This window comes from Homo sapiens, chromosome 13 (genome assembly GCF_000001405.40).
Source record: "Homo sapiens chromosome 13, GRCh38.p14 Primary Assembly".
Classification (NCBI taxonomy): domain Eukaryota; kingdom Metazoa; phylum Chordata; class Mammalia; order Primates; family Hominidae; genus Homo; species Homo sapiens.
The window spans coordinates 30,315,877-30,841,890 of NC_000013.11; the positions used below are offsets into that span (position 1 = coordinate 30,315,877).

Sequence of the window (526,014 nt, forward strand, 5' to 3'; positions counted from 1 at the left end):
ACTGACAGTGGATTGAATGATGAAAGTGAGATTTAAAGAACCCATTTCTTTCATCTTTTTTCTTTTTTTTTTTTTTTTTTTTTTTTGAGACAGAGTCTCACTCTGTCGCCCAGGCTGGAGTGCAGTGGCGCGATCTCGGCTCACTGCAACCTCCGCCTCCCGGGTTCACGCCATTCTCCTGCCTCAGCCTCCTGAGTAGCTGGGACTACAGGCGCCTGCCACCATGCCCTGCTAATTTTTTTGTATTTTTAATAGAGATGGGGTTTCACCGTATTAGCCAGGATGGTCTCGATCTCCTGACCTTGTGATCCGCCCGCCTCAGACTCCCAAAGCGCTGGGATTACAGACGTGAGCCACCGCGCCCGGCCTTTTTTTCTTAACTGATTCCCTATTTTCATCTCTTACGAGAGAAACCTCAGGCATTGCTCTTCTAACCCAGGTCTGCTCTCAAACAGAGAGACCCAGTGTTGAGCAAAAGAAAAGGGCTGTTCAAGTGATTTTTAATCAAGTACCCCACATGACTAATTCAGGTCCTCCAAAATAGTCCCAGGGAGCCAAAATGAGGTAATATGACATGTTGTGGACTTGAAGGGTGGTTAAGGACACATACAGCCACTGCTTCAGATGCCGCTGTGAGGCAGAAAATTCAGGAATGCAGTAGAGGAGGGGAATGTGAACCCAGAATGCACTCAGTGTCTCTCCTTCAGACGCTTTTTTGACCCTCGGAAGCCTGGTCTGCTCAGGTCAATTCTGCAACCCTGGATGTTGAATTAGTGAATAAACAAACTAGGTCAAAAACAAATGCAGACTATATTAAAAAGAATAAGATATGTTCTCCTTGTTTTGGGCTTAATTTAAAATCCTAAGAGCAGGATAACAGCATCATAAATAACATGACCTCTCTCAAACTACTGCCTTCTCCTACTAGTTATAATAATAGCAACAGCTTATATTTGTATCTATTTTTATAGTCTGTGAGACGCTTTATCTTTTTTCAGCTTATTTGAGCTCAGAGCAGCCTTGTAAAATAGGTACAAGTATTATACCCATTTTGTAGGTGAGGAAACTGAGGTTCACAGAGGTTAAACAACTGTGGATCACACAGCAACTGACTAGGACTGTTTGGGATTCTAAGGTATAATAGTGCCAATTTGTTGAAAGGGAATAGCAACAAAAAAACTTGGACTCTAACCCCAAGTCTGCCAGCTATTAAGGTGTATGATCTTGGACATGTCGTTTACCTTTTTTTTTTAAAAAAAAAAAAAAGACAGGGTCTCACTCTGTCACCCAGTTTGGAGCGCAGTGGTACGATCATAGCTCACTGCATCCTTGAACTCCTGGGCTCAAGCGATCCTTCTGCCTCAGCCTCTTGAATAGCTGGGACTACATAGATGTGTGCCAACCACACCTGGCTAATTTTTTAAATTTATTGTAGAGACGGGTCTTGCTGTGTTGCCCAGACTGGTCTTGAACTCCTAGGCTCAAGGGATCCTCCCAAAGTGCTGGGATTACAGGCATGAGCCACCAGGTTTGGCCCCATTCAACCTTCTGACCTTCATTTACTCACTTATAAAAAATGTACATAATCGGCCGGGCGCGGTAGCTCACGCCTGTAATCCCAGCACTTTGGGAGGCCGAGGCGGGCGGATCACAAGGTCAGGAGATTAAGACCATCCTGGCTAATATGGTGAAACACTGTCTCTACTAAAAGTACAAAAAAATTAGCTGGGTGTGGTGGCACATGCCTGTAGTCCCAGCTACTCGGGAGGCTGAGGCAGGAGAATCACTTGAACCCAGGAGGTGGAGGTTGTAGTGAGCCGAGATCGGGCCACTGCATTCCAGCCTGGTGACAGGGCAAGACTCCATCTCAAAAAAAAAAAAAAATGTACATAATCATACCTTCCCTCTCTGCCTCACAGGGTGCCTATGAGGACAAAAAAGGTGGTATATGTGAAAGTGCTTCATAACTGAGCTGGTAATCCATAGATGTCTGGTATTAGCAATGTTTTCTAATAAAATAATAAGAGTAATACTCGTTATAACCTCTTTGCTTTGACAGTGCCTTTCATTGCAGCCATTCAGTAATTTTGCAGCTTATTATCACCTGTATAACACCCCTGTTGCTACCATGTCTAAAGGTGCACAAGCAGCCAGCCAGTGAGGGAAGGGGAAGGTCTTTCTTCTCAGCATGTCTTTAGAGCAGTGATTCTCTAAGTTGTAGCACACTGGAATCCCCTGGGGAGCTTCACACATGCAGGTGTCTAGGTCCCACCCTGGCCAATTAAAATTTAATCTGGTGGGGAGGAACTGGGCACCAGTATTTTTTTAAAGTTTCCCAAGTGATTCTAATATGCAGCCAAGGTTGGCAACCACTGCTCTTTGGACTATTTGTACATCTCAGTGGCTGCTGAAAGTGATCACAGTTTTAAAAGAACACAGCTTGTGGTTCTGGAAAAATCCATCTGCTTTTTCCAGAAATGTAGTACGTAAGTCAAATAGGTCTGAGGTCACTTGGGAGAGAAATCCAAGAGTTGGACTGAGAGCTCAAACCACAAAGATTCTAAATGCCACCATCACTTAGATAGCTGCCCTTTTTCCTGAACTGCCACTGTTGACAGATAAGATGGTGCACACAGCGAGAATCTGAGCAGCACAGAGCCCCCCATCCCCATCACTGTTCCTCCACTAAGCTCCCCTTGAAAACATTCCACAGGACTTCCTATTCACGGTGATTAGAAAAGTGAATACCTCCTATTTTAAAAGAAAAAAATCTCAGAGGATAAGCACGTAGCCGACGAGTGGCCAATTCTGTAATTTTCCCCATGGATAATAAGGAAATAATCATACATTATTTAATAATGTATTTTTCCATTGAATTCCAATGTGTCTACAAATTATACATGTTTTATATGATGTTTCACTTTAGGGTTAAGCCAAATAAGCATACATTTATTTTATAAATATAAATATATTATCTATTAAAATAGTTTCTAGTAAAAACATAGGTTTAGCTATTTGACTCAAATTTCTTAAAGAAGCCATAGTTAGAAGAAAATATCCACTAGAGTATACTAGACTTTATGTCTTCGCAGGAGAAGTAACACTTCCTCATCTGTTTACCTCTCAACTCCCTTCTCCAACTAGAAATGAAGACACAAGATAATAAAAGGATTTGACTTTTCAGTATCCCTTTCGAACTGGGCACCACCCAGAAGAAAGATTCTGTTAACTACTCCCTTTAGAAATTATCTCAAGGTGAGTTGCATGTCTCATTTGATCACTTCTTTTACAAGACTGGAAACAATTTGTATGGAGTAAACTCCTGTTACCAGACCTGGAGGCTTAAATAATGAAGAGGTTTATCTCTCATCTGAGAAGAGTTTATAGTCCGCAGCAATAGCCTGGAGACAAATACACCTCTGGGATCCCACAAAGGCGGTAATTAGGCAGCATTTTATTGTGATGCAGTGAGTGTGCAAAGGACAGAGCTGGACTACTCTTAGGAACAAAATTGGCTTCCTGGAGAGCCGACAGAAGAAATCTGGCAACCTAAAAATATTTAAAGAGCTTACGACCCCCAAGGGAGAATTTCCAGCTATTAAAGTAGAAAAGATTAAACATTTGCTGGGCTTGAAAAGGAGATTTTTAATGGAAACACTCAGGAAAATACAGTTTAGATAGAGAATCTTAAAAAAAAAAAAAAGATCAGACCTGTCATATACAGAGCAATCAAATGGGAGACTTTATATTTTCTTCGTAATGACATAAGAAAAAGGATCTAAAAATAGATCCTACCGATAATGAACTCTTCCTTCTCCTGCGTTTATTAGAATATAACACCTTCATTACAGAGAGGACATGTTCCTACTCACCATCTCACAGGCATAAATCTTGACATGGTCTTCACACCCTTTTCCTCTGGCCCCTAATTACAATTCTGCTATTTATTTCTCAACACAGCCTACATTTCGTGTGTTTCTCGTATGAATGAGTTGCAGTGTGTGCTGTGGTTAAGCTGGTGGGCACCAGGCCCAGCTCCCTCAAGTTTGGCTTTCTGACCTTGCCAATGACTTCACCCTTTGTGCCTTAGTTTCCGTGGCTATAGAATGGGGATAATAATAGCACCAGTCTCTGTGTGTTGTCAGGAGGATTAAGGCACAGCATAGCACTGAGGAAAGTGCACAACACTCAGTAAAAACACAATAAATGTTCATCATTATTGTCACTACTCTGCATTCCCTTAGTGCCTATAAAAATAGCATATTTTTAAAATAAAAAAAACAAGATACATGGTCTAACAAAAGATTGTTTTCAGATTCATGGATTTATGTGGAAAGTCTCAAGACATTTAGTTATACATTAAGGTATCTTTTTTATTACTGTAATTACTTAACAATCCTAAAATCCAAGAAGTATTCCACAGCATGGTCCCTGACCTTCAAGCAGTTTATATTCCACTTGAGAGACAGAACATATGCCCATGAACTATTAAACACAAATCCAAAGCAGTTCATGATTATGTATAAAACGAGTAGTTCAGAAGGTGAGAACTAGAAAAATGGGGAGAGGGAATTCTGAGGGAATCAAGTCTCCATTGTGTGCATGAAGTTGATAGAGAACTTCATTTGGACCATGAAATAAAGGTAAGGAAAATGAAGGGATTTTCCAGCAGGCAGGAAGACATGAAGGTAAGAGCAAGTCAACAGAGCCGTTCATCTGCCGCAGGTGATTTGCCTCTGAAATTAGGTGACATCGGTGGATGAGGCACAGGTTATGCAGTTGAGGGGTTCAAATGCCAGAGGGAAGATTCTGACTTCACCCTGAGAGTCTCTGAAGTTTTGTTAGTTGGAAAGTGGCATAAACACAGATGCAATATAGGTTTATATGGGGAGAGACAGGAGTCAAGGAGAAACGCTGATGGTTTTTAATAATAATCTAGGTATAACTCAGACGGGGCCTACCAGGGTGGGGACATTGGGAACATAAAGGAAGTGACAGACAGCCGTGAAAGCATGACAAAGACTCATCCCCTTCGCTCCATTCTCACAGCCCAAATCCTCCCAGAGCAGCCTTTGCTATCTGAGCACACCAAGCCAAGTTCAGGAGCACCAGATGCCAGATGCACCTCCAAGGTTTTCCAAGGTCCTTGTGGACAGTCTCATCCTGATTTCCATTTACTCCCACTTGCCTTTCTATCATGTGTACCCGATAGATTCCAAAAATAGAAAATCATATGTCTCCCTCCTTCTAAAAGCATGTAGTATTTTCCAGTTGTGTAGGCTTTCTAAAAATATTTTTACTCATATTGATGAATAATTTTAAATTAATAAGTCATTAGTAATTTAGTAGTTTTAAAAGTTAGACTGGTGTACACTTTAAATGGGTGCAACTTATTGTACCTAAATCAGTCCTCAGTAAAGTTCATGAGAAAAATAAATAGGTTTAATGGTTGAGGATACAGAGAGGTGGCAATTATTTGAAAGTCAAGTTAAAGAAGCTCAATTAGCCAGTTACCTTTGTCCCCAGGCATTAACTACTGTGGTTTGGAAGTTCATGTGTCATTTGTTATATGCGTGATAACATATACTGTGTCACGGGATTGTTTCTTATGCAAGATTAACAAAATGTGATACCCAGAACAACCAAGTTCTATCTCTATGAGGACGGGGACTTGAAACTACATTTAACTGCATTTACTTGGCACCTCATTGGAGTAGCCTTGGATAGTAGCTCAAAGTGATGATTAGTCTAGATAACCTCTTAAAATGCCTTTCAACTCAGCAAGTAACATATGGATTAGTGTTCTCTAATCCATATGTTTAGAGTTTAATAATGGAGATAGCAGCACGTAGAGAAATGTGATTCAAAGAGTGGTCTCCGGATTGGCAGCCTGGGCGTCACCTGGGAGCCTGTGTTAGACATTCTTGAGCTTCACCTGCCTCCTCCCAAATCAGTGGGGATGGGGCTAGGAATCTAGCAATTGTGTTTTATATCGGCAACGGGGAAGCTCTGTGTGTGTGCACGCCTGTGTGTGAGCCGTAGTCCACATCGGGTGGGAAGCAGAAACATAATGAAGAGTCACATGGCTAAAAATAAGATAGATTTAGTTGATTTTTATAGTAATAGGTATGGAATATTCCTCTAATTATTTTTAGATTTTAGACTTACTATTTCCAGTCAAAATTCAACATCAGTTAAATATATACCATAAGTACTATCTTACAGTAATTCCCAGGAAAGGAAGAAAGAAGATAAAGAGAAGGTAGTGAAAAAGAGTGGGAAGAATTAATTTAATTCACATATTGGTCTAAGCACTCAGAAACAAATATGTTGCTATATGATTAGTACTGCTGTCATTTGGGGGAGCGAGAGTACCCTTTAAATTAAAAATGGTTCCAACAGACTTATCTACTTTTTTTTTTTTTTCTTTTTGAGACGGAGTCTCTCCCTGATACCCAGGCTGGAATGCAGTGGGGCAATCTCAGCTCACTGCAACCTCCGCCTCCCAGGTTCAAGCAGTTCTCCCTGCCTCAGCCTCCCGAGTAGCTGGGATTATAGGCGCTTGCCACCATGCCCAGTTAATTTTTGTATTTTTAGTAGAGGTGGGGTTTCACCATGTTGGCCAGGCTGGTCTTGAACTCCTGACCTCAGGTGATCCTCCCACCTTGGCCTCTCAAAGTGCTTGGATAACAGGCGTGAGCCACCACGCCCAGCCCTTATCTACATTTTTTTTAAGCACACATATTTCTGAGATGCTTTTGTTCCTGGAATCTAATCCCAGCAGTTAGTCTAACCTCCCACACATTGCAGGAACCCCTCCCTGGTCATCGTCTCTGGATGGAGTCACACAGCCTCTGCTTCGGCATCTGTCTTGTATGCTGCCTTACAAACCTTACAGCTGCCCTCACGCTTTGCACCTGTGAATGTGGACTCTCCTTCTTCGGGTGCCTTGCTCTGCATGGTTCAGTGCCTTCGCTGTGCTCTTCTACCTGAAATCTCCTGCCTCTACTTGTCTACCAGGAAAACCCTAACCGACCACCAAGCCTCAGCTCAAATGCTGTGTCCTATGGAAGTTCCTCTAGGCAGATTTAGTGGCTGCTTCTGCTGGACCTCCCATAGACACACACACACCTTTGTCCACACATCCATTATAACCACTATCTTTTCTCATTGCATATGCTTATTATGTTCAAATTCATCTCCCCACTAGACTAAGTCCCTTGAGGCCAGGAATGATGTCTTACCTTTGCATTCTCAGCAGCTAGTCTATTGCCCAGTAATAAAGTATTACTTAATGAATACATCAAATGAATGTATGAATAAATGATACCTAAACAAAGTTCTACAGGAGCCTAGAAATGGGAGCTATAACCGGTGACTGGCCACACTGAAGAAGCAGCATTTGACCTTGTATTGAAGAACAAGTTTGATTTTGCTTGGCAGAAAAAAAAAAAGGAGAGGACTATAAGCAGAAGAATAACAAGAACAAAGGCATAGGAGTGGGCAAATCCGTGGTCTTCTCAGAGAGCACCTCATGTTACAGGTCCAGTGGAAGACAGACATGAAAGAGGAAGTTTGGACCAGAATAATGTATGTGCTAAGGAGCTGTGGGCCTTATTCTGGACATAATAAAGAACCATGAAAAAATTTTGAATAGGGAAAAGTCATGACCAGATACATGACTTGATTGGAGGTTGGTTAGAAGGAAATTGCTATGATCTGGGCAATTGAAGTAAGTGAAAGCCTGATAGAGTTGCAGCAGCAGTAGGAGGAGGGAAACCAAGTAAATTTGAGAAGCATTTTGGAAATAGGATCAAGATGACTTGGCAACCAATTGAATATGGGAAGTGAGGAACCAGTGAAGCTGAAGCTTGGCCAAGCTTTCTGACCTGGCAACTGAGTGAACACTCAGACAACACCACCTACAACTATATCGTCTTTACAGGCAGATTGGAAGCTCTGAGAGAGTAAGGCCCTTGCTCTTGGTGTATCCTCTACATCTCTTGTAGCTCCTAACACTGACCGTGCATTCAGAGGTTCCTAGTAAACATTTGTTGAAAGAATTGATGATGTTTCTTATACTCACCAAATATGTCAAAAAGGAAAATATAATACAATGTCTTTTCTTCAGAGACATTTTCAAATTCTCAGCATGTTTTTCCACCACAAATGAATTCACAACTATCTCATTCAACTTGTACATCCACAAAAGTGACCCATTGTTGCACAAACTGAAATCTCCTTTAAGATTGTGTGTGTGCTGGGGAGGACAGTCAAACGGTTGGTATTTTTACTTTTTTTTTTTTTTTTTTTGGAGAGAGGGCTATGATATTTTTGGTCCTCTGAAAATGAATCCAAAACAATAAAACAAGCTGAATGTTTTCCTCTAGTGGAAAGAAAGAAAGCAAACCTACTACAGGTAAATTGAAATCTTCAAACAGACCCATAACACACTGCTGAGACATTCTTGAGATGATGGCTTTAGTTAGACTGGGGCCACACATCTTTACATTTCTTCATTCACCTGGCAGGACTAATGAGATTTTATGGCGGGCAAGCTGTTTATCCCTTGGGTGACATTGGCAAGCACATCTATATCTTTATCAATCAAGGGTTTTCTGCACTGCAACTCCCACCCCCAACCTAAAGATTGCCCCAGCCTGGATCACAACATTTACAACACGTAAGAACCTCATTCCTTTTCATCAACACTCCACCCATCACTTTCTGTTACCTAGATCTAATCATGTGTGTCCTAACATCACATTGCTCCATAACAAGGGGCAGGAAGAAGAAATGAATAAAAGGAAAAGAAAAAAAGGTTTCGATGGTACCTGCAAGTTGATGCAGAGCTGACAGCTCCATGGCTAGAATATTATATTTGCCCAATAGAACAATAGGTCTGCTGGCAAGCTGTTACCTACAGTACTGTATCTGCTGAACAGGTGGAAAAAGCTCTCTTCCCCTCTGCAGTGGTTTAGGAACATGAGGAGGTGACCACCACTCCAGTTTGGAAACAAGGATTTGGTTCCCCTTTGTAGCTTTCATATTGCCTGAATTCACCTGCAATGTCTATTTTCAGTACTTAATAAATACTCATATACACATGAACATACAAACTCACATATTTAACAATTGCCATCATAAACTCTCAGGATGATGTATCCATTCTACCTTTGCAACCTGGAAAATGTCCCCAGATCTCAGACCAAGGAGATACTGGGGAAATGGCTCTGCAAAAATCCAGGAACAGGTTTTGGTTCTGGTTCTCCCATAGAATATATCTATAACACCTGGACAGAATGCTTGGTGCAGCTGCTTGAGAACTCTTGAAAAAGTAAACAGTAGCAGGTAGATTGTGGGAGAAAACCAGAATTCAAAAGTATCACCAATTGACTGTGGATTTACCATGTTTACCCTCTGTATTCCCTGGACAGGACTCAAGGCAGCCTTTGTGACAGGGAGGGTTCCAGCATAAACCTTCTAGTTCAGACTCAAGGTGAGAGAAGAGTCTTCTGGCAGTGGCAGCCACAGCATGGAAGGCCCACAGCACAGAATATGCTGTCGAAGCGGGACCTTCCTCTTCAGTCAAAGGAATCATGGTCCCAAGACCATGCTTTTTCTTTTCTCTGGGCTCCCACCACTTGGTCCTGGACAGGGCAGAGTCACAGTGAGTGCACAGAAGAGCAGGGTGATAAGGCTCCAGTTTTCTGGATGGATAGCCAAAAAGGTGAATCCTGGGAAACTGGAAAGTGCCAGGGAGATGGTAGAGAGAAAGGAGCTTGGGAAAACGAACCCAGACAGTTATTTGCTGGCTTGTGGGCACACCCTTGAGCTGTGCATTCTTGGATTTGATCACAAACATCATAACAGAGACTTTGAGAACTGAATTAACAGCTACATCGCTATCTAGGTCCCATCCTGACCATGAAATAATAGGCACCCAGGAGAAACGTGAACAGGACCACAGTGACTTTGAAAATAGAACTGACATTGCAACCACAACCACAGAAAGCTGATCAGAACTTGCAGTCTAAACCAATTGTGTCAATTGCCTGCTAAAAAAACATAAGTAAATGAACAAACCTGTACAGATTGAAACAAGACCTAGTGTCTCATAATATAATATTCAAAATGCTCATGATATGCTTCAAAACTAGTCGCCATGTGAACCAGGAAAATCTCAACTCATGAGAGAAAAGACAATCAATGGATGTCAATATGAAGAAAACACAAATGTGATAGTTATTTGACAAGAAATTAAAGCGACTTTTATAAAAGTGCTCTAAGAAGTAAGAACCAACACTCTAGAAAGCTTTAGCAAAGAGAATAAAGATTGAGAAAAGTAAAAATTAAAAAAAAAATTAAAAACCACCCAGAACTTCAGGGTCCTGTGAAACAATTCCCCAAAAGCCTAATATTTGTGTCATCAGAGCTCCAAAAGGACAGGAAAAAGTGTGGTACAGAAAAATACTCAAAAAATAAAGACTGGAAACTTCCCAAATTTGGCAAAAAGCACAAACCTATAGAAATTCAGTGAACTCCAAACAGGACAAACCCAGAGGAACCTATGCCCAAACATTCTAATGAAACTGCTAAGAACTAAAACCAGCCCCGAAAATATTAAAACAGTCAGAGAAAACCAACACACTATTTATAGAGGAACAATTAAATGACTGTGGAATTCTCATCTAAAACAATTGGAGGCAAGATGATAAAATGCTGAAAGAAAAAAAATTGTCACCCTAGAATTCTATATTCTAAGAAAATATCCTTCAGGAATGAAGGTGGAATAAGAACATTATCAGATACATGAAAAATAAGAGAATTTTTGGCAGCAGTCGTGCTGTAGAAGAATTACTAAAGAAAGATCTACAGACAGTTACCTCGTGTGAAAGAAACTAGACTCAAAAGGTTATGTACTGTAATGATTTCATTTATATAGCAATTTCAAAAATAAAAATTTGGCAACAGAGAATAGATCAGTGGTTGCTAGGGTTCGGGGTGGGATGAGGGTGTGATTAAAATGGGACAGCATGAAGACATTTTGGTGTGATGAAGCTGTTCTGCAACCTGATTCTCTACACTCATTAAAAGGCGTAGAATTCTACACACACCCAAGGTCAATCTTGCTGCATGTTAATTTTTTTTAGGCCAATAAACAAGAGATGTTCCTCTCTAAGAACCTTCTAGTCTAAATAATACTGAATAATACTTCACCACCTTCCTTGGACACCTGCTTGTGAAGGTCATTGACAAGGCCAATGCCCGGTTGTTTCTGCTGCCCTTGAGTGTGCAGCTCACAGCTGAATTTACCCTCCCCACCTGCCCCACTGCCAGTTCAAGCTCAGAAAATATCACACGTTTGAGCTGAACAATGAATAAGAAGTCAGGAGGCATTTTGTGGGACTGCCCTCTTCTACAAAATCTATAAAGCTCACCTCCCTTCGCCCCTCCTGAGAAACAAGATAAGAAAAAAAACCATTGAACTTATGAAGATCAGGACTTATATATCTAGGTGTCACCTCATCATTGGAGCACCCACTTCTGTGTTTCCTTCCTAGCTGCTGCACCCCAAAATGTGCAGCAAAGCCCCAGCAGGCCCTGGAGCCCCTACCTGCTGCACTACCCTACCACTCCACTGATGTCTAGAGTATTTCTCTTGCAGCAGATATCCTTTTGGTCAAAGTAATAATTGTCCTTTTGTATCAGGTGGTTGGTATTCTTATTTTCGCCTTTGGCAGACCCATAGGAGGAAAAGAGAATCGCATGTTTGCAGGAGAAGGGATAAAATAAAAATAAGACCTTAGGCATTGCTCTAATACTGCAGTTCTGCATTGTTTAAAAACCGTGTTTGTGGCTGGGCGCGGTGGCTCATGCCTGTAATCCCCGCACTTTGGGAGGCCAAGGCGGGAGGATCATGAGGTCAGGAGATCGAGACCATCCTGGCTAACATGATGAAACCCCATCTTTACTCAAAATACACAAAAAATTAGCCAGGCATGGTGGCAGGCACCTGTAGTCACAGCTACTCAGGAGGCTGAGGCAGGAGAATGGCATGAACCTGGGAGGCTGGAGCTTGCAGTGAGCCGAGATCACGCCTCTCCAGCCTGGGCAACAGAGAGAGACTCCATCTCAAAAAAAAAAGCAAAACTGTGTTTGTGTGACTCTTTCCCCCTTAAGGCAGGCATTATGCCTTACTCAGTTTTGTGTCTCCAGGGAACTGCACAGTGATAGACATGTGGAGGCACTCATAGAGATATAGGTTGTAAGTAAGTGAATGCATGCACCCATGGCTGAATAAATGAACCGTGTGACTGATACAATTCTGCAAATACAGCAGATGCCCAAGTGGGTCTCTTAGCTCTGACAGCAGGCAAAGGTGGTGGTGATCCAGTGGCCTAGAGAGGGCAGGGTGCCAATGGAGGGCTCCAGTCTGGTAACAGGAAGGCAGGAGAATTGGGCCACAGCAGGCACCTCATCCCCCTGCCCCCCTGCCCCATGGATTGGCACGAGCAGTCCATCTCTAGGCTGAGCAGAAGGAAGGAAATCACAGCAGAAAACATAGTCCTGGTGAGATGCTCTAAAGTCAATATTCGAACGAAAACATCACTCCTCTACAGTGTTTCCTGTTCCATGAGATGCTCCTTCAAATAATGTCCCCTCCTCAAACACGTTTAAAAAACACTCTAGGCTGTGTCTCCTTCTTAAAGATGCACAATACATATTTGCTTATTAAATCCTCTGGAAAGCCGCAGAGTAAAGAAATGTTTAATTTTTTAATATATAGTTGAGGTAGAATGAACATATGCACAGGTCTTGTATTCAACTCAATAATATTTGAGAGTTTAATGCTCAGTTTACTGCTACCCAAAACAAGATGTAGAATATTTCCATCACCCCAGAAAGTTTCTCCATGCCCGATTCCAGCCAACCCACTGTCCGCACTCAGAGACAACCACTGTCTTACCGCTCATCAGCATCATCTGCCTTTGCTTGTTCTTGGACTATGCCACATGTATTTTTGTGTGGCTTGCTTCTTTTGCTCAGTGTGAAGATATTTTAGTTGTGTCAATGCTGTTGTGTATATTAGTAGTTCTTTTTTTCATTGTTGAGTTGTATTGCATTGTGTATGTAAATAAGTGTGATAGATTATATACATCTATATTGTAATATATAGAGAGATTATATATATATATATATATACACACATATCTCATAATTTGTTTATCCATTATCCTGTTGATGGATATTTGGGTGGTTTCCAAGTTTTGACTATAATGAGTAAGGCTGGTATGAACATTCTTATGTAAGTCTTTTTGTAGACATATGTTTTCATTTTTCTTGGGTAAACATGTAGAAGTGAAATTGCTGGACCATAGGGTATATATGTTCAATGTTATAAAAACTGCCAAACAGCTCTCCAAAGTGGTTGCACCTGTTTAACTTTTTAAACTTAGTATTTCCTTTGTTCATTTGACCACAGAGCCCCACAGATCTGTAAAATGAGCAGGTTGGACCAGACAGCTTTTAAGATTCTTTCCAGCTTTATGCAGTGATAGAGGCCAAGGCATTCAGGAGTGGAGTTGATCAAGGTCAGGATTTGTCTTCTTTCATAAATCGTGTAGGCAAGAGCAAATGACACGAAACCCAGAATAACCAAATGTTGGGAGTAGGAAGATAGAAAACATTGCTGAGTCCAGGGAGTGGAGAAGAGGTAATAACTAGCAGGTAGTCACCTGGACAGAGGCATGAAAGAGGAAATATTTAAGCCAGAAGGAATCTGAGGTAGAAACAATTAAAGCAGAAACCACGGTATACAGAAGACTCCGGCAGTGTTTAAGAAGTTTCTTTGGCCCAGGGGCATCAATAATGATAAGACATTCAGAAAACTCTTCAAGACCACTGTTTTCAAAAAAGGGGGAGTTGCAGAGAGGATTTGGGGCACAACTGAAAATAAGGTACAGTAAAACTATTCATTTTCATTCAATTTATTAGGAATTTAAGTTTTAAATGACATATTACTGTTGGGATATAATTATCTGTGGATCTCTTGCATTTCTGTATTTTTTTTGTTTTTGTTTTTGTTTTTGTTTTTGTTTTTGTTTTTGTTTTGAGGGAGGGTCTTGCTCTATCACTCAGGCTGGAGTGTAGTGGCGAGATCTCGGCTCAGGGAAACTTCCACCTTCCCGGTTCAAGCGATCCTCCCACCTCAGCCTCCTGAGTAGCTGGGATTACAGGCACGCACCACCATGCCCTGCTAAATTTTGTATTGTTTGTTTGTTTGTTTTAGTAGAGACTGGGTTTCACCATGTTGCCCAGGCTGTTCTTGAACTCATGGGCTCAAGTGATCCACCTGCCTCAGCCTCCCAAAGTGCTGAGATTACAGGTGTGAGCCACCATGCCGGGCTGCATTTCTGTATATTTTGAGTAGAAACACTGCCTGTCCTTTGCTCTGGCCTATCTTTTGAAGGATGTTTCTGTAGTGAACAAACTTGAAAACAGAGATCATATGTACCTTGGGAGCAAAGGGTAGGTTTGCCTACATCCTTGGAAGATAGAGATAATAAGTAATCCTGAAATCAAGGGCGTGCATGCTTACTGCCCTTTGTTCAGGTCCCCTAAGCTCAGAATTCCTGTCCTAAAATGCAACCCACTGCATTTGCATGTATAATCTGACCCTCTTCAATCACTCTTTTGAGACGTGGGGAGCCAGTATAAATTCTTTTTTTTTTTTTTTTTTGAGACGGAGTCTCGCTCTGTCGCCCCGGCTGGAGTGCAGTGGCGGGATCTCGGCTCACTGCAAGCTCCGCCTCCCGGGTTCACGCCATTCTCCTGCCTCAGCCTCCCAAGTAGCTGGGACTACAGGCGTCCGCCACTACGCCCGGCTAATTTTTTGTATTTTTAGTAGAGACGGGGTTTCACCGTTTTAGCCGGGATGGTCTCGATCTCCTGACCTCGTGATCCGCCCGCCTCGGCCTCCCAAAGTGCTGGGATTACAGGCGTGAGCCACCGCGCCCGGCCGCCAGTATAAATTCTTTAAAGCACGCTGACAGTTTATCTACTGCTATGGCTGCAGATAATAAACCATCTCCCTGACTCAACAGTCTCACGTCTTTTCCCACTATCCATGAAACTAACTTGGAATAGCTAACTTGTTAGCTTGCAAGTGGGGTAAAATCTCAACCCCTTCAAAGTTCTTGACAATTACATATGAATTCTTGAATAAAAGCAAAAGTTCTTCCTTCACACAATTCCAAAGTCTAATTTGTCAACAAAAGGAATTCTAAAATCAGGAGGTTTCTTTTTTAAAACAGAGGTTCAAGAAATTAAAGATTTCTCAACATGTTGTTCATTTTTAAACCTAACAGCTCTGGAGCAAGTATTTTCCTGCACTTTTTCAAAAGTTATTGTGCTTGTCCCAAAAAGATACTCCCTTTATTCCAGGAACCGACACAATAAAACATCTCTCAGATGCTTGGAGGATCAAACTCAGTCTCAGTTGCTGAGATCACTAGTACGGCCCAAGGGCATGGGCCTTCTGTGCTTCTTCAATTTCAAAGGTTGGCTGGCTCACTGCCCCAGCCCGCCCCATGGAAACCCTGAGCAAGGCACATCTCCTGCGTGGTTTCTGAAAGGCAGAAGATAAATGTCTATCCACAGCGAAAACAGTAGAAGAGCCCTTCAGCACATCTCTGGCCAGAAAGCTGAGGGTTGGTGGCAGGGCGCCCACACATTCAACTTGCCAGTAACAGTCCAGGGTCTTGTTGTTCTGCATTTGCACAGAAATTTAGACAGTCATGGAAGTCAAAGAATGCAGATGACACTGTAGTTCCAACCCCACAGCCCATGTGTCACCTCCTTTGTTTCAGTCACTTCATGGATGTCATCTTTTGAAAATGATCTAAGTCACATGAAGGCTTCCCAGCCACTCCTAGCTTCACATAATTGTATCCTTTTCTAAAATCCTGACCTTCCCTTAACCCATTTCTCTGCAGTGCCAGCATCTCACCAGTCTCCGAAAAGCAATCCCCTTTCTATTCTGAATCAGTGATCCTCTTCTTCATCAGAACTGATTCTTACCTTCAACCATTAAATCAGATGATTTCTTGAGATTCCTTCCAGATACAGTATCAGTCAATGTCCCCCACTCACTTATTCACTCTCCTTAGAATACATATATATTCAGAAAAAAAAAATGACATTGATCCTATCTATCTTCCCTCCTCTTCAAATACAGGTTCCTAAAGTGTCCAGTTTACAAGTCAATTCACTGCTGGATAATTTAATATGTGGCTTACTCTCTATATGCCATAGAGGCAGTGTGCTTAATAAGGTCCCTAAAGACCTCATTTTCAATGCATTGAGCATCTCCCCTCTCTCCTCCTCATTCTCTCTTATCCTAAGGGTGTGTGTGTGTGTGTGCATTGCACACGGTATTGTCTCAATTGTGTCCCCCCAACAATTCATGTTGCATCCCTAATCCCCAAGGTGACTGTATTTGGAGATAGGGCCTTTAAGGTGGTAACTAAGTTTAAATGAGATCATAAGGGTGGGGCCCGAATCCCACAGGACTGGTGTCCTTAGGAGAAGGGACACCAGAGAGCTGTCTTTCTCTGCACATGTGAGCACACACACAGAGGAAAGGCCATGTGAGGACAAGGCGAGAAGGCACCGTCAGGCAAGCCAGGAAGAGAGGCCTCACCAGAAACAAAATTTACTGGCACCTTGATATTGGACTTCTAGTCTACAGAACAGTGAGAAAATAAATTTCTGTTGTTTTAAGCCACCTGGTCAGTGATATTTTTTATGACAGCGAGAGCTGACTAATGCAGCGTGCATGCCCTTTATTGGTTCTTAACCTTTTTATGCCTAGTAAACTATTAAAAGGTAGTAAGCCTAGCAGACTGCATACAATATGCATTCTATTCTGTGTAGTATAGTCTACATAGTATGCAAAGCACACATAACATATTAGATAATTATAGAATGACAGGGCTAGAAGGAAAGGTCACTGTTAACAGCAGAGTGCAGGCTATTTGCAGAAAAAAGGAACAGAGAGCAAATGCATGAGTTGTCTTATTTATATTTCAAATAAGCTCTTCTTTCAGCTAACATGCTTATACCTTGTTTACTCACCATTAGTAGCCATTGATAAATATAACCATTTTAAATTTACATGCACAATTACATTTTGCAAAAAGGTCAACCTTAGTATTTTCATACAGTACCACCTGGTGTGGAGGAGGAAAGTGTGACTTAAGCTAATGTTTAATGCAAAAAGAGGGATGATTCATTAATGGCTCTTATTTCATGTTTCGGACATTGATTGGAGATTTTTGCTTAAGAACCAACCATTTTGAGGCAATTGGGAAAGTTTGAACATGGGTTCAGTCTTAAATAATATTAAAGAATTATTAATTTTGTTAGGTATGATAATGATATTGAGGTTATGAAAGAAAATGGAGAAACAGAACTACTTAGTGGAAAAGAAGAAAGAGGAAGAGAGGAAGAAAAAGAAAAAGGAAGAGGAGAAAAAAGGTGTAACTATAGCAAAATGTTGAGAACTTAAATGGGGGAAGAGCCCATGAGGTTTATTATATGATGTGTGTCTACTTTTGTGTAAGTTTGAAAATCTTCAATATCAACTGCTTTTAGCCAGGTACAGTGGTGCAAACCTGTAGTCCCAGCTACTCGGGAGGCTGAGGTGGGTGGATCACTTGAGCCCGGGGGTTTGAGACCAGCCTGACAACATAATGAGATCCTAACTCTGTCAGAAAAAATAAACAAACAAAAACGGCAAATATTCACTGAATGTCTGAAGCAGGAGTCCATCAGCTGCCTGCCATCAAGGGTAGATGGAAGGTTTGTGAGGCCTCAAGCTTTTACCATTTGGGGAGCCCTCCTTCAGAAAAATGATGAATGCACAATTCCCTTGGGAGGGGCCTGCTCTGGTGACAGGCTCACACACTTGCATTTCATCAGTTCCATAGTAAATCCACCTCTGTCAGCCATGGGTATGGCTTGGTTAGCCCAGTGATTCTTCCTTTTTCAGCTTTTTCTTTTCTTTTTATTATGAACATTTCAAACATAACCAAAAGTTAGAGCGTTTAAGACAATGATCTTTTATGCGTCTGTCATCCAGCTTCCACAACCATGAGTCCTTGGCTAGCTAGTCTTAATTCATCTGTAATGAATTAACCAGCCATTCCCCTCCATCCATACTGTGTTATTTTAAAGCAAATCCCTAATATCATTTTATCTCTAAAATATTTCAGTATGCATCCTTAAAAGATAAGGACTCTTTCAAAAAACATATCACAATATCATTATGACACCTAAAAAAAAACATAATTTCTCAGTCAGGCCAGTGTTTAAAATATATATTAGATTGTCCAGGAGTGAATTGACTTGTAAACTGGACACTTTAGGAACTTATATTTGAAGAGGAGTGGAGATAGATAAGGTCAATGTCCGTTTTTAAATTTCTTTAATTGCCTCAAATATTTTTCTACAGTTTGTTCAGATCAGGAACCAAATAAAATATATATCACAACTGGTTGATATCTCTGTTAAACATCTTTTAATCTATGGGCTTGTCTTCCACATTTGTTAGATTCCTGGCAATGTATTTGTTGAGGAAACTGGGTCATTTTGTCCTGTAGGGTTTCCCACAGTCTGGTTCTTGCTAATTGCATTTCTGTGGTATCATTTAACATGTTCCTCTCCTTTATGTCCTGTAAATTGGTGGTTATATCTAGAAGCTTGATTGGATTCAGGGTTGATTTTTTGACAAATTCATCAAAGGTGTGTACTTCTATGAAGGCACAAGATAAATGGTTGCTTTTTTTTTTTTTTTCAGGTGAGTAGCCACTGCTGATCATTACTTTGACCCATTATTTCCCAATTTTTTTTTTTTTTAGATGTGAGTTCTGTCAGGCAGGGGCAGGGATTGCGTACATTGTAGGGTGCTCACCTGGCTGGCTCCCAAGGCACTGGACTGTCAGAGGATCAGGGGTAGGGACAGCATGGACAAAGGGGACAAGAAGCCAGACTTGTCCTAAATGAGTTCATAGCATGGTCGGAGACACAGGACGTAAACACGGGGAAATAACAAAGATATGTCATAAAGCCGTGCAAATAACTTAGGTAGCGATCCTTCTGGGAGCGCAGAGGACAAGAGAGCAATCCACTTGGGTAGTCGGGGAAGGACTTTAGCCCAGACACTGACTTTCTCCAACGAAACACAATATCGTGTCTGGATGCCCAGTTACCAGTTGGCGTCCACCCTGGGCTTCCTGTTGCAAAACATCCAATCGATTTCTCCTCCACTGTGCATGTTGGACCAAAGGCTGCACAGCCAAGATTCTGACTCCCTCCTGGTTACATGCCCCCTTGTGGTAAAACCACAAATTACAACAGATTTTCCAACCATGAAGATGGGGACAGCCATCAAACATTATCAGCAGGGTGGAGGTGTGGAAAGAAGAGCATCTGTAGCGGGTCCATTCTGTGTCCGGCACAGAGCTGGGCACATCTGTGTGTGTTAGCGCATTCTTACCTCCCAGAGCCCGGTAATCGACCAACATTTGTGGCCGATGCTACTAGGCACGGACCCAGTATCTGCATTCACCTTCTTCCTTTCTGACAAATCCCAATTTTGTTCACGGTGGCAAAGTGCCCCCTAATGCTTGTCTGATCAGACTGGTAGCTAAGATGCTGGCCAGGGGGTTCTAGCTGGAAGTTGGCTGGAGATTTCTGGGAATGGCTTTGCTTTCCTAGTATAGGAGCTTCCCCTTTTTCCCTTCCTGCCTGGAATGCAGAGTTAGGTGGGAGGTAGAGCAGCCATCGTGTGGCCACGAAGAGGCCAGTGTGAAGACAAAAGCTTCACTTCGAGAAAGCAGCAGGAAGAAAGAAGCAACCTGAGTCACAGATGTTCCCAGCACCCCCCAAAATGCCTACCTCTGGACTTCCTGAGAAGTGTGAGAAAAAGACCTTACTTGGGTCCACCACCGTAGTCAGCTTTCTATTATACACAGCATAAACAGAATCTGTCTGATCGTTATCATCATGGTAGTTCGACTGATGTACTAAGATATGGATGTTCAGGTCGCTTAAGAAACTCCCTCAACTGGCCGGGTGCGGGGCTCACGCCTGTAATCCCAGCATTTCAGGAGGTCGAGGCAGGTGGATCAACTGAGGTCAGGAGTTCGAGATCAGCCTGGCCAACATGGTGAACCGTCTCTACTAAAAATACAAAAAAGTAACCAGGCATGGTGGCATGCAACCGTAATCCCAGCTACTTGGCAGGCTGAGGCAGGAGAATCACTTGAGCCCAGGAGGCAGAGGCTGCAGTGAGTCAAGATCATGCCACTGCACTCCAGCCTGGGCAACAGAGTGAGACTCTGTCTCAAAAAAAAAAAAAAAAAAAAAATATATATATATATATATATAAAGAAATTTGTGTAAATATATATGTACGTGTGTGTGTGTGTGTGTGTGTGTGTATATATATATATATTTCCTCAAATTCACACCACCACAATAGGGCACAGCTGGGGCTCAACACCACTTCCCATCAGCTTCTTCACCACCACCCCTCCCCTGCCACCTGATGACAACATATATGCACCTTCTTCTGTTTCATGATACCTCTCACCTGGCAAGCCAGAAGGCTCTTTCTCGGGGGACTGGAGTCATCACACTCTTCTGCCCACCAGAGCCCAGGCTGCTGGCAATGAAGACATCATTCCTTCCTTCCCAGGCCAGTCCTCTTGAACACAGAGCAGTGGCAGCTGCTGGAAATCCCTTCTCCCCTCCAGTGCCTCCACTGCCTGCCCTTTCTACCACCTTGCCCATGTTTGGTCATATCCAGAACACCCCTGTTAAAATAGAGCCATCTTGCTCAGCAGTTCCCCGCAGGTGTTCCACAAAACCCTAGTCCCAAGGGAAGTGACTTTGTATGGCTGGATTTAACTAAGACTAAGATGCACAAGCTTTCACATTTTAATGTCTCTGAAATTAGGATGTTTGTTACAATTGACGTATATTATCAGCAGCCATTTTCCCATGCTTTAACCGATCAGAAATCATATCTCACAGACATTGGCCTCTTAGCTCTATTAGAATGGTGCTTGAAAATAAAGGAGTTCCATGGTGAAATACGTTTGGAAAATAATGGAACAAACTAAATCAATAAACCTTTGCAATGCAGATCTTCTCAAAGCCTTTAACATGCTAAAGTGCCACTCCAAGAGATTTGCTAGGATTATTTGGCCATGGAATTCTCCTTTTTGTAGAGTGCCTCATAGTACTAGTGTTATATGGAATGCAAATTAAGAAACTTAGCTATTATATTCTGGGATAATTGACCAGATTTGCCAACCAACTAGCTGTCTTCTGGAAGAAAGCTCCAAGAAAGCTGCAGAAGACCTAACATGAGAAGCTGACAAGTCTGAAGCGTAGCCCTTTAGTGGAAAGGTCAGAGGCCTCACGGAGGCACTACCACCTGCTGAGTCACTGGAAAACACAGCAGATACCTTCGGGGGAATAATGAAAAGTGAAACGTGCAATGTTGTTAAGTTTCTCCCACTTGACTCTTTATTGGCAGCCAAGCCTACATGCCTTCATCCAGCCCAAAGAAACAAGAGTATGACTAGGGCCGTGCCTTCTTAATGCTTAGATACTATGTCTGACCTCCAGAACCTACAACGACATCATTGGTCTCCCAGATACAAACACATCTTATATGACCCTGGTAATGCTGAAAGGGGAGAGCATTCATAGAGAATTTGTAGTGCTGCTTAAACTCTCCAGGTGATTCCAATATTCAGACAAAATTGAGGCCCATAGTTAAGGCTCTGACTTGATGAAGCAGCGTTTAAATTGTGACAGCTGGGGAAAGATATGTTTCATTGTTTTGGTCATCCCAGCCCTAGGTGACAAAGGCCAAAATGGTAGTGATAGTGAAAATGGAGATAGAGATGGAGATAAGAAATGTTTTAGGGATACAATCTCTGAGGAGAGATTCAGAATAACTCAGGTTTTGAGAAGTTTGGCAGAATGACATACCATGAAGAAACGGGACAGTGAGGAGCAGAGGCCAGGATTTTGAAGGGAAGATGGTTATTTGAGTTTCTACATTGTGCTCTAGCCTTTAGAAGGATGTCCTAGTAGAAATGTCCAGAAGGCAGTTGGAGATGTCGGCTGGATTTTAGAGGGCAGAGCTAAACATTTGGAAGTGATCTGTATCCTGGTTATGTTTGAAGCTTTGGGAGTTTAAAGATTGTCTTCCCTGCAATGCGATACTGTTTGGAATACCACACATTTATAACTGCTGGACTCAGCGTGAAGGATGTGAAGTTCCCGTTCTGCTTCTGCCACTTACCAGTGTGTGACCTCAAACATGACACTCTGCCTTCTCAGCCTCAGTTTCCTTAACTAGAAAGCAGATGTAATCATACCAACCTCGCTGGGCATTTGTGAATATTAGTTGAGAAAATCCTTGTCAAGTGCTTGGCATAATGCCTGGTGCTGAACATGGCCTCCAGCCTTGTCAAGTCTCTCTAACGTCCCTCGCCCCACCCCACGCAACTCCCAAGCAGGCCGTGATTGATAGAAGTCCACTTCTCTTCTGTGCCAAGAGTGACTCTAGCAAAAACAAGCAATCAATTTGCACTCATCTCAATGGTATGTGTAGATCAGATCTTGGCAGACCAATTTAATTTTCTTTGATGGTAGATAGGCCATGTAGATAAAGAATGAGCAAGAGATGTAATCTCTTTGTGCTGGAATCTGACCTTAGATTCCATCACAAATGACTTTTCATCAATTAGATAGAAGGAAATAAGAGAGACTCTCTTCTGTCTTAAGTGCAGGCACAAAGAGCTGAATAATATCACCCAAAAGGCAGCCTATCGATGACTCAGCCTCCACCTAGGGACATCCTCTGTGACCTTACTCATGTCAGAGAGGACCCCATACTGAACATCTCTCTCTTTACACCAACAATGTCTTAACCAAGAATGTCCTAATTAAGGTCAGATGACACCAAGTTGTCAAGCATCCGTCTAAGGTAGGAATAGAGCCAAAATAGCATTAACTGACAGTTCATAAAGAGTGAGGTGCAATAGGAACAAGTTTAACATTAAAAAAAACTATGTAGACAAAAAGAAGAATATATGTTGGCTCGTTCACTAAACTAGTAACCAGTGTCACCCAGAGTTGTAGCCAGATAAGGAATGCTCAAGAATAGCCGGGTACCTGGACACCCCTGATAAATTTAACTCATATCAGAGAAGGCAACAGGAAGGCAGAGGAAAAGGGAAGGAGAGACAGAATGAGAAAGAGATCAGGGAAGAGAAGATAGGGAATTGCAATGTTGCTGTTGTTTTTGTTTATGTTGAGAGTGGAAGATGCTAGTCCATTGGAATTCACGTTCACTTATATGGGCAACAAATAATTTATTGAGCATGCAGTGTGTGCCAAGCACTGTAACCAGTGCTAGGGATATAGCAGTGAGTGGAACATTCAGGATCCTGCCCTCATGCGGTCTTCTTCCTCTACCCAACTTCCAAGTGTTGAGGAGCCCATTACGAGTCCTTAGATGGCTTCTCGTTTCCATCTGCACCCACCGTTCGTATGATCTCATCCACTACCACAGCTTTCCATACCATTCATCTGTGACTCCTTGCAGATTCAGACTTCCATCCCATCTTCAAGTGGCCAGTTATCTAGTTGTCCTCTCAACAAACCACAACCTTCGTCCATTCAAAGCAGAATCTTGATTCTTCCCTCCCCCTGCCCAAACCTCTTCTTTCTCCCATCTCTCCCACCTCCACACATGGCACCAAACACAGCCAAAACAGGGGAGTTGTCCTGGACTCCCACATCCCACGTTCTGTTGATTCTAATTTTCCAGAATTCGAATTGCATCCCACAGCCAAAAAACAGCAGTTTCTTCTTAATTATTTTGCATTCTAAAGATTGCTGCAAACAGGACTAGAGAAGACACCCCCGTCGTCCTTCGCTGTACCCCCTTCCTGCCCTCCAACTGTGACCTTGGCTGAACCAGCCCTACCACTATCAAGCCAACAAGAAGACTGCAGAAAGAGAGGGGTTTTGGGGGGTTTATTGCCTTGGGAGCAAGGACTAAGCACTCACGAGGAACGTTACTGCCTCCCTCACTCTGGGGAAAGTAAAGAGATGAATCCCAAAGTGATGAGAGGCTCGAAAGCCAGGGTCAGCAAACTTTTTCTGTGAAGGGCCAGATGGCAAATACTTTAGGATTTGCTGTCATACAGTGCCCGTCACAACTACTCAGTACTGCCATTGTAGCGTGAAGGCAGCCGCAGACAGTAGCGAATGAGACAGAAATAAATGAGCAAGGCTGTCTTCCAGTAAGACTTTATTTATGGACACTTACATTTGAATTTCATGTGATTTTTCACATATCACGAAATAGTATTCTTCTCTTGATTTTTTTTTCAACTACTTAAAATAGGTAAAAACTATTCTTAGCTCACGGGTTAAACAAAAACAGGCAGCAGGCCAGTCCTGGCCACTGGCCATACTTTGCCAACTCTTAATCCAGGAGAGCCACTCACAGACAATGCAGGGCCAGAAAGGGACAGTGACATCTCACTTCCCAGTAGACCCCTGATAAGCTGCAGAACTGCAGGCCCCTTCTGGAATGGAGCTAAGGGCGATGAGAACATTGTGTGTTCTCTGGAGGCTGGGGACACAGGGAGCCTATGGCCGGGGCCTGCCACTTAGCTGGAAGCTTCTGAAGGCAGGATGACTCAGTGGAGCAGGCCCTGATGCAAGAGGAACAGGACTCATTTGCACTCAACTATCTCTCAAAAATATTATAAAGCTGTGTCTCCTAAACTTCAGCTCTCTCTGCAGTAAATTTAAACTGTTGCGACATTGTTGCGGGTGATTTACTGGGGTGGTAAGCTTTTGCATGTTTTTTGGGAGGTTCCTTTTAAATTTCTACTACCATTGCTATCATTTTTAAGGAGTTATTCAGATGACAGAATGTTAAGCGCTGATAGTGGCTAACAAGGGAGGCTGCAGAAAGTCTATGCTGGGATCTTTAAAACCGTGATCAACTGCCATCTGTTTTGGGAGTTTTAAAGTGAGCCCAGCATGCATCAGGAGGCTAGGTGGGTCACCACTTAAGTCTCCTCCATCTTCCTAATTCCAAGATACGAGAGGAAACAGATGTGCGTTGGGGAGAGTAATGAGAAAGAGCAACTCTGCTTTCCTTTTCTCCAACAACAGAAACAGTGAATATTAACTCCCCAAATCCCTGTGTAACACTCACTGAGTACCCAGCCAAAGAAGTTTCCTTTGAAATTGAATCTGTCTGTCTAAGAGGGTCTACAAAGCCTGCATTTTAACTCTGAAATAATTCCAGTTACTTGAGCTGCTGTTGCTGCTAAAAGATGTTTGAAGAGGAGGAGGAAAAGCCATCTCGATATGACAAGGATTTGTCACTTGCTGCAAAGAAGGCACGGGATTTTTTTTTTTTCCCTGTAAAAGGGGTAGTCAGAGTTGGGAGCTTGTCCCTGTCTTCTTGGCCGAGATTCCTAGAGGAAACACAAATAGACTTTTTCAGGTCACAGGTTTCTCTGCATCAGGTGGTCCGGAGTCTCGCTCAGTTTCTATAAATCAGGCCGTTTCTCTCCAACTTATGAGTCTCCTAGCACTGGACATTCTGGAAATCCAAATGAAATTGACAAATTCGGTTGATGTCATAGCAAATTCAATGCACCTTGCTCTCTTCAGGCTGATTTCAAATCACTGGATTGAGAAGAGCTAAAATCTAGCTTTTGTTTTTAAAAATTAGACTGTATAAACTGATTTTAAAAAAATAACACAGGAATAGATATTATGTAAGATTTTCTATTCCCCGCACCCCCCGCCCCCCACCCCGCCACCAGATTTTTGTGGCCATCACCTTTTCGTGACCAATTTTATTCCCACAGTGCAAGCAGAGGGTTTGCAGTTTTGTGATGCCTTTTCGTTTTTTAGTGCCACATCATTATCAATCAAGATGTCCAGATAAATTACTTAACAGAGAGGCAGTAGAGGCGCTGCTCACATAACCACCCAGCTGAGAAAGCCTTCCTTCACTCACTCTCTTCTGTCCTGGACAGACTCATGTGGTTTACAGTTGCTCTCATTTCCATTTATCAGAAACAGATTTGCAAATGTTTTCTTTTAAGCTGGTGTCCCTTCTCTCCATTGTAATCTCAATAAGTATGAAAAGAGAAATATAGAAAATGAGCAGCATTGCTTTTTATCTCATCACCACTCACTGAGCACCTACTGCATACTCGCCTCCAAGCAGGCGTCCCCTCCCTAACAACAGCACAAGCAGGCATTATTCATCCATTTTCACAGCTACGTAAACTAAGCTGTAGAAGTTCAATAACTTGCCCGGGCTCATACTTCTGGTATGAAGTGGAGCCTGGCTTCCAGCCCAGCTCTGTCTGCCTCCAGCGCCTTTCTCTGCACTGTTCAGCAATGCCTGGCTACAGAACACGGCCAGTGTGGCCAAGCATTTTCCATGACTGTCCCTGGAGCACATTAATTCACCTCCTGAAGTGAACCTCTTTGGGAAGATGAGCCTTTTCCAAAATCAATACTTTTCATTGTAGTTAAGCAATTATGACCTAAAAGAAAATTTTCACCATGATACTGAAAGCCACCAGCTTCACATAAACACCAAACGTGCTGTAACTGAGGAGGTAAGGGGCGAGTCCTTGTCACACATTTCTTGGAGGTCAGGTCAATCCACCTGTGAGCCCAAAATTATGCTGGCAGAAGGAAGAAGCGAGATGATTTTTAATTGTTATGAAGTGTGCTGGTAACTTAAGTTGTTCTGTATTTCCATCCTTGTTTTGAAACCAAGCTGAAGCTCTCTCTGTCTCTCTGTCTCTCTGCTTTCCCTACAAATTGGACAAGAGTTTCTTCTTGGCTTCCATATGACATCAGGTCTTTCCTAAATAAAAGCAATCAATGCAGGAAAAAAAAAAATTCAAAGATAGGATGCCACTCTCTTTCACAACGATTAGTAGTTTTATATTTCCTTCCAGTCTTGTTGATGTGGATTTAACTAGTACATATTTTTAAATGCTAAAAATTGTATGTATTTCTTTTTATACCTCACATTATATCATAAACATATATGTTTCTATATAACCTTTATATGACTAATTACATCATAAACATATTTGCATGTTTCTATATAACCTTTACGAATTTAACAACTGTATAATATTCCTTCAAGTTGATATACCCCAGTTTCTTAAACTATTTCTCTTCTGTTAAGTGTTTGTAGTGTTTCCCTAATATAAGTAATGTTTTGTTTTCACCTAGGTCTTAGAAAAAAAAATAAGTACTGTTAATAAACTTTTTTGGTGTATATACCCTTTTCCCTTTCACTGGAATTTTTATTTAAGCTAAACTGTCAGAAGTATAATTACAGGGCCAAGAGATTTGAATATTTTATGTTTGATCTTTCTTACATCCTGAACACATACATATTATTTTCAACATTCTTCCTGTCATCTTCTAAGCATAATCTGGGAGAAACAGTCAATTCATTTCTTCATTTCTCTCACCCTTGACTGGGCATTGGATTATAGTAGAGCTTGCTCACCCTCAAAGCTGCTGCCAATTTCTTCCTTCCTTTCCTCCTCTCCTCTCCTCTCGTCTCCTCTCCTTTCTTCCTACCTTTTCTCTTCTCTTCTTACCTTTTCTTTCTGACAGGGTCTTGCTCTGTTGCTCAGGCTGGAATACAGTTGTACAATCATAGCTCACTCCAGCCTCAACCTCCCAGGCTCAAGGGATCCTCCCAATTCAACCTCCTGAGTAGTTAGGACTACAGGTGCACAGCAACACACCCAGCTAATTTTTGTATTTTTTGTAGAGACAAGGACCCACTATGTTGACCGGGCTAGACTCAAACTTCTGGGCTCAAGTGATCCTCCAGCCTCAGCCTCCCAAAGTGCTGGGATTACAGATGTGAGCCATGGCGCCTGGCCAGCTGCTGCCAAATTTTGAATATAAGCTAGACTTCTTGAAAAGTCCCTATGTTTCCCATATAAATAGAAGGCCAGAAAGATTTTTTTAAAATTATTACTCAGTGCTGGCAAGGGTACAAGGAAATAGACACTAATAAATTTCAATGAGTATAGACTGGTACAAACTTTCTGGAAAGCAATTTGGTAATATATGGGAATGCATTTAAAATGTATATATGCTTTAGGCCGGGCACGGTGGCTCACGCCTGTAATCCCAGCACTTTGGGAGATCGAGGCAGGTGGATCACCTGAGGTCAAGAGTTAGAGGTCAGCCTGGCCAACATGGCGAAACCCCATCTCTACTAAAATTATAAAATTAGCCAGGCATGATGGTGGGCGCCGGTAATCCCAGCTACTCAGGAGGCTGAGGCAGGAGAATCGCTTGAATCTGGGAGGCAGAGGTTGCTGAGCGGAGCTGAGAGCACATGACTGCACTATAACCTGGGCAACAGAGAGAGACTCCGTCTCAAAAAATAAAATAAAATAAAATAAATAAAATAGAATGTATACATGCTTTAGTCCAACCATTCTATTTTAATAATTTATCATAAGAAGGAAAGTCAAGGTAGGTACAAATATTTGCTACAAGCATATTCTTTTTAGCAATCCTTATAATAGCAAAAATAAAAACAAATTTAATCCAACAAAAGGTGACTGGCTTAAGAAATTATGACACATCTGTATAATGGGTATCATGCAACCATTTAAAATTATAATTGCAGATGACAAGATATATTAGTCACATAAACACAGCCTCATAATATATGTAATGAAAAAAGTCATACAATAGCACTTATTATATTGTCTATTTGTGTAAAATATATATACCTAGATAGGAGTATGATATGCTCCAGTTGTTAACAGTATTTGTATCTGGATGGTGGAATCATTGGTGGTGAATAGTTTTGCCTTTTTATCTTTTACACCACAGGTATTTTGTGTTTATAATAAGAAAGAAAGCTTATTTTTTTCTCATTTATACCAGTTTCAGAAGCTTACAAGTGCACAAAAATGTTTCCTGCCGCCCCCACCAAGATGGAACAGGGACAAGAAGAACTGATCTGCATCATCCTCTAGATTCTGTGTGCGCTTCCTGATCCATGCCTCCAAATGACAAGGGTTACAGGCATGCAGCAATGAATGTAGGCAAAATCCTTTCTGTATCTAATTCAAAACACCAGTACCCCCAGTCTAGCAAAGGAAGTGAGAATGCCCCAACCACTCTAATCAGGGACATGGACAGTTCTCCCAGCAGAAGTAATGAGGGCCTCCTCTTGAGTCAAGAAGATACTATCTTCCCTCTGAATCCACAAAATGAATCCACAAAAGCTCTAGTAGCTAATTTTTCCTTTCATTAAAATAAAACAGGTGGTACAGTAAGTAAAGAGCTTATCAATTGCACATTAAACTAGAGGTAATGGGTACTGTACTCTCTGTATTACGTTTTCTATTGCTGTGTAACAAATTACCCCCAAACACAGTAGCTTGGCACAGCAAATGTGTGTGACCTCTCACAGCATCTGAGGGTCTGGAAACTAGTAAGGTGGGGCTGACTCAGGGGCTCTCACAAGGTTGCTGTCAAGTCAGGGCTGCAGTCACCTGAAGGCTTGACTGGGGCTGGAGGAGCCACTTCCAAGTGTGCTCACAGTGTTCATGGCTTCAGGCCCTCACTGGCTGTTGGCTAGAGTCCCCATGGCCTCTCCATAGACTGTCTGCATGTCCTTTTGACATGAGAGCTGGCTTGAGAATTAGTGATCTGATAGATGAGGGGAGAGAGAGAGAGAGGGAGAACATGAGAACTAATCTTAAAAATAAACTCCACTGGGTTCTGCTGTGTCCTATTGGTCACATAGATCAACTCTGCCACAGTGTGGGAGGGGACTACACCAAGGGTGAACACCAGGAGGTGGGGACCATCACAGGCCATCTTGAAGGTCACTGACCACATTCCCCAATCAAAGGCCTGCCTCCCCAACACAGCCCACCACCACTACCTCAGTCAGAGAACTGGGGACTCAGGAACTTAAAGCCATCTCAAAGAAATACAGTTGGGAGACCATGGTTGCAAATGAGTCCACGAAAGCTCTAATAGCTAATTTTTCCTTTCATTAAAATAAAACAGGTGGTACAGTAAGTAAAAGAGCTTATCAATTGCACATTAAACTAGAGGTAATGGGTACTCTATAACTCATTTCCATTTCATTGTGCTTTGCTTACTAGAAGCTTTCAGATTTCCCTGGCAGCAGTTTCAAGGAGATTCTGATAGACTTATTTTGCTTAGATGCAGACACTGTGCACACTGAGAAGGCTTTTTCTCTGTGTCTGGTCCTATGTGCAGTGTTAGCGTGGCTGTCATAGATTTGCTCTGCGTCTTGCTCTGGCTATTGTCCTAAAGGCACAATTTTGGCCAAATGTAGTTTACTACTTGGTTAAGGGGAAGTGATGTGGGGAGAAATCACAGTCCCTCAAGGCCTAACATCGAGGGATTTAAAGCCTTAACAACTGCCCATGCCTACTTCATTCCAGAGCTCGTCAGAGAACACCCAGCATAGGACCTGGGCTCTGCGGGCCCTCCCACCTCCCTTAGCTCCTGTGCTACCCAGCCCTTGCAGTACAAGCTGTACCTGTTGTCAACCTCCACTCACCACACCTACCCCAAGCCCAGACCACATTAACCTCCATGGCCACAGCTTCCTCTTCACCTCTTTCTGCCCTTTCTAGCTTCCAGCTAACTAAAAAAATTATTACCAACAAGGTCAACTGACAGTCTCCATATACTTGCCTCTAAATTTTGGAAGGTAATTGCTATAGTTTGATTATGGTTTATTTGACCCCAATAAATTTCATATTGAAATTTGATCCCCAATGTGGTGTTGTTAGGAGGTGGGGCTTAATAGGAAGTATTTTGAGTCATGAGGCAGATCCCTCATGAATGGCTTGGTGCTGACTTCTTGGTAACGAGTGAGATCTCATTTTCTTAGTTCCCGGAGGTGCTAGTTGTTAAATAAAAAGCCCAGTACCTCTCCTCTCTCTCTTGCTCTCTCTCTCACCCCGTGGTCTCTACATACCAGCTTCCCTTTGCCTCTTGCCATGAGTAGAAGCAGCCTGAGGCCCTCCCCAGAGGCAGATGCTGGTGCCATGCTTCTTGTACAGCCTGCAGAACTGTGAGCGAAATAAATCTCTTTTCTTCATAAATTACCCAGCCTCAGATATTTCTTTACAGCAACACAAATGGACTAAGACAGTAACCAAAGGTATCAGGTGAAGTGGAGTGGAAGAATTCATGTGACTTTTTATATTTTTCCAGTGACTTAGTAAGGTTGCTTAACCTCAGGGATGACAGAAGAGTGTTTTCTAGACCTGTTAAGTAAACGAATGAAGAGTTGGGGAAGGATAAATTTAAGTCTACTAGCCCTGTTTGACAAAATAAAAAGTTGGCAGCTCTATGATGTTCTCCCCACCCCTGTCCCATCCAAAAAAATCGTAATAATCTGGCCTGTGAAATCATACAGTTAGGAGACCCCCAGCTGAAGTCAGGAATGTCATCGTATTGTTCATATTGTTAGTTCCATGACTGCTGTCCTGCCTCTTGAGGTCAGAATATGAAGTAATGCCTGTCAACACTAAGATGTCCACATTGTCACTACATACTGTGCTGTATTTGCATTAGGAGGCTTGGCCAAGTAACAAGAGATGGAGAAGAATCTTATGGGTGTGATACAGAGTATATTCCAAAGTGGAAGAAGGGTTGGGGCATGGTGGTGTACACCTGTTGTCCCAGCTACTCAGGAGGCTGAAGAGGGAGGATCACGTGAGCCCAGGAGTTCAAGGCTGCAGTAGGCTATGATTGTGCCACTGCATTCCAGCCTGGGTGACAGAGCAAGACCCCCAACTCAAAAAAAAAAAAAAAAAAGTGGAAGAAGGGTTGTATTGTGGGGAAAGTTTACCTGCTTAAAGATTTGACACCAACTGGGGTAAGTCCAAGGGACCCAGTGGCGAACTCCCCTATCCTGGTCAACTTGATACAGGTGGCAGCTGGATAGTGTGGTATATAAACCCTGTGTAACTCAGGACACTCCCAGTGGGCTAGTGGCAAAAGCTGAACTCAGGCTAGTTTAGATAACAGGGTCAGGGATTGAAGTCAAGGATTTGAACGCCATCAGAATTCTTCTCCCTTTTTTTTTTTTTTTTGAGACACGGTCTCACTCTGTCCCCCAGGCTGGAGTGCAATGGCACGATCTCAGCTCACTGCAGCCTCTGCCTCCTGGATTCAAGTGATTCTCATGTCTCAGCCTCCTGAGTAGCTGGGATTACAGGCATGTGCCACCACACCTGGCTAATTTTTTTGAAGAGACAAGGTTTCACCATGTTGGCCAAGCTGTTCTCAAACTCCTGGCCTCAAGTGATCCACCCGCCTCGGCCTCTAAAAGTGCTGAGATTACAGGCGTGAACCACCACACCCAGCCTCCCCATCATAATCTCTGCTTTTCTCTTTGCATGTAGATTTCATTCTCTCCTCCTACAGAGGGCTTTCTTCACAGAGCAGTAGACATGGCAGCCCACCTTACCGGGGAAACAGCCGAATGACTCTGTGACCAAGGAAGAAAGGGTTCTTCTGCTAGGTCCAGCTAGGAGAACCCTGGTTTAGGACTCTGCTGGGTGCCAGGTCCATCCCTACACTAATTCCCATAGCCAAGAGGCCAGCTGTGTTATTAAAAGATGGAGCAGAAAGGCAGACAATAGCCCCTAAAAGCACATGGACCTAGAGCTGGACAGCCTTTGGTTCAAACCACTCACTAGCTGTGTCTTTGTGAAACTTACTCAGACCCTGTAGGCTTTACTTTATCTGAAAAACAGGGATAATGCTAATACCAACCACAAATTGTCATTGTGAAAATAATTTAAATGTGCCAATAAGTATAGAATACTAAATTTCATATCTTGCACATAATAAATGCTCAAAATGTCCATTGTCTATTTGGGCAATTATTAAAGCTTTGTTATCTGCTCAACACAGAGACCAAACCACAGTACCTGATCTTCTCCTTTGTACCCGAATGGTGCAGCCCTCTGGTTTCAACACTCCCCTATTTCTACAGCCAGACTGGAGTTATGTTGGATAATTAGGTTGGTGCAAAAGTAATCGTGGTTTGTGTAATTACATTTATTTATTTATTATTTATTGGGTTTTTTTTGAGATGGAGTCTCACTCTGTTGCCCAGGCTGCAGTGCAATGGTGTGATCTCGGCTCACTGTAACCTCCACCTCCTGAGTTCAAGTGATTCTCATGCCTCAGCCTCCCGAGTAGCTGGGATTACAGGTGCCTGCCACCACACCCGGCTAATTTTTGTATTTTTAGTAGAGATGGGGTTTCGCCATGTTGGCCAGGCTGGTTTCGAACTGCTGACCTCAGGTGATCCACCCACCTCAGCCACCCAAAGTGCTGGGATTACAGGCGTGAGCCACCGTGCCTGGCTGTGCAATTACTTTTAATCACTTTAATTGCAATTAAAAGTAACTAGGTAGGTCTTTGGTATTAACACCATAAGATGCTAGCAAATCACACAGGCGAGAAGGTGTGAGGGGGTCAACAAAGGTAAAAACCAGAATCATACAATTCAGGACTTCAAATAATTCATTGATATTTCAGATAAAACTGTACCCTCCACGTAGCTATATAGAGGCAGAAAATATAACTTGGTGTTCAAGATTGTGTTGTCATGAAAAGATAGAACATTGGATTTGCAGACAAACAAGTTGGCCTCAGCTACTGTTGGTTTGCTTTAAGGCCTCTGCTTTATCCATCAGTAAAACAGAAATAATGATGTTCCCCCTCAATTCCCACAGAGGTTTGGTAAGACTTAACGAGGTACTGTTGGTAAAATGCTTTGAGCTCATCTCATGAAGGGCTCTATGTAGGCACTTGGTCTTATTATACAGACACTTCATGGTCATATATGTTTAGAGTAAGATGTTGCTTGGAAGCACTTCAGAGAATTGCTAAGAAACACAGATGTATTAAATGGTATCTTCTTAAAAACTGAGATTAGCCAGGCACAGTGGGTCACACCTGTAATCCTATCACTTTGGGAAGCTGAGGTGGGTGGATTACCTGAAGTCAGGAGTTTGAGACCAGCCTGGCCAACATGGTGAAACCCTGTCTCTATGAAAGATACAAAAACTAGCCCGGTGTGGTGGCAGGCGCCTTTATTCCCAGCTACTTGGGAGGCTGAGACAGGACAATTGCTTGAACCCAGAAGGTGGAGGTTGCAGTGGGCCGAGATCGTGCCCAGCCTGTGCGACAGAGTGAAACTCCATCTCAAACAAAAATCCCAAAAAACAAAAAAAGCTGAGATTAAATGGGAACTGGAAGTTTGGTACTGTTACCACCTTGTCCTAGCAACTGTATTGCTAGCAATTGTGTTGCTGGGACAAGGCAGTAACTGTATCAGTCTCCTTCTGCCCAATCGTGTTGACACCACTTTTCTTTGACCACCTGTGGATACTGATGACCTCCCCTCACCTCATTTTATTTTAACCCTTTTATTTATCCCTCATGTCAAGCATCATCTCATTCTACTGAGGTGTCATCTTTTCTTCACCACAGTTTGAGAGCTACAATTAGACAATGTGAATTTTGGATGGATTACCAATGTGTTAACAATATGTGAGGAGAGGTAACTGTATGCTATAGAGAAATAAATTTAAAAACAATTGATTAATATACTGAAAAGATAAGAAAACCATTACAAAGGCATAAACTCAGTGGTGCATTAGGGCCAGCTGACACTGACTTTTGAGAACTGATTGTTAAATTGTCGGGAATTTTGCTAGCTGGTTGTTGCACATAGCTATTTAAAAAACTAAACTGTATAGGCTTACAATTTTTAAAATTATGTTAAAAATAAAGTTAATAAAGGCCAGGTGGGGTGGCTCACACCTATAATCCCAGCATTTTGGGAAGCCAAGACAGGCGGGTCACCTGAGGTCAGGAGTTTGAGACCAGCCTGGCCAACATAGTGAAATCCTGTCTCTACTACAAATACAAAAATTAGCCAGGCATGGTGGCAGGTGCCTGTAATCTCAGCTACTCAGGAGGCTGAGGCACGAGGATCGCTTGAACTGGGAGGCAGAGGTTGCAGTGAGCCGAGATCGCACCACTGCATTCCAGCCTGGACGACAGAGAGAAACTCCATCTCAGTAAATAAATAAATAAATAAAGCTAATAAAATCTCAATACTCGTCACTTCATAATATTTTTATAATTATATATTCTCTTAAGGTTACTTTTTTCTATTGTTCATGTCTACTGTATGTGTATAGTGGAAATATTACACAGATGCTTCTTGACTTATGATAAACTCATTTTAAGTTGAAAAGATCATAAACCAGGCCAGGCACGGTGGCTCACACCTGTAATCCTGGCACCTTGAGAGGCTGAGGCATGTGGATCACCTGAGGTCAGGAGTTCAAGACCAGCCTGACTACTATGGTGAAACCCTGTCTCTACTAAAAATACAAAAATTATCTGTGTATGGTGGCAGGTGCCTGTAGTCCCAGCTACTCAGGAGGCTGAGACAGAAGAATTGCTTGAACCCAGGAGGCAGAGGTTGCATTTGAGCTGAGATTGTGCCACTGTACTCCAGCCTGAGTGACAGAGCAAGACTCCATCTCAAAAAAAAAAAAAAAAAGAAAAAGAAAGAAAGAAAGTATCATAAACCAGAAAGTCATTTAATACACCTAACCTACTGAACATCAGAGCTTAGCCTAACCTACCTTAAACGAGCTCAGAGCACTTACATTAGCCTACAGTTGGGCAAAATCATGTAACGTATAGCTTATTTTATAATAAAGTGTTGAATATCTCATGTGATTTCCTGAATACTGTACTGAAGTACTGTTTCTACTGAATGTGTATCACTTTCACACCATCGTAAAGTCAAAAAATCGTTAAGTGGAACCATTTTAAGCCAGAAACCATCTGGATAATGGTGTGCTACTTTGCTTTTCTTTCCAACTGCATGTTCAGGGATGTCCTTTTGGTGCCTTGAAATTAGCCACATTAGGAATATTTACACCACAGAAATTGGACTGCTACCACTCAGGGTTCCTCCCTTCCCCGCAAGAGCTGTTTTATCAAGCACTTACCAGCACACCACTGCCTAGACCCATAAGTATAAAGAGAAAATAGGAACAGAGACAACAGTAGATAAAAATGTTAACAATGTTATGGAAATAAAAAAAAAAAGCAGATGAATGAGAAGCAACTAATTTAGCAGAGAAGATAAAGCTGCAACCTAAGCTCAAAGGGAGAGAAATCTGTAAGAAGCAAATCAGCTACACCACAGAATCTTAGAAAAAGCAGAAATTGGTTCCCTCTGTGCAGAACATGGGTGCAGGTGGGCTGAAAACAAATGTGTTGAGAATTTGTACATGGAGCTATAAGACTCCACATTTATTTCCATCCCTATGTAGGCCTATGCACAGCTGCACTGTCACACCACTGTCCCTGCCCAGCCTCGGGAGGAAAGGTTGAATCCGAGAGGGACTGGACTCAAGGACACCAGGCACAACCAAGACCCGGCGTGTGACACACCATAGAAACGGAATTAAAAGACACTCCGTGCTTTATCGTCATTGTTGTTTTGTCTTGCTGTCACCCAGGCTAAAGTACAATGGCATGATCGTGGCTCCCCGCAGCCTCAAATTCCTGAGTAGCTGGGACCATGGGAACATGCCAACATGCCCAGCTAATTTTCGTATTTTGTAGAGATGGGGTCTCACTATGTTGCCCAGGCTGGTCTTGAACTCCTGGTCTCAAGCAGACCTCCTGCCTCAGCCTCCCAAGTGGCTGGGACTCCTGAGTGAGCCACTGCACCCAACTGCACTCTGGATTATAGGACACCACAGCCTCCTTCCCCCTCTTAGATCCCAGAATGTTGGCAATGAGGGTTCTACCCCATGGGCAGAAGATTCGAGGATTCATCATTAGGGAAGCTGACCAGTTGGAGAAAAAAGACTTATAGAGAATGACCTAGTGGGTTCCTTAATGAAACATCCAGCTCTCCACTGAATCACCTGACAATGAGCCCATTGGTTGACAAGCTTCACTCATGCACACGTCACTTGAGTGTCAACAGTAAATCACCAGACATTTGAAGAAAGCCTCTAACATGAAGAAAAAATATTCCTGAAGTTGAGTTCTATGCCCAGACAAGTGCAAGGGACATTTACAAGGTCTCCAAATATTTAGCTGCCATGAACCCTTTCTCAGGAAGCTACTAGAGGATGTGCTCCAACAAAACAAAGAATTAACCAAGAAAAAGATACAAGCTCTAGGAAACAGGGAATCTAACACAGGAGAGAAGGAAAAATGATTTCCAGGAGGACGCTGAAATCTGGGCTGTAACTATAGTGGACCTGAGGAGAAACCAGCCTGAGTTTGAAGCAGAAGGATAGTTCCCGGAGGACGTCTGCACAGGAAGAGAAATGCAATGGCAAGATTACTAGTGTGTTCACCACACTGAGGAGAGCTTGGGAATGAATTACTCATAAATGCCAAAAAAAAAAAAAACCCTATGAATTAAAAAAGACAAGGCAATTATTAACTCCCGAGGAGAAAAGATATACATGAGCAGAAATGTAAACGCAGTACACTGCAGACAATATTTACATAGGCAAAATAATACAAATACTGACCAGGGATTTTATCAGAAGATGTGCTGTCCTGTAATTTGTAATATTCTAAAATGCACATATTTTTCCCATTTTAACATTTTGGAAATCAGAACACATTTTTTAGTCAATGTGATGAGAAAGTGTTGCATCATAGTTACTTTACTTGCACTTCTCTTCTTTTGTAGTGCCTCATAAAATAATGGCAAACCTTATAATCAAAGGCATGCATGTAAAATAGATAGAAATACAGGAACTCTGTTCCTTAGTGAGGAAGAAGCACGTCCTGGGGGGAGGAGGAAAAAGCTACCTCTTCATCTTCCAGTAAGTCAGGAGATCATTTCTAAGCTTTAGAAAGATACAACTCTATAAGCACATCATTTGGAATGATTGCTGCAAATACCAGGAGTCATAGACAGTGGCTGACTCTGGGCAGCAGTACCTGAAGGCAAGAATGGGGGGGCAGGAGGCTACAAGGCTATGAATTTTTACTAAAGCTTGTAAATATCTGAATTTTAAAACTATATATGTGGATTAGAAGTAAAAATAATATGTAGAAATAGGCCGGGCACAGTGGCTCACGCCTGTAATCCCAGCATTTTGGGAGGCTGAGGAGGGCAGATAACTTGAGGCCGGGAGTTCCAGACCAGCCTGGCAAACATGGTGAAACCTATCTCTACTAAAAATACCAAAAAAAAAAAAAAAAAAAAAATAGTGTAGTGGTGTGCGCCTGTAACCCCAGCTACTCAGGAGACTGAGACACAAGAATTGCTTGAACCTGGGAAGTGGAGGTTGCAGTGAGTGGAGATTGCGCCACTGCATTCCAACCTGGGAGAAAGAGGGAGACTCTGTCTCAAAAAGGAAAAATAAAGGGCAAAAAATAATATGTATAAACATAAAAATAATGAAATAAAGCTTTGCCATGTCAAGCGTCATCAGAGCAGAAGTTTTCAGACTAAGACAACCAGCAGGGATTTTCATGGGCTTCTCTGTCAAGACCCGCCTTGGCCAGCCCATGCTGTCATCCCCGATTGGGTTTGCAGAAGCAGGCGTCCTGGGCGACCAGGCCTCCTGGGCAACATGTACATGGCCTCCTATGGCACCTCTTGCCTCCCATCTTAGACAATTCGCTGCCTGATTTCTCACTCCCAGGAGATTAGATAGCTAGGCTTCAGGGAAAGTGGAAACCGCAGCTCGCACAACACATTTTTCTAATGTCTTGTTACTGGGAGCCCTCAAGAATGAGAAAGGAAGCTGGCGGTTGGGCAGGTGTGGAGTTTTTTTCACTTAGACATCTGTTAGTGGTTCTGGAAGCCCACCCCTCCTGTTTTACAGACGAAGAGCTCTGGATTCCTGATGCAATGAGGCATTCATTCTGACAGTGTGTTCCAGCTGCACGGCGATGGGGGCGGAAATGTACACGGTATCCTGGAACCAGAGGGTGATAAAGGGAGAGGAAGATTCCTCCTGATAAAGCAAGAACTGCTTGCTCCTCATGTCAGAATTGCACGAGTTACTGCAGGCAAAGAGGCCACCCCACCATACACTGGGACATTTGTGCATGGCCTGGCTCTGGATGGGAGAATTTTGCAATTCTGCAAACAAGTCTTTTGTTTGCAATTCTGCCCGGGATCTGCATGAGGCTGGCATGATTTGGAATAAGCATATAGGGAGTGCCAGGCAACCTGAGAGGCCAGCAGGACCACCGGCTGCTAACCCCACCAGGGCTGACATTCAGCTGCTGTGAAGGGCTGCAGCCACACCTTGTGCTCACATAGAAATGCTTCCACACTGGGTGGTAAGCAGCCCAGGCCCTGGCCCCTCCCCTGGAGCCCCCACACCTCCCCACCATCCTGCAACCAAACGGGGGCATATATGGCCCAGCAGGGGGCCTCCGGGAGCTGACTCTGGAGGCCCTGCGGTGACAGGTCTGATGGGTCAGGCCCGCCTGTTAAACATTTTAAATATCGCCCCCTGCAACCAGATCTATCAGCGAGTGGCCCGAAGGCCCAAATTCCAGCAGAAACCTCTCCACCTTCCTCTCCTGGCCTCCTTTCTCCCTGGCCCAGTGTTTGCCAGTTCAGAACACCAGAGAGTATCTCATCTAGTAAAATGTATTTTCCTATGAGCAAGAAGAGAAGCCCTTTTCTTATTCCCTGGGGGACCCTAGTACTCCAGCCTGCAAGGAAATGCTCCTATGTGCTCTTCCTTCTGCTTCCCTAACTTGTTTATCCTGATCCATTAGGTTAAAATGGCCAGGGAGAGCATCCTAAAAGAGGAAAATAAAGTTACTAGAGGCTGACAAGCAGCCTCCCGAACGTGTGCCGACTGCAGGAAGAGCCAGGCCTGGGCGACTTGCATATCCTAGGCTGGCTGGGGGCACCTGATACCCGAATTTTGTAACCAGGGCTGCCAGTGGCCCTCTTTACCTCTTCCTTCCTGCCTCTCAGCTGCCACTCTGAGCATCTAGACCCTGCAGAACAGAGATTCCTCAAGGTATAAAGCCCAGGCCACAGATGCCCCCGGCCCTAAGGATACACTGAACTCCTTCTATGCAGCCATAGGGAGGGGACTTGTCTTTCCCCAACATGAGAAGCTTAACTGGTCTCTTACCCTTTGGTAGAGGCAGGCCCAGGTGTGGCCAATGGAGACAAAGGGGTCCCCCAGTGTTCCTGCCTAACCTAGGGTCTTATGGGGTGGAGGTGGGGCCTTGGAACTCACCAATGTGCATGATGATCTGGCAAAATCATCCAGTCAGTTTCCTCTATCTCGATAGAAAACATTTTCCAATCTCCATATTGTAAGACTTGGGATAATTTAGCAAAGGATCTCTTTTGGTTTTGCCTTTACATGAAATCAGTGGCAGGCTGCATAGTGGAAAGTGTCCATGAAGTAAGGACCCAGAACACCATTAAACATTTTATTTAATTATTTTTTAGAGACAGGGTCTCACTTTGTCACAACTGGCATGCAGTGGCATGGTGGTAGCTCAGTCAGCTGGGCATGGGGACACACACCTGTAGTCCCAGCTACTTGAGAGGCTGAGGTGGGAGGATGGCTTGAGCCCAGTAGTTCAAGGCTGCAGTAAGGGTACTGCACTCCAGCCTGGGTAACAAAGCGAGACTCTGTCTCTTAAATTAAAAATGGCCAAGAGCAGCGGCTCACGCCTGTAGTTCCAGGCCTCTGGGAGGCTGAGGCAGGCAGATTGCTTGAGCCCAGGAGCTAGAGACCAGCCTGGGCAACATGGCGAAACCCTGTCTCTACAAAAAGTACAAAAATTTAGCCAGACATGGTGGTGTATGCCTGTAGTCCCAGCTACTCAGGAGGCTGAGGTGGGAGGATGGCTTGAACCCAGGAGGTCGAGGCTGCTGTGAGCTGTGAGCTGTGATTGCACACTCCACTCCAGCCTAAGTGATGAATCGAGACCCTGTCTCAAAAAAAATAAATAAATAAAAACTTTTTGTAGTGATAAAGTCTCACTATGTTGACCAGGCTGGGCTCAAACTCCTGGCCTCAAGTGATCCTCTTGATTCAGCTTCCCAAACTGCTGGGATTATAGGCATGAGCCACTGTGCCAGGCCTAACTTTTTTATTTTTAGAAATGAGAGTCTCACTATGTTGCTCAGGCTGGTCTCAAACTCTTGGCCTCAAGTGATCCTCCTGCCTTGGCCTCCCAAAGTGCTAGGATTACAGGCACGAGCCACTGTGCCCAGCCCCAAATCCTTAAACTCCGGCCAAGGCTTTCTCCTGAAATGAGAAAAATAATTCCTGAATACCTAACTTAAAGCACTGTGATAAGTAACAAATGTAATGCAGTTTGTAAAAAATGCCTTGAGAATTATAAAGTAGCCATGTAAATGTAGGAGATTCTGGTTTTTCTCTTTTATTCTAGCAAACTAGTCCCTTTAGGGGGACCCTTATGCACTGCGCAGCTTAGCAAAGCTGGTGTCTGCATGCTTAGCCTCCCTTCCATCCCAGCCCAGCCCAGCCCAGCCCACACTCCCTATTCACCCCTTCCAGATGCTCCCACTACTGCTTGGGACAGGGCCTCCCAGGGCAGCGCTGCCTCTGCAGATGTTCCTCTCCCTGATATCACTCACCATCTCTCATGGTACATGGGCCTCAGTGCACTGAGTACACCCTCATTTTGCTGCAGCCCAGCCCATGGTTTTGGGTCTGGAGGGGACAGGAGACCAGATGGCCAGGGACGGAAGCATTGATGTAAAGAACTGTGTTTGTTTAACCTGTAGAAGACGGGATATAAAGGGCCCATGGTAGAAGTTTGCAAATGCATGCTGTTACAGAAGAAAGATTAGAGGTGTTCTGCACAGCTTTATGAGGTAGAACCAGGTGGACCCTGTGCTAGGATTTAAGACGGCAGGTTTTTAAAGAAGTTTTTAAAATGATACATGCACAGAGTTAAAAAAAAAAAAATTGCAATATATACACGCAGCCAGGCATGGTGGCTCATGCCTGTAATCTCAGCACTTTGGGAGGCTGAACTGGGCAGATCACTTGAGCCCAGGAGTTTGAGACTAGCCTGGGCCACATGGCAAAACCTCATCTCTACAAAAACTACAAAAATTAGCAGCATGTGGTGGCACATACTTGTGATCGCGGCTACTCGGGAGGCTGAGGTGTGAGGATCACTTGAGCACGGGGAGGTCGAGGCTGCAGTGAGCTGTGATGGCACCACTGCACTCCAGCCTAGGTGACAGAGCAAGACTCTGTCTAAAAAAAGAAAAAAATATATATATATATACACACACACACATACATGCATATAAACACACATACGTATATACATACATGTATAAACCTAAAATTCTTCCTTCCACCCCTGAAACCAGTTACCACAGATGCCCTCAGCAGAGGCAAACAGTTACCAATATCTTTCCATATACAACCTAAGCGTATGTTCATGTATCTCCTTTTTTTCTATCACATAAATGGAATTATTCTCTACATATTATTTAGCTAGTCTCTCTTTCTCACAAATCGACATGAATTTTAGATTTTTCCCTGTCAGTGCATGAGAATGGTTTAATTTTTTTAACAGCCTCTTGGTTTCTCATAGTACAGATATTCCATAATTTATTTCATCAGTCCCCGGTCAAACGTTTAAATTATTTCCAGCCCTTTGCTGCAATGAATATCTTTGTACACATGTCTTTGAGCCCATGGGGACTATATCTGTAGGATAAATTGTCAGAGGTAGAATGCTGGTCAAAGGGTTTGTGCATTTTAAATTTTGATAGATATGGCCAAATTGTGAGTAGATTTTAGCCTACAGTAAGAAAGAATTTTAGCAACCAAAACCACTCAAGTGGTATGTGGACGACTTTAGGAGGTTGTGAGTTTCAGAAAGGAATCAAGACCAGGCTACAAATCAACTTGTCAGAAATGCCACTGGGTATATTCAAGCACTGTAAACACACTGATCACAAAAGGCCCTTCCAACTCTGATACCCTAGCTTCCTTTTTATTTATTTTTATGTTTTAAGTGACAAAAAAATATATATTTATCATGTACAACATGATGTTTTGAAATATGTATACTCTAGTTTCCTAATCATAGGTATCACTGTAGAGACTCAATATGTATTTATTGAATATTGTTCAGAGGTAAAGGAAGACGTCATGTCATTCCCATTGGAAGGTGTGTAGAAGGAAGTGGGTCAATGCAACACATCCCAAAAGAAGTCCTCTGGTGAAGCAGTGCTGTCATGTAAGGCACTCCGCATGGCAGGCTTGCACCACGTAGGGCCTGGGCAGGTGGTTAGGGGTACAGAGGAGTTCTTTCCTGTTCTCCCCATCATCACTCACATTGCCCATGTCTGGAACTCCACATTCAGAAATGTGCTCTTTGGCAGATGTGGCCAAATAGGGAGTGCAGTTTCTGGCCCTGAATTACCATGATTAGGTCAGCATCTTCAGCAGCAGGGCCATGGCGCCCAAGTGTGTTGTGATCCATTGTGAGGAATGCGCTTATTGCTAAAGGTAACTGAGCATCCGAGGTTTCCCAGAAATGGGAAGTTCCCTACCTTACAACCCAGTTCATTTCATTCCTTGGAAAGATCTTACATATAATGGGATAAAATCTGTTCCTCTTTAATCTGTTCCTGTTTCTTGATTTTAGGTCTTCCTTTCACAACCAGTGAATGCAAAATTGTCCTCCATCTACATTCTAAGCCTCACAGAGCCTGAAGGCTGCAATTAGATGCCAACTTGGTCTTCTCTCCTTTGGGTTTGATCACTTCAGTTCTCTCAACCTTGCTTATATGTCATGTTTTTCAGATATTTGCATCTTAATTGCTGCTTTTGAACCTATCCCTTCTCACTCCAAGCAGTCAAAAGTCTCTGAAAGTGTGTTGCCCAGAACTCGGCCAGGAAGGAGTAGGGTGGAATCATCTCCCTGTTTTTCTGTGCACCTTTCTAAAATCAGCATCCCGGAGATCCCTTGCTTTGGCCTGTCAAGCAAACCCTCCCACTTTTTTGGGTAAAAGCACTGTGATTTCTCATTAGAGAGCTGTTCTTCCTTATTCTGAGAAGTCTTGGTTCTCCCTGCCCCTCCTACTCAGAGGACAGTAGCACACAGAACCCAGTTTAAGCCTTAAGATTCTGGCTTCCAGAGTCTTGAGCATTTGGAAGAAAAATGTAACAGAAAACAGTGGAACAGAGAAGTTCTGATAACCCCATTTCAGGGGTGGGGTTGTGGGGGGTGTTCTCTTTTTCCTGCAGCTTGGTTCTTCAGCATCCAACAACTATTCCATACCTTTCCAGAAAGATCCCTTTTCTGATTTAGAGTCCGTTTCAGTTTGCTTGCAACTGAAGAACCCTGACCCAGATTACCCTGTCCTGTCCCAGTCCCCATTAGGAGGTCACTGTGGACCAGACACTTCTAAATCTATTTCACACGTGTTGCCATTGAACCACACGTCCCAGTCCTGCACTTGGAAAGCTGATCTGGGACAAGAACACAGCCTTTGTTTTGGGCTATCCCAGTCATGTCCCAAATTTATGACTGGGGATCATGGATCCCTCTTCTTAGTTCACATCCATTGGTTTCCTGTCACCTATTGGGCAACTTGCCATCGAGCTCTCCCATCAAGTCACTGCCAAAAGTGTTGAGCTAATTACAGCTCATGGGTATCGGCTACTTCTGTCAGTGTGCCACCCTCCAAGGCAGGGAAGTCAGCGTTCACAGAGCTTATCTAACTGGCCAATAAGGGATGGAGCCAAGTCAAACCCAAGTCTGTCAGCCCCAAAGCCAGGGCATTGGAAGGAGAAATCCTCTAAGGAGTCCCTGCCCACAAGAGACCTAGGGGGGAGGTTGCATCTTACATGGTTCCTGAAGACCTGGGAACAAAGGGGGTTGAGGAACCATATGAAGCCAGTGCCTGGATGCAAAAGGCCCAATCTCAGACTCCATGTGCTAATTAACAGAGCAGTAGAGCTCAAGTGTTGAGGTGGGAGACAGGATGGCAGAGGAGAAGAGGCACAAGATTTCCAGCAAGACAAAGACCTGGGTTTGGAAGGATCCTCCAACCTAGGCTTCATTCAGCATCCTGGGTATTGACATTGATATACTGATGCACCGTCAGCATCTCTCAGATTCAGAGGTCGCGGGAAAGATGCCCTGCCTTCTCACGGTGCCCCTCACCCCACCTGATCTCTCCTCAGTCCCCTGCTTTGCTCCAATAAGGATGTATTTTAGGGTAGGGAATTAACAACTTAAGAAATCCCATGTGTGGGCTGGGTGCGGTGGCTCACGCCTGTAATCCCCACACTTTGGGAGGCTGAGGCGGGCGGATAATGAGGTCAAGAGATTGAGATCATCCTGGCCAACACGGTGAACCCCGTCTCTACTAAAAATACAAAAATTAGCTGGGTATGGTGGCGCACACCTGTAGTCCCAGTTACTTGAGTGGCTGAGGCAGGTAAATCGCTTGAACCTGGGAGGTGGAGGTTGCAGTGAGCTGAGATCGCACCACGTCACTGCAACCCGGCAACAGAGTGAGACTCCGTCTCAAAAAAAAAAAAAAAGAAAGAAAGAAAGAAAAGAAAAAGAAAGAAATTTGATGTGTCCAGAGAAAATGCAAACATTGTGGGATAATGGAAATTATAATAAAATAAATTTAAATGTTGCTTTTGTTGAAAATTTTTTTCTCACCCTGATTTGGTAGTTTAAGATTCTAATTTTACAACCTTGGTCACTGGGAGAACCTTGACTGATTCCTATCATTTTAAACAGACTTTTATAGTCACAGCATCTAGAGAGAGTACATTTCCTCCTCTTTTTCAACATATCACATTTCTTGGCAGAAATAGCTAGCAGAAAGCACCAAAATGTTTATAATGAGGATAAAATCAAAATTTCGCACATCAGATTTCTCTTTTAGATTATTTCTTCCTGTTAAATCTTTCCCTATTTTAACTTTATTTTAGTGGCTAACAATTTAACATTTATTTTGACACTGTTCAATCATCTTATAGGATTTTAGTGTCAAAGGACATTGGCTCTGGGGTTAAAAGTTTCTAAACTGAAAGGACTTTGCCAGCATAATCACGAAGAAGCTTGGCTGGGTTTAGGCGGTTGTCCTCTCCCACTTGAATTCCGAGGGTGAACTACAGAATGGCCTTCCTGCTTTCTCAGCCTCCACTTAACTTGACTTCTCTCTATGATTTTCCTTTTTAAAACTGTACACTGTGCTCTTGATTCTGATGTAAAGGTAGTTTGTAGGCCAGACTCAGTGTCTCATGTCTGCAATCCCAGTTGTTTGGGAGGCTGAGGTGAGCCTCAAGACCAGCTTGAGCAATATAGTGAGACCCTCGTCTCTACAAAATAAATTTTAAAAATTAGCCAGGCATGGTGGTGCATGCCTGTAGTCCCAGCCGCTTGAGAGACTGAGGTTGGAGGATTGCTTGAGCCCAGGAAGTTGAGGTTGCAGTGAGCTTGGGCAACACCAGGGCAACAGAGCAAGACCCTGTCTCAAAAAAAAAAAAAAAAAAAAAGTAGCTTGTGGTGGCCATTAGGAGTAAAGATCAAGTTCAAGTTCAAATCAAAAGTATGATAAGACTCACAGCAGGAGCCACAGGAAGAGCCTTTATTTAACCCCCAGCCCAGGCCAGGATGCCCAAGTGACCTTTGCCACGTTCAGCTGAGTCACCAGGGTCCCCAAATCTTTTGCATTTTGCCCTAAAACTGCTTTCCCATCTGTGCTCTCAGTGACTAACTCCATCATGAATGTGACCCAATTTGTTCGGCAAGATGTGATTTTTTTTCTTTTTTTTTTTTAAACTCATGCTGCTTTTACTGGTCACGATTCTCTCTCAGGCATTTAGCGACTCCATTTCGGCACCCGCCCGGCCCTGCTGCTGAGCTGGATTGATAGTTTTCTCCCCAGCTGTTCCCTTCCAGCCCGCCCTCCTCTCCCTGGCAAATCCATATTCCATTTGCTTTTCTGCAGCATTTTGATATCTCCAGAGTCTCCTTAAAATAGATAAACACTAACCTCTGAGACAAGTGGTGAGGCAGAGCCCAGACTCGCATCAGCTTAACAATCTGCTCCAGGAGGCGGCTGGATGGAAAGAATAACGATAGGAGTGATCCGCTTATCGAGGCTTTTTGTCATTTACAAAGCGCTTTTGCTTGCATGATCGTATTGAGTATAAGCATGGGTATAAGCACTACTTCCATTTAATAGAAAAAGAAACTGAGTCTCAAAGAGGTGAGGAACTTCTCTAGATGGTAAATAAGAGGCAGGGCCAGGACTGGAATCTGTCCTTTTAAAAACTGCTGTATAATTTACATTCAATAAGACACAGACCTTCAGTATTCAGTCTGATCAATTTTGACAAAGGGATGCACTTTGTGTAACTACCACCCCAAAAGGGGAAAGATGTTTCCATCACTCAGAACGTCTCCTTGTGCCCTTTCTCAGTAAACCCCCGGCCCCTTCTGACTTTGACACAAAAGATTCATTTTGCCTTCAACATAAGTCTGACTCCAAACTTCTGTATTTGAAATTCCATCCTTTTTCTCCTACACCATGCTGTGTCTTTGGAATTAACAAAATGGGCACCATGGGTCCCACCTGGCTGGAATCTATAGATATACGACTTTAGGAGGCCAGGCCATGGTCTTTTAGCTGAAAAACTAGGTCAGCTGGTGGAGTGGACCTCGAAGCTTTCAGTTTTTGGAATGTTTGGAGAGCAATTCCAAAAATACACACAGGCCCAAGCCCTATCTCTAGAGTGCACCTTGAAGCTGAACTCACCACTCTCCAGCCTCAATAGCACCTCTATGTGCAGACGGTCACTTAAGGGAAATTGGTATAAGGCTGAAAGAGGAGTCAGAATTCAGCTTTGAGGCAAAGAACACAAGACTCCAGTCCCACACGTCTAGAGCCTTCCCACCTACCTTAAACTGCCACCGCAGGGATCTGGGGTAGTTGCAGGCAACACCCTCCATTCTCACATCAGAAAATTCTCTTTTGTGGACTTTTCATGCCCATCAGGCAGCGTAATCTGACAATGGAGAACTTTGCAACTGAAGGCCTCCATTTCAGTGGAAAAGAAGAAAGAAGCAAAATCATGAAAGCCCACTCCATTACTTCCAAGGCTACGCAGTAAAGGGAACTAACTGCTGAGTCACCGTGGGCCTCATTCCTATCAGGCTTCCATTAAGGAAGGGAGACATAACACAATCAGCCTTATCTGTTTATCTGGCCAGTTTTATGCCAAACTCCTTGTTCAGTCCAGCAGGTTAACTGATTCCTCTTGGATTTTGTTTATATGCAGTGACATGCCAGTAAATTACCAGCTGATTCTCAGGGAAGGGGAAAAAAAGCCCCCATGTGTAGTATTTGGATATTTCTGTGGTTTCACTGAAGGCGGATTTGAGAGTGTGCCTCTGCAACCTGGCTCTAGCACACTTCCAACTTACAATAATACCTTTAATTTATTCAGCACACCCCTACCTGAGAGGCGACACAGTGATCTATGGGGTGGAGATTTGAGTGCCCTATCCCCTCTGCATGCTCTCCCAAAGCCATTTTCTCCCCCCAAAAAATGGGGCGCTGCACACTCAAGAGTTTGCAAGGGCCTCCTCTCCCATATTGGAATCTCCAAATAAACCTTCAAAGTTATTTGGAAGTGTAGAATAAACATAAGAGAGCCCGAGATAAATTCCCACAAACCCCCAATCCAGAGGGGCTGAGTCGCCAGCCTCCACCGTTCTTTACTGGCCTCCATCAATGGCCAGCCTGTAAAAGTTTTTAGAATATCCCTAAACCTTCAGTTTTCTTTCTTGTTTGGTTTTGTTTTTCTCTTTAGAAGACTAATTGCAGAAAAGCCCAAGAATGCACTCATTTCCTGCTCCCGGATGAGCATCAGCAGCCATGCAGAGAGGAAAGGAATGGCAGGAAGAGGCTCCAGCTGAAAACACCATTGAAGCCAGGAGTGAGCGCTAGGGTCCGTAAATATCGAGAGGCTGCCACGCTGCCAATCATACTCCTCCTCTTTAAGGCCACAAGCGTAGGAGGAAAGATGAATGCCAATGTGCAGGCTCAGAAAATGATTTGTGTGGTGGAAAGATTGTTTTTCCTTTTTTAAAAAATTTAATTTTTAAATTTATGATTGACATGATTGCACATACTTATGGGGTACAATGTGATGTTTCAGTACAAGTGTACATTGTGTAATGATCGAATCAAGGTAATTAACACATCCAGCACCTTAAACATTTATTATTTCTTTGGGATGAGAACATTCAAAACCCTCTCTTCTAGCGATTTTGCAATCTGTAATACATTATCATTACCTCCAGCCATCCTTTTCCATTTTCATCAACGTGACTGTGTTGGGTCAGGCTGGCAGCAGGGCTCCTTGCTCTGCCGGCATTTACAGCACCACACTGTTCTCTTTGGCCACCTTAATTAGCACTCTCTCATCATGTGCCTTTGCTCCTTCTTCCCTCCAGAATGTGACCTGATTCTGCATGACCTCTCCCAATCTCGTCTTCATTTCCTGTCCCAACACATCCTTGCTCTTGACATTCTGCTCTGGGTTTTCTTTTCTGCTCCACACATTTCTTTGGCAGGAGCTTTGGCTTTACATTTATAAGCCTTCTGATGACTGTAGATATTCAAATAATTATCCAAGCTTCCTGTCTCTCTTGTTCAGTACGGTCTCTTTTGTGTGATGCATTCATTAAAACCCTCTGACAGACACTTTGCCCACTGTTATGGAGGGGTTCAAAGATATCCAAGAAGAGGTCCCTGCCCTCAGAGATTTTGTAGTCTAGCAGAGGAATAATAATAATATCTATGCTGTACTGAGAGCTTTCTACATGTCAAGCAGATTCCTCCCATTACCTTAGGCCTCCGAATAATCCTTGAAATAGACCCTAAGGTTATTCCCATCCCATATAGGCGATAACTGAGGCTCAGAGAGGTTAAGTAATTTGCCAAGGTCACATGGCTGGTAAATGGTGGAGATAAATACGGAGCTGGGATTCTAATGCAAGTGGTTCCAAAACCTAAGCCCTTACCACTGTGTGACAGTTAAGTATCCAAATAACAACAATACAAGGCAGAGAGTGCTGATAGCAAAAACAAAGCAGAAGTTAAGAACTGGGTGGTTTTAGAGGGTGGAGATAGGAGATGATGGTTCATAAGAACCTTTTTTGGGGGAAGTAGTGAGCTCCCAGTCCCTGAAGGTACTTAGGCAGAAACTGGAGCTATCTGTGAGGCTCTGAACTAGTGTCAGCATCTGAAAGATGCCTCTAGGAGTCCTTCTGGCCCTTGGAATGCTGATTTTAGCACATGGCCTATGTGCAGAGCCTAGAAGATTTTTTTTCTTTTTTTCTTTCTCTGAGACAGAGTCTCGTTCAGTTGGCCAGGCTGGAGTGCAGTGGTATGATCTCGGCTCACTGCAACCTCCTCTTACCAGGTTCAAGCAGTTCTTGTGCCTCAGCCTCCTGAGTAGCTGGGATTACAGGCATAGGCCATCACTCCCAGCTAATTTTGGTATTTTTAGTTAGAGATGAGGTTTCACCATGTTGGCCAGGCTGGTCTCAAACTCCTGACCTCAAGTGACCCACCCACTTCGGCCTCCCAAAGTGCTGGGATTACAGGTGTGAGGCACTGCACCTGGCCAAGAATGCTTCTTGATGGTGCAGATTGAAGGAAGAAGCCAGGGACCAAATCCTCAGAGCTAGAACACTCAGGGGGCACAGTTAGTTTTGACTGGAGTCCTCAACTGCTTTGAAGCTTGCCCATCACTTGGGCCAGGAATATATATATATATATATATATATATCTCACAGTCACTGTTTGACACTTAAAGAAGCAAGAAATGGGACCCTTTAAGCCAGTAGTTCTCAAACTATGATCCGGAATTTATTCCATAAGCTGGACTTGGGAGTTCCACAGTAAAATTAAATCATTGCACTTATCGCTAACACTCAGGGGTGATGCAGTTATACTAGTGTACTAAAGGCACCTCAACTTCAACAGATTCCATTGAAAATGTTCCCTCAAATGTTTCTTAAAATTTCAGCACCTGCTCTTACTTATCTGACAGTGGACACTGTCACAATAAAACAAATAAATGAGTGTAGCTAACGACTATTAGCAGAGAAACAGAAGTAACCAGTTAGATTTGGCATGACAGCTTGATTTTTGTATTTTCATAGATGGTGGGTGGTAGTTTTGGATTGCATACATTTATTACAGTCATACTTTCTGCCCGTAAAATTGTTCTTAGATCATTTAATAGAAAAAGTACATCAAGGCCGGGCGCGGTGGTGGCTCATCCCTGTAATCCCAGCACTTTGGGAGGCCAAGGAGGGCGGATCGCCTGAGGTCAGGAGTTTGAAACCGGCCTGGCCAGTATGGTGAAACCCCATCTCCACTAAAAATACAAAATTAGCCAGGCATGATGGTGCTCACCTGTAATCCCAGCTACTTGGGACGCTGAAGCAGAAGAATTGCTTGAACCCGGGAGGCGGAGGTTATAATGAGCCGAAATAGCGCCATTGCACTCTAGGCTGGGCGACGAGTGAAACGCTGTCTCAAAAAAAGAGAAAAAATTACGTCAATGTTTCATTGTGTTCTACAAAAAGTCCCATGGCTTCAGGTGTTGCCCCTCACCTCCCTCACACGCCGTGTGGCTGAGTGATGATTATGTGGTTGTTGACCTGCTGTTGACCTGCAGTGTGAATGAACTTGTGGAGATTCTAAATGGTGGGACTGTGCTGTTACTAGGCTGGAGCGAGACACTTTAAGTCCTGATGGAAAATGGTTCAACCTAGGGGTGCAAAATACAAAGGAGGGTCCCAAGCCTTCTCTCCCATTAGCACTGCTTCCCTCACCGCAAATGGTGCATTCTCCGTCGGGTAAGGATGTATCAGAATCATCCCAGGGAGACTCTGGTCCACAAAATGGACCCCCCACTGCCAGCTCCCGAAGGACAACTCCCACGCCTATCACACACCTGTGAGAATCTCAGGCCCGTGGGAGGAGGAGCGCATGTACAATTGCAAAAAGCCAGACAGGTGAGTTCTACCCCTTCATCTGCTTAAAAACCGCTACCTGGGGCCGGGCGCAGTAGCTCACGCCTGTAATCCCAGCACTTTGGGAGGCCGAGACGGGCGGATCACCTGAGGTCAGGAGTTTGAGACCAGCCTGACTAACATGGCAAAGCCCCATCTCTACTAAAAACACAAAAATTAGCCGGGTGTGGTGGCGGGCACCTGTAATCCCAGCTGCTTGGGAGGCTGAGGCAGGAGAATCGCTGGAACCTGAGAGGTGGAGGTTGCAGTGAGTGGAGATCGCACCCCTGCGCTCCAGCCTGGGCAGCAGAGTGAGATTCCATCTCAAAAAAAAAAAAAAAAAAAAAAAAAGAACCGCTACCTGGACCCTCAATGAACAGGACCTTTAATGATGTTTCACTAACGTTTGAATGCTCCCCTTTTAAAGAACCCCTGTAGCCAGCAGGGGGCTGTGACTTTTTTCTCTTCCTCAGTCCCACCCTTCTCTCCAGCCCTGCACCTGGAACTGAGACCAAATGCACCAATCCCTGAAAGAGGCCCTCTGTGCCCCATTCGCCTGCAAAGCCAGTGTAGGCCCCAGCATCTTTGCCCACCAGAGCCAGAGCCACACCAGTTGCCTTGAGCTGATGCACCATAGCCTCAGGCTGCCGGCACTGCCGAGTCCTCTCTTTGGAGCACTGGTCTGCCCCCTACTCACTCTCTCCCCAGCCGAGCCCATCTCTTCTCTGAGGCTTCAGCAATGCACTCGATGCAGATGCTGTTAGCCAAGACTTCTGGAACTGCCTCCTGGACCTTCCCCCTAAATACTCATCAGGCACCTCAAACTCAGCATGTTCCCTGCTAACCCCATCATTTCCTGCTCCAACCCAGCTACCACTCCCTGTGATTGTGAACTAGTGGGTGTTACCACAACCTACTTGGCCATTTGAGCTGGAAACCTGGAAGCCATCCTTGAATTCTCATTCTCTGTCTCCTGGCCCCTCATTCAATGACCAATCAAACTTCAAGTCCTACTTATTTTTTTTACCTGGCTTTCCCATGATCTCAGTCTTAGCTTAAGCCCTCATCATCTCATCTGGATTTACTGTAACAGATATCCCTGGCTTGGCTTTTTCCCTCATGAATTTCATCCTCCATGCTGCTGCCAGGGGGATCTGTTTACAAAGCAACTCGGAGCCAGGTGTGGTGTCTCACCCCTGTAATCCCAGTGCTTTGGGAGGCTGAGGCAGGAGGATGGTTTGAGCCCAGGAGTTCAAGGCTGCAGTGAGCCATAATTACACTACTGTACTCCAGCCTGGTGACAGAGTGAGACACTTCCCTAAAAAATAAAATAATGATAATAAATAAGCAACTCAGACATCTAATGACACCAACATTTCTGACCAGCCAATAAAGCACAAACTCCTTTATATATTACACCTAGGTCAGGTGCGGTGGCTCACGCCTGTAATCCCAGCACTTTGGGTGGCCAAGGCAGGTGGATCACCTGAGATCAGGAGTTCAAGACGAGCCTGGCCAACATGACAAAACCCCGTATCTACTAAAAATACAAAAAATTAGCCAGGCATTGTGTCGGGCGCCTGTAATCCCAGCTACTGATGATGCTGAGGCCGGAGAATTGCTTGAGCCCAGGTAGGGGAGGTTACAGTGAGCGAGATGGCACCAGTATACTCCAGCCTGGGTGACAGAGTGAGACTCCGTCTCAAAAAAAAAAAAAAAGTAAAAAAAAATTAATAAAATATATATTACACCTGGCCCTACCTCCCCACCTTTATCTTCTACCTCGCCTAGACTGACATTTTAAGCCCTATCAAGATGCAGCTGTTCATCCCTTGCCTTCCTCTCCTAAACCTGATCATGCTTCCACCTCCCATTGCCTCAAAGGCTGACCTTCAGCTGTTATCCCCCACCATCTCTGACCCTGCCTCTTCCCTCCCAAAGCTCCCATGACCCCAGTGCTTACTTCTGGATGACCCTATTGATTTCTATTATATGTTTATGTGTTGTATCTTGAGGAAAGGGATGTGCTTTCTACTGTCTTTGAATCACCATCCCCTAGAATAGTGCCCAGCCAGTCTTAGAGCAGAATGACAAACAGGGTGAAAATCTAAAGCCAGTTTCAGCACAAGACTGTCAGTATTTTTAGCCTTTTGAGAGGAAATACCGGAAGTCATCACCACCCCCAAACATCCTATGGGCATTTCTTTACTATTAAAACATCCCCATGTTCCTTAACACACAGGTGTGGGGATGGGATGGCTCACATCACCTTCTTGCATTCATCCCTGATTCTTCTTCTCAGTGTCTCCAGTTAGGTATAGACCTGAGTGAGAGACAAGGGTTGAGACCCAACTCTCCATCCCAAGCTATCTTTCCCAAGACCCGAAATCACCTGAGGCTCCCATCTACCTCCCTAAACACACACACACAGACCAAGTGTCTCCTCCCTGCCACACCCTGCTCTCATGCCTGGTTCCCCCCATGGCCTGAAGTGCCTGCCACCAACTTGGCCCAAGTCAGCAGCAATCTGGTGGCATCTCATCATCCCCAGGATGACTATTGGCTTGACACCCTACCAGACTTCTGGTTGCCCCAGTCTCCTGTGGCCACAGCTAAGAAGCTGAGCCTTTGATAAGTAGACAGCACTATTAGGCCCTTAAAGGTCACCCATGCCTTGCACCATAGCCAACAGAGGTGAGAAACATGGCTTCTGTTCCAGGTGATCCGCTGTATACCCTGTTCTGATAGTTACTGAGTACTTACCAAGTGTATGCCACCTACTGACTGTCTTACAAAAGGTGCAACTTGGCATCATAAGAACATGGGCTCCACAGTCAGGCATAGGTTCAAATCCCAGGTCTGCCACTTAGTAGTTGCGTGACCTTGAGCAAGTTACCAACCTTTCTGTGCCTCAGCTTTCCATCTGTAAAATGGGACTGACCACAATAGTACCTCCCTCATAGGATTGCTCTGAGGAATAAATGAGTTAACAGAAAAACAGTGCCTGGGATGTAGTTGGGGCCACACAAGTATTAGCTGTCATTATTCATGTGCATTAGTTCATCGACTTCTCACATCACCCCATTTTACAGATGAGAATACTGAGGCTAAAGAGACAAAGAAGCCCAGACCTAAGCATCTCCAGCATCCATGTCCTCAACCAGTGAGGCCATGCATGGCCCAAATCCCCTCAGCCATGCAGCTAGGCCTCCATTCCCAACGCTTAAACTGGGCAAATCTTCCACATCCTTATATTGATATCACCTATCATTTTAGTAGGAAATGAGCTCTGAGTTGATTCAAAGGTAGGAAATCCTCCTACTTAAAAACAGTTCGTTTCATAAAAACGAAAACCCTTGTTAATTAACACTCCATTAACAGGAAAATGATATGGTGGCAGACTGAGGGCTCAGGGTTCCAAGTTTTGACTCAGTGTTGTCAACAAGCACCTCTTTTTGCCCAGGGAATATCAGAGAATTGTTCATACAGAGACAGCGACCGCAGATGGGGCACTAGTGCCTTCAGCTGCAAAAGGTCGTCTGGCAGGAAGCATGTTGGTCTCCTGGCAGTTTCTTGGGCCATGTGACATAACCGCCAGGTTATACTTCTGCAATTACAGTCCCCAGGGACCTGCCGCATGAAACAGACATTGGTTGTGATCCTGTAAAAAGCCGCAAGCAGTGGCTCTTTCAGTACAAGGAAACCCTTGGGACAGAAAAGTTTACTTTTGCTCAGGCTTTATGGTGACAGCCAGCGTGATCAACAGGAATGCTGCAGTTGGGTGACGCATGAGGCTCAGGAGCCTTTGCGCTTGACTTTGAAAGATTATAAATACACCAGGCTCGCCAAGCATAGCCAGTCAGTTACAAATTACGAGTCATCTTTCGGTTGTTGCTGAACTTCCTTTACACCTCTTGTTTTGAACACAGTGAGCAAACAACGTCTAATCTTTTGGCTGTGGAGTTCCAAGTACACCACAAGGCATCGGGACACACCTTTACCCCAGCTGCTTTGTGTGGTTGCAGGTTAACCAGACATGCAGCTAGGAGTTCACCTAAAACCTTCCTTTCCCCGGTACATACCTTGGTGTTGATTTGACAGCTGGATGCTGAGTATTGATCCCAGTGTTCAGGGATAGTTACTTCATTAAGACTTCTGAGATCCCCCATTTGCTTGAAGATAAAAACAGGCAAAGGTATAAACAGATAAACAGTCACACAAATAAGTAGCTGTGTGGGCCATTACTTTTAAAGCATAGTAGATGTTATTTGTGTTTGGAGAAGCTTAATGATACACTCAAGAATCCAATAGTAGAAACTGTTTGCTTTCAGGAAGAAAACGTTATATCAGGAAGGTATGTTTGAAGAAAAGAACTATATAACAGCGATCCACAATACACCTGTTCATTTGTAGCATAATAGTTACACCTGCTCCCTGGGGCTTTTTTGAGATTTCAGTCTTTGGTGTAAGACACACATACACACATGTGCACACACAATGGTAAGCATGCATGCTCTTCAGCTTCAACCCTCAGTGCGCAGTAAAATAAAAAATATAGTTGAATCATCTGTCTCAGCCCCAGCTAGAGCCCACGTCTTCCAACATGAATTTTAAAATACCTTTTTGCCTTTTAAAATATGCTGTAGAGGCCGGGCGCGGTGGCTCACGCCTGTAATCCCAGCACTTTGGGAGGTCAAGGCAGGCAGATCACGAGGTCAGGAGATGGAGACCATCCTGGCTAACAAGGTGAAACCCCGTCTCTACTAAAAATACAAAAAAGATTAGCTGGGCGTGGTGGCAGGTGCCTGTTGTCCCAGCTACTCAGGAGGCTGAGGCAGGAGAATGGCGTGAACCCGGGAGGCGGAGCTTGCAGTGAGCCGAGATCGCGCCACTGCACTCCAGCCGGGGCAACAGAGCGAGATTCCATCTCAAAAAAAAAAAAAATGCTGTAGATGAGTTTTAGTTTATCCGGGTCCTTTGTAATTAATCTCTGCATTCATCATAATTGGAAGAAAAGCTCAAAGTAAGAAAATAGCTTTCCTCCAAGTTTATTGCAATCAGAGAAAAATACAATTTAAATGTTTTTGTTTCCCATTTCTGTTCCTTACATGCATTGTCTAGAGTGGTTCCTGGTCTATAAGCCAGTGGGTTGAGATACCTGACCAGACCACCTTTTCAACCCAGTTCTTTCTCCTCTTTGTATTTCTCCCATACAATACAGTATTGAATATTTCATAACCTATGGGTGTATGTTTTTGGCAATGTGGCTAAGTCAGGCAGCATTGAGGACTGTCCTGGTGACAGTCCGGTGCAGCCCTCACCCAGGCTCCCACATTCACACCCCTCCACTCTCCAGTGGGCTGTGTAAGTTAACGGCAAATAAATGGCCCAGAATGGCTTCCTGTTAGAGAAAAAAAGGGACAAAGACTTCTGCCCTTAAAACTCTGGTAACAAAAGTAATCTAGTGGAAATCAACATTACTAGGAATATCCTATGATTTTGGTGGTGTTGAGTTCAAAGACAGCATGGCCGAATTGTGACCATCCACCCAGTCACATGAGGCAAAAACCCAGGCCCTACCTGTGTCCTGACCTCCAGCTTCCTCCCCACGGCCAGTTGGTTAGAACGTGTAGGGAGTGTACCTCTCCCAGCCGTGGAATCCCCTCACCATCTTCACCCCTTCCCCACCTTCAAAGACTTTCATGGCCGAGTGTGGTCTGACCACACTTGATCCAAAGCCCTTCCTCTGAGCTCTCAGCTCCACGTCACAACCTCGTGACCACGTGCCTCTCACTGTCATGTGCTTAGATATGTGTGTGTGTGTCCACCTCACCACACACTGTGAGATCCTTGAGGGCACGTTGTCTCTTTCATTTCTGTGTCTCCAGTGCCTAAAATGGAAAGTGCTCACTTACTAAATAAATATACAATATAAAAAATAATTTTTATCCCTTGTCCCATTTGAGATGGAAAATGAGTAAAGTTTACAAGTATTAATATAGTCAGCATCCCACTAAGACCACACAGACACTGAGATGAGCAGAGGATGCTGAGGAGCAAATGCAAAATAAACTATGAGAACTGTGACAGCTTCCAGTGCTCTTCATTATAAATATCAGCAATTGCTAATATCCAATAACATGTCACACACTCTACATTAAATCATCACAAGTCTCTAAGGCAGGTGTTAGTTTTCTCTTTGTACAGCCCAAGAAGCTGAGACAAGAGTCACACAACCAGCCAATAGAGAGAAAAGATTCAAACCCGGAGACCTTCTGTCTCTAATCCCACCCTCCTCCCACTGTCTCCTGCTGCCTCTCTGTTTCAAAGCTTGGCTCTGAGACTATGAGCACTGCCAAAATTTTACAACAGTTTGCGTATGTCATGGTCTGCAAAAGCTGTGGATGGCACTGTGGTGGCAGCCTCAATAGAAGGCTGAGACTACTTACCAGAGGGAGGATTTCCTGAGCTCCGATCACACCTGCTCTTTGTTCTCTCTCTGTCTGTCTCTCTGTGTGTGTCTCTCTCTCTCTCTCTCTCTCTCTCTCTCTCTCTCTCTCTCTCTCTCAATACAGACAGGGTCTCACTCTATTGCTCATGCTGGAGTGCAGTGGCGTGATCATAGCTCACTGCAGCCTCAAAGTCCTGGGCTCAAGTGATCCTCCTGCTTCAGTCTCCTGAGTAGCTGGGACTACAGGCATGCACCACCAGGCCTGGCTAATTTATTTATTTTTATTTTAATTTTGTAGAGACAAGGTCTCGTCCCTTCCCCAGACTGATCTCGAACCCCTGGGCTCAGGAGATCCTCCCACCTCGGCCTCCCAAAGTGCTGGGATTACAGATGTGAGCCACCACTCCTGGCCCACACCTACTCTTTATCCTCAACCCACACCCCCAGGCTCAAACTCAAAAGGAAGGAGCAAACCCTAGAAGCTGCGTAAAACACACCTTGACCTAAAATGTGCTCATGACCAGGCAACTTGACTACATATTCTCCTCGACCTACGGTGGAGTGACATCCCTATAAAAGCCATTGTAAATTGAAAATATTGAAAGTCTAAAATGCTTTGAATACACCTAACCTATCGAATATCAGAGCTCAGCCTCGCCTCCCTTAAACGTGCTCAGAACACTTACATTAGCTTACAGTGGGCAACATAATGTAACACAGGCCTATCTATGTTATAATACAGTGTTGAGTATCTCATGTGATTTATTGAATACTGTACTGAATGTGAAACAGAATGGTTGTCCGGGTACTCACCATTAGCTGACACAGCTGAACGCACACTGCGCCTGAAGAGCGTTTGAAGCATTGAACTAAAATTAATTGCTGGGTGATGGGGATGCTACAACGACAGGGTCATCAATTTCTCTCTCTTCTGCTGAGGCTGGAGAACCACGGGTAGAAGGCGCTGGAGCATCAACGCTTGATGGTTTGGCAGGCGTAGTGCTCTTCCTTCAGGAAGGCATCAGGTGTCCGTGGTTTACCCTTCTGATGGCAGGGCTGCCTGGGTGCTTTGGCTCACAGCCATGCCCAGCATCAGGAGAGTGTCATACAGCATATCCCTTGCCTGTGGGATAAAGGCCAGTCTTCAGAATCCGAAGTGCACTTTTTGTTTTTTTTTTTTGAGACGGAGTCTCACTCTGTTGCCCAGGCTGGAGTGCAGTGGCATGATCTTGGCTCACTGCAACCTCCACCTCCCAGGTTCAAGCGATTCTCCTGCCTCAGCCTCCTGAGTAGCTGGGACTACATGCGTGTGCCACCATGCCTGGCTAATTTTTGTATTTGTAGTAGAGACGGGGTTTCACTGTGTTAGCCAGGATGGTCTCAATCTCCTGACCTCATGATCCACCCTTCTCGGCCTCCCAAAGTGCTGGGATTGCAGGCGTGAGCCACCGCGCCCAGCCCTGAAGTGCACTTTCTGCTAAATGCCTGTCACTGTCATACCATCCTAAAGTTTAAGCTGGAACTCTCTATGCTTGCACCTGTTGCCTGAAGGGTGTATTAGAAATAATAGTTTCCTCCAACCCCTCCCCACCTCATTTGTGGAAGAATCTCATGTCTCCCTCCTAGAAATGGATTCAGCCTGAGATTCTCAAGACCAAGGTGGCATCCCAGGGTTCCAGGCTCTGGAGACAAGGATGTGGAGGGAAGGGGGTTAGGGGGAGGTCACTCTGGGAAAACACATGTAACCTAGATCCCCAGTGAGCTAAGTGAGACTGACTCCTAGATGGAAATAGCCCCAGCGGACTTGTCACTGCAAGAATTCTGGTCTCCCTGGATACCTAGCATGCTCAAGAGCCCACTTGAAACACTGAAACACTTCAGCATACTGTATGTGCTCAGGGGAGTGGCTGAGACTAGCAGGTTGAGGAAGGAAAAGGAAGAGGGCCTTCTATGTGCCAAGTCCTAGAGCTCAGGCACCATACCAGGAGCCAACATGAAAAATAGTCTGCAGCAGACATTGCTCTCACCTCACACAAAACCACTCCAACCTCCTAGCAAGATTTCCTGTGCACCAAAGCCTGAAACACCAAAGACCTCTTCCTCCAAAGTCCCTTGCACTAGGGTTTCCCCAGAGTAATCTTCCAGGTCGATTATAATAATAATAGCAGCTTACCCAGGTAGATGCTCTAGTGCATGGTATAGCCTGAGCATTTTAAGTGGCCACCACAGTGCCCCTCTGGAAGCACAGAGGTGGAGGTGCTTCGGACCTTCTCCAGCAGGGATGACAGTGGCACTATGTCTAGTCAATCTCTAACCTCAGGGGCAGTCAGCAGCATCAGCACAGCTTCCTGGTTCAGCAGCTTTCCGGCCTGCAGCACAGGCAATGTGGTTTTTGAGTTCACAGTGGAAGCAGCAGATACAGCAGCTACCTGACTAAGCCAGTTTTGCAGTGTGGTTCTGAGACTGTACCTGGACCTAGACCCACTCTGTAGCCTCCCTCTCCAGCCCTTGACATCATTCTATAGCCCAGTGGTTCTCCAAGGGTGGGCTCTGGACCAGCAGCACCTGGGAACTTGTTAGAAATGCAAATTCTTGGGCCCCACCCCAGACCTGCTGAATCAGAAACTCTGGGGGCGGGACCTGGTAGGCTTGACTTTAGCAAGCCTTCTAGGTGATTCTGCTATGCCCTTAAGTTTAGGGACCTCTGCTGAAAGTCATCCACCTCTAATAAATCCATTTCTACTATAACTAGAGTGGATCCTGCTGTCTGCAGATTCATCCTGACTGAATCACAGTCGCTGTCCTCATGTTGTCCATAAGGAAGACAATAAATAATGACAAAGCAGCATGTCATTCTGGGGGAAGAAAAGAACAGGGTCACCTTACCCAGCCAAGAATGGTGACCTCCCAACTATTTTTATAATCTAGCCTTCGCAACAATTTTGAACATGCACCCTCAATAGTTATATTTATTTCTAAATTTTATATATACTCTATTAAACATTTAAAAATTATAAATAGAAACCTAAAAGATGAGATTTTTTTAAATGAATATAAATTAACGTTCTAATACTTTCTTCCTGAATCTCTAAGGATTGATTTGGCACTTTAGCAATCACTGCTCTAGAATGTCAGGATAACCTTTTGGCAAAAGTAACAGCAGAATCAAAGGAATTAAAAGGAGGGTGCAGGATATTTTTGTAGAACTTAGGCAAGGAAGCATCACGAGGTGACAATGACAATAATAATGATAATGACAATGATGATAATGATGATAATTTCTTATTTTTGAGCAACTAACATGATCACTTAGCCTTAAAAGCAACCATGTGAGGTAGGACTATTATTCCTACTTTTCAGATTGGGAAACTGAGGGCCAATAGTCTCCTATCTGGTAAGTGGCAGAGCAGGGTTTTGAAACCAAAATCTGGGTTTTTCCATTGCCGGTTTTGGGCTTGGACTACTGCATGGTTGGAAGAGCCATCTGCTGAGACAGAGAATTCAGAAAGAAGAGCGGGTTTGGAGAGAAGATGGTAGGTTTTGTTTTGATGTTTGAGGTGCCCCCGACGTATTCTGGTGAAGCTATCAAATACACAACTTAACATATGAAGCTGCAGAACCCAAGCCTGGCTGCAGAAAAGGGTTGGATATCTTTAACTTCTTAGCCCAAGTTGAAAATACTTATTTTGTTGTGAGCACCATGATGAAAAGGAGCAAGGGCCAGGTGCAGTGACTCATGCCTGTAATCTCAGAGCTTTGGGAGGATGAGGCAGGAGGATTGTCTGAGCCCAGGAGTTTGAGGCTGCAGTAGCTATGATTGTGCCACTACATTCTGCTACTTTGAACTTTTCTTCCAAAAAATTAGGATGAATGCAGAAATTACAAAGGACCCAGATAAATTTAGTAAGCCTGGGCAACAGAGCAAGTCCCTGTCTCAAAATAAATAAATAATTCTAAAATCTTTTAAAAAGAAAAAAGAAAGGAGCAAGTGGAGAGGGAAAGTAGAAGAGACAATGGGGGTGGGGGTGGGGTGGGACACTGGATAATGAATGGAGCGAGCTTCTCCATCAGCTACGTGGGGACAAAATTGTGAGCACTGCTGGGATTGTTAGCTTTGGCCAGGAGGAGGGACAGAAATCACACAGCCCTGGGCTTGAATGCCAGCTCCATCTCCTTCTAGCTACAAAACCATGGAAAAGATAATGAAGTAATGAACCTTGTTGCCTCTGTTTCCTCTTCTGTAAAATGAGAATAATAATATCTCTCCATCTGATAGAAATGTTATGCTGATTAAATGAGAAATGGTGTGAAGTGCATATCTGTGTTTGGCCCATAGAAATAACTCAATATTTGTTAACTATAATTAGCTAACTGTCATTATAACTGGTATTGTTCTCTGAGCTAGGAACCAAGCAGGTAAGGATTAGTGCAAATGGAGGTGACCTTATAGCAGAGGAGCATAAGAGCTCAAAAGAATCGTTAGCTGATGACTTTAACTTTTGGGCCAAGGCAGGGGCAAAGTCAAGAACTAAGAATGAGAGGAGCAAAGGCAGGGTAGGGGCTTGAGGAGAAGGCACAAATCCTTAAGAACCACACAGGGGATTAAGACAGGAAATGAGTTAGGTTTACCCAAAAGGACCTCCAAGTAGCAATAACAGCATTAATCAATATGCTGTCTACAAAGCACACTCAAAAGAGCAAAGTTAGAGAATTAACACTTCCTAATTTCAAGACTTACTATGAAGCTACAGTAATCAAGACTGTGTGGTACAGATTGACATAAAGACAGACACAAATATCAATGGAACAGAATTAAAAGTCCAGAAATATACTCATACACATAGGAGAAACTGATATGACAAAGAGATAAAAGCAATTCATCAGTGAAGGAACAGTCTTTTTCAACAAATGGTGCTGAAACTATTGAACATCCATATGCAAAAAAAAAAAAAAGAACTTTGATTCATACCTTGTACCATATACAAAAATTAACTCAAAATAGACCACAGACCTAAATGTAAAACTGAAAACTGTAACATTTTTATAGAAAACATAGGAGAAAATCTTGGTGTTATTGGGTTAGACCAGGATTTCTTAGAAACGACCCCAAAAGCACAAGCAATAAAAGAAAGATTGATAACTTGACTTCATCGAAATTAAAAACTTCTGCCCTTTGAATGACACTATCAAGAGAATGAAAACACAAGCCATAGGCTGGAGAAAATATTTGCAAAGTATGTATGTGATAAAGGTCTTGTATCCAGAATACATACTGACCTCTCAAAACTCTGTTAGACAATAAATAATCCAATGAAAACAATAAGTAAAAGCATTGAGCAGATACTTCATTAAAAAACATGCATGGATAGCAATGATGCTCAACATCATTAGGGAAATGCAAATTAGCATCGCAAGGATGTGCCACTACACATCTATTTGAATGACTAAAGTCAGAACGACCAGTTACCAAGTATTGGCAAGGATGAAGAAGAGCTGGAACTCTCATACACAGCTGGGGGTCATGCAAAATGATATAGCCATTTTGGAAAAGTTCGATTCTTAAAAAATTAAACATACACCCGGCCGGGCGTGGTGGCTCTTGCCTGTAATTCCTGCACTTTGAGAGGCTGAGGCAGGCGGATCACCTGAGGTCAGGAGTTTGAGACCAGCCTGGCCAACATGGCAAAACCCCACCTCTACCAAAAAAAAAAAAATACAAAAATTAGCCAGGTGTGGTGGTGCACACCTGTAGTACCAGCTACTCAGGAGGCTGAGGCAGGAGAATCACTTGAACCCAGGAGGCGGAGGTGGCAGTGAGCCAAGATCGAGCCACTGCACTCCAGCCTGGGTGAAAGAATGAGACTCTATCTAAAAAAAATAAGATAAAAAGTTAAACATACACCTACCACATGATCCAGCCATTTCACTTCTAGTTATTTTTTCAAAAGGAAAAAAAAACCATATGTTCATACAATGAAAGACTTGTACATGAATGCTTTTAATAACTTATTCACAATCTCACAAAACCATAAGAAGCCTTTAAGGGGTGCCTTCATAAGTATATGTGATGATGGACAGGCGAGCCCCAAAACTGGGGCTTAGCCCGGGCTTTGCCCAGGAAAGAATTCAAGGGTGAGCTGCCATGTTAGACAGCAATCTTGTACTGAACAGTACTGCTCCTTGCAGAGCAGGGCTAACTCATAGACAGTGCATCTAGAGTTGGCAAGAAATGAGCTGTTGGCAACTGTATTTCTACCCCCTTATACCAACTTTCAATTACAAGCAAATTAAGGGACAGTTAAAGCAAATTGAGAGGCGGGTTATTTAGAACTTTCTAGGAAAGGGACGGGAACTTCTAGGTCATTGTCATGGCATTTGTAAACTGTCATGACATTGGTGTGAGTGTCTTATGCTAATGAGCAATGATGACAGCTAGGGATGGCTTTTGTTGTCATTTGCTGGTTCCCGCTGGTTTCTTCACTTTTTCCTGCCTGAGACTGGGAAATAAATCCTGCTGGTCTCCTACCTCAGATGGATAAACTGGGTTTATCTATGCTGTGGAATACTACTCAGCACTGAAAAGGAATGAACTACTGATACACACAACCACCTGGATGAATCTCCAGAGAATTATGCAAGGTAAAGGAGTGCATACTGTACGGTTCCATTTACAAAAGACTCTAGAAATGGCAAATTAATCTACAGGGACCAAAAGCAGTTTCCATGGTGCACTGGGAAATAGGGGAAGGGAGAGAGGAATTACAAAAGTGCATAAGGAAACTTTTGGAGATGATGAACAGATATGTTCATTGTCATTGTGGTGATGGTTTCATGAGCATAGATATATGTCAAAATTGATCGAATTGTACCGCAGACTGGGTGGTTCACACAGCAGACACTTTGAGACGGAATCTCACTCTGTTGCCCAGGCTGGAGTGCAGTGGTGTGATCTTGGCTCACTGCAACCTCCGCCTCCCGGGTTCAAGTGATTCTCCTGCCTCAGCCTCCCAAGCAGCTGGGATTACAGGCACCTCCACCACACACAGCTAATTTTTGTATTTTTAGTAGAGACAGGATTTCACCATGTTGGCCAAGCTTTTCTCCTGACCTCAAGTGATCCACTCACCTCAGCCTCCCAAGGTGTTGCGATTACAGGTGTGAGCCACTGTGCCTAGCCTACAACAGAGGCTTATCACACCACAGTTCTGCAGGCTGAAGTCTGAGACCACGGTGTGGGGAGGGTTAGTTTCTCCTGTGACCTCTCTCCTGGAGTTATAGATGGCCCTGTGTCTTCACATGGTCTTGCCTCTGGAAATGTCTGTGTCCTAATTGCCTCTTCTTATGAGGACACAAGTCAGATTGGATTAAGGCCTGCCTTTATAATCTAATTTTAACTTAATCACCTTTTTAAAGATCCTGTCTCCAAATATATAGTAGTTACAAGCTGAGGTATTAGGGGTTCAGGCTTCAACATATGGATTTCGAAGGGAAACAATTTCGCCCATAACAAGCCGTGTTTTCTGTTTATGTCACAGCACTTACTTACCACACAGTTAATTGAGATGTAGCCGAATTTCCTTAGGATATTCTGGTTTATGTGAATTACGTGACTAATACAAGAGAGATTTTCTTTAACTAGCAATTCTATTAAACTACCAAAAGCTATAGCTGAACACCTTTAAAAACACACATATAAATAGGGCACAGTGGCTCACACCTGTAATGTCAGCACTTTGGGAGGCCGAGGTGGGCAGATCACCTGAGGTCGGGAGTTTGAGACCAGCCTGGCCAACATGGTGAAACCCTGTCTCTACTAAAAATACAAAAAAAAAAAAAATTAGCTGGGTGTGGTGGTGTACACCTATAATCCCAGCTACTTGGGAGCAGGAGAATTGCTTAAACCTGGAGGCAGAGGTTGCAATGAGCTGAGATCACATCACTGCACTCCAGCCTGGGTGACATAGTGAGATTCTGTCTCAAAATAAATAAATAAATAAATAAATAGTTTTAAAAAATAAAAACATAAAAAACACAGATAAATTAAACAGGCAGAAGGCAACATGATTTTGGGAGGGAAGTGGAGGAAAGAATGGGGCTGGAGACATAAAGAAAGGCCTGAAAGTTATTCTTTCATCATAGGCGATAGGAACGGAGAAGAGCTACATATCAAAAAGTAGCTTTCTCTTTATCCTCTGGTCTGGTTTTACCATCAGGCTACTTGGATGGACCCAAATGAGGACATTGTCCAGTCTGGTTGAGGGCCATCTGTTGGTCCCCACTGACCGAGACCTCCCACCCCCACAGGACAATCATTGCTTTGCAACTTAAACAGAAGGCAGGTTTTGGGCGGAGTGCCTTCCTTGCCACGGGACCATACCAGCAGCTGCTGTCTTTGTGAGTGCTTTCCGGTTAGTGCCAAGGGCAGGAAATTTAAGCCAGAGTCAGGCAGGCGGGGCACCAGGTGTGGTGGGAAGCAGGGCTTATCTGACAACCATCTGCATAAGGACCGATGGAGGCCTTTGCAAGCCCCAAGTTGCTACTTCAAACATTAACTTGTGTTTTTATTCAGATAGTCTACTAAAGCTCAATGTGGAATTGGTATGTGCTTTTAAATACCAGAACACTCCTACTGTGCCTGTCATGAAAGCTTCCTGTGTGGGGTGAGACCTTTGGACTTGTATGTGGAATTGGGGAATTTGGGGAAGGAGCAAGCCTCCTCACCTGGGCTGGAGCTGAGCAGTTTGTGAACTGATACTGCAGTAAGACAAACATTATCCTTTTGGCAGGACTTGAACTTACACAAGCAACCAGAGAATTATGACTTTAGGGATTCTTATTTTATTAATCTTTATTATGTTGGCCATTTATTAAATATCTACTATGTGCCAATCACTGTTCTAGGCAGTTAATATACATATGTATGATATATATGTACCATCTCAATCTTAAAGAGTAGATAGTAATATTCTTCATTTTACAATCAAGCAGATGAGGATCAGGGAAATGCCTTGCCCAGGGACACAGAAATCTTCAATAGCAAGGCTCAACTCAGACCTAGATTTGTCTGATTTCAAAGCCTATTCTCCTTTCTCCCACTTCTTGCTTTTCTGAAAGAATGCCCTAAAATATATTTTGGACCTGTACTTGGGTTTTGTTATTTGGCAAGTTATCTTTAGATGTTTATTTAGATGGTAAGTTTCTTAATAGGAAAAGACTGGGTTTTTTCTTGAGACAGAGTCTCACCCTGTCACCCAGGCTGGAATGCAGTGGTGTGATCTCGGCTCACTGCAACCTCTGCCTCCCAGGTTCAAGCGATTCTCCTGCCTCAGCCTCCAGAGTAGCTGGGACTTCAGGCGCCCGTCACCACGCCCAGCTAGTTTTTGTATTTTTAGTAGAGACAGGGTTTCACCACGTTAGCCAGGCTGGTCTCGAACTTCTGACCTCAGATGATCCACCCGCCTTGGCCTCCCAAAGTGCTGGGATTACAGGCGTGAGCCACCACGCCTGGCCAAGATTAGGTCTTTTTCTGGCTTTTTATTAACAGAATATACACATTTTTACATCAAAAGTGTTACTTGAAAGTGTGCACCTGACTTAAGACTATTATAACAGCATCAAGCTCCTGGTTTTGACATATATTGTTATATAAGATGACATCATGGGGAAAGCTGGAGAAAGGGCAAGTGAAGACTGTCTGCAACTTATTTTTGCAACTTCTTGTGCATTCTAAACTATTTATAGCTGGGCACGGTGGCTCATGCCTGTAATCCCAGCACTTTGGGAGGCCGAGGCGGGCGGATCACCTGAGGTCAGGAGTTTGAGACCAACCTGGCCAACATAGTGAAATCCTGTCTCTACTAAAAATACAAAAATTAGCTGGGGGTGGTGGCAAAATAAATAAATAAATAAACAAACAAACAAATAATAAAAGGTTTTTTGTTTGTTTGTTTTTTGAGACAGAGTCTTGCTCTGTCACTCAGGCTGGAGTGCAGTAGCATGATCTTGGTTCACTGCAACCCCTGTCTCCCAGGTTCATGCAATTCTCCTGCCTCAGCCTCCCGAGTAGCTGGGACTACAGGCGTGTGCCACCTCGCCTGGCTAATTTTTGTATTTTTAGTAGAGAAGGGGTTTCACCATGTTGGTCAAGCTGGTCTTGAACTCCTGACCTCAGGTGATCCACCCCTCCTTGGCCTCCCAAAGTGCTGGGATTACAGGCTCGAGCCACTGTGCCCAGCAGAAGTGTTTTTTTAAAGTGTATTTGATGATGATAATAAAGAGCATTGTGACGATATAGAACCAACAGAGTTAGGCAAGTTGAGTCCTGGGTTCTATGGCTGCTTTGCCAATAACTAGCTGTGTGGCTTTTACAGGTCACTTGTCCACCCGAGGCCTAGCAAAGTCAAGGTGGCATCCACATTCCATTGTAGAGTCAAGTTATGATTTCTGTAATTTCAAAAAAATGCATTTTAGACGTCCACTTTAGGATGCAAGAATGAATACACACACCTAATGTAGTTCCTCCCAAAACACACTAAATTTGCAGTATAGAAATTTTCTAAAAGACATATCCTACAAAAATAGGAGGGACAGGAGACAGTAGCAACAAAGGAATAGAAGCTAGGAAGCCTCTATAAGTGATAAATGAGGAAAACACAAATTAACAGGCCTGGAGTTGGTGGTTAATAAAGCTAAGGATAAACTTATTCACTATAGAATCTTCACAAAGCTCAGGTACCTGGTACCTAACAGCACCAGATACCTCTGGAAATGGAGGTTCAAAGAGGGTGGTGGAAACAAGGACTGGGTGGCGACCCCAGAGATACAACGAGATTCCTTCCCTGTCTCTTTGTCACCTGGAAGCTTCTTTGCCTCCACCCCTTCATAGTCTACACATCTCACTCTCTTACGAGTGCAAAACAGAAGTATTTGGACTTGGGAAGCTGAAAGTACCGTGTCAAAACCAAGAAGATTAAATGACTGTATACACAGTGGATGCTGAGTGATGAGACCCCCAGGCCCTCTTCCCCCAGCTTAGCTCCCAGAGCACTGATGGCCAGATCTTAAGCATCCAGGCAGGAGACTAAAATTCTGCTCCAGAGAATCTGACCAGCTCAAGAGAAATCATCAGAAGATACTGAAATTAGGTTTGTTCAACAAATGGTCCAGCCCGCCAGCTGACCCTGCAGTGAAGCTCACAGGCAACAAACCCTGCCTTGAGCTCCAAGCTTCCAGTTAGCTTTTTGGTTCTCAATTCTTTTTCTTGAAGATACAGACAAAACAAACAGAAGAAAAAGACAAACTGGAGTGTATGCAGGGAGAAGAAAACTTCCTCCAAAATAATTAATATCCTCAGAGAGATGACAAAAGATCCATAAAAAAGGAAAGAAAAAAACCCACACAGAGAACAGCAACAGCTAGAAGAGCTCTTGAGAATTAAAAACAGGAGCATACAGATGACAAATTAAATAGAGAGGCTGGAAAATCAAGTTGATGGGAAGTATCCCAGAAGCTAGAGGAAAAAGACAAAGAGCTATAAAATGAAAGAGAAAAGGAGAGGATGAGTCCAGGAGGGCTGACATTAAATAATAGAAGGAGTCTCAGGAAGAGAGAAAAGAGAAATCGAGGGAAACCCATCGACAAAATTCATCAAGAAGTTTGCCCAGAACAGAAGGACGTGAATTTCCAGAATGAAAAGCTCACCAAGTGCCCAAGACAGTAGATGAAAATAGAATCACACCAAGGAACATCAATGAGAAATGTCCAAAAAAAAAAATCCTACGGGTTTTCATAAAGAGAAAATAAGTCAATTAAAAGGATCAGGAAACACACTGACTTCAGACATTTAAAAGCTAATAGAGGCTGGGTGCAGTGGCTCAAGCCTTTACTCCTAACACTTTGGGAGGCCAAGGCGGAGGATCTCTTGAGCCCAGGAGTTCAAGACCAGCTTGGGTAACATAGTGAGACCCTATCTCTACAAAAAAAAAAAAAAAAAAAAAAAAAAAAAGGCTGAGTGTGGTGTTGCATGCCTGTACTTCTGGCTACTCAGGAGGCTGAGGTGGGAGGGTCACTTGAACCCAGGAGGTCAAGGCTGCAGTGGGCCATGATCACACTATTGCACTCCAGCCTGGGTGACAGAGGGAGACCCTGTCTCAAAAAACAAAACAAAACAAAACACATAACAAAACAAACAAAATAAAGAAAGAAAAAGAAAACCAAACAGACAATGGATAGAGGTTCCAATTCTGAGTAGGAGGGCAAACCCACACTCCACCTGGGCTCTCCCAACTGCACTTATAAAAACCTGGACAGAATGTAATCCCAGCATTTTGGGAGGCCAAGGCAAAGGATCACTTGAGATCAGCAGTTTGACACCAGCCTGGGCAACACAGCAAGACCGTGTCTCTATAAACATTTTTAAAATGTTTAAATTAAAAAAAATAAAGGAGGCCGGGCGCGGTGGCTCACGCCTGTAATCCCAGCACTTTGGGAGGCCGAGGCGGGTGGATCATGAGGTCAGGAGATCGAGACCATCCTGGCTAACAAGGTGAAACCCCGTCTCTACTAAAAATACAAAAAAAAATTAGGCGGGCGCGGTGGCGGGCGCCTGTAGTCCCAGCTACTCGGGAGGCTGAGGCAGGAGAATGGCGTGAACCCAGGAAGCGGAGATTGCAGTGAGCGGAGATTGCGCCACTGCAGTCCGCAGTCTGGCCTGGGTGACAGAGCGAGACTCCGTCTCAAAAAAATAAATAAATAAAAAAATAAAGGAAAGTAAACAGTCTTTTATTTATTTATTTATTTATTTTGAGACAGAATCTCACACTGTGAGCCACCGCGCCCGGCGAGTAAATAGTATTTCTGGGAGGTAAATAGTAGCAGGCAGATTGAGGAAAAGGAGAATCCAAAGTGCCACCAAAGCAGCAGTGTGTGTCTCACTTTTTCCTCTGAAATACTCTAGGCCGGCCGGGCACAGTGGCTCATGCCTGTAATCCCAGCACTTTGGGAGGTTGAGGCAGGCAGATCAACTGTGGTTGGGAGTTCAAGACCAGCCTGACCAACATGGTGAAGCCCCATCTCTACTAAAAATACAAAATTATCTGGGCATGGTGGTGCATGCCTGTAATCACAGCTACTCGGGAGGCTGAGGCAGGAGAATCGCTTGAACCTGGGACGCAGAGGTTACAGTGAGCCAAGATCGTGCCATTGCACTCCAGCCTGGGCAACAAGAGTGAAACTCTGTGTCAAAAAAAAATAATAATAATAATAATAACTCTAGGCCTAATTCAAGGCACTATGAAAGAATGGCAGCAATAACCTGAAGTGCCTAAAAAATGGAATATTATTTAGCAATAAAAAGGAACAAATTGGCCATGCACAGTGGCTCACGCCTGTAATCCCAGCACTTTGGGAGGCCAAGGCAGGCACATCACTTGAAGTCAGGAGTTCAAGACCAGCCTGGCCAGCATGGTGAAACCTCATCTCTACTAAAAATACAAAAATTAGCTGGGTGTGGTGCCTGGCGCCTGTAATCCCAGCCACTCAGGAGGCTGAGACAGGAGAATCGCTTGAACCCGGGAGGCAGAGGTTGCAGAGAGCTGAGATTGCATCACTGCATACCAGCCTGGGTGACAAAAGCAAGACTCTGTTGAAGAAGAAGAAGAAAGAAGAAGAAGAAGGAGGAAGAGGAGGAGGAGGAGGAGGAGAAGAAGAGGAGGAAGTCAACCGAGAAACTCAAACAGAGGGATATTCTACAACATAACAAACTGGTTTTCTTCAATAGTGACAAAATAATGAATGACAAGGAAAGACTGGGGAACTGTTGCAGATTGAAGAGACTAAATGCACTATGGGACCCTCACTTGGATCTTGAAACAGAAGAAAGACTTAGAGGGAAAACTGGTGAACTCCAAGTAAACCTGTAGTCTAGTTAGTCATACTCTACCACAGCTGCTTTCTTGGCTTTGACCATTGTGCTATAGTGCTGACATTCTGTAAGATGTAAACCTTAGGGGAAGCCGAGTGAGGGATATATAAACAGCCTGTCTAGTATTTTTACTTTTCCGTAAGTCTAAAGTTATTTCAAAATAAAAAATTTTCCAAAGACACATACTATATTAAAATAAGTCATCTTATATCCTTATTCTAAGGTTTATTCAGTAAACTTCTAAGGTTTATACAGGAATGACGTGGACTTGTAAACGGCCCCAGAGCTCAATCCTATTGGGCAACTGTGAGTTGGTGCCTGGGCCAGCGGCCTGGCTGACGCTTCTTGTTCATTCTTCTGCCTCAGCCAGTAGGTTTGGCTAGAATTCTAAGGCCTTAGACTTTGCCGGACTAGAAAAGGAAAGAGGAAAGGGAAGTAAATCGCCGCAGGGGTCAAACCTGCTTTCCTGTGCTCTTCTGAGCTGCTCTCGGCTCCTGCTCTGCAGAGCTAAAACCTCTAAGGAAGCCACTCTTTTATCATCTCCAAAAGATTACGGGATCATATAGTCTAGGCTGCAACTATACCATCTGCTTATGCCCTCGGAATTTTAAAAACGAGACCCATGTTTACAAATGTGAGCTGACATGTCACATTTGTGGAGAAATAACGAAGTAGCTGCCAGGCGGCAGCAAGATTCTTCATGTTCAGAAGCTCCTCCACGTAAAAGCAGGTTACGTCCTGAAAGATCATTCTTAAGTGCACTGTTTGTTAGTTCAGTTGCCTAGGAAGGGTTTAAGCTTTCAGCCCTCAGATTTCTTTCCACCAAACAGGCATGTTTTCAATTCACGCACATGCTCCTCCTCTGAACTGGTGAATGCACTCTCAGGCATGTTTTCCCCTAACAAATCCATTTTTTTCTACATTGAAAGTTCCGTTGGGACAGATAACATCTGCAAGTATTGTAAGAATCTCCTTAGCAGCTTCACAACCTCCACTCCGCTTTGAAGTCAGGCAAATTCAAAGGCGCCTTATATAGAGGAAATATCCGTGGCTTGAGGCAAACATTTCATCACTCCTAGGCTCGAAGTCTTCAAGCAAACAGCTGGCATTCTCCCGGACAGGGCTGGTAGACTCTGTGGATGTCTTGCCTTCAAGCCATGGCGCTTTAAATCCTTTGGGGTTTGTCTACTGTGTTTTCTATCCACTGCTGATGATTGTTGACTACAGAGGTAAGGCAGCTTTTATACATTACACAACTACCCTTTGTCCTTTAGAACCTTTCCTAATGTTGAATGACTCAGTCCATAACCAAGGGCAGCATTCGTTACTTTGTCACTGTTTTCTATTAAAACAACAACAACAACAACACTCTCTCATTTGTAATTGAATACATTAATAAACCCTTTCATGGGCATGATGGAGTTAAACGTGTTTGTAAAACACCTCAACACCCTGTACTAGCAAAGCAAACACACCTTAGACCAAGAGGCCTGCAGCCAAGAACCCTGATCCCAGTCCTTGGTGGTGACTGACCTTTCTCGGGAAAGCACAGCTTTGTTGACAATCATGGACGTTCTCAAGGAGATGGGCTCTGTACTTCCTATAAAAAGCAAGGAGTCCAGGTGTGGTGGCTCATGCCTGTAATCCCAGCACTTTGGGAGGCCGAGGCAGGAGGATCACTTGAGGCCAGGAGTTCCATACCAGCCTGGCCAACATGGCAAAACCCCATCTCTACTAAAAATACAAAAATTAGCTGGGTGTGGTGGTGCACACCTGTAATCCCAGCTACTTGGGAGGCTGAGAATTGCTTGAACCTGGGAGGCAGAGGTGGCAGTGAGCCAGGATCATGCCACTGCACTCCAGCCTGGGCAACAGAGCAAGACCCTGTCTCAAAAAAAAAAAAAAGCAAGGAGATTCTAAAGTTGATCTGCAGTGCACTGTCTCCAGATCAACAAACCTGGAGGCTGGCAAAGTTATCTGAAGAATTTGGGCAGAAATATATTTATCTGTATCATTAAAAAAAAAAAAACAGCCAAGTGCTGTGGCTCACGCCTGTAATCCCAGCACTTTGGGAGGCTAAGGCAGATGGATCGTTTGAACCCAGGAGTTCAAGACCAGACTGGGCAACATGGTGAAACCCCAGCTCTCCTAAAAATGCAAAAATTCAACCGGGCATGGTGATGTGCACCTGTAGTCCCAGCTACTCAGGAGTCTGAGGAGGGAAGATCACTTGAACCCGGGAAGCAGAGGTTGCAATGAGCCATGATCACGCCACTGCACTCCAGCCTGGGTGACAGAGGAAGACTGTTCCTCAAAGTAAAATAAAAATAAGAAAAATAATAAATCAAAGATTAGTTCAGAAATCTGCAAAGTAGGATACACTGGTTAAGCACTTACTATGTATCAAGTGCTTAACCAGTGTAACCTATTTTACATTGTGTAACCAATGCATGCATTGTCATTTAATTCTTTTCTTTCTTTCTTTCTTTCTTTCTTTCTTTTTTTTTTTTTTTTTGAGATGGAGTCTTGCTCTATTGCCTAGGCTTGAGTATAGCGGTGCAATCTCAGCTCACTGCAACCTCTGCCTTCCGGGATCAAGCAATTCCCCTGCCTCAGCCTCCCAAGTAGCTGAGAGTGTGTGCATGTGCCACCATGGCTGGCTAATTTTTTTGTGTTTTTAGTAGAGATAGGTTTTCGCCATGTTGGCCAGGCTGGTCTCAAACTCCTGACCTCAGGCAATCCTCCCACCTCAGCCTCCCAAAGTTCTGGGATTACAGGTGTGAGCCACTGCACCTGGCTGTAATTCTTAAAACACCTCTACTATATAGATATTAGTATTACATATTACAAATAGGGAAACTGAGGCATAGTTAAAGTAACTTGTGCAAAGTCACACGGCTAATTAGGGAGTAGGGATTCCAACCCAGTCTCTGACTACAGAACTCTCAACCACTACGTTGAAGTTTTCAGGCACCACCTGTCTCAGATTCACTCTGACCGTGGGGAAATGAGTATGCATCTACACTCAAAGGTATTGTTACCTTTTTTCCTCACAATACTGTCGTCCAAGAGAATTAGCTCTGTGTCCAGTTTACAACTCTCCCACTCTGCGTCACCTTCCTATCAGCATATCAAAAACCACGCTACCTCCCAACTCTGCTTTAAGAATCTAAAGAACTGGATGCTGATGATGGCAAAGTCTGTTGATAGATCTCAAGCAGTGGCTCTCAATCAGGAGTGATTTTGGCCCGCAGGGGACATTCGGCTATTTTTGATCATCACAACTTAGGTGGGAGTGGGGAGGGGAGCTACCTGGTAGCAGCCAGGGATGTTGCAAAACATCCTATAATGCACAGGTAGCTCTCCCACCCACCCATCAGTCTGGCCCAAAATGTCAATAGTGTTGAGGTTGAAAAACTCTGAGCTAAAAAAATCAGTAATGCTCGTTAGCCCTCGTCCACAGCCCGGCCCGGAATGAAGCATGGCTAGCATGGCGGACACCAGTCAAGAAATGGTATCAGATGGGTTAGCTCTTCTGCAAGGGGAGATGCTGATGCTTGCACTTGGGCTTCTTCCAGCCAGCTAATTAACACATCTACAGATTGCCTGAACTGACAGCCTCCTTTCCCCCAGACAAACAGCATGCTGATAAGCCTTTCCAAAATCAAAATACTGTCCTGACAAACTAAGGGAGTGATTCAGCAAGGTGAGTCTTTCTGCTGCGCGTGAGGCAAAGGCATAGGACCTAGTCTAGAGGCAGTCAATGGGGTGGCATGCCCAGAGTGAAGGGCATGCCCAGAGTGAAGTATGGCATTAGTAAGGGCAAGGGGGCATCGGCAGAGAAAGTCAGGAAAGATCATTACCATCCAATGGGGAGGAGTGGAACTTTAAAACTGGTCAGGGAATCCTGTTGGCTTCACTCGCTTATTATTTTAGCAGGCAATGAGATCATGGTCTGCAAGAACAGAGCTAAAGAGCTGGGAGCTATAACCACATACTGCTGCAAATAAAGTCAGCTCCAGTATGGAAAGGAACACAAGGCATGGGCTGCATTTGATTCACCCAAGGTTCAAGGTCAGAGTTGTGCCATGAAGGCACCAGTGGAGTTGGGGGGAGGCAGACACACCTGGTTTTGAACTCCAGCTTTGAAATACTTCCACCATGTGTAGGCAGAAAACAATTTCTCTGAGACTTCATTTCCCATCTGTAGAGCAGGAGAAATAATAAGAGTCACTATGCAGGGCTGTCCTGAGAAGCAAAGGGTGTGATACGTGTAATCCAGCGCTTGGATAGGGGGCTGTGCACAAAATTAGTCTGGAACAAGAGCCAAGTCGTCCCTCCTGCTCCCCTCCTCCCTTTCCTTGCACATGGTTTTCCCGGGTGCCTGGCTGACAGAGGAACTGTTCCTGGGGCTGAGTCCTGCGATCCCAATAGAGGCTTTTTATTAAGTAGAATTTACACTGACAACCTATTCCATACGATATGTCCAGAGAGCAAGCTCACCTTAAACAAGCATATTCAACTTTTCTAGAGCCCAGAAAATCACTTTTTGAAATACTTATTATGAACCTGGGGTCCCTAGAAGAAGATTTACCATGAAGTTAATGAAAATGAAACTTCAGGCTTCTCACTTCACCCGTCCCGCAGGGAGGCTCAAGCCAGGGCCCCAGCAGCCTATGCATATGGTCACTCACTGTTATAAACTCTGCAATGGTAAGATGTTTAGTTGCTTCAGATCACTGCCTCTTTCCACCTTGACTTCCATTTGGCCACATTTCCTCTCCTTTTGGGTGGCTTTGGAATGGCCATGGGCATTTTGGGGACCTAGCAAAAGAACCCAAGTTAGAGCTACCTTTAGTTTTGGGTTGATTATGATATACTGATACAGTCAATTTCTTTCTTTCTTTTGAGACAGGGTATCGCTCTATCACCGGACTGAAGTGCAGTGGTGTGATCAGGGCTCACTGCAGCCTAGACCTCCTGGGGGCAAGCAATCCTCCTGTCTCAGTCTCCCAAGTAGCTGGGACTATAGGCACATACCACCACACCCAATTAATTTTTGGATTTTTTTTGTAGAGACTGGGTTTGGCCATGTTGCCCAGGCTGGTCTCAAACTCCTGGGTTCAATCAATCTGCCCAACTCAGTCTCTCAAAGTGCTGGGATTACAGGTACGAGCCACTGCTCCTGGTTGATGCAGTCACTTTCGTATAGCCAAGCTACTGCTTAGAAAAGGTTTCTGGGGATATTCCTACGTTCCGACTTAGCTGGCATGGAGTCGTAAAGGCTCAGACTCAAGCATCATATCATGATATGTGCATGTCCCCAGAGCAAGGGGGGGAAACAAGATGTGAAATAGGGTCCTACAAGAGTCTGGGGCAAAGCTTTCCAATCATCAAACTTGTACAATTGTAGGTACACTTAAACGGATCACTGGTCAAGATGAAAGTTCTCACCTTTCAGGAACATAAGAGGCCATCAATGAATATCTGCCCCAAAATGTGGGATAGAAAGGATTTTAGAGATATGTTAGTCAGTTAATTATATGTTTTTCTAAATTTAGTGATACTTTAATACCTAATTTTGTATGTTTGAATTTATATTCTCTTCCTTCCAAATTACATAAGCTTCAGGACCTACGAAACCTAGATTCACCCCTTTGGCTCACATGCTCTTATTTTAGCTTTTTTTTTTTTTTTTTGAGACGGGGTCCCACTCTGTCACCCAGGCTAGAGTGCAGTGGCGCAATCTCAGCTCACTGCAACCTCTGCCACCCGGGTTTGAGCAATTATCTTGCCTCAGCCTCCCGAGTAGCTAGGATTACAGGCACACACCACCATGCCCAGATAATTTTTTTTGTATTTTTAGTAGAGATGGGGCTTCACCATGTTGGCCAGGCTGGTCTCGAACTCCTGATCTCAGCCTCCTAAAGTGCTGAGATTACAGGCGTATTTTAGCTTTTTGAAGAGGGTAGGATGGAGAAAAAGATGAAGAGGGAGAAAACCAAACTTCCTAACTAAATTTTGTGAAATAATTATATTTCAGTGACACAGTGAAATTCTTTGTATGGTTGTTCTTTCTGAAAAGAGCGAAATGAAATAGGATTGAGAATCCTGACTATACCAATAGATTTTCTTTTAAGGCTGCGTCTGTTCTGCAGTGTTTGGGTAAAGCACTTTCTGTGCATTGTGAAATAAAACACGCCTAGATTGTTAAAAAAAAAAAAAAAAGGCTGTCAATTTTCCGTTAAAGCCTTTTATCTGTACTTTACCCCTTCCCTCCAGCAGATTCTAAACTCTTCATTCACACCCACTATTGTCACTTCCACACTAAATTAAACAAACTCAGTTCGATCACTGCAGTTTTTGGAAGCACAAAGTAACACTATACAAGTTAGAGAAAGTGAAAGAACTTCTTTCTAAATTCAAACGGCTGAACAAGGAAACATTCAGGTAGGCAGAGTCCTTGCAGTTTCTGTTCTTACCACAGAAAAACTTAAAGAAGCCACATTCTGGATGTTGTTTTTCATGTTAACAAAAAGTCCAGACGGACCCCATAGCTCACAGTGCTTCTTCTCACCCCTCGCCCCTCCCCAAACTCCATCGACCCAGAAGCATTAATTTCATAAGGAAGAGAAAACTTGGCTTTCTACTAAATTCAGCTCTGAATTCAGCCCTCCATTTCCCAAGGGCTAGGACCCAGAGCCAAGTCAGCCCGCCCCTCCCTCTCGCTCCCAGACCTGAGCTGCGGATGCTGCAGCCCAGCACTCCTCCAGGTTTGGAAAAGGCGGCTACGCTGGGCAAGTTTGGAAAGTTCTGGGAGAAGAGCGAAAGGAGGGAGTGTGTGTTGGCTCTTTTCCTTTCCTTGGAAAGCACTTAACAAGAATGACACCCTACCCCCACATCAAATGCCTTCTCTTGCAGTCCTGGTTGTTTTATAAAAACTGAGTTCGTGTCTTTAATGCCAGGATTTTCTTCCTGGTAGTAAGCATTGGCTAATGATTGCCAGTCGGCTTCTGCGTCTGTGTGCCATGTGACCTGGACACGTGACTTGGAGCCGGCTGTGGTTGTTACTTGTATTTGAATAAGAAGATCAAGCTTATTATTGCAGTAAAAGCCTGTGGGACTTGTCTGTGCAACGTGATTCCCCAGGCGGGTTACACAACGCACCGTACAGCCTCGTCTTCCAGAGGCTCCAGTTGTTTCGTAAGGTAAAACAAACACGATTTTATATTTTCCAAAGTGAAAGTCCATTTTCCCCCTGGAAAGTGTCTGATGATCCTGGAAAAAGATGAAGCCTAGTTTCTCCAAACCCTGTTAGTCCCCTTGGTACAGTAAGGTAGAACTACTGCCCAGCACACAATTAGAGAAAAAAAAACAAATCCAGTCTCCTTTTCAAATAAAGATTTAGGATTGACGTTAGAGAAAAAAACATCCAGTCTCCTTTTCAAATAAAGATTTAGGATTGATGTTAGAGAAAAAAACAGATCCAGTCTCCTTTTCAAATAAAGATTTAGGATTGATGTTAGAGAAAAAAACAGATCCAGTCTCCTTTTCAAATAAAGATTTAGGATTGATGTTAGAGAAAAAAACAGATCCAGTCTCCTTTTCAAATAAAGATTTAGGATTGACGTTACCTTTTACTATTTCCCCTTCTCCCTTCCTAAAAAGTCTTCAAGATATGCTCTTATCTACCTATAAAGAATTTACACTAAAAATGACGTTTTTAAATTTAAAATTTAAATGGCACGTTCATTTTGCGATTTTTTTCCCTTAGATTTCTACAACATTAATAGTTAAATTTTTATTGTCCACATACCCTGTAAAAGAGACATCAGAAGGATTCATCTTTTTGTAGGTGAGAAGAGCTGGATGTTCCCTTCAGGTTAGGATGTATGCGTGCATATATATATGCAAATATATGCAGATTTACCCCAGGAGGGCTTTTCCACGACCAAGAAGGTGACATCTTTACCATGCATGTTTTAATACTTTCCCCACCCCAATGCTGAAGAAGCCCTGCTATAATTTGCTTTCTTCTGCCTCTAAGGGTGATGACTCAACTACAGAGGCAAGATCAGGGAGGAACAATAGCTTTGGTTATCTCTAATGAGCGATCCAATAACCATCAAACCAGTGAGTTCTCTCAGCCCAAGGCTGGCGCCTCTGTGTGGAACCGCAAAGGGCACTTTTCTTTCTTTCTTTTTTTTTTTTTTTTAACTTTTATTTTAGGTTCAGGGGTACATGTGCAGGTTTGTTACACCGGCAAACTCATGTCACAGGGGTTTGTTGTACAGATTATTTCGTCATGCAGGTACTAAGCCTAGGACCAATTAAACATTAACTCTCCATTTTCCATTCCCCTACCCGCTGGTAACCACCATTCTGCTGTTGTCTCTAGACACTCATATAACTAGAGTCACATAGTATTTGTCCTTATGTGACTGACTTATTTCACTTAACATAATGTCTTAAAGATTCATCCATGTTGAAGCATATGTCAGAATATCCTTCCTTTTTTAAGGCTGGATAATATTCCATTGTATGTATACCACATTTTATCTATTCATCCATCCATGGACACTCGGGTTGCTTCTATCTTTTGGCCATTGTGAAGGATGCTGCTGTGAACCTGGGTATACAATTATCTGCATGAGTTCCTTTCAATTATTTCCTTTCAATTCCTTTCAATAGAAGTCATGCTTTCAGTTACTTTGGATAAATATCCAAAAGTAGGATTGGTGGATATATGGTAATTCTGTTTAATTTTTTCGAGGACCCACCGTACCGCTTTCCATAGAGGCTGTGCCATTTGTTTTTTCTAGAGATGGGTCTCCCTTTGTAGCTCAGGCTGGAGTGCAGCGGTGAAATCAAAGCTCACTGTCACCTCGAACTCCTGGGCTCAAGGAATCCACCCACCTCAGCCTCTCCCCGAGTAGCTGGGGCTACAGGTGTATGCCATCATACTTGGCAAAAAAATAAAAAATAATTTGTAGAGATGGATCTCACCATCTTGCCTAGGCTGGTCTGAAACTCCTGGGCTCAAGCAATCCCACCTGAGACTCCCAAAGTGCTGGGATTATAGGCATGAGCCACCACGTCTGGCTGAGGCTGTGCCATTCTGACCCTGTTGGTGGTTCAGGTCTTTGTAAGAGGTGAGCTTGAAAAAGACATAAATTTTATTCTTTGATTTTCTAAAGACTCACTAATGCTGGACATGGTACCTTGTTTCTGCCTTAGGCTCTCCTTCTACAGAGGGAAGATGGCCGTTACTATCTCTCTCAGGAAAACAAGGAACTATGGCAAGTGTTGTTGAGATAGGCTGGGAGAAATTTAGTTCAAAATATGGTATATGGCCGGGCGTGGTGGCTCACGCCTATAATCCCAGCACTTTGGGAAGCCGAGGCAGACTGATCACCTGAGGTCAGGAGTTCGAGACCAGCCTGGCCAACATAGTGAAACACCATCTCTACTAAAAATAAAAAAATAAAAAAAAAAATAGCCGGGTGTGGTGGTGCACACCGTAGTCCCAGCTACTTGGGAGGCTGAGGCAGGAGAATCACTTGAACCCGGGAGGCGGAGGTTGCAGTGAGCTGAGATTGCACCACTGCACTCCAGCCTGGGTGACAAAGTGAGACTCCGTCTCAAAAAAAAAAAAAAATACAGTATACCCTCATCCTAAGTTTTGGGGTCAGAGACTGTGCTGTCCCTTCCTCCATCATGAACTGTGCCCCTCTTTCCAATGCATAGGTCAAGGTTAGGGATGGCCATAGGGCCACTTTTGGGGGCCTAAGTTCTGATATCTGCATTGCTCACCAGACATGTATGTCAAGGACCTTCTCTGAGACAATGCTGCTTTTATAAAATACCATCCTTAGCCAGCAGACATATCTTGCCTGCATTTCTGACTTCTGTTTCAGCTCACCATCTTCCTTTTCCTTTGGTGTGGGCTACACGTCTAGAGGGAAGAGAAGCCATTGAATGTCTGTCAAAATCCAGCCAAGATTTCACTAAGAATATGCTAGCTGTATCCTTTCTCTCAGTCTCCCCCTTCCTGACCTCCTGGCCAGCGCTGACTCAGGATAGCAGAGGCTCTGCCAATTTCAGGGCACGCTTTTGCTCTCTGTTCAGTCACAGACCCACGTTAGGCCCTGTCAAAGCAGGAGAGGCCCTACACCTCTCTCATGAGGCACATAAGCAGTATTGGCATGCTGTTCTTTGGAAGGTTCCCCACAACTGTCCCTCGGCCCTCTGGCACTTTGGACAGGCTGGCCTTTTGGGCATTACCTGCCAGAGTCTCCGGAGTGTCCTCTGAGACTGGCTATGGGGAAACAGGGAAGGGGAAGGTGCTGGCGCTCATGCTGGAATAGTGCAATGTTTTGATCAAAGTTCACAGAGTGATCACTCCAGAGTAGCTGTGCTGTGTTTTTAGTCATGCTGACAGCAGCGAAGTGGCCTCTACACAAAGCCTTCTCTTGGTGCAGGATCAGAAACAGGGCTGGAGGGGGAGAACTCCTCGGTGCCGACTTACAAGGTCCCTAAGAAACAAGATCCCACCCGTATCTCCCAACAAAGGTTCAACTCTTGTTTCTGAAGCATGTGCTGCTAAATTAATTAGTCCTTAGTGGCCAGGAGAGAAGGGCCCTTGGTCATTGTAGCCATGCGGGTAATGCCCCACTGTCCCCACTCTCCCAGCCCCATCAGAGTAATACCCTACTACCCCCACTCTCCCAGCCCCATCAGGCCCCAGGGCTTGGCCTCTTGGAGGTGACTTACCCCTCTGGAGTGAGGCTCCATGAGGGCAGGGCCCCCTCTCTCTTAATCACTCTTGCATCCCTGACACCTGCAATCGTGCCCTGCAGAGAAAACATTCAATCAATATTTGTGGAATGAGTGAATCCATCACTGCAATTTTCTGTCCTGGGCTGGAGAATGGGCTTGCCTTCTCTTTAGAAGACAGTAACTGATGGCCTCGATGGAAAAGAGACAGATTCTCTCTATGTTGCCCAGGCTGGTCTTGAACTCCTGGGCTCAAGTGATCCTCCCACATTGGTCTCCCAAAGTGTTGGGATTACAGGCATGAGCCACCACGCCTGGCCTCACCTATTAAGAAACAGATTTTGCAGTAGGTTATGGGAAATTCTAGATGGAGTATTAGCACAGGAGCTGGGCTTGATGGGATATGAAGGAAAAAGGTCCCAGGAAGCATGATAGGAGAAAATGAGACAGCAAGTTTCAGATGTTCTCTGCCTTGATTTTATGACAACATACAATAGAATAGGGCATGTTACAAGAAACCATAAAGAATATTCCAAACGTTTTTTTTCTTTTGAGACGGAGTTTTCACTCTTGTTGCCCAGGGTGGCTTACAGTGGTGTGATCTTGGCTCACTGCAACCTCCGCCTCCAGAGTTCAAGTGATTCTCCTGCCTCAGCCTCCTGAGTAGCTGGGATGACAGGTGCACACCACTACGCCCAGCTAATTTTTTTGTATTTTTAGTAGAGATGGGGTGTCACCATGTTGACCAGGCTGGTCTCAAACTCCTGATCTCAGGTGATCTGCCCACCTCAGCCTCCCAAAGTGCTGGGATTACAGGCGTGAGCCACCACGCCCGGTCAAGAATATTTCACACTTATATAAAGCATGTACTAAATAACTCTAAGTAAATAGGATCCATAACTTGTTAGCTTGAATGCAAGGTAAAAATAAAATACAAATAAATAAAACAAAATAAATAAACAGGGTATTTTGAGTTGCTAGAAAAGAAAGAAAACCCTCATTTGGAAAAACCACAGGCCTCCTTGGAAGAAGTTAAGCTGGTGGTTAGGATGGGATCAAATTGTTGTCTTTATTAACAGCTGACAGTTGCTGTGAGTAAAACTCTGATCAACCCATAAACCCAAAAGCAGATCAGATGTGGGAGAGTTCTCCTTCAGCTTTCCAGCAAACTTGTCTCCTGCTTCAACCAAGTCAGACCTGGGCTGAGCCTGCAATGAAGAGCCTCAGGTCAGAGTCCAAAAAGTCATTAGGAAAAACATATGAATGGTAAAGCCACAAATAAAGATACCACCTAACTTCTCTACCTAGTGCCTCATGTAATTGTCAGGCTACAGGAAAGAGCGCTTACTTAACTCTGCGCTTGGCACTTGACAAATGTTTATTGGCTACCATTATTATTGTCATTATTGTTATACTGATGTGCCACAGATATAGCCATTAACTTTCCAAGTCCCAAATTAGAAACCTCTGGTGTAAAATTTGTTGGGTGCAGTGGCTCATGCCTGTAATCCCAACACTTTGGGAGGCTGAGGTGGGTGGATCACAAGGTCAAGAGATGGAGACCATCCTGGTTAACATGGTGAAACCCTGTCTCTACTAAAAATACAAACATTAGCCAGGCATGGTGGCGGGCGCCTGTAGTCCTAGCTACTCAGGAGGCTGAGGCAGGAGAATCACTTGAATCCAGGAGGCGGAGGTTGCAGTGAGCCAAGATCGTGCCACAGAGCGAGACTCGGTCTCAAAAAAAAAAAAAGTGTACATATACTCAGAGAACAAGATAGGCTACTTTGATCCAAGACTATCTAGAAAATTTCAGGCTGTGTGTAGCCCTTTTCATGGGCTCACTGTTGACAACCACTCCAGCCTAGTTGTGAAACTTACCCAAGTTCGTGTATTTTTGAGGGTACACAGGGTAGTGGTTCATCCAGCAAATCTAAATCCCAGTTGTTGCATTCAATTCAATTCAAACCACACATTGAGTACCTAAATGTAAAATATTGAGCAGGGTGCTCCGAGGAATAGAAAAATGAAAAAGATGGCCCTGTCACTCAGACGCTCAAATCGTCAAGTCGTGGGGAGGCTACCAGGCACAGGTACACAAATAACTCTAATTCAAGGCAGACAGCCCCAAGTGACACACAGAAGTATAAAAAGAAAATGCACTGGGAATGTGATGGCCTGAGGGATTAATTCCTGCAGGGGACAGGGGAGGAAATGGGAAGGGCTGCCCTCATGCTGAGTGCTGGGACTGGGGGAGATCAGCTTCATGATTAGTTACTGACAGCACCTGACCTACCGGGCTTTGGGGGGCAGTTTAAAGTATTTACACTTCATTTGGGCCCAGAAAGAAAATGAGTGCTCTCCATCCAAAACTGGAGGATAAAACTCCACAGCTAGAGAGCTTGGCTGAGGTCTCAAAGAGACGGGCCGAAACCCAGGCAAGAGAAGGATCGTGGCCTGAGCTTAGGTCCGCACGCTGCCCACGTTTCTATTCATCTCCGCAATTACAGACCTTTCAGGCGCCTTTCTCCACACTGCAAATGGACCTGTCCTTGAACAAACTAATTAATGCTAATGTGTTAGGAGAGGTTAATAGATTGTAGGCCTGCAAGCCCCTCGAGGCAGATACTTGGATTTGATGGTAGAATTTCATTGCACGGAGTGGTGAGAGACTCGTTTTAAGCAGTTTCCGTTCTCATCTCATATGAAGGAGGCCATCTCCTTTGCTTGCATGCAGAGCTGTCTCCGAGTGGGAAATTCTCCCCAGCATGGCTGTGTCCTATGCAGCCACTAGCATAAAAGCATTCCTCCACCCCTTTAAAAGGCAGGCAAGCTGGGCACAGTGGCCTGTGCCTGCAGTCCCTGCTACTCGAGAGGCTGAGACAGAAGAATCATTTGACTGCCCGAGTTTGAGAACTGCCTGCGCAACATGGTAAGACCCTTGTCTCCACAAAAAAAAAAAAAAAAAACAGTCAGGCATACAATGTTGTTGGGGCACAGAGGTAGCCATGAGAAAATCTACAAATGAAAGACCCCACACAGTGGGCCTAGCCCTACTCATGATCCCACTTCTTCAACGTAAGAGACTAGCACCTTTCTCCACTACAGTCATGGCCAAGTTTAACTAATGAGTTGGGAGCTACTTGGGGGCCCTTTTGACACCACCAGAGCCGACAGAGATGCTCACAGCACTGAAATATGGAGAGTTTGAAGAATGTAGGACAAACCAGGAGAGCGATAATGGCCATGGGACAGGGTAGCTGGCTTCAGAAGTAGATTTGGAGCATTTTCAGCTCAGCTTGTTCCAGGCCTTCAATATTCACCAAGTAATCTGACTTGAGTTGTTTCCCAAATAGGCTCCTCTACCAGAAAGAATTATTCATTCATTGAACAAATATATTGATCCCCTACTATCAGCCAGAATGATTGAATATAGTTTAGTGGGAGGGGTAGATAAAACCATGCTGGGAGGCCTCCGTGTGGTCCGTACTGCATTTGAGGGAAGCCCAGGGTGTGAAGGGCCGTGGCACAGACATCCCATCCAGAAGGTGGGTGGGGAACACTGCTCCTGGGAGATGACTGAATATTGAAGGAAGAATATATTAATATTATAATTCAAGAGATGAAGTGAAAGAAGGCATCCCAGAATAATGGATCCATATGGATGAAAGATTTGGAGGGGTCTCCTGCCTTAAATGATGACATTGAATTTCCTCTGTGTCTTGAAGGTTTGGCTGCATGAGTTGGTTATCATCCCAGGACCACCTCATCCATCCTAGAACCACTAAATCTCAAACTTGCAGGCTAGAAGTAGGAAACCAATCCTTGGAAGTCCAAAATGTAGCCATGACTTGCCTTTGACCCCATCTGGAGTAAAGAGGTGCAGGCTGCCTGGTATAGCTGCAGAATAGGGAGTGGCCAGTGCTTGGGCCAGAAAGGAAGGCGAGGACCAATTACAAAAGGCCCCCTAGGCCATGCCGGCAAGTTGCCACAGGTCTCCTAAGCACAGATGTGTCTGTTTAGCAACTTGTTCATTATCAACTTGATGCAGGAGGGCCATGTTTAAGCCTAAATAGACATTGTTGAAAGTGGTGATTTGCCAACCATTCTTGACCCCCACACTTATAGAATAGTGAATCGGGAGGCAGTTGGGGGAGGATACTAGTACTAAAACCCCCTAGAAATGATAGATGGCTGCCCCTCACCTCATCAGCTTTCATCTAAATTAATGGAAAATGGCTTCTCACTCCCATTGTCTCTTAAAATGACGCGTTGGCTCCCTTATGTACCTAAGGTTGGAATCCCAGATGGGGAGGTGATATATCTCAGGTCGTGTTCAAGGGAGGAACTTGCTTCTCAAGTCTCAACTCCAAGATAAACATGCTGTTACTGCCATGCACTTAGCTTCCAAAAACACAGCCATGAGGAAAATGCTTCATGCAATGTGACGCCGGAGGTATAATTAAACTTCAAAAGGGTATCAATTGCATCATGTTCAGGAAAAATGTAGAAAAATAAAAGCGGTACTGAAAGAAACCCTAAAACACCCCACCACCTACATTTATCTTTGGGAGAAGGAAAATAAACTGAGGTGATCTCCTGGGGCACCAGATTTGCTCAAGTAGGGCTTCCGTTAACGTTGCACTGGAAAAGGGAGTTTCTTGTGTGTCTTTTCCAAATCTAATCTTTACGAAAAGACACATTCCAAGATTTTAGTTACCATCATGCCTCTGGAGCAAAAGAGGTAACAGTTGTGAAAATAGTTTGAACCATTTAAAAATCAAACTATGTAATAATCACATGCTAATATGATTAATGTTTTATTTTAGATCATGTTTGTTGGGAAAAGGTCAAGAGCAAGGGCTCTAGAGACAGATGGCTTGTTTCAGATTCCCGCAGTCTTTTCTGCTTCCTGACCTTAGATCAATAAAATACCTAAACTCTTGGAGCCTCAGTTTCACTGGCTGTAAAATAGAGGAGTTGTGGCAAGGCTGAAATGAGTCATTCCACAGAAAATTTGGGACTCATTGGCACACACTCAATAGCCAATAAATATTAACTCTGTTGCGATGATTCCCCTGGAGAGCCAGGGTTTCAGACTCTGTCTGGAACACACCAGTTTGCTTTGCAAAGACAAACTCTGTCCCTTGGCTAAACTTTCTGCCCCTCACTTTGGCTAACACCTTCGAAAGGCATGTTTTTAAGGGTCCTCGTGAGAGGGTACAGACGAATCAACTAGTAAAAAATCAAGAAAGTCAGTGGCACCTTGTCCATATATGAAAGGTAGCACTTGTACTATGAAATTATATGGATTTTAAAGGAAGAGTCATGCCAGAGGAGTCTCAATTTTAAAGCTATTTAAATAAAGCTGTGTCAAGCAGAGAAACGACAGATATTACCATTCAAAATTCCAGAAAGCACACTTTGCCAAAACTCCAGGTTACTAAAGATGAAATTGATATTATCTTTCTAAAGACAGAAATCCCAGGGAAAATGAACAAACACACCAAAAATAAAAAAATTTTTTTAAGCCTGCTTCTTTTATGCCTGTTGCCTGTCTGTAGCTGTCCAGGCTTGTTTAACATTTAAATGCTGTTTTAAAAAAAAAAAAAAAAAAGCCAAATCAGGTTTCATAAACTGATCTGTGTGGCTTCTAAAACAATAACCCTTCAGTTTAAGAGTTTGCAGCTTGGATCCTGATCTTAAATTCTGCCACTCTAAATTATTATAATCTAGGCCAGGCGCGGTGGCTCATGCCTGTAATCCCAGCACTTTGAGAGGCTGAGATGGGCGGATCACAAAGTTAGGAGTTCGAGACCAGCCTGACCAACATGGTGAAACCCCATTTCTACTAAAAATAGGAAAATTAACCGGGCATAGTGGTGCATACCTGTAATCCTAGCTACTCAGGAGGCTGAGGCAGGAGAATCGCTTGAACCTGGGAGGTGGAGGTTGCAGTGAGCCGAGATCACACCACTGTACTCTAGCCTGGGCAACAGAGCAAGACTCCATCTCAAAAAATAAATAAATAAATAAATAAATAAATAAATAAATAAATAAAATCTTTAAAATGTAAGGGAAGGGACAGAACCTTGTCCTTAGCTTTCTCTGGGCTCTCTTGTTTGGTTGAAGTAAGACTCTATTTAATACCTTCAGAATTTGCTCTTGCCTTGAAGCAATAGACAAGTGTGTGCTGCTCTGTTCTATATATGGGAACAGTGAGTACAAATAGAAGGTTGAAGGTTTGCTTTGAAGCTCAATGTTTCCAGTGCAAAGCCTCTCCCAAACACTGGAGCAGCAGGGACATGCAGCGTGACAGCTCCCGGCTTCTAACAGCTAACATATTAATTCTAAGTAGTGTTGGACTGAAGGTCAGGAATCTGATTTTGACCTTAGCACTAATGGGAATCCTGTGGGAATCCTGAGAGTGGCTGAATAAGTGCTGTAATATCACTAATAATTAATAATGATGATAATGTCCCAGGTTTCTTATTTTAGTGCTTTTTAGCCCCCGAAGGCTTCAAATCACTTTGCAGACCAATTGTTTCACCCACTGTTGACCTGTAACCGACTCAGCCATGGAATATTGCCCTGTTGTCAAGAACACAGCCACATTTAGCTTGTTTAAGCATGAACTGAAGAAAGATACCCACTGAAAATTAAAGTGTAAATTTTAGGTAGGCAGGTTATAATTATCCACTTGAAATCAAGCCAAGAAATGGAGCTTAAAACCCTTTCTTTTGTGAAAAGCACCCAGGCAACTTTCTGGACTGTATACAGACATCGGCTTTTCATCTCCTCTAACTCAGGGTTTCTCATTCTCAGGACTGTTGGCATCTTGGGCTGAATGATTTTCCACTGTGCTGGTGGAGGGGGCTGTCCTGTGCATGGTAGGATGTTTACAGCATCCCTGGCCCCTACCCACTAGATGCCAGTAACACACACACATACACTCTCTCCCAGTGTGACAACTGAAAATGTCTCCTGACATTGCCAAATGTCTCCTGGGCGGGGCGGGGGGCAAAGTCACCGCCAGTCAAGAACTGCTGTTCTAATTCCATATGTTTTCAAAGCTGGGGTATAGGTATTAGAAGCAGCTGCCTCACCAAACCTTTTATTTCTCCAAGTTGCTTGAAAGATTCCTGGTGAAAGAGGGACATTTATCTGCCTACAGCCTTGGGCAGTCAGAGAAACTATGGTTTAGGGCTGAAATTAGCTCCTCCTTCACAAAAAAAAAAAAAAGAAAAGAAAAGAAAAGAAAAAAGCGATAACACAATTCCAGACTATCAAACACCACCAATCCTCCAAAAGTCTCTCTTCCTGACATATAACTTCCCACAAGTGGCTGCTTGAGGTTGTAACAGAATAGCACTGTGACAGCTTCAGGATCCCTGATGCCCACCTCTCAGACTTCACGGGGTCAGAGTTCCTCGCCCTTCTGGAATCTACAGCCTCTGTCAAACAGCAGATAGGTGGCTTGGATTGAAATGCCTAGAGACACCGTGATCATTCCAGCTACCACCAAATCTGACCATGATCTGTCACCAGCAGCTTCTTACTCACCCCCATTACACCCACAAACCCTCCAGGAACCTCAGCTCCAGAAGCTACCCTCACCGCCTGGCCCAGGCTGGTGCCTCCGGACACCTTCCACACCCAAGGGAGGTGGCTTGTGAACATTTTCCACCACAGCCCATTATAAGAAACATATTCTACATCACGAGCCCCCTGTCGTTCACGCATACAAAAACACATTTTTATTTTGAACTAATTTTAGACTTGCAGAAAAGTTGCAACAATAGTCCAAGAAATTTTTATATATCCCTCATCCAGCTTCCCCTACTATTAACAACTTGTGTAACCATAGTACAATTGTCATATTCAGGAAATCAACATCGGCATGATACTATCAACCAAACTGAAGACACCAGCTTTCCACTGATACCCCTTTTCAGTTCCAGGGTCCTATTCAGGACCCTGCATTGCATTCAGCTGCCTGTCTCTTTAGTCTCCTGTAGTCTGTGACTTTTTCCTCAGTCTTTCCTTGACTTTCATGACCTTGACAGTTTTGAAGAGGTGTTTTGTCGAGTGTCCCCCAATTTTGGTTTGTATGATGTTTTTTCATGATTGGACTGAGGTTATGCATTTTTTTTATTAAGAACGTCACAGAGATGATATTGTGCACCCGCCCCCCGCAATATATATCTTAAACAGAAGTTTCTGGAAACTACCTTTGCTATGTGAGATACACTCTGGCATTTTCTTTTTTTGTTGTTTTTATTTTTTTTTTTTTAGATAGGGTCTCACTCTGTCACCCAGGATGGAGTGCAGTGGTGCACTCTTGGCTCACTGCAACCTCCACCTCCCGGGTTCAAGTGATTCTCCTACCTCAGCCTCCTGAGTAGCTGGGACTATAGGCAGAAGCCACCATATCCAGCTAATTTTTGTAATTTTAGTAGAGACAGGGTTTTGCCATGTTGCCCAGGCTGGTCTCGAACTCTTGACCTCAAGCAATCTGCCCACCTCAGCCTCCCAAAGTGCTGGGATTACAGGCGTGAGCCGCCACACCAGGCCATATATATTATATATTATATATATATATATATAATATATATATAAAATATATATATATATATTACAGAAGGCCAGGCGCGGTGGCTCACGCCTGTAATCCCAGCACTTTGGGAGTCCGAGGCGGGTGGATCACGAGGTGGATCACGGGTGGCCAGAGAACAAGCTGGCCAGCCTAAGGGAACATAAAAGAAATCGAATGAGGCTTTGCTCTCTCTATTTTAGTGACCGCTGACTGCGGAGCAACGCTCTTGTGTTCTGCGGGCCCAGCAGCTCCGGGAACGGTCAGCGTCGGGGGCCAGCCTGGCGGGACATTTGGGGTCCCCCATACGTGGACCTATGCCTGTTGTAAGATGTTTGGAAGAGCGTCGAAAGATGAGATCATGTTGTGTCCTTGGAAGCTGAATGAAGAACCGGCTTGCAAAGGAGAAGCGCGTGCAGTCCCGGCGCGGCCCGCTCTGCTCAGTTCTCCAGGGCGGGCCTTGGCCTGGACTGCGTGTCGGGAGGACTCGCGGGCCCCGCATTGCCGCATGCCACCGGCAGGTGTCTCTTTCCTGGCTTGGGAACCTATTGTGAGTTCACCAAATGGAGGCGCGAGGAGGAGGGGGCGGGCAGGGGAGGGGCGCCGAGAGCCGGAGCGGGCACCGCCCCCTGCCTGCCCGCTCCCCGAGCGCACCGCGGCCCAGCCACGAGGCTGCCGGTCCTCACCTTTGAAACGCCGGCAGCTGCGCGCGCTGCGGCAGGCGCGGAGAGGAGCCACCTCGTCACGTGGGGAGGAAATGCCTTGCCGGCCTCCAAACCTACTGGCTCTTGTTTCTGGGGTTTTATGGCCAGGAGAGTGGGCTCAGCTCTCAAACCCAAGATCAAAGGACAGTGCAGGACCCATCACCCTGGGAAGTTTTCTCCCTTTCCCGTCTTTCTCCTTCTCACCTTCTCAGAAAGCGTAGCGAAAGGGGCCTGCCACCCTACTGGCTTTTCCTTTTAGGGAAATTCCATTTCCTAACGTGTCCTGTTTTGAAAGAGGCCAATTTATTGGGTAATGACGGCAGCCTGCTAGGCAGAAGTCAGGCCAGGAGCAGTCGCTTTTATTATTTTATTCAACGAATGCCTACTGATCATCTCCCGGGTGCCAGGCGCTGTCGTGGGGGTTCAGTAGTGACCAAGGACTCAGACCCTGCCTTGGCTACCCACATCACCGAAGAAATGAGTTATCAGGCGACAAGGTGACTCCTGGGGCTCAGTACTTGAAAATCCAAGACACAAGAGCGGGAAATCCTCTCTCATACCAAGAGTGCACACTTTGCCTCTGGTTAGAACAGGGGTAATGCCAGGTTTGCATTTCTTTGGACCTTTTCACTTCATTTAATAGTAACACTTGAAAACTCTTTACTGAGCGCTTACTCTGGGACTGGGACTCTGCTAGATGCAGGGAATACCGTGGAGGACAAAATTCCTTCCTGTCCTTAAGGAGCTTGCAGCCCAGCAAGGGTAGTGAGCCTGTAAACACATAAACAAGCAGAACCTAGTGTTAGGTGTCTTGACTCCACCGATTGTAGGGCACAAAAAGAACCAGGATACAGGCCCTGCGGATAGCATTGGGGTATGGGATCAGACCCAAAGCCCCATGATGCAGAGTCACATAGGAAAGCCACTATCTGGTGCTCCTGCCCTGGGAAGAACATCAGTTGTCCTCTCTCTTGGGACGAATAGAGGCATCCCAAATCGTGATCTTGGATCTGCTGTGCCTTCACTGATCCTATTCCCCTACAAATTCATTTCCCGGGAAGTTCCTAGGAACTGGTGTCAAACATCCTCATACTTTCCTTCCTTTCTCATGAAACTGTTCTAGTATCTGGCTGATATCCCCGTGTCTACCTTTACGTAGCTCAGTTTTTGTTGGGTTTTTGTTGCTGTTGTTGTTGTTTGCTTGTTTTTAATGTGCCAACATTATGTTTGGGCTTTTTTGCTTGCTTTTTGAAATAAATTTTTACAATTCAGAATTCCAGGAAAGACTTTCTTTTCTCACTTACTAGGTTAACAGAACGCTAGCCATGTGGTTCTAACCTCTGGGGATTTTAGGCAGCGAAAATCTCATCACATAGCCAGAGAAATAATCACAAATTCCCACGACACACTTCCAGGCGGTATCACAGCTCCTGGCCTGCTTGAGATCTGTGGGAGTGAGTCAGTGCTGGAGATCTGAGCTGGAAGCTGCCTGGAGTCCTTCTGCACTGATATTTTGTCCCTTTTCCTCTAAGTCAAAAACACAAAGTCCTCTACAAACATTTTTTCATTAGTTTGTTTGTCTGTTTTGCTTTCTAAAAACACCAGACCCCTGTTCAGTTTCCTCTGAGATCTGTGTTAGTATTAAACATTTAGTGCTATTTAAAAAAAAAAAAAAAAGGGCTGGGCGTGGTGACTCACCCCTGTAATCCCAGCACTTTAGGAGGCCGAGGTGGGTGGATTGCCTGAGTTCAGGAGTTCTCGACCAGGCTGGGCAACACAGTGAAGCCCCATTTCTACTAAAACACAACAAATTAGCCAGGCATGGTGGCGCATGCCTATAGTCCCAGCTACTCGGGAGGCTGAGGCAGGAGAAGTGCTTGAACCCGGGAAGCAGAGGTTGCAGTGAGCTGAGATTGCGCCACTGGACTCCAGCCTGGGTGACAGCGAGACTCCGACTCAAAGAAAGAGAGAGGAAGGAAGGAAGGAAGGAAGGAAGGAAGGAAGGAAGGAAGGAAGGAAAGGGAGAAAGAAAACTTTGGCCTCATTGAAAAAGCATAGCAGAATCTTGTTTATTCTTTTGTCTGTCTGTCCATACCAAGGTGTGACTGACTACCTAAATTGCCCTAGTAGTTACAATGGGATAATTCATTTCCTTTCTCAGCTATTGAGTGCTAAAATCATTCTCCTTGGAACAGATGCAATGTCTTATCTAGAAAAATACCCAGAAAGCAACATTTATGACTATTTATAAGGGTGATGAGCACATTGGTTATGTAGATTTAAAAAAATGAGGTACATCCTAATCATTCTTAAGATGCCCTCACAGTGATACATACTTCTCATGAAACCAAAATCTTCCTCCTCCAAATCTCACATAGTCCAAACCGTGCTTCAGAAAATGGGCATGGTTTCTATAAATCGAATCCATGGTCACATTTAAAACACTGAAGGTGTGTTCACATAGGAAAATTACTTCAGCAGACCAAATTTTAAAAATACTTTTTAATAAGAAAGAGGTGGCCTAACCTGTGACAACCTCATAAAATTTTGGAATAGGAAACAGTCTTAAGTATCATCTCATTCAAAAACCAAACGGTATCCCTGACAAGTGGTTTTCTCAAATCCGTGGAAATACAACCAGTGGCAGGGACACCCCAAGTGACCCACCCTTTCCAACTCTTAGAAATGTTTTTTTTCCACAAAGCCTGAGATTCTCAAATCTTTTTTCCTTGAGCACTCACTCATCATTCTGTCCTGGCCATGTGGGAAAAACCTCTTCCACAAAGTAGCTCCTCCACGTGTTTGAATGCAGCTCTTAGAGGCTTTTCTTTTGTAGGTTTGCAGTACGGACTCATTTTATTCCTTAAGTCCATTAAAAATTGCTTATTGTGGCTGGGCACAGTGGCTCATGCCTGTAATCTCAGCACTTAGGGAGGCCGAGGCAGGTGGATCACTTGAGGTCAGGAGTTCAAGACCAGCCTAGCCAACATGATGAAACCCACCTCTATGAAAAATACAAAAATTAGCTGAACGTGTTGGTGCACGCCTGTAATCCCAGCTACTCGGGAGGCTGAGGCAGGAGAATCACTTGAACCCAAGAGGCAGAGGTTGCAGTGAGCCAGGGTCGCACCACTGCACTCCAGCCTGGGTGACAGAACAAGACACTGTCTCAAAAAAAAAAAAAAAAAAAAAATCCTTGTTGAGGGCTGGGTGCCATGGCTCATGCCTGTAATCTGTAATCCTAGCACTTTGGGAAGCCGAGGCAGGCAAATCGATTGAGCTCAGGAGTTCTAGACTAGCTTGGGCAACATAGTGAAACCCTGTCTCTACAAAAAATACAAAAAAATTGGCTGGGTGTGGTGGCACATGCCTGTAGTCCCAGCTACTTGCGGGGCTGAGGTGGGAGAATTGCTTGAGCCCAGGAGGTCGAGGCTGCAGTGAGGCGAGATCGCACCACTGCACTCCAACCTGGGTGACAAAGTGAGACCCTATTTCAAAAACAAAAAACAAACAAACAAACAAAAACTGCTTATTGTGTACCTAGGATGGCTGAATGATGGAAAAGGAAAACAAAGCCACAGCCCTCCTGGAACATATATTCTATTGAGGAAGACAGAAAATAAACAGTTAAATAGGTACATTTATAATATAATGTAGGTAGTGATACATATATAGAAAGAAAGGCAGGGTAAAGAAACTGGGAATGAGAGTGTTTCTTTAGGTTGGGAGGTAAGAGAGGTCCTATTAAGGACATAACATTTGGACAAGGACCTGACTTTCAGAAAAATCTCCTGAACTGAGGGGATGAGCCATGTCAATATCTGGGGAGAGAAAAAAAAAAGGCCTTGAAATGATAAATGCTTGATGTCTGGGGAATACCAATGAGGCCATCAGTGAAGAGGAAACAGTGAGGGGAAAGAGGTAGGAAGTGAGCTCTGAGAGGTAGCCAGCAGGGTCACACTTTGAAAGCAGGGACATGACATGATTTCAAGAGGCTTTCCATCTTAATTACTATGTTCTCTGTATATTTTAGCTGGTCAAAGTCTCTGTAAAAGGTGGTCACCCAGAATTGCCTCCAGTATTCCAGGTGGGGCCTAACTGGCACAGAGTAAAGCAGGACCACCCCCTCCTTTATTCTGGACATTATATTTCTATTAATACATTCTGAGGCCTCCCGTCACATTTTAGAAAGTCATTTATTGAGTTTGCTGTTTTCTTTTGCATACTGCACTTTGTTGTTTTTTTTTTTTTTTTTGAGACGGAGTCTTGCTCTGTCACCCAGGCTGCAGTGCGGTGGTGCAATCTCGGCTAATCGCAACCTCTGCCTCCTGGGTTCAAGTGATTCTCCTGCCTCAGCCTCCCGAGTAGCTGGGATTACAGGTGCATGCCACCATGCCCAGCTAATTTTTTTGTATTTTTAGTAGAGATTGGGCGGGGGGGTGTCACCATGTTGGCCAGGCTGGTCTCGAACTCCTGACCTCAGGTGATCCGCCCACCTCGGTCTCCCAAAGTGCTGGGATTACAGGCGTGAGCCACTGCATGGGCGCATATTGCATTCTTAAGCCATACTTTCCATGCAGGTTTCTTCCACAACCTCACCCTCTTGTCCCCTGGCCTAAGACCTACTGACATCAAGAAGCTTCAGGAAACCTCATCCTATAAATCAAGTGGTGGCCTACTCATAGGAAAGTCCTTACAGATACTTTTTTTTTTAAAGAGATGGGTCCTCACTATGTTGCCCAGGCTGGACTCAAACAATCCTCCCGCCTCAGCCTCCCAAGTAGCTTGGACTATATATATAAGCCACTGGACCTGGCTCAGATACGTTTATGTATTTGCCTCATTCTGATGTCATTTAAATATGCCATGTTCCAAACATCATGAACTTGTTTAGTGAGCTTTTAGGGGCCAGAATGTGGAATGCTATCCTATTAAACTCTATCTTATTAAACTTGACACATTGCTCCAGTCTTTTAAGATGTTTTTGGCCTCTGGTTCTAGCATCTTAATGTATAAGCTATTCCTCTTATCTGTGTGTCAACAACAGATTTCACCAGCATATGACTTATAACAATATTGTACTGAGTGAGGCTTAAGATAGGGCCCCGTGGTAAGCCTATAAAGAACCCCGTCGAAGTTGAAATGGATCCATTACCAAGACTTTTGGGAAATGATTGTTCAACCAGCTAGCTGCAAATCAATCTAATTGTACCATGATCTACCCTACATCTCTCCATTAGCTAATCAAGAAGAACACTGTAAAATATTTTTGTCTAATGTCTTACTGAAATTTATATGCACCGCCTTGACCTTCTGCTCAACCATGCTGTCAAAGAAATTAAGTTCCACTTAAACTTTGAAGTTCCTATTTTCTTTCGTGCTGCTCTTTTACCAACTCTAGACATTTCCTCCCATTCTGGGGCTTGCGTAACTGCAGACACTAGCCATACCTGGAAGCATGCTTCCTTCTTTTCTACTGCAACTGTGCAATACACTTTTGTTTTCCTAAATGTATTATACATATAACTGGTAAACTGAGTCAACTGGGATCATCTGAATCATGTTTATTTTTATTTATTTATTTTTTTTTTGAGATGGAGTCTCGCTCTGTCACCCAGGCTGGAGTGCAGTGGCGCAATCTCGGCTCACTGCAAGCTCTGCCTCCCGGGTTCACACCATTCTCCTGCTTCAGCCTCCCAAGTAGCTGGGACTACAGGTACCTGCCACCGCGCCTGGCTAATTTTTTGTATTTTTTAGTAGAGACGGGGTTTCACCATATTAGCCAGGATGGTCTCGATCTCCTGACCTCGTGATCCGCCCACCTCAGCCACCCAAAGTGCTGGGATTACAGGCGTGAGCCACCGCGCCTGGCCTTGAATCATGTTTTAAATATACAATGAACTGCTCAATCATTCAATCAATAAAGTTATTGATCACCCCCTCCATAAGTCTAATATTTCCAAAATGAAAAATCTTTTTGTAATACAAATGTAATACTTTCTAACATGAATTTTTGTTTACCTAGGCTGAATTTTCTCAAAACATGATATGGTTTGGCTCTGTGTCCCCATCCAAATCTCATCTCGAATTGCAGTCCCCATGTGTCAGGGGAGGGACCCAGTAGGAGGTGACTGGATCACGGGGCCAGTTTCCTTTATGGTGTTCTTGTGATAGTGAGTTCTCACAAGATCTGATGGTTTAAAAGTGTGGCACTTTCCCCCCAACCCCCTGCCTTGCTCTCTCTATCTCTCTCCTGCCACCATGTAAGACATGCCTTGCAAGCTTCCCGTTCCACCACAATTTTAAGTTTCCTGAGGCCTCCTCAGCCATGCAGAACTGTGAGTCAACTCTTTTCCTTAAAAATTACCCAGTCTCAGGTACTTTTATTAATATACAGCATTGTGAGAACGGACTAATACAGATGATTAAATAATAGTAATATTCTTTTTTTAAAAAATAATTTCAACTTTTATTTTAGATTCAGAGGGCACATATGCAGGCTTGTTACATGAGTATATTGTGTGACACTGAGGTTTGAGGTTCAATTAATCCCATCACTGAGGTTCTGAGCATAGTACCTAATAGGTAGTTTTTCAGCCCTTGACTCCCTCCCTTTTTCCTCCCTCCCTTTCTCCTCCCTCCCTTTCTTCTTCCTCTGGTAGTCTCCAGTGTCTGCTGTTTCCATCTTTACGTCCACGTGTACTCAATGTTTAGCTCACACTTATAAGTGAGAAAATGCAGGATTTGGTTTTCTGTTCCTGCATTAATTCACTTGGGCTAACAGCTTCCAGCTGCATCCATGTTGCTGCAAAGGACATGATTTCGTTCTTTTTTATGGCTGGGCAGTATTTCATGGTGTATGTGTACCACATGGTCTTTATCTAACCCACCACTGATGGACCCCTAGATTGATTCCATGTCTTTGCTATTGTGAATAGTGCTGCAGTGAACATATGAGCACACGCGTCTTTTTGGTGGAAACATTTGTTTTCTTTTGGGTATGTACCAAGTAATGGGACTGCTGGGTCAAATGGTAGTTCTAAGTTCTCTGAGGCATCTCCAAACTGCTTTCCACAGTGGCTGGACTAATTTATGTTCCCATCAACAATGTATAAGCATTACATTTTCTCTACAGCCTCAACAGCATCTGTTATTATTTTTTTGACTTTTTAATAATAGCCATTCTGACTAGAGTGAGATGGTATCTCCCTGTGGTTTAAATTTGCATTTCTCTGAGTAGTGATGTGGAACATTTTTTCATGTCTGTTGGCTGCTTGTATGTCTTCTTTTGAGAAGTGTCTGTTCATGTCCTTTGCCCACTTTTTAATGGGGTTAATTATTGTTTACTCATTGAAATGTTTAAGTTCCCTATAGAGTCTGGATGTTAGCCCCTGTCAGATGCACAGCTTGTGAAGATTTTCTCCCATTCTGTAGTTTGTTTGTTTACTCTGTTGATAGTTTTTCTGTGCAGAAGCTCTTTAAATAATACTAACATTCTTGAGCAGTTCTCTAATGACCCCTTTACACTCTTAAAAATAGTTGAGAACCCCAGAGAGTTTTTGCTTATACAGGATATATCCATCAATATTTACAGTAATAGAAATTAAATCAGAAAATTATTTATTAATTCATTTAAAATAATAACAACAAACCCGTAATATATCAACATAATCAATATTTTATGAAAGATATATTTTCCAAAACAAAAAAGTTAGTGAGAAGAGTGGCATTGTTTTACACTTTTAGATGTCCTGAATGTCTGGCTTAGTAGGACACAGCTAGATCCTCATGTCTGTTTCTGCATTTAAGCTGTGGTGATGCACATGGCATATGCCTTCTGGAAAACTCCACTGTACACTCCTAAGAGAATGACAATGAAAGATGCAAACAATGTCTTGGTGTTATTATGAAAATAGTTTTGATCTGTGGGCCCCCTGAAAGAGTTTTGAGGACCTCAGAGTAGACACTGTTTAAATAATAAAATATACCTATTTTTGGCTTTGAATGTCAGAAAGCTCAGAGCTACATTTAGCAACCACTTCAGGCCTGGTATTATAGTCCTTTGCAGCTTTGCTCAACTGCAGTCTGTTTGCGACTTGCCCTTTACTTCTTTTTTTGGTGTTTACAGCTCTTGGCCATACTTTTTCTGTGTTTTTATTAGACCTTGCTTCAAATCCTTTGGAAAGCAGGTTGGGTGTTTGACAATATAGGTAATTGTGCACATATGCTTATACACATATATTTCAACACAAGTTTAAAATTATACTTTGATTTCATGTTCAATATCCACCTAGCAAACACACCTCAACAGGATGAAAATATATATGATAGTCACACAAAAAATTAAGACACTCCTCAGATTGTCTGAATGCACTTTTTACACAAAGCCCAGAGGATAGGGGTTACATTGCAAGAAATCTACTATATAAAAAGATTGGCTGGGCGCGGTGGCTCATGCCTGTAATCCTAGCACTTTGGGAGGCTGCGATGGGTGGATCACTTGAGGTCAGGAGTTCGAGACCAGCCTGGCCAACATGGTGAAACCTTGTCTCTACTAAAAATACAAAAATTACCCGGGTGTGGTGGCACATGCCTGTAATCCCAGCTACTGGGGAGGCTGAGGCAGAAGAATTGCTTGGACCTGGGAGGCGGAGGTTGCAGTGAGCCAAGATCGTGCCATTGCACTCCAGCCTGGGCGAAAAAGCGAGACTCCATCCTCCCACCTCAAAAAAAAAAAAAAAAATTCAGCTCCACCTGGGCATGGTGGCTCACGCCTGTAATCCTGGCACTTTGGGAGGCCGAGAAGGGCGGATCACTTGAGGTCAGGAGTTCTAGACCAGCCTGGCCAACATGGTGAAACCCCGTTTCTACTAAAAATACAAAAATTAGCCAGGGCTGGTGGTGGGCACCTGTAATCCCAGCTACTCGGGAGGCTGAGGCAGGAGAATTGCTTGAACCTGGAGGTGGAGGTTGTGGTGAGCCGAGATCACGCCACTGCACTCCAGCCAAACAGCAAGACTCTGTCTCCAAAAAAAAAATACAGCTCCATAATAGACAATTTATCATCCTGGAAGTTAAGCAAATAATCAAAATCTATACAGTGTTTGAACTGTTTCTCAAGCCCCCTACTTAGACATTGCCATTTTTCTGTATCAGTAACTAATTTGATGCCTATAATATACATTTGAAATGTCTGACCTCCACTCTTCTCTCTTCTTTCCTGGAGAACTGTCCGGTCATTCATGAGGATGAGTGTCCCCAGATGTGCCTGTCTCAGGGCACCCTCTCCTGGGCACACCTGATTGGATCAAGCTGTGCACCTGACCCAGGCTGGGACAACCAAATTCCCTCTCCCAGGAATCTGGTATTGGACTGAGGACAGCCACTCACCTTTGGCTAATCTCTTTAGGAGAGAAGATGTAGATGTGATAGTTGTTGAGGGATTATCCTCTGCCCAGCTACTCACAGAGAAGAAAGTGGATTGCAGAGGGAGACACGAAGCAGAGAAGAAAGCTGGAGAAGGTGGACTGTCTAGGTTCCTAGCAGCTTCTCGGGCTACCTTGAGGCCATCTGCCCTTGGACTTCATGAGATACTGCTATACTCTTCTATGTCCCTTAATGCTTACGTCAGCTCAAGTTGATTACTTCCAACCAAAAGGACTTAACTCAGACAAGGACAAAGCCAAGACCATCAGTGAGGTTTTTTTCTTTATAACCAGGTCCCTTACAGCATCCTGGGGAGCACTGTAGGTCCTAAATACACATTATTCACATTATTCACTCTCCAAAGGCTTCCATTAGGCAAAAACATCTTCTCATCCAAGGCCAACTAGATTAGGAAATGGCATTTCTTATGGCTTTCCATCCCCAGAGGGCAAATGCACAGATGACTGCAGTTAGCAATTGACTCTGTGGGTTAGTATTTGCTGAGGGCACACACCCTGAGACTTGAATGACAGAAATCCCCAGGTGCCAAGGAGGAGACTGGCAATTATGCCTCCAATCACCTCCCTGTTCTGCCGCCCTCTAAATCAGCACTCCCCACCGCGGTGACCCTCAATGACTGGCAAGACGACCCATTTTTAAAGGGCCAATTTTTAACAGCTGGAAACAATAAACGTCGTGGGAGGTGAAGATGCTGGGAGGACTGATTTCTCCTTCGCTGTTTTCAAAAGTCAAAAGATGCTGGGTGTAATGGCAACAGCCACAGAAAGTTAGCACAACTCCTGCCACGGAGCAGCTGTGTGATGGTGGCTTCCCCAGTCCCCCTCCCTGGGCCTCGGTTCTTACAGCTGCAAAATGAGGAGGTAGAATGAGATGCTCTTTAATATCCCTTTCATCTTCAACTTTCTACAATTCTTGTAAGCTGGAAAGATGTACACAGAACTTCATCTTGATTTTATTACTTGTAGTCCATCTTCTTGTGACAGAGCCAGCGGCAGCTTGTGCATGTGAAAGTAAGTTGTTCACTCTCTCTCTGAGATGATTTAAGAGGTTGTGAAAACCCAAAGTACCTCCTTCAGTGTTCTGCCATAGCCAGGCCTGAAGCTCCCCTGCCCCAGAGCCAGACCTGGGATCCAGGTATCATTTATCTACGTCAAAAGGCAAACATGTACATTGTACATTGTTTTCCCAGAGCATATTAGCCTGGACTTGCCTCTGGAGTCCCTAGGAATGATACTAGGCCTGGGATCCAGCAGAGGCCAGGAAAGGTCTCAGGCACAGGGTACTGTGGTGGCAGACAGGCCTGGGCAGTAAGTAGTGTGTGCAGGGTAGCCCGTGAGTGGCAAGAAGCTCCAAAGTGGGGGACAGCCCTGAGCCAACTGCGTGCAGTAGGGAACAGGGCTGTCAGCTCCAGCACTGCACTTTTGCTTCATTTTGCTCACCAGATCCTCTTGCTCCTCTTCAGGGTGCCCAGCAGGAAGGGTCTCTAACTATCTTCCAGGGCCCACTCCACAATATAAGGAAAGCCTGACATTAGGCCCCAGTAGGAGTAGGAATTCCTTAGCAGCCGCCTTGGCCCTAGCTTCTGCCTTCTAGGCTGTCATGACAAAAAGACTAGGGATAGTTGGCCATGCTGGAGAAAATGGCCATTCTGTTGTGAATGAAGCAGCTGCCTGGAACCACTGAAGCCCCTCTCCTGTGGCCCTTCCTTTGTAGAAGCTGTTGAGTGGAGCTGGCTTCCTTCTTCAATTGGTTGGCACCCTGAGGAGCCATAGATCCACTGTCCCCATGCCCCAAAGGAAGGCTTGGGTGTTGTGTGGTATAGTAAGCCTTTTGGTGGCTTCAGTTCTTACCCTAAAAAAAAAGGAGAAGGGATAACACGAGGAGACCCTCCTAGAGCTCCTATGGGATATTTAATTATCAATATGGCAGCTACACTAGGTTTAGAAATAAATGAACTATCAGATAGCACCCTAAGGTATTATCCCACCACATGGGCTCTTAAACACCGATTTTCTCTGTACTCTATTGGAACATGTGTAGACATTTGATTTGAAAACCAGGCTTCCCACTGACTTCCTTAGCAGGCTGGGATGTCAAATCTTTCTCTCACTTTTGGGGGGGATTAGGGTGTCTTCTGGGTTCGTATGAGTGTGTGGATGTTAAGCGGTAGTAAAAATAGCAACTGAAGCAAAAAAAAACATCCTTAGTGGGATCTCAAAACCGTTTAAAAAGAAACTATCGGAGGGGCCTAACAGTATCAGGTGTTTCATAGTTGCTGGGGAGAAGCAGCAAAGGGACACACATTCACGCTAGACTAAGAATGTCCCATCATCATTACTCCTGCACACCCACATCCTTAGGCTCCAGGTTAGGCCCCTTATAAAATATTGTGTGGGCCAGGAATCCCACGAATTCCCAGAAGAATGGGAATTTGGGGAATTGTTTTTAATCCCGTTGGATAGTCCAGTAACTCTGCACATGGATACCAGTCTTGGGCACAGGGAATTTCCCTAAAGAGCCACAAGGAGACTTGGGTTAACCAGAGACAACAGCTCCTCAAGTACCCACTGTGGAGGAAGTAGAGGAATTCAGAAACTCGGGCTAATGAACCGCCTCAGTAACGTCCTGAGGGGTAAAGCTCTGCTGTGTCCATGGTGAAATGTGAGTGTGAGAGAACTGTGGGAACATACATATCCACCTGCTGCAAGCCTACCTGCCCATCTTCGAAACGCGGTGCCCCTTCACTCTGCCCCAAAGCTGAACCCTTTTGTATTACGCCTCCCAAATACGAAGTTGTCCCATAGCATGAGTTTTGGAGTCCAAGGTTTGAGTCCTCGGTCGGCTGCAAAGAGCTGTGTGGTCATGGCCAAGTCACTTAGCCCATCCAGGTCTCAGTCTCCCGTGTGTAAAATGGGAGTAAGGAGGGCTCAATTGTTCTAAGGATTAAATGCAACCAAGTTGGCAAAGTTTTAGCACAGTGCCCACGTGTTAGCTGTTTATGGTGTGCCTGTTGTATGCCAGGCCTGCGCTGGAGACGCAGGCATTATGCTCCCTGCACATGGCCCATACCCACATCTCCTCTACACGCGCCCTCGCTGAGGCGCGGGTCCTACTGAAGATCCGGATAGTGATCATCCTTTCTGGCAGCATAAGTCCCGCCCCCTTTCCTTCCCTGGGCTTCTGTTGTCCAGGCTACCTTGGCGTTATCAAAGCTACTTGATCTTTACAGCCACTTCCCTCTGCACAGGCATCCAAATAGGAAATTCCGCTCTCAAGGAACCTTCTACCCATCCACCTGCCACCAGCACGAACCTGCTGTCTTGTTCTCTGGCCTCTCTCCCTCAGTCCCCTTTTGCGCCCTCATTTTCCTGTCTAAAATGAAACGGACCGCTGCCCTTTTTATCTGTACTAAGTTTCAGGAGCAGAATCTTCGTTAAACTGAGCAGAGCAAGAGCGCGCTGCCCACAGGGCTGGGGCGGGCGCACGGGCCCTTATGTAAGGCCGGGCCTTCCCGGGGAAGAGCGAAGGCTCCGGGAAGGGAAGCACGGGCGGCGGGGCCCGGCCTCGAGGACCGCCCCCAGGGCGGGGAGTGGTGTGAGCCGCGGCGCCGCCAGCAAACTTTCCTCCTCCGAATTCTTGACCGAGAGCCTTGGAACCACATTCTGCCCAAATCTGTACACGCCGGAGCCAGGGAGCCGCCCGCCGCCCGGGGAGCGGAGTGGGGAAAGAGGGGGTGGAGAAGGGACCGGGGAGGAGGTGGGGGAGGGCGGAGGAGGTGGTAAGGAGAGGAGCGGGGGGGAGGAGGAGGAAGGGGAGGAGGGAGAGGTGGGGCGGGGAGGAGGGAGAGGTGGGGCGGGGAGGAGGGAGAGGTGGGTCGGGAAGGAGGGGGAAGTGGGAGACCGGGGATGTGGGAGGGGAGAGAAGGAGGAGGTGGGAGAGGGGAAAGCGGGGAAAGGGGAAGGTGGGGCGGGCGGAGGTGGGGGTAGAAAGTGGGGAAGAGCGGGGATGGCAAGTTCCGCGGGTGGCGAGCGGCCCCAGGGAGCGGCGGGGGGGCGAAGCAAGTTCCTTAGTTTCTCCCAAGCCAGCCCGGGAGCTGTTGGACGAGTGGGAGCGCCTGGCTACCTGCAAGTCTTCGGGTTTCGCGAGCGCCGCAGAGCTTTTCTGCAGCCGCTAAATAAATAAATAACTACGGACGCCCGCCCCGCCCCGCCCCGCCCCGCCCCTCCCAGCCCAGCCCAGCCCAGCCCAGCCCAGCCCAGCCCCGCCCAGCGCAGCTCCCTGGCCGCGGCGGCGGTGGTGGCAGCGGTGGTGGCGGCTGCGGCGCAGGCAGGGCTGGGCGCTTGGGGAGCTCCGCGCGCGGGGCACTTCCCCGTGACCGGCGGCCGCGCAGCTCAGGGAACTCCGCTCCGTGAGGCTTCCGGGAGAGGGAAAGCTGTTCTCCTTTGATGCTCTTTGGTTTTACAGTGGAAAACTACAATTAAAAAAACATAGCCGTGAAAATAAATGAGATTAGAACCTGCTGGCTTCACTTCCTGGAGGCTTTTTGTTGTGTCTTGAAACTAGGATCTTTGCGGGTCATCCCTGTAAGTGCCTTTTTAATCCATTCACAAGGATGCTTGTGAGTCTCTGCTGCGTTTAACATCGGTCAGCGGGTGACATTGCATTAATTTGCTCTGGTGATGATTTCTGCTTTGCTAGGTTAGCATTGCCTCGCTTGGTGACACGTAATAAATGCACACACGTTGCAAAAATTAGGACACAGAGGGAGAGGCACCTTTTTAACTCTGTCAAAAAATAGATAAGAAAATCTCTTCTAAAGCGGTGCCAATATCGGGAAAATGGTTTATTATTTAGACTGTGGAGATATTAAAAACCACAACAAAACCTAATTAATTATTCCATAGCCATTCTACATAAAGTAACATGATAAAATCATTAAATAATAGCAATGACAAAACTCAGTTTGTTGTTCTAAACTTACTGCTTTAGAATGTTGTTTATCATGTCATGTATAGTAAATCACATATCTAGTTTTTGTGCATGTGTGTCAGAGACAGACAGACATGGATAACTTCTGCTCTGAAACACAGCAGGTTTAAGGCTTCTATACAGAGAAGTTCCATCTGGAAAATCTCCAAATACAATTACAATAAAGCAGATACAATATGGAGTGTTATTAAACTGGAGGTTCTTCCCCCGGAGAGTTTACTCTATTTTCCTTTAAAATAAACTAGGGCCGGGTGTGGTGGCTCAACGCCTGTAATCCCAGCACTTTGGGAGGCTGAGGCAGGAGGATCATTTGAGTCCAGGAGTTCAAGAGCAGCCTGGGCAACATAGTGAAACTCCATCTCTAAAAAAATACAGTATTAGCTGGGTGTGGTGGTGCACACCTGTAGTTCCAGCTATTAGGGAGGCTGAGACAGGAGGATGGCATGAGCCTGGGAAGTGAAGGTTGTAGTGAGCCAAGATAGCACCACTGCACTACAGCCAGACCTTGTCTCAAAAAAATAAAATAAACTGAAAGGCCGGGGAATCATATATTTAAAATTGGCCAGTGCTCATTAAAGATCACTCAAAAACCAGAATGAGGCATCCTTACGGTGGGAAGGTAGGGTAATAGAAAGATGCAATTCCAGTTCACAAAAATTTGGCCTTCAGGCCACATCTGATACACTTGCATAAAATTGAAAGACGATGCAATGCATGTTTTCCTAAATTAAACCAGAAATAGTGGTAGGGATATACCTTCATGCCAGCAGATGCACAGACAGGTTCTGATGGAAACCGTTTTCACTAAACCATGTCCCAGTTACTTTATGTAGCTTAACGCCCTGGGATTTGTATGTTCCCAACCAGAGGGTGCATGCTGGAGCTCCATGGGCCTGAACTTGTCTTCCAGACCTGTTTGGCCTGCGGGGTGTAGTTTAAACTTTTGAATTAGTTATGGATATTTTGAAATTGTTAAGTTTCACATGGAAAGCTGGACTTTGGGCTTCTCTGAAACATGAGAAGCCCGGGCCACCCTGGGTGGGACTGTTGGCTGGAGCCAACAGCAGTGTTAGGTGTGAGGGTGACAGTCTGTACCTCTCCAGCTGTCTTCCCCCACCTCTGCCTTCACTCTGTTAAGGGACTTGTCCACTCTGCACATGTGAATTTTCTAAAAATTAGTCCTGGTTCAGACAAACCACTGCACCCAGTGCTTGGTCAACGTATTAGGATTATTAAAGTCACAGATGACTTTGACACTCTAGGATCTAGAATTATGTAATGTTAAAACCTCAAATCTCAATTTCTGGAGATTCCTTTAGGCAGATTCAACCAACCAGAGGCTGACTGTACATTTCCTGAAGGCAGGCACAACATGATGTCCTAGTTTCCTGGATTCTGCGTTCCCCTAAGGTGCCGTGAGATGTAGGAGAGTGTGTGGTCTCTGAAATTAAGCTCAGGAATTTGGATCCCCAATAGTTACTTGCCATTCAGTGTAAAGCAAGTTATATACTATCCCTGAGCTTGTTTCCTCAAACACAGATAGTTATAACCAAACTACCTCTGTGGATTATTGCATATTAAATTACTATATATATGTCTGCTCAGAGTTTACAGCAAATTTAAAACTAAATAAATAAAATTACTATATGTGAAAGCATCTTGAACAGTACCTGGCCCACAGTGACCACCCAAAATAGTTGTTTCTCTTGCTCTTGGGATTTCAGTTTCTGAGTGCAGTCAATCATAGCTCACTGCAGCCTCGACCTCCTGGGCTCAGTGATCTTCCCGGTCCAGCCTCCTGAGCAGCTAGGATTACAGGTGTGTACTACCATGCCCACCTAATTTTTAATGTTTTATTTGTAGACACCAGGTCTGTGTTGCCCAGGCTGGTCTTGAACTCCTGGCCTCAAGCAATCCCCCTACCTCAGCCTCCCAAAGTGCTAGGATTACAGGCATGAGCCACAGTGCCCAGTTCTTGGATACCTGCGTTACATTCCAGTTTCTGTTCTCTCCCTCAGGATTTTGATTCAAGAGGTCCCAATGGGGCCTGAGGGTTAACATTTTAACATTTAATCCTCAGGGAGGAGTTCTAGACCACACTCTGACAGTGCCCATCCTGGATTGGCCACAGTTGTTCAAGTAGATGAGACAGAGAACAAAGAAATAGGCCCTGGTTGATTCCCTGGCTGGTCCTGGCCAGCATGCTGATCCTGCAGCTCCATTGGATGCACTGCCTGGGTCCCAATTGTCTACTTATCACTTCATGGGCATTTATTGAGCACCTACTAGAAACACAGTGAGGCAGGCACTTGGCATTCAAAGGTAGGTGAAGTGGTTCCTGTTCGCAGGGAGATTGGGAATGGAATACAAAGCCCAGGGCCTGGCATTGGGCTCCAGTTCCTGCCTTTCCTACCACTCACCATTCAATACCATCTCTAATGCCTTCTTCCCAAAGACAGTCGCTCCTCCCCACCCAGCGCCATGCATTCTCATGCCATATTACTGAGTCTTGGATAATAGTTACTTTTGCATTACATGCAGACACTTACCATAGTACCGTTTAGGTGTTCATCACATACTTGTGGGACTTAATTTCCTTGGACAAATCTGTCTTCCGAAACTTCAGCTTATGTTTATTCACTCATCAAATATTTATAGGCCGGGCGTGGTGTTTCACGCCTGTAATCCCAGCACTTTGGGAGTCCAAGGCAGGCAGATCACCTGAGGTCAGGATTTTAAGACCAGCCTGGCCAACATGGTGAAACCCCGTCACTGCTAAAAATAACAAAAATTTGCCGGGCGTGCCTGTAATCCCAGCTACTCGGGAGGCCGAGGCAGGAGAATCGCTTGAACCTGGGAGGCGGATGTTGCAGTGAGCCAAGATTGGGCCATTGCACTCCAGCCTGGGTGATAAGAATGAAACTCCATCTCAAAAAAAGAAAAAAGGCCAGGCACAGTGGCTCACGCTTGTAATCCCAGCACTTTGGGAGGCCAAGGCAGGTGGATCAACTGAGGTCAGGAGTTTGAGACCAGCCTGGCCAACACGGCGAAACCCCATCTCTACTAAAAATACAAAAATTAGCCAGGCGTGGTGGTGGGTGCCTGTAATCCCAATTACTCGGGAGGCTAAGGCAGGAGAATCGCTTGAAACTGGGAGGCGGAGGTTGCAGTGAGCTGAGATCACACCACTGAACTCTAGCTTGGGAGACAAGAGTGAAACTCCTCCTCAAAAAAAACAAAAAAGAAAAAGTATGGATGCGAGTCGGGGCTTACACAAAAGTGAGGGGTCAGGAGGGGGAATGTATGGAGCACCTCCTATAAGTCAGACAGTGGCCCAGAAGCTGGGGATACAGCAACGGACAAAATTACAATCCCTGCCCACATGGAGGTTTTAGTTGGGGAAGACAGGTCATATAAACATACTATTTTGAATCGTACTTGTTCAATTGTATTTTGTACCCTGACATCTGCTGCAATCTTATTTGCTCTCTGAATCCTACCTTATTTTCCTGCCAGATGGACTTCTTTCCTAGTCCTGGTCTACACAGCCTATGCTCAGGTGGTGATTTTATTATCTATAGCTAGAGAGCTCTCTGTGTATACTGTTACATTTTGATTCAAAATGTCTGTGTTTCTTCCAGGCTTTGATCAAAATCAACCATTCCTTTCCAAAATTCAGAAGCTTCCACAACAAGGTAACTTTTAAAAATGCAACCTGTATATTCTTTTCTTACATAATATTGCAGAGAAGTCTTATTGAAGCCAAGTGACTGCTGTCCCATTTTTTTGTTGTTCTAATACTGCTTTTCTTTTTAAGCTCCTTAGCTCTTATGCCAAATACAAAAATAACTCTGACTACTTTGCATTCATATTCCATAACTTATTTTGAGTAGTGCCATTAATAATTTATTGTAAAAGATAATCTTACCTTTAAATATGTGATTTTAAAATAAGTTTTGCTGCCTTCTTACTGAGCTTTTCATGTCGTTCTGGGTATACTTGTTCTACAGAAATTCAAGTCCAATTATATAATTAAAATGACAGGTTTCAATATATTAAATATTCTACAAAGTGAGTTATATCTGAAAATTCAGGTAAGCAAGTATAATTTACATTTGTACTCTAAAGTGATAAGTTTTTGTGAAAATGCCCCAAAATATATTATTTCTATCCCTTTGCATGAGTGTATTTGTATATTTCACCTCTATTCATTATCTTCTTTGGCTCTCAGTTGATACATTTTATCATTTCCCATGTCTGAATTACTTCCTGTTAAGAACATGAACTGGATTAATAGAAATTTCTCAGAAAAAAATATTCAAACACCAAGGATCTCACTTTGTGCTGTGAAATGCAAGATGAGCAATCTGATCTGGACATACCAGCCTTCAGTCAGGCAACAGGTGAATATGCAGGTAGAATTATAATGTGTAAAGCCGGGTGCAGTGGCTCACGTCTATAATCTGAGCACTTTGGGAGACTAACGCGGGCGGATCACTTGAGGTCAGGAGTTCGAGACTAGCCAGGCCAACATGGTGAAACCTCGTCTCTACTAAAAATACAAAAAAAAGTTAGCTGTGCATGGTGGCACGTGCCTGTAATCACAGCCACTTGGGAGGCCGAGGCGAGAGGATGGCTTGAACCCGGGAGGCTGAGGTTGCAATGAGCAGAGATGGTGCCACTGCACTCCAGCCTGGGCAACAGAGAGAGACTCTGGCTAAAAAAAAAAAAAATTATAATGTATAGGATTGTGGATGATCACTCTAACCAACCAGTGGGCAAGTTGCTTTGCTCAGCGTAAGTTCAAACTGCCACATCAGAACGTTATTTGAGTGTATACATACACAACCATTAAAAGTGGCCGTTACCACGATGCATTCTGGGAAAGAAGCAGCACCAAATCCAAGATGGCGGCCAGCAGGAGGCTGATGAAGGAGCTTGAAGAAATCCGCAAATGTGGAATGGAAAACTTCCGTAACATCCAGGTTGATGAAGCTAATTTATTGACTTGGCAAGGGCTTATTGTTCCTGACAACCCTCCGTATAATAAGGGGGCCTTCAGAATCGAAATCAACTTTCCAGCAGAGTACCCATTCAAACCACCGAGGATCACATTTAAAACAAAGATCTATCACCCGAACATCGACGAAAAGGGGCAGGTCTGTCTGCCAGTAATTAGTGCTGAAAACTGGAAGCCAGCAACCAAAACCGACCAAGTAATCCAGTCCCTCATAGCACTGGTGAATGACCCGCAGCCCGAGCACCCGCTTCGGGCTGACCTAGCTGAAGAATACTCTAACGACCGTAAAAAATTCTGTAAGAATGCTGAAGAGTTTACAAAGAAATATGGGGAAAAGCGACCTGTGGACTAAAATGTGCCACGATTGGTTCCAGCAAGTGTGAGCAGAGACCCCGTGCAGTACATTCAGACACCCCGCAAAGCAGGACTCTGTGGAAATTGATACGTGCCACCGTCTGGCGTTCGCTTGCAGCAGTTACTAACTTTCTACAGTTTTCTTAATTAAAAGTGGTCTAGGTAACCTGTAAAGAAAGGATTAAAAATTTAAGATGTTCTTAAAAAAAAAAAAAGTGGCCATTAATAGACGGAACTATACACTGGACTAGTTGTTGTTTTAAAAACATAAAATCTGGCTACCCTAACGGGATAAGAGTTCAGACATCAGGATGTTGACACAGTGTCCTACCAGAACCCAGGGTTTACTTAGAGAACATAAAAGAAAAGAGATTGTATGCTATATTCCTTGCTTTTTTTTTTTTTTTTTTGGTGGATGTAGATAGGAGATGGGATGAGAGTGGCCACAGGAATTCGATGAGTCGTAGGAAATCCATTTTTGTTTTAATTGATGTTTCCCGTTGAACTGACATTTAGATTGAAATACCTGCGAGCCGGGTTTGGTGGCTCACACCTGTAATGCTATCACTTTGGGAAGCTGAGGTGGGTGGATCACCTGAGGTCAGGAGTTCGAGACCAGCCTGGCCAACGTGGTGAAACCCCATCTCTATTAAAAATAAAATAAATAAACAAATAAAAGTAGCCGGGCGTGGTGGCAGACTCCTGTAATCCCAGCTACTCAGGAGGCTGAGGCAGGATAATCGTTTGGACCCTGGAGGCAGAGGCTGCAGTGAGCCCAGATTGCGCCATTGCACTCCAGCCTGGGCAACAAGAGCAAAACTCTGTCCCCCCCCCACAAAAAAAAATTGATTGAAATACCTGGAATTCACACCATAATTGGGGTGTCTTTAGGCTGAAATGGAGACAACAGAAGGTGAGGTGGCTTGGACTCAGGTGGCATTGGTAAAGGAAATGAAACGCATGCAAATTTCACAGACAAAAGAGTAGCTTTGCCACCTCTCATTTTGGCTGGGCTGCTCTGAGGTGCTGCATCTTTTATAGTGTCTAGGCTCTCATCCTTAATGACATTTTCATATTCTCCATCCCCCATCCCCCACCGCCTCTCCAGTAAGGACTTTTTGACAAGCTGCACTTCCCTGCTTTAGTAATTGGTGATAAGATTTGTCCTGTAGAACATATACATAGAGGATTGTTCACTCTCCTCCTTTTATGAAATAATTTTTAGAAATTGAGCTGTTAAAGGTTGTGTTTGCACATGTTTTTTGGAACAAGAACTTTAATTAAAGGATCAAAAAGCCCAAGCTCTTGCTTTTGAATAACTGAAGCCAGTGTCTATAATTTCTTGTATCTAAAATCTGTAGAAACTAGTTGTGTGATTTCAGGGGTGCATGGGGCCCCTTGGGTGTCTGAACAGAAGGGGGTGGGAGGCAGAGCCGCACCTCTGCACTCTTGCTCTGCTGGTGTAGTGGGCAGCTGCCCACCCCCACCCCACCCTGCACTGCAGGCTCTGGAGTCAGCAGATTAAGCATTTTATAAATTATATTCTAAGTATATATTTTAAACTTGTCAAAAAGATAAATCTAGCTTATTTTACCTTTAACTTGTAAAGAAAGTTTGCCTTCTTGAGTTCTCTTTGTCATGGGCAGTAGGAGTAGCTCGCCTGAGTATCATCAGTGAAGGGAAACCCACACATCTTGGTGAGCAACGAGAAATCACCATGTTAAGATTCCAGGGATTTTCTTCTCTGGTCATTGTTGTAGCCAGTGTCTTCATGGAAGACCTATTTTCGTTTCATTACCATATTTGATGCCTAAGCATTTAATAATCAGTTTATGACTACTAAACTTTTGAGGATCTTAGAATTTAACTGGCTCTAGAAAGTGGCAGAGAAACCTACACATGATTCCATGTCCTAACCCATAAGACGTGAGTGATACATGCTGAGGAGGGAAGGTGAGTCACTCCCCCTGTTAGTCTGAGGGAATGTGTATGAGTCATTTTGTGCTTCTTTTTTTCTTTATTTTATTTTTAGCATAATAAAGTACCAAACCAAGAGTTGTCTGGTTTTTGTTTTGGAGAGTGAGGGCTGCTGGTGAGGGTAGATTTCTGAACTACCCCAGAGAACGTAGTCAGGAACCTCCCAGCAGGATGAGAGAGGAGCCATCAGCTGGAAGGAGAGGGGAAAGGATCAGGAGAGGTAAGGGAACTAGGATTGCTTAACATGCAAAGGGTAAAGTAGAACCAAAGAGAATTTTTGTGCCCCAACAGGAGCAGGAAAATCTGAGAGGATGCCAACCAACTTCTAAGATTATTTTATTGATTCAGAGAAAATGCAAATTTCAACCACAGCTAAACAATAAAAAGGGAAACTTTTCATTTAGAACCAATAGTTATCATGAGTTGATTAAAAACATGAGCTGGCCTAAAGGTGGTATCCTAAACTTCTGGAGTGTGGAAAGTGATTGTTAAATTGCCTTAATTCTCTACCTAACATTTTTCTACAATGCAAGCATCTAAGAAAAGACTGAAAAAGTGGTGAACCAGATATTTGAAAAGTCAGCTTTCACCCAAATATGAGAAAATTTTTAAATGTCAGGTGGGCAATGATGTTGGTCTTGCTCCTCCAGGGTGTTTGTCTTGCAGGGACACTGTTGGGGTGCAGGTGGTCATGAGGACACCGACCTGCTCTATGAAATCAATTTCCAAAGCTTGAGCTCACTTCCAAAAACACTTCTCAAGCATGATGATAACCAACTATTGATTTATCCTGAGGGAATAATCTTTCTACAAGCTTTTATGTTCACTGTGTTGGCTTGTGGTAGCTAGTGAAAACTGGGTGATTTCCTCCCTTAATCTAGAGGTTGACCATTTAGAAACACAACAGAAGAGACTTCCAAAATGAATAAATATCTCCTGCTGTTTGAAAAGTGAACCTTCTAACAGATGAAGAAACTGCCCAGGCAGGTATTCTGAGTCACTGTGTGATTCTGGACATGCCACTCAACCTTTCTCCAGGCTTAAGTGAAGTTAATGTTTTTCCTCCCACTGACTCACGATGGTGCCTTGGGGACAGAAGAAATGAATGTTAGAAAGTCCAGTGCAAATTTCTAAAATGCCACAGGAAAAATCAGGTAAAAAACACTTTTTTGTGAAATGTAGCTGCTGTGTAAAAGACACGTGGCACACAGCCTTCCTGGCTCAGGGACAAAAATATTCATCTTTCTATAATTCAAAACCAAAAGTGGAACAACACCATGGAAGGTTTTAAGAAGGGAAGCAGAGTGTCCTTTTTAGACCAATGAGGTGAGTCATGTTCTTTTCTGATGTCTCTGGGAAAGATGTGATCAACATAAAGATGTTTTATTGCCAATGCCTAGGTAAAGCAATCTCAGTATTCATGTCTCAGAAACATGTCTTCAGATGCAGTTTCACCTCTCTGAAAATGAGCTCTCCTATGGGAAGGTTTGGTTACTAGTATAATTACAGGCTTCTGAGGGTGCCCTGGCTGTGTCTTTTGTCCATTCCCAACTGTTGCTCCTTCTTTAAAATATACATATGTCATGCCTCTGCCTGAACTCTTGACAGTACTGACTAGAATGCCTTTTCCTACTAGTGGACCACATGCATAAAATAGTTTCACAACACATGGTTGTTGGAAGGGCCATCTCTGATGCAGCATATATACCAGCACTTAATGTTAGCATCTCTCACCACTTAGTGAACAAATTTAGTCATAAGTCAGGCTGGGATTCTAATTTTTTTTATTATTTATTTATTTATTTTACAGGCAGGGTCTCTGTTGCCCAGGCTGGAGTGCAGTGCAGTGGCATGATCATAGCTCACTGTAACCTTGAGCTCCTGGGTTCAAATGATCCTTCTGCCTCAGCCTCCAGAGTAGCTGGGACTACAGGCATGTGCCACCATGCTGGCTAATTTCTTTTAAACATTTTTTGTAGAGACAGGGTCTCACTATATTGTCCAGGCTGGTCTCGAACTTCGGCCTCAAGTGATCATCCCGCCTCAGCCTCCCAAAGCACTAGGATTACAGATGTGAGCCACCGTGCCTACCCCAGGCTGGGATTTTAAAGACAGGCAGGCAAGGGCCTTTGTTAGAAGGAAATTGTCCAAAATTTCAGCAAGCAAACATGTGTTTTTTCTTGATGAGGACACCATACAACACACATCTCCACTAGTGCAAGACACTTGGAAATGGGCTTTACCAGCGATATGTCCAGAAGAGGTGAGGCGCTAAGACAGCTAGTTTACTGGCCTCAGTATTTCTCTTGCTCACTAGCAAGAGAAATAGGTCAACATTTCAGAATCACATAGAATTCTGAGGAATCCATGAGGTACAGAGACTCATGCCCACGTCACCCTCTAAAGTTCAAAGGATATGCCTTTACACATGGGAAGATGCTATGCAGTGACTATTAGAAAAGGTTAGAAAAATTTAAAAGGGTTTTTTGTTTTCTGTTTTTTTGTTTGGTTGATTTTTCGGACTCACCAAAGTAGCCACTAGACCATCAAGTTTGAGAGACACAACTTCATAAAACACAAATGTCTGTAATCCCAGCACGTTGAGAAGCCAAGGTGGATGGATCACTTAAGCATAGGAGTTTAAGACCAGCCTGGGCAACATAGTGAGACCCTCATCTCTACAAAAAATACAAAAAAAAGTTTGCCAACTATGGTGGCACATGCCTGTGATCCCAGCTGCTTGAGAGGCTGAAGTGAGAAGATCACTTGAGCCTGGGAGGTTGAGACTGCAGCAAACTATGATTATGCCACTATATCCCAGCCTGGATGACAGAGCAAGACCTTATCTCAAAAAAGAAAAAAAAAGAAGAAAAAAGAAAACACAAATGCCTGTTTCTGTATTAAGATACTCTTCTATTACCATGAAAAGCTTGGAGGGGCCAGGTGCGGTGGCTCATGCCTGTAATCCCAGCACTTTGGAAGTCTGAGGCGGGTGGATCACGAGGTCAGTAGTTCAAGACCAGCCTGGCCAAGATGGTGAAACCCCGTCTCTACTAAAAATACAATAATTAGCTGGACTCGGTGGTAGGCACCTGTAGTCCCAGCTACTCAGGAGGCTGAGGCAGGAGAATTACTTGAACTGGGGAGGCAGAGGTTGCAGTGAACCGAGATCGCGCCACTGCACTCCAGCCTGGGCGACAGAGCAAGACTCTGTCTCAAAAAAAAAAAAAAAAAAAAAAAAAAACAAAAAAGAAAAGCTTGGAGAACCAGAAATTTAATTTGTTTACTCTTTCATTAAGTTGTCCAACAAACTTTATTGAACACGTCCAATGACCAAAAGCTGCACTTGGGTCTGGAGATACAACTGTAAAGGGGACCTACACCCTGCCTTTGAGGAGCCTCCAACCCTTACCCCATTTTAGGCTGTGCATATGTAGTTTCAGGCTAATTTGCACAACTGGACCACCTATTTAGAACATGAGAATCAGAGACAAGTGGTTTCTTGAACTCATCAATAACCAATTATCACTAAAAAGTCTATGTTTAGATATGAGAAAGTATTCCGTGACCTATTTCATAAACCTCATTTAAAAATATACTTGGTGGCCAGGTGCAGTGGCTTACACCTGTAATCCCAGCACTTTGGGAGGCTGAGGTGGGAGGACCACTTGAGGCCAGGAGTTCAAGACCAGCCTGGACAAGATAGCAAAACCCCATCTCTAAAAAAACTAAAAAAAAAGTTAGTGAGGCATAGTGGTGCATGCCTATAGTCCCAGCTACTCAGGAGGCTAAGGCAGGAGCATCACTGGAGCCCAGGAATTTGAGGCTGCATTGAACTATGATGGCACCACTGCACTCCAGCCTAGGCAAAAGAGAAAGACCTTGTCTCTGGAAAAAAACAAAACCAAAAACCACCACCACCACCACCAACACCACCACCACCACCACCACCAACAAAAAACTCAGAAAACAAAAGTAAAACAATGGACTTTTTAATCCTAAAGTGAGGTAATATACCTGAACACCCATATATTTTTGGATATCCACAACAGCAAAGCAGAAAAGGTGAGGTGAAGGAGAGATGCTTGTGGGGGCCCCTTCTTTTCCATCATTTTAGAATCAACTTGTTTTCTCTGTATTTGAGAAGTATTTGAGGCCATCACCCCCAAGAGGCCAATCCAACTGTAATGGAGTCACACAGACTCACATGATCAGATAGACTTGGCTTGGTTGTGTTTTTTGGGTTTTTTTTGGTTGTTGTTGTTGTTTGTTTGTTTGTTTTTCAAGACTGAGTCTCGCTCTGTCACCCAGGCTGGAGTGCACTGGCACGATCTTGGCTCACTGCAACCTCCTCCTCCCAAGTTCAAGTGATTCTCTTGCCTCAGCCTCCTGAGTAGCTGGGATTACAGGCGTGAGCCACCATGCCGGCTAATTTTTCTATTTTTAGTAGAGATGGGGTTTCGCCATGTTGGCCAGGCTGGTCTCAATCTCCTGACCTCAAGTGATCCACCTGCCTCGGCCTCCCAAAGTGCCGAGATTACAGACGTGAGTCACCGTACCTGGCCAGACTTAGTTTTTATAGAAGGGTAAAAAGCCTTACAGATAATGTGGCTGGCCAGAGCCTGGATATGGAGGCAAAAGTCCAGATTTGGAATGACCCATCTGACATGTCCCCTTACTTGTTCGGGCCCCAGGTTACTCACTTGTGAAATGAAGGCATTATGCTGGATGATGTCTGAAGTCCCTTCGCACATTCCACTATTACGTGGTAACAGTGGCATTCTTAGCATGTTTTGTGACTTTAATTCATTGATTAGATATTTCATCAATGACCAAAGTTGCTTCAATGCTAAGATTAGAACAATTTTGGTGAGGCTTCAAAGTTAATAATTAATGCAAATAAATGAGCCATTTCACACCTCTGCTAGTATGCTCTCCTTTCCAACTCTCTGTACAGAAGAACAAATAATAGCAAACAGCAATGAATTAATTCACAAGCAAAGATTACTTCTGGCAATTAGGAAAGACAGACTCTTTTCTGTTTATATATACCTATTCTGTACATAAATATGTGTTCACATTTATAAATATATATATGTACCATTTTTCATTAAATACAAATATTCCCAAATAATATGATGATGCTAACACCTATAATATTTGTTGAGCACATACTGTGTGCCAAGCACTGTTGAGGACTTCATAGACATTATCAATGATTTCTTATTTTCATTTATTTCTTCTATTTCCAGTCTTAATGCCACAAATGATTTCTCAAAATATGGAGATTTGCAAAGTTTATTGTAAACATTTTATCTAGCAGGCACAACTGTTAACAGAGTGTAAGGAAATGACAATTCTTAAAAAATACTCTCAATTTATCTGAACTTTTGATCTGAACTCTCAATTTATCTGAACTTTCTGGAAAGGTATTCATTTGAGCATGTTTATCTGGGGACAGGGATTTTGTCTCCACCAAAGCTTTCCTCTTTTGGACAGAGAGAAAAAATCTTGGAGATTATGGAGGACGGGAGACATTGCCATCCCTAGAGAGATCAGAAAATTTAAAAAATCTCAGTCTGCCTCAAGGAAAATTTCCTGGCAATGAGGTTTATATTTGATAAGTTGTGATATTTGAACCACATGCTCTGGAAACAGTTATAAAATAAATTTTCACATAACTGAGACAATTTAGGTGTGGTTCTTTCAATCTGGACCGTATCAGAATTCATACTGGAACTGAAATATCTCAGAACCACTAATTTCCATCTCCTTTGTTAATGCAGAACTCCCAGAGCAGTGATGAAACACTTAATCGCATAAGGGATGTGTTTCATATTATGATGATTATAAGGCTACATGTTTTCCCAAAATGTACAAATACAATGTGGCATGTTTTCTTTACTCATATGCCTGCATATGGAAAACAGAAATAAAAATTGTTTACTTTGGTAACAACAAATGCCATTCTCTTGCTTAGTAGCTTTTGATATCCTTCAGCCAAACATGCAGCCTCTCAAAATACCAGAATCTGGCCGGGCACGGTGGCTCACGCCTGTAGTACCAGCACTTTGGGAAGCCAAGGTGGGCCAATCACCTGAGGTCAGGAGTTCCAGACCAGCCTGGCCAACATGCTGAAACCCCGTCTCTTCTAAAAAAATACAAAAATTAGCCAGGCATGGTGGTGGGCACCTGTAATCCCAGCTGCTTGGGAGGCTGAGGCCGGAGAATGGCTTGAACCTGGGAAGCAGAGGTTGCAGTGAGTGGAGATTGCACCACTGCACTCCAGCCTGGGTAAGTGAATGAGACTTCATCTCAAAAAAAAAAAAAGATACCAGAATCTGTATTAAATACAATGAGTTTCTCACTCCCAGCCTCCTTTTCCTCTTTCTTTCCTTTTTTAATGACTCCATTGTTAAATAAGAAATGGATAATGTCAGCTTTCCCAATGGCACTAGTAGTATTTGTTGCTGTTTCATAAGTAATTTAGGAAAGCAACTGAAGCATAAAGGAGCTAATTATTTATTACTGTCTTCTCCTCTACTGGGTATCACTACAATCTTTAATATTAATGTCTTTCTTACAAGTGTAGGGTTGGAAAATTGAAGTCAGTGAGTTTCATTGATAAATTAAGCAGCTATGAAATGTTATCAGGTGACTAGCTGATCCTGATTTTATCATCAAACTAAAACAGTGCTTTGCTTAATGCATGCATTATCTAAATATTTAATCTAAGTGTGTGTTGATGTATTCTTAATTGTCATAGCACCTTCTTTAAGTGAATCTCTTTTAGGGTCATAAGCAGTTTGAGCTGGTTCTCATAAGTCAAGTGCAAGCTTACCAATCAACAGTTCGACAACCAGTGTGGTACGGACAAAACAGACTGAGCCGCGACAGAACAGCAGCCTGAGTGATGATAGCTGTGCTCAGAAGCCAGCCTAGCCAGAGCTGGCAATTCAGGCAATTCACAGGATAAATCAAAAGCCACAGTCTGGGAGCCTAGAATCAGCAGAGAGGTGTCTGATGTGGATATTGTCGGAAAGCGTGTGCATTGTACAGCCAGCGTATGTCAGAAGAAACATGGTTCTAGTACGTTGCTTTTCAAACTCTACAGGGTGTAGGCAGAGATCATTAAGCAAACAGATGTCAGAAAGGACAGAAAGCTCCTTACCTGGTTCAGCTACCACCTCTCTGTAAAGAAGAGTGCATAAAACCCACACAGATAACCCACCTCTACCCACCCATAGAACATCCTCACTCTAGGAGCATGAAAATACCTAGAGGTTTTCAAGTCTCTCGACGGCCGTGTGAAAATTAGCCTAAAATCACATGTGCACAGGCTAAAGATGCAAACCATTTTCTCAAATGAGCACCACATCTTTTCAATTGTTCTGGAATTGGTGACACTACCATCATCCTCTTGATTCCTGTGGAATCTTCTTGGACCCTGACCTTAATGTCCATTTTGCCTGCCCCATGGTGACCCAGCCCCAGTGAGTGTTTTACCTCCAATGGCCGGGAAACCACAGAACACGCTGCCTAAAGCACCATTTATTTTTTATTGTTTGAGACAGGGTGTCACTGTGTTGCCCAGGCTGGAGTGCAGTGGCACGATCTCAGTTCACTGCAGCCTTCACCTCAGGCTCAAAGGATTCTCCCACCTAAGCCTCCTGAGTAGCTGGGACTATAGGCACACCACCACGCCTGGCTAATGTTTTTTTTTTTTATGTTTTGTAGAGATGAGGTTTTGGCATGTTGCTCAGGATGGTCTTGAACTTGTGGGCTCAAGCGATCAATCTGCCTTGGCCTCCCAAAGTTCTGGGACTACAGACATGAGCCACAGCACCTGGCTTTTTTTTTTTTTTTTTTTTTTTTTTTTGAGACAGGGTCTTGCTCTGTTGCCCAGGCTAGAGTACAGTGGTATGAACTCAGCTCACTACAGCCTTGAGCTCCTGGTCTCAGGCAATCTTCCCACCTCTGCCTCCCGACTACAGGTGTGAGCCACCACACCTGGCTAACTTATCACAGATATGAGCCACTGCACCTGGCCAAGCACCATTTTTGTCACTGTCAGTTTCCTGCTTGAGAAATTACAGTGGCTTCTGCATTACTTTAATAATTGTGTCCTCCTTATGACCCTTTGTAGTCTCCAAAGGCTGGGCTCCTCTTCTGTTGCTGAGCTAATCTATTTATTCTCCCCGCCTGCGCTTGGCTCATTCCTGGGCCCAAGCCTTACCACTTGCTACTCTTCCTCTAAATTTGGATTTCTTCCCCTCTCTTGTCCTCAAACCCACTGTCACTTTTGAATTTGAAGACATGTTGCTTTGCACGCCGCTCCTCTTTGGGGTACATCTGTGAGCACCTGCATGGCTAAGAGGGAGTGCTCAGTGAGAACCCAGTGAATGATGAAGGTGTATGTGAATGACGATTGGATGGGAGAGGCTGCCCAAGTGGAAAAGCGGTATTTGCTTTTCAGTACAGGAAAATTTCCGTGATATTTTTCTGGCACACAATAAAGAAAATGCTATATTGAAGCAAATTAATATATTTTAACTTTGTGTAGATGCAGTGGGAATTACTTTTTAAATGGTGTATGGAAATAAAAGAACTGGTTGAAAAGAACAATTTTTCAAATGAATGTGTCTAATGTCTCCCAACAGATAAGGAAGGGAATAGAAATTTGTGAAGAGGATCACACACCATCACTTTTACACACTCACTATGTGATTTCGCAGTAGAATTAGAAAAGTCAAATTTCATAGTCCAAATGTAGAAAATAGTAGGAATTAGGGCTGGGTGTGGTGGCTCACACCTGTAATACCAGCAATTTGGAAGGCCAAGGTGGGCGGATTGCTTGAGTCTGGGAGTTAGAGACCAGGCTGGGCAACATGGTGAAACCCTGTCTCTACAAAAAATATATAAAGTAGCTAGGTGTGGTGGCTGGCACCTGTAGTCCCAGCTACTTGGGAGGCTGAGACAGGAGAATCGCTTGAGCCTGGGAGGTCAAGCCTGCAGTGGGTGGTAATGGTGCCACTGCACTCCAGCTTGGGTGATAAAGTGAGACCCTGTCTCAAAAAAAAAAGAAAAGAAAATAGTAGGAATGGCTAATTGATGAATAGGTTAGTTCAAAAGAGAGCTCCTAACTGCCCACTGGCCGTACCCCAATTAAAGTAACTTCCAGAAATAATTCTTCTTCAAAAATACATTATCTATGCAAAGGATTCTTTATTAATAACATACATCAGGGTTTGGCAAACTATCTGTGGGCCAAATCCAGCCCGCCTCCAGTTTGGGTAACTGTAAGTTGCTTAGAGTACAGCCAGGCTCGCTCTTTTTGGATTGCCGATGGCTGCTTCCAACTACTATGGTGGAGCTGAGCAGTTGTGATAGAGACCCTACAACTCACAACACTGAAGACCTAAGTTGCAGACTGAAAATGAACCTTACAGGAAAGGTTTGCTGACCCTTGACCTACATGATCTAAGGATATAGTGCGTAATTTGTCTGGAAGTGCCATTAACTTGCTTTCTCCAGTGGGAATGTAGCATGGTTGGGTACATTAATCCTGAAATAAGTGAGAGATCCAGACCTCCTGTGTGTCCTTCCCATCAGACACTGACCTAGGGCCTGGAATCTCCCTAGCTTGCTAAGGAAGCAGTGACCTCTGGTTACCAAGTAGAGGGATCAAGTCCTCCTGGCTTTCCAGGACTGTCATGGTTTAAAAACAAAGTCTCACCTTCCGGGAAATCCCTCAGTCCTAGGCAAACCAGGATGGTTGGTCACCCTGAGATATAATGGATAGATCATAGGGCCCAGGGCAGACTAACTTGAGCTCAAATCCCACTTTTGTGACTTCACACCATGCAACCTTGGGCAAATTACTTTACCTCCCTGAACCTCAGTTATCCTGTCTATGAATTGGGACTGAATCTATTTGAGGAGTTGTAAGGATTAAAGGAGATTATGGGCCAGGCACAGTCGCTCATGTCTCTAATCCCAACACTTTGGGAGGCCAAGGTGGGAGGATCAGATCACTTGAGGCCAGGAGTTCAAGACCAGCCTGAGCAATATGGCAAGACCTTGTCTCTACAAAGAAAGGAAGAAAGGAAGAAAGAAAGAAAAAGAAAGAAAGAAAGAAAGAAAGAAAGAAAGAAAGAAAGAAAGAAAGAAAGAAAGGAAGGAAGGAAGGAAGGAAGGAAGGAAGGAAGAAAATTATGCACTGAAAGAGCTTACTTGCACATAATAGACATTGACTAAATACTAGTTCCCTTTCTACCTTTTTGACCACCATTAGCTAAAGTTTTAAAAAACTCAATCTTTAGCCAAAACTCCTTTTTTCATAAAAGGAGAAAATTAGGCCAGGCATGGTGGCTCACGCCTGTAATCCCAGCACTTTGGGAGGCCGAGGTGGGCAAATCACTTGAGGTAAGGAGTTCGAGACCAGCCTAACCAACATGGTGAAACCCCATCTCTACTAAAAATACAAAAAAATTAGCCAGGCATGGTGGCGCACACCTGTAGTCCCAGCTGGAGGCTGAGACACAAGGATCTCTTGAACTGGGAGGCGGAGCTTGCAGTGAGCCGAGATCACACCACTGCACTGCAGTCTGGATGACAGAGAAAGACTGTCTCAAAAAAAAAAAAAGAGGAAATTAAAATAACTTTTGTATGCTCCCCATGTTCTAGTGATGTCATTTTTTTGCCCCTTATAAATACATACCTAATAAACAAATAACTTATTCTGCAGTGGAGAAAATAAACCATACACATATAATTGCCCGATTACTGTTTTATATTTTAGAGTCTGGAGACAAGTGGTTGCTTCTGTTTTGTCCAACTATGGATACATCGCAGAAAGGTTTGCTCTGCTCAACTAGTTAAAGTGGCACCTGATGCCCCAGGTCCGTGGCCAGATGCAGAACTCTGGGCAACAAGGGCCAGGGCCTTTTTCTAATCTAGCATTTCATGCCTCTAACGGAAAATGTTGGCAGGAAGTTGATAGAGCCTGAGAGTGCTACCTCACTTGTGATTCATCTGATGGATCAGTGTGACCTGAAGCACTAAGTTAACCAACAGGCTCATTAATTTTTAAAAGAGGTGGTTAGTAATAAACCAATAGTGCTGTACAAATCCAATAGCAGCCTACACACCTTCAAAAGTCCCCAGAATGAGATCAAAGGACAAGGCAGCATCAGTTTCATTCCAACAATAGCATTTTGATTTAACATCCACTTTGTTGGCAAATGTGCAGGAATAAAATAATGCGTATTCCTATAGTAATTTATATTCTAAATTACACTGAAAAGCCTAGGTGGTCCCCAACAAATTCAATTTCCTTTAGACTGTAGCTATATTAGTTTGAAGAATCAAGTTTGTACTGGATGAACTGATCAAATAAATCTAAAACTATCAGCATGTTAATGGAATATCCATTACCTAAGGCCAGGCGTGGTGGCTCACACCTGTAATCCCAGCACTTTGGGAGGCTGAGGTGGGCGGATCACGAGGTCAGGAGACCAGCCTGGCCAACATGGTGAAACCCCATCTCTACTAAAAATACAAAAATTAGCCAGGCGTGGTGGTGCGTGTCTGTAATCCCAGCTACTCAGGAAGCTAAGGCAGTGAGAATCACTTGAACCTGGGAGGCAGAGGTTGCAGTAAGCTGAGATCGCGCCATTGCACTCCAGCCTGGGCAATAGAGAGAGACTCCATCTCAAAAATGAAAATAAAAATAAAAATAAAATAAATAATGCATACCTAATGTATCATAATGGTTCAAAATACCTACAATCATAGCTGGTTCCCAATGAATTTAATTTACTTGAGCTTGTGGCCATATGATTTTAAGGAATCAAACTTTTTGCTTAATTTATTAGTCAAATCAGCCAAAACTTATAAATTCAGTGAAAAAAATAGTTGTTTGGCTAATTTGAGTGGTTAATGCAGTAAAGTGAGTCAAATTATTAGCTCAAAATACATACTGCCTTAATTTGATCTAAACTATAAACATCTGCTTTGCCTTTTTGGTTAGGGTGACACCAAAAAGCATTAGTTTCCAAACTTGGCTGAGCATTAAGAATCCCCAGGAATGCTTTTAAAACTTCCAAAGCCCAAGCCACACCCAGACCAAGTCAATCAGAATCCATTGGGTGAACCCAGGCATCAATCCCCTGGATGATTCCAATGTTCAGAATTCAAGAAATTCCTTGAGATCAGGAATTCAAGACCAGCCTGGGCAACATGGCGAGATCCCATCTCAAAAAAAAAAAAAAAAAAAAAAAGAAAAAGAAAAGAAAGCAATAGCTAACGATTTATTAAGCTGTCACCAAATGCCAAGCATAATGGCAGGCATTTTCCATGGATTATTTTATTAAATTCTCACACATACCAGTGAAACCTTATAAAGTCAGTAGGATTGTTGTGCCCATTTGACAAATGGAGAAATTGAGGCACAGGAGGCTGGGTACTTGCCCAAGGATACCCATACTAGCAAGTGGTCAAGTGAGAGTCGTCACAAATGCAGTGACTCCAAAGCTTTAACTTGAATTATTTTTTAAAACCAGTGACTTAAAACTCAGTGCTTCTTTAGGTCTTTGTACTTCCTTATCTTATGTCTTGAGGGCATTGGTTTGTATCACTTTTCTTTGTTTCTTGGTTTTCTTTGTTTCTGGACGCCAAGGCCTCTCCAAATAGCACGCGAAAGCAATTTCTCATGCCCCTGGGAGAGAGGTAGGCGTGGCTTTATGGATGTGATAGGCAGAGGACTTAATATTCTGCATTAACATCTCCTTCTCTCTCAAGGGAATTTCTAGCAGACTTAAAGCACTGTAGGCAACAGAAAGGAAACCTGAAATGCAACATCCACCTGGAAGACACATACATATTTGCTGAAGCGTGTTTCAAATTTAACTGAAAAAGAAGAAGAATATAATTGTGCTTCTCATTCACTGCAAATCTTGTGATTTCATAGTCTTCAGTGTTGACCTGTCAACCTGTATGGGTTGTTTGTTTAAAAAGGTTGTATTTTTATTTTATTTTATTTTTTTAGGCAGACCACTTAAGTATCATGTGTTACTGAATACCAGCTGAATTATTTTGTTGTTGTTGTTTTGACAGTCTTGCTCTGTTGCCCAGGCTGGAGTGCAGTGGCCTGATCATAGCTCACTGCAACCTCGAACTTCTGAGCTCAAACGATCCTCCAACCTCAGCCTCCTGAGTAGCTGGGACTACAGGCGTGCACCATCATGCCCAGCTATTTTTCAAAAAAATTTTTGTAGAGATGGAGATCTGACTTTGTTGCCCAGGCTGGTCTCAAACTCCTAGCCTCAAGCAATCCTCCCACCTCAGCCTCCCAAGGTTCTGGGATGATAGGTGTGAACCATTGCATCTGGCCCACCAGCTAAATTCTTAACATTTAAACTATAAACATTACAATTTTTTGTTGCAGAACAAAAATGAAAAGAAGAAAGATGAAAATACACTACAATGTCACGGTCATTTGCACCAGTTTCCTGTGTACAGCTCTGCTGCTCTACGCTCATTTCTCAATCAGGTTTTGTCTCTCTTTTTTGCATTAAAAGCTGAGAGAGGAGCTAAAACTGCCCTGAGAAGCTCCCCCGGGACCCTGCCTGATCATCAGGGGAATGGGGCCTACCTCAGCAGTCTACTTTCTTCATTCAGCCCTATAGCCTCAGGAGAGAAGTTTGTCTCGCTCAGAGGAAGCAGTGGCCGCTCTGTCCCATACCCTGTCAGGCCATTTCCCATAGGAGACTGGACCTAGGGTGTGTGCTCAGGGTCCCAGTTTCTGCGGCGTTGAGCGGGTCCGGTACTCCTTTCCACACCAGGCTGAACCCCAAGGAAGCGAATCCATGTCCTCGTGGAAGAATAGGCCCCAAAGTGCCAAGCATCAGCCCCGTCAGTGCTGCCTGGAGAGCCGCCTGTGTCCTGCAGAACTTACACCCATGCAAGAGTGCACCCACTCAGCAAATGCGGGACACCGTCAGGAAGAACAAGACATCCTTGCTTCAGCTTCCCTCCTGTCACCTTTCCACTTCCCTTTGGGGAAGGTGTGCCTGGGTTTGCACACGGACTGGGGCCCCATCCCTGTTCCCCGCTGTGTGTGGCAGGGCAAGGGAATGCATTTTTAAATACCTTTCAGGCTAGGATTCCTTTTTTTTTTTTGATGGCATACTCTAACTCCAACATTTCTTCTGTAAGTATCACCAGTTATTTTACTAAAATCTAGATTTCCCAATCCAAGTGTTAGGAAGGTACTATGCTGCTGCTGCTTTGGGGCTTTCTGTCTGGCAACATCTATAAACAGTGCAATAGTGACTGTAGTCAGTTTCACGGTCTCATGTCTGAATCTTTTTTTTTTTTTTTTTGACAGAGTCCCACTCTGTCTTAGCCTCCCAAGTAGCTGGGATTACAGGCGCCTGCCTCCACGCCCAGCTAATTTTTTATTTTTAGTAGAGAGGGGGTTTCACCATATTGGCCAGGCTGGTCTTGAACTCCTGAGCTCAAGTGATCTGCCCGCCTCGGCCTCCCAAAGTGCTGGGATTACAGGCGTGAGCCACCGCGCCCGGCCCTTTTTTTTTTTTTTTTTTGAGACAGTCTCCCTCTGTCCCCCAGGCTTGAGTGCAGTGGGGCGATATCTCGGCTCACTGCAACCTCCGCCCCACCAGTTCAAGTGATTCTCCTGTCTCAGCCTCCCGAGTAACTGGGATTACAGGTGTGCATCACCACACCCAGCTAATTTTTGTATTTTTAGTAGAGACAGAGTTTCACCTTGTTGGCCAGGCTGGTCTCGAATTCCTGACCTCAGGAGATCTGCCCACCTCGGCCTCCCAAAGTGCTGGGATTACAGGCGTGAGCCACGACACCCGGCCTAGGCTTCCTTCTTTAAAGACAAATTTCCAGTGGGGCTCTGTAAGTAATCCTCATATTTTCTCGTTGAGGAGTGTGGCCAGAGAAGGTGAGTCTTCTGCACGTAGCAGGGGGGAAATGGTCAGGAGATACTGTAAAAGCACTAAGAAAACCGGAAGGAAAAGGCCAGGCTCCAGGAGCACAGAGACTGGATGGATTCCTGCTTCCCTGTCACTCGGCTCTGTTCAGGCGGTGCAGTCACTTCCTTCACCTCAGTGTCCCTGTTTGTGCAAATGAGGTGACTATTGGTGCCGACCTACTTCCCAGGCAGTTTTGAAGAGAAGTGGCAAACGTTGAAGGGCGCACACTCTCCTTCCCCAAGCTCCCTCCCTCCCCACGTGTGCACCCAGAAGGAAATAAAAGCCGTAATTTGCACTGGCGAGTCGGCCCGCCTCGTCGAGGGTTCCGCTGAGCTGCTCACAAGGGCGTGCGGAGGCCCGCGGCCGGCCCTGGCCCCTGTGGTGGCAGCAGCTGGCTGGCTTCCCGGGCGGCTACCTCCAGCTGCAGCTGTCGGTGCTATTTGCAGCTCTCCACATCCTGAGAGCTGGACGCCGAGGACCGCTCCCTGGAGGGCGTGCGTAAAATGCAGCAGCGGAGCGGTGAGGAGATTACCGGAAAAACTGGGAGCGGAGTCAGGCTCGTTCTGGAGCAGGGAGAGGCTTGGGAAGTTGCGAAACGTTGACCTGCAGGGTCTTGAGGAACTGTCGGCCTGGGCTGTCCCCGTGGGTCATTGAACATTAATCAGCCACCAGTCCTCGACCAAGCCAACCGAAATAGAGTCAGCAGGCAGAATGACGAATACAGTTTGAAAGGGAACGAACTTACTCTTATTCTCTCCTTGGAAAGGCCTTTCCAGACTCTCGAACTCACCCCTGTCACATTACCCTGTTGTGTTATCTTTGTGGGCCTGCGCAGCACCTGAAATGATCTGTCTTAGGTATGTGTGTGCTTGTTCATTGTTTTGTCTTCTCCGTGAAAATCTAAGCTCCTAGAAACTTTGTGAGGGAGGCAATGGGTCTGTTTTGTTTACCTCTGCATCTGCAGGGCCGAGTACAATGCCCAGCTCATTTGTAAATGAGTGAAGGAGTCCCCTACTAGCAGGCTGCCTACTCATCAATCAAGTAGTTGTTGGGTTTCTCATTTTTACCTTTGGAGATGTTGTCTTCGACCTACGGGAAGGAATTGGATCTATTTGAGGGTAAAGAAATTCATCCTCCCTGGGTTTATGTATTTTCCAACCCACTGCATAGAGTCTGACAAAATATTAATGGTCTTCACTGTTTCTTTTGATGATGTCTGCCACTTGTCACTATTTAATGTAATTTCATGTCATTTAAAGAAAGTAAAATTAGGGGCTGGGCGCAGTGGCTCATGCCTGTAATCCCAGCACTTTGGGAGGCCGAGGCGGGCGGATCACCTGAGGTCAGGAGTTCGAGACCAGCCTGGCCAACATGGTGAAGCCCCGTCTCTACTAAAAATACAAAAATTAGCCAGGCATGGTGGCGGGCACCTGTAATCCCAGCTACTCGGGAGGCTGAGGCAGGAGAATCGCTTGAACCCAGGAGGCGGAGGTTGCAGTGAGCCGAGACTGCACCATTGCACTCAGCCTGGGCCACAAGAGTGAAACTCTGTCTCAAAAAGAAAAAAAGGAAAAAAAAAAAAGAAAGTAAAATTATAGGGTAACTAGAAAGTTACAATAGTGTAACAAGCATAATCATTTAGAAGATTTTCACCTGTAACGTGGTTAAGATAAGTTTGAGACTCAGTTCAATTCAACACATTTGACTTTCAGACAGATCCAATGTAGTCTGTTGTATTTAGAAAGAATTCAGACCTTTATAAGGACGATTTCATGACATTAATGAAATTTATGTGTTAATGGAACTGAAGGACTTCACTCTGAAAGCAAGTGTTCTCTAAACCTAAATATTTTAAGAAGAAAATTAGTTGAAAGTTTAAAAGCTTGTCAAAAGTGACAGTCATTTCATTTCTTTTCTTTTTTTAGAGATGGGGTCTCACTGTGTTGCCGAGGATGGAGTACAGTGGCTATTCACAGGCACAGTCATTGTGCACTACATCCTGGAACTCCTGGGCTTAAGCAATCCTTCTGCCTCAGCCTCCCAAGTAGCTGGGACTATAGACACACACCACCACACTCAGCAAAAGTGACAATTGTTTCTAATACAGACATCCACACCTGGACATACTGTGAAAATTATATTCATTGGGCATATTAGTGTCCGTTCTTTCCAAGATCTGAGTTCATAATGTTTTCTTCTGTAATTGTAATGAAATATCACCATTTCTTGCTAGCATTATACCAAATCCCTCTAGGCAACTGGGTAGCAGGCTATATGCCAACCTAGGTTTTTGGAGATGACTTGTATCTTGTTTGCTATTAGAGCCAACATGTTAGAATTTGTGATTTGTCACAGAGTAGAAGACGAGTTCACTCAAGAAGCACTTATTTATGAGCACCTACACAGGTGATAGAACAGTCAAAAGACAGGAGTTCTGGCCCTTCTGGAACTGACAATCTTACTAGAAAAATAAATGTTACCACATCACTTGAACAAAGGCACAATTATGCAATTTGAGTTGTGTTTTGACTTCCTTCCCACTACCTTGTTTTTTTGTTTTTGTTTTTTGTTTGTTTTGTTTTGTTTTTATGCTGGAGGTGTTGTGGGAGATGGAGTTTTGCTCTTGTCACCCAGGCTGGAGTGTGATGGCACGATCTCAGCTCACTGCAACCTCTGCCTCCCAGGTTCAAGTGATTCTCCTGCCCCAGCCTCCTGAGTAGCTGGGATTACAGGCATACGCCACCACGCCCGGCTAATTTTTTGTATTTTCAGTAGAGATGGGGTTTCACCATGTTAGTCAGGCTGGTCTCGAACTCCTGACCTCAGGTGATCTGCCTGCCTCAGCTTCCCAAAGTGCTGGGATTACAGGTGTGAGCCACTGCACCCGGCCCCTCCTTGCTGTCTTAATAGAAAGTGGAAAATAGAAATCTTCTGCACAAGGCCTTTGGTTTGAATGCAACATGCCTAGAGATAGGGAACTGGAATCCAACACCGTTGCCTACAGATCTTTGGAGACTAAAAGAGAAAAAATCCAGGAAAGAAAAAAAAAAAAACAAAAAACGGCTGCCATAGCTATTGGCCTCATTGGACAGGCCTGGGTGATGTGCACAGACCCTAAAGGTGGCCGGAGCTGACCAGCTTCCTATTGCACTCTTCTGGGTGGCCCAGGCACCCAGTTGCATTGGCTGTGGCCACTGAGAAAGGATTGAGTCAGGCTGAGCCATGGGCAATGACAGAGGAGAGGGGATCAGCAGAGCCTACCTGAAAGCAAAGGAGAAATGGGTCGGTCACCTCATCGCAGAATTTACAGATGAAGGGGACAAACTTGTTACCTGAGGGTTTCCTTCATGCCTTGGAGTTTCTCTGAAAGAAAAGACAGCTGAGCATTTGCCCTGTTTTTGTTTTACCATTTTTACACTTTCGAAGTCATGCCATCAAGTTTTAAGCTAGTAAGAGGACCATATACCGAATGGTACAATATCATAGTTCTTGTAGCAGCTACATTTTGATGAATAAAATTTCTTTTAAAATCTCTTTTTTAAAAATGAAGAGACTTCTTCTACCAGGCAGCAAATGTTTCTTTCCTATGTAAACTTAGCTTGCAAACATAATTTTAAACAGCTTTATCATGACTATATATCTTGCTAATTTATTATCTTTTTTTTTTCTTTCTTTCAGAGTCATGGTCTTGCTATATCACCCAAGCTGGAGTGCAGTGGCATGATCATAGCTCACTGCAACCTTGAACTCCTGGGCTGGAGCAAGCCTCCCAACTTGGCCTTCCAAAATGCTGAGATTGATTACAGGTGTGAGCCACCTCACTGGGCCTCTTGCTAGTTTATTGTTTAAAAATCTTCCTCAGGGCCGGGTGCAGTGGCTCATGCCTGTAATCCCAGGCCTTTGGGAGGCTGAGATGGGAGGATCACTTGATCCCAGGAGTTTGAGACCAGCCCGGGCAACATGGAGAGAGCCTGTCTCTACAAAAAATCAGCAATTAGCTGGGCGTGGTGGTGTGCACCTGTAGTCCCACTACTCAAGAGGCCGAGGAGGGAGGATCACTTGAACTCAGAGGGTTGAGGCTATAGTGAGCCATGATTGAGTCATTGCACTCCAGCCTGGGCGATAGAGTGAGACTTTGTCTCAAAAAAGAAGAATAAATAAATAAATAAATAAATAATAAAAGCCTTCCTTAGACTTTTTCCCTGGCACTTTCTGAAGTGATGGCAGATGGGTTTTATTCTGGTTCTTATAATAGCTAAAATTGGGTCACAGAAAGGAATCTAGATTAGATGACAAGATTATTATTTTCATCTGATAATTTCCATTACTCACCTAACTGCTGTCTTTCCTGGAATTAAAGAGAAAAGAAACTATGGAGGCCGGGAGCGGTGGCTCACGCCTGTAATCCCAGCACTTTGGGAGTCCGAGGTGGGTGGATTGCCTAATGTCAGGAGTTCAAGACCAGCCTGACCAACATGGTAAAATCCCGTCTCTACTAAGAATACAAAAAAAAAAAAGTAGCCGGGCGTGGTGGCGGGTGCCTGTAATCCTAGCTACTCAGGAGGCTGAGGCAGGAGAAATGCTTGAACCTGGGAGGCGGAGGTTGCAGTGAGCCAAGATCGCACCATTGCACTCCAGCCTGGGCAACAAGAGTGAAACTCCATCTCAAAAACAAACAAACAAACAAAAACTATGGAGACCCAGGTTCCAGGGCCCTTGGGTGGAGAATAAATTTTAGGAATTCCTTTGGATATCTGACAGTAGAAGCTATTCCTTGTAAGTCTGTTGCTGTGAAATCACAACATAGCTCATTTAGCAGCGGGACAGCCCATCTCTGGAAAAAAAATGGTGTGAGGGTGGAATTACGCCTTGGGAGGCCAAGGAGGGAGGATTGCTTGAGGCCAGGAATTCAAGACCAGCCTGGACAACATAGCAAGACTCTGTCTCTACAAAAAATAATTTTAAAAAAATTAGGCATGGTGGTGCATGCCTGTAGTCCTAACCTACTTGAGAGGCTGAGGTAGGAGGACTGCTTGAACCCAGGAAGTTTAGACTGTAGTGAGCCATGATTGTGCCACTGCACTCCAGCCTGGGTGACAGAGCAAGACTCTGTCTCATAAAAAAAAAAATGAATAAATAACATAGAAAAAAAGATATTCATAATAAAATAAAATGGAAATATTTTGATGATTTCTTAGTGAGATTTTAAGAATTGTTATTAATAGCCTACTAAGACCTAGAGGTAAGAACAAATTAGATTTGGCCTGAAAATGAAGATGTAGCAAAAAACAATAAAGAAAAAAATGGCATCTCTGTTTTTTGTTTTTTGTTTTTTTTTTCAGACGGAGTCTTGCTCTTTTGCCCAGGCTAGCGTACAGTGGCATGATATCAGCTCTCTGCAACCTCTGCCTCCTGGGTTCAAGCAATTCTCCTGCCTCAGCCTCCCAAGCAGCTGGGATCACACGCATGCACCACCATGCACTGCTAAATTTTAGTATTTTTAGTAGAGACAGGGTTTCATCACATTGGCCAGGCTGGTCTCAGACACCTGGCCTCAAGTGATCTGCCTGCCTCGGCCTCCCAAAGTGCTGGGATTACAGGCGTGAGCCACCGCGCCCTGCCAAAATCAATATTATTTTGATTTTTTAGTAGAGACTGGCCTGGGTCAGTTGATTCTTAAGTACAGTTATTTAAAAACCTTTAGGACCTTAACAATTTTTTTAAAAACTCCCAAGTTTTATATTTTTATTTATTTATTTATTTATTTTTGAGACAGAGTTTCACTCTTTCGCCCAGGCTGGAATGTAGTGGTGTGATCTTGGCTCACTGCAACCTCTGCCTCCCGGGTTCAAGCGATTCTCCTGCCTAAGCCTCCCGAGTAGCTGGGACTACAGGTGCATGCCACCATGCCGAGCTAATTTTTATATTTTTAGTAGAGACGGGGATTTCACCATGTTGGGCAGGATGGTCTCGATCTCCTGACCTCGTGATCCGCCTGCCTTGGCCTCCCCAAGTGCTGGGATTACAGGTGTGAGCCACTGCGCCTGGCCAAAATCAATATTATTTCTAAAGGTACACTGTAATTATCTATAGAAGCTCAATATATATAAATTCAGACGTGAAAGTTTGCAATGCTGCCTTCTAAAAGTTAAGTGCTTAAAAGAAACATGAGGCCAGGCATGGTGGCTCACGCCCATAATCCCAGCACTCCGGGAGGCCGAGGCGGGCGGATCACTTGAGGTCAGGAGGTTGAGACTAGCCTGGCAACATGGTGAAACCCCGTATCTACTAAAAAATACAAAAATTAGCCAGGAATGGTGCAGGCACCTGTAATCCCAGCTACTCAGGAGGCTGAGACAGGAGAATCGCTTGAACCTAGGAGGCGGAGGTTGCGGTGAGCTGAGATTGTGCCACTGCACTCCAGCCTGGGCGACAGAGCAAGACTCCATCTCAGAAAAAAAACAAACAAACACAAAAAAGCCATGAAATTTACACTGCTTTTCAGTGACCTATGTAGGGTAAAATCCATTACTCATCAATGTATGAAAAAGATTCCTATGGGATTGTCTAGAGGATAAATTATACATAATTAATTCAGTTTCATGTTGGCCTATTGGCCACTGTTAAATGCCTGAAAGAATGTTGATCTACGTCTTGGTTTTAAAACAGTATGTGAAAATGTTGTTATTTAACCTTATTTAAAGAAAAAAAATCTGATACAGTTACTAATTAGTAAATTTTGGAGATTATGTAGGTTTTTACAAAGTACAGTGACACAATGAAGTAAAAAGCAAAAAAGCTCTAATGCTCGTGCAAAATTTTCAGTTTTTCTACCAATTCCAATTGATCTAGGCATTCACTTTTTGCAGTTCTGCAATTACTTGAATATAAAAGCTCTTTCTGTTAATCTCCAACCTGAAAAGTAGTAAGGTAACAGAAGTATAAAGAGGAATGGACATTTCAATCCAATGGTTTTCCAAGTTTTTCAGGCTTTTTATCTGCTTGCTTTTGAAGGTTTACTCCTTTCACGATTCCCCCCACTGTTGTAGGCTTGAACCTTTATAAAATCTTAGAAACCATGACCCTATTTTGTATCCCTTCTATGTAAAATTGTCTGAATAGCCTTTTAAAAAGTTGTTACATTTGGGTGAAAACTTTCCAAAGGTAGCTTGGTAAAATTCACCAAATTTGGCTCATCTTTTGATTCAGTGATTTCCCTTTGAGGAATATATTTATATCCTAAGAAAATAATTATGGGCAAAGGTGTGAGCATAAAGAAAGGATAGTCATGTTAACCTTATATGTAACAGTAAAAAATCATAAACTAAATGTCTAATAATATGGAATTGATTGAATAATTTATGGTATTTTACATTCAGGCACTTAAAATAATGCCCAGCAGAATAAGAATATATGATGACATAGACTTTTTTAATATTTATATTTATTTATTTATTTATTTTGAGATGGAGTTTTACTCTTGTTGCCCAGACTAGAGTGCAATGGTGCGACCTCGGCTCACAGCAACCTCCGACTCCTGGGTTCAAGCAATTCTCCTGCCTCAGGCTCCCAAGTAGCTGGGATTACAAGCACCCACCACCATGCCCAGTTTATTTTTGTATTTTAGTAGAGACGGGGTTTCACCATGTTGGCCAGGCTGGTCTCGAACTCCTGACCTCAGGTGATCCACCCGCTTCAGCCTCCCAAAGTGCTGGGATTACAGGTGTGAGCCACCGCATCCGGCCGACTTTTTAAATTTTTTTAAAGACAGGATCTCACTCTGTTGCCCACGCTGAAGTGTAGTGGCACCATCTCAGTTCACTGCAACCTCCGCCTCCCAGGTTCAAGCGATTCTTGTGCTTCAGTCACCTGAGTAGCTGGCACTATAGGCGCATGCCACCATACCTGGCTAATTTTTGTATTTATAGTAAAGACAAGCTTTCACCATGTTGGCCAGGCTGGTCTCAAACTCCTGGCCTGAAGTGATGCGCCTGCCTTGGCCTCCCAAAGTACTGGGATTATAGGTGTGTGCCACTGTGCCCAGCTGACATAGACTTTTGTTCAAGATAGACTGTGAAGTAGAAAAAGCAGCTTACAAATGCAGTATTTTTAAATTATTAACATTTTTTAAAACATATATATGTATGTATATCTATATGCACACAACACTACAAAAAGACAACTCAATTTAAATATGGGTGAAGAACTTGAATTAGTTCTCCAAAGCATACAAATGGCCAATAAACACATGAAAAGACACTCAGTATCATCAGTCATTAGGGAGACACAAATCAAATCACAATGCGATTCCACTTCACACCTACTAGGATGGCTATAATTTTAAAAAATAGAAAATAGGAAGTGCTGGCAAGGTTGTAGAGAAATTGAAACCCTCATACATCATTGGTGGGAATGTGAAGTGGTGCAGCTGCTGTGGAGAACAGTTTGGCAGTTCCTTAAAAAGCTAGTCATAAAATTACCATATGACCCGACAATTCCACTCCTAGATATATACCCAAAGTATTGAAAACAAGAACTCAAACAAATACATGTACACGCACATTCATAGCAGCATTATTCACAATAGCCACAAGGTGGAAACAGCCTAAGACCTTATCACTGGATGAATGAATAAGGAATTATGGTATATACACACAATAGAATATTATTCAGCCTTAAAAACGAATGAATGGGCTGGGAGCGATGGCTCAGGCTTGTAATCCCAGCACTTTGGAAGGCCGAGGCAGGCGGATCACGAGGTCAGGAGATCGAGACCACAGTGAAACCCCGTCTCTACTAAAAATACAAGAAATTAGCTGGGCGCAGTGGCGGGCACCTGTAGTCCCAGCTACTCGGGAGACTGAGGCAGGAGAATGGCGTGAACCCGGATGGCGGAACTTGCAGTGAGCCGAGATCGCGCCACTGCACTCCAGCCTGGGTGACAGAGCGAGACTCCGTCTCAAAAAAAAAAAAAAAAAAAAGGTTAATTTTATGTTATATGAGTCTCACCTCAATTTTTAAAATCTATCTATATCTATATATCTATATATATTACATGTTATATATAGAAACTGGAAGGGCACATAATATGGTAATAGTCTTGCTGACTGGTAGAATTACAGGTTTTTGTTTTCTTATTTATTTTGTTTCAATAATGTAAGTTTCATTCATAATAAGGGCAACCGATTTTTCAAAAGTTATTGTCGTGTGTAGCATATTGCATCTTGCTTCTACTTCCAGAAGATCAGGCTACAGTCCTAAGCAGCATCTATTATATTAGTGATTACCAGCCCTTTAGAATCAGATAGCCTATAACTTTCTACATGACTGGGAGTATTTTTGTTTGGTTTGGTTTGGTTCAGTTCAGAAATGTTCTGTCCAAGTAAATCAAAGGAGAAAGCCAGAGAAGAACCTCAGTGATGGCAGAATGTACTGGCTATCCTAGCATAGCAAAAATTGTAGCCAAAGCAGAAGAACCCAGGCCTGGAAGTGAGGGGCAATGAGGAAGTTTTCCAGCCTTTTTGTTGCTGTCCTTAAGGGAAGGGGAAAGAGCTCACATCTTTTTTGCACCTACTGTGAGCCTGGTGCTGCTAGAGTGTTTTGATACTGCCATTTGTCCTTGAGCAAGCCTCTGAATCCCTATGGGCCTCTGTCCACTACTCTGTAAAAATGCACAGATTAGACTACGGTAGCCCTTAGACCCCCTTCGCCTGTAATGTGCTAGGACCTTACACTAGTGCTATGCCTTATTCTGTCCCTCCCTGAAAACAGGCTCTCTGGTCAGCCTCTCTGCTTCTGAGCCTAAGTGTGCCTAGCCCCATTCCCTGTGCCCAAGCCCCAGCCAGGCTGATTCCAGGTGGCAGAGCAAGGCCTGGGGAAATGGGGCTTGGGGTGTAGGGGTGGGGGAGCTGCAATATCTTTGCTTTGAGTAGCCTCCAAGTTCTTACTCTTCATCTCTTCCAGGGATTACAGTGGCACCTGAGGCTGTGGCAACTGAGCATCTTGTTTTTCTTTATCTTTAGGAGCACTCTCTCACACTCAACAGATCCTTATTTTATTTTAGGGTTTTTTATTCTCTTACTTGGTTATGTTCAGATCACTTTATAAAATAAGCTCTAATTGAAACCCAATAAACAAAACCAGGGTACAGTCAACACCTGTGAAAAGGAGAAAAAAACCCAAAAAGCAAAAGCTAACAAACAAAATACGGTAAAGCCTCTAATGAGAGATTCTATGTAACGCTAAGGAACTAAGCTTAATTTCACTTTTTTTTTTTTTTTTTTTGAGTTGGAGTCTCGCTGTCACCCAGGCTGGAGTGCAGTGGCGCGATCTCGGCTCACTGCAAGCTCCGCCTACCAGGTTCACACCATTCTCCTGCCTCAGCCTCCCAAGTAGCTGGGACTACAGGCGCCCGCCACCACGCCCGGAAAATTTGTTTGTATTTTTAGTAGAGAGGGGGTTTCACCGTATTAGCTAGGATGGTCTCAATCTCCTGACCTCATGATCCGCCCGCCTCAGCCTCCCAAAGTGCTGGGATTACAGGCGTGAGCCACTGCGCCCGGCCAGCTTAATTTCACTTTGAGCATATAAATACAATTTCATTTATAAGCACATTTGGAGTATGTCCTTTGCCATAAAGTATCATCTCCAGCAAGGAACTGGTGAACTTTATTCCATTTAAGGCAAATCCTCAGAATCCATTCTGCCTTTCCAAACACTTGTCTCCTAAAGGCTAGTATCTGGGCCACACATTTCTCCTTTTGCTACACCTTATTGAACAACTTGCATTTCCAAAACTGTTGGCTGCAGCTTCTGTAAGATTGACATAGAATCTCTGCTAGAAAAGACCCTCCCCAGAATAAAACAAACCAACCAAAAAACTACCACATACTTCCATTTAGGACAGAGTATATCAAAATGAGAAAGAACCTCCTCATTTTCACACAGTGGATTACTTATTTAGTTACTGCAGTAACTTTAGAGAAATAGTTTAGCAGTTTAGGCCAGGAACTGTGGTTCTCACGCCTGTAATCTCAGCAACAAGGCCGAGGAGGGAGGGAGGATAGTTTGAGGCCAGGAGTTTGAGAAATAGTTTAGCAGTTTAAATAAAGCAGTGGCTTGTCCTAAGAGTCTTTCAGTTGATTCTCTCTGTGTTTCTTATTCTGGTCAGGTAGCTCTGGACAAATGACAGTATTTCAGTATTTTAATTTCTCGTTTTTAAAAATAGAGTTATACAGCCAAAGAAAAACCAGTAAAAATCTTGATTAATTGCAAAATCATTGTTAAAATGTTTCACAGCATAAATAACAGCTTTTGTGGGCGGGGGGGGGGGGTGGTGGGGTGCAATTTATCAACATCTTCCAAAATGTTAAATGCAAATGTCTTTTGACTCAGCAGTTCTACTTTTGAGGTATCTGAAGACCCACACATGCCTGAGAGAAATGTACAGATGTTCAGCGCAGTACTGTTAAACAGCAAAAAATAGGAAACAATCTAAATGTCCATCAGTAAGGGAATGATGAAAAATATTATGGATCATATACAAGTGAGATCGAAAAAAGAAAAAATATGTATTATGGAGCACCATACTGTGGAATGTCACGTACATGACTGAATTATGTGACTAAAGAGAACAATGAATATGAGTACATAATTTACAAGGATCTCTCTAATCCCTTTTCCACTTATTTTTAAAATGGTATTTAGTATATCTGCAAAATTATTTATTTCTAGTAGACAAGGCCTCACTATGTTGCCCAGGCTAGTGTCAAACTCCTGGCCTCAAGTGATCCTCCCACCTCGGCCTCCCAAAGTGCTGGGATTATAAGTGTGAGCCACTGTGCCTGGCTTTCCACTGACTTTCTATTTCTGGATTCCAGAGTCTGCATACCCTTGCCCACCACTGCTCATGCTCACTTACAGGTTTAGTCATACTATTGCAGATTTTATTCCTACTTCCTTCTTTTCAGTGGATGCCCAATAAATTCAACTATTTAAGCTAAGCACAGTGGTGTGTCCCTGTAATCCCAGCTACTTGAGAAACTGAGGCGGGAGGATTGTTTGAGCAGATTTGGAGACCAACCTGGGCAACATAGAGATTCTATGTAATCTCTCATGTCAAAATAAGTAAAAATTCCACTAATTAGAAGGTCCAAACCAATGCACATGTCTAAAGTCATCTAGCATTTCTTCCTGGTAGAGATTACCTTAGACTGAACCCCCCTGGAAGACGAGCATTACATATTCTGGAGTGTGGCATATTATGTTTGTGTCATTCCATGTTGTATGGTTATCTGTCATGATGTATCGTGAAACAAGCAATTCTATAACAGAGCACTATTTTGCCTCATTACTCTGGGAGCAATGTGGCATAGACCCATGGAATTTCCCAAGTTGTGGCAAGTGTTATTAGCACTGCCTTGGTATTAAGAGGACAAGAAAATGAACCACCATCTTTTGCTGGATAGACAATCAAATCACTTTCTGGCTTTTATCTACTTTTAAAATACATTTCAAGGGTCATTTGAAAATGACACAAAGCACAAATATGAAAAGAAATTCAAATATTATCACACTCCCTAATAAAACAGCCTAATTACCAAAGGCTCACATTTTAGCAAGTTAATTCTAAGACTTAAGCTGTGTACGGTGTGTGCAAATTTGCAGATACCTTACCATCACATGCAAGTGTCTTACTGCTACTGAAAGCTATCAGACCCTTTCAGGAGGCGTGTTGTACCAAGCAGACCTAAATGTGAACTTTCATCAAGGACCTTTTTAGGAGGCGTATTGTACCAAGCAGACCTAAATGTGAACTTTCATCAAGGACTATGTGATGTCAAGCAAGGCAGTACCCATGTATTTCATTCAAAAACCAGTTGTCTCTCCTGTGTTTTTTTTTTTTTTTTGAGATGGAGTCTTGCTCTGTCACCCAGGCTGGAGTGCAGTGGCACAATCTCGGCTCACTGCAACCTCCGCCTCCCGGGTTCACGCCATTCTCCTGCCTCAGCCTCCTGAGTTACTGGGACTACAGGCGCCCAGCACCACGCTTGGCTAATTTTTTGTATTTTTAGTAGAGGCGGGGTTTCACCACGTTAGCCAGGATGGTCTCAATCTCCTGACCTCGTGATCTGCCCGCCTTGGCCTCCCAAAGTGCTGGGATTACAGGCGTGAGCCACTGCGCCCGGCCTCTCCTGTAGTTTTCAACATAGTTAAATCCTACAATGTCTGAGCAATGGTTACAATTCCTTAGGTAGTAAGGGAAATACCTGTTGAATGGCAGTTTGTGTTACATGGGCGCTTTTCTTATCTTTATCATTTAATCATTACCCCTCGGGTACACAGGACACACAAATTTCATTTTTCAGATTTCACTTTAAGAAAATTAATAAATACAGCAAACATTAACAACACTGTGATGGGACGATCATCAGAACTGTGGTAACTAATCAGCAATAGCTCTCAACCTTTGCACAGCAAAGTTAGGAAATTTGACTCGTTAATCAATATGCCATATGCCTATCTTTAAAATACAAAAAAACTAAGATTTATACATCTTAGTTCATTAGTTTTAAAAAGCATCTTCATTTTAAAAGTTGGCCCAATTAATTATAGATTTAGTCTTTTCTTGATGTCAACAAAGTCTTTAAACCCCACAGCACTGTAACTATCTTGGCATTAAAATAGTTTCTATACACTTTCTAAAAAAAATCATCTTCAGTTACAAGGCTTTACACTTATCTAAATTGCCTCCCACTTCCATTTACTTGAGTTTTAGACATCCAACTTCTAGGGGATACTGTTAGAACACCAAACCATACTAATCTTCAGATTGAAGAGGGGTTTTGTCCATTTTCTTAAGATCTGTGGTCAAGAATAAACCCTAAAAAAACTGTTCCCATTCTCAACATCTTAAAAAAATGGTAGTTGTCATGACGTACCTACTAAAGTTACAAATTCTCCTTGAGCCAGAATTCATTTTAAATGGATCAGAATTATTAATGTTGGTGATTAATGGTGATTTCTATACAGTAGAAACTTCCATCTAAATCAGATTGAGTCATTTGCTCCTCTTAACAAAAAATCTGATGTTCGACACAATTGCAGCCTATCACTAACCCTGCTGTTCGCTTGCATGTATCTTGTTTTTAAAAATCTTGTTTAAATCATTCTGAAAGTAAAACTAGTTTTTCCTCCTTTATATATAGCACCGAATACTTGCAATGTTTGACAAAACCTTTTATCAGCCCATTAACCTATTTATAAGCATAAAGTGAGTATTTTTAAAGGGAAAAACTTTGCCATCCCTTATACTTATTTAAAAGGTACTGCTAAGAGGTATTATTAGAAACAAGATTTAAAAATATGTAACAAAATCTTAAGTTCTTAAGTGAAAGCCATTTAACTAGTATTTAAAACCTCTGCAATTATTAGTTTATTAGTATCATCCAGGACTCAGATGTTCAGTATTCCTCCTGAAATTACATAAACAAATGCAAATGGAAAGAATCCAAGTCTAAATTATATAACAAAACAGCACTCCATCACAAAAGCGTGTAAAATTACAAGAACGCTATTTTAAAATACTGGCACTTTAAGAAAACGATAATCTCGAAAACCACAAAATTGCCAAATTGTTCCCTAAACTCCTAAGCAGATAAACATGACTAATGAATGAGTTTGTTTTGTAAAGAAAAATCATTCAAATAAATTGAATAATTCATACTGAGATGCAAAGTTTGTCTTCTTTCTTCCTATCTACTTGGATTTATAAAGGGGCAAACCGTAATATAGGAAAATATACCCTATTTTGAATGTGGCATCTTTGTTTGAAAAGCTGGCCCAATTAATTAAAAATACTTGTAATGGAAAGTCTCGTTTCCTGAGCAGTCCATATTTAGATAAATGGGAAAAGACATCTATAGCCAGCATTTTCATAGTCTTCACTGAGACTAATGTCAACAAAAAATTTAATATGGCAGTCTTGTATTTTAAGCTCACGCTTTTGGGGATACATTCTCAGGTCTTCTTTAATGTGGGAACTGCAAAATATAACTGCCATTACATGGTAATGGGAGTTAAAGAATAGAGTCCTCATGTAAAGGTTAGAACATACTTTTCTATTAGTCCTTCAAGGACAGACTTTCAAAATGTTTGATTCTAATAATCCCATGCTTTGAGTAGATTGATTACTCTTCAGTTTGTAAATGTAAGTGGGCTATGTGAAATTTCTTAACTGATCAAGATTTTGGATGTTCAGTTATGGATGAAAACTATCTCAACTTAACTTTACCCCCATTATGATATGCAGGGTGTGTAGACAAAAGCTTTTTATTAGCTAACTATATGAAAGGATAAACACTGTAATAATTCATGTGATTCAAAATGGGCAAAAGCAAAAGACTAGCTTCCCCTCAAGAAGAAAAATTTCAGACCTATGAAAAGGACAACAATACTAATAAAAAAAATTGTATTTACTTAGAAGCATTCAGAATGTCAACAAAACAGCTGCAACTTTTTTTTTTTTTTTGCAATTACAGAGTGGTATTCAGTTAACAGAACAACAATTATTTCGTATAAGCTGCATCAGAGACAACTGAAGATGAAAAAACTACCATCCCCATATATAACTAATTTGTGCTGTGCACCAACAAGAACCTGCTTTAAATTTCCATGCCAATTTACAACCCCCATACTGTACCAGGCAAGGTTAGTGGCTATTGAAAATACCACCAGGACAGGGCTATCTAAAGACACATTCGGTAGTGTGTTAACTATACAAAAAAAGACACTGTACAGTTTAAAAACAAATCTTACACAGCCTTACATTTCAATTTTTTTCTTTAAAAGGAGTGAGTTGTGTACAGGGGGGTTAAATGCTTTATAGACAAGAAAAAAAAAACTGCGCTAGAACCAACTTATTCATCATCATCATCTTCTTCTTCATCTTCATCTTCTTCATCTTCCTCCTCCTCCTCATCCTCTTCATCTTCCTCATCTTCCTCCTCTTCCTTCTTTTTCTTGCTTTTTTCAGCCTTGACAACTCCCTTTTTTGCTGCATCAGGCTTTCCTTTAGCTCGATATGCAGCAATATCCTTCCAAAGCAAAGGGAGGATAAAACAGTAGGGAAGAAAAAAACATTAAGGAAAGAAATAGAACATGGCAGAACTTTATGAAAGAAATCAAGATTCTAGTTATACCAAAATATCACGTATCTGTAGATCCACAGCAACTCCAGAAATAACTAGAACTTCAATAAATGAACATAAAAATACAAGATCATTATAACAATCTATAACTCATGAAATGGCATAGTCTAATATTTGCAAAGTTATGCCTCATTGAGGTGCAATTATGTACCACATCCTAACTCTATTAAAACCAGAATGTAGAGACTTTGATTAAAGGGTAGACACTGCCACCTTCTGAATGCAAAAAAGCACTCTACAGGTTTACACTGTCAGACCTTAATCCTTAGTAGGAAATGTGGTCTTAAAAAAAAAAGGTAATTTGTCAATAAACATGCAATTAGGTTAAGAAACATCTAGAAATAAACACTTTTCAGAATGACTAAAGCTGAAAATTAAGTATTTAATATTTCAATTTACTGAACTATAAGAGTTATAGATTTCCTTAATCTTATTAATTTACTGGACAGAGCAGCAGACTTGTAATTTAACTTAGTGATGCTGTGGTTTTTTGAGTATCTAAAGGAAAAGAACATAAATGTTTCAGGATATGACTAAGAAAAATATAGCCTATATTACTTTGTCTAGCCTGTTTTTGTACTGTATGCCAAGCCATTTGAAAATGCTCATTTTTGACTTGAAGTGACTACCAACATTTTCATGAACTTCAAGATACTGGGGAATAACAAAACCAACATAAATGTACACAGCCTTTGTCTGAGTCTGATTACATTTTAGTCAAAAAAACCCTAATTTATTTGGTCCTCTGCATTCTTTGAAGGATGAGGACTTATATCAACACCATACTTAATGTAGCTGTTACCCTAAAAACTTATTACACCTCAAACTAAGTACAATCATACATCTGGCGTACTTGTCATCATTTTACCAAGCAAACCCACACTTCTTACCTTTTCATATTTTTCCTTCAGCTTCGCAGCCTTCTTTTCATAAGGCTGCTTGTCATCTGCAGCAGTGTTATTCCACATCTCTCCCAGTTTCTTCGCAACATCACCAATGGACAGGCCAGGATGTTCTCCTTTGATTTTTGGGCGATACTCAGAGCAGAAGAGGAAGAAGGCCGAACTAAAAAAAAAATTAATTTTAGGATTTTAAGTTAACAGATCACAAAAACAAATACTATCAAGTGTACACTGCATTGCTATTTAAAGCTGCCTGTGAATTTCTGTGATGCATTGGACAGGGTGCAAATACTATAATATACTAAATATCCTTCACAACCAAAGCTTAATTTACAACTATTTAATTTATACTAGCTAGAACCCTAGATGAACATTCTACAATTACACTATTTCAAAGGGATAGTATTTTTCAAGAAATAAAAAGATCAAAAGGAGATACACTGGGCAAAGGAGACCAAATGTCTAATTCAAATGCTCTGGGAACACTCCCACCCAACAGGAATTTTATACTATTTAAATATAACCAATATGAACAAGTATTAGCTAAGAAACTTTGATTGTACATTTACACTCTAAACTGACAAAGTAGCTTGCTAAATTTCTCTCAGATTCTACTGTAAAACGTGTCTGGGAAGTAAAAACAGGCAAGATACTCACGGAGGCCTCTTGGGTGCATTGGGATCCTTGAACTTCTTTTTTGTCTCCCCTTTGGGAGGGATATAGGTTTTCATTTCTCTTTCATAACGGGCCTTGTCCGCTTTTGCCATATCTTCAAATTTTCCTTTCTCTTTAGCAGACATGGTCTACAAAATAATTATTTGTAAGTTTAAGTTGTAACATTTAAGTAAATTATCCTCAAAACCAATGTCTTTTGCTATGTAATAGCGTCCCACTACGAGAATGCCAACTAGGCTTTTTTTTGCATCCTCAATTGGAAACTGTCTTTTAATTACCTTGTTAGCATGTTTTAAGCCCTCTTACCTTCCACCTCTCTGAGCACTTCTTAGAAAACTCTGAGAAGTTGACTGAAGCATCTGGGTGCTTCTTCTTATGCTCCTCCCGACAAGTTTGCACAAAAAATGCATATGATGACATTTTGCCTCTCGGCTTCTTAGGATCTCCTTTGCCCATGTTTAGTTATTTTTCTAAAAAATAAAATAAATATTTGATGTTAGCAATAAAATTATGACATATAAGACCTTAAAGTACTTAGTAAGGGAATGAAAACCAAAGTACTGGTTATTTAACACAGTAGCGACATCAACCTCCGTAAAATCAGACAAGAATATGGCCGAGAGATTAAATTCCTTGAAGGGGCTATGCCAAGCAAACAAAACAAAACAAAAACAGTCCTTCAGGGCGATCTCAAAAAGTCTAGACACAAAGATATACCCATACAGTATTCCCTATCTATCCGCCCGAGTCTGCTCTGAATGAGTATCTAACTGGTCACTTAAACGATTTTAAAATCTAGAACACCATTTTAAACCAACCAAACCAAAGGTCAGAAAACATGCTGCCAATTCGTGGCTTTGCACTAGATAGGGAATAAACAAGGGCCTAAGCGAGTCGACTCTTCCTAATTATGGGACCTTAAAAAAAAAAAATCACCGTGCACCGAAAGTTTCAAAAAACACCCTCTTTGCATAAAACTTTGCTCCAAAGAGGGAGCAGCAGCCAGCTCCGGTGCTCGGAACCCGGTTGGGGGGTGGCGGTGCCACCGCGAGGCAGCCTCGTTTCCTATCGGTTTGGCCCTGAGATGTATTTCTGTTCTGACTAAACACGTCCGGTCTGAAGTTTCTCCGAGTAAACAAGGATGAGGGACAAAAGCCACTCCTGCTCGTGGCTCGGTGGCCCCCTCCCCCAACTCGGGAAGTATTTTTTGGAGCCGTGAAAGTTGGGGTGACTCCTGCGCGGGGCGAGCCCCCCGCCCCTAGAACTTCGCCGGTGGCCGCGCGGCCGAGGAGAGAGGACGCGGCCCGGCTCCCAGGCCCGAGGCCGCCACGTGCGCCCGGCAGGCCCTGCAGGCCCGCGCCGCCGCCGCCCCCATTTTGTCAGGCTCGGCGCAGGGAGAAGCCCCGCTCGAAATGGGGGCTGGCTCCGCCCGCGGCCGCCGGGGCCGGCGCGCACGGAATGGCCGCTGCGCGTCTTCTCCGCCTGCGCCGCCGCCGCCGCGAGGGCGAGCGCGAGCGAGAATATGGCTCCTTCCCTTTGTGTGTGTGTGTGTGTGTGTGTGTGTATGAGAGAGTGTGTGAGTGCGAGGGTGCGGGCGCGGCGGCGGCGGCGGGCGGGGTGCGAGCCGCGCTCTGGCGCACACACTCGGCCATTACGGCCGGGGGAGGGGCGGGGGGCGCGCGGCCGGGCCCTCCCCTCCGCGCCGCTCCCCTCCCCCCGCCGCGGTGGGGGCCGCCCGAGGGCCCACCCGCCCGCCACTCCCCGTCTCCCTCCGCGCGGGCCGCGCGCCCCGCCGCCCCCGCACGGAGAACGCGGGGCTGTGAAAAGAGAGAGGAAAAAAAAAGTTGCCTCGGAACTGCTGCGCCCAGCTCCCCCGCCCGCCCGCCTTGTTTTCTCTCCAGCCAGCAGCGCCGGGCCCGAGTCAGCCATGTTCCAGCGAGCGCAGCGGCGCCGCTCCCCCCGCCGCCCGGCCGCCGCCGCCGCCGCGACCGGGCCGAGGCCGGCCGGGCCCGCACTGCCGCCCCCAGGCCCCCGCGCCGCCCTCGCCCGCCGCGGCGCCCCGCCCGCCCCGCCGCCCGCCCGGCTGGCCGCGCTCCCCGCCAGCGCCCGGCTCGCTGCGGCGGCGGCCAATGCAGCCCGGGGAAGCGCCGCCGCTGCCCTCCCGCCGCCGCCGCCGAGCCGCGCCGGCCCCGCCGCCCCGGCCGCGCTCCGCGCACGCCGCCCGCCCGAACGCCCGGCCCGAGGGCCCAAAACACGTTCAAAATTTTTTTAATTAAAAAAAAAATTTTTTTTTTTGCGCCAGTCAGCGCGGACGCCGCCGGGGGTGGAAACTCGCGGGGCGCGGGGCTCCCGGCGCCTCAGGCTGCCTGAGGGCCGGGGCACCGGCGCGGGGCAGCGTTCCCGGCGCCCGGGCAGAGGCTCGCTCCGTGCGCAGTTCCCCCCACGGTCCCCCCTCATTTGCCTTTGTGTGGATCCTGACCCGCCGGCTCCCGGCCGCGGGGATCCGGCCGCCGCGCGGGCTGGGGAGCTGCCGGAGGCGCTCTCCCCGCCGCGGCGCTGCCCCAGACTCACCCTCAGCGAGGCACAGAGTCGCCCAGTGCCCGTCCGGCTCTCACTTGCCCCGGTGCTGTCTCTATGGAGCTCAATGTACTGCAATGGCTGTGAGAGCGGGAGCCAGACGCAGCCTCCTCACTCTCTCCGCTCTGTAACATTACTCTCCAGCCAGCGCGGCTCCTATTGGCTACCGCCAACTCACGGGGCTCGCTCATTGGCCCGATACCTCCCATTGTCCTGACCAGAGCCCGTTTGCTATTGGCTGTCTCCGGGGACACGTCATCAAGGATTGAAACAGCGCGCAAATCTGAATGTGTGTGTATGCCGGGCAAAGAGGCTGAGGCGGGAGAGGCAGAGGCAGAGGCAGCAGCTGCTACGGGAAAGCAGAGCTCTATGGTGTATGTGTGCATGTGTCTAACCCAAGCCAGCCCCACACCGGAGCGGCCGCCGGAGCGAAAAGGGCCTGACTTTTCCACAAGTGTCTCCAACTCCTCAGGCAAAAGAGACACCCACAGGTCTCCCCCCCCCTTCTTGCCCCACATTCACGCCCAAAGCCGTTGAGATAAGAGGCCCCAGGCTTTTAATGGCCCTTCAAAAGTGAGGGCGACACTATGGGATCATGTCCCCTGAAAACTGGGGTCTCTGCTGGTGCTGAGGGGCGGAAGCCGCCGAGCCTCGAGCCCCTCAAAGGTCTCTGATTGCGTTACACTTTAGGTCTCTGGAAAGGCAGGGCTTCTATAAGAAAGTGACATGATCCAGCCAGCCGGGTTTAAAATACCCCTTTTCTGGGCTCATAAGCCGTCACGTCAGGCTCGCTGAGCAGCTGAAATCTTGAGTCAGTGAGCAGGCATTCAGTTTCACCCTTTTTCTTGGTTTGATCGAGTTTCACAGCATGTCTAGAACTTTTTATTTAAATACAAAGCACTGTCTTAACTTCCTGGAAATCAAATAATTATTCCATGTAATTAAAGAACAGCCACTTGGTTTGATATGGGGTACTCTAGCAGGAAATGTTTGTGAGGCCCTGGTAGAATTAGCAAATTCATTAGAGACCACATTCTAAACTGTTTGGCTATTTTATTTGACTTGGTGTGGATTACTGTTACAATCAAACGAATCCTTGTGATGCTATCTTTCCCTCCCATCACACCACTTAGTGCATCCATGTAACTGCTCTAGGATTACAGGAGTTGTAGGTATATGGTTACCCGAAGGATTAGATGCAGGCAGAGAGTGCATGTGCCCAAATCCACAGGCTGTGGTTTCTCTAACTCACCAAGCTGGCTGGTATTAATAGACATACTTACGTCTGTAGAGAAAATGTGCTGGCTGTAGTGGCCAGTTCTGAAGACTCTACAGTTATATCAGTCCTTTATGAAACTACTATCTATTCCTTTTAGCCTGAGCAGACCACGCCCCTATTCAGTTATAACAGACTTCCCTTTTTTTTCACTCTCTAATGGTATTTTGTACACTTCTAAATCCAACAACCAATTCCTCCAAATGTAACAGATCAAATTTGGAATAAATCACCTACATCGTGTTAATTTGATTTTTTATATCGCTTATAAGCATCCATAACCTAATTTATTTCCTCAAATGTATTAAACTACTTGAGAGTAAGCTTAGATAATCTTTCCTGTTTTAATGTTGATTTCTTTTTAAAAGAAAATACACTATCGGACTCAGGGATTATAGTCTTGGTGAATGGACAATATATCACACATGCACATGAAAAAGACTATAATATTAAAGAGGATATAAATTGGTATACTGCACATGCAGTGTTTAAAGATAATATATCTAAAGTTAACTTTTATGTTATTATTTTCACACATATTTACTATCCTCTGCTTCCCTCTACTAATCATTCAAATTTTATATTTTTTAAATCTAGATATTTATTTCAATACTGTCTTATCTTCTCAATGTCTCATATTACAAAATATTCATGAGAATGATTAAGATACTTTCAGTGGCATCGATGATATTAAAATTTGACGATTAGTTGAATATGGCACTATCAATATTTTCCAGGAGCAGTGTTGGCTTTGTACTGGCACGGCCATACACTTTACTGGTTGTCTATACCAGCTTGCTCCTGCCAGGGTGCATTTATGGCCACAGGACATCTTGAGAGCAATGGGCCCACACAAGGTTTCTATTTTGACAGGATGATATGGTGAGTAATAGGCACTGGAATTGAATAGACTTGGGTGCAAATCCCAGCTCTGCTACTTACTAGCTGTATGATCTTGGGCATGTTTTTAAACCTCCATGCTTCAATTCTCTCAGCTATAAAATGGAGGGGACCACAGGGTTGTAAAGATTAAACTTTTTTTAATGTTTAAAATTATATAGACCCCTTCAATCCCATAATTTAGAAAACCTCAAGTGCAGTTAACCTTGAGTTTTTCTTCATATTTTAATCTTATATGAAGGCAGTGATTGCAAATCTAGTGAATTTTTTGTTGTTGTTGTTATTGTTGTTGTTTGAGACAGAGTTTTGCTCTTACTGCCCAGGCTGGAGTGCAGCGGTGCAATCTCGGCTCACTGCAACCTACACCTCCTGGTTCAATCGATTCTTCTGCCTCAGCCTCCCGAGTAGCTGGGAATACAGGCATGCGCCACCATGCCCGGCTAATTTTTTATTTTTAGTAGAGACGGGGTTTCACCATGTTGGTCAGGCTGGTCTTGAACTCTTGACCTCAGGTGATCCGCCCACCTTGGCCTCCCAAAGTGCTGGGATTACAGGCATGAGCCACTGCACCCGGCCTTGTTTTGTTTTTTTTAAATCCTAACCTCAAACAATGCTAATCTTCCCCTAGTCTGGTGATGGTACCTTTATTTATTCCCAAGTTTAACAGAGACTATATCAGAGAGAAGAGTTTAAAAACCACCACTTGCAGGCAATTCATTTCTTATATTTGATTTTCTGTGATATAGGCAGGGAAGAACATAAAAAAGACAGAAATTTTAAAATAAAACCAACATCTTCTAGCTCTAACCCCACAATCTTGATGTTCCTTTATGATATTAGACGCTTTTCTTCTTCCACATGAATCCTTAGTCACAAGTTGACATATTTTACTTTACAGTTATTGGGTTTTTGTTGTTGTTGTTTTTGTTTTTATGAGACAGGGTCTTGCTCTGTTGCCCAGGCTGGAGTGGAATGGCACGATCTCAGCTCACTGCAACCTCCACCTCCCGGGTTCAAGCAATTCTCGTGCCTCAGCCTCCCGAGTAGCTGGGACTACAGGCATGCACCACCATGCCTGGGTAATTTTGAATTTTTGATAGAGACGGTTTCACCATGTTGGTCAGGCTGGTCTTGAACTCCTGACCTCAAGTGATCTGCCCGCCTCAGCCTCCCAAAGTGCTAAGATTACAGGCATGAGCCCTGGTACCCGGCCAAGTTATTGGGTGTTTTATCCCAAATTACAAAGTCATCCAGTCGAAGAGGCCTGAACACCCTCTCCCATGCTCAATTTAAACAACTGAATTACAGATCGTCATTAATGTACTTTATGCCCTTCCTCCATCCCCTCTAGGATAGGGGACGTACCTCTTTTCTGTAATCCTGTAATATTGTGTATATTAATTACTGCAATCACAATTGTGGTTCTCCAGTTGTATCTGCTTGTCCCACTGCACTGTACACCTTAAAGGCAAGAACTCTGTATTTTTTGTTTTTTTTTTTCTAAGACAGGTTATGGCTGTATTGCCCAGGCTGGAGTGCAGTGCAGTGGCATGATCACGGCTCACTGCAGCCTTGACTTTCTGGGACTGAAGCCATCCTCCCACCTCAGCTTCCTGGGAAGCCAGGACTACAGGTGAGTGCCACCACGCCCGGCCTATTTATTTATTTATTTGAGACGGAGTCTCCCTCTGTCACCAGGCTGGAGTGCAGTGGCACAATCTTGGATCACTGCAACCTCTGCGTCCTTGGTTTAAGTGATTCCCCTGCCTCAGCCTCCCGAACAGCTGTGACTACAGGCGCGTGCCACCACGCCCAGCTTATTTTTGTATTTTTAGTGGAGACGGGGTTTCACCATGTTGGCCAGGATGGTCTCCATCTCTTGACCTTGTGATCCGCCCGCCTTGGCCTCCCAAAGTGCTGGGATTACAGGCATGAGCCACTGTGCCCAGCCCCAGCTAATTTATTTTTATTTTTATTTTTTGTAGAGACAAGGTCTCTCCATGTTGCCCAGGCTGGTCTCAAACTCATGGGCTCAAGTGATCCTCCTACCTTGGCCTCCCAAAGTGCTGGGATGACAGGCATGAACCACCGTGCCTGGTGCTGGCTATTTTTTTTTTTGTAGAGGCAGGGTCTCTCCATGTTGCTCAGGCTGGTCTCAAACTCCTTGGCCTCCCAAAATGTTGGGATTACAGGCATGAGAAACTGAGCCCAGCCCCTATCTTTGAATCCCAAGCACCTAGCAGAGTACTTGGCATACAGCAGGCATTAAATAAAGCCCGTTGCATAAATGAATTAATAGCTGAAGGAGTACGTATTGCAAATTATTGTTTTAACCTTCCTCTTCTATCTTTAGATCTAAAAGCATTTAGGTCTTTCTAAATCAAAAGGCAGGAAAATAGAATAAGAAGCGAATGTTAGGATACTAAGATTGAGGATAGGTGCCAATTACATCTCATTGACGTAACTTAAAAAGGGAGAGGCACAGTTGGAGGGTGAGAGGGGATCTCAAATGTAGAGAAACACATATAGTCTAAGCATTTACCAGTTTCCAATTAGGCCAAGATTATTCCTTGGTGGATACAGTGAACTATGGCAAGCCAAATTAGACTTTATCACAGAAAACTGCAAGATTGTCTGCCCAAAGATTGTTACCAATTGGCTTTTTATTGTTTTATTTTATTTTTTTTTTGAGACGGAGTCTCACTCAGTCGTCCAGGTTGGAGGGCGGTGGCGCGATCTTGGCTCACTGCAACCTCTGCCTCCTGGGTTCAAGTGATTCTCCTGCCTCAGCCTCCCAAGTAGCTAGGATCACAGGCGTGTGCCACCATGCCCAACTAATTTTTGTATTTTTAGTAGAGACGGGGTTTCACCATGTTGGCCAGGCTGGTCTTGAACCCCTGACCTTAGGTGATCCACCCGCCTCAGCCTTCCAAAGTGCTGGGATTACAGGTGTGAGCCACCATGCCCAGACTTATTTATTTATTTATTTATTTATATTTAATTAATTAATTAATTTTTTGAGACAGAGGCTTGCTCTATTGCCCAGGTTGGAGTGCAGTGGTGTGGTCTCAGCTCACTGCGACCTCCACCTCCCAGGTTCAAGCAGTTCTTCTGCCTCAGACTCCTGAGTAGCTGGGACTACAGGCACGCGCCATGGCTAATTTTTGTATTTTTAGTAGAGACAGGGTTTCATTATATTGGACAGGCCGGTCTTGAACTCCTGACCTCGTGATCCACCTGCCTTGGCCTCCCAAAGTGCTGGAATTACAGGTGTGAGCCAGCGCGCCTGGCCTATTTTATTTTATCTTTAATTTAATGTTTGTCTCCCATGTTCAACCAAACCAATGGTTGGTTTTTTTGTTTTTTTGTTTTTTGTTTTTTGTTTTTGAGACGGGGTTTCACTCTTGTTGCCTATGCTGGAGTGCAGTGGCGCGATCTCGGCTCACTGCAACCTCTGTCTCCCAGGTTCAAGTGATTCTCCTGCCTCAGCCTCCCAAGTAGCAGAGATTATAGGCATGGGCCACCACACCTGGCTAATTTTTTTTTTTTGTATTTTTAGTAGAGACGGGATTTCACCATGTTAGCCAGGCTGGTCTCGAACTCCTAACATCAGGTGATCCACCCGCCTCCGCCTCCCAAAGTGCTGGGATTACAGGCATGAGCCACCGTGCCCGGCCTTTTTTTTTTTTTTTTTTTTTTTTTTTTTTTGAGATGGAGTTTCACTCTTGTTGCCCAGGCTGGAGTGCAGTGGCACCATCTCGGCTCACTGCAACGTCCACCTCCCGGGTTCAAGCGATTCTCCTGCCTCAGCCTCCAGAGTAGCTGGGATTACAGGCACGCACCACCACGCCTGGCTAATTTTTTGTAATTTTAGTAGAGATGGGGTTTCACCATGGCCAGGCTGGTCTTGAACTCCTGACCTCAGGTGATCCGCCCGCCTAAGGCCTCCCAGAGTGCTGGGATTACAGGCGTGAGCCACCGCGGCTGGCCACCAATGGGCTTTTAAAACTTAAAAGGTGACCAGGTGTGGTGGCTTATGCCTGTAATCCCACTACTTTGGGAGGCAGAAGTGGGTGGATCACTTGAGGCCAGGAGTTCAAGACCAGCCTGGCCAACACGGCAAAACCCTGTCTCTACTAAAAAGACCAAAATGAGTCCGGGTGTGATGGCGCATGCCTGTAGTCCCAGCTACCTGGGAGGCTGAAGCACGAGAATCACTTGAACCCAGGGGGCGGAAGTTGCAGTGAATGGAGACTACACCAGAGTGCCACAGAGTGAGACTCTGTCTCAAAACAAAGATACAAATAAAAAACTCTGACGTAAAAAAAATACGACATGCAAGGCCAGGCACAGTGGCTCACACTGGTAATCCCAGCACTTTGGGAGGCCGAGGCAGGCGGATAACTTAAGGTCAGGGGTTTGAGACCAGCCTGGCCAACATGTTGAAACCGCATCTCTACTAAAAATACAAAACTTAGCCAGGCATGGTGGCGCACACCTGTACTCCCAGCTACTCCGGAGGCTGAGGCATGAGAATCGCTTGAACCTGGGAGACAGAGGTTGCAGTGAGCTGAGATGGTGCCACTGCACTCCAGCCTGGGCTACAGAGAAAGACTCCATTTCAAAACAAAACAAAACAATACAGAAAACAACAACAACAACAAAAATGCAGACTGGGAGCTGTAAGTTTTTCATTGGTTGAAAATATTGATCTCTCCCAATGCAATGAGTCCTAAAGTCAAGCTATATGAATTCTCTTGTCTGCTTTGCAAAACAGGCCAGTTTCGGAAAAGGAGAGGAAACGCTAACCCAAAATGTCTGATGAGGTCAACCATATAACCATACAACCATACTAAGGATCACACATACTGAAAACTTTTTTTTTTTTTTTTAGGGCAGTGAAAATAAAGGAATGAGGCATTTAGGAAAAGAAGAGAGCACAGGTTTGTGAACTCCAGACTAGAAGCAAGGATACTGACATCCAATCCCCTCAATTCACTATGCACGGACCTCTCATAGTCACCGAGGTCTATGCTCAGTTTCCTCAACATTTCCTTAGGGCTGTCACTACCTTAGTCTAACTTGAAAGGATGTTTCATGACTAAATGGAGAGGCAAGAAGAAAGACCAGAGGCGAAAGAGAGGGAGATGGTGCTATATGTGTTCATGTATGGAGAAGGAGAACCTCTTCCCCAGCTGCTTAAGTACCTCCTGCCTCAGCCCGAGTTTTCCGGGGGGAAATCAGCAGCTTCTCCGTGGGCAGCATTGATGATAGCCATCAATGCTATGGCACAGAAAATTGTACCAAAGCTAATTTATATCAATAAGTTCTCTAGAATTGGATGATTTTACTGGTTAGTAAGGGGAAAATATCAGACCTTTCCTTAAGAGGCCTGTCCTCTGGTTAGTCAAAGAATGGTACACATGACGAGTGGAAAACGCAATAGTAAAAGTTCTTACAGAAAGGTGATCTAAGTTCAGAAAAGATCCCTATATTAGGTCTTGATCTCAATAATCACATCAAACATCAAATTCAGCTGCTCTATTAAAACTGCCTTACACCTTCAGAATAAATGCTTATCACACACCCACGCAGATGGCTATAATCAAGGAGATAGACAGTAGCAAGCATGGGTGAGCATGTGGAGAAAGAAACTGGAACCCTTATGCACACTTGTGGAAATGTAAACGGGCAGGTGTTTTGGAAAACAAGCTGACAGTTCCTCAAAAGGTTAAACACAGATAGATAGCAGTTGACCCAGCAATTCCACTCCTAGGTATATACCCAAAAGAAACAAAAACATGTCCACACACACTTGTACATGAATCTTCATAGCAGCAGCATTTGTAACAGTCAAAAAGTGGAAAACACCCAAATGCCCATCAACTGATGAGTGGATAAATCGAATGTGGTATATCCATACACATACATATATATTTGACATTATGCTAAGTGAAAGAGCCCAGACATAAGAAGGCCACATATTGTATGATTCCATTTATATAAAATATCCAGAACAGGAAATATTATAGACAGGGAAGTAGATTAGTGGCTGCCAGGGTTTGGGGAAAAAGAGAGTGCCTGCTAATGGGTATGGAGTTTCTTTTAGGGGTACAAAAATGTTGCAGATTAGATTATAGTAATGGCAGCATGACCTGGTAAATATGCCCAAAACCATTGAATTGTACACTGTAAGTGGGTAAATTACATGGTGTATGAATCATATTTTGATAAAGCTATTTTTTAAAAAGCAATAAATGTCTTACGAGTGGTTTTGGTTAACTAAAGACAGGAACAATGGAACACTCCCTCGCCAACTTTGCCTATTTCTTTCCTGCTGTTCATGGTGTTTAACACCTTGTGAAAAAGATGGTCCTCTTCATTAGGTAGAATTTTCATCTATTATTGGAGTTACATATTCTGTGCTTAAAGTATATTTTTGCTGCAAAATATTATAGTAATTTTAAACAAGCGCTTTTATAGGGATACCGTGGGAGGCTTTTCTGGAGAGCCGGGGGTGACCGTAATGAGTATGCCCAGCCATGAAGGGTTAGGACTGACAGCGTAAACTGGCCCCTCTCTGGCCTTATCTGACCCACAGACGTTTCATTCGGTCAAAGCGGTGTTTTAAAAAGGTAGACATTGGGCAGGTATGGTGGCTCACACTTGTAATCTTAGCACTTTGGGAGGCCGAGGCAGAAGAGGAGTTCAAGGATGCAGTAAGCAGTGATTGAACCACTGCACTCCAGCCTGGGCGACAGAGCGAGATGGTCTCTCTCTCCTTTTTTTTTTTTTTTTTTTTTGAGATGGTTTCGCTCTATCGCCTAAGCTGGAGTGCAATGGTGCAACCTTGGCACTCTCTCTCTCTCTTTTTTTGTTTTTTTTTTTTTGAGACAGGGTCTTGCTCTTTCGCCTAGGCTGGAGTGCAATGGTGCAACCTTGGCTCACTCTCTTTCTCTTTTTTTTTTCTTTTCTTTTTTTGTTTTTTTTTTTTTTTTTTTTTTGAGACAGGGTCTCCCTTAGGCTGGAGTGCAGTGATGCGACCTCAGCTCTCTCTCTCTCTCTCTCTTTTTTTTTTTTTTTGAGACAGTCTCGCTCTGTCGCCTAGGCTGGAGTGCAGTGGTGCAACCTTGGCTCACTGTCTCTCTCTCTCTCTCTCTCTTTTTTTTTTTTTTTTTTTTTGAGACAGGGTCTCGCCTAGGCTGGAGTGCAGTGATGCGACTTCAGCTCACTGTCTCTCTCTCTCTCTTTTTTTTTTTTTTTGAGATAGGGTCTCACCTAGGCTGGAGTGCAGTGGCGTGACCTCGGCTCACTGCAGTCTCCTCCCACCTCTCCCCTCCCTTCACCCCACCCCAAGTAGCTGGGACTACAGGTGCACACCATCATGCCTGGTTAATTATGTTTTTGTATTTTTTGTAGAGATGGGGGTCTCTCCATGTTGCCTGGGCTGGTCTTGAACTCCTGGGCTCAAGTGATCTGCCTGTCTCAGCCTCCCAAAGTGCTGGGATTACAAGTGTGAGCCAATGTGCCCGGTTTGAGACCATCTCTAAAAAAAAAAAAAAAAAATTCCCTGGGTGTGGTGGTGGCGCTCACCTGTAGTTCCACCTACTCACTCAGAAGGCTGAGATAGGAGGATTGTTTGAGCCCGGGAGTTTGAGGCTGCAGTGAGCTATGATCCTGCCATCACACTCCATCCAGCCTGGGCAACAGAGAGAGACCCTGTCTCTAAACAAACAAACAAAACCCAGAAAACAGTAGAAATCTTCACAATAAAAAATCCAGATATTTGGCTTCTTTTGAAAAGTGAGAGATCTGATAAGGTTGGGTTCACATTTCCACATGGGGAGGATGGTTGGAATGAAGAGTAACTGCCTCCCTCAAAGAGGTCAGGGTTCTCAAGTTTACCACAGTCCCCGCCATTCCCTAAGTGGTTAGCCTGACTTTTCACCCAATCATATCACCTCCCTGGCCCCTGCAGACATTTGAGTTGGGGCCTAAGCATTTCATATGATTGTAAACTGTAATTCTGAAATTTTCTTGATCAGAGATTCTTTTTATAGGAAACACTTATTGTCATCATACAAACCATAGAGTGGGAAACTGAGAAACAGAACTGTTGTGATATCGCAGGTGGCATGTACTTTTTTTTTTTTTTTTTTTTTGAGACACAGGTAGCATGTACTCTCTCTCAGTTTTTTTATTTTGAGACAGAGTCTTACTCTTTTGCCCAGGCTGGAGTGCAGCCTCATTGCGACCTCAGCCTCTCAGGCTCAAGCTCAGCCTCCCGAGTAGTGGGATTACAGGCGCAAGCCACCACACTCAGCTAATTTTTTGTATTTTCAGTAGAGATGGGGTTTCACCATGTTGGCCAGACTGGTCTCGAACTCCTGACCTCAAGTGTTCTGCCCACCTCAGCCTCCCAAAGTGCTGGGATTACAGGCCTGAGCCATCGCGCCCAGCCAGCATGTACTCTTGAGATGAGGAAGAGAGTGGCTGTGCTGCCAAGAGAGGATGTCTTATGGCCCAGACAAAAGACTAGACAACAAGCTTTATTTAGCATGTGTCTCCCATGTGCTAAGCACTATACATAGAGTATTTTGTTTATGGCTGGTGTGATGGCTCACGCTTGTAATCCCAGCATTTTGGGAGGCAGAGGTGGGTGGATCACTTGAGCCCAGGAGTTCAAGACCAGCCTGGCCAACATGGCAAAACCCCAGCTCTACTAAAAGTACAAAAGTATTAGCTGAGTGTGGTGGCGTGTGCCTGTGATCCCAGATACTAGGGAGGTTGAGGCACGAGAATCACTTGAACCCAGGAGGCGAAGGTTAGAGAGAGCCAAGATCATACCACTGTGCTCCAGCCTGGGCAAAAGAGCGAGATTCTGTCTCAAAAAAAAAAAAAAAAGATTTTGTTTAATCCTAACAGTAATCCTATAAGGCCAGGATGCTTATCTGTCTTTTACAGGCAATACTAAGGGAGGCTCAGAGAGATTCGTTGAATTGTCCAAGGTCACACAGCTAGTTAGCAACAATATTGACCCAGTTCTGAGTCCAAAGCCTTGTGTTTTCTCCACTAAAGCCATATGATCTTGCGGTTATTAGCCTAGCTAATAAAATAAAAACGGTATCACATTTCCCCACCTAAATATGCATCACAGCCCCATAGGAATACTGACATACGTTTGAAATGCACAGTTCACATTCTTGGCTTTCAAGGTCTTTGAATAGGACCCTTACAGTTTGCATATATAAAATCTGAAAAAAGTTTAATGAAACAATACCTACCATTGTTGCGATGGACTCCGATTTTTTTTTCCTTCACATTTTAAATTTACTTCCCAATCCATCCATAGGCCCTGCGGTTTGTGAAACATGGAATTAGAGCAACAGTAAAGAAGTTCCATTTCCCATCCAGGGTAACATCAGGCCTAACTGACAAGTGCAGGTGCTGAGGCTGATTGAATAGGACAGAAAGGAGCAGCCAGGGGAGATGCCGAGCACCCAGAGCCTGCAGCCAAGCTCCCCAGCAGACCAAATGAAGCTTGTGCCAACACAGTGGGCCTGTCCCAAGCCCAGAGAAAGGCTCTGAAGACAGAAAAGGGGACTGCCTTGCTCTGCCAGGGAGGCCCAAGACAAAAAACAGCATTCCAGGCCAGAGAATGCCAGGAAATGCAAAGATGCTTGCAAATTTCTGAAGCCTGGGAGAGAAATCCTAGCAGACCTGACAAATATCTTCCTCACCTGAGTGAGGCTCCCCACCTTGGATTTGCCTCTAACTAAAATCACAGGCTGGAAATGCAGAAGTCCCTCTGCCAGTGAGGAGCTGGACCGGTTGGGACAGACAGCCTTACCATCCAAGTTACCAGGCCTCTTTGTTTAAAAAACACTGAGTGCCCAAAGCGGTTTGTAAGGGTAAACAGAGGGTGACTGCTAACCCATACCTGAAGGTGTTAAAGAAAAAAAAAATCAACAACAAAAAACGTGTATGCTTTTTCTGAAAGGTTGCTGTTGATCCTTGTTGTAAGGTTTCCTTTTGACTTACAAGAATGGAAATGAGGAAGTAGGAAAGAGATAGCATGGTTCACTACAGTCTAACATAAGTACTACCAGCAAATTGATAGTCATGTTCAGAAATGAACTCTGCATTGAACACACTCATGGCATTTGACCAGTGATTTTGCTTCTAGGAAATATTCAGAAATAAGTAAAAAGTGGCCAGGCATGGTGGCTCACTCCTGTATTCCCAGTACTTTGGGAGGCCAAGGCAGGAGGATCACTTGGGCCCGGGAGTTCAAGGCTGCAGTGAGCTGTCATTGTACCTGTGAATAGACACACTCCAGCCTGGGGACAGAGTGAGACCCTGTCTCTAAAAAGAATTATTTTTAATTAAAAAAATTATGAATTGCAGCATTATTTATAATGTGGAAACAACCTAGATGTCCAATGAGAGGTTTGGCTAAATGCATTTTAATCTGCCTTTATGATGCATTATTATCATTATAACACTATCAAATTCTTATGAATACTAAACTGAATGCCTTGCAAAAATATACACAATATCTTGTGAGAAAAACTATTTTCAGAAGGATCCCTGTTTGAAAAAGAGTATGTATGAATCCAGAAAAGACTGAAAGAATATACTAATAAATGTTAATCATATTTATTTCTGATGGAAGATAATCTTTGCTTTCTTTTTCTTTTCTTTTTTGAGACAGGTTCTTGCTCTGTTGCCCAGGCTGGAGTGCATTGGCACAATCATAGCTCACTGCAGCCTCAAACTCTTGGGCTCAAGTGATCTTCCCACCTCAGCCTCCCAAAGTGCTGGGATTATAGGCATGAGCCACACGGTGCCCAGCCCCCAAATCCCAATTTCTTTTTTCTTTTCTTTTCTTTTCTTTTTTTTTTTTTTTGAGACAGAGTCTCCCTCTGTCACCTAGGCTGGAGTGCAGTGGCGCGATCTCAGCTCACTGCAACCTCTGCCTCCCGGGTTCAAGCGATTCTCGTGCCTCAGCCTCCCAAATAGCTGGGCCAAATCCCAATTTCTAAGAGAAGAAATGTGCTACTAGAGGACTCAAAGATTCAGATAATTTTACAAATTCAGCATTACTCTAGAAACTGTTCCCTATGGGGAAATATTCCCTGTAAAGATAAATATGCACATTTATCATAGCTCTAAACTTTTACCTCTTGTCACTATTGATGTGTCTTCTCTAATAGCTATTCATTCTTTCCCTGTAATTTGGACCTTAGTCCGAATCTTTGCTTCTCTTCTGCTCTCTTTAAGACCTCAGTGACCAACTCTTCTTAGAGGCGTTTTAAACACTGTCATTATGTAAATGACCCTTGATTTCCATTCCAGCCCCAGGCTGTATCCTGGACTTCAGACTCCTATTCCCACCACTCACCAGTTTTGCAAGCTCTCCAGTTTGCCCTCTAAACCTTACCTCTTTCCGATTTCACTACCTGCAGAATTCCCACACTGGCTCAAATTCTAGCAGTTGTTTTTGACTCCCCTTTCTCCTCTCCCCTCACACCAACTTCAGTAACATTTAAGTCACAAGAGTTTTTGAATTCTTTTTTTCACTTCTTTTGTTCTGGCATTTATTATTTTGTGGTTAAGAATGGAGGCTTTGGAACCGGACACCTCTAAGTTTAAAATCCTGGTCCTGGTGCTTACTAGCTGTGTCACCTTGGGCAAAGTGAATGAACCTCTCTGAGCCTCAGCTGCTTCCATAAAATGATGATATCACCTTTGCAAGAGTGTTGTGAGTTTCAATGAGCTCATATACCTAAAGAGCTCAGCCTACAGTGTAAATCGCTTAGAACACTGTAAATGATCAACAGATGTTGGATGTTATTATAATTTTCCTAATGCATACAGCTCCACTGCTTTAAAAACTTTTTATTTAATTACAATGTTTTCTTCCAAATTAACTACAAAATCCTCTTCTGGCCCTCAGGGCCCTCCCTAATCTGGCAGTTTCTCTCTTGCTTTCCCTCCTGCTGCCCTCCTGATTTCTAATCAAACTGGACCTTGTACTTTCCCACCTTCAAGATTCTGGTCACACTGTTTCTCTGGCCTGTAATGTCCTTCCCCCTCCTCTGCTGCTAAAACCCAATCTCTCCTTTTAAATATTTACTGTGTGACAATAAAGATGCTTTCGGAAGTTAAAGCATGTGATTTTCTACATATAACCAGAAATCATAGAAGTTCATAAACTCCTTCAAAATGTATTGCCTTGTGTGGAATATTTACTTTGACACCAAAATATGTATTCGTTAAATTCAATGAATTCAGTCTACGTTTCATTTATTTATATATTTGTTCATTTATTTTAATTTTAGAGATGTGTAGAATATTCACTTTGACAACAAAATGTGTATTCACTAAATTCAATGAATTCAGTCTAGGTTTTCCTTACATATATATTTGTTTGTTTATTTTAATTTTAGAGATGGGGTCTCACTATGTTGCCCAGGCTCAAGGGATCCTCCTGCCTCAGGCTCCTGAATAGCTGGAACTACAGGAGACCACTGCACTCAGCTGTAGGTTTTACATTTGGATGAAACCTATTTAGATTTGCATGAAATTAGCCCAGTTTCACAGGAGCAGTGTGGGTGATGTAGATGCCCTGGGTGAAGCTGGTAGAACTCAGAGAAGGAGAGCCAGGCCTCAGTGAGGACCTGCTCCCTTCTATGTCGGTCGCTCTCACGCAGTGCTATGGTTCCTCTGGCACCTAGTACAGCCACTTTCCCTCCTTCCCTCGCTCCTTTTTCTGTCTCCTCCCCTCCCCGCCCTTCTCTCTCATGCTTGGCAAACACAGTGCCTAAAGTACCTAGTTCCTGGGATTTATACGTGCCAAATGGCTTTGGGGAACAAGTTTTTCTCAAGTCCAAGCATCAAAAGGCACTTATTTCAACACTTCAGGGAAAAGTAGTAACTAAGGAAATCAATAATCTCATCCCAAGCAGAAGAATGGATTTTTGTGAGACTCTCCCTATGGTTTCCTGCTCTGCCTTTTAAAGAGGTGTAATATTAGTCTCTTGAATCTTTTTCCTCTTGTGTGTGTTTTTTTTTCTTTAACCTTACCTTAAGAAATAAATGTAAACTTGCAGGTAGAAACTATGTCCTGACCTAAGTATTATATGATAACAAGTTGTTTTCAAGTACTGTATGTTTGTTAAAGACAATTAGAAGACTCAAAAAAACACTTTCATGTATCTATACATTCTTCAGTGGCTAGAACTGAACTTTCGATCTTTTTCAGAGGGATTTTTTGATGGAGAAAAAAAAAACACACAGATGAGATTAGAAGAAGATCTGCTACAGCAACAGAAAAAGAGAATGCCAAGAAGGGGAAGAGTGAAGGCTGGAGAGCGGAAGCCAATGCCAAAACATTCCGAAGCTACCCAACATCTAAGAAAGGTGGCCTGAGGGAGATTGCAAGCACTAACCGCTAAACGCTAAATGAAGGGTTAGATCTTATCTATGTCCAGAAGGAGTAATAAGAAAGAATGCGTATCTCCAAAAGCTGAAAGATTTGGACAGGACCCAAGGCGGAGGCCTGGCATTTTTCTAAATTGAGATGCCAATCCCATCATACCTTAGGACTATAAGATTCAAGGATGAAGACTGGCTCCCCCGGTGGGGCAAAATCAGTGGATGGGACACAACACATCTGCCATCATGATGAAAACAGTAAACCTCTACTGAGGCTCCACTCTTGAAGCGTGCCTCTGTCAGACCCTAGTTATCCAAGGCTGGTGCTCAAGGGAAAAAGGACGCAGTCTTGGAAGGCCAGGAAGCTTCTGTCTTACTCATTAGCCTGATATGCCAGCTCCATGTAGGTATTCTTAAGTCTTTCTTTTTTTTTTCTTTTGAAATGGAGTCTTGCTCTGTCACCAGTGCAGTGGTGCCTCTTGGCTCACCACAACCTCCGCCTCCCAGGTTCAAGCGATTCTCCTGCCTCAGCCTCCTGAGTATCTGGGACTACAGGTGTGTGCCACCACGCCCAGCTAATTTTTGTATTTTTAGTAGAAACGGGGTTTCACCATATTGGCCAGGCTGGTCTTGAACTCCTGATCTCAAGTGATCTGCCTGCCTCGAGGTATTCTTAGTCTTAAATGTGCTACTGTAGACACATATTATTGTCACATAGGTTAATATTTCTCTTGGAGAAAGAACTGAGGCAGGACACCTGAAGGTACTCTTTCAGGCAACATTTTCACTTAGGAAAGTTCTAAATTGAGTTTGTATCATTCCGTGTCCCTCCTCCTCTCCCTTTCTCTTTTCTCTTCCCTTCTCTCATTGTCCGAAAGATTAAATAAAACAAAAACCTACACACAAAAGCAACAGGGAGATCAAGATGGTAAAGACCAAGCTCATGTTTTATTAGTTAGCAGACAGTGGGGCTCAGGCCGCAAGCGTCTATGGTGGGGCCAGGAGGGGGCAGAAACTAATATTTACTGGGCATTCACCATCTGCTAGGATCATAAATACTTTACCTCATTATAATTATCACATCAAGCCTTTGGGGTGGGTGTTATTTTCCTTATTTTACAGGTGAGGAAATTAAGGTTGCCTAAGCTTACCCAGCTAGTGTTCCAAACCCATCTTTCTGGCTCTGAAGCCAAGTCTGACTCGACACCTTCCATGTCTGTCTCTTTCCCGTTCTGGCCTTTGTCATTAAAACCAACAGTATCAGAAAGATGCACTCCAAAGGTAGCAAATGACATTGGTAGCGACTTCAAGGGTCTTTGCGGGAAATAAAAAAAATAAAATAAAAAGTGAGGTCTTTACCAATTTTTTTTTTTGTTGTTGTTTAAATAGAGACAGAGTCTTATTCTGTTGCCCAGGCTGGAGTACAGTGGTGTGATCATAGCTCACTGTAGCCTTGACCTCCCGGGCTCAAGCCATCCTCATGCCTCAGCCTCCTGGGTATCTAGGACTACAAGTGCACACCACCAACACCAGCTATTTTTTTTTTTTTTCCGTAGAGACAGGGTATAGCTATATCCTGTTGCCCAGGCTGGTCCCGAACTTCTGGCCTTAAGCAATCCTCCTGCCTCGGCCTCCTAAAGTGCTGGAATTATAGTGTGAGCCACCATGGCTGGTCCTTTACCAATTATTGAGGAGCAATTGTCCTAATGTTAAGATGACAGGTCAGAGAATATAGCCAAGGGGTAGCAGCCCAGCACTCCTCACCCACAGGTGAGTGAGCAAAGCAAACACAAGACCCCACTCCATTCTGCATCCACCAGGGCTTGGAAGCCTGGCACGGCCATAAAGAATCACCTTTGTGCTCATCATTAAAACTTCCTCTGGGGGTCCTCTCACTCAGTTGCCCGGCCCAGAAACCTGAGTATCATCATTAACTCCTCCTTTCCCTCACTCCCCGCAACCAGCAAACCCTCCAGTCCTAGGGATCCTACCTCTTTAATGTGTGTCTCTGATCCCTGTCACTTCCCTTCATTTCCGAGGCCACCTTCTCCTGCTCACTCTACTCCAACCCTGGGCCTTAGTGTTAGGAAACTCCGAGTGACGTTTCTAAGGTAAATTATGACATTATGATCGTGATGTTCCTCTGCTTAAATAATTCCTGCATGACTCCCTGTTGCCCACAAGAGAACGTGCAAATTTCTTTTTTTTTTTTTTTGAGTCAGGGTCTCCCTTTGTCACCAGGCTGGAGTGCAGTGACATCATCTGGGCTCACTGCAGCCTCTGCCTCCTGGACTCAAGCGATCCTCCCTCCTCAGCCTCCTGAGTAGTTGGGGCCACAGACACGCACCACCACACCCAACTAATTTTTAAATTTTTTGTAGAGATGGTGTCTCACCATGTTGCCCAGGCTGGTCTCAAACTCTTGGGCTGAAGCAATCCTCCTGCCTCAGCCTCTCAAAGTGCTGGGATTATAGGTTTGAGCTACTGCACCCAGCCGAATGTTCAGCTCTTAGCAGAGCATCCTAGGCCACTCATGGTCAGGCCCTGCTTCTCTGTCCTGCCCATGCTGAAGCTCCCATCCTGAGCCACTGGGAGGTCCTGGGATGGTCATGCTCTCTCAGGCCTTGATGTCTTTCCAGCAGGATAACCTTACACCTGTCCAACTCATGCTTGTCTTTCAGCTCTGAGAAGCTGCCCCTGACCATCCCATTCAGAGCTTGGCTGTGGGGGAAGCAGTCCCTTGGTACCCCCCATCCCAGCCTGAGCTGCCCCTCCTTGGCAATGTCTCCAGGGCCAGGGTCTGTACTACCCAGGCGTCTGTGACCTTCACCTCTGTAAGCCCCTGCAGGGCAGGGTGTGCTTTCTTCCCCATTTTCCCCAGCATCTAACCTCCAGGAGCCACTCAATTCATAATTAAATGTCTAAAATGATAAAGTGGGGGAAAGTAATGAAGGAATAAGAGTCTATTACCAGCTTTGCTACCAACTACTCTATACCTGCTACTAAAACTGAGTGAAGCAGGATGCTATTTTGCCATTCCTGAAGTAGGATCTTCACCACGTTCCTCACCCTCCATCCCCCAACAACCGCTACTCTGTCTCAGGGACTGGGATGGGTATAAGAGCTTATTACATTGTTTTGTTTTTTGTTTTCACCATTAAGAAAAAATGGGCCAGGCGCAGTGGTTCACGCCTGTAATCCCAGCACTTTGGGAGGCCAAGGCAGGAGGACTGCTTGAGCCCAGGAGTTCAAAACTAGCCTAGGAAACATTGTGAGACCCTGTCTCAAAAAAAGAAAGAGAGAAAGAGAGAGAGAGAAAAGAAGGAGGAGGAGTAGGAGGAAGAGGAAAGAGGAGAGGAGAGGAGAGGAGAGAAGAAGAGAAGGGAAGAAAAGAGAAGGGAAGAGAAGAGAAGAGAAGGGAAGATGACATGGAAGTGGAAATACACAGTGCAATCTTTTATTCTATAGATTACTCTTCTTCCAGGAGACAAAGAGCCAAGGGGATAAACAGCCAAAGGACCTCTCACAGCTGGGTAAATGTGCAAAAAATGGGAGATAAGTATTAATATAGCAAAGAGTGAAGCATTTCATGGAAAACATTTCTTTTTTTCTTTTTCTTTTTTTTTTTTTTTGAGACAGAGTCTCACTCTGTTGCCCAGGCTGGAGTGCCATAGTGCAATCTCGGCTTACTGCAATCCCCACCTCCCGGGTTCAAGTGGTTCTCCTGCCTCAGCCTCCCAAGTAGCTGGGACTACAGGTATGAGCCACCACGCCCAGTTAATTTTTGTATTTTTAGTAGAGAAGGGTTTCACCATGTTGGTCAGGCTGGTCTCAAACTCCTGACCTCAAGGAATCCACCCATATTGGCCTCCCAAAGTGCTGGGATTACAGGTGTGAACCACTGTGCCCAGCAGGAAAACATTTCAAATGTACTTTTAAGATGAGAGACCCTAACTCCCACTTATAACATAGGAAGGCAACTTGGGAGACACTGGGGGCAGCCCCCAAAGGGCACCAGCTCAGCATGCCGCAGCCATCACAAAGCCACCAAACTGTGTGGTGTCACCGGAAAACACGGAAAACACCAGTGTCCTGCCTTGAGTACCTATGACTTTTTTTAGAGCGAGGGTCTCTCTAGAGATGGGCAACAAAAATAATCAAGTGCATGCTGAGACTTATAAATAAAAGTAGATAAAGAGAAGAAAAGACAGCAGATCTGCAATCACTAACATCAAAGGAAAAGCGGGAGCATGAGGAAGATAAGTCATGAAAAGCACAGGTAGGGTGAACCTACAAGACTAGAAATAGTGGAATTCCTTAAAGTTTGACCAAAGTAACTTAGGGACGCTTATGGGGAAAATATTACAGTATCTTACAATAGTATTTTAAATACTCTTTGCTGTTCATTAGACTAGTAAGTAGTAGTTTAAGGAAGATTTATGGAATTTTAGAACACAGTTATAATCAAATCCAGCATCCCTATGTCTTAGATGAAAGAAATTGGATCTAGAGAAAGTCAGTGCCTTGCCCGGGGCCATACACCACCTTACAGCAGAGCTGAAGCTCGAACCCTTGATTTCTATTCATGCTTTTTCTATTAGATTATTTAATATGAAAACACTATGACTGATGATAGAGGCCCAAGATAGGGATGTTGGAGACAAGGCCAGATAAATAAGGTATTGTTAAGGAAAACCAGGAATGTTGTGTGGCACTACCCTAAAAGTTTGAGGCTGACATGGTACAGCAACAATGTTCTCTCACAGAATGGCCCTTTGCTTCACGGTCAGAGGCTGGCATATAGTCTGGTCTGCTGATCTGAACCCATTTCGATTTCTTACTCCCTCAAGCTCGAATCACCCATATGGTCCCACATGGGCAGTGCACTGGCTGGTTCACTTTGCTGCATTCCCTTAAAGGTTGGATGTTCAAGTCAATTCTAGCCACTCTAGGAATGCTGAGGTCAATGGAATTCTACCAACATTTGCCGGCTCTGGGGGAGAGGAGACAGCTGCCAATGGCAGTGGTATGGATGACGGGAGGGCAGTCCATCCTGGAAAATCTACTGCTGCCACAGCCCACAATCTGGTAGTCTGAATGCTTAGTATCCAGGAAGGCTGGGAGTGGAAAATATCTTAAGTATTCCTCGCCTCTTGGCACCAGGGAAGCAAGAGAAAAATAAAGCAGGGGAACCTGTTGGACAGGACTGTCAAGGCCACTCTTGCTGGAGGCTGCCTGCTGCTAGAAGGAGCTGGATGGTTCTTCCTCCCCAGCAGAGAAGAGGGTAGGACCAGAGAGACTAGAGTGAACGGGATTCCTATTTGCCAAGACCTCCAGGGAAGTGCTGGGAAATGCTCTATCTCTGAGAAAGAGCAAGCTTGAGCCTTGTTGCTCTCGGTTGGGGTGACATTTACAAATGCCTAAACAACATGATCATGGGAAGAAAGGGAAGCTGCTCCAACAGATACAGTCTGCTGCAGAGGAGTGCTGCCCGAGGGACTGCACCGCATTCCAAATGTTGGGTGCGGGAGGGGAATAAAAACCTCATTTCACCTTTTTCTTCATGCCGGTCTTATTTCCTCTGGGTCATTTTATTTTTATGAAAGAATTGTAACAGGAGAAAAAAGGATACAAGGGACATGATAGGGAGAGACCTGAGCCAGGGAGCTGAACAGCAGAGATCAATGCAGGTGAGTGTGAGAATGCAGTGAATGTGGTCTTGTGTTTTGGGGAGAGATCCTGGTGTCTTTTTCTCCAACACTTTGTGGATGGAAGTGGCTTTTTCCAACTACCTACAACATCTACACAGTAACCACCTATACTCTTCAGAGGCCAGTGCCCCTAGCTTGCCAGGCCTGAGCACTGCACCTAGTGAGTTCTGCTTTCAACACTTGGTGCCTTCATCTGCAAGGAGCGCCATGAAATACTTGGCAAAGAGCAGACTAGGAAGGATGGCTTTGTTGAACAGGCTTCTTTATGTGGTGATCGAATGGGATGCTGTTTCACGTATCCTTTCCTCAGGAAGGTTCTGGGACTCTTTTGCATTTATGCAGAGGGTTGCAGAAAAAATAAGCACCTGAACTGAATTCTGACTTGATGATTTCTACCAACCTATATATAAACTTTGTGTAATTCAATATCCAAGACATACAGTATGTCTTTTCCTTGTAAGAGGGAAGCAAGCTAAATGACTTTTTTCCCCCTTACCATTTCCTCCCCTTTTTCTTTCAAAAAGCTGCCGTATCTATTTTATTTTACGGGCTAAAAAAGGTTGCACCACATTTGGTATTCCACAAAGAGGAAATGGAAAAATTATTAAATAGTGAAGGAAAACAGTATTGCTTGCTTAGAAAATAAGACATATGAACCCTTAAGAATGGGAAAACACCAGCTACTATGGCAGGGAGAAGACATTTTGCCAAATTTAGAACCCACTTGAAAATCACGGGTTCTAAGTTTAGAACTGAACTAAAAACTTGAGCTCACATTGCATTTGGCATTGGTTTAAAAAAAATTCTAAGCTACTAATTAAAGGGAAAAAAATTATACTCTTAGTAGTTCTAGAGGCTGGGAATTATTTTCAAACAAATTCTTTATTGGCTCAATGGAGAAGCCTGCACTTAGAAAAGAAACAATTTTTTTCTAATTAAAATTTCGTTACAAAACAATGATTTAAAATTGAGGGGAGAAAACATTTGCCAAAGTCTTTAAAGAATTACAGAATTGTTGTGTAATCTTTGAACCCATCCAAATACACCAGGTGGTCATACAAACTTCATATACTAAATAGCGTGTAAAACAGACACCATTAATTATAGCCGACCAGTAAACTTCAAATAATAAAAATTCAATAAAAATTTAAACTATCACTAAACAAAACAAAAACAAACTCTTACCAGCATTTTTATTTTCTAATTTGGATATTATGATAGTTGTTGTAACATCACTAAGAAATGGATCTGAATTGCTGCTATGGCAATAATTACAAAAATTTTAGACCCAAAAGATTCAAAGTAGTAAACAGACATCCACTGGCTTAATGTGATTCCAGGGAGCTATCAACTTTCTCTTTTCTTTTCTGTTTGAGACAGGGTCTCTCTCTGTTGCCCAGGCTGGAGTGCAGTGGCCCAAACCCAGCTCACTGTAGTCTTGCCCTCCCAGGCTCAAGCGATCCTCCCATCTGAGCCTCCTGAGTGACTGGGGCTACAAGCCTGGCTAATTTTTAATTTTATTATTATTATTATTATTATTATTATTATTATTATTATTATTATTATTACTTTTAGATACAGGGTCTCACTATGTTGCCCAGGCTGGTTTTGAACTCCTGGGCTCAAGAGATCCTCCTGCCTCAGCCTCCCAAAGTGCTGGGATTACAGGTATGAGCCACTGTGCCCATACAACTTTTCAATTATGGGAAACTTAAAGATAGCTTATGCTGTCCTCCACACACCTAACATACATACACACATACAGAAATGCATACACATACATATATACATATAATAATAATGACCTAAAAGGAGGACCTGAAATGAAATAATTAGACAAAAGGTTAAACATGAACATTCAGTGCCAATATTCAGCACAGCAAGCATTCAGAAACACAAATGTTGGGAAAAATAATTTTTCCTTTATGTTGATTGCCTTGGAGTCTAAATACATTTTTGAGTGACTTTAAGGGAGCAGGCTTAGCAACTGATGGATTTGACACTCTTTCTTCAGAAACACCATTAACTCAACAGTACAAAACCCTAGAACTTTAATTTCTAGGCACTTCTAAAAACTCTTGTTGAAGCCTGGTGCAGTAGTACGTGCCTGTAGTCCCAGCTACTCAGTAGGTTGAGGCAGGACAGTCACTTGAGCCCAGGAATTTGAGACCAGCCTGGGCAATATAGTGAGACCCCCATCTCAAACACATGAACAAACAAAAAAACTCTTATTGAAGGATATAAAATTAATTCCTAAGTTAACTATTTTCTTAACAAGAAGATGCAGTTGTACTGGTGGGAAGAGGATAGAAATTTAAAGTTGTAAAAACAAAAAATACAGCATGTGTAAGTGGAAAAGGATTTGTTCGGTACATATTTTTAACTTACTCATTTTAAATAAGCATAGTTAAACAGTAGCTATGTATTTGACCTAATAGCACGTGTAGCTCTCACTAGGAGGAGGAACAGAGGTTAACACTGTTAATATGTGTGCCAAAGTCAGGATACGAATAGATTCCTTGGCCCACTGGGTCACTCACTTCTGAATGCATGTTCTTCAGCACAGTCTTCTATCCTTTTAAATGACCAATTCAAATGGAATTTCTTTTTTTTTTTTTTTTCCTGAGACGGAGTCTCGCTCTGTCGCCCAGGCTGGAGTGCAGTAGCAAGATCTCAGCTCACTGCAATCTCTGCCTTCTGAGTTCCAGCAATTCTCCTGCCTCAGCCTCCTGAGTAGCTGGGATTACAGGCATGCACCACCATGCCCGGCTAATTTTTGTAATTTTAGTAGAGACGGGGTTTCACCGTGTTGGCCTCGAACTCCTGACCCCAAGTGATCCGCCTGCCCCGGCCTCCCAGAATGTTGGGATTACAGGCATCAGCCACTGCGCTGGTCTCAAAAAAAAAAAAAAAAAAAAAAGCTGGAGAGTTTGCTGATGTCCAGATCCTGACTGTCTGCCCCAAAAGCCTCCAGATCCTTTAGCTATCTTCCAGGCATTTTCAATTCTTTGACCTGTAAATTTTTTTCACAGAAATAATAAATATGTTTAGTGTTGTCAAGAATCAGGTATCCCAAATACTTTTTGCCATTATGCCTTCACCAAGTCTGAACCGAGGTTTTAATATTTTCCCTTGCCTTATCACTGTAGGTCTTGGCTCTACAAAGAGTCATATGAGATAAGTATTTCAATTAAGAATTTAGGAATTTGGGCTGGGCGTGGTGGTTCATGCCTGTAATCCCAGCACTTTGGGAGGCCGAGGTGGGCAGATCACTTGGGGCTAGGAGTTTGAGACCAGCCTGGCCAACACGGCAAAACCCTGTCTCTAATAGAAATGCAAAAGTTAGTTGGCGTGGTAGTGCTTGCCTATAATCCCAGCTACTTGGGAGGCTGAGGCGCAAGAATCACTTGAGCCTGGGAGGCAGAGGTTGCAGTGAGCTGACATTTTGCCACTGCACTCCAGCCTGGGCAACAGAGTGAGACTGTCTGAACAGAAAAAAAAAAAAAAAAATTAGGAATTCGGCGAATAAAAAAGAATTTAGGAATTTGGGAGGCTGTGGTGGGAGGATCGCTTAAGCCCAAGAATTTGAGGCTGCAATGAGCTATGATCACACCACTACATTCCAGCTTGGGCGACAGAATAAGACCCTGTCTCTTAAAAAAAAAATCAGGAAATGATATGCAAACTTGATGTTGGTAGGTAGGCTTTCCTGAAGACGTGCTTTTCTCTGTGTGTAGGCAAAGGTACACTGCTGGTATTCAGCAAAAAAGTAGCTCTAATTCCCTCTGTCACGCATTCCACTAGATATCTTCACCTGCAAGTGAATAGACACCAGAAATAGTCCCAGACATATATGTTCAATTCATTTTCAACAAAGTTGGTAAGACATTCAGCACAAAAATACTTTTTTTTTTTTTGAGACGGAGTTTCGCTCTTGTTGCCCAAGCCAGAATGCAAAGGCGCAGTCTTGGCTCACTGCAACCTCTGCCTCCCAGATTCAAGCGATTCTCCTGCCTCAGCCTCCCGAGTAGCTGGGATTACAGGCGTGTGGCACCACGCCTGGCTAATTTTTTGTATTTTTAGTAGAAACGGGGTTTCACCATGTTAGCCAGGCTGGTCTTGAACTCCTGACCTTAGATGATCTGCCTGCCTTGGCCTCCCAAAGTGCTGAGATTACAGGCGTGAGCCACCGCGCCTGGCCCATAGGAAAGACTTTTCAACAAATTTTACTAAAACAACTGGGTAGTCATATGGAAAAAGAAACAAACCTTGAGGCTGGGCACGGTGGCTCATGCCTGTAATTCCAACACTTCAGGAGGCTGAGGCAGGCGGATAGCCAGCCTGGGCAACATGGCAAAACCCCATTTCTACAAAAAATATAAAAATTAGCTGTGTGTGGTGGTGCACGCCTGTAATTCCAGCTATTCAGGAGGCTGAGGTGGGAGGATCACCTAAGCCTGGGAGGCAGAGGTTGCAGCGAGCCATGATGATGCCACTGGTCTAGCTTGGGTGACAAAGCAAGACCCTATCTCAAAAAAAAAAAAAGAAAAAAAAAGAAATAAACTTTGACTTTTACATCATGCTACATACAGAAATCAACTCAAAATGAATGCGAGACCTAAGGGTACAATCTAGAAAACTCCAAGAGTTAAACAGAGGAGAAGTCTTAGGACAAAAAAAGCAAACTTTCACAAAAGAGAAAACTGATAAACTAAACCTTGTCAACACTTAAAAATTTGCTCTTAGAAAGATATCATTGGCCAGGTGCGGTGGCTTACGCCTGTAATCCCAGCACTTTGGGAGGCCGAGGCGGGCAGATCAGGAGGTCAGGAGATCAAGACCATCCTGGCTAACAAGGTGAAACCCCATTTCTACTAAACATACAAAAAATTAGCCAGGCGTGGTAGTATGCACCTGTAGTCCCAGCTACTCGGGAGGCTGAGGCAGGAGAATCGCTTGAAGCCAGGAGGCGGAGGTTGCAGTGAGCCAAGATTGCACCACTGCACTCCAGCCTGGGCGATGAGCAAGACTCCCTCTAAAAAAAAAAAAAGAAAGAAAGATATGTTAAGTAAATGAAAAGGCTAGGCACAGTGGTTCATGCCTGTAATTCCAGCAGTTTGGGAGGCCGAGGTGGGAGGGTTGCTTGAGCTCAGGAGTTTGAGAACAGCCTGGGCAACACAGTCAGCCTCATCTCAAAAAAAAATTATTCATACATTAAAAAAAAATGAAAAAAGATAAAGCATAGAATGAAAAAATATTTGCAATACATATAATGGACTGGTATCTAGAATGTATAAAGGGCTATTAGAACTCAGTAAGAAAGCAATGCAATTTTTTCAGTAGGCAAAAGACAAACAAATGCTTTATAAAAAGAAGTTACATGAAAAGATGCTCAATATTGTTAGTTATCTGGAAAACACAAATTAAAACCACAGTGAGATGCCACTACACACCAATGAGAATGGCTCAAGATAAAATGATGACAATACCAAGTATTGGTGAAGATGTACAACTGCTGATAGGAATGTAAAATGGTACAAGCACTTTGGAAAACTGATAGCTTCTTTAAAAGTTAAACATGGCCGGGCACGCTGGCTCATGCCTATAATCCTAGCACTTTGGGAGGCTGAGGCAGGCGGATCACCTGAGGTCAGGAGTTCGACACCAGCCAGGCCAACATGGTGAATCCCTGTCTCTACTAAAAATACAAAAATTAGCTGGGCGTGGTAGCGTGGGCCTGTAGTCCCAGCTACTCAGGAGCCTGAGGCAGGAGAATTGCTTGAACCTGGGAGGGGGAGGTTGCAGTGAGCCGAGGTCTTGCCACTGCACTCCAGCCTGGCCAGGTGACGAAGTGAGACTACATCTCAAAAAAAAAAAAAAAAAAAAAAAAGTTAAACATACACCTGCCATTCAACCTCGTCGTTCTGCCTCTGGGTACTCAGCCAGGAAAAATAAAAATATATGTTCACACAAAGACTTGTACAGCAATGTTCATTGTAGGTTTATTTGTAATAGTTAAAAACTAGAAGCAAACCAAATGTTGAACAACTGGCATAAACCAATTTGTTTATGCCATAAACAAATTGGAGCATAGTCAAAAGGTGCAACATGAGTCAGTAATAAACAGGAATGAACTACTAATGCTCACAACATGGATGGCTCTCAAAATCTTTATGCTTAGTGAAATAAGTCAGACCTCCTCACAAAACTACATATTATATGTTTTCATTTATAGAAAATGCAAACTAATCGGTAAGTGGCAGAAAGCTCAGTTGTTTTCCGGGGCAGACATGGAGAAGGATAAGGGAAACGAGAAAATCTGGGGGATGACAGGAATGTTCTGAACCTTGGTTGTGGTGGGTTCACAGATGTGTGCATTGAACTGGCTGTGTGCAGTGGCTCACGCCTGTAATCCTAGCACTTTGGAGGCCAAAGCGGGAGGATCACTTGAGGCCAGGAGTTTGAGACCAGCCTGGGCAAGATAGCAAGACCTCATCTCTACAAAAATAAAAATGAAAAAATTAGCCAGGCGAGGCGCACACGCCTGTGGTCCCAGCTACTTGTGAGGCTGAATGGGAGGATCTCTTGAGCCCAGGAGTTTGAGGCTGCATTGAGCTATGATCACACCACAGCACTCCAGCCTGGGCATCAAAGCAAGACACTCATCTCTTACATAGAACAAAACAAAAACTCTTTGAATTGAGCCAGGTGTGGTTGTGTGCACCTGTAATCCCAGCTGCTCAGGAGGCTGAGGTGGGGGAGGGTTGCTGAGCCCAGGATTTCAAGACCAGATTGGGCAACGTAGTGAAATGTCATTAAAAAAAAAAATTGGGAAAATGGCTGTAATAAGCATCTAATAAATGCTAGCCTTTATTAAAAAAAAAAACTCTTTCAATGGCACACTTTAAATAGGTGCAATTTATTGTATACAACTCAGTAAAGTTGTTATTTTAAAAATCTCCCATTGAGTGTTTGGCAGGCCACTCAAACTTCACATTTCTCCAACTGAGCTCCTAATCATCTGTTTGTCCTCTTGGTTAATGTTCTCTTTCTTGGCTAATGGCCTCATCATCTACCTAATCAGCTAAGCTAGATAGCTTGGCAATCACCTTTACTCTACTTTCATTTGTATCTTTAAACTCTTTCTCAAATTTATCTCTAACCTTGTTTGTTTTAAATTTAGAAGTGTTTTTTACTGTGGTAAAATATACATAACATAAAAGTTACCATTTTAACCACTTTTTTTTTTTGAGATGGAGTTTCGCTCTTGTTGCCCAGGCTGGAGTGCAATGGTGTGATCTCGGCTCACTGCAACCTCCGCCTCCTAGGTTCAAGCGATTCTCCTGCCTCAGCCTCCGGTGTAGCTGGGATTACAGGCGTGCGCCACCAAGCCTGGCTAATTTTGTATTTTTAGTAGAGACAGGGTTTCTTCATGTTGGTCAGGCTGGTCTCGAACTCCCAACCTCAGGTGATCCGCCCGCCTTGGCCTTCCAAAGTGCTGGAATTACAGGCGTGAGCTACTGCTCCCGGCCTTAACCACTTTTAAGTGTACAGTTCAATTGCATTAAGTAAATTCACATGATTGTGCAACCAATAGTACCATCCATCTCCAGAACTTTTTCATCTTCCCCAATTAAAACTCTGTATCCATTAAATACTAACTCCCACTCCCCTTTCCCTCCCCCAACCCCTGTGCCAACTAACATTCTACTTTCTGTCTCTATGAATTTGACTACTCTAGGTGGTAGAGTATGTAAGAGTATATATTCCACCGCATATAAGAGAAATCATGCAGTATTTGTACTTCTGTGATTGGTTTATTTTACTTAACACAATGTCCTCAATGTTCATCCATGTTGTAGTCTGTGTGAGCATTTCCTTCACCTTTAAGATGGAATCATATTCCATGGTATGCAGAGACTACATTTTGTTTCTCCATTTATCCATCGACGGACAATTGGGTCATCCCTAATTCATGATGCCCACTGCTACTACCCCAGTTTAAGGCCTCATCATCTTTTGGCTGGACTATTTCAATGGGCTATTCACTGCCATCCTTACCTCCTTTTCTCACGCACCTTCTAGCTTGCCACCAGTATCGTTTTTCTAAAGCAATGATCCTGTCTCTCCACTGTTCAAGGACTTCTGTGTGCAATTTCAAAGTCAAATAGGATTGTACTTCTAATGCTGTTCTGCAGTTTGCTTTTTTCCACTCTCCTTTTGAACAACTCTAATTCGTAGAAATTTCTTTCTTATTTTAATCCAATATATATTTCCTGGTCACTCCCTCCCATTGGTCCTAGCTCTGTCCTCCAGAGCGACACTGAATATTTCCCTTTTCTTTTTCTTTTCTTTTTTTTTTTTTTTGGAGACGGAGTCTCGCTCTGTCGCCCAGGCTGGAGTGCAGTGGCACCATCTCGGCTCACTGCAAGCTCTGCCTCCCGGGTTCACACCATTCTCCCGCCTCAGCCTCCCGAATAGTTGGGACTACAGGCGCGTGCCGCCACGCCTGGCTAATTTTTTATATTTTTAATAGAGACGGGGTTTCACCGTGTTAGCCAGGATGGTCTCGATCTCCTGACCCTGTGATCCGCCCGCGTTGGCCTCCCAAAGTGCTGGGATTACAGGTGTGAGCCACTGCACCCGGCCAATATTTCCCTTTACTATGTGGCAGACAACCCTTTAATATATAAAGATAACTATCGGTCTTCTTTTTCCAGGCCTTGAGTCATTTCTCAGGTAATGTGGTTCCCAGACCCTAGCTGCTTTTCTCTGATTGTGGTTCAGTTGGTCAGTGTCCTTATCAAAACAGGATGCCTAAAACAGAATATAATCATCTAGACTCTACAACCATCTAGAGTGGGACCATTGTATCCTTTGCTCTGCTGTTTTACTACTATAACTCAGCCTAATATGCCTTTAACTTTTTTAGTTTTAATGTTGATATATATTAACTTGGAGTCAACTCAAACACTTAGGGTTTTTTAAGAAATACATTTTTATGACACTATTGGGCACCTGAAGATGGGGGTGCCCAAAGGAAGGAAAAGGAAAAGAATTGAAGTTAGGAGAGCATTTTTTTCCTTAGCAATTTTGCCTATTTATTCAATGTTTCTTGCTCCTGATAGCAGATGCAGATCATCTGCACACCAGTCCTCCCTCCAGGCTTCATATCAGTAATGTACCAAACACCAAGGCCTAGTAAACAACTGCGTTTCCAACAACCTGCCTAGACTCACAGCCTGGCACATGGGCCTCCCCGCTGCACCCTCAGTTCTACCCCTGATAGCTATGGGACACCTGTGGCAAGTGATTAGAAGAAATGGTAGCAATTGCCATAAAACACACACACCCAGGAAATGCACTTTTGCAAAAGTACATGGCAGTTCAGACACTGTGCATCAAACAAAAACCTTACCTAAAAGCGTATAGGGGAATGGACCAAGAAAGCAGCGTCCTAGCTTGCCTTTCTCTAGGCAGCTAAAAATCTAAGCCATCAAAGGGGGAGATTCTTTATTAAAAAGGTGTTGCATCTTTGTTGTTGGCTTTTCAAAAGTAAAATGCAGTATCTTTAATGGGTGAGGAAGAGGATTGCTTGTCCAGGCAAATTTTCTTGAAACTTGGAGTCATTTAAGAGGATAAGACTCAGTTGAATGTGTTTTGGGATTTTTTACTGGTCAACTTCAGGCTGGTGGCTATTTACTCTTCCACACAGACATTCCTTCCATCAGATCAATGCCTGCTCCCTGCAACACACACACCACACACACCGCCCACCAATATTCCCGTCATGCCCGGAGCCTCACAAGTAGTGTCTCTTTTATTCTTCTCTTCTTAGAAATTCAGTGCTCATATTCCTCTACACACGAAAGCCATCCCCTCCCCAGCCTTCAGTCTTTCTCCCCTTCAATTATAAACTGAGACCTTGATCCTCAGTCATCTCATTTTCCAAAATGATCCCCTATCTCTTTTCGCTGGCTCCTTCCTCTTCACGTTTCACTGTAACCAGGACCCTTCAATGCAGATGTACTTGTCAATACTACTGCACCAACCCTGCCCTCTCTTCACTCACACTGAACACTTCGAATGATTATGCCGCACTCATTCCATTTTTGGATCTACCACTGATTCTCTGTCACCCGGGCTTGAGTACAGTGGTGCGATCTCGGCTCACTGCAACCTCCGCCTTCCGGGTTCAAGCGATTCTCCTGCCTCAGCCTCCCGAGTAGCTGGGATTACAGGTGCCTGCCACTACACCCAGCTAATTTCTTTTTGTATTTTTAGTAGAGATGGGATTTCACCATGTTGGCCAGGCTGTTTTTTTTTTTTAACTTTCATTTTAGGTTCGGGGATACACATGCAGGTTTGTTATATAGGTAAATTTTGTGTCATGGGGGCTTGGTGTACAGATTATTTTGTTACCCAGTTAATAAGCATGGTGCCTGACGGGTAGTTTTTTGATCCTCACCCTCCTCTCAGCCTCCACCCTCAAGTAGGCCCCAGTGTCTCTTGTTCCCCTCTTTGTATCCGTGTGTACTCACTGTTTAGCTCCCACTTATAGATGGAAACATGCACTATCTGACTTTCTGTTCCTGCATTAGTTCCCTCAGGGTAATGACCTCCAGCTCTATCCATCTTGCTGCAAAGGATATGATCTTATTCTTTTTTATGGCTGGGTAGTATTCCATGGTGTAAATGTACCACATTTTCCTTATCCAGTCTACCACTGATGGGCATTTAGGTTCATTCCATGTCTTATGCTATTGGGAAGAGTGCTGCAATGAACATACGCATGTGTGTGTGTCTTTATGGTAGAATGATTTCTAGTCCTTTGGGTATATACCCAGTAATGGAATTGCTGGGTGGAATGGTAGTTCTGTTTTAAGTTCTTTGAGGAATCGCCAAACTGCTTTCCACAGTGGCTGGACTAATTTACATTCCTACCAGCAGTGTGTAAGCATCCCCTTCTCTCCACAACCTCGCAAGCATCTGTTATTTTTTGACTTTCTAGTGATGGCCATTCTGACTAGTGTGGGATAGTATCTCATTGGGGTTTTGATTTGCATTTCTCTTGCCAGCTACTTGGGAGGCTGAAGCAGGACAATCACTTAAACTCAGGAGGTGGAGGTTGTAGTGAGCCGAGATTGCACCACTGCACTCCAGCCTGGGGAACAGAGTGAGACTCCATCTCAAAATATATCCTCCCAAGGTCAATTAAGACTTTTTGTTGGACAAGTTTGATGGTATTCTCTTGGAATTTATATTCTCACTGACTTTTCCTTGTCCCACTGGGATGCAGCAGGAGCGGGAGGGGCTGGAGAGGGATAAGAGCTGTGGTGGGTATCAGGAGAGATGGCTAGGCTTGCTTCCTTTGCAAGGTCTACATCACTCACTCTATCCCTTTATGCCCCCCACCACCCCACGTCTAGCTATAGAGTAGGACACAATTTCAATGATTCTTGCCCCAAATACACAAATCTAGGCAAAGGAATCAGCAAATTATTATTATTATTATTATTATTATTATTATTATTATTAAGACGAAGTCTTGCTTTGTGGCCCACGCTGGAGTGCAGTGGCATGACCTGGGCTCACTGAAACCTCCACCTCCTGTGTTCAAGAGATTCTCCTGCCTTAGCCTCCCGAGTAGCTGGGACTACAGGCATGAGCCACTATACCCGGCTAATTTCTGTATTTTTAGTAGAGACAGGGTTTCACCATGTTGGCCAGACTGGTCTTGAACTTCTGACCTCAAGTGATCCACCTGTCTCAGCCTCCTAAAGTGCTGGGATTACAAGTGTGAGCCACTGCGCCCAGCCTCTTTTTTGTTTTTTTTTTTTTTGAGAAGGAGTCTTGCTCTGTTGCCCAGGCTGGAGTGCACTGGTGCAATCTCGGCTCACTCCAACCTCCGCCTCCTGGGTTCAAGTGATTTTCCTGCCTTAGTCTCCTAAGTAGCTGGGATTACAGGTGTGCACTACCATGCCCAGCTAATTTTTATATTTTTAGTAGAGACAAGGTTTTGCCATGTTGGCTAGGCTGGTCTCAAACTCCTGACCTCAGGTGATCCACCCGCCTCAGCCTCCCAACCTGCTGGGATTGGCTCACACTTACAGGTGTGAGCCAATGTGCCCAGCCTGGAATCAGCAAATTCTTCGCCCCGAAGATGGGTTCAGAAATCATCCCAAACCCTTTGGGTTTTCCTACTAACTACAACTGAATGATAGGTGTGCTTTGGCCTGAAATGGGTCTGTTGAATCTCTGATCTCCAGATTGGGTGGCTCTTCACCAGAAAGTCTCTCGATCATTACTTCTCAAAAATTGCAACTCTCACCCTTCCTTCATTTTGTCCTTCCCGTTTCTCTTTTTTCTTGTTTCAAACTGAGTTTCTCTTTGTATCAGGCAGCCTCACAGTCTGACCCAACACTGATCTTTCCATTGTCATGAACATTTCCCAAACCACATTTAAAAACCACAATACCCTTTTCTTGTTCTCGCAGAAGCACAAAGTATGAGAAATAAACCTTCATTAATTGTAGATTCCCTCTTCTTTAAAAACCATATTTGCTAGTCTTGGACTTCTTAGGATCTTAAGACCAAAAAGGAACCTTGAAAAGTCAATCCATTAGTTATATCACATTTAAATAATTATGTGACTTTGTTTGAAGAATTAAGAAAACTGCTGAATTCAATTAAACAAAACTAAACCCTGCCCCAAGCCACTGGGATTTGGTTAAAGTGAATCTGAAGCCTGTCTGTCAATCATCCTAGAGCCATCTGAGTTCCTCGGGCCTGGGGAAATGTGTCTCCCCAAAGTTCCTGTCTTGGAAGCTTAATTGCCAATGTAACAGTATTAAGAGATGGGGCCTTTAAGAGATGATTGGGTCATGAGGGTAGAGCCCTCAGGTATAAATTAATGCCATCAGGTGAAGTGAGTTCTCGAGGGAGTGAATTGGCTCTCACAGGAGTGAGCCCTCTCCAGAGCAGGTTGTTATAAAAGCTAGCTTGGCTCACTCTTGCAGTCTCTTTTGCATGTCCTGCTTGTCCTTCTGCTTTTCCACCATGTTAAGATGCAGCACGAAAGCTTGCACCAGAAGCTGCTGCCATGTTCTTGGACTACCTGGCCTCCTGAACCATAAGTCAAATAAACTTCTTTAATTTGTAAATTACCGAGTCTCAGGTATTCTGTCTTAGCAACAGAAAATGAACTAAGACACCAGGAGATGCAAGTTGAGTATGATATTCTTGTGTGTGTGTTTTGAGAGACAGGGTCCCATTCTGTTGCTCAGGCTGGAGTGCAGTGGTGCAATCATGGCTCACCTCAGCCCTGAATTCCTGGGCTCAAGCAATCCTCCCCACTCAGCCTCCCAAATAGCTGGGACTACATGTGTGTGCTCCCTCACCTGGCTAATTTTTTTTTTTTTTTTTTTTTTTGAGACAGAGTCTCATTCTGTTGCCCAGGCTGGAGTGCAGTGGCATGATCTCAGCTCAATTCAACCTCTGCCTCCTGGGTTCAAGCGATTCTCCTGCCTCAGCCTCCTGAGTAGCTGGGATCACAGGTGTGCAGCATCACACCCAGCTAACTTCTGTTTTTTAATTTCTTTTTTTTTTTTTTTGAGATGGATTCTTGCTCTGTCGCCCAGGCTGGAGTGCAATGGCATGATCTTGGCTCACTGCAAGCTCCACCTCCCGGGTTCAAGGGATTCTCCTGCCTCAGCCTCCTGAGAAGGTGGGATGGGGTTTCGCCATGTTAGCCAGGCTGGTCTAGAACTCCTGGCCTCAAGTGATTTTCTTGCCTTGGCCTCCCAAAGTGCTGGGATTACAGGTGTGAGCCACTGCACTCAGCCCACACCTGGCTAATTTTTTAAAAAATTTTTTTGCAGACATGGGGTATTGCAGTGTTGCCCAGACTAGTCTTGAACTCCTCCTGAAGTGATCCTCCCACCTTGGCCTCCCAAAATGTGAGATTACAGATGTGACCCACTGTGTCTGAGTATAATATTCTAATAAATGAATTGGATACCCTGAAGAGCCACAGGTTAAATGTGAAAGTCACCATCAATATAAAAAGCTAGGAACCTTGGTCAAATTACATACTTTTAAGCTATATATATATGTAAAATTGGATGTGGAAGTATCTATGGATAGCTCCATGCATTTGAATGATTTAGAACAAGAGTTATTAACCTTAGGTTTGGAACCATCCTCAACTGTGTACATCTAGTTTAGTTTAGTTTAGTTTAGAGACAAAGTCTTGCTCTGTTGCCTGGGCTGGAGTGCAGTGGCTGGCCTTCACTGTAACCTAAATGTGTACGTTTTTACAGTGCAAGGCCTCACTGCTTTTATCAGATCCTTAAGGATCTCCAAAAGGCTTAAGAACCCCTGTTTTAGAAGAAGGGTAAGATTAAAATCAATATATTATTTTATATATTTATAAATGCATTAAATAGAAATTAAAAACTTCCATTTTAGCAATAGCAAGATAAAAGGTTGATTGTTGTAAATAATCATCACATAATTAGTAACCACATTTAAACACTAATAGACAATATTATTTCAGCATTTTAGATATGTGTCAACAAGTATTTACCTTAATATACGTGCAAGTACATCAGGGAAGGAGGTGTTCAGATACAGATTTTAACCTGGATTGCAAACTACTGGTAAATTTACTTTCACTATTGTTTAAAAAAATCATCAATCAGATAATGTAAAGGCAATACCAAATACAAATCAAGTCACTATTGAACATAGTTACAGCTATGTTCAGTTACAACACCTCATTTTCTCATATTAGATAAGAAAAATAAATGATTGTACATGCTTTATAGCAGATTGATTAAAAGATATACTGGGGAAACTCCTTTCATAGCCAAATTTTACAGCCAAAAATCAAATTCAGTGCTTGGATTTTTTAAGCCAGGACCCATTCAGAGTATTCCAAGAATAGTTCTCAAATTGCTAAAAAGCATTGGTTCCATAAATCTATTTTAGAAATGAATTTTAAAAATTAGAAAGTTTGAGTCAGCCATACACAAACCAATCAAGTTATTATGTACTCCACTTGGGTTTTTTTACATTTAAAGTATAATTCATTTATTTATTCACTTAACAAATATTTATTGAGCCTCTGCTACGTGTAGGCACTGATCTGGGTGCTAGGATTACAGCAGTGAATAAAACAGACCAAAAATATACAAGTTAACACATATGCTCACTGGAAAACATTCAGATACAGAAGTGCACAGATAAAAAAAATCAAACTTGTTCTCCTTAAGGCCCATCCCCCATCTCAGTTCCTTCCTTGCAATTAACAGTTATTCTAGACATTTTTAGTTTATTTACATAGAAAACCTTACATAGGATTTTAAAACCAGTTTTATTGAGATATAATGTACATACTGCATGGATGTATAGGCACATCATAAAATTCACTTGCGTAACATGTACAGTCACATTTTTTACTGTATTTGCAGTGTTGCATTATTATCTAGGTATGCAGATTTTACTTTACTTTATTTTATTTATTTTATTTTATTTTATTTTATTTTGAGACAGGGTCTCACTCTGTCACCCAGGCTGGGATACAGTGGCACAATCCCGGCTCACTGCAACCTCCACCTCACTGCAACCTCTGCCTCCTGGATTCAAGTGATTCACCTGCCTCAGCTTCCCAAGTAGCTGGGATTACAGGTGCCTGCCACCATACCCGGCTAATTTTTGTATTTTTAATAGAGATGGGGTTTCACCATGCTGGCCAGGCTGGTCTCAAACTCCTGGTGTCAAGCAATCCACCCATCTCCCAAAGTGCTGGGATTGCAGGCGTGAGCCATGGCGTCCGGCCTTAGTCTCCACACTCTTAACAGAGTTGATGAGATATAAAGGAGGTGAAGGAGAGGGATACAAACAAACAGATAAAAGTTTAGGATAGGCCAGGAGCGGTGGCTCACACCTGTAATCCCAGCACTTTGGGAGGCCGAGGCGAGGGATCATGAGGTCAGGAGATCGAGACCATCCTGGCTGACATAGTGAAACCCCGTCTCTACTAAAAATACAAAAAAAAAGAAAATTAGCTAGGCGTGGTGCCACATGCCTGTAGTGCCAGCTACTCAGGAGGCTGAGGCAGGAGAATGGCGTGAACCCGGGAGGTGGAGCTTGCAGTGAGCCGAGATCGCGCCACTGCACTCCAGCCTGGGTGACAGAGCAAGACTCTGTCTCAAAAAATAAAAAAAAAAAGTTTAGGATAAATGCAAATAAGGTAATGTAGATAAAGTGTTTAGCATAGAGGCTGACTCCTTAGTAAGCACACAATAAAAATATATGAATAAATAATAAAATAAATCATTTTATTAAATAATAAATCGTTATTATAGTCTGTATACTGTATCTTTTATGGATAAGGTTCCTCTTCTGTTAGGAAAGTAACATTTCTGTTGCCAGCCTACAGATTTGTTTAATTAGCCATCTTCATTTGCGGCTGCTATAATACAATTCTGTAGGGTCACCGATCCTACTCAGCTTCTTTTTTTTTTTTTTTTTTTTTTTGAGAAACTCCTAGGTGCTAAGCTTAGGTGCTGCACAGGTCAACAAGACTGTCCGAGCTCAAAGAACTTGCAGCAGGGAAAACAATAATAAAGGTATTGCAGGGCTGGGTGATACCGTAGTGTCTGTAATTCCAGCTACTGGAGAGGGAGGCCATGGAGTGAGGACTGCTTGAGCCCAGGAGTTTAAGGCTGCAGTGTGCTATGATCACACCTGTGAATAGCCACTGCACTGCAGCCTGGGCAACATAGCAAGACCCTGCCTCCAAAATAAAGACATACATACATACCTACATACATACAGAAATGTATTGTGTATTTTGGTGTTTTGGGAGCACCCATGGAAAAAATCACCATTTTTTTTTTTAAGGGGAGTCAAGAAAGGCTTCCAAGAAGGAAACTTTGAGATACAAGGTGGGAGATAGGTAGAGTCATCTTATATTCCCTTTAAGAAATTCAGGTTTTATCTTGAAGCTAATGAGGAGCCCTGAAGAAGGTGGAATGAGATGGGTTGGGCCTGGAGGGAAGGACAGTTAGAAGGCTGGATGTGAATTACCCCACCCCAGCCTGTGACAAAAGCTCCACCCAAAACATCTGCTGTTCTTGCTAGTTGGTTTCTTATCTTTTGACTCATGAAGTTACTTTGTCTTCAAGTTTCTCAATCACAATGTGGTTTCAATCCAAGATAATCTTTCATATCTGAAATTTGTTTTTCACGCTTAATATTGCTAAGCATATTTTCAGTGCTCTGATACTTCTTTTGGTTTTGTTTTGCTTTTTTTCCCCCCAACAGTTCTCTGGTTGGTTATCTAGATACTTCTTTTCAAAACATCAGAGACCTTTATGATAAAGCTAGACAAAAAAAATTATTTATCCAAGAGGGGTAATTTGAAAACAAGTATGACAACCAGCAACTCCCCATCACATCAAAGTCATAGCTGCAGTGGAAAGAAAAGCTTAGATCAGGGGAAGGTTTAGGTTAGGTTGAAATCGAAGTTCCTTACACTAGGATTATCCTTACAGATGAAAAACAGATAAAGGCAAGCATGCTCAGACAGGAGGAATGAAGTTGAAGGGTAACTCTGATTAAAACCAAGGAGGGGTAATACCAGATAATACTGGCCAAAGACTGGAGTTGGAGGTGAGAGAACGAAGGAGAGCTACAAACCAGCAGTGTTCCTACAAAACAGTTCTTTGCTTTTTTCCCCCTACACTGGTAAATAATTACGTTTATCACATGACTGGCAAAAATGAAGTATTAGTGTCAATTCACAGCATTTTCAAAATACCAACGATTTATTTTTCAATTTTTTTTTCTTTTTGAGAGAGAGTCTCACTCTGTCACCCAGGCTGGAGTGCAGTGGTGTGATCTCGGCTCACTGCAACCTCTGCCTCCCGGGTTTAAGCAATTCTCTTATCTCAGCTTCCCAAGTAGCTGGGACTACAGGCGCCGCCACCATGCCCAGCTAATTTATATATATATATTTATATATTTGTTGTTGTCGTTGTTGTTGTTGTTGTTATTGTTTGAGACGGAGTCTTGCCCTTGTCACCCAGGCTGGAGTACAGTGGCGCCATCTCAGCTCACTGCAACCTCCGCCTCCTGGGTTCAAACGATTCTCCTGCCTCAGCCTCCCTAGTAGCTGGGATTACAGGTGCGTGCCACCAGGCCTGGCTAATTTTTTGTATTTTTAGTAGAGACAGGGTTTCACCGTGTTAGCCAGGATGGTCTCCATCTCCTGACCTCGTGATCAGCCCACCTTGACCTCCCAAAGTGCTGGGATTACAGGTGTAAGCCACCGCGCCCAACCATTTTTATATTTTTAATAGAGATGGGTTTCACCATATTGGTTAGGCTGGTCTCGAACTCCTGGCCTCAGGTGATCCACCCACCTTGGCCTCCCAAAGTTCTGGGATTACAGGTGTGAGCCACCATGCCCGACCTATTTTTCAACTTCTTATTATGGAAAATTGCAAAAGTAGAGTATAACGAAACCCCCTGTACCCGTTATTCAACCTCAACTGTTCTCAACACAGGGCCCATCCCGTTTCCATCTTACTCCTATCTAGTGGATTAGTGTGAAGCAATGATTTCATCTGCACTTACCTCAGTGCACACAATCACCTTAGAGCCAAGCATGCTTTTTGGATCCCCCCTTTGTCTTCACTCACTCCCATCCTCTCAGGGGGCAGTCTGAGGACATCAAGTAGACAGTTTTTTTGTTTTTTTGTATTTTTAGTAGAGACAGGGTTTTGTCATGTTCGCCAGGCTGGTCTTGAACCCCTGGCGTCTGGTGATCAGCCTGCCTCTCGGCCTCCCAAAGTGCTGAGATTACAGGTGTGAGCCACTGCACCTGGCCTGGAGACAGATTTGAGAAGAGAAGAAAACAGTCCCCACAGAAAGACTAAACTGGCTGACCAAGGCAGAGAGCTAGACCTTTTGAATCAGGATCGGATCGGGGGAGGTGCAGCCAGGCCTCAAGCCCTTTCCAGCCCCTTCCCAGGTGGCAGCATCAGGGGACCTGAACAGGTATTAGTGGGGCCTTGCAGGGAGGAATGAGCTGAGTGGGCAGGGGTGGCGTCTTGGGTGGAAGCATTTGAGATCTGCTGACATTCTTTCTAGCTTCTGGACTGAAGGGCATATTCTCCTCAGTTGTGGAGAGGGCTACAGCCAGAGGAAACAGGAATCTGGCTGAGGAAAGGTCAGCTGCGTTCCCAGACCCACCCAAGTGTAGCACGGAGGCTACCCTCTTAACCGATGACTGAGCCAACATTTATTGAACCCTTCTCTATCACTGACCCCTCTGTACCCCAGCCTGTAGTCCCATCTGCCCTCACACTTCTCCTTCCATCTCACACGAAGACCGGTCCTTGTTGTTTCTGGCCAACGTGTCCACCTCCACCTTCTGTCAGTCATTCTGCCTCTCCGCGGGCACTTTCTCTGCAGCACACCTAGCTAGGTGCCATTGATCCATCCACACTCGAGCTGCCCCTCTCAGCCTTCCCTTCTCTCCAGCTCTCTTGGCCTGGCTGGTTTGGCATTCTCAAAGCCTCACCTGCTTTAGGAAAGTGCCAGTGACACACATCTTCCTGCTGAGTGGGGTGCGCTCCTGCAGGCTCTGGGGTTACCTGGCACTTCTGTCCCCAGGTTGCACAGCTGTGTGGGTATCACCCTCTCCCAGTGGCAGAGGCTGTCTTATTTCTCCCACACCCCTAGTTCTCATGGTGCTCACTCCGAAGGTGCTCAGGAAATGTGTGTCAGAAAATAATGGGGCTACAAAGATGAATAAGACCATCCTCACTCTGAAGGCGACTCAGTCTATAGGGAGGCGATCCCTCCAAAGCAAAGCGATCAGGGTGCTTGCCTCCTTGTTGTTCATATTCAGGGCAAAATTCCAAATTCATCAGAATGGCATTCAAGGCCCTCCTGAGCCTGACTACCACTCCAGCTCCATCTTCTGTCACTCACTCATAAAAGTGCAGTCTTCCACTATAGCTCAAATGCCTTAACCCTCCACTAAGCTCTCTCCCTGTTGCCTGGAATTCCAACTCCCAATCTAATTTGGCCACTTCCTGCTCATCCCATAAGACTCAGCTTCAGCGTCACAACCTGTGTGAAGGGCAACCTGGCCCTAACCCTGGGTGGGCATTTCACCTCACACACGTATTCAGAGGTGGCACCTGGAACCCAGTATTATCTTCTCCACTGGACTGGAAGATTCCTAGGAGCAAGAACTATTACTCCATCCACCCCTCTCCAGCAATCACCACACTCTCTGGCACAAATGTTTGATGAATGACTGAATGAGGGAACAAAGTATCTGGTTTCTTTAGCTTCTGTCACCGCAGAAAGACAGACTGACTCTTCACAGTCATTCCTGGGGTCTAAGGAAGACTAGCACAGCAGAATTACTATTTCAAGAAACTACCCCACCTTGTTTTCCTGATAGCAGAGTAGGCAAATCTCCAGTTCCGGGATACCATTCTTCTTCCTCTAGTTAACTTCTGAGATTTGGTTACCTACACAGAAGACATCCCTACGCACCCATCAATTACAAGAGCCAGAGTTGGAATCCCAGCTGCTTGGGAGGCTGAAGTGGGAAGAACATTTGAGCCTAGGAGTTCATGACCAGCCTAGAAAACATAGTGAGACTCCATCTCTACATAAAATTTTAAAAAATTAGCCAGGTGTGGTGGTGTGCACCTGTAGTCCCAGCTATTAAGGAAGGCTGAATCGGGAGGATCGCTTGAGCCCCGGGATTCAAGGCTGCAGCGAGCTATGACGGCACTACTACATTCCAGCCTGGGCCACAGAGTGAGACTCTCTCTCTAAAAAAGAAAAAATAATTAATGAGAGCCAGAAAATTAAATGGAGTGGCTGGCCATGGCCTTGAACTGTTACTCCCATATCATACTGGATGAAAAATTAAAAACTGAGTATAAATATGTTCCTTATTTCCCCAGGCAGGTTCTAATTCATGGAGTTAGAGTAACATCATTCAAAAAATAGATTAATCTAAGAAAGTCGTGTTTATACCATGTCTTATGGAATTGAAAATGACATGCCAGGCGGAGTGGCTCATGCCTGTAATCTCAGCGCTTTGGGAGGCTGAGGCAGGCAGATCCGCTGAGGCCAGGAGTTCAAGACCAGCCTGGCCAACATGGTGAAACCCCATCTCTAATAAAAATACAAAAATTAGCTGGGCGTGGGGGTGTATGCCTGTAGTCCTAGCTACTCGGGAGGCTGAGGCAGGAGAATTGCTTGAACCTGGGAGGCAGAGGTTGCAGTGAGCCAAGATCACACCACCGCACTCCAGTCTGATGACAGAGCAAGACTCCCTCTCAAGAAAAAAAGAAAAGAAAAGAAAAGAAAATGACAAAAAAGTAGGCCTTTGAAAACATTCCTTGGTCACCTGTTTGATCCTTGTACTCAGTTAAAACAGTGCTCCTAAACCTAGTCTCCACCAATTTGCTTTGAATATTTTCCTAAAGGTACCTGGTTTTCTCACCGCCTTTCATTTTGACAATCAGGGAGTCTAATCATAACCTGAATTTTTCTCTCAAATTTCTCTAAATTTCCCCTCCCCTTCATTTTTCAAGGGTCAGACTATGTGCAAACACTTTTTCACATTAATCATTCATTAGCTGTGCTTTTGGAAATCAAACTCAACAACAGCACCACCGTTCTGCCTTGCATAATTATCTTTCTGCCCCAGTTCCTGATCAGATACACCTTTCATATCTAAAATATATTCATGAATTAATCCAATATTTTTGTTTTGTTTTGAGACAGGGTCTTGCTATGTCATCCAGGCTGGAGTGCAGTGGTGCTATCACAGCACACTGTAGCCTCGACTTCCTGGGTTCAAGCCATCCTTCTGCCTCAGCTGCTGGAGCAGCTGGAACCACAGGTGCGCCACCATGCCCTGCTAATTAAAAACATGCTTTTTTGTAGAGATGGGGGTCTCACCATTTTGCCCAGGCTGGTCTCTAGCTCTTGGGTTTTAGGCATCCTTCCTCCTCGGCCTCTCAAAATGCTGGAATTATAGGCATGAGTCACTGCGCCCAGCACCAATATTCTTTTTTTTTTGAGATGGAATCTCACTCTGTCACCCAGGCTGGAGTGTGGTGGTGTGATCTTGGCTCACTGCAACCTCTGCCTCCTGGGTTCATATGATTATCGTGTCTCAGCCTCCTGAGTAGCTGGGACTACAGGTGTGTACCACCACACTCAGCTAATTTTTGTATTTTTAGTTGAGACGGGGTTTCGCAATGTTGGCCAGCTGGTCTTAAACTCCTGACCTCAAATTATTCACCTGCCTCAGCCTCCCAAAGTGTTGGGATTACAGATGTGAGCCACCACGCCTGGCCGTGCCCCAATATTCTTAATTTCTATTCCAAAGCCCAGATGTCAAGACCTATTCATGTTTAACTCTTAACCTTTGCCTGGGGATATGAAGATAATGAGATAATGCAGGAATATGAGTGCAAAACTTTGGTTTTTGAGGAATTTACTAAACTGATGGGCGAGACAAGATGCAGATACTATAGTGGTAAAATATTGGCAATAATATTTTCAACATATATAATGCACTGCTGTATTCAAGGTCCATGCATATTCACTGGATCTAAAATAAACCCGCGGTGTAGATACTATCTTCTTCATTTCCCGTAGCAAGAAACTGAAGCTCTGAATTGTTAAGTATCTTAACCAAGATCTCTGGAGGTTACCTAATCCACTCTCAGTTTTAACTCTTACCTATAGGCTAATTAATAGTCTATTTCATATCCCAGACCTCTGTCCAGAGAAAGCTAACCTTTCTGTAAAATTGCCTACTTGTCAATTTCACCTGTGTGTCCCATAGCCCTCCCAAATCCACAGGGTGGAAACCCAAATCCCCTGGAACCTGAACAACCACCTGCATCCCGTACTCTTCCTCCACCACCTCCTGCTCAGGCCGGGCACCGTAACTGACCTCATAGCCTCAGCCAGGTATCTGCAAGCCCAGTACCAGTGGATAGACAGGACACATAATATATCCTCAACAAGTATTTGTTGTATGAGTGATTTTATGAGTGAATGAGTGAGTGGGGGTAGGCATCTTTGCCTCTCCCTCACCCTTAACCAGAAGATTAATTGGTCATAAAATCCTGCTGTTTCTACATCATAAATCTCTCTCAAATCCTTTCCCCATTTTTAATCCCCACCTTGCCTCCCTTGCTGGATTGTGTCAAAGCTAAAATGAGATTAATACACATAAAAGTGTTTTGCAAAGAATAAACCTCTGGGAAAAAAAAGAAAGGATAAATCCCTCTGGAATCCGTTACTAAACTTACCAGCCCCAGTTTGCCTATTCCTTTCAAGCTATGATTTTTTTTTTCCATCCTTCTGACCTTGTTGTTGTCTCTGCCATGGCTTCCAGAGGCTCATCACTCAGTTTGTATGAAAATACCACTGGTCTCTATGCTCTGGCTTAGCGGCACGGTTCCATTTCCTTTTATGTTGCTTGCTTCTGGTTATTTCTCAGAGTAAGATCTAACTCGCGAGGAGGCTATGAAGTTCCTCATGAAAAGAAGCTGTTACATGGCTTTTGTAGCTTCCACAGCATCTCGCACAATCTTGGGCATATAGTAAGTGCTTAATAAACGCTTACTAATTGAGAGATCAATTCTCCTCCAGCCCTCCTCAATCAGTCCAGTATCCTCAGTTTCTCTCCAAATTCTATTCCTTATTCTTCAAAATGTATTGTGTATATCAGGAACATCTCTTCCTAAGATGTTTGAGAAGAGAGTCTAGCCAATAGATAGTTTTTTACAAGTTGCTCATTCTTTTAAATGTACTAAGTGAACCAGAGTGGAGGAGCCAGACCCTATTACTCATCACACTGAGGTAATACGGCTTTACACATATACAGTGCTTATAAACACACACCTAAAACCAAGTATAATGGTAATTAAAGATACCTGAAATGCTGCCAGTAATAATCATAGAACTAAAGAAAAACAGGGCATCAATGTTTTCCTTTTCATTATCCACTACAGCCCAGCAGTCACCAAATGATACGGTTTGGATATTGCTTCTCTCCAAATTTCATGTTGAAATGTCATCCCCAACGCTGGAGGCAGGGCCTGGTGGGAGGTGTTTGGGCCATGGGGGTGGATCCCTCATGAATGGTTTGGTGCCCTCCCTGAGGTAATGAGTGAGAGCTGGTTGTTTAAAGGAGCCTGGCACCTCCTCATCTCTCTCTTGCTCTATCTTGCCATGTGACGTGCCTGCTCCCCCTTCATCTTCTTCCATGAGTGAAAGCTTCCTGAGACTGAGCAGATGCTGGTGCCATGCTTTTTATATAGCCTGCAGAATCGTGAGCCAAATAAACCTCTTTTCTTTATAAATTACCAGCCTCAGGCATTCCTTTATGGCAATGGAAAACAGACTAATACACCAAGTCTTCTTGCTTCTCTCTGTGAAATGTCTATTGAACGCAGTTTTTCCTTTTGGGATTTTGGCACCATCTTAGGCTGGGCCTTGCATGTCCCATCTATCTCCCTTGCCCTGGCTTCTTACCTGGGCTCTCGGCCTTTGGTTTCTCCTTACTCTAGTGCAGTTTACCTGCAGGCCCCAAACATTGATTTCATCAAGCTGTCCCACTGCCCCAAACACACACCTCTAGAGGTTCCCTACTATTCAGAGGACAAGTCATAATCTCCTTAGCTACATCTTCAAGGCCTTTTCAACCTTAGCCTACCCTCCTGGTCTAACCTCTCTGATTCTTCTTTGTGGGGGCGACTGTGGCCTACCCTTTAAGAGCTAAAGTTGTTACCTGAGATGCACCTGATTAAATCCACACACCATAGACATAATTGGGGCCAGGCATGGTGACTCATGCCTATAATCCTAGCACTTGGGGAGGCTGAGGCAGGAGGATCACTTGAGCTCAGGAGTTCGAGACCAGACTAGGCAACATAGTGAGAGCTTGTCTCTTAAAAAAAAAAAAGATTGATTGGCAAGAGTAAATCAAAAGGATGCCTGCTCTGTAAATGAGTGACTGAGGAGGTCAAGGTAACCCAAAACTCCAATCAAAATCTGGGAGTAATATCAGGGAAGTAGGATTTGAAGGTGATTGTAATTTAGGGAGCAGAGGCAAACACTGAACATGCTTAGGGGAGGAGTGTGACTAGAAGGGTCAGAAAAGGGAACCCAAGGAGTGAAAAGTAGGCAACACCCATCTGTTAAGTCAATGAGGATGTCTACCCACATCCCTGAAGAATGAACGTGACAGTTCAGGCTCTGATGCGTGAACACTGAAATCACCTAACAATGCCCTTCAGTAGTTTGATTCCACAGCAATCCTGGAGCAGCTTGTTTTTCATGGCATGGGCCCTGATCAGACAGACAGGCTGCCAGTTGCAGATCCCCCTGCAGACCAAATGCATTGGCCTTCAGCTGCATACATATGCGTGGATAATCAGTTTTGATGAGCTTGGCTAAAGTAAGGCCACTGCTGAGAAATGGAGCCGCTTCCACTCAGTAATAATAATGATAATTAACAAGTAAATCACATGTCTGAGCCTGAGGAACAGCTCCAGGACCACGGTAAACTGACCGAGGTAAATGTGCTCTAAGGGGCCTCTGTGTGGACAGTCCATGCACCTTTTGAGCCAGTCTCCTGCATCCTTCAATACTGAGTGCACGATTGTAAAACCACATGACTAGGGCCGCACACAGTGGCTCACACCTGTAATCCCAGCACTTTGGGAGGCCAAGGTAGGCGAATCATTTGAGGTCAGGAGTTCAAGACCAGCCTGGCCAACGTGGTGAAACCCCATCTCTAATACAAATACAAAAATTAGCAAGGCGTGATGGTGGACACCTGTAGTCCCAGTTACTCAGGAGGCTGAGGCAGGAGAATTGCTTGAACCTGGGAGGCAGAGGTTGTAGTGAGCTGAGATCACACCACTGCACTGCACTCCAGCCTGGGCATCAGAGTGAGACTGCATCTCAAAAAAAACAAAAACAAAAAACAAAAACCCAAAAAACCCCACATGACTAAACAACAGGATTTTAACCTGGATTCCATTTTCTCTCTGGCCACCCCAGCTTTTGGCTCTTTAGTCACTTTTCATGTGGTCTGTAGAAGGTCTCTTCAATTTTTCCCTCCTGGTTTTACTCTCATCTGCCTGGAGTCCTCTGCTTCAGGAAGTCACCCCATGTGAATGCTCTCATTGTATGCTATGCATGTGCTCACTGTAACACCAAAACATCTGCACAGGTGTGTGTGAGTTCACATCTTCTCTATGGCACGATCTGTATCTTCATATTTGTATTTCTAGGGCCTAGCATAAGGTAGTGGGAACTTAAATACAACAGTGCTGAAATCATTCCAGAGCACTGAGATTCCAAAAATCTGCCTCTCAGGGAAGACTTCTCTGCTGAGCCTCAGGCCTGTATGTCCAAGTTTCTACTGGTCATCTCTACTTGGATGTAATACAGATAACTCAACTTTAATTTGGCCAATGCCAAGTTTTCTTGACCCACTCTCTTGATAACTAATCCACTCTCATGATAACCCATTAATCCATGTATGGATTAACCCATTCACAAGGCTTCTCATGATCCAATCACCTCCCAAAGGCCCCACTTCTCAATACTGTTGCAGTGGGGATCAAGTTTCAACATGAGTTTTGGAGGTGACAAACATTCAAACCATAGCAATACTATGCATCTAGCGAGTCACCAGATTTCTTTTTGTCTTTGTAGAAATGGGGTCTATGGGGTGTCTCTATGTTGCCTAGGCTGGTCTCAAACTCTTGGCCTCAAGTGATCCTCTCGCCTCAGCTCCCAAAGTGCTGGGACTACAGGTGTGAACCACTGCATCTGGCCTTCCCAAATTTCATCCATCCACTCTCTCTTCATATGGTCCACCTCTCATCTAAGGCCCTTGATAGCTCTCATCTGGACTGTTATGGAAGTCATCTAACTGGTTCTTATCTATAAAATGGGAGTAACCGTAGGATTTTTGTAATGATTGAATGAGGATGCACATTACCTCATGATAATAATAGCAATGGCTAGCATTGATTGAGTTATAAACCCCTAGTACTGAGCTGTACTGAGCTGCAGTAGGGGTTTAGAGCTCAATCAATGCTAGCCATTGCTATTATTATCCCTCAGGGTCTAGTTCAATCTTTTTTTTTTTTTTTTTTAAGAGATAGGGTCTCACTATGTTACCGAGTTTGGACTCAAACTCCTGGGCTCAAGTGATCCTCCCACCTCAGCCTCCCATGTAGTTAGGACTACAGGCATGTGCCACCGTACCTGGCAATTTTTAAAAACTCTAGGTGACCTTTCTAATCAATCTTTTTCCATTGACAATCACCTTTTTATAAACGACTGCAGCACTGATTGTAGTATTCATTTTAAACTGTACATTCTGGTCATATGTGTGTATCTATTTCTCACTTTTTGTTTAGTTTTTTTGAGAGAGGGTCTGGCTGTGTTCCTCAGGCTGCAGTACAGTGGCTATTCATCAGCACCATCATAGCTCACTGCAGCCTCAAACTCCTGGGCTCAAGCCATCCTCCCGCCTCAGACTCCCAAGTAGCTGGGAGTACAGGTGTGTGTCACAATGCCTAACTATCATCTTTTAACTGTTCAACTTGGGAGTACTGGGATGTGTATTACACTTTGTGGTAGGCGGAACTCTAAGATGATCCTCGATGACCTCCCCTAAGCCTCATCTTTAGAGAATCCTTTCTCCTTTGAACACAGGCAGAGTAAGTGAGTATGACGAGAGTTGACTCCCATGATTAGGTTGTGTTAGATGGCACAGCTGAAGTTAATGCTACAGGAGATTACCCAGGTGGGCCTGACCCTCATCATACTAAATCATTAAAAGCAGAGCGCTGGAGGCAGATGGAGGATCAGAGATTCAAAGCACAAGAAGACTAGGACTCGCCCTTGCTGGCTTGAAGGTGTTGGGGGTCACAGGAAAAGGACCTGAAAGCAGCTTTTAGAACCAGACAGCAGTGCCCTACTATGGATCAGCAAGAAAGTGGGACCTCAGTTACAGAGCCACAAGGAAGTGGATTCTGCCAACAGAACCTGAATGAGCTTGGAAGTGGATGTGAGCTCAATTTGGCCAACACCTTCATTTGGGCTTGTGTTCCCTTGAGCAGAGAACCTGACTATGCCAAACTGAACTTCTGACCTACACAACTGTGTGCTAATACGTGGGTGCTGCTTGAAGCCTCTGTTTGTGATCATTTTTGTCATGCAACAATAGAAGACTAATAGTACTTCTCTTCAGTGCTTTCACTATTGAACAAAACGTAATTTAACATTACATTCAATAAATACTCACTGAGAAAACATTAATAATTGAAATAACTTTATCTTATCGCCAGTAAGGTCATAATGCCAGCTGGCCTTTTCTGCCTATTATCAACATTAAAAACTATTTTAACAAAGATTTTAATTTGAACAATATCTGTCATGCTCATTTTATATTTATTGAATTGCTAAAAAAAAAAAAAAAAGCCCACATTATTCTAGAAGGGATGTTTTTAGAAAACATGAAAGGAATTATTTAAAGCAGAGATGCACCTTGAAACATTTAATACACCCAGGGGCTACATTGTAGTTTCAGGACACCAAAAATGAGCTAGTAGAATATTTTACAAACTAAGGTAATCATCAAAAGAGTTTACAGGTAAAATTTCTTTGCATGAATTACCATTACAAAGAAAGATTCTATATAACAAACCTACTTCCGAGGTCCTTAGAAACAATGGTTTGTTGGTTTCTAAAAATTTTTATTTAAAAAGTCTGGCAAATGCTACATACAACACTCCACCTTCCCCCCTCACCCCCGGAGATTTACAGTCCATATTACCGTATTAAAAACTCTATGAAGTCATGAAGTGAATCTACCCATTTAATTTTTTTAATACAGCATCTCCCAAATATACTTACGACAGAATCTTTCTTTGAGAAATAATTTTTGACCTCTTGCAGAAATGCAATTTGGGAAATGCTGGCCTGAACAAATTCCTCCCTCCTGACCAAGTATTAAATCAAAATAGTAGGACTACAAGGAATATTTCAGAAGTTAAATTGATTCAAGATATTCAAGAGCTGGTAAAGTGTCTTCCTCCTTTCCTTATGGACTATAGTAACTTTTCACTAATTTTTTTTTACTTGAGTCAACAAATTTGAAAAGTGATTTTTAACAACTGTATTAATTTTAACAAAATACCCATACAGCAAAGTAAATGTTCCAAGGAATTTTCTAGAATAGTTTCAGCCATACCATATATGTATTTGTGCATTATCACAGTGAATTTTTTTTATATAAGAGGTTGTTTTGTCATCTAATACTTTATAATTTAATGCAGAAAACACTTAAAACTGACAAACTTTTAAATATATTTTTAGTCGATGTTAAGGAGGAGGTAGAAAAATAGAATCAGGGCTGGGCATAGTGCCTCCTGCCTGTAATCCCAGCACTTTGGGAGGCTGAGGCAGGAGGATTGCCTGAGTCTATGAGTTTGAGACCAGCCTGAGCACCATAGTGAGACCCTGTCTATACAAAAAATAAAAAATTAGCCAGGAGTGGTGGTATACTCCTGTAGTCCCAGCTACTTGGAAGGCTAAGGTGAGAGGATCACTTGAGACTGGGAGATCGAGGCTGCAATGAGCTGTGATCACACCATTGCCCTCCAGCCTGGGTGACAGAACGAGACCCAGTCTCAAAATAATAATAATAAGGTTCAGAATTTTAGGCTAGGGTTCTTGTGCTTTTAAATACATAAATGCTAAAAAAAAGTTCCAAGTATATAAAACATGAAAATAAGTATTTCGAATGTGAAGAAATTGAATTTGAAATAGAGCTGTGATGTACTTCCAAAAAGAAGGAATGACCTTAGAATCCTATCCAAATTCTTGGTCTAGTTCAGTGGTTCTCAAACTTTAGCAGGTTTTAGAACCTCCTGGAAGGCTTGGTAAAGTACAGGTTGCTGGCCCCTGCCACCAGAATTTCTGATCCAATGGTCTGGGGTGAGACCCCCAAAATATGCGTTTCTAACAAGTTCCCAGGTGATGTGAAGCTGCTGTCCAGGAAGCCTATTTTGAGAACCACTGAGAATGCAGTTCTTATACCAACCTGCTCTGAGATTCTCATTCAACAGCTGTCTGGGAAAAGCTGCATAGGTGGTTTTAATGTGTACCAATTTCTCAGAGCCTTTTTGTTTGTGTTTTGAGACGGAGTCTCGCTCTGTCACCCAGACTGGAGTGCAGTGGCACAGTCTCAGCTCACTGCAACCTCCACCTCCAGGGTTCAAGCGATTCTCCTGCCTCAGCCTCCAGAGTAGCTGGGACTACACCATGCCTGGCTAATTTTTGTATTTTTAGTAGAGATGGGGTTTCACCATGTTGGCCAGGCTCGAACTCCTGACCTCAAATGATCCGCCCGCCTTGGCCTCTCAAAGTATTGGGATTACAGGCATGAGCCACTGCGCCTGGCCTCTGAGAGCCTTCTGCTCTGAAGTTCTGTGATTTGGGATTTTGCTGTAGGTTATGCTTGTTCTGGTTCTGCATCTCAAATCCTCTGTAGTTCTCTCCACGGGTATTTCAGCATACAAAAACCAAAAATCAGAAAACAAAAAAACCCAGAATGCTGGGACAATCAATGTGAAAGAAACTTTATTTTATATCTCACCAGCAGAATTTACAGGAGAACACTGGAAACTATAACTGTAGATTCTCACTTGTGTTTGCTTTGACTTCCATCGAGTAACATGGAAAACCCAGAGCTGGCCAAGTTGACTGTTAGTGTAGTCAGAGAAAGACCAGAAGTCTGCAACTGCCTTCTAACTCTTATATCTGGCTGGGTGTGGTGGCTCACGCCTGTAATCCGAACACTTATGGGAGGCTGAGGTGGGAGGATCGCTTGAGCCTAGGAATTTAAGACCAGCCTGGGCAAGATAGCGAGACTTCATCTCTACTAAAAATAAAAATAAAAAAATAGCTGGGTGTGGTGGCACATGTCCATAGTCCCATCTACTTGAGATGCCAAGGTAGGAAGGTTACTTGAGCCCAGGAATTCAAGGCTGCCGTGAGCTGTGTTCACGCTACTGTACTCCAGCCTGGACAACAGAGACCTTGTCTGAAACAAGCAAAACAAAACACTTCTATATCCAGCTGTCTTTTCCTATTTCCCTTTGTGTTGAATTGTCTGTGATTTTCAAGACCCAATTTAGATCAGCCATAAAGGTGTCCTGGCAGAACATCGAGGGCATGATCTTTTGGAGTCAGACAGATCCAGGTCCTAGCTCTGTCATTTAGTTGCTGAAGGACTCTGGGAAAGTTATTTAATATTCCTTAACCTCAGTTTCCTCTTCTGTAAAATAGGAGAAATTGTATTATACCTTCTACATATTATTATTGTTAGGTGCCAATGAGAAATGCTTGAAGAGCATTTAGCACAGTGCCTGACACAGAGTAAGGGAGCAATAGATAGCACACAGCTCTTAACATTCATAGAAACCTTTTTTTTTTTGATTCAGGGTCTCACTCTCTTGCCTAGGATGGAGCACAGTGTCCACAAGCATGGCTCACTGCAGCCTCAACTTCCCAGGCTCAAGCGAGCCTCCCACCTCAGCCTCCCAAGTAGCTGGGACCACAAAAAAAAAAAAAAAAAGCTACATGCCACCACACCCAGCTAATTTTTTATTTTATTTTATTTTTATTTTTATTTTTGTAGAGATGGGGGCTGGTCTTGAATTCCTGGGCTCAAATGATCCTCCTGCCTTGGCCTCCCAAGGGGTTGGGATTATGGGTGTGAGCCACTGTGCCCAGCCCAAATAAACATTCTCTAGACAGTCCTGGAATAAGTGTCAACAAATTTCAATGCTTGAGTAGTGAGAATTATGCTATAATAATTTTCAGGCTGGATGCGGTGGCTCATGCCTGTAATCCCTGCACTTTGGGAGGCCGAGGCGGGTGGATCATTTGAGGCTAGCAGTTCAAGACCAGCCTGGCCAACATGGTGAAACCCCGTCTCTATTAAAAATACAAAAATTAGGGAGACGTGGTGGCACACATCTGTAGTCCCAGCTACTCGGGAGGCTGAGGCAGAAGAATCGCTTGAACCCAGGAGATGGAGGTTGCAGTGAGCCAAGATCACACCACTGCACTCTAGCCTGAGTGACAGAGTGACACTCTGTCTCAAAAAAAAAAAAAAGTAAAAAGGCCGGGCGCGGTGGTTCACGCCTGTAATCCCAGCACTTTGGGAGGCCAAGGTGGGCGGATCACGAGGTCAGGAGATCGAGACCATCCCGGCTAACACAGTGAAACCCTGTCTCTACTAAAAATACAAAAAAAAAAATTAGCCAGGCGTGGTGGCGGGCGCCTGTAGTCCCAGCTACTTGGGAGGCTGAGGCAGGAGAATGGCGTGAACCCAGGAGACGGAGCTTGCAGTGAGCTGAGATCGCACCACTGCACTCCAGCCTGGGCGACAAAGCAAGACTCCATCAATTAAAAAAAAAAAAATCAACATAGCAGCTAAAGATGTCACATTGAACTTAGAAAACAGTTCCTGCCACCCTCAAGAACTATCTTTCATAATAAATACTAAATATGATCAAATGTAAGCCCATTGATGCAGCATTATATTATGCAGTCCTTAGAAAGGAAAAATGTTCCTTTAATTAAACTAAACTATGAGATGATGCTTCCTTATCACTTACCATTTTATACTTTTTGAAATTGCTCTTTTAGACTTAGATTTTTAAAATATTTAACACTCTTTTGCATACATAAAAAGGAAAATATAGGCAAAATAAATGGATTTAAAATATCCCTAAATTGTCTTCTTGGCCAGGCACAGTGGCTCATGCCCATAATCCCAGCACTTTGGGAGGCCAAGGCAGGAGGATCACTGGAGCTCAGGAGTTCGAGACCAGCCTGGCCAACACGGTGAAACCCCATCTCTACTAAAAATACAAAAACTAGCTGGGCATCGTGGCACATGCCTGTAATCCCAGCTACTCTGGAGGCTGAGGCACGAGAATCACTTGAACCTGGGAGGTGGAGGTTGCAGTGAGCCAAGATCGGGCCACTACACTCCAGCCTGGGCAACAGGGTGAGACTCCGTCTCAAAAAAAATAAAAATAGGCTGGGCGCAGTGGCTCACACCTGTAATCCCAGCACATTGGGAGGCCGAGGCGGGCGGCTCACTTGAGGCCAGGAGTTTGGGACCAGCCTGGCCAACATGGTGAAACCCTGTTTCCACTAAAAATACAAAAATTAGTCAGGTGTGGTGGCGTATGCCTGTAATCCCAGCTACTTGGGTGGCTGAGGCACGAGAATCACTTGAACCTGGGAGGCGGAGGTTGCAGTGAGCTGTGATCAGGCCACTGCACTTCAGCCTGGGCCACAGAGTGAGACTCCGTCTCAATAAATAAATAAATAAAATAAAATAAAATAAAATTCCCAAATTGTCTTCTCATTCAGAATCTCAGCCTTGTGAATCACTTGTTTGACTCAGAGTCTGCTTCACTGCTTATTCACTCAGTATCGTCCTCTGTGCCACCAAGGGCACTGGTGATGCAGCATTTCTTAAGAGAATCCAACAGTACTAAAAGCTCTTGGGGCTGGGCTCTTTGCTTGCCTATTTTTGATTCCTGCTTGAAGATTATTGGCAAGCACGTGATGATTTATCATTCTCCCCACCTCTTTTCCCATAAACATTTGGTTCCCAGGAAGGAAAGGAGCGCTTCACTCTTCCTTCTGGGATTTTATTCCAGGCAACTGATACCCATTTTCTAAGTTTGGACACTAGTGCTTTTGATGTTCATGGACATGACGACTGTGGCCTGGCAAGCAGATTGTGAGACCTCTTCCATTATGTGTCCTGAATTTCAGACATGTTGGTAAGAGGTTAATCAAGCCCAGAACTGATCTTTGCTGGAGTTCAGTTCCATTTGGTCATTTGCTGAAAACCCAGTATTATTATCAATGGCCTTTGTGTTGCCCTTATTTTTTCCCAGAACGGTTTTATTGAAATGAAATTCACATACCATACAATCTACCCACTTAAAATGAAAAATTCAATGGAGTTTAGTATGTTGAGAATGTACTGATAATCAATTTTAGTACAATTTCATTACCCCAGAAAGAAATCCTGGACCAATTAGTAGTTAGTATCCATTCCTCCCCTGACTCCAAGCCCCTGGCCACCATTAATCTACTTTTTATCTCTATAGATTTGCCTATTCTGGATATTTTGTATAAGTGGAATTGCAATATGTGGTCTTTTGTGACTGGCTTCCTTTCCTTAGCATAATGTTTTCAAGGTTCATCCATGTTGTAGTATATGAGCCCTTCATATCCTTTTATTGTTGAATAATATCAGTTGCATGGATATATCACATTTTATTTATTCACTCATCAGTTGATGGACACATGAGTGGTTTCTGCTTTTGGCTATTATGAATAATGCTGCTATAAGCATTCATGTACAAGATTTTGTGTAGATACGTGTTTTCACGTCTCTTGGGTATATCCCTAGAAGTAGAACTGCTGGATCACAGGATAAGTCAATATTTACCTGTTTGAAGAACAGCCACCTTGTATTCCAAAGCAGAGGAACCATTTTACAATCCTACCAGCAGTATATGAGGGTTTCAATTTCTCTACATACTTGTCCAACACTTGTTATTATCTGTTTTTGTGATTAGAACCATCTTAGTGGGTGTGAACTTATAACTCATTATGGCATTGCACTTATTTTTAAAGCACTTTCACCTGCATTTTCTCATTTGATCCTTGCAACATTTATCAACATTCCTTATACACAGTCAATGAAACAAACATTAAGAGTAATTCACTGACTTGCTCAAGATAGCTTAGTGACAGAATGTGAGTTAAAACATAATTATGATACTTTTTTTTTTTTTTTTTGGGCAAGACAAGGTCTTGCTCTGTCACCCAGGTTGAAGTGCAGTGGTATGATCATAGCTCACTGCAATCTTGAACTCCTGGACTCAAGTGATCCTCTCACCTCAGCCTCTTGAGTAGCTGGGACCGCAGGTAGATGCCATCATGCCCAGCTAACTTCTTTATTTTTTGTAGAGACTGGGTCTTGACATGTTGGTCTCAAACTTTTGGGCTCAAGTGATCCTCCCATCTCAGCCTCTTAAAGTGTTGGGATTATAGGTGTGAGCCACTGTGCCTGGACATAATCTCGCTTCTAGTTTCTGAGACCATTGCCTTTTTACCCCTCCGGGCTGTTCCAACCCCAGGATAGCTACCTAACTGTGATAGAGTCAGGTCAAGAGTGATGACGAATTAGAGGTAAACTGGGGAGGGGGAGGACTGGGTGCAGAAATGCTGTCAGGACATAGTATGACAACACCACTTTAGGTGATATGGCATGGCTACTGGCATCTGCAAGACAGCAATAGCTAGTGAAACCATATTTTTGGTTTGCAGCAGCTCAGTAAGATGGATGTGATATTGGGAAAAGGCTCAGTTATAGCTTGGGTTATGAAGGCAAACAAGTCTAAAAGTCTTTTTTTTTTTTTGAGACAAGGTCTTGCTCTATTGCCCTGGCTTTAGTGCAGTGGTGCAACCTCCACTTCCCAGGCACAAGCATTCTTCCCACCTCTGCCTCCTGAGTAGCTGGGACTACAAGCATGCACTGCCGTGCCTGGCTCATTTTTGTATTTTTAGTAGACAGGGTTTCGCCATACTGCCCAGGGTGGTCTAGAATTCCTGGGTTCAAGTGATCCACCCACCTCGGCCTCCCAAAGTGTTGGGATTACAGGCGTGAGCCACTGTGCCTGGCCCAACTTGCAACAAATTCTATAGCCTTGCCTTCACAGCCTACAGGAAATGGCTGTACCATCCAGGTTGGTCTACTTTTGGTACAACAGTTCTTGTAGTTATAACATTGGGGAAGAATGACTTTCTAGCTCTGCCTATCTCCCAGCAGGTACAGTAGACATCAGCCTTGGTTACAGGATTCATTACTTTTTGTGTTTATGAACTGAGAGAACTGAAAAAATTTTGCTTACGCTTACATTTTCTATTCATGAACTATCTCCTTTTTGTGCATAAAAATCAATATTTTATGAAATAATCTCCTTGGAGGTTAAGTGCTACAGCACCACTCCTTCCTAGTCAAAGAAACTCTGCACATTGCTCAACCCTGGCTGAGCAAGGGAAAAGGCCTCTAAATAAAGCTTTCCTACTTTGCTAGGAAAAGTCAACTTCGAATCACTGGACCATAAAATCTTATTGGAGTTACAGAGTGAGATAGGTTAATCAGCATGTGGTATATCTATCTACTGAAGCCAAGTTTTTTTTTTCAGGATTTGTCCAAAAGATGTTACCACTCTTTGTACAACAAAATGATATTAGGATAGGGCCCACTCTCTGCATATGCTGGTGTGGTTGAAAGAACCAGTGTCCTTTTCACACGTAAGCCATGCTCAGCCTATCCCCTCATCTTGCTTACAGCAGCTGCTACTTGTACCATCTGGTGCTTCATTTGGCATTTGTTTTTGTTGGGCCCTTTTTTTTTGTTTGTTTGAGATGGGGCCTCACTCTATTGCCCAGGCTGGAGTGCAGTGGTGCCATCTTGGCTCACTGCAACCCCAATCTCCCAGACTCAAGCAATCTTCCTGCTTCAGCTTCCTATGTAGTTGGGACTACAGGAGAGTGCCACCATTCCCCCACTGTTTTTTTTGTATCTTTTGTAGAGAGGGGGTGTATTAGTCCATTTTCACACTGCTATAAAGAACTGCTGGACACATATACACCATGGAATACTATGCAGCCATAAAAAAGGATTAGTTCATGTCCTTTGCAGGGACATGGATGAAGCTGGAAACCATCATTCTCAGCAAACTAACACAGGAACAGAAAACCAAACACCACATGCTCTCACTCGTAAGGGGGAGTTGAACAATGAGAACACATGGACACAGGGAGGGGAACATCACACACCAGGGCCTGTCAAGGGGTGGGGAGCAAGGGGAGGGAGAGCATTAGGACAAATACCTAATGTAGATGATGGGTTGATGGGTGCAGCAAACCACCATAGCACATGTATACCTATTAATAAAACCTGCACGTTCTGCACATGTATCCCAGAGCTTAAAGTATATTAAAAAAAAAAAAAAAAAAAAGAAAAAAAAGAAGAACTGCCTGAGACTGGGTGGAAAGAGGTTTAATCGACTCACAGTTGAGCACGGCTAGGAAGACTTCAGGAAACTTACAATCGTGGTGGACGGTGAAGGGGAAGCAAGGCACCTTCTTTACAAGGCGGCAGGAGAGGGAATGAATGCAGGAGGAACTACCAAACACTTATAAAACCACCATCAGGTGCCTGTAATCCCAGCTACTTGGGAGGCTGAGGCAGGAGAATCATTTGAACCCAGGAGGCAGAGGTTGCAGTGAACCAAGATCGTGCCATTGCACTCCAGCCTGGGTGACAAGAGCAAGACTCTGTCTCAAAAATAAAATAAAATAAATAATAATAATAATAATAATAATAATTTGGTGAAATTCTTCAACAGACTTGGCTAACTGAAACTGGTATATGAAGTTACCAATATTTATGTCTGTAACCATCTGCAGTTTATACACTTGAAAAGATATATAAAGATTTGGTCACATTGTATTTCACCACAGGCCCCTCCTAAGATTTATTTCTTAATTGGAACCTTGCCTGTGGTTATATATGCGTTGTTTTTTTATCACATAGTAGATATCCAACAAATAAGTATTAAACAAACAAATACATTCTTATTTGTAGGCCAGACAGAACAAATCGGCATAGTAAAATGGTTACAAATATGGCTTTGAAGTCTAACAGGATTGAGTTTAAATCCGAACTCTGCTAACTATTAAAATAATAGAAGTTTCTTAATCTCTCTAAGCTCAGACTCCATGTATAAAATGGCAAAAATAAGAATAGAAACCTCAGAGAGTAGGTGGAAGAACTGGATGATCATTGAAAGCATCTGATCATTTAAAGATAAATGATCATTCAGCACAGTGCTTTGACATTGTATGTTCCTGATAAATGACAGGTGTAATTTTGTTGTCATCACCATTGTTGTTATTTAGAAATGGCCTTTAGGGATGCACAAAATATTGCAGCAAAATGTCTCAGTATTCTTGTTCTTTGGCGTACTCCCAACCCCCACTGGTTTTTGTGACATCAGATGTGAACCACAGCAAAGGAAGAGATGAAAGAATAAAGTATCTCTCAAGACAGACTCAAAGATCCTTGACAGTAGGGCTCTGTCCTATGACTCTTTAGCCCAGTTGTTTTGCACATGGAGGTACTCACTAAATGTTTTTGATAACAAGAATATTGAGGTTCTTAATTATGTAAAAAAATTCAACATACTTAAAAGCTACTAAATGGCAAACTAATAACTTTTTGCAAAAGGAAACTAATACTTTGTTGAAAATTCTTATAAAACAAGTTGTATTTCATAAGATTGCACAGAAACAAAATATTAAACTCCATTATTAACATAAAAAAAAAAACCATCAGGTCTCACGGGAACTCACTCGCTACCATAAGAACAGCATGGGGAAATGGCCCCTGTGATTCAATTACCTCCATCTGGTCTCTCCCTTGACAGGTGGGGATTACAATTCAAGATGAGATTGTGGGGGGACACAAAGCCTAACCATATAATGGGGGTTTCGTCATGTTGCCCAGGCTGGTCTGGAGCTTCTGAGCTCAAGCGATCTGTCCGCTTTGGCCTCCCAAAGTGTTGGGATTATAGGCATGAGCCACTGTGCTCAGCCTGGCAATTTTTTTTAAAATTGGAAGGCAATATGCAACATTAAATAACCCACATCTAACAACTTTTATTTCTTTTTTTTGAGACAGGGTCTTGCTCTGATGCCCAGGCTGGAAGGCAGTAGCATGATATTGGCTCAATGCAACCACCACCTTCCAGGTTCAAGTGATTCTCACGCCTCAGTCTCCTGAGTAGCTGGGATTACAGGCATGCACCACCATGTCTGGCTCATTTTTCTATTTTTAGTAGAGATGGGGTTTCACCATGTTGGCCAGGCTGGTCTCAAACTCCTGACCTCAAGTGATGCGCCTGCCTCGGCCTCCCAAAGTGCTGGGTTTATAGGCGCAAGCCACTACGCCTGGCCCAAACACATATTATATACCACAGACTTGTGAATTATTCATTATTTCTCTAACTCTATGAGATTGTATTTTTTATTCCCATTTTGCAGATGATAAATGAAGGCTGAGAGACATTAAGACAGAGAACAGTGAGACTGGTTCTGCCTGCATATCATTTCACCTCTGAGTCTGAGATTCTTCATCCAGAGAGATCTGCAACCTCACCAGATAACCTAAAAAAAATTAAAATCAAATTGCTATAATCACAGTGCCTGCCTCATAGGGCTATTGGGACATGACGTCTACGAGGAACCTGACAGTGCTTGGCACACAGCAAGACCTTGATATGGGGAGACAGCAAGCCTGCCACCACGAGCCCTAGCTCCACCATCACTAAATGACTTGTCCCAAGACAACCAGAAAGGGGCCTCTGCCCTCTGTCGCCAAAGCTCCTCTCCATACCACAGAGCCTTCCTGTGAGAGAGTCTGTGTGTCTTTATTTCTCTTGCTGTTATCCACAAGTGTTCTAATGATTTAGCAGCACTTGGCACTGTTTTGTCTCAGATCACAATCAGCCTGAGGTCCGTGCTCCATTAGGAATGTCTGCTCATTCCTAACCGCAGTGTTTTCCACACATCCTTCTGATGGCCTTTGGCTTTACATCCTGCAGCTACGCAGGCTCCTTGGCCAGGAGGAGCCCGGAGGGGCCGAGCCCGCCTTTTAACAAGTAGCATGGGTCATTCCCCGCTAGAGGCTCAAGAGTCCTCACAGAGCAGGGGCCGCAGCGGCTGTGCATCCGGTGCTGAACCTTCTCTCTCCAGGGAGGCGGGCGAGAAAGCTGAGAAGGAGCAGTGATCTCAAAAATGGAATGGGACCTGCCTGGGAAGGCAGTTGCTGGGCCTAGGACTTAGGTCCGTAGTCTGTTTGCCAGAACTGAAACTTCAGTTGTAAGAAACTTCAGGGAGAAGCTGGCCTGTCAGCTCACCAAGGAAGGAACCTCTCGGGATGGTGGGCCCCCTGACCTTTGTCCCCACCCTGAGACTGCCATGTAGCTCGGTGAGTAACGCCTGAGTTGGGGTGGTAGCTCCTACCTCTGAGCCTCTTCCCACCTTCCTCAGATGTCGGTGGTCCACAGTGGCTGGGGACTTGCTTCTATGAATGACATATGATTGCCTGTGTCTATGCCACCACTTCCCCTGAGAAAGTGGGCTGTCACTTCCTCAGGGTCAGCATCACCACGACATCCAGCACTGCCCTTAACTGCAGAAACAGAAGGCGCCGATACAGTGTGACACAAAAAGAGATGGAGAGGAGATGGGCAAGCTCACCTTTACTCAGCCCTGACCCCACACCCAGCCCTATGCTGTGCTGAAGTTATTATTCATAAATGTCCACAAGACTCCAAAGGAGTCTTATTCCTGCTCCCAGAGAAGGGAATCAAAGCTTAAAAATAACCTTCCCAAGGTCATATAGCCAAATGTTTAGTGAAGTCAAGGTTCAAAGTCAAACTCTGAAAGATGTGTGCTCTTCCCCCCATAGTAGAATGCCTTCCATAGCCCCCTAATCTATACCCTCCTGCTGCCCTGTCTCTTTTAAAATTGAAATTTTAAAAAGGCAAACCAGGTGTTATTTCAAAATTTTATTTAAAGTTGAGAACAACTGTTTGAAGAGAGCTGTCAGTGGATTTATGCACTCTGGTGAACCTAAATTGGAAAAAGCAGGCACTTTTACAGCAGCGCATCCTCATGCGGTCTTAACAACCTGACCCAGAGCAGGGAACTCGGTGTGCTGCAGCGCCAGTGACCAGGCAACCCGTCTCCTGGGCTGTTTTCTACGTACAGGTTTTGACTCAGGGCTCCCATCGCCAGCAAAATGTAAATATGAAATGTCTTTTTTCAGGTGGGGAATGAGGTGCAGTGATCTTGAGCCATTTACCTTCTTTCATGGCCAACCACAACCAACTGGGACCATCAGAGGGATGGGATGAAGGAGATTTGTACCATTCAGAAGGGATAACTGAAGGGGTTCCCAGCCCAGGGCCCTTCCCTTTTGAGGAACAGAAAGATCACTACTGTGGTGGGGGGAGGGTGAGATCATATTAACCCATAAAAGGACTACCGTATTGCGCTCCCTTGCTTTTGACTGAGTTTACACAAACTTGTGAGGTCACGTTTGTTGCCTCTGGTTGACCAGACGCCCGCATATGCAGTTATATACATATTTGCTTAATTTTCTAAAAAGAGAAACAATGAGTTAGTTGTGTATGCTGTGTGTTTGGAAGATAACATCTCAAGGCATGACATCCATAGAGAACAGCTGATAAGTTAAAAACGGAGAACTACTGGGATGTGGAAGCTGCGAAAGAATCAGGGGAAACATCCTCAACTGAAGTTTGCATAAGATTGAATTTTGGGGCCGGGCGCGGTGGCTCACTCCTGTAATCCCAGCACTTTGGGAGACCGAGGTGGGCTGATCACGAGGTCAGGAGATCGAGACCATCCTGGCTAACACGGTGAAACCCCGTCTCTACTAAAAACACAAAAAAATTAGCCAGGCGTGGTGGCGGGCGCCTCTAGTCCCAGCTCCTTGGTAGGCTGAGGCAGGAGAATGGTGTGAACCCGGGAGGCGGAGCTTGCAGTGAGCCGAGATCGCGCCACTGCACTCCAGCCTGGGCGACAGGGCGAGACTGCGTCTCAAAAAAAAAAAAAAAAAAAAAAAAAAAAAGATTGAATTTTGGATGTCTTGGGTAGTCAGAAAGAATCACATCCTTTATAATTCGGTATTTCTGGATGGTGAAATGAAGAAAGCAGTAAAGACATCCTAAATGATGGAAAAGGCAATGGTGTCTGTGAGTTTCTTTACCCACATCTCCATCACAATGTGACCCTGCACAGTCTCTCTGCGTGCCCCCTTTAGGGACATTACCTGCTCAGAGAGGTTTCACATCTGCCAAGGCCACTCATTCTGAAAGGGAGAAATAATGTGTATTGGAACAAACTTTATCATTGACTTATGCTGGGTCACGGATGTCCTATGAACCAAGGACAACTAATGAGGCAAGAAGTAACTGAGCTATCACCAAAAAGCTGTTTGCAAAGTTATCTGAACATTCTTCCTACATTTAAGGCCCTGTCCACATTTTGCCACATTTTAAAGTTTCTTTATAGTTGTTTGAAACATGACCATTTCAAACTATGATTTTGAAATGAAGTTCCATGAAATCCCTTAGGCATACGAGGCACTGCTGGGTGATGAACGCAAACTTGATTCACTTGTATTGGCTCCTCCAGATGCTGAGTCATTATGATGCCAGATTTCAGTGAGAAAAAGCACATAGAGAATATTGGACACGATTTCTATCGTTGTGAACAAAGGTGAATAGATAGATGGCCCATTTCAGCCAGGCGGATTCAGGGATGCTGAAACAGCAGCCATACAGCTAACAGATTTCTATGCAAAAAAATATGCCACTATCCAATCTGTCTCCCACACACATCTTCTCTCTCTGCTTTTCCTCAACATTCTATCCAGGACCACGTTTCTAAGCATATTATTTCCCTGCCACCATCTAACCAAACTCTAGGCCAGACTTCCAATTGGATTTGCAGAATGTGCATAACATTTCCAAATGGATGGTGGCAATAAAGAAATGATGTCTTCAGTCTGATGAAAAAAATTCAAATTCAACAATGACACCCATTATTTCACATACTGAATTACCAAAGATTTAAAAATAATAACAAATAAAAGCAATAATAAGACAATAATATATAATACACAATACAGTTGAGCATCCCTCATCTGAAAACCCAAAATCCAAAATTTTCTAAAATTTCTAAAACACCTGACTTCTTGTGATGGGTCACAAAAATTACTAAGAATGTTGCATAAAATTACCTTCAGGCTACCTGTATAGAGTGTATATGAAACATCAATGAATTTCATGTTTAGATTTGGGTCCCATGCCCACGATATCTCATTATGTATATGCAAATATTCCAAAATCCTAAAATATCTGAAGTCTGAAACATGTCTGGTCCTGAGCATTTTGTGTAAAGAATACTCAACTTGTGCAGGTAAAAGTGTGTAGGGGAAAAGGAACTCATACATGTACTGCTGGGAATGTAAGTCAGTGCAACATGATAACAATTATCCACATGGATACCCTTTGACCAATACTAGTTCCCCTGTAGGAATTTATCTTACAGATCTGCTCACTGAAGTGTGCAAATATATAGGTAAAAGTATTTTTGTAGCTCTGCTAACAATAGTGAAAATTCTGTCAATAAGGGAATGGTGAAATAAATTACATCTACAAAGTAGAATATTATGCAGTTCTTAAAAAAGACATAGTATATATAAATCTCTGTTGTGGAAAGACTTTTTTTATATGCTTCATGATCTTATTGGTGCAACAAGAACACAAATGCAAGCTGGGCATGGTGGCTCATGCCTGTAATCCTAGCACTTTGGGAGGTGGAGGCAGGCAGATTGCTTGAGCCCAGGAGTTCAAGACCAGCCTGGCCAACATAACGAAATCCTGTCTCTACAAAAAATACAAAAATTAGCTGGGTGTGGTGGCACATGTTTGTAGTCCCAGCTACTCAGAAGGCTGAGGTGAGAAGGTCACCTGAGGCCAGAAGGTCGAGGCTGCAGTGAGCTGATATTGTGCCACTGCACTCCAGACCGGGCAAGAGTGAGACCCTGTCTCAAAAGACAAATAAAAAACAAGTGCACACACACATTTGCATATGCACAGAAGCTGTGAAGACCATACACTGAACCACTGCCATCTTTGGGTAGTGGGACTGAAAGGCATGGTGAAATTGATGACTTTAAGGTTTTACTTTACTAACTGCAGATTTGTTTTTCATGTTTAGGATGAGCTTAAATTGCTACTATAATTTTAAAAATTAAAATGAATGATGGCATCCCCTGTGACAGGTGCCCCGAGCCTGCTGATTAAAGCTAATGAAAGAAAAGAGAACAAGGCCTCAACTGAAATAATGAATCTATCAAGAATAAAAAAAGAGGGTATGTATTCACACAGAAACCCTAGGCACAGTGGCTATTCATTGCTACAGGAATATTTAAAGATGTAGCGCACCCACGCTGGAAGTGGAACTCTCATAACAACCACTAACTACTCGGAACTGCTATGCTAGGTAACATATACGTGTGTGTGTGTGTGTGTGTGTGTGTGTGTGTGTGTGTGTGTGTGTGTTTTCAGCGAAATTTTTTTCCTGAATATGAAAGTCACACATGCTCATTGTAAAATATTTTACAGCTGGTGCGGTGGCTCACGCCTGTAATCCCAGCACTTTGGGAGGCCGAGGTGGGCGGATCACCTGAGGTCAGGAGTTCAAGACCAGCTTGACCAACATGGTGAAACTCTACTACTAAAAATACAAAAATTAGCTGGGCGTGGTGGTGGGCACCTGTAATCCCAACTACTCGGGAGGCTGAAGCAGGAGAATGGCTTGAACCCAGGAGGTGTAGGTTGCAGTGAGCCGAGATCTCACCATTGCACTCCAGCCTGGGCAATAGGGCAAGACTGTCTCAAAATAAATAAATAAATAATAAATAAAATAAATAATAAATAAAACATTTTACAAAACAGAAATCTAAAGTCCTTCATAATTCTACTTCCCAAAGATAGCCACGTTTATGGTATTATAGATTTCTTTATGCATGTCCATAATCTATGTATTTTTAAAAAATCAGGCCAGGCGCAGTGGCTCACACCTGTAATCCCAGCACTTTGGGAGGCCGAGGCGAGCAGATCACAAGGTAAGGAGTTCGACACCAGCCTGATCAACATGGTGAAACCCGTCTCTACTAAAAGTACAAAAATTAGCCGGCATGGTGGTGTGCACCTGTAATCCCAGCTACTCAGGAGGCTGAGGCAGGAGAATCGCTTGAACCCGGGAGGCGGAGGTTGCCGTGAGCTGAGATCTCACCACTGTACTCCAGCCTGGGCGACAGAGCAAGACTCTGTCTCAAAAAAAAAAAAAAAAAATGGGGTCAGGATTTTGCAACTTGTTTTTTTTCCACTAAGCAGTGACGCAGATATCTTTCCATATAAGTAGACCTAGGTATACTTCATTCTTTTAAATAGCTCCATAGTATTCCATTATATTGCTATGTCATAATTAAAAATAAATCAATCCTTTATTTTTTATATATGTTTTTTGAGACGGAGTCTCACTCTGTCGCCCAGGGTGGAGTGCAGTGGCGCAATCTCAGCTCACTGCAACCTCTGCCTGCCAGATTCAAGTGATTCTCCTGCCTCAACCTCCTGAGTAGCTGGGACTACAGGCATGCACCATCATGCCCAGCTAATTTTTATGTTTTTAGTAGAGATGGGGTTTCGCCATGTTAGCTAGGCTGGTCTCAAACTCCTGACCTCAAGTGATCCACCTGCCTCGGCTGGGATTACAGGGGTGAGCCACCATGCCTGCCCCTTATTAGCTTTTTAATCTCCTTCCAGATGTTTGGTTTTATAAGACTGCAATCAACCATCCATGCATGTGAATCTGTGCACATGAGTACTTCCACAGATGAGCTCCTAGAAGTAGAATACAGCTTGATTGGAGGTGACATATATTCTTTAAATCCTCATTACAACCCTATGAAATAGGTGTTATTTCCCCCACTTTTACAAAAGAGGCAATAGAGTATCACAATAGCTTCATAACTTCACCTGTAAAGTAAGGGGCTGAACTAAGCTTCACACCCAGGTCCAGCTGAGCCCAAAACACGTATTTTTTCCACCATGAGACCCAGATTCACATGCAGCAGGGGAGACAGAAGGATTCAGCAGCAGTGGGCAGTGGGGCCAAGCAAAGGGCCCTGGAGCCAATGTACCATGCAGGGAGGCACTGGGATTGGAGCCTGGGGACATTTGTGAAACCACAGCCCAGAGACTTCACAGTCTGGTGCTGTTCTCCAATGTGGCTCAGTTAGGGCTTCTGGAGTTCTCATCTATAACAGAACCATAACGCTTCCTCTATATCAGTGTCTTTCAAACTTTGTTTTTTGTTGTTTTTGAGACAGAGTCTCACTCTGTCACCCAGGCCAGAGTGCAGAGGTGTGATCTTGGGTCATTGCAACCTTCACCTCCTGGGTTCAAGTGATTCTCCTGCCTTAGCCTCCCAAGTAGCTGGGATTACAGGTGTGTGCCACCAGGCCTGGCTAACTTTTGTATTTTTAGTGGAGACGGGATTTCACCATGTTAGCCAGGCTGATCTCAAACTCCTGACCTCGAGTGATCCACCGGCCTCGGCCTCCTGAAGTTCTAGGATTACAGGTGTGAGCCACTGTGCCCGGCCCAAATTTTGGATTACATGACTCTCAGTAAGACCAATATTTGCCTTGTGACACAGGTATACACATGTATAAAACTAAAACAGAAGTGTCATAAAATAATAATTCTATTAGCTAATTGCAATGTATTGTAAATTTTTCCCTTACATAATTTAAAAAAAAATCCCCAATTTGAAAATTCTGTAGTAAATCCTGGTAAAGACTATCTTTTTTTTTTTTTTTAAGATGGAGTTTCGCTCTTGTTGCCCGGGCTGGAGTGCAATGGTGTGATCTCGGCTCACCGCAACCTCCGCCTCCCAGGTTCAAGCAATTCTCCTGCCTTAGCCTCCCAAGTAGCTGGGATTACAGGCATGCACCACCACACCCGGCTAATTTTGTATTTTTAGTGGAGACAGGGTTTCTCCATGTTGGTAAGGCTGGTCTTGAACTCCCAACCTCAGGTGATCTGCCTGCCTCCCAAAGTGCTGGGATTATATGCGTGAGCCACCGCGCCTGGCCCTAAGACTATCTTTATCTCCCTAGGTTGGTGAACATGTGAAAAAGATGACCGTCCAAATTCCTCATTCTGATTCAAGTTCCTTCCTGAGCTGGTCCCATTTCCCCTGCTCACTCAGCCAGTTCAGTCACACTCCACGGCCCAGGCCAAACTCAGTCTCGTCTCTCACTTTAGCCTCCCATGGCTCCCTTCTTTGGGCGAAAGCTCTGCTCTACAAAAATGGATGCGAGCACAATATAATACCCTTCACGTTGGACTTGTATAGCTTGATCATTAAAATGGTCATTTTTTTTTCCCCACACATATTTAAGGAGAGCCTTGTCAACTTTCCAAGGACTGCCCTTAAATTTTTAAATATTCTTGTCATTCTTTTTGGAAGCACCTATTATGTTATCATCCTTATCTTACTCTTTTTTTCTATGTTGTTAATTAGTTTAACTCTAGCCTATGGTTCAAGCTGCTTTTTTTTTTTTTTTTTTTTGACACCATCTTTGCTCATTGCAACCTCCGCCTCCAGGTTCAAACTATTCTCCTGCCTCAGCCTCCCGAGCAGCTGGGATTATGGGCATGTGCCACCACATCAGTTAACTTTTGTACTTTTAGTAGAGATGGGGTTTCACCATGTTGGCTAGGCTGGTCTTGAACTCCTGGCCTCAGGTGATCTGCCCGCCCTGGCCTCCCAAAGTGCTAGGATTACAGGTTTGAGCCACCATGCCCAGCCAGTTCAAGCTGTTTTCTAACATCACTTTCAGAGGCTCCGTGACATTTTCCACCTTCTAGATTAGCATTTTCACTGTGCTATCCATTTGCTGTGCTTTAATGTATACAGCACTGGAGAGACTGTTCAATGACTTACAGATGCTAAGAGGCAAGAGATGCTTGAATGAGGACTAATTTCACAAGTCGGTATTAGATTATTTGTTAATCTTTTCTGCAGGGACTCTCATAATGAATCTTTGGATAAGGAGGGTCCTCTGTACAACCTTCCCCACTCAGCCTTTCTCTTTCTGCCCTATCACAGAATTGTAGCCTCTGTCTTGACAAGCCAGCCAGCAGCACTTGATGGAGTTCATCCGAAGCTGTGCTTTGCCAGTACTTTGAAAAGGAGGGAACTTCAGTGTTTGCTTAGTTCATTCTCAAGTTTCTTGCCAAGATTTGGAAACAACAAAAATAGTTTTCATGAGAATGATTGAGAACTTCTGAAATTCAATATTTTGGGGAAAAAACTGTGTTTGCATATGTATGTATTGCTACTTTCTCTAAGCTGGAAAGATGATTGATACTAGTAACTCACAAAAAAGGTGAACATCTTTTCCTCCATGCTTCTCTTTACCATTTGAAATTCTGGAAGTTTCTAGGATTAATTGCTTCAGCAGGAAAACTGCAAAGATACCATGCTTATTGTATCTTACCATTCCACTTATTTGAATTAATGTGCACTTTTAAAAAACCTGCAGGGCACAGGGACTCACGCCTGTAATCCCAGCACTTTGGGAAGCTGAGGAGGGCAGATCACCTAAGGTCAGGAGTTCGAAACCAGCCTGGCCAACATGGCGAAACCACATCTCTACTAAAAATACAAAAATTAGCCAGGCGTGGTGCCACATGCCTGTTATCCCAGCTACTTGGGAGGCTGAGGCAGGAGAATCACTTGAACCCAGGAGGCAGAGGTTGCAGGGAGTTGAGATTGTGCCACTGCACTCCAGCCTGGTGACAAGAGCAAAACTCTGTCTCAAAACAAAAACTGAAACAAAAATAAACCTATTTTCTGCTCACGATTAAGACAGGAATATAGGCAAAAGCTAAGCAACACACTCAAGTAATCTAAGTCCATTTTTGTAATTATTACCAATAACGTAATTCAGAAAATGGAAGCATATTTTAAATTTGATTTTCTTACCGTGTACACTACAGAACTAGATAAAAAATTAAAGTGTACTTAAAGGTTTCCTTCAGAAGGGATAGAAAAATGTTTTATTTTCTCAAATTAAATAGAAGTTACTGCAATAAACAATTCTGTGTTGCAGATTAACCAATTATTTTTCTCCTCATAGTGTTTTTAAAATTATCAAAACAACATATATGCATAGTATATAAAACATAATATTGACTTCCTATCATAGGGTATTAGGATTCAGACTTTTTTTTTAACTTTTGCTTCACAATGCAATGTACTTTCCCCCTTCTCCTCTCCTAATTTCCCAATATGTATATTTTTAAAAACTAATTTTGTTTTTGAACTGGAGTGCAGTGGTGCGATCTCGGCTCACTGCAAGCTCTGTCTCCTGGGTTCAAGTGATTCTCCTGCTTCAGCCTTGAGAGTAGCTGGGACTATAGGCACATGCCACCACACCCGGCTAATTTTTGTATTTTTAGTGGAGACAGGCTTTCACCATGTTGGCCAGGCTGGTCTCGAACTCCTGACCTCAGGTGATCTGCCCACCTCAGCCTCCCAAAGTGCTGGGATTACAGGCGTGAGCCACCATGCCCGGCCTAAAAATTAAATTAACATTCATATTATTCAACAACTGTGTAAATATTGTTCACTGTAGTGGACCCTCATTGCATTTCCTTTCTTGACATCTTTTTGTTTTCCGGTAGCTAGTAATTATCTTTTTTGTTTCCATTTGCTTAGCTTTCTAGGTTCCTATCGCTATTTGTCACCATACTCTCCAACAGAACTTTAAAACTCCTCTCGTACCACTTGGGCTACTGACTTCTTGGCAGCATCCTCGATCCTGCTCCACAGGGCCTGGATTCATCTCCAAGCCCGCAGCTCTACAGCTGCTTCCAACCATCATTTTGGAAATTCTCTTCCCTTCTTCTCCGTTCCATGGGTCCTCTGTCTTCCCTGTTCGTATATTTGTGATGTCTTCTAGAAACTTCCTGAGAAAGGATGCACAGGCAGAAAATTTTTTGAGACTATGTTTTATGAAATGTCTTTATTTTACCTTCTCAGTTGATTGACAGTTTGGACATAATTTCCCCTTAGAATGTTACAGGCATTTCTCCTTTTTTGTTTAGTTCCCAGTAATACTTTTAAGAAGTCTTAAGTTATTCTGTCTTGATCCTTTTATCTCCCCACCGTCACCCAGCCACAACCAAAGCTTTTTGCATCTCCTCTCTATCCCCATAAATTTCACTATGGTGTGTTTTGATATGGAACTTAGAAAAACGTTGTTTTTACTGAAGTATAACATACAGAAGAGCACAAATCATTTTACAAAATGAACAAACATTTTGTGTAACTAATACCTAGATTAAGAAACAGTGCTACCAAGAGCCACTACCTGCTCCTCGTGAGAACTGCTATTGTAATTTCCAGTACCATAGATCAGATTGCCTGTTTTTGAATTTTTATAGAAATGAAATCATTGTAAAATGTGTATTTTTTAAAAAAAATGTACTCTTTTGCTCCTGGTCTCTTTCATTCACCATTAATTTTGTCTGATTCACCCACGTCGCTGCATGTGGTGGCAATTCATTCATTCTTGTTCATATATATATATATATATATATATATATATATATATATATATATAAAATTGATGTATCCAATGTTAATGAGGATGGACTTGTGACTATTTCCATTCTGGGGATACTAGAGATAGGGCTGTCATAAATGTTTCTGTACACGCCCTCTGTTGAACAGATGTAGTTCTGTTGGACGGCATAAGACATTTTTCATTTTCAATCTGAATTCTTCCTTCAGTTTGGTGAAAATTGCTGGAATTAATTCTTTCGTGATTTCTCCCTTCTTCTCTTTTTTAAAATTTATTTTTTAACACAACATCAAGTTTCCTTTATCATCTATAATACAGTTATACCCAAACTTTCTAAGACCAAACAGACAGTCCCCTGCCCAGAGCAGGAAATTCCAATGAGCCCCTAAAGACACACAAAGGTGAATGTGGAAGATCATAGTTCCAGCTGCAGGTCACAAGTCTTCCATTCAAACACTCCATGCTTTTCATTTCTGTTTGTTAAAGAAAGCGTCTTACAGGACGTTGTTGAAAATAATTTCATCCCAGACACCGGGTTTCTTCAATAATACACAGCTCCATGAAATCTGTGTTTCCATCCGACTGACAGGAATACAAAGTAATTTTTATTGTTTTATTTTAATTTTTTGGTGGTATAGAGAAGTAAAACTATCAGTCAGATTCCTTTAGTAATAAAGAAAAGGAGGGGAAAGAAAGCATTTGGGCTTTGCTGGATGCTGGTTTCTACTTGTCTGAGGGTATGACTTCAATAGTTAAATCACCCTGACACCACTGCAGTAACTAGTACTAGCAATTCTTTCTTTCTTTCTTTCTTTCTTTCTTTCTTTCTTTCTTTCTTTCTTTCTTTCTTTCCTTTCTTTCTTTCCTTTCTTTCTTTCCTTTCTTTCTTTCTTTCTTTTTCTTTCTTCTTTTTCTTTCTTTCTTTCTTTTTCTTTCTTCTTTTTCTTTCTTTCTCTTTCTCTCTCTCTTTCTTTTTCTTTCTTCCTTTCTTTCTTTCTTTCTTTCCTTTCTTTCTTTCTTTCTTTCCTTTCTTTCTTTCTTTCTTTTTCTTTCTTTCTTCTTTTTCTTTCTTTTTCTTTCTTTCTTCTTTTTCTTTCTTTCTCTTTCTCTCTCTCTTTCCTTCTTTCTTTTTCTTTCTTCCTTTCTCTCTCTCTCCCCCTTTCTTTCTTTTTTCTTTTTTTCGAAGATGATACAAAGAAAAACACCCCCATGGACATAAAAATGGCCCAAAGGTGTTTTGTTTTGTTTTGTTTTTTGAGATGGAGTCTCGCTCTGTCACCCAGGCTGGAGTGCAACGGCACGATCTCGGCTCACTGCAACCTCCACCTCCCGGGTTCAAGAGATTCTCCTGCCTCAGCCTCCCTAGTAGCTGGGATTACAGGTGCCTGCCACCATGCCCAGCTAATTTTTGTATTTTTAGTAGAGATGCGGTTTCACCATGTTGGCCTGGATGGTCTCCAATTCCTGACCTTAAGTGATCCGCCCGCCTCAGCCTCCCAAAGTGCTGGGATTACAGGCGTAAGCCACTGCGCCCAGCCAGCCCAGAAGTTTTTTACTGAAGATCAATTCTCCCCCTGCCCGCCTCCGCTGAAAAGGTACAAAATGAACATTTTGTTTTGAGATGGCAGCTCCATCAGGCATTCCAATTCACCCAGCCACTTATTCTCACAGAGGTGAGGGGAACAGGCATTAGGTTTTATTAGTCATGTTGTATTTGTAACCAGATGTGGCCTCGGCAGCTTATTTGAAGGCCATTGATCCTTTGAACACGTGTAGAGAAGCATGGCTGTCCTTCACTGACTGTCCATATCTGAGCATATTCAGCTACCATGGAAACTACGAAGGAAGGAAAAATATATTTACTCCAAAATTCATTTACTGGGAGTTTTAAGTGCCCTTTCTTCCACAGAGCCCCAGAGTAGTGCTAATGTGCTGGGGGCAGCTGTATTTTCCAGCATGAGCTCCCATCCTCTGAGGGTCCTGAAAAGGATTGGTCCTGGAGTCTTCATGAAAGGAATGAGGTGGAACATGTGTAGCCCCAAACCTGATAGTACGGGGAGTGGTGGGGGTGGCAGGGCAATGTTCACCACAGTGGTGGAGGATCACTTAGGGGTAGGCTGAAGTAGCTGCTGCAACAGGAGGAAGAGCTCATGGCAGTCCTGGAAAAGGCTCTAACTTGATCCCAGAGTATGTGGTTCCGTCCTTCTTTTTCTTTTCCTCTGGCTGCTTGAGATCTTCTTGATTTCACGTTGAGTCTGTGGCGATTGCAATCAACTTATTAAAGGACTTCTCAGCAGCCATGTCTGTAGCCTGCCTTGTGGAAAACTGGGTGAAAGCACCCTGCTGCTTCTGCATTAGAGTGATGGTCAATCTCTCCTAACTGGTAGAAATGATTTCTCTGATCTGTTTCACCCAGACCATCCACGTCTAATGTGGTGAGAGTCTTGTCCTCTGGTGGGTCCAGATGAGGCATGGTTGAAGTCTGCTTTAGAAGCTTATCAGCTATAGGGTCATTGATTCCATAATATGAGTCTTCAACATTTTGATCAGCAAGGGGATCATCCAGATCTGTAGGCTTCTTCTGTCTGTAGGGACGCTCCTCTTTTCTCTGACACTCTCCTTTCACCTAGCAGGAGCAAATGTGAGGCTGATTCCTTTGATAGTAGGGTATGGTCCAGGCCAGTTTGAGCAGCACGACACTGGGGGATGTGTCTTTCCCCAGCATGCTAATTAGACGTGTTCCATCAGAGTTACAGATCTCTCTCCATATTCTGTGTGTAGAACCCTCGGTTGACATCTGACTTTGGCACATTACTTTCAAAAGACAATGCTGTGTCATGAACCTGGATGTGCTGGCCACACTCTACGTCTAAGAGGCAGGTCTGACATTCTCCAATTTACTGCAAATTTGGCACACTTTAGTCTTTTTTTTTTTTTTTTTTGAGATGGAGTTTTCGCTCTTGTTGCCCAAGCTGGAGTGCAATGGCGCGATCTTGGCTCATCACAACCTCTGCCTCCCGGGTTCAAGCAGTTCTCCTGCCTCAGCCTCCTGAGTAGCTGGGATTACAGGCACCTGCCACCACGCCCGGCTAATTTTGTATTTTTAGTAGAGACAGGGTTTCTCCATGTTGGTCAGGCTGGTCTCGAACTCCCGACCTCAGGTGATCCGCCTGCCTCAGCCTCCCAAAGTGCTGGGATTACAGGCGTGAGCCACTGTGCCTGGCCTAGTCTTCTTTAAAAAAGCATGTGGACCCCAGGGCACCAGTGAAACACTGGGAATGGCCTGGCACAGAGACTGCATTCCTTCTTGTATGTTTTTTTCTCTTTTGGGTGTGTGTGTGTGTGTGTTTCTTTTATTTCTTGATACAAACACATAAATGGATCAAAAAATATGTTCATCTAGAAAACTGGACGTCATCCAAAAATGAAAAACAAGTTTCAATGAATTTAGATTTCCTAGCATTTTACTCCTAACCCTAAGGGTTAAATTTATTGTCCACTTACATGCCCATGTTTCTGACCCAAGCTAAGGGGCTGGAAAACGAAACTCAGAGCTAGTGTGTGGTGGCACATGCCTGTAATCCCAGTTACTTGGGAGGCTGAGGCAGGAGGATCACTTGAGCCCAGGAGTTCAAATCCAACATGGGCAACGTAGCGAGACTCCATCTCTAAAATTAAAAATCAGAACAATCTCATGTAAATATGGGAAGTCTTAGCATTGATAAAACCTAAGATTTCCTGGAAGTAAGTGGGAAGCCTCTAATCCTACCTGGATAGTGCTTTTCTGGGGGATTTTTCAGCACAAGTCTAAATCTCACAAAGCACCTTCAAAAACTGGGCTACGCAGTATCACAGGCATGGCAGTAGGTCCAAAGGCTGGATTCAGGGGCCATGTAAATAACAGGAAAAGCAAATCAAGGACCAGATGCTGAGATTTCCCCTTGAGTTCCACATTTGGGAGAACAAGGAGTTGACCCCTAAGTAGTCTTCTGCTTCTTGGTAAATGGTTGCTCAGCTACATCTTGTGCTTCAGCTACCTTTTGTTTGAAGAACTTTGTGTTCTGGGTACTCTCTTGGCCCCGTGTTGGGTAGAAGGAAGTGGTATCTCAATGCCCACCATGGGTGTATTTGGTATAACCAGAGTGCCCAAAGTTCTTGCATGACTTTAGGAAGCATGGCTTTGTTGAAATGATCCTCCAGGGTGGGGGCACTGAAATCTCTTTTGTATATTTCTCATATTTGCCCTGAATGGCTTTGCTGGTAATGACCTTGCCATATGCCTGAAGCTCAGCTTGCTGCTCTTCCTCAGCCAGCTTCCGCAGGTGCTCAATTTCTGCTTCCTCCTTCTCAAGCTCTTCTTCCTCGTCTCTGCTCCCTTGTTTGTTTTAGCTTCTGAACTTTCCATGCCTCCTGCTCCTCCTGACTCTCCTCTTGGTGTTGAGCGCATCCAGAGTAGTGCGGCCCCGCCTGCTCTCCGCAGGCTCTTCCATGGTCTCCTACAGTCTGGAGGGGGCACCATGCCTCCTCAGGGTGCCTTTTGCCTCCTGCTCCAGCTCCTTCTGGTTCAATGCTTCAGCCTCAGGTTCTCGAACTGTCACTCAGCCCTTCTTCCTTCCCAGTGAGGGCCTGCATCAGGCGAGGCTCCGTCTCATCCTCACTGTCTGTGGACTCTCCATACTCAGATCTGCTCTGAGCTCCCCAGGGCGCCCCTCCTCACCGCCTCCCCTGCCACCCCTGTGCCTCCCACACTCCTGTCTCCTCTCCTGTACTCCCTGACACAGGGTGCTGCACTGCCACCCCATCTCCTCATCCTCGGTTTCTTCCTCTTCTTCTTCACTGACATCCGCTCATTCCGGGCGCTAGGCACCTGCTTCTCTTCTGAAGCTGCCTGCTTCTATCACTCCAGGCTCCACTGTTTTCCAATGCCGGCCAATCTCTCTTCCTCTCGTCACTCACCTGGTCCTGAAAATGCCACAGCCTGGCTGGCTGGCTGAGCCCTCCTCCTGTTCCTCAGGCTCTGCTTCCTGTTCCTTGGATTTCCCAATGAATGAAAATTCCTCATCCGCCTCATCAGAGGACTCCACAGGGGCACAGTCTGGCCTTCTTCTGGACACACAACGTTGGACCTTGGACCTTCACTTTCTCTGTGGAAGTCTCCCATTTCTCACTGTGATGCAGGACGGCCCCAGTGCAGAGTCAATGAGCGACTGCTTCATGAGTGCCCTTGGGACTGACAAGTTGATGGGTGGCGACTCCCAAAACTGAAAGATTCCAAACTGAACACCTACAATGTCAATGGACAGAAAAATTCCTTTCCGCCAAGGTGCACAGGGCACTGCTACATAGCTGATCCCTTCCCGTGCTTGACTTTAATCATTCAGCTATGTGGGTTTTCTCCAAAGCACATTTGGCACAGATGGGAAGTCCACACACATCCTCCAGGCTCTGCCTGTTCCAGGTTTTTTTTTTTTTTTTTTTTTTTTTTTAAGACAGAGGCTCACTCTGTTGCCCAGGCTAGAGTGCAGTGGCGCGATCTCAGCTCACTGCAACCTCCGCCTCCCAGGTTCAAGCGATTTTCATGCCTCAGCCTCCAGAGTAGCTGGGATTACAGGTGTGCACCACCACGCCTGGCTAATTTTTGTATTTTTAGTAGAGATAGGGTTTCACCATGTTGGCCAGGCTGGTCTCAAACTCCCAACCTCAGTTGATCTGCCCATCTCAGCCTCCCAAAGTGCTGGGATGGACAGGTGTGAGCCACTGCACCCGGCCTGTTCCAGGTGTTAAAACCCAGAGAGGTCACCATCTTGAGAGCGTCTGAGGTGGGAAGTGGGACTCTCCGAGTCCTGGTGTCTTCCCCTGTAAAGGAGGAGAACTTACATGTCACCCACCTGATCAAATCAGGCCCATCCAGGAGAGTACTCCTGTTGATTAATTTAAGGACTTGGAACTTCACATCAACCAAATCCCTTCAGGGCAGCACCTGAACTAGCTTTGTTTGGATACCAGGGAGAGGGTGTGTCTGATTTCAACTAGGGCAGGGATGCTAAAAGATTCTGGGCCCTGAAGCCCCAACTGCAAAATAAGTCTGTCAAGGTCTCTAAAAATGTACACCCATGATTTCTGATTTATTTCCCTACCTTATTGAGAGTTTACAGTCAAACAGGAATGCCCAAAACTCCAGCCTCTATAAAACGAACTGAAATTAGCAGTTTTTCCTTCAATCTGGAATCAAAATAATTCAGGCATAAAGGGTCTTTCCCATGGACAACAGCAATAGCATCCTTAAAGCAACTCTGCTTATATTGTCCTTGGTATTGAGATCAAACCTCCATTCAGAGCTTTACTGGTCTGAGATTTTCTTTCTGGGGATGGGCATCTGGAATGGTTGCACTCAACTCTCAGCTAGATGTGTCTGCACCCACACCTGCAGGTGACTGCCATGTGGGCAGGTTACCCACCCTGGCAGGTCCTAGCGATGTCTCTCTGCCTGGGATTGAACATGCAAGTCAGAGGTTCTGAACCAACCACTCCTCACCTCAGAATGTCCACTTCTGCCCCAAAAGTGAGATAGTGGGAGCCTTCCAGTGATCCACTGGCCTTCATCTCTGTTTCCTAGCCACAGTTCCTCAAGCCCTAGGAACGGCCAGACCAATAAGGGTATCTTGCTTTGCTAATGAGATGACTAATGGCTGGGGACCCCTAAGTAGCTTCAGGATGGAGGCTGGCACCAGAAAGAACAAGGCAAGATTGGAGAGTTAGAATTTCAGTCTCACTCCCCCAACCTCCGGGGAGGGAAGAGGGGCGGAAGGTTGAGTTGATCAGCAATAGGCAATGATGTAGTCCATCATGCCTATGTAATGACGCTTCCATAAAACCCTCAAAGGACTGGGTTCGCAGAGCTTCCAGACAGCTGAAAACGTGGAGGTTCCTGGAACGTGGTGCCCCTGAAAAGGGCATGGAAGCTCTGCACCCTTCCCCCACACCTGGCCCTATGCATCTTTCCCATCTGTTCCTCTGTATCCACTATAATAAATAGGTCAACATAAGTAAAATGTTTTCCTGAGCTCTGTAAGCTGCTCTGTCAAATCAATCGAACCTGAGGAGAAGGAGGTGGGAACGCCTGATTTGTAGCTGGTGGGTCAGAAGAATAGGTAATCACTTAAAGATTTACCTCCATTTTTATTCCTGAGCTTTCTCTGCAACTGCAGGGCCCAATCCAGGACAGGCAGAGAACTGGCGCTTACTGTGCTCTGTTGGAATTCAGGTAAGTCAGGAGGCGCCTCGATGTAGAAACGTGTTCCTCTGCACTCCTGGCCTCCAATCTTTTATATAGCCTCTGATCTTGTTTTAGGTTGCAATATCTTCTCTCTTAAAAAAACTATTTTTTTTCTTATGTTCCCTGTCATGTCTTGTTTCAGTTCTTTTTCTTCTGTTTGCATTGATTTCCATTTCAGCTGGGCAGCTTTCCCCACATGCATGGTGATCCTTGGCTACCTAGTCGGATTTGAGAGCGAGGCATTTAAAATGCTGATGGATGTGAGGCTGAGGATGGAGGATTGCTTGAGCCAGGAGTTCAAGGTCAGCCTGGGCAATACAGTGAGACCCTATCTCAAAACAAAACGACAATAACAAATGCTAACTCTGTGTGAGGGTGTTGTCACTGGGTGATGAATTAGAGTGCCGGCTGCTCTATTGAGAATAACTGAATATTATTATTATTAATATATTAATAATATTAATATTATTCTGTTATTCATATAAATCTGGCAGCATAGTTTTGTCAGAAAGGAATCCTCCAACCTGGGCCCCATGTAATAGAAGAGGTTGACAGATCTCAGCAGTCACTTGAAGAATTCTACTCACTTCCTGTTTTTCTGCAAAAGAATCCATCCCATTCTCAGCAGTGCCCAGTATTCCTGAGTCTAGAGCTTCGCTGTCCAATATGTCAGCCACTAGCCATATGTGGCTATTTAAATCAAAATTAAAACTAAACTTCATTTCCTCAGTCACACTGGCCATATTTCATGTATTTTTGTTTGTTTGTGGGTTTTTCTTGAGACAAGGTCTTACTCTGTATCCCAGGCTGGAGTGCAGTGGTGCAATCATGGATCACTGTAGCCTCAACCTCCTGGGCTCAAGAGATCCTCCTGCCTCAGCTTCAACTTCCTGAGTAGCTAGGACTGCAAGTGTGTGCCACCATGCCCAGCAAATTTTTGTGTTTTTTATAGAAACGGGTTTTCAACATGTTGCCCAAGCTGGTCTTGAACTCCTGGGCTCAAGCGAACCACCCACCTCGGCCTCCCAAAGTGTTGGGATGACAGGTATGAGCCACCACGTGCAGCCACACTGGCTACATTTCAGGTGGCTATTGAGCCACTAGTTGTTGGACAATGCAGATATAAAGCACTTCCATCATCACGGAAAGTTCTATGGCACACTGCTGGAGACTAAACCTCACGTTTTGTTTGTTTGTTTTGAGACGGAGTCTTGCTCTGTTGCCAGGCTGGAGTTCAGTAGCGTGATCTCAGCCCACTGTAATCTCTGCCTCCCGGGTTCAAGCAATTCCCCTGCCTCAGCCTCCCGAGTAGCTGGGACTACAGGTGTGCATCGCCACGCCTGGCTAATTTTTTGTATTTTAGTAGAGACGGGGTTTCACCATGTTGGCCAGGATGGTGTTGGTCTCCTGACCTCGTGATCTGCCTGCCTTGGCCTCCCAAAATGCTGGGATTACAGGCGTGAGCCACTGAGCCCGGCCAACCTCACGTTTTATACTTGGGGAGAAGTGGTTTCCTAACTACACTGTTGAGGAGGGAATCTGGAAGTGTGATTTTCCTCTTTTTTTAGAGACTGGGTCTTGCTCTGTTGTCCAAGCTATAGTTCAGTGGAACAATTAAAGCTCACTGCTGCCTTAACCTACTGGGCTCAAGTGGTGCTCCCAGTTCAGCCTTCTGAGTAACTGGAACTACAGGCGGGTGCCACCATGCCCAGCTAATTTTTGTATTTCTTCTTAGAGATGGGGTCTTGCTATGTTGTCCAGACTTGTCTTGAACTCCTGGCCTCAACTGATCCTCCTACCTCAGCCTTTCAAAGTGCTGGGATTACAGGCATAAGCCACCATGCCCAGTCCAGTTTAATTATTCTTTATACAATATTTCATTAATTATTGAATTTTCAATCCTACCGTGAATCCACCTTTAGGGGTACCTGAAGGCTCCCCTTTCTTGAAACTTGACTCTTAACTAACCCCCTACAACACACACATTTGTAGGTGTAGGTTTCATGCTGTTAATTACCACTGGTCCATGTGTCTCCCATCTTTCAAAACATTCTTTATCCCTATCCTACTCCTTCAGCATTACTGATGGGTTTTCAGCAAGGAGCAGAGATAATGTGTGTGGCCCATGCCAAGCCTGAAGTCCTCCTGAGATGTTATTCACATAACTCATGACAAAGGCAATGGGGAAAAAGTGTTCTGCTGCTTAGCTTTGTCAGGTTTTGTCCAAGGTTTGCTTAGTTACAGTTTTAAGAAAATTTTATCATCTCTGATTTCTTTATATTCCATTGTTTTATTCTTTTCCCAAATATTATTTGAGAACTTACTACAGGTAAGGCACTGCTCCAGTTTTAAGTTTTCTCACTTTACCCTCCCATTTCATAAAAAATATTGTTGCTAAACATTTTCAGTGAAAGTTTAATAATTATGTATGTTGGCAAAACCTCATGAACAAAACACAGGGCAAGCTTATTTTCAACTGACTCAAGATTGGTTTCCTCTACCCACAGCCTTAAGCCGAGTCAAGAGCTGAGCCCATTCCATAGATGCTAAACCTCAGCCAACCTTAACCTGTGAATATGAGAACAGATACGTGTTGATACAAACCACTGAGTTTGGGGTGGTTTGCTATAGAGCATTATGTTGTCTGTCTAACACCATGGGAAAAGAGTCCTTACAAACAGGACTTTAGATTTTTTTTTTTTTTAATACAAAGATATGGCTAGGCACAGTGGCTCACTTTGGGAGGCCAAGGCTGGTGGATCACTTGAAGTCAGGAGTTTGAGACCAGCCTGGCCAATGTGGTGAAACCCCGTCTCTACTAAAAATACAAAAATCAGCCAGGCGTGGTGGCACACACTTGTGATCCCAGCTGCTTGGGAGGCTGAAGCAGGGAGGATTGCTTGAACCCGGGAGGCAGAGGCTGCAGTGAGCCAAGATTGTGCCACTGGAGTCCAGCCTGAGCAACAGAGTGAGTGAGACTCTGTCTCAAAAAAAGATATGGGTTAGTCAATATGTTTAGGAGAAAATAAAAGTTATCATTCTACAACATAAAATGCTATTTTATTGCTTGTTGCATTTTATCTAATGGTGTTTTTCTAAGAAAATTTGCAATAGGAATACCACTGTTTCAGGTTTTAAAATGATCATAAGCACCTGATAGAGTTTGGCTGTGTCCTCACCCAAATCTCATCTTGAATTGTAGTTCCCATAATCCCCACGTGTTGTGGGAGGGACCAGTGGGAGGTAATTGAATCATGGGGGTGGTTACCCTCATGCTGTTCTTGTGATACTGAGTGAATTCTCATGAGATCTGACGGTTTTATAAGGGGCTTTCCTGCTTTTGCTCGGCACTTCTCCTTCCTGTCGCCATGTAAAGAAAGACCTTTTTGGTTCCCCTTCCACCACGATTGTAAGTTTCCTGAGGCCTCCCCAGCCATGCTGAACTGTGAGTCAATTAAACTTCTTTCCTTTATAAATTACCCAGTCTTGGGTATATCTTTATTAACAGCACGAGAATGGACTAATACAGCACCTGACTAGGAAACTAATATTTTCCTTTCATTTGAAAAGGATATTTCATTAGCGAACAGTGTCTATTACACAAGTTACATCAAGATCTGTGTGCCTCTTTCCAAAAGATAAATTACAAGCATTGTTACAAAATAAAAGAGTATGCGGTTTGCAAAATTCTTATGATGGGAGCCCTTCTCTGCCCAGAATTATGCTTGCTTGCCTCTTAATGCTTCCACTAATTATGATGAGATGTCACTCAGAACCTACAGTTTCTGCCTTGGGGGACGTATAAGAATGTCAGAACACCTCTCCATGGTATCAGGTGCCTGCAGAGCTTTGCTGTGGGTTATGGACCAACTCCTCAGTATCTGTTCCTAAGACCAAATGAACCACGCTATCTTGGAAGTGCTGGTCTTGGACAGTAAAGGACATTGTGCAGACAGCTGGAAGCGGTCCCTATTAACATTGTCCCTGATAGTGAATAAAGGGACGGTGTGAGTTCCTTTGGGCTGCTTTCTTTCTTGATGTACTGAAACTTTAGTTTCAATGGAATCAAAAGAATCAGAGACGCTGGGTGCAATGGCTCACACCTGTAATCTCAACACTTTGGGAGGCCAAGTAGGAGGAACTCTTGTGCCCAGGAGTTCAACACCAGCCTGGGCAACAGAGTGAGACCCCATCTCTACAAAAAATAAGAAAAATAGCTGGTCATGCTGGTATACACCTGTGGTCCCAGCTACTCAGGTGCTCGCTTGGGTCCAGGAGGTCAAGGGTGCAGTGAGCCGTAATTGAGCCACTGAACTCCAGCCTAGGTGACAGAGTGAGATGCTGTCTGAATAAATAAATAAATACGAATGTCTGACCAGATTGGGGCAGCATCTCTGTATTTGACAGATTCTAAAACAACAACTTAGTAATAAACTCTATCACTCTTACAGTAATAGTGATAGTGTTCAGAGTAATAAACAGATTCTCACGCTGTTGCCCAGGCTGAGAGCAGTACACAATCACAGCTCACTGCAGCTCTTGGGCTCAAGTGGTCCTCCTGCATCAGCCTCCTGAGTAGCTGGGACTACAGGTGCAGGCCACCATGTCTGAGTAATTTTTGTACTTTTTGTGTGTGTGTGTGTAGGGACAGGGCTTCACTATGTTGCCCGGGCTAGTCTTGAACTCCTGGCCTCAACAGACCCTCCTGCTTCGGCCTCCCAAAGTACTGGGATTACGGGCATGAGCCACTGTGCCTGGCACAAACACTAATTGTTTGTTTTTTTTTTTTTGAGATGGAGTCTTGCTCCATCTCAGCCTGCACGCCAGGCTGGAATGCAGTGGCATGATCTCGACTCACTGCAACCTCCGCCTCTCGGGTTCAAGCAATTCTCCTGCCTCAGCTTCCCGAGTACCTGGGATTGCAGGCGCCCGCCATCACGCCTGGCTAATTTTTGTATTTTTAGTAGAGACGGGGTTTTGCCATGTTGGCCAGGCTGGTCTGGAACTCCTGACCCCAAGTAATCCGCCTGCCTCAGCCTCCCAAAGTGCTGGGGTTACAGGCATGAGCCACCACACCTGGCCACAAACACTATTTTTTAAAGCATGTGATGTTAGATTCTTTTATAAATTAATATTCAAACTCACTAGAAAGACTCTGGAATATGTGTATGTGTGTGTACTAGTTTTTAAAATCCTATATTTTCCTTAACATTAAATTGAAACTCATTACAAAACAAAGGTTAATACTAGTGCTGTCATGACTATCAGGAGCTATGACATCCTTTTAGGAAGTCATGTATGTTCATTTGTCCATTTGTTCATTCATGTATGTAAAAGTTACAGAACACTGACATTGTGCTAGGGACCAATCTAAACACTGGGAACACAAAGGTGGGTGGCTTTCAAGGGGCTATCTAAAGTCCAAAGAGGAAAGCAGACAACGAGAAGCTATTACCAGTGTGAGCAGTGCTAACGACTGAATGGAATGAGAGTACATATCCTCCCTGACATGGTGGGGAGGGATGTCAAAGGAAGGCTCTTAGACATAGAATCTAAATCGAGTCCTCGTGTTTGTCGTACTTCCTTAATGTAGGGATTCTCTCTGTGTAACTACCTATCATTCATTTGCCTCTTTGCTCAGTTCACTACCCACCAGAGGAACTGCTCCCATGCCGAGGGACCCTCGGATGACACACTCGGGCCACCTCCTCTTTTGCCTGTGTGTCTGCAATATCTAGGTGAGCTTGGCTTTGGTACCATATCTGTTCTGTCATTCCTGCTCCAAAACATAAGACTCACTCCCAAGAGGAAATTTTTGCATTTGAAAATTCAAGTTGTATGAAATATAAATGTTTCCTACTTTGTACGTTCTTTAAATTCATGTGTCATATATTACATTTACTAAGAAGTAGAAATACATGTACTTTCTAAACTGAGAAAACTAGCTGGTGGAAGACAAAACTGATTCTAAACACATCTGATAGATTCTAAAAAGTGAAGGTACTTTAAGTGGCACTACCCTGGCACATGTTCACTTTAGATTGCCAGGTAAACCAGCCCAACAGGTGTTAGGAGACAGATGTTCACCAAATGCTTAGCCCTCAGGGAGAAAACATTAAAATATACAACATATTTCCCCCGAGTATCAGCAACTGAAGAAAGCATTTTACCATCTACTATCATGATTTCTAAACACAGTTTAAAAAATTTTATCGAATACCTACTATAATGCAAGCAGTACTAGTTATGGTGATAAAAGATAAATAAACCCCTGATGTATAAACTAAGCACCTTAATTCATTATTTCATGGTTAAATACATTCTAAAACTAATTTTTTTCCTCCGCAAGTCTTCCTTCTCTTTGGGGTTTAAAAGGCTCATCACTGAACTGAACCAAGTCCATCTTAGGAACTCACTGAGTATAGGGGATTGCCAAGTCCTGTTGACTCTTCTGCCCTCTGCAGTTTCAAAGCTGTCTTCACTTTATCTTGGCACCATTTTCCGGTAGGCCTATAGAACCTGTAACCTTAAATACCATAACATAAAAACTAAACTTCTTGCCACAGTTTTGGCCTTTTCTAATCCATTCTCATTAAACTGCTGCTAAAGTGACCATTTAAACACAAAAGATGCATGAAATTATTCAATGTCACCCAGGCCTCTAGGATGCAGCCCAACACTCTAGCACAGATCACTCCCTTTTCTTGTCTCATTTTTGTTGCTTCTCTATCATGAGCATTTATGTCCCATGGTGTCCCACTAACCACTGCAATTTATTTACTTTTCTTAGAGACAGGGTCTTGCTCTGTTGCCCAGGCTGGAGTGCAGTGGTGCGATCATAGTTCATTGCAGCCTCAAACTCCTGGGCTTAAGCAATCCTCCCACGTCAGCCTCCTGAGTAGCTGGGACCACAGCCATGTGCCACCATGCCTGGCTATTTAATATTGTATTTTCTGTAGAGACGGGGTCTTGCTCTGTTGCCCAGACTGGTCTCAAACGATCCTCCTGCCTTGGCCTCCAAAGTGCTGGGATTCCAGGTGTGAGCCACTGCACCTGGCCAATCGCTGCAATTTTAAAAATGCCCCAAGCGTCCTCAGGTATTGGTGTCCCTCTCACAAGCCCATCCCAGACTGCTCCTCCCCAACCCCTGCCCATGGCCCTCAATTAATTTTCTCCTCTCCTTTTTTTATTTCAGAAAATTTAAAAAAGTTGTAAGATTAGTGCAATAAACACACACATATCCTTTAGTTATATTCACCAGTTATTAACATTTTGCTACATTTGTGTTCACTTGCTTTTCCCCATCCCCAAATATTTACTTTGCTGAATCATTTGAGAGTAAGTTGCAGACATTATGACACTTTACTCTTAAATTTTTCAGCAAGTATCTCCTAAAAATAGGACACTCTCTTACATAACCACAAGGATCATACTTAGGAAATTTAATATTGAAATACTAAAATTTAATTTGAATATAGAGTTGATGCTCATATTTCTCCTCAGTTGGCTGACTTCTATTTATCTTTCAAGACTAAGCTCTAGGAAAATGACCTCCCTTCTCCCCACACCCCCTCTCTGTCCACACACAGAATACACTGGGTATCTCTCTTCGATACTTTTACTACCTTTTTGTATACTTCTATTGAAGCACTTAGCACACACTATCATATTGTCTATTTTCTTTTCTGTCGTATCTGAGACTCAGCTAGACCCATTTTAATTCTTCTATCACTTCATATACTACCCAGCATTCGTTGGTGACTGAATGGATAAATGAATGAATGAATGCATGATGAGACATTGAAGATTCTCATTCCACTCTCTCATTGTAACTGGTCATGTGTCTCTAAACATTCTGAGCAATATATCACGTGTTCTCAATTTCACCTCTTATTTCAAACACTGCTATGGTACCCAGGTCTCTGTGGGCTTCTTCTACCTTGTGCGGATGCAACCTCACAGCACCTGCTTTTGGCCTCTGCCCCTAGTTTCTGGCCCCAGGGCTACATTGGAGCTGTGACACAGGAGTCCCATGGGAACCACTTGGCACTCAGATATGGACAATCTGGAAATGCAGGACAGTTAAGGCCTGTAAGCTTGCCCTGACCACTGAGGGACAGGAGCTCATAGAAAAAATGCTTGTCTCATTTTTAGCCCAGGGTGGCCAATTCTGAGATGCATGTTAAAAGGTTCCTCAGAAGCTCCCACAGGATCAAGTAGCAGATATTCATAATGGTTGCCAATTTGAAAGGGACCCTTGGGTTGGCTTTCTCTCCTTCCGGGGGGTCATTCTTCTGTCTTATCACAGTCTATTCCTTGGTGTCACATTCCCAAATAAACTCCCTACCTACCTCCAAGTTGTTTGTACAGGCTTTGCTTTCGGGAGAGCCCAGACTAAGACAATGTGGTAACGTAAAAGACTGGTGGCTTGGGAGCCAGACAGACCTGACTTTGAAACCAAGTTTGCTCATTCACTAGCCATGACCTTGGGCACATAATTTAACTTCTCTCAGCCTCACTCTCTTCACTTTATAATGAAGATAATACTTTATAGGAGTATGGTAATGACTTCATAGGGGTATGGTAATTAGAAATTTACCAAATATATATATGAATAGAATATATACAACTTCCTTGAGTAATGATTGACTATAATAAACCACATTGAGTGTCTGTCCAGCTTAGGAGCCAACCTCACTCTTCCATTTCTCTTAAGATTCACTATTTGTCCCAGCCATGCCCACCATCATTGAGCGGGAGTTCAAGGAGTTGGATGCTCAGCATCGCTGGCAGCTGCCGTACTTGGAAATTCGAAATGAGTCCCATGACTATCTTCATAGAGTGGCCAAGTTTCCAGAAAACAGAAATCGAAATAGATACAGAGATGTAAGCCCATATGATCACAGTCGTGTTAAACTGCAGAATACTGAGAATGATTATATTAATGCCAGCTTAGTTGACATAGAAGAGGCACGAAGGAGTTACATCTTAACACCGGGTCCACTTCCTAACATGTGCTGCCATTTCTGGCTTACGGTTTGGCAGCAGAAGACCAAAGCAGTTGTTGTGCTGAACCGCATTGTGGAGAAAGAATCGGTTAAATGTGCGCAGTACTGGCCAACAGATGACCAAAAGATGCTGTTTAAAGAAACGGGATTCAATGTGAAGCTCTTTCAGAAGATGTGAAGTCATATTACACAGTACATCTACTACGATTAGAAAATATCAATAGTGGTGAAACCAGAACAATATCTCACTTGCATTATACGACCTGGCCAGATTTTGGAGTCCCTGAATCACCAGCTTCATTTCTCAATTTCTTGTTGAAAGTGAGAGAATCTGGCTCCTTGAACCCTGACCATGGGCCTGCAGTGATCCATTGTAGCGAAGGCACTGGGTGCACGGGCACCTTCTCTCTGGTAGACGCTTGTCTTGTTTTGATGGGAAAAGGAGATTATATTAACATTAAACAAGTGTTATTGAACATGAGAAAATACTGAATGGGTCTTATTCAGACCCCAGATCAACTGAGATTCTCATACATGGCTATAATAGAAGGAGCAAAATGTATAAAGGTAGATTCTAGTATACAGAAACGGTGGAAAGAATTTTCTAAGGAAAACTTAGCTCCTGCTTTTGATCATTCACCGAACAAAATAATGACTGAAAAATACAATGGGAACAGAATTGGTCTAGAAGAAGAAAAACTGACAGGTGACCGATGTACAGTAAATGCAAGATACAATGGAAGAGAACAGTGAGAATGCTCTACGGAAACATATTCTAGAGGACAGAAAGGCCACCACAGCTCAGAAGGTGCAGCAGATGAAACAGAGGCTAAATGAGAACGAACAAAAAAGAAAAAGGCCAAGATAGACACCTAATATTCATGACTTGAGAATATTCTGGAGCTATAAATTTTGAACCACTGATGTGCAAAACAAGACCTGAAGCCCACTCCAGAAACTAAAGTGAGGCTTGCTAACCTTCTAGATTGCCTCACAGTTGTTTGTTTACAAAGTAAACTTTACATACAGGGTATGAGGAGCACCCACCAGCAGAAGACTTTGCAGAACCTTACATTGGATGTGTCGTTGTGTTTTTTTTTTTTTTTTTTTTTTTTTGAGACGGAGTCTCTGCTCTGTTGCCCAGGCTGGAGTACAGTGGCGCGATCTCGGCTCACTGCAAGCTCCGCCTCCTGGGTTCACGCCATTCTCCTGCCTCAGCCTCCGGAGTAGCTGGGAATACAGGCGCCCGCCACCAAGCCTGGCTAATTTTTTGTATTTTTAGTAGAGATGGGGTTTCACCGTGTTCGCCAGGATGGTCTCGATCTCCTGACCTCGTGATCCGCCCGCCTCGGCCTCCCAAAATGCTGGGATTACAGGCGTGAGCCACCGCATTGGCCTGTTAAGTGTTTTTAATGGGTGTATGAAACGTAGAAATATGTAAAAGAAATAAATTAGGAGAGATTAATTTGTGTTGTACTGCCATTCCTACTGTATTTTTATACTTTTTGGCAGCATTAAATATTTTTGTTAAAGAGTCAAAAAAATTTACTACTTGTCCCATCAGTTTCCTGGGATGGGTTCATGTACTCACAATTTTACTAGATTTTGTGACTATTAGCAACCACAATTCTAGCTACTGCATTGACTATTACACTAATATACAGAATAAACAATGCCTATAATTATTTTTAAAAAGAATCATCCTAAATTTACAAAAAGACAAACCGCATTTCCATAATATATTGTCTAAATTTCAGGAAGAAATTCTCAACCTTTGAATGACAGATTTAAGAAAACTAGTTTAGATATCAATATCTCATTGGAATATGTTGTTTTGTTTATACCTCAGGTTTTCAAAGCTTTGGGACCTCAAAAGTAGTCCTTATTTAAAAACTGCTACTCGTAACCATAGTCTCCATCGTCAAAAAGGAATGTATAAGGATTATTATGCTTGAAATATTAATCTGTATGGGTCTTACAAGATACTCCAGGTTGCTTATATGCTTAGTGGGAAATGAGAATTATTCAAAAGAAAAATTCTATTTTCCCAATGGGAGAAGTGTCCAAAAGTTTCAAAGATGTCAGAAAAATCAGCTTTTGGAAGCTGCTGCCACAATTGTCAATAAGCAGGAGATACCAGTATGTCTTCAAAGAGAGAATTCATTGAAACAAGTCATTGAGGCTGGGCGTGGTGGCTCACGCCTGTAATCCCAACACTTTGGGAGGCCAAGATGGGCAGATCACCTGAGACTGGGAGTTTGAGACCAGCCTGACCAACACAGTGAAACCTTGTCTCTACTAAAAACACAAAAATTAGCCAGGTGTGGTGGTGAGCAACTGTAATCCCAGCTACTCGAGAGCTGAGGCAGGAGAATTGCTTGAGCCCGAGAGGTGGAGGTTGCAGTGAGCCGAGATCCTGCCACTGCACTCTAGCCTGGGCAACAAGAGAGAAACTCTGTTTCAAAAAAGAAAACAAAACAAGTCATTGATAGTATAACGAAGAGATATCTGCATCCCATGTCTACTGCAGCACTATTCTCAATAGCCAAGATATGGAGTCAACCTAGGTGTCCAACAACAGATGAATGAATGAAGAAAATGTGATATATACACACTATGGAGTATTATTCAGCCATAAAAAAGAGTGAAATCCCATCGTTGATGGAATATAGATGAAACTGGAGGACATTATTTTAAGTGAAAAAAGCCAGGAACAGAAAGTTAAACAGTGCATGTTCTCACTCATATGCGAAAGCTAAAAAAAGTTGATCTCATAGAAGTAAAAAGTAGGACAGAGGATACTAGAGGCTGGGACGAGAGTGACAGAGAGATTTGTTAAAAGATACAAAATTATAGCGAGATAAGAGAAATAAGTTCTAGTGTTCGACAGCACTGTAGAATGACTATAGTTAATAATAATACAATATATAGTTTCAAATAGCTGGAAGGATATTGCACATTCTCAACATAAAGAAATGATAAACATATGAGATGGTGGATGTGCGAATTACCCTGATCTGATAACTATAAATTATATGTATGGAAATATAATTATGTGCTCTCAAGAATATGTACAATTGGTATTTGTCAATTTAAAAAATAAATCTAAAAACTGTATCATTGAATCCTTAAGATGCTAAAGTTCATTTACTTATATAACAAATTAAAAAATTATTTCTTATGCTGTTTTTCAAAAATCATAGCTTTTATGACTTTACATAAATATATCTAAAATAATAATTGTATGATATGTTTTTGTAGTCTAATAAAATTTGCACTGAATTCCAATTTTTTAAGGGTATCTTTTTCCATGTTTTCATCTTTATTTTTATATGGGAAGTTCTAACTGAAATAAGGTGCTCCTCAGTTCTAGGAGTTAACCCTAAAAGTAATCAATGTGATCCTCCTCAACGCGAGTTCCAGAGCTAAAAAGAATGCCTAGTCTATGTTCCTTTGCGTTTTTGTTTTATTTTATTTAAATGTCTGTCTACCTGGTCCCCTTGATTAGGGAGCAAGCCTCCAAGGGTCAAAACCATGTTTCATGTCTCTGCGGCCCAGTGCCTAGCACAGAGCTCTGTCCATATCTGCACTCCAATAAATGTTGACCTAAGACTCTTACACTTACAGATTCACCTTGTAGATAAAAGGGCTTTGGAAGTCATCTAACCCATTCCCTTAACTCTCTATCCTACTTCACCAACAACCAGCTTTTGCAAGACACTTCCAGGGGAAGAGTCTATGCCGAGACAAATGATTTCATTAACCATCACAAAGCTAATTGTTACCTGATTCTTAAACTTGGTCCAACCTTGCCTCTTTTTAGTCTTTGACTGAATAGCTCTAGTTCTCACCTAAAGAGTTATATGAAATACAGTTCCAGAAAGAGAAGCGGATGTTAAGAAGAGAGCGAGACAGGGCACAGAATAGACTTGAACCTCATGTCTATCAATTCGGTATGTGTTCATGTGGTTTCTGACTCTAGAACAGTTATGCCAGTGTCCCTGAGGTTCCTGTGCTTGGCTCCCTCCTTTTTTCACATGTCTGGCATCTCTTGTGTATGCCTGAGAAGGATCCATGCTAAAATTGTAATGACATATATACCTAAATTAGCAGCATACAACTTCCAAAAACCGAGCCTATGCAAGAGCTATTAAAAAAAAAAGGATAATGAAGAGAACAGGATTTGAGTTGCTGCTTCTTGTGTTTCCCTTGGAGCCTTCCCAGGCAAATATGGATCAGAAAGCTTTTCTTGTCAATTCTAATTTGTGGTAGTCTAGAAACTTAACCCTTGCTACTTTGATCGCCTGATTTCATCTTTCAATGGAAAGGTAAAAATGATAAAATAAAACAATATTCTAGATACACTGTTCTCTGTAATTTGATGCAATTCAGTTTATATTCACTTGGCAAAAGTGAACAGTGCTGAATTTTAAGAACTAGTGTCTATATCTTACATCTCATTCTTAGCCAAAAGTGTGGAGTTTAAAACCATTTGCTCACCAAGACCTCAGCAGAAAATTTTTTAAAAAAATAACTGAAATGAAAACATAAGTCATGTAAAAAAAGATTTTTTTTTTAAGATGAAAAAATGTTCAACCTTGCTGGCTTTAGAGAAATAGGCATTAAAATGTCCGGGCTTTTAGCAATAATCCTAGTTGTTAGTGAAACACCAAGTCTGTCTCTAACAGCCATGGGCTATGAAACCTTCCTTTTTCCAAAAAGACATTCTGACAGATAGAATCAAGCCATTCAAGTGTCCCCCAGATACTGCAAATGTTGATCCTCAAAACCCCAGGAGCTTTCTTTCCTTATTCCCCTAGAGCAATAGTTTTCAAGTGTGATCCTGAACTTGTTAGAAATGCAAATTCTTGGGCCCCACCCCAGACCCACTGAATCAGAAACTCTGGGAGTAGGGCCGAGAAATGAGTTTTTCACAAGCCTCCAAGGGATTCTGATGCACGGTAAAATTTGAGGACCACCAATGCAGATGGATTATAATCTTCTTGAGGGCAAGGACCAAACTTGTTGAAGGTTAACCCTGGCTCGTGACTCACAGTAGGTGTTCAGAATGTGTTGAATGAATAAATGATCTGTACACTTTTCCAGAAAGCTCTGAATCTATAGTTACTTTTAATTTTTAAAAATATCTTTTGAGGACTTCTCTAGAAATAGGTGAGTCTGTTTCTTACATTGCCAAATGTACCTGGGGTGGGGGGTGCGGGTGGAGGAAAAATTGCCCCTGTTGAGAAGCACTGCCTTAGATCATTCCTTACCAAGGTACGTTAGGCACTGGCCTCACTCCAAGGCCAGTGCTTCCTGTGCTTCTAGAGTGGCTAGGGAAGCACACTATGGGACAACCTTTCCTCACCATTGACAATGGTCATTTACAAGACCATGGCTTATTTTACAGGGTGAACTCCCAATCCCGGTAAGATGGCCCGAGTTTCATTGCTGGTTTACTAGTTTTGCTTCCTTGGGCAGTGAATTTAAATAACCTGTCAAAAGAATGAAGTGATGGAAGCCAGACTCAAACCAACTGTGTACTCTGTCCACACCTCTTCAGCAATATGGCATATTGCAAAGTAGTGTTCAGAGATGTGCGTGTAGTAGGCTGCCTGCTCTAACACATGAGATTAAATTTAGATAGCCACATAGGGAAATCAGTTTTTAAGAAAGCGGATGGAATTCAGCTGCAAATAGATGGACACCTGGAATTCTGGGAAGTTCTAGCTGCTGCTGCTCAACTAAGGCATAACTGAACTCAAGATTTACAAAAATGTATTTCAGCCCAAGTCTCTCCATAACTACTAACAAGGGACTGAGGAGAAGAATTTATATTAAAAGGATAAAAATATCTACACTTGGAAACAGCAGATTGTGAAAGGGTATGTGACTGACAATTATTAAACAATTAAGAGTATGACTAAGATGAATATGCATTCATTCACCAAAATCTCATATTCCCAAAAAGCAGGAAAGGTAGTACAGTGAGATGGATGATGCCTTCACATGACTCAGATGTCACGTGTTTCTCACCATTGAGACCCCCAAGGCACCCCCTCCCAGCATTTACCAGAATGTGTGTGTAACTATTTACAGTGATTTGTGTAATTATTTGATTGTTTCTCTTGTATCCTGTAGCAATGAGGGTAGAGATTATATCCCACCTACCACTGCAGCTCCAGGATCCAGCTTCACAAACATTTGTTGAATGAATGAATAAGAAAAGAGGACACCCCCAAAGAGGCTGCAAGGGAAAAAGCTACAAAGACAGAAGCACCAGGAAAAAGTAGGGTCATGTAAGTCAAAGCAGGAAAAAAGTTCCATGGTGGGGTGGTCAGCAGTGTCTAATGCCACGAAGGCACAAAGTAGGATAAAGGTTAAAAATCAGCCTTTGGTTTTGGCAAATATGAAGCTTATCGGTAGCCTTAGCGAGAACAATTCCATCAGGGAGCAGAAGCTAACTGCAGTGGGTTGAGTCATCAAGCAGGCATAAGGAAGTAGGGATACCCCATTATAAGCTACTCTTTCAAGAAGCTCAAATCTGAAGGTTAGGAGAATTAGGTCAGTAGCTAGAAGGAAATGTGGAGTCGAGGGGCTGTTTTTCCTCCCAAGGAGTATAAAGGTGTAACGTTGCATGAAACCACTTCAGACAAAGGCCGATATCAATAGAGAAGTTAAAACGCACGCCTCAAGATTTGGGAAGGCTTGGGGTTGGGCTTAAAGAGGTAGGAGCATATTTCCTATCCTAGGACAGAGAATAAAGAAGAAAGGATAGGTTCCCATGGAGATAAATTTCTAAGTGTTAAAGAAGAGGCTCAGAAAATTCTAGCATGATAGGCTCACTTTTTTCTTTTTCCATGAAGGAGATGGCAAAGTCAACTGACATGAGAAAGGTGACAATACTGATGGGTTGAAGAGCGATGGACATTTGAAATAACTTCTTAGACCAGTAGAGGCTGGAGTTCATAAATCAGAACTGGCTACAGGTTATATATGTTTTTTTTTTTTTCTCCAACAGCATAAGATAACAGAGCGAAGTCTGTAGAAATGAAAGAAGAGTCAGATGAGGATAGCTGGAGCTAGTGCAAGGAGGGAAGCACCACGGTGGGAGCCAGGTACCCCCTGGATTTATAATTCATACTGAATTCCAACAACAGAAGGGCTCTAAGCAGGAGAGTGACAGATTTCAGAAGACTGAGACACATTTGGTAAAAAAAAGTAGGAGGAAAACCTGATTCTGGAATTAGGGCAGCCAATAGACGGCAGTATTTTCAGAAAGGAGGGAATGGTCAACAGTGACTTTCTAGTCTGGAGCTCAGGAGGAAGAGGCAACTCTACCTGATGGTATTAAGATCATGGAGGTAGCTGAGATCACCTAGCTTGTGTGTGTCAAATGAGAAAAGAAGAAAGAATAGGAGAAGTTCCCCAGGAACACAGACATTAAGTGGGGCTGTGGTGACAACACAAGAAGAGAGGCTTGCAAAGGAGCCTGAGCAGCTGTCATGAGAGAGGTAGGATGGTGGACTCGGAGAAGAGGCAGAAGATGTTCTTAAAGGAAGGACACTGCTGCCAAGTAGTCAGCCAATTGGTGACAAAGAAAGACCCTGTTGCGAGAAAAAAAGTCAGTGAAGTAGTAGGAACGATGACAGATGACACTGGGTTGAAGACTGAGGAGAGAGAAGTGTAAGAGTGGAAGCAGAGGGCAGACCACTCTTCTGAGACACTGAAGAGGCATAGTTAGAAATAAAGGGGAGTCGCCAGAAAGGAATTTGTGGCTAAGCAAGAGGTTTTCTTTAAGACTGAAATACATAAGCATGATTTAAATGCTGCTGGGATGGAGTTCACAGACCTGGAAGACAGAAGACAAAGCGGATCATCAAGATAGTGGAATTTACTGAAATGAGAGAGGAAAATCCCATCCACAGGAAATGCAGACATGAGGGAGGGGCCAGAAGGACAGTGAAAACATCAGCAACTGGTCCCCCAACTTCTGAGTGAATGTGGAGATATAATCAGGTAAAGGACTGCATCATCTCCCTGGTTAATGATGGAGTCAGAGAAAAGAGTGTCTTATACAGAAGTTGTGATATACTTGGCCGGGCGCAGTGGCTCACGCCTGTAATCTAAGCACTTTGGGAGGCCAAGGCAGGCGGATCACCTGAGGTCAGGAGTTCATGACTGGCCTGGTCAACATGGCAAAATCCCACCTCTACTAAAAACAAAAGCCTGTAATCCCAGCTACTAGGGAGGCTGAGGCAGGAGAATCGCTTGAACCCAGGAGGCAGAGGTTGCAGTGAGCCAAGGTCGCACCACTGTACTCCAGCCTGGGCAACAGAGCTAGACTCAGTCTCAAAAAAAAAAAAAAAAGATGTATTTATTCTCACTGTATAAATTTCTGTGTAAGAAATACTCTCTCATATAGAAGTAAATTTATATATAAAATTATATAGAACCACTATAAAATACTCAGGTTTATAAAATTTATATATAAACTTGTTGACATATAAAATTCCATGTAAATGACTATAAAGTACTCTTATATGAAAAGTATATGAATTAAATTATATATCAACTTACTTTTATATTACAGTATTTTTGTTATACAGAAGTTTATATAGTGACAATAAATATTTCTCAAGAACGATTTCACATAATAGAAGTATAAATTATCCATTTCCAATAGTGAAAAAGAAAAGCAGTTCCACACCAGTGACAGGGCTACGAATCTAAGAGGTACAAAGACTTCATTCTTAGAGACACTGAGGTCAGGGCATGGCCAACACATCTGAAGCTGATAGAATTGGCGCTGGGTTGGTTGGAGACGGTACGGTATTACTATTACAATGGCAGACGCTTGGCCTTGATAACTAGCCAATCAGGGGGAAAGATTCTGGTTTCCTCTGTTATTATCTGAACTAGTGTGTTCCCAAAGGGTTAAGATGGTTTATGGAAGGCACAAGATCAGCAAACCATAAAGGATTAGCACTAAGAAGGAAGGAAGTAGACCAAGTGTTAATGGCGATGCCATGTAAGAGCCAGGTCTGCGATGTATGTTCTACATGGTTTGGGGGGTAAAAAAAATGTCAGCCTCCAGAGCACAGGGCTTTAAGCCTCAAGTACTGTTAACAGTAGAGTTTACTAGTCTACAGCAGGAATTACAACCAGTAATTCTAAGGCCAATTACTCAGGCAAGTTTTACTAGAACAAGGAAGCTCTGCTTCGAGGTCAAATCGATTTCTGCATTTATAGAAGCATCTAGATGTTCTCTGTTCAAACAATGGGGTAAAATCCCCACACATTTTATTTCTGACAGAGTGTTCCCTATATTGCCTGGCCAGGAGTGATAACATTGCTTGGCTATTATTAATAAAACATTGCTGTGGCTGGGCGCAGTGGCTCACACCTGTAATCCTGGCACTTTGGGAGGCTGAGGCAGGAGGATCACTTAACTCCAGGAGTTTGACAGCAGCCTGGGCAACATAGCAAGATCCCATCTCTCTAAAAAATTTTAAAATTAGCTGGGTGTGGTGGCAGACACCTGTAGTCCCAGCTCCTCAGGAAGCTGAGGTGGGAGGATCACTTGAGCCCAAGCAGGTTGAGGCTGCAGCGTGCTGTGACTGTGCCACTGCACTCCAGCCTGCGCAACACACTGAGAGAGACTCTGTCTCAAAAAAATACATCAAATAAAAATTAAAAGCCCATTTCTTTCTTTTGGTACATTACAGCCATGCACTTCAAAGGCTAGCACAATTATTTTTCTGCAGTTCTATATTTAGATTCTAGTTAGAAGTAACCTAGGACCTTCATGTTAGAGGTGTCTTTGGCAAAACTGTTATGTGAGTGAAACGTTTAATCAATTGAGGATAAAGATGCCTCATTGCTAATGAAGATGTGGTTTAAGGATTTTATGCACCCAGTTCATTTATTAACAACTTGTTTAAGCTTTATTAGCTGGGTCTCTACTTTATAACTGTGTTCTTTAATTTACAAGACAATAAAAATTAAAATGGTAAATGGGAAACCTATCTTGCTTTTCAATAAATAATTTATTTTAATAACTTCGTGGGCATGGTGGCCAAAACATTTTAGCTGTGAAAATAATTTCAATTCATATTTTTTTGGAATCAATATTAAAAGGTGATATATTCTCAAATGAAAAGTGGACAAATGATCAGTTATAGGACATGATTAAGAAACTAACCATGAGCCACGTGCAGTGGCTCATGCCTGTAATCCCAGCACTCTGGGAGGCCGCGGTGAGCGGATTGCTTGAGCCCAGGAGTTCAAGACCAGGCTGGGCAACATGGCAAAAACCCGGCTCTACTAAAAATGCAAAAAAAAAAAAAAAAAAAAAAATTTAGCTGGGTTTTGGTGGCTTATGCCTGCAGTCCCAGCTACTCGGGAGGCTGACTCGGGAGGCTGAGGCACAAGAATCATTTGAACCCAGGAGGCAGAGGTTGCAATGAGCTGAGAATACACCACTGCACTCCAGCCTGGGCAACAGAGAGAGAGAGACTCAGTCTCAAAAAACAAACAAACAAACAAACAAACCGCTGCCCTGTGCTTGGAGAGATCTGTTTACCTTTACCACTAAAGACTGTTGGAAGTAAATTTTAGAAGGTTTATAATACCTAAAAGTAATCACTTCTGTCTTATGAAAGGTTCTGCTGAGATTTTTCTATTGTGGCCACTAGTGGCAATATTCCAGAAGTCATATTTAAAGAATATCTTTAGTGGATTCAGCAGTTTTTCAAATATGTACTTTTATCTCTCCAACATTCATGATTGCAATTTTTCAAATTAACCTCATGATATAAACAACTGTACTCTATGATGCCTCATAGTACAGAAACTGGAGGCAGAAAGAGAAGTTGAATGTCTAAGAATCGGTAATTCTAAAACTCAACATAGACCATTCAGCATTAGTGGTTCTAACAATCCCACTGCAAAATGAGTTGATAATGTGTAACACTTTAGTGAACTAAAGCATAAAGAACCATGGTCTCCTAATGCAGCAAATTAAAACACATGATAGCTACAATTAATGAAGTACATAGTCCTGGCTGGGCACTATGGTACGTCCTTTACATAGATTATCTCTTAAATTATTAACCCCGTTTTAGAGATGAGAACATTCGGGCTCAGGAAGGTTATGTAAGTTATATAAAAATCACAAAATAAGAGACAGAGCTAAGATTTGAATCCAAGTGTGACCAGGTTCATATCAAGCTTCCATTTTTGAATTTATATTAGAGGTCAATAACTCACCTTTGTCCTTTTAAAATAATTTTTGGCTCTGTGACCTACACAGGCAAGCTGTTATTTACAAACAACCCACACATCTAGATGGTCACTGTCTCACCGCCCACTTTTACCATCAGGACTCCTAGTGAGCTGTCAAGGGGAATGCTATAATTTTGGAGGTTCTAAATCTGAGGGCTTAAGAAAGAAAGAAATTGTAAAAAGCAGGCATTACTCAGGGGCATAGATTGTCAGGCAGATCTGTCATGCTTATAGGTAACCTCCCAGGGCCAAAAATATATGTGCCCAAACTGCCTAAATATTTCCTGTCACTTCATAATACTGCCTGAAATCCTGCCAAATTAGAACTTCATTTGTGTTGCTTGTCAATTTTTAACGCATAAGCAAATCACCTGGAGATCTTGTTAAAATGCAAATTCTGATTAGGTTAGGTCTGGGTCTGCATGTCTGATATGCTTCCAGAGGGCACTGATGCTGCTGGTCCATGGACCACACTTAAAGAAGCAAAAAAGATGTCTGATATTTACTCTCTGGCTGCCTAGGAGTGCTTCTCATTTAAGTGAGATCTCTTTGTGCATCATAATGGGAGGGATGAGCTGAAAAGCAGCAAATTAAGAGTGAGTTAAGTGTCTACCTCACTTCCCTACTATCTGTAACAAGCAGGTTTGGGCACTGTGGTCAACCAGAAAATTCTTTCCAGGACCACAACCCTTGAGATTATGTTGCAAAGATGCAAGGACAACTTAGAAATAATTTCCAGCACTGGTGGCACTGGATGTCTGTCAGTGGTGCTGGTGGCAGGGTCCTATTCAGACTGTGGTTTACCTGCCTGGCCCGTTTGGTTATGGGCCATTTTCTGAGTACCATGGAGCATCGCCCAGCTGACAAGGGCTTGTACTCCACCCTTGGTGCGCAGAAGGGAAGCTTGGCTGCTACTAAGTTTGGTGCAAAGTAATTGTGGTTTTGCCATTAATATTTGATACAGTGAGTCCCTACTTTCCTCAGGTGAAACTAGAACTTAAGGGGACACGCTCAAGTTCTCATTATACAGTACTAAGTTTCAAAAATCAGCAATTTTATCAAACACATGCTCTACAGCAGTGGTCGGCAAACTTTTTCTGTAAGGGGCCAGAGAGTAAATGTTTTAGAGTTTCTGGGCCACATATGGTTTCTGTTCCAGCTATAAACTCTGCCACTGTAGGGCAAAAGCAACCCTCCACAATACATACATGAATAGGTGTGTTCCAAAAAAACTTTATTTGTGGACCCTGAAATTTGAATTTCATAAACTTTTCATGTGTCATGAAATATTCTTTTGATTTTTTCCCAACCTTTTAAAGATGTAACAACCATTTTTAGCCTGTAGGCCATATAGAAACAGGCAGTGGGCTGGGTTTGCTGACCCTTGCTCTGAAGCAATGATATCTCGATCCAATTTATACCCACAAATTTTTCTCCTTGAAACCATGCATTTAATTCTCATCTCTTCTTACCATGACAATAAGAAGTTATTCTATATAACAAAGAGATTGTACCCACCCAAGCCAGCATTTAGATCATGTCATTTGCTTCCTCAAAATTTTGGTCTTTATAAAAATCAATTAAAGCACCTTAAAAGGTAAGCAGTGATGAAATATTTGAAATAATTGGCTAATTAAACATCACCTAAATAGAAACTGTGATAAGAACCACAAATGCGAAAAGGAATCATGTAGTAACTAATGTGGAGGATATCTTGGTTTAGAGATTTGATGAACACGAGTTTTGATTTAAAAAAATTTGTGCAATACTCACTGCTTTGGTGGGGAGCTTGCTATGCAAGTTGGTAGAAAAATTTATCCTAAAGTCACAGTTCTCTACCACTCTGGATTTTCTCGAGCTAACTACCATTCCAAACTATTTTAGGCACAGTTACTAGTTTCAAGAATCAGGCAAATTGCCCTGGTATTAGCACTGTTCTTTCTGTGGTCACAAGTCAAACTACTGTGGTGAATAAAATTAGATGATTTCTTTAGTCTTTCCTTTTTCAGCCCCTGTAGTCAATTTCCAGTGCTCCATTCAAAGAAAAACCAAAAATGTCCAGAATATAACCTTATTTTAAAACTTGTTAACCACTGATTTCACTTGTTAACCAAATTTTTTTTTTTTTTTTTTTGAGAATGAATCTCACTCTGTCACCAGGCTGGAGTGCAGTGGCATGATCTTGGTTCACTGCAACCTCCGCCTCCTGGGTACTGGTTCAAGCAATTCTCCTGCCTCAGTCTCCCGAGTAGCTGGGATTACAGGTGTGCACCCCCACACCCAGCTAATTTTTTTGTACTTTTAGTAGAGATGGGGTTTCACCATGTTGGCCGGGCTAGTCTTAAACTCCTGACCTCGTGATCCGCCCGCCTCGGCCTCCCAAAGTGCTGGGATTGCAGGCATGAACCACTGCGCCCAGCCTGTTAACCAAATTTCTAATCACACACACTTGAGGCCCAGTAAATGCCTGCTGAAAAGAGGGTGCTGGTGGTGAGGCAACTGAGGGGCTAACATACTGATAGCTGCTGAAATCTTCTACAGCTCTTTCTTGTTAGAACACTCCATCACGGCTCCCAGGCCCACACCACATGAAGGAACTTCTAGCTCTCTTGCTTGCTCTTTACCCAAATGTAGTTAGCAAGTCCTGGGAACTAAACAGCATTGACACACTTGAAGAAGACAATTAGGCAAATCCCAACTGCTGTGCTCCTGCAGCTAAAGATGAAGACTCGTCCATTGGGCAGTTGATTAATTGTACCTAGAAAATTAATTTCAATGGTCCCATGACAACATACGGGCAGTGAAGCTCTAGTGTTCCCCCTGGGTGGAATCTTCCAGGATGTATAGTCTCCCATACCAGCTCATCCTCCCATTTTTCCAGATTCTGGTTCTTCTCTCTTACCTAGTGTGTAGTGGGCCAAATGGTGGTCCCCCAAAAAGATATGTCCATGTGTTAACCCTGGAAACTGTGGATGTAACCTTATTTGGAAAAATGGGGCCAGGTGCAGTGGTGTGCATGTGTAGTCCCAGAACTTTGAGAAGCCAAGGTGGGAGAATCGTTGGAGCCCAGGAGTTCAAGAACAGCCCAGGCAACATATTGAGACCCCCGTCTCTATAAGCAATAAAAAATTAGCTAGGTGTGGTGGCATGCACCTGAAGTTCCAGCTACTTGAGAGGCTGAGGCAGAAGGACTGCTCAAGCCCAAGGAGTTCAAGGCTGCAGTGAGCTATGATCATGTCACCCCACTCCAGCCTGGGTGACAGAGTCAGACTCCCTGTCTCAGGAGAAAAGAAAAAAAGGTCTTTGTAAATGTAATAAAGAATCTTGAGATAAGATCATCCTGATTTAGGATGGACCCTAAATCCAATGACATTTGTCCTTACAAAAGAAAGGTAGAGGGAACTGTGAGACAGACACAGAGGGGAGGGCCTTGTGAAGCAGGAAGCATAGATGCAGTTACAAGTCAAGGAATGCCAAGGACTGTCTACAACCAGAAGCCAGGAGAGATGCATGGGATGATTTCTCCCTCACAGCCTCCAGAACTTCTGGCCTCCAGGACTGTGAAGAATCAATTTCTGTTGTTTTAAGCCACCAAGTTTGTGTGTCATTTGTTATGGCAATGGCAGTATTAGGACTCTAATACACAGTATAAAAAAATAAAAATAGGGCCAGGCGTGGTGGCTCAGACCTATAACCCCAGCACTTTGGGAGGCTAAGGCGGGGAGATCACTTGAGGTCAGGAGTTTGAGACCAACCAGGCCAACATGGTGAAACCCCATCTCTATTAAAAATAAAAATTAGTTGGGCATGGTGGTGTGCATCTGTAATCCCAGTTACTCAGGAGGCTGAGGCAGAAGAATCGCTTGAACCCAGGAAGTGGAGGTTGTAGTGAATGCCACTGCACTCCAGCCTGGGTGACAGAGCTAGACTCCTTCATCCTAGGACACAGCCAAGTCTTACGTAGCAAAAAGAAGTTGTTAAAGGTCTGTAGTTCTGCATTAAGCAACACAGGCATGTACCTATGAATTATATGATTATAAAAGTGCTCGGACAGGCCCATTTCAAACTTGGCCTCTTTCCACCAACTGTGTACTGTTTCTCATTCCATAACTAGAGATTATGTCTTTATATCCTGTCAAAAAAGTGAATTTTTGTGGGCTAAGACATTATCCCTGTGTTAAATGCACCAGTCTTAGTGTAAACAAGCCTAGTTCCTTTTTCATTTTGGCTGTCTAGTATGCATTTGTATATGCTAGGCAGTGTACTAGGCACCTTAAATACATTACCTTGTTTAACCTCTACAGGATTCTGGGAGGTAGGCATTATCCCCATTTTATAGATGAGAACACTGAGAAGACAATGTTCATAAGTGCGTCACTTGTCTGAGATGACATATTTACTAAGTAGCAGAACCAGGCCTCGAGCTACTCAGTCTGATTTCCAAAGCCCCTGCTCTTAATCACATCAACTTCTTTCCTATATCACCTTTCCCAGAGTGCGCTCTCATGGATAAAGAGCAGAAGTATAAGTTACTAGGCAGCAGAAAACTGTAGAGGTGGGAAGATTAGATAAAAAATGTAAATAAGAAGGCTTTAAGACACCAAAATCAAATGTAAATACTTTATAACCTGAATCAGTGCTTGTGTTCATGAGGCTAGAGGTCGTGCATTTTATCTCTAGGTCTGGTGATGCCAATCCTGATCTACAGCCAGCAGCAACAGTTCCCTAGCCTGCCTAGAAGTTTGTAAATGCATGGGCTTTGGTAGGAGGAAGACGAGAGAAAGCAGAACAGATTATTACAAACCCAGTGCATTCCCCCTTGATGGGTCAACAGCGATTTCTTTGTAAGTGAAGGACAGCACACTGGTTTTGATGACTCACGAGAGAGTAGGAGGGAAAAAGAAGTCTGAGGCATTGCCTGGAAGCCTCGCTCTGCTTAAACAAGTACACTAATGGCTCATGCCTGTTACTCCCAGCACTTTGGAAGGCCAAGATGGGTGGATCACTTGAGGCCAGGAGTTTAAGCCCAGCCTGGTCAACATAGCGAGACCTTTTCTCTATTAAAAATAAAGAAGAAAGAAAGTAATAATGATTCAAGTTCTCATTCTCTACAAAATTCACTTATGACTTTCCAAATGCTAGTGAAAACTTTTAGGTATTGCAAAACTGCCTTAATGCATAACGGGATTCTCATTTTACTTAGTCTAAGATGACTTTTTCACTTTGAACTTCTGCATCTTTATGATCGCTTAGCTTTCTGACAAGCAATTTCAGTAAGTGTTTATCAATTTGCATCCACACGCTGACACATAGGGGTCTACTTACATATCCTTCATGTAATTGAGCTTTTGTAAATCATCTTTCTACATGGTACACTTCTGATTTTGTGTGCAGCTTTCTTGTTTAAGCACTGTATTAAATGCTCTGCTTCCTACACCCTTAGGAACAATGAGAATAAAAGCGTAATGTTGGTTACTTCTTCATATCAAAGGAAGTTCATCTCCTGGTTATTAAAAGCTATTATTAAATGGCCATCTTTTTGTGCCCCTGTGTTAAGCACTCTACCAAGATACCATTAAATAGATAAGGGCCACACTCCATAGAGATGATGGTTCTATATTCTGTATTTTCTGGGGGAGTTCTAATTTCATGCAATTCCTTCTTCTTAAATAAAGGCAATTCTCTAAATATATTACCTAATGTGCTTTCACTTTCATATTCTTGTAAGATTTTTCACATAAATCAATTCTCAAAAAATAGTATCATAGGCCTTTTAAAAATAGTCATGTTCAAAAGTCAGGCTCATGAATAAATGTGTGCATTCATTACATATATTTTCATAAATTCAAATTTAAAAGAATAAGAGTAGCTAGAAGGTGGAAGAAAAATCTTATTCTGATTAGGAATGCACAATCACAAGAAAATTTGTGATATATATAGTCATTTTATTCTGTATTGTTTTATTTTGATTTTGGTAAGACAAGAAACAATGTAGAAAGTTTGACAACTTAAAAAAGTAATATGAGTGTGAGAAAGTCCTCTTCCAGGATTAGCAAAAAAATGGTTTTTTTTTTTTTTTTTTCCGAGATGGAGTCTCGCTCTCTCGCCCAGGCTGGAGTGCAGTGGCGCAATCTTGGCTCACTGCAACCTCCGCCTCCCGGGTTCAGGTGATTCTCTTGCCTCAGCCTCCCAAGTAGCTGGGACTACAGGCATGTGCCACCATGCCCGGCTAATTTTTTTTATTTTTAGTAGAGACGGGGTTTCACCATGCTGGCCAGGCTGGTCTTGAACTCCTGACCTTGTGATCTGCCCGCCTTAGCCTCCCAAAGTGCTGGGATTACAGGCGTGAGCCACCGTACCCAGCCTAAATGGCCAAGTTTTATTATGGACAATTAAGCTGTAGAATAAAAATCTACTTTTAATAGCTGGCATAGTGCCTAGTGGTTTTGAAGCCACAAGCAGGTTTACAAAAAACATTTAAATCCATCTGAATCTACAGAAAACTAAGATTACCTAAGCAGAAAATGAAAATAGTTCAGGATTAAGGAAGATTAACAAATGAAGAGTATATGTATTTTAGAAGTATTACTTTATATTTTTATAGTATAATAATAATATTTACGTTCCTACACTTATAATGAGTTTCGTATATATATTAAAATAATTTAATGGATTAGTATGTTTATATTTGCTTTTAGTAAATTTGGTGTATGATAAACTCAGTTGTCTACATTGTGAGACTACACCTGAGGCAATTTCTGTGTTGATATATACCTGAATAGCAGATATTACTTGGGAGCAAATAAAATAGCTTCAGGCCTAATTTTGCAAGTTCATGATGGGAGAGTAAGCATGACTTCAAAGAACTGACTTTGAGTTAAAACTTGAAGAATGAATGTGACAACAGCAAGTATAAAACAATGCCAGGCAGAGGTGGGACTGTTCATGGGTATCAGGGTAAGTGTGTTGATAAATGCTCAAAGTAGGAAATACCTTTCTTCCCCCACACATGTCAGAAAATAACTGCAATAGAATGCAACGACATCTCAGAGATAAAGTGTTCAACTTAGCTCTCAGAGACCGTTCAGTTACATTTTGTAATGACATTGGAATTGATTGCATTTTGAAGGCAATTCTAAATGCAAAGTCTTCATTTTGTTGATAGAAGCTGGGTTATTTATTATGAAATTTCAAAAATTAAGTAAAATATCTAATTAGGATTATACCAGCAAAGGCAAATTTAGAATTCAAGACTTCATGATCCATGGTAAGATTATTTTAATGCAACTCTGCTAATTAACTGAAATTTCCTTTAACTCTCACATCTGCCTTTTACTTCTTAAGACATTTTTCTAGTATTTCACCAGAGCAAGATATCAGAAGGGTAAATCTCTTACCAATGAACTTTGCTAATTCTTAGTGACTCCGTTGACCCTGGTGTAAGGATCAGGAACAAAGTGAATGAAATACATTTTAATACATTTCTGCTTTCTCTAATTCCAAAGACCACTCTAAAGAATAAGTTATTTGTGGGTATTATCTGAAACTTGGGATTAAAAGAGACCGTGATTACCCTTCAGGGATTTTGGCAAAACTTAAGCCATTTCATCTGAAGAGCAAAGCAAGCCTCCCACACTCTTGGCTTATTCTCACAATTATCTAGATATCTAGCAACAAAACTCTTGAGTAGTTTGTTAACTACAGATGCCAAGGGCTGACAGTTTCACTTTCAGTTTTCAGAATATCTTTTGTTTCAGTGGTGTAAGCACACCATCAGAATCTCTACTATTTAAAATAATTAAGTTATAATTGTAACTTCCATTAGATGTAGTACTTAAAGGAATCTAGAAGACACAACTCATTAATTATAGGAATTTGACTGCAAATTCTTCTGGGGGGTCTGAATTGCAAAGGAGGCATCTTTGTAAGTCAGACTCAACTCATTACTCTGTGATGCAGGCTCCTCCAAATGGCAGCAGAAACGTATTACTCTCTAGAAACACTACAGTAGTGCTACAATTTCAGGGTTCTGTAGAGATAAGGACAAATTGACAGAAACACATTCTTAGAAGGACAGTATCATTTAAAATAAAAATACTGTCATAATTGTACACCAGGATAGCTTCTCCATAATAAATTCTTTATGATTTTCTGATTTTTAGAAATCAGAATTGAACTTTTTAATGTGAAAAAAATGAGAGAATTGTTTCAAAATAGGACCACATTTCTGTGTATAATTTTAAAAGTTTAAAAATATTTGATTAGTAGACTGATAAACTGAAACATTTTTGATAAGCTTTTCATTACATACAAACCATATAATTTGTAAAAAATTGGAAATTATTCAAAACTTCACATAACTAAAGTGACCAAATAAATACTGGAGAGGAAAGAAAAGGAGTCAAATGAATCTAGCATTTTCTTTTTTTTTTTTTTTTTGGAGAAAGGGTCTCACTGTGCCACCCAGGTGGGAGTGCAATGGCACGATCATGGCTCACTGCAGCCTCAACTTTATGGGCTTAGGTGATCCTCCCACCTCGGCCTCCCAAGTAGCAGGGACTACAGGCATGCGCCAACACGTCCAGCTAATTTTTTTGGTATTTTTTGCAGAGACGAGGTTTCACCAGGTTGCCGTGGCTGATCTGGAACTCCTGGTCTCAAGTGATCTACCCAACTCAGCCTCCCAAAGTGCTGGGATTACAGGCGTGAGCCACCGCACCCGGCCTAATCTAGCATTTTCTAAAAGGAAGGACCCAGCAGTGAACGGCAATATCAATAATCATGTTCAAGACTATCAGACATGCAAGCTGGGGATGAATGGGTGGAAGGGGAAAATGATGAATAAATGATGAACACAAGTATAGACCCAGTGGATTTGAGATGCCCAAGATGCCAGTGAGATATTCAAAGTTTAACTCAAAAGCCACTTCCCATATGAAATCCTGACAAACACTCCTACGTCCAACTGGAATTAATTTCTCTTCTGGGCTCCCACAGCACTCTGTATTTTTCTAATAGCATAACACTATTTTGTTTGTAGATATTTCTCTGATAGCATTACTATCTTTCCTCTTTATCACAACTGTTTGAAGTTCTTTTGCCTCTTGCATCCACTGTTGCCCAATCCCACTGCTGGAAGGCTCATCTTATTAAGTTCTGTATTCCTAGTGCTAACACACTGTCTACCATAGATGATGTTCAATAAATGGTTGCTAAATGAATTCTCTTGTGATAATAGCACTATGGCAACATAATCGACGGTAAAAATTTCTTCTCAATGTTTACTTTTAGCAGAATGCATTCATTTATCAACTTTCATTGAGAATATGCTAATTTCCATGACCCTGCTAGGAAATAGGAAAATAAAGATGAATGTAATAAGGTGCTCATTCTACTGAAAGTCTTGACTAGTGGAGAATTATGGATCCAACTTTTCATGAAATGCCTTCAGTGGTAAGAATTCTCATATTTGGAATAAAAAATGTTATGGGTTGTGCCAAGATACCTACATACTTCATAATTTTGTAGAGGGCTGTCCTTACTGCAGAAATGTATACTACTATAGTCATATGTGGAAATTCTTTTTATGATGCTAACTGCATGCTAACCAGACTTTTTAATTTAATACTTGCATTAAATAAACCATGCTAGGAATCCAGGAATCTAGCTTGGTTTATTTTCCATACAATGTACTCTTTGTAATATGCATATACTACATAAAAATTCTATTAATGGCCTCGTACTAAAGATGTGTCTGTTGGGGAATCAGTTATTCTGTATAATTTTATCTTAATTGATATATTAAAATCTACCAAAAATATAAACTCCGAGTAAAAGTATCTGCATGGTGTGCATATGTTTATTATTTTAAGTGTCAGCGTATACATTTTCATGCCATAAAGTTATAAAATGAAAAAATAGTAGCCTTTTATATTAAGTTCATGCTTATGTAGTTAGTAAAAACAAGAAAGCAATTAACATACAAACCATGATGGTGGTTAAACTTGCTTCAGTTTGTGTTTTTTAAAATTTGAAAGTGAGAAATACAGCTCGAAGTCAGCTCATATTTTCAGTAAGTACTGATGAGGATGTACTGGCCCTATTGACTACGCTGACCCCATTAAAATATTTGTGAGTCTAAAGGTTCATATGACGCTGTTCCTTCACTCTAGCAACAGGCCATACATGTCTTACATAGGGACTCTGTTCAATTCATTAATACCTCCTGAAGTGCTCAACATCGTGGTTCATTTATAGTAGATACTCAATACATACTCCATTAACTGAATTCTAAGATAAACTGTCTGTTACTGACAGAAATTTTCACTTAAGGGAGTCTCCGTGGCTGAAGGCAATTTTGAAATCCTGTAAAAGAACCCACTCCTCTCCCCAAGTAATGAAGTTTGTCAGTTTCAAGCCTGTAATAAGGTACTGACTTAAAATTAATTTTCTAATAATACAGTACTGCTATGTATCTAATGTGGGGTTAGTCAATGATAGGAAAAAAACATAAGACAGAGTCACATTTAAAAATGTGTGCTTAGGTGCATGGTGACACCTGCCTGTAGTCCAGCTATTCCAGGGGCTGAGGCAGGAAGATCCCTTGAGCTCACGAGTTTGAGGCTGCAGTAAGCCACTGCACTCAGCCTGGGCAACAGAGTGAGACCCTGTCTCTAAAAAAAATTCGTTTTAAGTGTGCTCAGGACATAACAGGAGCCGCTGGTAACATGCCATTTCCACTGTGAATATGGTAAGGACAGAATCCCTGTCTCTAGGCCCTCTTCCACTAGTCAATCTCATCATCACCATCAAGGCCAACATTGGTATTCTCTCCTCTGAGACAAAGTCTTTGACATTTTCTATACTATACTATGTCTTCCTCTCCCCAAATGCATATACAAATAAAATTTGAATGCTTCTTTCTCCATTTAGTGTAATTTTTTTTATAACATAGACCCAATTTTCAAACCCCACAATGGTGGATTTTATTTGATGTATTGTAAAAAGCGCTGGATTGAAGTCAAATGGCTTGGGAGACCTAAATTCTACTCCTGCCTGTACCATGAAAGAGACAAATCCCAAGGCTTTGCAGGGCTTCAGCTTCCTTGTTTGTAGAATAAAGAATTATAAAATCATCTCTTTTGGTCCTACTGGGCAATAAAAAGCTATGATTCTAAGCCTGTTCCCTTTTCTCACCTAAGAATACAAATTTGATACAAAGAGGCCGCAGAATGTGTCAAACACTCCCTGTTGCCTGGAATTCTCTCTTCCTTTGGGTTCAGGGATAAAGGTATGTTATTTCTTAAGTCTCCCTTTGCTTTCTTCTGCTTGCCTCGTAAATATTTTTCCATCTTGGCAGTCCTACATGTCTTCTCACTCTACATGTTTTCCCTAGGTGATGTGACCCAGCCTGTGGCTTCCACTGCCATCCACACACGTCGCTGCCTCTCTCCACATCAGCATCGCAACTATCTCCTGGAAGCTTTCCAAGTGCTGAACTACAGTAACCTCAACCGAACTGCTGTTCATTCACCCCACAGGCTTGCCCCTCCTCTGCATCTTTGTGAGAACCTGAGAGTCATCCTAAACTCCTCCTTCCACCTCACTCCCCACATCAAATCGATTACCAACTTGTGCTGATTTTATCTTCAAATACTCTCCAGAATTGTCGCTGTCATGGACTGAATATTTGTGTTCCCCCAAATTCATATGTCCTAATCCCTGATGTGACTGTATTTAGAGACGTGACCTCTAAGGAGTAATTAAGGTTCAGTGAGGTCAAAGGTGGAGCCCTGATCTGATAGGATCAGTGTCCTTATAAGAAGAGACTAGAGCTGGGCACAGGGGCTCACACCTGTAATCCCAGTATTTTGGGAGGCTGAGGTGGGAAGATCACTCAAGGAGAGGAGTCTGAGACCAGCCTGGGCAACAGAGTGAGACTCCATCTCTACAAGAAAATAAAATAGTCAGACACAGTGGTACACACCTGTGGTCCCAGCTCCTCAGGAGGCTGAGGCAGGAGGATGGCTTGAGCCCAGGAATTTGAGGCTGCAGCAAGCTATGATCACACCTCTGCACTCCAGCCTGGGTGACAGCATGAGACCCAGTCTCTTTAAAAAAAAAAAAAAAAAAGGCCATATATAGCCCAGAAGAGCGTCCTCACCAAAACCCAATCCTGATAGCACCTGGAGGACTTCCAGCCTCCAGAGCTGTGAGAAAATTTCTGTTGCTTGCACCGCCCAGTCTGTGGTATTTTGCTGTGGCAGCCCAAGCTGACTCATCAGTGACCTTCTCTCTGTTACCGCAGAGTAGCTCATCATCCTCTCTTCCCTAGAGTCCAGCCACTCTCTCACATCTACCTACCTAGCAGTATCACTGTGGGTTAGAGTCAGATCACTGCGGATTAAGTCCTCATTCTGCCACTGCCTGTGTAAATCTGAGCAAGTTACTTAATCTCTCTGTGTGTCAGTAACCTCCCTGTGAAATGAGGCTAATAATAGCAGGGTTGTTTCAACAAGGCGATACATGCATAATGCTTACAACACAGCTTGGCACATTATAAGCATTCAACGAAAAGTGAGCTACTATTATCTCATCCGTTATCAGAATAAACCACCTAAGCCACAAGGCTGCCCACATCATCCTCATGTTTTAAAACACTTCAGTGGGCTCCCCACCATCAACAGGATAAAGTCCAAGCTTCCTTAGCATTTCTTAGAGGCTCCATATGAATCCCCAAGTTCCACTACAGGAACACAGGTGAACTTTCCACTCCAACCTCAGGCTCCTTCGTGTCACTCCTCATCCACATGGAGGTAAGCAGCAAGAGACTCCGTGCAGTTCCTGGTGGTTCCCTGACCCTCAGGCAGACTCTCCCCAGCCCTCTGCCTGCAACGTCCTTGCCCTTTGCTTCCCTTGGCCAGCTCCCATTCATTCTCCTTGATTCTGCTTGGAAGTTTCCCTCTCAGGAAGGCTTTATGAACCTTAGTGTAGGTTATGAACCCATCTTTGCTCCTTTCATACCTTTTGCAAGCCTTTATTTATTATGACACTTAACCATTATCATACTGAAGTGACCTGTTGGTGTGTCTTTGTTCCCCACTAGACAGAAAACTCAAGATCAGAGACCAGTTCTTGTTCTTTTTTTTTTTTTTTTTTTTTTTTTTTGTATCACAGTGTTTAGCAGCCTGCTATATGGTAAATGTCAGTAAATGTTCCACAAACTGAATGGAATTGAGCTCTGGAATCTAGACCATCTTTTCCATACCCATCACTCCTGTCTTAGTTGAAGTCCTTATTTCCCATTTGAAGCAATGCAAAGGATTTCCTAACTCTAATCTCTCTTTTCTTCACACCATCCTTTAAACAGCCGACAGAATGGTCATCCTAAAGCACATATATCCTATCTTACATATCCTAGATTCGGAACCTCTCTGGGCTTCTCACCATATAAGAAGAAAGTCTAACCTCCTTAGCAAGGTGCATAGGTCTTCAATGGGCTCCACCTCACTTCTCTATATATACCTATACTCTTGCTACACTAAACTTCTTTCTTACTGTTGCTGGAACAAGTTCAACGCTTTCAAACCTCCCTGACTTTGCATATGCAGTTCATTCTGTCAGGAATGCCCTTCTCTCTTATGCCTGGGATATTCTCATTCATTCCATATGACCTATTTCATAAGTCACTCCTTAATGAAGCCTTTCTTAGATATCCACTGGGGCAATCAGCTGCTTGCTCCTGTTTCCACAGCACATTGTTCACACAGATAGCACAGGACTTACCACAAGTTATTATAATTTTGTCTGTCTTGCCCATTTGAATCCAAGGGCAAGGACGGAATCATTCTCATCTTTGTATGTCCTGGGAACTAGAACTGTACCTGAGACATAATAAACACTTGATATGTTTGTAATTTTTAAATAAGTTAATGAACGGAATGGCTAGAAAAAGTGAGAAGAAACTCTGGCTTACTGTATATCATACTGTCATACTAAAAATATATACTGAAGACAGAATCACATTATATCATCACTTTTCACGCTATAGGCCATGATCCATTATGAAAAAGAGGATAGTAAAAAAATCACAGGGCACAATTTTTGTTTCTGTCACACACATGTGTACCTGTATATTGGACTGGAATGTAAAACGCATGTTCCATTGTAGAACGTGGTTTTAAAAGAGGCTTGGAAAACACTGCATATGGTCATTTCTTAGTTTAGTACAATTTATTATTTTCGTAATAACCTCAGCTATAATATAAGTCTACCATGAAGCATTTTGGGGAGATTAAATGAGATGTGAAAAGTAAATGTGTTAGATAGACTGAATTCATATCATAGCTTGCTCTGATACTTTACAAAACATTTAACCTTACCCACAAGTTTTAGTTTCCTCACTAAAGTCACCCTGAGGACAGTAATGGGATCTTCCTCACAGAGTATTGTGAGGAATACATAAGAGAACGTACGTAAATGCCTGGCACTTAGTATTTATTCAATAAATCTTAGCAATGATGATGATAACAACATGGTACCTGGCACATAAGAGAGTTAAAAATTAGTTTCTTCAGTCAAATGTGCTTACATTGATAGTTGATACTAACTGGGGTTAAAAGGTCATTGCTGGCATCTCAGAAAGATAGATTACAGTGAAATAAAAAATGACTACTGCTTAAAATGAATGAAGACTTATTTACAAAGTCATGTTCATCTGGTACAATAATGAAGTCGCTCAATTGGGAGAAAATGACAAATAATACAAGTGAATATACAATCTTACTTAAGACGAAAGAAATAGGACACCAGGCTAACTATCAGTCTCCTAAACCACAACTTTATTTCTGATACAAAGAGACAGTGAGACAATCAGGGCTTCCCTCAAATAAATTACTTAATCTCTCTTCAATTCAGTTTTGCATCTGTAAATATAAATAACTACAATTTCACAGTATTTCCATTTAAAAAGTTCTAGTGCAACATCAGAAACAAGAACTTAGTAGGTGTTCAAAAAGAAATATAAGTTCTGCTTTGTTAGCCAGCAAATAGTTGCCTGTTTCTAGCCCTCACTTCTTTTCTCCTAAATCCCTATATTGCATTTATTTAACTTAAAGTGCTGGATGTGGCACTACGAGAAAGAAAAAGATATTTGGTAATCTTGTTAAAATCATTAGACATCCCAGGCTATCTGGAATCACCTTGGGCTCACAGTTAGACATCAGCTATGGCTTGTTTTATTTAAAAATTCATCCACTGATGCATGATAATGGAATTCACAGGAGAGCAATTTACCAAAAAAAAGAAATTTATTGATTTATAATGTGAGATATTAATTTAGCCACAAATATTTATTGAGCATCTCCTACATGCCAGGGAATGGACTATATATGGCAGGAAAACAGATACCAATCATTTATATCAGGCATTTTTTTCTAATAGAAGGATATTCGCAGGAGACAATGCATAGCACCATGCCTTGCACGTAACAGACATTTAATAACTATTAGTTGAATAAAATTGGAGACTAGAATGATACATAAAGAGGCAAGAAAGAGCAAAGATAAGCCTTTCTGAGAATTTCTATCATGTTTTGCTCAATAGCTTGTCTTTATCCACTGCTTGTATTTTTCCATGTAGCTAATCCTCATTGGTCGTTAGAATTGAGACACCCTTTCCTTGAAATCAGGAGCTATAGGAGGCCATTCTTCCTACTGGGCATTTTCTTTCTGGGACAGGGTCTCACTCTGTCACCTAGGCTGGAGTGCATCATAGCTCACTATAACCTTGAAGTCCTGGGCTCAAGGAATCCTCTTGCCAAAGAGGTGGGATTACAGGCATGAGTCACCATGCCAGCCTATTTGGCATTTCTACTGTAGACAAAGCAGACTTACAGCAGTAGGTCTACCTGCCTAATACAAAAAGAAAAAAAAGAATTTTAACAAACAAATGAGGGAATCAGATCCAGAAAGTGATTCTTATAACTTAGATTACTTAGAGTAGATCTATAATCTGCTCTAGATCCACTGCATACAGTGGGCCCTTCTTATCATATTCCATAAATAGCACTTTTCTCAGCCCAGCTTTTGATGATAGCTGAACAGACTAACAGTTTGTCTAACAAAGGCTAGAGAAGGGGATAGCAAATAATGGCCCACAGGCTGAATCCTGCCTGCTGCTCATTTTTGCAAAGTTTTATTAGAATACGGTCATTTCCACTCATTTTCACACTGTCAATGGCTGCTTTTGCGCTACAGCAGCAGAGCTGGGTGGTTGGGGCAGGGGTCACATGGCTAACAAAGACTAAAATACTTATCATCTGACCTTTTACAGAAAGTTTGCTGATCCTTGGAGTGTACAAGTATTCTATATTGTTGATTAAGAACAGAACCACAAGTATTAGAAGTTAGACCAGCAGGTGGTAAAGCTGATCATCTACTAATATAATGGAAATTGGGGTTCCCAATCAGGACTCTTGCTTTGATAGAAGGCCATCTTAACGAGGAGGGAGACACCTGCAGGCAAAGTCAGAATTTTCTGCAGGAAAAGTTTTGAGTCCATTTCCCCTTGTGAACAAGTGCTCAGCTATGCATTTCATCTTTAGTAACCATGCTTCTATACCTGGTTCTCCTTGGCAAAGATTTCTTTCTTCAGTAAGTCTCAAGACTTTCTGGGAAGGTAGGGAGATATGGGGGTAAAAGTGTCCCAGGACTTACTGAAGGAAGTGTTTTATGATTATCTGATAGAATCACTGTATCATGGTAGAGAAGGCAAACAGAATATAATCTGAAAATAGAGGTGAGGGTGAACAAATGGGCACTAAAAGTGAACTCAGCATCAGGAAGGTAGCAAAACAAGACATCAGTCAAAGATATGGGGTGATTCAGACCTAAGGAAGATTTAATGTGGGATGTTTCCGTGTGCCAGGAGCTGGACACTTAAGCAAGAGGAGATCCAGGAATGTTGCTAAAACCATGGCCTCCATACTTTATTGGAATTAGCACAACTTATCCTTGTTTCTTTCATTTTGCAATCAAAATCTTTAAAAACACATTATTTAAAAATACATTATTTTAAAAGCTAGAATGAAAATTATGATATCATTTAGGTGGTTTAAAAAACATCCACCAGCCGGGCGTGGTGGCTCATGCCTGTAATCCCAGCACTTTGGGAGTCCGAGGCGGGCAGATCACGAGGTCAGGAGATTGAGACCATCCTGGCTGACACGGTGAAACCCCGTCTCCACTAAAAATACAAAAAATTAACCGGGCGTGGTGGCGGGTGCCTGTGGTCCCAGCTACTCGGGAGGCTGAGGCCGGAGAATGGCATGAACCCGGGAGGTGGAGGTTGCAGTGAGCTGAGATCGTGCCACTGCACTCCAGCCTGGGTGACAGAGCAAGACTCCATCTAAAAAAAAAAAACAAAAACCATCCACCAAAATGGGAAGAAGTGATGAAAAATTACAGTCCAAGAAGAAGGGCCATAGCTGTTTAAATCAATTGGTATATTTGTTATCTAATATAACCCCACGTAACGACAGGTATTTAACAAATGTTTCTGCTGAATTTGACGATTCCATTTCCCTTACATCCCATATGCAATCCATCAGCACCCCACATCCAACCCATCAGTACATCCTGTCAGCATTGGCTCCCAAATATAACCTAAATCTAACACATATCCTACTATCTCTGCTGCTACAACTTTAGTCTGAAATCTCATAATCTCCCACTTGTACTACTGTAGATGACTCTGAATGAGTCTTCTTGCTTCCATTCCACACAGCATCCATACTGATCTATTTTTTTTTTCAATTTTTTGTAGAGACGGGGTCTTGCCATGTTGCCCAGGCTGGTCTTGAACTCCTGGCTTCAAGGGATCCTCCCACCTCAACCTCCCAAAGTGATAGGATTTCAAGTATGAGCCACTGTGCCTAACCCTGACTGATCTTTCTAAGCATAAATCTAATAATGCCCCTTCCTTGATTAAACCCTTCAATGAATTCACATTAAGCAAACAACCTGGCCAGGTGTGATGGTTCATGCCTGTAATCTCAGCACTTTGGGAGACCAAGATGGGAGGATCACTTGAGGCCAGGAGCTCAACATCAGCTTAGACAACATGGTGAAACTACATCTCTACAAAAAATACAAGAATTAGCTGGGCATGGTGGTGCACCTATAGTCCCAGCTACTCGGGCGGCTGAGCTGGGAGGATCACTTGAGCCCTGGAGGTCAAGGCAGCAGTGAGCTGTGATTATGCCACTACACTTCAGCCTGGATGAAGTGAGACCTGGTCTCCAAAAAAAAAAAAAAAAAAAAAAAGAAGCAGGGCAAGGTGGCTCACACCTGTAATCCCATCACTTTGGGAGGCCAAGGCAGGCCTCCTGGATCATGAGGTCAAGAGATCGAGACCATCCTGGCCAACATGGTGAAACCCCATCTCTACTAAAAATACAAAAATTAGCTGGGCATGGTGGCATGCACCTGTAGTCTCAGGTACTTGGGAGGCTGAGGCAGGAGAATTGCTTGAACCCGGGAGGCGAAGGTTGCAGTGAGCCAAGATTGCCTGGTGACAGAGCGAGCGAGACTCTGTCTCAAAAAAAAAAAAAAAAAGAAAGAAAGAAAGAAAGAAAGAAAGAAGAAATCCTTAGTCCTGTCTTAACTACTTGAGAGGCTGAGGGAGGAGGATCACTTGAACCTAGGAATTTGAGGCTCCAGTGAGCTATGACAGCACCACGGTGCTCTGGTCTGGAGAGAGTGAGACCTTGTCTCTAAAGAAGAGAAAAGAAAAGAATGAATGAATGAACAAAAAGAAAGAAGGAAAGGAAAAGAAGAGAGAGAGAGAGAGAGGAAGAAAGGAAGGAAGGAAACAAAATAAAATAAAATAATAAATAAATAAACCCAAATCCAACTTCTTTACCCTAATCAACAAGGCTCAAATAATCTCATGCCAACTAAGTCTCTGAACAGCTCCTTCCATTCTATTGCCAGATTACTCCATCTTTCAGCCACAAGACCTTTTTATCTTCCTTTTACCAGCCAAACACAATCCTACCTCAGAACATGTGCACTTTTTCTTTTCTCTGACTTGAATCTCCTCCACCCATTATATAATCTTAGCTCAAAGAGGCTTTTCTTGACAACTTAGCGAAAGTATTTATCCCAGTCATTCTCTGCTACATTATTCCAATTTATTTTCTCCATAGTACATTTCAGCACATAAAGATTTCCTTAGTATGTGCTTGTTGCCTTTCCCCAACCTCCTAAAATGTCAGCATTCCTTGAGGGCAGAGACTGTTTCATTCCTGTATCATCAGCACCTAAGACAGTTCCTGGAACATACCAAGTACTTAATAAAAATTTGTTTATTGACTAGCTATGACACATTTTACTTATATAATTTCATTTTCTCAGCAAAATGAACACTTTGAAATGTAATTAATTACTGATTTTTGCAGTATTTTCTAATTATTTAAATAAAATATTTACTATTTTGGTCAACCAGAATTCTTACATTGTTTTAGCACCCAGATAGCTTCTAAAAATGCTTACAATTAACACAATTTTATCTAGCAATATGTATTTATCACTAGACAGAATGCACTGAACTCTTCTTCATTAATAAAAAGCAATCCAGGCTGGGTGCAGTGGTTCACGCCTGTAATCCTAGCATAGTGGAAGGCCGAGGAGGGAGGATCACTTGATACCAGGAATTCGAGACCAGCCTGGCCAACATGGCAAAACCCCATCTCTATAAAAAACACAAAAATTAGCTGGGTATAATAGCAGACATCTATAGTCCCAGCTACTCAGGAGGCTGAGAGGTGGGAGGACTGCTTGACCCCAGGAGATTGAGGTTGCAGTGAGCCGTGATTGTGTCACTGCACTCCAGCCTGGGCTACAGAATGATACCTCATCTAAAAAAAAAAAAAAATTAGCCAGGCATGGTGGCATGCACCTGTAGTCCCAGCTACTCAGGAGGCTAAGGTGGGAGGGTCACCTGAGCCTGGAAGGTAGAGACTGCAGTGAGCCCTGGGTAGCCCGCGCCACTGCACTCCAGCCCTGAGTGACAGAGACCCAGTTTCAAAAAAACACAAAAAACAGAAAACAAAACAAACAAACAAAAAAACCCAATGCATTGCTGAAATGTTAAATCCATTATAAAGAAAAGTACAGGGGTGGGCATGGTGGTTCATGCTTGTAATCCCAGCACTTTGGGAGGCCAAGGTGGGCAGATCACTTAAGGTCAGGAATTCAAGAACAGCCTGGCTAACACAGTGAAAAATGCAAAATACAAAATAAGCCGGGAGTGGTGGCGCATGCCTGTAATCCCAGCTACTCGGGAGGCTGAGGGGGGAGAATCGCTTGAACCTGGGAGGTGGAGGTTGCAGTCAGCCAAGATCGAACTCCAGCCTGGGTAACAGAGACTCCATCTCAAAAAAAAAAAGTAAAAAGTATATAGTTGATTCTGCAGGGACTTAAAAAAGTATAAATATCTTTTTTAACATCACAAAGCTCTGATATCTGCAGGTTTATGACTAACTACTAGCTCACTCCCATGAATACACGTATGTAAACAGGCTCTATACAATCTACAATCCCAGACTAAGGGGAAAAAACTGTCCTGTCACTGTGGTCTCCAACCCTTGGCCCATTTCTTTCCTCTTGACCACAAAACTTCTCAGGAGTTGCTTGTTTCCTCTTGATCCACTTATCTTTAGCCCACTCCAATCTGGCATCGGTTCTCAGTACTCTCCACTAAAACTGCTTTTATGAAGGCCATCAATGACGTTCATGCTGCCAAATCCAGCAGACACCTCCTGTTTTCTAATTTTTTTTATTGTTATTTTTTAAGAGACTGGGTCTTGCTCTGTCACCCAGGCTGGAATGCAGTGATGCCATCATAGCTCACTGCAGCCTTAACCTCCCTGAGTTCAAGAGATCCTTCTACCTCAGCTGGGACTACAGGCATGCACAGCTATGCCTGGCTAATTACTCAATCTTTAACATAGCTGATAATTCCCTCCTTGAAACACTCTCAACTTTTAAGAAACCCTGTTATTTTCCTCCTACATTTTTAGCCAGTTCTTCTATCAGCTTCTCCTTATCTGACCTCTAAATGTTAAGAACATTAACAAAGACTGAACCTAGTTTTTTTCTCCCCTTACTGTACTGCTCCTGGGCGATGTCAATCAGTCCCATTGCTTTAGATACTATCTGTTGAAACACTGAAATCACTGGTTTTTTTTGTTTTTTTTTTTTTTTTTTTTTTTTTTGAGATGGAGTTTCGCTCTGTTGCCCAGGCTGGAGTGCAGTGGTGCAATCTCGGCTCACTGCAAGTTCCACCTCCTGGGCTCAAGCAATTTTCCTGCCTCAGTCTCCCGAGTACTGGGATTACAGGTGTGTGCCACCATACCCAGCTAATTTTTCTATTTTAGTAGAGATGGGGTTTCACCATGTGTCCAGGCTGGTCTTAAACTCCTGACCTCAGGTGATCTGCCCACCTTGGCCTCCCAAAGGTTGGGAAAAGATATCCCAATCTTTTTCCTATGATTTCTTAATTGATCTACTTGACATATCCACTTGGACTTTTAATAGGCATCTCAAACTTAATGTGTTCAAAATAAACCTCGTGACTTTCCCTCCCAAACCTGTCCCTACCTCCCTCAATAACTAATATTATCATTCTTATATTCATATATTGAATAAATGTTTGTTCCCCCAAGTATTTGTTGCTATAAATTTATGAAGAATTCTTTTCTCACTAGTTATTATAATTAAAATGTAATATTTATTTTCTTTAAAAACTTTACTTTGTAGGATTATTATTTTTTAAACAGGGACCAACAATAAATAACTTCTCTACTTGATTAAAACTAGGGCTTCCTCTTGTGCTCCCTCAGGACTATTTCTTTGTAAAAACAATAGGCTAAATCAGTACTGGTGTCAAAGAAATCATAATCTCACAACTTTATAAATACAGCATGTGGCAAGGGATTTTCCCATCTTATATAGTAATAAAATTTTCAGCTGTGCCATGGCTAAAAGTTTACCATCAAAGTTGGAATTTTAAATTAGAGGTAGTCATCTTTCTTTCTTTTTAAAGAAATGGAGTCTCACTATGTTGCCCAGGCTGGAGTGCAGTGGCTATTTGCAGGCATGACCACAGCACGCTACAGCATCCTGGCCTCAAGCAATTCTCCTGCCTCAGCTTGCCAAGTAGCTGGGACTACAGGTCCCTGCCACCACACCCAGCAGAAATATTTAGCTTTCTGAATTTCTCAAGTGTGTGTATGAATGAGACTAGTGGGGTCCTTAACCAAGATTCACAGGATTTTTAGTGATTTATTAAATAACTTGGATTTGTATCTACCAGCATGTTCTTTGAGGTACAGGTATGTCTTTTATATCTCCTAATATAGTTCATTACAATGCTAAATACTAAGATGTGATGCTCACACACTACAGAATAGCCAAGCAAATGAACTACTTATTCTCATAGGGCTATTATAATTAACAAATTCTTGTATCACCCCATCATTATCAACAACAACATGATAGGATTTCCTTTTATCTTGAAGAGTCTGGAAAAAGGGTAACAGAGAGATATTTCTGAGGAACAAACTGGTAATGAGGGAGCTACTGTGTCCATTACAATACTCCTTCTAGAAGCTCAATACATAATGACTAATCTCTGGAAAAAAGCAAGTGTGAGAATGGAAGGCTCTTCTTCAAACTATGCAAAATGAATCAATCAGCAGTGAACAAATTTATGAGCCAAACAAATTCCTACAAAAATTACCATCATATGCTGTCATGCATGTCTGCCAGTCTATTTATCATATTATTTAAGAAACAAACATTTATTGAAGATTTATCATGTGCTCAGCACTGCCAAAGAGGAAATAAAGAGCATAATATCTATTCTTAGAAAATAACATTAACACAAATAGAAAACAAGAAACCATAATGTTAAAAATATTACATAGTAACACAGAAAGACAATGTATAATTATACATACGCACTAAAGCAAAGATAACATAATTTATAAATTATGAGGTACAGAATAGTTAGATTCTGAAAATTAAAATAATCAGGAAAAACTTCATGAAGATGAGATCTGGGCTGGATCCCAAAGGATAGGCAGGTGGATCATGTAGAACAGGGGAAAGGAGTTCCTGATCGGGGATACAATATATGTAAAAACTCGGAGACAGGACTGAGCGTGAAATGTTAATGGGACAGTAAAGAAATCTTCCTCTGCAGCGGGGGAAAAAACAGAATAATGGGAAACTGCATGGTTAAAAGGTTTGATGTTAAGATAGTGCTTGGACACAAAAGATCTTAAAGTTGAGTCAAAAGAGTACAATGAAAGCATTAGAAATAGAAGATAAAACACAATTAGGCCGGGTGCAGCGGCTCATGCCTGTAATCCCAGCACTTTGGGAGGCCAAGGTGGGTAGATCACTTGAGGTCAAGAGTTTGAGACCAGCCTGGCCAACATGGTGAAACCCCGTCTCTACTAAAAATACAGAAATTAGCCGTGAATGATGGCTCGTGCCTGTAGTCCCAGCTATTTGGGAGGCTGAGGCAGGAGACTCGCTTGAATCTGGGAGGCGGAGGTTGCAGTGAGCCGACATCGCGCCACTGCACTCCAGCCTGGGTGACAGAGCAAGCCTCTGTTTAAAAAAAAACGGTAAAAATAAATAACATTTACTATTGTTTTCTGATGATATATATGGCCTCTAATTGTAAAGCTGAATGCCTAGTTTACCACTTTTTTTTTTTTTTTGAGACGGAGTCTTGCTCTTGTTGCCCAGGCTGGAGGGCAATGGCACGATCTTGGCTCACCACAACCTCTGTCTCCCAGGTTTAAGCGATTCTCCAGCCTCAGCCTCCCGAGTAGCTGGGATTACAGGCATGTGCCATCATGCTCAGCTAATTTTGTATTTTTAGTAGAGATGGGGTTTCTCCATGTTGGTCAGGCTGGTCTCAAACTCCCAACCTCAGGTGATCCACCCGCCTCAGCCTCCCAAAGGGCTGGGATTACAGGCGTGAACCACCGCGCCCGGCCTATCATTCTTATTTTATGCATTAGGAAACTAAGGCTCAACAAGATTAAAGCTGTCTAGGGTCACAAAGATTGTAAGTGGAGGGGCTAGAATTCAAAATGAGACCTGCTTGACTCCTAAGCCTGTACCATTTCTACTATATTTAGAGTGAAGTAGATGGGTTGAAGAAATATTTAGGAGGTGAAATTTCAAAAGTGTACAGTCAGAAGAGAAGACATATATGGAAACCTAAATTTTCACACAGTAAAGTGTCAATAATAAAGGCATAATGCCAAAATGACAGAGGCTGTGCATGGTGGCTCATGCCTGTAATCCCAGCACTCTGGGAGGCTGAGGCAGGAAGATCACTTGAGCCCAGGAGTTTGACACCAACCTGGCCAACACAGCGAAACCCCATCTCTACTAAAAATACAAAAAATTAGCTGGTAATGGTGGTACACACCTGTAATCCCAGCTACTCAGGAGGCTGAGGCATTAGAGTCACTTGAACCTGGGAGGCAGAGGTTGCCATGAGCCAAGATTGTGCCACTGCACTCTAGCCTGGGCAACAGAGTGAGACTCTGTCTCAAAAAAAAAAAAAGGAAGACTCGAGGGCTAGAACCCTGAAATTGGGAATGAACAGGACTGGCTGAAAATGTTTCTTGCACCTGATAAAAATCTTGAAGAAGAATGCTTTAAATAGATAAGAAAGGAGAGAGAGAGGTGGGCAGTGAGAGGAGACCACCCTAAGTAATCAGAGATTACTTACGTTGGTTACTCAGGCTGGTCTCTGAATCTGATTATAAATGAAATAGAGATTACTTAAAACAAAGGGCTGTAAGGTAGCACTGTCCAGCAGCACTTTCTATGATGGAAATCTTCTATATCTGCACTGTCCAATAAGGTGTAGCTGCTAGCACATGTGGCCACTGAGTACTTAGAATATAGCTACGACAACCGAGAGGCTGAATTTTAAATTTAATTTAATGAATTCAAACAAATTTATTTTTAATACAGCACTTTAAATTTTATTTTTAAATTTTAATCTATTATTTATTTAGAGACTGGGTTATGAGACTGGCTAATTTTTGTATTTTTGGTAGAGACGGCGTTTCACCATGTTGCCCAAGTTAGTCTCAAACTCCCGGGCTCAAGTGATCCACCTGCCTTGGCCTCCCCGCAAAGTGCTGAGAATACAGGTGTGAGTCACCACGCCCGGCCTAAACTTAAATTTAAATAGCCACGTGCGGGTAGTGGCTACCATACTGCACATGCAACTGTAAGATGTAGAAGTCAGATGTGAGCAAAGAAATGACAAGCCGTTCAATGCTGTTAGAGAATGAAATTCAAGGTTCCAATGATCTGAACTTGTGTCCCCTCAAATTCGTATGTTGAAATCTTAATCCTCAATGCAACAGTATTAAGAATTTGGGGCTTTAGGAGGTAATTTGGTTTTGAGGGTGGAGCCCTCATGAATAGGATGAGCACCTGAGGTAGCCTCTTTGACCCTTCCACCATGTGAGGACACACCACGAAGGCACCATGTTGGAAGCAGAGAGTGAGCACTCCCAAGACACTGAATCTGCCACATCTTGATTTTGGGCTTCTCAGCCTACAGAACTGTGAGCAATAAATATCTGCTGTTTATAAATTATCCAGTGTAAAGTATTTTGTTATAGCAGCCTGAATAGACTAAGACAAAGGTGGACTAAGGCAGGATAACAGGTTAGAAAAGGAGGCAGGGCCTTTTTTTTTTTTTTTTTTTTTTTGAGACAAAGCCTCACTCTCACCCAGGCTGGAGTGCAATGGCATGATCTTGGCTCACTGCAACCTCCACCTCCAGGGTTCAAGCAATTCTCCTGTCTCAGCCTCCCAAGTAGCTGGGATTACAGGTGTGCACCATCACACCCAGCTAATCTTTTGTATTTTTAGTAGAGACGGGGTTTCACTATGTTGGCCAGGCTAGTCTTGAACTCTTGACCTTAAATGATCCACCCGCCTCGGCCTCCCAAAGTGCTGGGATTACAGGTGTGAACCATCGCGCCTGGCCGAGGCACAGTGTTTTTACAGAGAAGCCTGTTTAAGGTTTAATCATATAAAATGTATGATATCCAGTAAGTTTTGATATAAAAAAGAAACACCTGGCGATTTTATATAATATATTGTGCTAAGGAATTTTAAGCACTCTACATTCTGCTCTCTAAGCTCTGTAAAGAGCACCAGGGATTTTTTTTTTTTTTTTCTTTTTGAACAGGGTCTTGCTCTGTCAGCCAGGCTGGAGTGCAGTGGCACAATCTTGGCTCACTGCAACCTCTGCCTCTCGGGCTCAGCGATTCTCCCACCTCAGCCTCCTGAGTGGTTGGGACCACAGGCGCATGCCACTACATCTGGCTAATTTTTTGTAGAGATGGGGTTTTGCCATGTTGCCCAGGCTGGTCTTTAACTCCTGGGCTCAAGCGATCCTCCCACCTTGGCCTACCACGCATGCCTGGCCACAACAGGGATTTTTAAATGTAAGACTACCTAGTCAACTCTTATTCTATATTAACAATATAGACAAGAAATAACCTCTAAGTAATCTCTATTTCATTTATAATCAGATTCAGAGGTTCTCTTATGCTTTACAATATTGTCCTACTGTGGGTAGCGCAATAACTAAGGTAATCTGAAAGACCAGTTATATTATATACTATAGTTAAATGCATTTCAACTGCATGGGAGAAAGCAACTGTGTTCTTTCCTCTCAATTTTAACAGAAGGAAAATTGTCAAAATTAGCTTATTTAGAATGTCCTATCAGAGAATTATTTTGATTAAAATATATTTTTAATCAATAAAATATTTCTCTTTGGTCAATACTTGTCAATATAGAATAATATCTAGCCACAAAATTAAAAAAAAAACATTTTCCCCTATATTACATTCATGGATCTTCTTGAATTTCTGTTATCTAGGTGCTTTTAAAAGTCATATTTCTGATAATATGAAATCACAGCTCCTTTTCTTTGGCATATTTAGTTACTGTATTAAGAAAATGTACAACACATAATTTAGAATGGGTAATTATTATATTCTCTTTATTCTTATATTGAAAATGACATGAAAATTACCAGTCTTCCCAGGTAATATAATTTAAGTTAAAGAACATCTACATACTACAACCAATACCCATTCCCCTATGTTATGTTTGGAAAAACATAGAAGTATCTTTAGTAGTACTCTTAGAAATTATCCCAGGTTCAGCATATTGGTATTTTATTTCCAGGTTTAAGTTACAGTATTTTGGGCACCCCAAGTTTAATAAACTATTCCCTGCAGAAACCTGACAAGTGAAGTTGTGGCTGGGAATATGTTAGTCTTCAGATAAAATGAATTGTTTAAGAATTTGCTAAAGATCTCAAAGCATCTTTCTTAAATCTAAAGAAAGTCAGGAACAAAGCCACAACCAGGACCATAGCATCAGAAGATGGAAAGTTGCTTTGTCTTCAAACTTAAAAAACATTTTCCATTTTAAAATAATTTTACTATTTACCTGTGATACTGTTGAAAATTATGAAAAAACAGATAATTTAAAATTTAGTGCTTTTTTTTAAAAAAAAAAAAAAAGCGAATCCCTGGGACACTTCATATAGTGCAAAACAACAATTCAAGAATTCAAGCATTGAAAGAAATAATCTCTTATCCCCCAGTCTCTGAAAGGGATTGCCTTTACTACTGTTCCCATCTTTATGTCCATATGTACCTAAGGCTTATCTCCCACTTACAAGTGAGAAACTATTCAGTATGGCTTAGTCATTTTTAATGCAAGAGAATAGGTAAAAATGCCAAGCACCAGCCAGAGTTTTTTCTTTGCAGATAGATGTGACTCTTACAGGAGCAGCAGGGATTTCCCACTTTGGGCGGAAAGCAGCATTTAGGTATTCCCCCTCCAGTGCAGTTACAGACCACCCCCCCGTAGAAGCTGCTCCTGTCCTCTGTGGCATGTCAGCCTCTGATTATCTTTTAATAAACAATATGGCATATTAAGTCTCTTTTATGCCCTTCTTTGTATTCCCAGGTACCACCTCCATGTCAGGATAACAAGAATTTGGTAATGTTTGTTGAATAAATTTAGCAGAAGTTGAAAGAAAAATCCTGTTTCTACAGAAAGATACCACTGGCTTTTGGGGAGCCCGAGTTCATGATGAAACTAAAGAAAGCCACAAAAGTTCACCTCAATGCCAAGACATTTCTTGATTTTTGAAAACCCAGTTGTCGAACCACCCATCTATAGAAACTTGAAAGACTAAAAACTATCTTACTCTAAACATTTTCTAGGAAGTTGATTCTACAACACATTTTGGTTTTCCAATTTGGCTTCTAATAATTATTTCAAAGTTTCTGTGGCCTAAATTTTGTTTTACATTGATCCTTTGAATGGACTACTGTTTCCACATTTTAGAACATTTAAAAAGATATCTACAACCCGAGTCTAATCATAAAAAAAATCAGACAGATCCAAAATGTGGAACATTCCACTAAAAAAGGAGTGGGGAGAGGTCTTTATTCTTCCAAAAATATCAATGCCATAAAAGACAAAGACGGCTATGGAAATGTTACAGATTGAAGGAGACTAAAGTTAAATGCAAGAAAGGAAAAAATGGCATATAGGACAGTATTGAATTGACTGACAAAACTGGATTACAATAGTAGAGTATCAATGTTAAACTTGCTGAAGTTGCTAACTGTATTTCTTAGGAATTATTCACCTAAGAATTTAGGCACACAGATATGATGTATGTAAGTTACCCTTAAATGGCTTAGAAAAAAATGTGTGTATATTCATTTACATACGTATCTACACACACGTGTATTAGCGGAAGAGAGCAAGGCACACATGTGCATAAGTGATAAAGCAAATGAGATGAAATCTTTATTTTTAAATTTAATTTTGTAAGTTTCAGCTTTTTAAAATTTTAGATTCCGGGGATACACGTGCAGTTATTACTTGGGTATATTGTGTGAAGCTGAGGTTTGGACCTCTAATGTTCCTGTTGCCACAACAGTGAACACAGTACCCAGCACGCAGTTTTTCAGCCCTTGCCCCCTCCCTCCCGCTCTCCCTCCTTGCTTTTGGAGTTCCCAGTGTCTACTGTTCCCATCTTTATGTCCATGTGTACCCAAGACTTATCTCCCACTTACAAGTGAGAGCATGCAGTATTTAGTTTTCTTGTTCTGCGTTAGTTCCGTTAGGATAATTGCCTCCAGTTACATTCATGTCACTGCAAAGGATTTGATTTCATTCTTTTTAATGGCTGTGTAGTATTCCATGTTGTATAGGTAACACATTTTCTTTATCCACTCATCAATTAATGGGCACTTACATTGATTTCATGTGTTTGCTATTGTGAACGGTGCTGCAATGAACATCTGAGCGCAGGTGTCTTTCTGGCAGAATGATTTATTTTCCTGTGGGTATATACCCAGTAATGGGATTGCTAGCTCAGATAAGTATTTCTATTTTTAGTTGCTCTCCACAGGGGTAGAACTAATTTGCATTCCCACCAACGGCGTGTAAGTGTTCCCTTTTCTCCACGGCCTCGCCAACATACGTTCTTTTCTGATTTTTAATAGTAGCCATTTTGAACTGGTAAGAGATGGTGTCTCATTGTAGTTTGGCTTTGCATCCAAATGAGACAAAATCTTAATGACAGGTGAATCTAGGTAAAAGGCATACAGACGTTCTTTGTGTTGTTTTTTTAACTTACATTTGAAGTTATTTTCAAATGAAAAATAAAAGCAAGCAAAAAAAGGTCATTCTTCATCTAGTAAACTCTTCAAAGATTACCACCCCCTTCAACAGTTTTTCCTGGTTCTAGTGAGTCTTCTCCCATTTGTTTAGATCTTTGTTGAAATGTAGTCTCAGATAAAAAATTGTATTTTTATTTCTTTTACATATTTCAAACAATCTAAATTCTTTTTAAATGAAACTCATTAAAAATACTGCATTTGTTTCTAAATAAAATGGTAGAGGTAATTTGCACCTTTCCAAACAGAAGCAATAGGAGCAACCCAGATGTTCTAGCCACGATCCAAGTCAACCACATTCAATCTAAGAAGTAATTGAAGGCTGTAACGACTTCTGTAAGGCCTACAAAAATGAGTTCAGACACAAGCTCTGCTCAGTAAAAATCTAGTGGCAGATGATATATACAATGATCTGAGAAAAAGGCAGAATCAACAAAGGTTGTATTTTTATCTATTGCTGCGTAGCATATTTCCTTAACTTTAGTAGCTTGAAACAATAAACATTTATTATTTCATAAAGTTTCTGTGGTCAGAAATCCAGGAGCAGCTTAACTGGGTGGATCTGGCTCAGCTGTAGACAAGATGTCGGCTGGGACGGCCATCCTTTGAGGGCTCTGAGGGCTTTGAGGGCTGCACGATCCAATTGCAAGGTGGCTCACTCACATACTAGGCAAGTTACTGCTGGGTGCTGGGAGGAGACCTTAGTTTCTTATCACATGGACCTCTCCACAGGGCTGCTGGAATGTCCTCATGACCTTCCCCATAGTGAGTATTCCAAGACAGGAAAGTGGAAGCCACAATGTCTTTCATGACCTAGCCTCAAAAGTGACATACTGTCATTTACACAATATTCTACTGGCTGTACAAGTTAATCCTATTTAGTCTGGGAGGGGACTGCATAAGGGCATGAGTAACAAGAGGCAAGAATCCTTGGGGGCCATCTTGGAAGCTGGCTACACAGAAGAGAAAACACCAGGGGAGTGCGAAGAAGGTGCAATTAAACTCAATTCCTTGGTATGCCAATGGTAAGAAATATTAGGTGATCTCTGGGGTGTAACCTTTTTAATTTAGTTCTTCACTGAATAATCTGGCCAGTAATTGTAATACAAAATACGGCACTCTGACAATATTCTCTCCCTTTATAATCAATTACACACCAGAATATATATAAAGAAAGACTTACAAAGTCACAAGTAATTGTTTGGTATTATTTTTATAATCACATACTAGGGCCCTACAATTAGCATTCACAAACATCACTCCATGTTGGCCAGATAAGTCTGTCTTTATAGTGGTTTACCATACGCGCCTTAGCATGAAGTTACATGTGGTTTCCTTAGCCATCAGATGCTCCAAATGCAAAAAATGTCTCACCACAGTCACAGAATCATGGAATCCTAAAGTTACCTGGGGTTTCTGAAAATCTCATGGGAACAACTCACGAGAATTAAGGCTTAAGAAAGTGATTTATCAAAGAACAAAACCAGCAAGACTTGAGTTTAGAACTCGCAGCAGAGTTGTGACTAGAACCTGTTGAAATAGGCAATGTAGAAACCCAGACTAAGGCACATTCTCTACAACTTTACTATGCAAGTATGCTTAGATACTCCTTAGCAAACAGCAGGCCTTGAGTAAATTCTTTCAGAACTGAATACACAAAGGATACAGAACGGAATACACTAACAATAGTGCATGATGTGCTCATTTCTGTAATAGAAATGAATTAATTCTGATCCATCTATAATTTATTATTGCTCCATGATTAACGGAAGGCATAGGAAAGATGACTGGAATAGTGTAACTAGTACAAACAAGTATTACACTTGACTGAACCTCATTACACTGCAATTGCATATTATATAGTATGTAGGTGAACAAATACTGGGTTAGTCAGTGGACCTACATTTGAATACTGGTTCTGCTCCTAGACAGCTGTATGATTTGAATGACTTCTTTATACTTTCATAGTTTCTCTGTTCTTCTCTGTAAAACAAAGGCTTAGAAGATATTATGGGTTAGATTATGCCCCTTACAAAAGATGCTGAAGTCCTAAACTACAATACCTGTGAATGTGACTTTATTTGGAAATAGGGTCTTTGCAAGTGATAAAGAAGAGGTCATGGAGTGACCTAATCCAATACGACCAGTGTCCTTATAAAAAAAAGGAAATTTGGATACAGATACACACAAACAAGGAGAATATCAAATGAACATGAAGGCAGAGACCGGGGCGGTACATCTACAAGCCAAGGGACACCAAAGATTTTCAGCAAATCACCAGAAGTTAGGAAGAGTCATGGGACAGGTTCTCACAGTCCTCAGAAGAAACCCACCATGTCAATACATCATTTTGGACTTCTAGTCTTCAGAACCGTAAGAAAATAAATTTTTGTTGTTCAAGCTACCCAATTTGTGGTACTTTGTTACAGCAGTCCTAGCAAACTAATACAAATGAGCTCTTAACACTGGTCTAAAATAGGATAATCCTATGAAATGCTACAAATGTTTGGGAAGATTTCTCATACTCAACTGTTTACAGTATACCACAAGCCTGTCAGTTGAAGATACAAACAGACCCTCTATAATCCTCTATACTTATATGCAAGGAACAGCACACTTTTTCTGCAAAAGGTCAGATAGTAAACATTTTAGGCTTTGTGGGCCAAACAAGGTTTCTGTTACATTTTTTTTTTATAACTCCTTAAAAATGTAAAAATCACCCTCATCCCAACGGACTACAGGAACAGACCTCAGGTCACATTTGACTCATAGCCTGACCCCTGGTGTGTAGGGTTAACAAGCCTCCTTTCCCTGGGCTCCTTTTTCTTTCAGCATTCCAAGCCAAAGGAAACTATCTTTTTCAAATCATTTTCTCTCCTAGGTGGGACATCTTACACCAGCCCAGGCATGCTTCCGATAGCCTTAGAGTAGCTGTCCCTTCCTCAGAATTACTGTCTAATTGGCTAGAAGTTAGCAACTTTTTACATTTTTCCTTCAATTCCTTTCCATTAAGAAGAAGGCATGCACCGGCAAATTACTTGTGACTATCAATGACATACTCTCAGAAGCACCAGTACCCCTGTGTTGTTTCTAAACCCATTCTAATAGACACATACCCCAAGGTTATGCTGTTTGTCATCTCACAAAATGACTTACATCTAGAGATTTAAATAATTAATGTACTTTTCATAACTACCAGGTACAGTAGATCTGATAATGGCAGAGCTAAGCACATATACAGAAAGTAGGGCAAGGGCCAGAGACTCATTTTAAAGCAATGTTACAAGATCGTCACTGTTGCTTTTCATTTTTCTAAATGTGGCCACTGCTGTTTTCTCACTAAAGGAAATGTTTTATGTAAAGTGAATAACAGTACCTGGCATAAAATAAGTGCTCAATAAATGTTAAGGCCTTCTCTCCCTCTTCAACTGGCCTCCTCATTTTTCACAAAGTGAAATAGAAAAACAACATGGAAGATAATCCTGTTGCTTAGGAAAAATAACTAAAGCTTGCTAGACAAAATACACCTGAAAATATAGGAAGTGAGCTATAGCTGGCCTATATGCATGTATGTTGGAACAGGACAAGATAGTGTAGGGTGGGGTGAAGAGGACAGAGAAATGGAAGGAAAGGGGCTACAGCCTTGGTGGCAAAATAAAGGATAAGACGACTCTTTTAAAATGGTCTATTTCAAATGCTGGGTTGTGAAACTTAATTTGATTACTTCATGAGAAACAGCATCTATAATCCATCCCTGATTTTTCTACAACAAAAATTTATTATTTATTTTATGTTTGTGTGTAGATCTTTTATATATATACATGTACACACGTATATGTATATATTATATATGCATATGCATATATATGTGTATATACATATATAATATATTGTGTGTGTATGTGTGTGTATATATAATTTTTTTAAAGGAATGGGGTCTCACTATGTTGCCCAGGCTGGACTTGAACTCCTGGGCTCAAGCAATCCTCCACCTCAGCCTCCCAAGTAGCAACCAACAGTTTTAGTTTTGAAAAAATAACAAATATTAAACACCCATGTGTAAGGGTTGGTACTGGGCCCTGTGTTAGTTTGCATGGGCTGTCGTAACGTAACACTACAGGCCGGGCACAACGGCTCACGCCTGTAATCCCAGTACTTTATGAGGCCAAGGTGGGCGGATCACCTGAGGTCAGGAGTTTGAGACCAGTCTGACCAACATGGAGAAACCCCGTCTCTACTAAAAATACAAAATTAGCCATGTGTGGTGGCTCATGCCTGTAATCCCAGCTACTTGGGAGACTGAGGCAGGAGAATCGCTTGAACCTGGGAGGCGGAGGTTGTGATGAGCTGAGATCAGGCCATTGTACTCCAGCCTGGGCAACAAGAGCAAAACTCTGTCTCAAAAACAAAAAAACAAAAACAAAAAAACCCTGATAACACTACAGACTGGGTAGCTGGACCAACAGAAATTTATTTTCTCACAGTTCTGGAGGCTGGAAATCTAAGATAAAGTTGTTGGCTGGTTTGGTTTCTGAGGCCTCTCTCCTTAACTTGCAGATGGCTGCTTTCTTGAAATGTCCTCACATAGCTGTCCCTCTGTCTGTTTCTGGTGTCTCCCCACGTATCCAAATTTCCTCTTCTTATAAAGATACTAGTCATATTGGATTAGGGTCCACCATAAAGACCTCATTTAAACTTAATCACCTTTTTACGGCCCTGTGTCCAAATACAGTCACATTCCGAGTTCCAGGGGATTAGGGCTTCAACCTATGAATTGGGGGTGGGGCACAATTCAGCCCGTAACAGGCCTAGACCTTAATTTGTCAACACTACAGTTAGATTTATAGTATAGTAACTGCATCTGTGCTCATCTAAATGTCATACCCAAATGAAATAATATAGCATGATGATCTGAATTTATTAAAGGCAATTTTTCCTATAGAAACCCAAATCTATAAATTATATACAAACTGTGGTAAGTTACTCGATACCTTGCCAGGACTCATCTATGGTGGTAGATAGACCACAAAGAGTACCACTGAAAGATCCCTTTCCTAATCACAGTTTCCTCACTGGCTTGCCACAAAACCTAAAATTCTTCTATTCTTTCATTGGCAATTTATTTCCCCTGAAAATGTAAATAATCTCTGGCAGAGCAATCTATTAAGTGATCATCAGCCACTAACACCTTAGGGTAGAACAGCTCAGATCACAGTCTTAAAATAAATTCCATCAGTATGAAATTTTCTTTATTACTGCTCCGCTACTGGAATGTTAGATCACTGTCTGCTTTAATAATAATTCTGGTGTAGGTCATTCAAATTTTGTTTAAGATAATAAGACAAATAGCAGGTATAAAAACATTCCGTCATCTAATAAAGCAACCCGAGAACAGTAAGAAGAACGTGATGAAATTAACATTTTTGAGTACCTGCTAGGAATCAAGTATTCTGCTAGATATTTTAGAAATCATCTCAATTCAATCCTAAAAATTATTCTGTATAATAGTATAGGTTGAGTATTCCTAATCCAAAAATCTGAAGCTTTTTTTTTCCTGAGACGGAGTTTTGCTCTTGTTGACCAGGCTGGAGTGCAATGGCGCAATCCTGACTCACTGCAACCTCCGCCTCCTGGGTTCAAGTGATTAGGGATACTCAACTGGCTAAATATAATGCAAATATTTCAAAATCTGAAAAAACCCAAATCTGAAACACTTCTGGTCCCAAACATTTCAGGCAAGGGACACTCAAGTTGTATTAATCCCATTTTACAGAAGAAGAAACAGGCTCAGATAAATGAACATCTCAGAGCTTGTTGATAGCAAAGGAGAGATTGAAACTGTCAGGCCTCTGATCCCAAGCCAAGCCATCACTTCCCCTGTGACTTGCATGTATACATCCAGATGGCCTGAAGTAACTGAAGATCCACAAAAGAAGTAAAAATAACCTTAACTAATGACATTCTACCACTGTGATTTGTTTCTGCCCCACCCTCACTGATCAATGTACTTTGTAATCTCCGCCACCCTTAAGAAGGTTCTTTATAATTTCCCCCACCCTTAAGAAGGTTCTTTGTAATTCTCCCCACCCTTGAGAATGTAATTTGTGAGATCCACCGCTGCCCGCAAAACATTGCTCTTAACTTCACCACCTATCCCAAAACCTATAAGAAGTAATGATAATCCACCACCCTTTGCTGACTCTCTTTTCTGACTCAGCCCGCCTGCACCCAGGTGAAATAAATAGCCATGTTGCTCACACAAAGCCTGTTTGGTGTCTCTTCACATGGACACGCATGAAAGAAACCCTACCTGGTTCTGTGTCTTACCTGTTGGGGGCCTGTGGTCAAACTACTAGTACGGAGTTTTAGTGTCCTCACTTTAAAAATGAGGGTTGTGGCCGGGCGCGGTGGCTCACGCCTGTAATCCCAGCACTTTGGGAGGCCGAGGCGGGCGGATCACGAGGTCAAGAGATCGAGACCATCCCGGCTAAAACGGTGAAACCCCGTCTCTACTAAAAATACAAAAAAATTAGCCGGGCGTAGTGGCGGGCGCCTGTAGTCCCAGCTACTTGGGAGGCTGAGGCAGGAGAATGGCGTGAACCCGGGAGGCGGAGCTTGCAGTGAGCCGAGATCCCGCCACTGCACTCCAGCCTGGGCGACAGAGCGAGACTCCGTCTCAAAAAAAAAAAAAAAAAAAAAAAAAAAAAAAAAAAAAAAAAAATGAGGGTTGTAAGGTAACTACCTACTTTTTATAGCATTGTAGTGAAGTTGAAATGAATTAATCCACATATATTATAGTGTGGTAGAATGCAGCAGAACTGATGATGTATGACTTCTAAGACTAGTCCTTAAGAGACCTGCAGTTTTTGCTTTTGCCCTCTTGGAACACTCCTGTTGCCATGTTAAGAAAAACTCTGGGGAGACTATGAAGGAAGAGAGCATACTCGGGGCAGGGGGGTGAACAGGACGTGCACATGTACGAGCGTACAAGCCAGGTGACACCAGTACCACAGCCTCAGACATGTCACCGGGGATACCAGCACCACAGCCTCAGACATGTCACCGGGGACACCAGCACCACAGCCTCAGACATGTCACCGGGGACACCAGCACCACGGCCTCAGACATGTCACCCAGGGACACCAGCACCAGCACCACAGCCTCAGACATGTCATCGGGGACACCAGCCCCATGGTCTCAGACATGTCCCTGAGGCCCACTTAGACCCTTCAACCCCAGCCCAGCTGCTAACTGACTACAGCCACATGAACAGAACCAGGTGAGACCAGAGGAAACTTCCAGTCACCTACCAGATCATGACAAATAATAAACGATGTTTTTTAAACCACAAAGATTTGGAGCAGCATTTGTTACACAAAATTAGACAACTATTACAGTTCGACTAAAAACATGTTCATTTACAATACTAAATTAGAAGTGTAAGAATGGGAGAAAAACTTCATACTTTAAAAGTCATTTTTTCCTCCAAAAACTTCCAACTTTGAAAAACTGATTTTTATAATGCATAAAAATTAAAATAACCTTAGAATTTATATGAGTAGCATAGCCAGCTGGCTTTATTATCTGTTGTACTCAACACTTCAATAATCACTGATGTTTTAGAACTCTTCAGATTTAGAACTCTTGCCCTTGCTTTAGTCTGGTTTAAGCTAAATAATTGTTCTTCCTCAAGAACAAATGACCTTACCTCGTTTTGTTTTCCTTGTCTGAGAGAAACACATTAGCAGTCTCCCATCTTGTTTTTCCTTTTCCTGTCACCCAGGACAGAGGGCAGTGGTGTGATCACAGCTCTGCAGCACGACTTCCCCAGGTTCAGGTGATCCTCCCACCTCAGCCTCCCAAGGAGCTGGGACCACAGGCACATGCCACCACGTCCAGCTTAATTTTGTATTTTTTTGGTAGAGATCAGGTTTTGCCTTATTGCCCCAAGCTGATCTTGAATTCCTGGGCTGAAGCAATCTGCCTGCCCTGGCCTCTCCAAGTGTTAGGATTACAGGTATAAGCCACCGTGCAGCCTTATATTTTGTTTTAAATTTTCCTCTGTATTTTTCTCTCTGGCAAATTGTTTAGGGAGTTTCTTTAGTTTATCAGACTAAATTTCAAGGCTTTCCTTCCAATTTTGACATGTAAACAGTCCCTCATTTCTGCTTATCTAGTGATTATTCCCAAATCTGTGTTTACAGTCTAGCTGTCTCTCCTGAGATTAAGACTTGTTTCTCTAACTACCTGACGGCAGAATCTCCTCTTGGAAGTATCAAGGAGGCAGTTCAAAACTGAACTGGGCATTGGCTCCACTCCTTCTCCTTCTCTTTACTATTAATACCCTTTCTCTCCTTCTATATGACCACACTAAGTCTTATTTAGGCATCGTTTCTTCTGGGAGACCTTTGTAGAATCTCTGAGGTTATGTTAACATGCTAAGGTTTTCTTGACATTCTCAGATTGGGTTAGGTGAACTTTTAGCAACTTATCTTTTTACTAAAAAGTCATCCCTCAGTATCTGTGGGGAATTGGTTCTAGGACTCCCTAAGGATATCAAAATCTGCATGAGCAGCCCAGGTGAGACCAGCAGAAGCACTTTACAGTCACCTACAGGATCATGACAAATAATAAATCATGTTTAAGCCACAAAGTCCTTTACATAAAATGGTATAGTATTTGCATATAACCTACACATCTTCCTGTATCCTTTAAATCATCTCTAGTTTATAATACCTCATACGATGAAAATACTACGTAAATAGTTGTTATACTGTATTGTTTAGGGAATAATGACAAGGAAAAAAGTCCACGCGTGTTCAGAATAGATGCTTTTTTTTCTCGTCTAATATTATGGATCCACAGTTGGTTGAATCCACAGATGTGGAATCCATGGATACCAAGGAACGACTGTATGCATTTTGACAATTATACTTCTCATCTTACCATGCATTCAACAAACAGAACATGTAAAGCGGTGATAATGCTGTGATGAAAAATAAAGCAGGGGAAGAGGCTGCATCCATCTAGTGGAAACGATGCCCTTTTCAATCTGCACAAAGAGAAAAAGCTGCTCTCCAAGTTGGGGGGTGGGTGGGTCAGGTATGTAAATTGGTCAGGAAGGGATCTGTAGGCACTTACAGATTTGACGCTAATGAGATGGGAAGCCACAGGAAGGTTGTGAAGAAAAGACAAGACATGATCTGATTCATGTTTTGATCTGATACACTGGTTGCTAGATGGAGAATAAGCTGCATGGCGGTGAGAGGAAGCAGAAACAATAGGAGGGTAATGCTATAATCCAGTGGTCCATAATCCAATATCCCCCCAAGGAACAGTTCGGCAATGTCTGGTGACATTTCTGGCTGTCACAACTGTTGGGGCGGAGTGCTACTTGCATCTAGCAGGTAGAAGCTAGGGATGCTACTAAACATCCTACAATGCACAAGACAGCCCTTCCCCCAACATTGCTGGCCCAAAACGTTGATAGTACCAAGGCTGAGAAACTCTGTTATAATCTGTCCTAGAATGTAGCTTGGATTGAGATGGCAGTGGTAAGAGCTGGAGAAGTGCTTAGCTTCCCAATGTTTTTTTGTTTGTTTGTTTTTGAGACGGAGTCTCGCTCTGTCGCCCGGGCTGGAGTGCAGTGGCGTGATCTCGGCTCACTGCAAGCTCTGCCTCCTGGGTTCACGCCATTCTCCCACCTCAGCCTCCCGAGTAGCTGGGACTACGGGCGCGTGCCACCACACCCAGCTAATTTTTTTGTATTTTTAGTACAGACAGGGTTTCACCATGTTAGCCAGGATGGTCTCCATCTCCTGATCCCGTGATCCACCCACCTCGGCCTCCCAAAGTGCTGGGATTGCAGGCGTGAGCCACCGCGCCCGGCCTGAATGTTTTTAAAGTACTGGTGACCATATTCGCTGAGGGATTAAATGTAAGGTATGAGGGGAAAATAGGAATCAGACACCAGGGTTTACTGCCTGAGCAATGAGAAGAACGACGTTCCTCATACGGAGATGAGGAAGAATGTGGAATAGCAGGTAAATAGCATGTGCTTGCTTTGTTTGGGGCTGTGCAGAAGAGACTGATGGGACCAACGTGCTCAGTTCTGGATATATTAAACTTGGAATGCCTATTTGGCACCAAGTGAATGTATCAGGTAGGCAGATGGATAAATGAGTCTGAAGTTCAGGGGAGAGGCTGGGGTGGCAATATGAACTTGGGAGTCTCCACATCTGAATAGTATTTAAAGCTATACAACAGGATAAGGTGATTTAGGAACTAAACACAAATTGAGACGAGATCCGAGCCCAGAGGCACTCCGATGTTTAAAAAAGAGGAGGAACCATCAAAAGATACTAAGGAGAAGCCAAGAAGTAGGAGAACTGAGAGTCTGAGAGAATCATTATACTCATTTGATCGACTGCAACAAATGCTGCTTAGAGGTCAAGCAAAATGAGGACTAAGCAAGGACCACCAGGTCTGGCAACATGGAGGCCAATGCCGACGTGGAAATGAGAGTTTTGGTGGGAAGACAGGAATAAAAGTCTCACAGGTCTGAATTCAAGAGAGAGAACAGCAGAAGAAGGGTAGAGGTGGTAGCCATAAACAATGATACATTCTCTTGAGGCCTTTTCTTGCAAAGCTCAGTGAAGAAACATGGTTCCAGAGAGGGATTTTTTTTTCTCTCATTTTACATATGCAAACATATAAAAAAGCTGAAAGAATTGTTTGACAACCACCCTTATTCTTACCACAGATTCAACATTTAATGCCATATGTTTTCCCTGTATGTACTGTGTATTGTTTGAGGATAACTTCCCCTCTAAATATACCTCGGATGTATCTCCTAAAATAAGTCCATTCTCCTACATAGCCATAGTAACCATGAACACACCTAGGAAAATTAAAAATATATTCTCAAATATATTATATAGCTGGGTATATTACAATTTCCCCAATATGTGATTTGCAAACCAGGATCAAGTCAAAGTCCATGCACAGCATTTGGTTGTCATGTGTCTTTGGTCTCTATTAATAATGATGACTGTTTGAAAAGACCTGTCCTATAGAATAAATTTGACTGATTATGTCATGCCATTGAACTTGTTTTTCTATTCTAGAAGGATAGTTTTTTAGGGTAGTGAATACATTTATTACTCTTGGCACAATAGTCTAACATTTCCCAATTTCCTTATATCTCTGCCCTTTCATTTTCAGAAAATCAATTATTCCAAGATTTGTTTTTCATTTATCATCACTTATTAGCTCTGAAGACTCAACTGAGCAACTTTCAGGGTTTATATACCCTATATTCAGAAAAAAACTACTACCATCTCTCATTTACCCTAAGAATTCATAGGAGAGCATGTCTTAAAGCTGATCAATAACCAAACCAAACATTTTATTGATCATATTACATTTGGAAAGCAAAATGAATTTCCTAAAATTTCTTCCCTGATTAGCAAAATAGTGCCTCCGAACACTTGAGGGTGAAAGTTGTTGTCAAATATGCCTACATGACTGGAAATTATGACATCCAAATGAGTTCACTGGGTCTGATAATAATATGCTCTACATGCTTATGTCTATGTAATAAACAGCTTACATCTGGATGAGAAAATTGATTATACAAATATTTGGGCTTCTACAACTGGTCACTCATCTGTAAGTACTTAAAGCAACTTAAAATGCAAACTGACCTAACAATGCTTATGGTTAGAATTCCAAAGAATGTTTAGGCATTGTCAGGTTATGTTAAAACATCTTCTGCCACAATCTTCAAGTGATTTATCTTTTCTGTTGTGTTGAATAGCTATAGAAGACAAATGAATTCTGCACTCCTGAATTCAATGAACATTTCAAGTTTCCTCACTTACACTGTAAGATTACGTAGCATATTTTAAGAAATAAATTATAATCATTTTATTTCACTTATTGAACTTCTTTTAAGCTTTGGCATTAGAATTTTAATCAAAGCACTGCCACTTGCTTACAGTGATGGTTTTTAGGCTCTTTGGGCCTATGGACTATTTCAATGACCTTCACTAGCCATCTAGTCCACCTTATCCTAATTATTACCACTGCAAAAGAAACCCTCACTTGAATAAATCAGTAGATGGGCATGAGGCACCTCCCAGGAGACTATAATTATTAACTCATACTAAAATCAAAATTGTAGCTATTATCACTCATATGGTTTGGCTCTGTGTCTCCACCCAAATCTCATCTTGAATTGTAATCCCCACGTGTCAAAGGAGAAGCCTGGTGCGAAAGGACTGGATCATGGGGGCGGCCTTCCCCCTTGCTGTTCTTGTGAAAGAGTTCTCCGATGGTTTAAACGCATGGGACTTCCTCCTACTTGCTCGCTCTCTTCTGCCACCATGTAAGATGTGCCTTGCTTCCCCTTTGCCTTCTGCCATGATTTTAAGTTTCCTGAGGCCTCCCCAGCCATGCAGAAATGTGAGTCAATTAAACCTCTTTTCTTTGTAAATTACCCAGTCTCAGGTAGTTCTTTACAGCAGTGTGAAAATAGACTAATACAATCACCTTATGGTAAGTCTGTCTATAAATCACCTGAACTTTCACAGACTATCTAGAAGAACATGTAACCAGAGTAGTTCTTGATCATGCTATATAAATTACTGATACAGAAATAGAGCTAGACAGGAAGGGGCTGGTAGTAGAGAATCATCCTCTGGACATATTCTCACAGCCTAATCTCTAGCTAGCAAATTTTATAATATATATAAAAATACAATTATTTCACAAAATTACCATGAAACGATTTTATTGGGATATTAGACATTACTGAATTACTTGTTCTGTGAGGTATACAGTGAAATTAACATGTTATAAAATTGTGGTAGCCGGCCCCCAAGATGGCCTCCAATGAATCCTTCACCTCTTGGTATTCATACCTTTGTGTAGGTAGGTCTGTGTAACCCATAGAATACAGCACAGTGACAGTAGGTCACTTCCGAGGTTAGGTTGTGAAAGACACTGTGGTTTCTGCCTCTCTCTCAGATCACGTGCTCTGGGGGAAAAGCCAGGTGTCATTTTGTGAAGACACTCAAGCAGCCTTTAGATGACTGCAACCACATAAGAGGCTCCGAACTGGAGCCACTCAGCTAAACCACTCCCAGATTCCTGACCATGTATCATTTCATACACAATGTATGAAATGACAAATGTCTGTTGTTTTAAGCTGTTTGGGGAATAATTTGTTACATAACAAAATATAACTAATACAATAATACATACTGATTTAACTGAAGTTGTAACTTCATAACTTATTTAGGTACTAAAAATCACAGCAACCCGATGCAAAGTACTAAAAAAAAAATCCATTAATACCTATTGAGTACTGTTGAGGGCATGAGGAAAGCTCTTTCATACTCCACATAAAACTTCCTTACCGTAATATTCATGGCTGACCTCTACTCTTAACTCCTTTCTAGGATAGGAGGGGCTAACTGATCTGACAGCAAGTTTGGGAGAAAAAATTCTGAGGCTCGGCCAACTTCCTCTCTTCTTTCCATTTGGGATTTGGCTGACTGAAGAGGGTCATTTGTTTTGGCCTGCTCTCTTACACAGTAAATGTAGTGGGACAAGCTCTATTCTTGTTGATAGAAAAACTCGAATTTTAAATCTGCCTAGTTCTTTGCAGCTCGTTGTTGCTCCAAATCTCAGCTACCTTTTGAAACAACTTTTTTCAGTAAACTTAATTTCAATCTTCATGTGATTTAACTGGATCCAAACACAGGCAGATAAAAAAGGTGGGGCATTACTTATCAACCTCTAAACTAAGTTTAATTTTGTGCCCTCATGGAGTTTATAGTATATTTGAGGTTTAAACTAAAACACCTGGTTTTAAACAGAAACTATAAAAAACACGATTAATAGGTGAGGCCGGGCGCGGCGGCTCACGCCTGTAATCCCAGCACTTGGGGAGGCCAAGGCGGGTGGATCACGAGGTCAGGAGATCAAGACCATCCTGGCTAACACGGTGTGAAACCCCGTCTCTACTAAAAATACAAAAAATTAGCCCGGCGTAGTGGTGGGAGCCTGTAGTCCCAGCTACTCAGGACGCTGAGGCAGGAGAATGGCGTGAACCCGGAAGGCGGAGCTTGCAGTGAGCCATTGCGCCACTGCACTCCAGCCTGGGTGACAGAGCCAGACTCCGTCTCAAAAAAACAAACAAACAAAAAACAAATAGGTGAAAGGCCGTGATCATTGGTAAGCGTAAGAAAATCTGAGGGAGAAAAAAATATAGATGCCCAGGCCCCATGCCAAACTCATGGAATCATGCATGAAACCCAAGCAGCTGCAGTTTTAACAAGTTCCCAATATATAGTTGACCCCTGAACAATGCAGGTTTGAACTGCCTGGGTCCACTTATAAAATGGATTTGATTTTTTTCAATAAAAGTTACACCGAGTGTGCCTGCCTCTCCTCCCTCCCTCCCTACATGCTCCTGCTCTTAAGCCTCTGCCATGAGGCTTAAGACAGCAAGAACAACCCGTCCTGTTTATTTCAATAGTTTTGGGGGGTGCAGGTGGTTTTTGGTTACATGGATAAGTTCTTTAGTGGTGATTTCTGAGATTTTAGTGCAACTGTCACCTGAGCAGTGTACACTGTATCCAACATGTAGTCTTTTAACCCCCATCCAACCTTCTTCCCCAACCCGAATCCCCAAAGTCCACTGTATGATTCTTATGCCTCTGTGTTTTTATAGCTTAGCTCCCACTTTTAAGTGAGAACATACCATTTTTGGTTTCCCATTCCTGAGCTACTTCACTTAGAATACTGGCCTCCAGCTCCATCCAAATTGCTGCAAAAGATATTATTTCGTTCCTTTGTATGGATGAATAGTATTCCACGATGTACATAAACATTTTCTTTATCCACTCAGCTCCTCTTCAGTCTACTCAATGTGAAGGTGACAAGGACGAAGATCTTTATGATGATCCATTTCCACTTAATGATTAGTAAATATACTTACTTTTCCTTATGATTTTCTTAGTAACTTTTTTTCTCTAACTTACTTTATTGTAAGAATACAGTATATAACACATATGACATACAAAATACGTTAGTCAACAATATATGCTATCAGTAAACTTCCAGTCATCAGTGGGCTATTAGCAGCTACGTTTTTTGGGCAGTCAAAAGCATGGGGAAGGAGAGGGTGGTCCCTAACCCCTGTGTTGCTCAAGGGTCAATTGTAATAATACCCATTTAAGAATCCATGGTATATATGGTAAGTGCAACAACTCTAGAAGAGAGTGCTAGGAGTTGGAAAAGGAAAGAGAAAACAGAATTTAAAGCAATCTGTAAAGGACATGCAGGGTTTAGATGAGGTGGAAGGGTGAGGGAAAACCAACATCTGCTGTGAGGGCATATTAACTGCCAGACATTGTTCTATGTCTTACCTCATTTAAGAGAATTTCATTTCACACATGGAAAAACTGAAGCCCAGAGAGGTTAAATAATTTGCCTGAGGCCAAAATTAGTTAAATAACAGAAGTGGGATTAGTAGATGTTTTCATTTTATCAGTGAAACTGAGCCTCAGGGAGGTTAAATATTTTGTATGAAGTAACAAAACTGAGATTAATATATGGCCAAGTTTAAATGAGATCTGTAAATCTAATGCCTACACTAAAACAAAAAAAAAAAAGTGGGAAGAAAAGGTCTATATTGCTTAGCAAAACAGAGGTAGGGAAGCAAAAATAAACTTACAAAATCAGATTAGACCACCAAAAAACAGTCCCCATTTTAACTTATGTGGTGAGAACCATATATTAAAGACCACCAGTGGCTTAAAAATCTTTTTAAAAAATGAATCTGTTTTCATTATTCATTAGTTTTTATCTAATGAATAATGTATCTTAACTGATACATTTACTAAACAATTACCAGCTCCAATTAGCACTCAGTTACAATTCAATCATTAAACTGACCCTCAATTTAGCTGTCAACCTAGTCAAAACAGTTAAGTGATTTTACGGTCATCCTCAGTTGCAGAAGTATAATGTTTATGGCTGGAGTCATTTTATTTTTAACTAACATTTTTTAAAAAGATTGCTTTGTAACAATGTGTTATGAGTCCTTTGTGGTAAATACTGCTTTTTTTTTGAGACGCAGTCTCGCTTTATTGCCCAGGCTGGAGTGCAGTGGTGCGATCTTGGATCTGAGGCTCCTGCCTCAGCCTCCTGAGTAGCTGGGACTACAGGCATGCGCCAACGTGCCCAGCTAATTTTTTGTTTTTTTAGTAGAGATGGGGTTTCACCATGCTGGCCAGGCTGGTCTCGAACTCCTGACCTCGTGATCTGCCCACCTCGGCCTTCCAAAGTGCTGGGATTACAGCTATTTTAAGGACTTTTTAAAAAGTGAAGCTAAACATTTATTCATCCCTATTCCTCATCTATAGGGACTTGTGCTCTATTTTTCTTTGAAGACTGAAGTAAAAATTCACCTTTGTGAGGGTCTTCCTATAATTAAAATTAATCATTTTTTCCTCCATAGCTTCTACAAAACATTGCCTGTACAACTCTATTTAGCACTTATTTCATCCCGCCTTGTATGAAAACTATTTGTTTACAAACGTTTCTACTTCTCTTTAGGAATAAGGACTATGCATTATTCACTGTTGTATTCTCCCTGCATTTATGGCAGTCCTTTGCACATTAAATACAAGCTTTTTGGCTCTGTGCATCTCTTCATCTGGCTGTTCATCTGTACCCTTTAAAACATCCTTTATTAAAAAAACAGTAAATGTAAAAAAAAAAAAAAGCCATTGATGAAAAAGTTAATAGCTTTCTCAATAAGAAAAGAGTATCAATTATGCATACGTCTGAACTAACAAACATGAATGAAATAGGCTATTTAATACATTCTGTTTTAAAAGTAGGTTTGGTCAGCCATGTAAATTGAAAATTGGGAGCCACCAAGATAACTCATCAACAAATATGCACTATGTACTAGGCACTATATAGATGATGGTGAACCAAACAGATGTAATCCTTGCTCTTACAGATCTCACAACCTACTATGGGGCCAAAAATATATGTGTATGTGTGTGTGTTATACATATATACACACACATACATGTATATATACATATACACATACACATATATACATACGCACACATACACATATATACACACACATACATATGCTATGAGGAAAACAAACAGGTGGTGAGAAAGAATTAGAGTAGGGGTAGAGGACAGAGGGCTCCTCAAATAGGGTGGACAGCTTGACACAAGACACTCGAGCTAAGACTCCAAGGATGAGAAGACAGTTATGTAAAGAAAAGGGGACTAGCATTGTCAGCAGGTAGCTAAGGCCTTAAAGCAGACAGTCATGTGCTGCAATGCCAGCTTCAAGCGAATACAGTTACTAAAGCATATCTAACCTTCTATGTGAATGTAGTTACTAAAGCATATCCTCCAACTTTCCATTTTTCTTTTGCTATTGTTTCTACCACTTCTCCTTTTCTGTTGACAATTATTTTAAATTTCCTGGCTAAATTAAATGATGGCATGAACTCTGGGGAAAGTAAGACTACCTATGTCCAAATAATCCTAAATTCCTTCTAGTCCTTATGACTGATCAATTCACCCTGAAGTGACAACTATGTCCCAATTAGGAAAGAGTGTTTCTTTATCTGCACTTAATTTTTTGATTTGGAGGCTTCCTGATTGCTAATCAACATGTTGTGTGATTACTTCAACAAGTACTTATAGAACGTTATTTTGTCACTGGAAAAACGTTCTGCTGCTTTCTGAACTTTAGGTTGCTCTAGAGTCTAGGAAGAGTGACTGTACCTAAAGCAGTTCCTAATTACTGGACATTCTCAGATCTGCTAGAGCTACATGTCCAATTACGAGAATATACTGGAAAAAGCCCTGGATTAGAAATGAGAGGATGTAGGTTTTAGTACCAGGTCAGCCACCTTGTTAATGCAAATTTGAGTAAATTGTTACTTCTTTTAGGCCTTGTTTTTGCTGTTTTGTTTTTCTGACAGTATGGTCTCTGTGGTCCAGGCTGGAGTGCAGAGGCACAATATCAGGTCCCTGCAGTCTCTACCTCCCAGGATCAAGCCATTTTCATGCCTCATCCTCCTGAGTAGCTGGGATTACAGGCATGTGCCACCACACCCTCGAACTCCTGACCTCAAGTGATCTGCTTGCCTCAGCCTCCCAAAGTGCTGGGATTAGAGGTGTGAGCCACTGTGCCTAGCCTTACACATTGTTTTCTTACTGGTAAAGTGGGAATATCTAGAAGTTGCATGCTACATAAATTCAACCATATATTATTGGCAAAAAATTTTAAAGAAAAACATCAGCTTAAGAGTACTAATTGAGTACATGCCTTGGAATGAGCATGAGCTGGAAAGAACAAACCTGTTGTTACATCACTCATTGCTGTTTTCATATGCTGCTCATTGTAAATCTTGCTCAGTGGCATGATTTTAGTGTTTAAAGATTTATTTGTTTGTTTGTTTAGGACAAAGTCTCTACACATAATCTACTTGCTTCATATATACATACTTATGCATATTATGTATGTACATACATGCTCTCAGGGCTCACATGAAAAAACAGCCATTCAGGTGATGTGATTTATCTCATATGCTTACTTTAGAGTCAACAGGGTGTTGACTCCACTATACAATACTGGCATGGAGAACACATAAGTCAAAGTAGACAGGACCCAGCCGTACCATTGGCTAGGGCACAAATATATTCACATATGTGGAGAATGATGTACGTAGAAAGGTCTTCATTGCACAATGCTCTTTAATAAAGATCTGGAAAAAAAAAACACCTAAATGTTCAAAAGGATAGGGTAGATGAAATAATGGTACATTATAAAATGGAAGATTATGCAGCCATAAAAATAAGGAAATACCTTAAATAATAACAGAACAACTTTTAAGGTAAGTGAACAAATAAGGTACATAATCACTATGCATAGTATGTACCATTTACATAGAAAAAGGGAAGAAAAATAAAATATATATAGTAATTTATTTGTTCTTACATGTGTAAAATTTTTCTGAAAAATATACCAGAAACTGGTAGCACTGGTTGCTTCCTAGGCAGAAAATGACTGAGTATCCTTTTGTACCTTTTGAATTTTGAACCACGTGAATGAATGTGTTACCTATGAACAAAATGACAAGTTTAGATCAGCAAGACAGCAGTTTGAGATGAAATGGGATTACACCCTTAGTAGGAAAAACTTTTTAAAGCAGGTGGTACTTCTAAGAGCAAATACCTGCACATGGAATGTTGAAACTATAAGGAACTCTCCTTAAGAGATCCATCTATTCCAAACTTCTCATTTTATAGATCTGTAAACTGAGACCTTAAAAATTCAGTGACTTGCATAAGGTCACACAGCAGAAGAGATGGGATTAGATGCTAGATATTCCAATATCAAGTTTAGACTATTAAAAATTCAGTGACTTGTGTAAGGTCACACAGCAGAAGAGATGGGATTAGATGTCAGATATTCCAGTATCAACTTTAGACTATTATCACACCATCTTCTCATTTTCTGGGGGCAAAACAGAACCAAGTAAGTTTGGGCTACATTACGAGTTGTCATGTTTTTGTTTTTGTTTTTTTGAGATGGAGTCTTGCTCTGTCGCTCAGGCTGGAGTGCAGTGGTGTAATCTCAGCTCATTGCAATCTCTGACCCCCGGGGTTCAAGCAATTCTCCCTGCCTTAGCCTCCCGAGTAGCTGGGTTTACAGGCGCCTCCCACCGCGCCCGGTTAATTTTTGTATTTTTTTTTTTTTTTTTTAGTAGAGACGGGGTTTCACCATCTTGGCCAGGCTGGTCTTGAACTCCTGACCTCGTGATCCACCCACCTCAGCCTCCCAAAGTGCTGGGATTACAGGTGTGAGCCACCACGCCCGGCCGAGTTGTCATGTTTTATCTAAATTTTAGAGTCTAATGTATAAATTAACCTTAAGCCCTGAAACTACTAATTTCTTGTTTGGATCACTATACGGCTACACTTAAAAATATGCTGTGCATACCTCTATCATTGCATGTATACAATATGATAGATGCATGATATGACAGACACACAATATGATACACGTATTTTTTTCTATCCTAACACATCTGAATTTACTGAAATAACTAAAATGTCTTAAGTTACTTTTTTAAATATACACATGCATAGCACAAGCGTGTTGCCAAAAATATGAATACAGGTTTACAATTCCTTAACTAAAACCCAAGGGTTGGATGTGTTTTAGAAATAAGAATTTCATACAATTTTTAAGTGTTACAGGGTATATAAACCATTATATAACACATACCAGGGGCCAAGGGCAGCACCCCATAATCAAACATATTAATATAGTTTCAGCAAAACACATGGGATAAAGACTATATACAGCTTCTCAATAGTTCAGGTCATATTTTGCTACCAAATGAATTTTGTTGCCAAGCTTAAGAAGTTTTTGGTTTTCACCGCTTTCTGAATGTTAGATTGAGATGTGGGATTACAGACTGTACTCATAGAGTGCTTCTAGAAAGCAGTCAGTCACTTCAACTCTCATTTTTTTTTTATGAGACTAAAAAAGAAATCATAGCAAGTAGCTTTTATATCCCAGGTTTGGGCCAAAGACTTGTATTGTGGTTAAGGAATCTAACTTAGTAGAAGGTGCACGAGCTGACATCGTGAGTGGCTAAAATGAGAGAAAAAAAGAGAAAATCCTAATCATACAGAAGCACTGAACTACTGCAGCTGTTCGTTAGTTATTAATTTAATAAAAGCTTCCTCCCTTTAAATCATGTGAGTTTATAACTGGAAATAGGTCAATAAAATTTCTGTCCCACACTGCTGACAAGCGATGGACGCAATTAGCTTTAATCCCACTGGAAGGTACTGCACTCTCTCTGGGACCAGGATATGTAGAAAAAAGCATTTCAAATATATAGGAATAACCAGAAATGTATACAGTATTCTCAACTTGGGACCGTTACTCTATAATATAAACGAAAGGGGTTTTCTAGTCAATCTCTGCTGATCTCCTGTACCAAAGTTCTTCCCTTTATAAGTCTTGTACTACCTTTTACAAGAGGAAAAAGCTCTAGAGCGAAAACACAGAACACACTAAAATCCCTTCCTTTCTCTTTACAACTCAAGCCCCGCCTCCATTTTGTTTCTGTTACTAATTTTTCTTCTGAAAAAATACCAAATTTACACTGAAAGACTAAAATTCAACTTTGCAGACAACGTTTTAAAAAATACAATTCAGTTTGGTGATGTTGTTTTGCAGTCTTACAATTTTAGCTACATTTTAACTGAACCAATTGTTTTGTTCAATTTATGAGTTAATACTCAGCAAGTTTGTTTTTTACAAATAGTGTATTCCATTCTAAAAATGGAAGTAGCAGTGGTGAACAAGAAAACAACCCTCTGAGTTTTGTCTATTTCAGGAGGAAGTACTACTTTCTCCAATTTTAATCACAATTCATAAAAAAGAAAAACCTAACTAGCTAGATCTTAAATATACAAATACATTAACAATCTAGTAAAGCAACAGAAAAAGGTAAACAAACTAACCAGCCTATTTTTGTCTGGAGAAACCCCAACAAACTGCTGGATTCCTTGGCCATTTGCATTCAGAAGTACCAAAAACTAAAATCCTTTTTACTAAATAATTTCTTCTACACGAGACTTGTTTCCTCCACACCACCCTATCCAAATTGTCAGCATTATTCCAGAATATAATCATTTAGTTTGAGACCACTAAAAAACCCCGCAGTCCAAAATACCAATTGTGGTTTTTCTGTAAAGAAATGGTCAGAAACTACAAATTGTTATCCTAGGACACAGAACCAATCGACCAAAAGGACTTCTGGAATATGCTGCCCCCAAGATTTAGAATGCACAGGCAGAAATAGCATACGCGGTCACGATGTCCCTTAAGCCACATGACCTTCCTACGAAAGCAAAGGCTTAAACTTATCAAATGAGAACTCCCCCTTTCTCTGAAGTTAAAACAAGGCAGGGCAGCTGGAATTAGAGCAGCAGGGACAGATCGGCTGTTGACTAGTCAGAACGGGTCGTGGAATGCAAAGTCCCTGCGCTTTCGCTGCTCCCCTTACCGTGAGAAGATCTGGGAGGGAGGAAAGGAGGAGAAACACCCCAGAATCCTGGTAGAAAAGCCCCTGGCCTCGAAGATGGGCTCTAGGGAGACAGGGAGGGGCAGCTCCGTGTGTGATGACCCTTTGTGAACATGCACTCTGTGGCAGCTTCAGCTCCACCGAGGCTTTGGGAGAGCGGACTACGGATGCCCGGCGCGGCCCAGCTGTGAAGGCCGCGCCGGCGGAGAGGGTCCATGGCACCCCCGCCGGCTTCGGAAGCCCTTCCCTCTCCCACCTCCGCGGGTCACCCCAGGAACCAGCGGCTCCCGACCACGCTCGCGCGGACCACGGAACAGCGACGCGCAAGCAGGTCTCTTTCGTCAGCGTAATCCCTCCGCAGAAAGCCGCGCACTAGTTTTAATCACGCCCCACCCCCTGGCCGCTGGCGCCACCTCCGCCACTCGGGCGCTTTCCAGCAGCTTCCAGAAACGTCGCCTCCCCAAACCCAGCCACTCACACATGGCGGGCTCAGCAGCCACCGGCCCCGCCCCTCCTCGTCGCCGCAGTCGCAACTGCGTCTGCGGCCACAGGGCGGACAGCCACGCCTCTGCGGAGGGCGACCGGAAGTGCTCACGTCTTCACCTTCCCCGCCACGCCACCGTCCTTTCAGGCCCAGCGTGCAGCAGGAAGGAGGACTCTTTTGCCGCGGACTCAAGCCGGAAGCCGCCTTCCTAGTGGAGACGCGAGTGGGGGAGGAGCAGTCCGAGGGGAACGTGGGTTGAACGTTGCAACTAGGGTGGAGATCAAGCTGGAACAGGAGTTCCGATCGACCCGGTACCAAGAAGGGGAGTGCCCGCGGCAGGTAAGGGAGAAGAGGGAGGGGTTTCTTTCCGCTCTCGAAATTGGGAAAAGAGACAGAGCTGGGATGACCTATGGGGTAGTCGGCGCGCTGAAAGGATGGGCTGGGCTGGGACGGGGTTCAAGTGGGAAAGGTTGATGATTAAGGTATAGAGTTGGACTTACAGATCCGTTTGGGCGCAGAGAGGTGAACGCTGAAGAGAAACCAGAGTTTGTTTTCGTTTTCCAAGGAGCGTGGAGATGGGCAGGGTTAACGGACCCTGCGCCTCCTTCGGCTTCTTAGTTTGGGTGTTGAAACTCACCTCCTTTGGTCCTGTTCGTCTCTGATTCAAGACAGTTGGGTTTGGTACCTGACAGGGCTGGGTGCAGAAAGCTGACCCTGTTCCTCGGCTTCCAGGTCGGTTGTGGCCTCGCTTTTGACAGTTCACGTGCCGAGCCTACTCGCTCTCGGAGGGCGAGCTCAAATGGGTGGGTTTAAGGCCCCCTCTTCGAACAGCTGTTTCCCTGGGTTTCTCCATTTTGCACACAGGAGTGTGAATTAAGTTTAATTGAATACTTTTTGCGATTCCCAGGGCCACCTTGACACGTTCATTGTGCTATCTAACTGGGTTCATGCTGGGCTAATAATTCACATTAAGGCTTCTGGAGTATAAGTGGTTCACAGAAGTATGAAAAGGGGATGTTAGAAGAAAGATGCTGGGGGTGAAGTAGAGTTGAGGAAGACAGAACTGGAAAGCTAGGTTGGTTTCACAGTACAATGAGCTTTAGGTCATAATACTACCTTTAGGTTATATTGGGCTGTTTGGACGGAGTTTGCTGTAATCAGGCTAGAGTAAATAGAGAATTTTAAACTAAGCATTGACAGGCTCAGACTTGTAGAGGCATCATTTTGACAGTGATATGGAAGGGAAAGAGGTAGAGATTTGAGACCTTTCCAAAGAACTGTCCACAGAATTTGGTGACTTACTGTGCGAAGAGGGAAATAAAGAATAGGGAACAACTCAAGACTTTCTAGTCTGTGTGTTTGGAAGGATGGAGACGCCCACATTTAAGTGAGATATGGGAAGGAGGAGCAGATTGTTTTTGAAGGGAGGAAGAGCAGTTACTTAGGGTCAAATTAAGTTGTAAAATCCCCCCCGGGATTTTGTATGTAAGTCAAAGTGAATTGTATTTGGAAGAAGAACTGGGGAGCCCACCTCTGGTATTTTTTTTATGTCCCTCATATGGACAAATAAACCTCTGGTATTAAATGAATTTTCTTTTGGGGGATTCTATATATTCGGGATTTCAACCACCAACCTATCTGGTTTTTCCCGCTGAAATGTTGGGTGATGGAATCAGGAGAGCAGATTTGGAGACTCTTTATATTTTATAATTGAGAGAGACAAAGAGAAAACCGTTTGATTTGAAAAAGTTTTCTAGGTTCCCTCAGGTAGATGGAAATTTTCATCAAAAACAGTTTATTCAAGGTACATAGCCTACTAGTTTCCCATTTGAGAGTACCGCAGAATGATACGACGTGTACTGCTTCTCTACGCAGAATGAAGTATAAAATTAGCACCAAATAGTAACTTTAATTTGTCAGGTGCTAAACTTTTTACATGCTTTATCTCATTTAATTCTTAGAAGAAACTAATTTTACAAGTAAGTGTCTGGACCAACATCTGCAGGTACAAAGCCTGAAAAGCGTAAGTTTGACTCCTACATAGTTCTCTTTTGTAAGTAGATTATAAATAGAACCAGCCAAAGGTAATAAGTTGTCTGTGCCTAAAAAGAAAGAAAAAAGTTAGCATCAGTAGTTCTCACCAGAAGGGGTGATTTTGCTTACCAGGGGACATTTGGCAAGTCAGGAAACTTTTGGCTGTTGGATCTAGAGGGTAAAGGTCAGTGACGCTGCTAAACATCGTCAGTGCATAGAACAGCCTTCACAAACAATTATTTGGTCAAAGATATTTGTAGTGCTGCAGTTGAGAAATTTCTGTCTTATGGTTATTTCTTCAGGAATAGGAAATTAAGATTCGCCGATACTTTCTTTAAAAAGCAGTTTTATTTTTGAAATTATTCCTTGGCTTGAAAGGTTTGTGAAGTTTATATAGCCGAACCAGAATAGCGTAATTAGATTTTAAAGTGAATTGTGAGCCATCGATTCCCAGGAGATGGGTGTCATAGAATCATGGATTCTTGGATTTGGGAAAGACTTATGCCTAGAATTATTTTACAACATTTCTGCTAAGTGGTAATTCTCCTCTGCCCTAAAGGTCTCCTGTATTTGATTTTCCTATCATTGTGAACCCACAATTAAAATGCTCTTAATTATTTTTTGCTTACACTGAGCTCCGGTCTCTTGTAATTTTTACTCTGTTAAATGTGGTTCTGCACCATAGGACTGCACTCAAAACAAGCTTGCCACATATGTAATTTGTACTAGGACAGTGTTTATATTTTTGTTCAGATAACAAAATAAGTTAAATGTGGTGTAAATTAGATCATTTACAAATAATAATTTGTTAGCAGCTTTTAATAAGTAGTATTTTTCCCAACTGGTGAAGTATTAATGTTGGTAGTTGAAAACAATAGGAATGTATGGAATATATGGTTCACTGGTTCTTTTGTTCCTGTCAAATAGTGGCACAATGGATCTGGGGTTTTTCTCAGTATAATGCTGGCATATTTGTTTCAAATTGTACATAGACTCTAAAAAGTTAGGCTTTCAAATTCTGGTCAATATAGTTTGCTTTAAATAGTAGCTGCCTCTACTACAAGTTTTATTTAATTTGTTGACAAATGAGTCTGCTATGAAAACCGGTCCTGTTGCCAGTCACTACCCTCTGTTCACAAATTTGCTGGGTTTATAAATATAGGTATCATTTTCACTTCAAGATTATAATTTTAGAATATGTTTATTCTAGGACATATAGCCCTCAAAATCTGCTTACTATATACGTCTTATAAAATAGCATGGTTCTTTTTTATAGTAAATAGAATTTTTATTTAATTGTCTATTGACTTTTTTTTTCCAGGGTTCATTGAAAAAATCCTTAGTGATATTGACATGTCTCAAGTGACATAAATTAGCCAATGACTCGGAATGATGGATTCTCCGAAGATTGGAAATGGTTTGCCAGTGATTGGACCAGGGACTGATATAGGGATATCTTCACTCCACATGGTGGGGTATTTGGGAAAAGTTAGTGAACTTATTTTTTGCCTGAGTGCAAAGTTTTTTTTTTTTCTCTATTTTTGAGACTTAAATTCAATTTTGATGTTACCAGTTAACTTCTAAAAAATTGTGTCTTCCACGGAAATCTTACAGTAATGGCGAAAGATTGTTTTAATGTGTTTACCTTTCTGTGTTTTATTGATACATGAAAGTGGAAATAAAACATAGACCTTATGATTTACTGTTCTTTGAAAATATGGTACATAAATTCTCCCGGGTAATTGATGTTACTTTTTTCCTTGCAAATAAAATTGATACTATTCTTAACACATAAAATTTAATATTTAAAACTATAACATAATTCTTTTTGGAATAATAGCTGTATTTAAAGGCTTATATGCATTTCTTTTGTTTGCCATGTTTAAAATACCTTGTCAGGATACTTGTAATTGAAAATTATAATTTTTTCTGGTTACCTTTCCATTTAACTTTTAATATTTTGATATATTCTAGGAATGTCTATATTTTAATTTGCTTTATTTCTCTTTTAGAATTTTGATTCAGCTAAAGTTCCATCAGATGAGTATTGCCCTGCTTGTAGAGAGAAGGGAAAGTTAAAAGCCTTAAAGACTTACCGAATTAGTTTTCAAGAATCTATCTTTTTGTGTGAGGATCTGCAGGTAAAGTATTAATCTTATATAGTATATATAAGATTTTTCTTTTTTCTTTTGCTTTTTTATTAATTGTTTTAAAAGTTTACTCATTTTTTGTTTTTTAGACTAGATTTTTAATATGTAATCTCAGTTTGTAAGTCTGTCTGGTATACAATGTTATTTTTCCACCTACCTTTACTTGGTTGCGTAAAGATGTTCGTTTTTATTGCCATTTGATTTGCGAGAGGAGAAAATACATTTCAAGGTTTTTTTCTTTTTTTTTAACCTTTTGGAGGTCCTTGTTAGCTATTAGCATATAGTAGTTACTCTCTCATCTCTTTGGTTTATCTTTGCAACTGATGGGAAAAGTTATGAATTTCTAATGTACCTGGAAGAGTATTTTGGAAATTGGTTAGTCCAAAACCAGTATATATACTCTGAACTAAAGAGAGTATAGAATCTTGTAAATTCTAAAAGATCCTTTTAGAAGCTCTAAATCGCTTTTAGAATTATAGTAATTTGTACCGACTGGTACGGCTTTTATATAGCAGCTCATTAAATTCTGTAATACTCCACATTTTATTGTATTTGACAGTTTATGAGACTGTCTCATACACTTTTAATTCTCAGAACTTTGCAAGATTTGTATTCCTATTTCATGAATAAGAAAATAAATTGATTTCAGAGGGTTTGGGAACATAAGATCCTGATACAGTGGCAGAGCTGTGGTTGGAATACAGACTTCTAATTTCAGATCTGTTTATTCCAGCAAAAAATTAGCAGTTCATCAGAATTACCTGGAGTGCTTTTAATAAATTTCTGAGTATCACCCCCAGATGCTGATTCAATAGAGTTGGCCCAGAATTCTGTGGTTTTGTAACATTTGAGGATGAGTCTGATCATCATCAGCCAGGTTTGGAAAATACTAGACTAAATCACATGGTTGTTAATAGATACTTATGCTGGGTATAATTTGAAGTAAAGTAATCCCAGGCGTGTCTACAAATATAAATTTCTTTATGTTTATATTCAGTAATTTTTTTTATGAGTGTCACTGTTTGGCACTGTTGCAGATACAATGTTAGGATACAATAATAAAACAAAAATTTCTTGCCCTTAAGGAAGTTATGTCATAGAGTGGGAAAGACAGTGAACAAGTATGTGTTTTTCTGTCAGGTGATAAAAAGTGCTGTGGAGAAAAATAAGGCAGTAGGGACTGGAATGCCAAAGTAGGGGGAGTTTGCAATTTTAAATAGGATGGTGAGGGGAACGCTTCAATGAAAAGTGCAATTCGAGCAAAAGCCTGAAAGAGGTGAAGAGCAGTGAGCTTTCTAGGCAGGGGAAGCAAGTTCCAGGAAGGCCCTGAGAGAATGGAGGCTGCCTGTCATGTTTGTGCTACTGCAATGAAAGCAGCAGAGCGATAGAAGGTGGATCAGAAAAATAATGGGGGAGCTGGACCAAGTAGGGTCTTATAAGCCATTGTAAGCTTTCTGGCTTTTACTATGGGTGAAACCAGGAACCATGGCAGAGATGTTGGCAGAGGAGTGACATAAGTTGACTTCAGTGTTAAAAGCATTACTGTGGCTGCACTGTTGAAAATATATGTAATGGGCAAGACCTGAAGCAGGGAGATTAGTTATAGTATAATATGAATTATATTTGGTCCTTGTCTATGGTTTCCGTTACAGAGCTAAAAGTCTTGGAATTTCCTGAATGATAAGAGTGTCCTGTTATTCAGAATGAGCCTGTTTGCTAACACCGGGGTTCATACTATTGTGGTGACTTAGGATGGAGCCGTAGATAGCCTCAGATGGGGCAAGTAGCTGGAAAGACCACATGATTAGAGAATTAACGGGTTAGAACTTTTAGCCCCACGTACAGGCCTCCAGGAAAGGAGTGGAGGGGCTGGAGATCAAGCTGTATAAAAATATCAAGATTTGGATTTAATGAGTGGGTTGCTGGGGGCTGGTGCCGTGTAGGAGGTGGTATGCTTAGAGGAAGTGGAAGCTTCATACCTCTTCTGTCCCATACCTTGCCCTACTCATTTCTTCATCTATACCCTTTATAATATCCTTTAGGATAAACCAATAAACATAAGTAAGTGTTTGTTTGAGTTCTGCGAGCTGTCCTTGCAAACTAGTTATGCCCAAGAAGGGGGAGTGGGAACCTTTGTAGCCAGTCAGTCAGATGTACTGGTGGCCTGGATGTGGGATTGGCATCTGAAGTGGAGGGAGTCATGGGACTGAGCCCTCAACCTGTAGGATCTGACATGGTCTCTAGGTAGATAACATCCAAATGGAATTGGATTATAGGATACCCATTTGGTGTCCTCTGGAGAATTGCTTGGTGTGGGGAAAAAGCCCCCACACATCTGGTCACAAAAGTGTGCTGGGAGGATAGAATATGTGAAAATTGTCATAATCAAAATGGAGTCACTTGTGTTAAAAAAGAAAAAAAAATCCTGACTGGCCAGGCACAGTGGCTGACAACTGTAATCCCAACACTTTGGGAGGCTGAGGCAGGAGGATTGCTTGATCCCAGGAATTGGAGACCAGCCCATGCAACATAGTGTGGCCTTGTCTCTACAAAAAAAAAAATTTAAATTAGCTGGGCATGGTGGTGTGAGTCTGTAGCCCCAGCTACCCGGGAGGGGGACTACGGGTGCACGGCACCATGCCCAGGAGGTCCAGGCTGCAGTGAGCTGTGATTGTGCCACTGCATTCCAGTCAGGATGACAGAGTGTGAGACCCTGTCTCTATTAAAAGAAAAAAAAAAGACAAATAGATCCAGGAAAGGCTATGAAGAGAGAGCTTTCATGCATAAATACCAAAATATCTCAAAAGACTCTGCAAAAACCACACCCTTGCACAAAGGCCATCATGAAATACTTCTGAAATACACAGAAAATACATCATGAAATAAATACACAGAAAATACTTCTGCAAGGACATCTGCCCAGCAACTGCCTGGTCCATCTGTGGACGGGTGTCATCCTTGTTATTGATCCTTGTAGCCAAGGGTAATTATCTCAAAACAAGTATGTGATCCTCCTTATTTTCCTTTAAAAACCTTTTGTCTTCCCTTACCTCCCTGAACACACACAGTTTACTATGGCATGTGTATTCCCATTGGAATACTTTATTCCTGAATAAATGTCACTTTCTTTTTAGAAGCTTCTCTTTTCTTTTTATTTAGATTGATAAGTAGAAAGGAAAAAAAGCTTTTTTCCCTTTGGACTAGTTGAAGGCAGTTGCAGTATTCTGGGGGAGAGGGTGGTGGCAGAGGTGTTGAGGCATGGTTGGAGTTTATTTATACTTTGAAGGTAAAGCCAACAGGATTTGCTGAAAGATTGGGATATGGGGTTGGAAAGAGGAATCAAGGATAGTTCCAAGATTTTTGGCTTGAAAAATTAGAAGAATGGAATCGTGAATTACTGAGCTGGGAAGACTTGGAAGAGCAAGGTTTTGGGGAGAAGATCAGGACTGTAAGAATAGAGAAGTCCTTGTCCCCAGGAGTTAGGTTTTTGGCTATTAAAGTTAGATGTACTACATAGATTTTTAGTTGGTTTTTTGTTTTTTGTTTTTTTTTTTTTTTTTTTTGAGACGGAGTCTCGCTCTGTCACGAGGCTGGAGTGCAGTGGTGCGATCTCGGCTCACCGCAACCTCCGACTCCCTGGTTCAAGGGATTCTCCTGCCTCAGCCTCCTCAGTAGGTGAGATTACAGGCATGTGCCACCCAGCCCAGCTAATTTTTGTATTTTTAGTAGAGACGGGGTTTCACTATGGCCAGGATGGGCTTGATTTCCTGACCTCAGGTGATCCACCCACCTCGGCCTCCCAAAATGCTGGGGTTACAGGTGTGAGCCACCACGCCCAGCCCGGAGTTTTGGTTTTTGAAGCATTCTTTTTCAAGTGATAAAGCAAAAAATATATAATCAAGAATTTTAAGTATATACTTTGGAAATGTTAAAAAGGAACATGAGTAATTTATTATTATTTTTTTAATTTCTAGTCAGCAATGAGAGCCCAGTGTACTTTATGAAGTAGATTGGTTTACACCAGGAGTGAGCAGACATTTTGTATGATGCACAAACAAGGAATGATTTTTTTGTTTTTTAAATGGTTAGGAAAATATCAAAATAAAAAATGCCAGAAAAAATCAAAAGAAGGGCCAGGTGCAGTGTTTCACACCTGTAATCCCAGCACTTTGGGAGGCCAAGGTGGGTGGATTCTCTTGAGGTCAGGAGTTCGAGACCAGCCTGGCCAACATGGTGAAAACCTGTCTCTACTAAAAATACAAAATAGCCGGGTGTGGTGGCATATGCCTGTAATCCCAGCTACTTGGGAGGCTGAGGCAGGAGAGTCGCTTGAAGCCAGTGGCAGAAGTTGCAGTGAGCCAAGATTTGAGCCACTGCACTCCAGCCTGGGCGACAGAGGAGACTCTATCTCAAAATAAATAAATAAATAAATAAATAAATAAATAAATCAAAAGAAGAATACCCTTTCATAATATGTGAAAATTAAATGAAATTCAAATTTCAGTGTTCATAAATAAAGTTTTACCGGAACATAGCCATGCTCAATCATTTATGTATTGTTCATGGCTTCTTTTGCATACAACAACAGAGTTGGGTAGTTGTGACAGACTATGTAGCTCATAAAATCTAAATATTTATTATCTAGCCCTTTATCAGTAAACTTTGCTGATCCCTGTATAAGTCCTCTGAATCAAATTATTTCCAAAGAGTTCCGTTATAAAATTTGGAGTTTACTCTGCTGTAAATTGCAAAGAACCATTTGGAAAACCTCTTTTAGTCAGGTATTTACATTAAAATGTTCCTTGATTTGTAAACACTAATATTCAAGACTGGTCCAAAATTATACCAAATTGAAACTCTCAAGTGTTTTTAAACAGTAGGAAGTTTTAACTTTTTTTTTTTCGTGGAGTAGTCTATCATTCAGCGTTTACTTTGGAACATTTAATTAGTCTTTTTTAAAAACCCATGAAATTTATAATAAAAATTTTAAATCATTAATGTTGAGTAATCAAAGAAAACTTTTTTTGTTTTCTCCATTTGTAAAATGAGTACATTATTATTATAATTTGTCTTTGGCCATACCTTGTTGATAATTACTTATACAAGTATAAGAAGACATGGTATGTTTTCCTTTTTCCTATTTCACAAGAATAAGTACAGGAATTTACTTAAGCTGCTCCAAAACTCAGTGAAAGAGACAGGATTAGGTTTTTTTCAGCATTGGATTTTAAATGATACTAGATGGTTGCGCTGGGCTAAAATACTAATGCTTTGTGTATATTTTTATGACTTTTTTGAAGACAGCTTAAAAGCTTTATTCTAGTTATAAAAATGATACATGTTCACTGTAAATAGAAACAAGTCAGGTATACAGAGATACAAATATTTAGAACATGTGGAAAGAGGCAACAAAATTTTATAAAAAGAAAAAAGATAAAAATCTGAAATCATTAATTTATAAGGGAAAAATCAGGGCAAGGACAAATTATATTACAGATTGGCCTATGGTGGGAGCACAGATTATATAGAGAAAAGTCAGTGAAGACACTTGCGAAGAGTGTGGGTGGAAATCACTAAGTTTTGCAGTCCCGGGGCCTCTTATGGTTTATTACTGTTTTGTTCTTTTTTTTTTTTTAATATGCATTCCTTTGGAACCAAGGGTTTATTATGTTTTGAATAAAGTAGAGGTGTAAGTAGGATGCATATACCATGATCTTGACTACTTGAGATTCACAAAGGGTTTTCGTCTCAGGATTTTTTTTTCTCTTAAAAAAATTTGTATTAATTTTTAAATTGTAAAAAAATTCATCAACTTAACCATTTTTATGTATAGAGTTCAGGAGTATTAGGTATATTCACTTGTGCAGCAGATCTCTAGAACTTTTTTCATCTTGCAAAACTGAAACTCTGTACCCATTAAACAACCACTTCCCATTTTCCTCTCCCCCAGCTTCTGGCAACCATTCTAGTTTCTGTTTCTTTTCTTTTTTTTTCTTTTGAGATGGAGTCTCTGTCGCCCAGGCTGGAGTGTAGTGGCATGATCTCGGCTCGCTGCAACTTCTGCCTGCGGGTTCAAGCAGTTCTCCTCCCTCAGCCTCCTGAGTAGCTGGGACTACAGGGGTGCACCACCATGCCTGGCTAATTTTTTTTTTTTTTTTTTTTTTTGTATTTTTAGTAGAGACGGGGGTTTCACCATGTTGGCCAGGCTGGTCTCGAACTCCTGACCTCAGGTGTTCTGCCTGCCTCAGCCTCCCAAAGTGCTGGGATTACAGGCTTGAGCCACTGTACCCGGCCTCTAGTTTATGTTTCTATGAATCAGACTCAGTACCTCATATAAACGGAATCATACAGTATTTGCCTTTTTTGTGACTGGCTTATTTCACTTGGCATAATGGCCTCAAGATTCATCCATGTTGTAGCATGGATGAATATACAGTTAGGAGTTCCTTTTCTTTTTTAAGTCTTAATCTCCAGTTTATTTCTGTTTATTTATTTATTTTATTATACTTTAAGTTCTGGGATACATGTGCAGAACGTGCAGGCTTGTTACATAGGTATACACGTGCCATGGTGGTTTGTTGCACCTGTCAGCCTGTCATCTACGTTAGGTATTTCTCCTAATGCTATCCCTCCCCTAGCCCCCTACCCGCCGACAGGCCCCGGTGTGTGATGTTCCCCTCTCTGTGTCCGTGTGTTCTCATTGTTCAGCTCCCACTTACGAGTGAGAACATGCGGTGTTTGGTTTTCTGTTCCTGTGTTAGTTTGCTGAGAATGATGGTTTCCAGCTTCATCCATGTCTCTGCAAAGGACATGAGGAGTTTCTTACTTTTAAGGTTGAGTAATATTCCACATTATGTGTATGCCACATTTTCTTTATCCATTCACCTATCTGCAGATGTTTGAGTTGCTTTCACTTTTTGGGAATTGTGAATAATGCTGCAGTGAATGTGGGTGTGCAGGTACCTTTTCAAGATTCTGCTTTTGAGTTTTTTTTGGATACGTACCTTTTTATGATGCTTTAAATACATATATGCTATTTTTAAAGGATTCTCAGTTTTCTGACATATGATAGGACTTAGGAAGTAATCTCAAAGCATCATGTTGACAGGTTGTTAGTTGATGGTGACTGCAGCTAGTTGGAAAGTCAGAAGAATCTAGAACTTGTCCATTTATACTAAAGAATTTCATAGTAAGTGCAGTATTATGAGTGTAATGTTCAATTGGTAGAAGAGGCTATCTGAGGGGATTTAGTGCATTTCAGTTATCTGTTGGTGTGAAACGAATCACCTTGAAACTTAGTCGCTCAAAAATTTTAATGGTGGCTGGGCATGGTGGCTCACATCTGGAACTCCAGCACTTTGGGAGGCCGAGGCAGGCAGATTGCTTGAACCCAGGAGTTTGAGAGCAGCCTGGGCAACGTGGTGAAACCTTGTCTCTACAGAAAATACCGTGGCAGGCGCCTTTAGCACCAGCTACTTGGGAGGCTAAGGTTGTAGGATCTCTTGATCCCAGGAGGCAGAGGTTGCAGTGAGCTGGGATCGTGCCACTATACTCCAGCCTGGATAACAGAGCCAGACCCTGTCTCAAAAAAAAATTTTAATGGCTCCATTTATTATTTCACATGATTATGTGAGTTGACTAGGGAATTCTTACACATCACACCATGTCAGCTGGGACAGCTGAAATGTCCACATGGCTGGCAGTTGGTACTAGCTGCTAGCTGGAAGTTGAGTTCAAATAGTCAGCCAGGGGTCTCAGTTATTTTCCATGAGGTTCTCTCCATGAGGCCAGCTGGGCTCTTCACAGTGTGATAGCTGGGACTAAGAAGGAGTGTTCCAGAAGAAGGGCTTGTCCTCTTGAGCCAGTGCTTATCAGGCCTCTATGTATATCATGTGTGCTAATGTTCCATCAAAGCTAGTCACAGGGCCAAGCCAACTCTGTACAGTGTAGGGACTGGCTGCAGGAGGGCATGAATTACCAGGAGGTGTAGTTCTCTAGTTCATAGGGAGGGCCATCAAGATAGTAGTCTACCATACTTGTGTAAAAGAAGGCATTAATTAACTATTATTATTATTATTATTATTATTTTAGAGACAGGGTCTTGCTCTGTTGCCCAGGCTGGAGCAGTAGAGTGGGGCAATCATAGCTCATTGCAGCCTCCAACTCCTGGGCTTAAGCAATCCTCCCATCTCAGCCTCCCAAGTAGCTGGGAATACGGGAGTGTACTGCCATGCCCACCTGAAAAAGAAGGCATATTTTAAAAGCAGACCTTTAGTGTAGAGGGTTCTTGAATTTGTTATTTAAAATATTCTGGTAGTTTTTAAACTTAGGAAAGACCCACTGATTCTTTTAGTGATATGTTTACATTGTTGTTATTTGGCATAAATTGTGTTAATGCACAGTAAGATTTCATGAAGTCATTAAAATTCAGCCACTTGGACTCTAAACCCAATAAAGATGTAAAACAGCAGTGCTATGAGATGCATATTCAGTTTCAAAATATAGGAAACACAGAAATTACTCTGTGCACTTTTAATTTGAAAATACTTTTAAAATGTGTAGTATAATGTAGTGTCTGTCCCAAAAGAGTAACATTCATTATAGTGTTTCTTTACGTTGTTGAAAATTTTAAATTCACTTAACATTAGATTTTTATTAAAGCAAAAATATGTTTTCCTTATTAGCTTACCCTTTTGTAACTCAGATTAAACCCTTGATTGTTCAAATTAACCTGAAAAAAATTATTCTTTTGGAGGCCAAACTTTTGATTAAGTAGTTGTTTGTCTCTAATTTTTTCAAATTTATGTGTATAAATATAACCTGTCATCAAATCAATGCTAACATTCTATACATGTTTTTCATGATATGAAAACTATAAAACATGAAGTTATTTGAATTTGTGTAGTTTTTATCATTTTATTTTTACTTTCCAGTGCATCTATCCTTTGGGCTCTAAATCACTTAATAACCTAATTTCTCCTGATTTGGAAGAATGTCACACTCCACATAAGCCTCAGAAAAGGAAGAGCTTAGAAAGCAGCTATAAGGATTCACTTCTTTTAGCAAATTCCAAAAAGACTAGAAATTATATTGCTATTGACGGTGGAAAAGTTTTGAACAGCAAACATAATGGAGAAGTATATGACGAAACCTCGTCAAACTTACCTGATAGTAGTGGTCAACAGAATCCAATTAGGACAGCTGATTCCTTGGAGCGGAATGAGATTTTGGAAGCTGATACTGTTGACATGGCTACTACAAAAGATCCTGCTACAGTTGATGTCTCTGGAACTGGCAGACCTTCCCCTCAAAATGAAGGATGTACATCTAAACTGGAAATGCCACTGGAGAGCAAATGTACATCATTTCCCCAGGCTTTATGTGTCCAGTGGAAAAATGCTTATGCTCTCTGTTGGTTAGACTGTATCCTGTCAGCTTTGGTGCACTCGGAAGAGTTAAAGAACACCGTGACTGGACTGTGCTCGAAGGAGGAATCTATATTCTGGCGGTTGCTTACAAAATATAATCAAGCAAATACACTTCTATATACCAGTCAATTGAGTGGTGTTAAAGGTTGGTACTAATATTTTATTTTTATTTACTTATTTATTCATCTGGAGTCAGGGTCTCATTCTGTCACCCAGGCTGGAGTGCAGTGGCATGATCATGTCTCCTTGCAGCCTTGACTTCCCTGGCTCAGGTGGGCCTCCCACCTCAGTCTCCCAAGTAGCTGGAACTACAGTCGTGCACCACCATAGCCAGCTAAGATAGTGAGATGGTGGCCCCACTGTCTTGCCCAGGCTGGACTCGATTTCCTGGGTGCAAGCACCCTTCCCGCCTCAGCCTCCCAAAGTGCTGGGATTACAGGCATGAGTCACCATTCCAGCCTACTTGTCTTTAATTCTTAAAAATATTAATGTTGAGTTTTGTCTCCCAGCATGTGGGAAAGATGTCATCCATTGCTTCTGTTTCCTGGAGGCCTGGGAGCAAGGAGCCCAGGAACAGTATCACGAAGCTTGAGATAATACCAGTTACATTATCCTGACTGCCCAAAAGGCAGTTTTTTTGTTTTTTTTTTTTATACTTTAAGTTCTGGGGTACATGTGCAGAACGTGCAGTTTTGTTACATAGGTATACGTGTGCCATGGTGGTTTGTTGCACCCATCAACCCGTCACCTATATTAGGTATTTCTCCTAATGCTGTCCTTCCCCAACCCCTCCATTCCCCATCAGGCCCCAGTGTGTGATGTTCCCCTCCCTGTGTCCATGTGTTCTCATTGTTCAACTGTCACTTATGAGTGAGAATATATGGTGTTTGGTTTTTTGTTCTTGTGTTAGTTTGCTGAGAATGATGGTTTCCAGCTTTATCCATGTCCCTGCAAAGGACATGAACTCATCCTTTTTTATGGCTGCATAGTATTCTATGGTGTATATGTGCCACATTTTCTTTATCCAGTCTATCATTGATGGGCATTTGGGTTGGTTCCAAGTCTTTGCTATTGTGATTTTTTTTTTTTTTTTTTTTTTTTTAAGACAGAGCCTCACTCTGTTGCCCAGGCTGGAGTGCGATGGCATGATCTCAGCTCACTGCAACCTCCGCCTCTCAGGTTCAAGCAATTCTTCTGCCTCAGCCTCCCAAGTAGCTGGGACTACAGGCGCCCACCACCAGGCCCAGCTAATTTTTGTATTTTTAGTAGAGACAGGGTTTCACCATGTTGGTCAGGCTGGTCTTGAACTCCAGACCTCATGATCTGCCTGCCTTGGCCTCCCAAAGTGCTGAAATTACAGGTGTGAGCCACCATACCTGGCCTAGGCAGTCTTTTTCAAAACTCTAAGACTGTGCTTGTGTCTCAGGGTGTCAGGATAATAGTGGTTAGTTTTAAGTGTTTAAACTACTGAAAAGCAGAATGAAGAAGTGAGTAAAAATCACCCATAATCACACAACCTCCTAAGATCTCTTGGCACAATAAGGGATATGTTTTTCATTTTATTCTCTGTAAAATAGGATACTTATGAACCCACCTCCCAACACAGGAAGAATTAAAACATTCCCAATAACTTACATTTACCTATGCGTTTCCTCCCATCCCATTCTCTACCTCCCCCCCATAAGTAATCATTATCTGAAATGTGTTTCATCATTCCATCTTTTCTTAGTTTTTCTTACATGTGTTTATCTAAACAGTATACAGTAGTCTCCCCTTATTGTAGTTGTACTTTTCTTGGTTTCATTTAACCCGAGGTCTGAAAGTAGATGAGTATAGTACAGTAATATATTTTGAGAGAGAGGGAGACCACATTCACATAACTTTCATTACAGCATATTGTTATAATTGTTGTATTTTATTATTAGTTTTAATCTTACTATGCCTAATTATAAAACTTGATCATAGGTATGTAGTTATAGGAAAAAGCATAATATATAAAATGTTTAGTTACTATCCAAGGTTTTAGGCATCCACTGGGGTCTTGGAAGGTATCCCTCTCAGATAATGGGGGATGGATGGTACTGAACCCTGTATATACAATGTTTTTCCCTATACATACATAATTATGATCAAGTTTAATTAAGAGTAAATTAAATGTGGGCCAGGTGCAGTGGCTCACATCTGTAATCCCAGCACTTTAGGAAGCTGAAGCGGGCAGATCTCATGAGGTCAAGAGTTCGAGACCAGCCTGGCCAACATGGTGAAACCCCATCTCTACTAAAAAATACAAAAATTGGCTGGCTATGGTGGCACACGCCTGTAGTCACAGCTACTCTGGGAGGTTGAGGCAGGAGAATTGCTTGAACCCAGGAGGTGGAAGTTGAACAATCACTTGAACCTGGGATCACGCCACTGCACTCCAACCTGCCTGGGTGATAGAATGAGACTCTGTCTCAAAAAAAAAAAAAAAAAAAAAAAAGTAAAGTAAATGTGGCTCAACATGTTGCTGTCAGTTGGAACATTTGTTTCTGATCGTGTCTTCCACCCACAAATTGAATGCTTTTTCCATCTTAACACTTATCAGGCACTGTGGCCATAACTTGAGCAGTTGAGATGCAACAGCAAAATTAGCACAAATTTCTTTTTCTTTCTTCGCAGTTTCATGGATAAGAGATTTGTTCTTAGATCTCAGCAACCTCAGCATATGATTTTTTTCTTTAAGTTGAGAACTTTGACCTTTTTACTTAGAGAAGCATTTTACAGCTTCTCTTTGGCATATCTGAATTGCCAGCATTACTATGCTCGTGCTTTGGGGCCATTATTAAGTCAAATAAGGGTTGCTTGAACACAAGCACTGCAATACCATGGCAATAGATCGCATCACCAAGATGGCTGCTAAGTGAACCACAGGCAGGAGTGTAGACAGCATGGACACATTAGACGAAGGGAAGATTCACGTTGCCAGTGGAACACAGCAGGACAGCAAGAGAGTTCATGATGCTACTCAGAATGGCATGAAATTTAAAGCTTATAAATTGTTTCTGGAATTTTCCGCTTAATATTTTCAGACCACGGTTGAGTTCAGGTAACTGAAACCATAGGAAGCAAAACACGGATGAAGAGGGACCACTTCGTATTGCCTAATTTAGTTTGTTTTGATCTTCTGGGACCTTTTTTTCTTGTTGTAAAAATTTATGGGGCTGTTTATAGTTGTGGCTCATTGATTTTTCATTGCTACATAATACTTCCATTTTGTAAATATAACAGAATATTCATCTACCTGTCAGTGGACAGTGGGGTTTTTTTGCCATTATAAATGCTGCTGCTGTGACCATTTGGGGGGCAAGTCTCCTGGGGCACAGTATGAGTTTCCCTTCTGTATAACAAAGGAATGGAAAATTATAGACTTTCGTGTCCAAATTTACAAGATAATGACAATTGTTTTCCAAAGTGGTTGTACCAAGCAATTCTCCCATTAATAGTGTATATAAGAGGTCTTCCTGATCCATATATTCTTCTTGGTTTATTTTCACACTTTTGAGATTTTTGCTATTTGAGTGGTATAAAATGGTCTGTGATCTTGATTTGCCGTTTCCACATTTTGAAGAGGTTGTCGGCTCTATGTGTATATATTGCTCATATTTGTTCCCTCTTCTGTGAAATGCCTTTTGTATCTTATCCCTATTTGTTCTGTTCTGTTGATTGTCACGTTTTAATTGATTTGTATGAGTTTGTTCCTTGTATCATTGTTGCTAGAGTTACATCAGATGTGTTGCTGAATCTGCTCCCAGTTTGCAGCTTGTGTTTTTACTTTTTAAAAACTGTCTTGATTTATAGGGAAGTCTTTATCTTTTCATTTGGAGCTAGTAATGTTTGTGGCTTTTTAAAGAAATTATTACTATTCCCAAGGTCAGAAAATCATTCACCTATATTTTAACTGAAAAGTTATAAAGTTTTGCTTTTGACATTGAAATTTCTCATTCAGTTGGAATTCATATTGATGTGTGGTATGAGGTAAGGATCCATTTTTTTCCCATTTGCATAGCCAGTTTTTGTAGCTCCACTTTATTTTCTCACTTGATCTGCCATGCCACCTCTAGCATGTATCAACATATCATGTATGTGTGCAGCTGTTCCTTAACTCTCAATTTTATTCTCTTGGTTACTTTGTCTAACCCAGCACTCATACTTTTTAAATTATTATGGCTACCTTGTAGGGCAAGAATCCTCACTTTTATTCAACTTCTTTTGAAGTGTCTTGATGCATATTTTTTCTGATCTTACTTGGCCATATATATTTTGGGGACAGATGTGACATCATACCAAGCTTTCTTTGCTTGACATTGTAGATATTTTCTTATTCATTAATGTGCTAAAAATTTTGAGTTTGGTCATACAGTCTTTTATATGGATCTTATACATCGTTTCCCTCTTGTTAACCATTCAGGCTGTTACTAGTTTTTGCTGTTGTGAATTAACACCAGGACAAATATCCATATATCTTTTGAATTAATTACTGACTAGTTTCCTAGGAAAGATATTAGAATATGAATATTAAAGGTCTTGCTGAATACAGTTTTCAGAATGGTTGTACCAATATATAATTCCATTTTCATTATGTAGAAAAAATACCTCAGTGTTTTCTAACCACCTTTGGTTAGAACATTCAAGACGTTATGGTTTTGTTAGGTAAGAAATATTTTGTTTCAGTGTAGGTTTTCTTTGAGACTGAACTTTTTTGTGTGTGTCAGTCATTTACAGTTTTTTGCAATTTTTAAAATTCAGTTTCTCACAAGCATTTTGCCTTTGACTTTTCTTCTATTTCTGCTTTCTCTAATTACAGAAACCCCAGTGTTAAGTAGGTGACAGTTCAGTTGTTTGCTGCAGAAGAGCAGCAGTTCAATATTGGAATTAACTTTAATTTTATGTTTTTAATCTGTTACTAATTTTTTACAGAATAATTGTAGTTTTTATAATCTGGTTAATTATATGTTTGAGCTGCATTACTTTGCAATGTAAGTTTTTTTTTTTGGCATGGTCAAATAACAAAAATTCTGGTTAATGCTTATTTCATATTACAGGAGAATCCAGATATTTCATTAGGGAAACATATAAGCAGAGTGTGATCAGGCTGTATGAATTATTTATAAGAGATGTGAGTGAAAAGATCTATTTGTAGCTTAAGAGTAAGTAGAGTCAGATGCATGTAGAGTCTTTTATTCAAAATAATTTTCTTATTAATCTTGGATAGTTTCTTGTCACAGTAATTCCATTTTGAAGATAATAAATATTACCATAAAGAAGTGATCAAAAACATAGATATGTGTGCCCAAAGGTATTTATCACAATAGTATTTATAATAGTGAAAAAAGAAACAACTAAAATGTCTGGCAATAGGAGAATGATTAATAAAGCGATGTTTCAGCTGAATATAGTGGCATGCGCCTGTAAGCCCAGCTACTCAGGAGGTTGAGGCTGCAAGATGGCTTGAGCCCAGGAGTTAATGACCAGCCCAGGCAACATAGCAAGACCCTGTCTCCAAACACACAAACACACACACAAGTGCTATGTTTCAGTCACTGTATAATAACTAGCCAGATTTTTTGTTGTTGTTGTTTTGTTTTTGTTTTTGTTTTTTGAGAGAGCATCTCACTTGCCCAGGCTGGAGTGCAGTAGTACAATCACAGCTCACTGCAGCTTGTAGAACCCTAACCCTCCTGGGCTCAAATGATCCTCCCACCTCAGCCTCCTGAGTAGCTGGGACTACGGGTGGGTACCACCATACCCAGCTTTTTTTCTAAGAGATAGGGGTTTCACTATGTTGCCCAGGCTGGTCAGTTTTTAATGAAGCACATTTGTGTAGACAAAGCAGGATGTGGAACCGGATAAACACTATGTTGCCACTGAAGACCCCTTCAAACCCCTCAAAAATGACATAGAAGGGAAATATGAGATATTAGTTTGGGAAATAATTGTAACTTTATTAAGACTCCTTATAAATTTATCTGTTCCTATGACCTGGCTAAGTTCAATAAAAGTTACACAGAGTGGAATAAATGGTTAGACATCATTTGTAGTATAAGTAATTGCACATAAGGAGGTAACTTTAGCTGTTTTAGAGATAGACATAGTATCTGAAAGGTTAGTTATTTTACTAGACCTGTGATTATTTGGGTGAGAAAGGCTTTCACTGAGATTTTACCCATTCAGTAAGTACTAATGATATTGTGCTGATAGCATATATTAAGGGAATATATGGTATACCACAGAGAAAGAATTAAGGAAATTTTGTGTTTTGCTTTTTGTCTGTTTGCAAAACTTACTGACTCAGCTTTCATTCTTGGGAATGTGTCAGTTTTCTGTGGGAAGATATACATTGATGAGGAATTGATAATGTTCTCTGTATTTTCTTAGATGGAGATTGTAAAAAACTTACCTCAGAAATATTTGCAGAGATAGAGACCTGTCTGAATGAAGTTAGAGATGAAATTTTTATTAGCCTTCAGCCCCAGCTTAGATGCACATTAGGTAAGTAATTGGTAAAACTTACTTGTATTATACTCATCTACCATATAGAAATATGTACCTCATAAGGAAATATAATACTGTTTGATTACCTTGGATGATCATATTCTTGGGAGAGAGAATCTGAGTAGTTTGACTTAGGAATCTACCACTGGGTAAGTTATTGTAGGGCAGAGCTGTTCCATATAAATATGTAGGCTGGTGTTCCACCTCTTGAGAGTGGGTGCAGTTCTCAGAACCAGGAGAATTTTAGGGGGCATATCATTAGTTGCTTCTCTAGTACGTTTCCTAGTAGACAGATCTAGCATTTTTAACCTCAATTGTGCATTAAAAAGCACCGAGGGAATTTAAAAGTAAATGCCAATGCTGGGGCATTTGAATTAGGATCTCAGGGATGGGGCTCAGGAAATCAGTAATTTTTAGAAACCCCACATGATTGTTATATGTACCCAGGGTTTAGAATCTCATCTAAACCAACCATAGTAATTCTACTTCCCTACCAGTGATTGGTTTAGGAATGTCCTTGTGGTAGAGTTTTGGCCAGTGGATATTAAGAGAAATATGCTGATGGCCTTTTGGGAAAGCTTCCTCGCCTTTAGAAAGGGCACAAGGATGGGACCTCTTTGTTCTCTGTGACTTGGTTTTTGGCCTGTGGGAGTGGCGTGCAGCAAGTGAGCTAGAGAGTCTGTCCAAACCTTTCTAAATTTTTTTAGTATTGCGAAAAGGAGCTGCGGGGTTTTTTTGTTTGTTTTTGTTTTGAAAGGGCTTTTTGTTTTATTTTTCTTGTATCCTTGTATTAACTCTTCTATTAATGTTATAGTAGCAGAATATGATACTCCCTATTAGTAATAACCCATATTATGTAAAATATCAGTGCCTTCTAGTTTTTCTCTCAATGAGTGACATTTAACTTATATTAAAAAATGATATTTATATTTTATAATAAAATCAGTTGTTGCTACTGATTTGTCTAGCATGTACAAAAGACACCATGCTTCCAGATCATTATAAAATATGATATTTTATAATATATTTACAATATATTTATAACATATTTATATACTTAGAATATATTTTATAAGGCTGGGCTTGGTGGCTCATGCTTGTAATCCCAGCACTTTGGGAGGCCAAGGCAGGCGTATCACAAGGTCAAGAGATTGAGACCATCCTGGCCAACATGGTGAAACCCTGTCTCTACTAAAAATACAAAAATTAGCCGGGCGTGGTAGTGTGTGCCTGTAGTTCCAGCTACTCGGGAGGCTGAGGCAGGAGAATCGCTTGAACTTGGGAGACAGAGGTTGCAGTGAGCTGAGATCACGCCATTGCATTCCAGCCTGGGGACAGAGCGAGACTCCGTCTCAAAAAATGTATATATATATATATATATATATGTGTGTATGTGTGTGTATGTGCGTGTGTATATATATATATCGGGAAGCATGGCATCTTTTGTACATGCTGGACAGCTTTTGACGTACTTCTTTGACTCATGCTTCTGCCCCCTAATTTTCACTTTTTTTCCTACATTTTATTAAAATTAATATATAATAGTTGTATATCTGCTTTATTTTTCATGGACTTATACATACATATTTATTCTGTTCTTATAAAAGTCTGATTTTTCGTATGCCAAATTTCTGACATTTCCTCCTCTAGGCCTGAAGAACTGTTGTAATTTATGCATCAGATAGGCCCTCAGATGGAATGAATATTCTTTTTTCTTTATATCAAGGTGTAATTTACATATAGTAAGACCGTTTTTAAGTGTGTACAGCTCTGTAACCCTCACTACAATCAAGATATAGGACTCTGTCACTCTAAAACTTCTCACCAGGTTCATCACCCCCAGCCACTGATCTGTTGAGCGAATACTCATTTCAAAGGAGCTTTTTCCGTAAGATCCCTAGAGTTTAGATGGAAGGGCTTTCGTGGTGCATTTAGCAGATACCATTTCCCTTCTAGACTCCCTACTTCAGTTCCCAGTTGAATTAAAGAATGGTTTCTCCCCCAGCCTGAGTCACTACCCTTCTTATCCCTGATAATTATTTTTGGAACAAAGTTACATCTTTTGCTCCACCTCCGCCATGGGCCTGGTTTTCTATGTAACAGAAGGAATTTTTAAATTATTGTTTTGTGTAATCATAATAATTGGGCAAGCATACAGCTCTTTTCAGTGCAGGAGGATTCCTCTCTTGTTTTACTGCCCATTCAAGGATAGGTGCTATATTTTAGCTGAAGATCTTACTAATGAAATGCTCTGTAATCATATAACTTATTTAAAGATGTGTTTTGAGCTCTTTCATAATATTTTAATTCATGGAGAACTTTATGTATTTTAGACCTGAAGATTTTATATTGTCATTATGAAATGTAAATTGTTTGCTTTTTCAGTTAATATATAGTTACAATAGAATACGGATTTAAAGGCTGATAATGAATTACAAAATTGTGCTATATGACATACTGTTTATGCATACAGTGTTGCATATTTTCATTTCTAGGATATTGATTTGTATTTCTACTTACAAAAAAACTTTTTAAAACTTATTTTATGGCTGGGCCCGGTGGCTCACACCTGTAATCCCAGCACTTTGGGAGGCCGAGGCGGGTGGATCACCTGAGGTCAGGAGTTCAAGATCAGCCTGGCCAACATGGTGAAACCCTGTCTCTACTAAAAATACAAAAAATTAGCCGGACGTGGTGTAGGTGCCTGTAATCCCAGCTACTCGGGAGGCTGAGGCAGGAAAATTGCTTGAAACCAGGAGGCAGTGGTTGCAGCGAGCAGAGATTGCGCCATTGCACTCCAACCTGAGCAACAAGTGCGAAACTCCTTCTCAAAAAGAAACAAAAAAACTTTTTTTAATGTTTTTGTTCAAAAGTAGCAGTGAGACTATCCCGCAAAGGTGACTACTAAAATAGCCTTTGTAACTACTGATATTTATAGAATATGCTTAGGGTTAGGGTATAACTCGCTTGTATTATACTCATCTACCATGTAGAAATATGTACATCATAAGGAAATATAATACTGTTTGATTACCTTGGATGATCATATTCTTGGGAGAGAGAATCTGAGTAGTTTGACTTAGGAATCTACCACTGGGTAAGTTATTGTAGGGCAGAGCTGTTCCATATAAATATGTAGGCTGGTGTTCCACCTCTTGAGAGTGGGTGCAGTTCTCAGAACCGGGAGAATATTTAGGGGACATATTGTTAGTTGCTTCTCTAGTACTTTTCCCAGTAGACAGATCTAGCATTTTTAACCTCAATTGTGCATTAAAAAGCACCGAGGGAATTTAAAAGTAAATACCAATCATAGGGACATTTGAATTAGGATCTCAGGGAAGGGGCTCAGGAAATCAGTAATTTTTAGAAACCCCACATGATTGTTATTGCTTAGGTAATAACACCTACTGTCTACCTTGTGGTCCTGCCAAGGTGACTGTTCCTGGCCATGTTCCAGGCAACTGTAGTTCCAGGCTAGGGGGAGAACTGGACCATGGAAGTGAGGCTCTGTCCAGGGTAGGGGAAGGGATGGAAGGTGACTGTTCCTGGCCATGTTCCAGGCAACTGTAGTTCCAGGCTAGGGGGAGAACTGGACCATGGAAGTGAGGCTCTGTGCAGGGTAGGGGAAGGGATGGAAGGACTCAGTCTCTTGGGCCAAATCGGTAAGGCAGCATCTAAGCTCCTCTGAGAATAGGAAGGAGAGCAACCAATTGGAAAAAGAATGGGAAACATGTAGATTCTCCTGCTTACCTTACTTTCCAGTCTCAAAGCTGGAAGCCAGCATTCACTGTTCAGTTATTTTCAATGACAACAAGATTCAAATCTTCAGTTGTAAAGTTGTTAAAGGAAAGGATTAGACTGAAAAGTTAAGAAGAACGGTAGATGAAGAGTCCAAAGAGTTGAGGCTGGTCATTTAACCATTGTGTGGCCACGCCCTCTCCACAGGTGGAACAAGATGATCAGAATAGAAATGGCCAATTCTGATGTGTTTCTACAGTGTTTCACTGATTACATTTTTTAACATCTGTAGCAAACCATTTCCATAATTTTTTTTTTTTTTTTTAGAGACGAGGTCTCGCTCTGTCACCCAGGCTGGTATGCAGCGGCATGATCATAGCTCACTGCAGCCTCAAATTCCTGGGCTCAAATGAGCCTCCTGCCTTAGCCTCCTAAGTAGCTTGGACTACAGGTGTGTAGCACCACTCTCAGCTAATTTATTTCATTTTATTTTTTGTAGAGATAATGCCTCGCTATATTGGCCAGGATGGTCTCAAACGTTCATAGAAACTGGTTTTAGGTTCCTAGAGGCTGGCAGCAATTCTCAGAGGTAACGCAAGCAGTCTTCCTGCCTTGGCCTCCCAGTGTGCTGGGATTACAAGGTGTGAGCCACCACACCTCATCAATTTTTGTTTTAATATACTCTAAGGCTTATCATAGTTCCGAGATCTTTTTTTTTTTCCTGAGAAATCTAGAAAGATGGAAGACAGTATGGGTCTTTTGTGGATTTTTTGTCCTAAGAAATTTTCATAAATGTCTGCCAAGGAAAAGGAAAGAGATCAAAGTGGTAATTAAATCTTTAGGATGGACATTTTTAGAAAAATGCTTTATAAACTTCCCCTCTCCCAACTCTGAGTGACTTATTGTGTCATACTGTATTAACACATATTCATGCTGTAAATATAGTAAGAAAAGACAATAGTTCACAATTTTGGTTTAGTTTTTGCCATTATTGATTATGAGCAGTAATTCTTCCTTTTCTTTTTGAAGGTGATATGGAAAGCCCTGTGTTTGCATTTCCCCTGCTCTTAAAACTAGAAACCCACATTGAAAAGCTCTTCCTATATTCTTTTTCTTGGGACTTTGAATGTTCGCAGTGTGGACACCAATATCAAAACAGGTTAGTTTCTTTTGTTTTTTAAAATGGGTTCTTCTAGTTTCTCCACCACTAAGGTTAAGAGAACAATTTGAGCACCAGACACTACAGTTTGCTTGCTTCTTTAAACTGGAAGGGTCAAAACCTCATCGTTTGATAGACTGCTAGTAGGATATTTCCTAAGGAGTTCTTCAGTGGGAAATAGGGACGATGAGAGGAATAATACACCTCCCTTCTCCAGAGTCCTTGCTGAGTAGAATACCTCTCAGAATGCCATGAAACTGTAGGCATTTTTGTTTATTCCTCTATTAGAAATGAGGGGTTTTGCTTGTTTACTTTAGGTTTCTAACATTATAGACACTAGTTTTAGGCTCTTGGAGGCTAGCAGCAATTCTCAGAGGTAATGCAAGCTTCCCCATTTCTTCCCGTAGTCCTGTGAAAGACCAGCCACCTCCAGAAGCCTACACATGAGTCTTCTCAGCCATACTTTCTGCTTTTCCTAATGCCTCTCAGCAGCGTATTAGAAAGGCCATGATCGATGTACCTGTTACCTTCAGGCTTTGCATAAGGTGTATATGAAACATAATGAATTTCGTGTTTAGGCTCAGGTCCCATCCCCAGGTTACCTCTTTATCTTGGAGACACTTCTGGTCCCATACATTTCAGATAAGAGATATTCAACCTGTACCCACCACGTAAGGAGAGGAATAGGTTTTAGAAGAGGAGTCAGGGAGGCAAGGTATTCCCAGAGGGATATTCTCACTTGGTCCATACCTGAGAAAGTTGCTGGCTGGCAGTTAGGAAGATGACCAGACTGGCTCAATTGTTCGTGTATTCAAATTATTACAATAGAAATAACTCTTTCCACCCCCCCCCGCCCTTTTTTTTTTTTTGAGTTGGAGTCTCGCTCCCGTCACACAGGCTGGAGTGCAGCAGCGTGATCCCGGCTCACTGCAGCCTCCACCTCCTGGGTTAAAGCGATTCTCCTTCCTCAGCTTCCTGAGTAGCTGGGATTACAGGTGTGTGCCACCACGCCCGGCTGATTTTTGTATTTTTAGTAGAGACAGGGTTTTGCCATGTTGGCCAGGCTGGTCTTGAACTCCTGACCTCAGGTGATCCAGCCACCTGAGCCTCCCACAGTGCTGGGATTACAGGTGTGAGCCACCATGCCTAGCCACACTTTTCTTTAGCTTAAGTGCTTAAGTTAGAAAACTTGAAGTCTCTCTAAGTTACTCAAGTAAAATGTGAGATAAAAATATTACTTTTGAAGGCCGGGCACAGTGGCTCACATCTGTAATCCCAGCACTTTGGTAGGCCGAGGCGGGTGGATCACGAGGTCAGGAGTTTGAGACCAGCCTGGCCAACATGGTGAAACGCTGTCTCTACTGAAAATACAAAAATTAGCCGGGCATGATGGCGGACACCTGTAGTCCCAGCTACTCGGGAGGCTGAGGCAGGAGAATAACTTGAAACCCGAAGGTGGAGGTTGCAGTGAGCTGAGATTGCACCACTGCACTCCAGCCTGGTCAACAAGAATGACACTCCGTCTCAAAAAAAATTAAAAAAAATTACTTAGATATTCATTATCTAAATATGAAATCCTTTTTAGGTATTTAAGGAGTAGTCAAGGAGAGTTCAGTCTGGGAGGATGCTCCAGGGAATGCAGGCAACAAAGGTTTTGTTTTTTTTTTAACTGGTTAACTCAGATCTACTAGAACAGGGTAAGGGAGGCCACAGAGTAGACACCATGAGCAAAGCTAACCCTCCTGAGTTGAAAAAATTATGGACGAGAAGTTATCATTGAAATTAACTGTTGGCAGACATATCCAAAGAATATCGCAAGGATTTGGTCCCTTTATGCATCCTGAGACAGATGAATGTGTGGAATGGCAGCTGGTGGGCAACAGAGCGATATTGGCATGGTGGTGATACAGGGAAATAGTTTCATCGTGTTAAAAGCCATGGAACAAAGATACATAATGGCTGCTCTGCAGAAAAATCCACGTCCCCTCTCCAAAGGGCCTGTTTTACTCTGATGTAAAAATTGGGTCAGATAAATTTTCATATTAAGCTTTTTGTTGAGTAAACTTTTGTAATAGTCCCCAAAACTCCCACTAGAACAGGGTGAGAATTAACGTTTTATTCATACCTAGGACTTAAATAATTTAGTGTAAGCAAGTGAGTATGAGAACACATCTGTTTCCAGTCTTCTATCATTGCTTTATATAAATTCTCTGGTTTTCTCCTCACAGTAACTCAGTGAGGAAGATCCTAGTGTCCTCATTTGGCACGTATGGATATGACAGCTTGAAAGGGGTTAGATTGATTCCCAAGATGACACACTGTAAGTGGCAGAGTCAGGAGACACACTTAGGCTCTTCTGGCCTCTAAGACTTTCTTGCTCACTGTGGTATACTCCTTAATCACTACCTGGGTTTTAAATAATATAAATAACCTTGCTGATTAAAATCAGCTTAATTGTAGCTTCTCTGGAATCCATATCTTAGTTGTTTGACAGTTTTCGGTTGAGTGTCTTCTGTGTGTTAGGAACTCAGGCACTGGAAATAGTGTATCTTTGCCAAATTTACTAATTAGGTAGAGAGATAATACACGAACACATAATAGAGGTCCAGTGACTTCGTAATTAATCTGATCTTTGGGCTGCTTAACGTTAGCTTTGAATGCAAGATGTTAAATGCGTTTTAGAGATATATAGCACAAACTGTGAGAGCTCAAGGGAGGGAAGCCACTAGCCGCTTTTGTTTGCTTTTTTGTTTTTTAAAAATAATCTTACTTTGTTCTAAAAATAAAAGTAGTTATAGAGGGAAAGCTAAAATGAAGTGACGTTTTCTTAAATATGTTTTAATATGTCATAACTTAAAACTTATTTCCACTTAATCTGAAGGAGAACTGTCCAGCAAATTCCTTTGTTTTTGTGAAGCTGTTTTTAGTGCCAGCATAAGGGCTTTTTACTCAACTTGGAAAGTGTAACCCAGAGTCAGTTAAAAACATAGTCTTCAGAGGCAGATCTCAGGTCTGTTATTTATCACTGTACTCTATGTGTCACTTTCCCCATCTGTAAAATGGGGATAAGAATAGCACCTGCCTCTGAGAGTTGTTTGGAAGATGAGTGTCCAGTGCCATGCCCTTTGCACATAGTTTAAGTGTTCAGAAATGTCAGATGTCATGTGGAGAATTAACACTTACTTGCTGAGACAGTCTCCTTTTTATAAACTAAACAGTAGGAGCCTTTACATAACAATTATCTTTGAAAATTTAAGAATTTAGCAGAAATCAGTGCATTTGTTGATATCTTTATGTTGCTTTGCTTTTAAAATGTTAACCTCCCTGACTACTGATGTTTTTAACAGACAGTGCTTCCTCACAAGATTTATAAGTATTTGCTATTGTTTAGAAAGGAAGCTTGTATCTCTTAAGTAGCTGCTCTTTAAATTACAAATATTTTTATTAAAGTGGATGCAGTTGAGGTTTAGTGTACATCTTTAAAGGTCATCTTTTTAGATGGCGTTGCTCTCAAGTATTCAGACTAAAGTGCAAATTTAGAACTTGTGTAACCTGTGAAAACAAAATTTGTTCACAATTAATGCTGTGTGTGTGTGTGTTTTTTTTTTAAGGATTAAAAAAAGTTAAGTTGTATGTATTCCTGATTTTATGTTTGGAAACATCCCCTTTTCATTTTTGGTTGTCTGTAATGGCTAGCCAGTTTGAGTTATTTGAGTAAGGGGTGAGCTCTTAATAAATTTGACAACCTTAGAACAGTGGTTCTTCACTAAGGGCTATTTTTTCCCCCTTGGGACATTTGGCAACATCTACAGACAACTGGATGCCGTTACTGGCATCTGGTGAGGAGAGGCCAGGGATGATGCTTAACATCCTACAGTGCACAGGACAGTGCTTCACAGCAAAGACTCTCTGGTGAAAAATGCAGTGATACCATTGAGGAACCCTGTCTTTTTTTCTTGCTTCATCTCATAGTTGAAAGATATGGGAAATTAACATGGAGCATCTTCACAGAGCTTCTTTACTAGAGGTAGGGAGGAACATTGCCATATTAACATGATTTGGGGAAATAAGAAAGTATGAATCACGAAAAAGGGGAGGAATACTTTTAGACATTGGTTTAAATTAATGTAAATGCATTTAACGTTAATGAATTTGTTATGTCATTTTTTTATAGGCATATGAAGAGTCTGGTCACCTTTACAAATGTCATCCCTGAGTGGCACCCACTTAATGCTGCCCATTTTGGTCCATGTAACAATTGCAACAGTAAATCACAAATAAGAAAAATGGTATTAGAAAAGTGAGTTAAAATTGTCTTATAATTTTTAGTACAAAATGAAGGTGGATTTACATTTTTCTTAATGTGTAGGATTGAAAATGGTGACAACAACTTACCTTTCTGAAATTTGAGTTAACATATATTTCTGGGTTGCCAGCTGCCTCGCTCTATCTGGCCAGTGAGCCCACTGTCACGGTGAAGCCACTGAAAAGCCAACTTAGGCTGACTCTCTGGCCCCACTCTCCTAGTGTCTTTCCTTCTTTTTGCCTTTTTTCTCCCTTTAAGGATATCAAGCTTCAGTTTTTCTCTCCTCTGCCAAGTGTATGGAGTTTCTAGAATTCTGGGATTTCCTTAATCAGATTTCAAGAACTAAGATGATTCAAAGATAAGCCACAGGCTCATCTCTCTGAATTTCCATCTTCTCCTAGATCTCAGCATGCTAATTCCTCATCATCTTGAAAGCTATCTAGTGGCCTTGAGCAGATATATTTTCATTGTATTTTGCCAGCTTTTCTGTTTGTCCTCAGTTGGGGAGGTTGGTCAGCATTACCTTTTCCAGTATTACCAGAGAACCATCTGTTTAAACTCACAGGTCAGTTCCATCTCAGGCCGTTTCCCTCTGTCTCATTAATGCACTCACACATGTACACAACCTCTCTACTCTTCATTTTCAGTCTAATCGTACATTAAGGAAATGTTTTGAGGTCTAATTTGATGTAATAAAGAACCGGGAACATTAACCTTTATGCCCTTGAATGTGCCAGAAACCCTTCAGAATCTTTCCTAAAGGTTTATTCTCATTGAAGTAATAAATCCTCAGTTTATCAGTGCTTACAGGCTCAAAAGGGAAAAAGGGCAGTAGTCCCCTGTTCCCTCCTCCAGGTATCTACTTTAAACCTTCAAATTAAGGTAGTATTTACTTTTACTTTTCAAATTGATGTGCCTATTCTACCGTAATGCAGTCTGTTCTCCTTTTATAGTAATTGAGACTAGGGTTCTCACACCAACACCTGGGCCCCATCTCTGTTTAGCCTTTCCCTGTCCTTTCAATGCAATTGCGTATTTGGCTAACTCAGTACTCGGTGTTTGCATTGTTATTAATATACATGTGTTATTCCCTCTTCAGCCAAGCAGTATATATAGTTAGGTTTCACTTTTACAATTCTTATTTTTCCGGGAATTGTTATTTGCCTTGTTTTCATTTGTTTTATTATGTACTGTGAGTTTTTGCCAAATACTTTAAAGACTTATTAATAAATTTTCAATACTCAGATGCTTCACAGTTTTTTACTCTGTTCCTCTCCCCTTTTTTTCCTGGAACTCTTTCCTGCCACCTTTCACTCTTTGCTGCAGTCTGCGCTGGTTCCTCTCTGGGCCTGCAGCATAGGGTGCTCTTTATTATGTACACACTTCCAGTCACTATCGTAGTTTTTAGCCCAAGGCCTCATCCCCACATTCTATCACATCTGTTGCCCATAAATATCCAGTCCTTTAGGGGTTCTCTGGGAAAAATAAGCTCTTCTTTGTCATCAACATATGCACTCCGTAGTACTCATGTCTTCACTTTGCCCGTTCTGCTGGGTAAGGTGCCACTTCTCTGTTTGCTTTCTGTCCTCTAAATATTTGACTTCTTATTTGCTTATTTTCCTTTCTTTGTCCTTTTGGACTCATATCTTTTTTGCCCCTCACTATTATTTGATAGCATTTGTGTAGGAGGGCGAAGTGGGAAGGAAGAGGAGGTGTCTGTATCTGTCTGAAGATTACAGAAGTCTGTAATCTGTCTTGGCTGCCAGGTGTCAGTTTTGAGATGTAAATGTTGATGATGAGGTGAGGAGAAGAGCAGCAGAGCATGGGGTCTGCCATCCTGCCTTGGACCATGGCCTGCTTTAGGCTGCTTGGTGTATATGATTTCATCTAGCTGTTCATACCTGCTTTTTCCTGTGCCCCAGCACTGAACATAGACTCGTACCATTGTTTTGTGTAATCTGTTAATTGGTTGCACTGCAGCATATATATTTTTTAACTATACAAATAAGTTGCTTCCCTTAAAGATTCATGCTCTGATCTGGAAATGGATTCATTAGGTAAAAGTCTTTTAATGGAAAATGTGTTTTGAGTTCCAGTGGGCCAATTTATGAGCAGAATTTATAATGTGGGCATTTCCTGTTTTCTTCAAAAGTAAATTGAACTAGTGTATGAAGTTTCACTTAAATTTTAAATGCCAAGGTCTTTATATAAGTCCTTTGTGTTTTTTTAATTTTGAAATTTGTATAACTTGATTTGTTTGTGTCTAATGGAATTTAGAAATAAATTTAATATAGTTTTTAGGGCTAACCTAAAAGTAATTGGGTTCATCATGGTGTCATATGTAATTAAAACATATAGAATCCTAAAAACTAATTAAGTTCCTTGGACACCTTATCTCACATAACCCACATCTCTAATGTCTCCCCATTGGGAAAAGAGTCCATTGATAAATCAGGTGAATTATGCCTAGCGGGCCCAAATCTGCTACTTTTCTTTAAGTTGTTTAGGAGTTACATTCAGACCATGGTGACATGGAGCACCAAGAACTTAGAATCAGATTTCATTTTACTTGACAAACTCTTGAAAGGTCACTGCCACAGTCTCTCTTGAGTGCAAGGCTATGGCTATGCTTTGTAGCACAGGGACGCGATATTTCTCTGCTATCTTTGGGTAGCAGAGGTTAACACAGCTCCCTTGTGCTTTCTTTCTCTCTTTTCTATTTTCTTTTCTTTTCCTAAGGATAGATCTTTAAATAGGAGGAGTTTAACCCCATGTTAGGTGAATTCAAATGGATCTTAGCCTGATGTCTCTTGTTCTCTTTTGGTTCCAGTTTGGTTAATTCCTTTCATCCAATTTTCCAGTGGTTGAGGGAGAACCTAACTTGCTCTCCTCGACTCTGAGCATCATCCTTCACTGACAGTTCAGGCATTGTGGGTAGGAAGAAGTCTGAGAACAAAACCTAGGGATAAAGTTTAGTAGAGATGGGGTTTCACCATGTTGGCCAGGTTGGTCTCGAACTCCCGACCTCAGGTAATCCACCTGCCTTGGCCTCCCAAAGTGAGGCTGGAAATAAGACATGCTGGAATTGTAAGTAGGACACTAGAGTCTAGGGGAATCAAAGAGGAAAATGAACAGAAAAGGGAAGGGGAAGGATATTATTTGATTGACTCCAAGATGCTACTGTTTGTAAGTTTTACCATTTTAAAAATATGCCATTAAGAAAGAAATGCTGGCCGGGCATGGTGGCTTATGCCTGTAGTCCCAGCACTTTGGGAGGCTGAAGCGGACAGATCACCTGAGACTAGGAATTTGAGACCATCCTGGCCAACGTGGTGAAACCGCATCTCTACTAAAAATACAAAAATCAGCTGGATATGGTGGCACATGCCTATTGTCCCAGCTACTCAGGAGGCTGAGACATTAGTACTGCTTGAACTGGGGAGGCAAAGGTTTCAGTGAGCAGAGATTGTGCCACTGCACTCCAGCCTGGGCAACAGAGTGAGACTGTCTCAAAAAAAAAAAAAAAAAGAAAGAAATGCTGCTTATTTAACTGTGTTCTGTCAATGTTAAGGTGTATCCCGACTTCAGAGATGTTAACAAATGGGAAAAAATTTGGAATTCATTAGGCATTTGGAACTTACAAAGTTTCGGCCGGGCATAGTGGCTCATGCCTGTAATCACTTTGGGAGGCCAAGGCGGGTGGATTACCTAAGGTCAGGAGTTCGAGACCAATCTGGCCAACATGGTGAAACCCCATCTCTACTAAAAATACAAAAATTAGCTGGGTGTGGTGGCATGCGCCTGTAGTCCCAGCTACTCAGGAGGCTAAGGCAGGAGAATCGCTTGAACCCAGGGGGCGGAGGTTGCAGAGAGCTGAGATCGTGCCCTGCACTCCAACTTGGACAACAGAGTGAGACGCCATCTCAAAAACAAACAAACCAAAAAAAAAAAAAAAATTTCATAGTTACAGAAAGTAGTATGGAGGCCATACCGAGATTTTCGACATGGTAGTAAAACTCTGCATTATGGCTCTGTTCTGCATCATCTCTGTTCTGCATCGTTTCACTCCACATCAGACCCTGGATAGCTTTGGTGTACTGGTCGATCTTGTGGCAGTAAGGCTAGTGTAATTAAGAGGATATTTTAAAACTTAACATATAATTGCTCTAGTTGTTGTCTCTTTTTTGCTGGTTAAGAAAATCAAATTTCTATCCTATCTGAATCTCATAGCAGACTTTGGAGATTTCTGACAAGTCATTTCTTACTACCTAGGGGAATGTACTTGTACTCAGCTAGAGTCTGAGTATCTTCTACATCCAGGGAATTGGGCTGAGTGTGGATTTTGGTCTTGGCAGTTTTTACTTTTATTAATTTGCAAAAGAATAGAAGACTTGGAATGTACAAGAAGCATAAAAATGTGTCAGGTGGTTTTACATGCGTTATTTATCACGTTAATATGTCTTAAGATATTTTCCACGTGTAAACTTATGTAAAGGCAGGAAACTAGTGAGATTTCATATTCTAGGGATCAAGAGATTGTTTTAGTAACTAGCCTCAGAAAGTATCTTGAAAGGTATTATATAAGGTCAAGGAACTAAATATTAGTAAAGAGTCAGGCCAGGCGTGGTGGCTTATGCCTGTAATCCCAGCACTTTGGGAGGCCAAGGCAGGCAGATCACTTGAAGTCAGCAGTTCGAGACCAGCCTGGCCAACATGGTGAAACCCTGTCTTTACTAAAAATAGTAGTGTGTGGTATGGTGGCGCATGCCTGTAATCCAGCTCCTCAGGAGGCTGTGGTGGGAGAATCACTTGAGCCCAGGAGGCGGAGATTGCAGTAAGCTGAGATTGCACCACTGCACTCCAACCTGGGTGACAGAGCTAGTGTCTGTCTCAAAAAAAGAAAAAAAAAAAGGTCAGATAGGTGCCTAAAGCCTGTGTGTCTCGCTATGAGAATACATCTCAAGTTTTACTGTGGTTCATTGATTCAGACATGTAGTTCACATTTTAACCTGTCTGAAATGGTAATATGTGAAATTGATGTCATGATATAGTTTAATTGGCAGCATGTTTTCATAGTGGTACATTTTATAATTAGTGAAATCTTAGATTTGATGAAATAGATATGATTTTTTAAAGTGGGAAAGTTTAGTGTTATAGACAGTTTGCAGGACTTTTTATTTTGTAGGTACTTAAATTTTGAGGACTTAATTATTCTCTAATAAAGTGATTGACAAGGATTAATGTATAAATTATACCTTGTCAGTCTGAACAATCTGCAGTTTGGACATTGATTCAAATTCATTTAGGCTGAATAAATTTTGATAAACTAAGTAAGTTTTGACAGCTATTTAAATATTGGGAAAGGGGATATTCAACATTTTTCTTACATCCTGAGAGCTTTGTTAAATTTAGTTATTTGAGACCCATTGGGTTCTATTTTCTGGTTCAGCATGTTGCTGTAATGGTAAAATACAATTTTGAAATTATAGTTGTCTTGAAGTTAATAATAAATTGACCAATATGTTGTATTTTTTTCTCTACTTAGTTACAAATTGAACTTTTCCTAAGTAGAACTTTTAATTTGACAGGCCCCCTTTGCTTCCTGAGGTAACTGAAATAGGCCAAATTAATGCTTTTTTGAATATCTTAGGTTTGTTGCTTTCTTTCACATGTTACCTACCCCACTTAACAAAAGCAATTAATCTCAGCACTTGATGCCAAAGAAAATTCTAAAAGGTCTGGATTTTTTCCTTGGATTTTACAAAGTAGCTACAATGGGACTTTTAAGACAAAGCTGCATTGCTGCTTACAGAGCAATTTTTGTTTAATGGTCTGTGTTAGAGTCATACTGCATGATGACTTCCAACTGTCTGGGATACCATTCTGAAAAGGGTTTAGTGTTACATACTTCTTAGAGAGAGTTCTCCATTTCTAATTAAGGCACACATCTGGAGGTGCTCAAGAAAAATTAGTGCAGTTAGCCTTGGAAGTGTTATGTGTGACTAGTTCACTTCAGACATCTTTTGTATAATCAGACACATGGCATTAAATTTATTTAACTTCTCTTGCTTTTCTCTCCCACAGAGTATCTCCCATATTCATGTTGCACTTTGTAGAAGGCTTACCACAGAATGACTTGCAGCACTATGCATTTCATTTTGAAGGCTGTCTTTATCAGATAACTTCTGTAATTCAGTATCGAGCAAATAATCATTTTATAACATGGATTTTAGATGCTGATGGTAAGTGTTTAGAGGTTTTCTTTTAAGATAATTGGCATAGAAACTAAATTCTAGCATGTGGGGACTTTTTGGTTTTTGTTTTATAAAAAAAGACAAACTTTGTCCTGACTCTTTCTCTCTCCATTCTCGCCTTTGCCTTCTGCCCCTCCTCGCATCTATTAAAAGTGATGGTTTTAGTATCCTGTCTCATTTTTTCCTTTCCTTACATCATGTATTATAGGTAAACACATGCGCATGTGTGTATTTCTCTTTTAGACAAAGGATGAGATTACTACTGTTAGCTCAGTTTTTTTTTCCCTACTTAACATCTTTGCTTTTATTTTTTAGACATATTTCTAAGACTATTAAACATTAGACTTACGTAGCCCTTCTGTCATTGTGAAATACATAGTTTACTAACAGCTACCATCAAGATAAAGCCTTTATTTAAATAATTAAACTTCTTAGTGGAAAGCTAAGTAAGCACAGTTTATGGATTTTGGGAATTTTTGCCTTGCATTTGTCTGATATGGTAAAATATTGAGTTTGTTTTTCTCATAATGTTCACTTTGTCTTAGACAAGATAACTCAATCCCCTTAAAGGGTTGTATCAAGCCATTGATAAGGGCTCACTTTGATATAACCATTTTCTGTTATTTAGACACTCTTTCACACTTCCTATTTTCCTCCTGGGGATGGTTTGAATGGATGACACAATACCATATTATAAAAGCACTTTACAAACTGTAACTTATGTTATAAATGTAATTATTACCTTAAGGTTTTACCCTGTTTCAGATTTGAGTGGAAGTAGTTCTTTACAATACAAAACAACTTATTTTAACTTTTTTTGCATTTCAAAGAATGATCAATCCACTTCAGGTGCAGCATGGTTTCCAACCCTGACAGCATGGAAGAATCATTTATTTAGCTTCTAAAAATGTGCAGGCTGTACCCTAGACCAGCCTTGGGGATTAGGCCCAAATATCAATGTTGGGTGTTTTTGGTATTGGTTTTTGGCCCGCCTACCCGCCCTTCCTTCCTTCGTTCCTCTCTCTCATTCTCTCTCTCTCTCTCTTTCTCTCTCTCCTTCTTTGCTCCTTCATTCCTTCTCTCTCTCTCTTTTTTTTTTGAGACAGCATCTCACTATATTGCCCAGGCTGTTCTCAAACTCCTGGGCTCAAGTGATCCTCCTGCCTCAGCTTCCTGAGTAGCTAGGACTACAGGCACATGCTATGGCAATACTGTTTTAAACATTGTTTTCAAGGCTCCCCAGGTGATTCCAGTGTGGGTCATGTGGTAGAGAACCACTGACACAGGCAAACAAAGGATACATAAAGTTGTCTATTTAATGGGTAGGTGCAGGTAGTAGATAAGAGTGTAGCCACATAAACCACATGCTTAGTGAACGGTTTTGTTTTGTGTGTATGTGAGGGATTAGCATCTCTGAGTATATTTTGTTTTCCCTTTTGAAACTTATCAGAGAATTCATATGTCTGTTATGTGACTAATGCTCACATTAAAAAAAGTTATGTGACTTTTTTTAATTCATATGTCTTTTTAATTCATTTATTCATTCATATGTCTGTTATGTGACTAATGCTCTCATAAAAAAAGTAATGCTCAGTTTACTTTTTTTATATCAGATCATATATATATGTTTTTTTTTTTGAGATGGAGTTTTGCTCTTGTTGCCCAGGCTGGAGTGTATTGGCGCAGTCTTGTCTCACCACCACGTCTGCCTCCCGGGTTCAAGTGATTCTCCTGCCTCATCCTCCTGAGTAGCCGGAATACACGCAGGCGCTACCATGCCCGGCTAATTTTGTATTTTTAGTAGAGACAGGGTTTCTCCATGTTGGTCAGGTTGGTCTTGAACTCCCAACCTCAGGTGACCCACCCGCCTCGGCCTCCCGAAGTGCTGGGATTACAGGCATGAGCCACCGCACCCGGCCATATCTTATATTTTAATAAATATTTTAATTTGGTCTGTAAATTTTTCTTTTTGGGGAATGTGTTTTAAGTCTGTGTTGAGTCCTAGACATTTGTTGTTCTCAGATAGTCACTAGTGATACCTTAACATTAACCAGCCTGTTGGCAACTAAATTGGCCTGAAGTGACAACTAAGGAAAGGTCTCTTTCTCCTTTCTTAATCTTTGCATTCCTTAAGATTAGTTCTTTGTAGGAAGGCTTTGAAGTCTGGTGGCAAGTACCCTTTATCCCTCACAATCTTAAGATAAGGTCTTTCTGAGCATTAAAAAGTGACTGTGGGAGATATGTCAAATGAGTTTTCTGTGTGTGCTCTGAGAAATCTTTTTTTCAAAAAAGGATAGATGTACTTGTATAAGGAAAAGAGAAACTGAGCGCACTTTCAATATTTAAGTAAGTGTCTCTAACATGTTTTGCAACATAAAATGATGACCACTGTGTTGGTCATTACTTCTCTACTGCTAAAACAATGTTTTCTAAAATAATATACTCCTTAGAAAAAAATATAGTGCTTTGGGTGTGCACTGTTGTAATCCAAGGAATAGGAAATGTTTTGTAGTAAGTGCGATGGTGTTTGACATCGTGATTTATTAATTTATCACATTTGGTTTCATAGAAATAGAGTAAGCTACGTATTTGCTGTGCCGCAATTACCATGACATTACACTTGTATCTATTTCTGTTTCATAGATGTGTAGATATTGATATATACAGTGGAAGTATGGATTGTTTTGATAAGTTTCTAATGAAAGTACAGATATTTGTTGATTATTTATTAAGAAAGGTTGTTACTCATCCAAGCCCGTGGTTAGCTTTTCCCAAATTATCATGTGGTAGTAAGTAAAATGTAAAGAAATATACCCTCCCTTAACCCCACACCACCTGTTAGCACCTAGCCACCTTCCTTTACTTCTCAGCCGTACTTTTTGTATTTTTTTGTTGTAGTGGTAAAATATAAATAACATAAAATTTACCATTTTAACATTTGTAAGTGTACAATTCATTGGCATTGAATACATTGTGTGCAACCACCATCACCATCAGGACTTTTTCATCAACCCAAACAGAAACTACTCATTAAACAATAACTCCGCATCCTTCCACCCCAAAGCCCTGGTAACCACTATTCTACTTTCTGTCTCTGTGAATCTGTCTATTCTAGATACCTCATAGAAGTGGAATCGTACATTATTTGTCCTTTTGTGTCTGGCTTATTTTACTCAGCATATTTTCAAGATTCATTTGTGTTGTGGGATGTAGCAGAATGTCATTCCTTTCTAAGGCTGAGTAGCATTGTATGTATTATCCATTTATCTGTTACGGACATTTGACTATTGTGAATAATGCTGTTGTGAACATTGGTGGACAAGGAACTGAAAGTCCCTGCTTTTCATTCTTTTTGGCATAAACCTACAAGAGGAATTGCTGGGTCTTAACGGTAATTCTGTGTTTAATTTTTGGACGAACTGCCAGACTGTTTCCACAGCAGTTGTACTATTTTACATCCCCACCAGCGTTACACAAGGATTCCAATTTCTCTACATCCTTGCCAACATTTGCTATTTTCTATTTTTTTTTAATAATATCCATCCTAATGGGTGTCTTTTTTTTTTTTTAAAGGAATGGTTTAAACAGGTTACCTTCTTACTCCTCATTCATGCTTTAGTTGACTACATAAGGACCCCTCTCCCTATTGGCACCATTGAAATTGTTCAGGCAAAAATAACTGCCAGCGACACACTGCTTTAAGTAATGGACTTTTCCCAAGTTTTGTATTAATATTTCAGTATTTGGTAGTGCATCCTACTGCTAGTTTTTAAACTCTTCCCTTGTCATCTATCATCTCATTCTCTCTTGACAAATGTGAAAATGGAAGCTCAGAAATAAAACAAGAATTAAAACGAATAGTGATCCTTCAGGTAACAAGCTTCATTTATCATGAAAACATATATGTATGAAACATTCTGTTTTCTGATGTTATTGGATAAATTAGGTGATAACCAAATTCTAAGTTCCAAAAATTAAATATACTCTATCTAAGGACTTTAACATGGCAGACAATGGTGACAAGGTCAAGAACATGTTTTAGAGTCTTCTCCTTTGGTCGGTATTCAATGATACAACAGTTGAAAAGGCCAGAAGAAAGTTAACCTAGGATGGTGGTTTTTGAATATCTAACTTTCACTTCTTTCCCATCTTCCAGGAAGTTGGCTGGAATGTGATGACTTAAAAGGCCCATGTTCTGAAAGGCACAAGAAATTTGAAGTTCCTGCTTCAGAGATACATATTGTTATTTGGGAAAGAAAAATATCCCAAGTGACAGATAAAGAAGCTGCCTGCCTTCCACTTAAAAAGACTAATGACCAACACGCTCTCAGTAATGAGAAACCAGTATCTTTAACATCGTGTTCTGTGGGTGATGCTGCCTCAGCTGAAACAGCCTCAGTAACTCACCCTAAAGATATATCAGTTGCCCCTCGTACTCTTTCACAGGACACAGCTGTAACTCATGGAGATCATTTACTTTCAGGTCCAAAAGGTTTGGTTGACAATATTTTACCTCTGACACTTGAAGAAACTATCCAGAAAACAGCCTCAGTTTCACAGTTAAATTCTGAAGCTTTCCTGTTAGAAAATAAACCTGTAGCAGAAAATACAGGAATTCTCAAAACCAATACTTTGCTATCACAAGAATCACTAATGGCTTCTTCAGTATCAGCTCCATGTAATGAAAAGCTTATTCAAGACCAATTTGTGGACATAAGTTTTCCATCCCAAGTTGTAAATACAAACATGCAGTCAGTACAGCTGAATACAGAAGATACTGTAAATACTAAATCTGTGAATAATACTGATGCTACTGGTCTTATACAGGGAGTGAAGTCAGTAGAAATTGAGAAGGACGCTCAGTTAAAACAATTCCTTACACCAAAAACTGAACAATTAAAACCAGAACGTGTCACATCTCAGGTATCTAATTTGAAGAAAAAAGAAACTACAGCAGATTCTCAAACCACAACATCTAAGTCATTACAGAATCAGTCTCTGAAAGAAAATCAGAAGAAGCCATTTGTGGGAAGTTGGGTTAAAGGCTTAATAAGCAGGGGTGCTTCTTTTATGCCACTCTGTGTTTCAGCTCATAATAGAAACACTATAACTGATTTACAACCTTCAGTTAAAGGGGTAAATAATTTTGGTGGCTTTAAAACTAAAGGTATAAACCAGAAGGCCAGCCACGTATCCAAGAAAGCTCGTAAGAGTGCAAGTAAGCCTCCTCCCATCAGTAAGCCACCAGCAGGCCCTCCATCGTCTAATGGCACAGCTGCCCACCCACATGCTCATGCTGCTTCAGAAGTTTTGGAAAAGTCTGGAAGCACCTCATGTGGAGCTCAACTCAACCACAGTTCTTATGGGAATGGTATTTCTTCAGCAAACCATGAAGACTTGGTGGAAGGTCAGATTCATAAACTTCGTCTAAAACTTCGTAAAAAGCTAAAGGCAGAAAAGAAGAAATTAGCTGCTCTTATGTCTTCCCCGCAAAGCAGAACAGTTCGAAGTGAAAATCTAGAACAGGTGCCCCAGGATGGGTCTCCAAATGATTGTGAATCAATAGAGGACTTGTTAAATGAGCTACCATATCCAATTGATATTGCCAGTGAGTCTGCATGCACCACTGTTCCTGGTGTTTCCCTGTACAGTAGTCAAACTCATGAAGAAATTTTAGCGGAATTATTGTCTCCTACACCTGTTTCAACAGAGCTGTCAGAAAATGGGGAAGGTGACTTTAGGTATTTGGGAATGGGAGATAGTCATATCCCACCACCAGTACCAAGTGAATTCAATGATGTTTCCCAGAACACACATCTGAGACAGGACCATAATTATTGTAGCCCCACCAAGAAAAATCCATGTGAAGTTCAGCCAGACTCTCTGACAAATAATGCCTGCGTTAGAACATTAAACTTGGAGAGTCCGATGAAGACTGATATTTTCGATGAGTTTTTTTCCTCCTCAGCATTAAATGCTTTAGCAAATGACACATTAGACCTACCTCATTTCGATGAATATCTGTTTGAGAATTATTGAATTAATGCTTGTTAACTTTTTTCATATAATATTTATTATTATTAGAAGAACTTACAATGTGTTCAGGTAGTGTTTATACACTGGACTTGTGTAATTACTTGTGTAATAACCATGAACAAAATGCAAGGTTTAACCTTTGGTTCTGCCCATGAAGCATGTAATCTTTCTTACACATTAAAATCACTGAATGTGTTCTCCTTTTTGGTTTCATTTTGTTCTTGTGAGAGTATGAGGATTTCAAAATGTTAAAGATGAAAAGTGGCGTCTAGTTTCTGACAGTTTGTACAGTTGGATGCATTACATTTTTAGATTTGAAGTTTTGGTTATGTTAGTGTTATGAGTGATCTTTGTGGTGGTTTTCTTCCCCTGGAAACCTGTTGCTCGTGGCGCTTTGCCCACGGTGCCCGAGTTCTTGTCCTGTGTCCAGATATGCAGACAAATGAAGGGTGAAGAAGAAGAAGAGGAGCTTTATTTAGTGTTAGAACAGCTCAGAAGGAGACCCACAGTGAGCAGCTCCCCTGTGTCGGCGGGCAGGTCGTCCCTCAAGTGTTCAGCTCTCAGCAGAGAAAAGGCCCTGGAGAGGGTGACTCCTCTCAGCTCTCAGCAGAGAAGCAGCCCTGGAGAAGGTAGCTTCTGTTCGCAGGCAGATTGTCCAGAGGTCCTGCTGCTCTCAGACGGGGCCCTGGAGAGGATAGCTTCTATCCATAGGCAGGTTGTTCTGCCGTCTCTACAGGTCTCTGAAGCTCTTAGCAGAGAGGGTAGCTCCTCCCTGTTGCTGGTCGTCCCACCCTCTGCTCAGTTCTGGCTGAGCCTGGGGCATTTTACGGGCCTCGGGGGAGGAAGTGCATACTTACTGGCCTGGAAAAGGCACCAGTTCCCACTCCTACAGGTGGGACTGGCAGCCTGGCCCTCAGCCTTCAGGCCCTCCCTGTTCATGGCTTCCAGGCTTACCCCCCTGCTTTGATCTGAGAGCTGGTGCCAATAGCAGGGAGAAGCCAAGCTGCAGAGGCAAGCACTTCCGAGCCTGCAAAAGCAGGCCCCCAAAAGTGCAGGGATGCCTGAGTCTGCACCCGCACCCAGGAGGGTGGAGATCTTGCCTGCTCCAAGGCTGCAGCCGGAATGATAGCAGGCTGACTGGAGCACCTGCCACCATCATTAGTTCAAGAGTTTATGCAGATTTAAGTTGTATACGGTATATGAATGTGTGACAGTTTTCCTTATGGTTGTGTGGCCTTCTGTAAGAGCCTACGCCTGTTTGTTACACCGGTAGAGTGCTGTGGAATGTAAACTTTCCCTATGTCACTTATCTCCTTTATCTCTCCATACAGAGGAGGGCAAGAAACCTTGTTACTTGAACTTTAGTAATGTTAAGTGATCAATAAATCTATAAATAAATGATAGCAGAAAAAAGTTACCTGTTTTTGTGATGATGTACAAACTTTACATGTTATCACAAATACCATCTTTCTTCCCAAGACATTTACTTCTGTAACCAAAGTGGGACACCATCTAACAGTTCTGTTTTGGGAGAGAGTAATAACCAGTGCTTGTGAGGCTTGTTAGATGTTGGTTGTGATATATGAGATAGATGTTATTTCATTTAGACCTCAACATTCCTGTGCGTGAGATACTTTTATCACATCTTACAGATAAGGAGACTGTACTCATTCAGTTGTGGAGCTGAGATTGAGTAGAGTGGCTATTACAGCAGTTGAGTGCTGAGCTTATCAATATATGTTCCACTCCTCAGGCTTCATTTAAAGTAGGATGCCCAAACAGCACCACTGCCGTAGAGATTTGAGTTAACAGCAGTACTTACTGAGGTTTAAGGCTGGCAGCCAGTGTCCTTGCAGTAAAATTATTTGCTAGGGACTCAGTACTTCATAATCTATTTGTCAGATTTACTCCTAAGCTTCTGTGTTGTTTTATTTTTTTTCTGACAAAAGTAGTGCATATTGTCAAGGAAAAACTAGGAAAATACCAAAAAAAAAGATTTTTGACCATGCATTTTAATACTTAGTGACTACAAACATTTTCCTATTTTATGCATATAGATTTTAAATAAACGTGAGATCCTATTGTATCTGTTTTAATGGATAAACATTGTTTCACTGTTTTAAGATTCTGAGGTGATTTATACTGTCTTGCCATTGTTAATTGCAGCAGTTAGCCTTGTTGATAAATTTTTGCATGGATCCAAGTTTTGTTTTCCAGGAGTGGAGTTGCTTGGTCAAAGGAAATGCACATTTAAGGTTTTTTGGTGATTGCATGACTGACTTCCCTGGGCCCTCGCCAACACTAGGTAGTAGTATTGGGAGGAAGGGGGGAACCAATCCTGGGTGCTCCAAGATTACTAGTGAGCCTGAACATTTTCTATAACTATTGTCCACTTGAGTTGTTGTTTTGTTTTTTTTTTGGTGGAGGCGGGGGTGGGTTTAAGAATTGCTTATCCTTTGCTTGTACTAATTATCTTTTCAACAAATATTTCTAGATTACTGCTAAGGACCAAGCACTGTTATCAGCCTGAGATAAGGCAGCACACTAGAAGGAAATCCTTGCTCCTTTTGAGTTTGCCTTCCAAACATGGAGATCAATATATAATGTTAGGTAGTAATAGGAGATACATGCAGTTGATTCATGTCATTTGTAGTAGTTATGGTCAATAAAGTTGCCTTGAACACTGAATTAGTATAAACTGAAATACTGTTCCTAGGGGAAATAGGTTCCTGCTAGCCTGTGGTCATGAGATTTTTGTCAAACAATCACTATATAACCTTTTCTGTTTCTGTTTAAAGACATGTTATTTGATCTATATGGTTGATTCTTTACATTAACATGGCCAACAGCACTGTAACTCAGCCTGAACGAAGCTTATCTGACACATGGTGTTCTCCATAAGGCACATCATAGCTTTCTGTGCTTAGGAACACTAGACGGCACTTCAGCACTGCACTTGAGGACGTTTTAAACAGTGAAATCAACAAAAAGCACAAAAAAATGCAACAATAGGCTGGGCAAGGTGGCTCACGCCTGTAATCCCATCACTTAGGGAGGCCGAGGCGGGCGGATCACGAGGTCAGGAGATCAAGACCATCCTGGCTAACACGGTGAAACCCCGTCTCTACTAAAAATACAAAGAATTAGCCGGGCGAGGTGGCAGGCGCCTGTAGTCCCAGCTACTCGGGAGGCTGAGGCAAGAGAATGGTGTGAACCTGGGAGGCGGAGCTTGAAGTGAGCCGAGATTGCGCCACTGCACTCCAGCCTGGGCGACAGAGCGAGACTGCGTCTCAAAAAAAAAAAAAAAGGAACAATAACAAAGACACTAGTCCCCCAAAAATACACTTGTTTACAGTGTGAACTGAAAGAGGAAGGTGGAGTATTGACTTGTTTGACCTCAGCTGGAAATGTGCACGTCCTGTGACTCAAATTTTTCTCTGTTCTGTGCATGCATGTCCACGAATAACCACAAGAAGCACTGAAAGCATTGATTTTTAGGGTTACAAATTAATTTTAGCAAGTAAATGAATTCACAAATACGGAATCTGTGAGTAATGAGGACTGATTCTTTTTTTTTTTGGAGATGGAGTTTCACTCTTGTAGCCTAGGCTGGAGTGCAATGGCATGATCTCGGCTCACTGCAACCTCCGCCTCCCGGGTTCAGCCTCCACCTCCCGGGTTCAAGCGATTCTCCTGCCTCAGCCTCCCGAATAGCTGGGATTACAGGCTTGCACCACCATGCCCGGCTAATTTTTGTATTTTTAGTACAGACGGGGTTTCACCATGTTGGCCAGGCTAGCCTCGAACTCCTGACCTCAGGCAATCCACCCACCTCAGCCTCTCAAAGTGCTGGGATTACAGGCGTGAGCCACCGCGCCCGGCCGAGGACTGATTCTTATGTCAGATGGCACTAAATGCTATGGAGAAGAGGAGTGGATGAGAGGGAGAAGTATTTTAGACCAGGTAGACTTGGAAGGTTTCTTGGAGGTGGGTGATGTTTGAGAAGAGGCTTCAATAAAGTTAGGGAGCTCGCCATGTGATTGCAGGAAGAGCGTTCCAGGAGAACAAAAGTCATGAAGAGTGAGTGCTAGGCATGTGTCTGGTCTGTTTGGGCTGCTATAACAAAATACCTTAGACTGGGTAAAATGTATAAATAATAGAAGTGTATTGCTTATAGTTCTAGAAGCTGGGAAGTCCAAGATCAAGGTATCAGCACATTCTGGTGAAAGCTGCTCTGCTTCATGGCTGGTTCTCTCACTGTCCTCACATGGCATAAGAGGGGCACAGAGCCCTCAACCGTCTCTCCAGTGGCCCCATCTCTTAGTACTGTTGGATTGGGGATTTAGACTTCACTAATTTTGGGGGGACACAAACATTGAGACCACAGCAGCATGACTGAGGATAAGCAAGAGGCCAGTGTGGTTGAGCAGAGTGATCAGTGAAGGAGAGTTAGGACATGAGTAAAGAGGCTAGCAGACACCAGATCTCATATGGCTTTGTAGGCCATAGTGAGGACTTTGTTTAAGCTGAGAATAATAGATAACCTCAGGAAAGTTTCAGGCAAGAGGGTAACATGATCTGATCTGGGTTTTAAAAGGATCACTGAAGTGGGGAGACTGTCTACAGATGGTCTGAATAGGAGTCCTAGTCTATTACAATCTCCTTGGAGTTTAGGGTGGTAACTGGAGGTGTTCAAGAGTAGTTGGATTACTGTTGGATTTCAAAAGTAGAGCCAACACGATATGTGCATTGGCTGTGAGGTAGAAGAGGAGTCAAAATGAACTCCAGGTTTTATTGACTGAGCAATTGTGCCATTTCCTGAGATGGGTCAGATTTGGGAAGGAAAGAATTTAAAGGGGATAAGATAATCCCATTAGGAGTGTGTTAAGTGTGAGATTCCTATTAGACTTTCGAGTGGAGATGATTTAATAGGAAGATAGATCTGCAACACTGGAGCTCAGCGGAGAGGGACACCCTGGAGATAGCCGTTTGGGAATTAGGAATGTGTGGATCATGTTATAGGATGGGGTCATTTAGGGACTTAAAACAGCTCTGAAGAACAAAAATGGTGCCTTGATCTTGGACTTCCTGGTTTATAGAACTGTGAGCAATATATATATATTTTTTTCAAGACAGAGTCTTGCTCCGTCATCCAGGCTGGAGTGCAGTCGCACCATCTCGGCTCACTGCAACCTCCACTTCCTGGTTCAAGCAATTCTGGTGCCTAAGCCTCCCAAGTGGTTGGGACTATAGGTGTATGACACCATGCCCGACTAATTTTTGTATTTTTTTGTAGAGACAGGGTTTTGCCATGTTGGCCAGGCTGGTCTCAAACTCCTGACCTCAAGTGATCTGCCTGCCTTGGCCTCCCAAAGTGCTTGGATTATAGGCGTGAGCCACCATGCCCAGACTAAATTTCTAACATTTATAAATTATCCAGTCTAAGATATTTTGTGATAGCAGCCCAAGCAGACCAAGGCAAAGGCCAAGCACACTTGCTCCTCCTGACTTTTGCTCTTCCTGGAATGTTCTTCCTTTAGTCACATGGTTGCCTGCCTAGCTTCATTCAATAGGAGTGTGGTGCCCTGAAAATACAAGGAAGAATGCTTTTCTTTTTTTTAAAAGGAAGGGATGATTATCTGTCAGATGCTGCTGAAAAAGAGTAATAGAGTAATTGGCCACTGGCTCTGGCAATAGGGAAGTTAGCTCTGCTAACTCCACATGAACAGTTTCACATGAACAAGTGTGAGTGGGCTCAAGAGAAGGGATGGTGAGAAAGTGGAGCTATGGACTCACTCTTGAAACATTTTCTGGTGCCTCGTAGGGCAATGTGAGGTCAAGGTTTTTGTTACTGTTCTGAAGATGGGAGAGGCTGACACATGGATGTTGTAGGTGAGAGAAGGGGCGCTTGCGGGGGCAAACTTCTCCAGGGATGGGATTCCAGTGTCTAAGAGGAGGCGGTGTGACCCTAAGAGCTAGAAAAATTATTTTATTAATAGGAAAGACAAAGTACTTAGGCTCAGATGCTAAGAGATTTGCTGATAAAAGAATGAGAACGGTCTCTTCTGATTATTTTCTTGGGGAAATAAATAGATCATCAGCTGAGGGTGTGAGGGGAGAAGGAGTTGAACATGGAGGAAGACAGGTGTGAAATATTGGTCTCAGAATGGAGAGCGAATTGAATAGGGACATGCAGTGGGCTTGCTAAGCTGTGCGGAGAGCCCGTGGGAAGTTTATGGTCATCAATTTAATGGCGACCAGCCAAGATGGTGGTTTATTTTTCTCCAGTTGTATTTAACTGCTCAGGTGCAGGACAGAGAGACTAAGTGTGAAGTTAATTTCAGCCAACGTAGAGGAATTGTCAGGCAGATGGGACAAGGAGATAGAGGAGAAAAGGAATAAGGCTTCCTGCAAGGGTAATGATTGTAGGGATGGATAAGTAAGGAACACAGGAAGTGGCTGTCTGCTGAGTGGTGGCAGAGCTCAGTGGGTCAGAGCAAGGTTCAAAGAATGGCAGAGAGGCACTTGTGGAGGAAGTAAGCTGGCTAGAAAGTAGTGTGCTTGAAATTAAGCTTCTGGAGATAGCAAGGTTACAGGTGATGACAAAGTCTGAGTATGACAAGGAAACTGCAGGGCCAGAGTTGGCAAGAATTCATGAAAAATGAGGAGAAAGAGGCACCAAGAGGCTGGGATAGCACATGGATTGTCTCTGTGTGAGGCAAAGTCATCTAAATGGCAGCAGTGGCCCTAGCAGAAAGAAATATACAGTGAGCCGGAGCAAAAATCCTCAAGGACAGGCAGAACGCCATGAAAACGGCAGATGACAGCCAAAGGAGCAGGGGCAGGGGCTCAGTCCAAAGTGTTTCAGAGTCACTGGAGGGTTGAGTGGGAAGGGGAGGGAGTGGCTGAAATGGCAACAAGGAAGAACCTCTCTCATCTCCAGGCCCAAAAGTATGTGGAATGCGGGAGATAAGACAGCCACCACTGGCCAGGGCTGTAAAGGGACATTCAGCGAATATTCAGGTTCCATTTAGCACGACAGCAGGGAAGGGACTGTTGGCAGAAAAAAACTGGGGCAGTGGGATTAAAGACAGACCACACATTCCAAAAGGCACCGTGGGAGGGTCAGGGGGCGAGGTTAGGTCTAGGCTTCAGTGTCCTGGGAGACTCAGTCTTCACAGGGTGACAGCGATCAAGAGTGCAGCTTAGGCTGGGTGCAGTGGCTCATGCCTGTAGTCCCAGCACTTTGGGAGGCCGAGACGGGAGGATTGCTTGAAGCCAGGAGTTTGAGACCAGTCTGACCAACATGGCAAAACCCCATCTCTACTAAAAATACAAAAATCAACTGGGCATGGTGGCGTGTGCCTGTAGTCCCAGCTACTTGAGAGGCTGAGGCAAGAGAATCACTTGAACCTGGGAAGCAGAGGTTGCAGTGAGCTGAGATCGTGCCACTGCACTCCAACCTGGGCAACAGAGTGAGACCCTGTCTCAAAAACAACAACAACAAAAAAGAAAAGAGTACAACTTATGAAGGGGTCTCCTGGGGAGAGGGTTTTTGGGATTCTCCTGCCTCTCAAAGTGCTGGGATTATGGGCGTGAGCCACCACACCCAGCCGAGGGAGGCTGAGTTCTAATTGTTGTATCTCTCTTGGGATTGGCCTCCTGGGCAGTTTAAAAGACAAGGCAAGGAATCTTTTGGAGAAAGAGACTGGGGGCAAGGTGTGTCTGAACAAGAAGTGTGAGAAGCTCTGTGGGCTCCCTTCAGACTTCCAGTCGTTGAATTGGGATCTCATTTATATCAGCTCTAGGTGTAACGATATTAAATCTTCTCTGTCATTTGGCAATTTTGGTTTATGCTTGATCATCATTTTTAATGTTTCGACATGTAGAAGTTTAACATTATTTTACATTCTTTTCCTTCTGGCATCATGTTTTAGCAAGATTGTTTCCACCAAAAGAATATATATATCTTCTAATGAAACTACGTTTCTTTTTTTTTTTTCCTTTGCTTTCTCTTTTGGTATATGAATCTTTGATTATTTGTAATGTATTTTGATGTGTAACACTGAAGTTTCTATTTTGTACTATTTTTTTCCCCAAACAGTAAACTTATTGTTCAAATACTTATTGAACAACCTTCACTATTCTTTAACCATTTAGAATACGCCATTCACATATCTTTCATACTACATTTAATAACATTTTTTAATTAAAAAATATTCTACTGATTTGTTTATTTTGAGACCAGGTTATGAAACTGGCTAATTTTTGTATTTTTGTTAAATACCGAAATTCACTGTGTTGCCAAGGCTGGTCTCGAACTCCTGGGCTCAAGCAATCTGCCCACCTTGGCGTCTCAAAGTGCTGGGATTACAGGTGTGAGCCGCTACACCCGGCCACACCCGGCCAACACATATTATTTGTTATTACATTTAATTCCCACAGTACATTGAAATTATCAGGGAAAAGTTTTCAGTGAAACATTATTGAACGCCACATTAAAAGTGTAAATTACAAAGATTTAATGCCAATTTTTCAGAAGAAAAAAGACCAGGAGGAAGGTCTATGAAGTTTTAGCCAGTCTCTCATCCACCTACCATTTCACGATCATGCACTGTGTAAGTCAGGAAAAGAGTAAGAAAAGTGAAAGATACAATTGATTAGAGAGTTTTGCTGGATACTATAGATGAAAAGAACACAAAATGGAACAGCCTCTTCAAGCTTAGAGTCAACGGCTGTAGTCCCAAAGACTGTAGTCAGAGGCGGTAGGGCCAAAAGACATGACTTATGGCATTGGAGGAAGAGGATGCTTTGGGAGTTCATGGTAGAAGAGGCGGAAAAAATCTGGTGGATTAAAGAAAGCATCCCAAAGTGACATTAAACTAATGACTAAATTCTGAGCTGTTTTCAGGGGCAAAGCCTGTTTGGGCACCCCTGCCACACTTAAAGAGTCACCTAGGTATGGTTCGTGGGCTCTGAACAGGCCTGCTCAGTGAACATATTTGTGACTGTTTCTCCGGCCCTTTTAGCTGTATTGAGTAAAATTTAAAGAGACCATTGTTTTGGCCTAAGCTCCTGCCCTAGGCCCAAAGAACAGACCAAACCTGAATGGCTTCACTTGTCCTAGGTGCTGTGTACTCAAACTGAACTTTGAAACAGGTCGGTTTTTCAAAAAAAGCAAAAGATTCACAGCAACCAATTAGAAGAGGCCCGGTCAACCTGAGCCAGCATGATGAGGCTCTTCTGCTTTAATCCTACAAGGAAAGAAACTTTGAAATGACCAATCTGCTTTCATTCTTGGTTTCTGCTTTCTTTGGTCTATTTCTGCCTGTAAAACCTATCTCCTCTGCTCAGCTCATTGAAGTACCCTTCTATTTATAGATGGGATGCTGCCCGACTCATGTATCGCTAGTAAAAGCCAATTAAATTATTACACTCGATTTGTTGGAATTTTGCTATTTTGACAGCTTTTCAAAAACACCAGTAGGTTCACATCCCTAATTCCCCAGCCAGTGTTCCCTCAAGGAACCATGGAAGAAGCAAAGGTGGCTGAAAGGCGCCTCAGGATGCTTCTAAGCACGGCACATCCATGAAAAGGCACTTACTAATATTTGCAGGATAGCAAAGCACTGCAGTGACGATAAATCTAGTATTGGAGAAGTTCAAAATAATCAGTAGATTAACACAGAAGCCAGAGCTTATAGGGAGAAAAGGAACCCTATGAAATACTTCAAATCCGAAAACGAACATGCATTTCCTGTTTAGTTAGTGCAGGTACGTAAAAGCTTGGTAAAGTACCCTTCTTGCCAGCTTTCTCTTTCTTACAAGCCTTTTCACTGGGCTGGGAGGCTGATATTATCTAAATATGCTGAGGAGGTTCAAGTATCTCCACAACTCACCTCAGAGTGAATGCTCCCCTCGGCCTTAAGGCAATATAAACCAGCCCTGTTTAGCAGGATAGCAAAATGTTTGCGGTTGTAAACTGGTGTCCCATTGGCTGTGGCGCTTGTGGTGTAAAGAATCCCTGTGCTTGGTAATTAATAGAGAAATTCTATATTTTAAACTTCAGTTGTATATTGGCTCTTATCCATGGCAGATTTTCACGTATGTGTTATTTTTTTATTTATTCAGAGCCGGAGTCTCGCTTTGTCGCCCAGGCTGGAGTGCAGTGGCGCGATCTTGGCTCATTGCAGCCTCTGCCTCTTGGGCTCAAGCAATTCTTCTGCCTCAGCCTCCCTAGTAGCTGGGACTACAGGTGCATGCCACCACGCCCGGCTAATTTTTTGTATTTTAGTAGAGATGGGGTTTCACCGTGTTGCTCAGGCTGGTCTTGAATTTCTGAGCTCAGGCAATCCGCCCGCCTCGGCCTCCCAAAGTGCTGGGATTATAGGTGTGAGCCATCATGCTCGGCCCTATGTGATATTTATTACAATGAATTCCAATGATCAGACCTATACTCAAGTATAAGTGAATATATCATTCAATGAAGTATAAATGATCATTATGTTCATATTCACACATACAATAATGTACTCAAGTTTATTGCTAAGGTAATTCAGAATCTCCTTATTTTGAAGTGTGCATTTGATATACCTGTTTGGGAATAACTAGTTTCTTATCTTTGACAGAAAATAATTTTGTTGTTTTGTTTTTACTAAAAAAGCATGGTGAAAAATGGCTCCATTTCTAAGAGAGGTAACTAAAATATCGCAATTTGCTGGGTGTCATTAAAGTAACTCACAAGGGAAAAAATGCAAATTGGTATCTGCTGATGGAGTAAATCTCCGCAGAAGTGATGACCCTGAAAGGATCAATATATTAAAGCCCCTCCCAGCTGGTCATTCCAGATTGCAACAATAAAGCATTAAGTGTTAAAACCTCAAGGCAGCTTTTTTTTTTTTTTTTTGTCTCAAGTCCTTTATTATTAATTTTATAGACCTACTTAATTACTAAGCCAAAAAAAATCAAACTTGTTTCTCTTTGTGACTTGTCAATAGTATTAAACTATTCTGGTTTTTTATTTTTGTGTTACCTTAAAGTCTCCAGTTTAGTAATTTTTCTGTACCTAAACACTTCGGATTTGACATGCTTTGTGGCCTTTATCAGTAGTTAGAATGTAAATCCAATAAATAAAGTAAAAGCCAGGTCTTCAAAACCTGGGGGCCAAGAACTCTGTTTTAGAGGGCCTGTGACTCTCTTGGACACTGGACAAAATCTCATCTCTAAATATGGATATTTTAGGGAGAGGGTCTTTAGGCTGTCATTTGGATTTTCACAGGGCTCCATGTATCCATAAGGTAGTCTCTTGGGAAGTTTGACTTCAATAAATGAAGTTTAACTTAAACCTAAAATGAAATTTAACTGAAAAACAAAATCCAATGAAAGATGCTTTCTTATGCAAAAACAAACAAACAAAAAAAAAACAAAAAAACCCCAAAAAACCCAAAGCCAAAGATTGTTTCTGAAATTAGGTTCTAGGTTCCAGAGCAACTCCATGGTGGGGAATCAGCCACATGTAAAGTAAGCTAAGAGTTTGGACAATTTGTAATATTTATTCCTAGGTTTCTTTAAGACCCTTTCAGATTTTGAATTCCTATTAGTAGCATCAGCCAGGTTCTAAATGTAGGCATCACCATAGACACTTCCCCACTGCTGCAGTCCCCAACACTTGCCCAATTTTCCCTTGAATTGCACCCATGCTGCCTTCTCCAGGCCTATTTGAACCCAGAACCTCGTTGTGCCTCGTTTGAAATATAATTTCCTCCTAACTAGTCTCTGATCTACTATTTCCCCTACATTGCTGCCACACTAATCACCTAAAATAGATTTCATTCTACCCTGAAACAGAAATCTCTAATAAGTTACTCCCTTCCCTTACGGGGTAAAGTTAGCCACATCCTAGGTATTCAAGGACCTTCCAGGAGCTAAGAACATTTCCCCTGCACCTTCTTGAAGTACACTTGTCCTATGTACTGGTTATGTTCATTTCTTACCCTCGCTCTCGTTTTGTCTGGAATTTTCCTTGGCCTTAAATGCCTCTCACCTGCCTGCCCACATCTCTCAGGGTTGTTTCAAATCCTCAATGAAGGCTCACAGCCCCAGTCTATGTTGGCCACTTACTTCGTGGCCTGGGAACATTTTTCTTTGGCTGACTTGCTGACACTCCATCAGATGCATTTTTATCTGGTTGTCCATCTGTGAACCATACCCTGAGAAGGCAGAGAGTGCCTCTGCACTGAACATGTGCTAGGGGACAGGTCTGTGCTAGAGGGGCAAGCACTGGGAATGAAGAACTGGTCCCTACTCCCAAGGAGTTCATATCTCAGTGGAGGTGACAAGCAACTCACTGTTTCCGGGGGTTGTGGTGACTGCTGGGAGAAGGGGTGTCTATATTAGATCGAAGCAGCATCAGGGGAGGTTCCCTGAGAAGGTGATGCCTCAGCGGATGTCTCCCAGCTAAGTGGGGTGGAGGTGGAGAAGGGCAGAGCAGGGAGAGGATCTAGGTGGGGCGTGTAAGTCTGCATGGGTAACTCAGGGAACCCTTGGTAACTGCATGTAACTGTGTGAAGCTTTCATGAAGGAACATGGTAGGAGACTAGGGTATGGACTATAGAAGCCCTTTTGCTAAGCTCAAGAATTTGAGGCCGGGAGCGGTGGCTCACGCCTGAAATCCCAGCACTTTGGGAGGCCAAGGCGGGCGGATCACGAGGTCAGGAGATCGAGACCATCCTGGCTAACATGGTGAAACCCCGTCTCTACTAAAAAAAAAGTACAAAAAATTAGCGGGGCGTGGTGGCGGGCGCCCGTAGTCCCAGCTACTCAGGGAGCTGAGGCAGGAGAATGGCATGAACCCGGGAGGCGGAGCTTGCAGTGGGCGGAGACTGTGCCACTGCACTCCAGCCTGGGCAACAGTGCAAGACTCCATCTGAAAACAACAACAACAACAAAAAATTTGAAGTGTATCTTGAAGGAAATCCCTTGGAGCCTAAAAATGATCATTGATAACAGAAAATGATCTCTGCTCTCGCCTAGGGTAATATATTCAGCTTCAAAGTGGAAGGGCATGTTTTCCAAGGGCATGTTTTCTAAGTCCCTGTAATTGTAGTGATAGCAAATATATGCCCTGCATCTTGAAATGTAAGACTAGGTTTGAACAGTATATAAATTATCTTATGATCTAATTTCCCCTCATTTTGTGGTTTCTACTATAAGCTACCCAGAAGTGTAGACAGGACGTTTGGAATTTGATGGGCATCGGAAAGATTCCTACCTAAGAACATTTTTTTTTTTTTTTTTTTTTCTGAGAAGGAGCCTTGCTCTGTCACCCAGGCTGGAGTGCAGTGGCACGATCTCAGCTTACTGCAACCTCCACCTCTCAGGTTCAAGTGATTCTCCTGCCTCAGCCTCCTGAGTAGCTGGGACTACAGGTGTGCACCATCATGCCTAGTTAATTTTTATATTTTTAATAAAGGCAGGATTTCACTATGTTAGCCAGGCTGGTCTTGAACTCCTGACCCCATGATCTGCCCACCTTGGCCTCCCAAAGTGCTGGGATTACAGGTGTGAGCCACTGCGCCCGGCCTCTAAGAAAATTTTTGAGAGCTACTTGTTCTGTTGCCTGGAATTCCACCGTAAGTACGACGTTGTGTCTCCTTCTCCAGGGCTACTAACTAAACAACAGAGGGTATTGTGTTATCGACAATTATTTGATTGATAACTATCAGCAAACATTTGCCAAGGCATTCCTTTAAAGATAGCCTAGTGACTCTATTAACTACTCCTTCTTCCAGGCTTCTAAGTTCTGTTGGAGGTAAGTAGATCCCAGAGATAAAGCACCTACCATAGGACCTGAATCTTGGTAGAAATAAATTATATCATCATGTTATCATATTATCATGTGTTTTTCTATCTTTAAAGTCTTATGTGAATATTCTGCTTGAAAAATATGTGTCCTCTGTTAGACCAGAGTTGAAAATATGTTATTCAAGAACTTGTAACAGGAACCCGCACAATTTCTGCTGGAGTTTAATTTCAGGGTTAATTCTGTCAGCAATCTAAGGTAAACATTAACATTTTTCCCTAGATTCAAGTCCGTTGTCCAAAAGCTGTAACAGAACTTAACTGAATAAATAGTTTCTTAAGATGGTAAGCTTCCATATGCTTATAATGACTCCTCTACACGTTTTCATCTGGAAGGCTGCTCATGCTTTTGGAAGCAAAGAAGACAATCTTAAATAACTACATTTGCTTTTTGGTGGTGCCAGATTTTTCTGAGAAACACCAATGGAATTTATAAATTCACCAGTCAATGGGCAATTGAGTTGCTGTTTTGCTATTACCACTGCCGTTTGTGAGCATTGTTGGGAAGGTGTCTTGAAGCACACGTGCAAGTTTCCCTTGGATAAGTAGTAGGAATAGAATTGCCAAACCATGGCTTCCAGTGCAGACACAGTCTCTCCCTTGGGCCCAGCCACTAGGCACCACACATTAAGAGGATATTGTCTGTCCATGTCCTAGAAACGTTGTAGCATCATGCTCCTATTCGATTAAAAATCTCATTATTAAAATGAACCATCGGGTAAATGTTGTCTCGGGAAAAGAAGCACTGACCGTCCCTGGGTGGGCTCGAACCACCAACCTTTCGGTTAACAGCCGAACGCGCTAACCGATTGCGCCACAGAGACCCAGTTACTCAGGCCGCGCTGCGGTGTGTACAGATTTCCGCGGCGCCGGCAGCCGCTCTAGCCACCCTGGGCGTCGCCACCCCAGGCGTTGCCACCCCAGGCACGGGCTGAGAAGTCGCGGGGCGCGCCGAGGAGGCAGCGGAAGCGGCCGAGGTGCCCAGCGGCCGCCGCGGGGGGAGAGGCTGTGCCCCGGCGCGCGGGAGGGGGCGGGCGAGGCCGCGTGACTCCGGGCTTCTCTGGGGACGAAGCGCGCCCCTCGTGGCGGCAGCGGCCAGTGGTCCGCAGTCGGCCCGGACTCGGGGTAGGAAAGATCCTCTCAGCAATGGCTGCGCGCCATGCGTGCTCTGCGGCGGGGACCGTGCCGGCCGGGCGCGCCACCAGTAACCAGGGACCCAGGGGAGAACCTGCCAAGGGGAATAGGTCGCACGGAGAGAATACGACACGCTTGGAGGGAAGAACCACGTGCTGTACAGGTTTAAAGGATGGAGAGTCACGTGCGCTTAGGTCCCAAACTTAAGGGACCTAACCCTTTTTCTGGGTTGCCGCTATTGCCCCTTCTCCTTAGACAGTTTTTCATCTCATCACCTCTCACCCCGTAAAATGCAACGAACATAGATAGGCTGTGTATCAATGTAGACTGTATGTATATCTGTGCTTCGTACATAAAAAGAATATGATTTTTGCCACCTTCTAAGAACCAATTTGCACCCCATTTTGAGGCATATGGCCTCTGTTGAGATTGCATAGTTTAGGGGACATCAAAAAAGCCTTATAGAGGGACTGGCAATTAAGATAGCCTTTCAGTTTGAAATGGCCATTGAAGGCTTCTCCCTTTCCCTGACTTCTGAATTTTTTTTTTTTTTTTTTTTTTTTTTTTTTGAGATGGAGTCTTGCCCTGTTGCTGGAGTGCAATGGCGCGATCTCGGCTCACTGCAACCTCCGCCTCCCGGGTTCAAGCGATTCCTGCCTCAGCCTCCCGAGTAGCTGGGAATACAGGCGCCTGCCACCACGCCCAGCTAACTTTTGTATTTTTAGTAGAGGCGGGGTTTCGCCATGCTGGCCAGGCTGGTCTGGTACTCCTGACCTCGTGATCCGCCCGCCTCCGCCTCCCAAAGTGCTGGGATGACATTACAGGCGTGAGCCACCGTGCCCGGCCAATTTTTTTAGGCGCACTGTTCAGTGGCACTAAGTACATTCACATTGTTATGCAACTATCACCGCCATCCATTTCCAGAACCTTTTCATCTTCCGAAACAGAAGCTCCCTACCCATTACACGGTAACTCACGATTCCCCTCCTCTAGTCGGAACAATCACCATTCTACTTTCTGTCCCTTTGAATTTGACTACTCTTAGAGACCTCATGTAAATGGAGTCATACGGTGTTTGCCTGTGGCTGGCTTATTTCACTTACCATATGTCTTCAAGGTCCATCCACGTTGTAGCCTGTGTCAGGATTTCCTTCCTGGATAAGGCTGAATAAGCTGCACTGTATGCAGGTATCGCATTTTGCTTTTCCATTCATCTCTCCGTGAACATTAGGGTTGCTTCCACCTGCAGCTATGAACATGGGTCTACAAATAACTGATTCCCTGCTTTCAATTCTTTTGGGAATATACCCAGAGATGGAGTAGCTGGATCACATGGTTTGCTATTGGCTGTACCATTTTACATTCGCACCAACAGTGTACAAGAGTCCCTATTTCTCCTCATCTATTTTTTTTTTAAATAATGGGCATCCTAATGGGTATGAAGTATCATCTCATTGTGGTTTTGCTCTGCATTTCTCTAACGATTAGTGGTGTTGGGCATCTTTTCCAGACACCACCAATCTGAATTCTATGGCCCTTCGTTTACTCACTTCCTCCCAGCAAGAGCCATTTCTGCTTCAGCAAGGAGGAAGCTGCGACTGATAGAGGGAAAGGGCCCAGGGGGCTTGCAGAGTGGGGCCTGTGCCATGCAAGGAGAGGAGAAGAAGGTGGATCTTTGAGTAGGACTATCTGGAGATCCTGCTTTCACAAGGTCCTTGCTTGTGTGCTGGGCAGCTTTTGGAGCTAGTTATCTTTATTTTAGCCCTTGAGGGATATTTAGGCATGTGGTGCTTGTGAGCAGCCAATCCATGAAGAAGGAACTGATGGTCTCCACCTTGGAAATATTGGAAGAGATAATGCCGTCCAAATTGCAGTTTTAGAAGTTAACTTAAAATTATGCTATTTTAATGGAATTTTGGGTGCATTTCCATTTTCTTCTTAAGAATTGCTGGAATTTCTTAAGTGTTTAGGTGATGATCTCTTTTTGTGATTCCTTTTTTAAAAAACAACAACAAAATCTTTCAAATACATAAGAAATAGGCCGGGCACGGTGGCGTAATCCCACCACTTTGGGAGGCCGAGGAGGGCGGATCATGAGGTCAGGAGATCAAGACCATCCCGGCTAACACGGTGAAACCCCGTCTCTACTAAAAAATACAAAAAATTAGCCGGGCGTGGTGGCGGGCGCCTGTAGTCCCAGCTACTCGGGAGGCTGAGGCAGGAGAATGGCATGAACCCGGGAGGCGAAGCTTGCAGTGAGCCTAGATCGCACCACTGTACTTTAGCCTGGGCGATGGAGCAAGACTGTCTCAAAAAAAAAAAAAAGAAAAAAAAAGAAAGAAATAGACCTTTATTTTTCTGTAACTCCACAAAATTTCTATTTTGATTCCCTATTATTTTGCTATTGTCAACACAGTCTCAGTCAATTCAAGATCCTGTTTGTGCCTTTCCCTGGAGTCATTTCCAAGTGCTAAGGCTTTGGTCCATGAGTCGCATGTGCACACTCATGGCTGTAGAGGGAGTTTTGCTCCCGGTGAAGGTCTTGGTGGCTCTTCTATACCTTGATTGAGGGAAAGGAATCTTATGTGAAGTTAGCTTTGTTGTATCAGATATTCCATAAAGCCATTTCTGGGACAGTCCCCTCTGTTTATCGGACCACAAGCTTCTCTGTCCTCATCAAGCCCACCTTTATACTTCATTTCTCCAGACTTCATGTCCAGACTGTGGGATGAACAAGTGGTTATAAGGTTTTAGAGGCTCCTGTAGGACTAGATGGAAGGCAAAAAAAGGAAATAACCTTTAAGCATGCTCTCGATTCCTTAAATCCCATCTGAAAGTCTTAAGGATGTCTTCTCAGTCATACTTATTTGACAATATTACCTAATTTTCTCCATTAGCCCAAGCTCAGGGGTCTTTCTTCTTCCATATTCACATGGGTGCAATGGTTTTCTGAAAGGAAAACAGCATTACTAGGGCAGTAACATTTAATTAATCACAGGTACTTATCAAACTACAAAACAGGCATTCCAGGAACTGGGTGTTTCTGTTTGTAAAATTACACTCTCGTGTACATGCTCCCACTAAAATGTAAGTTCGCTGAGGATGGAGGTTTTGGTCTCTTTGCTCTGTGCTGTAACCCCAACACTGCAGCAGGGCCTGGCACATAGCAGGCATGCAGGGACTATGCACTGAATCAATGAGGAAATGAAAACCAGGACCATGAAGTAAACTGGACAAAATAAAATGTGATAGAAAATCTAAATTCCTAATACATAAGGAGCACTTATCAATTGATATTTACAAAATCTTTTTACAATTCAATTAAAGACAACATAAAACAAATAAGAATGGGGACAGGAACAGAAAATTCCCCCAAAGAAAAAAATATATATACATGGTACAGCCATTGTGGAAAGCAGTATGGAGTTCTCAAAAATATTAAAATAGAACTATCATATAATCCAGCAATCCCATCCCTGGGTATATATCTAAAGGAAATGAAATCAGTACCCCAAAGAGGTGTCTGCACTCCCATGTTTATTGCAGCATTAGTTACAACAGCCAAGATATGGAATCAACCCATCAGCAGATGAAAGGATAAAGGACATGTGATACATATACACAATGGAGTAGTATTCAGCCTTAAAAAAGAAGAAAATCCTGTCATTTGCAACAACATGGATGAGCCTAGAGAACATACTAAATGAAATAAGCCAGGCATAGAAAGACAAATGCTGCATAGTCTCACTTAGGTGTGGAATCTAAAAAAGTCAAATTAAAAAAAAATGTCAAGCAGAGAATAGAATGGTAGTTGCCAGGGACTCTGGGAAGTAGCAGGGGTGGGGGTGGAGGGGAGGGGATGGGCAGAAGTTGGTCAAAAGGTACAAAGTTTCAGGTAGACAGGTGTAAGTTCTGGGGATCTATTGTACAGCGTGGTGACTGTAGTTAATACTGTATTGTGTACTTAAAAATTGCTCACCAAAAATGTTCTCACCAAAAAAATGATGTTTGGATATGTTAAACAGTTTGATTTAATCATTTTGACGTGTGTGTGTGTGTGTGTGTGTGTGTGTGTGTGTATACATCAAAACATCACATTATATACCATATACAATTAATATATACAATTTTTGTCAAAGAAAAAATGCACATGACCAATATGATAAAAGTTTAGTCTCACTAGTAATAAAAATCAAAATTAAATGAAATAAAAATTTCTTTCCCCAAATCGCAAAAGAGAAAGAAAGGTAATACTAAAACACAGTCACGGTGTAGTGAGAGGGCTGCTCTCACACAGGACTGATGAGAATAAAATTGGAGAGCAGTGTGGTAATATACATATTAAACAATGTATATACCCTCTCATTTTAGAAATTCTATATTAGAAATCCATCCTAAGAAAATAACCAGGGATGTGATCAAAATTTTGAATGCAGCAGCACAGTATTATTTATAATAGTTATAAATAAGAAACAACCTGAATGTCCAGCAACAGGCAAAAATGATAAATAAATTGTGGCATATTTAAGCTGGTGGCTCATGCCTGTAATCCCAGCACTTTGGGAGGCTGAGGCAGGAGGATCTCTTGAGGCCAGGAGTTTGAAACCTGTCTGGGCAACATAACGAGACCCAGTCTCTACAACATATTTTTTAAAATTAGGTGGGGCATGGTAACTCATGCCTGTAATCCCAGCACTTTGGGAGGCTGAGGTGAGCAGATCACCTGAGGTGAGGAGTTTGAAACTAGCCTGGCCAACATGGTGTAACACCATCTCTACAAAAAATACAAAAATTAGCCAGGGTGGGGTGCGTTCCTGTAGTCCCAGCTACTCGGCAGACTGAGGTAGGAGAATCACTTGAACCCGGGATTCGGAGGTTGCATTGAGCTGATATCATGCCACTGCACTCCAGCCTGGGTGAGACCCTGTCTCAAAAAAAAAAAAAAAAGAAAAAGAAAAAATTAGCTGGGCGTGGTGCTGTACGCCTGTAGTCCCAGCTATTCCGGAAGCTGAAGCGGGGGGATTGCTTGAGCCCAGGAATTTAAGGCTGCAGTGAGCTATGATTGTGCCACTCCGCTCCAGCCTGAGTGAGAAAGCAAGACTCTGTCTCTTAAAAAAAAAAAAGTGATATATTTTTAAAATAGAGTATATTACTTATATAGACATCAAAAACAATATTTTCAAGGGATATTTAAAAACATAGGATCATGACAAAATGTAAAGTTCAAAGGTAAGATGGAGAATGGAGAACTGTGGGGAACTGTATAATCTGACAATTCGTAGTTGCATACATCTTTCTGTGTGCTGGTGCTGTTAGAACACTTTGTACGCATCACCTCATTTAAGTTCAGCATCCCTAGGTGGCAGATACTATTATTATATTCCAGTTTTGTTTCACGTTGTATATGCGGTGTGAGCCCCAATATGGGATGTGTGTGTGCACATGTGCAGTATTTGGAAAGTTCTATGAAATATTATTAGTGGTTATCTCTGGGAGGTGATTTTTATTCCTTTTCCAGTATGTTCTCAAGCATTTGCTGCAAGCAGTCTTTTGCGGGGCCAGGGTTGAGAGGCAGCAGCAGTTTCCCTAAATTACAGATAGAGGGAGGTAGGTGGTTATGCTTGGCCAGATCTCTGTCTAGGGGTAGAGGAGTGCCTGTGTGTGGGTAGGGACACCGGCGGGGGGCTTTGCCAAACACAGTGGAACTGTCACGCTGGTCTCTCTTCTCAACTCTTTCACTCACCTGAGAAAAGGGTGTCTATGGACCATGCACACTTCTGTGGGGAATTTTACAAGATGTGAATCATCAGTGATGAAGATGCTTTCATTTAAAAAGAATTGGAGTACCTGAGATTAGAGATAACTTCTACCCTTTTAAAATATTTTTAAAAATTTCTTTGCACTGATTTTTTTTCTTCGTTTTTATGAGTTGTTTTCATTTGGGTGGGATAACTCAATCTACAGGAGAATATTAAGACTTTTTAAATTTTAAAAAATATACTTTCAAATACTTAATACATTTTGTGTTAAATGACAGCCAGCAGATATTGACTGAATTGGGCTAGATGCTTCAGGGATCTCCCTTCCATTTAAGACTCTCCGAGAGGCCATTCCTGACTGCAGGTCACTGTATTATTTTTAATTTTAAAATTTTTACTTACTTATTTTATTTAATTTTATTTTTTGAGACAGAGTCTCACTCTGTCGCCCAGGTTGGAGTGCAGTGGCACAATCTCAGCTCACTGCAACCTCCACCTCCCGGGCTCAAGCGATTCTCCTGCCTCAGCCTCCTGACTAGCTGGGGTTACAGGTGCAGGCCACCACACCCCGTTAATTTTTGTATATTTAGTGGAGTCAGGGATTCGCCATGTTGGCCAGGCTAGTCTCAAACTCCTGACCTCAAGCGATCCTTCCACCTCAGCCTCCCAAAATGCTGGGATTACAGGCCTGAGCCACCCCACTCGGCCTACTTTATTAATCCACTTGCAGAAACAGGATATACACAAAAACGTTTCAAGGCTGTAAGTGCCACTGCATGGCACCAATGGTAAACGTTTTACAAATTTGAGTCAGGAACAATCATTAGTGTCACTAGCAACAAAAATCAAAATTAAATGAAATAAAAAATTTCTTTCCCCAAATGGCAAAGGAGAAAGAAAGGTAATACTAACACGCAGTCAGGGTGTAGTGAGAGGGCCGCTCTCACACAGGACTGGTAAGTACAGAGCCATGGAGTAAGCAGGTCTTGAGCTGACACTGGAGAGGATCCTTTTTTTTTTTTATTTTTATTTTTTTAGAGTCAGGGTCTTGCTTTTTTACCCAGGCTGGAGTACAGTGGTGCCATCATAGCTCACTGCAGCTTCAAACTCCTGGGCTCAAGAGATCCTCCTGCCTCAGCATCCCCAGTAGCAGGGACCACAAGTGAGAGGATCCTTTAGTGTTGTCAAGGAGAAGGAACAGAGGTGTGGATGGGTGGGCACAGACACAGGAGCACAGCTGAAGCAGAGGATTACAAAGGGTGGAGCCTGATGTAAAGAAACCTAATAGGTGACAGAGCATGGAGGCTCTTGAATACCAGGCTGGAAACTGCATTAGGAACGGTGCTCATAATTGCAGAAAATTTTACATGGCCTAGATAGTCATCAAAGGATGATGTACAAACAACTATGGCATATTTATACAATGTGCCGACAGGATGCACTGAACATTTTGAACAACAAAGAGACTTGATAATGGCGAGGTTTTGAGGAGGTGAATCAGGATGCAAAAAAAGCAAACAACTAATAAAGTTGATTGATGACAAACACTATCAAAAGGCAGCCAGGAGAAAAGCTACTGGTTACCTCCAGGGAGCTGGTGAGGGAGGCTGGGTGGGAGGATCTACCCTTCTGAATTCTGAGGGCACCTCCAGTGTGGCCCTCAGAAAGCAGGAGCTTCCAGGCTAGAATCAGATCCCGACATCCCTGTTAATTCCACGGATTCCACACCGAGTCAGATTTATGATTTACTATAGGGTTTTAAAAACCAAATTGCAGGGATGCTAGCCTATCACAGCTTATCTCAGACATTGTCCACTAAGGTATACAGAGTGCTGCCTGTTCCTTTGGTACCCTAATCAGGAAACCCCATCAGATCTGCTCCTTCCTATGGGGTAGTGAGTAACACGAAGGCTTACCATCTCACACAGATAACTGGTCATAGGTCCAGCAGAAGTTTAAAACAGAAAATGAGGAAAGCCATGTGATTAACTGCTGCCAGACTGTTTGTGTTACAAACAGCAGTTCCTTAGGCATTGCCTGGGACATGCAATAATTTCTGTTACACAATCTGTGGTAGTTAAAATGCTGCACGATGAAAGCTATCTGATTTGGATTCATTATTAGGTGAGCCATCTCGTCTGCAATTTGGTTCCACCATTTTCATTTAACAAATGTAAAAAAGTTTATTAAGCTCTTACAAAGTTATGCTGGGCAAATATGCAAAAGTCCAGATCACCTACCGCAGGAACTAATCTAGCCTCCTCTCTGGGCACCCTGTTGTTTGGGGCTGGGCAGTTCTTTCCTGTGTAGAACCATCTAGGGCTGAATAGGTCATTCTGACACCTGGGCACCTCTGCCTGCTCGTAAATGGGACAATCAGAAAGGGCCCTTATGTTTCCAAACTTTCTTTAAAGTAGCTGTTCTGAAAACATGGTCCAGGGACCCCTGATTGTCCCTGAGACCTTTGAGGGGATCTTCAAGGTTAAAATTAATGTCATAATAATACTAATATGTTATCTGTCTTTTTTCACTCTCACTTTCTCACACGTGAACAGTGGCATTTTCCAGGTGACAGAGTGTGTGATAATGAACCTAACTGAATGCAGAAGCAAACATGAGAACCTAGTTTTTTCAATCAAACCAGACGTGAAAGAGATTTGCAAAAATGAAAAAACAATGCTATCCTCCTCACAATATTTTTGTTTTAGAAAATAAAGTTATTTTTCCTAGAAATGTTTTTGAGTTTATCAGTCATAGGTTTATTATTATAATTAAAAAATGAAATATACATACACAGACATATTTTTTAAAGTTCTCAGTTTTAATCTCTTTTTTTTTTTTTTTTTTTTTGAGACGGAGTCTCGCTCTGTCGCCCAGGTTGGAGTGCAGTGGTGCGATCTCAGCTCACTGCAAGCTCCGCCTCCCTGGTTCGCGCCATTCTCCTGCCTCAGCCTCCCGAGTAGCTGGGACTACAGGCACCCGCCACCGCGCCCGGCTAATTTTTTGTATTTTTAGTAGAGACGGTGTTTCACCATGTTAGCCAGGATGGTCTCGATCTCCTGACCTCGTGATCTGCCCACCTCGGCCTCCCAAAGTGCTGGGATTACAGGCGTGAACCACCACGCCCGGTCTCAGTTTTAATTTCTAATACAGTAAGTATTGATCAGTGTGCCCCACATTAGTAAAAGCTCTTGGGGTCCTCAGTACTTCTTTTTAAGAGTTGTCAAGGAGTCCTGTGACCAAAAATAGGAGAGCCACTGCCCTAGAAGGACAGCCCCAGCCCGGGTCAGGAACAACTGGGACAGAACCTACTGCTCCTAGTGGATTGTAATATGATAGGATTTAACCTTCAAGGTTTCAACTCTTGGCAAGAGTCCATGAGGGGCCATGGTTTGTCCTGAGCATTGCTTACTGTTAACAGGAGCAAGTTCCTTAGGCTGGTGAGCCAAGCCAGCCTGACGCTGGCCATGGACATCTTAGTGGGCTGCTTGTTCTAGTGTGGGTTTTCATTTTATGGGAAATGTCATCTGCTCTAAGGCTCTTCTCATTTGGGGAAATCACAAGTTCTCAGAATGTTTGTCTCTCTTGGTTGGGGCCTCTATAATTAAATTATAAAACAGAGGTAATGGTTAAGTAATGCAAGATTTGACAGAAACCACAGAGGATTTAGGGTTTAATTTGAGTGAGGCAAAGGGGGGATGAAGATGAGCGGTCCTGGAGACAAGAAAAAGATTGGATGAAGCTGGGCACGGTGGCTCACGCCTGTAATCCCAGTACTTTGGGAGGCCAAGGTGGGCAGATCACTTGAGGCCAGGAGTTTGAGACCAGCCTGGCTAACATAATGCAACCCCGTCTCTACTAAAAATACAAAAATTAGCCAGGCGTGTTGGTGTGTGCCTGTAGTCACAGCTACTTGGGAGGCTGAGGCATGAGAATCGCTTGAATCCGGGAGGCAGAGGTTGCAGTGAGCAGAGATCATGCCACTGCACTCCAGCCTAGGCAACAGGGTGAGACTCTGTCTTCTTTTTTTTTGAGACGGAGTCTGTCGCCCAGGCTGGAGTGCAGTGGCATGATCTCTGCTCACTGCAAGCTCCGCCTCCCAGCTTCAAGCGAGTCTCCTGCCTCAGCCTCCCGAGTAGCTGGGATTACAGGCATGTGCCACCACACCCAGCTAATTTTTATATTTTTAGTAGAGACGGGGTTTCACCATGTTGGTCAGGCTGGTCTCAAACTCCTGACCTCGTGATCTGCCCGCCGCGGCCTCCCAAAGTGCTGGGATTACAGGTGTGAGCCACCATACCTGGCTGAGACTCTGTCTTTAAAAAAAAAAGAGAGAGAGGGAGAGAAAGATTGGATGAAACAACAGAGTGGGGAGGACCTGTGAGCTTGGTAGCTTGGTGAAGGCAGGGCTTTATTGGGGGCCTTAGAGGGGATCCAATAAAGGTTCCCAGTCATGGTAGTGACCTAAAGAAAATAGCATTTTAACATCTTTCATTTCATAATAGACAGTCACAGTTTACAAGACCCTTTCCATACATTCCTTATGACATCCATACTACAGCCCAGAGGCAAGTTGTGCACTCTCTCCTCTCACAAATACAAAAACTCAGCCTCTAGAGGCCAGCGACCTGCTCAGGGTGATGTGCAATTCAGGGATGACAGAGTCGAGGCTCCCAGCCCAGTGGTTATCCCTCACAGGCACGTTGCCTGTCAGTGTGCAGTATAAAACTTTGTACAAGAAATCAAGTTGCATTAGTCAGTCGGATTCCCCAAATGATCACATTGTAGATGGTGTATGCTGTGGGCAGAGCAAGGGCTGCTGTTTCTTGGGCAAAACAATCAGTCCCCCTCCCCCCCAAAATAAATGAATGCCAATGGTGTGACTTTATTTTATTTATTTTATTTTTATTATTATTTGTGAGACAGAGTCTCACTCTTTCACCCAGGCTGGAGTGCAATGGCATGGTCTCGGCTCACTGCAACCTCTGCCTCCTGGGTTCAAGCGATTCTCCCGCCTCACCCTCCCGAGTAGCTGGGACTACAAGTGCATGCCACTGCACCCGGCTAATTTTTGTATTTTTTTTAAGTAGAGACAGGGTTTCACTATGTTGGTCAGGCTGGTCTTGAACTCCTGACCTCATGATCCACCTGCCTCAGCCTCCCAAAGTGCTGGGATTACAGGCATGAGCCACCGCGCCCAGCAATGTGACTTTATAATTACAGAATGTAGGACTCAGCTCCCACTATTGTTATGACTCAATATTCTCTTAGATAATGTTTGGGGCACTAGCTTACAGGCAGCATTGCCCGGTGGTTAATGTTGTAGCTTTGCAGGCAGACTGACCATATTAAAATTCGATCACACCATTTGCTAAGCCTGTGGACTCGGGCACGCTTCTTTCTCTGCGTTAGTTTCCTCCTCTGTAAAACACGGATGATGCTATAAACACACCCAAGTCCTAGAATTGTTATATGAGTTAGAAAAGATAGGCAAATACAACTCTCACAAGACAGCCTGGCCTCCAGTAAGTGCCACTGAGTGTTTGCTCTTATTGTACAGTGGCTCCAAGTGCTTCTGTCTTGGATTATTTCTGACCAGGTGGCTATGTCTCCTAGTAACTTACCAATCCTGTTGAGTCTTAATAAGCACGTCTTTGATGCCTACAGTGCGACTGAATTTCCAGGCCTCATTACTGGAGACACAATCATCCTATATGCTTTTTTCCATTTGTTTTTAATAAAGTGGTACATGTGTATGGCACCAGATCAAACAGTACAGAACAAGTTACAATGGAAGAGAATGGCCTCCCAGCTTTCCTGAAATCCTCAACTCAGAGACAACTTTTTTTTTTCTGACGGTTTCTTTATACAGCCCTTTTTGTGGTTACCTTCCTAACTCTAGAAAAACTATTCTTACCTCTGTTTATTTACTTAGAAACATTAGACGTTACCTTTCAACTCCTCAGTATGAAGCTTTAGTTTTCAGCACCCCAGGCCACCACCCTCTTTCCAGGACTTACTACTTATACTGGTGGTAGGTGGAATTTTAAAATTCATCAGCATTCTTTTGTGATTCTCTGTGTGTTCCAGTTTTACAGCAACCCGTACTTGTTGCATGAGTACAGTAGAACTGGGAGGCTCATAACTTAGCCTGCAGGACTTTTCACTTAAAGCCTGGCCCTCAGGGTGATGTCACCCACCTCATTGTGCCTGGCTCAGGAGTTTAGTCCCTCAGTTGCCTGGTTGTATAGTTTGGATGTTCAGCACCTCCAAATCTCACATTGAAATGTGATCTCCAATGTTGGATGTGGGGCCTGGTGGGAGGTGTCTGGGTCATCAGGTGGGTCCCTCTTGAATGGCTTGGTGCCTTCCCCATCGTAACGAGTGAGTTCTTGCTCTGGCAGTTCACACAAGAGCTGGCTTTTTAAAGGAGCCTGGCACCTTCCGCTCTTTCTCTTGCTCTTCCTCTTCCCTTCCTTTGTCACTAAAAGCTTCCTGAGCCCTCACCAGAAGCGGTGCAGATGCTGGTGCCATGCTTGGACCTCCTGTAGAACTGTGAGCCAAATAAACTCTTTCCTATAAATTACCCAGTTTCAGGTATTCCTTTATACAATGCAAAACAGACTCACACATCTGGTAAACCCCAGTTGTTTGCTTCTAGGTAAGACGGGAGGAGTGGGGAGCTGGTGAGGGTTTCCACTGCATTGTCTATTTTCAGGCAAGGTGTCTCCACTGAGTAGGCTTCACATTCAGAGCTCTGGGTAAGGTGGGCAGGAAGAGGGTTGCAGGCTGCCCAAAGGAGGGAGAGAAGAAGGCTGAATCCTTCAGTGACAACCTGTGAACCAGAGTCTTAGCTCTCTTTGAATATTTTGTTCAGTATCTTTGGGTTTTGTTTTATTTTGCCTAGGGGTAAATGCTGACTGCCTGTTCTCTGGACAGGAATGGAGAAGATGGTGCTAGCAGGGTTGCTGTTCATATGTAGACATTCATGCAGTCACTCTCTTTTCAGCACACTTCTTACTTCTGCCCTGGGTTCAGTTGCTGACTCTGAGCCCAGAAACCTTCTAGGGTTCTGTTAGGTAGATTGGCTTCCACCGTCTTTGCGACAACCACAGAAAATTCTAGACTGTTTTCTCTTCGGGCTTCATTAGTCAACTTGCTTCAGTCTGTCTTGCATCTTCTAAATATTTATAGATCTCTCTCTTTTGTTGGAGTGGCAGAAAATGCTAGTTGACCACCCAATATTCAAATTATCCTGCCTCCTTAATAACAGAATATCATTGGATGTGGTGGGTAAATAATATACCCTAACTTTCCTTGCAGAGAGGGGTGGCCAATGAGATGGAAATGAAAGTCATTGGGAAAGACTCCCAAGACATCTCTTTAAACAAGACAGACTGAAGCAAGTTGACTAATGAAGCCCAAAGCTAGCAGTTGTTTTTGTTTATCTTTGCCTCTTTCTTCTTCTTCCTGTGGGGACAAAGGGCAGTGATATCTGGAGCTGCAGCAGCCATTTTGGCATAATGTTGGAAAAGCCAAGAGACTCTCAGAGACCGCAGCTCCAGCAGTTTTTTATTTTTTCCAAATATTTGCTCCACTGCAGGAGGATGAGATATTCGTGTTTGTTGCCTTGTGACTGTAGGAGGACTGCACTTCCCTGCCTTGTTGTCAAGTTTCCCCATGTGGTCTGCTTTGGCCAGTAAAACATGAGTGGGAGAAGCTTGGTGAACCATTGCATGTCTACCAGCTTTTTTGCTCTCTTCCCTTTGGCATTAGAAAGGCATGTCCAGGATGGAGTTGTTCCTTCAGCCTAGATTGGGTTATGAGAAGCTAGCTGGGGGAGTCCAGTAACATATAAAGCGAGTTAGAAATAAAACTTTGTTGTTGTAAGCTATATATATATATATATATATATATATATATATATATATATATATAATATGTATGTAATATATAAATACATATTATACTTTAAGTTCTAGGGTACATTTGCACAATGTGCAGGTTTATTACATAGGTATACATGTGCCATGTTGGTTTGCTGCACCCATCAACTGCTCATTTACATTAGGTATTTCTCCTAATGCTATCCCTCCCCAGCCCCCCACCCCTCAACAAGCCCTAGTGTGTGATGTTCCCCTTCCTGTGTCCAAGTGTTCTCATTGTTCAATTCCCACCTATGAGTGAGAACATGTGGTGTTTGGTTTTCTGTCCTTGTGATAGTTTGCTGAGAATAATGGTTTCCAGCTTCATTCGTGTCCCTGCAAAGGACATGAACTCATCCTTTTTTATGGCTGCATGGTATTCCATGGTGTATATGTGCCACATTTTCTTAATCTAGTCTATCATTGATGGACATTTGGGTTGGTTCCAAGTATTTGCTATTGTGAATAGTGCCGCAATAAACATATGTGTGCATGTGTCTTTATAGTAGCATGATTTATAATTCTTTGGATATATACCCAGTAATGGGATCACTGGGTTAAGTGGTATTTCAAGTTCTAGATCCTTGAGGAGTCGCCACACTGTCTTCCACAGTGGTTGAACTAATTTACACTCCCACCATCAGTGTAAAAGCATTCCTATTCCTATGTCTCCACATCCTCTCCAGAATCTGTTGTTTCCTGACTTTTTAATGATTGCCATTCTAATTGGCCTGAGATGGTACCTCATTATGGTTTTGATTTGCATTTCTCTGATGACCAGTGATGATGAGCATTTTTTCATGTGTCTGTTGGCTGCATAAATGTCTTCTTTTGAGTAGTGTCTGTTCATATTGTTTGCCCATTTTTTGATGGGGTTGTTTGTTTTTTTTCTTGTAAATTTGTTTCAGTTCTTTGTAGATTCTGGATATTAGCCCTTTGTCAGATGGGTAGGTTGCAAAAATTATCTCCCATTCTGTAGGTTGCCTGTTCACTCTGATGATAGTTTCTTTTGCTGTGCAGAAGCTCTTTAGTTTAATTAGATCCCATTTATCTATTTTGGCTTTTGTTGCCATTGCTTTTGGTGTTTTAGACATGAAGTCCTTGCCCATACCTATGTCCTGAATGGTATCGCCTAGGTTTTCTTCTAGGGTTTTTATGGTTTTTAGGTCTAACATTTAAGTCTTTAATCCATCTTGAATTAATTTTTGTATAAGGTGTAAGGATGGTTTCCAGTTTCAGCTTTCTACATATGGCTGGCCAGTTTTCCCAGCACCATTTATTAAATAGGGAATCGTTTCCCCATTTCTTGAGCTACAGATATTTTGAGTTTGGTTACCACAGTATTATCTAGTGGAAGTTGACTTATACAGTATGTAATAGGATAAATATAGGTGTGTAACAGAATATTAAGTGTTCGTGTTTCAAAGCTGAGGGGAAAATGTTAAAAGTGTTCACACACTCTAAAAAGAGATTAGCTAAAACTGCTTCATTAACCACACTTTGGGGAAACCAGTTCTGAGATTCTTCTCCATTACTCTGACAGGTTGGACCCTCTGGGGAGCAGATCTCAAGATCAAGTTATGAGTGCAAGAGGTGTGTTGGGAAGCGATGGTTGTAAAAGAATCCTGCAGTAGCACCAGGCACAAGTCTGTCCAGGGAGAGGAGGACTTCTACTCTCTACCAGCATCTCTCCTAAGTCCCCTTAGGGGACGGGGGCAAGGAAGTGCTGGGAAGGGCAGGGCATGGTTCCTGGCTAGGACTCCACCCCCCTGGGGCCTGTACCCACGGACCTAGGTGAAGACAGGCACTCCTGCCTTCTCGCCCAACGGTTGCGTTTCCCAAGATCATCCTGGCCTGCCACGCCCCCATCTACCTATTAAACTCCCCCACCTTCCCCAAACCCTAGCAGGCAGACACACATCGGTGGAAGAAGACAGGAGCGGCTGGACATTGAAAGGACGTCGAGAGGAGCACACCTGCACACCATCGACCAGCGGAACGAGGCAGAGTGTGGCTGGAGCAGTCGGAGGGAAGCCTGGGCCGCTGACTCCAGGGGAAAACCATCTCCTTTCTGGCTCCCCCCTCTGCTGGGAGATACTTTCACTGAATAAAACCTTGCACTCATTCTCCAAGCCCACCTGTGATCCGATTCTTCCTGTACACCAAGGCAAGAACCTGGGATACAGAAAGCCCTCTGTCCTTGTGATAAGGTAGAGGGTCTAACTGAGCTGGTTAACACAAGCTGCCTATAGACAGCGAAACTGAAAGAGCACACAATAGCACACACTCATTGGGGCTTCAGGAGCTGTAAATATCCACCCCTAGACGCTGCCATGGGGCGGGAGCCCCACAGCCTGCCCGTCTAGAGGTTTGAGCAGCGGGACACTGAAGAAGAGAGCCACACCCTCATCGCACGTCCTGCGAGGGAGACAAGGGAACTTTTCCGGTTTCACTTCTGCTTGGCTTGAGCTGGCACTGAAGCACCCTTTTCCCTCCTCACTGAGGGAGCAGAGGGGAAAAGCGGTAGAACTAACAGGCTAACAATGCTCCTCCGAAAATATATCGTATTTTTGGATCCCTAGAGATAGGTGATCACGGCAGCCGCGGAGTGCATTTGGGTCTCCTTTCAAGAAAGAACTTGCTGCTCAGCGTTGAAGAATGCAGTTGGCCAACAGCCTCCAGCTGCTCTGTCTTCAGCATCTGCCATGGCATCTGAGCTGAGGTCATGTTCTTCCTGGGAGGTCCCCAGCAGAAGGATCACGTGGAAGCTCCACAAGCTCCACAGATGTTCCAGGAGAGGAATAGGCAGCATTTGGAAGACATATCCTGCCATAACAGAGGGCATTTGCTAGTAGAGACAACAAACAGCAACAGCCAAGTAAACAAACACACAAGCACAAAGCACTTTCTCCCATTTCCCCTCATTGATCCTGTCCGGGTAGAAGCTGGGGAGGAAGTAGAATAGGGTGAGGCGGGGTGGGGCTGGGGGGCCTACACCTTCTTCCTTCCCCCGCAGGTCCTGTCCCTGGGCCAGGCTTGAACTAGGGGAATGGGAAAAGCTGTGAAGTGAATGAGAATTAGGAGTTTTTATTTAGACTGGACTTGAATTTTTTTTTTTTTTTTTTTTTTTTTGAGACAGAGCCTCGCTCTGTCACCCAGGCTGGAGTCCCGTGGCGCCATCTTGGCTCACTACAGCCTCTGCCTCCCGGGTTCAAGCGATCCTCCCACCACAGTCTCCTGAGTAGCCGGGATTACAGGTGCCTGCCACCATGCCCAGCTATTTTTTTTTTTTTTTGTATTTTTAGTAGAGACAGGGCGTCACCGTGTTGGCCAGGCTGGTCTCGAACTCCTGGCCTCAAGTGATCTGTCCGCCTCGGCCTCCCCAAGTGCTAGGATTATAGGAGTGAGCCACCACGCCTGGCCTGGACTTGAATTTTTAATTCCTAAAAATGAACTACCAGTTAAAATTTAAAAATGACCAAAAAAGCTATGGGATATGCTGATGTTTTGCTTTGGGGATAAGGAAAAGATATCTGGTTGAGCGGCATTGAAAACAGTGTAGGGAGAGAAAAACTCATTCCTGGCTCACCCTTTTGAGTCCCACTATCTCAATAATCTGATGTTATATGACACACACACACACACACGGAGGAATCCTGGAAGACTCCATATCAAGGTGGTGATGAAGGTGACCAGTGGGTGATAGGATTATAGGTGTGTGTTTATTTATTTATTTTAATTACCTTTTTTTAGAGACAGGGTCTCTGTCATCCAGGCTGCAGTGCAGTGGTGTGATCATGGCTCACTGCAGTCTTGCACTCCAGGGCTCAATCCTCCTGCCTCAGTCTCCTGAGTAGCTGGAGCTGCAGTCATGCACCAACGTGCCCAACTAATTTACTTTATTTTATTTTTTATTTTTTGTTAAGATGGAATCTCACTTTATTGCCTAGGCTGGTCTTAAACTCCTGGTTTCAAGCATTCCTCCTACCTCAGCCTCTCAAAGTGCTGGAATTACTGCACTTGGCCCTATTATATTTTTAAAAAATTTCAATAGTTTTAGGGGTAAAAGTGGCTTTGGTTACATAGATGAATTGTATAGTGATGAAGTCTGGATTTTTAGTGTACCCATCACCCAAATAGTGTACATTGTACCCAATGAGTAGTTTTTCATTCCTCACCCCCACACTGTCCCCACTTCTGAGTCTCCTGATGTCCATTATAGCACCCTGCTTTTGCGCACTTAGAGCTTACCTCCCACTTAGAAGTGAGAACATGTGGTAGTTGGTTTTCCCTTCCTGAGTTACTTCACTTAGGTCAGTGGCCTCCAATTTCATCTGAGTTGCTGCACATAACATGATTTCATTCTTTTTTTGACTGAGTAGTAGTCCATCTCTCTCTCTCACACACACACATACACACACACACACACACACACACACACACACATTTATCCACTCATCCATTGATGGGCACTTAGGTTGCTTCTATATCTTTGCAATTGTGAATTGTGCTCCAATAAACATACATGTGCAAGTGCTGTTTTTTCTCCCTTTTATCCTTCTTTTCTTCCCTATGCTTCCATAGGTACTGAGAAAGAGTCTTTTTTATATAATTATTTCTTTTCCTTTGGGAAGATACCCAGTAGTGGGATGGCTTGATCCAATGGTAGATCTGTTTTTAGTTCTTTGAGAAATCTCCATATTATCTCCATATTGTTTTCCATAGAGATTGTACTAATTTACATTCCCACCAACAATGTATGTGTTCCATTTTCACTGCATCGGCACCAACAACGGTTGTTTTTTGACTTTTTAATAATGGCCATTCTGGCTGGGGTAAGGTGGTATCTCACTGTGGTTTTAACTTGTATTTCCCTGATAATTAGTGATGTTGAGCATTTAAGAAATATATTTGTTGGCCATTTGTATATCTTCTTTTAAGAAATATCTCTTGAAGTTGTTTGCCCACTTTTTAATGTGATTATTTGTTTTTTTTTCTTGCTGATTTGTTTGAGTTCCTTGTAGCTTCTGAATATTAGTCCTTTGTCAGAGGTATAGTTTGCAAATACTTTCTCCCATTCTGTAGGTTGTCTCTTTACTCTGTTGGTTATTTCTTTTGCTATGCAGAAGCTTTTTAGAATAATTAGGTCCCATTTACTTATTTCTGTTATTTTGTTGCATTTGTTTTTGGGGTGTTAGTCACAAATTCTTTGCCTAGACCAATGTCCAGAAGAGTTTTTCCTAGGTTTTCTTCTAGAATTTTTATGGTTTCAGGTCTTAGATTTATGTCTTTAATCCATCTTGAATTAATTTTTGTATATGGTGAGAGATAGGAACCCGGTTTCATTCTTTTACACTACATGTGGCTATCCAATTTTCCCAGCACTGTTTATTGAATAGGATTTCCTTTCCCCAGTGTATGTTTTTGTTTGTTTGGCTGAAGATCAGTTGGTTGTAGGTATTTGGTTTTATTTCTGGGTTCTCTATGCTATTCTACTTTTATACCGGTTCCATGCTGTTTTGATTACAATAGCCTCGTAGTATAATTTGAAGTTGGGTAATGTGATGCCTCCAGATTTGCTCTTTTTTTGCTTAGGATTGCTTTGGCTATTTGGACCCCTCTTTGGTCTCATATAAATTTTAGGATTGGTTTTTCTAATTCTGTGAAAAATGACATTGGTATTTTGATAAGGGTTGCACTGAATCTGTGGATTGCTTTGGGTAGTATAGTCATTTTTACAATATTGATTCTTCTAATCCATAAGCATGGTATGTTTCTCCATTTGCTTGTGTCATCTATTATTTCTTTCATTAGTGTTTTGTAATTCTCCTTGTAGGGGTCTTTCACCTCCTTGGTTAAGTATATTCCTATGTATTTTATTTTTATTTTTTGCAGCTATTGTAAATGGGATTGAGTTCTTGATTTGATTTTGAGCTTGGCCATCATTGGTGTATAGCAGTGCTAGTGATTTGTGTACATTGATTTTGTAACCTAACACTACTAAATTCACTTATCAAATCTGGGAGATTTTTGAGGATTCCTTAGGATTTTCTAGGTATGAGATCATATCATTGGTAGAGGTAGTTTGAGTTTCTCTTTTCCAGTTTGGATGCCCTTTATTTCTTTCTCTTGCCTGATTGCTCTGACTAGGGCTTCTAGTACTATGTTGAATAGAAATGGTGAAAAGTGGGCATCCTTGTCTCATTCTAATTTTTAGGGGGAAATGCTTTCAACTTTTCCCCATTCATTTTGATGTTGGCTGTGAGTTTGTCATAGATGATTCTTACTATTTTGAGATATATTCATTTGATGCCTAGTTTGTTGAGGGATTTTATCATAAAAGGAGGCTGGATTTTATTGAATGCTTTTTCTGCATCTATTAAAATGATTACGTTTTTCATTTTTAATTCTGTTTATGTCATGAATCACATTTATTGACTTATGTTTATTTGTTGCTTACATCTACTTTCTAATTTTACTATAATAAACATGTATAATTTTGTTATCAGAAAAGTAAATGTAAAAGTGAGTTTTAATTTTAAAACTTGGGCCTAAGTCTTCCTGCCTCCCAAGCCCATTCCCTTCCTGATATCTGGGGCTTCCCTCCTCAAGCCTGCTCTGCAGGATAAGGGGATACAGTCCACATGCCTGCTGCTGGTTTGGCCCATGATAACCTCCATGGGCAATGTCTGAGCCTCTGCTGTTGAGTTTTGCTTTACACACTCCTGGCAAGGAAAGGATGGCCAACATGGCTTGGACATGGGTTGCTGATAATTGGTGATGTCTCATGACTGGTTCTGCCTGGAGGGCTTGCTGTAAGTCCCTGATAGGAGGAACATGGACCTGCACAAGAGCAGAACTTATCTGACACTGAAGAGGACACTTCAAGAACAGATTATCAAAGTCTAGCTCAGGGAGAAATATACTTTAGAGCAGAATGAGGAATGGCGAGGCAGCTGAGCTTAGACACAAGCAGAAGGAAATCCATGGTGAGGGCACAGGCAAGGAAAGGGGCTGAGAGAGCATTAGTGGGGGCAGTCAGGGGCAGTGGTCAGGATGCTCGGATGCCAGCGTGAACAATCGCATCAAGATTAAACACCATGAGGATCGTTAGACTTCCTGTCATATGTCTCCAGGTGGTGCTCCAAATATCCTAAACCAGATGACAGCACCCCTCCACCCTCTGCTGTATAAGCACATCTGCTCTCCTATAATCATTCCCACATAGCAATTTATCATTTTTATTGATTTTTCTTCATTTAATACACGTATAAGTGTGTCTTTTATTTTTAAAAATTTGCATTCCTTTAATTGCTTTGGAGATTGTGCATTTTTCTCTCTGTTGATTTACTCTGCCAATAAACATGTAATCCTACCATAAGCATGTTTTACTTGTGTAATCAACCAAAATAAAAAATTTAAAAAGGAATCACTGACTATGAATTAGACATGTGGATAGGCACCAGGGTTGCAGACATGGCCCACGTTCTTGCATTAACTTGCACTGTGGCTGGGGCATTGGATGGGTACATTAAAAGGATTAAAGTAATATAAGGCAGTATTTATTAAGTGTTGAGTGAGCACTACAGAACCCAAGTGCTGAGGGAGTTTCATGCAGGAAGAGATCAAGAGTAACACAGAGAAGAAGAATAGATCAATTTAGCGCATTCATTTAAAAATTCACCTTTTGCATAAGGGGATGTGTCTTTTGTGGGGAGGAGGGGAGTTCCGATTGGCAGTTTGTTCTCAGGGAGCTTGAAGAAGAGATCTTGGAGAGGAGACGCAGAGAAAACAAATGAAGAAAATGTCAAAATGGAAGGGGTTGGCCCGGCTATGCATACCTTAGTTAGCTTAGGTAGAGTCTAAACTTTTACAAGTGGTTTCAATAGGTGTGTTTGGTCTGGGTTCTTTGGGAGGTATCATAGGAGAATGAAGGCAGGGAGGACGCTTCCAGCACCAAAATTCAAAGGGAAATGTATTTTACATGCATAGCATTGTTTTACTCTCTTTCCATTTGGAGCATATCTTAAAAATTCCATTTGGAGCATATCTTAAAAAACCCATTTCTCTGACAATGGTTCTAAAAGGGGGAAACATCCTTTGCAACAGAATCATTCATTCTCTCATTCATCAACCACTGATTGTGTACTAAGTGTCAGACCTGATCTCCATCCTGCCTGGTATGGCACTAGCTTCTGTCTTGAGACAAGCATTGTGATAAACCATGACCAAAAAAAGGGCAGTTTTATAAACACAAGTCTGCCAGGCTTTCAGCAATTCTAAATTTCCTTTTGCAAGTCAGGCTGGAGTTAATGGCTCTTTCCTGCAGCGGCGGAGATGACAGGGCTCTCCCACAGTGCTGAGCAGGCAGTTTGAAAGCCCCACTTCCTGTCTCTGCATGGGCGAGTGTCCACTGGAAGCCACTGAGAGGAAGGAGGGAAACCTCAGAAACCGGCCCCTGCCTGGCTGCTTCACCCTAGAAAGCCCAGGCAGAGGAGGGAAAGGTGAAGTGCTGAAAAAGAATAAAAAAGGGGGAACATGAAAAAGAGCAAGAGCAGGAAGGAGGCAGGGACGGGAAAGGAGGGGAAGCACGGAAACAGCCAATGTCAAGGAGAAGAAAAGATGGCTGGTGGAAAGGAGCTTCCAGGAATTGGGACACAGCCCTGTCTTATTGCAAAAGATGGAAACCCTGAAGGAGAACAGGAAGGAAAAAGAAAACAAGTCCGTCTGAGCTGGCAGGGTCCACTTTCTCATTCTACAGATGAGGAAACAGAGGCACAGAGAGGAAGTGGCTTGCCCAAGGGGGCAGATTCTTGAAAGGATCATCTGCACTCTCTCTCCCTTAATGCATTCTTACCTCTTCTTTACTCGTGAGTCAGTCCTGAAGGACAAGCTGCCTGAAGTCCCACACAGATGGGCCTGGGGCAAGCATCAAACATCCTGGGGGCCCTGGGTGAGGTTTGCTTTTAAATTCCAGGTCAGGGAAAGGAAGGTCTTTAAGTTGTCTGCTCTAAGCTTAGTAATCCCCCTCAGAGTTATGGGTGCGGTGTCTGGGGTAGCCGTTGCGTCTCTGGGCAAATACCCTGGAGAATGCAGTGTTGGTTGTCTGAGCTGGGGACAGAGTGACAGCATAGTTGCATGCAGAGCTGGAGGCTCCTGCAGCTGTACAGGTAAGGTGCTGAAATTCTCCACCAACCCTTCCTCTTTGCCCCCAGCACCACGAAGATAACCCTCTTTGAATATGTGGAAGTCTGTTCTCCAAACTTTCTAACATTCTCATGTCAGTCTTAATAGATTCAGCTCAGTTACTGCCTCCTCCAGGAAGTCCTCCTTGTCTGCAAATCGGCTGCCCACCATGCCGGCTCACTCATAGTTTTAACTCTGTATCTTTCTAATATGCCTTAGCCCACTCTGTCAGGATTCCAGTCAGCTTCCTTCTCCTAGACTAGGAGTTGCCTCAGGCCAGGAGGACCAGCCTTGTTCATATCTGTACCCTGCAAACCTGTCAATGCCCAAACCTGCTCAGTGCTTTGGAGTATGGAACCAGCCGTCAATGCAGGAATGTTACACTCTAAGAGTTCCCAAAGGTAGAGAGATGAGGGATTGGTGCTGGAAGTGGGAGGTTATTCTAAGGATGGGTATGGCAGGAAACACAATTATAGTTCAGGGAGTGGAGTGTCCAGGAGTGGGAGGAGAGGAACTGGGAGAAAGAGCAGAGAGTGAAAGTGAGAGCGGGCACAAAGAAAGGGAAAAAGAGTCAGGGATCAACCAAAGTGCATGCTTCCTTTTCAGCCCTGCCAGGATGTGCAGGGCGGCTGCTGTGGACGCGTCAAGGCTCAGCCTCAAACATGTCTTCTTCCTTGACTTTTGTCTATCATTCTAAAGCTAGGTCATTTAAAAAGTTCTTTTGTTTTCTTTCCACCGATACTCTGATTTCTGACATTCGCCAAAAAGAGGTCAAGACCCTGGCATACCGCCCTACTAAGATTAAAATAAATATTATCCATTGAAACTGTTATTTTTTCCTTAACTGTTATTTGTAGAGTTAAAGATTCCCATGATCGCGCTGGCTCTAACATCATTTTTGGCTCTTTTGAGATCAAATTTGCAATTTGATGCAAAAATAGCTGTGACGCATATGTGTCTGTATGTGTGTGGTTAGGAGATTTTTTATCATTACATCTTCTTTTGCCCTGCCTTTCTGCCTTTCTGTCCTTTTAATTTGCGGGCTTTTGGCAACCACAGCACGGGTCTGGTTTCCTAGGAGTTTCTTTTGTAGGATCAAACCGCTAGTTGGCTCTTGGCCCTGTGATAGGGCCCTGGGCTAACTTATTGGGAAAATGTTGCTGTAACCCCTGCCCAGAGGTGCCTGTGACATGGGCCGCCATCTTCTCCTCTTCCCTTGGCTTCAGCCCCACCTAGAAACCTGAACAAACATTTTCCTTGACATTTCATAAAGTGTCAGTGGCTCCTCATTTAGCAAAATACATCCCAGGGAAGTTCAAAAGTGAAAAAAGGCCGTAACTTCTTCTTCTTCTCAGGGACCTACAGAAAATATGTGGCACCTCGGCAGCCTGGCCTGCAGCACTCCCCTCCCCATCGGTGAGTCCTGCTACAGTGGGTCCAGGTGTCTGGACGCCCGGCACGCACGGCTCTCTGCAGACCTCTGGACAGTACCATGGGAGCCGCACAGTCCCTGCCTGTTCTGTCCGGCAGTTCTTGTTTCCCAGCACCCTGTCTCAGGTGAGAGGTTCCCTCTTCTGCTGGGCTTCTCCTCCCTGCTGTGAACCCCAAATATCTGAGGCAGGTCAATTTAGGAACCTTATTTTGCCAAAGTTGAGGATGTACCCATGACACGGCCTCAGGAGGTCCTGAAGACAAGTGCCCGAGGTGATCGCGGCACAGCTTGGTTTTATACATTTATACAGACATCAGTCAATATATGTAAGATAAACATTGGTTCGGTCCCGAAAGGCCGGACAACTCCAAGTGGAGAGGGGGCTTCCAGTTCACAGGTAGATAAGAGACAAAATGTTGCATTCTTTTGAGTTTCTGATTAGCTTTTCCAAAGGAGGCAATCAGATATGCATTTATCTCAGTGAGCAGAGGGGTGACTTGGAATGGAATGGAAGGCAGTTCTCAGTTTAAATTTTCCCTTTAGCTTAGTGATTTTGGGGTCCCAAGATTTATTTTCCATTCACTCTGCAGACAGGGGCTTCTGTGCATCCAGGGAGCCCCTCCTCACAGAAGGAAGCAGGCCATTAATGAGACCCAATCCAGCTTCAACCACCTGGTAACAATTAGGACATCACTTCTCTGAGCAAGAGCTCCTGCCTGTCCATGAGTTATCAAGACATTCCAATTGTTCCTCCACATCTTTGACATGAAGACTTGAGGGGGTCAGATTTTCCAGGGGGCTTGATGGCATGTTCTCTTCACTGTTCCCTGCCCTGGTCATCCAAGTGACCCTTGGCAGGGAAGAGGCCCCGAGTTGCAGAATCTCTGTTCTCACAAGCCATTGCCAACCCGGAGAGTGGCTTTGCCACTATTCCTAGCATGTTGTTGGCTATTTCAGGAATGGGAGTATTTGACTTTTCCCTTTGCAGTGATTGCTGCAAGGAGAGGAATTGAGAGACTCAAGTCCCTGAGATAAATATTTATCAACTATTACTGAAAGGGAGTATGTCAAAGAAAAAATGTGGAGAAACTTCAGCTTGAACACATAGTTTAAATCCAGCTTGGGTGTACTCCAGTGGGCATGGATGTATTACTGTTTTGCAGTGCATTCTTCTATGATCAATACACAGAAGCAAACAGGCCACGTGGGTAAACAGTAATTTTCATTTACCAGGGTGAATATGGAAGTCCTCTTGTTTCCATGTCATGATGAAGGAAAGCAAGGACCATCTTTTGCCAAGGAACAGTGGCTGTGGGGGAACTGAGGAGATGGAAGGACAAGGCAGTCAAAAGCTTTGGAACAACTCTTTTTTTGAGATGGAGTTTTGCTCTTGTTGTCCAGGCTGGAGTGCAATGGCACGACCTCGGCTCACCACAACCGCTGCCTCCCAGGTTCAAGTGATTCTCCTGCCTCAGCCTCCCGAGTAGCTGGGATTGCAGGTATGCTCCACCATGCCTGGCTAATTTTGTATTTTTAATAGAGACGGGATTTCTCCACGTTGGTCAGCTGGTCTTGAACTCCCGACCTCAGGTGATCCACCTGCCTCGGCCTCCCAAAGTGCTGGGATTACAGGCATGAGCCACCATACCCGGCCCTTTTTTGGAATAATTTTATAGGTTTTCAAACTATTACACTTACCTTTTTATATAAGAGACAGGACATAGTCACTGAACAATCACTCCAGATTTTAAGTAAGTCCAGGATGGGATGACAATGGAACAACCATGAAATGAAAGGAAGAATGTGTCACTGGTATGTCCACACGTCTCCAAATCTCTCACCTCTGTCAGCTGCAAACAGAGCCTGAAATAAATGTTTCCTCTGTGCACAGCCTCCACAACTTCCTCCCTCCACGTTTCTCACTCACTCCTCTCCAGCACTTCTCTCCGGGTTCTGCTTACAAACTTGAAACCGGCTATGCAAAAATTATAACTGTGGAAATTATGACAGTGAAAGAGATCAGACCTAACCGACTCCATCTTGCTTCTAACCTTTAAGCTGTCCTTGTTCATTTTTGGGCTGAACTAACTTTGGGAAGGAATTCAGTTCATGGTAGAACTCTGAAACAAAATTGATAATAGCCCTTTCCTGAAAAGACCCCCTTCTTGCCTGGGGACAAGTCTGCCATTGTAGGACTAACAAATTAACTACAAGATTAGAAATTAAGGTTTAGGGTTCATGCAGCCTCCAGTTCCAAGAGTCTAAACCTCCCCAAATTGCTCCTGGGGATAACATCACTGTTGTAAAAGCTAAGACCAGTGCTTGAGATATTTTGTAGACCCTGCTCTGGATGGATCAGCTGACACCATCCAGACTGGTAATTTGGCTCAACCAGCTCTGCCATCCCACCCAGGAACAGAAAAATACTCACTTCATCACCCCATGAGTCCATCTCTAACCTGACCAATCAGCACTCCCTACTTCCCAGGCCCCTACTCGCCAAATCTGCCTTTGGAGGCAGATAACAACTTATCTTTAAAAACTCTGATCCCTGAATGCTCAGGAGACTGATTTGAGTAATAATAAAACTCCGGCTCTGCATGAATTACTCCTTTTCCATTGCAATTCTCTTGTCTTGATAAATTGGTTCTGTCTAGGCAGCCAGCAAGGCGAACCCTTTGGGCGGTTACAAACTCATCCTCTGTGGAAGAGTAGGAGTTCATGGAGAAATTGGTTGCAAATTACAAAATTTTATTGTAAGGTCAACTTGTCCCAGTGTCCGTCTGTGCAGCGAAGGGCCCCTGCATGGTTTAGTGATTGCAAGTTGAGCCTCTAGGGTCAGGTTGTCTAGGTTTCCATCCCAGCTCATTCACTTATTATCTGTGTGTTCTTGAGCAAGCTCCTTAATCAATTGAGGCTTTGTCCTTCTGTTTGTATAATGATGAGAATAATAACCTCCACAATAACCTCATCATAAGGTTGTTGTGAAGATGGATCAGATAATATATATGTAGAGTGCTTATAACAGTGCCTGGCACATAAAAAATGCTCAAAAATCTTAAGTGTTATTAATAATAAACTGACATATATTTCTTGAGCAGGGTGGTGGTAAATGGGTGTTCTTTTTATTAAGCTTTAAAGTGTGCATAGATCATATTAATTCTTTTTATGCATATGATATATTGCACATGCATGAAAATACATGCATTAAAAATAAATGAGCATTTATGAGATTTAGTTTAGCAGTCACATGTCCCAGGATTACAAGCCAGCAATAATGGGTTGGAAAACATTCCAACCCATTCCAACCATTGGAAAACATTCCAACCCATCACTGGACCCATGTGCCAAACAATGGAACCGCCCACAGGTTCTCATTCTTGGTTAAAAAAATATGATTATTACGGGAATAATACTGATTCCCTAAGAATTAATATCTGAGCAAGTTTCTTTTTTTTCCTGTCTTCTTGGAAGATCAGCAGGTTCTAGATTCAATGGAGTCACTAGGATTGAGCCACCAGTATACGCCAGTCCTCTCCAGAACGGCCACCTGGTGGTGGGCACTAAGGCAGTCTCAGATGAGGACTGATTGACTTTTGTGTGAACTCAAACTGCCAAAGTCCCTCCCTCACCTTGCAAACTTCAAAGCACAACTTTCAAAGCACTACTTTCTTTCTTGGCTCTCAATTCTCTGCCTAGAAAAAGGGAGGTGTTGGCAAGGATGTTTGTTTAGTTCTGGGCATCAGTCAATGGTACCCAGATCTTGCTGAACAGAAAAGACACAGATTTGTTTCTCTGAGGCAGTTGGTAGTGCTTATTGCTTATTGCTCTCAGGGGCTTCTGCAGCAGTAGAAGGGCCCTCTTCCCCTGCCATGCCACACTGAGAGGAGCATCCTTGGAGTCATGGTTGGAATCTGTTTTTGTTATGCTAGTCCTCTTCCGCATGCTAGCTGTTGCATTGCAGGGATATGTGTACCTGTTTATCTTCTCCACTAGGCTCTAAGAAGCCAGGTTTCTTAAAGGAAGGAAGCTGATCTTGTTTATCTTGAAGTCCTCACAGTGACATTGCTCAGTCAATGTTGAGTGTATGAATGAATAAACGGGAACCATCACGAAAAAGCCGAAAATACAGTGGAAAGACTGGATCATAAAATCTTCTAAGCAAATTTTTTTTCCTCTTACACTCCATTTCCAAATAGATAAAGTATTTTTTAAAATCCTATCAGAATATTCTAACACACTGAGTTGACAGAATAGAGATTTTTAAATGCAGTGTCATTTGGCCAGCCATTTGTGAGAATTTATAAATGTTTCAGTAGGTTGAAAACACTATAAAAGCAAGGACTATGTTCATACCCAACAGCTGGCACTTAGTATGAATGCTAAATGAAACATTCTCTTCTCTTTCAAGAGTCAGTCCAACCAGTGACCCTGACAAGAAGGAAGGCACATTTAACTCAATTTAATGAACTCTTATAGAGCATCTCCTTCTCCAAGTGCTTTGCTAAGGATGGGGTAAAAACATGAATAAGTCTTGGATTCTGTCCTTCAGGAATTTTCAGTCTTTGGAGGCAGATACATTTGCACCCAACTATTATCCTAGGCAGAGTGTGATAAGTACGATAATAGCAGTAAAAGCTCTAAGTTAGGCAGGAGAGGAGGAGCTCGTTAAAGCTTATGGGGCCTGGGAGGCTTTCGGCGGAGTAAACTCCAGGGGGACAGCTAGGCATCTGGCTGCTGGAATTGGGAGGAGGATCATTTTAAGTGGCTACAACTCTGGGTGCACAGGACTAGAGGGTGAGGGCCAAGATGGGAAATTGTGGCAGCCATCTTCCACACTGGGCGCCCGCCGACCCTTGCTTCCTGGTATTCATATTATTGTGTAGTGTCCCCCAACATTGTATCAGGGTTGGCCTGTGTGACCAATTGCATATGGTGGGAATGATGGTGTGTGACTTCTAAGACCAGTTCATAGAAGATGTGGCCAATTCCCTTACTGTCTTTTTTTTTGGCAGGGGAGTGCCGAGTTTCACCCTTGTCGCCCAGGCTGGAGTGCAATGGTGCGATCTCTGCTCACTGCAACCTCTGCCTCCCAGGTTCAAGTGATTCTCCTGCCTCAGCCTCCCAACTAGCTGTGATTACAGGTATGCGCCACCATGCCTGGCTAATTTTGTATTTTTAGTAGAGACGGGGTGAGATCAATGAGGCAGTCAATTGGCCAGCCTGGTTTTGAACTCCTGACCTCAGGTGATCCACCCGCCTCGGCCTCCCAAAGTGCTGGGATTACAGGCATGCGCCAACCGCGCCTGGCCCTTACTGTCCTTTGGATCAGCTGCTCTGGGGCTAGGTCAATCCTTCATGTGACTGCAGCCCCAGCCAACATCTGGACTGAAACCCATGAGACACCCTGAGCCAAAAAAGCCCAGCTAAGACTTCCTGCATTTCTGACCCACAGAAACTGAGAAAAGAAATGTTTTGTTGTTGCTTTAAGCCACTGACTTCTGGGGTCATTTGTTTTGCAGAAATAGATAGCAGATACAGAAAAGCAGGCTGGTGGAACAGTGTGGGAAACACCTTGATTTTCAGGGAGTTGCACTTTGTTTATGTGCAATGGTGCACTGTTTTTAGAAAGACACAAAGATGATAATACTGGTGATGGGCATAATACGGGTTGTCAAGAGGAGTGACTGAGGCGGGGATAATTTAAGAGGCCACAGCAGTAGTGTGGCAAGAGGTAATGAGGGAATTGAACTTGGTGGGAATGGGTGAGATCAACGAGGCAGTCAATATGGGCAGTGAGTGTGAAGGAGCTGCGAAGGATGATTCTTTGGTTTTGAGCTTAGGAACATGAGAGAACCAAGATCTCATTTATCCAAAGAGGAAACACAGAAGTGAGCCCCTGTTTGGGGGCAGGGCTGGGTAGGAGGAAAAGAGTGGAGACGTCTATCTCCCCAGGAAGAGAGCCCCCTGCTTCCAGATCCCAGTGGATGGCAGGGCACTCGGCTCATTCACAGACTGGGCTCGTTGAGAAACCTTTCCCTGGAGGGCAGGGCTGCTCTGTTTCACAGCCCATATCCCTCATGGCCAAGTGTTCCTCGAGTGACAGTCTCTGCCATCAATATTTTTAGCATGTGGTCTTTCAGAGACTAAAGAGTGGCATCCATCTCCTGAAACTCCTTCCCCAGCTGACAGCTGGTGACCCGTGGAGGAGGGAGCTTCAGGGAGCCTGATGGGCGAGAGTCTGTTCCAATGCCAATCCATTGGAAGAGATGAAGTCAGACCCGAGTTTGATAGAAAGCCTACTTCCTCCCTTGTATCCAGCTGTGGAGACCTACCAACATCAATGCAAACCAGAAGCTAACACCCAGTTCATATATCCCAAGTGGAAGGAAGCTTCTCGTGGAATTGTCTTACATGACAGTAACATAAATCCTGAAGGTAATACTTGGCCAGGTAATGTTAGAAAAGAACCCGAACATAGGCATTGCTATTATAGATCCTAGGATAGGCCTGAGCAAAAACTGTCTGGGATTCATAACATGCTTCGTTGCAATCTGATAGAGGGAGTGAGATCCACTCCAAATGGAGTCTGATTTGGGGCAAAGCAAAGAGTATGGAAGGAAACTTGAGAAAGGGGGACAGCTTCTCAAATGGAGTCTGGCCACAGCTGGGGCTGGAAAAGAGACATGACTGCGCTTGCAGAGTGGTGAGAATTTGCTGCTAGAATTTTTAAGTTGTGTGTTTTCATTTTTATGATAATGTAAACTGAGATAAGCATATTCTCTGCTATCCCAATGAGCCCCTCCTCTAGGAGGACTACCTTGCCACCTTATCCATAAATGTGTTTATAAATTATTTTGATGCCAGCTGGTATTTTTTAAAAAGTGGTTTTGGACTCACAAAAAAAACCATGATGGATTTAATACATAACAAAGCATTTGTGTCAAGTGAAGGCCAAGTAACATCTTAGCGTCCTGTGTGAGCGAAGGTGTCGTGGCAGTTCAAACAAGAATGCCGATGAAGCTGCCCAGGATGGCCAAGGCCACCTTGGTGTGTTTGAGGGGAATTAGAGTTTAGAAAAAAAAAAAAAGGCACCTGACACTCTGAACTAATGTGGTTACCTGGAATTTTGGGGTTTTGAAGCTTTGCATTTAATTTGCAGCTTATGGCCTGAAGGAAAAGACAGGTGAAATGCATATCCTGGGATGAGTCACCTGGAGGAGAGGGCTGGGAAGGGGCTGAGCTGCACATGCTCAGATCTTCTCCCAGGCTTATCGACCCAGTGAGTCAAGTCTTCTTCCAACGGGATAGAGTGTGAGAGAGAGCAGGGAACAGAAGCCAGAGTCTCTGTTAAATTTCTCGGTACATTTCTGTTAGAGAATGGAAGTTTCTCTATCGTAGGAGACCTTGAGAGCCTGGGATAGAAATTACCCCTTTGTCATGTATTTTCCTCCCAGAAATAGCATGGCCACTGTCACTGCTAAGCTGGAGTATCATGAGCACAATTTCTCTCACTTTCTATACCCATGCCTTTCTAGGAGATTGGTGGCTCCATCAAAAAGGAGTTAAAAAGAAGCAGCACTATTTTGTGGAATACAATCATCACCATTATCACCATCAGCACCACCAACCAGCACCACCATTATCAAAAGCATTCACCTGGTGTCTGCCTTACAAACTGCAAACTGCAGTAGGTATTTGTAATAGAATGTTTCCTTTCCCCCTTGGGATCTGCAGAAAAGCTGGAGAATGTTTTGGTATCAACACACTAGGTTGCATTGCTAATCATGTGATGGCCCCATGACAGTCTCTGTTGGCTGGTGTAGTTCAGGTGGACGACTGCAGGATTTTGTTCTTGGAGCCTCAGTTCTGACTGGGCTTGGGGTGTAAAAGGTTTGGGAGCCAGATGACAAGAGTATTTGATGGGTAGAATAATGGGTTCATCCAAAAGATCACCAGAATGGTTATTAAATAGTACAAAGGAGGAATTTACTGGTAATACCAGTTTGCAAACAGAGAAGAGAGTCTCCAATGTGGACTGAAAGTGCTCTCTCTTTGAAGAGGGGAAGGACAGATTGGGTTTTATGCCTCACAGGACTGGTACCATACATATTCAGCAGGTTTTTGGGGAAAATCTATACATATTTATAAGGTGAGCTGATGCCTGCATAATAGATAAACATATATGTAACATACTTTTCATATTCATTTTGGGACTGGGTTTTGGCACTAAAATTTGTGGAATTTGGCTCTTTATGTTAAAAGGTGAACTAGAGGACACAAAGACGGTTTGTGTGCACCCTCTATAAACTGGCTGAAACTGGCTTAAGGTCTGCAACTGCTTATCCAAAAAGAATGTTTGTAAGGCCAGGCCTCTGTCCAGTCAGAGTTGTAGTGGTCCAGGTTGTAAATCAAAGTTTATAGCTCTTTTTGTTAGAGAGTTCAGCTGTAGGAATTTAGAAATTTGCCATGCCTGCCAGGCCCTGAACCTTTGACCCATAGGTAACTTTATTTCCTTAACCTTAGGGTCAGTCTTAGTTGATATGGGGCATCTATTCTGGTATCTCAGATCCTATGGTCAAGAGAAAAGATCCTCCACAAGAGGGTCCTATGTGGCTGCAAAAACTGCTCTGAGCTAAATCCACTCAAAATCACTGCAGGATGTCACTACTAGAAAATAGGGCAGGGATAGGGATCCCCTTCCCATGCTGCCAGAAAATGCCTGATAGCTTACCTCCCCCGGCCCTTGAGGCTCCCTTGGAATAGGCACATGCAATCCCATCTCCACCCAATAGAGCTTGTCCTAGAGCTCAGTTTTTTCCCATAGTTTTCCCACCCACTTGCACCAGAAAATCTAATAAAGTCATGTGATTAATACAATTCATTTTATCACGCTTCTGAAGATTTAAGAGAGAGCGGTCACATTGGATTCCACAGTACCGACCTTCTGACGATTCTTCATTTCACCTTTATCTATTTTTATTTTTATTTTATTTTTTTTTCGAGACGGGGTCTCACTCTGTCACCCAGGCTGGAGTGCAGTGGGGCAATTACGGCTCACTGCAACCTCTGCCTTCTGTGCTCAAGCAATCCTCCCACCTCAGCCTCCCAAGTAGCTGGGATCATAGGTGCACATCACCAAGCCTGGCTAATTTTTTGTATTTTTGGTAGAGATGGGGTTTCACCATGTTGCCCAGGCTGGTCTTGAACTTCTGAGCTCAAGTGATCTGCCCACCATAGCCTCCCAAAGTGCTGGGATTACTCACGTGAGCCACCTCGCCTGGTCCCTTTCACCTTTATTATCTTTGCCTTTAACTCTAGTGCTTCCTCCCTGAATCAGTTAAGGATTGCATTTGGCTGCATTAACAGAAACCTGACTGCAGAAGCTTAACCAAATAGGGTAGTTTTTAAAGAGAGATTGCTTACATCACGCAAATTGCACAAATTTTAAGTGCATAGTTCAATGAGTTTTGACAAATGTAGAATAACATAGCTATATAAAACCATTCCATCAAAAAAATTTTATCACCATAGGAAATTGTGTCCTGTCCCTTTCTTGTCAATCCCAACTCCTCCCCACAAGGCAACCTTCATTCTCATTTCTCTCACCATAGCTTAGTTTTACATGTTTCTATAATACAGCATCATATAAATGGAATAATACAGAATGCAATCTTTTGTATGAAGCTTCCTTTGGCTCAATGTAATGTTTATGAGATTCATCCATGTTATTGAATGTATCAGTAGTGTTTTCATTTATATTTCCTAGTGTTCTATTGAATAAATATACTACAATTTGTTTATCCACTTATTTGTTGATGAACATTTGGACCGTTGGCAATTTTTGCCTATTATGCATAAAGCTGTTAAAAAACATTCTTGTACAAGTCTTTCATTTCATATGTTTTTCTTTTTCTGAGGTAAATAACTACAAGTAGAATTGTTGGGTAATAAATAGGCATCCATCTAATATTATAAGCAACTGCACAACAGTTTTTCAACGTGGCTGTACTATTTCACTCTCCCAATAGCAACGTATGTGTTTTCCAGCTACTCCACATGCTCACTGGCATTTCCTGTTGCCAGTTTAAACATTTCAGCCATTCCAGTGGATATGAAATCTCTCTGGCTATAATAATTGTATTTCTCTGATGACTAATTATGTCAAGCCCCTTTTCAAATGCTTATCAGCCACTTCTATACTGTCCTCTGTGACATGTCCGTTCAATCTTTTTGCTCATTCTTTAAAAACATTGGGTTGTTTGTCTTTTTCTTAGTTTGTCTTTTGCTTTTCATTTATAGGAGTACATATCTTCGGAATACAAGTCCTTTGTCAGATAAATGTATTGTGAATAATTTTCTCCTAGTTTGTGGTTTGCCTTTTCACATTCTTAATATCTTTTGATGAGTGGAAACTAACTTTCAAATTATGTTCAGTAGATTAACTTGTTTTTGTTTTGTTTTGTTTTGTTTTTTGTTTTTAACACTGGGTCTCACTTGTTGCCCAGGCTGGAGTGTAGTGGTGCCATCATGGCTCACTGCAACCTCTGCCTCCTGGACTCAAGGGATCCTCCTGCCTCAGCCTCCCAAGTAGCTGGGACCACAAGCACGCACCACTACACTTGGCTACTTTTTTATATTTTTGGTAGACACAGGATTTCGCCATGTTGCTCAGGCTGGTCTGGAGCTCCTGAGCTCAAGCGATTCACCCACCTCAGCCTACCAAAGTGCTGGGATTACAGGCGTGAGCCACCACGCCCAGTCGAGTAGATCAAGTTTTAATTTTATGGCCAGTAGAGATCTATTTCAAGGCTCTCTATTTTGTTCTGTTGCTCTATTTATCTACCTTTATGCCAATTTTCTTCTCTTTTGATTCAGATAGGGTTATAATAATAATTATTTTTTCCAGGGATTAGATGGACCAGGGCTGGTGAAGTTGTTCAAGGGAGTGATCAAGAGCCTGGCTCCTTTCATCCTTCTGTTCCATCTCCTTTGGCTCATGGATTTTGTTTTCCAAGTGGCAAGATGGCGCCTCCACCTTTGGTATCCTATTTTAGTTCCTGGCAGAAAGAAAGGAACAGGCTAATGGCCCTGATGAGTCTACCCCCTTTTAACAGGAGAAAATTTAAAAAACAAAAACCATGAAACCCTTTCCCAGAGGCAACAACCAGAATTCCATTTATCTTTCATTGACCAGAACAGACCACATGGTCACTGGTGGTGGCAATGGAGACTGGGGAGATGAATATTTTTAAGGTGGCATATTCCAGAAGAACACTGTGCACTGATTGCATTAATGAACCCATTAATGTGCCAAGGGGAGGTTTACCTATGAGCATGGGCAAATTAGAACCCACTCTTGGAGCTGCAGGTGAGCCAATCCCACCTAAACAGTGTGGATGCTACAAGATGGGGAAGTAAATTGATTCTATTCCATACCCTAACCTCTCTCCAAGATGTATTCTTAAAATAGAAGAGGGAAGACAGAAGAAAACATCCAGAATATATTTTTATTGTCTTTTACTTCTTCAGTGCATTTTAGATCAGTGCTTCTCAATCTGGCAAGGGGCATGCAGGAGGATGTGAGTTTTATCAGGAAAACTACACAACCCCCCAACCACAATGCTACCCCCACTCCTGTGGACCTTCTTTAAGAGAGACTCACTATTATAGATGGAGTTGATACGATTTTAAGAGAGGCCATATATTATTTGCTTTCTGTCTTGAAAAACTTGTGATTTTTCTGTATTGTGCTACTGCCAAAGAGAATAGAAACCTGACTGAGGTGTCAATGTTTATGTAACTGATTTCATGTACTTTCTGTAGTTCTACCATTTCTGATGGTTAAAAATTTCTTGTGTGTGTGCAGTTGGGGAGTGTGTCCTCCTCCTTCTGCTCTTATACCACACATTAGCACATCAAAATGCTCTAATCTTTGTATGATTATGTGGCATGTGGTGATGCAGCCTCACAGTGGAAAAACTTCTCTTGGGCCATTGCAAATGTAACATTTCTTTCAATCAGATAGTGCCATTAAGGATTTCATTATGGCCGTCACATCCTGTGACATCTCTAAACATGCAGCATTAGGGCCTAAGTGCAGCCCTGCAGGTAGAGTTGCCAGGTTTAACAAATAAAAATTACACGCTGGCCAGGCGGGGTGGCTCATGCCTGTAATCCCAGCACTTTGGGAGGCTGAGGCAGGTGGATCATTTGAGGTCAGGAGTTCGAAACCAGCCTGGCCAACATGGTGAAACCCCATCTCTACTAAAAATACAAAAATTAGCTGGGCATGGTGGCAAATGCCTGTAATCCTAGCTACTTGCGAGGCTGAGGCAGGAGAATCACTTGAGCCCTGGAGGCGGGGGTTGCAGTGAGCAGAGATCACACCATTGCACTCCAGCCTGGGTGGCAGAGCGAGATTCTGTCTAAAAAACAACACCGTATTTGGGGCATGCTGATACTAAAAAATTATTCATTGTTTGTCTGAAATTAAAATTTAAATTGGGGGCCCTGTATTTTACTGGGCAACCCATTTGCAATATCAGCAACAATCTCTTATTCAGACCACTGATTAAGTGTGCAAAATTTGAATCTCTGAACAGTACCTATGTCCTTGATATCTTAAATTAATGAGTGTCTTAGACACTCAAAGCAGGAGGAAGCATTATGGCAGATGTTTGAGCCCCAGAGATGTCCATGAGCACAGCATAGAGCTCAGAGCCTTCTTTATTATTTGCTTCACGACAGAGCAAAGGACTGCAGCAGGTTGACTGATATAAAAGTTTTACCATGTCTCACAGCAGGCCTTTGCTCAAGTTTCCAGTAAGGATATTGTATCATTTCTTGCCTGCAGTACTTGTAAATCCACTTACACTGCCTGCTGTTGAGTCATTTGTTTCGTCTTGAGTAGCATGTCATCCTTGTTCCTAGAAGATAGTGAGTTTAGAGACAGTAGCCAAGCAACAGCAGAGCAGCCTCAACCAAAACGATTTTCCATTTTGGTGGGATGAATTGAAACACAAGCATCTTCTATCCAGGGGAGATTTGGGGATCATAAAGAATCAATCTGAGCTGGTACCACCATATTGGCTGCTGCATTTTCTAGAGTTGCCGTAACTAGTCTCACAAGCTGGGAGGCTTTACACAACAGACATGTATTGTCTCATAGTTCTGGATGCTAGAAATCTGGAATCAAGGCTCCAGGGGAGAAGCTGCTCCATGGTTTTCTCTTAGCTTCTGGTGTTGCCAGCAATCCCTGGTGTTCCTTGGCCCGCAGGCGGATCACTCCCATCTCTGCCTCCATTGTCACACGGCATTTTCCCAGTGTGCCTGACTCTGTGTTTCTTCTCATAAGAACATCGGTCATATTGGATTACAGGCCCGTGCTACTCCATTATGACCTCATCTTAACTTAAACAATTACATCTGCAGTGATCCTGTTTGCAAATAAGGTCACATTCTGAGGTTCCAGGAATTAGAACATAGACATATCTTTTGGGAACAAAATTCCAGTGATAACAGTTTCGGAGACAGACTAGTCCTGGAGTTTGTAAGGTGAGCCAGGACCAAGGTGCCAGGATTCTCATTTTGTAAGGTCCAGGAACAAAGTGATGTTAATAGAAAGAACATGTTTTTGTTTGTTTATTTGTTTTTGAGACAGTCTCACTCCATCACCCAGGCTGGAATGCAGTGGTACAATCTCGGCTCACTGCCGCTGCCATCTCCCAGGTTCAAGCGATTCTCCTGCCTCAGCCTCCTAAGTAGCTGGAATTACAGGTGTGTCCCACCATGCCCAGCTAATTTTTGTATATTTGTGTGTGTGTGTGTGTGTATATATATACACACACACATACATACATATATATACATACATATATATATACACACACACACATATATATATATATAAAATATATATTTCTTTTAGTAGAGACTGGGTTTCACCATGTTGCCCAGGCTGGTCTCGAACTCCTGCGCTCAAGTGATCCACCTGTCTTGGACTCCCTAAGTGGTGGGACTACAGGCACAAACCACCACGCCCAGACAGAAGGAATATGTTTCCTTCCAGTCTCACTTGACTGGCTGCTTCCCTAGATAACAACAGAGGATGTCTGTTGCAGTTCTCATTGCTGGGGAGTCTAAACTGGAATAAAACACCCACTATCTCCATCAGGCTTGCACTAGAGCCCAGCTCTAGCTGGAGAGAAAGAAGCTAACCCGCACAGACACAGGACTGTAGGCAGGGAGCATCCGGGGGTATTTGGGTCCTGGCTCTGATGTGCCTAAGGCCAACTTCTCTCTGGCCATGCTGGCGTGCATGAGCTCACTAATCTTCCTTTTTGCCTTCCATTTTCTCCAATCCTGACTTAGCAAAGGTTGGGCAAAAGAGACTCTGTGTGAGTTCGAGCAAAGCCTGAGATGCTGGATTTTCCAAGATACGAGAAGGGGCTGGGGGCTGGGTGAACTGGTGGTGGAGGAGGGAAGGATTAATTTCCCAAGGAGGGGAAGGGGCCAGGACATCAGGCCCCGGGGACTTTGAAGAGAGGGTCGTGGGTAGGAGGTAGATCAAGTGGAGTGACACAAAGGTCAGGAAAGAGGAAGTGTCCACACTGTCCTTCGACAGACTTGAGTCTATGGGACTTCCTCCCTGCACGGTACAAGGAAATGAGTAAGTGAGATAATGTTGTAACTTCTGGCCCTCTGACATTGCACTGCCCCGATGTCACAGTTGGAAACTGTACCTGCCCCCATCCTTGTCTGGGGTGTGTTTGGTCTGGGGAGGGCTGGTGAAGCAAGAGGTACTCAGAAAAAGGACAGAAATTGCTTCCTATTATCTGGGCATTTGGAGGTGAAGGGGTCACAGCTCTGGCAAAGATGGGGTTGAAAGGGCCCGGACTCCAGGGAGGGGCAGCTCTGCATGGCCTGATTCCTGCACCCCACCTTTGCCCCCTCACACCTCCTCTCATCTCCCGTTTTTGAAGAGGAGGACCCTGTCACATCTGGACAATTCTGCAAGAACTCTGTAGAACTGACTTCACTGTGAACCAGGCTCCAGAAGTCAACAGAAACAAAAATGCTCACATTTAATCACGATGCTCCCTGGCATACACAGAAGACTCTGAAAACTTCTGAATTTGGGAAATCCTTTGGCACCTTGGGGCACATTGGGAACATAAGCCATCAGTGCTGGTGTGTGTGTGTGTGCGCGCACACGCGCATGTGTGTGCATCTTCTACCATGCCTCCTACAAATTTGACCTGGGCCCAGGGCCATGTTCGGTGGTTTTTAAGAACCGAGGCTCCCAGAAGCAGTATTGGGCAGCTAGAGTGGCCCCAGGATCTATATCAAACTCTACCTGTTTCTGAACCAAATTTCTTCTAGAATTTTATTCCATAAATCTGAATTATGGTGTCAGACTCCTAGCATACACTAAAGGAACTCTCTGCCTTGCATTAAATAACAGGAGTTACCCCTGGAGGTAACTCCTAGCCCTGGCTCTTTAGAGAACAGATGCCGAATAGGCATTAGGGGATGTGATGGATGTGCTAACTTTCAAAAAAAAAAAAAAAAAAAGGCCTGAGCTGAGTGCTCAGAGATTCACAAAAAGCTGACAGCATCTCTCTGTTCCATTGGAAGCTGGGTGATCCTTTCTACTCTTTCCTGAGAAAGGCAGTTGGGCAGGAAAAAGCTGTATCTCTGTCCTCACTGAGAGGGTTTCCCAGTCTGAGGGTGAAGGATCAGGAGAGGGAGACCTGACGGGTCGATGTGGGGCATCATCCACTTGAGTGAGAACCAGAGGGATCCCGTCATTGCCCAGGGCAGATGCTCCATTTTGGGGGGCATCATTCATTCTTTCCTGTTCTCCCTGCATTCCTCTGGCTCCTGCCCAGGAGAGGTGGCCGCTGGCAAGAGAGCTTGGTGGAGGTGGGAGGTGGGAGGTGGGGGGTGGGGGGTGGGGAGTTCTTGAGCCAGGACCTAGCGCATAGTCTCCAGCCTGCTGATGGCTGTCTTGGATGCTTCAAAGGGGAGAAGATCCTAGATGTGGGAAACATTGGTGGGCGTTCTGCTGGGGCATCTGTAGCCTCTGAGAAGGCTACCAGTCTCTCCTAAGCTTACGCCGTCACACCCTGGGCACTTGTTGAATGACTTTACTTAGCTTACAGCCTCTGGTTCCTGTTGGGAAACTTAGGGCTTGCCACAGTGTTCATTTTCCTTTGCGGGCAACTCCGTTCCTGGCACTTATCATATTACCCACTGTACTCCCCGCTTAGAGCTGTGTCAAGGTTCTGAGAATCTATCCCTTGGCTTGGAAGGGGTCATCTCTCTGGCCAGATCATTTCCTGATAGGTCCTGAGGCACCACAACACATAGGAGGCTTGTCCTCTCTCTGGGGTTCACTGCCTTGCTCCTTCTCCAGGTCAATATGTGACCTTGGACCGGTTGCTTGAGTCCCCTGGTCATTCAGAAACAATTGGGTTTCCCTGGCTTTGGAGCCTGGCAGCCTGGCTTTGAGAACCGGGCTTTAACTTGTCACATGACTATGGCCAAGTTCCTGGGGCTCTCCAAGCTTCACTTCCTCTGTAAAAAGGGCAATAATATAATACCTGTCTTATTGGGTTTTGTCCATGTTAGATGAGACATTGGGTACAAAGCACTTGGTCCCGTGCCTGGCACATTTACTGCACTTAATGTATGATAGTTTTCTTATTATTCTAATAAACAATATGGCTTTGGGAGTATAGTTCTGCCACATTGCAGTGGCCAGAGTGAAGGTGGTGAGTGCCTTCTGGGGCCCTGGGAGTCAAGGTTATCCGCATGCCCTTTCTTGCTTGCTCCTCAGTGTGGCTGCCTCTATGTCCACACCATGCAGATGCAACAGGTAGTTTGAACCTCTGAGGCCCACAGTGGGATGGGGAGGCAGGGACATCACTTATGGGGTGGGAAGTCACCCATTCCCCAGGAAATGGCCCCAGCTGCCTTTTCCATGACTCCTCTTGAAACCCTGTGGAGGCCACATTCGTGTTGGGGCGGTCTTTCCCATGAGGATATGTTCAGATGCCGAGGCATTTTGAAAAGCCCTCCATAGAGTTTCCTTTCATAACACATGATCATCCCCTTGGGCTTCTGGTTTTTTTTCTTTCAGGACCTTATTTTCAGGCAAGTGGCCTTTGACCTCTAAGGCTGTCCTTTCCTAGCTACCGAATCCAGCATTCAAAGTGATGGAAATATGTATATATAGTAATAGTAAAATATCAGCACTTAATGGCCTGATAAGAATGTCACTGCAATGCTGAGTTTGGACCAACATTTGCCTGCTCCTGCCATTGAGCCCGGGCTCCCCTCCAGAGCTGAGCTGCTGCAAGGGATCTGAGTAACTAGGGCTGTGTCAGAGTGGCGATGACAGCCACCACATGCTAAGGAAGAGATCCCCAAGGACAAGGAGAATCCCACGTGGAGCTACTTGCTTCTTTGTCAGTCTTGTTTTTCTTATTTCACAACCTTCTAAAACACAATCTCTCAACCTCTATTGTTAGCTTGCATTTTTCAATCATGAGCACAGCTTTACCTGGCTCCATGCTTTGATTGACTCTACCTGCCAACACTGCAACAACAGGGAAAGGGACACCGGCCTCATACCATTAGATGGTGTGTAGCCTGGGCATGAGGATAATTAAAAACTCCCAAGGGGATTTTAACATGTAACACAGTTTGGAAACCATTGATGTAAGATCTTCTTACTCAACATGTGCTCCAAGGAGCTGTTGTATCAGCTTATCAGAAATGTAGATCAGGCCGCACTTGGACCTGTAGAATCAGAATCTGCATTTTATCAGATTCCGACATTATTTGTATGAACATTAGCTTTTGAGAAGTGTTGCTTTAAGAGACTAAGGGGGTCAATCTACCTCACTTTGCAGCTCTGTGTTCCTTAGTCATTGGCTAAAATATCAGCCCCCCTGCAATGAGCCATCCTCCCTTGTATAGTCAGTGATGGCCTGTGAACCTTTAGCCAACTGGAAGTGGGAGGGGACACAGTCCACAAAACACTATCCTGACTTTTGACACCAACTACAAGTCAAGGGGTTCCCCAAACCACCCTGAGTTGTGATAATTCGCTGGGAGATCTGACAGAACTCACTGAAGGTTGTTATACTCATGGTTGTGATCTCTTATAGGGAGGGAATACAGATTAAAATCAGCCAAAGGAAGAAGCACACAGCACAGAGTCCAGGACAGTGCCTGACATGGAGCCCCTACGGTCCTCTCCCGTGGAGTCACGGACAGCGCCACTCTCCTGGCATTGATGTGTGACAACACACAGGGAGTGTTCCCCACCAGGGAAGCCTTGGTGTCCAGGGTCTTTACTGTGGCTCTGTCACATGAGCACAGCTGACTGCCCATGCGGCCGATCTGTTCCCAGACTCTCCACCGCTACACATCACTCACAGTCCCTGCTCTAAATCACACACCATGACCCAATGTCCCCGGGCAAATGAAAACACCTCTAGCAGGCAGGACGTTCCAAAGCCTTAGAGATCACCTCTCAGAAGCTGAGGGCAGAAGCCAGACCTCTTTTTGGGCAGGGTTAAATTCTTTATTACTGTTTTTGAAAAAACTCCCAAATTGAGTTTTTCCTCTTCACTTACAGCAGCATAACAACAATCATCAATGCAGAAGACTTCTGCGAGCAAAGGTGTGGGGGAAAACCCCAAGCAGTGGACACTAGCTGGTGTCCTCCAATTTGATTCTGATGCTGTCTACTGGGAGATAGTGTCAGATCCTCAAGCCTAAACCCTCCTTCTCCCAGTCAGAGGGCTGGCCTTTGGAACTTCTGACCAATCCACTTCAAGTTGAGGTTCCAACCACTCCGCTCTTTGGGTTTGGTTGATTTGCTAGAGTGGCTCACAGAACTCAGGGAAACACAGCTACCAGTTTATTGCGAAGGACATTTTAAAGGATAAAAGTAGGCAGATAAAGAGATGCATAGGGCGAGGTGTGGAAAGGTCCCTAGTGCAGGAGCTTCTGTCCATGTGGAGCGGGGGTGCACCACCCTCTCAGTACATGAATGAGTTCTCCTTCACCTGCCTATCAGCCTCTACATGTTCAGCTCCCCAACCCAGTCCTCTTGGGTTTTTATGGAAGCTTCAAGACACCCACATTCTTTCCCCAGAGTATAGGGCAAGACCTTCTCTGGGGAGGGTTTTAAGACCCACAGTCAGAAAGGTGGGGTGGGGTCAAGATTAGAGTCCTGCCTTGACGGGCAGGTGAAAGGGGTAGGGGGAGTAGGTGAGAAAAATTCTGTTTATTTTTTCTTTTTTTTTTTGAGACGGAGTTTCACTCTTGTTGCCCAGGGTGGAGTGCAATGGCACAATCTCAGCTCACTGCAACCTCCGCCTCCCAGGTTTAAGCGATTCTCCTGCCTCAGCCTCCCGAGTAGCTGGGATTACAGGCGTGTGCCACCATGCCTGGCTAATTTTGTATTTTTAATAGAGACAGGGTTTCTCCATGTTGGTCAGGCTGGTCTCAAACTCCTGACCTCAGGTGATCCACTTGCCTCAGCCTCCCAAAGTGCTGGGATCACAGGTGTGAGCCACTGCATCTGGCCAAAAGATTCTGTTTTTGAGGCCTGCCTCTGAGGTCTAACACACTCAACATTATAACAAGACTGTAGTAAGGGCTATGGGAGTTATGAGCCAGGAACTGTGGATGAAAACCTATCACAGATATGCATATATATATATATATATATATATGCATATCTATAATAACTCCACAACTACACACTGCCTTATTGCTCAGTTCTTCTCTCCATGTCTCTGACCCACCCTTGCCCCCTTCCTCCATCCTTTTCTCCATTGCATACCCATCCACTGTGCCCTTTGGAATGCTCACACCATGAACTGCAAACTCTCGTGTGGCTTCAGCCTCTTCTCTGAAAGTTCCTCTCACCTATTACTTTCTCTGGAACCTGCCATCCCTGCCACCTTCTCAAAAAAGGCCTTTTATTCTCTTCATTCCACAAAGCTCAGTGTCAAAACATGGGGTTTACACTGGAAGCTGAGGTCACATCAGTAGCCGGGATCAGGGTCGCCCTAGCTGCCCAATGCAGCTCCCAGGCCTCCTGTAAAACCTTGACCTTTGAGGTCATGACAGCCCTCTCCTGCTATGCTCATAGCTGACCACTGAACTCCTGGACACTCCCTCCCCCAAGTTCACAGAGAATGTGGGCACATGCCTTACAGTCTTCCCTTGATCCAAACTACTGCCTTCATCTTGAGTGACAGCAGCATCTTTTGGATGTCTTGGCCTGTCTAGCTTTATTTTTTTGTGTTCTGCCATCAAGTTGCTACTTCTGTTGCCATCGTGCCTGTCAGCGCAGTGCAGGCTGTGGTGAAATCCCACGAACTCAGGCATCACACTGACCGGGTCTGAGTCCTGTCTCAGTTGTCAGCTAGTTGTGCAATGAAGGGAAAGGGACCTACACTTTCCAAGCCTCAATTCACTCATCTATGGCATGGTGACAATAATGGAGGTTGATTTAAAGTCCTTTGTAAGAATTAAGAGTTATAATAGACATAAAGTGCTGTATCTGGTATACCTAGAAAACATTCCATAAAAGTTAGTAATTGTTGGTCATGTAATGATGACTCTCTAGGCTAGGATTTCAGCTTCATTGCATGCACATGGTGCACTCACAGGGCGTGACCTCTCTCTGTCTCAGTAACCTCATCTGAGGACCGGGATAATCATACCGCTTCAAAGGGATGTCATAAAGATTAAATAATATGTGTAAGGCTGCTTGCATTTAGCTGCATTCAACAAATATTTCTGTATCTTTCTCCTCATTTCTCCTTACTTTCTTGCTTATTATCTGCTCTAGGTATAGATTTCAGAGAACTAAGCTTGTTACAATCCTTCATAAAATAACCAGGTTGGTTAGGGCATTTCCAAGAGTCAATACTGTTTAGTGACTATTCTCTGTTTAATCTATTTTGATTGTCCAGGGTCATCTTTTGCTATGTCATAGGTTGTTGGCTTCTTCTAGAGAAGTGAGACGATGGACAAGTTCCAAGTGAGTGAGGCGACTGGTCAGGATATTCCGCTGAAAAACTCATGTCAGTTCTAATTCGTGATTGTAATTCAATCACAGCCTGAGAACAGTAGGACTGTAGTTCAAATGCTCTGTTCCCTTTTTTTTTTCCCAGAGGATAATTTTTTTTTTTCTTTGAGATGGAGTCTTGCTCTGTCACTAGGCTGGAGTGCAGTGGCGTGATCTCGGCTCACTGCAACCTCCGCCTCCTGGGTTCAAGCAATTCTCCTGCCTCAGCCTCCCAAGTAGCTGGGACTACAGGCACATGCCACCACGCCCAGATAATTTTCGTATTTTTAGTAGAGACGGGGTTTCCCCTTGTTGGCCAGGGTGGTCTTGATCTCTTGACCTCATGATCCGCCCACCTCGGCCTCCCAAAGTGCTGGGATTACAGGCGTGAGCCACCGCGCCCGGCCTCTAGAGGATAATTTTTAAATGTGCTTTTGCATTTGGAAAATGTGATTGGCATTTTTTTCTAATTTTCTAATATGATACGCTGTCGGATGCTATGGATTACTTAAACCCTCTGGCTACCTAGAAAGATCTTTAAGTGGTTCTCAACAAGCTTCATACGCAATGTAAATTGTATTATCTCTCAGGATGTGTGAGAACATCTGTTTTTCTTCTAATGCAGTAAACATATAAGGGTCTCTTGGGATATCTTTTAAATAGACTTAATACAACATTCAGGAATGATAACAAAATATAATCACAGTTGTAAGGGAATGTGAGCATTTCATATTAATAACATTGGAACCTTATGTTTAATACAGTGTTAAAAGTTGACAAACATGTAGGAGTCAGAAAATTCAATTAAAATTATCACAGTAATATGAATTTAGCCACATCCTGTGTTAGTTATGAAATCCATTTAACACCACAAACAGTAATATTTTTAGCCAGTTTATTCAAAAGGAAAACAGGAACTAAACCACTTTCATGCAATATATACTCTGTTAATGTGGTCAGGCTAATTTTGCTGGGGGAAGGAACTTAACTTTTGAATATTTGAATGCCCAGTCATTTAATCTGAATATCCTATTTCCTTGCATGTTGCAAAATTTTTGTCAATAAAAGGCAGAAAAAGAAATCTCTTCTCCATGCTCATCCCTAAGAGAATGGGTTGTCTGTACCCTGAGAGCATTTTATGGAGGGGACAACCACTTTTCTAATTTTCCTTCCCACTTCTCTGTGGGCACAAATGCTCTTTGGTTGAAAGAGTTGTAATTCAGTCCCAAGATGAGGTGTGGTTACTGCATCCCTAACCTATATCTGGGGACCCCACAGCCACACACATGGGGGAAATGGAGCTTGTCATTCAGTTCTCCAGCCATTGCACAGGGTTCATGGACTCTTCGTTGATCCCACCCCACGCTTCTTCTCTCTGCTAGCCGAACACACTTCTCTCTTCTTTATCAGGAGGCCATAGGAGAAGGGCATTCATTTTTAATACACATACATCTGCATCAAGTCTAATTTTGCCATGTCTCAATCCAACTGTCAAATGGGTTGTTTGGGGGCTATGGTGCTTATCAAACATTTACTCAAGAATAGCCAAAATTAGCCAAGCAAGGAGAACTTCAGCAACGTTCCCAAATGGCCCCAACCAAGTACTGTAAGACTGAGGATAGCTAAAGGGTCTTGAGAGGGACTTCTCAGGCAGTGGCCCCGACATTTATCTGTTTTTTTAAGTGAGAAATCTGAGTACCATTCTTGACTCCTCTTCCTTACCCCCAACCCCTCACTAAGCCTTGTGCTACTATTTAGTAAACAGACCCTCAATGCACAAACTTCTGTCTAAGGCCATGGCCACCACCCTAGTCTAATCCACCATCTCTTCTCTGGAACAGACCCCAGCTGCTCTCCCTGTCTCTGTGCTGGTCTCTCAATCCATGCTCCACACTGCAGCCAGAGTGCTCTACAATGCAAATCCATTTGTGAGACTCCTCCTCTTAAAATCCTCAAGTGGCTTCTCTTTGCCCCCAGGATCATTTTGAAACTCCTTAATGGAAGAGGCATGGCCCTTTGGGATGTGGTTCCCCAACCCCTCCCACATCATCTTTTCAATCAGATTTCCCACTAAATGGAAATTTTTTCAGGTCCTCAACTTTATGGTGACTTTCTCTTGCTCAGGATCTTTGAACATACTGTTTCTTCTTTCCTTTTGTATTTGCCAAGACAACACTTCCTCTGGTAAGATTTTCCTGACATCCTCTATAAAAAAAGATTGAGATAGTTGACTACCCAAAATGTTTCCCATTCATTCCAAGCTCTATTCAAGGCAGTAAAGTGCCCGGCTGACAGATTGCATTCCTCATCTTTTCTGAAGCTAGCAATGGCCATGCAACAGCATTCTGGCCAATAAGATAGAAGTCGAAGTTGAAGGGTGGGATTTCCAAGAAAGCTCGTTGAAGACATAATTCCTCATTTCACTTCTTACTCTTTCTCTTTCCTGCTTCCTAAAATGCGGTGCAGATGGCAGACACTTCAAAGCTGTCTCAGGCAATCAGGTGATGTTAAGGCAGAAACCAGCTTTATGATGGGTAGAACAGGAAGAAAGAAGGCACCTATGTTCTTGTTCACCTTGAACCACACCAGCACTGCCTTGCCTACCCCTGGAATTCCTTTAATGAGAGGCAAATGAGAGCTTACGTGTTTAAGCCATTGCTATTTTATTTTTTTTTGTTTATATGCAAAAGAACTTAATCCTAACTGATATTAACACTAACTGGGTCTATTGCTTGGTACCAAGCCAATGCATGACACATGGTATATATGCTCAGTAAGTATTTGTTGAATGAGTGAGGCAATGAAAGAACATAGAGGATATATATAACAGTCCTCCTGCCCAGATGTCATCTGATCCTCTTTAGGATCTGGGCCCATAAAACTGTATCTGATATAGTTTGAATATTTGTTCCCTACAAATCTCATGTTGACATTTTATCCCTAATATTGGAGGCAGGGCCTAGTAGGAGGTGTTTTGGTCATAGTGATAAATGGCTTGGTGCCGTTCTCACAGTAACGAGTGAGTTTTTATTCTAGTGGTTCCTGCAAGAACTGATTGTTAAAAGAGCTTGGATCCTTCCACCCCTCTCTCACTCTTGCTTCCTCTCTCTCACCTTGTAATCTCTACAAGCTCTTCACCTCCCCTTCTCCTTTTGCCATAAGTGGAAGATTTCTGAGGCCTCACCAGAAGCAGATGTTGGTTCCATGCTTCTTGTACAGCCTGCAGAACCATGAGCCAAATCAACTTCTTTTCTTTATAATTATCCAGTCTCAGGTATTCCTTTATAGCAACACAAATGGACTAAGACAGTTTCTAATGCTATGGTTCCTTTAGTAGGTCAGTGTAAAACCCTGGATCACTCCTGTAACAAATTACTTGGAACTCTTCTCACCATACATATTTAAAAATAGTTGCCATGTTGAAAATCCTATAAGATCATATTTTATTTCAAATCCAACAACTCATTGCTAAGGAGATACAAGAAGCAGAAAATACAGAGAGACTAATGTGTTGATGATTTTTGTGAGGGACATAAGGTCTGTGTCTAGATTCATTTTTTTGCATGTGGATGTCCAGTTGTTCCAGCACCATTTGTTGAAAAGACTATCTTTGCTCCACTGTATTGCTTTTTCTCCTTTGTCATAGATATCTGGTCACCTTACCTTAGAGTCACAGATGAATGGTCCTATTACTTAACTACTGAAAATACAGGCCAAAGCAAACAGAGGAATAAGGGATATATAATAAAGTATTTGTGTACTTGACTTGGCTCTAAAGGAAGCATTGCGTGTCTGTGTAAAAAGAATGGGTGAGAGTTTTCCACCATTCAATATTTCTAATCTTTCTGAAATACAAAGCCAGGACATCCTCTAATCCATACATTCCATAGTTTGGTTAATATAAATTCCTTTATTAAATCCTTATTAAATAAAGTTATTTATGTTTCTATGAAACTCATTTTAACTCCTAAGTGAAAAATACTACTGAGCTAACTAAACATCAAACATTTTTAATTTTTTAAATTTTTTTAGAGACAGGGTCTTGCTATGTTGCCCAGGCTGGCTTTGAACTCCTGTGCTCAAGCGATCCTCCAAACTCAGCCTCCCGAGTAGCTGGGACTACAGGTGCATGCCACTGTGCTCAGCTAAACATTTTTTTGAAATGCTCTTTTAAAATCAATTTTATTGAAGTATAAGTTACATACCATAAAAGTACTCATTTTGAGTGTACAGATTGACAAGTTCTGACAAATGTGAACAACCATGTAACCATCACCAAAAATAAAGATATGAGACATTTCCATTACCCCAAAAAGTTCCCGTGTCCCTCTCCAGTCAATATCCAGCCCTAGCCCCAGCTCCAGGCAACCACCAATCTGCTTTCTGTTGCTATAAATTGTACTTATCTTTTCTAGTGTTTCATACAAATGGAATCATACAGCATTTACTCTTTTGTGTCTGTCTTCTTCTGCTCAGTGTAATGTTTTTGAGATTCATCTATGTTCTGTGCCTCAGTAGTTTGTTCTTTTTATTACTGGATAATTCCATTATAAGAATATACCACAATTTGTTTATCCATTTACTGCCTGATGGGCATTTGGTTGTTTCCAGCTTTGAACTATTTTGAATCCTAAAAGACTGCCAGTTTTGAATGAGACCCCAGAACAATGAATGTAGGCTCTGTATACAAGTTCAGGCTGCTGGGCAACTTAGGCCTTAAGACACAACTCTGCCACTTAGGCCTTAAGACACAACTGACATGATGGTGCTTAAAGTGGCTGTGATGGAAAAGGAGGCTGTTTGGAGCCTTTGGAGTGCCTTTATAGGTGAACCCCAGCATAGCACCTAATGATTTGGAGCAAAGCTGTGTCATTCCCCAAAGATAACTATTCGCCTTTTGAGAAACATCTTCTAGCTACTATCAATAATAAACACAGAATGCATCACCATGGGCCACCGTGTTGTCTTTTGACCTGAGTTTCCATTGTGAACAAGAGTCATTTGATCCAAGGCAGAAAGTTGGGTGCACACAGCAGTGTTCCATCATCAAATGGAATATGAGATTGGGCCCAAGTAGGTCCTGCAGACACAAATAAGTTGCAAGAGCAAGTAGTACAGGCGCTTGGCCTGGCCAGTACTGTTGCCAAGTTGACTGCTTCCCCTCAGTCTGCATCTGTGGCTTCATGGGGAGTTTCCTATGACCACTTGATGGAGGAAAAAACAAATTGGAGCATAGTTTATAGTGCTGGTACTACCCAAAGTGGCTAGCTGAGGCACTACATCTCCACTCTGGGGTGCCCGTGAAGGACAGTGCCAAAGGAAAACCCCCTCAGTGAGCAGAACTTGGAGCAATACAAGTGGGTGTTCATTTTACCTAGAAGAGAAGATGTCCGTGAGTTACAGATCTACACAAAATCACAGAGAGTGGTTAATCGTTTAGTCTGATGGTCAGGGACTTCCAAGAGACATGATTAGAAAACTGGTGACAAGGAGTCCTGGGGAAGAGGCATATGGATACCTCTGAACACACACAAAACATGAGAATATGTATCCCATATGAATGTTAACCAAAGAGCAGCCACAACAGAAGAGGATTTTAAAATCAGCTGAATAAGATGATTCATTCTGACAGCATCAGCTAGTCTCTTTCCCCAGCCACTGTTGCCCAGTGGGCTTACATATATCATGGCCATGGGGGCAGGGCTATGTATGGACACAGCAACATGAATTTCCACTCATCAAGGCCAATTTGGCTCCAGCCATTGCTGAGTGCTCAGCCTGCCAAGATAGAAATCTACGCCAATATGGCACCATTCCCTGGGCTAGAAAACCAACTGGTGGAAGGTTGATTACATTGGACCATTTCCATCATGGAAGGGGCAGTGCTTTGTCTTCCCTGGAATAGACATTTACTCTGGATATGGATGTGCCTTCCCTGACTACTACAATGCTCTGCCAAACCTACCATCCATGGGCTTAATTTTATTTGTTATAAAATTTCAACCACCATTGCTTCTGACCAAGGAAGTAATCTTACAGCAAAGGAAGTACAGATATGAGCTTCTGATCATGGGCTTCACTGGCCTCACAGTGAAGCAGGTGGCCAGATTAGAACAGTGGAATGGATTTTAAAGGCTCAGTTACAGCACCAGCTGGGTAGCAACACCCTGCTGGCCTGGGGTTATGTCCTGCAGGATGCTTTAAGTCAGTGACCAATATATGATGCTATTTCTCCCATTGTCAGGATTCATGGGTCCAAGAATCATGGGGTCAAAATGGGAGTGGCTTTTCTCACTATCACCCTGGTGTTCGGGTAGTAATTTTTCCTTCCCATTCCTGTAACTTTGGGCTCTGCTATTGCAGAAATCTTAGCTCCTGTGGGGGGAATGCTTCCATCAGGGAATACAATGGTGGTTCCACTAAACTGACAGCTGAGTTTGCCATCTCCTCGTGCCAGTGAATACACAAGCAAGGAAGGGGGTTCCTTTCTCACCTAGGGTGACTGATCCTAATTACCAAGGAGAAATTGGACTGCCACTTCACAATGAGGGTGAGGAGTATGTACTCTATGTGTCTGTGATTAATGTCAATAGAAAGTGACACCAACCTAGTACACAGAGGACTGATCATGGTCCAGGCCCTTCAGGAATGAAGATTTGAGTCACCAGGCAAGGAACTTGGACTCACTGAGGAGGGCATATTCCAAGGAGAATATTTTATCTATGTCCATCTATGTCCATCTATATTCCATCTGTGTTCCCCTTGGAATTCCTATTCATGAACATGGGGAATTCCAAGGGGAATATAGAATGAGTAGTGGAAGGTAGTTATAAATGTAAGTCAAAAACCACACAACCAATTTGAGAAATGAGGAAGGTAATAGTGTTGAATATGTCTTCTTTATCTTGATATAAATGTATTTGTGCATATATTAACCAGTTTATTTATTTATTATTATTTTTTGAGATGAGCTCTCGCCATGTTGCCCAGGCTGGTCTTGAACTCCTGGGCTCAACTGATTCTACCATTTAGTCCTCCGAGTAGCTGGGACTACAGGCATGCACCACCATACCCAGCTGACCAGTTTTTTCCTATTCCTCTACTTAATTTCTCTACTATACAACATAATATGTGTTAATGGTAGTTAACTTTATATCTCAGTATTAAGTCACAAGATATCAAAAAGGGAATGCGACTTAGTTACAAGCAGAATGAATATCACTCAAAGATGAATAAAGAGAAGAGGGTTAGTGCATTTTCTGTTGGATGAGAGAAAGTTTCATTGTTAGGCAGAAGCATGATTTTGCCTTTTTTTTTTTTTTCCAAGGTCTCACTCTGTGGCCCAGGCTGCAGTGCAGTGGTGCGATCTTGGCTCACTACAACCTCTGCCTCCCGGGTTCAAGTGATTCTCCAGCCTCAGCCTCCAGAGTAGCTGGGATTATAGGTGCGCCAGGTTAATTTTTGTATTTTTAGTAGAGAAGGTGTTTCTCCATGTTGGCCAGGCTGGTCTTGAACTCCTGGCCTCAAGTGACCCACCTGCTTTGACCTCCCAAAGTGCTAGGATTACAGGTGTGAGCCACTGTGCACAGTCACCACGGTCTTTTTGGGAGGCAACTTTAGCATGGTTAAGAGGTGCGAATGGATGTTAAGCTAACACCAGGTAAGCCCTGGTAGATGTGTATTGTGTCAGTGGGCCTACGCTGGAGCCATGTTTCCCCAAATTCACTTTTCCTATGTACCTCTGGATTAGTGTGGGCCACTGGAGACATTTCACATGAGATGAGGAAGGTGGGAGTGAAGGAGCAGCATCTTTTTACACTAAGCAGGTCGGGGAGGGCATGTGGCTCTGTCTCACATTGTTGGGAATCTGTCCATCATCTGGTTGGCTTAGGTCAGTGGGTGAGTTCACAGCTGTTCCAGCTTCTGCTGGAAACTCCTTCGGTTTCTCTGACTGCTCCGTGATGAGGGCATCAGATTCTCCTGCAGAAAGCCCCAGTGTTGAAGTTGGGGCTTCATGTTGGTGAGTGATAGTTACGGGTTCTAGCCCAACCTGTGGTTTCTTGCAAATTTCAGTGTCAGCTCAGTCTTGCGGGTTTTGGGTTGTCCTTGCTTCCCACACTTCATGCCTTTCTTTCCCTCCTGACAGTCTGCCCTTTAGATTTTAGGATTCAGCACCAGCCACAGAAACAGCAACCTCACTGTTAAGGGTTGAATTGTATCTCCCCAAAAGGTAGGTTGAGGCCCTACCTGCCAGGACTTCAGAATGTAACCTCATCTGGGAATAGCATCATTGCAAATATAATTAATTAAGATGAGGGCATACTGGCTCAGGATGGGCTCCTAATTCAATACAACTAATGTCCTTCTATGACAGCCACAGGAAGACAGAAACGCCAAGGGAGAACACCATATGCTGATGGAGGCAGTGGCAGCTGCCAGCCAAGGATTATAACCAGAAGTCAGGAAAAAGCAAGAAGGAATCCTCCCTTAGTGATTTTACAGGGAGCATAGCCCTGCTGACACCTTGATTTTGGACTTTTATTCCCCAAAACTGTAAAACAATACACTTCTGTTGTTTTAAGCCACTCAGTTTGTGCTACTTTGTTATGGCAACTCCAGAAAACAAAAATACACTCAGACTGTTTAATCAACCTCCATAATTGCATAAGGTCTAATCCCTATAATAAATCCCTTAAAAATGTCTGTGTATATATATTTAAAAATATAAAATATCTTCTAGTGGTTCTGCATCTCTGGTCAATCCCTGACTGATACAGAATATGTATTTTCATTTCTAATGATGAAATACCTGAATGAAATTTCTAGGACATATGGTAAGTGTATGTTTAGCTTTTAAGAAACTGCCAACTTGGGGGAATTGCTTGAGGCCAGGAGTTCAAACAGCCTGGGTAACAGTGATACCCTGTCTGTACAAAATAAAAAATATTAGCAGCGTGTGGTGGTGTGTGTCTGTAGTCCCAGCTACTCAGGAGGCTGAGGTGGGAGATTCACCTGAGCCCAGATCTTTGAAGTTATAGTGAGCTATGATCACGCCACTGCACTCTAGCCTGGGTGACAGAGTGAGAAAGCTGGTCTCTAAAAAACAAACAAACAAAAAAGAAACTGTCAAACTCTTCCCAACATGTTGCCATTTTTACATTTACCATTTTACATTCTTACCAGCAATGATTGATAGTTCCAGTTGCTCCATACCCTTGCTGACCATTCCAATAGATGTATTGTGTTATCTCATTGTAGTTCTAATTTGTATTTCCCTAGTGATTAATGATGTTTAACATCTTTTCATGCACCTATTGGCTATATGTATATCTTCTTTAGCAAAATATATGTTGTTATTTGAAGAGCGGAAGTTTTACATTTTGATGAAGTCTAATTTATTGATTTTTTTTTTCTTAGATGGCTCATGCTTTTTGTGTTATCTAAAAAAAATTTGCCTTCTTCATGGTCACAAAGACTTTCTCCTATGTTTTCTTTTGGAAGCTTTATATTTTTAGTTTTTATGTTTATGTTTAAGACCCATTTCTAGTTACAATTTGTGTGATTTTTTGGAAGGGTCAAGGTTCATTTTCTTTTCCATAAGAATGTACAGTTGTTCTAGCACCCTTGTTAAAAAGACTTTCCTTTCCCCATTGAACTACTTTGTCAAAAATCAACTGAGCATATATGGGCATCATGAATTTTAATCCTGTTAGAACTGAATGTTCCCAAGGCAGGCCATGCCCATGACTGACCTCCTTTCCTTGGATTGCCTACAAAACAGATAAAGCTAAGTCTGGAGCAAAGAAATCCATGTCTAACCTGTATTTTTTTTTTTTTTTTTTTAGATGGGGTCTCGCTCTGTCACCCAGGCTGGAGTGCAGTGGCGTGATCCCAGCTCACTGCAATCTCTGCCTCCTGGGTTCAAGTGATTCTCCTGCCTCAGCCTCCCGAGGGGCTGGGATTGTAGGCGTGCACCACTATGCCCATCTAATTTTTGTATTTTTAGTAGAGATAGGGTTTTGCCATTTTGGCCAGACTGTCTTGAACTCCTGACCTCAGGTGATCTGCCTGCCTCGGCCTCCCACAGTTTTGTGATTATAGGCATGAGCCACCGTGCCCGGCCTTAACCTTTGTTTTCTTACACAACACACTACGTGATGTTTTCCACATGCATGGGTCATTTGCTTCATTTACGTACAAATGCATAAGCAATATACTGTGTGGTGTGAGTTTGTGATGGGAAAAGGAAGAAGTTTTGCGGATACTACACTGGCTTCCTGCTATCTGTCTGTGTGAATGGCTATGGACTTTGTCTTCTATTTGTTCGCTTAGCGCAGATATGATCAGCTTACAACTTAAGATTCTAGAGAAAGAGGGTCATATCTGTAAAGCACTCTGAGCATGTGTGAAGTTTAATCAATAGCATATGAGGTTACAGCAAATTCACTATCTTTGTTTCTTCAGCTATAGAATGGCATGAGGATTCATCTCAATTTAGTTCAATTCTGTTCAGAACCATGAGCTAGCTGTTCATGGAAGGAAAGCCCACCTGATTGTGGCCAGGGAAGGAGAAACAACACTTTAACCAGGTTGATTTGGTTCTCACAGACACCATTGGCATGTGACATCTGGAACAGACCATGCCTGGTCTCTGTTCGTATCACTTACTATTCAGCTCAATATTGGTCTGAATATTCTTTAGACTGACTGAAATGAAAAGGAACTGTTGTGTAACCATCCATAATTCCAGCCTGTAGACCTGGGCTGTATCTCTATGCCCTGCCTGGCACAGACCCCACCTCCTGCTCCTTCTCCCTCACCACCAGTCAATCCTTGTCCTAATGAACAGGGAGGGCAACCCTGAATGGGGAGTGGAGGGAAGAGATGTCATGAGATGGCAACGTGCACCCTGAAGTGAGGATGAAGGCTATGTGAATGTTGTAGGCTGACAGCCGGGCATAGTGGCCCCGTTGCCATGGCGATGGAGGCATGTTGATGCGAAGTGTCTGCACAGCTCCTAGGATTTTTAACAGCAGCTGGGCAGAGCCTCGGCGTCCCTGAATTGTTGCCCCCCTGAGTCACTGCTTGGCCCCAGCTGTCCTGATCTCTGTTGACAAATGGTTGTCCTTCACAGTCAAACTACTAACAGTACTCTAATTAATGAATGTGCTAATTATTCTTGCCTACTCCCAGCATATTTGTCTAACTAACCTGTCACACACAGATCAGTGCAGCATATGCATAATTACGGAGAGCGCTGGGAGCAGGGGATGGGTGGGAGAGGGGTGGGCTCGCAGCCCTGTCGCTGTGGGATATTTCTTGTAAAGTTACCTTTGCTAACGGTCAGATGTCGTGGGGATATGTTATTTCCCGTGAAGTGTATATGTCTTCCTTTCTTTCCTTTCTAAGAATCTCTCTTCAGGGCTGAGGGGCCATTGCTCAGTGCTTTAGCCTGTGAGGGGATTGCCAGGTACAAATGCAGAAGGACCAGGGAGCCCAGGTTCTGAAGACGATTCCGGTAGCAGCACGTAGGGTGATTAAAACTCCAGACTTTAAAGCCAGACCGGCCTGGGCTTGAACCCTTGTTCTGCTCCTTGCTATGTGGGTCTTTGCCTTGACCACATTTTTTTTTTTTTTTTAAGACAGGATCTCCCTCTCTTGCCCAGGCTGTAATGCAGTGTTGCGATCACAGCTCACTGAAGCCTCCATCTCTACAGCCTCAAGCGATCCTCCTGCCTCAGCCCCGAGTAGCTGGGACTACAGGTCTGTGCCACCACGTCCAGCTAATTTACTTTTGTAGAGTTGGGGGTCTTGCTATGTTGCCCAGGCTGTTCTCCAACTCCTGGACTCAAGCCATCCTCTAGCCTCGGCCTTCCAAAGTGCTGGGACTATAGGCGTGAGCCACGGTGCCAGGCCCTTGACCACATTTTTAACCCCTCTGAACCTCAGTTTCACTTTCTGGGCAATGGGAGGGGGGTAATTTGTCCCTCAGAGGGTTGCACTGAGGGGCAAATGTGAGGCTCTGGGTACAATGCCCAGTACAGACTAGGTCCCCACGACACAGCCGCTCAGCGGCTCCGGATTCTGGGCTGCTCTGGACTGCGGCCAGGCGGTCTTCTGCGGGAATCCGGGCAGGCAGGGCGGGCTGCGCTCCCCTCCCCGGCTCTCCCGGTGCCCCTTGTCTTTTTGTTCTGTCTCAGCAGCTCTCTATTAAGATGAATGGCATTTCCAAAGGCTTCACCTCTGATAAGTGTTCCTCTGCAGCTGCAGCCAGAATCTTAATGTGCGCGCTGTAATTTAATGGCCGTCTCGGCTATTAACACGCTCTTCTCGGGTGAAGTGGACTCCCTCCATCCCCGGGCCTCTGCACGTGCTCTGCGCGCTGGCTGGGGGTGACTCCAAGGAGCTCAGAGCGGGGTGCCCGGCACCTCTCGCCAGGCGCCTTTCGACCTTCTAAAGCGCGAATGGCTGGACTTTTCTCCCATGTGTGGGGCCCCAGAAGGTGTGGGGCCCCAGAAGGTGTGGGGTCCCTGCGTTCCACGGAGCCCGGAAGGTTTCCAGTGATGGTGGGGGCTGACCACGTTGGTCCCCGTGGGTGCTGTTTTCATGTGCCGGCAGATTGGGATGAGTTTAAAAGACAGAAGCGTGTAGGATAGAGAAACTTCTTTAAAAACTGGAAATTTTAATCTGGGGATTATAACTATTGGACAGTCAAGTGCAAGAGTGAATACACTTCTCACTCCCTCCTCCCAATTTTTATTTGCGGGATTAGTCAGTCCCCCTCTGCCACATGATAATTGTGAGAACTACCAGGGTCTTCATTCTCCTGCCATCTGGTTGACCTCTCCAAGAATGGACACCCGGGCAGCCTGGGCCAATGAGGCTGTCCTAAGAGTTTAGATGAGAGAAGTCAGTCTTTGACAGGTGATGGAAGCTGTAAAATGTAAAACTCCACAGTTGGTGAAGATGTCTCCAGGAAACAGGTCTGCAGAGAGAATACGTTTGACATGCTAAGAGAAGCTGAGAGAGAGCGAGAGGAGAGATTGGAAGAAAGACAGAGACAGAGGTAGAGAGAAGGGAAAGAGAGAGAGAAAGGGACAGAAGAGAGAGAAAAAAGAGGGGGCCGGGCGCGGTGGCTCACGCCTGTAATCTCAGCACTTTGGGAGGCCGAGGCGGGCAGATCACGAGGTCAGGAGATCGAGACCATCCCGGCTAACACGGTGAAACCCCCGTCTCTACTAAAAAATATAAAAAAAATTAGCCAGGCGTGGTGGTGGGTGCCTGTAGTCCCAGCTACTGAGGAGGCTGAGACAGGAGAATGGCGTGAACCCGGGAGGCAGAGCTTGCAGTGAGCTGAGATCGCGCCACTGCACTCCAGCCTGGGCAACAGAGCAAGACTCCGTCTCAAAAAAAAAAAAAAAAAAGAGAGGAAGGGCGGGAGAGAGAGAGAGAGAAAGCTCTCTAGCTCCAAGGCCTAACCACATCTCTGTTCTTTTCAACTTCAGCTGTCAGATTTTTAGACTCTTTGAGTGAATAAATTCTCCTTTTTGCTTAAACTAGTTTGAGCTAAGTTTCTATTGCTTGCAACTGGAATACTTTGTAAGAGGACTGGCCTTCATTTCTGATGCATTGTCACTAAGATGTAAGTGTTAGAAGAGCTAACGCTTTATGGGGTTCAAACTCCTTGGCTACCAAAACCTAAACATCCCCTGAAACTTACCAAACTGCAGGTATGAATTGGATCTCACTAAGGTGAATATACAAATCTTGCAAGTGCTGAGCCCTAACCAATCTTGTAATAACTCTGTGGTAGTTAATTTTATGTCAAATTGATTGAGCTAAAAAATGCCCAGGTAGCTGGTAAAATGTTTTTTTCTGGGTGTGTTAGGGAGGGTGTTTCTGAAAGAGATCAGCACTGGAATCAGCGGACTAAGTAAAGAATTCCCACCCTCACCAATATGGTGGGTGTCATCAATCCACTGAGGGCCTGAATAGAACAAAAAGCGGGCAGAAGGGCAAATTCCCTCTTCTTCTTGAGCTGGGCCATCCATCTTCTCCTGCCCTTGGACACTGGAGCCCCTTGTTCTCCAGCTTTTGGATTCAGACTGGGTCTTGCACCATTGCCCTCCATCTTCTCCTGCCCTTGGACACTGGAGCCCCTTGTTCTCCAGCTTTTGGATTCAGACTGGGTCTTGCACCATTGCCCTCCTTGATGCTCAGGCCTTTGAATGCAGACTGGTCTCCACCAGCAGCTTTTCTGAGTCTCCAGCTTGCAGATGGCAAACCATGAAACTTCATGGTGTCCATGAGCATGTGAACCAATTTCTATTATAAATCTGCAATATATATATATGAGGAGACTTATTTATATATTGGTTCAGTTTCTCTGGAGAGCCTTGGCTAATATAAAGTCTATACTCTACAAAGTGCCCTAGGTACTCAGGGAGTACCCAAGTGTGTCATGACCAGCCCGACAGCCCTGGCTGCTGGCTTCCCCGCACACAACTCTGCACGCTGCCTTCATCAGCCTTTCTCTCTCAGCTGAACCGAGGGCATTGAAGCGGGCCTCTGGCACTGTACCTATGAGGGAGCAATATCTTCCCCTACACTGACCTCTTCCGTGCCGAGATGCAGCCCTCCCTGCTGCCACTAGTTACAGTGGTCCATGTTCCCTTTCAAAGTGAAGTTTTGATAAAAGCACCTCTTAACCAATGCCAAATAGCTAAGTCTGGGACAAAGATTGCAGGTATTTTGCATTTTCCATGTAACCTCAGAGGGATTGCCATTCACACTGATCTGAGCTGCAGAATACCAGGCAGCCACCTCACCCACCCAGCAGGTCCACTCTTATACTTTCTCAGAAAGCACAGCCACTCTACTCTTATTCAGTTGAAAAGAATTTCCAGGAAGGTGTTTCTGCGATTGCCTCAGAAAAGTCAGTTCCCTTTGGGAATTTCCCTTAGGGATCATCTGTAACTCCATTTCTGCCTTTTACCTGAATTCTTTGGTTTGGTTTGAATTCTTTGGTTTAATTTATGAATTCCCTTTATTACTTTTCTCTGAAGAAATGGAGATATCAGCTGTCCCTCCCCACTGCCATTTATTCCTTCCTTCATTCAAACCTTATGTGGCTGCTACTTACCGTGTGTTAAGTGTTCACTTTTTTTCTTGGAATTCAAAAAAAGAAGGACAGTATTTGGGGCACAGATCTTTTGGTGTTCTATACATTTTTTTAAAGTTTCATTTTACATTTGTGTGTGCGTGTGTGTGTGTGTGTGAGACAGTCTTGCTCTGTTGCCCAGGCTGGAGTGCAGTGGCATAATCATTGGCTCACTGTAGCCTCAAAGTCCTGGGCCCAAGCAATCTTCCCACCTCAGCCACCCAAAATGCTGGGGTTACAGGTTTATGCCACTCTGTCTGACCTGAAAGTTTTGGGTTTACTTTCCCTTCTTTCTCTTTGCTGAAGTCAGAGATGATGGCAGCTTCCAGATTCTCTGGTGCCTGTGCTGGGCTCGTGCTGGTCATGGTCTTGGGTCCAGGATTCATTCTGGAGACTCTCAGGGAAGTTTCCCATGACAAGGAAATGTAGGAGAGTGTGCTGGCTTTGCGTGCTCCTCTGCCAAGCCCTGCTTCTCCTGGTGGGACACACTGAACCACAGCCAGGGCATTTTGGTGGTTAGTTAAAAAAAAAAAAAAAAAAAAAAAAAGGAAGAAGAAGGCACTGTGTAATTGTGCCGGGGATCTTCAGAAATTGTAATGATGAAAGAGTGCAAGCTCTCACTTCCCCTTCCTGTACAGGGCAGGTTGTGCAGCTGGAGGCAGAGCAGTCCTCTCTGGGGAGCCTGAAGCAAACATGGATCAAGAAACTGTAGGCAATGTTGTCCTGTTGGCCATCGTCACCCTCATCAGCGTGGTCCAGAATGGTAAGGAAAGCCCTTCACTCAGGGAAGAACAGAAGGGGAGATTTTCTTTGATGGTTGTTTGGAAGTCAGGCTTAAACAATTGTGTCTGTGTGTGCGCATGCACAAACACTTTTACCTTATCTTTATTTTCTTCTTTTTATTTGAATGTATAGGGTTGTGTGTATTTCTGTGTAAATTTGGGGTTTTCCTCCTCTTAGTCTTTCACTTTTGTGGTGATTACCAGTCCCATTTTTAGAGCCAGGGCTGCAACTTGAAGGTTTTGCTAAAACCCTCACCGAAGTGTCTATGATCAGCATTTTAACTATTAATTAATGTGGCCAGGCAAGGGGTGGAAGGTGAGAAGACTAGAAAGGGAACATGATATACACATTTACTCAGATACTGGGCTTTTCTAACATCTGCAGTGCAATTGAAGTTACCAGTCATCTGCAGTCTAAAAAGAAAGTGATTTTGGGAGGTGCGTAGAAAAAATCATCTTATTATTTTTCCTCTATATTACTTTTTTCTTTTTTTCTCCTGAAGAAACTTTTTTTTTTGGTGATACCTTCTTTTTCTCTAGCACGTATAATTTTGGAAGCATTTTTCATATGCAGTGTATACTTCAGAAAGAGAGAGAGAGAGAGGAAAATTGTCCTGTTCAGCGTTTGCATTTCCATTATTCCTGCTATTAGTTAAAAACAACAACAACAACAAAAAACAAGCAGGATACCTAGATCTGGAAAAGGGAGAATTGTGTAGAGCTGTCTTCCTAAAGTTCTGAGTTAGGGCTGCCTCAGACCACTTTCATAACTATCTCCAGTGGCTTTGTGTTTTATATTTATTAAGATAGAGAAAAAAAGAGTAATTACTAAGGGCAGCTGCTGTAGCTTTATGGTGATTACTGAACATTGACATGCTGTCACGTTTTTGGAACTTTGAGTATTTAATCACTTTGGGATATTCTATTTTCCCCCATCTTGAGTGTGGACAGATGCTGGTGATGTAGCCTTCTGGGCACAGAGCAAGCCTCCCCCTCAGCCTCTGCACCAGAAAGGCTCAGCTTCACACACTCCAAGTATGTTTTCTACAAGAACTACACTTTGTGGCTTTCTGACCCAAACATTTTTATACTAAATTACACACAACAAAGTTGTAGCTCAGAGAGGGAACAAATGGCTTATTTAGGCCACCATTTTCTTGAGCCATTATGATTTCACACAGGGCTCCCTTGGCCCTGTAAATTGGCAAGGATTCCATTATTCAACCCGCATACATGTACAGAGACCCTGCTCTGGCCCAGATAGTATTCTGGGTACAGGCGGATAGAGCAGGAAACAAAACAGCTACAGTGATGGACAGGTCAGCCTGCAGCAATGCCTGCAGTCTCTGCAAAGGTAGCTGTATGGGTGGGCAGGTGGCTAGCACTTATTCAGCTCTGGAAGGATCTCCCCTCTGGCCTCTCCCCTGACACCCATCAATAAAACTGAGGAGCATCGGTGGACAGGGGACCTTGTGCCCCCTCCCTGCCTGTGCAGTTGGGGCTGAACCCAGCTACGAAGTTTGAGCTCACTCTCTCCAGCTCCCTCTCAATTCAGAGCTGAACTGTGGGAAGCTTCAGAGCTCTCTGTTTCAAGGACAGGTTCTCCTCACCTCTCCTAATGGAGGTGCACCAGGGAACTGGCCCTGCTCTGCCCAGGGCTTTCTCCTGGACTTTGCCATCATGGTCTAGCAAACCCTGTTCAGATTGAGGTGAGTGGTGAGATTTCGAATTCTTTTTGACAGATAGGATTAAGTCTTCTTCTGTGGGACAAGTGGGAGGTAGAGGTAAGATTAAAGATGGCCAAATGTCTGAGTCCTGACAGCCACAATATGGAGATCTAGACTTTTTACAGACCACAGGGCACAGGGGCCTCACTAACAGAGTTCCCGGAAGTGATGAGTGTGCTGGGGGCTTCCTGGTTGAAGAGACACTAGAATGGACCAGCTGGGAGCTAATTTTTTGGGCTGGAGTGTGATGGCCTGCACATCACTGCCTCTGTCCCTCCATTGTCACAGCTGCCCCTTAGGAGCCAGCTGAGGCAATTTGTGGTCAGAGTGACTTTGCACAGTTGTCCTGCCTGTGTTCAGGAAGGGAGTTTCTGTGGTCCCTTTGAAACCACAGAAGAGCCCCTCGTATAGCTCTCAATGGAGGGGGCAAAACATTCAAATAACTCAGGAGATAACACAACTATTTGTTTTTAACTGTGAGTTTTTAGGCAATCACAAAGATCCAGATGTATGTCCAAGCCTCTCTTTGCAATTCTAATTAACCTCAATGTTGCAACCATAGACCTACCTTACAGAGTTCAAAAAAATATGCAAAAACCCTGCCTTTCTTCTTCCTCATACCCCAAAATGCCATTCTGAACATTTCCTGTTAGTTAAAAAAAGATTTCCATGGTGTTACCAGGCACTGTACACAGTCTGTGTCCCAAGACAAGGAGGTACAGTTCCACATGCGCCCATGACTGGGTTGGGCTCTGCACTCTCTCTATACTTTGAGAGCCTGATTTTCTGTGATTGGGCAGAGCTGGCCCACCTGGTGCAATGTCCTCCTCTGCCTTTCAAACATGTTTTAGTCATCAAGATCTTCAAATTTGTAACCCTTTCCAGCTTGATCCAGCAGAATGCAGATTTGGAAAAACAGAACGAGTTTAAAATACATGATTCTAAGAAACCTGGACCAGAACTATCAAAACTTGGTTTCCCAGAGAATATAGCAAATGGGCTCATTGGCCAATACTATGACATTGGCTTTTGAGAAAAGAAAGGCTTTATTGCAAGGCTGGCCAGCAAGGAGACAGGAGTTGGGCTCAAATCTGTCTCCCCAGTTTGGGGCTTAGGGCAAGTTTTAATTACACAGACGCATTTCTTATGAGTAGCAGGCAGAGAGCCTCCAACTTCTTCTGCCTAGGTACCAGCAGCTTAGACATGATGCAAACCTGGGAAGCACATACTGTATTTGGAGAAAGTGATTGGGAAGAAATGTGAGCTGAGGGGAGGGGCTCAGTGCCCCTGAGCTACACTTAGTGATGGCAGAGGAAGGATGTCCTCCCGCAGGAGGCTGTTCCACATCTGCTCTGGTTGTAGGGGGAGCTGGCAGGCATTAGCAGCGGCCTCTTTCCCCCAAGAGAGGCAGCCTCCTCCAAGTTTTGGCGACATTATGGCCCTGCAATCATAAGGGTTTGTGAGCATAGTGCTAAGGAGGGAAATGGAGCTGCTGTTACTAGTTCCACCCCAACACACACACACACACTCACAAGAAACCTCACAAGCACCGTATTGGAAGACTTTGCCATCCAACCTGGGATTTGACAGGCTCTAGAAGCAGAATCATAGACTCATGAAGTTCCCCCAAAGCAGGAATCTTCCTTACAGTAACCCCCAACCACCCCCCTCCACCGCCTCCACCGGCTGCTTCTTCCTGAACACTGCAGTGTTTGGAAAACTCACAAACTTCCAAGCTTGCCTTTCCTATTGTTGCATGGATTGAAAGCTTGCGTTGTGTGAAGAATGGCGCTTCCTGCTGTGCTTAGTTTTATCTCATATAATCTTTGCACCATTTAATCCTTGCACTCACCCACTCATGCAACTGCCTTTGCAGAGACTGGAGGGGCCGCTGTAGGCTGACCTTTCCTTCACTGTACCTATTTTGTTCCCTGCTTTATTCCCCTGCACCCAGGACACTGCCTGGCACAAAGACAGGTCTTTATAAGTGTATGCAAGTGAATAAAGATATATATATTATTATTGTTATTTTTGAGACAGTTTCACTCTGTCACCCAGGCTGGAGTGCAGTAGCGCAATCTCAGCTGACTGCAACCTCTGCCTCCCAGGCTCAAGTGATTCTCATGTCTCAGCCTCCTGAGTAGCTAGGACTACAAGCATGTGCCACCACGCCCAGCTAATTTTTGTATTTTTAGTAAGGACAGGGTTTCACCATGTTGGCCAGGTTGGCCTCCAACTCCTGACCTCAAGTCATCCTCCTGCCTCGACCTCCCAAAGTGCTGGGATTACAGGCATGAAACCAGCCTAGAAATACATACTATTATTTATTCTTGTTTTACAGATAAGCAAAGTGAGTCATGGAGAATTTGGTTGAAAGTCCCAAGGTCAGGAGTCGTGAAGCTGGGATTAAAACCTAATCATCTGACTTTAGAGAGTAGACACTTGCTCCATGCATATTGCCTCCAATTCATTCATTCAAGCACTCCCTGCTCAAGAAGTTCTTTCTTATGTTGAGCTGAAATCTGCAGCCCTATGCGTTTTACCCAGCAGTCCTGGTGCTGTTCCCTAAAATCACTTAGACTGTGCCTGCTCTTTCTGTGTTTACAGTGTCAGCTGTAATATCCCCCTCTTCGGCCTAACGTTTCTGAAGTCCCTTGCCACTGGGTCTCCTCTCCTCTTCCTGTGTTCTTTCTAAGAACACCTATGCAGATAGGTGTCTTCTGTACAGGGAAGCTGTTCCTGAGATCCGGGCATCGACTCTGTTAGAATAATCTACGTATGAGTTATTTTTTTGAGAACTATGTGTCATTGCTGACTCATATTAACTCTGTGGTTAACTAAAATCTCAAGATCTCTTTATGTTTGTTGAGAAACTTATTTAACTTCTCTGGCCCTCCGTTTCCTTCACTGAGCAGTGGAGTGATTGATAACCTCCACCTGTGGTTGCTGAAGGTCTTGCACAAGATGATATAGTTAAAGTAGCTAGCAGTGCCCACGTACGGCGGATGCCTCACAACGGTTTGCAGCCATCTCTCTATCTGTGTCTTTGTCTCTCTCTCACACTGGTTTTGGCTTACTGTTAGCAGCTAGCCGAGATAAGTGTGTTTATGGTCTTTGCATGTATTGTTTCTGTAGCATACTGGAGGATTACAAGAGGTTGGGGAGTGAGGGGGCGGTGAGGAGTAGACAAAGGCAGCCAACTCTTCCAAGTTTAGCTTAGAAGGAAGGAGCGGTAAACCCTAGTTGAATGTTGGACTGAAGCAGGTTTGTTTTTGTTTTGTTTAAAGGATAGGGAAGATCTGTGCGTGTTTCCAGGATAAAGAAAAGGAGAGAATATGATATTAAAGATTCTGGAAGTGGGAGAAGGAGCAATGAAATACAGACTTGAAGTCAGTGGCATGGACAGGGTCAAGATCACAGTTAGAGGATGCAGCCTTAGAGAAAAGGAAGGGGCTCGGTTCTCTGAGCAAGGAGGGAAAGAAGAGAGGCAGATGCAGAGAAGTACGGCACATCGTGCTGCTGGTTGTAGAAATAACCTCTGACTTTTAATAAAGTCATCCCTCGGTATCCCTGGGGGATTAGTTCTATGACCTCCCTCGGATGCCAAAATTCGTGGATGCTCAAGTCCCTGATATAAAATGGCATAGTATTTGCATTTAACCTACACACATCCTCCATATCCTTTTTTTTTTTTTTTTTTTTTTTTTTTTTTTTTTTGTGAGATGGAGTCTTGCTCTGTCGCCCTGGCTGGAGTACAGTGGCTCGATCTTGGCTCACTGCAAGCTCCGCCTCCCGGGTTCATGCCATTCTCCTGCCTCAGCCTACAGGTGCCTGCCACCACGCCCAGCTAATTTTTTTTTTGTATTTTTTAGTAGAGACAGGGTTTCACCATGTTAGCCAGGATGGTCTCGACACATCCTCCATATACTTTAAGTAACCTCTAGATAATCTCTAGATTACTTGTTTTGTCTTTTTTTTTTTTTTTTCTTTTTGAGATGGAGTTTCACTCTTGTCACCCAGGCTGGAGTGCAATGGTGCAATCTCAGTTCACTGCAACCTCCGCCTCCTGGGTTCAAGCAATTCTCCTGTCTCAGCCTCCTGTGTAGCTAGGATTACAGGCCCCTCCCCACCCCCACCCCCCAACAACTGGCTAATTTTTGTATTTTTAGTAGAGATGGGGTGTCACCACGTTGGCCTGGCTGGTCTTGAACTCCTGACCTCAGGTGATCTACCCGCTTCAGCCTCCCAAAGTGATGGGATTATAGGCATGAGCCACTGTGTGTGGCCTAGATTACTTATAATACCTGATAGAATGTAAATGCTATGTAAACAGTTGTTATACTGTATTGTTAAAAGACAGTAACAAGAAAAAAAATCTGTACATGTTCAGTCCAGACAAATGGTTTTCTGTTTTTTTTTTTTTTTTTTAATATTTTTGGTCAGTGGTTGGTTGACTCCAGGAATGCAGAACCCGCAGATATAGAAGGTTGATTATGCGTTCAGAGGCAGGGAATACCATCTTGGGTTCCAGAAAGAAAATGATCAGCATTTTCTGTCATACTCTGGTAAAAACAGATCTTTTGAATGGACAGGTGTATTAAACCCTGTGGAGCTGGCTGGGCCTGGCGGCTCACGCCTGTAATCCCAGCACTTTGGGAGGCTGAGGCAGGTGGATCACGAGGTCAGGAGTTCGAGACCAGCCTGGCCAATATGGTGAAACCCCAACTCTACTAAAAATACAAAAATTAGCCGGGCGTGATGACGCATGCCTGTAGTCCCAGCTACTCGGGAGGCTGAGGCAGAAGAATCGCTTGAACCCTGGAGGTGGAGGTTGCAGTGAGCCGAGATCACGCCACTGCACTCCAGCCTGGGCAACAGAGTGAGACTCCGTATCTAAAAAAAAAAAACAAAAACCTGTGGAGCTGATGAAATCCTGCAGGGAGCTTCACGGTGACAGCAAGAGGAGAAACACATCCCCATATGCCCCGCAGAGTTTGAAGTCCCGGCTGCACCTCTCCCCAGCAGCAGGTTGACTCTGGAAAGTTGCAGCGTTCTTACCTACAGAGTGGGAACAGTACTACCCATTGCACAGAGTGGGTGCAAAGCTCTGTGACGGAATACATGGCAAGTGCCCACCACATTGCCTGGGATGAGGTGGGCCCTTCCTTTACGTAAGAGAGCCCTACAGATACACTCAAAGTGGGCACATTCCTACAGAAGGAGTGTTATTTGTGTAGAAAAGAAAAACATGAAAGGCTTTTATTCCTATACACAATAAAGCACCCCTTTAATGTCTTTTTGAGGAGGATAATATGAAATTGATGAAAAGGAACCCTGTGGTTGGATCCCTGACAATCACATGTATCCCTTTTTTCACTCTTGAAAAAGGAGTAAAGGAATAAAATAGAAGGGGAGAGGGGGCAGAGAGACCTTCACCGCCCCCCCCCCACCCCCCATCATCCAATCTATAGTCAAACCCTCCAGACTGTGTCTCCTTGGCATCTCTGACACCCCCACCGCCACCACCCCAGTCAATTCCTATCTTATCCCCCTATCCTGGATCTGATTCTGCTAAGTTCCTGCCACACTAAAGACAGGGTGGCTTTCTGATGACAACATTCCTCTGCTTAAACCTGTCAGTAATTCCTTGTTGCTCTCAGACGGAACTAAGTTCTGAATTTCTTCACACGGCTCTCAGCAAGGTCACAGTCACCCTGCTAGGCCCCAGGGGCAAATCTCAATGGTCATCTTCTTGAAGACCTGGCTCAGTTATTTCTTTCTCATTGAGGCTCACGACCCCACCTTCTTGCATGCCTCAAACGGCCCCTTACCATGCTCTTCTTTCGCCCATAGCTCAGCACACCATATCATTTTAATTTATGTATTTTGCTTAATGTGGATGATCTGTCTCCTCCTCTGCTGTCCTCACCAGAGCATCAGTTCCTCAAACCAAGGCTCTTTGTTTTGTTCTTGGATGCAAGCTAAATGTCTGGCATGTGGCAAATGGTCATAGATACATGTCATTGAAAGAATGATTCATCACCTCCCTCTTTGGCCTTGTCTGTGGTTCTACCAAATCCCATTCCCTCCCCAGTGCCCTCCATTCCCCCTCCTTGGCTGAACATTCTGAACCACAGACAGTTCTTTACCCTGAACCTTTGCATATTTTGTTCTCTTAGCTTAGAGCGGCCCCTCTCCCTCCGTCTGCTTGGCTAATTTCTACTTGTTCTTCAGATTTTATCTTAGATGTCATTCCCTCAAGGAATCCTTCTGTGACTCAACATGGAATTAAGTTGCCTCCTTTGACCCTGAAAGCACCATGTACTCAATCTCATCTTGGCATGACTCACTTTGCTGTGTGGAATGTCTGCTTTCCTTGTTTGTCTATTCCTTTAGACTGTAAGATCCTAGAAAGTGGGGGCCGTGCCTTGCTCATGACTGTGTTTCTAACACCAAACACAGTGTTCAGTAGAGAGCAGCTGCTGAGTACGTTTCTGCTAAATGACAGTTGATGGAGGACATTTAGGGTTGCTTGGAGGTCAAGTCAAGGAGGCATTTAACATTCTAGTAAAACAAGGAAGTAACAGGCTCCTGAACATGCCCACAATGAACCAGATGCAAACCTTTTCCCTTGGCAGGATTCTTTGCCCATAAAGTGGAGCACGAAAGCAGGACCCAGAATGGGAGGAGCTTCCAGAGGACCGGAACACTTGCCTTTGAGCGGGTCTACACTGCCAAGTGAGTCCTAACCCTGATGTTGCTAATAAGTGGGGGCATGGGCAGGGGGGCCTCCTTCTAGGAGTGATGACCACCCTTAATACCACATGTCTGTCTGAGCCAAGTTTCTGAGCGCCAGGGAGGTGAGGAAGGTTGGACTTCACCAGAGAGGCTTTGTGGACACCCTTTATCATCTTAGTGAGTGCTAGTGTCAAAACAAAGGGAGTGGGGATATGGGGCACATTGGTGGAGGGAGGTGTGATCTCTGCAGCTTCAGAAAGATCTGAAAGAGTCATTTGGTTAGAGAAGTTGACCTATTTCCTGTGGGGTTAGACCAGGGTTGCTACTGTGAACACCAGCCATGACTCACCAGTCACCTTCAGAAGCCACAGGCAGGACATGCTGACGACAGCCTTCAACTCACCCACCCCTTGCTCCCCTGCGGGTGGAAGTCTGGAGGTGACACCACTGCATTTTCTAACACGGGGGCTCCTTGAGCAACTAGAACAAGAACAGAAAGAATGGGGACATTAGCAGGTGCTTTCCCCCTCTCTCATTCTTTTCTTTGAATAAAAAGGTTGTTTGAAAACACCTGAGCGGCTCCTAAAGATGGGTGCAATCTATTCGGGATGCAAATCCGAATGAATGTTATTCAAATGCTCCTCTCTTCTTTATGCAGAGTGTATTTCAAGGCTCAGCCAGTGGCAGGCATGCTGGGGACTATGGACTACGGACTAGGGGCCTGTCACAGAGGAAGGCCTCATGCTAGAGAGCTAAGGGAGGAGCTGGCCTTCAGTTCCATCCCAGGAGCAACTTTGATGTTCCCAGAGATCCTTCCAAAGGGGGAGTCATGGTCACCCAAGAAAAATGTATTCAGAATGCCAAGAATGGTGCAAACTCAGGACAAAGATTCACACTGCAGGGTTGGAGTCCCTGGGCTTGCTGCTGGCACCATGGGAGGGAGGGTCCCCTTCAGGGGTACCGTTGGTTTCCTGTGAATTAAACTGGCTTCAAGGGATCTCGACTGAACAGGCCTATATCACACTCACTGATATACTCTCTCTTCAGTCCTTCTCCTCATCTAGGTATTTTTAATTGTTTCAGTGAGGTGTAGGCATGAGGGGATTGGAGGGGGCATCTCCTCCATTGCAGTTTTTCATTGGCTGCTTTGCTCCCTCAGCTCCGAAATCGCTGGGCCACTCTCGAACGCATTAGTACGGTAGTCACAGGTTGATTGCCTGGCCCCTTGCCCTCTGTGGGCATTTTCCCTTTCAGACAGCCCCTGAGTACTCACAGTGCTGCTACAGTGGGCCACCTAGATCTCCCTCTTTCTCCATGCTCCCACGTGCTCTGGGCTCCACTCCCTTCTCCCAAGCACTTCTGTCCAGGGCTATTCCAGCAGTCTGACCTCAAGGAAATCCTTTGCTAAACTGATTATAGAGAGGTTTCTATTTTAACATTTAGGTCTTCCATGTATTAATTCTCAGAATCAATTTAAGATGTTTAAAGGTGTGATTTAAGACATTTTAAAACCATTTGGAGGAGAGTACAGAAATTATGTCACTTGCTGTCAGCCTCTTTGCACCATCTGCAGAGAAAGATACTAGAGTCCCGCCTTGGACACATCCACATGCAAGAGGTGCAAAGAAGGTGTCTTTGATGAGGCAAGGTCAAAACTTCTCCCCAGACGAAATCCAAAGAAAGCATTCCTACTATGCTATATCAGTTTGGAAAGAAAAACTTCTGCCAGGTGACTGCATTCTCACTGGTCACATTGTGTTCCTATGGACTCCTCAGCTCAACCAATTTGGAGAAGTTATGGTGCAATTTCACCATATCTGGTTAGAAGTTAAGTTTCCAATTTGCTGGCAATGAAGAAGAAATGGAGCAGGCCAGGCTGTGTAGTTTCTGCCACGTGCCCCCGGGAGTGAACAGCTCTGTTTGTAAGAAGCCATGGTGCTTAGACCTGGGCTCGCTAGTTGCCAGCCTCCAAATTGCAGAAGTGCCCTTTGGTTGGTGGCTATGCTGTGTCACTTGGGAAGGTCGTTTGGAAGTTCCACAGTCGTTGTGGGGTGCCAGAGATTAAAAAGCGTAAGAGGAGAGTGGAAAGTGATTGTTGCTGCTTGGGCATCCCCACCGTGTGGGTGCTGCAGCCCAGCTCTCAAAACCCATGGGTCTGTACACTCAACCTCCATGAGAGGGAAGGAGAAGGATGAGGGAGGGGAGAGATAGCCATGGAAAGGTAGGAACTAAGCAGGCAGGGTGGAGAGTTTTCTGTAAGACAAAAACTGTCTGGACACTGCTGCGGTTCTGTTACAAAGACCACTTCCTCCCTGGGCCAGCAACATATCTGTGTGCCTGTCTGGGTTGTAAAAAGGGTCAAAGATCAATGCAGCAGGCAGCTACATGCTGGCAAAAGCCAGAGGCAGCTGGTCTGTTTGCCTGTGCCAGGAAACCACTGGGAATGGGGTTGTGTGTTATTCTAGGAGAAAGTCGTCCCAGCAGCAGCTTCTCCAGGGGCATCCAAGAGCACTGAAAAGGGTTGCAAGATGACCCATGAGGCTGCAGGAAGAAAAGAACATGCATTTAATCTTGCTATCTGAAAAGTAAGACATGAAGCTTTCCTCATTTTTAATATACACATGGACAGTAGTATGTGTATATAGTTTATATGCAAATATACTTGTTATAAGGTTGCATGCTCAAAATTTTTGGTTCATGGGGTGTGGGATCATAAATGTTTAGGGACCATGGCTATCAAGGAAAAACAGCATGAAGGATAAATGATACTGGTGGATTAAAAAGACAGATGCATGTATTTTTAGCATAAAACACAACTGCTGACTGATACAGATAGCTCAAGATTCTGGGGCAGCTGCTGAACAGATACACTAGCCAGTGTGGCTCATCGGCTCAGACTTGGCCTTAATTAATGGGCTGTCCCTCCACCCATCTCCCATGAGGGCAGAGCTGAGCCAGGGTTTGAGAGCTAAAAGGAATTGGACCTGGACTCTGTTCACGTGTATATTTTAATTCTAATTAATTCATTCTTTTGAAAGACAGAGTCACACTCTGTTGCCTAGGCTGGAGTGCAGTGGCACGATCTTGGCTCACTGCAACCTCGGCCTCCCAGGTTCAAGTTATTCTCCTGCTTCAGCCTCCTGAGTAGCTGGGATTATAGGCACATGCCCCCATGCCTGACTAATTTTTGTATTTTTAGTAGAGACGGGGTTTCACCATGTCAGGCTGGTCTTGAACTCCTGACCTCAGGTTATCCACCCGCCTTGGCCCCTCAAAGTGTTGGAATTACAGGTGTGAGCCACCGTGCCTGGCCTGTTCACATGTATAAAACACAGTTTAATGTCCTATTCCCAGCCAATGAGCATGGCTAGAGCAGCCTTGGTCAAAGTTTGGTTTTTGGAGAAAAATCCTTGTTAGCTGACCTAAGATTCCTCTTTGTGAGTGTAAGTAAGCACAGGTTGCAGAGAGGAGAAGGGTCTCTGGAGAGGTGTAATTTTCTAAATGGATTACAAGTTCATGGACTTTTAACAGGTGTTACAGGGGATAACAAGTTCTTTATAGACAGACTTTTGAGGACGTTTAAGGGTATTCTGATTCTTGGTTTTCTAAGAGGGGAATGTATTATTTAACTACAGACACCCCTACCGCCCACTTTTTGCAGAGTGTATCAAAACATGTTTTTGGAATACCACCCTCATGTCGCTTCTCCCTGCATCTCTTATCTCTTGGTGTCCATTCTAGACTCACTTTCTTTCTGTTTTTTATTTTTATTTTTTTTTGAGATGGAGCTTCACTCTGTCACCAGGCTGGAGTGCAGTGGTGCAATCTTGGCTGACTGCAACCTCTGCCTTCCGGGCTTAAGCAATTTTTGTGCCTCAGCCTCCTGAGTAGCTGGGATTACAGCATGCACCACCATGTCCGGCTAATTTTTGTATCTTTAGTAGAGACAGGGTTTCACTATGCTGGCCAGCCTGGTCTCAAACTCCTTACCTCAGGTGATCTGCCCGCCTCGGCCTCCCAGAGTGCTCAGATTACAGACGTGAGCCACTGGTGCCTGGCCTAGACTCACTTTCAAGTGGCATAGACTTGTAAAATTATTTAAAGGTGATAGGTCTACAATGATCCTGTCAATTAGTATTGACACTATTATTAATAAACTGTTATTAATTATATTTACTTACTTTAAATTAATCCAAACTAATTAACGGAACACTAAAGAGTTTCTATGTTTTATTCCCAGAGGTGGAGAAAAATGAAAGGGAATATAGCAACGAATTCTTTTCTCCATAAAAACATGAATAGTGCAGCACATCAAGTTGAACATACCACAGCAAATTGTTGCAAGATCTGCTGAGTAGCTCCTATTTAGACCTCAAGGAATGAGACTCAAAATGGGTTCATCAGTTCTGTTTTGCAGAAAAAATAGCGCAAAATTTCTCAAAAGAAAATCCAGAATAATAATAATTTGTCAATAGGAAAGACATTTCCACTGGGGGTTAAGAAGGAAGACATTGGAACAATGATAGCCACCACTTATTGAATGCTTACTGTGAGCCAGGTGGCACTTCACCTTGTTTCATTCTCACAACAGTCTAGGGAAGTAATTACTAATGTCTCCATCCACCTCTTGTAGATGAGCAAACTGAGGCTCATTGAGGCTAGGAAATGCACCCACACTCACATAGCCCATAAGAGGCAGCCATGGCATTGGGCCCAGACCATGTGAACTTCAAAGACTACACGAGCAGCCACTGGGCAGCTGTCATGGCTAAAGCCACTTGAATTCAGCCCAGCAGCAACCCCCTCTCCAGGAGGGGCACATAAGCTTGCAGCTTTGGGTAGAAGCTGCACTTGAAGTCCTGGATGGCGAGAGGGACTGGCTTGAGCCAGAGCCAGGAACAAGGCTCTGAGAATATTCTGGAAATCCACAGGAGGAACCCATTTTCTTACAGCTGGGAGAATTTCATTCAACTCCAGGCTGACCATGTTTTATTAGGAACGAAGGTGACTTGAACTAATAGTCAGGAATGGTTGAATACGGACCCAATGTCAAATCACTAGGCAGTTCACATTTCTAATGAGCAAATCCCTTAGACAATTAAGAATTTTTTTCCTTTTGCATAACCCAGACAAAATCGCTACTTAAAAACAAACCAAAGACCCGAAACATGAGAAAGAGAAGGAAGCAGGGGAAATCTTTGGTACTAATAAGTTTTTAAACAATAAGAGCACCAGATATTTTACCCCATCAGACACAGAATGTTATTCGAATAACCAAAAAAGGAATTTTTTCTCTAAGTTTCTTGAACTGGAAAATGAATCATATTTTCTCAGTCCTGAGGCTGCAATTTTGTGCCTCTAGTAACATATAAGAATAGATGTGATGCCAGTGCCCAGTAGCTGCTGCAATTGTTACTTGGGGACCTGTTTATTCACTAAGCACTTCACCCCAGTGATAAATTTGTAGGGGCCTCCTGCCCTTTGGAGCTCCTACCGTGTCCATTAGATCAGTGGAAATTCTGGGATTCAGAGCACTTTGCAAGGTCAGCAGGGGTCTGCTCTTTCTGTCCTGTTCCTGGTTTTTGGTTGTGCCTGGATTCCAGGGTAGGTTTCTCATCTGTTACCTTCATAGACTTCTCCAGAAAAGGATCTTTTGACCATCAGAGGACCACGAAGATTCCATTGGTGAGGCGCAGATAACCTGATCTCTCTGGGTTCTCTGCAGGGCACAGATGAAGGGCTGGCCATTCCCAAGTTCTCAGTGGTACCACTGAGGCATGAGACCCTAATGGTTTGCATGAGCAGTTTGAAAATTGCATCTTTGTTTTTACCTATATAATCACATGAAACCCGTGGTTCTCAAACGTCAGCAGGCATCAGCATCACATGGAGGGCTTGTTAAAACAGATTTCTGGGCCCCAACACAGAGTTTTAAATTCTGAAGGCCTGAGGTGGGTGTGAACATTTGCATTTCTAACATGTTCTCGATGCTGCTGCCGCCTCTGGTCCCGAGAGCATGCCTGGAGAACTGCCACCTTCGACCATGGACTGTGAGAATTCACATGGACCTCAGAATTATAATCAGTCTCTCAGTTTTACAGATAAGGAAACTAAATCCAGAGAGATTGTTTTGCCAATGGTGAACAGCTGGTTAAAGTCAGGATGGAGACTTTAATCCTAGTCAAGTGACCTTTCCTCTGTATTTATTTCCCTCCCTTTTTATGCCTCTCAAGTCTAGTTACACTGTTTTTCATGGATGGGCATATTTATTGTCCTGATCTGGACTGCAGACTTCTCAGGAGGACACCTATGATTTAATTTAGTATAGTTGAAGAGTTAACAGACATGGCTTTGGAGACAGACTGATTATGGTGTGAATCCCGGCTTTGCCACTCCCTAGCTGGATGACCCTGAGCAAGTTATTCAGCTTCTCCAAGCCTGAGTTCCTTATTGGAAACATGAGAGCAATTGTGATAGGCAGAATAATGGCCCCCTCACCAATCATGCCCACATCCTAATCCTAGGAACCTGTGAATATGTTATGTTACATGGCAAGGGGAAATTCAGGCAGCTAGCCAGTTGGCCTTAAAATAAAGAGATTATCCTGGATGATCTGGGTAGGACCTGATGTAACCACAAGGGTCTTTTTAATGTGGAAGAAGGAGGCATAAGAGTAGATGTCAGAGTCATTCAAAATAAGAAAGATTTGATGGGCCATCCCTGACTTTCAGGTTGGAAGGAGGTTCTGAGTCAAGGAATACAGGTGACCTCTAGAAGCTGGAGAAGGCAAGGAAATGGTTTCTCCCCTAGAAGTTCCAGAAGGATTGCAGCCCTGCTAATATCTTGACTTTATAGCCCTTTGAGATTTATTTTGGATTTCTGACATCCTGAACCATAGTAAAAGGGTGTTTTTTGTTTTTTTGAGACAGAGTCTTGCTCTGTTGCCTGGGCTGGAGTGCAGTGGTGTGATCTTGGCTCGCTGCAACCTCCGCCTCCCAGGTTCAAGTGATTCTCCTGCCTCAGCCTCCTGAGTAGCTGGGATTACAGGTGCTTGCCACCACACCTGGCTATTTTTTGTGTTTTTAGTAGAGACAGGGTTTCACCATGTTGGCCAGGCTGGTCTTGAACTCCTGACCTTGTGATCTGCCTGCCTCAGCCTCCCAAATTGCTGGGATTACAAGGCGTGTTGTTTTAAGCCACTCAGTTTGTGGCCACTTGTTACAGCAGCAAGAGGAAACTCATACAGTTATCATGTGAACTCACAGGAATATGGTGAGTTAAAAAGAGAGGAAGGGTGCAAAACATCCACGGTAGAGTGAGAACTCTCCAGGGAGTGAGGACTGTGCCCAGCATACAGTGATCACCCTCTTAGTAAGCTAAGTTTCTGAGCACCAGCTTTTTTGAGTTGACTTTGTTGTCTTTAACATTTGAAGATCACCCTTCTTTGCTCAGCCTGGCTTGCAGACCTGGGCTGATTTGTGGATCTGATAGAAAAGTTTCCTTAGTTGGGCTCTTCTCCCCGACCACCCCCATGCCAGTGTGGCCACATCCTCTGTCTGCATTGCTCACTCTTCAATTCCAAGAAGCGCAGGGGCACCGCCAGGAACAGGAACCCTGCCAGAGGAATACATCAAGAAACCAAGTCTCCCTTACGCATCACCGTAGGAACAGAGTTAATGGATTATGAACATGTGTTTGCTTTATACCATTGTTTGTTTCCCAGGTGGCAGCTGGCTGCCCCATCTTATTGGGTAGATGTAAGTGGAATTACGAATGGGATTTATGTTTCATGCACGATGGTGATTATTAACTTCAACTTTCAGGTAATTTTCAGACCACATTGCACTAACTTGGTCTCTGATTGTTTTTCTCCTTGTTTGTTTATTCTGCAGCCAGAACTGTGTAGATGCGTACCCCACTTTCCTCGCTGTGCTCTGGTCTGCGGGGCTACTTTGCAGCCAAGGTAACTCAGACTTCCCTTTGTTCATTCTCCTTCTATAAAGTGCATCTCAAGGAGGTTCAAAGGGCAGGCTTTTTGTTGAAAGGACTTTGCCTGACCTCTGGCTCCCATCTGTGAAGCCCTGGAGAGGTGAGAGCCCTCGGGAGGCCGTGTTTCAGGCATGCTCTGCACCCGTGCAGAGCGCGTGTGATAATGCATTGCTAATGCTTGCTCCCTGGTGGCTGGCTGAGAGCTGCTGTGCTGACAAGGGTGGTTTAAGGCTAAATGTGACTCAGAATCCTTAAGCAGTGTTAGTTCAGATACAAGGGCATTATAAATGAGAGTGCCTGAGGGATCTATTTTGGGACCGCTGTCACTTGGCTCTTCTGCTAATAAGCTTCCAGTGTGGTGGCCCTCCTTCAGGCATGTTTCCACTGAGCCACGGGCTGGATGCCACATCCCCGGCCTTCCCACAGTTATCAGCAGCCCACAGGCTTGACTTGAGCAAGTTGGAAAGACAAATCAACTTCCAGAGTTGATTTAACATTGAGTGGAAATCAGTCATACTTTTGGTCCCCTTTCGGGGCCACGCCTGGCACTGTGCCTGGTGGCAGATCGGCATGAACTGGCCAGCTTCTGTGGCCCTGGAGGGCACAGGCAGAAAGGCCACACTCAGTCCCATGATGAACTGTTTAAGACTTATTGTTGTCTCCCCGCTCTGTAAAGTAGATAGAGTGGATTTTATGTCCCTTATTACCTTTCAGGATACTTTGACTCAGGGAGATAAAGTAACTTGGGTACAGCTACTCAGCTGGTGAAGAACACAGGCAGAATGAGTGCCTGGGTCTTTTGACTTAAAATTCTGGATTTTTCACAAAGATCCTCTTACTTTATTCATTTACATAATAAATATATATTGAAGAGCTACTCTGTGCCAAGCCCTGTGCCTAGATATACAGTGATAAATAAAGAGTAGCTTCTAGAGGTCACCTGGCGGTGAGGCACAGGCCAGCTGGCAAGATGGACCACAGAAGTCAGTGAATGAAGACAATGACAAGGGTGGGAAGCGCCATATGGGAAGAGAACCAAGTTCAGTGATAGAGAGCAGAGGTGAGGCGGCAGCAGAAACCACTTAAGGGACACCACGTGGCACTCCTTCTGTGCTGAGAAGGCTGTCAGTAAGCTCACCATTTATTTCCTATTTTCTCTCCTGAGTTAAATAGGAAACATGTCTCGCATTACTTGAAAAATCAAGTCAAACTATGCTCTTACTAGGAGTTATGGTTCTTTTTATGTCTTAGATGATGCTTGATCTAGATGAATGCGGACTTGCTGTAGCTAGATAAATACAATGGGAGTTTGAAGGTGTTTCGTAGCCCTGGAAATAGGTATTTCCTGTCAAAACAAGCTTTGTCATTGCCAGCAGACAAAAGCATCAGTAACCTTGGTTGATAATCGTCATTTCTTAGGAATAAAGTAGACTGTAGAATTTTTTTTAGCAGAAAGGAAACCCAAAGATAATTCTAGTGCAAATCCCTCACTTTATAGAGCAGAAGCTCAAGTCCCAGAGGAACAAGTGGCTTGAACGAACATCAGAATTTTAGGGGCTGGATTTGTACCCTCCTGGTGCCAGCAGCCCACTTCCCTGCAGGAGGCACTCACCTTCCTTGCACAGGGGTATGAGTGTGGCCATTTTCCACCCATAATCTCTGTTAGCTCATGTTCAATTGGGTTCCCATTGAAAGAAAAATGGACCAGTAAGTTGGAGCAGAATCATTCAGATGGTATAACATAAGGAAAAACTTTGCCCAAGGCAAATCGTGATTGTGACAGCTTTGTGATTTTTAGAGAATAGCATGGGCCAGGCACAGTGGCTCATGCCTGTAATCCCAGCACTTTGGGAGGCCGAGGCAGGCAGGTCACTTGAGGTTGGGAGTTCGACAACAGCCTGACCAACATGGAGAAACCCTGTCTCTACTAAAAATACAAAATTAGCTGGGCGTGGTGGTGCATGCCTGTAATGCCAGCTACTCGGGAGGCTGAGGCAGGAGAATCACTTAAACCTGGGAGGCGGAGGTTGCGGTGAACCAAGATAGCACCATTGCACTCCAGCCTGGGCAACAAGAGTGAAACTCCGTCTCAAAAAGAGTTCACAGTTTCTCTTTTGCTTTGATTTTCTTATCTGCCGGATAACAATAGTATTTTGGAAGGCAGGAGGAATTGTGGAAAGAAATGGGTTTTGGGGAGTGGCTGATTGGAGGCAAATCCAAGGACACTCATTGCTGGTGTGTGACTCCAGGCAGTTACTCAGCTTTTCCAAGCCTCAGTTTCCTTATTGTAAAACAGGACCATGGTCTAGCTAGTAGCATTCCTATGGTGAGTGAAATAATATGTATAAAGCTCCTGACACAGTGCTTGGCATATATCAGATTGAGCCATGTAAAACTGCCAATATCTGGCTATTTATGACCTACAAAAATAGCATTTCATATGATTCCACCTAACATCTGAAGCGCAATAAATGTTATTATTGATAATGCAGGTGGTGGTGATAAAGTTTTGAAATCAGAAAGACCTGGCTTCAAATTCCACGCCTTCACTGGCCTGACTTATTTTCATTCATTTGACAAATATTATTTTGAACACCCCTATGTGCCAGGCACTATGCCAGGCTCAGAGATGATCTAGGAAAAAGACAGATGTCCTCATCTGTCTTAGGCTCTTGTGGCCTAAGCCTAAATTTCCTCGTCTGTCAAATGGTGACAGTAACACACTCCTTACCAGAGAGCTGGGAGGATTGGAGACTCAAGTTCCCAAAACGCCAGGAGCACTGCGGCAGGTGAAAAGTATTCCCTCAATGGCGGAAGTGTTTAAATTGCTTTTATATCTGTAGCTCTAGATAACACTAGTTCCAGCTTAGTTAACTCCCAGCTCCAAGCCTTCAGGACTTCATAGAGTTATTGGGGTGCTGCTCTTGGCAGTTTCCCAAAAAGCTAGAATGCAGAGGGAATCTCCTTCCCAAAAAGCTAGAATGCAGAGGGAATCTCCTTCCCAAAAGGCTAGAACGCAGAGGGAATCTCCTTCCCAAAAGGCTAGAACGCAGAGGGAATCTCCTTCCCAAAAGGCTAGAATGCAGAGGGAATGTCCTTCTCTTCTAAATGGTAGCTGTTAGTTCAAGAAAGGTTAAACATTGTGCTGTGGGGAGGCTCAGGGGTGAAGGGTGTACTTTTAAGAGAACCAGTTTCAGAGCTGGGTTTGGGGTTTAAGCCCTACCCTCTGCCCCCTTTTACGAGCTGACAGCCTTATGCAAGCCTGGTTGACCACCTGAACCCACGTTTCCACATCTGGAAATAGAAATGTGGGTACTAGTTATGTTGAAAGGACTCAGGTTAGATGATAGATATGCAAATACCTTGGAAACCAGGAGTGTCCAGTCTTTTGGGTTCCCTGAGCCACACTGGAAGAAGAGTTGTCTTGGGCCACACATAGAATACACTAACCCTATCAATAGCTGATGAGCTAAAGAAAAAACGTTGCAAAAAAAATCTCATATTTTTAAGAAAGTTTATGAATTTGTGTTGGGCTGTATTCAAAGCCATCCTGGGCCACGTGCGACCCGCAGGCTCCGGGTTGGACAAGTTTGTTGTAAACAATGCCATGATGCCGGCATAAGGTCGTTACCAGTATTAGGAAGGTTCTCAGGTTTCCTCTAGCCCTTGGGCTCTTTTCCTGAAGTGCGTGTGTCTTCTGCTAGATTTTGTGACCAATGTTGATTGCCTAATTGGGCTAACAGCATGTTTTGGTGGCTACGAAACTGACACAGGTGTTTTCATTTCTCCACTTAGTTCCTGCTGCGTTTGCTGGACTGATGTACTTGTTTGTGAGGCAAAAGTACTTTGTCGGTTACCTAGGAGAGAGAACGCAGAGGTAGGTAACTGGGACTACTAAAGAACTGTGGAGCGATTCCTGATTTTTGAGCAGGAAGAGTGACAATTCAAAACAGTATTTGACTAGATTCACGGCTCCGTAGCATCCCCTTGGGTGGGAGGGGGAAGGCTGACTAGGACCTCTGATTCTTCTTTCCCTGAGCTTTGAAGGCTCTGAAAATACAGCTGGGGGGACTTGCCCAGTTTTCTTATTAAGCAATTCCTCCGCATGGTGCTGGCTTTCAAAGGGTGCTTCAGTGCTGTTTGCTGCACGTGCCTTGCAGCCCCACACCCTGCACTCCCGCCCTGCAGAGTCTGGCGCTGGAATGACATTTTAGGTCTGGGTTCCCAGGCCTCCTGAGAGTGAAATGTTTCATTGTTTGTCTAGAGAAATGAGAACTAAAGCTTGCACCTTGTGATAAGTTGTCCTGAGGAACATATCTTTCAGGGACCAGAAGAAAGAATGTTGGGAAAATAAGATGCAGTAAGATGCAGACATGACAGCAGGGTGCAGCGGCTCACGCCTATAATCCCAGCACTTTGGGAGGCTGAGGTGGGTGGATCACCTGAGGTCAGGAGTTTGAGACCAGCCTGGCCAACATGGTGAAACCCCGTCTCTACTAAAAAATATACAAAACATTAGCCAGGCATGGTGGTGGGCGCCTGTAATCCCAGCTACTCCATAGGCTGAGGCTGGAGAATCGCTTGAACCCAGGAGGCAGAGGTTGCAGTGAGCCGAGATTGCGCCACTGCACTCCAGCCTGGGCAACAAAAGCAAAACTCCATCTCAAAAAAAAAAAAAAAAAAAAAAAAAAAGATGCAGACACGAGACTGTGAAACTGACTAGCATCACCATTGCATTGTTTATAGATGTTGCCAGACAGAAAGCCCCAAAGCAGCACAGTACCTTCCTGACATCTGGACTAGGAAATCTAGATTTTAGTAAAATACATGCTAATACTTACAGAAGAAATGTCGGCGTTAGAGTATGCCGTCAGTTCCTTAGAGATTGCAATTCCTAATGCACTAGTATGGTTTCAGGTGCCAGGAACACGTTCTGTGAGGCTGCTGCCCCAGGTGCTGACCCCAGCCTTCCACACCATTTTCCTTCCTTGTGTTCACAGCCGCTCTGTCTTTTACAATAGCACCCCTCTCTAGTGGCTAATGGGCTCTATGATTAGATAGCATCCTTCAGTAGTGATAAAGGCAGTGACATCCTAGGGAGGTCAGCGGGTGAAAGCGCTATATCTGGAAAACCTGAGAGCCTGTGAAGCTCAAGGACTTGACGGGGTTAGACCGTGAGCCGGGCTGCAGCTGGAAAAAGAATGACTGTTCTTTCAGCAGATCCTTCCCTGTGCCATCTCTTTCTTCATTCCTCTCTAGTGGCATTCTTATTTATCCTCTAAAACCACAATTCCATTATCTCTCCTATTCTTATCAACACTGCCCTAAATGATATTCTTTATTCTCTTTTGCCCTGGAAAACCTCTATCATGCCTTTTCCCATGTGATTACCTCGTTAAGAGTGGGGGTGGAATGTCTAGCAATGAAATAAGAGGGTCTTCTCTTTTGCCTGGCTCCCTATGCAGCCCTATCTTACCCCCTGCAAAGTCCCAGGGATGTGGCTCAGTCACTGCTCCTCTCTTCATCTGTCACCACTTGCTTGAGATCCTACAGCTGCTTTAATTCCGAGACCATCTGCAGAACATGACAAAATTTGTCCACCTACCCACATGTCCTTTTAACTTTAAAGGCTTTACTAACTGATTCCTATTAGGGAATGAACAGAGGTGGCAAAAATAAACAATAGGAGATTGATTTACAAGAAATCTTTAAAATAGTAGATTTCTTCGGACCTCATTGAAATATAAATGGCCTGCCTTCTTGTGTCCCTCCCTGGTCTCCCTCTTTAGGTGATAAGAAGAAGATCCTGCCAGCCCCATAACCCGCCATCTGCGCGGGTTCTAGACCCCCTTCTCCTCCCCTCTGGCCGTGGTAGGCATTACTGATGAATCATGGTGCTCTTTCTTCCAGAGACCAAACCTGGCCTCGGAATCCTTCTTAACACAGATACTGCTTAACACAACCACTCTGAGCAGCTGTCATAAGTAGAAGTAATAGATACTAGAAGAAATGTCTAAGCCTAATCTAGACCAAAATACGGCCTGATATAGATGCAAGCCAGAGGGGCTTTATGGTTAAATGCAAGGAGATTTTCAACCCTGCCGTCTAGAAGCTACTTGCTGAGATCTTCTTCAGTTGGGCCCATCTCCTCCCCAGGCCTCTCTTCTGTTCCTGGGCTATGTCACACTTGGACTCTGCAGACACCTAATGCTCTTGGGACCTGCTTTAGTTCTTGACCTCACCAACCGAGGAGGAATTGCTAGATGAGATCCTTCCCCCGGAATTTCTCTCTTGAACCCCAGATGGTCCGTTGCCCCTTTCCAGAAGTTGCTCCAGCCCTGTCCGCTTAGGAAGTTCAGTGTCATCCTTGATCCAGTGGGTAGGGAAGACATTCCATAATGAATGCCCCAGTCTGAGCTTCTTCCTTCAGGCTTCAGGCTGCCCTGCGAGGATTTTGCAGCTCCCTTTTTAATGCCCTCTAGAAGTTTCTGGCTCTTATTTTCAGCCCTTCATCCTACTCTCTCTGACCCCTTCCTCTATCCTGTTTAGTTCACCTGTAGCAGTTACTACCCAGCAGTGAAGGATGAATCTTGGTTTCGTTTCTTTTCTCTTCTTTTCTTTTTTCTCTTCTCTTTTCCCCTTCCCTTCCCTTCCCTCCCTTCACATCACCTCATCTCACCTCACCTTACATAGTCTTGCTCTGTCACCCAAACTGGAGTGCAGTGGCCTGATCTTGGCTCACTGCAACCTCCACCTCTTCCCAGGTTCAAGTGATTCTTATACCTCAGCCTCTTGAGTAGCTGAGACTACAGGTGTGCACTACCACACCCAGCTAATTTTTTGTATTTTTAGTAGAGATAGGGTTTAGCTATGTTGGCCAGGCTGGTCTCGAACTGCTGAACTCAAGCAATCTGCCATCCCCGGCCTCCCAAAGTACTGGGAGTATAGGCATAAGCCACCCATGATGCCCAGCCTGAATCTTGGTTTCTTCCCCATTCATTTAAGCTATTACCTGGGCCTGAACTCAATGGCACCTGGCACCAACTGGCAACTGACTCTTGGTCTTTTATTACCTACCTTCCCTAGCAGGCACTGGGTTGCTCCCTCTTCCTATCCCATGGAGTCCTGTCCTCTGTTGGGGCTCCTACTGATCCTCTTGGCAATATGAAGTTCTCAGCTCAATGGTGGGTGGGCAATGACTGCCAACTCTTGAGGCCAATGAACTCAGGTTACCCCACTCCTCCTCCTCCTGAGTTGCTCACTCACTCCTCATTCACTCAACATTGATTCAGTAGATATTTGCTACCTGCTCTGTGCCAGGTACCAGGTCAGTTGCTGAAGGAGTAACAGTGAACATGACGGAGTCTTTGTCCCCAAGGAGACCCAAGGTGTCTCCTAGAGCCAGGGGCACATTGCAAGACCAAATATATTCAACTTACCAAAATAATCATAGACCTAGTTCTCAAAAAGCAAGAAGACTGATTCCTCGTTGTCATTTCTCCTCCTCAGCATCAATGTTTTAGAGTCTGTGGGCCCCTCCAAGTGTGGAGTATGGTGTTACTTCACCAGAGTTTGAGGAGAAACATTCTTCTTTTGGAAGGCCGGGGAGCATAGATGGATATCAAGGCTGCTGTTTCTAAAAGCGAAACCCACCAAACAACAGTATTAGAATCATCTGTGGTGCTTATTAAAGATACAGATTCCTGGGCCCCATCCCAGACTTATGAATCAGAATCTCTGCCAGAGGAAGCCTGAGAATTTGCATTCTCAGATGATTCTGCATTCTCAGATAACACATTCTTTAGGTGATTCTTACACACACTGGAGTTTGGGAATCGCTGAAGGCTGTTCACTTCTCTTTTCTGAGAAATGATTCATTCATTTCAGAAATATTTGCAGAGGTCCTTATTTATTGGAGATTTGTGGGTGGGCAGAGGAGAAATATCTTGTCCTCACAGAGCTTACAATTTTTATTTTCTTTAGAGGTCACCAGGCTTAAAATGACACTTCCCTAAATTCTGAAAAGAACAGATTTTTAAAACAAGAAGGGACTGTAATGTTTTCTGTTCCTACCTCGTATTTTGTTCACATTAAGAACCTGGGGTGGGAAGTGGAGGAGGGGGGGTGACTGGCGGGGGGCCACAGAGAGCTGAGCTGGGGTGGTCTCGAACTCCTGAACTCAAGCAATCTGCCAGCCTCAGTCTCCCAAAGTGCTGGGATTATAGGCATGAGCCACCCACGATGCCTGGGTGGAACTCAGGGCTCTGGATGCCTGGGCGCCCCCATCTCCCACACTACGGCGCCTCATCCTAGAAGTGGTTAGCACCTTTGAGATGGGAATTATTTAGCAGGATGCTTTTGTGTTTTCATGTAAGTTTTATGCTGCCTGTGGAGGGCACAGCTGTTTCAAAACTAATAACCAAATCCTGGTCTCCGAAGTCTGAAGGCATCCTTTGCCCTGCAGTGCAAAGCACGGGATTCTGGCCTCACACAGGCAGGTCTGAACTCCTGTGTTGCCTCTTGCTGGCTGTGGGACCTGAGGCAAATCATGCAACCTCTCTTTTCTGTTTGCCTAGATGGAAAATAGGTTTACAATACGCCCCCATAGGATGGCTGTGAGAATTAAAGGAAGTCATGGGTGTACAATACCTGGCCCCGAAAGATGCTTAATAATTTAATTCTGACCTTCCTCACTCATTTAGGATTATGTACCAACTTTTAGAAACAATGAAAGATTAGTGAGTCTTCTGTGGTTGGTATAAAAAAAAAATAGAAACATGAAAGAGATGTCCTCCTTGTTCAAGGGCTAATGACCCTGGTGTGCGCTGTCTAGGCCCCCAAGGTCTTCCTTCCCTGCTCACAGCATTTCAGGTTCTCCGCAGCTTTGCTGAGCCTGGGTCAGGTTCGGTATCTGCCCACCATGCTCACTTGCCACAGCTGTGGCCCCATTTCCAAACTTCAGAGACTTAAAGGTGCAGCTAATGATGTGCCCGGCCTGGGGTCACATTCCCTGAGCCCTGCAGACAAGGGAGCAGGAGGCTGAGCTCTTATCTTCCACACCCTGTGCACAGCCTGGGAAGAGTTAAAGCACCCTAGTCCTATGCTGCGAGGGCCACATGCCCTGAGACCTTGGAAAAAATCCTACCTGAATTGAAGAGCATCACTATTTCATCAGGAGGCGCTGCCATTTCATTTTTCACTTCGGTTTTATCTTGAGTGTAAAACAGCTTCGCAAATCACTTTTTCTTGTTTCTGTAATGAGCATATGGTGGCCTCATTCGTGTGATAAATCTGAGCCACCACGATATTTGACTTTTCACAATTTAATTTATCTGAACCCTCTATTCTCTGGCTAAAAAATATCCCTTACTTGGACTTCTTTATTTTATTTTCAATTCCCTTACCAGCACTAGCAGGGGACTCTGTACTCATCTGCTGGCGCTGCCATAACAAAGCACTGCAGCCTGGGGGGCTCAAACCACAGAATTTATTCTCTCACAGTCCTAGAGGCTAGAAGTCCAAGATCAAAGTGTGGGCAGGGTCGGTTTCTCCTGCAGCCTCTCTCCTTGGCTTATAGAGTGCCACCTTCTACCTGTGTCTTCACATCATCACCTCACTGAGCATGTCTGTGTCCAAATCTCCCCTTCTTATAAGACCCCAGTCATACTGGATGAGGATCCACCCATATGAGTTCATTTTACCTTAATTATCTCTTTAAACACCCTGTCTCCAAATACAGTCCCATTCTGAGGAACTGAGAGTAAAGATTCAACATATGAATTTTGGAAGGGACCTAATTCAGCCCACAACACCCTCTTTTGGGATGTTTATTTTCCCCCTTAAGGAGCTAGTTAGGATGTCTTATCTCATGAACATGACTGTGAACAGGAAAACAGGGAGAGAATGAAGCTGGCCAAGGAACAGGGCTGGTGTCAGCTAGCAGTGCTTTTCTGATGTGAGTGGGTCCCACAGGGAGCTTGTTAAAATGCAGATTCTGATTCATTAGGTTCCAGAGGGACCTGAGATTTCCCATTTCTGACAAGTTTCCAGTGTGGGGGCTGATGCTGCTGGTCCACGGACCATACTTTGAGTAGCAAGGAGCTTGATACATAATGGCTGAGTGACTTTCAGACTCCTGCTGTAGAAAAATTATGAGTTGGCTGGGCGTGGTGGCTCACGCCTGTAATCCCAGCACTTTGGGAGGCCGAGGTGGGCAGATCACCTGAGGTCAGGAGTTCGAGACCAGCCTGGCCAACATGGTGAAACACCATCTCTACCAAAAATACAAAAATTAGCCAGGTGTGGTGGCAGGTGCCTGTAATCCCAGCTACTCAGGAGGCTGAGGCAGGAGAATCGCTTGAACCCGGGAGGCAGAGGTTGCAGTGATCTGAGATCGTGCCACTGCACTCCAGCTGGGCAATAGAGCTTGACTCAGTCTCAAAAAAAAAAAAAGAAAAGAAAAAGAAAAATTATGAGTTATATTATCAGCATATGGGGTGCCTTTCAAATTGATAAAATTTCTAATATTAAACCTGTGGATGCCAAATGCTGCTCTCTGATTATGGCAGGAAACGGCACTTGGCAGTACGAAGTTAGCTGTTGGGCTGAGCTGGCTCATCTTGTTGTGCGGTCCTGATTGCCTAAAGATGCCTTCCCAGGATCTTTACTAACAATCCTCCTGAGTCATTTGGACTTTCCCAACCTGTTATCACCTCTCAGATGGGCCAGCCATGGAGGCAGTCAGAGGAGGGCTCTGCAGAGGGAGGGCAGAAACAGGGTGGCCTCTGCATGCCATTAGGAGGTCACATCTCACTGGGGGATGCAGTTTAGGATTTAGTGCCTTGGAGAGAAGGATAGAGTATATTAAAACATGTCTCCGCTAGGCATGGTGGTTTACGCCTATAATCCCAGCACTTTGGGAGGCCGAGGTGAGTGGATTGCCTGAGCTCAGGAGTTCAAGACCAGCCTGGCTAACATGACGAAACCTCATCTCTACTAAAATACAAAAAGTTAGCTGGGAGTGGTGGCGTGCGCCTGTAGTTGCAGCTACTTGGGAGGCTGAGGCATGAGAATCACTTAAGCCCAGAAGACTGAGGTTGCAGTGAGCCGAGATTGCACCACTGCACTCCAGCTTGGGCTACAGAGTGAGACTCTATCTCAAAAACAAAGAAACAAACAACAACAATAACAACAAAAACCAAGTCTCTCCCTCCACTCAAAAATGCAAGGGCCTGTCTCCCATTGCTGGGTGCCCAGGTCTCATGAATGTAGATATGAATTATTCCAGTCAGCCTCAGGAGAATAGAATGAGCCCTCAGATGCCGAAGCACCTTTCAGATTCCACCGGTTTTATCGGCTCATTTAAACTTCACTTCTAACACAGTCCTGCATTACACACGTGTCTGTCGTTATGGGCAGCTGCAGAGAGGGTCTTAATGGTCCTAATGCTCAGTGAGGATGCCCAATGGTCAACAGAACCTGCCATCTTCAGGCCATCAAGGAGCTCTGGAGTTAAGGAAATCATGAGAGCACAGAGGGGCGGGTACAGCAGAGCCCTCGTGGTAATGGGTTTTGAGGTCTAGGCTCTCTTCACTTGGGTTTGAAATAAGTTCAATGACTAGTAATAGCTGAGACACTTCTACCCTTCAAATGAAGTAAATGGGAAAATGGAGCATTGTTGAGTCCAGGGAGCTATAATTTAAACCCCATATATCTAAAAGGGGTAACATTTTTGTGTGTGTGAAATTGGTGTCATTCGCACTGCATCTACAGTTTTCTTTTTCCTTCTCTTCCAGCACCCCTGGCTACATATTTGGGAAACGCATCATACTCTTCCTGTTCCTCATGTCCGTTGCTGGCATATTCAACTATTACCTCATCTTCTTTTTCGGAAGTGACTTTGAAAACTACATAAAGACGATCTCCACCACCATCTCCCCTCTACTTCTCATTCCCTAACTCTCTGCTGAATATGGGGTTGGTGTTCTCATCTAATCAATACCTACAAGTCATCATAATTCAGCTCTTGAGAGCATTCTGCTCTTCTTTAGATGGCTGTAAATCTATTGGCCATCTGGGCTTCACAGCTTGAGTTAACCTTGCTTTTCCGGGAACAAAATGATGTCATGTCAGCTCCGCCCCTTGAACATGACCGTGGCCCCAAATTTGCTATTCCCATGCATTTTGTTTGTTTCTTCACTTATCCTGTTCTCTGAAGATGTTTTGTGACCAGGTTTGTGTTTTCTTAAAATAAAATGCAGAGACATGTTTTAAGCTGATAGTTGAGGGGTTTTGTTAATGGCTTTTGGGGGATTTATCTCTATACCCACAAACGACTAGTTTGTTTTCCTCAAACTAAATGATAATATTAAAAATACACATCCTGGCCAGGTGTGGTGGCTCATACCTGTAATCCCAGCACTTTGGGAGGCCGAGGCAGGTGGATCACTTGAGGTCAGGAATTAAGACCAGCCTGGCCAATATGGTGAAAGCCTGTCTGTACTAAAAATACAAAAATTAGCCAGGTATGCTGGTGGATGCTTATAATCCCAGCTACTTGGGAGGTTGAGGCAGGAGAATTGCTTGAACCCGGGAGGTAGAGGTTGCAGTGAGCCAAGATCATGCCACTGCACTCCAGCTTGGGCAACAGAGTGAGACTCCATCTCAAATTAAAAAAAATACACATCTGGCTTCTGGAAAAATTACTTGAAGATCTTTTATGACATCCATCCCTCTTCACACAGCCATGTGAATTAGGTTGGTATCTTCATATACTAGCATCGTGCCCAGCACTTCCATGTTATACAGTTTAAAATGTTCTGTAATTCCCTGTGGGAACCTAAGATAATGCGAGGACCGTCATACGTGCCCCCAAATATTGGCAAACCAATGAATAAATGAATGAATGAGTTTATGAATCGCTAACTGGCTGTATTTAATGAAGTATGTGTGTTGAGCCATTTCCCACAGTGTGGACAGATTTGTCCCACAATATGGGCCTCTTCCCAAAGGCCCTACCACCTAATGCCATCACACTGGGGATTTGATTTCAACATGTGAATTTGGGGAGAGTGCAAACACTCAGACCATAGCACCATCTCAGTAAATGTCCCACTGGTCACTCAGTTCATAGTGACAGTGATCCAGCCACTGTCATGACAGGTGCCACTTGGCAGAAACAGCACAGCTTGGAAGATGGCGGGGTGTAGTCAAGATTCCAGGATCCCCAACAGAGAAGCCAGCTCTTATAGGGGAGCCATTCATCAGGATTGAACTCTCAATCGAGCTGGACAGTAATAGGTGGGTCTGTGTTATTCCCCAGATGAGTATCATGACAGTCACAATCCTAGGAAGGATGTGAAGCCTCCCCCAGCTCTCCTCCAGTTGCCTGCTTGGGCAGCAGAGATGATGGAATGTGGAGTCTGGCGTGGTCTGAGGCCTGAATCCATGTGCCTCATGTATGATGCTCAGGCAAGAGGATCTCTCAATTCAAGGGAGAGGGCCTGAATGAGCCTTGCTTTCCAGGCCTGTCTGATGGTCCAGGCTGAAGCCCCTCCTGGCTTGCACTGCCAGACCTCATCCAGCAGGAGCTCCTTGGCATTGACTGCTTCAGGATAGTTGCTTCTGCTCTGAGTGCTCTCTAAAGAGCAGTGCTCTACCATCCAAGCTGGGCTTTTCTTTTCTTCTTGCTGATAGGGAAGGCATGGGACATTGCAGGATGGAAGTGGCCCCCAGGCCTTCTCATGCCTGGGCTTGGTTTGGAAGGTGGTCAGGTGATCAATAATCCTGATTGGCCTGGCATTGAGGAGTTTTCCTGGGATGTGGTCCTTTCGGTTTTTTAAAAATTATTTTTATTGATACACATATTTGTAGGTATTTGTGGGGTGCATGTGATACTTTATTATGTGTGTGGATTGTGTAATGATGAAGTCAGGGCATTTAGGGTCTTCATCACCTTGATTATCATTTCTATGTGTTGAGAACATTTCAAGTTCTCAGTTCCAGCTATTTTGAAATAGACAGTCCATTTTGTTAGCTACAGTCACCCAACCCGGCTGTCAGACATTGGAACTTACTCCTATTGAACTGTGTATTTGTACCCATTCACCAAACTCTCTTTGGGCTTTCAGTTTTACAACTGGGATGATCCTGGGAAAACTAAAGTAAATCAGACACCCGACGTGTGAGCTAGGTTATAATATGCCCAGTGGACCCTGGGGACATCTTAGCTTTCAGAGGTCATGCTGTCCAAGCTGACTGTGGGGCTTCCAGAAGGTGGGGAGAGGAAATGATGCAATGGCCCATCAGAGGCACTACTTGGGGCCTGGGGCCAGAGTGCATGTCTAAGGCATTAAGGGGAGGGGAGAGCAGCCTTCATAATTATGAAGAGGAGTCTCAGGTGCACAGCTTCTGATGAGGGACAGCTTCTAATTGAAGACAGCATTGTGTAATGCTCAAACTCCCTGTCTTCAGAGTGCCTGCTGTATCCCACCATCAGTTCTGTGACTTCTCCCTAAGCCTCAATTTTGCATGTGTTACATTGGGATAATAATAGTGCCAAACTCATGGGGTTGTGAGGAATAATGAGGTAAAGCAATTGAAAAGGTTTAGCACAATATAAGTGCTCAATAAAAGCCATTATTATTATTTTATTACACTAGTTTTCAATTCCTGCATAGCAAATTCTTGCAAATGTAGGGACTCAAAACAATATAAATTTATTATCTGACAGTTTTTCTGGGTCAGAGGTCTTACTAGGCTGTAATCAGAGGGCAACCAAAGCTGTGATCTCAGCTGAAGCTCAGGATTCTCTTCCAAGCTCACTGGTTGTTGGCAGAATTCAGTTCTTTCCAGTTGGAAGACTAAAGCCTACAGTCTTCAGTCTCTAGAAGCCTTTTCTCTGGCACAGGTTTCTCTACAACATGGCCATTTATGTCTTTAAGGCCAATAGGAGAACATGATTAGCATATTTTTTTTAAGTGAACTTTAGACCCTTTTTTAAAGGCCTATCTGATTAGGCCAGGCCCAAGTGAGCTTTAAGTCAACTGATTAGAGATCTTAATTACATCTGCAAAGTCCCTTCATGTTTACCGTATAACATAACTTAGTGAAAGGAGTGAAATTGCAACCAGGTTCTGCCTGCACTCCACGGAAGGGGATTCTGCAGAAGTGTGGGTCACGGGGGGGTTATTTTGGGATTCTGCCTACGTCACTGAGTCAAAAGAAGCTGAATGGTTGTGATGCTGAGGTTTTTGGGCAGCAGCAGTGTGTGTGTGTGAGTGAATTCATACGTATGACCACCTGGGAAGAAAGGAGGCTGTGGTTTCCTCCACCTCCTGGCAGACAGAGAAATTTCTTTTTTTTTTTGAGACAGGGTCTGGCTCTGTTACCCAGGCTGGAGTGCAGTGGCTTGATCTCTGCTCACTGGCTCACTGCAGCCTCTGCCTCCCAGGTTCAAGTAATTCTTGTGCCTCAACTCCAAGTAGCTGGGATTACAGACACACACTGCCACGCCTGGCTAATTTTTGTATTTTTAGTAGAGACGAGGTTTTGCCATGTTGGCCAGGCTGGTCTTGAACTCCTGACCTCAAGTGATCCGCCCACCTCAGCCTCCCAAAGTGCTGGGATTACAGACGTGAGCCACCATTAACCATTTTTCTATCTCCTGTGGGAAAGGGCACAGTGAAAGAACAGATGAAGCTGAGACATACAAGTGAACTCCTCCCTCCTCTCCATTTAGACTAAAATAGGATTATTCATACTGAGATTCTCCCTGGTTGCAAAGAGATAATCTGTGCAACTGGGTTTTTACAATTATCCCTACCCTATGCTTTCCTCATCTGTCTTCCTCGTAGTCAGCTCAGGCTGCTATAACAAAACACCATAACTGGGGGCTTTTGAACAACAAAACTTTACTTCTCACAGTTCTAGAGGCTGGAAATCCAAGATCAAGTTTCTGGCAGATTCGGTGTCTAATGAGGTCCTGCTTTCCAGTTTATAGACAGTGCCTTATCGCTACCGCCTTACACAGTGGAAGGAGAGGACGAGAAGCTCCTTGGGCTTTTTTTTGTTTCTTTCTTTCTCTCTCTCTCTCTTTTTTTTTTTTTTAATAAGGTCACTATCTTAGTCCATTTTGTGTTGCTAAAAGGAACATCTGAGGTTGAGTAATTTATTTTATTTTAAAAAGTGGCCAGGCATGGAGGCTTATCCTGTAACCCTAATCCTTTAGGAGGCCAAAACAGCAGGATTGTTTGAGGCCAGGAGTTCAAGACCAGCCTAGGCAAGATAGTGAGACCCCATCTACCCCATCTCTACTAAAATTTTAAAAAATTAGCTGTGTGTTGTAAAGTGTGCTTGTAGTCCCGGCCACTTGAGAGGCTGAGGTGGGTGGAGTTCAAGGCTGCAGTGAGTTATGATTGAGCCACTGCACTCCAACCCGGGTAACGGGGCAAGACCTTGTCTCTATTTAAAAAAAAAAAATCTTTATGTGGCTCACTATTCTGGGTGGCTGGAAAGTTCAAGATTGGGCATCTGCATCTGGTGACAGCCTCATGTCGCTTCCAGTCATGGGGGAAGACGAAGGAGAGCTGGCACGTGCAGATATCACGTGTTGAGGGCAGAAGCGAGAGAGAGAGGGGAGAGATGCCAGGCTCTTTTTAACAACCAGCACTGGGGAAACTAATAGAGTGAGAGCTCACTGACTCCTGAGGGAGGACATTAATCTATTGATGAGCGACCTGCCTCCATGACCCAAACACCTCCAACGATACCCCACCTCCAACACTGCCACACTAGGGATTAACTTTCAACTTGAGATTTAGAGGGGGGAAACTTACAAACTATCGCAGGCACTAATACCACTCATGAGGGCTCCACCTTCATGACCTAATCACTTCCTAAAGGCCTTACCTCTTAATCTCATCACATTGAGGATTCGATTTCAACTTGAATTTTGGGGGGACACCAACATTCAGGCCATAGCATCATCTCAATAACTGTCCCATTGGTGGTCACTCAGGCCCCAAACAAAGGAACCTTCCTCCATTCCTTTCCGCCCTCCCACCCACAGTCAATCATCCCCAAGCTCCATCAGCTCCACCTTTAACGGCCAACCCACCTCTGCCACATCTCACCATCTCCACTGCTATCCCTGTCACCTGGGCCCACCATTCTCTCTCCTGGACAGTCTCCATAGCCACCTCTGTCAGATTTATTTTATTTTTTTATTTTTTTTTTTGAGACAGGTTCCTGCTCTGTTGCCCAGACTGGAGTGCCATGGCATGATCACATCTCACTGCGGCCTCCATCACCTGGGCTCAAGCAATCCTCCCATCTCAGCCTCCCAAGTAGCTGGGACTACTGGCACCACCATACCTGGCTAATTTTTTGTTGTTGTTGTTTAATTTTTAATACAGATGAAGCCTCACTATGTTGCCCAGGCTGCTCTTGAACTCCTGGGCTCAAGTGATCCTCCGGCCTTGGCCTCCCAAAGTGCTGGGATTACAGGCATGAGCCACCGTGCCCAGCCCATCAGATGTTAATGCTACACGCACTTGCTTAAAATCCCCCAGATAATTCTCGCTGCTCTTGGAATAATTCCCACACACCTTGGCGTGGCCATGCAGGCTCTGTGCCATCGGATATGTCCCTGCCCCCTCTCCCAACTCCTCCTTTCGCTTGCTCGTTCACTCAGTTCCAGCCACATTGCCCTGGGAGCTGCTCCCACCATGGGGCTTCCTAATGCACTGGTCTCTCTCATGCAGTGGGGCCTCTCCCTCCTTTTACTCAGTGTCTCCCAGCACCCACCTCCTCCAGAGCCTTCCCTGACCACCACACCTACACCTAGGCCCTTCCTCCTCCACGCTCCCTCCTCCACCCCGGCCTCCTACCCACGTGTCACTTCTTTATACTCGCTGCCACCTGAAATTAGATCATTTATTTACCCCTTTATTTGTTCAGTTTGCCTTGTCCGTTAGAATATAAGCTTCCAAAGGGCAGGAGCTTTGCCTATATTGTTAGGCCGGGCATACAATGAGCACTCAAAAAAATATTTGATGAGTGTATGAAAGAACAGACTGGGTTATGTAATTGTGCCTACTTACCTATATGACCGTGTGGTGGGGTTTATGGTGGGTGTGGTGGTGATGGCTATAGGGCTATAAGCAAATTTGGGACAGGGAGTCTAAGAAATGTTCTTAAATTTTAGTAAGCAAAGCATCCTCTACAGAACCTGTCTTAAAACATGAAAGTTCCTTAGTGCTACCCCCAGAGGTATGATTTGGTAGGTCAAGGATAGGGCCTGGAAATTCACATTCTTGTTAAGATGTTCTTCATCCGGGGTTTGTTGACCACCTTTTCAGAAGATTTTTGCTCTGTAGCTGTACTACCCAATGCAGTAGTTCGTAGTCAGTGTGGCTCCTGAGCCCTTGAAGTGTAGCTCCTCTGAACTGAGACGTGCTGTAAATGTAAATTGCACACCGGAGTTTGAAGAGTTAATACAAAGAAAAAGGAATGCAAAACATCTCATTAATAATGCTTTACACTGATTACATATTGAAATGGTAATCTTGTAGATATAGTGCGTTAAATAAAATATACTGTTAGGCTTAATTTCACGTCTTTATACTTTTAATGTGGCTACTAGAAAAATTTAAATAACATATTCAGCTCACATTATACTCCTATTGAACAGAGCTGATCTATAAGTTCCATGGAAGATGGCAAGTCTTCGCAGCTGAAATAAAGGCTGGATCCCATTCTACGGGCTCATCTTTAGCAATGATTTCTTGCAGACGATATTGAAAAATGTGGCAATGAAAGTTACCACAAGCATCAAACCAGTCCTGCCTAAATCTGGAAAATAGTTATCTGAGGCTGTTAGCATATGATCATGAGAGCGTTTCACCATGGATTTCTGATCACAGATGTGGCACATTATTAAAATATCACTTTTACAGTCACCCTAGAGGCTAGGGTTATCTGAATATGGAGAAAGAAACAGCTTGTGGAGCTGTTGTATAAATGAAATTACTAGAAAGTAATGCACTCAATTGCATATTGGCTCGGGGGGTTATTCTTATTAAAATGTTTAGAGAGGACTTTCTGTTCATTTCTGCAGAATTGCTCTTCAAATTAAGAATTTGCTTGACACGCTAATAGACCACAGTCCCAAGAGAAGTTTATCCTTTTTTCTTCTTATCCTTGCTAAGCACTTAGATGCTCTGCTGATAGGTAGCATATATTGTCTATATGAAGCTTTTGTGTTAACATTGACTAGTCCTGCAAGTTGGCACACTCTTACTTGGCCTAAAAGAAATCAGCACCAGGCTTTAAGAAAATCAGATGATCTACCTAAAGGAACACAACTCTGTCTCTCTTTTGACAATTGTTGTAAACAAATTTTAATGGAAATTTGCCTTAATTGTGAAGAAGTTGCTGCTAAAATGGACTTGCCATTAATGGACTGGAACCCATTGCATAAGCAGAATGAAATATAAGCCTTCTCAGGATTCACACTTATAAAAAACCATTCAGCCAATCAACAAGAGGGCAAAAGAACAAACATTTGATGTGTAATTACTTAATTTAGTGCATATGCATTTGGGTCCTCAATGTCAGCACTATGGCAACCAGAACATGGCCACAATAACTGTCTGGAAATGTCTATTCTTACCTGGACCCAGCAGGCCATGCCCCACTGATTATATAATCTCCCTCTCTCCTTGTTACGGTCTGAATGCTTGCATCCCTCAAAAATTCATGTGTTGAAATCCTAACCCCCAAGGTGATGATATTAGGAGGTCGGCCTTTTGAGAGGTAATTAGGTCATGAAGACAGCATCCTCATGAATGGGATTAGTGTCCTTATAAAATAGGCCCAAGGGAGCTCATTCACTTTGTCCACCATGTGAGAACACAGCGAGAGGGCACCATTTATGCACCAGGAAATGGGCCTTTTCCAGACAATCTGTCGGTGCCTGGATCTTGGACTTCACAGCCTCTAGAACTGTGAGAAATTAATTTGTTTTTTATAAGCCACCAAATCTATGGTTTTTTTTATAGAAACCGTAATGGACTAAAACACTCCCTAATTATATTTAAACTTATCAGTGCACTGGGCAGTGACATATTAAAAGAATGCTGGCCAACGTAATTGACACCATAAGGCTGGATGATTCTTGTAATTTTCAGCCTCAGAAAAAGGCTGGGGAGAGGAGTCAGGGGAAAGGAGGTGGTGTGTGTGTGTGTGTGTGTGTGTGTGTGTGTGTGTGTGGTACGGTGGATGCCTGCTGAGAGAGAAAGAGCTATAATAACATTCTGTGGTTCAGCTGACACATCCTTTCTGCATCCCCTCCAATCACCTGGGTTAATGGGGACCTCGCTAATGTCTGAACCTCATCTCATTTTAACCTTTTGTTTCAAAGCCTCTCTTTTCATGACTTCCCCGCCTTCATTTTTCCCATATGGTGGGGTTATTATTAAGACATTAAATGAGAGTGGACAGGTAGGCAAAGGAGGTGGGTTGCAGGGGAGTTGAGGGTTGCCTGTGTACTTTTCTAGACTGTTCCACTTCACATCAGTGAAATATTCCCAATTGATACTATCATGAAACAAAGCAAATGAAATGCTGAGCACGGAGCTTCGTCTTGATGAAATGCTGAAAGAAAAGAAAGGAAAAATAAAGTAGCCATTATTTTTGCCCTTCCTCCCACCCCCATGTTTACTACTCTTATTTCTCTTTTGTATTGTTGTGTTGGAAGCACAGCATCAGAAAAACTCCCAGTTTTGAGAGATAACTCAGTGTTTAGTTCACTTAAACCTGAGAAAGGAGAAGAGGATGCCACCGTGAGGTCCAGGACGTAAAGAGGAAAAAAACAGACAAAAAAATCCATATGAAATGAAAATGTGAAAGAGGCGCTTTCGAGCAGATGAGTGTTGTAGATTACAGTGTTGAGAGCTGTTTGTGTCCAGAGCTGCTTGCTGCACCTGGCGGGATAAACACTGGTCTAACAGAGGATCCTTGTTTCAAGGAGGCTGCCTTTTATTTGGGGGGACAAAATTGTTCTTGAAAGCTGCTCAGTGGTTCAAGCTACAGCATGGTGGACTAGCAGAATGGACTCCAGGGCCTCCGAGGAGACAGTGACTGCTGCCAGAAATAGTCAAGGATAGAAAGGAAGGACTTCACTGAGGCCTGGGAGAAGATTATGGAATGGGACTGACAGCAGTGACGGGGAGTAAAAGGGGGTGTCTGGGGGAATTGTGCCCCATGGTGAGAGCTAGAGGGTTCACAAAGACTTAACCCGACGCATCTCTCTCACCCTGGAGATTGGGCCCGTTCAATCTAACTGGATGGCTATAATTTAAAAGGTTTAGGTATTATGACAAACATGGATATATTAGGTGATAGCAATGCAAAATGCATATGGCTTCTTGATATAAAACACAAGACTTGAAAGCAGCATCTTTGGCTGGGTACTACAGCCACCCTCCTCTGTCACTAAGGGAGGCTTTGGTGGAAAGGGCTGAGAGCCTCTAGACTGTGAACAAAAGTAGGCACAGAAGAACAGTTGGAGATAATAAGTAAACCATCTTGACAGGAATGAAGAATTTCCTGAAAGGAAGGTCCCTGAGTTAGGTTGTTGGATGCTTTCAGTAGTGAGTTATTGAAAGTGTTTGGGGGGTGTGTGTGTGTGTGTGTATGTGCAGTATGTGTGTGTGTGAGAGAGAGAGACACACACAGAGAGAGGGGAAGATAACTTGTGCAAAGCAGGGTTTTAATAGAAATAATTTGGCAGTTTCCTAGAGGATAGTTTGATGATAAAAACCAGCCAGGCTAGAAACAGGAAACCAGCTGGAGACAATTGGTAGGGGACAATTTCAACGGTCTAAATGCAAGATGGCACCCAGACAAAGATGGCAGCTGACAGAATGGAAAAATAAAATGGAAGGTGTAACATTATGAATGACAGCAAACAGGAAGCAGGATTGGTTGGTAGGGATCAGGAAAAGGAGAGAGAATAAGAGAGAATGCTTGGTTTTGAGCCTGGGTGCTGAGGAGACTCAGTACAGATAAATCCCAATTGCACTCCCACCATATACCAGGCATATGGATAGGTCCTGGGCATCAGTGGTGATGACAGAGACAATGTCGCTATCTTTGCAGAACTTTCATTGTGCTGGAGGACAGGAAGCAGTCAGAGAGGCAGCAGAAACACCACAGCAAAGTAGGTCACAGAAACCCAAGAGTGAACAGTTTCGATTTATAGTTCTAAATAAATCATCATGGAAAATGAAAGTTAAAGGACATTGGAAAGCTGTTTATAATAAGAAAGAAGAATACCTAAACTCATAATAATAACCGTGACCATGCATTTGTTACTTTCTTACCGTAAGCCGGAAGTGCACTGTGTGCTTTGCACGCTGTATTAGTCAGGGTTCTTTGGTGAAACAGCACTGATAGAATTGATTGATTGCTTGATTAATTGGTTATGAGAATTGGCTCACACAATTACGGAGGCTGAGAAGGCTCAAGATCTGCTGCCTGCAACCTGGAGAACCAAGAAAGCGGTGGTGTAGATCAGTGTAAGTCTGAAGGCCTGAGAACCTGTGTGGGAGGGGACATCGGCATGGTATAAGTACTAGACAGGGTCTGGAGGCCCAAGAGCCAGTAGTGCTGATGTCCAAAGGCAGAAGAAGATGGACGTCCCAGCTCAAACAGAGAAGGAGAGAACTTACCCTTCTTCTTCCTTTTTTTTCCTCAACGAATTGGAGGATGCCTGCCCACATTGGTGAGGGCAGAGCTTCTATATTCAGTCTACTGATTAAAATGCTGAATCTTCTGAAAACACCCTCACAAGCACATTAAGAAGCAATATTTAACCATCTGTTTGGCTATCCCTTAGCCTTGTCAGGTTGACACATAAAATCAACCATCACATATGCCTTATCTCATTTAATTCTCTAATAACCCAATTAAGTAGGTAATATTAACTTCCTTGTTTTACTGGTGAAGACATTTGCCCAAGGTCAAAGAGCTAGGAAGTAGCATATCTGGGATCCAAATTCAGTCTATCTTATCTTAAAGCTGTTGTGAACTGACTTTAGCAAATAGGTCCATGCACAACTCTTGCATTCTTTTGGGTATATGATGGCACTGAGATGTTTAAGATGAATGAGAGTTAGATATGTCTTTAGATCTTGTTATCAAAAAAGCAATTCTCAGAAGAAATTCTGCCAAATACAGACTGTTCTTGAAACAAACATTCCTTTAAAAAGCAGGCCCAGGAGAGTTCATGAAACTGTGAGCTTGATGGATTCACCTCCTGATGAAATTCCCTAGAGGGAGAAGCAACAATATTCCAGAGGTAGGACTCTGATACCCTGAAGTCAGCATTAGGCAACCAGAAATCCTCCTAACCAGTAGCTGGTGGCAGAACTGTCTATGGATGGATCCACAGTGCAGATCCTATGGGCATGGCCACAGGCCTCACTAGATTCCTACTGCCTATTCAGCACAGGTGCGGAGCACTCTGACAATATTTCTGACAATATTTTACACAGTCACCAGACTTGAATACCTTGAATTTTACCATTGAGAGCCTTTTTTTTTTTTTTTTTTTTTTTTGAGACAGAGTTTTGCTCTTGTTGCCCAGGCTGGAGTGCAATGGTGCCATCTAGGCTCACTGCAATCTCCACCACCTGGGTTCAAGCGATTCTCCTGTCTCAGCTTCCAGAGTAGCCGGGATTACAGGCATGCACCACCACGCCAGGCTAATTTTGTATTTTTAGTAGAGACGGGGTTTCTCCATGTTGGTCAGGCTGGTCTCGAACTCCCGACCACAGGTGACCTGCCCGCCTCAGCCTCCCAAAATGCTGGAATTATAGGCGTGAGCCACCGCGCCCGGTCGAAAGCCTATTTCTGGTATTCATACTGACTAGCAAATCTCTTATATCAATCAAAATCCATTTGTGATGCTCACTATGCTAATTTTCAAAGCCTAAGGTGATGACTGAGATCTGAAGAGCTGAAGTCTTTCTGATGGAATACCAGCTGGCCACCTGTGGAGGTGAAGTTTCCATTTCAGCAACTTCATGCCTCTGGAGTTGAGGCTTCTACTAATACAAACTCATGATTCATTTCTCAGTGTTGAGGTATTTTAAAGTAAGTTATGGACATTGTAAAGTAAATCCATACTTTAAATGGTTATTCCATAAAACCTGTAATAGAGATTGTCCCTTTTAATTGATACAGATAAACTATAAAATACACATATTATTCTTTTTGACCAGGGAATCTTAAATTCATAGCACAAGCAGGATAATAATGGCTCAGAATGACCAACCTTCATTATGGGTAAGGTATGGTGCCAAGCGGTTAGATACATCTGTACCTTTAATCTTCAAAACAAACCCATAAGCCAGGCACCACTATCTCATGCTCATTTTAAAGAGAAGGAAAGTGAGTCTTTTGAGAGAGCAAGTAATTCACTACAGATCATATAGATAGGAACTGATAGGTAAGGGATCAGGGTATGGACCTCAAGGGTGGGGAGGCTTGAAAACCCTGAAATTAACCTCACAATGGTATGTATGTGGACATCCATTCTGTGCATGTTGTTTTGGCTGGGTGGTTGTGGTAAGATTCCTATGACTTTCACCAGATTCTTGAGCGCTTTCAACACCACTGTCTAAACAGGCTCCGTCAGAATCCAGATGCCTTGCCTGACAGCTGCCTGTCATAAGTCATCCTTATAATGGGGCCCAAGAAAGGATGTTTCATTTCCTCTTCTGCAGACAGACATATTGAACTGGGTCTTTTAATCTAAAAACACAGCAATATTGTCCTAATTTATGGAAAACATGTCAGGTTAGAAAAATCATAATAAATCAATTGATCCTTTGTATTTGTCATTTATTTTTCTGAATTTTTCAATTTAGAACAGGGCCCAAAGAGAAAAGGATGGCTCCACCCTGTGAAAAATAAAAGTAAAGGTCTTTTTCTTATTAGTTTGTTTAAGAAAAACAACTTTAAGGCATTTTCCTGATAACTCTCTTATAAGCCTTCAAGACTTGCAGGTAATTTCTAACTCTAGGGTCCTTTGCTATTTGAAAAAATAACCTACTCCCATATGGTCAGCACCAAAGGAAAAATGATCACGTTTCTTTTGTCTCTGGCATGGTTTTGACAGAAAAGATAATTCAAGTATCTTACAGGTGCTAAAGCAACCTAACAAAACAAAGGTAAAGTGAGTACAGAAAGTGGACATTTTTTTTTGAAATATTTTTCCTTCTATCTTCCTTCCAAGGCATCTTGAGTGTTAATGGAATAGTTTTCTTTTTGTACCAATTCTTGGTACAAAGAGAGTAGTTATTCTTGGGTATAACTACAAAATATATAGTTTTTCTTATCCCTTTTCTACTCAAGTGATACACATTTATCTTAAAAATTGCCTGAAATTTCTATAGGAAAGGGTATCTAAATTTTGCAATATGTTGAAACATATTTCACCTGCCCATGCCCAGAAATCCACCACTTTGGTGTCTGGCCCATACTTTAACAATTAGGCTAAAACAAACAAATGCCTGCGTGCACTTTGAGACCTGTCTGCCCCTTATATTAAGAGTTCCTGTGAGTACTGAGGCTTTGCTCAATATAACGTGAGGATTTGGTTACATCATGCAGAAATTGATGAAATTCCCACTATAATGCTTGGGTATGGAGAGTCGAGAAGTTTTTTTGGGTAACTATATCAGAACTCAGGGAGAAATTGGTGTGGAAATTGATTTTTCCAAAGCCTCAACATTTCAAACGCAAAACCTCTTTCACCTGGTTTCTTCTGGGGAAATAACAGTTGGGAGCTAATGAACGGGAAGAGATATCAGGAAACATAAGCTCCACGTTGGCCCTCATTTCACTTCCAGCACCAGTCCTGGTGAATGCTTAATCATGAAGCGGAGCATCTCGGAAAAGCCTCCTCTTAGGGTTAGGGGTTGCCAGTGTGCTATGGGGTCCCTTCCTGGAGGTTGTCATGGTCATATACTAATTTATTCCCATCTTCTTGCCTCATCCCTGAATCCTTAGAACCCATGTGTGAGCTGCAGCAAAGGGAGGTAATTCAGGCCAGAGATCAGTTAACAGGCACTGTAATATGAATGGCCCTCTCTTTCTTCAAACACCTAGTGCATTTACACTCCATGCTATGACTGCCTGCTTTTATTTCTCCACTAGTCCCCCCAACAAAATTGCAAATTCCACGAGAGGACAGAGTTTGTCTTGCATTTCTCTTTTGTGTTTTCGGCAACAAGGAGAGTGCTGTGTATACAGTGAACAATGAATATCAATGGATGAATACTTTCTTTTGATGTTGCAGAAGCTTTCATGGATAATGCGTTTTTTCACCCAGTAGATAGAAAGCTTTATGAAGATAGAAGCTGGGTATTAATCATTTTTCCACCTTGCAAGACATTCAGTTTCATTTATTGCTCAGTGTAGATGTTTAGTAATTGTCCCTGAAGAAACTGGATTACCCCCTGGACAGATTGAATTATCCTTAGAGATGATTCAGCGGATTGTCAATAAGTGGACCAAGTTGTGTGATGGCCTCATTAGAACAATTCATAATATTAGAAAATGGAGATAGGGTGGTATTTAGATTTTCTTTTTGGCATTGGAGAAGAATTTACTTGGCACGGTTTGATCACTCTTTCATCTTAGAAACACTTTCTTTGCTTGGCTTCTTTCTTTCTTTCTATGCCATCCTCTGGTGCTAGCTCCTTTCTGCTATGGTTTGACCCCATTAAAACTATGTTGAAATTTGATCCCTAATGTGGCAATGTTGGGAAAGGGGGCTAGTGAAAGGCCTGTGGATCCCTCATAAATACCTTGGTGCCATTCACTTGTTCACTCTGTAATGAGTGAGTTCTCACTCTCAGTAGACTTCATTAGTTTTCATGAGAGTGGGGTGTTAAAAAGTGAGGACATCTTTGGGTTTTGTTCCTTCACACACGTCTGCTTCTCTTTTGATGCTCTGCCATGCTGTGACACAGCATGAAAGTCCTCGCTAGAAACTGAGCCGAGGCAGGCACCAAGCTTCTTGTGCTTTCCAGCCTGTAGAACTATGAGCTAAACACACCCCTTTTCTTTAGATGTTATCCAGCCTCAGGTATTCTGTTACGGCAACACAAAAGAGACTAAGACAGAAAATTGGTACCGAGGAGTAGGATGTTGCTACACAGATATCTGAAAATGTGAAGTGGCTTTGCAACTGGGTCATGAGCAGAGGCTGGAAGAGTTCGAAGAAGCAGCTAGAAAAATACTATATTGCTATGAATTAAGCATTAAGGATGATTCTGGCGAGGGCTCAAAAAAATACAAAAAGATGAAGGAAAGTTTGGAAATTGTTAGAGATTTGTTAAGAGGTGGTAGCCAGAATGCTGATAGAAATATGGATAGTAAAGGTCATTCTTATGAACTCTTAGATGGAAATTAAGAACTTACTGGGAGCTGGAGTAAAAGGCATCCTTGTTATGCCATTGCAAAAAACTTGGCTACACTGTGTCCATGCCCTAGGACTCTGTGGAAAGCTGAACTTAAGAGTGATGGAATAGCATATCTGGTGGAAGAAATTTCTAAGCAGCAAAGTGCGTGGGCTGCTGAGTGCTTGCTTCTAACTGCTTACAGTGAATTACTAGAAAAAGGGAAACAGAGCAGAAAAAATTGGAAAATTCACAGCCTGGCCAAAATTCTGGTAGAGAATGAAAGAGCCCAAAGGTGAGGTGAGGCAGAGAAACCCCTTGCTAGAGAGATTAGCGTGGATAAACGGAAGCCAGGTGCTAAAAGAACAATGGGAAAAAGCAATGGGAAAAAGGTCCCCAACGCATTTCAAAGATCTTTAAGGTCGCCTCTTCCATCACAGACCCAGAGGTCTAAGTCTAAGATGACAGGTTGGTTTAGGGGAACAAGCCCAGGATGCTGTGTCTCTGTGCTGCCTGGGGACACTGGTCCCCACATTCTGGATGCTCCAGCCTTGGTTCATGTGGCCCCAGGTTTGACTCATGCCACTGCTCTGTAGAGAGCAAGCCCTGAGCCTTAGCAGCTTCCATGCGGCACTAATTCTACAGACATACAGAATGAAAGAGCAGTGGAGACGTGGCAGCTTCCTCCTAGATATTAGAGGATGTATCAGAAAGCCTGGGAGCCCAGACAGAAAATTGACACAGGGGCAGAGCCACTACAGGGAGTGCCTACCAAGGTTGGTGGAGCTATAAAGGCAGGGCTGCCCTCAAGACCCCAGAATTGTAGAGCTACTAGCAGCATGTAGTGCCTGCCTGGGAAAGCTACAGGTGTCTGATTTCAAGCCCTGGAGCACCCACATGGGCTCTGCCCAGCAAAACCATGGGGATGGGGCTGCTCAAGGTCTTGGGAGCCTACCCCTTTCACCAGTGTGCCTAGGAGGCAGCACCTGGAGCTTTAAGATTTAATGTTCGGTCTACTGGGCTTTGAACTTGTGTGGGACTTGTCATTCTTTTAGTTTGTCTGATTTTTTCCCCTTTGGAATGGGAATGTTTATCTTGGAAGTAAAAAACTTGTTTTTGATTTTACAGGCTCAGAGTTGGAAGGAGCTTGCCTTGAGTCTCAGATGAGACTTTGGACTTTAGACATTCTAGTTGATGCCGGAACAAGTTAAGACTTTTGGAGACTATTGGGAAGGGATAATTGTATTTTACAATGAGGAGGGCATAAGTTTTGTGGGGCCAGAGGTGGAATAATATGGTTTGGATATGGTTTGTTTATCCCCACCAGATCTCATATTGAAATTTGATCTCCACTGTGGCTGTGTTGGGAGTTGGGGTCTGGTGGGAGGTGTTTGGGTCATGGGAGGTGGATCCCTCATGAATGGCTTAGTACTGTTCTCAAGGTAGTGATTGAATTCCCACTCTTGGATTAGTTCTCTTGGGAATAGATTGTTTCCCTTTGAGGGTGGGTTGTTACAAAGTGAGGACACCTCTAAGTTTTGCCCCTTTCCTTTGACCTTCCACTGTTTCATGAGGAGCAGATGTTAGCACCATGCTCCTTGAACTTCCCAGCCTGTAGAACCATGAGCTATATAAATCTCTCTTTTTTTTTTTTTTCATTTTAAGTTCTTTTTTTTTTAATTATACTTTAAGTTTTAGGGTACATGTGCACAATGTGCAGGTTAATTACATATGTATACATGTGCCATGCTGGTGTGCTGCACCCATTAACTCATCATTTAGCGTTAGGTATATCTCCTAATGCTATCCCTCCCCCTTCCCCCCATCCCACAACAGTCCCCAGAGTGTGATGTTCCCCTTCCTGTGTCCATGTGTTCTCATTGTTCATTTCCCACCTATGAGTGAGAACATGCAGTGTTTGGTTTTTTGTCCCTGTGATAGTTTACTGAGAATGATGATTTCCAATTTCATCCATGTCCCTACAAAGGACATGAACTCATCATTTTTTATGGCTGCATAGTATTCCATAGTGTATATGTGCCACATTTTCTTAATCCAGTCTATCATTGTTGGACATTTGGATTGGTTCCAAGTCTTTGCTATTGTGAATAGTGCCGCAGTAAACATACGTGTACATGTGTCTTTATAGCAGCATGATTTATAGTCCTTTGGGTATATACCCAGTAATGGGATGGCTGGGTCAAATGGTATTTCTAGTTCTAGATCCCTGAGGAATCGCCACACTGTCTTCCACAATGGTTGAACTAGTTTACAGTCCCACCAACAGTGTAAAAGTGTTCCTGTTTCTCCACATCCTCTCCAGCACCTGTTCTTTCCTGACTTTTTAATTATTGTCATTCTAACTGGTGTGAGATGGTATCTCATTGTGGTTTTGATTTGCATTTCTCTGATGGCCAGTGATGGTGAGCATTTTTTCCTGTGTTTTTTGGCTGCATAAGTGTCTTCTTTTGAGAAGTGTCTGTTCATGTCCTTCGCCCACTTTTTGATGGGGTTGTTTGTTTTTTTCTTGTAAATTTGTTTGAGTTCATTGTAGATTCCGGATATTAGCCCTTTGTCAGATGAGTAGGTTGAGAAAATTTTCTCCCATTTTGTAGGTTGCCTTTTCACTCTGATGGTAGTTTCTTTTGCTGTGCAGAAGCTCCTTAGTTTAATTAGATCCCATTTGTCAATTTTGGCTTTTGTTGCCCCTGCTTTTGGTGTTTTAGACATGAAGTCCTTGCCCATGCCTATGTCCTGAATGGTAATGCCTAGGTTTTCTTCTAGGGTTTTTATTGTTTTAGGTCTAATAAATCTCTTTTTTAAGAAATAAATTTATAAATAGAATACCCAGCTTCAGGTATTCTGTTATAGCAACACAAAATAGACTAAGACACTCTCCAACCTCCTAATTATGGAGAGCTCAGGCTTGCTGCACAAGTCTCTTGCACATCTCCAGATACCTGAGTGATCTTCCTCACATTTAATAATTTCTAAAATTTGTCTTCTCCAAAGGAGATCCCTTTCTTAACCTCCAGACTAAAATATCACATTGCCCTCATCCCTACTTAATGTGTCCAAAACAAAACCTCTGATTCTCCATCCACACAATCACTTTCTCCCTTAGTGGGCCCATCTCAGTAAGTGGTAACTCTGTTCTAATTGCTCAGGATGAAACCCTGGCATCAACATTGACTCCTCTTCTCTCATACTGCACATTCCATTCTTAGCAAATCCTGTCAGTTTTACCTTCGAAAAATTATTTTTAAGATCTGACCATTCTCACCACCCCCACTGCCCAATGCCATTCTAAACTTCCACCATCACTGCAGCATAAAGCTCCATGAGGGCAGAGGGCTTTGTCTGTTTTGCTCATTGCTATGTTCTCAGCTCTCAGCACATAGTAGGTGCTCAGTTGCTATTTAATAAGTAACCTCTCACCTAGATTATTGCAGTAATCCCCTAGCTCGGGGTTTCTTGGCCTCAGCACATTTGACATTTGGGGCCAGATAATTCTTCATTGTGGTGGGCTGTCCTGTGCATTCTAAGATGTTCAGCAGCATCCCTGGGCTCTGCTCACTACATGCCAATAGCATCCTCCACTCCTGAGGTGCAACAACCAAAATGTCCCCAGACATTGACAAATGTCCACTAAGGGGCAGAAACACCACCATGGCTGATCTTCTACTTTCCATGCTCCTGCTCACACTGTCTCTGTGCTGGTGTAGAGCAAGGCTCTACACATGTAAGTCAATCTGTGGCTTGTCATTGACTCAGAGTAAAATCCTTACAGTGCCTGTAAGACCTCTCTCTTCTCTCACCTTATCCCTCCCCACTGCTCCTCTGTCTCAGGCCCACTCCCTGCTCATCCTCTGCACACATCAGGAAGCCCCAGTGCTTCCACACTTGCTGTCCCTTATGCCAGAAACACCTTACTTCTGGACACCCACATGGAACTTCTCAGGCCAGCTCTACTTGCCACCCTCCTCCTGTAACACATCATCCTCCTCCTCCTCCCCTCTGCACTCCACAATCCCCTACCTTGCTTCTGTTTCTCCATAGCACTGACCACCTCTTAACAGACAAATGAGCCTAGGATGGTGCCTTGCAGGGCACAGACTCACAAAACGTCTGTCTAGTGTGTGGTAAATGGACAGTGGGTGTATACAGAAGGCTTCACTGGCCTCCATCCTCTGTCTTTGGCTATCTCTGAATTCGTATCAAGTCACAGTTGGGCCTATTTCCTCCTGACACTGAATGTATGAACAGAACTCAACAAATGGTATAAAACAAACCAACATAAACAACCAAATGCCTCACATGGACCTCCCAGAAACCAGCTTGGATGCGTCCTCTTTGTGTGTCAGGCTTGGGGCTCAGTTTGGTGTTTGCAGCAGAGCCTAGTGATCAGGGCTTAGAGTTTGAAGTTGAATTGCCTGGGTGCAAACCCTGACTTCCTCACTTATCCCCATGTGCCCACGGGAAGTTACATTTCCCATTTGGGCTTCATGTTCTCATCTGTAAAATGGGATAATAATACGGCAGAATTCTCAGGGCTACTGTGAGGATTGAGAGAATTATACTGGAAAAGTGCTTAGGCCTGCAGTAAGGCCTGAGTCTGTCTGTTGTTAGTATTATTACTAGCCATGTATATATGCTGTCTTCACGAGGATTTGGTGCCTGGTGATATGATGAAGCTTTGAAAGTTCCTGCAATACATTCATTCCTCATTTATTGAAAGCCTACTATGTGCCACACTCTGTTCCAGGGACTGGGAATATGGGTTAAGAAGGACAAATAGGAACTTACATTCTTTTTTGAGGATACAGACGGTATACAAATAAGCAAAAAATTATCAGGTCATGGTAAGTGCTGTGATAAAAATGGGTGATGAGATGGAGCAGAAAAGGGAAGGGGGTTGTTTTAGGTTTCATGGTCAGTAAAAGCTGTTCCGAAAGGCCACTTTTCAGCCATGACCTGAGTGACAAGAGGGCAACAGCCAGGCAAACACCTGCAGCAAGAATTTTTCAGGCCCGGTACTCAGTGAATGAGGAACCCTACGTGGGGATGGAGCTCAGTGTGTTTGAGAAGCAGAAAGGGGGCCGTGTCTGTGGGGTGGGATGAGAGTGGTGGGAGAACATGGTCAGAAGGCTTGAATCCTGTGCATCGTGGACCGACGGAAGGGGTTGGGACATTTTTGAACAGGCAGGGGAATCACTGGAAGGTTTACAGCTGGAGAATGGCATTTCACAAGGATGTCTCTGGCTTCTGGGTGGGACAAAGGCTACAGAGAGGCAAGCATAAAAATAGGGCTGCCTGGCTGGGCACGGTGGCTCACACCAGTAATCCCAGCACTTTGGGAGGCTGAGGCAGGTGGATCACCTGAGGTAAGGAGTTCAACACCAGCCTGGCCAACATGGTGAAACCCTGTCTCTACTAAAAATACAAAAATTAGCTGGGTGTGCTGGTGGGTGCCTGTAATCCCAGCTACTGGGGAGGCTGAGGCAGGAGAATCGCTTGAAACTGGGAGGTGGAGGTTGCAGTGAGTCAAGATTGTGCCACTGCACTGCAGCCTGGGTGACAAGAGTGAAATTCCATCTCAAAAAAAAATAGGGCCACCAGTGGGAGACAATGACAAGTAACCTCGTGAGAATGGGGGTGATTGTGTCAGAGGTTCTGCCACTATGTGCTTATTGGGTACAGCTCTCAGTCCCATTATTACGTGGGCATCACAGCACCAGCCAGGGCGAGGGGACAAGTGACCAGCCAGTCCTCCCGACCCAGGAAGGGGTTGGCTAATCCCTTTAGCATCCTTCCCTTTTTTTTTTTTTTTCTCACTATGGAGGTTTCATGTAGACTTGTGATGTGATTAGCGCAGGAGGAAAGGGTGAAGCAAGATCCCCTTAACTTCTAGAATTTTCTCCCACGATTCCTAGAACTATCAAGAAAATAAGCAAAAATTGTGTTGAATGTGAAGAGAGAAGAGCAGTGTCAGTACAAAGGCTGACCGAGCATCCATGCTGACCACAACTGTGTTTATGCCAGCTTTATGACAGTGATAGGAACTGCATGTGAATGATGTTTAAGACTCTTGAACAAAAGCACGTAGAGAATATTTCCTAGGGTGAAAAACAGAAAGGTCCCCTGTGCTCCCATTCTGTAACTCCTATTATGAATAAAATGGTGTGTTTCACATTTAATAAACAGTTGCTGGGTTGGATGGATTTCCTTTTTGTATCCAGTGGACTGAAGGTCAAAAGGTATATTTTTGTGTTTTTTTTTCTGCTCTAATTTACACCCGCTATTTACAGACCTGCCATTTCCAAGCTTAGAATACTTCCCATAATGCAGGAAAGAGGCCAGATGAAGTGGCTAGAGGTCTCCTGCCTCCTGGACATTCAGAAGAGGCAAACTGCCCCTAACAGAAGGACTTGAGTCCCTGAAACAGTGGCCTTTAACCAACCCATGCCACTATCTCCCCTTTTGTCCATACAAGGTCACTTGCTGGACAGCCTGGCTTAGGGTTGTCAGATCAGACACGGGATACCCAGTTAATCTGAATTTCAGGTACAAGATAGTTTATTTAGTATAAAAATGTCCCCAATATTGCACAGGCAGATGTTCGTGCTTATCTGAAATTCAAGTTTAACTGGGCACCCTGTATTTTTATTTCCTAAGATGACAACCACTGCCCTGGTTGGGGGTAGGGATGAGGCATTCCCAGCAGCAGGAGCCGCTTACACCACACATTTGCTGCCTCCCAGGCTTGCCCGTGTCTGGTCTCCTGCTCTTCTCTAGCAAGTGGGACTTACTGACACATAACAAGAGAGGGTTGTCACTGGTATGAGCAGCCCTCTCTCCTTGCCTAATTTTTTAGTGTCTCAATGAGACTCCTATGTCCATGTTAGGACATTCTCTCCTTCCCCTGCCTTATAGTAGAAACCATCCATCCAGCCATCATCACCTATCCACTCATCCACTCACCTGTCTACCCACCCACCCATCCATCCATCCACCCACCCACCCATCCATCCACCCACCCATCCATCAACTCATCCGTCCATCCACTCATCCATCCATCTATCCATAAGCATTCACAGAACACCTTTTAAGTACCAGACACCATGCGGCAAATCCATAATCTCCCTGAGAACATGTCATATGAAAGATTCATGTTCTGACTTGGAGCCAATTTACTGGGAACCCTCCAGACCACAGAAAGCAGCTATCATGATGAACAGAGTAGCTCTGACCCAGTATCTCTGGGCCAGCCCAACATTAGCCAAGATAACTCAGATGCCACCAGTTGCCCTGCAACCAAGCTGACCTATGAGATGTGGTACAGGGAAGCTGAAGCTAGACAGGACTGTCCTCATGTATCAGTTAGGGAAGGCTAATTGCAGGAACAAATAGACCTCAACAACATGTATAATCACAGTGGATGTTTTTTCTTGTTCAGATCACAATCCTGGCAGGGGGAGAGGTTGGTGGGGCAGTTCTCCTCAGCACATCCACCCAGGGACTCAGACTGTGGAGGTTCTGCTGTCTTCATCAGGTCACTTCCAAGGTCACCCCAGGGCCATCACCAGAAGAGGATGAGAGCTTGGTGGCATGCATGGCAGACTTTGAAGGACAGGACTGGAAGTGGCACGCATCCCTTCATCACTGGCTGTGCTACATTGGCTGGCCACGTGGTCACTACTAGTCACAAGGAAGATTAGAGAATGCAGGCCCAGGAAGAAGGTAGGGACGTGGATTTGTTTAACTTCTCTGAGCTTCAGTTTCCTCATTTGTGAAATACCCCATTGATTGCCTCTCAAAGCCAACTGGTAAAATCTCTGCCTGAACCCACTCCTGGCAAGTCTGACAAAGTCCCCAGGTGTTCCTTTCCGAGGATCAGGTCTTCCCTCCAACCCAGCAGACACTCTGAGGTTAAAGGAAAACTAATTCCTCTTCCATTTTTCCATCTGGCCTGCTTCTTGATTCTTGCCCTCCTCACACTGGCTACTGAAAACGAAGCCACTTCATTTCATGGATGTAGTTCATTTCCTGCTGGTTGCTTTGGATCTTGGATGCCTTTCTCCATGAAAGCAACCCTAAGCAGGGTGGCTTTATCCCCCAGAAGTCCAGCCCCCATCTTGTGGCTCCAGGTGTCTTCAAGGGTGGGCTGGAGGGAGGTGCTGGCCCCTGGGCAGTTCCCATGGCAGCCTGTGAGCAGGCTCCAGCAGCAGGGAGTAAGGGCAGAGCTCAGGGACCCCAGCGAAGGATGCTCTGTGAGTGGCTGGTTCCCATGGCAACTGAGGAGCAACCTCCACAACAGCTAGGAACCCAGTCACTCCAGCTAGAAGCTGTTGGGAAGCTCAGCGTCTGGAAGCCTGGAGTCACCTGTGGCTGCAGCCTGGAGCTGAACATCTTTCAAGCTGGGATATTTCCATTACCAGCATGCCCTGAATAGCTCTATTTCCGTTTCCTCAAAACATTTCTTGAGCATCTGCATGCCAAACTCTGTCATGGCTACTGGGACCCCAGCAATAAGAAGTCACTGACCCTCTCCTGGCAGGGTTCCCAGCCTAGAGGGTGAGCTAAGCACGCATCTACGACACGGAGGGATAAAGCCCATCTCACCCCGACAGGGAAGCGGTGGGCAGGAAAGCCTCGAGTGAGTGGCCCAGCAGCCACAGCAAGGACAAGGATGATGAGTAGGGAGTGGGCGGAAGGGGGAGGTTTGGGCCAAGCAGTGACCACAGCACATGCAGAGTCATAGAGAGAAACTGCAAAACACTTTTGTGATGGGGCGATCACCCTAAGGACCTCGGGTTACGTCTTGGGGGAGGTGGGCCCTCAAGCCTTCTCAGAGAGGGGCATTGGAGGAAGATGAGTCCAACGGATCCATGAATATTTTAAAAAAAATTAACTAGCTTTATATTTCTTGGATTCATAAAAAGGGAAGGAAAACTCAGGAACATTTCTCTAATACTTGGCAAATCCAGCCCACTAGCAAGTCCTGTCTACACCCTCCAAATGGTCAGGGTTGTGTTCTGGCCTTGAGGCTAAAGCTGGGATCCTCTGAAAAGGGGGGAACTTTACATTTATTCTCAAAGTGTACAACAAAGGACATTCCCTTCTTCATCCCCTTGTACCATGCATCCTTCCCTGAGACAGGAATCCCCATCCTACAGCTGTCCTGGTCTACAAGGCCTGTTCTTCCTCCTTCCTCCATGCAGCCTGGCACCCACATTTTAAGCCTCAGGCCTGCCTTAACATCCAGGTGTGCATGTTCCCGTGAGAGGCGACACACTGTTCTTGTTTTAGCACTGAGAGTCTCACGTCCTGGGGTAAAATCTCAGGACGGAGAGGAAAGACTCAGCCCGGACCTACAGGCCCCAGGACGCTGGGTGGCAGCAGGGATGAGGGAGGCAAGCCTGGCTTTGGTGCCAGGCCTGCCCAGCCAAAGCTTGATTTCTCTACTAGGCTGTGGCATCTTGATGTTAACTTAAATTTTTTGAGCCTCAGTCTCTTCTTTACCTGTTGCAAGGGACAAGGAACACCTATCTCACAGGATTGTAAATAATGCATGTTGAACACTTTCACATAAGAAGTGCTCAATAAATGATAGTTAGTACTTTCTAGAGAAGGGGCTTCCAACAGTTGCAATGTCATGTAGTAAAAGCTGTATCAAGCTTTTACATCGAATGCCAAGGGCCCAGAGGAGGAGCATATATCTTCCGTGGGAGGCCAGGGAAGCCTGACTTTGTCACCAGTTGCTTACAAGACTCCCTGGTGTGCCTCTTACACATCCACTGTGGACTGTGATTGAAAATTGGAGGAAAAGGAGGTACAGGAGAGAAAATTCTGAGCAGCAGGAGAATTTGGGCAGTGAGGTAACAGAGACACCCAGTGTGGGGAAAGTACACCCCATTTCTGAACTCCGGTGCAGTTCATGTAGGGGAAGAACCTGTAGGTGGGGGATTCTGAAATCTGCAAGAGTCCTGCTGCAGAAAGCTGGGTTTCCCAGTAGGAGGGTACAGGCATTCTAGAATTCTCAGAAACTTCTGGACCATTCTAGTCTATTCTGGAATGCACTCCCTGTGGGTGAAGCCAGAAGGCAGAGAGGAGTACACAGGAATTCTATTTGTGAGGACAAGATTGGGGCTGCTGACCTGTTTGTGAGATGCCCCTCTGAGGAGGACCACAGCAGCTTTGGAATTAAGTCTGGAGAGATCTGTACCTCTAAGGAGGCCAGGACTGCAGACAGTGGAGCAAACTTCCCCTAAGAGAGCAGCCAGGCCTCATCTCTGCTGTGATTCTTTGCTGGGAAAGTCTGAAGAATATTAAATGTGGAAAATCAGTATCTTCTTGTCCTCCTCTGTAGCTGATGTCTCCCTTGATTGTGCTGAAGTTGTGGGAAGGCGCATTTCTTTCTTATTCAGGAATTGCAGCTCCTTGATGCCCTAGTTGTGTCAGGGCCTCCATGAAGCAAGTCCTGTGCTGAGAGTGTTCCCATTTGACAGTGACGCCAAAGCAAGGATGTGATGAGCAGGTCCCCTCCACCCAAGAACGCTCCATCCCTGGGACCAATGGCTGTGATAATGGTGCTGGGGGACACAGGGCTGGAAAATACAGTTGTGCATTCAGGGAGCAGCTGGGTCTGGTGCCATTGTCACATCTACCAAGACAAAATGGTGGAGAATTAAATACCAGCCACATTTCCCTTCCCAGAGGTGTGTGAGGAGGCAGCTTGTCAACAAGGGTAGGTCTGACTCTGCTGTCCTCTGGAGACTAGAACAAATGTCCTATCTTCATTTCTCAATTGCAGACAAAAATATACTTTTCTTGTCAACCAAGAACCTGGAATGTGCCCTCTGATGATTATAGGCAGAATCCACATTCCAGAGCATGGGAACCAGGCCCATGCTCTGAATATGGTGTCCAGGCTGGCCATTGAGCCATTTTCTAGCCGTCACCTCCACAATAGGCTAATATCATCACCTGGGCCACATGTACCCTCTTTCACTGCTGCTCTATGCTTTGGGGACTACCGGTTAGTGACAATGATCTGCTGGCATTTAAAATCTGAGCTCCATAATGCTGAAATCTCCTTAGCAGTGGCATCTCATCAGAGCTTCATCTCACCAACACGGCCCTGGCAGCAGGTGGAGAGTGGCTGTGCATGCTTTGCATGTTTCCATGCACACTTCAGGGCCTTAGCAAATATAATAACTTCCTAAGTAGGACCCAAAAAATTCAGGCTCAAAAAAGGTGTGGGCTTGTGTTACAACAGATGGATTGAATGACCAGGTAAATCTGCTGCAGAGAGCAGAAATCAACCCCCCTTATTTACACCCATCTGATGTTATGGTTTTGTTTTGTTTTTGTTTTTTTTTTGAGACACAGTCTCCCTCTGTCGCCCAGGCTGGAGTGCAGTGGCACAATCTCGGCTCACTGCAAGCTCCACCTCCCGGGTTCACGCCATTCTCCTGTCTCAGCCTCCCGAGTAGCTGGGACTACAGGTGCCCGCCACCATGACCAGCTAATTTTTTTTTTTGCATTCTTTTGTTTAGTAGAGACAGGGTTTCACCATGTTAGCCAGGATGGTCTTGATCTCCTGACCTCGTGATCCGCCCGCCTCGGCCTCCCAAAGTGCTGAGATTACAGGCGTGAGCCACCATGCCCAGCCTGATCTTATGTTATTGTAGCTGTGTTATCACTGGGCTTTATTATGTTTCAAAAAAAAGATGTCATTTCTACCAAGTGCAAAAACAGCAAAGTGTATCTGCATTTTGCAGAGGCAGTTGGTGTGATAATGAGAGCGAGAGGAGATCTGGATGCAGGCAGGTCATGGTTTGAGCCAAGGAGGAGGCCCTGGGAAAAGCTCTGTCTGTTCAGATGCTCTGACCCCCATACCACACCCCTTTCCGGTCATCCAACTAAAGCATCCGTGTATGGGGGACCAGGCTGCCTCCGGTGCATATGTGCAGAACCCTGGGGTCAGGCAGGCGGGGTGCCAAGCCTCCAAGAAGGGTGGGGAGCCCTTGGGACCCGTGCTGGACGCCCTCGCTCCCGAGGGCCTGCTGGGGAGCCAGCAGGCTTCTGGATCTCATTAAGGCACAGCTGCCCTGCAGCCTGGACACCATATGCAGAGCATGGGCCTGGTTCCCATCACTTGAGTGTGGACTCTGCCTATAATCATCAGAAGGCACATTCCAGGTTTGCAGTTTAAGAGAAAAGTATACTTTTGTCCTCAATTGAGGAGCCATTCTGTTCAAAGTATTTAAGTGGTTTCCGAAGCTTAGCAACATTCCTCCTGTCTGCATCTGACCATGCAGTTTTGATTTTCAAGGTAGGCCAGCAGGATTCTTGGAGGGAACACGCCCCCCAACCCCCCATCTGAATCTGCCTGAGAGCTAACAAGTGCCAATGTGGCCAGATGAATGTGTGCTGCGCTATTTGTGATGGAGGTCCCCAGAGAGCCTTTGTGCTCTAGATCTTTATTGGAACACCCAGTAAATATTGGACTCAGGCTCCCCATTGTTTTAGTGTAGGGCTTAAATGCAGTCTCCTTCAGGCTGTCAATGTACCTTTGACCAAATTGCAGCTTGCATTCCCATACCAAATGTGGTTTCGCAGAACCCCAGCTCACTCTAACAGAACCAGCTGGGACCAGAGAGGGTCCTGGTTTGCTCTTTGTGTGCACAGCTGATTTCTCAAAGCACTAACTCACTTTTCTCTGTACATAAAGATGACACTGGGGACACCTGTCATCAGGGATCGGGGCATCAGCTGCACCCAGTCAGGCACCCACTCACCCACGTGAGACTTTCAAAGCCAGCTGGCTAAGGCTTGGGAGGTACCCCCAGGGCAAAAGGACAGCTTGTCGTTGAGTGAAGTGAACCGCCTTTAACATTTTTATAGGTTATAGCCTGCCTAGGCAGCAGCAACCAGCTATTTGATAACCAAGGGGGTGACCAGATTTCTACTGGCCAGATAACCAGAAAACTAAGGCTTCTGCATTACACCGCTTCATAAGAGAAAATAAGCATTTTAGCTACAGGGAAGCCCTGTTGTTTTTGAAAGCTGGAGGAGGTCCTCCTGCTGGCCATGGGCTTGGCTGGCCGTGGGCTAGGCTGACTCACAGTCAGAGAGCAGCCTTTGTGGCTGAGCTCAGCGGAACTCAGCGGACACCCGCACGGTGGCCCAGGGCCAGCAATAAACAAGTCAGGGCTGCTCCTGGCGCTCAGGAATCTGGGGTCAATTAGGGATCAATGGTGCCAGAGGATTTAAAACAATTGCAACCAGCCAGGCAGGCTCAGGCTGTATCAACAGTGAAATGCAGAATGTGCAGATACAATTGTACTATCCCTAAATTAAATTAACGTTCTACCCCTCGGCAAGGCATTTTTCTTAATAAGTGGGATTGCTCCTGGCCAAGCTTTAACCACTAGGGATGGCAATGACCGATGACCTAACTCGTCACTTAACCTTGGCCAAGGACACCAAAACCCTAGTCATTAGGGGACCCATCTGTGAACCTCTGTTGAACAATGAAGTCAAACCTAATCTGATTTCACCCACACCTTACATTTTTAAGCTGCAAATTTCCACAATTCTCTGACTGACAAGAACATGAGGTCTATTTGATAACCAAGGGCAATGACAGGATTTCTTTTGGCCAGATAACCAGAAAACGTAAGGCTTCTGTATTACATCGCTTCGTGAGAGAAAATAGGCATTTTAGCTCATCATTTCCTCTTGTCATTTCTCATTGTTGTGCCTACCTGGCACAATGTTAACTCTATAGAAAGGCTGACTTTTTAAAATTTTTGTGGGTACACAGTAGGTGTATATATTTATGGGTTACATGAGATATTTTGATACAGGAATGTCATACATAACAATCACAGCAGGGTAAATAGGGTATCCATCACCTCAAGTATTTATCCTTTGTGTTTCAAACAATCCAATTATATTCTTTTAATTATTTTAAAATGTATAATTAAATTATGTTTTACTATAGTCACCCTGTTGTGCTAGCAAATGCTAGGTCTTATTTCTTCTTTCTTTGTACCCATGAAAGGTTGAATTTTTAACTGCGGGCATCAGTGACTGCTAAGGATCCAGCAGAGAGGGCAGTTTGACTCAAAGAGGTGAAAAAAATCAGTGGGGTCTTTTGATCATCAGGAATCAGAAGCAACTGGAGGCAGGGACCCGGAAACCCAGGCAGGGCCACTCAGGAGAATGACAGAACCCTTCCAGGCCTCCATGCATGACAAGCTGGTATGCACACCATTTGGTTGGCTTCCTGGGTCAGAATGGGTCCTTTGTGTCCCTTCTACCATCTTTGACAGAACTGCCTTTGGTCCCCAGGCTCCAGCAATGTGGTCTGAATGGGGGTTGTCTCCCTTTCTGTGTCTCCACCTCTCTGGCCATAGTCCCCTTGAGGGAGGACACCAACCCAGTCACGGCTGATCAGGGTCTCTCCCTGAGATTTATTTGTGCTACTGCTGGTGGGGAAGAAATGTTTCTTTTTTGGCTGGGCGCAGTGGCTCATGCCTTTAATCCCAGCACTTTGGGAGGCCGAAGGAGGTGGATCACCTGAGGTCAGGAGTTTGAGACCAGCCTAACCAACATGGTGAAACCCCATTTCTACTAAATACAAAAGATTAGCCAGTCATGGTGGCACATGTCTGTAATCCTAGTTACTTGGGAGGCTGAGGCAGCTGAGGCAGGAGAATTGCTTGAACCTGGGAGGTGGAGGTTGCAGTGAGCCGCAATTGTGCCATTGTACTCCAGCCTGGGCAACAAGAGTGCAACTCCATCAAAAAAAAAAAAAAAAGAAAGAAAGAAAAGAAATGTTCCTTTTTGGAGGAGGAAGAAGAACCTCGAAGCTGCTGGTGGTCAGATTGTGTGACTGCTGGGGAAAAGGGTCCACAACCCTTTGGTGAGAATGAAGCCAAAATACAGAGAGAAGCATATGGCAGACAAGCTGGAATGTTCGGTCCAAACAGTGGCTCCCGAGGCTAGAGTACCCCCACCAGCATGAACCACTGAACCAATGAGCTTGCTTCTCTTCTTGTCCAAGTTCATGCAGCGTTTCTTGATATGACACTTGGTAATGATTTCTTAGCATTCTATATGTCATGTTACTATTATTTCTGCTGTACAATTTTGGGTACATTTTGGCAGCTAAGTACTCATTCAGATCAGCAGCTCTCCACACGTCAGGTTGGCTTGGGAAGCAAGCTTGGAAGACCAGGACGAAGGGTAGGCATAGACTTTGAGGCAAGCTTCGTAGACTATCATAGGGGTTTGCTTCTTACTATCAGAATTCAGCACTGACTCATTTATAAACCAGGAGCAAAAGAAGTGTTATTTTGATTTGCACTTGTTGAAACATTGATTATTTACCAGGAAAGGCTATAGGCAGCAAAGAGAGATCAACCTGAGATGACTTCATAATCTTTGTGACTACAGGGTTTGTCTTCTTTTGGGGGGTTCACAACCATTAACTTCCATTTCCAATGAAGAGTAGGATTTACACCAGATCAAATATCCCTGTTCTTTCCTATCTATCTATAAACCTAAATTGAGTTCAACACATACATAACACCTGAGCATGTGCTATGCTGGAGACCTAAAGGCAGCTCCTGGTCTTACAGACAGACCCATTGGTATTCCTAGTTGATTTCATCCTATTAGTTGAAAACCCTTCAGCAGACCCCACAAGGGCACTCAGAATACAGTTGTTGCTAGAAGTAGCTCTCAAGGTCCTATGTGATCTTCCGCACCACGCATGATCGCCCTCACCTCCCCTGGTGCCCAGTGGGAGCTCTGTGCTCTCTCCCTCCCCACACTCTTGTCCTCTGTGAGGATAGGGTCACACCCAGAAGCTTCTTTCCTCAGCCCCACCCCAACTATCTATACCCTACTCACCCGTGAGGGTCCCACTCCAGTCCCTCTTTCTTAAAACCTTCCCCAAGTCCAGCTCTTATACATCTTTCTGGCAGAATTTCCATAACATTTGTTTTTGAACTCTCTCAGAAAGGGACTTCTGTGATTATTTTAAACTGTAACCTTGCTGGGCACAATGTCTGCTCCTGTAACCCCAACATTTTGGAAGGCCAAAGTGGGCGGATTGCTTAAAGCCAGGAGTTGGAGACCTGCCTGGGCAACAAAGCAAAGCATCTCTACAAAGAATAATAATAAATTACTGGTTTTGATGGTGTACACCTATAGTCCCAGCTACTTGGAAGGCTGAGGCAAGAGGATCACTTGAGCTCAGGACTCTAAGGCTACAGTGAGTGAGTTATGATTGAGCTGTGATTGTGCCACTGCACTCCAGCCTGGGTGACAGAGTGAGACCCTGCCCCTAAAATAAATAAATAAGATAAACTTTAAAACAACACTGTAGGCTCATCATGTATCTGGTTATTCCTATCCAGACTCCTGGAGCCTGGCAGTGGCCGTGTCATGTGTAGGGTGTCCCATGAGTGGCAGGAAGGGCTGTTCAGGGAGCAGGGGGAGAATGCTGAGGATGGCAGGGGCACAGAGGAAGGGGAGGTGACCTCCATCTCTGCTGTAATCAGCTTCCTGGGTTCTGTTTACTGTAGGCAGCACAGCCCCTTCATCCTGTGTTGTTCTACTTTCTTTTTCTCTGCTGTCTTTCCATTCCCATGGGTTTTAATAAATACATACCTTGAGACGTGACAGAATCTATTTCCCCAATGGGCATCTATGAGGCATCAGGATGTGGTTTAGCGTCTGACCTAGTGGTGGCACCCAAAGGCATTCCCTGCAAACACAAGCCTCCTCCCTGGTCTCAAGGATCTCAATCTCTGGGCGATGTTGCTGGCAGGGCATCAGGGTTTTAAAATGGTGATATCAACTCTCTTTTTTCATAGCTACATTTCCCAACTCTGGCTTCATTCCCTAGTTCTGACACCGAGTAGCTGTAGAACTCTGAGCAGACCATTTAACCTCTCTGAGCCTTTGTTTCTTGGTGACAATAACAGTCTCTTCTTTGGCTGTTACCAGGATTAAAAGCTTCAGTGAACGTAAAGTTCCTAGCCCAGTGCCTGGAGCTTAACGGGCACACAAAAAATGTGCCAACTGCCTGCACAGGGAAATTCTGCCCAAGGGAAGCTTTAATTACAGTTGCTTTCTCTTTCTCCCAATTCAAGGATTTGCTTCCAAGACAATTAACAGACCACAGAATTCTGCTACCTATCAGCCACTGGTCGCCAACAGACTCCCAATGTTGGCACAAACACCGTCTCTCGAAGCTGGGACACTTAGACAGGTGCCAGCTTGTGGCTCCATGGCTCCCGGTGCATCCGGATCTGTGACAGTTACACAAGACGTGTGCTTAAATATTTACCATGCTCAGAGTCTCCCCAGCACGGTGGGGCTCAGAAGAAAATCCAAGAAGCAAGGCGGCTCTGGCATCATCCGCTCCTAGCTTGGTGGAGCATATGTCTTGATGGGAGGTATCGTCAACAGACTGGGCGACCTGTTGCTTTAAAAGATGAACAATAACGATCTCCTCTCAGACTCAGGAACAAATACTAGGCATATCAGATTGCTTGTGAGACTTAGGCAATTAGAATGGTTCTGTGATATCATTCCCCTGAGGGTCCAGGAACTCCCCTAAGTTCCCAGTGTGGGTGCACAGTGTGAAACGCTGGAGGAGGGGAGAAGCAGCAGACATGTTTCAGCACCACCTACGCGTCTGACATGAGCTTTTGTTATCTCATTCACGCTGCAGGAACATTGTCTCCATTATCATTATGATTGTTTCTACTTTACAGATAGGGAAACCAGCTCAGAGAAGGTGAGTAATGGACCCGAGGTCACACAGCTGTGAGACGCAGGGCCAGGATTTGGCTCCAGCTACTAGCCTGTAGCAGCATGGGCATGGCCCAGTGGAAAGACTAACACAAAGATGAACATCCCAGCACCCTTCCAAAAGGCTCTCCAAAGAGATGGGTCCCACAAAGGTGCAACAGTCTCCAAGATTCCCTGACCTCACTGTACAGCCAGAGGTTGGGAATTCCTTCCCTTAAGTCAGCCCTGATCCTGGTGCCCCCCTGTACATTTCTCCCACTGACAACTGCTCAGGGAGGTTCCTCGCCAGGGATGTAAACAGGACAGGGTCAGACCCCAAGTGCCAAGTAGGTAGCCAAGGGGGACAGAGGCCCTGTCTAGGGTACCTGAAACACACTATGGAGGGGCTGGTGGAGAGATTCTACTCTCCACTTGGATCTTACGCAGGAGCAAGGAGGTAAAAAGAGTGACCACACACACTAGATTTCACAGTCAGTAAGGACTGAAACCTCTGATCTGCTGACTGGCTTCACCAGGAGGGATATCCTGGGAGTCCCAGGCAGCCACTGGCAGCACCCCTGCTGTGGAACCCAGGATTCCTGCACCTGAAAGGGGAGTCTTCTGGGACCACTCCTGGAGCCCAGGAGGGCTGCACGTGTCAGGGGCCCACAGACAGGTGAAGAAACCCTTTAAGCCTCTTTCCTCGAGTGAAGGCCGACCTCCCCCACTCCCCGGCATTAGACATTCTGGTTTTGCAGGAGCTGCTGATGGTGGCGGTAGTAGGGGGAGAGTCTACATTTCGAATGAGCTTCCCTTCCTGGTGGTCTTGGTACAAGTCTGTGGGTGTATTTTGAAAACTGCTGCTTTCCCTCCAACACAGCTTCCCTTGCTGTCTCCTTGGACTGCAGCAGCGTTTCTTACAGCCACGTGGCATCTCAGGGAATTCTCTGGAAGATGAGGCTACACCGAAGTCAAGAGGCGTCTTTGCTGGGCTCACTGTTGAGCTGTGGAGGGCCTGTAAGGCCCCAGAGGAGGCCGTTCCTTGGACTCTGTGCAGGGAAACTTCTCTTGACTAGAAATACACCTGTCTTCTCCGCCCAAAGCCCAAAGTGGGTGGCCTGGGCTTGCAAAGAGACGAGCAGGCTCAGGGCAGGATGGCTCCCTGCAGCTCTATGGCCTCGAATGGGGTAAGGGACTCCCTGGAGGCCTGAGTAATTTGGGCACTGGGAAAACAGGGTCCTCTATTTCTAGTTTTCCTGTCCAGAGCACCCCAGGGCTGTGTGCCTGGCCTTGTGGGGGCCGTGACCCTGACCCTGGCTCTCCCTAAGGTGACCACTCACCCTAGAAACACCCTAGAAACTCACCCTAGAAGATTTGCTAAACAGCAACAGTTTAGCTAATCTTCACATCTTTGAAGGTACAAAAGTCCCATGTGGGGCCTCGGGTCAGAGAACTGCCACAAACAGCCCGTGAATTCATTAATCCTTCCCCAGCCTCTCGGTTTGGCTGCATTCCTTCATGTATCCATTCAACACATAGCACTGAGCATCTACTGTGTTTGGATTTTGGGGGAATCTTTGGGTAGCTTCAGCTACTAGGACAAAGAACACCGCCCCCTGAGATATACATGCCTGGACGATGAATCCTGTGCGTCTACACAACATTTCTGAATGTTCTGAAAAGGAAAAATAATAATAAACAAATGTGTGAGGTAGTGATTAAGATATTCACAATATTTCCCTTTAAAACAGGAAAGTCTGACAGCTAAAGAGGAGAAACGTCTTTGCTGTCCCCCCGACTCCCACTTCAATTTAGACTCCTGATTGCTTTCTTGATCTTTCAGGGTTATAACCGCGATCTCAATGACTAATAGAAAACTCCATTAGGCTCCGTCTTTATGAAGGGAATTAATGACTTCGTAAATTTAGTGCTTCGTAAACATAGGAGGGGGAGCACTTCCCTCAGGCTTGACGATTCCCTGGCAGGGAGGGAGGCTGGATAGGAAAGGAAACGCTTCCAGCCTGCTGAGAGGCCTCCTCACCCAAGCATTCTCTGCTGCTCCTTAGAAAGCCAGGCCCCACAAGGCTTAGGTGCGCCAAGATCCTGAAAAAGAAGTCAACGCGAAGGCACGAGAGCTGGGAGCCAGGGAGAAAGAGATGCGTCCGCCGACTTGAAAAAAAATACCAACTGGTGAAATTTTCAAATATAAATGCAGATTTTAATTACAAATGTGTGTCCTTGGCAAGTCCAGCTTTTGTCCTGGATTAGAGAAATCTGTTGTTCAGACAGGCCAAACCCACAGACGAATTATATTCTTTGTTCTTTCAAGCTTTTTAGGCCTGGCCAATGACATAAAATCTTTCAGGGGGAAAAACACCAAACTCTCAGGACACACATTCAGAAGGCAGCATAGGGAAGGAGAGGCTGTAGGATCGAGGTCTTGGGTTTCCTTGCTGGAATGAATGAGGCAAGTTATTTCTACTTGAAGGAGGGGAGGTGGGTGGAAGAGGAAAGGGAAGGGCTCATTTTATAGAATAATGGCATTTCCAGGGGCTTCTGCAAAGAAGTTTTCCTGGTCCACTGATGCTTTCTGCTTCAAAACTGCCCTTCTTCAGAGACCAGCCATGTCTGCTCAGCCCCTCTCTCCTTGAGAATACCACAGCAACAGTTTAGCAAATTTTCAAAGACTGATGTCTTTGAAAATACATCAGTCCCATCTGGGGCCTCAGAACTGCCATGAACAGACCCAATGAATTCATTAATTCTTCCCCAGCCTCTTGGTTTGGCTTCATTAATTCATTCAATAGATAGCACTGAGCACCTACCATGTCTGGATTTTGGGGGCAATCTTTGAGTTTCAGGAATTGAGGCCTTCGAGAAGTCTCTCAATACTTGTAATAGCAAGAGCAGCCACATATATTACTTAGGGGATAGACGATTATTTCCTTTCCTTCCTTCCTTCCTTCCTTCCTTCCTTCCTTCCTTCCTTCCTTCCTTCCTTCCTTCCTGTCTTTCTGTCTTTCTTTCCTTTTTCTCTTTCTCTCTTTCTTTCTTTTTTTTCTGAGACAGGGTGTTGCTCTGTCTTCCAGGCTAGAGTGCAGTGGCACGATTTTGGCTCACTGCAGCCTCCACCTCCTGGGCTCAAGCAATTCTCCTGCCTCAACCTCCAGAGTAGCTGGAACTACAGATTCACACCACCATGCCTGGCTAATTTTTGTCTTTTTGGTAAAGACGGGGTTTCACCATGTTGGCCAGGCTGGTCTCAATCTCCTGACTTCAAGTGATCAGCCTGCCTCGGCCTGGCAAAGTGCTGGGATTCCAGGCATGGGCCACCACGCCTGGCGATAGATGAATTTTTGAGTGACCCTGCCGTGACTTTCTCCTTGTTCCTTGATAGGTTTTGAAAGCACCAGCCAGACTAATGAAATGGTATTGCTGGTTTGCAATACTCTTGATGGAAAAAAGTTTAAATCTGTACCTCCCTCCTTTTTTTTTCAATCAGCCACCTAAGTTCTCTAATAAATTAATATACACTTTCTGAAATTAGAAAATAAAAAAAGAAGGCTTTGTGTATTACATGCAAAAGAGAAAAGTCTAGAAGATACTAGTCAGAGGTGTCTGAGTCAAAGGTTAATCAAAATTAAAGGAAATAGTAAAGAAGTAGTATAGGAAAATGTCACCACTTGGGAAGGCTGGCAGAGAATTTTAAAATCCTCTTTTCCACAAAAGATTACAGGTAACACACATTCATGAGTCCTTTGACCCAATGCAAGGTCACAGAGAGAATGTATCTGACACCTATTTTATTTGTGTTCTGCTCTATTCCAAAAAGGACTTAAGGTGGTTTGAAGAGGAGGAGACATAAAATAAAAGTTAAATATGTACTAAAAGCCTGAGCAAAAAAGAAAGGAAAGAAAAGAGTGGCAACATAAAATAGAGGCTGGAACAAGGTGAGGGAAATTAAAAGCACACCGTGCAGGTTGATATGGTTCCTTCCTGTGGGCCGTGAGTTTGGCTCTAGGAGTTAACTGGGAAAGGGAAACAGATGAATATTAAACATAAAAGCAGATCGATTGCTTAGGAGACCACTATTTTTGGAATCCAGGAATGGTAGGCCTTTCTCCTGCAGGCCTTTCCCCACCATCTGTATAATGTACTAAGCCACAGCCCTAATAGCATAATAGCATCCTGTATCTGATGTGGCCTCAAGCGGTTCAGAATTTGGAACTGTGGATCTGCTTAGGACTTCAGTTTCCTTGTTTCATAATCTGCTCCCGAATACCCCATATCTGGGCATATTCTTATTTGATTCAGGTCTGCTGTGGTCCAGATCTGTAAGACTCTGCCCTGCAAACAGACAGTATAGAAAATATCATCAGTGACCATATTATTTAACCTCCACATTATCACCCACATCCTCATGAGTGTGAGGGTCCAAATGGTACTGATAAGAAAAGTTAGTAAGAGGCAAGGTCACCTGCAGTGTCTGGGGTAACAGACACCACATCTCTGCAAGCCCCAGCCTTCAGCCTGCCAGGTGGAGGGGCAGACTCCATCTGATCTCAGAAAATTTGAGAACCGTCCAGGCACAGTGGCTCACACCTTTAATTCCAGCACTTTGGGAGGCCAAGGCTGGTGAATCACTTGAGGTCAGGAGTTTGAGACGAGCCTGGCCAACATGGCGAAACCCCGTCTCCACTAAAAATACAAAAATTATCCGGGCATGGTGGCACGCACCTGTAGTCACAGCTTCTCGGAGGCTGAGGCAGGAGAATTGCTTGAATCCTGGAAGCGGAAGTTGCAGTGAACTGAAATCATACCACCGCACTCCAGCCTGTGTGACAGAAACAGACTCTGTCTCAAAAAAAAAAAAAAATTGAGAACCTTCCCAGGGCCCACCTACAGTTGACTCTTGAGTAATGAAGGCTTTAGGGGTGCCAATCCCCACACAGTTTAAAATCTATATACAACTTTTGACTCCCCCAAACTGAACTACTAATAGCCTACTGTTGACTGGAAGCCTTATTGATAACATAAATAGTCGATTCACACATATTTTGTATGTTAATGTATTATATACTATATTCTTACAATAAAGTAAGCTAAAGAAAAGAAATTGTTATTTAAAAAATCATAAGGAAGAGAAAGTATATCGACTACTCATTAAGTGGAAGTGGATCGCCATGAAGGCCTTCAGCCTTGTGGTCTTCTGAGTAGGCTGAGGAGGAGGAGGAAGAGGAGGGGTTGGTCCCGCTTCTCAGGGGTGGCAGAGGCAGAAGAAGGTCCACCTCTAACTGGACACACACAGTTCAAACCTGTGTTGTTCAAGGTCAACTGTACACGCCACCGAGACCAGAATGGGTGGTTTGATATTTGTCAGTGGCAACAATTCAATATTCTATCCTTTAGATGTTTTCTCACTCTGGTCACATTTAATGTGTTTAATTGATGCTGTGTGGAAGTTTCTTCACGTTAGAGGATAAATAAGCCATTCCCTTTGATAGGAGCCTGGGGCTTTCCCTGCGAGGAGGGCACTTTGGGAGCAGCCTTCTCATTAGAGGGCAATTAGCCGGGCTCCCGCACCCGGTGCCCTGAGCGGGGCTCCTGAGTAGGCAGGGCAGACGCGCCATCTAGTGGCAGCTCTCAGGACGTCCACACGCCTGCTCCTGCGGGCTCCCGCGCCCTGGGGTGGCAGGCACCGGCATGCTAGAGGTTAACGAGGAGGTTCCCTCCTTCCAGCGTGGATGAGCCTTTCCGTGAGGGTGACCGGAAAGGCGCCTGGGCTGGTGACGGTGTCAAGTGTAGGCAAGAAATACGGCTGATCAAGAAGCGACTTCACCTCCCTCGCACAACACTGAGTCCCTTTGCGGCAGGGGCCCTCCCCGCCGCGAACCCTACTTGGAACCTTGCGCCATGCGATGTCTCTCTCATTCTAGGCCACGGAAGCCCTGGGTCACCCTTTCAGCCTGGTTCTCTCCGGTGGTGCTGGCTTGTTTCTCCTGTCTGTTGGGGTCAGCTGCGTCCAGCCTCGGCTCCTGCAGGATTGCCCGGGCAACCCAGAGGAGATGGGCGGGCGTGGAGGTCCTCCCTGGATGACCCTTCCCACCATTTCAACATCATTAGGAATTTAACAGGCTTTTGCAAGAAGGCCCAGGTACGCATCCCCCCATTTATAGTAGGATTTCCAGGACAAAATGTATTCCACTCTCTAAACAACAAGCAACATGTATACAACCCATTCATAAGGTAAAGATTCCCTTGCCTACACCTAGCTTCTCCTGCCCAAGCATGGCCTTGTCGTTCTCTTCCCCAGGTCAAGTTCAGGACCTAGCAGCTGGGAATGCACATTTTCCAAGTTAAGAGTGGAAGAGTCCCAGCTTGGCTTAGATGGAGTCACATATAGGATTCAGGTTTGCCTTGGCAGGTCTGATGGACCTTGGTGAGGGTCCGCCAGCAGCTGTGCACAGCAGCTGCCCAGGGCCATGCAGCAGGCACCGCACTCCCCTTCCAGGAAGGATTCCAGGCCCAGCTACAAGGAGCGTGGCTACTGACAGCTGTCCACTCACAGCTCGTCAGACTAAGCTTCAGCTTTCAAAAAGGACTGTGCCCTCCTTGGGCTGGCCCAGGCCCACATAAGAGCAAGGCAGTGGCCCAAAGGCCTGGCATTTCTGCCCACCACGGGATTCCTCTCCTGGGTGGTCTGTGCTCCAGAGCTCTCTGTGGGGCTGGCTTACTTCTCCCCTGGCCCCTCCACAGGAGTTACTCAGCTATAGCCCCTCTGCACACATAACTCTATCTGGGAGCCTTTCCCGGAGGATGCAACCTAACTGGTTGGCTCATCCTATAGAAGCCAGTGTCCTTGACTTTTTCAGGTGATGAACCTCTTTTGAGAGGATGCTGATAACTGTAAGCATCTTCCCAGGATTTGCACATGTCCAGTGTTAGAGTGCAGGTCCCCCAAGGCCATCCCACGGGCCTTCACAGGGAGTCGGGTTGAGGACTTCTGACTGAAGGAGGTGGGGAGGAGGCGAAGTCGGGGAATGAGGAAGATGGGGCTGGGGGATAATAACAGGGCTTCCGGCAATGGAGAGGAGGGTTAATTCTCATTTCTGACTCACAGCGCAGCCTCCCATGAGTTCATGGATTCTGTGGGAAAAACCAAAAGCCAATTCCCTCAAGTGCTATGTCAGGCCCTGCAGGCAGGTGGCCGGCGGTGGCCCCATATGGCTCTGGCACAATGAGGGCTTCAGAGAACAGAGCTGCCTCTGCCTGGGGAGTGCCAGTGGCATCAGCAGCAGGGGTGGTGCCCAGTCACCCATGTGGCAGAGGCTGGCTGGGCACCGTCTCCTCTGGGTAACATGGTGCCCACCAAGCCCTGGAAGCAAGGCCTCCCAGCACCTTTGCAAGCAGCAGATATCATCTAGCAATGTCCAGCTGGATGGAAAGAAGATACAACAGCTGGAAAGTGGCATTGGCTGACCTCCTCCAGAAAGTCTCTTTCCAAAATAATTGGCAAGGGTTTCAGGTGTTAGATGTTCTTCACTGACAGGTGGAGAAGGAGCTAACAAAACAAGATTGTGCAGGAATGAGAAGTCGTATTTAGGATGTACGACAGCAGACACACAGCACACACACACACACACACACACACACACACACACACACACACACACACACCAGGGGCTGTTTTCAGCACTCACTTATATTAATTGATTTAATCCACATACAGCCTCATGTGCTAGCTCCTATTATTATCTCATTTTACTCTCAAAAAAACTGATGCACAGAAAGGTTTAGCAGCCTGCTAAAGTCACGCAGCTGAAAAGTGGCAGAGCTGGGATCTGAGCCAGGAAGCAAGGTACAAGGTCTGTGCTCTTCATCTCCTTCTATGCTGGCTGTATGCTTGCTAGCGGCCATGAACTTGGACCTTGGGGTGGGAGGGCTCTGCGTTCATTCCCAGCCCCCCTTGTTACTGGCTGTGTGATTTCAGGTCGGTTTCATTCTTCTCTTTGACTCAGTTTCCTCAACTGAGTGTAAAATGATAGTGATCCTACCTCATAAACATGTGTGAGGCTTAAATGAGCTAATTATGTAAAAGATTTTTGCTGCCACACAGAAAAATGCTTAGTCTGACATTGAATATATATGAAATTTTTGGATCTGCGCCACCCACAGAACTCAGAGTAGGTTCTTTAAATAAACTTCTGCCCCAGACTCCCAGGCCAGCCCAGCCACTGAAGGCACCAAGACAGGAGCCCTGTGTCCGCTCCAGCCCTGAGGCTCCGGAAGCCAGGCAAGAGCATTTCCCGGTGGATTCCTGGCTGGGCCCAGCCTGGGGCCTCTCAGTGCTCCTGGTAGCCTTGCATTTTCTATCTTCAAGGGAAGCTTGAGTGCTGGAAGCCTGCCCGCCCCTGCACATTCCTACCAGCGCCTGAAATCAATGATGCCCTTGTTCTCCTTGGAAGCGTTGGATGTGTGGGAGAAGGTTGAGGGCACACTGTCATCCCGCCAAGCTGTCTGGAAAGCTGGAGGGTGCATGAAAGGCTGGGGAGCACCCAGTCCTGCATAGGTACCTCCTGCTTCAAATCAGCCAGATCCAGGGACTCACACCATGGCATCAATGTGAGGAGCACTATAAGAGGATACCCTTCTAGTGGGTTTCAAAGCACCTGATTAATACAAATGTAATCAACACGAAGCTTTTCTACTACATATTCTTTGTGTAAAGCCATATGCACTCACATTCAGAAATACTAAAGATCAGGTCTAGAAAAATATTCCTACAGGCAGAAAGAAGAGAGAGTCCAGTTCTAAACACAGGGAAGGGTTGAAGAAGCACAGTGGGTGAGGGAGAGCCCATGTGGGTGGGAGAGGATGAGGGCACAGGTGGATATTGTTTTAAAATTTGGTAGTGGCAAATTGGAAGCACAATGTAATTTCACTTACAATTTGCCTTCCATCAAATAGGATCCCCAAATACTCAAAGGCCTTAAATGGAGGCTTTTCTTTAACGATCTCAAATTTTTAACTTTTGCTAGGCGTGGTGGTTCATGCCTATAATCCCAGCACTTTGGGAGACTGAGGCGGGCGGATCACCTCAGGCCAGGAGTTCGAGACCAGCCTGGCCAACATGGTGAAACTCTGTCTCTTCCAAAAATACAAAAACTAGCTGGGCATGGTGGATCGAGCCTGTAATTCTAACTACTCGGGAGGCTGAGGCAGGAGAATAGCTTGAATCCGGGAGGCGGAGGTTGTGGTGAGCCAGATGGCACCACTACAATTCAGCCTGGGCCGCAGAGTGAGACTCCATCTCAAAATATATATATATATATATATATTTTTAAACTTCCACTTCTCATTTCAGAATTCATGAATCTTGTCTCCTTAATGTTTTTCTGTCATGGCACGGTATTAAGAGTTTGTCTTCAGAGTATGGTCTCATCATCCAAATCAACTTTATAAGCCACAGATTCCTCCATTCACATCTTAGCTGGAGGCATGGCTACTTCTAAGGACTAAAAATAGTCACGTTGTCCTGACTTCCTTTTCCTCTTGGCAGAATCAGAGCCTGAGTCATGTATGATCTTTCACGGAAGAACATGCCTTTGCACTACAAGTGGTATTTTTTCTCTCAAAAAATAAATTTGTATAAATATATTTTTTTCTAACAAATGCTGTTATAAATGCACCAGGAAAATTTATTTTCAAAAACTGCCCTAAAGCTAACACTTTAAAATTGTATTCTTGTTTGTTTTTACTCAATAAATATTAAGTGCTTATCATATGCCATGCACTAGTCTAGTTGCTTTTCTGGACCTTTGATTTTAGAACAAGCACTTTTTTTTTCTTTTCCTGAGAGCTGAGGTCTCACTATATTGTCCAGGCTGGACTTGAATTCCTGGGCTCAAGTGATCCTCCTGCCTCAGCCTCCTAAGTAGCTGCGAACACAGGTGTGCACCACTGCACCTAGCTAGAACAAACACATCTTTTAAAGGAGCAAACTAGTTTCAGAGTGTTAAGGTGGAAAGTGGCTGGCTAGAGGAGTGGGGCTGGGGGTGTTTCCAGAGACAGACTCGCTGGGGAGGCCTTTCAGAGCAGATGAGAGTTGAGCCGTGAATGCCCAGGCAGGGCCAGCCACATAAATGTAGAGTAGTAAAGTAGTTTAGGCAGCAGTGCAGCAAGTGCAAAGGCACTGGGGTAGGGATACAACTGAGTGAGCCCAAGGAATAGAGGGTGGCTGTGGCTGGGGCAGAGTGAGGAAATACCATTAAAGAGATTAGCAGGCCAAGTAAGGCGGGGCTCTGGGTGCCAGAATGAGCCGAAAGGTTTCATTGTAAATGCCCTGCAGAGCTTTTAAAAGTTTTTAAGCTAGGAAGTAACTTGCTCTGATTTGTGGTTTATAGAGCTCCTTTGCTGTCAAGGAGTTGCTGCAAAACAGTACACAGAAAATGGAACAGTGAGGAGGGGTGTAGCTGAAACGAGACTGGCCATGAGTTGATAAGTATTACAGTTGGGTATCTGGGTATATTTTGTGTATGCTTGAAAATTCTTAGAACAAAAGTTTCAAAATAACTCTTTTTTTTTTTTTTTTTTTTTTTTTTGAGATTGAGTCTTGCTCTATTGCCCAGACTGGAGTGCAGTGGTGCGATCTCAACTCACTGCAATCTCCACCTCCCAGGTTCAAGGAATACGCCTGCCTCAGCCTCCCAAGTAGCTGGGATTACAGGCACGCACCACCACACCTGGCTAATTTTTGTTTTTTGTATTTTTAGTAGAGATGGGATTTCACCATGTAGGCCAGGCTGGTTTTGAACTCCTGACCTCAAGCGATCCTCCTTCCGCAGCTTCCCAAAGTGCTGAGATTACAGGCGTGATCCACCATGACTGGCTTCAAAGTAACTTTTTATACAGCAAAGGAAAAAATGGAAACAGAACCCTTTAAACGGCACACAAACAAAATAAAATAATAGCCGAACACTCTCTTTGGCTGCTCTGTGGAGAACAGATCATGGAAGGATGGGTGGGAGGAGGACATTCAGCTAGAAGGATTTTGCAATAGTTCAGGCAACACATGGCAGGAGCTTGGTCTGGGGGTAGCAGAGTCCATGAAGTAGGTGTGGGATGGTTTGGAGATGAAGCCAGTTGGACTTGCTGATGGACTGTGTGTTGGGGTGATGGAGCCTGGGGGTGGGAGAGGGGATTGACACAAGTGACCAAAGGCAAGTTATCATCTCCAAACGTGCCTTTTGCCACTAGATGGGACTGTCATCTACTGAACTGCATTAACTAGCTTGATTAGCTGGAGAAAAGGTATTAATCATGTTTTTCATTTTTTGATGCTTTGACATCTTGGGTGTCGAACATGGAAATGTCACATGATGGGAGGGCCCTTGAGTCATCCCTCCAAGGAAAACTGCATGACCTAAAATATTCATATTGAACTTTGCATGAGTGAGAAATAAACTTTCAGTGGCTTAATTTAAGCTTCTGAGGTGTGGGGGTTATAGATTCCAGCAATTGGCCTATTCTGACTGATGCAACTGCCTGCTCCAAGTGGACAGAAATCTCATGGATAATTGAAATAATAAGTAATTCCCAAATGATAGTTTAGCCAGTTAATGAGAAGCAAATTACTCCTTCTGCCTACTGTATGTTAAGGGTTGTTAATGAATATCAAAATGACCAGAAGACTGGGAACAAAAGGGGGGAGGAGAAATGAAGGGCCTTGAAAAATGTGTTTACTGACCAGCCAAGCCCTGAGAACATCACTTAGCCAATCTATAGAGGGAGCTGAGAATAAGAAAATAAACTTTAACATAGTGAGTCCTGAATCAGTTATTCATTCATTCTTTTTTTTGAGACAGAGTCTTGCTCTGTCGCCCAGGCTGGAGCGCAGTGGCATGATGTCAGCTCACTGCAACCTTTGCCTCCTGGGTTCAAGCGATTCTCTTGCCTCAGCCTCCCTAGTAGCTGGGATTACAGGCACATGCCACCAAGCCCGGCTAATTTTTGTATTTTTAGTAGAGAAGACATTTCCCCATGTTGGCCAGTCTGGTCTCAAACTTCTGACTTCAGGTGATCCACCCGTTTCAGCCTCCCAAAGTGCTGGGATTACAGGCGTAAGCCACTGCACCCAGCCTCATTCATTCAATAAGCATGTAGCGAACACCTACTGTGTGCCAGGCACTGTGCTAGATGCTGGATATACTGTGGAAAATAAATTTTACATGGTACCTGTCCTGAAAGAAATTATAATCTAGTTGTGGAGATAGAGACAAAAATGAATGAATGAAACAGTAAGTGAAACAACTGTAAGTTGGATCAGGGGCTATGAAGGAGTCAGACTAAGGCTTGAGATAGCACAACCAAGGGAGATTGACTTTAATGGGGAGCAGGGGACTAAGGGAAGAGAAAGTGCAGGCTACAGGCAGAGGCAGGGTAGAGACCAGGAGTGGGAGAGCGAGTGGCAGGTGGAGAAGGGAGCATGAGGCATTCTGGGCAGCGGGACAGCATGTGCAAAGGCCCTGAGGCTCTAAGGCTGTACACATTTGAGCAGCTGATTAAAGACCAGTAGGACAGAAGGAGGAGGTGAGGGAAAGTGGCATAAAATTAGGTGGAGAAAAAGACAGAGGTGGATCACACAGGGCCTGGGGCACAGTGAAAATGTTGACTTTTATTCTCATTTCAGTCTCCCTGCTTCCTGGCCTTTCTATTTAAAAGCACCCATCTTCACCTTCTCCCAAAGGCTCTGGAAGTTTTACAGACAGCATCTTTCTAGCCTCGCCCTGCGTCTCTTTCTAGTCATTTGACTGAGGCTGAACAAAGCCCAGATGGGAGTTTCATTCCCTTCACCTCCCCCAACTCCCAGCTGAAGGAGGCTGGCCCCAGACACAGGACACAGCTTCCTGACCCTGCGGGCAGGAGCCTGGCTTGTTGGTGACGGGCAGGAGCCTGGCTTGTTGGTGAGTGGGCCTCCTCATTGCTGCTGGAGTTTTCCATCCTCATTCCACAACAAGCCAAGTCAGCAAGTTGCTGCCAGGAACCTTCACACCTTGTGCTTTGGGATCTGAGGGGAAACACACACACCGGCACCACCCTCCCTGAGCCCGGGAATGAAGCCAGCATCAGCGGAGAGCAACCTACTGAGGAAAATGATGGAGTAATTCCCTGGGCACACTTCAGGCGTGGTGCCAGGTAACAGGCCCTGCCAGGGGGTGACAGAGGTGGTACCATGGCATGTCTGGGGCCTGCCCCGAGACACCAGCTGGCAGCAGCCACACTCTGTCCTTAGCAGCACTCGCAGCAGTCCAACACTTTGGTTGTCACGCAAGACACGCTGTTTCTGACAGGACGCCGCAGCCGGGTAACACGGGCAGATGCAGAGGGCACTATCCTGCGGCGCTTTTTTGAAAGCACGCCATTTTTCTTCCCTACCCAATTAACTTTCCAGAGACCCATCCCGAAGGACTGGATTCATCACTAGAACCAACAAGATGAGGATTTGTAGAGCCGGCTGCCGTGCCACTGAGGCTCCTAGTGGGTTATCTGCGTGGCTTGCCTGACCTCAGCAGAAATCCACAGCGCAGGGCCCAGAGCTGTGTGAGCACCTGCAATTGAAGAATTCACAATTACAAGTCATGTGTCTAAATTGGCAGGCTTTCAAGAAAGTCCCACCAATCTTCAAGCATACAGCCGCCAAGGGCCACGTAAAATGTTTGTAGCTTTAATATACAGTTTCATTTGCTTGAATATCATCAGCTTGGGTGCAGATAATCAAAGAATGGCTCAGGATGGAGAATTTAATATGAGAATTCGGCCAGGGCTGCCAAGCCATATATGTGCTAATGTTGCAATTTCAACCTTGGACTTAAGGTCAAGATTAATTTAGTGAAAAATATTATTTCACGATGTAACAGACACCTTCTGAGTTGGAGAGCCGAGGAATTCCGGAGGATGGATGAGGCATGGGTGTGTCTAGAGACCTCATGGCAAAAGTGGCTGCATTGCCCCCTCAAATGTTAGTTAATATTTGGGCACATTTGAGAGATAACAACATAGGGAGATTTTTCTTTAACTTTCTATTATGGAAAATCAAACATATGCTATATTAGAAAGAACAGTATAGGAAGTGGAAAACTTTTTCTTTACAGGGCCAGATAGTAAATAATTTTGGTTTCCCAGGCCATATGTTCTCCGCCTCAACTATACAGCTCTATTGTCACACAAAAGCAGCTATTGATAGTGTATAAATGAATGGTGATGTCTTCTAATAAAACTTTATTTGTGGATGCTGACATATGAATTTCACAAAATTTTTACATGTTATTAATAGTCTTCTTTTTTCCTGACTTTTGTACCATTTAAACATATAAACATCTTTCTTAGTTCCCAACCCTTGCAAAAACAGCTGGTGGGCTAGAGTTGGCCCGCAGGTCACAGTCTGCCCAGCCCCGAAGTACGTAGAAGGACCCCCAGCCCCGAAGTACGTAGAAGGACCCCCATCCCCAACACCCTGTTTCAACAAAAGTCAGCTCATGGCCAATCTTGTTTCATCTATTCTCCTATCCTTTTTTCCTCTCCTTGGATTCTTTGAGGCAAACCCTCATCAACAAATTATTTCATCCATATTCATATTTCAGTACTTATCTCTAAAAGAGGATTCAAATTTTAAACAAAAAACTACAATATCATGATCACATCTAAAAATATTAACAATTCCATAATATCATCAAATATCCAATCAATATTCAGTTTTTCCAATTGTCTTATAAATGTTTATTATTATATATTTTAGATTTTTTCCCCCATTCAATTTATTTGTTTGAATCAAGATCTAAATAAGATCAATATGTTGCAAATATATTGCAATTGCTTGATAGATCTCTTAAGTCTTTGTTGTTGTTGCCGTTGTTGAGACAAGGTCTCACTCTGTCCCCAAGGCTGGAATACAGGGGGCCAGATCATGGCTCACTACAGTCTGACCTCCTTGGGCTCAGATGATCCTCCCACCTCAACCTCCCGTGTAGCCTGGATTACAGGTGTGCACCACCATGCTTGGCTAATTTTTATATTCTTTTGTAGAGATGGGATTTCACCGTGTTGCTCAGGCTGGTCTTGAACTCGTAGGCTCAAGTGATTGGACCTCCTCGGTCTCCCAAACCGCTGGGATTACAGGCATGCATCACCATGCCCAGCTTCCTAAGTCTCTTTTAATCTGTGAGTTTCCTTTCCCACCCACACCTCTTTTGTACACATTATTTGTTGAAGAAATTGTGTGGTTTGTTCTGTAGGATTTCCTGGAGTCTGGGTTTTGCTGATTGCATCTCTGTGCTGTTATTGGATGTGTTGTTTGTCCTCTGTATTTTCTACAATACAACAGTATTTTCTGCCAAATGGAAGTTAGAGCTAAATGTTTGATGGCATTCGGGTCTTATTGTTGTCTTGTTTTTTGGTAAGATTACTTTACAGGTGACTGTGTTCTCCCATCAGAAAGCACACGTGTGGTTGCTTCTCTTTTTCTGATGCTAGCAGCCATTGATAATTATGGCCTAGATTCATTACTTAAAAAAATTAATAGACTTTATTTTTAAATCAGTTTTGAATTTATAAAAAAGTGAGCAGATAGTACAGAGTTCCAATATACTCCCTTTCATACACAGTTTCATCTATAATTAACATTTGGATTAGTGTGATATATTTGTTGCAGTTGATGAACCAATATTGATCCATTCCTATTAACTAAAGTCCATTGTTTACATTAGGGCTTACTGTTTTATACGGTTCTGCAGTTCACAAATGCGTAGTGACATGTTTCTACCATGAAAGTATCACACGGGAATAGTTTCACTGCCCTAAGAATCTCCTGTGCTCCACCCGTTCATCCATCCTTGCACCTAAACCCCTGGCAACCATGGGGCTTTTCACTATACCTATAGTTTAGCCTTTTGCAGAACATCATATGGTTGGAATCATACTGTAAGCAGTCTTTTCAGATTTATTTCTTTCACTTAGCAATGTGCATTTACGATTCCTCCGTGTCCTTTTGCAGCTTGACAGCCCACAGTTCTTTTCAGCACTGAAAAATATTTCATTGTATGGATGTGCCACAGTTTGTTCATCAGTTCACTGAGTGAAGAACATCTCGATTAGTTCCAGTTTTCGGCAACTATGAATAAAACCTCTATAAACATTTATATGCAGATTTCTACGTGGACATAAGTTTTCAGCTTAAATAGGTAAATATTAAGGAGCATCATTGTTGGATTGTTTGGTTAGAATATGTTTAGCTTTTTAGAAACTACCAAACTATTTTTCAAAGTGGCTGTACCATTTTGCATTCCTACCAGCAATGAATAAGAATTCCTTCTATCCCACATCCTTGACAACATTTGGTATTACCAGTTTTTTGGGATTTGGGCCATTCTGATAGATGTATAATGATGTGCCATTGTTGTTTTAATTTGTATTTACTTCACGACATAAGATATCAATGGAATGTCTTTTTTATATGTTTATTTGCTATCTATGTGTTTTCTTTTTTTTTTTTTTTTTTTTTTTTTGAGACGGAGTCTCGCTCTGTCGCCCAGGCTGGAGTGCAGTGGCGGGATCTCGGCTCACTGCAAGCTCCGCCTCCCGGGTTCACACCATTCTCCTGCCTCAGCCTCCCAAGTAGCTGGGACTACAGGCGCCCGCCACTACGCCCGGCTAATTTTTTGTATTTTTAGTAGAGACGGGGTTTCACCGTTTTAGCCGGGATGGTCTCGATCTCCTGACCTCGTGATCCGCCCGCCTCGGCCTCCCAAAGTGCTGGGATTACAGGCGTGAGCCACCGCGCCCGGCCCTATGTGTTTTCTTTAGTGAAGTTTCTGCTCAGATGAAATTGAGTTTTTTTCATTGTTGAGTCCTAAAACTTCTTTGTATATTTTAGATATAAGCCCTTTGTTAAATATGCACTTGACAATATTTTCTCCCAGTCTGTGGCTTTGTCTGTTCATTCTCTTAATAGTGCATTTTACAGAGCAGAAGTTTTTAATTTTAATAAAGTCCACCTTCCCAAATTTTCCTCTCACGGATCATGCATTTGATTTTGCATCTAAAACATTATCACCCAATGCAAGGTGACCCATATTTTCTCTTATATTATCTTCTAAGAGTTTTATAATTTTGCATTTTACAGTTAGGCCTATAATCCATTTTGAGTTAGCTTTTGTGGAAGGTGTAATGTCTGTATCTAGAATTGTTCTTTTGCATGTAGATGCCCAGTCGTTCCCGCAATATTTGTTGAAAAGCTTATCCTTTCTCCACTGAATTGCCTTTGTTTCCTTGTCAAAGATCAATTAATTGACTACATTTGTGTGGATCTGTTTCTGTTCTGCTCCACTGATCTATTTGTCTATTCGCTCATCAATATCACTCTGTCCTGATTACTGTAGCTTTATGGTAAGTATTGAAGTCAGGTAATGTCAGTCCTCTGGCTATGCTCTTTTTCAGTATTTTGTTGGCTTTTTTGGGTCTTTCACCTTTCCATGAAAACTGTAAAATTCAGCTTTTTGATAGCCACACAAAAACTTGTTGGAATTTTAATTGGGATTGCATTGACTCTATAGATGAAGCTGGGGGATATTGGCATCTTAATAATATTGAGTTTCCTTATCAGTAAACATGGGATATCACTCCATTTATTAAGATCTCTGATTGTTTTCATCAGAGTTGTATCGTTTTCCACATATAGATTCTATACATGTTTTGTTTGATTTATATCAAAGTATTTCATTTTTTGGTGTTCATGAAAATGACATTATATTTTTTTAATTTTAAATTCCAATTGCTAATTGCTGGTTTAGATCCATTCATTTTTTAGGACTTGCATAATGGTGATATTCTAATTCTTTTCTTCCCTCTCCATTTATTAGCTGATATGTTCTGTTAAAAAATCACTCTCATCAACTCTTCAATTATCCAAAGATAGAGATCATTTAGGAAAGAAAGGAAAAATGCTGGATATTTCCCCTTGATTTTCTAGTTTTTTGAAAGTATTGAATTGGTTCTTCAACATCTCCAAAGTTGACCAATAAGGTTGTTTATTTTTTAGTATCATTATAAAAAAATTAGACACATTTCAATCTCTTGCATTTAGGATTCTTGTTGGTGCTCAGACTGACCCTTTGATGGTGGGAGCGTTTTCCGTTGACATCTGATGTGACTTTGATAGTTTCTTTATTTCCTTAAGTTCATGCTTGTCTTACACATGTTCTCCCCCAGACCTAATACCAGCCATTTCTCCAAGGAGCCTCCATTCCCTTTAGTAGGAAATGTTGTTTAGAAGCCACTAAGGTATACATTTTTGTCTTTTCAGTGGTCAGAGGTAAGAATTAAAATCCATTTTATTTTTTAGGATAAATTATATCTTGAGTTTACAATGATAAGTCACTTTAGAAATATGCGGAATCTCATTGGTTTTGTAAGTTTTTTTCTTTCTTCCATGCTGAAATTGCTTTATCTCCCAATACACATACAAACCAATGTTATTACCAACAATATCTTTACTGAAAACAGTTTAGATTTTCAAGATTTTTTGTCTAGTCCCTGTCCTTAGAGTATATTCCTCAAGAAACATACAATGCAATAATGGAATAATTTTGTTTTAAATTTACCTGGTATAGTTCTGTGTGGTTATAACATCTAGAAGATATGGAGCTAAGTTTATTTGTTTCAATTGGTTTTGATTTTAGGAACTGCTTTTTTTTAAATTAAGGTTTTAAAAAATAGTTACACACATTTGTTACACACGTTTCGTATTTTTGCCAGTTTATCTTTGGAATGAATTTCTAGAAGTGGGATTGCTTCTTCAAAGGGCAAATGTATATGTAATCTTGCTGGATACTGCCATATTTCCCTCTGCCGCAGTTGTACCATTTCACCTTTTACCAGCAGTGCCTGATGTCCCATTCTGAAGGTTTCTCCCTTATGTTTGTAGAGTGTGTTAGGGACTCATTAGGATTTTTTTAAAACATATCTCACTTTTCCTGGCAACAGTTCTAGGAATTAGGTAATGTTCTCACCCTGACTTTATAGATGGGGAAATTGAGGCTCAAAAGAGCTGAAGTGTACTGCACAGAATAGGAAACAAGCTGATTATAGTCCCGATTCCTCGCTTAGCCACAGCGGATCCTTAGGCAAGACACAGAGTCCTATGTCTTCCTCTAGCATGGCTGTGGGCCTTCCAGTTTTGTTTTCATTTTTCCAGCTGGATTTGCCTCTCCCACAGAGTCGGAGATGGAGGAGTCCCTTGGCTATTTGATTCTTACTTATTTAACACATGGCACTAGGCGAGAGGCATATGGCAGTGAGGATGATGTTTGCGCAGTCCTGGCTGAGCTGATCTGGAGTGTTGGTCTAGAGGGAGTTTCAGTACTTAGACGTTTCCATTGGGGTCTAGCGTCAGGGTGGGGGAGTGGAGGTGCTGGGAAAACAACCGTCGGGGGAGCTTGAAAGAGGAAGAGAGGTCAGAAGAGGTTTCCTGGAGGAAGTGACAGCTAAGCTGAGTCCTGAGTCCTGAGGGTGAGTAAGATTTAGACACACCAAGAGGGAGGACAGGGGAAAAGAAGAACCTGGACAGAAACAGGCTCAAAAATCAGGAGGCAAAATAGAGGGCATGGGGCATTGAAGAAATTGAAGGAAAGTCTGAAGGACTATGGATTTTAGTCTGTGTGATTGTAGCAGACCAAATTGCAGATGGCTTCCTTAGAAGTATGACACCAGTCTCTGGGGAACCAGCTTTTGGAAATCAAAACCTGTGACATGATGGTGAATATCTTAGGTCCTACCACTTTCTGTGCATGGGGTTATATGCCAGAATGCCTCTGACATACGGCAGAAATGGCCTTTTCTTCACATCTTGTCATCCCCCAGTCTGGTGCAACACGCTATAGACCACCGACATTTACAAGTGACTGGTGCACTAGGAAATTCTGAATGCTTGCCTACCAGTTAAGGCAACATAAAAATACGCAGATTAGTGATTTGATTATTAGGGCCCGTATCTGAAAACAGAGAGGAAGAAAGAAATGCGCTCAAGAATCCGAATTTGCATTTGTTTACTACAACAAAAAGTGGGCTGATGAGTTCATGGACTGATAATTACACTACACCTTGATCAACATGTTCTCAGTGGGCAACAACAAAAAAAACAAAGATCTTTGTCCCAGGATCCCATATATCCTGGGCTTGGCTGATAGGGGTTAATCAAATTAGTGAGCAAGATATATGAGCAGAGAGACCTGAGTGAGCATCTTTGATTCTGTACAAGTGAACCATGAAAAGAAAACTTCTGGGACCCATTCCGTCTCAATCTCATTAGGAACTAAGCCTGTCCCCCAGGGGCTGTCTCAGCCTGACCATGCCAATTGGTCCACGGAGGAGTGTGCGTAGTTAGGCACATGCAGGCAGACTTGACTCAAACTTTGTGATAAACGACTTTTTTTTTTTTTTTTGAGACAGAGTATCGCTCTGTCGCCCAGGCTGGAGTGCAGTGGTGTGATCTTGGCTCACTGCAACCTCTGCCTCTTGGGTTCAAGCAATTCTCTGCCTCTTGGGTTCAAGCAATTCTCTGCCTCAGCCTCCCAAGTAGCTGGGATTACAGGCACCTGCCACCACCCCCAGCTAATTTTTGTATTTTTACTAGAGGCGGGGTTTCACCATCTTGGCCAGGCTGGTCTTAAACTCCTGACTTTGTGATCCACCCGCCTCAGCCTCCCAAAGTGCTGGGACTACAGGTGTGAGGCACGCACCCGGCCTGTGATAAATGACTTTATAAACACCAGAATCCTGTGTTATTTGATGGTCTGTCCTACTGAAGCCTTTTTCCTAAGGTTTCTCATGTGTAGAGCAAAGCCTTTTTATTTTTAGCTGTTACGGTCATAGACGGGTTGCACAGCAGTGAATGGGTTTGGACCTGAAATGCAGGAGCTTGATGTGAAGTTCCATGACTCATATCAGCCCCACATTCCAGAGTCATTTTCCAGGAACCCGAGATTCATTCTGTTCTCTCCCTTGGCTCATCATTCATGCCCAGGACATTGACGACCATCTAGATGGTGATGAATTCCAAGTTCATGTCTCCAGCCCACATCTCTCCTCTGCATATCTCCAAAGGTCTGCTCAGCCTCACCACTCAGATATTTCACCACATCCACCCCTCCAGCCTGGCCCACTCCTGGTGAATGGCACGGCACTCACTAAGTTATGCAAGTCGGACGTGTTGGAGTCCTCATTGACGCACCCGCCCCCTCAGAAATCCTCTCCTCAGAAATCTCTCCTCTCTCAAGTGCCTGTTTCTTTCACCTCCTCTGTAATTCTCACTTCCACCCCTTATTTCCAGCTGTTCCTACACTCTGTTTCCTGGCCTCAGACCCCAGCCTTGCATGCCTAAGCCAGCTTCATATTTGGTCCTCCTCTATTCAATCTACTCACCCAAACACTTTTCTATATGTAAATCTGATTGCGTCTCACCTTGTTAAAACCTATGGGTCCCAGTCTCCTTTAAGATAAAGACTGCATTCCTAAGGGTGCTCCCAAGGCTCCACCACATCGGGCCCCTGTCTGTACCTATCCTGGCTCCTCGTGCTCAGGTGCCCTTGTCCCCTTTGCATAGCATGTCCAAGTACTATGTCCCCACCCACCAGCTTCTGGCACCTGCCGCTCCCTGTGCCATCCCTGCCTCACTCCTCCTTCCTGTCTCAGGCATCTCCCTCTTTTGGTCACAGCTGCCCTGACCCTCAGCCTAGGCTGGGTGTCTGGCCACCTGCTCTTGAAGAGCCACTTCTTCCATGCTAAATCTCAGCCCCGCTTGGGATTATTTATTTGTTGGTGTCATTACTCAGACTTCTTGCGTCTCCCTGACTAGACTGGGCCTTCATGTGACCAGGGGCTGTGTCTGGTTTTGCCACTGTTGTACTCCCAGTCACATCCATGGTGCCTGGCATGACATGCCTGCATAATACGTACTCAGTAAGTGAATGAACCAACTGACTCACCTACAGAAAGGACCTTTGATGTCTCTCCCAACTCATCAGAATAATCCAAAATAGTCAGCTTTGAAGAAAAAAGGAGTATTTATTTGATACCACAAAGAATTCTAACAGAAAAGAATGCTCCAAATCTTCTAAGGCACATGTAATAGGAAGGCAGGTCTGGAGTGAATAGCTTGTCAAGTTAATGATTAGTTTGGTGTTTCTTTTGCTGTAGGATTATGACAAATGTAACAAGACTGTAGATATAATTGGCCCTGGTGCTTTGGCCTTACGTTTTACACTTATCAGTTTTCACGGAAGTAAATCTTGAATCCTACAGCTCTCATCAAATTGGATGCTGAAAGTGCAGTGACATCATAGCAATAATGATGTGGAGTATTTATGACCGAGCTTTTTGGTGAATGTGCTTGTAATGCATCTTCTGTTTAGTGTTACTAGAACACCAGCATAATTATTGGGCTGGTTATTTGTTAAAACGATTTAGACAAAAAGTTTAGGAGAAAATTAGGTGCCATCGAATGATAATCTGCCCCTAGCAGAGGATGATGAATAAATACATGAAGGTTTGCTCCCAGTGATTCAGAACTAATAATGAACAGGTAATAAACGAAGTTTTCAGTTATGCCTACAGAGAATAAGTGCGTCCTCTGAGCCGTTCAGACCTCTGAAACCAGTACTGGTTCAGAATAGGAGAAACTAGTTAATTTCCACATACTGTGATCACCTCAGGGGAAGCTCAGTCGGATTTTAGAACTCTCACAAAGAAATTGAACCCTGGTGTCCTGGATTAAACAAGAGTTAAGATCACAGTGAGAAGGGAAGAAGCCTGTGTGTGTGTGTGTGTGTGTGTGTGTGTGTGTGTGTGTGTTGGCCAAGGAAGAATTTGCAGGTAGATTTTAAGCCTTCAGTTTGAGCGCATAACTCCATTGACAGTAATGGGAATTGAATACGTAGCCAAAGAGAGAAAATGCAAACCAGTCCTCAGCACAGAGTATAAATTAGATATGTAAAAGAAAATGGAACGAGGGATTTGTGAGGTGAGTCTAAGAGCAGGAAGACATCTTGAAACATTAAGAAGCACTGCCTATTAAAGTCTGGAGAGGACTGAGAGATAGAACATGGCACACACAGATCCATAATCGTCCTCTCAACCCTCTTAATCCTGACGGACGGAGCATTATTCTCTAAGCAGTTCACGTAACTAAAGAAATAAATATGCTTTTCTTGATTGGTTTTGTTTGTTTATTTATTTTTGTTTTTGAGATGGAGTCTTGCTCTGTCCACCAGGCTGGAGTGCAGTGGTGAGATCATGACTCACTGCAGCCTTGACTTCCTGGGCTGAAGCAATCCTCCTGCTTCAGCCTCCAGAGTAGTTGGGACCACCCACTACCATACCTGGCTAATTTTAAAAATATTTTTGTAGAGATGGGGTCTCACTATGTTGCCTAGGCTGATCTTGAACTCCTGATCTCAGGCGATCCTCCTGCTTTGGCCTCCCAAAGTGCTGGGATTCCAGGTGTGAGACATCAGACTCAGCCTGTTCCTGGTTTCTATGCTTGGAACATCTTATATACAAATGGACATTTTTTTGCCTTGAATTAGAGACACAAATTGAGCTTAATAAGGAAAGGGAGTACATTAGTTAACTCCAACTCACTAACAGCTTCAGCTTTTTAATATTTTAAATAAAGAGAAAATCTCTCCCTTCATTTTCTTTCATCAGGCTGTGCCCATTCCATAATGGTAAATTTTAATTCATTTTGGCCAAATTTTGATCATTTTGACTCATTTAGAAGGTCAAGGAAGTAGAGTGTGTCAGGTTGATTTATTTCCCCTATAAATTCTCCAGATTGTCTGTTAGAGGGATTTATGGACATAAGTCGTACCTACTTTTTTAGTTACTATATGCCTATACCTTTTATTCTGATTTCGGAGAGGGAATGTCTTTGAAATAAATCTAAGAGAGTAGCTCCCAAACCAAGATGATTAATAAAATCACTTGGGGAGCTTTAAAAATATACAGATCCCTGGATATCCTATCATATCTACTGAATCAGAGACTCTGGTGGTTGGAGCCAAGGAGAAAAGGTCCCCAGGAGATTCCGATGCAGTCCCTCTGGACTGACAACCTCTCTCCCAAGACAATGGCCTGAAGGAAATCATTGCAAGTTCATGTTCTAGCATGTTAGAGGAAGGAAAGTTAGACTTGTGAAGAAACTAAATATCTCCAAGTCCAATTCAAACTCCTTTAAGTCACCAGAGGATTTCAAGTTCTTTCTTTGGGGGCAATTCAGGTCCAGGGTGTAACTGGGCCTTTAAGACTTCAGTTTTCCTTGAGTGGTTCCGGGTAGCTGCTTCCCTGTAGGAACATTCTACTCTACCCACTCTGCTCTGCATCCCAAATCCAGGGAATCCTTCAAGGCTCAGCCAAAGATCACCTCTTCCATGAAAACAGCAATGACTACATGAGCTTTTTCTCCCTCCCAGACTCCCCTGGGCTAGTCAGAGGCGTATAATTTAACACTTAATTGTTTTCTAATTGCTTCCGATCTGTTCTGTTCCCTCACCCTATTATAAGCAGCTCAAGGGTGGAGACCATGGTTCTCTCTCAGTGTCTTTAACAAGGCTGGTTGCCTGCCTGGCTCACCATTGTGGCCCCAGAGGCCCAGGCTGGCATGAAATTGGCTCTCCATGAATATTTGTTGAATTAATGAATTTGTTGCTGGAATGAGTATTGGAACATTTAGTCAGAAAATCATGGCCTGAAAACAAATCACCTCATAACATGCTCCATTCTATTCCATTCGACCAACATTGAATCCGTAGGTATGGGGGTCCTCCTCTGTGCTGGGCACTGTCTGTCCTAGGTGCTAGGAACAGAGCAAAAATGTCCTTGATTGATGCACTAAGTGTGAACTTGTAAAGGAGGGTAAATTAAAAGCTTTTGAAAATGGAATTGCTTGGCTGGGCGTGGTGGCTCACGCCTGTAATCCCAGCACTTTGGGAGGCCGAGGCGGGCGGATCACCTGAGGTCAGGAGTTCGAGACCAGCCTGACCAACATGGAGAAACCCCATCTCTACTAAAAAATAGAAAATCAGCCAGACGTGGTGGTGCATGCCTGTAATCCCAGCTACTCGGGAGGCTGAGGCAGGAGGATCGTTTGAACTTGGGAAGTGGAAGTTGCAGTGAGCTGAGATCATGCCATTGCACTCCAGCCTGGGCAACAAGAGTGAAACTCAGTCTCAAAAAAAAAAAAAGAAAAAAGAAAATGAAATTGCTCTTTCAACTCCTGGAAACTATGAAAAACAGGTCAGAGATCATTTCAATAACAACCATAGCTCAGAAAACATAGGATGATAGTCCAGTGCCAGTAATTGGGTGTTGCAAGATTGTAGTTCAAAGTAGTCCAATGTAGGAGACAGAACCACAATGAGAACTGTTTTTCTTCCCTTCCAGAGCCTTCCTCACCACATATTCAGACTGACGGAGGCCTCTACAAACGGGGCATTGTGGCTTGTTTTAATTTTGAATGTATTTTATGTTGAAAGTTTAGCTCTTTGGCAGCATGAACCAGACAGGCAAACCTTACCCATTGGCCCTTGGTGTCCTTTGATGTTTTCCCATTTCATGACAGAATTCTAGAGTCAAGATGTGAAGACCTCACACTAAGCAAGTTGATTTGAAACCACCCAAGACTTGGCGATTTGTCTAAAGAAATAATATTATTAACTTTGCAGAAGAGACTTCTTTTCTATTAGCAGTGATTTGGATTTTTGTAATGTGGTGGGTCAGTCTGTCCTTCCTGCTCCATATTTTACTTGCTAGCATTGGCTTGTCTTTCTGTGCACACGTTAAAGTCAGGAGTAGGCATTTCAGCCTAACCCAACGCCACCCTTTCCTCAGCACACGGCTTCAGCTCTGGCTCGTGGTAATTACCTAAGGAACTGATTGCAGGGAGAAGCAGCCCACTGAGATGTCTACTGCCAAGTAATTAGGGCCAGAGAAGTTCCACAGACCATTAGTGTCACTTTGGGGAACAGGATTTTACAAACATTGTGGCAGGCACTTGAGCTGAAGTCCTGTGTCTTTTTAAGGAGGAATGAACCTCAGGAAAAGAGAGAAAAGAGGTGAGACACAAACGAGAAACGATGGAGAGAAATTAATTCAAAAAGGAATATGGAGGAAAGGTAGAAAGAAACAAAGAGCGCCTTAGGTTTAGGTAGTTTTCTGTTTATCCAAGGAGATGGCCAGTGTATTATTCATTTAGAAGATTAGTTAGTTTTTTGACCCTGTGTCTGTCCCTGAATCAAGGGGTGCCTGTCACACAGGAAGGGAAGTTTTGCTAGGCAAAATGCTAACCAGATGACACCCCCAATTTGTTTCACATTGGCTTCCGGGGATTGGGAGCTCCTTACTCTAATGCGGTCCCTGGAGTCCCTGGCATGCGACACCATATAATAGAGCCCTCTGGTGCTTCATCTAAGTCATATTCTACAGGGGTCCAAGTCATTCTTCCTAGCAAAGGCATCCTGGTGAAGTTGCGGTAATTATTTTGAAGCATTAATAAAATGTATTCGGTGTCAACAAATGGTCTTATGCTGTAGGGGTGAGATGGGACTACGAGATGCGGGAAAATTAATTGTTTCCTGTTATCGTGCTCAAGATATATTTGCATATATCGTTTTTCTGGTTACTTTGAATAGAGGCACCACTGCAGTGCACCAAGGCAAAGGTCAGAAGTATCTCTGTGTAAAGCCCAGCATGGATCTCTGGCCACCTGTACCCCTGAGATTTTCTGATTTGATGTCATTGATATTTTCATTAGGAACGATTATTATATGACAAAACAAATAAGACTTTGTTATTATACCTTTTTAAGACCTGAAGATGAAACAAATCAGAAAAATAAAATGATGATAGTCTGTGCTGAGATTTTTGTCTCAGAAACTGGGTCATTCTCAGAGACCTCAGAAATCTTAGGCTAGGTACCCCCAAATTGACTCTCTCTCTCTTTTTCTCTGTCTTTCTCTCATCTATCTATCATCATCTAGCATCATCATCATCTATTATCTATCTATATCTAATCTATCTACCGTCATCTATTTATTTGCCTATTTCCATAGCATTTGATTCCTCACAGCAAGCTGTCTCCCTGGGTTCTGGGGAATTCTGCTTAACTTCCTCACTTCTCATGGCAGAGTCCGGCAGTGGTTTGTAATCCCTGACATTGTTCCTTGGGGCAGTAGCCTTGCTCCTTGGTGTTTTAGACCTTCTGAAAACTCTGAAAGCCGAGGCCCAGCCAATCAACACCTCAGTGGGGGTTGTGTTAGAATTGCCTCTGTTTGATTTGGTCAATATAACTTGTCTCGGGAACAACCTGTTAGTTCCCCAGCTTGAAAACAATTCTACTTGCCAAGTTCCTGCTGACAGGCTGTGCTCCCGCGCAGCGCCAGTGGCAGCCAGCGATTCACCTCCAGGGTCCGGGGGGTGGCTCTGTATGAGACGAGACCCCGGGATCACAAGAAGTCAGAGGTGGGGCTGGGCACTGCATGTGCCAACAGATTTATACTCTGGCTTCACCTTGGCGCTGCCTGCTGGTCTCCCAAGCCCAGATGCCCCCTCATCTTTCCTGTACAAGGGCCCTGTGGGCACTTTGTACCTCCTTCCCCAATTGAACCAACCTTGAAATCATTTGTTAACACTACTGTCACCCACCAGACCATGGGCTCCCCAGGATGGAGGCCGTGTCTGATTCATCCTTGTTTTTAACAACGAATACAACACTCAGGTCTAGAGTGTGTGGCTTTTATTTAGTGTTTGTTGTGTGAAAAAAATGAAGATATAAATGGAAGGAAAGGGTTGGGGTGAGGGCATGGGACTTCACTCTGACAGTCATCACGTCTGGTTCTAAGATCTCCTCTTTCTGCTCCCATCTCTGAGCAGTCCCTACGGGGTACATATGAACTTTTATGTCTCTTTCCTAATCCTTCTTAGTCCCAGAGAAGAAGTGACAGGGGCCAGGCAAGAGGACAAATGATCCACTCCCATATTTGTTAGGATGGGCTAGGTTATACCGTGGTAACAAATAACTACCTGAATCCTGGCATCTAAACGAAAAAAGCTGCTGGGCACAGTGGCTCACGCCTGTAATCCCAACATGCTGGGAGGCCAAGGCTGGTGGATCACCTGAGGTTAGGAGTTTGAGACCAGCCTGGCCATCACGACAAAACCCTGTCTCTGGTAAAAATACAAAAAATTAGCCAGGCATGGAGACAGGTGCCTATAATCCCAGCTACTCAGGAGACCGAGGCAGGAGAATCGCCTGAATCCGGGAGGTGGAGGTTGCAGTGAGCCGAGATCATGCCTCTGCCCTCCAGCCTGGGCGACAAGGGTGAAACTCTGCCTCCCAAAAAAAAAAAGAAAAGAAAAGAAAAAGAAAAAAGCACTTAAAAATGTTGTTTGTTTATTAGACTGCTTATTGTAAATGTTTATCACAAACTGGCTGGTTCTCTGCTCCACGTCGTTTTCCTTCTAGCACCCCAGTGTCGGAGAAACTTCCATCTGAGATGTTATTGATTGACAGCACAGAAGTCAAAATACTGCAGCAAATCACTCTCGCTCCTGATATTCTCTCACAGAAGTGACACCATCTCTGTTCACATTCCCATTGTCGAGACCAAGCCACACAGTCACCTAATCTCAGGGAGCTAGGAAATGCAATTCTGCCATGTGCCTAGGAGGAGAAATGAAAATATTTGGTGCAAGGTGCCAACAAGTACCAAGGCTCAAAAATTGAGATCTATCTGTCTATATCTAGGGCTCTCTCTCTTTCTCTGTCAAATGAGACTTCCTGCCACACTTTCTATTGCGCCGAATCCCATCTCACTACGCTATCACCTCTCTATAGCTAATCTATCATCCGTCTATTTATTTGCCTATTTCAGTAGCATTTGTTTCCTCACAGCAAGGTGTCTCTCCGGGTTCTGGGGAATTCTGCTAATGTCCTCATCTCCCATGGCAGGGTCCAACTGTGTGATCCTTAACACACCAGTTAAGTGTTAGGTGGGAGCTTCTTTTCTCCAGGTTTACTATCCCCCTTTAATACCTCTTGCTTCAAAAAGACCCCCCAAATTAAGGCAATTGGTTGGACGCAGTAGCTCATGCCTATAATCCCAGCACTTTGGGAGGCTGAGGCGGGTGGATTACCTGAGGTCAGGAGTTTGACACCAGCCTGGCCAACATGGTGAAACTTCGTCTCTAATGAAAACACAAAAATTAGCTAGGCATGTGCCTGTAATCCCAGTTATTTGGGAGGCTGAGGCAGGAGAATCTCTTGAACCAGGAAGGTGGAGGTTGTAGTGAGCAGAGATCATACCACTGTACTCCAGCTTGGGAGACAGAGTGAGACTCTATCTCAAAAAAAAAAACAAAACAAAAAACGAAAAAAGGCAACACCTGGGGTTCTCCATACGCTCTGACCGAATCCTCAGACAGATCATGAGAATCATCTTCTGCGAGGGGGACTATCCCTGGCCTCACTTGATCAATTATATTTCTCAACTCCTCGTGCCGGATTCTGGGCTTCCCGCACCCCCAGGTGTAGTGTTGTGGAGACTGAGAACAGGCACAGAAAGTGCTAACGGCCTCCTGGGCATGCTAGTGGCTAGGCTGGGTTTCGGTCAGTGCCGGAGCCAGGCCGCTGTAAGATTCAGGCCCGGTCTGCAAAAGGCCTGCTTCTCTGGCCTGAACGGTAAATGAAGCCTCAGCCCTCCCGGCCTCTCCCCTGTGTGCCTCTGTCTCCGAGGGTCTCCCTGATTTGGAATCTTACCGCTTGTTCTCTTTAGACTTACCTCTTAGTTTTTGGCCCTGGCTCAATACCCCTGCCCCATTCCAAGGACAGATCCCAGGGAGTGGCTTGGGGGACTTTAACCCTCTCCCTAATAATCTCCATCTACTTTATTCCCCCACCCCCACCTTACCTCTCTAAAGAAAATACCATCTAAATAACAATAGTTCACCTGCTGAGAAGTCAACACTTCAAGACAGGCCTTCAGGACCCTCATTCTAACCAGGGTATCACTTTTAAGCCCCCTCCTATAAGTAAATTGTGGGTCACACATACACTGGGACTCAGTTACTTGACACTTTGTCTTGATGGTTCTGACAAAAAGCTGTGACGTGACCCCAGTCCACCCAGCAAGGATGGGTCTGCAAAGGTCCAGGTCCCTGACAGCTGAGAAGAGTCTGTGGGAGCCTCTTGTCTTGTTGGAGAGGTCTAGAGAAGCAGACATGATGAGACTACTCTTCCCTGGTGGGTGATGAATTGAAGGGGGAGGAGCGCATATCTCTTAAAGCAAAGATTCTCCAAGTGAGGTCCCTGAACCAGCAGCATGGTCGCCACCTGAGAACTTGTTGGAAATGCAGATTCTTGGGCCCATCTAGAGGTCTTGAAAAAACTGTGGAGACAGGGAGCAGCCCTCTGTGCTTTAGGCAACTCTGATGCTGATGGCATCTGAGAACCACTGGCTTTGGCTTCGGCCGGTCTCTGGGTCTCCTGCAAACACATGGCGTATCTCTTACAACTCACACTGTTAGGCCGACCTCAGCCCTACTAGGTCGGAACCTCTGAGATTTCCCCAGGAGTTTTCACTTTAATAAATGTCCCTGGGGACGCTACTGTCATCAAAGGTTGCAGAAGACACAGGTTAAAAAAAAGGCCAAGAGGTCCAGGGTCTGGAAGGGTGGGAGTTCTGGATTTGGAAGGCTTAGGAAAGTCAGGGAGTTGCTCTAACTACAGGAGACCAAGAAAGAGAAAAATCTGGGAAGTGTTAGCTGGCTAAATTAACGTAGTCAGCTTATGATTATCCAGCTGGAGGACATATAGGCCCCTTGACCACCTGGTTCCCATTTAACCCAGTTAGGATACTGACGCTTCTACAGCTCTCCAGCTGCACACTAGCACCTCTCTGACTTTTCCCTCTGCTCTTCCTGAGAGCTTCCTGGTGCTTCCTCCATGTGCTGGGGAGACGCCCCAAGGCTGCTGGACCATCTTCTCATCCTGCCCCCCACTCCACCCCAGTGGAGGTTCCCATGGGACCCCTGTTGTATGGCAGCTGTCCTTTTCCTTGGCCACACAGTTGGGAGGACACTACTCTCCTCAGGTGCAGAACAGGGCCTCATTGCCCTTCAACAGAGCAGGGACCAGGCTGAGATTTTAAACAAGGCTCTAGGGATGGTTCAGGGAACAGTGAAAGGAAGTGTGACTCCAGAATGAGATCCTTGCAAGCAGACTTGACTCAAACTTTGTGATAAAGGACTTTTTTTTTTTTTTTTTGAGACGGAGTCTCACTCTGTTGCCCAGGCTGGAGTGCAGTGGTACGATCTCGGCTCACTGCAACCTCCGCCTCCTGGGTTCAAGTGATTCTCCTGCCTCAGCTTGCCAAGTAGCTGGGATTACAGGTGCCTGCCACCATGCCTGGCTAATTTTTGTATTTTTAGTAGAGACGGGGTTTCACCATGTTGGCCAGGCTGGTCTCAAACTCCTGACCTCATGATCCACCCACCTCGGCATCCTAAAGTGCTGGGATTACAGCGTGAGCCACCCCACCCGGCCGCCTCCTGCTTTCTTCTAAACCTGCCTCCACATGGCCATTGTAAATGTTCCCCAGATTTCTGTGCTTCGGAATCAGGGTCACAGTGGACCTCTGGCTTCTAGGAGGGTTCTCCCTTCACCATGGGCCCCTTTCCTTGTCCCAGAGCTGGCTGCTTCCTGGCATGACTCACTGTGGGCAAGACAGTTCCTTTTAAAGGAAGGTCTGCTTTCACCCCAGTCAGTTCAGGTCTCCCGGGAGGCAGATACCAGGGCAGGATGAGACACACAGGAGAAATGTGTGTGGAGCATGAAAGGGGCTTAGTCTTAGTCATTGGCTGTCTTCCATACCTCATCACCTGTCTGTAGGGTGTCAGAACAAATTAGTAACCATTAGTCAACTCCCCTGTCCTTGCAGGCATTATTCCCTTGTACATGCCAATGTCCAGCACTGGCAAGGTTGTCCCCCTTGGCCTAGACATTTTCACAGGTTGCAGACTATGAAATCTTCAGCACTTGGGCTGTCACTCTGAGTCTGGGATTATCCAGTCCCCACTTTCCATCCCAGAAGGAGTCTGACTTGCCAGCTGGGCAGCAAGTGAGCCAGTCTCCAATATCATCTTATCACCACTTTCCTCACACCACTCCTGGTACCCACTGTGAGTTCTCTGAGCAGTCAATGCCAAGTGACATGAGAAAAACAAGAGATTTACTAGAGCAAATGCCTGTGAATGATTAAAAGGGAGAGCAGGATCAGGTTGGGAGAGACTTCAGACTGAGAGGCAGCTCTGACACCTGAGAAGGGAGAGCAGGAAGGAAAGATTAGACCAGAGGAGCCTCGGGCTGCAACATGTTCTGAGAAAGTCTTGGCCAGGACAGTTGGGTGACCCAAGAAAAATGCATTTATTGGAAGATCCTCGTGCTGGGCAGCAATGGCCTGGCTCCGGGACTCCGGCTGTGCTCATCTTGTGCTGGGAGCAGCCCAGGGGAAGTGTGGCTTGGCATGAAGCCTATGGGGGGTCTGAAGGTGCAGCAGCTGGAGGCTGCCAGTCATCCACATTCCCTGCAGCAGGCTCTCTTGAAGAGGGAGCCAAATGATGTATTTCTACGGCCACCACGTACCCAATGAGTTTTGGCCCACAGCCCAATAGCCCGAGAAGACATTTGCACAGCCATGTCCTTTCCCAGCCACTGTCCCAGTCCTGGGTATTGAGCCATCAGTGGTCTCCTGTGGCACAGCAGTAGCCTATCAGGCTCAGTGCCATTCCTTCTCAGCCTCTCATCAAAAGCTCAGCTATGCTTAGGATCCAATCCTATGCAGAGATAACTTGCTTCCTAATAAAGTAACTTCATGGAAAGGTACTAGGAATTGATTTGAGTTTTTTATAGCGGGAAGTTACATCAGAGAATTTTGTTTTAGTCCCTCCCGCAATCAGTTATGGCCCCAACAGCAAACAAATGGCACGCTCAGATTAGGGTACTTTGTGGAGGTCTTATTTACAAAGGTGTGGGCAGGATGCAGGAAGGCCACAATGGGTAGTGCAGTGCTCTGGGTCAGTGACAGCTAAGTTCTCACCATCCCTAGGTCCTGGATGGGGCAGGAGGACAGAGTCACACAGAGGAGACCATCTTGAGAAGAGCAGTGACCTCTCAGGTGACTCAGGAGTGACTCAGGACAAAGTCTGAAGCAGCCGCTCCAGGAGTGACCCTGAGGAGAAGGAGTCTACCCTCACTCCATTTCCTTCCCTCATTGGCCACACCCAACCAGAGACCAGAGGGGAAGGGAGTCCCTGATGTGGTCCAGACAGGTGAGCTTCCCAGGGGAGAGAGCAGGTGCTGAGTGGACTGGGGTGGGGAAAGAGAGCACATGCTCTAATCCTAGAATTGAGGTGCAGTCCAAGGTCACACAAATGGTTGAATAAAGGAGATGGGCAACAATTCATCCTTCATTCATCTACTTAGCAAATATATTTTCCAGTCAGCACAGTGCTAGGTCCTGGAAATACAAAGATGAGCAAGTAGTAACTTTGTTCCCTGCTGGGCATCCTGAGGCCTTAAGGACATTGAGTGACATCAGGTTTGGAAGCTGTGGCAGTTCTATTTTTCTTAATATCATGGTCTCCTATTGCTGACAGAGAATTGAGATATAAGCTACAGTTACTATTTTGAGTAAGAATCTGCCTGTATCAATGACTGAGAGAGGCTGGGAGGGGTCTCCTCACCCATTGAAGCCTGAATCCCATCATTTGGGTTCAGAATTGGGTCATAAAGGATTTTTTCATTTTTGAGAGTTCCCTATGATAATGCAACCTCCAGCTCTCACCCCAGGATGGTTAAGTCCTTCTGTCCCCGGCTCTCAATACTGGCTGCTCTTGGGAATCACCGGGAGAGCCTTCAAGAATGCAGATACAGGCTGGGCGGGGTGGCTTACACCTGTAATTCCAGCACTTTGGGAGGCTGAGGCAGGAGGATCCCTTGAGACGAGGAGTTCAAGACCAGCCTGGGCAACGTAGTAAAATTCTGTTTCTACAAAAAATAAATAAATTAGCTGGGCGTGGTGGTGCATGCCTGTAGTCCTTGGGAGGCTACTTGGGAGGCTGAGGTGGGAGGATCCCTTGAGCCCAGGAGTTCAAGGCTGCGGTAGTGAGCTGTGATTGCACCACTGCACTTCAACATGGGTGACAGAGCAAGATCCTGTCTCTAAACAAACAAAACAAAACCAAAAGCAAAACACAGATACCTGGGCCTACTCCCAGAAATTCTGTTTAACTGGCCAGTGGGACCCAGCCTGCTACATGTTTAGATTCTCACCTACAGCCAGGCCTGAGTGCCAGTGAACCACTACCTGAAACCTTCGCTGAGAGTCAGTTATGAGCAAAACTGTTGCCAGGGATGGAGGCAAACATTAGCACTGAGAAGGGAAACAGGGACACCAAAGACCTTTACAGTTTTGTTCAGTGTGGGCCACGCTGGGGTGGGGGACATACGTGAACCTGCATCAGGGCTTCCTGTAATCCAACTGGCATGGGTGGCAGGGTCACGGGATCCCTATCTGTTGGAACGAAGATGATATGGAGGCTGTGCATAGTGGGCACCCATGGACTGCTTAGGAGTGAGCTGCCCTTGAGGGCAGGGCCCATCTGGGGTGAGGTGAGGGAGGATTCACCCTCAGGGAGCCCAAGTATGGGGCTGGGTCCTGTCTTATTTACAATTTTGATATTTTATTCATCAGGGATATTTTGCATTAATTTTGATTTGCATTAAAATATCAGTTATGGTGATCACTGAGTTCTCTGGTGCTCCTTTCCTTTTTTTGTTTTGTTTTTTTGCCAGAGCTGGTGAGACTCAGCTCACCTGGTCCCAGCCCTACTCTGGGGCAAGGGACACGGCATTTATTGCAGTGCTGTTGGCTGCAGCTTATGATTATGGGAATAGGTTTTGTTTGCAATGGGACAAACTTGGATTTGAACCTCAGCCTCAGTGGTGTGACCTTGGGCTGGTCATTCACCTCTCTGAGCCTCAGTTTCATTCACTGTAATCTCCTGGGGATAACAGAAATCCCTAGGCTAGGTGGTAGGGCTGCCAGGGTGAAAGTCACACATCAGACGTACCTGCAGTGCCATGGCAGGACCTGCATAGAGCGGGCCACCAGAATGGGTTTCGTCAAGGGTCCTGGGTGGCAGTGCATGGCACTAAGGCTGAGTGAGGCATGCTTGTTACCCTGCACTCCCCCCAGCCCCACTCCCATCCCCACCCCCATCCCCCCCACCCCCACCCTCCTGCGTGCCCGCCTCCCTGGCTCCGCAGCAGATGGTTCTGCGCCTCCTCTTTTCAGGTGCGAGTGAGCCTTGGCAGCTCCAGGTTCTCCCTTTCATCCACCGGCCCCCAGCCTCCTCCTGCCCTGGCTACCTCTCCAGGCTCCCCGACACCATTGTCCGGCCCCCGCGGCGTCCCTGTCCCCGCAGCACACAGAGGCCCCTTTGTCTCTGGCCCACACCTGACTGCGGCTCAGCAAGGCGGTGACAGCACTGCTGGCGCGCAGCCAGGCAATAACAACATTAGTCATGCCTTTTCCAGAAAGGCCTCGTAAACCTGCAAGGGTCTGGGTGCCCCTAGGTGGCCCTGGGCGGGTGTTTTTCATTTCCTTTGCCTGTTGATTTTTAAATGCAGCTGCTTTTTGGTGCCAAATGGAGACCCTCTGGGCCAGCCTTGGGGCTGCTCCCTGGTGCTCTGGCTCGAGGGGACCATCACCACCTTGGCCCCTGCAGACCTGAACACTGAGCATTGTGAGTTCTGGGGTCAACGGCTCCAGACACAAAGGCGAATCTGTGGGTTTCCCCTGGGCCATTGGAGAAAACCCTGTGGCAGCTCCTTTTTTCCTTCCTTCCCAGAGCACCCTGTTGCCCATCACCTGGCACTGGCAACCCCTGAGGTGCAGGCCACTCCTTACTAGGGGTTTTCTTTTTTTCTTCTTCTTTTTTTGTTTTGAGACGAAGTTTTGCTCTTGTTGCCCAGGCTGGAGTGCAGTGGCACCATCTCTGCTCACTGCAACATTTGCTTCCTGGGTTCAAGCGATTCTCCTGCTTCAGCCTCCTGAGCAGCTGGGATTAGAGGCGTGTACCACCATGCCGGGCTAATTTTGTATTTTTAGTAGAGATGGAGTTTCACCATGTTGGCCAGGCTGGTCTCGAACTCCTGACCTCAAGTGATCTACCCGCCTCGGCCTCCTAAAGTGCTGGGATTTGGGGTTTTCTTAATCCTCCCTTGGAGACATCCAGAAGGAGGTGGGGATCATGACTGCTAAGGAGTGAAGCTACCTGCCCAGCATGTCAGGACAAAGCAGCCCTGCACCCAGTGGCTTCCTTCTGCAGAAACGCTGGAGCACAACATGGAGTGGGAGGGCTGGCTTTGGGGAGGCTCTGGCACTGGAGTATCTGCATTGCGGGGGCCTGGTGCTGAGGGGGTGTCCCTGTCAGTGGGGGCTCCTGGCATTGAGGAGCCCCAGGCACTGGGGAGCTCCTGGCACTGGGGAATCCTTGGCAGTTAGAAGCCAGGCTGTTGGTACAACTGAAACTCAGAGCTGACTGTGGTGATCTTTAGGGCTGTCTACAAAGATCTGCGTGTTTTTCTCCCCCTAGGCATGTGATAGGATTGCATTTTCTTGTCTTCTTGAACGCAGGCATTTTTTGAGTGGAAATGACTGTGCTGCTTTTGAGTGAGCATTTGAAAAGCCTGTGCTTTGCTTTGCAACATTCTTTCCCTTTGCCATGGTAACTGGCAATGTCCTAGATAGTGGCCTCCCCGTCCTGTCCCCCCACCCTCATCAACCTGGGGCCTGGAGTGAGGACGATGAGCCGCTGACCGTGGTTGCCCCTTAGCATAACCTGGCCCATCCCGCCTGCTGCACTGACCGGCCCTCCCAGCTTGGCACAGGCCATAGAGACAGGCAGGAAAAATACAATTTCTTGACCCCTTATAAACCTGCAGAGTTTTCTTGGTGAGCTGGGAGACTCTGCAGCAGGTCAGAGAAGCACCCTAAGTGCGTGGCACCCATGACTCTCCATCTGCTCATGCCTTGCCTATCTTTAAAAGGTGGATGAAATATTATTTACAGCATGAAGCCTTCTATAAATAGGGTGGACGGCCTTACCACATAAAAACCCAGGACACACAGCTGAATTTGAATTTCAGATAAACAGTGCTACGCAATGTATAATTTTTTTCAGTATAAGCAATGTTTGTGACATACTTATACTAAAACTTATGCATTGTTTATCTGAAATTCAAATTCAGCTGGGTGTCTTGTATTTTATCAGGAAATCCTATCTATAATCTTTCTTTCCTCTAACCAATATAGCATTTATAACTCTATTTATGACTTTCTGCCCAGGATTGTAATAATGATGTTCCCATTTTATCTGTCCCGTTGGACTTTGGGCTTCTTGAGGGTACACCCATAGATCTCAGGTATCTGGCGCAGCCCCCAACCCAGACCCCTCGCTTAGTACAGGCATTAACTTAACGAAAAAGTTGGTTCTGATGTGGCGGAAGGCTTTTAGAGGTGCTCAAAGAGAAAAAAAAGGACAGCACAAAGAATTAGACATTTGTGTTTTTCTCGCTTCCTTCCAAATAACATCAGAGTCTAGCATTTTGTATTTTGCGGTGACCATGGACCTAGCAGCTGGAAGGAGACCCTAACTTCTTTTCTAGGTTGTTATCGTCCTTTCCCAGCAGACCCTATGCTGGAAACTGAGCTAGTACTTCCAGGGTCCGTGCGCCTCTCTGAGAAGCTGCTCTGCAAACTCTTGCATCCTCGTGGGTATGGGGGCACTGGGAGGCACCGTCCTGGAAAGGGAACATGTCACAAACAGCCAATGCGCTGGGCCTTCCTGGGCTCCAGCACACAGGTAGATGAACTTCCGCGGCTCCTCCAAGGCATCAACTCTGCTAAAGAACCCTGGGAACAAAGCTGTAGAGGACTGCAATGGGAGCTCCTGTCTTGAGCGTCCTTGGGTGTGGCACACGCCATGCTTTCGACCTTAGAAATCAGCGTTGGGAGCATCAAGGTTCCTGCATGTTGGACGTTGGCCAGTTTCTGCTATCTAGCCCTTAAAGAAATGTCAACATCCCGAGAGCAGATGTTCCTCACTCCTCACTGCCAAGACACTACTTAATGTTTATCTCACTTTCTCTTAGTCTGGGCTCAGAGTAAGGAAGTTTCTATTCATCCTCCAATTGCAGAAGCCAGCACTGGGTTTTCCTCCCCACGATGCTCTAGGTAGCTGTGTTCTCCCTGAGGTCCTGGATTATTGGGGAAGGCAGAAACAGCCCCAATTTTCAGAACCTTAGGCAACTTTAGACAACTACTACTGCCAGTGATAGACAATGTACCTCTAACTCAATTCAAACGAGGAAACTTTTACAAACATTTACGCAGCTGGTGAACTTCTCTACATTGCAGAGTTTTCCCCAGATTCATCCCAGTTCAGCTTCTCTCCCATCTCCATAACCACCTGCACCTCAGAATAAGCAGACAGAGCCATGATCACCAGAACTGGACTTACTGGGCATGCGCTCAGTGTTTCTTTGTGGGGGTTTCTTATCTTCTTGTAGAGGCTTGAGGTATGAAACCTGCATTTAGTCCCCAAAATGGGTCCAAATGGATCTATTGGCTCCCAGTGTTCTTGACACTTAGGTCCATATGAATGTCCCCTAGCAGCAACATCCATGCATCACGCACGCACAAGGTAAGCACAGGAATACATAGACCTGCAAAGAGAACGGAAGGAGGGAAACTTCGCTTGGATTATCCACTTATGCACTAACTTCCTCTCTCTCTTCCTTTCTCTGGTACATGCCCTATGCAATTGTGAAGGATAAAAAGCAGTGACAATGTCATGCTATCTCATGAAATTAGCACACAGTCATATCCCAGAAGAACCAAAGGGTTTATTTAAAGGACCCAAATGAGCCTGGGGTGGCTTCCTCCTGCAGTGTAGCCAATTCTCCTCCACACCAGGCTCAGGGGAAAGTGCTCACTGCTGGATCATAAGGAGCCCTAAGCCAAGGATGGCGGCTGCTTTTGGTGTCTATGGTCTCCCCAGCCCTAACACAGTGCCGGGCGTGCAACACATGCCTGCTGAATGAATGGGTGAGTGAATGCTGAAGAAATAAATGATGTGCACTTTACTTTATGCTCGGTTTTTTCTTTGGGCTCACCTTTCCCTGGCAGGGAACAGGAATGATTCTGGAAGTTGAAAGTAGGATGTGAGTCTGGGAAAGGCATCAAGGACAGCCATGACCCAGTTTAGCAATCCAGATCTCACCCTGACTCCCGTTGCATTTCTTTTGAGTTCTTATTTTTCTTTCTGCATCTGTAGATGTTCCTTTTTCTCTGTCCAGGGTCAACCCAAGCATGGGATAGACCCCCTTGGCTTCCTGCAACACCTTCCACGCCCACTCCCCATTATCAGATACGTTAGGAATTTCTACTGGAAATTGAAGGAAACAGGCAAATTCACCACATCCTGAGCTTTCCCTGCTCCTCTGTCTTCTTTCCCAATTTCTCTCACCCCCGAACCCTGTTCGCCTGAAGCTGTGGCCAGGACGAGCTTCTGAATCCCGGCCATGCTCTGCATCTTGACCTTGGTGATGGTTCCATGTGTATTTGCTTTACAATTATTTTTAAAACTGAACATATATGACTTACTCTTCTATATGTGCGTGTATCTTACATTAAAAAAAAGAAGGGAAGACTTTCTGTTCATTTCTCATGTGGTGTGGCTCAGCTATCTCTTATTTATTTTCTTCTATGTCCTTGGAGGCTTATCTTCTATTTCAAAGCAGTTTATCTACGTATTTTGCTAAACATGGGCAGTCCTCCCATTAACAGGAATGTCTTAGCATAAGATAAGATAAAATTTCATAGTAGGATGGACACCACATATTTTTGAGAACTGCTAGGGTCCAATATGGCCAGAACGTAGGGTGTGAGGCGCAGGGCCAGATGAAGATGGCAAGGTTAAGTGGGCCTGCTCTGGAGGACCCTGCAGGCCAGGCCAAGGTACATGCATCTTATCTTAGAGGCAGAAGGAGCCATGGATGTAAGCAGGGATCAGAGGTTCCCAGAAGGTGAGTTTAGAGCCTGGGAAACGAGGTAGGAGGGAATGTAATGAGTTCAGTCAGAAGAGTGGGCATGAGCAGGGGCGGTGTGGTGGAGAGGAAAGGGACAGGAGGCGTGCCTTGGGATAGACAGGACTCCCTGGCTGCTTAGATATGACATGGAAGGGAGAGGACAGACTGAGATACTGTCACATTTCTAGCTTGAGCAATGTGTGACTGTCATGCTGCTCTTGGAGATGGAGCAGTAGGAGGGAAACAGGCCCCGGTCAGTGTTCACATGCGGGATGCAGAGCAAACGGAGCCCAAGGCCAATGACAGACAGAATTCTAGGTTCCAATGGCCAAGTGTCTACCCCTGTTTAGTTAAAAACAGTGACTAGCCAATCCTAACCCTTCGTCTTATGGCCAGGGTGAGCAAACTCCTTAGCTGTGAGCATCACCATCTTAGGCAGTGACAAGAGTGGAAAGAAGGGAAGGAACAGAAAAGAAAGGGGATCAGGAGAGTCAAGCTAGAAGAAGAGGCCAGGAACAGCAAGTGAAATAGGAGAGGAAGCTAGGAGAGAAGAGATGTAAGAATGATGACATAAAAGACCAATGGCTGTGGTTGCTGTTTTAGTCGATTTTTGTGCCCCTCAAAAGAAATCCCTGGGGCTGGGAGCATGGGCAGAGGGCAGGTGCCACACTCTTTTGAACAACCAGACCTCCTCTGAACTCAGAGTGAGAACTCACTCATTACTACAAGGAGGGCACCAAGCGATTCAGGAGGGATCTTCTGTCATTGGTCCCATGACACAGACACCTCCCACCAGGCCCCATCTCCTGCATTGGGGATTACATTTCTTTTTTTTTTTTTTTTTTTGTGGTCTTTTTTTTTTCTTGTTTAATTCTTTCTTTCTTTTTATTATTATTATTATTTTTTTTTATTGATCATTCTTGGGTGTTTCTCGCAGAGGGGGATTTGGCAGGGTCACAGGACAATAGTGGAGGGAAGGTCAGCAGATAAACAAGTGAACAAAGGTCTCTGGTTTTCCTAGGCAGAGGACCCCACGGCCTTCCGCAGTGTTTGTGTCCCTGGGTACTTGAGATTAGGGAGTGGTGATGACTCTTAACGAGCATGCTGCCTTCAAGCGTCTGTTTAACAAAGCACATCTTGCACCGCCCTTAATCCATTTAACCCTGAGTGGACACAGCACATGTTTCAGAGAGCACAGGGTTGGGGGTAAGGTCACAGATCAACAGGATCCCAAGGCAGAAGAATTTTTCTTAGTACAGAACAAAATGAAAAGTCTCCCACGTCTACCTCTTTCTACACAGACACGGCAACCATCCGATTTCTCAATCTTTTCCCCACCTTTCCCACCTTTCTAGTCCACAAAACCGCCATTGTCATCATGGCCCGTTCTCAATGAGCTGTTGGGTACACCTCCCAGACGGGGTGGTGGCCGGGCAGAGGGGCTCCTCACTTCCCAGTAGGAGCGGCCGGGCAGAGGCGCCCCTCACCTCCCGGACGGGGTGGCTGGCCGGGCGGGGGGCTGACCCCCCAACCTCCTTCCCGGCCGGGCGGGGGGCTGACCCCCCAACCTCCTTCCCGGACGGGGCGGCTGGCCGGGCGGGGGGCTGACCCCCCCCACCTCCCTCCCAGACGGGGCGGCTGGCCGGGCAGAGGGGCTCCTCACTTCCCAGTAGGGGCGGCCGGGCAAAGGCGCCCCTCACCTCCCGGACGGGGCGGCTGGCCGGGCGGGGGGCTGACCCCCCCACCTCCCTCCGGGACGGGGCGGCTGGCCGGGCGGGGGGCTGACCCACCCACCTCCCTCCCGGACGGGGCGGCTGGCCGGGCAGAGGGGCTCCTCACTTCCCAGTAGGGGCGTCCGGGCAGAGGCGCCCCTCACCTCCCGGATGGGGCGGCTGGCCAGGCGGGGGGCTGACCCCCCCCACCTCCCTCCCGGACGGGGCGGCTGGCCGGGCAGAGGGGCTCCTCACTTCCCAGTAGGGGCGGCCAGGCAGAGGCGCCCCTCACCTCCGGGATGGGGCGGCTAGCCAGGCGGGGGGCTGACCCCCCCACCTCCCTCCCGGACGGGGCGGCTGGCCGGGCGGGGGACTGACCCCCCCACCTCCCGGACAGGGCGGCTGGCCGGGCGGGGGGCTGACCCCCCCATCTCCCTCCCGGACGGGGTGGCTGCCGGGCGGAGACCCTCCTCACTTCCCAGACAGGGTGGCTGCTGGGCGGAGGGGCTCCTCACTTCTCAGACGGGGCGGCCAGGGAGAGACGCTCCTCACATCCCGGACGGGGCGACAGGGCAGAGGCGCTCCCCACATCTCAGACGATGGGTGGCCGGGCAGAGAGGCTCCGCACTTCCTAGATGTGATGGCGGCCGGGAAGAGGCGCTCCTCACTTCCTAGATGGGATGGCGGCTGGGCAGAGACGCTCCTCACTTTCCAGACTGGGCAGCCAGGCAGAGGGGCTCCTCACATCCCAGATGATGGGCGGCCAGGCAGAGACGCTCCTCACTTCCCAGACGGGGTGGCGGCCGGGCAGAGGCTGCAATCTCGGCACTTTGGGAGGCCAAGGCAGGCTGCTGGGAGGTGGATGTTGTAGCGAGCCGAGATCACGCCACTGCACTCCAGCCTGGGCACCATTGAGAGACTCCGTCTGCAATCCCGGCACCTCGGGAGGCCGAGGCTGGCAGATCACTCGCGGTTAGGGGCTGGAGACCAGCCCGGCCAACACAGCGAAACCCCGTCTCCACCCAAAAAATACGAAAACCAGTCAGGCGTGGCGGCGCGCGCCTGCAATCGCAGGCACTCGGCAGGCTGAGGCAGGAGAATCAGGCAGGGAGGTTGCAGTGAGCAGAGATGGCAGCAGTACAGTCCAGCTTCGGCTCGGCATCAGAGGGAGACCGTGGAGACGGAGAGGGAGAGGGGGAGGGGGAGGGGGAGGGGGAGGGGGAGGGGGAGGGAGAGGGAGAGGATTACATTTCAATGTGAGATTGGGAGGGGACAAACCATATCAGCTGCCACAGGGAACAACCCTTTCTTCAGAGTGTACATTCATTCACTTATTCACTCACTTGTTCATTCATTCAAGAGGAGCTTAAGTGACTGTTAGGTGCAGGCTCTGTGCACAGGATTAGTGAAAGTTCCCTGGTAAACAAATCGGACGTAATTCCTACCCAGGTGGAGTTTACAGTCTGGTAGGTTAGGCAAGTAATGAACACATAAAAACAGAATAAATGTGTAATTAACAAAGTGTGATAAGGACTGTGGAGGAACAATGAAGAAGGCTATGAGAGAATAACAGGGGGGACTGGATTTAGGAACGTGTCCGTCGCGGTGTGTATCTGCAGTTGTATGTGTGGTTGTGTGTGTGTGTGAGATTCTGTAAGGCAGGGTCAGGGAAGGCTTCTTTATGGAAGGATGAAAATTTGAAGGATGAAAAGGCAGGCAGTGCTAGTCAGAACAGGTAGTAACGACCAACCCCCAAGTCTCAGTGGCTTAACATAATAAAATTTTACTTTTCATTCACATTCGTCAGTAGAGAATCTGGGCAGCTCCTCAGGGCAGCTGCCTTCCAGATGTGGCTCAGTGTTCCAGGAGGCTTTGATCTTCCAGCATCTCCATGTTAACTTGTCTTCCAACAGCATCACAGCAGGCAACAGAGCATGGAGAAATGCACTCTGATGCCGAAATTCCTCTGCTGCTGACCCATGTCCTATCCACCGACATCTCACTGGCCACAGCATACCCCATGCCATGCCTAATTTCAAGGCGACAGAGCCCGAAAGGAGAGAGAGCCAGACATCTTGGGAAGTGCTAGTAATGCCTACCACATGGGCCAAGTGTGGGGAGAAGGGCATTCCAGGCTGTAAAGGAGTTCAGGAAATGGGGGAGGGGGCTCAGGTGGCTGGAGTAAGTGAGCAAAGGTAATGCAGTCAGAGTTGATTTTTTTTTTGAGACAGAGTCTCACTCTGTCTTGCCCAGGCTGGAGTGCGGTGGCACGATCTCGCCTCACTGCAGCCACGTTCAAGCGATTCTCCTGTCTCAGCCTCCCGAGCAGCTGGGACTACAGGCGTGTGTCACCACACCCAGCTAATTTTGTATTTTTAGTAGAGACGGGGTTTCACCATGTTGGCCAGGCTGGTCTCGAACTCCTGACCTCAGGTGATTCACCCACCTCAGCCTCCGTGAGCCACTGCACCCAGCCAGAACTGAT

The 526,014-nt window shown here is 43.5% G+C and overlaps 4 protein-coding genes, 7 long non-coding RNA genes, 1 other non-coding gene and 3 pseudogenes across 35 annotated transcripts, besides 39 other annotated features; 7 read left to right on the top strand and 8 right to left on the bottom strand.

The window, feature by feature from the left end:
* Nucleotides 1-493: 493 nt before the first annotated feature.
* LINC00427 (long intergenic non-protein coding RNA 427) lies at nt 494-4,027 on the bottom strand. The gene is made up of 2 exons (NR_186618.1): nt 3,873-4,027; nt 494-758 (listed from the first exon to the last, which is right to left on the bottom strand). It is a non-coding gene; the product is annotated as a long intergenic non-protein coding RNA 427 (long non-coding RNA).
* Nucleotides 1,867-31,292, top strand: LOC124903145 (uncharacterized). Its single transcript, XR_007063742.1, has 2 exons — nt 1,867-3,255; nt 29,080-31,292. It is a non-coding gene; the product is annotated as an uncharacterized LOC124903145 (long non-coding RNA).
* Nucleotides 21,999-23,198: an enhancer, noted in NCBI's record as "P300/CBP strongly-dependent group 1 enhancer chr13:30912012-30913211 (GRCh37/hg19 assembly coordinates)". NCBI's record gives its function as "activates an origin of replication core promoter dependent on BRD2, BRD4, P300/CBP, MED14 and CDK7 cofactors, with strong dependence on P300/CBP, by STARR-seq in HCT116 cells {active_cell/tissue: HCT116}" and the evidence as "EXISTENCE:reporter gene assay evidence [ECO:0000049][PMID:35650434]".
* On the bottom strand, nt 24,390-58,038 carry LINC00426 (long intergenic non-protein coding RNA 426). The gene is made up of 5 exons (NR_024464.2): nt 57,907-58,038; nt 56,409-56,498; nt 51,725-51,841; nt 47,285-47,350; nt 24,390-25,592 (listed from the first exon to the last, which is right to left on the bottom strand). It is a non-coding gene; the product is annotated as a long intergenic non-protein coding RNA 426 (long non-coding RNA).
* Nucleotides 61,027-61,146: an enhancer, noted in NCBI's record as "active region_7533". NCBI's record gives its function as "activates an Ori minimal core promoter by ATAC-STARR-seq in GM12878 lymphoblastoid cells {active_cell/tissue: GM12878}" and the evidence as "EXISTENCE:reporter gene assay evidence [ECO:0000049][PMID:35858748]".
* Nucleotides 61,277-61,336: an enhancer, noted in NCBI's record as "active region_7534". NCBI's record gives its function as "activates an Ori minimal core promoter by ATAC-STARR-seq in GM12878 lymphoblastoid cells {active_cell/tissue: GM12878}" and the evidence as "EXISTENCE:reporter gene assay evidence [ECO:0000049][PMID:35858748]".
* Nucleotides 92,624-92,763: a silencer, noted in NCBI's record as "silent region_5230". NCBI's record gives its function as "represses an Ori minimal core promoter by ATAC-STARR-seq in GM12878 lymphoblastoid cells {active_cell/tissue: GM12878}" and the evidence as "EXISTENCE:reporter gene assay evidence [ECO:0000049][PMID:35858748]".
* LINC01058 (long intergenic non-protein coding RNA 1058) lies at nt 103,563-106,368 on the bottom strand. Its single transcript, NR_125771.1, has 2 exons — nt 106,341-106,368; nt 103,563-104,069 (listed from the first exon to the last, which is right to left on the bottom strand). It is a non-coding gene; the product is annotated as a long intergenic non-protein coding RNA 1058 (long non-coding RNA).
* Nucleotides 105,670-105,849: a silencer, noted in NCBI's record as "silent region_5231". NCBI's record gives its function as "represses an Ori minimal core promoter by ATAC-STARR-seq in GM12878 lymphoblastoid cells {active_cell/tissue: GM12878}" and the evidence as "EXISTENCE:reporter gene assay evidence [ECO:0000049][PMID:35858748]".
* Nucleotides 106,290-106,579: a silencer, noted in NCBI's record as "silent region_5232". NCBI's record gives its function as "represses an Ori minimal core promoter by ATAC-STARR-seq in GM12878 lymphoblastoid cells {active_cell/tissue: GM12878}" and the evidence as "EXISTENCE:reporter gene assay evidence [ECO:0000049][PMID:35858748]".
* On the top strand, nt 106,617-113,882 carry UBE2L5 (ubiquitin conjugating enzyme E2 L5). The gene is made up of 4 exons (NM_001355247.2): nt 106,617-106,801; nt 108,932-109,025; nt 110,849-110,902; nt 111,485-113,882. Exon 4 carries the CDS (start codon nt 112,115-112,117, stop codon nt 112,577-112,579), a length of 465 nt encoding a protein of 154 aa, NP_001342176.1. The 5' UTR covers nt 106,617-106,801; nt 108,932-109,025; nt 110,849-110,902; nt 111,485-112,114; the 3' UTR covers nt 112,580-113,882.
* Nucleotides 129,098-129,289: a silencer, noted in NCBI's record as "fragment chr13:31019111-31019302 (GRCh37/hg19 assembly coordinates)". NCBI's record gives its function as "represses an EF-1alpha promoter that drives an FKBP-Casp9 reporter gene in an ReSE screen in K562 erythroleukemia cells {active_cell/tissue: K562}" and the evidence as "EXISTENCE:reporter gene assay evidence [ECO:0000049][PMID:32094911]".
* Nucleotides 129,756-130,641: an enhancer, noted in NCBI's record as "NANOG-H3K27ac-H3K4me1 hESC enhancer chr13:31019769-31020654 (GRCh37/hg19 assembly coordinates)". NCBI's record gives its function as "activates a minimal SCP1, AML or CMV promoter by ChIP-STARR-seq in naive and primed H9 embryonic stem cells {active_cell/tissue: H9 hESC(naive and primed)}" and the evidence as "EXISTENCE:reporter gene assay evidence [ECO:0000049][PMID:30033119]".
* LOC107984577 (uncharacterized) lies at nt 129,869-133,097 on the top strand. Its single transcript, XR_001749803.2, has 2 exons — nt 129,869-130,420; nt 131,489-133,097. It is a non-coding gene; the product is annotated as an uncharacterized LOC107984577 (long non-coding RNA).
* Nucleotides 130,051-130,230: an enhancer, noted in NCBI's record as "active region_7535". NCBI's record gives its function as "activates an Ori minimal core promoter by ATAC-STARR-seq in GM12878 lymphoblastoid cells {active_cell/tissue: GM12878}" and the evidence as "EXISTENCE:reporter gene assay evidence [ECO:0000049][PMID:35858748]".
* A 7,730-nt stretch (nt 133,098-140,827) lies between the features above and the next one.
* On the bottom strand, nt 140,828-301,721 carry HMGB1 (high mobility group box 1). 10 transcript variants are annotated; one of them, NM_001363661.2, is made up of 6 exons: nt 149,920-150,060; nt 147,655-147,818; nt 147,331-147,476; nt 146,662-146,836; nt 145,763-145,812; nt 140,828-145,657 (listed from the first exon to the last, which is right to left on the bottom strand). In NM_001363661.2, exons 2-5 carry the CDS (start codon nt 147,802-147,804, stop codon nt 145,807-145,809), a joined length of 477 nt encoding a protein of 158 aa, NP_001350590.1. In that variant the 5' UTR covers nt 147,805-147,818; nt 149,920-150,060; the 3' UTR covers nt 140,828-145,657; nt 145,763-145,806.
* Nucleotides 148,484-149,123: a silencer, noted in NCBI's record as "silent region_5233". NCBI's record gives its function as "represses an Ori minimal core promoter by ATAC-STARR-seq in GM12878 lymphoblastoid cells {active_cell/tissue: GM12878}" and the evidence as "EXISTENCE:reporter gene assay evidence [ECO:0000049][PMID:35858748]".
* Nucleotides 149,468-150,243: an enhancer, noted in NCBI's record as "H3K27ac hESC enhancer chr13:31039481-31040256 (GRCh37/hg19 assembly coordinates)". NCBI's record gives its function as "activates a minimal SCP1, AML or CMV promoter by ChIP-STARR-seq in naive H9 embryonic stem cells {active_cell/tissue: H9 hESC(naive)}" and the evidence as "EXISTENCE:reporter gene assay evidence [ECO:0000049][PMID:30033119]".
* Nucleotides 149,723-150,032: a silencer, noted in NCBI's record as "silent region_5234". NCBI's record gives its function as "represses an Ori minimal core promoter by ATAC-STARR-seq in GM12878 lymphoblastoid cells {active_cell/tissue: GM12878}" and the evidence as "EXISTENCE:reporter gene assay evidence [ECO:0000049][PMID:35858748]".
* Nucleotides 150,244-151,019: an enhancer, noted in NCBI's record as "H3K27ac hESC enhancer chr13:31040257-31041032 (GRCh37/hg19 assembly coordinates)". NCBI's record gives its function as "activates a minimal SCP1, AML or CMV promoter by ChIP-STARR-seq in naive H9 embryonic stem cells {active_cell/tissue: H9 hESC(naive)}" and the evidence as "EXISTENCE:reporter gene assay evidence [ECO:0000049][PMID:30033119]".
* Nucleotides 223,331-224,711, bottom strand: RBM22P2 (RNA binding motif protein 22 pseudogene 2; annotated as a pseudogene).
* On the bottom strand, nt 225,567-226,116 carry MFAP1P1 (microfibril associated protein 1 pseudogene 1; annotated as a pseudogene).
* Nucleotides 237,790-239,134, top strand: PTPN2P2 (PTPN2 pseudogene 2; annotated as a pseudogene).
* Nucleotides 254,016-254,310: a silencer, noted in NCBI's record as "tiled region #3331; HepG2 Repressive DNase matched - State 9:DNaseU, and K562 Repressive non-DNase unmatched - State 9:DNaseU". NCBI's record gives its function as "represses a minimal TATA promoter and a strong SV40 promoter by Sharpr-MPRA in HepG2 and K562 cells {active_cell/tissue: HepG2 | K562}" and the evidence as "EXISTENCE:reporter gene assay evidence [ECO:0000049][PMID:27701403]".
* Nucleotides 261,564-261,643: an enhancer, noted in NCBI's record as "active region_7536". NCBI's record gives its function as "activates an Ori minimal core promoter by ATAC-STARR-seq in GM12878 lymphoblastoid cells {active_cell/tissue: GM12878}" and the evidence as "EXISTENCE:reporter gene assay evidence [ECO:0000049][PMID:35858748]".
* Nucleotides 261,864-261,923: a silencer, noted in NCBI's record as "silent region_5235". NCBI's record gives its function as "represses an Ori minimal core promoter by ATAC-STARR-seq in GM12878 lymphoblastoid cells {active_cell/tissue: GM12878}" and the evidence as "EXISTENCE:reporter gene assay evidence [ECO:0000049][PMID:35858748]".
* Nucleotides 292,023-292,082: an enhancer, noted in NCBI's record as "active region_7537". NCBI's record gives its function as "activates an Ori minimal core promoter by ATAC-STARR-seq in GM12878 lymphoblastoid cells {active_cell/tissue: GM12878}" and the evidence as "EXISTENCE:reporter gene assay evidence [ECO:0000049][PMID:35858748]".
* Nucleotides 301,442-301,511: an enhancer, noted in NCBI's record as "active region_7538". NCBI's record gives its function as "activates an Ori minimal core promoter by ATAC-STARR-seq in GM12878 lymphoblastoid cells {active_cell/tissue: GM12878}" and the evidence as "EXISTENCE:reporter gene assay evidence [ECO:0000049][PMID:35858748]".
* Nucleotides 301,532-301,671: an enhancer, noted in NCBI's record as "active region_7539". NCBI's record gives its function as "activates an Ori minimal core promoter by ATAC-STARR-seq in GM12878 lymphoblastoid cells {active_cell/tissue: GM12878}" and the evidence as "EXISTENCE:reporter gene assay evidence [ECO:0000049][PMID:35858748]".
* Nucleotides 301,722-302,051: an enhancer, noted in NCBI's record as "active region_7540". NCBI's record gives its function as "activates an Ori minimal core promoter by ATAC-STARR-seq in GM12878 lymphoblastoid cells {active_cell/tissue: GM12878}" and the evidence as "EXISTENCE:reporter gene assay evidence [ECO:0000049][PMID:35858748]".
* On the top strand, nt 302,044-344,890 carry USPL1 (ubiquitin specific peptidase like 1). Of its 13 annotated transcripts, XM_047430028.1 has the most exons (10): nt 302,044-302,180; nt 303,803-303,864; nt 305,197-305,363; nt 305,888-306,016; nt 314,959-315,598; nt 321,868-321,981; nt 326,752-326,881; nt 331,056-331,181; nt 337,272-337,429; nt 341,598-344,890. In XM_047430028.1, the coding sequence occupies exons 3-10, from the start codon at nt 305,265-305,267 to the stop codon at nt 343,478-343,480; spliced, it is 3,279 nt and encodes a 1,092-aa protein (XP_047285984.1). In that variant the 5' UTR covers nt 302,044-302,180; nt 303,803-303,864; nt 305,197-305,264; the 3' UTR covers nt 343,481-344,890. The 13 variants fall into 13 exon arrangements, with proteins under 13 accessions (XP_047285984.1, XP_047285983.1, XP_047285987.1 ...); XM_047430027.1 differs by having other exon boundaries at nt 302,044-303,864; XM_047430031.1 differs by lacking the exon at nt 305,197-305,363.
* Nucleotides 302,072-302,121: an enhancer, noted in NCBI's record as "active region_7541". NCBI's record gives its function as "activates an Ori minimal core promoter by ATAC-STARR-seq in GM12878 lymphoblastoid cells {active_cell/tissue: GM12878}" and the evidence as "EXISTENCE:reporter gene assay evidence [ECO:0000049][PMID:35858748]".
* Nucleotides 311,953-312,092: an enhancer, noted in NCBI's record as "active region_7542". NCBI's record gives its function as "activates an Ori minimal core promoter by ATAC-STARR-seq in GM12878 lymphoblastoid cells {active_cell/tissue: GM12878}" and the evidence as "EXISTENCE:reporter gene assay evidence [ECO:0000049][PMID:35858748]".
* Nucleotides 343,426-344,185: an enhancer, noted in NCBI's record as "H3K27ac-H3K4me1 hESC enhancer chr13:31233439-31234198 (GRCh37/hg19 assembly coordinates)". NCBI's record gives its function as "activates a minimal SCP1, AML or CMV promoter by ChIP-STARR-seq in naive H9 embryonic stem cells {active_cell/tissue: H9 hESC(naive)}" and the evidence as "EXISTENCE:reporter gene assay evidence [ECO:0000049][PMID:30033119]".
* Nucleotides 343,926-344,045: an enhancer, noted in NCBI's record as "active region_7543". NCBI's record gives its function as "activates an Ori minimal core promoter by ATAC-STARR-seq in GM12878 lymphoblastoid cells {active_cell/tissue: GM12878}" and the evidence as "EXISTENCE:reporter gene assay evidence [ECO:0000049][PMID:35858748]".
* Nucleotides 358,011-358,520: a silencer, noted in NCBI's record as "silent region_5236". NCBI's record gives its function as "represses an Ori minimal core promoter by ATAC-STARR-seq in GM12878 lymphoblastoid cells {active_cell/tissue: GM12878}" and the evidence as "EXISTENCE:reporter gene assay evidence [ECO:0000049][PMID:35858748]".
* Nucleotides 358,088-358,161, bottom strand: TRN-GTT2-4 (tRNA-Asn (anticodon GTT) 2-4). The gene has a single exon. It is a non-coding gene; the product is annotated as a tRNA-Asn (tRNA).
* Nucleotides 374,531-374,620: an enhancer, noted in NCBI's record as "active region_7544". NCBI's record gives its function as "activates an Ori minimal core promoter by ATAC-STARR-seq in GM12878 lymphoblastoid cells {active_cell/tissue: GM12878}" and the evidence as "EXISTENCE:reporter gene assay evidence [ECO:0000049][PMID:35858748]".
* Nucleotides 378,882-379,082: a silencer, noted in NCBI's record as "peak2063 fragment used in MPRA reporter construct". NCBI's record gives its function as "represses an SCP1 promoter by STARR-seq MPRAs in K562 erythroleukemia cells {active_cell/tissue: K562}" and the evidence as "EXISTENCE:reporter gene assay evidence [ECO:0000049][PMID:32103011]".
* ALOX5AP (arachidonate 5-lipoxygenase activating protein) lies at nt 397,609-448,550 on the top strand. 3 transcript variants are annotated; one of them, NM_001204406.2, is made up of 6 exons: nt 397,609-397,965; nt 419,675-419,799; nt 428,184-428,283; nt 436,176-436,246; nt 440,068-440,149; nt 448,068-448,550. In NM_001204406.2, the coding sequence occupies exons 1-6, from the start codon at nt 397,850-397,852 to the stop codon at nt 448,228-448,230; spliced, it is 657 nt and encodes a 218-aa protein (NP_001191335.1). In that variant the 5' UTR covers nt 397,609-397,849; the 3' UTR covers nt 448,231-448,550. The 3 variants fall into 3 exon arrangements, with proteins under 3 accessions (NP_001191335.1, NP_001620.2, XP_016876011.1); NM_001629.4 differs by lacking the exon at nt 397,609-397,965 and having other exon boundaries at nt 419,667-419,799; XM_017020522.3 differs by lacking the exons at nt 397,609-397,965; nt 419,675-419,799 and adding an exon at nt 430,749-430,868 and having other exon boundaries at nt 428,128-428,283.
* On the bottom strand, nt 416,646-439,723 carry LOC124903146 (uncharacterized). Its single transcript, XR_007063743.1, has 3 exons — nt 439,635-439,723; nt 428,633-428,763; nt 416,646-416,861 (listed from the first exon to the last, which is right to left on the bottom strand). It is a non-coding gene; the product is annotated as an uncharacterized LOC124903146 (long non-coding RNA).
* Nucleotides 422,698-422,889: a silencer, noted in NCBI's record as "fragment chr13:31312711-31312902 (GRCh37/hg19 assembly coordinates)". NCBI's record gives its function as "represses an EF-1alpha promoter that drives an FKBP-Casp9 reporter gene in an ReSE screen in phorbol 12-myristate 13-acetate-treated (for megakaryocytic differentiation) K562 erythroleukemia cells {active_cell/tissue: K562(+PMA)}" and the evidence as "EXISTENCE:reporter gene assay evidence [ECO:0000049][PMID:32094911]".
* Nucleotides 427,799-428,998: an enhancer, noted in NCBI's record as "CDK7 strongly-dependent group 2 enhancer chr13:31317812-31319011 (GRCh37/hg19 assembly coordinates)". NCBI's record gives its function as "activates an origin of replication core promoter dependent on BRD2, BRD4, P300/CBP, MED14 and CDK7 cofactors, with strong dependence on CDK7, by STARR-seq in HCT116 cells {active_cell/tissue: HCT116}" and the evidence as "EXISTENCE:reporter gene assay evidence [ECO:0000049][PMID:35650434]".
* Nucleotides 428,503-428,572: a silencer, noted in NCBI's record as "silent region_5237". NCBI's record gives its function as "represses an Ori minimal core promoter by ATAC-STARR-seq in GM12878 lymphoblastoid cells {active_cell/tissue: GM12878}" and the evidence as "EXISTENCE:reporter gene assay evidence [ECO:0000049][PMID:35858748]".
* Nucleotides 474,905-477,878: an enhancer, noted in NCBI's record as "VISTA enhancer hs1515". NCBI's record gives its function as "enhancer in: neural tube[5/11] | branchial arch[8/11] | heart[4/11]" and the evidence as "EXISTENCE:transgenic organism evidence [ECO:0001131][PMID:17130149]".
* Nucleotides 476,756-477,050: a silencer, noted in NCBI's record as "tiled region #10911; K562 Repressive non-DNase unmatched - State 22:ReprW". NCBI's record gives its function as "represses a minimal TATA promoter and a strong SV40 promoter by Sharpr-MPRA in K562 cells {active_cell/tissue: K562}" and the evidence as "EXISTENCE:reporter gene assay evidence [ECO:0000049][PMID:27701403]".
* Nucleotides 476,756-477,050: an enhancer, noted in NCBI's record as "tiled region #10911; HepG2 Activating DNase matched - State 8:EnhW". NCBI's record gives its function as "activates a minimal TATA promoter and a strong SV40 promoter by Sharpr-MPRA in HepG2 cells {active_cell/tissue: HepG2}" and the evidence as "EXISTENCE:reporter gene assay evidence [ECO:0000049][PMID:27701403]".
* Nucleotides 476,804-477,320: an enhancer, noted in NCBI's record as "NANOG-H3K27ac-H3K4me1 hESC enhancer chr13:31366817-31367333 (GRCh37/hg19 assembly coordinates)". NCBI's record gives its function as "activates a minimal SCP1, AML or CMV promoter by ChIP-STARR-seq in primed H9 embryonic stem cells {active_cell/tissue: H9 hESC(primed)}" and the evidence as "EXISTENCE:reporter gene assay evidence [ECO:0000049][PMID:30033119]".
* Nucleotides 482,728-483,927: an enhancer, noted in NCBI's record as "CDK7 strongly-dependent group 2 enhancer chr13:31372741-31373940 (GRCh37/hg19 assembly coordinates)". NCBI's record gives its function as "activates an origin of replication core promoter dependent on BRD2, BRD4, P300/CBP, MED14 and CDK7 cofactors, with strong dependence on CDK7, by STARR-seq in HCT116 cells {active_cell/tissue: HCT116}" and the evidence as "EXISTENCE:reporter gene assay evidence [ECO:0000049][PMID:35650434]".
* Nucleotides 487,105-487,224: a silencer, noted in NCBI's record as "silent region_5238". NCBI's record gives its function as "represses an Ori minimal core promoter by ATAC-STARR-seq in GM12878 lymphoblastoid cells {active_cell/tissue: GM12878}" and the evidence as "EXISTENCE:reporter gene assay evidence [ECO:0000049][PMID:35858748]".
* On the top strand, nt 487,330-494,769 carry LINC00398 (long intergenic non-protein coding RNA 398). Its single transcript, NR_047012.1, has 2 exons — nt 487,330-487,716; nt 494,251-494,769. It is a non-coding gene; the product is annotated as a long intergenic non-protein coding RNA 398 (long non-coding RNA).
* Nucleotides 489,383-489,883: an enhancer, noted in NCBI's record as "H3K4me1 hESC enhancer chr13:31379396-31379896 (GRCh37/hg19 assembly coordinates)". NCBI's record gives its function as "activates a minimal SCP1, AML or CMV promoter by ChIP-STARR-seq in primed H9 embryonic stem cells {active_cell/tissue: H9 hESC(primed)}" and the evidence as "EXISTENCE:reporter gene assay evidence [ECO:0000049][PMID:30033119]".
* Nucleotides 508,563-509,092: an enhancer, noted in NCBI's record as "NANOG-H3K4me1 hESC enhancer chr13:31398576-31399105 (GRCh37/hg19 assembly coordinates)". NCBI's record gives its function as "activates a minimal SCP1, AML or CMV promoter by ChIP-STARR-seq in primed H9 embryonic stem cells {active_cell/tissue: H9 hESC(primed)}" and the evidence as "EXISTENCE:reporter gene assay evidence [ECO:0000049][PMID:30033119]".
* Nucleotides 511,408-512,052: an enhancer, noted in NCBI's record as "NANOG-H3K4me1 hESC enhancer chr13:31401421-31402065 (GRCh37/hg19 assembly coordinates)". NCBI's record gives its function as "activates a minimal SCP1, AML or CMV promoter by ChIP-STARR-seq in primed H9 embryonic stem cells {active_cell/tissue: H9 hESC(primed)}" and the evidence as "EXISTENCE:reporter gene assay evidence [ECO:0000049][PMID:30033119]".

Coding starts and splice junctions, on each gene's coding strand:
- ALOX5AP (NM_001204406.2), top strand. CDS start 397,850: ATGCTCACATTTAATCACGATGCTCCCTGGCATACACAGAAGACTCTG. Junction 428,284..436,175: donor GAGCGGGTCTACACTGCCAA/GTGAGTCCTAAC, acceptor TTTATTCTGCAG/CCAGAACTGTGTAGATGCGT. Junction 436,247..440,067: donor GGGGCTACTTTGCAGCCAAG/GTAACTCAGACT, acceptor TTCTCCACTTAG/TTCCTGCTGCGTTTGCTGGA.
- USPL1 (XM_047430027.1), top strand. CDS start 305,265: ATGATGGATTCTCCGAAGATTGGAAATGGTTTGCCAGTGATTGGACCA. Junction 306,017..314,958: donor TTTTGTGTGAGGATCTGCAG/GTAAAGTATTAA, acceptor TTTACTTTCCAG/TGCATCTATCCTTTGGGCTC. Junction 315,599..321,867: donor TCAATTGAGTGGTGTTAAAG/GTTGGTACTAAT, acceptor GTATTTTCTTAG/ATGGAGATTGTAAAAAACTT.
- HMGB1 (NM_001370340.1), bottom strand. CDS start 147,804: ATGGGCAAAGGAGATCCTAAGAAGCCGAGAGGCAAAATGTCATCATAT. Junction 147,477..147,654: donor AGTGCTCAGAGAGGTGGAAG/GTAAGAGGGCTT, acceptor ATTATTTTGTAG/ACCATGTCTGCTAAAGAGAA. Junction 146,837..147,330: donor AATGCACCCAAGAGGCCTCC/GTGAGTATCTTG, acceptor TTTTTTTTTTAG/TTCGGCCTTCTTCCTCTTCT.
- UBE2L5 (NM_001355247.2), top strand. CDS start 112,115: ATGGCGGCCAGCAGGAGGCTGATGAAGGAGCTTGAAGAAATCCGCAAA.